Here is a 524,888-nt window from a genome sequence, read left to right on the forward strand (position 1 = left end):
AGAAAAATTCAAACACACACACTATTCTGTCCACCTCTATTCCACCAAAGCCATGGTGAACTAAGTAGTAAGGGGTGGGCTTTATATGAAGACAAACGAACAAAATACCAGGGAAGTTGTATCCGTTCTTCAGGGTCAAGAAAACTCTCCTTAAATAAAGTCGAGCTGCTGCTCTTATCAGCCCATGAGTCTGCGGCATCATCTTTGCAAAACAAAACCGAGTATGCCGGAATCTTAAAATGGAGAAAAGGAAAGGGGTGCCCATAGATGAGGGAACGATAGATAAAACTGAGCAGCTGAAGACCACTTATGTGCCATGTGCTTTCAAGTCAGCAGTCTTAGAAATGTACACGCACATACAAACAGCTGAAAAAGCAAAGTGAAACTCCTGGTAGTAAAAGAAGGTATCGCAGTTGGTTGGTTGAAAGCAGGTTTCTAAGGAGTCTGATTGGCCGGACAGCCCCAACCCAAGGTGAGGAGCCAGACTTGAAGGCGATGCTGGGCTCCGCCTCGTGTGGGAGGAAGGGGTACTCAGACCCACAGGAGGTTAGCATAAAACCACCAGTGGCTCAGGTATTTGAGGAAAGGGAGGGCATTCTATCATTTGAACAAACGAGGAGAAATCAACTTTAAAAAGCTGTAACGGCTCTTGTCCAGGGTGACTTTATTTCATGGAAAGAACAAAAAGACAACACCAACAGCATGATTTTCCTAAACACCACACAGGGACAGGGTGTGTCCTCTTTTCATTCCTCTTTTATCACATCATACAAAATTTTAAAAAAAGAAACCAACAGAAACACACCAAAACATACCCCCAGACCCCTTAAATTAGCAGACTTAAAATTAAAACTTGAAGCAATATTTTGTTATACTTTGATCCAAACTCTATTTACAAATTAAATTGCACTTATAAAGACAGCAACATTTCTAACAGGGTTGTAGGTTATTCTGCTTTATTGTGGTTTTATATCTCGATATAAAACTTTTAAAGCTTTCTTCAGTAAAAACCATACTTTCTTTAATAGTACATAATGCATTTCCCCACTGAATTTCTGAACCGGTTTTTTCTTTTTGTGCTTTTCTGCTCTGTTTTATTTTACAAATGGCACATACCTTCTGAGTAGGTACAAGCAGACACAACACTCATCCTAAGAGACTCATTCATGAAAAAGTCAGACTGTAAAAGAAATGAAATATTAGCAGTCTAATCCTTTGGTTCATCTTTAAAAAAAAAAAATCAACTGGTATAATTTACAAATTGGTGTTAACTCTTCTTTTTGGTTAAAAACAAATCCACCTGGTAGATTACTGATTAAAATCCAACAGTGCTTTCAGAGTACCACCTTTCCAACCTTCTCTGCTCAAAGATGCCATTGTGACAACTGGTTTGACAGGACACAGGCTACAGTAAGGCACAAGTGGATGGTACAAATAAAAGCAAATACTTTAGGACTGGTGGTTGTTTTTTTTCCTGCACGTACCGTTTCCAAGATAAAATCACAAAAAGAAATACATATTTTTTGTTATGAAATACCTATACAAAATGTTTAAATGTACACCATCTGAGCTGCCAAAAAGGGTTTAAAAAAGTATCAATTTTTTCCCCCATACATAAAACTCTTTCTCATCAGTAGGTCCAAGAGAACTTGGGTTCACAATGTCCCAGCACTTTATGGGAGGGAGGAGGATCAAAATTCCCCTTCCTGCTCTCCCTGACCCCAACACACGACAAAAACAAAGGTCAGATGTTGTCAGTAGTGTATTCTACTTATTACAAACAACTGAAATTTAGGAAAAAAAAAAAAAAAAATCAGTCCGGAGACCACGGGTGGGTGCAGTGGCTGGCTGCCGGATCAGAGTAAGGCACTTCCCGGGGGGCGTGGCATCCCGACACGTGGGTGGGGACCGGTGTGGGGTCCGGTGGAGGCCAGGGCCTCTGGGGGCTCCACATGGGGACAGGCTGGCTCCACAGCAGGATGACTCGGGAGGTATGACGTGGACGCGCCATCTACACCGACGTGGTCACGCGGTCAACGGTGTGGTTGACCTCGTTTTTGTTGGAATCCAGTCCTTTAGCAGCGTTCCTGTCGTTCCGTAAATTTTCCACCGTCTTTTTCATGTTCTTGAGCTCCCCTGGGTGGGGCGTGGCTCGTCTCAGGAGTGTTCTCTGAAAAGCAAAGAGCGGGCTGAGTGTTTGGATTTTACTCCATCACTCCTTCAAATGCGAAGCTTCCCGGGTAGCTTTCCAACACAGGTCTCCCCTTCCTGGAGGTTAAGAGGCAGAGTGGGTGAAAAGCTTGCTTTGGAGGTACGTGCATTTATCAACTGCTCCCTCGTGGTTAAGGGAAGATGAAAGTGTTGAGTATAACTTACCTAGTCAAGATGGAAGGGCTCCTTTCAGAATAAAAGAAGACTTTGTAAAATACGAGATGAGTGTTACGATAAGAACAAAGTTCCACGTGCAGTAAGAAAAAATAAAAGATTTGCGAGATAGAATTGTGGGGGGCGGGGAGGAAGAAGAGAAAGGAGTCAAAAAAATTCTAAAATTAAAATCCCTAGAATGTTCTACTATTATCTGAAGCGGTTCTGGCTTTCTTCAACCCATGAGGCACGGGAGGTGAAGGAAAAGGGAAGTGAGAAAGGACTTCTTTTCTCATTTTGCTGCTGTTTTATTTATGACCTACTGAAGAAAGTTCACATTTTTTCTCATAAAGACCACAGGGTGGGAAGTGAAGTGACACGGTATGGGCATTGTTTTTAAAATTATATTATTTAACATGTTATGTGCTCTTTTGCTCCTAAAACAGCATTTATATCTTATAAATGGCCAGTCCAGGAGGAGGTATGATAGGTTAACAATGGAGGAGCAGTACTTAGGCAAGGAGTAACTGGTGAAATAATCATGAGATATGGGAACATATGTATATGTATAACTGATTCACCTTGTTGTAAAGCAGAAACTAACACACCATTGTAAAGCAATTATACTCCAATAAAGATGTTAAAAAAAAAAAAAAAAAAGAAGTCATGAGATAAAGTCATTTACATTGGAGTCATTTTTTCATGCCTAATTCCTACTTTGCCCTCCACCACTGTCAGTGAATAAAAGCCCAGTTGGGGACAGCTGGAATAACAAAGACTCCAGGCAGTAATTTAAAAACTGCCCTTTGTCTTGGGGGCTGCAAGCACTCCCTCTGAGTTCTGCTTATGAAAATCTCAATTAGTGCAAGGAGTTTAAGAAGCCAAAGCCAAATTGCAGGAAGACTCCAAGGGTTGTCCCTGACTCAACTGGATGGCTGAGACACATATGGAGGATGGAGGCAAGTAGGGCTGAGTGGTCCTTTCAAACCTATTCCTGATTTCTGAATGAAAACCCATAAGGGAACCCTACTAAGATCATAAGCTCTCTGCCATGAAGGTGAAGGCTCCCAGTTACGTGAAGGTGAGCAAGAAGTCCAGGAGGACAGCAGGCAAGCTCAGCCACGTGGTGAAACATGGAAGAATCCACATGGTACGGCTGCAAATGGGGGTGAAGGGCAGGGAGAGACTCAGTTCACTGGGAACAACAGAGAAGAAAAAATTCCCAACCAATTTTAAGAAAGCAGTGGGGGCAGGAGGGGCAACTATCACAAATAAAGAAAAAGAAGCACCCACAAACTATTCAGACAAACAAAAGAAGTCTCATTTGCCTTATATACATTGGGTGAATCAGAACCTTAGAAACTCCCAGTTTTGCCTTCTAAAAAAAGTTCTTAAATGCTGAAGGCAGAACGGAGAAAAGACTATTTGAAACTAAGAGAGATCTTTATCAGGTGTCACTTTCAATCTCGGAAGGCTTTTCAATTTTGAACGTCTGTGGAAGCCAAGAAGCTCGAATCCCGTACCGTTTCATTATCGTCCTCATCCCTTTCATCTTCCAGAAATCGGATTGCGCTGACTCTGTTCACTGCACGCTCATTCCAGGACTCATCGGACACATCGTTCACCAAGCTCTCCAGGGCACCACAGCGAGGCAGGTTCTCTGTTGGACAAAGACCACGGTCAGCAGGGTTCCTGTGACTGGCAAGGTTGCCCTTTCTTTTCAAGGATGCGTAATTCTATTTGAGGTCATAAGATATCTGCTAAATCAATATTTACTATTTCACTCCAGAATGTCCTCATGATTCATAGAGTTCTTTTTCATGATTCTTTTTTACACACTCACTTCAGAAACTTCCTCTTGACCGTGATTTGGCCGCACATGTTGGATCTAGTACTTTGCTTGGCAACGCGATCTACCGCATTGTTCTCTTGGGGTCTTAGATGCTCCTCTAACGAGGCTGGGCTAGGCAAGGTGGCTCCGTTCGCCCAGACCCTTCTCCCTTTTTTCTATCGAAACCAGCTCCCAGAAAAGGATTTACGCCAGTCATGTGATATGAGTGTGAATGCTTTTTTAAACCACACATCATTTACAAAACAGAGGTACAGTCACTCAAAACAACTCCCTGCCTTAAAAACAGTTTGCTGGAGATGGTCAATACTAATCCTCCCAACTGTCTGGATTTTAAGGGGCTCGTACCTCTTTTAGGAGTATGTATTTGCATTTTCAGCCTTAGCTAGAACTCAGAACCAGAAGGCTGTTTAAAGACTACCACATGTGATACACAGGTATGAGCAGCACGTTTTTTTCTGCAGAGATACAGGGGGAAAGCCTCCTGGAAAAAGACCCACAATGACCTCATACCTGGACTGGCTCTGCAGGCGGATAAGACACAACGCAGTCCCGTGTGGGAGTGAGAGGCCTTAAGGACAGGCATTAGCTGCTGCTAATTCTCGGGGCCAAGTGAACCTGGTCCTTCGATTTACCTTGGCAGGCAGGTTCAGAAGGCAGCTGAGGAAGTAAGACACAGGTGAGAATCTTCTCCCCGGTGGTGTGGTCAGTGTCTGTCTGGAACGTGAGCAGGGGCTGGGACTGGTTGTCTGATAACCACAGAGCCTTCAACTTCAAAGCGGTCAGGGATAAAGGCAGGTGCAACAGCCTCGATGAAAAGAAAAGGAGACATGGGGAGCTTACAATCTGGGATTAAATCAAGTCTTGTCCAAAACAAAACAGGAGAATAAAATAAAAACCGCTTCCTGGGATTGGGTTCAATATGTGAAAAGGTATTATGTTCACAATAAGATACTCGATTTACCCGTGGCCAGTGGATGCTTCAGTGGGTGACTATGCTTCTCTTTTCTGTCATCACCTCTCTCATTAGCACCTCCAGGCCACGGGGCAAAAAAATGAGGAAATTACAGCACACCTGTTTACTCTTGGGAAGTTTCCATTTAAAGGCCGGGATGGGGTGGGGGAGTGGGGAAGCCAGTGTAATTGTGGAAGAACCCAGAAGCCGAGTTCTTCCTAAGTCAATGGGGACAGCCTCAGCGGCAGGACTGGAAAAAGACCATGGCGTTACCTGCCCCCAGTAGTACCTGGCAAATCGGGACATGAGGAAGGTGAGGCCTTGGGTGTGGCAAAGTTTAAATTGCAGTTAAAATAAAGATTAAAAGTGTTTCCTTATGCACCCCACTTGCTCTCTCTGGGGAGATTATGTTAGCTATTCCATTTTAGACTTTTAAGTTTCTGAAAGCTCCCACTTCTCAGACACCCACGTGATAATTAATTTCCACTTCAGATTGCTTCAGTTTCGAAGGAGAGAAAGCACTTTAAAAACTGTAATGTGGGGGCTTCCCTGGTGGCTCAGTGGCTGGGAGTCTGCCTGCCAATGCCGGGGACACGGGTTCGAGCCCTGGTCTGGGAGGATCCCACATGCCGCGGAGCAGCTGGGCCCGTGAGCCACAACTACTGAGCCTGCGCGTCTGGAGCCTGTGCTCCGCAACAAGAGAGGCCGCGATAGTGAGAGGCCTGTGCATCACGATGAAGAGTGGCCCCCGCTCGCCCCAACTAGAGAAAGCCCTCGCACAGAAACGAAGACCCAACACAGCAAAAATAAATAAATTAATTAATAAACTCCTACCCCCAACATCTTCTTTAAAAAAAAAAGTTGTAATGTGATACCTAAAGATTAGTTTTCTATCTATGTTTGTACAAGTATTTGACCAGTTAAATCTATTTAGTGACGACCGTCACCAGAAATCATAGGCATTTGGTACTTGGTGAAGATTACTTGGAGCAGAGGATCTCAGCTAGGGGCAATTTTGCCCCCGGGGACACCTGGCAATGTCTATAGACATTTTTGGGGGTGCTATTGACATCTAGTGAGTCAGGACCCGGATGTTGCTAAATACCCTACAACGCATAGGACAGCCGCGCAACAAAGAACTATCCAGCCCCAAATGGAACACTGCCAAGGGTGAAACGCTGCTCTGGTAAAAACCAAGGCTTTACAAAAGTTTAATACACTCTGAAAACACCCGAACCTCTGCAGATACCAGGAATATAAGGTTTAAAGAACTTAAGGTTATATTTGATCAAGTATTTTCACTCTAAGGACAGCTCCGTGGATGAAAGGAGAGCTCCATCTTAGAAATGACTTCATACGTTAGCTAAAAATAAGCTAATCACAGTCTGTTACCTACAATAGGAGGAACATTTTCTTAAAAGAAATCTCTGGCCCATTAATTCTATAAGAAATTATGTGACAGCATGTATTCCTGGGGTTCTTTCTTCTATGAAATGGTACCTCTATCTCCATTTAACATATATGAGAGAGATGCCTAAATGTCTCACCAACAGATTAATGCAGACTTATCAGACGTATTTTGAATTGACAGACTTACGGGAAATAAACTAGAACTCTAGGAAAAGCAGTTGTACTCCAATATTATAAAACTAATCCAAGCAAAGCGTAAGCACAGACCAACTAAGTTACTTTAACAGATGAAGTTAGAAATGATCAAAGAACGGAGACAGCGTATTGACAAACTTTCTATAAGAACAATGAATACATTTCACAAAAGCCTTCCCATGTCCTAGTTATGGAGGTGAGAAAATATTTTCTTTTCCTAAAAGTCCAGTCAAGGCTGACCCATCCCATACACACACAGTGGGTGCAGTATTGGTTAAATACAGGGAACTGTGCCCACGTGGGAGTGAGGTTCTCAAGTCGATGCCATGAGAACGGCCTATGTGAAAGGACCCTTGAAAAGACTCCGTGTGTTGTACATGCCACTATTTCACCAATGACAGCCAAATTGGGTGGGAAATATGTGTTTTTAAATCCCAGAATTCACCCAGTGCAGTGACATGCACATACCAGGAGGATGCCTGGAGGTGTCCGAAGGCACAGCAACTCACAGCCCCACTTCCCCTGTTTCTGAGGTATTGGTTCTTTGAGGCAGCTAGAAAGTGAAATCTCTGTGCTTATTTGTGTAAGCGTACAAATGATCTCTCCCTTTGCTCAAAGGCTGTCACACACATACTGAAATGCAAGGAAGTTAAGGACACAAGGCAGGTATGTGCCAGACACTGTGACAGGACTTTTTAAAAAGAATATCCTAATACACTGAGGCGGGGAGGTGGTGCTTAAAAGACATCAAACCCTTTTACGTTTTATTGAACCAAAGGGTAATTTCTTTTGAAAGTTTGCCCCTATTTCTTTTTTAAAAAGGAATTAAGCTAATATCCTCCAGAATGTTTCAAGTTTCAACGTCTTGGGCAAGAAATCTATAGTCAGCATCTCTACCTTCGAGAGAGTAAAGAAAAAATAAATCAAGATTTGAAAGCTGGCCTGACACACAGATACTAAAAACACGGTCATCGTGCCTTCTCAGACTAAAAACTGGCTTCCCAGATAAATGCTAAAGCAAAGGTATAAACAAAAGGCTAAACAGAGCATCAGTAATAAATAACAGCTGCTAAGGATGCAAATCATGTCATAAAAGCTAAAATAAATTACTAGACTCCACAACAACAGGTCTTAAAATCACATGCCACCAAGCCAGGTAAGACGGATGCGTGGTCTAGAACACTGGTTTTCTTGCAAAGAATCAACGTGCCAGCTTCGATTCGGCTGCTGCCGGCCAAGCACACACCACACATGAGCTCCTTCACACGTGTCTTATGGACAGAGGTGTTCCCGGTGTCAAAGAGGAAAAAAGCCGCTGCTCCCTGCCCAGTCTGCAAACAGAGACTCTGCGGGCTGGGCCGACCCTATCGTTGACTCACTGCGGCCTGGGGGAGATAGACACACACTCCTCTGTTTCTCTTGGGTGAACCATACCAGATACAAGCCAGAAAACAGATTTTTTTTTAAAAAAATCTGCTTTCCAGGGGAGTTAGTAATACATTTTTGGTTTATTCTGGTACCTTCTGTTCACTACAGGATCAACACGAGATGCCGCAGCCCCATTTGTACACATCTCTGTGCTACATTTAGGACCAAATGGCCCCAGAAATAAAAAGCCCGTGGTTACCATTTACATCAACAGTGCAAGGAATAAAGCAAATGAACAACCAGACCATGAGCTTCTCGTTTCCAGATACATCGGTGACCAGCCCGCTGAAGTGACCTTCCCCACCTCTGGCTATGATAGCAGTTTCTTTATCAAATTTATTTAGCAACTAAACATGGCCTACTGATTAATGTAACACTAACTAAACCCATGGCTGAATGCTTCTTACAATTGAATATTTCATCTGTTTGTTACCTCCTAGTAGAATTGTTAGTTTTAAGCAAAGCTTTCAAAAATGTTTAAAGAGATACACAGAGAGAACATAATCAGTGAAAAAAAAGTGTAAACAATACCAAAATATCTAAAGTGAAAACCCCCTATAAACTCAAGTTTCCAGCCCTCCTCTAGGGGAACCACTTAATATTTTGGTGTTCTCTATAGGTAAGACTTTTAAAAAACAAAAACAGGAATGAGAGCATCAGGTACTGTCCACACTTGCTCTTTGCCCTGGGCATCGTGGGTCACAACACAGAGAAATAGATCATTCTCTAGCTGCTCAGTATTCCACAGTCTGGCTATATACTGTTGTGTTCTGTTCTGTCTCTTAATATTTTTTCCAGCTTTATTGAGATATAATTGACATATACCACTGTGTAAATCTGAGGTGGACAGTGTGATGATTTGATATATAAAGTTGGTGCTCAGTGTCTGAGGATGCAGGACCTGCAGATGCGGAGGGCCAACTATGCTGCGGCATCTTATATAAGGGGCTGGGGCGTCTGCCCATGTTGGTACCCTCGGGGGTGCTGGAACCAATCCCCCCAGGGATACAGAGGGATGACTGTTTCGGGAAATGATTACCTCAGTAGGCTTAGTATCTCCATCTCCTCACATAATCACCATAGTGTGTGTGTATGTGTGTGTGTGTGTGTGTGTATGTGTCTGTGTGTTGGAAACATTTAAGATCTACTCTCCTAGCATCTTTAGAGGATATAATACAGTGTTGTTAACTACAGTCATCATGCTGTATGTTAGATCCCCAGAATTTATTCATCTCCTAACCGGAAATTCGTACCCTTTGACTGGCATCTCCTAATTTCCCCCACCCGCTGGCCCCTGGCAACCACCAGTGCACTCTGTTTCTATGAGTGCAGCTTGTTTAGATTTCACATAAAAGTGAGATCACACAGTATTTGTCTTTCTCTGTCTAACTTATTTCACTTAGCAAAATGCCCTCAAGCTCCATCCTTGTTGTCGTAAATGACAGGATTTCCAACTTTCTCATGGCTGAATAATATTCCATTTCATATATACGTACATATGTGTGTACACACTCACACTCTCTCTCTCTCTCTCTCTCTCACACACACACACACACACACACACACACACACACACACCTTCTTTATTCATTCACCTGTTGGGTGCTTAGGCTATTTCCATATCTTAGCTACTGTGAATAAAGCTGCAATGAACATGAGAGTGCAGATACCTCTTGGATATCCTGTTTTCTTTTCCTTTGGGTATATACCCAGAAGTTGAACTGCTGGATCATATGGTGGTTCTATTTATAATTTCTTGAGGACACTCCATACTGTTTTCCATTGTGGATGCACCAACTTACATACCCGCCAACACTGCACAAGGGTTCCCTTTTTGCTGCATCAGCACCAACACGTGTTACCCCTTGTCTTTTTGATAAAAAGCCATCCTAATAGGTATAAGGTGATACCTTTTAGGCTTTTTAATTTATTCTTTGGATCATGAAACTCAGAGTTACAAACTGTTTCTCCGTTGACAGCCATGGTTTGCAGTATTTTGTGCTAGTAATATTGCGAGGAAGATGCTCCAATACCCGGTTTTGTGTACTTGGTGGATAGTCATATGGGAAAGAACCTAAGAGTTAAGGACATCTGTATTCTGGGCCCATAGGTGGTTGCTGACACAAGGCACCTCCTCTATTACTGTACCAGAAGGCTTGGTGCTTTAGTCTCCAAGTGGCATTTTAGCATTATCCTTGCTATAATTTTCCTATCAAACGTGTCCAAAAAAAGTTTCTGGGAACCGACATGCAGCCTCCCTGTGCCGTTTGCTATTTTTATATGCCTGGGGGGAGAGGCAGAAACTTCTGCTGTACTTGGTAGGACTTCCCATGGTGTGACATTTCTGCAAGCTGAAAAACTAACATGGTAGCCTCTTTTCACCTGGAGGGTATCAGTTTCTCTACTGATACTTTAAATAAGTAGTAATTAAATATTTTAATAAGTTTAAAATCTGGTTATGCATCTATATATACAATGGACTAAATGACACACCTAACTGACTCAGACGACAGCTATGGCACTCGACTTTTTAATTGGTTTTTTTCCACCCTGGCCCAGGCATAATAAATATCAAACTTTCCCTTCTCCTGAGAACTTGAGAATGGGGTCTTCACGCATGTGAAAAACAGGTTTTAGAGGTCAGAGCCATCTTTCTGCTCGAGAATTAGTGATGCAAATCCGTGCTCCCCAAAGTGGCAAGAACTGGGGCGGGTCTGGAATCACTGAGCTTCTACTGCTGTAGGGAGAGGTTAGGAGGGAAGGGCCCTTCTCAAGCTGCGTGTCTTCTGTTGGGCTTAATCCAAGCAGAAACTCAACATCCAGCTCAAATTAATTCTGAGTTTCCAGTCACCAGTGAATGGCCTTAAGAATCTATCAAGATGTCCTGAAAGCATCAACTTTAAAACGGTGAGGGTTTCCTGAGGCCATAACTCATCACCAGGTTCTCCCGAGTCCTGCTGTTTGTTTAGCACTGCTGTCCACGATCCATTAGCAGGAGTGAAAAATGGTGGCTCGTGTCTGACCTGTGAGCAGCGAATCACATAGGACACAATCCCCCAGACACTCTTTGGATCGCCGGCCTTTACCATTTTGAAGCATTGATCATCTTCCCCTGGTCCAGCATGTTTTCTCCCATCTAACTATGTAACACCCAAAAGCATTTTTTAAATTCCTTTTGGCAACCTAGCCTGTGATATCAGGCCCTTTGCAATGGCCTGCCAGTCATTCTGCAAAATGAACATTTTTAACATTTCCATTCAGTCGACAAATATCCACCAGGCATCTACTGAAGAGACAAATCACAATGACACACAAACCATCACATCTAACTTTAGGTAACTTTAATTTCAGGAGGGTTGCATGCAGGTAAACAAGCAATTATCATCAGGGTAATTCAGAAATGCAGACCCAGAGAGGAGGCTTCCTGGAGAAAAGAGGAGCATGAGTGCCAAAGGATAAAAGTGGGGAGGGCTTCCCTGGTGGCACAGTGGTTGAGAGTCCGCCTGCCGACGCAGGGGACACAGGTTCGTGCCCCGGTCCGGGAAGATCCCACATGCCGTGGAGCAGCTGGGCCCGTGAGCCATGGCCGCTGAGCGTCCGGAGCCTGTGCTCCGCAACAGGAGAGGCCACAGCAGTGAGAGGCGCACGTATCACAAAAAAAAAAAAAAAAAAAAAAAAAAAAAGTGGGGAAACAGAGAAGGTGTCAGAGGTGGAAAGAAGAGCCTGGGTAGGCGGGCTCAGGGGAAGGAAAGTGCGGTGACATTCGCAGTGATGAAATTGGTTCAGAATGGCTGAAATGACTCTAGTCCACATTCCAGAGTCTGGCAAGCAGCCCGCGGGCCTCTGACCCAGAACTTGAGAGATGGCGCTGCTGTGACCTTGGGGACACAGACTGGTGGCTCGTCAGGTTTTCTAGACTCTGAAACACCTGGCAATTCTGACATTAGCTGTGGATCTTCTCACCAGCAACGTGTCCCTGAATACAATTTTGTTCACAGTGTCAGGGGGTTCAGAGTCACGGGCAGGACACATCAAGCCCCCTGGCTAAAAATCTAGCTCAGACTTATGGGAGTTCTTTTTTCAGATGAGGAAACCAAGGTCCATAATGACATATGGAAGCCAGTTATAAAAGCCAAGACCTAGGTCTCCCTCCCTCTTCCACCGCGGTACTGCCATCTGGGCAGCATGTGTCTGGCCGTGCCCACCGTAACCTTAAAGGACTCCACGCTCTGGCCGCCCTTGACCTTGTCCACACCATCGGGCTCCATCACTCCAGCTCCCAGACTGGGAGCTTCCAGGCCTGGCTAATGCGACCAATCAGTATATATTTTACAAGGTGGAGCAAAGGCAAGACAGCCAAGGCTGGGGTGGATGACCGTTTGCTTGTCTCAGGCTTACCTGTTCCCTGCCACGTCCAGGACGTGCAGCTCAGCGGCCCGTGACACCTCTGCAGGGATCCGAGTCAGCCTGTTGTCACGCACGCAGAACACAGTGAGGCTGCTGCACCCGCCGATCTATGATGGGAAAGAAAACATGACTGTTTTCCAGGTTTTCCTGGGAGACGGGGGTGGGACTGGAGGGTCCTGTTCATCAAATGGCATGAAAAGGATGCACAAAATAACATCACACGATTTTAAGTCTCACTGATGACCAGCTATGATTGATTTAAATCATATAAAACACTGAGTCGTCCAGTAAGCTTAAAAATCTCTGCAAAACATTAAACACGAATGTTCTAGATTAAGTCAAGAAAATAAACAATACAGTTCAAAAACTGCATTCTGAACAGAAAGTCATTTTCTACTGCTACCTAATGCAACTGCATCTTTTAAATATGTTAACCAGACAACACAGGGCCAGACATATAGTATTTGGTAATATGGGAGTTTAAGAATTCTAGGTTGGAAAAGGATATGAAAAGGGAGATATATATATATATATATATATATCTGAATCACTTTGCTGCACGCCAGAAACTAACACAACATTGTAAATCAACTATACTTTAATAAAAAATTAGATTTAAAAAAAAGAATTCTAGGTTGTTTCAAAAGTCAGGCCAAAGGTAATACACACACACACACGCACACGCACACACCCCTTTGAAGACCTGCCCATTATGTTAACTTCAGTGTTCCAGTTTCTTTAAAAATAAAAGAAAAAGAGGAACATCTGAGAGATGACACATTGATTTCTACCATACATCTTTTAATAGCCTTTGGTCATTCACAACTTAATTTGATAAATTCATTGCCCTTTGACAAATGCAAAATGAACCATCTTTTAGCAAAAAGTGAATTTGGTCGACTATGACCTACTGCTGAAAGCACACGTCGACATCTGCACCCACACCAAATTTGATTCCCTTTTTATTTTAAGTAACTGATTCAAAGGTAACTGAGCTTAGTAAGAGTCTAGTCTTCACAAAAGAATTCAAGGACTCTCTTGAATAAGCTGTCTGTGGTTTCTACAGTCAGGAAAGCTGAACGACGGGGTTGCAAAACCAGCTGGGTCCCAGACACAACATCCCGCAGGCCCGCGTCCATGCTGCACTCTCCGCACATGCGCTGTTCTGACTCGGGGCGGCTGGGGAAAAGGTCTGATGAAGGGACCTATTGATTCTGATACATGGAAAAATACCCCAGAGCCTCCGCCAGAGGAGGAGCAAGACACCCGGCTCTTCATCAGTATCTGAATATACCTTCTGCCCTTTTCTATTTATCTCTGTGTTAAATGTACGTCTGTATCTTAAAAAGCGGAATGCACATTTATGGAACTGCTTACATAATTACCTTTTGTGCACAATCTTTTTATGTCTTCCCTTAGGAGTTAATATAAGGATTTTGAAATAATACATTTAACCACAGCATGGGACCATAATGAATGTAAAAGAAAACTAAACACACAAGAAAACACAGACTAACATTCCTCTCTGGTCACCTGGAAACACCCAGAGACGTACTGTTCCCCTCGTTTCTCAGTATTCACATCTCCCATCCCAGAAAAACTGGTTTCCTCACTGTCCTCTAAAAGACATCTTGTATTTTTGGTCGCACTGTTTCTCATAGACACACCCTTCTTCTTTCCGTCTTTTTAAAGTCTTACCATCACCCCCAATTAGCTAAACATCCTCTACCCCGAAAAGCCTTCCCAGAACCCCTGGTCCACGTTAATCCGTTTCTTCCTTCCTAACTATGGTCCATACAAACCCTCTGACAGATCGTTTGATGGGGCTGTTTAATTTGCACGTTTACATGTCATCAGGGTGCTTGGCCAAAGGGGAAGCCCAGCTACCTACCAACATTCCTCATGAAGGTATGTCTACACACTTGTATTCGTTTACTTACTACTGAAAGGCTGCTACTTAAAGTTGTCATCTGTTTCTATGTGTAACAATGGAGACCACAACACTCTTTTCCCTGGTTAAGAATTACTAGGGCGGCCTCTCACGTTTTGTAAATATCATGTCCTAAAAGAGGCGCATCTTCTGTGGGGCCTGGCATTCTTCCCTCCCTTGAGGAAGGGGATCCGTTTAACCCAGGTGCCCAGGCACCTCCCAGAAGGAAAGGAATCAAAACCCTGGACACCCTGGATCGTGCGAGGACCGACACGATTAGATTCTCTCTGATGAATTTAGGTGACCCCAACAAAGATCGACCCATGGGGAGGTCCCCGTGGGGCCCGGCCCCGCTCCATGTGGACGGGGATCCGCACCGGGTCTGCGAGCCAGGAGGGGCGCCTTCTGGGTCAGCACGTGGCTGAGGCCGGTCACGCCACATGCCAGCCTGGCTTTGAGGAGACAGGGCTCATCTGGACTCCGGGGAGGCAAAGCGGGTATCGGTTATTTACACACAGAGCCGAGGCTGCATCGTGATTTGGGGCTTTGCTTTGTCAGGAAGCCGCCCACTGCCCCCGCCACCGGTGGGGTCTTTGTTTGGGGGGCCTACTGTTGCATACACCATGGGAACATTTGCAATTTGTACCGTGTGCCTATACCATCTACTCCTAAAAATCAATTAACTAATGAAAGTGGGTCAGAGAGGTCTCTGAAAGTCGTCCATGCAATAAAAGTTCTGGACAAGTTCACACCGCTTACGTACTTGGGGGGAAAGAACGGGAACTCCCGGTGGAGGGTGTGCACTGCCTACGTGTTTACAGCCTGTGATTTATTTTTTTCTCTTTCCTTCCCCGCTCTACTCTCACACCATTTGAGAGGTCAAGGGGAGGAAGGCAGTGTATCCAAGAGCCTCAGGCGCTCTGGGTGGACAAGGCAGGTGAGTGGCCTCTGAGCACCACTGGCCATGTTTTCAGGAAATGATGAGGACAGAGAATCCGTCTAGGCTGAATGTGCGAGGGCTGCCTAACGAGGCAAAAAGCAAAGGACACGCTCACACCAAGCCAGCTGGGAGGGCATGGCGCAAAGCTTTGGCTTTTGGAAAAGATGATCGAGCAGTCAAAACCATGATTCAAAAGACAGAGTTCTTCACAGGCGTCAGAGGGGGATGTGGGGTGACAGAGGAGGGGGGGGGGCTCTGGGATCTCACAGACCAGGGGTGGAACGTAGGCTAGGCTCCGTCCCAGGTCCTGTGGATTTGGATATGTTACTTTAGCAAAAGTAACAATAAGCATTAGATTGAACGAAACCACCTATCACAGCCCCTATCCTAGGACCTGGCCTATTGCTGCTGCCAAATAAACGTAACTGTTGTTCTTCCAAGAAGTGAAAGTCCCAGGTCCCAGTGACAGGCTGTCCACCCCTGAGTCCCTGCTGTGTTGCTGGAACTGTGCTGAGGCTGCCCACCTCTGCCCTGGATGCCCCAGAACCTCCTAAAACACTGTCCCCCTGACGATGCATCACAGTGACATTTTGTGTTCATAGGAGTGAAGAACCGGCCTGAGTTCAGTATTGCATTCTGCATCATTCGCATGTATTTCTGCCTTCTCTGTTGGGTTCAGGAGGCAGAGTTTGCAGGCTTCTTAGAGGTCAACAGGATAAAATGTCTCCATCACTTAGAAATTCTGGGAAGCAGAGTCACTGTTTAAATAACTTATTACCAGCTACGTAGGAAGCTGATATTTTCAAACTCCCTTTAACCACAAAATAGCACACAAGGATAGCAGCACCAGAGAAAAAGAACACAAGGGCTTGGACTTGGATTCTCTGAGAATTACAGAACGTAGCTAAGGACCCTTGTTGAGCTGTTCTGTGTTCTCCTAATTCAAGACAATGCTGTCCTTAACACTTTGGCACTGATCTGATCCATCTCAAGGATATGGGACCTGCAGATCACTGAGCAAACCTTCGGTAAGGTCAACTTTCCCTGAGTATTAACTGCCTGCAGGTGACAGCTTAAAGGAGCTAATCTGACAGATTGCATGACTCAAAGAGAAAGCCTGTACTGGTCACCTTTGCCTATAGCCTGCCTTGCGAATACCTGCCCCGAGTGGAAAGGAACTTTCATTTTCCTTCGGCATCTTCCTTTCAATATTATTTGTAGCAGAACTGAACCCACATTTCACTGGCAAGAGGGAAAATGTACAATAAGCAAAATCTGGTCAAAATCCTATTTGAACAGAAATAACATGAGGTATAATTTTAGAAACCAAAGCCTATTTTTTGCCTTTCCCATGATCATCTGTGGCATATTATTCAAATGTTCCCTGCTCCAGAAATATTTTGGAAACCATGTGGTTTTGGGACTCCCTGAATTGTTGGGCCACTGACATCAAAATATCCACTAACAGCGACAGCATTCTTCTAATTATAAGAAAGTAACTTAGTTGACTGGAAAATAAAAACCACATACACACACGCACGAAAGCACAATGAGAAAATAACTCAAACCAAATCGTGCCACGAAGGGATAATCAGTGTTAACATTTTGAGGTTCAAATGCCATGCATTTGTGATTATAAATATGCACTTCAACAGAATTAGGACCAGCCCTATGATCTTTAACACCTTTGTTTGCATACGGAATCAAGAATGTCTTCCCATGTCCTTTTGCTTCTAGCAGGATTTTTACTGACCACATACTGATTTTATTTCCTTCTACGTATGTACCACAGATTACTCAGCAGGTCACCACTGTAGACACTGCTAATTAGTTCTACCATTTCTTTGCTGTGTGATCCTGGGCAAGTTACTTAACCTGAGTCTTAGTTTAGAAATCAATATCTGTTGGATGCTAATGATGATTTACCTGTACCTCATTGAATTGTTGTGCAAATCAGATAAGAATTAGCCTGAGGGCACTTGGCACAGGGCCTGGCACATGTCAGCTGCCTCCGGACATGTCTGGCGCGGTGCCTGGAACACGTTAGATGCTCCTGCATACACTGGGAGAAATGATCTCATGCATGATTCTCAGTGTACCTCCATAATTGTTCTCCTAGGATAAATTCCTAGAAGTGGAATTACAGAATCAAAGGGTATGCATATTTTTCAAATGTTTAATACTACGACCAAATTCCCTTCCAGAGAAGCCAAAATAATTTATATTTCCATGATAACAGGCACTTTCCTGTACTCTCACCAATATTTGGTATATTATTATATTTTTTAAATCTTGAAAATTTGATAGGTGAAAATGCTTCAAGTAACATTTTGTGAACAATGATTTCACATTAAAAGTCATTTCTATTTTTTTCTCCTGTGAATCACTTACTGTTTTTTTGTGGGGGGTTCTTTGCTTTTCTTTCTGTCCACTTTTCTAGAGTGGGTACATCTCTTTTCTCAATGATGTGAAAGAATTTCTATCAGAGTAAGGAAAGACAGCCTTCACGTGTGACGCTGTAAACGTCACCCTGCCCCCAGCCTGTCTTTATTTTCCTGAAGGTCAGAAATCTCATTTTCACGGAGACAAGTCCATCAACTGCTTCTTTTATGAGTAATTTCCTCTTTCAAGTTTAGGAATGCCTTCTCTATCCTGAAACCCAACGGTCAGCTTTTCTTTTCTTTTTTAATTCTAGCATTTTTAGGTTTTGTCGTATCTCTTTTATTTATCAATAATTCACTTTAGAACATCATGGGAACTTACTCTAGAAGAATTTTAAATTGTTCTAATATGAAGGCAGAAAGCTATCCACAAAATGAATACTCTATCACCATGGACATTTCTGAATAGCACAATAATATCTGTGGGTGATTCGTGTTTACAGATTGCCTGATAAAGGAAAGCTCTGACGAATGATCTGCAAATCCTCCCTTGTCTCATCAGACTGGACAGGTATGATGTAGGTAGAGACACTTCCATTTTGACTTAATGGAGACAAGAGACTAAGCCCTAAACTGGATATATACTCCATTTCTTCCAGCCAGAAACTCTCTGTGGTCTAGGTTATTTAACGATAAGGTGTGGCTGGAAATACTATAAAGTTTGTGTATATCTTCATACCCATCCATAATCACGCATACACCGACTTCCTGTCTATCCACGAATCAGAGTCTCTTCCCCTTAATTCTTCCCTCCACCAAAAACAGGGTTTTTTAGGGAACTTCCTTATCACAGAAACCTACATACTTGAGCAACGGGATGAGAAATAAAAGACGCAAGTAAGTGGTTTGAAAAGTCAGAAGCATGCCACATGTAGCAAATAAAGCGAATCTAAGCCTGTCCCTCAGAGACAGAATCGTGCCAACAGAGTAGAATTTGGTGAAGGCAGATGAGCCCCCAAGGTATGCCTTTCAGAATTTCTGAATAACTTAAGACGTAATTCACAGAAAAGCATTCTTTTGAGAGAGAATAATTGGAACAAATCTGACAAACACATAGCAAAACCAGGTTCCAGGCCATGCAGTCATTTAAAGAAACAAACAAAAAAACTGAGTTTCGAGGACAATGTCCAATCTTTTACAATGAAGAGCACACAAAGCTGTCAGCCGATCTGAATCTTCATGCATTTGAGAAGCAGAATGGAAGTCAGAGATGCAACTGTGGTCTGAACAATACTTACAAGATTGCAAGTTTACCTGACTTTTTCTAAATTTCCAAGCAGCTAACAATTAAGAAAACAAGAGACATTCATTGATTTGCAAATGTTTACTACACATAGCACCACACAACACAAACAGAATCTATTATTGTGATCCACACAGCGCAAACATTTTCCCCTCAACCATTTGGGAAAAAAATGCAAATAAATGCTGCTATAGACGAAGGAACTGTGCTGTAAAACTGACAATATGTGATACTATCAAATGGGGAGGGAAAAAGACAAAAAAGAGGAAGAACTATACAGCACAGCAGACCAATGGCCATTAATACAACTATGGATTTGGGGCATATAAATGGAATTGGTCAGCATTTCAGTTTAGATGTGCCATGCGTGCGACTTAATTGTTCAAGAGGAAGTAATCATGTTTGGAAAGAAAAGAATCCAATCAGGAGAGTTCAAGATTTGATAAGATGGTATCAAGCTTGGAGGCAGAGTGTGGGCACACACGTGGCATCCCCCCCCCCCCACACACACACACACTCACACCAGACCAACAAACAAGACCCCGTTCACGGTGAGGGGCCCATCGATGATCTGGCAGCTCAGCCCGAGGGTCAGAGGCCAGCGCTGCCCGTTTCTGCAGGGTCACCAAGCTGGGACCCACGGCAGAATTGGGACACGTCCTAGCCTGGGAGCTCAGAGTGTGTGAGTCGGACTGAAATGGGCTAGAAAAGAGCCAGTCCCTGGGGTCCTAAACAGCTCTGCTTTCTCGGGCAGCTGCAGGAAAAGGCACAAACTTCATTCCTTGATGAAACTCCAAATGCCAGGAAAGCGATCATATCAATAATTTCTTTCTCTCAGAGTGAAAACAGGGCTGATGCTAATAAGATGGGGAGAGTTTACAAGAAGAAACTCCTCACGTTCTTGTCTAAAAATGTGTTCCTTTGAAAGAACAGATCCAAAGAGAGGGATTGGGGACATGGAAGGTGGGTGGTGACCTTGCTGGGATTAACATCATAATCAGAAGCCCTCTCTTTGGCATTTACTGAAACTATCCCTCAAATGTATTAATTTTCTAAAGTGTCCAAACTAAAGATGATTCGACCTTCCTTTACCCAATCAAGGTCCTGCCTTACGTCAAGGTCACAGCGATGAAAAGGTAGGTTCAATCTGCTTTTATGAGCTTGGCCATCTGGGGACACGTCTGGAACCCATTCTCCCGACTCCCGGCTGTGTGAGCCCCGGTGGGGAAAGCTTCTCACCAGCCTCAGTTTCCTCATCTGTAAAGTGAGGAAATCCTCACGGCCTCAAAAAGCTGCTGTGATGATTCAATGAACATACACAACAGCACCTAGTGTAGTGCAGGGCATTGAGAAAGGAAGTCATGAATCTTTTCTACTTCTCTCAGCATGTGTTTCTGTGTCCGATCTACACCCATCCACACGGGCTCTCCAACAAGAGTACAATTAACTGCTCAGAACACCAGCTCTGTGTTTCGGTTTATTGCTTTGAGACTGGAACCAAAACAATTTGATGAGCAGACTCTCTTGTGTCCCGGTGTAGCCGAGATGGAGATTTAGGTCTTTCTGCTGGAAACAGAACGTAGTCACATTTATAACAAACATCCTTAAGCTTCCACTCAGGAAGGCTGGCCATTCTCACCCAGGGACAGGCCTGGGCTGCCGAGAGTAGAACATCCAGATGGAAAAGGGAAAGAAGAGACCAAGCCAAGTCGGACACCCAGAGAAGCGGCCCTGGGAGCATAAGAACCCCTCGAGCTCTGGCTGGTTAGAGGGCAGCTTTGAAACTATTCCAAAACAGATGTTAGAAAGGGTCAAAAAGAGAAATAAGGAGGAAACCGCGCCTGGCCAGTGGTCATCACATCAGAGGACACAGCACCTTTTCATATGAGGCCTTGGCCAGGAGGAGGGGCTCACCAGTGGCTCAGTTGATGGGCGGAGGAGGTGGGGGAGAGTGGAGAAACGGCATCTAAAACTTTATTTTAGGCTCTATTGCTAATAAAAAATCAAGCTCGGTACGACCCATTTCCAATCAGGTTCTCCTGGTTCCAAATAGAAAGCAAATCTTCCTTTTAAACAATGGCCCAGACGCCTCCCTGTGTGATCTGTCTCAGGTTTCCTCCCCATTCTCAGTACTGGCACCTCCTTTGCCAGAACTGAAATGCCACTAAGCTGCACAGCTATGCCTGCAAACGATGGTGACTGTCTCTTTTCTCCTGCTTGGAGCACTGACCAAAAAATCCTAAGAACCTGGCCTGACCTTCCCGGGCATCCTCCTCTACTTGGAGGGCTCACTCCCTCTCTCCCAGAGGCAAGCCTCTGCCCAGGCAGACACTCCATCAAGATCCGTTTTTACCACTCCAACGGCTATGGGACAGTTTAACTCCTCATTAAACCCAGTCAAACCCAAAGTCATCACCTTCCTCTGCCCAACTTCCAGATCACCCCTTCCTGTCCGTGGTGTCACTGTTCTCCTAGGTCAACCCCAAAATGTCATCCTCTCTGTCCCCCTACGAATTCACCTTTCCCAACTCTGCTCACAGCCATCTGGACCCACCTACTCTCCTTAATGTTACTGATGGTCATTCTTCGATACAATTCCTCCAACCATCCCTGACTCCACAGACGAGAGTTTACACCTTTAAAAAGCATCACATAAGTCTTTTAAAGTAGTTGACACCTTTGACCCCTTATGTGTTATTATTTCTTTATAATTATTATTATATTATTTTCTTAAAAGCACGTACCTCTTTTGGTAAAGACACTAATTTATTTCTGTCTGCATTCAAGTTGCTCAACTTCTTAAGTTTTCCAATGCTCTTAGGTAAAGTCTGTTAAAGTAACATTTTTGTTATTAACTTAACGCATACTTTTTACATGGCTCAGAGTAAAACAGATCTTTTCAAGAACTGAGAGAATCTAATCTCATCCAATAAGAGTAGTGACGGTTCTTTCTGAATATCAGGTGTTTGTAACACTCACTTGGGGGATGTGGCATCTAATATTTTGTATTTTTGTAGAAATGAGAGTATGTTTCAATGAAATGAGGTCAAAGGCACAGGCCTGGGAACAGAGAAACACCAAGTAAAGAGATAATGAAGGCTCTTCAAGTCAACAAAGTGAAATTTGCAATTTCGAGATTCATCCCTTACACGCCTGCACCTATGAGAACCCCAAGAGATGGTGGCTTAGATGCCTGTGGAGGCCAGAGAGCTCAGCAGGCAGTGAGAACCCAAGCGGGGGAGCCATGAGGCTGGGAGAAGGAGGGGGGCCACCCGGGCTGGTGTGGGAGCCCATGGTGGGGGGGAAACTCTTCAACCCTGATGGAATCAGGGATGAATATTACTTTTCTGACTGTTATGACTACCATCTGTAATTCTTTTTTTGATGTGGACCATTTTTAAAGTCTTTATTGAATTTGTTACAATATTGCTTCTGTTCTATGTTTTGGTCTTTTGGCCGTGAGGCATGTGGGATCCCAGCTCCCCGACCAGGGATGGAACCCACACCCCCTGCATTGGAAGGCGAAGTCTTAACCACTAGACCACCAGGGAAGTCCCTACCATCTGTAATTCTAAACCCAGAAACAAGGAAGGAACCTAGTCCCTCCCACCCAATCTGCCCGAGGAGGTCGCTGTCCTGTCTGAGGGGAGATGCTCCCAGCACACCCCGCACTACCGACTCTACATCCTTCACTCACTCTTGCTGTCTTCTTCTGATCTTTTCACCTAAAGAGCATTACTTACTCTGTTTATAAAGAAAGGAGAAAAGGGAAGAAAAGAGGAAAAAGGAACGTAGAGTAAAAACTAAAGTGACAAGATATAGAGAAAAGAGAAGGGCAGGACAATAAACTAAAGAAAATAGCGGCTACGAGACAACGACAAGAGGAGAAAGGGGAGCAGATAGTGTAGGAGGTGAAGGACGATGGACGCAGAGGAAGCAGCAGGGGGCGAGAAGCAGCTGAGGTTTGCCGTCGACCTGGGAACCCGCCCCAGCAGGTGCTGTCCAGGGAGGATGCGGAGGGCTCTGGTCCCAGCCCGGGGAACCTGCACTGCCTCACCCAGCTTCTCAGATGGGGCGAGATCAAGGTCAAAGCCGTGCTCTGGCTCCTCCAAAAGAGCATCCCCTCACTCCCCGTGCTCCCAAGGCTTCCAGGGCCAACCACCATTCCCTCCCCCTCTGGCCCGTCCTCGGATTCCCCGATGGAGGCATCAGCACTTCCACCGACAGGGCCGGTCCCCCCAACCCCCGCCCCCGCCTCCCTGGGCCCCCTAGTGTCCAGCTCAGTCCCTGTACCCTAAGCATCACAATGAGGACACACTCTCTGATGGGGGACCTGGCCACGTCAAAACGGATCACCTTTATGTCACATGTTTGCTTCTCAGGTCCTTTTGTTAGTTACAATGTAAGGCAATTTCCATCTGGTCTACCCAAATTACAAATAAGTAGAATCGAACCTAAGGAGACTTTGTGATACAGAACCCACATCATAAGTCTCCCTCTGACCCTGGAACCACACTCACCAGGAGCCGATTTTCCGTAAGAACCAATTCCGTGAGGCTTTCACAGTCCCCAACCGCCTCGGGCAACTGGGTGAGTCTGTTCTGATCCACCTTCAAGATCGACAGTTTCTTTAGTTTTCCTGTAAAAGCGTTATTCAAACTCATTAGTTATAACTGTTTTCCTGATCACCACTTGGTATTTCCTATTGGCTGTCCTTGCTCATTTGATTTCCTTACCCAGCTTTTCAGATTATGAAACTGTACCATTCTCATTTCGACCACAAACAGTTGAGAGTTAAAATCGTTTGCTCAGAATGTCAAAAACAGTCAGCAGTTAGCGGCAAATCCTTTGGATAGGCACTACCTAAAAATATGTCAAAGCCCAAAGATTTCAGGAAAAAACAAATAGCTGGCTCTTGATGGATCTTTAAGAACAAGAAATGTCTCATGTACAGAGGAGAGACTTTAATGTTACTCTAACAATCATCCTCACTAAAAACAAAAGACAGCACAGTGCAGTTTATTCTATCACCTGTGGAGGACAATGACTCAGTGAAGATCCCTACAATGAAGTATTTCTGTCAATACAGAGTCAGATGATAATCTTTGGGCTTCCCGCAGTGATTAAGAATCCACCTGCCAATGCAGGGGACACGGTTTTGAGCCCTGGTCCAGGAAGATCCCACATGCCGCAGAGCAACTAAGCCCGTGAGCCACAACTACTGAGCCTGTGCTCTAGAGCCTGCGAGCCACAACTACTGAGCCCGCGCTCTACAGCCTGAGAACCACAACTACTGAGCCCACACTCTACAGCCTGCAAGCCACAACTACTGAGCCCATGCGCCACAACAACTGAAGTCCACGCGCCTAGAGCCCGTGCTCCTCAGCAAGAGAAGCCACCGCAACGAGAAGCCCACAAACCGCAACGAAAAGAAATCCCCGTTCACTGCAACTAGAGAAAGCCCGCGCGCAGCAACGAAGACCCAACGCAGACAAAAATAAATAAATCTTTGAAAAAAAGATGGTAATCTTTGAAAAGCCACATTAAGACTGATCTATTTCAGTCTGGATGAGGAAAACAGACTCACGGGCAATGCCCTCAGGCCACGGGAAAGGAGCTGGGGTTTACTGCGGCCTCCTCAGCCCCCGCGGGGTGGAGGAGATCCTGCATCACCGGATTCGCACTTTCAACCACTACTTTGTCAGGGGCTGAGCCTACAGAGCAGAGGTCCTTGTTATCCACAGAGAGTGGCCGGCATGATGACACTGTCCCCAGGAAAATCGGAGAACAGCCTCTATAATAAAAGAGACATAAAGCTGGAGACGTGGAGATGCTGAAGGGATGAACTCACTTTGCATGCAGTCACAGGGCAAGGCAGGGGAATTCACCGATTGCTAGGCTCCTTGTTTAGCATGATCAGTACCAACTAATACTGTCCCCAGAGAGTTCCCCCCAGTCCTCAGGCCAGGAGACCCATATCCTCTGCGGGGCATGGAATCCTACAGCTGACAGAGCTCACTCCAAGAGTCTCCTCAACAACATCACTGACAAGTGGTCCGACAGCCTTGCCTCGAATACTTCTAGTGATGGGAGGCTCATTTCTTCACCAAGCGGCCCAAACTGATTCATAACAGATGTATTTTAAGCTCTTTCTTAAATCAAATTGAGATTCGCAACCCTTTCCTTTCACCCACTTGAACTAGAAGACTGAATAAATCTCCTTCTACCTGACAGCCTTTCAAAGGCTTGACATCAACTGTCTCATGACTCCTATTTCTCCCTTTTCCCAACGACAAAACATCCCCAGTCCCTAAAACTGCTTTCCGACGCCATATATGATTCTCAGCAAATGTTTCTACCTGGAGTCAAAGTCCCCATCAATTTCCCAGCCAGCCTCAACCAAAAGACAGAGGCTATATTTCCACCAGGTCGCTATTATCATCTGGGCCAAATACCAGAAAGGAAGGGGTCCTCTGTCACACGGCTTCTCCGACTAGTGAAAACCTTCCCCAAACTCCCTTTGATGTTCTGAATACAAGTTAAGTGAAGGTCAAAGACAGCTATCCTATGACAGCCACCCAGTTAAATATAGTTTCTTACAGTTTCTAGGCAGCTTGGCTACAGTGGAGCTGACAGCCTATGTCTGTTTATATCTTCCCTGTTTGCATTTATTTTCTCACCTTGGGCTGTGTTCCTTTATGTTAAAGGAAACGTCTGGACTGTTTTTTAAAGGAAATGGCAAAGAATGGTTCAAGGAAAAGATGACTCTCGATAGACCAGAAAAGGCTCCATACAACACCCACTCTCCCTGTAACAGCCCTTACCTGGGTCACACCACAAGGTCAAAGGTCATTTCGCATAAACTATTTACGATGCTCAATTAGAAATGTCTTAGTGGTTGTTCATATGTCCGAAACACATTCTGTGATTTGGGCTGATGCCTACCGAAATCATGGTAACAAGATGCGGAGGAAGTAGACAGGGGCCAACACTTAAAAGTAACAACACGTATAACTGCTACCAGACCAGGGCGACAGAAACGCCTGCATATGGAGAAACTTTAATTGTATTAAATATTCCTTGCTTTCCTTCTTTAAAGACAAATGACTGAAGGAATCACGTCCCCAGCACCTGAGAAGAGCCAGCACCTTGGGAGTTAGTTATTTTCAATACTCACCAATGCCATCTGGGAGTGTTTCTAACAAGTTCTGGGAAATGACTAAATCCGTTAACGAAGTCAGGCCACTGATTTCTTCGGGAAGTCTTTCCAACCTGTTTTCAGAGACATCTAAGCAGAGCAGGTTCTTCAGATTTCCTATTTCCTACATCAACGACACAGGAAAAGAAAGTCATGCCTGAACCTGCCACGGTATGGAGGAATTTGTTACAGCGATTTTTCAAAATCGAATCCCAGAGTGGTCCTAAGGATGTTTCCTTAGCGCCAGTGTGAGTGTAAAGGCAGGGGTAAGTTTCCAGACCCCCTTCCAATGAAAACCGAAAGCGGTGTGAATCACACACACGGAGCTGGGAGGGACGCCAAACCCTCCGACGTCATGCAGGTGAGGAATCACTCCCTTAATAAGATGAGGAGGTTGGCACTAAGAGAAGATGAGTCGTTTTAAGGTCCCACAAATTACGGGAGGAAAAAAAAAAAAAAGGAGGCTAGAATCCAGTTCTCCAAGTTTGGAATCAATCACTCAGAAGGCTGCTCGCACTTGAGAGTGAGCCTGAGATGTCCTGGAAGGAAACCATCCACTTTCTATCTCCCATGACAGACAGTGCTTGTTACGACATCGGTGCGTCTTCTCCCCAGCCAAACTGGAGCACACAGACCCGCCGACACCGTTAACACCCGAGACAAGAAAGGCAGACTGCTTTGAAACAGAAGAGCCAACCCAGGAGTGAGGGAGGTGCCTCTATGAGTCTCACATTCCATTCAAGAGAGATCGTACCCTTCCGCTCTCCAAGGGCACAGTTTCTCTCTGATAACCGCCTCCACTGTTCCGTGCCATTGTCAGTCTGTTACGTTCCCACTCGCAGTATCTCCCACCCGGACTGGTCTGGGCATCCTCTGCCCACGTCTGTTCATAAACCGTGCCTCCATCTTTCCCTCCTGGAAACATCACTCCAGTCACGGAATCAGACCCCTCCTCTAACTCCATGGCTCCCTGATGGCTACATAAACACAAACTCCTCAACCGGCATTGAACTGGGTCTGATCGATTCTTCCAAGTTTATCTCCCACCTAATATACATCCTGTGAGCCCCACCCCTGCATTTCCTGCCTGTAGGAAATCAGACTACATTTCTACTAATTTCATGCCAGGCCCCTAAGGTTCTTCCACTTTTTCATTCATTCCTTTTAACAATGGCTTTGTCTCCTTTTCTTTCTGTCATCTGTGAAGACAGGAAAATAATTCTGATTATCTAGGACTGTCTGATGTGTTTAGTCCTGGCTTAATAGAAGGTTATACAAGCGGGCAAATGAGATGTTGAAATAACCATTAATAACATGACCAGTGATGTGTTAATTTCTTTGTGTTTGGGACATGGTATTTTGCACATAATTGTTTATGTACATCTGTCCACACATATACTCTCCCCCTGCATGTCTAATAGCTGATATTTTCAAGTTTATTGAAGTATAGTTGATTTACAATGTTGTGTTAATTTCTGCTGTCCAGCAAAGTGATGCAGTTATACATATATATATATATATATATATATATATATTCTTTTTCATATTCTTTTCCATTCTGGTTTATCACAGGGTATTGAATACTGTTCCCTGAGCTATACAGTAGGATCTTGTTTATCCATCCTACATAGCTGATATTTTTATTACTTTCTTAATAACTTCCTGTCATCTTCCCTCCATCCTTTGACTCTTAAATAACTAGAATCCTCTCAATCAAGATTTCTCAGAATTTCCTAGAGAAATCTAAGTGTTAATCAAACCCTTGCCCACACCAGTTACTGTTCTGTCCTATCCTTTTCCCCAATGCAGCCAAGACCTCAGAAATAGACTCAAATTAGGTCCTTAGTTGCATTAGTCGTGGGTGATGTCAATGGTAATTCCAGCACTATAACTACAACAATTAGAATTTTACTTAAGAGCTTTTTTCTAGCGTTAGGCTTCCCTGCACCGATACACATTCCCCACCCGAAGTGCACGGCCCCATCACGGCAGGTTCACACAGCCCAGCAGACAGCTTCTGAGTTACTGTAAAATACACACACCTAGACCATCATGAAATATATTCTGACTTTAAACCCTGGCTGTAAGAGACAGCAAAGAGTAAAATTCAGTAATAGTTGGAGAAAAACAAAGTAAGGGGAAAAATGCCCGTGTGTTGTTGTTTGTTTGTTCAAGTTTCTCATTCAACTGACCAGAAAGCGGGTCCTGCTTGCTGGGACCCACCAGGTGACCACGACCTACTCAGAAGTCCACACGAGACTCCATTCCATTCCAAACATGGTTCTCACACTTGGTAACAGCAGGAAAAACATGAACAGCGTGTGACATTCCAGCTAAACCATAGCAACGCTTGGAAAAAATATGAAATAAAAGCTTTTTGCATTGCTTTTACATCAACTAGTACCCGGCAAACTGGGGTCAACTTATCCCAAAGCACTTGGCACATCACAAACAGTGGCAGAAACTTCTACCATCACAATCCGGCATCCTGGTAAATTCCAAATTTGCTGGGCTTCAAGCAGGCAAGCCAAGCATAAAGCAAGGATGAAATAAAATGCAGACTTCATACACTAAAGGATATATTTACTATCTTTAGAAACGGTGGGTTGAGGCTTTCAGTTTTTCTACAGCAATGCAGCATGATGAATGCTCAATATATTTTTCCAAATCTGCTTTTTCAACCAATGTTTTGGTTTTCAAGATCCCTCCTACAGAAAATTTCACGTAGAGGCAGGAAACACATGAAGGTGGTGGTGGTTTTACATTTTGGGGGAGACAGTGTGAAATTACCACTCACCTGAGGTAATTCGGACAGTTGATTTCCATCCAACCAGAGATCCTTTAGATGTAAGAGAGCGCCAATCGATTCTGGCTAAAACAAAAAGCAGTGTTATGGTAACAAGGCTCCAATTTCCAGCCTTCCATTAAGAAAGAACCCTAACTCAACAGTTAGTAATGGGGTACTGTAGAGGTCATCTGTTGTTACTTCTCCAATATCAGCCCCCCCTTCCTAAAAGCATCCCCAACGCTCCCCAAGAATGCCAGCTGTTTCCACTGACGCCCATCATCTCTAGCCGTGACCCTCCACCCCTGAATCATAATTCGTAACCTGTGTGAACTAAAGCACATCCTCTAATGCTGCCAAGCTGTATCCGTGGAAACACTGGCTTACAAGCATCCCTACAGATCTCCCCCAAAATATTTTGTGATCGTGACTAAGGACAAGGTGAAATTCAAATCTCTCTTCAGTACAGACTTACCAAATTATATATTTCATTGTTTCCTAAATCAAGTTCTTCTAGTCTCCGTAGCTGGGTTAGAGAGCTATTTAAAAAAAAAACAAAAAACAAAGGGAGGGAGCTCTTAGGACTTAGAAATGCTGAGCAATATGGCATTCCTCACTTGGACTAGTTTCCCAAAATAAGATTCATCTGGATTTTATGGTCATAATTATTGCACAGGAAGGACTATTGAGAGAAGGCTGGCATCTCTCAAATTTTCCATAAGACACAGAATTTCTTTTTGACAAGATAGTGTAGTACTTTTTTTTTTTTTTTAATGTTTCAAGAAGTTCATTCAGTACATAACCCCCCTCTCCTTTTCCCCAGAGACTCACTCAGGGAGATAGGTAAGAAGATTCTCTCTCAGTTCCAGTGAAGCCAGGTTATAAAGACTAGAAATGAACAGAAGGAAAAAGTATAAGGAAAGTTCCTGAGATTCTTCCTACTCCACCCCCCCCCAAAGTACACACTCCACAAGGAACAACTCTTAAAAAGACCTTGTACGTCACTTCCCAGGGGAAAACATCTATGACCACCCCCACCCCCACTGAAAACAGCATCATCTCCACTTCCCAAGTTTTAATATTAAAATAAAAAGGGCAGTGTCGTCACAGTAAGGCTCCCTCATGCATATACTTTGTACAGTTGATATGTGAAAATAACTCTCTAGCCCTTGAAAGACAACCACTCCCAGGACCAAGATAGCAGCCGAATATGTGCTTCTAGGCTTTAGAATGTCGAAAATGTGCTGTTGCCATAAAAACAGGAGAGCCTTTAATCTCAACGGAGCTCTTCTTACAAACATCAGTGAGAAACCATGCCCGTTTGAAAGCAGTGGGCATATCGGTCCAGATGCTCTACTTAAGACCACAAGTTTACAGGGCCAGAGAGCACTTCATCTGAAGGAGGACTCAAGTAATAACACACTCCACGCGGTGCCCACGATGCGAGACTGTGGTCAATAAGCAGCAGCTGTGGTAATGTTGCTTTTATTCTTAATAAACCCCGAATGGCACTCCTTTCAGCAGATTCTCCTGCCTCTCGGCTGTAATCCATGTCTATTAGGAACACGGTGCAAGGAGACAGATGTTCTCCCCAGACGCAGACGATCTGGGTGGCAGTGGGAATTCTGAATCAGCAGACACCACACACGTCCAAGTATGTCAGCACTGGCACGACGTACTGATTCAGTAGATCCTCGGTTGGTCTACTTCTCCAGCAGGCACTGTGCTAAGCTCTAACCAATAGAGAACTCCAGCTTTTGCTAATGTCACCAGAGTAACGACCAGATTTGGAGGGCATTTACGTGTGAGTGCACAGAACACGGGGAGTCAGACACCATGCCAACACTCTCATCTGCCTTAATCCTCTGTGCTCCTTCCAACATCAAAGCCAGAATTGCGGGCACTGACAAAGCCGGTTTCATAAGATCAGAAAATGTAAATTTGATTTTCAGGAACAATACATACACACACGTAAAGCCCATGGGCTTGAAAGTGTATTTGAACTATACTAGGAAATGCACAGACACGGTATCTCCTCTAATTTTAGAGAACTAAAACTAATTTTAGAAATTTAGAAACTGAGTAACGATTTTCACAATTAAAGCAAGAGCAAACAAATACAACTCTTTATAACATACTTTTAAAAAAAAAAAGTCAATATCCTTGCTAATAAGTAATTGTGAATTTAATATCAATTAGTCTTTCCCCAAAATGCACCCAGGTGGGAGTCGCAGCTACCCAGTTCTACTGCCTCTGGGCCAAGCCTTTACGTAGAAGAAATAGAACATGGGAGGGAGAGGGTGCAGTATCGGCCCCCAAAAGCAACCTGTAGATAAGGGGGAGATGTGACATTAACTCACTGTAAAAGTAAAAACTTAAAAACAAAGGGCTTTGTTTCCAATTTTAAATGTTCCTGGAACCACTAGCCAGTTTTATGGGGAAGGTGATCATCATTTGGCTGTTTTCACATTTCTATTTTAAAAACCACTGATAGGGCTTCCCTGGTGGCGCAGTGGTTGAGAATCCGCCTGCCGATGCAGGGGACACGGGTTCGTGCCCCAGTCCGGGAAGATCCCACATGCCGCGGAGCGGCTGGGCCCATGAGCCATGGCCACTGAGCCTGCGCGTCCGGAGCCTGTGCTCTGCAATGGGAGAGGCCACAACAGTGAGAGGCCCGCGAAGCACAAAGAAAAAAAAAACAAACCACTGATAGAATTGTCATTTTATCTATTTAATGTTCATTACTTTCATGCCTCTTTTGACCCACTAAAGACATCCACTAATGAAAGGAGGGGAAAAGTCCTTCTTTGCTTCAAAATCTTTACTCCCTGGGCATCATCAAAAGCATCTTGCAAAAGAAGCAGTGTCACCCAGGCCCTGATACTGAGTGTTGCACCAAGGTCTGCAGCCCTGGTCTGAGGCCTCCTGCCTGAAACAGAACAGAGCTGGGACCCGCCCGCCACCTGGGACGCCACCTGGGGCAGGAGACACTGGGTGAGGCGCCTTACCTGTGTCATCTCCCAACCAGGAACAACCAGCACATTGTCAATACCACTGGGATGACACCATTAGGAAAGTGAGGTCCATCAGACAGCGGCAAAGCCACAGTTCAAATCTGGTGAAAGCCAAGACTCTGTCCTCACCCTGGGGAACACCATTCTCTGGAACTCTCTCTTTATACTTCACATTTTAAAAACACCTGTCAGGGACTTCCCTGGTGGTCCAGTGGCTAAGACTCCACGCTCCGAATGCAGGGGGCCTGGGTTCGATCCCTGGGTCAGGAAACTAGATCCCACATGCCACAACTAAGAGTTCGCATGCCGCAACTAAAGATCCCACACACCACAACGAAGATCCCGCATACTGATCCCACGTGCCACAACTAGGACCCAGTGCAGCCGAATAAATAAATAAATAAATAAATATTTAAAATAAAATAAAATAAAATAAAAACACCTCTCAATTTGGGGCAAATGCAGAAATCTTACCTCCTCAACCACACCAAGGACATTGGGGTTTTTGTTGATTTATGTCACTTTAAAAATATGATAACACGTTTTGAAATTATCTCTAAATTTTGTCTTAAGGGGAAAAGGCAGAGGCCACAGTTACTGAAAGCAAATCATTCTTGAGTGAAAATGCTGCAAAATCACCAACAGGCTTGTGAATATACAGAACTTATAATAACAACACCTTATCGTGCTAACACCCCAATATAACACCCTGTTACGTAAAAAGGTTCTGACTATAAAACCTCTTAGTTTCTATCATTTTGGGATAGTAGGGAAATGTGGATGCATGGGCGTTAGTTACAGTGACAACAAAAAATATCCTATTTTTGTAACTTTTCAAATCTCAAAAATTAATTTAAAATAAGTGTATAAAATAATATCCTTTCTGGGGTGATGCTTCCTCATTATCTTAAACTATTTAAACTGAAGAAACTGGGATATTATAATCAGACTCTAGGGACCCACTGATGAAAGGTCATCTAAAAACAGTCTGAGAGGAACGAGGGCCACCCCTCACAACTACTTGGATTTGCTTGGCTGAAGTGCTTCACCACAGCGCCTCAATTCCCCTAAAATGAATACAAGCATATCTATTGCAGTAAATAGGGCAAGATATATATTCCCTTCAAGTTAACAGAGCCAGTTTGGTACCTTGCTTCCTTGAGATAGCCCTGTGCCCAAGCACAATCAGGGGCCTCACAAATACGTGTGCCCCAAGTCAGGGTCTCTGAAAAGATTGCTATAAGATGCTATGAACCACAGGAGTCATCCTCTCTGCCCCAAACCTCCTCCAAGGACAGGCCTACAGATGGGGAGCGGCTGGCACTGGCCAATTTTTAAGGATACATTGTCCATAATTGGTGACTCGAGGAACAACAAAGAATAAAAAGCAAAGACAGTGGTTTGACTACAGACGCCCACCTCCCACGTAAGCCCAAACCTCGGAGTGTAACCTGGACTGGTCATTCTCAGTTCAATCATTAACTAACTGATTCTCAAATGAAACCATGGGTTTGGTTCTCATCAGTAACTTGCCCTGGACAGTCCCAGACAAAACACAGAATCCTACCAGCCCCTCCAGAATGTGGTTCTCCAGGCCGTTCTAGGAAGAACTGAACTAAAACATGGTCTGCTTGAATACAGGTTTACACCAGAGACATTAAGACCAAAATGAATGGAAGAATGATCTCCCCTCCTGGCTCTTCCAAATACGGCATCTTCAATCAAGGCTTCAGGATGGGAAGATGCTGGGGAGGTCGTGAAGGAAGAGCTGGCTGCTGCCAAGAAAGTCCTGCTACAGCTCCTGAGTTTACCACTACCTAACCTGAGGTCGGGACTGGTCTGAAGGTGGCAGGTGCCATCTGTGCCTTTTCAGCGGTTCCCTTCTGAGACTGGAGCCCTCAGCCTGCCCTGAAGACGGGTCCACAGCTTCCACTGCTCAGGCCTCCGATAGTGTAAGGAATATAAACATGGAACTCCCATTGTAATCCGTAGCACTTAAAAAATGGATAATGGCCTATTCTTCTAAGAAGATGTCTTGTGGAATTTTAAAAAGTGATTTAAGTGCATGACTAGAAGACTTTCTCATGAAGATATTCTTCCAGAAGATATTTTTTGAGACAGGAAATATAACTGTAACTTCCATGTGGATGACAGGCTCTTGGTGCTCCAGCCAGGCAACAGGGCTGTGCCCCTGTGGTGGGAGACCCAACTTCAGGACACTGGTCCACAAGAGACCTCCCAGCTCCATGTAAGATCAAACAGTGAAAAACTCCCAGAGATGTCCATATCAACGCCAAGACCCAGTTCCATTCAATGACCAGCAAGCCCCAGTGCTGGACACCTTATGCCAAACAACTAGCAAGACAGGAACACAAACCCACCCATTAGCAGAGAGACTGCCTAAAATCATAATAAGTCCACAGACACCCCAAAACACACCACCAGACGTGGACCTGCCCACCAGAAAGACAAGATCCAGCCTCATCCACCAAAACACAGGCACTAGTGCCCTCCCTCCTCCAGAAAGCCTACACGACCCACTGAACCAACCTTAGCCACTGGGGGCAGACACCAAAAACAACGGGAACTAAAAACCTGCAGCCAGCGAAAAGGAGACACCAAACGCAGTAGGTTAAGCAAAATGAGAAGACAGAGAAACACACAGCAGATGAAGGAGTAAGGTAAAAACGCAACAGACCAGGAAATACACAGTCTACCTGAAAAAGAATTCAGAATAATGATAGTAAAGAGGATCCAAAATCTTGGAAATAGAATAGAGAAAATGCAAGAAACATTTAACAAGGACCTAGAAGAACTAAAGAGGAAGCAAGCAACGACGAGCAACACAATAAATGAAATTAAAAATACTCTAGGAGGGATCAATAGCAGAATTACTGAGGCAGAAGAACGGATAAGTGACCTGGAAGATAAAATAGTGGAAATAACTACTGTAGAGCAGAATAAAGAAAAAAGAATGAAAAGAATTGAGGACAGTTTCAGAGACCTCTGAAACAACATTAAACACACCAATATTCAAATTATAGGGGTTCCAGAAGAAGAAGAGAAAAAGAAAGGAAGTGAGAAAATACTTGAAGAAATTATAGTTGAAAACTTCCCTAATATGGGAAAGGAAATAGTTAATCAAGTCCGGGAAGCACAGAGAGTCCCATACAGGAAAAATCCAAGGAGAAACACACCAAGACATACATTAATCAAGCTATCAAAAATTAAATACAAAGAAAAAATATTAAAAGCAGCAAGGGAAAAACAACAAATAACATATAAGGGAATCCCCGTAAGGTTAACAGCTGATCTTTCAGCAGAAACTCTCCAAGCCAGAAGGGAGTGGCAGGACATATTTAAAGTGATGAAGGGGAAAAACTTACAACCAAGATTATACTCTACCCAGCAAGCATCTCATTCAGATTTGATGGAGAAATTAAAACCTTTACAGACAAGCAAGAGCTAAGACAATTCAGCACCACCAAACCAGCTTTACAAAAAAAGCTAAAGGAACTTCTCTAGGCAGGAAACACAAGAGAAGGAAAAGTTCTACAATAACAAACCCAAAACAATTAAGAAAATGGTAATAGGAACATACATATCAATAATTATCTTAAATGTAAATGGATTAAATACTCCAACCAAATGATATAGACTGGCTGAATGCATACAAAAAAAAGACCAGTATATATGCTGTCTACAAGAGACCGACTTCAGACTGAGGGACACATACAGACTGAAAATGAGGGGATGGAAAAAGATATTCCATGCAAATGGAAATCAGAAGAAAGCTAGAGTAGCAATTCTCATATCAGACAAAATATACTTTAAAACAAAGACTATTACAACAGACAAAGAAGGACACTACATAATGATCAAGGAATCAATCCAAGAAGAAGATATAACAATTGTAAATATTTATGCACCCAACATATGAGCACCTCAATACATAAGGCAAATACTAACAACCAAAAACGGGGAAATCGACAGTAACACAATCATAGTAGGGGACTTTAACACCCCACTTTCACCAATGGACAAATCATCCAAAATGAAAATAAATAAGGAAACACAAGCTTTAAATGATACATTAAACAAGATGGACTTAATAGATATTTATAGGACATTCCATCAAAAAATAACAGAATACACTTTCTTCTCAAGGGCTCATGGAACATTCTCCAGGACAGATCATATCTTGGGTCACATATCAAGGCTTGGTAAATTTAAGAAAATTGAAGTCGTATCAAGTATCTTTTCCGACTGCAACGCTATGAGACTAGATATCAATTACAGGAAAAATTCTGTAAAAAAAACACACACATGGAGGCTAAACAATATACCACTTAATAACCAAGAGATCACTGAAGAAATCAAAGAGGTAATCAAAAAATACCTACAAACAAATGACAATGAAAACACGACGACCCAAAACCTATGGGAGGACTTGAGACGGCTTAAAGATGGCGGAAGAGTAAGACGTGGAGATCTCCTTCCTCCTCACAGAGACATCAGAAATACATCTACACGTGGAGCTTCTCCTGTAGAGCACCCACCGAACGCTGGCAGAGGACCTCGGACCTCCAAAAAGGCAAGAAACTCCCCACATATCTGGGTAGGGCAAAAGAAAAAAGAATAAACAGGGACAAAAGAATAGGGACGGGACCTACGCCAGTGGGAGGGAGCCGAGAAGGAGGAAAGACTCCCACACACTAGAGGCCCCTTCGCGGGCGGAGACTGCGGGCGCCGGAGGGGGAAGCTCCGGAGCCGCGGAGGACAGCTCAGGCACAGGGGTGCGGAGGGCAAAGCGGAGAGATTCCAGCAGAGGATCGGTGCCGACCGGCGCTCACCAGCCCGAGAGGCTTGTCTGCTCGCCCGCCAGGGCGGGCGGGGCCGAGAGCTGAGGCTCGGGCTTCAGTCGGATCCCGGGGAAAGGGCTGGAGTTGGCAGAGTGAAGACAGCTTGAAGGGGGCTAGTGCGCCACGGCTGGCCGGGAGGGAGGTCGGGAGAAGTCTGGAGCTGCCGAAGAGGCAAGAGACCTTTTCCTCCCTCTTTGCTGCCTGGGCGTGAGGAGAGGGGATTAAGTGCGCCGCTTAAAGGAGCCCTAGAACCGGGCGCGGAGCTGCCGAAGAGACAAGAGACTTTTTCTTGCCTCTTTGCTTCCTCGGGTGTGAGGTGAGGGGTTTAAGAGCACCGCGTAGAGGAGCTCCAGAAACGGGCGCGAGCCGCGGCTGTCGGCACGGACAGTAGAGACGGGTGTCGGACGCTAAGGTTGCTGCTGCCACCACCACACAGGCCACTCTCCACACCGGCCCTCCCGGGAGCCCGTGCAGTCCGCCACTGCCGGGGTCCCGGGATCCAGGGACAGCTTCCCCGGGAGAACGCACGGCGCGCCTTGGGCCTGTGCAGCGTCACGTCGGCCTCTGACGTCGCGGACTCGCCCCGCCCCCGTGCCACTCCCTCCCCCCAGCCTGAGTGAGCTGGAGCCCCCGAATCAACTGCTCCTTTAACATCGTCCTGTCTGAGCGAAGGGCAGTCGCCCTCGGACAACCTACACGCAGAGGCGGGACCAAGTCCAAAGCTGAACCCCAGGAGCTGTGCGAACAGAGAGGAGAGGGGGAGATCTCTCCCAACAGCCTCAGAAGCGGCGGATTAAAGCTCCACAATCAACTTGAAGTGCCCTGCATCTGTTGAAAACCTGAATAGACAACGAATCATCCCAAGTTGAGGAGGTGGACTTTGGGAGCAAGATATACTATTATTTTCCCCTTTTTTTTCTTTTTGTGGGTGTGTATGTGTGTGCTGCTGTGTGAGATTTTGTCTGTATAGCTTTGCTTGCACCATTTGTCCTAGGGTTAGACCGACCCATTTTTCTGTTTTTTGTTTGTTTGTTTGTTTGTTTGTTTTGTTTTGTTTTGTTGTTTGTTTTTTAAAAGGAAATTTTTCTTCTTAATAATTATTTTTTATTTTAATAACTATACTTTATACTACTCTGTCTTCTCCCTTTCTTTCTTCCTTTCTTCCCTCCTTCCCTCCTTTCTTCCTTCCTTCCCCCTTCTTTCCTCCCTTCCTCTCTTCCTTCCTCCCTTTCTTCCTCTGCACCTTCCGTCCTTGCTTTCTTGCTTCCTTCCTTCATTTCTTCCTTCCTTTCTTCCTTCCTTCCCTCCCTCCCTCCTTCCTTCCTTTTCTTTCCTCTCTATTTATTCTACCTTTTATTTTGAGCCGTGTGGATTAAAGGTTCTTGGCGCCCCAGCCAGGCACCAGGGCGGTGTCCCTGAGGTGGGAGAACCAACCTCAAGACACTAGTCCACAAGAGACCTCCGAGCTCCACGTAATATCAGACGGCGAAAATCTCCCAGAGACCTCCATCTCAACACCAAGACCCAGCTTCACTCAAGGACCAGCAAAGAACAGTGCTGGACACCCTATCCCCAACAAAGAGCAAGACAGGTCTACAGCCCCATCCATTAGCAGAGAGACTGCCTAAAATCATAATAAGGTTACCAACATCCCCAAACACACCACCAGACGAGGACCTGCCCACCAGAAGGACAAGATCCAGCCTCATCCACCAGAACAGAGGCACTAGTTCCCCCAACCAGGGAATCTACTCAACCCACTGAACCAACCTTAGCCACTGGGGACAGCCACCAAAAACAACAGGAACTACGAACCTGCAGCGTGCAAAAAGGAGACCTCAAACACAGTAAGATAAGCGAAATGAGAAGACAGAAAAACACACAACAGATGAAGGAGCAAGATAAAAACACACCAGACCTAACAGATGAAGAGGTAATAGCCAATCTACCTGAAAGAGAATTTAGAATAATGATGGTGAAGATGATGCAAAATCTTGGAAATAGAATAGACAATTTGCAAGAAACACTTAACAGGGACCTAGAAGAAATAAAGAGGAAGCAAGCAACGATGAGCAACACAATAAATGAAATTAAAAATACTCTAGATGGGATCAATAGCAGAATAACTGAGGCAGAAGGACGGATAAGTGACCTGGAAGATAAAATAGTGGAAATAACTACTGCAGAGCAGAAGAAAGAAAAAAGAATGAAAAGAACTGAGGACAGTCTCAGAGACCTCTGGGACAACATTAAACGCACCAACATTCGAATTATAGGGGTCCCAGAAGAAGAAGAGAAAAAGAAAGGGACTGAGAAAATATTTGAAGAGATTATAGTTGAAAACTTCCCTAATATAGGAAAGGAAATAGTCAATCAAGTCCAGGAAGCACAGAGAGTTCCATACAGGATAAACCCAAAGAGAAACACGCCACGACACATAATAATCAAACTGTCAAAAATTAAATACAAAGAAAACATATTAAAAGCAGCAAGGGAAAAACAACAAATAACACACAAGGGAATCCCCATAAGATTAACATCTGATCTTTCAGCAGAAACTCTACAAGCCAGAAGGGAGTGGCAGGACATATTTAAAGTGATGAAGGAAAAAAACCTACAACCAAGATTACTCTACCCAGCAAGGATCTCATTCAGATTTGATGGAGAAATTAAAACCTTTACAGACAAGCAAAAACTGAGAGAGTTCAGCACCACCAAACCAGCTCTACAACAAATCCTAAAGGAACTTCTCTAGGCAAGAAACACAAGAGAAGGAAAAGACCTACAAGAACAACCCAAAACAAGTAAATGGTAATAGGAACATACATATCGATAATTACCTTAAATGTAAATGGATTAAATGCTCCCACCAAAAGACACAGACTGGCTGAATGGATACAAAAACAAGACCCATATATATGCTGTCTACAAGAGACCCACTTCAGACCTAGGGACACATACAGACTGAAAGTAAGGGGATGGAAAAAGATATTCCATGCAAATGGAAATCAGAAGAAAGCTGGAGTAGCAATTCTCATATCAGACAAAATAGACTTTAAAATAAAGACTATTACAAGAGACAAAGAAGGACACTACATAATGATCAAGGGATCGATCCATGAAGAAGATATAACAATTGTAAATATTTATGCACCCAACGTAGGAGCACCTCAATACATAAGGCAAATACTAACAGCCTTAAAAGGGGAAATCGACAGCAACACAATTATAATGGGGGACTTTAACACCCCACTTTCACCAATGGACAGATCATCCAAAATGAAAATAAATAAGGAAACACAAGCTTTAAATGATACATTACACAAGATGGACTTAATTGATATTTATAGGACATTCCATCCAAAAACAACAGAATACACATTTTTCTCAAGTGCTCATGGAACATTCTCCAGGATTGATCATATATTGGGTCACAAATCTAGCCTTGGCAAATTTAAGAAAATTGAAATCGTATCAAGTATCTTTTCCGACCACAACGCTATGAGACTAAATATCAATTATAGGAAAAGATCTGTAAAAAATACAAACACATGGAGGCTAAACAATACACTACTTAATAACGAAGTGATCACTGAAGAAATCAAAGAGGAAATCAAAAAATACTTAGAAACAAATGACAATGGAGACACAACGACCCAAAACCTATGGGATACAGCAAAAGCAGTTCTAAGAGGCAAGTTTATAGCAATACAATCATACCTTAAGAAACAGGAAACATCTCGAATAAACAACCTAACTTTGCACTTAAAGCAATTAGAGAAAGAAGAACAAAAAACCCCCAAATTTAGCAGAAGGAAAGAAATCATAAAGATCAGATCAGAAATAAATGAAAAAGAAGTGAAGGAAACAATAGCAAAGATCAATAAAACTAAAAGCTGGTTCTTTGAGAAGATAAATAAAATTGATAAACCATTAGCCAGACTCATCAAGAATAAAAGGGAGAAGACTCAAATCAATAGAATTAGAAATGAAAAAGGAGATATAACAACTGACACTGCAGAAATACAAAAGATTATTAGAGATTACTACAAGCAACTGTATGCCAATAAAATGGACAACCTGGAAGAAATGGACAAATTCTTAGAAATGCACAACCTGCCGAGACTGAACCAGGAAGAAATAGAAAATATGAACAGACCAATCATAAGCACTGAAATTGAAACTGTGATTAAAAATCTTCCAGCAAACAAAAGTCCAGGACCAGATGGCTTCACAGGCGAATTCTATCAAACATTTAGAGAAGAGCTAACACCTATCCTTCTCAAACTCTTCCAACAGATAGCAGAGGGAGGAACACTCCCAAACTCATTCTATGAGGCCACCATCACCCTGATACCAAAACCAGGCAAAGACGTCACAAAGAAAGAAAACTACAGGCCAATATCACTGATGAACATAGATGCAAAAATCCTCAACAAAATATTAGCAAACAGAATCCAACAGCACATTAAAAGGATCATACACCATGATCAAGTGGGGTTTATCCCAGGAATGCAAGGATTCTTCAATATACGCAAATCAATCAATGTGATACACCATATCAACAAACTGAAGGAGAAAAACCATATGATCATCTCAATAGATGCAGAGAAAGCTTTTGACAAAATTCAACACTCATTTATGATAAAAACCTTGCAGAAAGTGGGCATAGAGGGAACTTTCCTCAACATAATAAAGGCCATATATGACAAACCCACAGCTAGCATCGTTCTCAATGGTGAAAAACTGAAACCATTTCCACTAAGATCAGGAACAAGACAAGGTTGCCCACTCTCACCACTCTTATTCAACATAGTTTTGGAAGTTCTAGCCACAGCAATCAGAGAAGAAAAAGAAATAAAAGGAATCCAAATAGGAAAAGAAGAAGTAAAGCTGTCACTGTTTGCAGATGACATGATACTATACATAGAGAATCCTAAGGATGCTACCAGAAAACTACTAGAGCTAATCAATGAATTTGGTAAAGTTGCAGGATACAAAATTAATGCACAGAAATCTCTGGCATTCTTATACACTAATGATGAAAAATCTGAGAGTGAAATTAAGAAAACGCTCCCATTTACCATTGCAACAAAAAGAATAAAATATCTAGGAATAAACCTACCTAAGGAGACAAAAGACTTGTATGCAGAAAACTATAAGACACTGATGAAAGAAATTAAAGATGATACAAATAGGTGGAGAAATATACCATGTTCTTGGATTGGAAGAATCAACATTGTGAAAATGACTATACTACCCGAAGCAATCTACCGATTCAATGCAATCCCTATCAAATTACCACTGGCATTTTTTACAGAACTAGAACAAAAAATTTCACAATTTGTATGGAAACACAAAAGACCCCGAATAGCCAAAGCAATCTTGAGAACGAGAAATGGAGCTGGAGGAATTAGGCTCCCTGACTTCAGACTCTACTACAAGGCTACAGTAATCAAGACAATATGGTACTGGCACAAAAACAGAAATATAGATCAATGGAACAGGATAGAGAGCCCAGAGATAAACCCACACACATATGGTCACCTTATCTTTGATAAAGGAGGGAAGGATATACAGTGGAGAAAAGACAGCCTCTTCAATAAGTGGTGCTGGGAAAACTGGACAGCTACATGTAAAAGTATGAAATTAGAACAATCCCTAACACCACACACAAAAATAAACTCAAAATGGGTTAAAGACCTAAATGTAAGGCCAGACACTATCAAACTCTTAGAGGAAAACATAGGCAGAACACTATACGACATAAATCACAGCAAGATCCTTTTTGACCCATCTCCTAGAGAAATGGAAATAAAAACACAAATAAACAAATGGGACCTAATGAAACTTAAAAGCTTTTGCACAGCAAAGGATACCATAAACAAGACCAAAAGACAACCCTCAGAATGGGAGAAAATATTTGCAAATGAAGCAACTGACAAAGGATTAATTTCCAAAATTTATAAGCAACTCATGCAGCTCAATAACAAAAAAACAAACAACCCAATCCAAAAATGGGCAGAAGAACTAAATAGACATTTCTCCAAAGAAGATATACAGATTGCTAACAAACACATGAAAGAATGCTCAACATCATTAATCATTAGAGAAATGCAAATCAAAACTACAATGAGATATCATCTCACACCGGTCAGATTGGCCATCATCAAAAACTCTAGAAACAATAAATGCTGGAGAGGGTGTGGAGAAAAGGGAACCCTCTTGCACTGCTGGTGGGAATGTAAATTGATACAGCCGCTATGGAGAACAGTATGGAGGTTCCTTAAAAAACTACAAATAGAACTACCATACGACCCAGCAATCCCACTACTGGGAATATACCCTGAGAAAACTATAATTCAGAAAGACTCATGTACCAAAATGTTCATTGCAGCTCTATTTACAATAGCCAGGACATGGAAGCAACCTAAGTGTCCATCAACAGATGAATGGATAAAGAAGATGTGGCACATATATACAATGGAATATTACTCAGCCATAAAAAGAAATGAAACTGAGTTATTTATAATGAGGTGGATGGACCTGGAGTCTGTCATACAGAGTGAAGTAAGTCAGAAGGAGAAAAACAAATACCGTATGCTAACACATATATATGGACTCTAAGGGAAAAAAATGTCATGAAGAGGTTAGTGGTAGGACGGGAATAAAACACAGACTCACTCGAGCATGGACTTGAGGATATGGGGAGGGGGAGGGGTGGGCTGTGACGAAGTGGGGGAGTGGCAGGGACATATATACACTATCAAATGTAAATTAGATAGCTGGTGGGAAGCTGCTGCATAGCACAGGGAGATCACCTCTGTGCTGTGTGACCGCCTGGGGGGGTGGGATAGGGAGGGTGGGAGAGAGGGTGATGCAAGAGGGAGGAGATGTGGGAGCATGTGTGTATGTATAACTGATTTAGTTTGTTGTAGAGGGAAAACTAACACACTATTGTAAAACAATTATACTCCAATAAAGATGTTAAAAAAAAAAAAAAAAAAAACCTATGGGATGCAACAAAAGCAGTTCTAAGAGGGAAGTTTATAGCAATACAATACTACCTTAAGAAACAAGAAACATCTCAAATAAACAACCTAACCTTACTCCTGAAGCAAATACAGAAAGTAGAACAAAAAAAACCCAAAGTTAGCAGAAGGAAAGAAATCATAAAGATCAGATCAGAAATAAATGAAAAAGAAATGAAGGAAACAACAGCAAAGATCAATAAAACTAAAAGCTGGTTCTTTGAGAAGATAAACAAAATTGATAAACCATTAGCCAGAATCATCAAGAAAAAAAAGAAGACTCAAATCAATAGAATTAGAAATGAAAAAGGAGAAGTAACAACTGACACTGCAGAAATACAAAGGATCATGAGAGATTACTACAAGCAACTCTATGCCAATAAAATGGACTACCTGGAAGAAATGGACAAATTCTTAGAAATGCACAATCTCCCGAGACTGAACCAGAAAGAAATAGAAAATATGAGCAGACCAATCGTAAGAACTGAAATTGAAACTGTGAATAAAAATCTTCCAACAAACAGAAGCCCAGGACCAGATGGCTTCACAGGCGAATTCTATCAAACATTTAGAGAAGAGCTAACACCCACCCTTCTCAAACTCTTCCAAAACATAGCAGAGGGAGGAACACTCCCAAACTCTTTCTATGAGGCCACCATCACCCTGATATCAAAACCAGACAAAGATGTCACAAAGAAAGAAAACTACAGACCAATATCACTGATGAATATATGAATATAGATGCAAAAATCCTCAACAAAATACTGGCAAATGGAATCCAAAAGCACATTAAAAGGATCATACACAATGATCAAGTGGGGTTTATCTCAAGAATGCAAGGATTTTTCAATGTATGCAAATGAATCAACATGATACACCATATTAACAAACTGAAGGAGAAAAACCATATGATCATCTCAATAGATGCAGAGAAAGCCTTCAACAAAATTCAACACCCATTGATGATAAAAAAAAAAACCCTACAGAAAGTAGGCATAGAGGGAACTTTCCTCAACATAATAAGGGCCATATTTGGAAAAACCCACAGCCAACATGGTCCTCAATGGTGAAAAGCTGAAACCATTTCCACCAAAATAAGGAACAACATAAGGGTGCCCACTCTCACCACTGTTATTCAACATATTTTTGCAAGTTTTAGCCACAGCAATCAGAGAAGAAAAAGAAATAAAAGGAATTCAAATTGGAAAAGAAGTAGAGCTGTCCCTGTTTGCAGATGACATGATACTATAAATAGATTATCCTTAAAATGCCACCAGAAAGTTACTAGAGCTAATCAATGAATTTGGTAAAGTAGCAGGATACAAAATTAATGCACAGAAATCTCCTGCATTCCTATACACTAATGATGAAAAATCTGAAAGTGAAATTAAGAAAACACTCCCATTTACCACTGCAACAAAAAGAATAAAATATCTAGGAATAAACTTACCTAAGGAGACAAAAGACCTATATGCAGAAAATTATAAGACACTGATGAAAGAAATTAAAGATGATACAAACAGATGGAGAGATATACCATGTTCTTGGATTGGAAGAATCAACATTCTGAAAATGACTCTGCTACCCAAAGCAATCTACAGATTCAATGCAATCCCTATCAAATTACCACTGGCATTTTTCACAGAAGTAGAACAAAAAAATCTCACAATTTGTATGGAAACACAAAAGACCCTGAATAGCCAAAGCAATCTGGAGAAGGAAAAACGGTGCTGGAGGAATCAGGCTCCTGGACTTCAGACTATACTACAAAGCCATCGTAATCAAGACACTATGGTACTGGCACAAAAAAAAAAGGAATATAGATCAATGGAACAGGATAGAAAGCCCAGAGATAAACCCATGCACATATGGTCACCTTAAGTTTGATAAAGGAGGCAAGAATATACAATGGAGAAAAGACAACCTCTTCAATAAGTGGTGCTGGGAAAACTGGACAGCTACATGTAAAAGAATGAAATTAGAACACTCCCTAACACCATACACAAAAATAAACTCAAAATGGATTAAAGACCTAAATGTAAGGCCAGACACTATCAAACTCTTAGAGGAAAACATAGGCAGAACACTCTATGACATAAATCACAGCAAGATCCTTTTTGACCCACCTCCTAGAGAAATCAAAATAAAAACAAAAATAAAGAAAGAGAACCTAATGAAACTTAAAAGCTTTTGTACAGCAAAAGAAACCATAAGCACGATGAAAAGACAATGCTCAGAATGAGAGAAAATATTTGCAAATAAAGCAACTGAGAAAGGATTAATCTCCAAAATTTACAAGCAGCTCATGCAGCTCAATATCAAAAAAACAAACAACCCAATCCAAAAAATGGGCTGATGACCTAAATAGACATTTCTCCAAAGAAGATATACAGATTGCCAACAAACACATGAAAGAATGCTCAACATCATTAATCATTAGAGAAATGCAAATCAAAACTACAATGAGATATCAGCTCACACTGGTCAGAATGGCCATCGTCAAAAAATCTACAAATAATAAATGCTGGATACGGTGTGGAGAAAAGGGAACCCTCTTGCACTGTTGATGGGAATGTAAATTGATACAGCCACTATGGAGAACAGTATGGAGGTTCCTTAATAAACTAAAAATAGAACTGCCATATGACCCAGCAATCCCACTACTGGGCATATACCCTGAGAAAACCATAATTCAAAAAGAGTCATGTACCACAATGTTCATTGCAACTCTATTTACAATAGCCATGACATGGAAGCAACCTAAGTGTCCATCAACAGATGAATGTATAAAGAAGATGTGGCACATATATACAATGGAATATTACTCAGCCATAAAAGGAAAGGAAATTGAGTTATTTGTAGTGAGGTGGATGGACCTAGAGTCTGTTATACAGAGTGAAGTAAGTCAGAAAGAGAAAAACAAATACCATATGCTAACACATATATATGGAATCTAAGAAAAAAAATTTTTTTTAAAAAAAGGTCATGGGCTTCCCTGGTGGCGCAGTGGTTGAGAATCCGCCTGCCGATGCAGGGGACATGGGTTCGTGCCCCGGTCTGGGAAGGTCCCACATGCCGCGGAGCGGCTGGGCCCGTGAGCCATGGCCGCTGAGCATGCGCATCCGGAGCCTGTGCTCTGCAACGGGAGAGGCCACAACAGTGAGAGGCCCGCGTACCACACACACACAAAAAAAGGTCATGAAGAACCAAGGGGTAAGACGGGAATGGAGATGCAGACCTACTAGAGAATGGACTTGAGTATATGGGGAGGGGGATGGGTAAGCTGGGACAAAGTGAGAGAGTGGCATGGACATATATACACTACCAAATGTAAAATAGATAGCTAGTGGGAAGCAGCCACATAGCACAGGAAGATCAGCTCGGTGCTTTGTGACCACCTGGAGGGGTGGGATAGGGAGGGTGGGAGGGTAGGAGACGCAAGAGGGACTAGATATGGGGATATATGTATATGTATAACTGATTCACTTTGTTATAAAGCAGAAAGTAACACACCATTGTAAAGCAATTATACTCCAATAAAGATGTTAAAAAAAAAAAAAAAGGATTTCAGGATGGAGCCTCCTCCATCAAGGCAACCTGGTCAATTCCACCCTAGCATCTCTGCATATCTTTCAGCAGTACCGAGTAAAGGACTCGCTGCTGAGAAGTGATGCATTTGGGGGACCTGAATGCAATTCTGTCTACTTCAGAGGCCAGGCTCTTAACCACAGGCCAAGAGAAACTCTGCATGCATTTATCAGCTGCTTCAGTCAATACGTGGTATTATAGAGATGAAAGAAAGCATCCGGTACTTCTAATACTTTTTAAAATGTGACCAAAGATTAGACACTGAGATGCAAAATGAGAATGACTGGTCTTTAATCCTCCAACTTCTAATAATGATATCAGCAGATTACAGTACAACAGATACTGGTGCAAGTGCTTTCCAAGAATTAACTTTTATGAATGAGAAAATGAAGGCACAGAGAGGGGAGCTGAACAAGGTCTTCCACAACTGGGAAGGGGCGGGCAGAGCCAAGATTCACCAGGGAATCTGCGTTTTTAATCACCATCTTCTGCCATCTCTCACCCTTAAGTTTGTGAAGTCAACTTTGTGAATAGGTAATACATGAACCTACATGTATGTAAAACAAAGTATTCAGTAATAAGTTTCCTCTTACTTCTGTCTTTCATCTATCTGGTTTCCTACCACCTAGACCCTCTCACTAGAAATAACCCTTTTTGTTAGATATTTATGTGTTTACCCACAGTTGCCTTTTATGCAGAGAAAACAGGTATGAATATATAGGCTTATCCTCCTTTTTATCACATGAAAGGCAGCATCCTATACAGAGCAGATATTTGTCTCCTTTCTTATCTGTACACCCCAGTATTTTTTTAATTGCATAGTATCTCTCTATCTATATAGACCTTAATTTTTTTAACCACTCCCCTAGTAACAGATATTTTACCCTTCAATTTTAATTTCTGGCAAATTAAATTTCTATGTGATACCATCAGGAGGACCTCATCCTCCTCCTACCAAAACCACTTTTCTATCCTCCCTTCACTCCCACCGTTTTTACCACCAAATGGGGCTTAAAAAAAGAAAAGAAAGACAAACACCTAACAAGCTCCTGCAGAAAGAGTGTGCACAGAAGACTTTCTTTCCAGAACACTGATCTTAATGTTCTGCACAGTCCCTGAGAGCAGGCACAAGAGTTATACTCTTCTGTAAGCCAGAATGTAGGCCAACTATATTTTTAGGATTCTATTTCAGGGACTGGATGAGGGGTTACTTTAAAAAAAATTTACATCTGTTCTCCACTATATTTCAAAAATTCCTTTCTAAACCACTTGGATTTTTTTTTCCATTTCGGTGGCCAACATCATTAAGAAAGTAAAGAATGAAATAAATTAAGATGCCCCAAAGAAACAAATGGCAGTACAATTATTAAACCATTAAAATATAAAATCTGTAAACATTTATGTCAATAACATTTCACTGGAATGGGGGAGAAACACACATTCATAGTGTTTCTGCTTTTTTAATACCAGATTAGTATTTAAGAAATCTCTAGTTACAAACTTCCTTATGGTGGCTTTACTCTAGAAATTTTTCTAAAATTGTTCATTTTGTTTTTGGAACAACAAATATTTTACAGAAATTTCTGGGCCTCACACACACACAAAAAAGACCTTAAATACAGTAACACTTTTCAAAAAGATTGATTCCTCTCAGGCAGCACGTACTAACAGGTCACCATTCCCAAGGGCAGCAGACACAACATCACAACCACACACTTGACTTCAATCTACCAGAGAACCCAGGGCTTATCTGCTTCTTCCACTTTTATTAGCATATGGTGACAATCAAATCTTTATTGATAATAACCATTTAGTGACTGACCACTGGGTTTTGGGCACCATGCCAGTCCATTGCTTATATTTCTTCTTCTTAAAGAATGCTCTTTTTCGAGGAGAAAAGTTAATTAAAACAGAGTGGAGATGTCTAGACATATTGAGGCTAACTTAACTTTTCTTTTTTTTGGCACCAGTTTCTTTAATGGCAAAGGATATGGAATCTCATGGAGCCAGATACACAAAGTCAAGACACAGCAGCTCCCGATGGAGGGAGAGCCTCCCCAGATTCTCAAAATCCTCCACAAGTTCCCAGCGGGGCTTCTATATCCTCCCTACTCCGCCCCCACCCCTCCACAACACCTGGACCTTTTGGAGGCTCTGGCTGTGCAGACCTGCTGATCAACAGGTGCCAGTAACTGAGACAAAACGACTTCAGCAATTGCCTGTAAGGCTACCTTAGGGAGGAGTTCCTGTAAGAATAAACCTAGGTCCATTTCCCAAGTATAGCATCATCCCTCGGCAGCACCAGGCTCAAGTTTGCCTAACATCCATTCTTTTTATTTTTTTCATTGAGATACATTTCACATAATATCCACCTTTACAATGTGTACTATTCAGTGGTTTTCAGTATATTCATAAGGCTGTACAAACATCACCACTAACTAATTCCAGAAAATTTCCATCATCCAAAAAGAAACTTCAGACACATCAGAAGCTTATTACTTATCTGCACACTGTTCCCCTCACCCTGGCCCACCCCACCCCTGCCCCTGGTAACCACTAATTTAATTTCTGTCTCTACGGATTTACCTATACTGGACATTTCATATAAATGGAATCATACAATATGTGGCCTTTTCTGTATGACTTCCTTACTTAACATGTTTTCTAGGTTTATCCACATTGTAGCATGTGTCAGTATCTCACTTTTTTATGGCTGAATAATATTCCATTACATAGATATAAGCACATTTTGTTTATCAATTCATCACTGATGAAAATTTGAGTTGTTTCTGCCTTTTGGCTATTATGAATGATGCTGCTATGAACATCTGTGCACACATTTTTTTTATAGACATATGTTTTCTTTTTTAAAAAAATATAAATTTATTTATTTATTTTTGGCTGCACTGGGTCTTTGTTGCTGCACTCGGGCTTTCTCTAGTTGCATCAAGCAGGGGCTACTCTTCGTTGTGGTGCACAGGCTTCTCAATGCAGTAGCTTCTTTGTTGTGGAGCACAGGCTCTAGGCATGCGGGTTTCAGTAGTTGTGGCATGTGGGCTCCAGTAGTTGTGGCATGCAGGCTCAGTAGTTGTGGAGCACGGGCTTAGTTGCTCTGCGGCATGAGGGATCTTCCCGGACCAGGGCTCGAACCCGTGTCCCCTGCGTTGGCAGGCAGATTCTTAACCACTGCACCACCAGGGAAGTCCCTAGACATATGTTTTCAATTCTCTTGGGTAAACATAACAAGCAGTGGAACTGCTGGGTCATATAGTAACTATGTTGCACTTTTTGAGGAAGGATTTGCTCCCTCAAATGAGTGGCTGCATCTTTTTTATTGAAGTATAGTTGATTTACAATATTGTGTTAGTTTCAGGTGTACAGCAAAATAATTCAGTTATTTATATATATATATATATATATATATATATATATATATATACACTTTTTTCAGATTCTTTTCCATTATAGGTTATTACAAGATATTGAATATAGTCCCCTGGGCTATACAGTAGGTCCTTGCTGTTTATCTATTTTATATATAGTAGTGTGTGTCTGTTAATCCCAATCCCCTAATTTATCCCTCACCACCTTTCCCCTTTGGTAACCGTAAATTTGTTTTCTATGCCTGCAAGAGTGTTTCTGTTTTGTAAATAAGTTCATTCGTATTATTTTTTAGATTCCACATATAAGTGATATCATATATTTGTCTTTCTCTAACTTACTTCACTTAGTATGATAATCTCTAGGTCCATCCATGTTGCTATAAATGGCATTATTTCATTCTTTTTTATAGCTGAGTAATATCCCATTGTATATATATACCCCATCTTCTTTATCCATTTATCTGTCAATGGACATTTAGGTTACTTCCACGTCTTGGCTATTGTATTAAATAGTGCTGCTATGAACACTGGGGTGCATGTATCTTTTCGAATTAAGAGTTTTCTCCAGATTCATACCCAGGAGTGGGACTACTGGATAATACAGTAACCCTTTTTTTGTTTTTTTTTAAGGAGCCTCCATACTGTTTTCCATAGTGGCTCCACCAATTTACATTCCCTAGGCTGCATCATTTTAAATTCCCACCAATAATGTATGAGGGTTTCAATTTTTCCACCAACATTCATTCATCTTTTTGATGACAGTCATCTAATGGGTGTGAAGTGGTATATCATTGTGGTTTTGATTTGCATCTATCTGATGACTAATGATGTTGAGCATCTTTACATGTGCTTATTGGCCATCTGTATATCTTCTTTGGACAAATTATTCAAATTCTTTGCCTCTTTTTAATTGGGTTATTTGTCCTTTCAGTGTTGAGTGGTAAGAGTTCTTTAGGTATTCTACATATATGATTTGCATATATTTTCTCCCACTTGTAAGTTGTCTTTTCACTTTGTTGATAGTATCCTTTGATGCACGAAGCCTTCGATTTTGATGAAATCCAATTTACCCATGTTTTCTTTTGTTGTTCAGACTTTTCATGTCATATCTAGGAAACCACTGACTAATCCAACATCATTTACCCCTATGTTTTCCTATCAAAGATTTAACTCTTACATTTAGGTCTCTGCTCTATTTAGAGTTAATTTTTGTATGTGGTGTGAGGTAGGGGTGTGACTTCATTCTTTTGCATGTGGATGGATATTTAGTTGTCCCAACAGCATGTGTTGAAAAGACTATTTGTCCTCATTGAATTGTTTTGGCACTCTTGTCAAAATTAGTTAACCATAAATGCAAGGGTTTATTTCTGAATTTCCAATTCTATTCCATTGATCTGTATATCTATTCTTATTCCAGTACCACATAGTCTTGATTGCTGTAGCTTTGCTGTTAAGTTTTGAAATCTGGAAGCATGACTCCTCCAACTTTGCTCTTCTTCTTTAAGACTGCTTTGGCTATCCTGAGTCTCTCATATTTCCATATGAATTTTAGGATCAACTCATCAATTCCTACAAAAAGCCAGCTAGGATTTTGATGGGGATTGAGTTGATCTGTAGATCAATTTGGGGAGTACTGTTATCTTAACAATATTAAGTCTTCTAATCCATAAACACAGAATGTCTTCCCATTTATTTAGGTCATTTTTAACTTCTTTGAACAATGTTTTGTAGTTTGCAGTGCACATATCTTACATTTCTTCTGTTAAATTTATTCCTAAGTATTCTATTCATTTTGGTGCTTTATAAAAGGAATTGTTTTCTTAATTTCATTCTGGATTATTCAATGCTATTATATAGAAATACAACTGATTTTTGTACATTCATCTTGTATCCTATAACCTTGCTGAATTCATTTATTAGCTCTAATAGTTTCCTGTGGATTCCTTAGGATTCTCTATATACAAGATCATGTCTCTCTGCAGGCTACCTCACTCTTGATAAGCCAAAAAAAATGCAGTTTGTGATTTATTTGAGTAGAAACTGATACAACTGGTCTCAAGAAAAATATTTTCACTATCAACAAGCTCTTTTGAGAGAAAAATTCATTCACACTTCGTACCAACTTTTGAAAACTCTTTAAAGCAAAATTATCCTTTCGGGCTTGACCGGTAGAATCTTCCAGGTGTGTTTAGCAATAGTAAAAAGTCATTGTCACTTGGCACTGTTTTCAAGGGCCTATCTGAAAAATCCGTTCTATTCGGACAGTTTTCTTAAAGCCTATCCCGAATTTGGAACTCTACTCTCGAAGGTCCTATGAAGGTCTCCCTCCTCCTCCACTGCTGCCCTTCTGTGCTGAGTGTCACCTTTGATGATAAAGTCCTTTACTTAACTTTACCCCAACTTTTTCTAAGAGGGATTTAAAGAGGTTTTTAAAAAGTGCAAATATGCCAAAAGTTTCATGAATGAGAAAATGAGGGCCGGGGAAGGGAGGAGGAAACTAGTGTGCTCAGTGGGGGACCTGCAGCAAAGGAAATGCAGCTTCTTCCAGGGAGAAACCAAGTTCAAACCCCGCTCTACCACCTACCAGCGACAGACACACACACACACACACACACACACAGACACGGGCAGATTACTTACCCGCATTTTACAGACAAAGCTAATGAAGCTAGGGATGGTTCATGCTAACCTGTGATTAGGGTGCTGTAACAGGACAGGTGTGCCCATCAGAGCACCGCCCCGCCCCCCCACCCACCCACTGTGCATGCCACGCAGCACCTCTGCCCCCAGGTCTCTGGGTCCCTTCATCCCATGGAAACTAACACAGCTGCTCTCGCTGATCGTGGGAACCAGCTCTGAGCTTTCTGGCAACAAAAGCAGAAAGGGAAATGCGATAAATGTCAGAACTGTTATTAAAAGGAAGACACTTACAGTTCTCCCGGTGAGGCATTTTTCCCCCTAAAAATAAATATTTTAAAAATCTCTCCCTAGTGGCTCCTTATATGGGGGAAATTAAGCAATATTAACAGATAATAATTATCCTTCTGTAGAAGATTTCAGGGCAATGGAAGCAGGTACTTTTCATAGTTGTTTCTTTATGTCAACCTTTTATAGAAACTATATAGCATTCAGCCCAAAAAGTGACCGTGGAGGAACAAGCTAACGAGGTCCCAGCACAAAGCTTCTGGAACCTAACTGGATCATCTACGATGTCAGCTTGGAAACCAGCAGCATGCAGGAGGTAACACTGTGCACCTCATCCCACGAACTTGTTCAGCGTGTCAGAGCCACGGCAGGGTCAGTATAGACACAAAGGGGGTCTCAGACCCAGAGCCCCTTGGCTGCAGGAGACAAGGTGGCCCGGGTGCACATGCTAACGGACACACACACACACACACAATCAAACACTGAACTAGCCTTCTGTGTGAAGACAAAGCACTCAAGGGCTGATTGTATGATGAGGGGGGACGGGACGGGTGGTCAGGGTATCTGAGTCTGGGATCTATTTCACCTCTTCCAATCACTGGAGAAGGTTTCATGAAAGAGGCAGAATTTCAACCATTAGGTGGGGAAAAACCTCAGCCAGTTTGGAAAGAGAGGAGTCAGGTAAAGAATTTTGAAGTTCACTTTCATAAAAGGCTTTGAAGCTCTCTGCTTGGTTTGAGCAGAGCTCAGCGGGATCTATAACCCAGTGAAAACTCCCCAACAATAAACAGGCACCACCAAGCATCTGCAACAGGGGTCTCCGAACTTCGAGTGAAACACATATACAGCAGACGTTTAAATGAAAATATTATATGTAACACCGATACAAAAAAAAAAAAAAAAAAAAAAACCAACAACTTTAAAGCTAATAGCAGAGCTGTGCTGGTGCAAACAGGGACCAGCAGAGACCACCCACCAGAGCACTGGTCCACACTCTCCACAACTCCCGGCAGAGACTTCCCGGGAACACCTGGGGGCCCAACAAGGCAGAGTTTGAGAACCACTGGTCTCTCTGGCTTAAGGGACTCCTAAACAGACTGCTCTAGAGTGGTGGTCCCCACACGTTTAAGAGTAAACCTTCACAATCCTTCTATTTATTTTTTAAAAATATATAGATGCACTATGTGCCATTATAGTGTACACATTATAAAATATATAAAAACAAAAAAGTTTAAGTAGAAGATGAAACAAAAGAAAAAATATTTTTAAATATTTTACTAAAGATACAAAAATCTTTCTGGCTCTCATTAGTGAAAGCAATGAGACTGAAAATACTGTATTATGTATAGTAAATCTTTTGTTTTACATTTGGGAACAAAACTGATTCTAAATGATTAGTTTTGATACTTGTTTAATGGCTGTAACAGGTGAAAAAGACACCTCACAAAGTTACACTGATCCAAGAACTGCGTCATCAGCTGCGCTTATTAAATCACCCTATGACCAATTTTTTAAAATTTCTTCTGATTATGGAAAGGTCTTTGCTGAAATTCAGCTGATAAATTCCCATCTTCCCCAACATCAAACACTTGCTCATAAAGACTAATCAGAAGGTGAATTTTTCTATTTTTAACAAAGGGGTTTTAAAACACCCATTGAAGGTGAGTTCATTTCCCGCTCTTTGTTAGGTATCACCTTTCCTTTGAAGGACCAAGTAATGTACTCACGGGCCATCACAGAAAAGAGTCAGCAAATTTGAGACACTTTTATTCTAGTGAAAGAAAAACGTGTGCATTTGCACGAAGTAGCCCGTATAACTCTCTGTGGTTCAAAAGATTTTCCTGATCATTCCTCATCTCGCCACAAGTATTATAAAGATTCTACTACTTGAGAGACTTGCTTTATCAAGGTAACTGCACTGACGGTTACCTGGCACGTAGCCGCGCCCTGTAGGACATGAACCACCTGGGCGATGCTGGCTGCTGCTCATCACCAGCAGCTGATGCTGCAGACTCCCAAGCACCCAAACAGCGCACTCAGCAATTCCGACGGCAGCAAGCTACTGTGCACTGAGGCAAACTCACAGGAGCTCTGCACGCCTGTCGAGGACAGTGCATCTTTGCAAAGCAGTGACGAACGCCGAGGACGTGGAAAAGGAAATGCCGTGGTATTTTGAGAAGCTGGGCAGGTGCCCATCGGGTAACCCACCTCCCACAGCACAGATTTGGGGATGTTTAAGAATGAAATACAAATATTCGGTCTTTCAATGTATACTATTACTTTTTCGAACAGCTGCTAGGTTGTTAGGACAAAAATGCTTATCGAGTTGTTTGGACCTGACTACTTAAAAAATGGACTGTTAGGTGTCGCTAGGGGAATGAGGAGAAAGTCGCGGAGCCCCTCAGGGCCGCGGGAGGCGGCTGTCCTACGGTGATGGGGGTGGAATGTGGGAAAAGCAGGCCTGGGGCCAGGAGAGCTGGACTCCAGCTCCAACTCTGCCATCAACGCCCGAACGCTCTTCAAACTGCCGTCAGCAAATCACACGGGATGGGACAGGGTGCCCTCAGCTCCGAGGCCCTGCAAGTCTGCCTGTCCTAAAGGCTGGGCTCTCTCCTCCAGGCGGGACACGCCCACCCAATCCAGGAGAAACCCACAGTTCTCCCAGTTAAGTCCACGTGCCGTGCCAGGTGCCGAAAGGAGACACCAAGATCCCATCGTCAACTGAGGCTCAAAAGGCCAACGCTGAGGTAGCTGCCCCATCTGACCAAACAGGCAGGGTTAATTTATGCCCAAACCTCCACTTCAGAATCCACAGAGACAACAGTGAGTATCCGTCATGCAAGTGGCCATTCGATGTCATTTTCGTATTTTTTGTAATACCCGATCTTTGTGCCTTCTTTACAATACCATACTGTCTCTGAGAAGTATTCTGGTTACTAAATATTTGGTTAAATGCTCCAGAGCAACCACGTGGGAACCTTCGGGAAACTGAAGAGTCCCTTCCAAGAGGAAAGTTGGTAAGTGTCAAATAACGATTTGTTTAAAGTACTGTATGCTTATGCAAACAGGAGATCTCCTGGACAGTCACCAACTCAGCCATTTCAAGTGCCTTTCCAGCACCGTCCAGGGCACCAGCGGGGTCCAGTCTTCCCCAGGGAGGAGCCTGCTCTCCGTTTCTTTCTACTAAGTGAGAACGGACACGTAAACCCTAAGTCCAACAGGAAGAAACCATGGAGTCTCTTGCTACGGTAACAAAACCAGGAATAGGAAACTTCCCGTTTCCCATTCATTTTCACCAGCTGACCTAATAAAAATCAGTTGATTCACTCGTCTGCCCAATATTCTTACTTTCTGGGTGATTATTCACAACAGGGTTCAAGTTCAAAGTGGTATTTTATTTTGGAAACAAGTGGTATAAACGAGACTGTAATAATAACACAAGCTGATTAAATCTAAACTTGAAACAAAACAAAAAACTGCCCTTATTACTGATCAAAAAAGCAGATACACAAGAAACGCTGAACGTTGACAAAAACAAGCATAGATATTAACAGAAAAGTGGCATAAAGACTATTGTAAATTATCCCGAAAGGATTGTTAAGTAACATTTTCCATAAAAACAATGTAGTAGGGAGTGAGAGGGAACTCTGGTTTAATAAGAACATATTTTCTCTCAAAGCATGAAAGCTGTTTAAAAAGACATGAATGAGGGGATGGAAGGGGCAGCCATCAGGCCAGTGGGAGGCTGGGGAGAGTGGAGGAGGGTCTCAAGGGAATTAGATTCCAGAGACCCCGAGGAGCAGGAAGAGGGTAGCAGCAGTATTTCAGTGGCTATTATATTAATTAGAAATATATGAAACTTGACACAGCAAGAGTGCACTGCATGAAATCCATGGCAAAACACTGTTAATTTCCTCCACAACGGGTACCATGAACTCAGGGACCCTCTTGTCTCTGTCCCCTCCTGAGAGCTAAGGGGCGCAGTTCTTAATCAGCACATGTGCTGGCCCTGTGTCCAAGCATCAGCGTGAACCTCAGAGGAACACAGACCTGCAGACAGAAACAGGGCAGCCAGCCATCCTCCTCCTGCAAGGAGGGGACGCAGGGGGCTTCAGACGTCTGGCAAGAGAATCTTTGCAGAAAAGACCCAGATACACTGCAGTTCCTCACAAGGTGAGCTTCTGTTTTATCTTAGAACTTAGGCAGGACGGGTAAGGCCGAGGGAAATCCTTTATGACAGCAGGACACACCGGTCCACCAGTGTCGGCTGGCCACAGTGGGCTTTTAAGTGGTCAAGCATGAGCCACCAGACTGCTTTAAGCCAATGTCTGTCCTGAAGGGATGCAGAAGACGAGAAGACGTACTAAGATAATTCCATCAATCAGTTCATCTGTGGGAATGTGCAAAAGAACACTGATTCACCAGCATACAGTTTCTCCACAGGATTTTACTTCTTGCCATGGCCGTCCTCCCCGACCTCTGAGCCAGCATCGTGGACACGTGCCCATCCCATCCCACCCCTCTCCCCAGCCCACCTCCCAACACACACACACACCACGCCTGCTCTCCAGACATACCACCCTAACTCCCTGTTCCCAGGTCCACGGCACACAAACGCTGTCAGACAGAGCTGCTGTTTAGGGCATATGCCCTATGTTTTCAACGAAATTACTAGGAGTAGTCGTTTCTAACAGTATTTAATAACCACCTATATGACACATGTTACTTTGCTTCAATTAACTACTCTGGAATCGATCGGTTTAGAGAAAACTTCAAAACAAATTAGGTTTTTCACTAGTAACAAGCAGCAGCATCCTTTGTAACCATTAAAATTTAGGGGTAACTGGATGCAAAAATGCAGAGGCTTTCTTGAGGGAGATATTGCATGATCTTTCTTGAGGGAGATATTGAAGACTGGCTAAACGGCTTTCTGAGTAGAAAAACAAGACCTGTAAAAGCAAAGGAAGTGGAGTTGATGATATAAACGCCCTTTCACCCTGTATATGCAAACATCACATAAAAACTTACTTGCCAATATTTTCAGGCAGAGACTGCAGTGAGATGTCATTTACAGAAAGACATGTCAAATTCTGCAATTCAGGAAAGCTTTCTGGCAATCTAAAACAGAAAAAATGTTGTTATAGTTGAAAAAGAGAAGTGCATATATGGTGTATACTAACATAAAGATTTCTTCTGTATGCTGACTGAAATAACCTCCTAAAATTAGTTTATATATGGCATATTTGTCTTGTCTTTCTATTTATAAGGAAAAAAATAAGGACTTGGTCTACCTAGCAGTACAGGGGTATGATAAGTACTTGTTGACAGGGTGATCCAGAAATAATTAGAGAGGAAAGATATTCAAGCTGTAAGAATAAAGGAGAAACAATGTTGTGAGCCTACCGAGTGTATAGCTATGAAAGAAAATGATAAATAGTTCCTGCAGTTGAAAGTGCCTAAGAGTGAAAATACTTTATTGATTAACAGAAAATAGAAATTTTAGTCCACAATATTATAATAAAACACAAGACAGTTGCTTGATATTTTTTTTCCTGTAGCTTATAATACCCAGAGCAAAGCTACGGATTACTTACAATTGATCAGCTGACAGCCAATTGCTACTTTCTTAATATTTTTCTTTTGAGTTGATTTAATATGCCAATCATGTGAGATGATTATATGTTTCACAACGTTCTACACAAAGAGAAATTCTGTATACTTCCCTTAGACTACTGAAGAGCGAGGATTCAAAATAAAAGTATTATTTAAATACCTCCAAAGAAAGTTTACTTTCAATATTTCTATGGTTACTAGTATTTGGAGAGGAAAAAACACAAACTGAAAGCAAAAAAACCTCACTGCAGGTCCTTATATATAAATCTGCTAAGATGGAGAAAAGAACACATAACTCATTTTTTTGCAGGGAGTGGTGAGGACTTCTTGCCTTAGTGATAGTCTCTAGATTAGAATCTTTCATTTCTTTCCTCCTTCTAGGTTCCTGTTTTAAAAAACAATTCCTATGCTGTTTGACATCTAATACAGGTAATTCCAAACTTCAAAACCAAATCCAGGCCCTGAAAGACGAGAGAATTAACTAGGATTTTCATAATCGATGAAATACATTCTCAGGAATGGTTTTTACGAAATTGCAACCTCTTCCATAGTGTAATAGAGCTAAGATTTTTTAAATTTATATTTCAAAAGATGCAACTTAACGGTTCTGAGTTTCTGCCAGAAACGATATATAATTTTAAGACTAGCTAAAATGATCGTAAATATAAGGAAATTGTATCTTTAAATGGCTGGCATGGACATATATACACTACCAAACGTAAAATAGATAGCTAGTGGGAAGCAGCTGCATAGCACAGGGAGATCAGCTAGGTGCTTTGTGACCACCTAGAGGGGTGGGATAGGGAGGGTGGGAGGGAGGGAGATGCAAGAGGGAAGAGATATGGGAACATATGTATATGTATAACTGATTCACTTTGTTGTAAAGCAGAAACTAACACACCATTGTAAAACAGTTATACTCCAATAAAGATGTTAAAAAATTAAAATAAAATAAAAATAAATAAATAAATGGCTGATTTGCTTTTTTCACTGGCTCTTAACATTAAGAGCCAAACTAGTGATGTGACCCAATGAGGAAGGCCAGACTTAAGGTCGGGAGAGAGGAAAGCTAGTCTGAGCTGCTGCTCAGAGGCTGCATGATCGTGAAAGGTCATTTCGCCTCTCGGAGCCTCAGTTTCTTCAGCCCTAAAATCACTAGGCCACGCTGAATAATTTTTAAGGTCTCTTCAACTCACAGACATGGTCTTAATTCTTAAAAGAGCACACCTGCCAAATTAAAATGGCTTTCCTTTAAGAAACCTCCCCAGGGCTTCCCTGGTGGCGCAGTGGTTGAGAATCCGCCTGCCGATGCAGGGGACACGGGTTCGTGCCCCAGTCTGGGAAGATCCCACATGCCGTGGAGCGGCTGGGCCCGTGAGCCATGGCCTCTGAGCCTGCTCGTCCGGAGCCTGTGCTCCGCAATGGGAGAGGCCACAACAGTGAGAGGCCCGCCTAGCACCAAAAAAAAAAAAAAAGAAACCTCCCCAAAACTAGTCCAGGATGAAAACCGAGTAAGGCCTCATACGATGCAGTGTGTTCTGGTCAAGAGAGTTTTGAAACGATGATAAAGTCACATATCAGCAGACATTAGGGAAAAAACACTAAAGAAGTAGACAAGGGGATTAAGCAACTGAAGAGTTAACAAAAAAAGCCTCCAGAGCAGCATAATATTTCCCAGCTGCCCAACCCTATGAGCTGCCTTGAGCATAAATAGCTCAGTTCAGTTCAACAAACACTGAGGGCTCACTCCATTCCAGAAAGTACAGTAGGGCTGCAGATAGAACCGTAAATGACAGAGGAATACATCTCGTTGGGGGGCCTTGGTCAAAGGGATCATTTACGTGTAGGTTTCGAGTGTTATGAGAAAAGTACGCAGAGAGGGTTACAGGGCCCAGAGGAGGGGCCACGGGGAGTCGGGAAAGGCCTCCTGAAGAAATGTGATGCTCAGGCTGCCTCTTAAAGGAAAGCGAAAGGGTTGGCACGGTCAAAACAAGGGGGAGTGAAATCAGAGACCTGGAGCCCTTTATTACAGAGGACACAACATCAGACAAGGCAATTGAGGGCCATGCAGGTGGAAAGGCCGGACAAGGTCAGACAGAGGGCGGTGGTGGGGAGGCTGCACAGCACGCCAGGAGCTCCCACTTGATCTTACAGGGACGGGGAGCTACAGAACAGTTTGAGAAAGAGGGATGACCGTATGGATTATGGTTAAGAAAGAGGATGAGACGTGACAACGGTGGTGAGTTAGAAAGCTATCAGGCTAGAGCTTACTAGAGTACTATTTTTCATAAAAATAAACATTACTAGTAACATAATAACTAAAATTCAAAAGACAAAACCCAGAATTGTTTTTAAGACATATTTATACTTCTTAAAAATAAGCAGATATGGGAAAAACAAAACGAAATAGGGCATTCCCCAGCACTCCACACTCAAGAAGATCCAAGCAATTTTGACACAGATGAGGTGAATCCCAAATTTTAACTCAATCTCAATTTTTCTAGACACTTAAAAAAAAAAAAAAGGGGGGGGGGAATGGAAAGGAAAGGAAGAGTACTTTCCTTTCTATGAGGTTGCTTACAGAGTCTTGAGAAATTTTATAAATGGGCCCACCTGGCCCAGAGAGACATCTAGAATGGACTCTGGAGGGCTGTCCCTGCATTGCTGTTTGGGCATCGGTTACCCTGGCAACACAGGCGCCTGGAATCCACTGGTCAGTGGGCTCACGACTGAGCCAGGAGCCACAGGAGGGGCTCCCGACGTCCCCGTGTTCAAAAAGGGTACCCTTAGTACTATGGACAGAAAAGCAAGCAGAAAGGTTACCTAGTCAGTGGGTTTCCGCTGAAGTCAGCGATCTGTAGTGCTTTACAGAATGAGATGCTCTCTGGAATTTCAGGAATATCTGCAGAAGGAAAGAAAATGTCTATCACTGACCACCACTGTTAACAGTTTTCATCATCCTCAAGATGGACCACAGTCGCAAGGGAATATCTACAAAGTACTAACTCTGCTCAAACATGGCATGGATTCCTAAAGCACTTTTCTACATTTATTTTACATTTGCTTTCCTAATATAAGATATATTCTAAACAGAAGCACGTTCAAGGAAAATATAAAAAACAACCACCCCACCAAGTCCCATAACCTCATCAAAAGTCACTGAGGGCATTTGGTTGTAATTCGCTTTAGTTTTATTTCCCCTATGTTTTCATATGGTTATATCAGTACAAAGTATTCTAAAGTATGCATTTTAAAGTTATGGAATTTCTTCTGATTATAAGCATATTTGTAAAATACAGAAAACTCCAGTGAAGAATTAAAAAACCCCCAACATTCCCATCACCCAGAGACAATATTTTATTCTGATGTATGTTTTTAATTGTCAGATACACATACAGAGTGTGTGTATAAATAGATCATATTTCAAAATACTAGGTTCATGCTTCACTTTATGTTATTTTACAAACTTTTTCACCTGTCATTATTTTTCCAAATAGTTTCCCATTCTTAGTGGCAGAAAAGCCCACTGCACACAATTTCATACTTCATGTAACCAATCCCCAGTTGTTGGACATTTAGGTTGTTTCCAAGTTCCTAACGTTATAATTATATTTATGTCCATTTCTGGTTATTTCCTTAGGCTAAGCTCCCAGAGTATAATCACTGTGTCAAAGGCACTAACACTTCTGCAGCACTTCACAAATACTGCTAAACTGCCTTCGAGGGGGCAAGGTACACTGTTATACTTCCAACACCTGATTCAACATCTTTCCCTTCTTCCTCTCTTTCTCTTACATTTGAAAAACTGCCCATTTTATTAGTAAAATAGTCTGGCAACATTTTCTTTTATATTCCTTTGATTACTAATGAGGCTGAATATTTTTCCCCATGTTTACCTGCCACTAAACATTGAGATTCTTGAAATGACCAAAAATACTATTTTAAATTCCTCTTTCTCTTGGTTTAAACCCTGAGGTTACAGCTTTCAGGGATGGAAAAGGTTAGTTCATAGCATTTAATTTCAAGAATACATTTATTTTGGACATACTAATGTTAAGAAGGGCAAAAATAGAAAAGCTTCTCTTGATCCCATGCCATTTCTTCCAACAGCTCGACAAAGGCAAGCAGAGCCAAAACATACCTAATATTTCTAAATTGGGGGTGAAAAGGAGACGGGAGAAATAAAAGGAAAAATGGATGCCCTGCTCCAACACCACAAAGTAATCAGAAGCTACATAAAAGCTCTAAGTATACATTTAAAAGCTGCAAATATTTAAATTTGTGGTAACATTTGCCTCACACAATTCTCTGCCTTGCATGGTCGTATAAGGTAGTGAAGAATACATACTATTAATGATCCTAGTTTCATAAATACGATAGCAGTATATATATACATACACACATATACACACACATATACACACATACACACATATGTACACGTGCATGTGTGCATGTGTGTGTGCATATATACGTGTGTGCGTATGTAAACATACACACACTATATACATATATATATGTATATACATATATGGCTTAACCACATTAAAAATGAACAAACTAGTGAATATAGCAAAACAGAGGCAGACTCACAGATACAGAGAACAAGCTAGTGGTCACCAGTTGGGTGGGGGGCAGTATAAAGGGAGGGGAGCAGGAGGTACAAACTATTAGGTATAAAATAAGCTACAAGGGGGATTCAGGAGAAGATGGCAGAAGAGTAAGACGCGGAGATCACCTTCCTCCCCACAGATACATCAGAAATACATCTACACGTGGAACAACTCCTACAGAAAACCCACTGAACGCTGGCAGAAGACCTCAGACTTCCCAAAAGGCAAGAAATTCCCCACATACCTGGGTAGGGCAGAAGAAAAATGAAAAAACAGACAAAAGAATAGGGATGGGACCTGCACCAGTGGGAGGGAGCTGTGAAGGAGGAAAGGTTTCCACACACTAAGAAGCCCCTTCGGGGCCTCCCTGGTGGCGCAGTTGTTGAGAGTCCGCCTGCCGATGCAGGGGACGCGGGTTCGTGCCCAGGTCCGGGAGGATCCCACATGCCGCGGAGCGGCTCGGCCCGTGGGCCGTGGCCGCTGAGCCTGCGCATCCGGAGCCTGTGCTCCGCTGCAACGGGAGAGGCCACAGCGGTGAGAGGCCCGTGTACCGCGGAAAAAAAAAAAAAAAAAAAAAAAAAGAAGCCCCTTCACTGGCAGAGACAGTGATGGGCTGGAAGGGAAGCTGTGGAGCCACGGAGGAGAGCACAGCAACAGGGCAGAGGGCAAAGCGGAGAGATTCCCGCACAGAGGTTGGTTGGGTTTTTTTACTTTTTATAAAAAATTTTCCTAATAATTATATTTGTATTTTAATAACTTTATTTTATCCTCTTTCTTTCATTCTTTCTACTTTTTCTCCCTTTTATTCTGAGCCACGTGGATTAAAGGCTCTTGGTGCTCCAGCCAGGTGTCAGGGCTGTGCCTCTGTGGTGGGAGACCCAACTTCAGGACACTGGTCCACAAGAGACCTCCCAGCTCCATGTAAGATCAAACAGTGAAAATCTCCCAGAGATCTCCATCTCGATGCCAAGATGCAGCTTCACTCAACGACCAGCAAGCTACAGTGCTGCACACCCTATGCCAAACAACTAGCAAGACATTAACACAGCCCCATCCATTAGCAGAGAGGCTGACTAAAATCATAAGAAGGCCACAGACACCCCAAAACACACCACCAGACGTGGACCTGCCCACCAGAAAGACAAGATCCAGCCTCATCCACCAAAACACAGGCACTAGTCCCCTCCACCAGGAAGCCTACACAACCCACTAAACCAACCTTAGCCACTGGGGACAGACCCAGAAACAACGGGAACTACAAACCTGCAGCCAGCGAAAGGAGACACCAAATGCAGTAGGTTAAGCAAAATGAGAAGACAGAGAAACACACAGCAGATGAAGGAGTAAGGTAAAAACGCAACAGACCAAACAAATGAAGAGGAAATAGGCAACCTACCTGAAAAAGAATTCAGAATAATGATAGTAAAGAGGATCCAAAATCTTGGAAATAGAATAGAGAAAATATAAGAAACGTTTAACAAGGACCTAGAAGAACTAAAGAGGAAACAAGCAATGATGAACAGCAAAATAAATGAAATTAAAAATACTCTAGAAGGAATCAATAGCAGAATAACTGAGGCAGAAGAACGGATAAGTGACCTGGAAGATAAAATAGTGGAAATAACTACTGTAGAGCAGAATAAAGAAAAAAGAATGAAAAGAACTGAGGACAGTCTCAGAGACCTCTGGGACAACAGTAAACGCACCAACATTTGAATTATACGGTTCCCAGGAGAAGAAGAGAAAAAGAAAGGGACTGAGAAAATATTTGAAGAGATTATAGTTGAAAACTTCCCTAATATGGGAAAGGAAATAGTTAATCAAGTCTGGGAAGCACAGAGAGTCCCATACAGGAAAAATCCAAGGAGAAACACACCAAGACATATATTAATCAAGCTATCAAAAATTAAATACAAAGAAAAAATATTAAAAGCAGCAAGGGAAAAACAACAAATAACAAACAAGGGAATCCCCATAAGGTTAACAGCTGATCTTTCAGCAGAAACTCTCCAAGCCAGAAGGGAGTGGCAGGACATATTTAAAGCGATGAAGGGGAAAAACCTACAACCAAGATTACTCTACCCAGCAAGCATCTCATTCAGATTTGATGGAGAAATTAAAACCTTTACAGACAAGCAAAAGCTGAGAGAGTTCAGCACCACCAAACCAGCTTTACAACAAATGCTAAAGGAACTTCTCTAGGCAGGAAACACAAGAGAAGGAAAAGACCTAAAATAATAAACCCAAAACAAGTAAATGGGAATAGGAACATACATATCGATAATTACCTTAAATGTAAATGGATTAAATGCTCCCACCAAAATACACAGACTGGCTGAATGTATACAAAAACAAGACCCGTATACATGCTGTCTACAACAAGAGACCCACTTCAGACCTAGAGACACATACAGACTGAAAGTGAGGGGATGGAAAAAGTTATTCCATGCAAATGGAAATCAGAGGAAAGCTGGAATAACAATTCTCATATCAGACAAAATAGACTTTAAAATAAAGACTATTATAAGAGACAAAGAAGGACACTACATAATGATCAAGGGATCGATCCAAGAAGAAGATATAACAATTGTAAATATTTATGCACCCAACATAGGAGCTCCTCAATACATAAGGCAAATACTAACAGCCATAAAAGCAGAAATCGACAGTAACACAATCATAGTAGGGGATTTTAACACCCCACTTTCACCAACGGACACATCATACAAAATGAAAATAAATATGGAAACACAAGCTGTAAATGATACATTAAACAAGATGGACTTAATTGATATTTATAGGACATTCCATCCAAAAACAACAGAATACACATTTTTCTCAAGTGCTCATAGAACATTCTCCAGGATAGATCATAACTTGGGTCACAAATCTAGCCTTGGTATATTTAAGAAAACTGAAATCATATCAAGTATCTTTTCCGACTGCAACGCTATGAGACTAGATATCAATTACAGGAAAAGATCTGTAAAGAATACAAACACATGGATGTTAAACAATACACTACTTAATAACGAAGTGATCACTGAAGAAATCAAAGAGGAAATCAAAAAACACCTAGAAACAAATTATAATGGAGCCACGACAACCCAAAACCTACGGGATGCAACAAAATCAGTTCTAAGAGGGAAGTTTACAGCAATACACTACTACATTAAGAAACAGGAAACATCTCAAATAAACAACCTAACCTTGCACCTAAAGTAATTAGAGAAAGAAGAACAAAAAAAACCCCAAAGTTAGCAGAAGGAAAGAAATCATAAAGATCAGATCAGAAATAAATGAAAAAGAAATGAAGGAAACAATAGTAAAGATCAATAAAACTAAAAACTGGTTCTTTGAGAAGATAAACAAAATTGATAAACCATTAGCCAGACTCATCACAAAAAAAAGGGAGAAGACTCAAATCAATAGAATTAGAAATGAAAAAGGAGAATTAAAAACTGACACTGCAGAAATACAAAGGATCATGAGAGATTACTACAAGCAACTCTATGCCAATAAAATGGACAACCTGGAAGAAATGGACAAATTCTTAGAAATGCACAATCTCCCGAGACTGAACCAGGAAGAAATAGAAAATATAAACAGACCAATCACAAGCACTGAAATTGAAACTGTGATTCAAAATCTTCCAACAAACAAAAGCCCAGGACCAGATGGCTTCACAGGCGAATTCTATCAAACATTTAGAGAAGAGCTAACACCTATCCTTCTCAAATTCTTCCAAAATATAGCAGAGGGAGGAACACTCCCAAACTCATTCTACGAGGCCACCATCACCCTGATACCAAAACCAGACAAAAATGTCACAAAGAAAGAAAACTACAGGCCAATATGACTGATGAACATAGATGCAAAAATCCTCAACAAAATACTAGCAAACAAAATCCAACAGCACATTCAAAGGATCATACACCATGATCAAGTGATTCCAGGAATGCAAGGATTCTTCAATATATGCAAATCAATCAACGTGATATACCATATTAACAAACTGAAGGAGAAAAATCATATGATCATCTCAACAGATGCAGAGAAAGCTTTCGACAAAATTCAACACCCATTTAGGATAAAAACCCTGCAGAAAGTAGGCATAGAGGGAACTTTCCTCAACATAATAAAGGCCATATATGACAAACCCACAGCCAACATCGTCCTCAATGGTGAAAAACTGAAACCATTTTCACTAAGATCAGGAACAAGACAAGGTTGCCCACTCTCACCACTATTATTCAACGTAGTTTTGGAAGTTTTAGCCACAGCAATCAGATAAGAAAAAATAAAAGGAATCCAAATCGGAAAAGAAGAAGTAAAGCTGTCACTGTTTGCAGATGACATGATACTATACATAGAGAATCCTACAGATGTTATCAGAAAACTACTAGAGCTAATCAACGAATTTGGTAAAGTAGCAGGATACAAAATTAATGCACATAAATCTCTGGCATTCTTATACACTAGTGATGAAAAATCTGAAAGTGAAATTAAGAAAACACTCCCATTTACCACTGCAACAAAAAGAATAAAATATCTAGGAATAAATCTACCTAAGGAGACAAAAGACTGGTATGCAGAAAATTATAAGACACTGATGAAAGAAATTAAAGATGATACAAATAGATGGAGAGATATACCATGTTCTTGGATTGGAAGAATCAACATTGTGAAAATGAATCTACTACCCAAAGCAATCTACAGATTCAATGCAATCCCTATCAAACTACCACTGGCATTTTCTACAGAACTAGAACAAAAAAGTTCACAATTTGTATGGAAACACAAAAGACCCTGAATAGCCAAAGCAATCTGGAGAACGAAAAATGGAGCTGGAGGAATCAGGCTCCCTGACTTCAGACTATACTACAAAGCTACAGTAATCAAGACACTATGGTAATGGCACAAAAACAGAAATATAGATCAATGGAACAGGATAGAAAGCCCAGAGATAAACCCATGCACATATGGTCACCTGAAGTTTGACAAAGGAGGCAGGAATATACAGTGGAGAAAAGACAGCCTCTTCAATAAGTGGTGCTGGGAAAACTGGACAGCTACATGTAAAAGAATGAAATTAGAACACTCCCTAACACCATACACAAAACTAAATTCAAAAATGGATTAAAGACCTAAATGTAAGGCCAGACACTATAAAACTCTTAGAGGAAAACATAGGCAGAACACTCTATGACATCAATCACAGCAAGATCGTTTTGGACCCACCTCCTAGAGAAATCAAAATAAAAACAAAAATAAACAAATGGGACCTAATGAAATTTAAAAGCTTTTGCACAGCAAAGGAAACCATAAACAAGACCAAGAGACAACCCTCAGAATGGGAGAAAATATTTGCAAATGAAGCAACTGACAAAGGATTAATCTCCAAAATTTACAAGCAGCTCATGCAGCTCAATAACCAAAAAAAACAAACAACCCAATCCAAAAATGGGCAGAAGACCTAAACAGACATTTCTCCAAAGAAGATATACAGATTGCCAACAAACTCATGAAAGAATGCTCAACATCATTAATCATCAGAGAAATACAAATCAAAACTACAATGAGATATCATCTCACACGGGTCAGAATGGACATCATCAAAAAAATCTAGAAACAATAAATGCTGCAGAGGGTGTGGAGAAAAGGGAACCCTCTTGCACTGTTGGTGGGAATGTAAATTGATACAGCCACTATGGAGAACAGTAGGGAGGTTCCTTAAAAAACTACAAATAGGGCTTCCCTGGTGGCGCAGTGGTTGAGAATCCGCCTGCCGATGCAGGGGACACAGGTTCGTGCCCCGGTCCGGGAAGATCCCACATGCTGTGGAGTGGCTAGGCCCGTGAGACATGGACGCTAAGCCTGTGCGTCTGGAGCCTGTGCTCCGCAATGGGAGAGGCCACAACAGGGAGAGGCCTGCGTACCACAGGAAAAAAAAAAACTACAAATAGAACTACCGTATGACCCAGCAATCCCACTACTGGGCATATACCCTGAGAAAACCATAATTCAAAAAGAGTCATGTACCAAAATGTTCATTGCAGGTCTATTTACAATAGCCAGGACATGGAAGCAACCTAAGTGTCCATCAATAGATGAATGTATAAAGAAGATGTGGCACATACATACAATGGAATATTACTCTGCCATAAAAAGAAATGAAACTGAGTTATTTGTAGTGAGGTGGATGGACCTGGAGTCTGTCATACAGAGTGAAGTAAGTCAGAAAGAGAAAAACAAATACAGTATGCTAACACATATATATGGAATCTAAGGGGGAAAAAGGTCATGAAGAACCTAGGGGTAAGACAGGAATAAAGACACAGACCTACTAGAGCATAGACTTGAGGATATGGGGAGGGGGAAGGATAAGCTGTAACAAAGTGAGAGAGTGGCATGGACATATATACACTACCAAACGTAAAATAGATAGCTAGTGGGAAGTAGCCACATAGCACAGGTAGTTCAGCTAGGTGGTTTCTGACCACCTAGAGGGGTGGGATAGGGAGGGTAGGAGGGAGGGATATGCAAGAGGGAAGAGATATGGGAACATATGTATATGTATAACTGATTCACTTTGTTATAAAGCAGAAACTAACACACCATTGTAAAGCAATTACACTCCAATAAAGATGTTAAAAAAAAAATAAGCTACAAAGTTATATTGTACAACCCAGGGAATATAGCCAATATTTTATAATAACTATAAGTGGAGCATAAGCTTTAAAAACTGTGAATAACTATGTTGTACACCTATAACTTATGCAATACTGTACATCAACTAGACTTCAATTTTTTTAAAAAAGGGAAAGACCACACACACAAAAAAGAAGGAACGAACAAAGGTACATCCATCCATTATTACAGGACCAGCACGGCTATCCAGGATGTGAGACCTGCCCAGGTAAAAGGTGCTGGTCAGCCCTGCACTCCTGACTGTCCCTCCTTGGCCACCATTTCAGGTCCTAGTGAGCAGTTTTTATAAGGTTGAAAAAAGAGGTGCAAGGGTTGCACCCATCACCTCACAAGTGCTAGGGAAGATCAAGCTGACACCCATACACACACTGTACAGCAGCTTTCTGCTTGATCTGAGGAAAAGATCACGGAAACAGAGAAAGAGGAAAGGCCCATCAATTTGGTAGAAGTTTTTAATATTTCTCAGAGCATCAGAAACATCCCTGAAGCTCAGGAGGATGCGCCTACCAAAGAACACATGAACTCTGGTCGGGGCTGGTCTGGAGTCAGGGTATCTGAGGGTAACAGCAGCAACTGCCAGAGAACACAGCTGGACCCAGTCCAGACAGAGCTGCCTTGTAGGAAGACATTCCATCCCTAGGCAAACCTGCTTGTACACAAGATCAGCAAACAGAACATAGGTCTCAACTCCAAAGACCATTTCTTTCTACCATACTCATGTTGCATATGGTAGAAAAGAAGGTATTTGCCTGTAAAAATAAGAGCTTTAGACAAGGAAGGCAACAGTGTGGCTAGAAGAGTCCTGCTTATTGGTTTGCTTTAAATTACTAAAAATATCAGAGCAGAAAACTAAGGAAGGGAACGTCTGTTCCTTCTTAAATACTTAGCTAAAATATCACACCCTCAGGGACACCTCCTTTGGGCCCCAAGATTCGGTTGGATCCCCCTGCTCTCAGGTTCCTGAAATCTGTTATAGTTTTTTCTGTTTGTTTGGTTTTTTTCTTTGCGCCACGCGGTCCTCCCACTGCTGCGGCCCCTCCCGCCGCGGAACACAGGCTGCAGACGCGCAGGCCCAGCGGCCACGGCCCATGGGCCCAGCCGCTCCGCGACACGCGGGATCCTCCCGGACCGGGGCACGAACCCACGCCACCTGCATCGGCAGGCAGACCCCCAACCACTGCGCCACCAGGGAAGCCCCTGTTATAGTTTTAATTAAATAATTGTTTGGTGATGGTCAATCTCCCTTATTGAACTCTAGGCTCACTGGGAAGAAAGACCATGTGGGCCTTGTCTGTTACGGTTTCCCCAAAGCTGACATAGTACAGTCTGCCTACAGGTTCCATATCTGGGAATTCAACCAACTGTGGATCCAAATATTAAAAAAATATTCCAGAAAGGTCCAAAAAAAGCAAAACTTCAATTTGCCTCATTGGGCAACTATTTACATAGTATTTAAATTGTATTTACAATTATTTACATTGTAATAGGTATTATAAGTAATCCAGAGATGATTAAAAGTATATGGGAAGATATGCAAATACTATGCCATTTTATATAAGGGATTTGAGCATCCTCGGATTTTGGTATTTTGTCCTCCATGGAGGCCGAGGGGTGACTGTACTAAGCTTAAATAGCCCATGGGTACTGAATGAATAAATAAGAAACTCACATTGCTAAATCTCTTCAAAGACAGTAGCTCTCTAATCTGAGTCATGAAATATCCCCTGTAGGGTGGGTATTATCTCTGTTTTACTAGTAAGAAAACTGCTTGGTCCCACATCTCTTACAAGAGATAGTATAAAGCCTGCAGGTTATTCCCAGATGAAATCCCCTTTAACTGTCTTCCAAGTGTTTTGCTCTGGACAAATGTGAGGTTTAAGACAAAACATGAAAAACCATAGACAAAAACCACTTCTCAATGAGGCCAAGGCTGACCACCAACCTTTTCCGCATTTATGAGGTCTGCACCCTCGGATAAACTATTTAACCTACCTGTGTCTCATTTCCTTATATGTAAAATGGGTCATCAACAGATATTTTCAAATAATGCCAGTATATCATACTTTAAGTGCTGCAGAAGTTCAGAGTAGGGAGAAAATGAAACAAAGAAGGACACTTATGCTTTGAACCAAATAAATAAGAGTAGAGGACCAGCACAGGCAGGAATGTGACACTGGATGCAAAGTGGGGAGAGGGTAGGCCCTGGGCACAGTTTGCCTGAACTTCAGGGTATCAGTTTGGGGGTATCTGGAAAGAAGGCCGGAGAGATCTCTTGACAGAAGACTACCAATGCCAGGCTGAGCTGTTTACAATTAATTTGCCAGACAAGGAGTTTCCTCTTCTCTAAAAGAGGGATAATCACAGCTCCAGCTTAGGGTTGCACAAGAATAAAGGAGAGTCACACAAATGAAAAGCACATGGTACACTCTACCGGACCTCTTTTTTTATGCTGGGTGGGGGATCAGTAGAGAGGACCACTATTTTCCATTCAAAGCCAAATAATTTTTTGATTGAAATATAACTGACTTACAATGTTGTATTAATTACTGCTGTACAGCAAAGTGATTCAGCTATATATATAATATATATTCTTTTTTTATATTCTTTTCCATTATGGTTTATCACAGGATATTGAATATAGTTCCCTGTGCTATACAGTAGGACCTGGTTATTTATCCATCCTCTGTGTAATAGCTCACATCTGCTAACCCCAGCCTCCCACTCCATCCCTCCCCCAACCCCCTCCCCCTTGGCAACCACCAGTCTGTTCTCTATGTCTGTGATTCTGTTTCTGTTTCATAGATAGGTTCATTTGTGTCGTATTTTAGATTCCACGTATAAGTGCTATCATATGGTATTTGTCTTTCCCTGTCTGACTTACTGCACTCTAGTATGATAATCTCTAGGTCCATCCATGTTGATGCAAATGAAGGCCGAATAATTTGAAGAAGAGTGGCGTTATTAATAGAGATGAGAGGCCTGAGAGGGCTTTTGCTTCTATCTGAGAAGGAATAAAACCCTAATGAACATCTGTTTACATACAAATATTAGAAATAACTCATGAGGTTCTTCCTCTCATGAAAGAAGGTACCCCAAAACGTATAACCGCCAACATTCAGCTTAGTTCAAGCTTCTATATAAGGTGAAACAAAAAAAATCTTTACTCAAATTTTTCATGTATTTAAACTGGCTTTGTCTTATATACGTCCAAGAATAAAAGCATAAAATTTGATATTTACGAAATGTCTGAAAATGATTGTAAAATTAAGTAATCTCTTCCCTACAATTTTCATAAAATAACCTTCAATTCAGATCCACTCTAAACTACCATCATTTCTGAATCAGAATTGCTTTGAGTTAGTGAGATGTGGTTGTACTTAAAAAATAAAAATACTGAATCTGTTGTTTACCAATATAACCATTACTACCACCTGTATACGGGCGACTGATAATCAGTCCTAAACTCTGCAGTGCCAAAAATCTTCACCACCACCAAGCAGACAACCATCCTGGCACCATGAGCCCAAGGGCTTCTGAGAGAGAATACACTTTTCCCCGCAGATACTGTCATTTAGAAAGTGATTTAGAAGGACAGTGCTTGCCCTTCCTGGAACTCCGGCTATTTTCTCAGCATCCATTTTTAGCACATCAGGCTGGGGTTCCACCTTCCCCAGCCCCCTAACCCACAGAAGTAATACAGAGCCTTAGCCTGCAATCCTCTATAAGGAATCTGAAGCCCAGAAGCCTCAAGGTGGACCACGCCCTTTCCTGAAAAGCTATCACCATCTCAGGGCCCCGCCTTGGAACAGACACAGGCTAGACTGTGTGACCTTCCTTCTAACTCCTTCTAAGGAGTTTAGCACCTTCCAGGGCATTTCCTGTCACAGAGAACAGTGCACAAATGGCCTGTCCAGTCTATGATCGCAGCCCCTGTGCGCAGCAGAACAAGTTCTTTCTGAATAACTGAATTACTCACTGGCATTTCTTCTGGTTCTATATAAACAGCATCTCTTCTCCTGGGTTCAAGACCTATCTGAGGTCCGCAGTTACAGTACGAGGCTCTCTCCACCAAGAGACCATGAAATGAGAAGCAGAACCAAAGTCTGCAGGCCCGCAGCAGGCGTGCAACACTACTGAATTACCAACTGCGCTGGGCCTGGGATCCGGAGACAGACTCCAGGCCCTGCACAGGGGGATGCCTACACTGCCGGGCACCCCTGCTCCTCGCAAAGGGCTGCTGGCCTTCTCTGCTTCATCCACCACCCCAGGCTACTGAGAGGTATGATGAGATGATGTACAGGGTCACATGGTAAAGTATACAAATGTAAAGGACTAGGCGGGGGTAGGCGTTCCCCCCCGGGGGGGCACAGGCTGGCTTTGTCACTTTTTCTATCAACGTGTGGGGTGTGGGGCACATGGTCCCCCCCCTCCTCTCATCCCGACACACTCAGACCAGAGGGGAAAGTGTCCTCAAGACCTCTGTCAGCACAGAGGGAACTGAGTCTTTACCTGAGCATTTTGTTATCAGTATCCCATCTCAGAGAAATGTGCAGCTGCACGAACCGTCAGGCATTGAGGGAAGTACCTCAACACATCACTGATACTAAAGCAGATTAGAAACAAACAAAAAATAAGACAGCACAAGCAAACGGCACCATGGCAACACCAGCCACCCCTGAACTGCCCTCAGAGATCCAGGGGCAGAGGTGACCCAACAGCAACCTGGCCGTCCCAGAGGCACCCGGGTACCAGACTCTAAGCTCCCCTGACCTCTTCGGTGACATTCCACAAGCCACCTCGAGACTTGTCCTGGGAATAAATGTGTACCAGGGCCCACCACAGTGCTGGTCGCTATGGAGACGTGCACGCGCATGCGTGCGCGCGCGCGCGTACACACACACACACACACACACACACACACACACACACACACACACACACCTCCCTTCAACCACATATACACCTATACTTTTTAGCACAATACTTCTACTTTAGAGGAAGATTTGAAATTGCTCCCCACTGCCTGGAGCTCAGAGAAGCCCCCTTTGCAATCGGTCACGTGGCAGTTGTTGTCACCGCCACCTTGGACACAGGTAGCAGGTCTCAGACACTGAGAGAACAGCAGGGGACAGATTCAAGGTCAGGAAGTGACAGGTACAGGTCTGAAAGAGGAACTCCTCCGAGCCCTGTTACACCACTTGACCATGTGGCCCCAGATAAGAAGAGATGCTTTTCTGAGGGTCTTCATGCCTCATCTAATCCCCAAAACAAACAGTGGGATGGATGGTGGTTGTCCCGAAAGCAGATAGAGAAGCAGGCCTGGAAACATTAACTAAACAGCCCAAGGTCACTGTGCTCACGTGTGGAGGAGCAGAGCTTTGAAATTCGGGTCCATCTGCTTCACGGCGAGGAAGGGGACAGTCAGATTCCATCGGCTCCAAACGTGCTGGAGAAAGAGATGCTGGAGGAAATGCACCTGGGGAGACAGACGAGGTGGCAATACAGGCCCGCGGTTCCGAGAGAGGCCTGGGCAGTCATCTCACCCAGAGATGGGGTGGGTGAACTCTGTTGTGAGGGCCCCCAACAGGCAGCTGGGGGCAGAGCCAAGAGGTCGAGAGAGCAAAGGGGTCCCCAGGGGGTGGGTCTACGGTGCGGCCAGCAGGTAGGGGACATGGGCTGGGCCCCAGGGATCTGCTGCCACCGTCCAAAGGCGCCAACAGAGAGAGTGGTTTGAGGGGAATCAAACCGCAGAGGTGGGAGAAGCCAGGTCGCCCGCTGGTTCCTGTGGACAGAGAGGAAGGGAGGGCATACAGCAGCTGCCGGCTCCAGTCTCAGACACGGGGCTCCTGGCCAGCAAAACGGGGAAACGGGGAGACGGTGACACGACTTTCCGACCATGAAGCCAGATGTGTGTATTTACAAGGGTCACTGTCCTCTGGGCTCTGTTTAATCAGAGATTATAGCCTGACTGGGGCCTTGAAATCTCCTGGCTTTTTACTCAATGACAATGAGTTCTTCTTATCAAAATAAAGACTTAGCAATCCTGTGTCACAATCCCTCTAAAATAAATCCTGCTGTTCCATTAAATCTGAAAGTCTGCGAGCCTGGAGACTTTGGAGTGTGCCGTCAAAAAGCCTGGCAATTCAGGGGAAAGAGGAGGGAGGGGTTTATGGCTTGAGGAGAAAACCAAGGTCAAGGGGAAAGTTCACTGTAGCGTGTTTGGGTCTGTTCTTTTTGTTTGGGACATCTGTGGGGTAGGCGGAGAGGCAGACAGAAGTAGGATGAAGGAGAGTGGATGCTGATAACCGTCTTGGCTCAGAAGGCAGCACGGAGAGGACGCAGGGCCGAGGGGAGGCTGAGGGTGGAGGCTTCAGAACCCTGTCCCTGTCCATATCCACAGGGAAAGATGGAAGGGGCACCTGGAGGCGTGGGTGCAGACGAGGGAGAAGCCCACAGGCTGGAAGATGCCCCTTCCCACAGCAGAGACAAGTGACAAAACCCCCAACATGAAACGTCCTCAGCAAACAATGAACCCCGCATCCACGAGGCAATTGCTGCACGCAGCGGGAAGGGAAGACGGGAGGGTCACCCTGGCATGGAGAGGGGGAATCTCGTCACGTATAAACACCATGAATGCAGGCCCGGCCAAAGACAGGATTCGAACACGACAACGACTAAACAACCAGTCGTGAACAGAATGAGCGCGTGAAAAGAGATGCTGGCGGGCCGTGGTGAAATACTGAATGCTGTGACTTCAGGCTCGCTCTGTACATCAAGCTGCTTCATTGCGGACTATTTACCGCTCAGGTAAAACAGGGCCCTGTGTGCCAAACGGGCTGGCTGACTGCTGGCTGCCTGATACCATCCTGCTTAAAAATATCTGGGATTGTCAAGAAAGGCCCAGTATGAACGTGTGATCCCAGAGTGTGCATTTGCTGCCCCAGCTGTTCCTCAGGGTGTGCAGGGAAAAAAATAATAATGTGAAGTGGACATTTTTTGTTTTCAAAGACACCATCTCATTTATCACATTATTCCAACACCCAGGGACTCGCCCAGGAGGCGGCCGGCCTTTGCAGACAACAGACGTGATTCCTGCCCGGGCAGCCTTTCCGGCATCTGGAAGGTAAAATGGGAACAGACAGTGCAGGGCAGAAAGGCTGGCGTGGCCTCTGCGTGGTGCATGGGGAAGGTGGGACACGGGCCCTTTGTCAAAGTTTTATTTTGAGTCTTGGTAACTTGTGCTGGGAAAACATTTTCCCAGCCCAGAGGGTTTTCACCTAATTCCAGACACAATTACAAAAATAACCTTTACTCCTCAGCTTTTCCTCCCCAGCAGAGTTGGCTCAATAAACACAAATATGTCCCGAGATACAAGATCTCCTGTTTTGGGGAAAAAAAAAAAAAAAAAAAATTCACCGTAAAGAAAGAATTACAGAAAAGTAAATGTTAGGTTTCATACAGAATGAGAAAGGGGATCGGGGGGAATGTGGCCAGTTTGGCATTCTTTCTATTTGCCCTCCTCCCAAAATAAAATATATAGGATTCTGAAATAATGTCTACTTAAACCTCAAGATAACAGCAACTAAATATCGAAACCAAAAAATAATATTTGTATTCATCAGCTATTTTAACAGTCACTCAAAATTACCGCTCATTTTAATTACTCCCATTTAATATGGACAAAATCACAACTCCTGGTATTTATGCACCAAAATTCTCTAGGGAAGTGAGGTCTTCCAATGGATCCAGGATGCTATGATCCAGAAATGAAGGCTTCTGCTCTCCCCCAAGCTCCTCCATCTTCTGAGACCACAGACCCTTTCCCTCCCCCGAACTGCAGATAAGCACCTGGGGTCAGGGTCCCCCTGCACGTGGATTCTGTGGGTCTGGCCCCATGCTGCTCGTGACACCTTTATAAGTGTACTTCACCTTTCCAATTAGCATCTGTGACGGTCAGCTGAGATAAACATCCTCTCACACCACCACACCACACACGGTGTTTGCCAACAGACAGACCACAGGCTGGGGTGAGTCATTCAGACTCCTAAAGCCACGCTCTGTGGAACACAGAGAACAGAGGACAGGGCGCAGGGCCGGGGGGGACGATGTGCTCTCCACAAGTGCAGGGAGAAGCCTCCTGGCCCAGATGGACTCGCCAGAACGCTGACGGTCAAGAGTTCCCACCAGCCCCTCCCAGGGCACATCCCTAACCGGGGGCCAAAAAAAACACTGAGGATCCCACAGGCTGGGGATTACCAAATTTCACAGAACAGAAGAGTCACTCGGAGCGCTTACTCGATGAAAGGGTTGGGCCCACTCCGAGCTTATGGACTCACAGGGTCTAGGGTCTGGAGAAGGAATCTGCATTTTAATCCAGCTCTCCTGGAGACGCAGAGTAAAAGGGTCTTCAAGCCCCCGAGAAACACTGAGGCATTTAACCTAATTGGTTCTCAGCCCTGAATGCACATCAGAATCACCTGGTGCCATCATCGCCCGAGATTCCAGTAAGTCAGCCTGGGTGGGATCCCGGAAGAAAGACAAATATCATATGATATCACTTCTATGTAGAATCTAAAAAAAATGATACAGATGAACTTACTTACAAAACAGAAGCAGACTCACAGACATAGAAAGCAAACTTACGGTTAGCAAAGGGGAAAGGGGAGGGGAGGAGAGGGATAAATTAGGAGCTTGGGCTTAATAGATACACACTACTATATATAAAATAAATAAACAACAAGGTCCTACTGTATAGCACAGGGAACTATATTCAATACCTTGTAATAACCTATAATGGAAAAGAATCTGAAAAAGAATATATATATTTTTTATATATTTATTTACATATATATTTTTATAACTGAATATATATTTATATAACTGAACCACTTTGCTGTACACCAGAAACTAACACAACATTGTAAATCAACTATATGGTATTAAAAAAAAAAAAAAACTCTACCTCAGGTGAATCTAAGATGCAGCCAGGTCAGGGCCCACTGATGATGAGGCCCTGGCTGTGTTGGTGTGGTACCCAACTTACCCGACAATTACAGCTCCTGTCCGCCATCCACCTCCAGAGTAAAGCTATTTCTGCTCTTAGACGGAAGCCCAGCCTACAACACGTAAGGCTGCGTGCGCTGAGCGCTTACTTAATCAGACTGCTTCAAAGGGAGCCAGAACAGTGATGGGAGGTAAAGTAAAGCTGTCTTGTTGTTTGGAAGAAGATGGGGACAAGAGTAGGGGAAAGAGGTGGGGTAAAGATGGAAAGGGGGTCTGTTTGAATGTAATTAACAGCCTCCTTCCCATTTTTAGATAAAATCAATTTTTAAGAACTCCCTCTACCTGTGTAATACAAGTACACTTTTTCAACACTAACCCTAAAAAGAAAAGAGGTTAAACTAGAAAACAGAGTGCAAAAGTATCCTAAAAAGGGCTCAAAAACATGTTTATGCTATCCCAAAAAATACTGTAGAGAAAGAGCTTAAGGGCTTAAATATATAAGCTGTCAACTCACAGATGAAAAGTTATGATATTAGTAACAATTTCAGGTACACAGCAAAGTGATTCAGATATATAGATATATACAGACAGATTCTTTTTCAGATTCTTTTCTCTTATAGGTTATTACAGAATATTAAGTAGAGTTCCCTGTACTATAGAGTAGGTCCTTGTTTGTTATCTGTTTTATATACAGTAGTGTGTACCTGTTAATCCCCAACTCCTAATTTATCCCTCTCCCCATTTCCCTTTGGTAACCATAAGTTTGTTTTCTATGTCCATGGCTCTATTTCTGTTTTCTATATAATGTCATCTGTATCTTTTATTTTTCAGATTCCACATATAAGTGATATCATATATTTGTCTTTCTCTGTCTAACTTACTTCACTTAGTATGATAATCTCTAGGTCCATCCATGTTGCTGCAAATGGCATTATTTCATTCTTTTTATGGCTGAGTAGTATTCCATTGTATATATGTGTATGTATGGGAGGTGGTGGTGGTATATATATATATATATATATATATATATATATCTGTGTATCTGTGAGATAGATAGGTATATCAATCACATCTTCTTTATCCATTCATCTGTCAATGGACATTTAAGTCGCTTCCATGTCTTGGCTATTGTAAATAGTGCTGCTATGAACATTGGGGTGCATGTGTCTTTTCAAATTATGATTATGGTTAGGTTCTTAAATGACTGGGTCCTGGCTCCAACTTAATTTACATGAATTTCCCTGGAGATTAAAATGCAGACTCCAGGGATCCTGCTCTGGGAATTCTGAACATGTAGTCCTTGGGGAAGGTGGGAAATATGCAATTTTAACAAAGATTCTGACATAGGCGATCCCAGAGCCCACCTGGAGAAACACTGCTCCCAGTGAAGGAAGGAAGACCAAAATCCAAAGTCTAAATTTCCAGGTAGAAAGAATTCTTGCTCCCATCATACCTGAAACCCCCTTTCTCTGTGGTCTGATGGTCAGCCGGACATTCTGATTTGCTGGACTTTGTCATCTTTTTCTCCAGCCTCCCTTTTAAACCTTTCAAGCATGGTTTTGCCCACATGGTCTGTAGGCCTCTGGGGATAGACTGTAGTTTGTCGTTTCTTGGACAGGATTCTTCCTTTTGCTCTATCTGTGATAACATCCCAGTTCCTGACGTGCAGACAAAGCACAATAAAAGTTTCTGGAAGTTCCTATGTGCTTCTTTTCCAGAACTTAAAATCCATTATAAAGATCACACCTTATAATGCCAAGGAAGTGCTAAACCTCACATTTCATTGATTCTCTGCCAGCCATCTACCAGTTTCTGCAATGATTACTTCACATAATTCAAGAAATCTGCACCTAAGGCTGGATAGAGGGGCTGCAGACCCTGCACCTTGTTACAAAGCACCATTCAGACAATAAGCGCTCCTACAAATCAAAAAGTGACAAAAACAGGGGCTCTCCTCTTGTATCCAGTTTCTCCCTGAAGTTAAAACGGAAGCAACGGCCCCAAGGGCAAAGCCTAAGAGAGCACCCTATTCATTCATGTGTCCATATATCAGACTATTTACGCAGCTAATACTTGGTGAACCCTGGTGACTTATGTTAGGCTATGTGGCGGAAGCTAAGGAGGCAAAGGTGAGTAACAGAGGCACGGCTTTTGCCCACAATGATCTCAAAATGCAGTGGGGAAGAGAGGTGTCATAAAAAGAAGCCCAGTGTAGTGTGATACCCAACACGGGCAACTTCACCAGGGCGGGGAGAGTCTGTGAGTGGGAAGGGCAGGTTTTTGACTTAAACTTTGCCTCCATTGACTTTTTATAATGGACCATATGCTGCTTTCCTAATTATATATATATAAAAAAAAAAAATCCCAAGGTGAAATAAACTTGGAAATACAATGGGTAAACGCAACCATTAAAGGATCTTAGAAGGAGGAACGCTGGCTGTGGTCCTCAGCACTTAACATGGACTAACCAGGCTTAAAATGCCAGAGTCCACTCTCGTCCCAACCATCGCTGACAACCAGACTCCAGAAAAAAGAATATTGGTGACTGGTTTCCCCCACCTTTTGCCTTCTGGCCATCAAACCCATACACATTATGACCCAACTTATGAAACTCCACCATTAATTATATCATGGTCAGCCGTCCAAGACACACATCACATCAGGGTCGCTCCCGTGCCTTAGAACTGGCAGATCCAGCAGGAAACCGTGATGGCTGTTGTTTCCTCCTGGAAATGGGGGCTGCAGGTGTTTTTCAAGCACTTCTCTGATCTCGCAAAGAGAGTCCGGAGAAACGCACAAAACAACAAGCAATGAATGCCATAAGCCACTCTGGCGTCGCTTCTCCGGTCACAGATGACCTCCCTGATGCCAAATCAGCCCACGTTTACTGCCCATCCAGCCCCTTTTTCCAGGCAGCCTTTCCGGATGTGCTTCCCGCATCTGGCTCCCAGGCAAGGTCTTGGGATGCTCCCGTTTCCCCGCCTACTCTTTCCCAACCTCTGTCTCGGGTTCCTTTTCTTTTCTTTTTTTTTTTTTTTTTTTTTTTTTTTTGCAGTACCCGGGCCTCTCACTGTTGTGGCCTCTCCCGTTGCGGAGCACAGGCTCCGGACAAGCAGGCTCAGCGGCCATGGCTCACGGGCCCAGCCGCTCCGTGGCATGTGGGATCTTCCCGGACCGGGGCACGAACCCGTGTCCCCTGCATCGGCAGGAGGACTCGCAACCTCTGCGCCACCAGGGAAGCCCTCGGGTTCCTTTTCATCAGTCCTTTCACGACGGTGCTCCCCAAGGTCCTGCCTTCCCGCAGCCGTGCCTGGACCGTCTCATCTGTGGCGACAACTCCATCCATTGATCTGCAAGCATTAGCTCCACCCGTGAGGTCAGTCCCCCGGGGAGTCTAACGTGGTGGCACTGGGCCACGCTCTCACTCAGCTTGTCTACGACACCAGCCAGCACGGCTGAGCAGCCCTCCCGCCCCTCCTTCTTGGATCTTCCTCTGCTCTGCCTTAAACGGTGACATCCTACACGCCCCTGCCCTTCCTTCCCGCAGCCCCAAACATCCCCTCCACAGGGACGCCTCCCAAACCTTCACCTCCCCTGAGCCTCAGACCCCGATACTCAGCTGCCCACCGAACACCTCCACTGGGATCTTCCAAAGGCATCTCCCCCTCACCTTTGCCCTCAGTCCTGTCCTGTCTTGCGTCTCCTGCCTCCCCACAGTGGAAACTGGGAGTTTATCCCCGTCGCAGACCTCTCACTCGCCCTTCCCTCCACATCCAACACAGTCCCTCCCCATCTGTCACCCACACGCCTGGTCCAGTATCTCCCTTTTTCCTGCTCCCCCTCCAGTCTCTCCATTACCCACATGGATGCCTAGCCTCCTGCCTCCAGGCTGCCCCCGTTCAACCCCATGCTCCCTGCTGGTGCCGGGTGACCTGGGAGTCACTCTCCGGTTGGACACCCTTTCACAGCGCCAACCCTACCCCCACCCCCCGGGTTTCAAGAACACACTCTCTAGCCAAGCCCCCATGATATACTGCCGCTATCCACCTCTCTCCGGCTTCATCTCTTGCCATGCGCTACAGTACTATCTTGCGTTTCCCAAGTTTCAGACCTTCAGACACACACACACACACACACACACACACACACACATATATGCTAATATCATCTTTCCAGGAACATCCGTCTTGTCTTTCTTGTCATTTCTTTGTCTCTACCTGCAACTTGTTCCTCAGAGCTTGAGTAAATGTCATCTTTCCCAGGAAGCCTTATTCATACTCTTCCCTTCCCCAGGAATGATGGAGACCCTACCCCACCCTGGGCTCCTTCAGGCACACCTCTGACACTGTCCTGTCATCACAGATGGACCTAGTCCTTTCATTCCTGTCTCCTAAATCCCTTGAGAGCCATCACCAATCTACCACTAGCCAGCTACCACTGGCTCCTAGCACAGAACTCGAATACCTGGTGCTAGTTCAAAAATTCAGGAAATGAATACAACTCATTCTAAAACTCTGTTCCTGCTCCCTTGTCCCTTATCTCAGGGAAGTGTGCATTCCAGCCAAGACTTCACCAGTGCTTTGTTGGGCCTTTCACAAGGAAATACTCTGCCGTTATTTAGAACACTTATTTGAGTTTCTCTCTTCCCATCTGGATCCCTGAGGAAGGTCAGAACAGTTGCCAGCACAGTCAAGAGGCATTTTAGAAATAAGAATAACTTCAGCTGGGTGCAGAGAAGGTCTCCAGGAGACCAGAGCATCTGCTTAGGAAATGCCAACGAGCTACAGGGAGACCTCCTTGCCATGGTCCAGTGGGTCACATATAAAGGCTGACTGCTCCATGACAAAAGCCCAAGGCAGGGACCTTGATAAGAAGGTCTGACTTATGGATAAAAAAGATGTGGTACATACATGTAATGGAAGATTAGCCATTAAAAAGAATGAAAGAATGCCATTAGCAGCAACATGGATGGACCTAGAGATTATCATACTAAGTGAAGTAAGTCAGATGGAGAAAGACAAATATCATATGATATCACTTACATGTGGAATCTAAAAAAAAAAGATACAAATGAACTTACAAAACAGAATCAGGCTCACAGACACAGAAAACAAAATGTATGGTTACCAAAGGGGAAACGTGGAAGGGGGAGGGATACATTAGGAGCTCAGGATTAACATATGCACACTACTATATATAAAAACACACAACCAACAAGGACCTACTGTATAGCACAAGGAACTCTACTCAGTACTCTGTAATAACTTATATGGGTAAAGACTCTGAAAAAGAATGGATGTATGTATACGTGTAACTGAATCACTTAGCTGTACACCTAAAACTAATACAACGTTGTAAATCAACTGTAGTCCGATACAAGATAAAAATTAAATTTAAAAAAAGTTATGAAGTCCCAAGTTAGGTGAGGGAGGAACACACGTGACCCGCTCAGCTCCTGGGTTGCCTGTTGCCGTCCCGACTTAGTTGAGGCCTCTGTGGTGTTACTTGGGGCTCCCCCACCCCACTCCCCAGCTCCAGGCCACCTTTTGCTGGGACGCGTGTGGAGTCATTGGCACCTGGCCCTCCCATGTTTGTCTACCTTGCTCAGGCCCCCTTGTTCCTCTTGGTCCACCACTCATCCACCCCACTGAATGGAGGAAGCCTATGCTTTCACATCCTGCAACGCCATCAAACAAAGGGTGAAGAGCAAAGTTAAACACTCCAGGTCATCAACCCTTAACGTGCAATGGCACTTCCACTGAGCACCTTCACAAACAAAACATATGTTAGGTAAACATGGAGCTGATTGCCTCACAGAACCTTAAAAGCAGCAGAGCACTAGTGTTCGGTCTGCTTTCGCCCACGTTCTTCCCCGTGTACCTCTCTCTGCAGCCACATGGCCCTGGGGGTGGCTGTGTCTCCCTGACTGATTTCAGCATGAGAATCCTAAGTCAGGTAGAGACTTCTAAACTGCTTGCTCACCTCTTACCTCACTCTGTCTGGCTGCCTTTGACTTATCACATCCTCTGGAAATTTCTCCATCTTGTTGGTTATCTACACCAATCCTACCTTTGAAACCTATAGCTTCCTGTTGGTATTAAAGTTACAGATCAGTTCGTGTTTTCTCCAGAAAGACGAAAAGGCAAGAGTTGTTGATGAATCTGCCTTGTTAAAACAGTTAAATGGGGCTTCCCTGGTGGCGCAGTGGTTGGGAGTCCGCCTGCCGATGCAGGGGACACAGGTTCGTGCCCCAGTCCGGGAGGATCCCACATGCCGCGGAGCGGCTGGGCCCGTGAGCCATGGCCGCTGAGCCTGCGCATCCGGAGCCTGTGCTCCACAACGGGAGAGGCCGCAGCGGTGAGAGGCCCGCGTACCGGAAAAAAAAAAAAAAAAAAAAAAAAAAAACAGTTAAGTGTTTAACAATAAAGGTTTGGGAAATGTTTGCAAACCTATGTGAAGTGAATGAAAGCAAGACAGAGGTATCTATGTGGTACATAACCCCAATTTTTTGTGAAGCAGGTTATGAAAAGGAAAAAGATAAAGAGAATGCATAAAAACATTAATGATGACTATTTCTGGGTAGTAAGATATAACACTTTTCTACTGGGGAGACAGAATTGTGATTTGGAATCTAACAAACCTGGATCCACTGCTCACTCACCCTGCCACCAAAGACGAGGTTTTTAAACCTGAGACTCGGTTTTCTCACCTGTTAAAAAGGGGGATGCAGGGCTTCCCTGGTGGCGCAGTGGTTGAGAGTCCGCCTGCCGATGCAGGGGACACGGGTTCGTGCCCCAGTCAGGGAGGATCCCACATGCCGCGGAGCGGCTGGGCCCGTGAGCCATGGCCGCTGAGCCTGCGCGTCCGGAGCCTGTGCTCCACAACAGGAGAGGCCACAGCAGTGAGAGGCCCGCGTACCGTGGAAAAAAAAAGTGGGGGGAGGGATGCAAATTTCCTTCTTGGAGGTGGTTTGAGGATTAAAGGCGATAACACACAATGCGCTTGCGTGGCCTCACAGCTCGTACACAGTAAGCCCTCAGTAAGTATTCTGAGGATAAAGATTCACACAGTTCTCTTGGTTTTTCAACAGTTTTTCTTTACGTTTCCTTATTATTAATTCTCAACAAGCAACATGTGCTTTAAAAAACATAAGCTGGAAAAGAAATGATCCTGATAATTCCTTGCTCTACCCTTCCCCAGTCTTCTCAAGGACAGGTCAAATGGAATTCACTTTAAGTACAGCGAGAAAAAAGAAAAAAAAAAAGGACACCAGCTAAATTGGGGCTGCTCTATGTTGCAAAGAAGAATTTTCCAGAAGGAAACCTGCTGGCTAGCGCAGGCAGAGCCTCAGGTGTACTCCATGGGTGAGATGAATGTCAGGGGGTTAAGCCTGGTGAGTCACCAAGTTGCCAGGTCAGTGACATTGTGCTCAGAGAAGATAAGGCTATGAAAATGTGTGCCACACTAAGTAAATTCACGTGGGACCAGTGATCAATCTGTATGCCGATGGAGCCAGGTACTGATGTCAATGTGTCAGCGTATCACCTGTCTTCAGCATCCTTATCGAGAATTAAATGCCCCATCACAGTGCTTGCAGAATACTCACACTCTGAGAAAAGAACATGGGATGATCTTAGCCACTGGCAGTTAGAGACAAAGCCCTCTCCATAGGAGAGAGCCACACCTACTTCCAAGGGACCTGGGACGTTCCCATTCTCTAATCTGTTTACTTTTCTTTCAAAGGCAAAGCCCCATACAGTCTTCATTTTTGGCTTTCCTTGTTCTACGCTTCTGGCAACACACTGGTCTTTTGCCAAGACAGCACAACGATGACCTTAGAAGGGTCACATCAGAGCATCCAAGAAAGCCCTACTTTCTTTCATTAGATGATATTTCCTTTTTGGCCATAAAAGATGGACAAATTACCTCATAGGGTGGACTACTTCTACTGGTGGTTGAATTCATTCTCTAGGTAGAATTTCATGAGTTTAAATCTCTCAGGATGACTTTTCCCTATTTTCATCTCCAAATGCAAAGAGTACTTAGTCATAAACATTGCCTATATTCTTTCTCTCAAAATAGACTAGAACTATTAGCCCTCCCTTTATCATGCTCAATGTTCCCCCAAATAATGAAAAGTGCCACCCCTCTGGGCTTCTTATTTCAGCTCCATCACTAACTAGAAATACAACTTGGAGGCATACCACAACTTCTTCAAGCCCCAGCTTCCTCATCCTCATCAGTCATCCTGAGATGCTTCTACCAAGCTCCCAAGATTGGTGTGTGGATTAGATAAAATACAGGTGTGATGAAACAGCACAATGCCTAGCATAAGGCACACAGTATCTAGACATCACTTCAGGTAGAAACCTCCCTCACCTGTGTCACTCTAGCCTTCAGACATGCTCGTGTCCTCACCCCTGCCCTGCATACTTATTCTCACAGTCCGAGTGCAGATCCTCATGTCCCCAAACAAAGGACAATAATAGGGTTAATTCCAGCAGCCAACACTGAGCGTTCATTATGTGCAAGGCACGTTTTTAAGCCCTTTACACACACAGCCTCTTTTAAGAGTCACAATACCATTTCCCAGATGAAGAAACTGAGGCACAGAGAACTGAAATAACTTGTCCAAGATGGTGACCCCTGTCCTGAAAATCTTTCAGGACCCCATGTTCCCCAGAGCAAGTGCTTCAAACATCCCTCATACAGAAAACTCTCATTTTCAAAATATACTTTAAACCAGTTTCTAAAAATTCAAATTAAAAAAAAAAGTCATGCGTACTGGCACAGGTTTTATGCTGTTAGCAAATGGGTGGCCACCCATCATGTCGACCCGTGTCTGGGTTTACACATTTCTGTGCAGATGTGGAAAGGAGGCTACCCTTCCTCTTTGGGGGCACACATCTGAATTTCCTACAAATGGGTCACTCACTGGAAAGTTGTGACAGTACAACAGAATCGTGTATGTCTGTGTGTGTGTGTGTATTTACTAGGCCTGTATGTGATCAGTGACATAAAACCGTACCATTCCACGATTCAATTAAATGCCAGTTGGGGCAGCTGCTGCTCACGCCTTACCAACAGCTGGATTTCTCTTTTTCTTGTGTAAATAGCTAACTGCACTTCCCACCTCCTTTCAGTTAAGTTGGGGACATGAAACTGGCCAACAGAACATGGATGGGGATGATGTAGGCCACTTCTCAACACAGCCCATAAAAATCACCCAGGCACAAACCCCATTTTCCCCTCCCACAAGGACCCTGGTGGCCACTAGTGCATCCAAGGAGGAAGATATATATATCCCTGAATATATAGAACAGAGCCTCTCACAACCCACCTCCTCATTCCACACACCCCCACCAAACACATACACACACACACGGGAAGGGACTGTAAATTGATCAGCAATAAAATTTCTCATTCTGTTGAACCCTTGAGAATTTTTTAGCCACGCAGCACGGCTTGTGGGATCTTAGTTCCCCAACCAGGGATTGAACCCAGGGCCACGGCAGTGAAAGCACCGATTCCTAACCACTGGACCACAAGGGAATTCCCTCTTCTCTGATTCTGGATGAATCTTAAAATTTTCAGTGAGTATCCAACAGACAAGCACTGAGATATTTGCATTTTTAATGATATCACTGACTCCATAAATGTATAACAAACATTTGAAAAAATTTTCCAACAAACAACTCAGCTGAGGAATCCACTCGTTGAACTCCCTCCAAATTTGCAACTCAAGTATGAGAATTGTTAAAGACTGCATGATTTCAACTTCAAACCAAAAATCCCCATTATTCTCTCAAGTCTCTTTCAAATCAATTACACTGTAACTGACACCTCTCTGTGTGCCCTGAACACTTTATTTGTATAACTGTATAAGCCATTAATGTTAAATTACTTACATATGTCTGGTGTGCCTGTAGAATTACCTCCTTAAGGGATAGAAGAATTCAGCAAAGAGCCTTACACAAACACAGTAAGTACTCAATAAATGTTGCTTGAATTTAAAAAAATAATAATTATGAGCTATAGTTGATAACCACAAACAGTAAAAAAAAAAAAAAAAAAAAAAAAAAAACCATGCCCTGGATCCAAGGCTTTTTCAAACTGAAAAGATGTAAGAATCAAAATTTATTATTAGCTTGGAGCAGGTGTGTTAGATTGAGGATACATTCAATACTTAGAAAGTCAATTTAAAACCCAAATCATTTCTGGGCTTCCCTGGTGGCGCAGTAGTTAAGAATCCGCCTGCCAATGCAGGGGACACGAGCCAGGGTTCGAGCCCTGGTCCAGGAAGATCCCACATGCTGTGGGGCAACTAAGCCCGTGCGCCACAACAACTGAGCCTGCACTCTAGAGCCCGCAAACCACAACTACTGAGCCCGCATGCCACAACTACTGAAGCCCGTGTGCCTAGAGCCCGTGCTCCGCAACAAGAGAAGCCACCACAAAGAGAAATCCGCACACTGCAAGGAAAAGTAGCCCCCGCTCGACGCAACTAGAGAAAGCCCACACACAGCAAAGAAGACCCAACGCAGCCAGTTAAATAATGAATTAATTTAAAAATAAATAAATAAATAATAAAATAAAATAAAAACCAAATCATTTCTATATATAATCTTCTAGTTTCAATTCTCAGTCCTGCTTCTCAGTCCCCCTTTCCTCCTCGGCTTCTTCATCCTTTTCTAAGACGTGTCTTTTCTAGCTTAATAAGCTCAGAGCATTGTTTCTGGTCATGGCAGCATATTGCTGTCACCATTCTTACGGAGAGATGCCATCCAGCCCTCAGCTGCCTGGCGGCTTAGCATCTCTTGGCTCCAGCCCAAGTCACGTGACAAAACAGGTGACCTCAAAATCAAAAATGAAGCGCCATGGCCACTCACCCTCAACCACTTTTACAGTTGGAAACTGTCAACCTGATACCAAGGAAAACTGCCTAATTAGAAAGTGAGCAGAGACTGTCATTCCACATGTTGATTTTTTTTTTTAATTACTGAAGTATAGTTGATTGACAACGTTAATTTCTGCTGTACAGCAACGTGATTCTGTTATGCATATCTATACATTCTTTTTCATATTCTTTTCCATTATGGTTTATCAGAGGATACTGACTATAGTTCCCTGTGCTCTACAGTAGGACCTTGTTGTTTATCCATCCTATATATACTAGTTTGCATCTGCTCATCCCAAACTCCCACTCCATCCCTCCTCCACCCCTATCCCCCTCGGTAACCACAACTCTGTTCTCTATGTCTGTGAGTCTGTTTCTATGTCATAGGTAAGTTCATGTGTGTCATATTTTAGATTCCACATATAAGTGATATCATACGGTATTTGTCTTTCTCTGTCTGGCTTACTTCACTTAGTATGATAATCTCTAGGTCCATTCATGTTGCTGCTAATGGCATTATTTCATTCTTTGTATGGCTGAGTAACATTCCCTGTGTGTGTGTGTGTGTGTGTGTGTGTGTGTGTGTGTATATACATACATACATACCACATCTTCTTTATCCATTCATCCGTCAATGGACACTTATGCTGCTTCTATGTCTTGGCTATTGTGAATAGTGCTGCTATGAACATAGGGGTGCATGTATCGTTTCCAATTAGAGTTTTCTCTGGATATATGCCCAGGATTTTGTTTTACTTCAGGAGAAACCACTACAATTATGTGCCCTTCATCTTAGCCCATTCTGTGTAAATCCAACACTGTTTTGGAAAATCCATCACCCAGCCACAGAGCAGTGCAGGACTGAGTGAATGACTGAATGGGGGAGGGGAGGAGGGACAAGAAGCTACTGAAAATCTCTAAACATTTAGAGCACCCAGGACTGATTGAAGTTCGTACTGACCTAAAAAATATATTCAGAGGTGTTGACCTCAAACTCAGGGCACCATCTCTATTACAAACCTGCTAATTAAAGAGAAAACAAGAAAGAGGAAGTTATATAAACCTACAACTTATTCAGCACAGCCACAATTTTTCTGGTAAGAGGAAGAGAACCATATGAATTAATAAAGAGTAACAATAGTTTACTCTTTTATACTTTTTTGAAACTGCCATCTGAGGCAGATTTTGAGTACTATAAAATTATCAGTGTCCTGGTTTATTTACCTAAGTTGGCTTTAAGTAATGCATGGCTGTTTTTGAAAACTGATCCACTTGAAAACGTAAAACCAGTGGTCTGAGGAAACGCAAAATGACAAATTCTGAAACAGTTCCAAAATCATTTTGAGCAGAGGCATTGTTGTCAAAATTTCCCTTCGGATTTAACAACGTGCATCATTAATTTGTGATAGATTTTCAGGTTTATCTGATAAAATATCATGGATGTTTCTTTATGGTACAAAAAAAAAAACAGGAAGGAAGGATCTGTTTGCATAGTTTATTCCAACTCTTTGTCAGTGTTTAAAATGATTCTCATACATCCTCATATCTAAACAAGGCTCCTCGAAAAAAACTGTTTATAACATGGAAAGGTGATTAGAAAACATCACAGATGCCAAATTTCTTTCCACCTCCACTTTGAAAATAATTATTATTATCTGGAATTAAAATGTGAGTGGAAGGCAATTATATGTTTTCTATTTTTAACCCCTCTCCCTAACAAAAGAACAGGAAAAAGTTAAGACAGAGAAAGGGCCTGTGATAGGAATGTGGCAGTACTTGTAAAGGCAACCAAGCCAGGTCTGGGGTAGAAACTGTCAGCTGTCCACCCACAAAGCAGAGTGGCACTGTGGGGCTTCTCTTTGAGGGGTGTCTCCTGTACCATTTTCACAGTGACTGTGACAGAGAAACTCAGCGACTGATAACACAGATTAAGTCTAGCACTGGGGCGGCGTGCTAGGCAGAGCACTCAGCCTAGGCCCGAATTAGGCAGAGACAGAGAAAGGAACAATGGCCTGACTGTGGGACATCTTAAGTCTGCGTGGGCGAGAACTGGCCTCTGCCACACTTCTGTTGTGGGTGTATGTAGTTATTACCCCCAAAAAACACTAACTGTTCATAATCAAGAAGGAGGATTTCTAGGCACACTGGATGCCTTGCTTGCTTGCCAGAAAGAGCTTTTTTTCCAGGGCACACTCAGAAGCACCAAGACTTGCTGTTGTTACACAAGGCCATTTCAGCAGGCTTCAAAATTGATCTTAGATTTCATTAAACAAACCCACTGCCACAGACCACAGACACTGATCCCCATCTTGCAGCTGTAGAGAGGGAGACTAACCCAAACATTTAATCCAAGCCTGGCCTCTCGACTTTGTGGGACAATGATCCCACTGGTGGATGGGATAAGCTGTCCATCTGCTAACTCTGAAGCTCTGTCCCAGTGCCAGTGAGGGTTCTGTACTAAAACTATCTTTTAGTTTCTTGTTGACTCACGTTTGCAAAGTAATTTGCCAGAATGTGCAGTCTCTGGCCACGTTTGTTCCGCGTGCAGTATTATTTGCCCCATAAGAGAAATAAACTCATGACCTCTTTGGCTGTGCTAATACTGATAGCTTTTCCTTAACTTCATCCATCCCTGTTCTACCTTCACACTCTTTGTCATCCTGGTAGAGCACTGGTGTTCTTTATTATTTATCTCACTCTTTTAAATCAACTTTGTTGAGTAAGATTTATTTTTAAATCACTAACATGAATAGAAAGCTATTATCATCACCAGATATAAAAGATAAATATAACAATCAATACAATATAGTGCTATTAAGTTTTACAGAAAGCAACCTAAAGGGAGTAAAAAAAATTTTTAATAAAAAGGAAAGAGGATAACTTCCTCACTCTGATTCAATATGAAAAACTGCTGTTTTGCAGTATCACTTAAAATCTTCTCTAGCAGTGCTGGTGGCGTACGCCTTACACTTTTGGGGAAAAAAAAAAACTGAACTAAACAGATAATGATACAGTACTGTGATGTAAGTCGAATTACAGCATAGACTATAAAATTCAAATTACTAACCCTCTGGGCAGGATTCATGATGCACTAAGAAAGTCTGCCCTAGATTTGTGTACTGTGAGATAGTCCTCTGGGGTAGTACCTCTTCTCACATATCCAGAAAGCATTTGTCTCCAAGAGCTAAGAATCAGTGAGCAGAGAAAACAGACAAAAAGTCTGGTCATGAAAGCAGATGGCTTCACCACAGAAAACAGCATCAGACCTTAACCTGAAGCTTATAGTACTATCTCCCTCCCTTGAGCAGGGAACATTAGGAAATGTCTAATTTTGCTCCTGGAATCAAAGCCAACTTGAACTTCAGTCAGCTCTAGCCTCTTACCCTTTAGCCAAGAACATCCTGGAGGTTTCCCACCTTCCACATAGGCAGGTGCGGGAACAAGAGAAACAGCGAATCTGGGCTCAAAACCACAGGAAGCTGCTGAGGGGCTGTTAGGAGCAGGCTTGGGGGTGGGGACGGCTAAGATCTCACTCCTCAGTGTGTCTGGCATCCCTGGGGAGCTTCTTAGCACTGCAGCACCTCCAGACCCACCCCAGACCTACTGCATCAGAATCTACATTTTAACAAAATCCAATGGTAATTCATGGCCTGGTCAAGTTTGACAAGCACTGATCCAAAAGGGCTTGAGTGGTCTGACACCAACATCTCGTTTGCCTCCCTCCTCCATGGGCAAGTGACACTCTCTGGAAAATCAGGAACTTTGGAAGCCAACAAAGGTCCTACCGCGACAGTGGCCAGCGCTGGCCATGGCCCTGCTACAAACCCAGGGACTGGGCAGGAACAGCCTCTGATCACAGAGAGGGCCGTCTCCGCTGGGGCTGCAGAAGACACACGGGGCTCCAGACATGAGCCCCAAACCCTTATAAACACCTCCATCCACGCAAAGTGCGGGTCCTGTCACTGCCTCTCACGTTGCAGATTCTGTAACTTTGATTCACCTACTCAGCTGCCTAGGAAACTCACATTAATGGGATTTTATGGGCCAAAGGAATGAGAGAGGAGACATAGGGAGATTTGCCTGACCTGGAAACAGCTCCAGACCCACGTTCCTGTTGGTTATGGTAAAACCATGACCTTGCTCTGCTCTGTCATCTGTGCAGTTTTTTCACAACCACAAAGAAAGGCCCCTCCACCACCACCCCCCCATTCCCACCACACACACGAGCCAGAGCAAGGCTTTGCCAATAGGCAAAGGGGGAGGTTAACTCCCTCAGCATTTCTACAAGAGCCTGATTAAAAGGTGGGCAGTGAAAGCTCACCTCCTCTTATCAACATGCTGGAAGGTATAAATGGACACGTGAAAAGAGGCACGTAGCCCTTCTTTCTTCCTCTGAGTATTTGAAAAGACACAGCTGATGTGGAATCTGGTAAAACTGGCCACTGACAATGCTGAATTCCCACAGAGCATCTCTTCCCATCAGAGTCAATAATAGGACCGCAACCTTCAAGCTCTATGCGTTCTCTGCTCCCAGATAATTAAAGCCAATACTTCTCCTCTTTCTCAAGTATTTCTGGACCACTGCTTCTCTTCCTTCCTAATGCCAATTTCAAAATGACTAATTGATTTCTTGGGATTGTGTGATTTCGGCGACCATTTTTCAAAGTCACCGCTTCCTTGCAGAGTTCATAGCCAGCCAGTCTTTACAACTGAGATCATCGCTAAGACAAGAGAAAGCAGTTTCAATCACATACACCTTAGGTAAGGGAGATGCAGGACAGCCTTAGAGGCAAGGCTGGCCTCAGAGGCCCGCCCCCTGCCACACTGCAGTGTGAGGGGATGCTGCCCATCAACAGCTTCTGCACTGAGGGCAGGGCCGCACTCTGTACTGCTCGCCACCCCTGTACCAGGGCAGCCAATACGTAGGGTGCCCAGTGACCGGGAGCTATGGCTTACGGTTGGCTTGAAAAGATGAGTTGCGTCAACCAGGCCTCATTTAGAAATGGCAGCCAGATGCCACAGCAAGGGCAGAGGCCCAGAAGTGCATGGTGAGAAACCACAACAAACCGGGTCTGCAGAGGCCAGTTCCAAAGAACAGAGCACCCATAAACAGAAGGGAGAGGCCAAGAAACCACTAAAATGGTGTCAGATGTGGACTCCGGGGCAATGCTTTTAGCAAGTCAGCTCCACCCCACACCCCATCCTTACCATCAAATCCCTTTTACTTAAGCAGAGCTGACCCCCTGCAACCAAATAAGCCGTTGTAAACAAGCCTCCCAAACTAATTTTTTCACTCTTTCTAGTACCTGAAAGGGAAGAAATAATTCTCATGACAAATAAAGGTAGACGCTATATCAAGAGCACATGGCTTGGCCTAAAGACAGTTTCTAATGGATGGGATCTGAGAGGTGGTAGCAATTTAAAAAGTGGAGGGTAAAATCATTCTTTCTTCACCATGTTTTCAATCAAGTACTGATTATTATTGCTGCCTTATAACAAAGACCCACAGGAAAATACTGTTATCCGGGCCTTGGGGTTTCTGCAGAGGACATCAGATTGAAAGAGCCAGACCTGAGGGTCATTGAGAAGGAAGCTACAGATTTTTGTAGGAAAGCAAAACAAAACACAAAGAAGTGGGTGTGCAATAGGAGAGACAGAAAAGGATGACCATTTTTATAAACAATAGATTACATATGGGCTTATCCTCAGGACATTAAACCAGAGTTCTTGCAAGAACTGAATTCCATCACTAAAGACAGGACCCCTGGGAGCTGCCACTTTAACTTGAAGTAATTAATCAAACATGCTCCAACAAGCCATGGGACCAGCCTGCCGGGGGGAATGCTCTAAGGGCTATAAAACCCAAGGTAAAACCAGGGTACCCATTTAAAAGTGAAAGGTTAAACAGGATATAAACACCCTGCTAGGGCGTTCACTTAAAAGGAAGCAACATTACACTGAAATCTGAAAATCAAAATAAACTCACAAATATGCCACACAAATAATTCAAGTGGGCAGACCTACCCGGGGCCTAATCAGAACTGAATGAAACTGACAGAAATATCTGGACAGCAAGCAGGTCTCTTCACTGCAGCAGGGAGACAGATTCTCAGGGGAGCAGCCCAGGCAACCAGGCCATAGCCAGGAGAAACCAACCCTTCCCTAGGGCGCTTTCCCTGCCACAGCAGTCCCCCGAGATCTGGACAATTGACCATACTAGCAGCCCTCAATGTCACCGCCAATCAAACGAGGGGGCAAGCTGCGGATTTGCCAGTCCGCAGCTCCACCGCTGTGAATCAGACTGAACCAACTTTGAGAAAGTTATCGCCTAAAAACTGTCATGACATTTTGGGTAAATACATACAAGGTGACTAAAGTATTCAATGACGGCATTAATTTCATCCCCAAACATATACATAGCTTTCCTCCAAGAACATTTATCCAGCCATATTTACTAAAAATTGTAAGCATCAGTATCAGAAGAGACAAATTAACAATTCAAGTGGAATCATTTTTTCTTACCATTTCGGGACACATCAAGTTCCACCAGCTGCATGAAGTTTGCTATTTCTGGAGGGAGCCGCTGAATTTCGTTATCGCTAAGTCCAAGCTTTCGTAACTTGACTAGCTGGAAAAATTGCTGAAAGACAAAATAGTTTCATGTAGGTCTCACATCTATTTGCAGTGTAAACTTTTTGCCCAATATGAAATTTAAAACAAGATGTCTTTTAAAAATTAGTGACGATTGCACCAATGTCAATTTCCTGACTTTGATATTGTACCAAAGTCCTGTGGCGATGTCACCAACAGGGTAAACTGGGTACACAGGCCATCTGTGTGTACCATCTACAATTATTTCAAAATTAAAATTTTTTAACAATGAGTAAGTAACTCAATGAGAATAGTAATGACTCCTTTAAATTATCCAGTAGGTGGTCACATTTTCTACTTATGGAACCTGATATGAAATCTGCAATGTTAAATAAAGATATTTGAAAATTAGAGTAAAATATTTCTTAAACATTTTTAAAAGAAATTACTGTACATCAGAAAATATATAAATATCCCACAAATGTGTGGAGGAGAAAACAAATATTTTTGGCCAATCTAAAAAAGACCCTGCACTGGATCCTTCCATTAACCACGGCACACAGAGGTGCCTTTTGTGCCACACCCTTTAAAAACTGTACTAAAATAGCATTAAAGGAATTTATAGGGAGATGGATATAGATATAAAAATATGAAATAAAGGCATGAAGACAATTCAAGATGAGAGGGAATGAGAAGCAAACTAGACATGCAACAAAATCCTTGAAGCTAGAAAACAGATAAATAAAATGACAGCTAATGAAAGAATCGATACAAAGCTGAAATTTAAGCCTATGGAGTGAGTAGCCAATAGGAGATTAGGTCCAGGTACCTCTGAAGGAAGGAGAACTGTTTGAAAATGGATATAAAGACAGTTAGGTCCCCATAACCCTTCCTCTCCCCTGCACAACCAGGCAGGGGACTGGAAATTTCCCCCAGAAGAGCTGACTGTAAGCACAGCTAAGGGCAGGGGTGAGGCACCCAACTGGAAACAGGGGGAGGGGGTCAGAGCCTGCTCACTGAGATCCACCCCCTTCTCCCTGCAGCCAGGCTCCCAGGTGGGAAAACAGACAGACTTACAGACACGGATTATACAACAGGGAAGCCTCAGGTTACAAGCCCCACCCATGCACTCAGAGCTTCAATTCTCTCCTTTTTTACTTCAAGTGCCTGGACCTCATTTAAACAGAGCCAAGGTTCTCCAGACACTTGAGGAAAGCCCTTTACATGCAAGGGAGTAGGCACCCACACACATCTCAGAAGAAACAAATGTGATGTAGGGAGCAGGAAAAACTTCACCAACCAAAAAAAATATAATTAATACCCACAGAGAAATAAGAGGAAGTGAAGCAGCATGATGCCATAAAAGACAAGCTTCAAAGAATAAACTCTCAGAAATTAAAAACTAGTGCAGCATCAGTATAAGAATCCAATAAAAGAGATGAAAAATGAAGTTAACAGAAATTCCTCAGAAAGTAGAAAAGAAAGACAATGAGATGGAGAAATAAGACAGAAAAAATAGGAAAATTAGAGGATCAGTTCTCAAGGTACTATATCCAATGAATAGGTATTCCATAGAGAAAGAAAACACAGGGACTGCAGAGCATGAGTTTCCAGTTTGAAAGGGCCCAACACATGGCCAATATAATGAATGACACAAAACACATAGGGATACCAAGGAATATTACAAAAGTTCATAACTCCAGAAATAAGACGATTCTAAAAGCTTCCAGAGACCAAGGGGTTGTGGGGGAAGGGAGGCATAACAAAGGATTGGGAATCAGAATGGTGCTGGACTCAACAGCAACCTTGAAAGTAAGAAGGCAATGGAGCAATGCCTTCAAAATTCCAAGAAAACATTATTCCCAACCTAAAATCGCATACCCAGCCAAACTATCAATCAGGTATGTGACAGAATAAAGACATTCTCAGACACACATGGTCTCAAAAAATTTATCTTCCTTGGACCTTTCTCAATAACCCATCAAGGGACTTCCCTGGTGGCACAGTGGTTAAGAATCTGCCTGCCAACGCAGGGGACACGGGTTCGATCCCTGGTCCGGAAAGATCCCACATGCCGCAGGGCTACTAAGCCCATGTGCCACAACTACTGAGCCTGCGCTCTAGAGCCCGTGAGCCACAACTACTGAGCCCACGCACCACAACTACTGAAGCCTGTGTGCCTAGAGTCCATGCTCCGCAGCAAGAGAAGCCACCACAATGAGAAGCCCGCACACCAAAATGAAGAGTAGCCCCCACTCGCCACAACTAGAGAAAGCCCGCATGCAGCAATGAAGACCCAATGCAGCCATAAATAAATAAATAAACAAATTCATTAAAAAAAAAGAGAATCCATCGAAATGTGGAAGTATTGGGTTGACCAAAAAGTTCATTTGGTTAGTGACTATGTTGTTCAATAAAATTCTTGGTGAAAATGAAAAACGTGTCTCTCTTTTCACTTAAAACCGAATGAACTTTTCGGTCAACCCAATAAATCTAAAAGGAGGAAGATTTGAGATCCAGAAATCAGAGAATCAACAAAACAGAGACAGAGGACAAAACAGTGAAGGAATTCCAATATGGCAACCAAGCAGCAGGTCCCAAGAGCAACCTGTCTACACTGAAGGAAATATGAGGGCTCCCATTAAAAAAATTAAAAATAAAAACACATGTGAGGGATTATCTGACATGTTTGGAAGTATCAGGAAGATTTATTTGGTGACAAATTAGAAACTGAAATAGAGAAAACAAAGCAAGCAAAAAAGGAGGGAGTTATTAATTCCAGAAAAAATACAGAGTAAAAGAAGATATAGTCATAATATAAATATAAAATTTGGTTATGAACAATACTTATACAGTCATAATATTTTAATATTTCTATACTGTTAAAAACAAAATTTTATTATGTCATACTGAGAGGATGAGAAAGAAACTGTAAGTGCTAAAGACTCATCTTCCATAGAAGGAAATCAATAAGTAACTAAAATGTGTGTGTGGGGGGGAATCAAACAGTAAAATCAAGCCATTTAGCAATGTGGAAGCTAATGTCAATAGAAATATCCCAGAGCTGGCGGTTCGCAAAAGTCAGAAATTGGAGTGGGAGAGGGCGAGGGCAAGAGGCTTATTGGATTTTTTAAAAATTATTTGCATATATTACCTTGCTAAAAATAGAAATTGAATTTACAAAGGAAAAAGTCTCTACTAAGATGACAGGGTGCTCCAAATGATAGTTGCAAAGGATGCTAACACTTAATAAGCTTCATCATTTCTTTTCCTTTGGTAAAAGGGATTGTAACTTATACAATCAAAAAGAAGGCATCGTCTTTGGAAACCAGTTGGGCAATACACAAAATGTAAAAGTTTTTCAAGTCCACTGACATCATAACAATACTTTTGGGCATCTATTCTCCTAACATAATTGAAAATAAGAAAAACCAGCTACGGTGCACAATATGTCTTTGCATTCTTATCACTACAAATGAAAAGCATGTCAAATAAGGGAAACGATTAGCATGTTATTAATAACTCAGTACCAAGCAAACAACAAAAACGATTACTGTAAAGACCAGAGAACTTGAAAAAGATTGACGATGCAAATATAATTTAAAAAGAAGACAAAATGGCGGGTACTCTATGGAAAAAAGCACGTGTGCATGTTGAGAAGGGAACAGGGGGAAAAAAAGTTATGCTCGGCAACAAGGGAAATGCATGAACAACTTTATTTTTTTTAACAAAAAAGAAAGATGTTTTAAAATAAAACGAACTATGAATCTCAGCAAATGAATGCTACCAATTAGCTATATATGACAATGAGTGTGCTCAACAAAAGGACTAATCCTCTGGAGTTCTTTAATCATAGGGGCTGAAATTTAATTTCTTAAGGAAAGGTATTGAAATTTCTTTATGTGGGTTATACTAAAGCATCAGCTGACACAAAAGCCATTCAAAACAGTCACATTTGAATAACTGAGCTTATGCCAGTTGTTCAAAGAGTCTGACAGTTTAATAATGCATCGATGTGTTTACTCAGGCATGAAAAGCTCACTTTGTTTTCCAGGAAAGGCATAACAGCAACAGCACAAAAAACATCACCAAATCCATACATTCAAGGACCGTTCAGAAATAATACAAGAAACCAAGTCAACCAAGGACTTAGATCTACAGTGAATAATAAGCTAGTTTTGTGTCTGTGGAAATGACAACCTGCAAATCCCAACGTCCAACAGAAATCCTAATTTAATCCTAATCCTAATTTTAAATCCTAATTTAAAGCAAGCAAATTTAAGTTTTGTTCTGCATATTAAAAGCATCCTCAAAAAGAACCTGTCACCAATACTACTTTATTCAACTGGGGATGCACATACCAGATGGAAAAACAACCCTATCTGACAGCATCCCACAACGAAAACAGTGATTCCTCAATCCTTCCCTCATTATCCTGATGGGATCTTAGTTTGGTGTCCAAATGCTTTAAATTAACTACATTCTATAAGATAGACACAATACCACTAAGACTGATTAAATCTTCAAGTTTTCAACTTCCGCAGTTCGTCATGGAAGAAAACTCCACAAGCTTGTAAACGCTTCTGCCTTCTCTCTGAGATGAGCCAGGGCACATGAGGAACAATTCCTGTAGCCCTCTTGGCAGGATGCCTCAGCAGGGTGATCATGTGACGGGGTACACAGACACCATTCTTCAACCACACCATGTTGATTACAGCGCACTGGCCCACTTAGAGCACATTTTGTACAATGACATGGAAAGAAACCCAAATTGCCTTGGCTTGCTTTGCTACACCACCATCTTCTTATAGCCACCATTGTTTTTAGTAGATACAGAGTCTTTAATCTGGTTAAACAGAATGTTTCTTTTTCCCATTCTCCATTTCTGGCAAGATTCCTTTTCCTTCTCTTGATAGTGAGTTCCTCTCCCTTCTTCTTTTTTTTTTTTTTTTTCCTCTCCCTTCTTCTTAGGAATACTCAGTCCTAAGAGAGCTGTGTCCTTTGCTATCACTATATGGCCAATGATCAATTGTCCCCCACTGCCCAAATGTCCCCATAAGGTGGAGAAAACATGAACCAGTGTTACAGATTCACCTGGGGGATACAATATAAAGAATGTTATTAAACTCCTGAAAAAACTGTTTGAGCTGTCATGACACCAAATTTACTCACAGCCTTCCTTCTGGGGGACTTCTAACCCTTCAACTAAATTTGACCCCTTTCCATCCTATATAACTCTCATCACATCCCTACTCCTGTCCGCAAAGACCTGAACTGCCTTTGCAGTCAACCTCCTTGGTAAAGATGTTGTAAACCAATGGTTCTAATCTCCAGGTGAGAATAACACTTGTTACAGTATTTATCATTTGTATCATCTGGCCATGTTCTTTTCTACGAGACTTACAAAAAGTAACTGTGACTTTATTACCCAGAAATTCTACTCCTAAGTACATACCTTATAATTTCTTTTAAAACTCTCACATATTCTATTCCAGAATATATCCAAGAACGTGCTTGACAGAATTGTTCGTAATTGCCCAAAACTGTAAATAACCCAAAAACCCATCAATAGTAGATCTGACAGAGGTATATTCTTGTAATAAAATTTTTCACAGCAATGAAAATGGAATTTACTCTTAGTCATAGTATGGAGAAATCTAGAAATAATATTCAGCAAATGAAGCCAGACACAAAAGAAGGCATACTGTATTATTCCATTTATATAATGTTGAAAAATCACCAAAACTAAACTGCTTTGTTAGAGATGCATACAGAGGTGGTAAAAAATATTCTTAAAAAAGGCAAAGATGTGATTACTATTAAATCAAGCTAGTGGCTACCTCTAGGTGTGAGGGAAACATTATGATCAGGAAGGTCATGCAATGGGCATTAGGAGACCTGCCAATGTTAAACCTTCTAAGCTGAGTGGCAGTTACGAGTATTCATTTTATAATTTGTTATATACTGTAAGCTGTACATTTATGCTTTATGCACTTTTCAGTACACGTGAAATATTTTTATTTCACAATAAGAAAAGTCTTTTTAAAGCTTTAAACTACTTACTAATCAGGAAGAAAAAATACCAGACAATTAGCACCATGACATCAAATTCTTTAACTCATCAGAGTTAATGATAATGAAAAGCAATGGCATTATGTCTGGAGGAGGAGGAGAAATAAAATGACCAATAGTAACCAAAACAACAACCTTAGAATGATCATTCTGTAGCCGTTATGATATAGCTGTCAACCTTTACCGAGGGACTCTCTGTGCTTGGCAGTGAGCTAAGGACTTTACCTGGATCACATACTCTAGTCGTCTCAACGTCACCACAGTGCTAACATCTACATGTATCAGTCAGCCACTGCTGCATAACAGACCATCCCGAACTTAGTGACTCAAAAGCAACATGATTTTTTGAAATTTCTCACATTTCTGTGGGTTTGCTGGGCAGTTCCTCTGCTGTTTTCACCTGAGCTCACTCATGCAATTACAAGCAGCTAGAGGGTCGGAAGGGCTGGAAGACCACCCTGGCCTCACGCTTATGGTCTGTCAATTAGTGCCAGCACCCAGCTGGAGCACCTCTGTTCTCCACAGGTCTCTTTCCTCTCCCTTATGATTGAATGGCTTCTTACATGAAGCTCTCTGAGTAGCATTCAAAAGGGACAAAAAGTCTGGGAGGACTCTTGGGGCCAAGACCTTGAAATTTGCACCATGTCATTTCAGTCCATAGTCAGGGGAGTGGAGAAATAGTCTCCACTGGCAGATGGAAAGAGCAGAAAAAATCACACTGAAAAGAGGCATGGGAAGGGAGAAATCTGGTAAATTAAATGGTCTACCGCAAAATGAGGTAGGGGCCTCGGGGTGCCACAGAAGAACATATCTAAAAACTGCACAGATTATCCTAGAAAATTCTATGGTTGATCACAGAGTAATGATTTTTCCAAAGGAAATTTAAACAGAAAATATAATAATATACTGAATAAACTTTGGTTAAGACATGACTTTTGATACACGAGAAAGTCAGGGATAAAAGGAAAAGCCCAAGAAATATTCACAGAATAGTTAAAAAAGATCCATTGGCTAAAGCAGAGAATTCAAATAATCATATCCCACGTCCAGAATTTGAATTTGAAAGGGTTTAAGCAAACACTGAAAAATAAGAACTATTGGGCTTCCCTGGTAGGTTGAGAGTCCGCCTGCCGATGCAGGGGACACGGGTTCGTGCCCTAGTCCAGGAAGATCCCACGTGCCGCGGAGCGGCTAGGCCCATGAGCCATGGCCGCTGAGCCTGCGCATCCGGAGCCTGTGCTCCGCAACGGGAGAGGCCACAACAGTGAGAGGCCCGCGTACCACAAAAAAAAAAAAAAAAAAAAAAAAAAAGGACTACTGATGAAATAAGCATCAATAAGATACTTTTTCTAGTATGTTTTAGTAAAGAGGGATGAAATGGTAATGTCCCCAGGTGAATCACTTGACTTCCCTGGTCCTCTGTGTCCCTGTGTAACAAATAAGCATTAAATGATCGCAGGGCTGTTTTTAGTTCTAAAAATATTAGGACTGCATTTCAAAATACCTTCAATGTACCGGAAGAAACATAACAATCCTATTAACGTGCGATACAATAAGCATACAGTTAAAAATGCATAAAATTACAGAAAGTAGATTAGTGGTTGCCTAGGAAACAGGAAATGACTGCTAATGGGTATGGGGTTCCTTCTGGGGCCATGAAAACATTCTAAAATTAATTGTGGTAATGGCGGTACAACCCTGCGAATATACTAAAACCACTGAATCATTCACTTTAAATGGGGAAATTGTATAGCCTGTGAATTACAACTCAATAAAGATGTCAAATCAGGCACAGAATTGGTAGACAATAAAGAAGGAATCCTCTTTCGTAATGAAAGACTAAGCTAGGAACATACAGACGTTTCATTTTAAATTGAAGTATAGTTGATTTACAATGTTGTGTTAGTTTCAGGTGTACAGCAAAGTGATTCAGTTATATTTACATATATATACACATATATATATGTTCTTTCTCAGATTCTTTTCCATTATTGGTTATTACAAGATATTGAATATAGTTCCCTGTGCTATACAGTAGGTCCTTGTTGGTTATCTATTTTATGTATAGTACTGTGTATCTATTAATCCCAAACTCCTAATTTATCCCTCCCCTCAACCCCACCTTCCCCTTTGGTAACCATAGATTTGTTTTCTATGTCTGTGGGTCTATTTCTGTTTTGTAAATAAGTACAATTGTCTCATTTTTTTAGATTCCACATATAAGTGATGTCATATGGTATTTGTCTTTGTCTGACTGACTTCACTTAGTATGATAATCTCTAGGTCCACCCACATTGCTGCAAATGGCACTGTTTCATGCTTTTTTATGGCTGAGTAATATTCCATTGTATATATGTACCACATCTTCTTTAGCCATTCATCTGTCAGTGGACATTTGTAATAGGTTGCTTCCATGTCTTGGCTATGGTGAATAGTGCTGCAATGAACATTGTGCACATATCTTTTCATATTAGAATTTTCCTAGACACTTTTATTTAATCAAATCCCTATATGCACCAGTGAGGTAAAGTTTTTTATCTTCAGTTCACAGATGAGGAAACTGAGGTTTCAGCAACATTTCATGGCTCCCTGATACTGCTGCTAGTTAATAACATTCTTTCAGGCATAACAGCATTGGAGGATCACAGAATAATAAATTTTCAAGTAACTGGCAAACAAAAAACATTTGTGAAACTATATTCTAAAGAGCTAAGTGAAACAAAGTCATGGGAAGGAGAAATTGGGGCTAGGATAGGTGTTAACACTAAAATGTTGCCAGCGCTGTAGGAAAGAAAAGAACATGCCAATTCAATCCAGGCACAGAGAGCAGACGTGAAAGAGAAGAAATCTAGACAGATAAGAAAGTGAGTAACTTCTAGAGGATCTTGGGCCTGGAGAGGTAACTCCAGATAAAGCCTAAGGTCAGGGGAAAGGCTAAAAGAGACAGGAAACCAGGAGACAGAATGTGATACAAGTTTATAATATGACAGAGCAAAAGGGGCACATCAAGAAGAAAGGCTTGGTCTACTTTTGAAGGCAAAGAAAGAAACATCACCCAACAGCAGGGCAGCCCTGGTGAAATTCAAATAAGACTGACTACACTGTCTATTCAACTGGCAATTCGAATTTTCTGAACGATTTTCAGATAGATATAGAATGGAATTCAAAAGAGAGTCACAAATACTAAAGAATTTGAAACGCTGATTCACAAAATGGGAAGCTTATATCCACACACTACTGCGTGGGCCAGGGTACAGATAATAAACATGAAATGAGATAAAAGGTTCAATCCCTTCAGTAAAACTAACTGCTTCCTCTATAATGCAAAGCAGGGAGAAATCTATTTCCTTGCCCACTGATTTGCCCATAAGACAAATAAATGAGATAGACCACAGGGAAAAAAGTCTCCTGTTCTAAAATACAATGTTTAATCGGTTCCTGATTGAGCTGCACAGGTACCTTTTCTTTGGGCAACAAAGAGGGTGCGGATTCTTTTCCTTGTGTGGCCCTAGAAAGTCACAGGCAAATCAAAGTTCAGAGAAGCAAATGAGTTTCCCACTAAGTGCTGACATGTATATTTGAGCATTTATAATAAGGATGTTTACTTTGCTTGGAATATTTCTCTTCCCAATTTTTCTGTCTCTGGTCTCCACTAATCATTTTACCCTCTCTCATTTGCTAATATATGTTAACACTTTCATGGTGTTTTCATTACATTATCAAGCTGGCATCATGAATGAACACTAACGAGGATATGAATGCCTCAAGGGTACACCCCTGGTAATTAAAACAGCTCAGCTGTGAATCACTTTGAAAAATCATAAAACCAGGAATGCATCATTTATGGTGCTATGATCAGAAGCCTGGATGAGGCTGGGACTGGTATTGCAATGGCTTGGAGAAGAGAAACCTTCATTGAAAGTACGATGGATTAGGACAGCGTTCCTCTACTGAGAACCTGAATGAGGGGAAAGCCAGGGTCAATGGAGGGCAGGCTGATGGCACAGAGAGAGAAGGGACAGACTTGGACTGAGCAGGAGTGGTCCAGCATGGGAAGGGTCAAACGTGCCATGGTGAGAACAAGATATCAACCTGAAACACTAACAAAGGGGAAGGATTAAACACAGGCTGGTAAAGTCAAACAATGAACTATTGTATGGCCATTAAAAATGCTTCTGATGGGCTTCCCTGGTGGCGCAGTGGTTGAGAGTCTGCCTGCCAATGCAGGGGATACAGGTTCGTGCCCCGGTCCGGGAAGATCCCACATGCCGCGAAGCAGCTAGGCCCGTGAGCCATGGCCGCTGAGTCTGCGCGTCCGGAGCCTGTGCTCCGCAAGGGGAGAGGCCACAACAGTGAGAGGCCCGCGTACCGCAAAAACAAACAAACAAACAACAAAAGAAAAGAAAATGTACCTACCACGGCTCAGCAGTTGCGGCACACTGGCTTAGTTGCACCACAGCATGTGGGATCTTCCCGGACCAGGGCTCGAACCTATGTCTCCGGCATTGGCAGGCGGATTCTTAACCGCTGCACCACCAGGGAAGTCCCAGGGAGGGATTTTAAAACGCCTATCAATGTGATTTGAAATAAATTGAATCAAAACAAGACCAAAAAATGGCTCCTAATCTTCTAAGGTGACATATAATGGCACTTTTGGTGCATAGTCATTATAAGTAAAGGGAAAGAAAAGGACTTTATCTCTTATCCTCAATAACACTTAAGATGACCAAACTGTTATAAACCACTATTGAGAGATTTTTGAAGGGTGGGGGAGGGACCTGAGTCACCAATGAATTTGATGTATTTCCACCCAGAATCCGTGTCCAACAAACTGCTGCAGGGGCTGAGCCCTGCAGTGCTAGTCATCACAGTACTATATTTATTTTGGAGAGTTTGTTTCGAGGAATTGCCAAAGGACTTTTCCACAAGAGGAGGGCGTGCATCATCGAGTAACAGAGTAGACTCAAGAGAAGAAACAACCCAAGCACGGGACGCACATCTGCTGAGGCCCCACAAGACACCAGACAATTTAAACATTTCAATTCAGTCTTTGCATAGATGAAGAAGTCACTGTTAGGCCCCAGCCAGAATTCAGGCATTTAGAAATATAGTGATCACTGTCAAATTTAATAGTGCAGAAGGGCTTACCTTGCCCCCAAACATCTTCTAATATAGTCTAAATATGCATGAGCTACAACATGTACTTTGGCATCTGTAATCACAACTTAAGATTAAAATTGAATAATTCAGGAGCTTTAGGATGAGCGTGTCTCTCCACCTAGATAGGCTTGGGTTCCAAAGTGTTTCTACCTCCTATGAGAGTGGCCTTGCATCTTCAAAAGAGATCATCTCTCGTGTTCAAGCTTCTCACACACACTCAATGCATACTGTTTCCTACCGGCTGCCCCAAACAGCTAAGTGCAAAGCAAGATGGGAAGACCCGAGAGTAGATTCCCTGGCAACTCCCACACAGTTCTGCAAAAACACAACAGAGCACCTGCCGATCCCTGCATTTTAGCTCCACGAGCTGAACAAGATATTAAATTCTAATATTAATCCAGATGAAGAAACACAAGGCCTAATTCTGAAAACTGTCTGAACTGCCTACTGTGTAAGGAACAAGAGAAACCATCAGTGTCTCCCAGAACATGCTGCACCCCCATGGTCTCCATCTGAGTAAATGCTTTGTGTGTGGAGAGGACAGGCAAAGCTCTCCCCCAGCCACTTCTTTAAGCTGCTCTTTTCGACATTCTTTACATTTTATTGCTACTGTTTGCCAACAACCTTGGTCAGAGGCCACACAGACATTCCTGGTGTTCGTTCAACATTGGAGCGTACAGCGGTGCTGGGTGGGGACCCGAGGCTGCCCCAACAGCCACTCCACTCCCTCAGCTCAGCAGCTACGGACTCAGCTCTTCCATCGTCACCAAGCCCTACAGAGAGGTCCCCGCAGTGTGCTCGAGCGGCTGACCAGCCACCTCCTTGGGAGAAGTGCTTACTCAGTTCATCACCTCAAGAGTTCTGAGTCGGAAACCTCTTTTCAGCATGTGACCAAAAAGAACATTCGAGAAAAAGGGAACCCTGGATGAATCCCAAAGCAAAGTAGGAGAGACAGCCACCTTCCTTCAGCTCCTGGACCCCAGGAAACAAGCAAGACCTCCCAGGTGTCCGGACACAATGGCATGGACCATCCCCTGTAAGTTCTTGGGGCAATTTTCTGAAGCAGCTCCAGGGTCCCAGTAGCTTCCATGCTACCACTTCCCCAGCCCCCCAGCCTCCAACTCCCAGCCCTGAGTCCAGCTTTTTAGCCAGATGCGTCTAATAAAAGGACATCATGTCATCCCTTCATCCCTGTCATGGAATCCCATCAGCACCTCCCACCCACCCCATCAGCACCAACAGCACCACTTTCTCTCTGGAAAGCATCTTCCACAGCCTGGCAATGCAGCTGACTACACATCAAAGACTTGGGAAGAGCATCAAGTATGCATAGGTCCAAGCAATTTAAAATTAAAATGCTACATGACCAGAGTAGACTTTGAAAGTCTAATTTCAAAAAGTTTCAGCACTTCACTATTCACCAAAGTAGCTCTAAACTAAATAAGAGATGCCTCTAAGGTGCCAGGTACTAGGCTAGGGGCTCTGTAAACAGCACCTCACTTAATCTTAAAAACCATCCTGAGCCTGACAGCTACCAGGACTTCACAAATAATGACAGTGCAGCACAGGGAGGGTACATACCTGGGCCCCATTTACACAGGTGTGTCAGTGCCAGGATTCAAACTCAAGTCCAAAGTCCCTACCTGTCCACTAGAAACAGCAAGGCCAAGAAGCATTGTGGAGTCCAAAGTCTGTAGACCCGGCTCCCCAAGTTACTGGCTGGCTGTGTGACCTCATGCAAGCTGCTTAACTGCTCTATGCCTCAGTTTCTCCATCTGTAAAAGGGGGTCATGATAGTACCCATCTCTCACAGAAGTGCAGTGACAATTATATGAATGAATCGAGGTCAGATATGTTGAACAGTGCCTGGCATATAAGAAATGGTTAATAAATGTTAGCTATAATTATTACTATTATCTCACCATAAAGCACTCCCTCCTAAACTACTAAAACTTTTCAAGTGTAAGAAATGTAGATCCAGTTATAACATCTTGCTGCCCTTGGATTATACTGTTAGGATGAAGCTAAGTGCTAAACGAGAACCGTGCCCATGCATTTCAAGACTTCTGTTATTTTCAAAAGCAGAGAAAGACCACAAACAAAAAGACATTATTACACATAAATCAACAGACTGCTGAGATCAAATGCTTACAGGACCTGGAGAGGTCCTTACATGTTAGTTAACATTACATGTTAGTTAACAAGTCCAGTCACCCCAGTCTACCCAGTACTCGAGCTACTATCCAAACACAGCAAGTAAATTCAAAAGCAGTATTTCCTACTCAACAAATCATCGAAAACAAAATAAAGCATGAGTGAACTAAAACATACATGAAAGGGCTGGAAGGATTTCGGGGAAGCTCAGTGACCTGGCAAGGGCAAAGTCAGTCAAGACTTCAGGGTGGGCCGAGCCTGGTCCTGAGAGGCACACAAGTGGGTGGAGAGGCCAGGAGGCCCGCCCAGGAGGAGGGCTGAGCCCACGCAGGTGGAGACCGGTTCTGGGAAGAGGCCCCTCAAGGGCTGCCTGGCTCAGGCCCGCGGGTGCTGCCCTGGGGCCTGGCTCCACCAGGCCTGGCCCTGTGATGTACCAGCAGCAGAGGCCTGGACACTCCAGATGCCAAAGGGACTCAATTAGGGCTCCGGGCTCTCTTCCAGGGCCCACAGCCTGGGAGTCTAATTATGAGAAAGGAAGGCGAGCGGGTGATGCAACTGCCCACATCTCTCCCCCTTGGCCTTGAACCAAGAGCCTCCACCTCTCAGATGGGTCAGTTTCCAAACATGTACTTGCAGGCCAGGGGTGGAAGCTCAGAGAGCATCTCTGCACACACCGGGGGAAACACTGCATATGTTGGCTAAGTCTCCAGGTCACCTCACGAGTCTGCTCGACCCCCAGCAGCCTGGATGAGTCTTCCTGAAGCCTCCAGCAGCCGGCCACTGCTTACAGAACGAGGCACAGGCCCCGGAGGGATACAACTGGGGCTCTCCTAACCTGGGCATCTTCTACTAACAGCATCAACATTTTCTATAGGTTTTGGCAGCTTGCGAACTGCTGCCTCGTATCTCACGCCACCAACAGAACCGCCCAGGGAGCAATCAGTCATTCGAGCTGAACTTGAGAAGGACAATATGGTACGTAAGGCATCCGAGCCGCAGCTCACACCCAGCCTCCCTGGCTGCAAATCTGGTGTCTGGTCTAACCTCTGCCCTCAACTGCCCAGTGGCCTTTCTGACCTCAGTCCCCACACCCACAGCCCCAGGGAATTATCTGCTCCGCACCAGGCCCTGACTGTCTCCAGCACCTCTCTCCGGCTAGCAACAGCTCACTCACCCCAAATGTCACAACCTCTCAGAAGCCTTTTTACCCAATCAATATCCTATAATGAACCTTAATGGAAAAGAATATGAAAAAGAATATGCATTTATGCATATATACGTATAACTGAACCACTTCGCTGTACACCAGAAACTAACACAACATTGTAAATCAACGATACTTCAATTTTAAAAGAACAAAGTGCATTCCTCTCCCACCACATATGCAAGATTTGGAACTGATTGCCATTATGAAGTATCAATATATCTAAGAACGATACAGACCAAAGATCTAAGGACAATGTCACACTCTTCCCCATGCATGCTTGCCAGGCAAAAACGAGAACTGCACAAGATACTGGAACAAGCTCAGTACAGAGCAACCAGAACAGCAAGGCTGGTGATGAGCCCTGATCACACCCCATGAAGAACTGAAAGGGAGTTAGACTTGCAGGGATTGTCAAATAGCTTATGAGTATCTGAACACCTATCACGTGGTAAAAGAATCAGACTAGCTCAGTATGGCCCAACCAAAGAAAGAAAAAAGTCCCTCTATATATTCAACTAAAATGTGATGGGGTCCTCTGGGGATACGGTGAATTCCCTGCTCAAGCACAGGGCAGATGACTGCTTAGTGTGGTTTCCTGACGGGAACTGATGGATTAGTTGGGAAGTGGAACTAGAAAGTGCCTGTCTGACCCCGAGATTCTGCAAGTTCAATTTCCCTCGGCATGCTCTTCCTCCCACTCAAAATCTACCCAGGTTCTTAGATAACAGCTTGTGACATGCGCTTTGGCCTGTAATTAGCTAGCACCAAGTACAGTATCTGCAAGAAGCAGCAAAGCAATCTCTCATTATCTGGGGTCAGAATTCAGCATCCAAAATTCAAGTCAGAATGTGATGTCACATCCCCTGGTGAATGAGAAGAAAAATAAGGAAGCACTGACCAAGTCAGGTAGCAAAAACATAGCACAACTTCTCACAGGTATCGGAAGGAAGGAAAAAAGAGTTTGGCAAGACAGAATCACCAACTTGGCTTCTTCACGAGAACGCGGCCGTCAATTTATTAAGTTCTTCACGAAAGGATCGTTTCCTCCCTCAGGAGTTACAAAGAACTTTTAAAATACAGAATTTTAATTGATTCCTATCAATACTTTCCATGCTAATAGAAGGTTTCTGTTCTGTTTTGAAATCCAAAGATCTGACCTCATAGATGAGAATAGCATTATGAGTGGGAATTGTTACTGAGTCCAAGCTCGCACTGCTTGCCGCACGACAGGCCAATAAATCGAGAGATGAGGTGTTGGGGCAAGGAATGGTGACTTTATTCGGAAAGCCAGCAGACTGAGAAGATGGTGGACTCGTGTCCCAAAGAACCATCCTGCCTGAGTCAGAATTTAGGCTTCTTTTATACTAAAAAGGGAGGGGGTCAAGTCGAGCATTTCCAGGTTCTGGTCAGTCTCCAGAGGGGATATGTTAATTCCTCCCTTCCTGCGGTCATTCACAGGTGGGCCTGGTCAGGATGTTTCCTGTGAGCTAAACAAAGGTATTTTAGCTTGCTGCTCATTGCCTGGGAGGCAGGGTTCCCAGACATGGGCCATTATGTAGAATTTAAGCTTATAGGCAACATCCCTTTAGTGATTAACTTGTAATGGAATACTACGGTCCTTCCCTAGTACAGAAGAGCAGGTCCAGGTGAGGTGCTGTGATGCCTCAGACCAGGAGCAGGTGGGCCACAGCCTTAAGGCTGGCGTGATAACCCCAAGGATCACGGGAACGGAGAATTCGGAATCTGACCTTGGGAGATGCATCCTGGCATCCAATCACCATCCTTACACTGGTGATGGCTGAGCTGGAGAAGCCAGAGAGTACCTCACACAACCGCACCTGCTCAAGCCCTTTCTAGCGCCCAGAGGCTGCCACCTAAACTGGGCTCAACCCGCCCCACTGCCGGGAACACACTCACGTCTCCCAAGAATACACACGTGGATTACATATCTGCAAGGGCAAGAACCAGAAGAGAGAATGAATTCTTTGTGTAGCCATTCTTCCCGCCCATTATAAAGAAGCACATTCCACTAGGACCTAGGATGCAAACTAGAAGTGAAAGGGCATTTAGTTCCAGTCAATGAGATTTTGGTACTTGGCCAGATGGCCATTTGTCTACTAATCCTGAGTGAACCACAGAAAACTGAACCAACCCCTCCGCCGTCCACGAGCCCGGCAGGACCTGGATGCTGCCCAGCAACCACCCGAGCGCTGGCCGCTCGCCCTCCCCAGCGCCTTTAGGAAGACACACTTTCACTGCTCCAGGTTGCTTACCTGAGAGCACAGTGGAGATGCCAACAGTGTTTCTGGCTCTCAAAATGCCAAAGCCACCTTCCTGATTAGGGCACAGCAAGACACAGAACAAGCCTCGTCCTATTTCTCCCTGACCTCTTCCAGTCCAAGGGTGGACTTCATTCAAGGGTACTGGCTCTAGCTTTTTGTAGGCCTTTATTTTAGCGTCGCCCATTTGCTTAAACACTCAACAAGCAAGTTGAAACCACATTCCCTGCTCTCTCACTGGTGTCTGAGTCTTTGCTGCTGCTGCGTCTTTCCCAACTCCTCTGCAATTTTCCTCCTTCAATTGCTATGCTCTTCTTGTCAAGGAGCCGTACCCCTCAGCAGCCATCTGACACGTGAACAGTGGATGCACTGTTCCTAACAGGACCTAGAAATATATAGCTGGGTTAAGAACCAAGAGTAAACGGTCTCTCAATCCACGACAAGTGCAGTGATTATATTTTCTTTCACGAGTTTTAGTTCAAAATAATTATTGACAAAAACCTAAATGTGTTTGACATGCTCCATTCAAGAAGGGAAAGAACAGAATGGTCTCACGACATTGAAAAGAAATTCTTTTTAATGTTTTAAAAGCCTAGCATTAGAAGGAAAAGCATTAACCTTAGAGTCTTTCCAAAGTCAGCCTCTCAGTGGGCCAGAACAGTTACTGAAAAGAATGCCCCCTTTACAGCCGTCTCTAATAGCACAGAGGTCTGCACAAAATCTGAGAAAGGCAGCCAGGGCCCGACAACCTGGAAAAGAGCAGAGAGAGAAAATGAAGATGGGAAAAGCAAGTGGTGACTTCTCAGATGGTCATCAGGACCATCCAGTATTCTCAGAGTAAATGAGGATACGAAATGGACAGGCACAGCCACCAGAAATCGCGTGACCCTCAGGGTGGAGGGGGCACTCCTGAGCCTTTCAACCTAGGAGGCCCGGTGCCGAGGGCCCAGGATACTCTGAGGGGCTCAAAAATATTTTCATTTAAGATCAAAAGAAAAAAAATGAATATAAGATTATATATCACACTCATAAAATATAGCTGGTAATATTTTTATGAAGGAAAGGGCCCATGAAGGAAAAGTGCCTGCGGCGGGCCCCAGAACAGTCACGCCCGGCCCCGTCCGCAGAGGAAAAGCAGATACCAGTGAGGCTGGTTACCCAGGGCCCGCAGCAGACACATGGGGACCTGGGGGACGGTGACACAAATGACTCTCTGCAGTGAGGGCTCAACTCTGCAGATTACAACAGGCACAGAGGAAAGGAAAAAAATCATTTTGCTTTCAGTTGCTCAAAGAAAGCTTGGTGCTGGTGACAGATGCTCAAGTGCTCCCTGAACAGCAGAGAGAAAACAAGCTCTGGCACCTGAAGAAAGAGCAAAGAAGCCAACAAGCCCTTAAGGAGCTGCTCTGTGTGGCCGCCACCCTGGATATGGAAGCACAGCCGACGTGCCCGTAACGTCAGTGCTGATGCTGAGTGTGTTGCCTCATGCTTCTCTCCCCTGGTCATATCTACTCCACTTTGAAATTTTTTGTTTCATCCAATTGTGATTTGTACACTCCAACATCTTGCCTTTTTCCTGTAATACTGCATCCTGAATCATCTCCTATGTCTCTAAATAGAGCATCTGGAATTCACCAAGGTATGTGGGAACTCCTCTTAGGGTGCCCTGGACCGATGGAGGGATGAGCTGAAGAGAAAACGGGGGGGATTGGAAACTGGTGGAACAATCTAGGTCAACTCAGAGATCGCTGGCCGGTGGGCATGTCATCCAGCTTCAGGAATGACCACGGGGCACCAGTCAGGCTTCACGATGCGCAGTGCTGTAACGAATGAGTATAAGACGCTGATGTTCCTCCACAGGGAGCCTACGATGTGCAAAGCTCCATTCTAGATGCTTGCCGTGCGTGGACTCAACGCACCCTTATTTATAACAAGCCTGGGAGAGACAGAAGTTTCCAGTTCACACCAAGGGTAGCGTACAGGATGGAAGTTCACAGGCCTGAGTTATCTGCTGAAGGTCAGACAACCAGCAAACAGCTGAAATCTAAGTTCAGCCCCCAGCTCCACCTCCTTTCCATTTGATGACACATTTTTCTTTCATTTTCAGGGTCCCTGAAACTAGCTGGTAAGTTGTTAGAAAATCCGGTGGAAAAAAGATCTCTCGAAAGGCAGCTACAGTAGAGCTAATGGGCTAATCTAATGAGATTAAATTTAGTCCCAAGAAATGTGAAGTCTTGCATTCGGATCCATAAAAACTAAAATCCTGTACAGAATTATGGAGACTCAGCCTGAAAGAAGCAACATGCATGAGCAAGACTTGGGGACTGTGTTAACCAAGCATTTTATAACCCAAACTATATATATTAACTAAGGCATAAACACAATACTAGGGACTTCCCTCGTGGTCCAGTGAGTAAGACTCCGTGCTCCCAGTGCACGGGGATCGGGTTCTACCCCTGCTCAGGGAACTAGATATCGCATACATGCCACAACTAAAAAGATCCCTCATGCCTCAATGAAGATCCCGCGTGCCACAACTAAGACCCAAGGAAGCCAGAATAAATAAAATTTTAAAATAAATATTTTTTAAAAAACGTTTAAGAAAATAAACACAATACGAATTCAATAGTTAGGAATGCACTGATATGCTCTCAGACTGCATTTATGAGCATGTTATGCCCAGAATGAAGAAAGCAGCCCTTCTCTGCACTGGCTGGTAAATCTCACTTGGGGCACCATGTTTTAAAAAGGTCTCTGAGGCTTCCCTGGTGGCGCAGTGGTTGAGAATCCGCCTGCCGATGCAGGGGACACGGGTTCATGCCCCGGTCTGGGAAGATCCCACATGCCACGGGGCGGCTGGGCCCGTGAGCCATGGCCACTGAGCCTGCGTGTCCGGAGCCTGCGCTCCTCAACGGGAGAGGCCACAACAGTGAGAGGCCCGCGTACCACAAAAAAACAAACAAACAAAAAAAAACAGAATGTCAGAGCTGGAATTGCTGGGCTGGGCTTCCAATTTTCATCGATAGTGCAGGAACACCTTCCAGAAGGGCCCTATCACTCACATGTCCAACCCTGCCCTGCATCCCAAAGGCAGGTTGCTTAGAAGATAATTGGCATTGGTGTTATATATGCACAGACTACCTCTAGAAAGATACAAGGTAATAAGAGTGGCTTTCTCCTCTGAAGGGGGGCTTTCTCCTCTGAAGGGAAGTGCAGGCCTGGGACTCAGGAAGGGGCACTGCTTTTTGCTTTTCGCTATATACATTTTTGGTGCTGTCTTAATGTTTTACCACGTCCATACACTACATATTCAAAATATAAAATGCTCTCTAAAATATCTCTAGACATTCCAAAAAAAAATAAGTACTGATGGTAGAGCAGTGGCCGTGTATAATTCAATGGTGTGAACTTAAAATGCATGGAATTTCATTTCAACTTTACCATTTTTGAGTGCCTCCATTACTCTAAATTCTAGGGATACAAAAACTAAGGCAGCCCCCTTCCCTCAAGGAGCTCTGAGCCCAGTAGAGAGAAAGACATCCACAATGCCAGGTGGCAGCCAGGATGCTGGAGGGTGAAGGATGCCCCCCTGGGCTCCCTGGGGAGCTGGCTGGATGCCCTGCAGTGGAGCTCTAGACAATCACCACCTCTCACTGAAGTCAGGGACTCAAATCTTAGGTGCGATTATGGGGGACTTTCTTCTGCCTCGTTAAACATTTCTGCATTTGTCAAGGTTCCCAAAATGGGCATCAGTATCACTTCTGTAATCAGAGGCAGGGAAAAATATACTATCCCCCAAAATCAATTGCCAGCATCAAAAATATCAACTCAACTGAATTTTTTTAGCCTAAAAGTTGACGCATTAATTAAAATTCTGGCTATCTTCTCTGTCTTACCATGAAACTAATGTGATGAAATGTTTGTAAAGAGAAAGAGAGCTGGGTTTTTAGGGAGCCCTCACACTGTTTCAGATTGTCTGGCACCTAGGAAAGCATTCACAAGATGCGTGAATCAGAAAGAACAGGAAAGAAGGGCTGGTACATATCCATCACCCTTCCCTTTAGTCCCCGCGAGCTGACTTTCAAAGAAATACTTAGTTTACAAAGAATCCTAGAAAATTATTAAAATCTTGAATAAGGAACTTTAACATACTATTGAAATATTCTATGGAAATAAGCTATATTCAAAAGCATTGACTACAAATTTAGCTCTATTCTGATTTTGGCGACTCAAAATGAACACAAAAAAAGGTTTTTGACTGATTTCTATAGGCGCCAGACACTTAGAATTTCCACCTCCGTGATTTCTCTCTCTCCATGTGTTTCTTTTGCTCAAGATTCAAGAGCCTTTTGGGAGAGAGATGAAGGGGTTCAATTCCTGAAATACATTTGGATATTCCATCAGGTAATGAATGCAGAAGTATTAGTATATAACAATCAGAGAACACAGACCCAACATCTATTTTGTAGTCCAAGCCTAAATTACACCAAATATAATTAGCAAGCCAAGAATGAGGAAATATACCAAACGAGAAACAAAAACCTGCCCTTTGGTACTGTGTTCACCGTAATTTATATCCTCAAAACATCTAATGAACAGCCCAGTGACAAAAGCATTGAAGATTAAAGCCTCCTTTACTTAAAAACTGCTTCTGAGACTGGAATTACATCAGACACACCTTCATGCATTTGCCAAAAGAGCTCACGTTATGAAAGCCAAACTTTCAGGTAAGATCTTAAATGATTAGCGAGAAAAGAATGCGGAGTTATTCAAAAGTCACAAAGGGGAGATGGAAACTCAACGGCAACATGCTCGGGTCCTCGGCAAACCTGCTTCTATCCTGGATATGGGAAGGGTTTTGTTTTGACAGAACCCTGGGGCAAAACCAAGGCATTCTTTTTTGGGCCTAGCGTTAAAAACCAATAAAAACAAAACATTTCGTAAAAGCTGGCCTGCCTGTCTTCCAGGAAGATCAAGGTCACGTTGGCTGAGACGAAGTTTCAAGGAGACAGCTGTCTGTGCGTTGAGCTTGCTTCACTAGCCTGTGGACGCAGGGGAGGAGGAAGAGAACCCAGGTCTGTCCCTGAAAACTGGAGCCTGAGTTCCCTGCAGGCCCAGCAGGCAGAAGCCAACTCTGACAGGCTGCAGAGTGCCCCTGGCAGGCCAGGCCCACAGACAACTGTCACCATGTTTCAGGGACCTGGGAGGAGAGGACTGGGCCTGAGCCAGGCCTCAGATACAGCTCCTTGGGACCAGCTCAGCTGTGCATGCATGTGTGTGTGCACACGTGCAAGCACGCTAGAGGAAGGGCCCAGTGGGAGAGCAGAATAGAAAACGAGAGAAGGGCACATCCCAAGCTGTGGCCACTAAGGGCCCCATGGCACACCTGGACCTATAGGCTGAGCCACAAACACCAGGGACAACAGGACAGGGGCCCCATCATCCGTGAGCCCCACAGAGGAAGGGACTCTAGGCCAGAGGAGAAAGCAGCTAACCACTCCCTCTGACAAATACACCAGAAGTTCAGAGTATGATGGAGACCCTTGACTTCCAACCCTAGGTGATGAGCACCATAGCACGTGCCAAGCAGAGCAGGTACCCTGTGTATACGGACTGCACTCCTCACAACGCCCTCCCCAGATGGCATCACCAGCCTCACTTAAAGGACAAGAGAGAGTGGCAGGGACATATATACACTACCAAATGTAAAATAGATAGCTAGTGGGAAGCAGCCACAGAGCACAGGGAGATCAGCTCGGTGCTTTGTGTCCACCTAGAGGGGTGGGATAGGGAGGATGGGAGGGAGACGCAAGAAGGAGGAGATATGGGGATATGTGTATACGTATAGCTGATTCACTTTGTTATACGGCAGAAACTAACACACCATTGTAAAGCAATTATACTCCAATAAAGATGTTTTTAAAAAAGTTAAGCAAAACAAAAACAAACAAACAAAAAGGAGAGAACGAGGCTCAAAGATGGTGAAGTAACTCGGCGAGACCACGGAACCAGTACAGAGGAGGCAGGGCAGGAACCTGACCCATTCGACCCAAAGCCCACCGCGCCCGTGGTTCTCAGGGTGTGGCTGCGGGACCCCCAGCACCACTCACCTGGGGCGCCCCCTCCCCGGGCACATAATGCATCAGAATCTCTGGAAATGCAGCTCCGGAATCCATAGGTTTCCAAAGAACTCCGCAGGTGCTTCTGATAAAGAACCAAGTCTGAAGCCCTGTGGTGCCTGCCCGCCAGCAGCCAGAGGAGGCAGCGCAGGCGGCCGCAAGCCTGCTTCAAGCGCATGCTGGTCAGCGGCGTGTGGCCACATGCACGACATTCTTTACAGTCCCCACTGAGGGAGCCCAGACCCCAGGGGCTCCCAACCTAGAGCCTAGAGCCCAAAAGGCCCACGAAGACAGTAACACGGGTCTCAGAGTCCACTGCGGTATTTCAAAGGCCAGGAGAAATCATGCCTTCGTTACCTAACTCCAGGTCTAAGTAAAATGTCTTTGGAAGAGGGAAGATGTAACGGTTCATCACTTCACAAATACAGTGTGTCTGGACTCAAAGCCTCTACAGCCAGGCTGAAAACGGAACAGAGAAGTGGCACAGGCCCCAGGCAGGCGCCGTGGCTCCAACATCTGGGCACTTCCCCACTGGAGCCACCTTGGGGCCCCTCCCTCCACCCAGCAAGACAGAAGACCTGGGTCAGTACTTCAGGGAACTACGGTATTTCCCAGACAGATCCGTAACCTTATTCTCTAGACTTAGTCCCAGGCTGTCCCAAACATCAAATGTCCCTTCAAAGGAACAAAGACCTGCAAACTCCAGGGATGGTCAAAGGTATGTGTGTGTGGCCTGAGGATAAACAGTGCTTTTGAAATTTGAGTAAAACCAGCAGGGTGATGAATCTGAAGGGCAAACCATGCCTTTGGATGCACACGTGCCTACGTTACAGCTCATCCGCCAAGTCTGAAAACTAAGAAAATAGAACATAAAAGCTGACTGAATCAACACCCCAAGAAATTGATCTACACATTGCTTGAGCCAACTAACTTGAGCCGAACTCTGTGAGAAGATGAACTGGGGAGAAAGTCAATATGAAAAGAAGAGATGGGCAAAAGGGAAAGGAAAGAAAATGCTGTAAGGAAGCAAAAGAGGAAGGACAAGTCAAGAAGCAAACTAGAAAAAAGGAAAGAGAAACAGGATTGCCAAAGAGGGATACTCTGTCCAGAGAAAAGCAGCAGCACTGCTCACACATTTTTATCAGGATCTGCGGTTCACTTGAGCTAAAGGCTTCAGATTACTATCACCCCCCTATTAGCTCCCACTGGGAAACTAATTAGCTAGTTAGGTCTTTATCTTTAAAACCTCCATCCTCCAAACAGAAGGAGATGCCCAGGAAGGCACAGAGCTACCGAGACAGTGGGCTCCAGCTCCCAGTTGCCCCCCAACCCCTGCAAAGTCCTAGGGTCTGTAGAGCAGAGGGGACCACAGGAGCCCAGCCAAACCCAACCTGTGCCCTTGATACACGGTGTGGTTTTCAAATTGTTTAATAAGATGTCAACAATTAGAAATCAGGAGACTTCACACAGAAGATCTTGTTTTCCAGCAAAAGAAAAACAAAGCACTGAGTTAGCCCGTAGCGGGAGGCCCTCATCCCCACCTCGGGTTGGTCAGGTGGGGGCATCCTCTCCAGGTGGGGCGTGGGCGCCTCCTGCCCATGGGTCTGTCTCAGACTGAACCTCCCCATCCCATGCCCCCCACCTGCCACTGCACAGCTGATCCTGAGACAGGTGAGCCTCGCAGCCCCTGGCTTCCTTGAGGCTAGTGACCACCACACCCTGGGCATCACCATCCTCACTTGGTCACACCCTGGAACGCTGACCCCACTCCAAGCTGCTTCCCATCACTCACCTCGACTCCAGACTCCGATATTCCAGACCTGCCACGACCTCTCCCATGACCTCCACCTCTGCTTCTCCTGGACCCCCTCCCCTTGCGGGAACCTCCCCCCTCTCTCCACCGAAACAGCATCCCAAACCTTACGCATCAGAAACCTCAGGAGCCTCATACCCTCTCATCCTGCCGGCCTCCCCCGCAGGTGGGCACCTACACCCCACCCTCCTCTATCCCAGGCCAGTAGAGCTGAGCCTTCTGGAGGAAAACAGAACAACCCACGAAGGCCAAAGGCACCCCCAGGAATTCACACCCACCCAGGAATGCCCTGAGCACCCCCCCGCCCCTCTTCCCTCACCTTGCAGGTGCCCTACCTCGTCCTCCAGTGAGAATACTGAAGCCCCCAGCCCTGATCTCTTATTAACCACACGCACCCTTACCCTCGGTCCTCAAATTCTGAGGGTGGCACCCAGTTCCTCAAGCTGAAAACTCAACCATTATCCTTGAGCCCAGACCCTCCAAGCCAGTCAGTCACCAAACCCTGCCCCTGTCCCGTTCCCGTGAAAATCCGCGCACAAGCTGCCAACAGGCTGAGCTGTCTCCGCACAAGTCTGATCAGAGCCCCGGGGCTTACTGAAACTCCACTGACGACACGCCTCCACGACAAAATAAGGACCAGCCTCCTGAACTTGGCTTTCACAGCCACTCACAACGGGGCTCCGGCTGTCCTGACCCCTCTCCTTAAAAATGTGGCTGGGTTGTGGGTTTCCCTGGTAGCGCAGTGGTTGAGAGTCCGCCTGCCGATGCAGGGGACACGGGTTCGTGCCCCGATCCAGGAGGATCCCACATGCCACGGAGCGGCTGGGCCCCTGAGCCATGGCCACTGAGCCTGCGTGTCTGGAGCTGTGCTCCGCAACGGGAGAGGCCACAACAGTGAGAGGCCCGCGTACCACAAAAAAAAAAAAAAAAAAAAAAAAATGTGGCTGGGTTGTACACCCCTCCCTCCAGCCCTAGGAAGCCTGTGCCACCAGCTCCACGGGCTCGGCACAACATACCCGGGTGACAGATGCCACTGCTCACTTTTGCACGCCCAGTACCTAATAAACGCACTGGCCTTTCAATGCACGTGAGCTGCTTGTTGATCTCAGGGCCCCCGGCCTGGCTCTGCCAAATGAGAATATGGCATGAAAAAGCAGGGCCTCTGGAGCCCCCGGACCTGGACTTCCCACCAGGTTGTTTCCCACATGGGTGACCTCAGGCAAGGGCTCAGCTTCTGTGTTCTCATCTGTCAAATAGGGCCTTTAAAAACCCTCCCACATAAGGCTGACCTGAGGACCAGGCAAATCCTGTGTACGTGCCTAGCTGTGCGTCTGAAACACGGCAGGCGGTCAGCAAAGAGCTCCACTGGGTGTTTTCAAAACCGTAGATGAGGTTTCCCTCCGCTCTTCCAAGGCGAGGGCAGGCGGTCCAGCGCGTGGGCAGACCTTCCGCACCGCCTGGCCATCTCACTCCTCATCCACGCCTCTGCAAAGACACAGGCCTGAGCAGGACCAATGCTGTGTTCTCCCTGGACCCTGCGCCGGCAGGATGCGCTGCCTCAGCACCAGCCTCCCACCCGAGTGCACGGCAAAGCCCCACCACACATCCCGCTGGTTGCCGGCGGGTCCCTCCAGGGACACCAGGCGCAGGCTGAACTTGACTGAGGCTGGACTGCGGCACCACCGGCCCCTCGGAGTAACTCACCACACTGTGGCACCAAAGGGAAATGTCCGAGGGTTTATGTATCTCAGCTACCTCATAAAAAAATTTCTTTTCAATGCAACAGACATTTTTTGAACATTTCCTGTGAATAAAGCACTGAGTTCCCCACTGCCTGAGCCAGCGATGCGTAAAACAAGTCCCTGATGACAAACCAAGAGAAACAAATAGATGCACAGCTAAGTCTAACCCTGAGGAACAGCAGGAAAGAGGTGAGTCAAGAGGGACTGCGGCAGGGCGCGGGGGTTGCGGGGACATGGGGTCATGGGCATGGCTGCAGAGCTGGGAGGGCTTCTCAGAGGAGGCAGCATCTGCCCTGGAGAAGAGGCTTCTAAGCAGAGCGCACAGCAACCGACAGGCACAGAGGTCTGGAAGACGCAAGACCACTGAGTCACAGAAATTTAACTATTAAAGACCACAGTCAGAAAGTACTAAAAAGTACTTAGCATGTTAGAATTTAACAACTTGGAAAATAAGTATATCTGGTCATTTAATCTTTATAATATCTTCTTGACTTATTTTTTTTTTCTCTCACACACAGTGAGAAGGAAAACTAGGGAAAACATCGCCATGTCCAAGCTTTTCTTTTTCTTAAGAATACCTTGGAACAGAAATCAATCCTGCCGGAGACTTTTCCCGAGCAGACGGTCCCTGTGTTTCTGGCAGAAGACACAGGGTTAAACTAGAGAGACGTCACAAAAGGAGGGCACCTCCAAGAGCCAGCAGGCAGGCGGGCACTGCTTCTGCCCCTCCTCCTTTCAGGAGCACTGCAGCCACACCCATCCCCTCCACGTTTTCCTACTCCTCACCTCCCCTGCCTCCCTGCCTCCCACTAGAGGCCAGAAAATGAGTCCAGGGTCCACCCGTGACTCTGCATATGCCCATCCCCAGGTGCCACCATACGAGGAGCTGCAGGTCACTCAGGAGTCCCCTCAGTGCCCGGCACTGCCGACCTGCTAAACCAACCCTAACTTTCCTTCAGGCCTCCTGACACGTGAGGGCCCTAAGTGCCTCTGTCACTTAAGGCATCTTGGGTTGAGATGTTTGTTACTCGCAGACAAGAATATTCCAAAGGAGCTCCTGTTTCTTCAAGGCTGAAATCCTCTATGAGGGGAAATGATCAGCGAGCTGAAACCATAGAAGTTACCTGACTTACTTTGGACCTAAACCCGAATGTCAAAATCAAACATTTTAGAATATAGAAATTTTTAAAGCCTACAGGAACTACACCTCACAAGCAATTACCCCCTGCTCTATTTGCCTGACAAAGACATCTTGAGACAGATTTTCTTTTCGAACAGTAAGTTCTAAAGAGGGGTGGGCATGGGTGAGGTTGAAGAGTGGGGGTAGGGCTTGCTTTCTCTTGGCCTCTGTGTAACTTCAGTCAATCACCACCATTCTCAGAGAGAACGTGACACTTTCCTCTACAGCCTCTTGCCATTTTAGAACCAAGTTACTACAAATCAAGGTAGGTGAATTACTGTCACATGCTACTTAGGTAAGGTGCATCTCCTATAAGACGCATAGCTTCTATTAAGCTAATCTTATTAGCGTCCATGTGTAGCAGTATTGGAATGTGTATACTTCCAGAAAGTACATTAGAACCTCTTTATGAGTCTGACCTTTACAGTCAAGACTCGTAACTGCCTCATGACCTAATCACTTGATATCATGCTTTGAGAACAGAGATCAATAGTATAATAGCTGAATCATTGGCAGCAGAATTATAATGGAGACACTCCTAGGATAAAACCAGCACTCATTTTCTCTCCTGAAGGTAAAAAAAATCCAACCCCCCAAAATGGGCGCCACTAATCTTCTTTGAAAGATTATGCGTGAATAAGCACATTAATATTTGGTGACCTAATTTTTAAAATATTTCAGCTCCGTGCTCTTTTTCTTAACAACGCAAAAATAACCCAGGGGGCACAGGTGTCTCTCTCCCCTTTCCCAGAGTGGTTGCAACTCCTGGCCCATCAGGTGGCTTTTGGTGCCAAAGACGTGGTCTCTGTGCATGTGACCTTGAGGAAAGACGGTCCAGTGGTTAGGAATACTGGATCTTGAACCAGACAGCCCCAGTGTGACCCCCAGCTCTGCTCGTACTAGCCGTGTGACTTTAGCAAGTTAAGTCATCTCTGCGTATCCTGGTGTCCTCAAGAGGATAATAAAGCTATTTATGTTTGTTGTGAGGATTGAATGAATTCATCATGGGAAGTGTTTAGGCAAAGCACAGCTCGGGGCACATTGCTCAAAAAATGTCTGCTGTCTTTATTATAATTATCGATACCCAGGCTTCCACCCCTAAGTTCTGGGTTTCATAACCACTTCACCACACCCCAACTCAAGGACTTACCAGGTCCTATGCCACTATACTCCCTTTCCTGGTCCTCCCAATCCCCATAAAGGCTCTGCCAGCGCCCCAGTTGATAAACCCAAAAACGTATATCCAATACATCAGCAGGTTCTGTTGACTCTACCCCCAAGATAAATCTCATCGCTCACTGCTACCACCCCGGTCCAAGTCCCCATCAGTTCTCCAGGTCTCTCTGCTCTGTGAACCCTTCCTCCCTCGAGACTAAACGCTCACCTGCCAGCAGAGTGAACTTTCTAAAACACAAATCAGATATCTATAGGCTTACGATCTGCCATACTTTCAATTGGTGAAAAAGAAATCCAAACTCCTCACCGGGGTCTCTGAGCTCCGACATACATTAACCCCACCAACATCTTCACCCTGAGTTTCCACCCCCCACCCTGTCATGCCACACTGACCTTCGTTCTACCCACAAACACCCCAAACTCATCCCGAGCCTTTGCAAGGAGCTCTGCACTGTTCACACAGCTGCCTCACCGCATCAGGGCAAGGTTCACCTCCTGGGAGATGTATTCTCGGAGTAAACAGAAACCTCTCCATGGCTCTCAACCACATTTCCCCATTTGGTTTGCTTTACAGCTCTGATCACTATCTGAAATTCTTATTTGCTTATCCATTTACCAGCGGTCTCCCTTACCTGGAATGGAAGCTCCATTAGGACAAGGCAAGATACCCACCTTGCCAGACAGAAGGATGCCTGTAGCACAGATGGCACTCAATAAAGATGCAGGGTGCATAGGGGAAGGGGGAGGGAGGGTTTGCCAGGACCCAGCAGAGATCTACCTCCCAAACCCCCCTCCTGAACCACACTGCCTGGGAAGCCTGACACCAACATCTAGTCAGGAAAGCAAATTTCAGCAGAAGAGTAGAAGGCTGTAGCTTTTGATCCTAATATACTCCTCGAAAAGCCACCTCAGTCTGATTTTAACCCATAGATATTCCTTAATCATCAGTCCCCAAATTAGATTTCCCAAAATACAGTCTCTCGGGTGCTCAAATCAACCCAGAGTGAACTTTCAAACAACCGCCTCTGAACTCTGCTTGAGTTCATTTTAAAAGGAGACAAAAAGCCCCAACCAAGCTGCCTATTTTACCTCACTTCTAAAAGCTGGGAGAATGCAAGTGACACGGGCAAAAAATTCAGTGTTCAAAGGTTGTTGGGGTGTGTGTGTGTCTGTGTGTGTGTGTGTGTGTTTTAACCAAAGAAAAGCTGCTGATCTTTTTCCCTTAATTGGTTCTGGGAATCAACAACTGACCACAGGAGGGTAAGCGTTTGGAACACTTTCTCCTTATTATCGAATCCTTGATTATAATGATTAAGCCTGGACTTGTGGTTCTACTAAACCTCACTGAGCAACCTCACAGGTCACGTGCACAAGTGGGGACCACTCCCCTCAGGTTAGCGCTGTGGCATCGAGTTATAAAATGTCATAAAATTAGCATCCAGGGAGGTCAGAACTCAAAGAGACCTTGAACATCACTAACACCACCTCTTCAAGACAAATAAGGAAACTGAGACTCGGGAGATTATGTGAATTGCCCAAGGTCAGTGCTAGTGTCAGTCAGAGCACGGACACAAACCCAGGGCTATCCAACTGCAAGACCAGTGCCACCACCATGACGCCATCCATACAAGCAAGGATGGCAGAGAGCCCGGCTCTTCATGTTGTAATCGGTAAGCTCGACTTACAGTCTGCCCCCAACCCATTTCTAAATCCACTTGCCAAAAGGGCTGAAAACGTCCCCAAGAATGCTGCTCGAATATGTCTTCAATGTCTGCTCTGTGATGCAGCAGGAAAGCAAAGAAGAAAAGGTGCGTTGTGGCTTCGATGGGGGACAGAGATCATTTCAAAGAGGTAACAGTAAGGACACAGGTGTCCCCAGAAACCAGAGAAGAGGGAAGAGAAGTGTTCCCAGAGGAACGTGATCGCCTGAGCTGTGTCCCATGGGATGACCAGCAGGGAGGCAGACAAAGAAGCCAACAAAGAGGAACTCCCAGGAGACGAGCACAAAAATGAAGACTCTGAGGCATGAAAAGACTGGTAACCAAGGGCAGCTAAGTGCTGCTGAAACGCAAGGTTCAAGCAGGGAAGAGATGGGAGATAAGGTAGAAGAGCCAGGCTGTATCCTGCAGGCGAGGAGCCACTGCAGCAGGAAGTCACCCATCACATCTGTGTTTTAGAAAGATCTCCCCCGCCAAGAATTGAGACAGGATTTGAAGAAGACAGGACGAAGGAGTTTGAAGTCTCTCTCACAAAAGAGCCAAGAATGATGGCAACAAGCAGCAGAGTTGATTGGGTGCTGTCTACGTAACAGACACTGTTCCCAGCACACACGGTAACCCATTTACTCTTCACACACATGAGGTGGGGTCTATTAGTACCTTTTTACAGATGAGCAAACTGAGGCCCAGTGAGGCTGAGTTACTTGTCCCAACCACGCTACACACTTTCCTGACAAGCAAGAGATCCAGGCCAGAAGCAACACATCGGTAGAAGGGACGGAGGGAGGGGCTGACCGGCCCCCGACACCCTGCACGCTGCCCTGCCCTCCTGCTCCAGAAACCAAATCAACCCACATTAGGAATTCCGTGACACCAACCTCTCTGCCCGACTAAATAGCATAAGCCACCTGAATGCAAGCATTAGATGTCAGTCTTCCAAAGACCAGGAACGAATATCAGATTGACGGAAGCCCATCCAAGGGTCTTCCCAGGTCTCTGGGAAACAGCCCCAGTCGAGGAGAGAGGGGGCAGAGATGACAGAACCCGTCTCCCCACCTATTTCTCCAGCCCCCAGAAAGAGCACAGGACCTGGAGCCAGGAGTGGGAGAGGACCGCCCACATGTTCATTTTGCTCTGATCCATCACTTTACCTCACTCATCTTGCACTTCTTTAGCTGTAAGGTGGGTAGATGTCTCCTATCACTAGGGCTCCATCCAACTCGGATTTAAAAAATAATCATCTTTGACAAGCTAACAGCATCTACTGACATTTGTAAAGTATGTACCCTTTCATCCTGTGATTATGCACCTTGAACCCATGCAAAGAAATGTTTGCATGTGTGTACAAAGTAATATGAACAAGAACATTCAATCTAGTATAGTTCATCGCTGCAAAAATTTGGAACAATTTAGATGTCCAGCGATAGGAGAGTGGTGAAATAAATAAATCATGGCATATCCTATATAAGGGAACCTATAGCACCAGCACTGATGTTAACATACATCTATACATACTGACACAGAAGACATCCAGGACACGGAGTTAAGTACAAAACAGCAAGTGGTGAAGCAATTTATATAGTAACTTATATAGAAGTAATTTATATAGGAGTCCTCTTTTCCTTTTAACGATGATAAATATATGGTGGTATGGTGAAGAGGAAAATTCTATAAGGATACGTTCTAAAATTGTTCATGTCTGGTATCACCTGGAGGGAATCAAGGAAAATGTCATATTTTTTATTCTTTGAATTCTTCTATGCATCCAACACATAATAACAAGACAAAAAAAAGGCCACATCATAGTCAAATTCAGGCAGGCTGCACTAACAGCATGAGCCTCAGAGGCCTCAGCATCTTCCACATCAGGTCAAGCAGGCAGAGCCCAGGTCACAGCATCTTCCACATCAGGTCAGGCAGTCAGAGCCCAGGTCACCTCCTCAGAGGTTTGGCAGCTCCTTTCCGGGCTTCACAGCGGCTCATCTGACTCAAGCTCCCCACGTCCACCACAAGTCAGCTGATAGTCCCTCCGATTATCTTTCCCCCGGAAGTGGGTGTGGACTGTGGAAAGAAAGGCGACCAGAGCGGTCAGGATGGGAGGCCACGCTATCCAGGAATCAGTCTGGAACACACTGCAATTAGGTGTAACACCTTCCACCCACCACGTGACAAATCCATGCCTTGTGGTTCTCGGAAGCAGAAATGCCAAATGTCTCCCAACTGAGTCAAATTCTCTCGAATCTAGAAGTTACAGCCTAGATACGGAAATTCTCCCAAACAGTGATAAGCAAAAAAAAAAAAAAAAAAAAAAGAAAATTAGTATTCCATCTTACTTCTAGAAATTCAAAGTATTTTACACTACAGGCACACACACACACACACACACACACACACACACACACACACACTTGATTAGATCTTCTAAAATACCACATGCAGTAGTAAATTACCATCCCTGTCCACTAAATAATACCCAAGAGAAAGTAAATGGACATCCAGCAGTTTCTCCTGTGCATTTACTAAGATCTGGCCCATGATCTCATCGCCCCTCATAACTATCCCATGAAGTGGAGGACAAATATCTAGCCCCGTGTTCCAGGGAAAATCCTAAAATAGGCAAACTTCCTTTAGACTTCTGTGAGCAAAGAGAGAAGCCTGCAGCCTCACTGGATCCACACCCAGAAGAGCCCAATGCCTCCGTTCATGGCTCGGCGAGACCACAGTTGGGATTTTTGTCATCACTGCTGAGAAATGTTTACACTGCTATTTCTGACCCTCTTGTGTAAATATCAGCTATACTTTACCCCCCAAATTTCAAGCCTGTGTAAAGGATCCTTTTAAAGGAAATCCCAAGTACCCAAGTATCAGAGTTACAGAAGCTGCAATTTTTGGCAGAGAGGATAACGCTCCAGAAGCTGTGAGGAGGGGCCGAAGTGGCCCCTTCTTTCTGGAAGCCCCTGGGAAGAGGGGAGGGGGGCTGGGGAAATGGGTTCATCTTGCTGTTACCAGCAGAACTCAACTTTCTCAACTCTAGGAAAGGTTTATTAAGTGAATAGATTTACTTTTTCTCAAAGAATTGATCAATTTTTTTTTGCAGCATTTCAGCAATGAGTTGACTTCAAGTGACTCTGGAAATCAAAAGGCTCCAAGCATCAGTGTTTTAAAGCATCAGCAGAGGACAGAGGAAACTGAGGTCCGTGGTCCAGTACACACATAGCACATACTCATGTTACTTGGGAAAAAAAGAACCCACAGGATCTCCAGTGTTACTATGGCTGCAATTTTATGAACTTGATGACCCAATTCAACTGAAACCAAAAAAAAAACAAACAAACTCTTCCCACCCCCAGCACCCCTGGCTGTCCATCTCTCCCCTAAGCCAATGCCTACACACACAGCTTAGCAGCAATTTACAAGTTCAATGCCGACACGCCCCACAATCGAGGAAAATGTGTCCACAACACGGAGGTAAACGCTTTGTGCTTAGTGTCTCCCGAGCCCTGATGAAGGGTCTCAGGCGGTCAGCACAACATGGCAGGGGGAAGAGGAGAAACAGTGCTGGACCAGAGGGCAGGAACCCCCCCCACCTGAACATCCTTGATGACATGATCCATCCCACCTTGCCCACCCCACAGGTGCGGGATGGTTTCCTCCCACCCAGACCACCACAGCGGCTCCTGACAGCATCCTCCGCTCCTCCCAGGACCACCTTCCCAGAAGAGAGGTCCACCTGGGCGGCGCCTCTCCTGACACACCGTCCAGACCCCGCCTGGCCCCTCTCCAGTTCCGCAACCACTTGGGCAGCCTCGCTCGAGCCACCTGGGAAGGACGGGCTTTGGCGACCACGACAGGTTTTTTTTCTTCCTTCTAACGTGAATGTCACCCCCTCTGAAGTCTTCCCTCAGCTCCCCAAAGAGGGAGATGCCTCAGAGCTGTCACAGGGCCAGGCCCCATCCCCAGGGGCAAGTGACACAGAGCTGGAGGCACGCTCTGGCTCCACAGCTGACCTCGGCCAAGTTCCTTACACGAGCCTCCGAAACAACTCCCTAAGTAAGTCTCAGTGCCTACACGGGCAAAACTGGAAATATAAGGGCTAAAGTGAGTGGTGATTCCATTTAAGGGAAATAATTTCTAGAGAGAACTTAATGCAATATTTGGAGCTCAGTAAAATCTCAGAAAGTAGCATCTAGTAGAATATTATTAATAAGTAGATACTCAAAGTTAATCAAAGACACTCCAAGGTCCACCAACCTGAGGCAAATGACATCTTCTCCAGGCCTCAGTTTCCTCACCTGTAAAGCAGGGGTAGGGGGAACAGGAGATGAGGGAGGGGCACTGGACTAACACGGAACAGAACAGGAAAACAACCAAGAGCTAAACTGTGTAACAGCAGCAGGCTCTCTGAGAAAGCAGAACTTAAGTTAGTTTCCCTAACTTGAGAAATGTGCAGCTCACGGCTCGAAGAGGCAAGTGCTCTCTTGGACACCCTTCCTCCTGGGCTTTGCCCTAAATTATTTTCATTATAATGCTACTTAGGTCTGTCCAAATATAAAGCTTCATATGCTTGAGCCCTTATAAAACTGTAAGGTGAGACAATGTAAAAATTGGATAAAAAGCAATAAAAGAGAGCTCAGCTTTCACTTAAGATGACGTATGACAATGATGCAATTTTGTTCCGTGCTCACAGTGTGTTAAGTACAAGACTACCTGCAGGGAGTTCCTGGCAAATCTGTGTGGCTCTACCCCCGCGGGGCTGGGACCCCCTCGGCAAGCCAGCCAGCCACCGCTCTTCTCTAACGCACTGTCGTGAAATCTTTGCTCATGAACTTCCAAGCCCTCATCTGACCCCAAAACACAATTTCGGCAATAAGTCCACATCTGTCCTTTCCCCTTCGCTACAGACAATCAAAGGGGTGCACAATCTAACACTGGAAGGAAATCTTTATGACACGCCTCATTTGGAAGGTCATCTGGATGTTACAGAATCTATGATTTGTTTAATTATTATTTAAAAGAATATTAAAAATTGACTTTTGGTTTTAAAAAATAACTTGCAAATTCCCAGGAAAATGTCTTTAAACTCTAGTTTAAAAGACGTTGTTTCTGGGCTTCCCCGGTGGCAGAGTGGTTGAGAGTCCACATGCCGATGCAGGGGACACGGGTTCGTGCCCCGGTCCGGGAAGATCCCACATGCCGCGGAGCGGCTGGGCCCGTGAGCCATGGCCGCTGAGCCTGCGCGTCCGGAGCCTGTGCTCCGCAACGGGAGAGGCCACAACAGTAAGAGGCCCGCATACCGCAAAAAAAAAAAAAAAAAAAAAAAACATTGTTTCCTCAAAAATCAAGAAAATATTATATTGTGGTGAAAGAATTGAGTAACTGTATAAATATTATAAATTTGTTATATGGGGAAAAATACATTGCTTCCTAATAAAAGCGTCTTGCCATAGTATCCAGAAAGATCTTAGACATCACAGACCTAACTGTAAGTGTTCCACGTGCATTCTCTCTTCAATCCCAAGAACCACCCTATAAAGTAGGTGCTACTGTGACACGTGAGGAACCCGAGGCCTGAAGAAAGAATGAAAGTGATGGAGCAGCTCCTGAACTGATTCCAGCAGCCTTGCCCCCTGCCCCTTCCAGACCAGCCCTGAGAGCCTCTACAGAGGACGGCCAGCCACGCACAGCAGGGATCCAGGGGAGACCAGCTGGGGGAGAGAGAGATGCAGAGGGAAGGTGGCATCCTCAAGGAAGAAATGACAGGACCTAGTGACAGGATGGATGGAGACAAGAAGGTAAGTCCCTGAACCTGTGAGCCAGGAAGAATGACTGACCCGGCCTCCAGAAATGGAACTGCTAGGGAGAGAAGCCAGTGCACGTGGCCAGACCTAAACTGAAACACGGTGGGTTTAAGACAAAAGGGACTTATTCCAAGTGGGAATGGATATCCTCTCAACAGATCACAGGCGAAGAGGCTGAAGTCTCGTTACACAAGAATTACGTTTACAAGGCATGAAGATTATTTCAAAAAGACAAGGTGGTCAAAAGTGTCCAGCACAAGGGAATTCCCTGGTAGTCCAGAGGTTAGGATTTGGTGCTTTCACTGCCGGGGGCCCAGGTTCAAACCCTGGTTGGGGAACTAAGATCCCACAAGCCTCACGCACAGCCAAAATAAAAAAGCGTCCAGCATAGAAGAGACGGAGAACAAAGATAGGCAGGACAAGACCACTGGATTCTGAACATCTGTGTCTTTACTAATTCCAAATAGACCAGTGCACAGGACAAGTCAGGTGTGGGACAGGCAATCACTATGGCAAAGAAAGAGGACTGTCTCCCCGTGACAGCACGTAAGGACTCATCCAGGCAACAGGCATGCCCACTGTGTCCCAGATACTGTCCTAGGTTCAGCCACAAACAAAAACCCCCCTGCTGGCATGGAGCTTAAGTTCTGGCTGAGGAGACAAAGAACGAGCAAGCAAGGACACAGTCTGGAATCAGGGGGTAATGAATGTTCTAAGGGCTAGGGAAAAAAATAAAGCAGGTTACGAGACAGAAGGAAGGGCAGGGGCAGGTATCTGAGATAATGTCATCTGGCAATCATGGAAGGACTGACTGAACTCTAAGAGGAGGTGACAGGATGAAACTCAACTTTTTAACCTAGAGAGGCTTGAGAGCATTCACTCCAAGTGTCTGCTGCCTAGTAGACCAGACACTGCGATGGTCTAGAGAGACCACAGTAAACACATGTTTGAAGGTATCTGAGCATCATCGTGCACAGATTGAGGGGAAAACTGATGTCATCAGGAACACAGAGAGGAAGGCAGGAGAGGAGGACAAAACAACCACACCATGTGGATGACCTTCACTTCTGAAGACCTGGATATTCTCTGACTCCATTAGAGAAGGACAGATGCTGGAGCAGTGATGAGCTTCAAGGGACAAGAAAGCAGCAGAGGAGAAAGATCTGCATCAGACTCAGCAGCCTTCATTCAACAGATAAACAGGGATTTACTCAGCAGGACCCACTGGACACCAAGCTTGTGCTCCCAAGGGGGCATCTCGAGGTGTCTCTGTTAACACACACCCCAAAGGGATAGGGCTGGGGGAGGGGACCAGTTGGAGGATGGGAAGGTGTGGTGAGGCCAAAGGTGAAGGCTCTAAGTCCCCTGCAGCCATGAGAGGCTCACAGGGTGGGGCCACACCTGAGGACCGGTGGTGTGAGTTCAGCAAAAGGTCAACAGATCGGGTCAGTAACCACCTCCTCGTCTAATAACTGCAGTGCCCGCTCCAACCACACCCACCATACCTGTACTAAAGTCACTGTCTCCCCACAAAGCTGCTGATTAAACCTTCTTTAATCTCTGTATCCCCCACAGCTAGCAAATCCTGGAGGGTCAATAAAGGCTCTACTGCGGCCAAGCTTACATGACAGGAGTAAACCAGGAGGGGCTAAATAACTGAGGTTCTGATGGAGGTGAGAAGCCCAGTAGTCCAGATTCCTGCTCAGCTGGCAGATGCATGAAAGGGGAGAGCTGGGGGGCGGGGTTGGGGGGGTGCTGGCCATAGCGACTGCATCACACCAGCTGGACAGCCCTGAAAGTCACTTCAATCCTGAGTCTCAATTTGGAAAACAAGGGGGTTGGAGCAAATCAGAGGCTGCAAACTTTCAGGAAGAGGAGATGCTTTTCTCAGTGCTGAAGGCTGGGGAGCATGTGTACTTTTGCTATTGGGGTTAGGTAGGGGATGCAGGCTTCCCCTTTGGCTGCAAATGAATCGCGGAGAACATAATGCAGGTATGGCCACCACCACGAGGACCTTGGAGGTTTGTCCGCAGAAGAGGCCCACTGGTGACGCGGCAGGTAAGAAGACAGGGGCTGGGGGAGGGGGCCAGGACTGCAGCGGTAATGAGTTATGCAGACCTCAGGCGGGAGACAACGGATGCCCAAGCAAAGACTGTGAATGAAACATCCGTGTTTTGAAGGCGGTTGCTGGAGTCTGGCTTGTACACACCCAGGCACACAAAAAGTCAGGGAAAAACAGATTTTACACAACTTGAAAACTATGAAACTACTTTAAAAGCTGCAAGAGCAATTACCCATATGCAAGACCACTTCTAGCCTTTGAAAAGCTTGTTTATTACCATATTTACTGAGGGCTATCAGACTGTATTTTGAGCTTCTGAGAAGTTTCCATTTAGAATCAGTAGAAATACCTGACACATCCAAACCCCATAATTTCCCATACCAAGCTGAATCCCCCAACATTACAGAAAAACCCGCAAACTTTGCAGAAGGGAGTGAAAAGCCAATCCAGTCACAGGAAATCTTCCAGCTCTACAAAAGAAAACAAACAAAAACACCACAAAGAGCACTGAAACATTTCTAGTCCAACAGCTTTTCACTCAAGCTTTAATAACTTTATTCTGAAGCCCTTGGAAAGTATTAAATTACAAACAGTATTCTATATTCCTGGCAGTAGCAATGCCTAAAACTTATTATAACTTAAGGCAGTAAGTGAGCTCATGACTTTTAAGTCAAATTTAAGGAAGCTAAAGGACAGATAAAACGATGTGTTTGAAAATGCCCACAAAATAATAAAGTCCGGAGGGAACTGGATGGCTTTTCTGCTTCTAAGCTAAATAAAGCCTGGGGGGCTTTGCAAAGATCCTAGTGAGGATAATCACCACCGCCCCCCATCGCACACAGCAAACCATCCAATCAATTCTACGCAGACCAAGGAAAGTTAATCCAAGAAGAATAACAACACTTGAAATGTTGTGAAAAACACAGTTCTGCTGTTTAAAACACTCTATCGGGCTGGAGGACAAATCGGGTCATTCTAACATGCCAGAACATTTGACTGGTGAGTGTTTCTGTGATCATGTCTTGGCTTTGTGTTAACAAAGGGTCCTGCAAGACATCTGAGTTCCAACGCTCGGGCCTTCAGGTCCTCTCTCGCCTGCCAGCAGCCTCCCTACTTCCTGCACACCTTCGGATTAACTGCCCCGACTTCCTGCACAGACCTGGATTTGGGCTACCTTCCTCCTTCAGGCTTGCTCAAGCTAAGTTCCCCGGGCAAGCTCGAAGGGTAAAAGTTCGCAGTCCCCGACCGTCCATTAAAGCACAATCAGCATGTGTCGCTTGACAAGTCTGGCCGCGGCAGGGTGATTAATTTACATAAACAACTCGGAAGAGGTAACTCATAACTGCAAGGGCAGAAGTCAGCAGGCTGAACCTGGCCGCTCTGGGAGCGGCGGCTGCAAGGCTGGCCCACCCGGTAGAGCCCCTGCTGACGTTCACCGTGGCTCCTTCCACGCAACAGGTCCACGCAGGCAGGGCACCAAGGCACTTGCCCACAGCTCCGCGGGCGCAGCCCCCCTCCTGCCCCGCCTCCCACGGCCGGTCCCGGAGCCCGGGCAGCTACGGCTCTTCCCGGCACAGCCCACCCGCGATAAGGCCCGGAGCACATTCTTCGGAAGATGCCGAGATAGCGCGTCTCGCTCGCGCGCTGCCCACCTCCTCCCGGCCCAGTCCAGGCCGAAGGGAAAAGGCGCCCCGGCCGGCGATCGGGGAATGCGAGACAAGGAGACCGCCCCGGGAGCCGGATGCCGCGTTCGGTCCTTCCAGCCGGGAACGGCCCCGGCCACCTGGCTCCTCACCTTCCCGGTCACAAGTGCCGGGCGCTAGTACCTAGATATAAACTACTTATCGGCACAGAACGTTTTCCCAACTGCACAAGCTACAGCGACTACTCAGAAAACAGCAAGTCGCTTTGTATAGAAAGAAAAGGAACTTTTCGGGAGGGGGGGGGAGGGGAAGGGGAGGAGTGTGGGAGGAAGAAGCAGGTGAATGAACGTAGACGTGGTTTCCGCGGGACCTTCCTGCCGGGTCCCGAGGTGGAAGAGGGGGCGAGAGAGGAGGGGAGGGGTGAGGAGGGGACGGGGTGGGGGGAAGAGGAGAGGGCGAGGCTGGCGGGGCCCGGCCGCGCTCCCTCAGGGCGGCGCGCAGGTGAGGCTGGACACTCACCTCCGGCAGCTCGCGGAGCTGGTTGGCATCCAGCAGCAGCTCCTCCAGGCTGCGGGCGTAGCGGTAGATCTCCTCGGGGACGTAGACCAGCGAGCAGTGGCGCTTGTCGATGGTCTCCACATGACGGTTGCACCGCCACAGGGGGATGCAGTGGAACATCGCCGCCCGCCGCCGGGTCCCGAGCCGCGGAGACCCAGGCTCCCCGCCCGCTCCGCCCGCCCGGCGGCTGCGCTCCGCCCGCCGCCCACCCCGCGCTCGTTGGCCCCCGTGCTCGCTCACACCTCACGCCGGGCTCCACGCTCCCAAAAGCGCCCAGGAACCTCGGGCGAGAGGCCCCCACCCCCGGCCCCGCGCCCCCGCCGCTGCGCCCCTCCCACCCTCCGGCCGCGCCGCAGCCGCCACCGCCGCGCTGAGCTTCCTACTCGCCGCCGCCGCGCGACTGAGCATGCGCGCCAGCGCGCTCGCGCCCAGGGCGGCTCCCGCCCGAGGGATGCTCCGCTCCGGGTTTTCGCGGCGACCTGGATCCGGAGGGTCGGGGTAGCAGCGGTCAGAAGCTCGCGGTCCCCCTATTCAGGCTGGGACCCAGGGAGTGTCGCGGCATCGGAGGGCGCCCCTCTGAAGGAGCCCGGGGCAAAGAGGAGGCAGGGGCGAGGCAGCCCGGGGGGAGCAGAATAACTTTGGTTTTTACTTTTACTTAACTCGCTCTCCTCGCTCCCCTTCCCCAAAACCACTTTCCCTTCCGGGGTCAGGCGGGACCGCCCCGAAGCGTACCTTGCGCGCCGTGGGCGGCCGGAGCCCCAAGGTTCCGTGTGGTTTTGAGGTGTCTCCGCCGCCCTGGCTGCGGCTTTCTTGGCCACTTAAGTGCGCGCTGCTCCAACACCCCACGAAGTGAGCGGGCCGCCCCCGGCGCCGCACGGCACCCCGGCCCCTGCCCTGCCCCTGGTCCTCGGGCACCGCCTGCAGGCTGTGTAGCATCCTCAGTAATCATCGTCTCTGTACACAGTAATAGGAGATCCCTCTCCGCAAACCACCAACATAGGCGTCAGAGAGTCTGCGAGATTCTCACAGATGTGGATGCACCCCATCAGAAGCCCAGATACAAAAACGAGCTGGCAAAGATTCGTTTCTGAGCCCGTTCCAGCCTGGCCAGATGTTGGTCCCTGGCAGGTGAGGAGGGAGGAGCGGGAGAGGTGGGGCAGGTCGCGTGGGGGCTGCCAGCTGAGCATCCTCCATCCGGCTCCTGCGTTTCTGCACCAACTCCTAGTCTCTTGCAAACAGTAGATTGCAGCCCAAGGAGTAGCTGGGGAGGACCCAGGAGGCTCACTACTGGATGATAATGACCATTCCCTTGCCCCTGATTCGTATCAAGGGACTAGGACCAGAACCCTGAACTGACCCTCTTCCTATCTCCGAATAACCAAACTGGCTCCTTCGCAAAGGGTTGCTGACCAGGTGAAAAACCAATCACATTTATGGATTGTTTTTGGGGGGTCTACTCTGACTCCCCACCTGGCCACCCCCCTAGTCCTCACACCTTCTGCTTCATGTGAACTGGGCCTGTGACCTCTGAGTAGACACCACCCAGGCTCTTCCACCCCCACTACTGCCCCCAAACTGCTAAAATCTGGAGCCACGGAATCCGCATTTCTGCAGAAGACTGAAAGCTGAGTGTGCTCCGTGGCCAAAGCAAATCTGGGTCCGAAACTAGTTTTTGCAAGGCATATGTGGTCTCAGTTCCAACCGTGCACCAGACAGTTCTCCTGGGGTGATGGGGGAGAGAAACATTTCATCATTTCAACTCTACTAGGACAGCTTTTCACTTCCCAGTCAGTGAGGACGGGTCCAAGTACCATTGCCTTGTCTGTTTCTACCCTGGCATTATCACCTTAACTCTAATTCAAATCAATCCCTAAACTCCACTGCCCTACCCACTCCACCTTGTCTTTTGTTTGTCCTGGCTGGATTCCTACATTCTCAAGGGAGGCTACCCGGACTTTGAACCTTAGTCACTCTTCCTTCGTTCTTGCATTCCAGAAAACAAACTTTGTGCCACCTTTAGTGGGAGACTGTGGTTCCTGCCTGAGAGCCTGGGTCTGGAACGGTAAGAAAGTCACTGGCCTTGTAAGTTTTCCAACTGCTTAAAAATAATAATAAAAATAGGGCTTCCCTGGTGGCGCATTGGTTGAGAGTCCGCCTGCCAATGCAGGGGATGCGGGTTCGTGCCCCGGTCAGGGAGGATCCCGCGTGCAGCGGAGCGGCTGGGCCCGTGAGCCGTGGCCGCTGGGCATGCGCATCCGGAGCCTGTGCTCCGCGGCGGGAGAGGCCACAGCAGTGAGAGGCCCGCGTACCGCACAAAATAATAATAATAATAATAATAAAGAAGGCGTGGCCCCCCCATCTTAATCTTCTATTGACTTCCAGAGATTATCACACTAGATTAATAACAAACACCAAATGAGTCTTTAAAATTCACATCTCAAGAAGCATTCCCTGTATGCCTCTCCATGGCACTTATACTTCCCTGTGTTAGATTATTTTTGTATCACCTTAATCCCCAAAAGACTGTGACCTTTTGGACATCAGGTACTGTCTCACTTGCTCTGTAGACCCCTACAGCTACCATAGTTCCATATGTACACTGAATGACCGGCTTGTCTTGGCTCTTTGGAAAGTCAGTGGCAGAATTCTTGACTTTCCTCATTTCCAAAGATCTTCCAAGAATCTGAAACATTAGTCTGGTAAGAGAGAAAAAATGAAAACACTTTGCCAAGTGGAGAATTAGGGAAGCAATTCTTTATCCTCCTGAAGAGTTTGAGGGTTTCCCTATTGATATAATTTCTAGTTTCTTTCCCCATATGTATATGATTTGGACTCAAACAAAATTTAAACGACCACAGAAATCTAATTTTTTTGGAATAATGCAATTCATTTTCAGTGTGAACCATTTTTCACATCCATTGGGGCTAGAGAGGTCTGACTTTCAACTCTGGCTCTGCCACCTAATAGCTTTGTTGAACAGGTTGCTTCACTTTTAAAAGCCTCAGTTTTATCAGCACAAATGAGGACAATGGTCCAAGGGTTGTTATCAGGATTAAATAAGATGGTGTTAGTAAAACGCTTAGCATAGTGTCAGGCACACATCTGTTCAATCAATAAATACTCACTATGTACTGGTTTTTCTGTGTAATCAACGCCTGTCTTTGTTTTGGGAGTCACTCACTTTGGAGAAACCAGGCGCCGTGTTGAGCAACCCAATAGAGAGACCCACACGACAGTGAGTGAGTAATCTTGGAAGCCAACCCTCCAGTCTCAGTCACACCTTCAAATGACTGTAGAACCAGCCAATCCCCTAAGTGCAACCTCGTGATAGACCAGGAACCAGGACCACTCAACTAAGCTGCTCCTAGATTCCAAACTCTCAGAAACTGTGTGAAACAAACGTTTGTTATTTTAAGCTGCTAAGATTCGGTGTAATTTGTTACACAGCAACAGATAACTAGTAAATGTACTTACCATGCTCCACACATGGTGCTGCAGGTAGGTTTTGCCCTCATGAAGCTTATACTCTAAGGTTAAGAACGATAAATTCTCCATTAATGGTGTTGTTGTTGTACTATTATTAATTTTTTGACTATGATGGTTGTCATTAATTTCTTTTAAAGTGAAAGTCCAAAGTGATAGCTGGTAAGGTGGGGTAAAATGGGGATTCAGAGGTTTGAGCATGTGAATTTTAAAGGGAGACACCACCCCCATCCACTAAGATGACTAAAAAGAAAAAGATTGACAGTCTCAAATGTTAGTGATATGGAGCAACGGGAACTCAGGCTTTGCTGATGGGGGTGTAAAATGATAAAACCACTTTTGGAAAACAATTTTTAAGTTTTTTTATAAGCATATACCTACCTTAATGATCCAGCCATTCTACCCCTGGGTATTTCCATACAAAACCTTGTTTACAAATGTTGATCGCAATTTTGTTAAAGGTAGCCAAAAACTGGAAACCATCCAAATAGTCATCAACAGATAAATGAATACTACACTGAAACAATGGAATAACAACAGTAAAAAGCAGTTTGTTCCTTTTCTACTACTTTTCTAATGTTACTAATACTTGTAACAATGTGGATGAATTTCAAAAACAGCATGCTTAGCAAAAAAAGCCAGACACAAAAGAGTATATACTATATGATTCCTTTTATATACATATAAATTCTAGAAAATGCAAACTAGTGTAACTGGTACAACCTAGATCACTGGGTACCTGCAGCCAGGGATTGAGGAAGAGATGTGGATAGAAAGATTGATGGCAAAAGGCATGAGAGAACTTTTTGGGATGATGGAAATATTCTACATCTTGATTGTGGTTGTTACGTGGGTGTGTACATTTATTAAACTCATCAAACTGTGTACTTAAAATGGGAACCTTTTATTGTCTAAAATGTATACATAAATAAAATTAATTTTAAAAGTTAACAAATAGTATACAGGTAAACGTACCCAACAGGCAGTTGTAAATTACATCCAGGGCCAAGTCATGTTGTGTTATTTATTTATTGAGTGGCCACTATGTGCCAGTCACTGATCAATTAACTGAGTTCTGGAGGCTGGGAAGTCTAAGATCAAGGCAGTAGATCAGTAGATATGATGTCAGGTGAGGACCTGCTTCCTGGTTCACAAATGATTCTCTTTTCACTGTGTCCTCACACAGTACAAGGGAACAGGGGAGCTCTTTGGGGTCTCTACTATAAGGGCACTAATCCTGTTCATGAGGGTGCCACCCTCATGATCTAATCACCATCCAAAGTCTCTGCCTCCAAATACCATCACATTGGGGATTACATTTCAAAATATAAACTTAGGGGGACACATATTCAGTTTATAGCATTTTATCTTCTCTGCTGGATGGCAGCTGAAATTTTGTGTTATTTTATGCTTAACTGAGATGCTTGAAAACTGAACTACACATGCATAATTAAAGGTCAGCCAGAGATATGGGCAGAGTTTATGCAGAATTTGGAGCATCCACTGTCACTCAATCCTTTCTGAGGTTTCCCCCTCTCACTTCCCAACTGCTGTGGTCACCCCAGCCCTGTCAGACTGCTCTAAACATTAGTTGTTTTCATTTATACAAGAAATATTACCCATTCTGTGCATTAAAGAATAGTGGCTATGCTTGTTAAAACCATGAAAACAGAACCTCACCTAGTGTTATTTCCTCTTTCCAGTGTAGACTCCCCTTCAGTTTCCGCTTGCTTTTGGTCACTGTCCAGGATCTTCAGATAGTTTTTTCTTAATATTTTGTCCAACATTATAACTGTTATCTGTGGGAAGGTTGGTCTGGTAACTTTCCCACTCAGTCATCACGAAAGATAAAACACTATTCCCGGGCTTCCCTGGTGACGCAGTAGTTGAGAGTCCGCCTGCCGATGCAGGGGACACGGGTTCGTGCTCCGGTCTGGGAAGATCCCACATGCCGCGGAGTGGCTAGGCCTGTGAGCCATGGCCGCTGAGCCTGCGCGTCCGGAGCCTGTGCTCTGCAACGGGAGAGGCCACAACAGTGAGAGGCCCGCGTACCGCAAAAAAAAAAAAAAAAAAAAAACCACTATTCCCTGATTTTTATTAATCAGAATCATATATTTATTCAGCTTTACAGGTTGTAATAGTATGTAAACAGTCTAAAATTTCACATCACGAAGACTTAAACTGCTCCTCCATTCAGAGAAGTTACAGATGCGCAGTTTGAGTTCTATCTGCTCTTCTGTTTTTCTCAATCTGATAAATGTGCTCATGATGAGACAAATATTGAACAACATTTTGCCTTGATGGAGATGAGCAAACACTGTCTGTCATGTAGGCTGGTGGAAAAAACTCATAATTTTGCATTGAATTTTTGTACCTGCCACTAACCAGGGATGAGATCTTGGGTGATTCATATTAACCCCGGTATTCATTGTCTTTATTTCTGCAAAAGAGATGAAAAATGCCACCCTCAAAAAGCTGTCAAGAAAACTGTGGATTAATGTAGTGAAAAGAGCTTTCCGTGCCCCAGAAAACTACACATTAGGCATTAGTCACTGTCAGTACTCTTTTCTCAGTTACCAGCCAAAAGAAAGCCTGTCCTGTGAGTACTCCATTTGGGTAAACAATATGTAAATTATTGGATTGGGAGAAGTTAGACTGTAAAGTTTTCAGCATGAAATAGACTATAGCAGAGGAGCCCAGTACAAAGTATAGCACCCACCACTGAATCCATCTTTTTCTCTGCCTCTGTTTCACACCTTCCTTCTCCAGTAAACAGAAACACGTGGGGCGAAGCCTAAAGGAGGCTCATGAGCACGCTTCCTTGGGTTGGGGTGATGATTTCCATTTGTATAATGCTTTTTAGTTTAAAGAGCCATAAGATACACCATCTCACTTGATCAAAATGTATTTTTTAGTCATTTGGATAAACACAGAGCCTTCATTTATTGCTTCATTTGTTTTCCACCTTGATCCACAAAGAATTTAAGAAGAGCATAAAGATTATCCTTTTCTCATATCACTCTTATTTTATAGTTATGGTGCCTACAATATAAATTAAAGAATTATGGACACTAAGTCTTCACTGAAGGCCAAAACCTACTGCATAAAAAGTAAGAGAAAAAGATATCAATGAGCAGAACTGTGTTCTAACAACCAGGGTCATTCAGACAATTCAAATACCACTGCTAATAAAAGTGTGTTGATCAGTTCACTAGAACAAACCTAGAAAGGGTCATGTTTCTCTAGTGAATTTTGCACCATCCATAACAGTGATGTAAACTTGATTGGGGAAATAACACCTTTTAAGCCCTGTCAGAATAAAATGTTGTGAGGTTACTGATAAGGATTTGTGTGTGTGTGTGTGGTACGCGGGCCTCTCACTGTTGTGGCCTCTCCCGTTGCAGAGCACAGGCACCGGACGCACAGGCTCAGTGGCCATGGCTCACGGGCCCAGCCGCTCAGCGGCATGTGGGATCTTCCTGGACCAGGGCACGAACCCGTGTCCCCTGCATCGGCAGGCAGACTCTCAACCACTGTGCCACCAGGGAAGCCCAATAAGTATTATTTTTAATTTTAGTTGTATTAAGGTATAATGGACATACAAAATTGTAAGATATTTAAAGTGTATATCATGGTGATTTGTATACATTGTGAAAGGATTCCTTCATATAGTTAATTAACACATCCATTACCTTACACACTTAGCTCTTTCTTTCTTTTCTTTCTTTTTTTTTTTTTTTGGTAAGAGCATTTATGTTCTAATTTCTTAGCAAATTTTAATTATACAATACAGTGTTATCAGCTATAGACACCATGTTTTACATTAGCTCATAAGACATTCATCTTATAACTGAAAGTTTGTGCCCTTTTACCAAATTCACTCTTTTCTCTCTGCCCCCTGGCAACCACCTTTCTACTCTCTGTTTCTATGAGTTTGACTCTTTTTTTCAGATTCCACATGCAAGTGATACTATGTAGTATTTATCTTTCTCTGTTTGATTTTTGTGTATAAGAAAGGGGTCCAGTTTCATTCTTTTCCATGTGGCTCTCCAGTTTTCCCAGTACCATTTACTGAAGAGTCTATTGTTTCCCCATTTTATATTCTAGGCTCCATTGTAGTAAATCAATTGACCAAATATCCATGGATTTACTTCTGGGCTCTGTATTCTGTTCCTTTGATCTATGTGTCTGTTTTTATACCAATACCATACTGTTTTAATAACTATAGCTTTGTAATATAGTTTGAAATTAGGACACTTGATGCCTTCATCCTCATTCTTCTTTCTCAAGATTGCTCTGACTTTTCAGGGTTTTTTGCAGTTGGATACACATTTTAAGATTGTTTACTCTATTTCTGTGAAAAATTCCATTGGAATTTGATATAGATTGCATTGACTCTGTAGATTGCTTTGGGTAGTATAGACATTTTAACAATATAATTTTTCAAATCCATGAACATGAAATATCTTTCCATTTATTTTTGTCTCGTTCAGTTTCTTTAATCAATGTTTTTTCAGTGTACAGATTTTTCACTACTTTGTTCCTAGGTATTTCATTGTTTCTGATGGCAATTGTAAATGGGATTTCTTTCTTAATTTCTCTTTTTGATAGTTCATTATCAATGAATAGAGACACAACTGATTTTAGTCTATTGATTTTGTAACCTGAAAATGTACCAAATTTTTTATTAGTTCTAACTGTTTTGGTGGAGTTTTTAGAGTTTTCTGTCAATATAACATCATGTCATCTGCAAACAGAGATAGTTTTACATCTTTCTTTCTGATTTGGATGCCGTTTATTTTTTTTCTTGCCTACTTGCTCTGGCTAGATCTTCTAATACTCTATTGAATAAAATGACATCAGTGGGCATCTGGTCTTGTTCTGGATCTTAGGGAAAATTCAGCTTTTCACCATTGAATATTAAGTTAGCTGTGGGTTTATAATATATCGACTTTACTATGTTGAGCTATGTGCCCTATATACCCAGTTCTTTGAGAGCTTTTATTATAAATGAATGTTGAATTTTGTCACATTCTTTTTCTGCATCTATTGAGATAATCATATGATTTTTATACCTTAGTTTGTTAATATGAATGTCTATTTCCTTCCCCAGGTTAAGGACATTTTCAGCTGTTGTTTCTTCAAATAAGTTTTCTGACCATTTCTCTCTCTCTCTTCTCTTCCTGGACCCCTACAATTTGAATATTGGTCCACTTGATGTTTTCCCATAAGTCCCTCAAGTTGTCTTCATTCTTTTTTTCTTTTTGCTCTTCTGATTGGATGAGTTTCTCTGCCCTTTCTTTGAATTCTCTAACTTTTTTCTTCTTTATCTAGTCTGCTCTTGAACTCCTCTATTGAATGTTTCAGTTCGATTATTGTTTTCTTCAGCTCTATTTTTTCTTTTTGGTACTTTGCTATATTCTTTCTTTGTTAAATTTTCACTTTGTTCATGCATTGCTTTCTTGACTACAGTAAGCACATTTCTGACCATTTTTTTGAATTCTTTATCAGGTAAATCACTTACATTTCATTAAGGTCTGCTTCTGGAGTTTTATCATATCTTTGTTTGGAACATACTCTTCTTTTTCTTCATTTTCTTTGACTCTCTGTGCTGAATTCTGCACATTGGGTAAAACAGCCATCTCTCCCAGTCTGGACAGAGTGGTCTTGTGTGAGAGATTAAGCTTATTGCTCAGCCTGACCTGAGATATTTGTTGTCTCTGAAACCTTTTTGATTGTCCAAGCTGCCTTCTTTGTTCTTAGTGGCTCCCAGTAATTGAGGGTATGCCAAGGCCCATTTCAATACAGGTATTTTCTCATTTGCCCAATGTACAGACATCACTCAACTAGTTTCTGGATTTCTTTTAGAGGAAATTGCTCTGTGTGTAACCATAGATTTAGTGTATCCAGAAAAGGAGGTGAGTTTAGGAGACTCCTATGTTGCTGTCTTAGACTGGGACTCTAATGAAGCTTTCTTAAAGAAAAGAAAGATAGGTGTGAACTTCCAGGCTGACATTTACCAAAAAAAAAAAAGCTTTTTAATTGTTTAAGAATACCAGGTAGCTTGTTTTTTCATCTTCCAATTATATTACTAATCAAACAATAAAGAAATATGTCTTATTTATTTATTTACTTATTTATTTAAAAGTACAGTATTTATATTTTAATCCAGTCATATTTCTTTACTTCAGAAACCATCTAGAGGCCTCCTCAATTCTAATTTATTCTTAGTATTTTCCATTAGTGGATCAACTAACAAATCTTTGTTTTCCATTTCCCCCCACAAAACACACGGAAGAAATCTTTCTAAAGAGCATTATCTTGTTGTAAAAAATTTTATTTTCTTAATATGTTGAGTAATTTATAAACAAATGCATTTCTTTTTATTAACTCTACTGGCACCTTAAAAGAGGTAAAAAATTAAAATGTTAGTGTGAAAATATCAGTAAGTAATATTATTATAAGTCTCTCATTTGGATAAGCTGAATCAATTTGTAGGAAGACAACACTACAAGTATATCTGCTATAAGAAAATCAAGCACGAAGATACCTAATCTTATAGCAAACTTCAATGGGGAGATGCTTTCTCTCAATTTTGTTGCTTTGCCAAAAAAGGTTTACTGCAGGATTTAAATGGATCATTATTTTAATGCATTGAAATTGAATTTTACTTACCAAAAAAATTGTTTCATACAATTTTGTAAGTAGACATCTAATGCACAAAGCTAAGTATAACTGTATTAGTCTTGAATATGATTATTATTCAAGACCTGCGCTTGACAGTGAAGACATTACTCTGTGAAAGTCTGGAGCCAATCAGAACATGAACATTCACCAGACAGTTTGAATCTCTCTTAGACCTGCTGTGTAAGAAGAATTGAGGAAAATTCACATTAAAAGCACAACTTGCTAAAATCTACATACATGTATAAGGAAAATTCACTTGATAGGCTTGTTTCATATTTTTTTTAAATTTATTTTATTGAAGTATAGTTGACTTACAATGTTGTGTTAATTTCTGCTGTACAGCAAAGTGATTCAGTTATACATATATAGACATTCTTTTTCACATTCTTTTCCAATACGGTTTACCACAAGATATTGAATATAGTTCCCTGTAATATACAGTAGGCTTGTTTCATATTTTTAAACGTCTTAAGTGATATAGAAAATAACAAACTTCACATTTATAAGGAAAACTTAAACTAATTCTCTTCTAGACCATAAAGTAAAATTATTAACAAAAGCCACTGGATTAGGAATTCAGTGAGTCTCAGTCCTGGCTTTTCAACAAAATAACACTGGACATCAGAGGATTCATCTCTCCTGTGCCTGTTCCTCATCTCTAACCAGAGCAGATTGGATGACAAAGTATTATATATAAGGTCTCTGACAGCTCCTTTTCAAAGGACTATAATTCCTCTTCTGTACAATGTTCTGCTCAGTACACCTTTCAGCAAGAGTAAATGGCACAAAATCCATCATAAGGAAATGATCCTTCACGTTTTCATTTTTGTAAACATTTCTCTTTCAGGGTTCCCAGCCAGTGCAGTTCCATTTTTCTGTTATCACATTTCCTCTTCCCAATGTAACTGTCATCATCAAATCTCTTTGCCTCAGAATAGTCACCTGTTCATCGTCCCTTACATTCTTTTCTTTGTTCATCTGGCTCCTCATTTCTCTCTACTTTACTGAGAAAGAACACTTCAAAGACAGAAATTGTTAAGTTTAATAGAGTGATTGGCTGTCACAGACAGCCCAATAATTACTGTCCCTAATAAAATAGACCCTCAGTAATTACTAGAAACAGAAGAACACAAAGTGTCAAGTTGTTAATTTGACCCTCTTAATCTCCAAGCAAGTCGTATTTATATAAAAGATAGGTTTTTCTACTTGTACAATAAAATGTTAATATTTATAATACTAATTTAGTATTTATGATATGTTTGTCCAGTTACATCATACACAGTTTGGTATTTACATAATCTGTCTTTGAAACCTGAAAGGATGCAACTGTCAAATTTGATCTACATGGTTCCCTCTCGGGAGGCTAATGCATCTAGGCAGTGCCATGGCTAAGGGGCAGCCAGCAGGAGAAAGAGGGAAGAAGAGCCGAGATCATCCAAAGGCAGAACACTTCACCCTGGGGAGGTGGCTGGAGCACACTGTGGCTTAGTTGGGAATAATAAACAAGTTGCCTTCCCAGTGTGGGCTGGGAGTGGTATTTACATGTCACCATGACTACCTTCCTGATCTTTAGGGCTCCCTGAGGAAGGAAGCTGGAGTGTGTGTGTGAGTGTGTGTGTGTGTGTGTGTGTGTGTGTGTGTAGACCAAAGAGAAGGATGTGGAAAATGTACCAGGGAGACAGCCAAAAGGGAAATGGTTCTTAAGAAACAAACCAGGTCAGAGGAAATGTATAATTAGGCTTAGAGTGGGAATTGAAAGTAGCGATGGTGTGATAAGTTGTAACACTATGCAAAAGAAGTCATGATTGTTATTATTTCGTGGGGTATGTTGAAGCTCTTCTGATATAGCCGGTTACGCTGCTTAGCAGTGTTTTTGTTCCCAAAGGGTGTGAGTCTCTTACAGAGGACAGGACTAACTTTCCTATGAAAGTGATGAAATACAACTGGACACATCACAATCCACAGGCCAGCTCTGTAAGACTAAACCACATTGTAGGCAGACTCTCATATGGCCCCAATGATCTCCACATCTCTGCATACAATAGAGGTTCTTGTATTATTCCCTCCTCTTGAGTGTTGGCTGCATTTATTGACTTGCTTCTAAGGAATAAAAAGGCAGCAGAAGTCATGGGATGTCACCTCTGAGATTCAATTATAAAAAGACCATGGCTTCCATCTTAGGTGTCCTGTCCCCTTCTGTCTTAGGTGGCTTGCTCTGGGGGAAGCCAGTGCCATGGCGTGAGACAGCCCTGCAGAGACACCTACATAAAGAAGCTTGGAAGCAGATCTCTTGAAACACGTCAGCAGCCACGTGAGCGAGCTCAGAAGCAGGTTCTCCCCCAGTTGAGCCTTGAGTTGACTGCAGGTCAGCTGACATCTTGACTGCAATCTCAACGGGAGGCTGAGCCAGAACCAACCCAGGAAGCTGTGCCCAGATCCCTGACCCACAGAAACCTGGAGATAATAGATGTGTATTGCTTTAGGCTGCTAAGTTTGGAGTAGTTTGTTGCACAGCCATAGATGACTAATTCAAACCATGACAGGGAACACATAACATAGCTGAAATGCTATATAAGGTGCAGCTGAAGAGTTAGAATCAAGGGAGGCAGGGGATGGGACAGGAGAGATGTGGACGGTGACACAGCTCACGGAGCAGCTGTGTTGTCCTGTGTGCCAGGCAGCTTACAGACACATATGAGGTTATTCTCATTACTCTGGAACACTGGAAACGTTCTCCCCACATCACACATGCATAACCTAAGGTTCAGAAGGGTTAAATAATTTGCCCGACTCTAGGGAAATCCCTGGCGGTCTGGTGATTAAGACTCCGTGCTTTCATTGCTGAGGACCGGGTTCAGTCCCTAGTCAGGGAACTAAGATCCCACAAGCCCCACGGCGCAGTCAATAATAATCATAATAATCATAATAATAACAATAATAATAATTTGCCCAACTCTATAGCGCTAGTAAGTAGCAGACGCTGGTTTTGAACTCTGGTTTGTGAGCAGATATGATACATATACATGAAAGTCCTGCTTCTATTACGCTAGTTGCAATGAATGACACTGGTAATGAGTGAAAAACGCACCCGATTGCACCTTCCAGACACATGCCTCACATTTCACGTGATAAGAGCTGAAGTCGGGTGTGAGCAGATCTCTGCAGGAACATGAATGGTGGTGGTGTGGGGAGGGGATGGAGGAAAGCGCCATGTGGGTTACATAAGACACAACAGCACAGCCTCTGTTACCCCCCACGACGGCTCTGGCTCTGGTATCAGAGTGACATGGGTTCAGACCAATTATTGATTCTATGACCAGGACAGGTTACTTCTTACAGCCATAGTTTCCTTATTGGTACTGATTCAACGAGGCCACGCATAGAAACTGCTTGGCAGAGAGTCAGGCGTATGGCAGACACTTAATAGATGTTCACAACTGATAATACTATTATTATGGTTTTCTCTTCAAATTTGCCTTTCTGTTAATAAATATGTAATTACTAGTACTGCCTTTTATGCTCATTAGTCAGAGTGATTGTTTTTTTAAGGGAGGGAAAACTATTTCCCTACAATAATTGGGTGAGAGAGTTGAGGCGGAAAAAAAAAAAAAAACACTATGAGAAAAGGAAAAGGGAATAAAAACAAAAGGTCTGTGTTTGTGAGATAATGATTGTGAGAACAGTGCAGGGAGCAGAGGCAGGGAGGCATGTGGACTCTGTCTGCAGCGAGCAAAGGCTGCATTTTATCCATCTTCCTATTGTCCTAACACCGTCAGGCCTACGGTCCTTCCATGAATGCACAATGAGCTCTTTCATTCAGCAAACGCTACGCAAACGTGCACCATCACGCTTCCACGAGGGTAGCATCGCAGAGCTTCCGTTCTAATAAGGCAAGAGAGGCAATCAACACGTAATATACAGAGTAAATCTACATACACAAAGCATGAGTACATTTGGAAAGTAATAACCGTGAGAGAGATTTTAAAGCAGGAAAAGGGGCTGGAGAGACCAAAGAAGGGGTCATGCTGCCTCAACCAGGGTGATCAGGGCATTGGTGGCTTCCAAGGCTGCCTTCTGAGTATGGTAGGAGTGGGGAGCCTCTCTGGAGGGGTGCAGCCTGGGTGAGTCCACAGGGGAATGCTGGGGCACGCAGTGCTGGCAAGGCAGCTGGCCAAAGCCAGAAGTGGCACCCCACCAGCTAGGTGGAGGGGGAACCTACCAGTGATCCGGTCCCTAGCAAAAGTTCCACCAGATCCTTGACCCCTTGGCACTCACCCTAAAAGTAGTCAGCGAATCTTTTTCACACATGGACAGGCACTTTTCAACCCGCTGCCTCTGCGCTGGGATTTGGTGCCAGTGAGTATGGCTGTGAAACCTTCAAGAGTGGAGTCTCCACAGACACAGAGAACAGACTTGTGGTTGCCAAGGGGGAGGGAGCGTGGGGGAGGGATGGAGTGGGAGGTTGGGATAAGCAGATGCAAACTGTTATCTATAGGATGGATAAACGACAAGGTCCTACTGTAGAGCACAGGGAACTATATTCAATATCTTGGGATAAACCATAATGGAAAAGAATATAAAAATAATGTATATATATGTATAGCTGAGTCACTTTGCTATATAGCAGAGATTAACACAACATTATAAAACAACTATACTTCAGTTAAAGAAAGACTAAAAAAAAGAGTGGAGTTTCAGTTTCCCACGGCTCCCCCGCCCTCCCATATGTAAGCACCCCTAGTTTTCAAAGCCGCGCGTTATGCAGGCTCATCTTCCATGTGTAGGTCTCCAGGGCCAGGGGGCCCAATGTGGAGCTTGAACACCTTTCTCCTAAGGGAGGACCTCGCCTTTGTGATTTCCCCTCCTGCTTGTGGGTCCCCTCGCTGGGGGTGTGGGTCCAACTAGACCACATCTCTGCCCCTCTTACCCATCTCCATGTGATTTTTTTTGTCTTTATATCCTTAGCTGCGGAAGAGCTGTCCTCCTAGTCTTCAGAGAGAGCTGCTCTCTATGGAGTCGTAGTTTTGGTGTGTCCATGGGAGGAGGTGAGCTCAGGATTTCCCTACTCTGCCATCTTGATCCTGCCTCATACGTTTTTCTGTTTATTCTAACTCACTCTTTTAGATGTATTGTGTGTGTGTGTTTTAGAAATACATTAGCACGATGGTAAATGAATACAGTGTACAAATAAGTAAAAATATATTGGGGGAGTTAAATAAAAAAAGAAAAAGACATGTTTGGGTCTTAAGAAAAAAAAAAAAAACAAGCAATTTGTAGGGTGATACTTAGGCACCATGGAAATATTCTCCAATGACCTTTCACCTAGTAGTTTTAGCATTCTTTGATGATCTTTGACTACATCAATGATTTAAATGGGAGCTGCAAAAATGATGCGTTTTCTAGTTCTACCCTTTCTCCTAAATCTGTTTGCTGTCTTTGTTCTGGGAAGAAAGAGCTTTCTCTTGTTAACTGGGGATGAACTAGGACCACTGAATTTCAAAATTTCAGGCTTTAATGACCATTGTTATTTTCACCAAAGCTGCTTCTTTATGATTTTGTAGATTGTGCTTTGCACAACTCAAGTGGTTGGGGGCTGACATAGTAGTCATTGTAGATTGTGTCATTATTATGACAATTTTCTGGAAGACAGCAGAAAAGCTTCTTGAGGAAGGGTCCTCTCCTAATTTAGCCCGAGCTGCACCCGGGCTGGCAGCTGGGGCATATGTACCCCCATCCCTGGCCACTCGCCTTCAGACCTTGGAAATCAACCTCTGGAAACCATTCTGGGGTGTTCCCCAGCTGTGTGCTTCTCCCCAGAACTCTGTACCACCAGAGGAAGAAAGGGAAGGTACCTGCCATTCACTGATGTTTTGTGAATGATTCCAGATGTTTTGTGCACTCACCAGTTTTCAGAATCTTCTCTCTTCTGTCCTGTGCAGGAGTAAACAGTACCCACCATTTGTTTCTTTACCTCCTTCTATTTCTAGCAGACTAGAATTCTACAAAGGGGTACATTTTCCAATGTATTTATAGGCAACCAAAAGAAATGGCAAGACATTTTACTCAGAAACATTTGCACACCTAGTCAGTGATGCTTAGTGAAAACCGTCTACATCTAGTGGGATGGAGCAAAGTGTCTTCTTCTGGACTCATTAAACATCTACGGGGGGCTTCCCTGCTGGCACAGTGGTTAAGAATCCGCCTGCCAATGCAGGGGATACGGGTTCAAGCCCTGATCCAGGAAGATCCCATATGCCACGGAGCAACTAAGCCCATGCGCCACAACTACTGAGCCTGTGCTCTAGAGCCCACAAGCCACAACTACTGAACCCACGTGCCACAGCGACTGAAGCCTGTGCGCCTAGAGCCTGTGCTCGGCAACAAGAGAAACCACCTCAATGTGCACCTCAACAAAGAGTAGCCCCCGCTCGCCGCAACTAGAGAAAGCCTGTGCACAGCAACGAAGACCCAAAGCAGCTAAAAATAAATTAATTAAATAAATAAATTTTTTTAAAAAAATCTGCGGGGTCACTCTATTCCCAGCTCACCTAGAGCAGTTGTTTGCTTAAAAGCTGTCACGTCCACCTCCCGCTTTGTGCTCTGTGTTTCAGCAATTCACAGAATGATGGAAATTTTCACCTCTTTCTCTCGCCCTCTTGCTCAGGGAACCTGTTGGCAGTTACAGCCTTTGCTTGACAAGGTCCTTTTTGACACAGCACGCTGATGACAGTTGCCTCCAGGGGGGTTCAGCTGTTTTAGGAACAAGGTGACCGTCAATTGCTTTGATTTCCACTGGCTACCACTTTTGTTGTTAAAACTTTTCCAGGACTTTTCAAGGTGGTCTTCTTGTACCATCATGACAATTTTCTTTTCTCACCATGGGTGCTGTCATGTATAATTAAGCTCTGTGCTCCAAAATGAAGTCAGAAGTAGTGATTACATTACCATCAGCTGAATGCCACCAACTCTATCCCTATGAAATTTAGAGACGCTTCATGCAGTGACTTTTATTTTTTGCCCTCTTTTAACAAGAACTCAGTTCATACACCTATGAAACATTTCACTTTAGAAACTAGAAGACAGCTTTGAGCCACCCTGTCTGTATCTGGAAATCAGAGTTTTTTCACCTTGGCACTATTAACATTTTAGGTTGGATAACTCTTTGTCGTATAGGGTGTCCTGTGCATTATAGAATGTTTACCAACATCCCTGCCTCTACCTGCTAGATGCCAGAAGCACCCCTCTCCCAAGCTGTTACATCCAAAAATGTCTCCAGTTATTACCAAATGTCCCGTGGGGGGCAAAATTGTCTCCAGTTGAGAATCATTGTTCTAAATGATAAAGTATTAATATAACTGTGTTCAGTTTGGTAACATACATTTCTTTTTTCGACATTTGTTTTTCTTTTCCATTATGGCTTATTACAGGATATTGAATACAGTTCATAGTGCTATACAGTAAGACCTTGTCGTTTATCCATTCTATATATAATAGTTTGCATCTGCTAATCCCAAACTCCCATTCTATCCCTCCCCTTCCCCCTTGTCAACCACAACTCTGTTCTCTATGTCTGTGAGTCTGTTTCTGTTTCATGGATATGTTCATTTGTTGTCGTATTTTAGGTTCCACATACAAGTGGTACCATATGGTATTTGTCTTTCTCTGTCAGTCTTACCTCACTTAATACAATAATCTCTAGGTCCATCCATGTTGCTGCAAATGGCACTATTTCACTCACTTTTATGGCTGAGTAATATTCCATTGTATATATGTACCACATCTTCTTTATCCATTCATGGACATTTAGGTTGTTTCCCTGTCTTGGCTATTGTAAATAGTGCTGCTATAAACATAGGGGTGCATATATCTTTTCAAATTATAGTTTTGTCTGGATATATGAAGGTTCCTAAAAAAACTAAAAATAGAGTTGCCATATGTTGGATCATATGGCAACTCTATTTTTAGTTTTTTTAGGAACCTTCATATTGTTCTCCATAGTGGCTGCACCAACTTACATTCCCACCAACAGTGTAGAAGGGTTCCCTTTTCTCCACACCCTCTGGTAACATACATTTCATTGTTTTATTCTTACCTTTAAAAGCCTCATAAAATCTCTGCCTTGCCTAAAGGTATAATGGAAATGAAGTTCTTAATCTTACTTATTTTTCTACAGTTATCCAAAGTGATTCCTAATGAGTATAACCAATTAAAGGGGTAATAGGAGGGGAATACTTTTATTCTGTATAATAGACTAAGAAATGCCAGCTTATTCACTGTGGATCACTTAAAAATACCAGAAGAAATGGGTAAAAAATAAGAACTTGTGCCATTTTGTCACATGATTAACCTGTTGATTTGTTTTTAAGAGTAAGATATTTTGGAAACCTAAGTTTAATAGCAATTCTACCACCATTAAGACTAGGTTCCCTCTAAGATGATTATTCCAGGACCTAAGATGATACAATGATACAGGCTGATGGGATCTTCCAGGCAACCTCAACACAACTCTTCACTGGCAGCCGGGACACTGAAATCCCTTGTGGTACAGTAGTGTTTGTATGTCTGTGTATGCCTGTGTGTCTCTGTGTGTATGTATGTGTGTGTATGTGTGTATATGTATATGTGTCTGTGTATGTGTGTACTTATGTCTGTGTATATATGTATATGTGTGTATGTGTGTGTGCGTGTATTGTGCATGTGTGTGTGTGTGTGTGTGTGTGTTCCTTGCTGTCATGGTTCTCGAGCATTCTCTTCCCTCCCTGGCTCTGCTCATCTGACTGTTGCCGATCTCGGGAGGCTGAGCTGCTTTTCCTTTGCTTCCCTGAAATGCTTCCCTAAAACAGTGATGCCAGCCCAGGGTGATTTCTTCCATCCTTAAATCCTCAGTGTGTATCCTCTAAAACAGCATCTCCCCATTTTCTTGGAATGTTTCATTGGTTTTATACAAAAATGTGTTCCATGTTCAAATAAATGGCATTAACAACTTGGCATTAACAAAAGGTCTGCAGATTACATTGCAGCAGACACCCCCCAGCCTTCATAGGCTAATATACACAGAGAATCTCCAAGGAAGGGGCCCCCTGTGAGCGTTTCCCCAGCTTAATGCACTCTGGGACACTTCACAGAGCATCTAATGGGACTAGAGTTTCTCAGAAGACTTTTCTGCACCACTCATGTGACACTTAGCATATGCTATGTTATATTTTTATCTCTGCATTTCATTTCACCTTCCCTACATCATATGGGAAACCCCAGGGCAAGAATAAAATTCTAGCCATATACACAGGAGATGCTCTGTAACTGTGTTGATATAAAAAGGCAAATCCACTTAACAGCTGACCTTTGGTTTAGGGCCCCCACAGATGGCTGTGCAGGTTGAGAACGTGACACTTTTGGGGGCAACATTCACCTCCAACGTGAAGAGGGCTTCTGCAGGCAGCGCACGACCTGGGCAAACACACCCATGGTCCCCCATCTTCCAGCCCTTCTGCCTGGGAGTGCTGTGTTTTCTTCACATCCACCAGAACCTGGAATGCAGCAAATCTTCACATGCTCTTACATATTTTCAGTCACACAAAATCATCAGTCAGAACCATATCCTTTACTGAAGATTTTAGGTGACAGACAGCAGAGGGGATTTGCATTGTCCAAGGTCAGCGGACATGAAAAATTACCCATTAGACCTTTCTGTTCTCCTGAAGACACTCTTCAGCTCTGCCACTAGGGTGGGCCTTGTTTCCTCTGTCCTTCCTTCTAGAATCACGCTGACTTTCCCCCTTGTTTTAATTTGCTTTTTCTGAACCACTGTGGCAAGGCACAGAACAAGGAAGCAAACAGCCTCAAGCCACCACAGAAAGTCTTTATGACACCAAGGAGGAGAGGCTGGTGTTCGAAGGTTTGGGGCGGGGATGAAGTGGGAATGCCAGCAAAACAAACCAACATGGAAAACAATTGCTATGGCTTAGTTAGAAATATCTATACATGTCAATGGGCTCCAATTACACAATGGGATAATGTCTGCGACGTGCATATGGTTCCTGCGCTGAATTGGGAAATGCAGTGTGGTCCTTGCCATTGCCTGTCTGAGACCTTCAGCAGCTCATACGATGCTACTGGCAGCTCTGTGTGCTCTGAGCACCCCCAGCAGGAAAACTGGGGTCGGACTGGTAGAACCTTTCAAAGGGCAGTATGGAGGGTGGTCCTTCCCACTAAAATATGAGCAGGGAACTTTAGGGTCAATCTTCAGGCAAGTGCAGTTTTACATGACATCTACTGGAGGGTGGGAGATGAGGGTCCACAGGAGGCAGGATCAGCTGATTTCCAGGGCCCCTGAGTCCCGAAAACAATGCTCTCATGCAGCTGCTGTTAAAGGCTAGTGACCAGTGGGGAGGGCAAGGCCCCAGGCTCAGGAAAGCCCTTTCTTTTGTAGAAACAGAGTCAGAAGCATAACAAAAGTGGAACCACCCTTCAGCTCTGAAGTGCTGAGAGGTCTGCGAGTCTTTGGACCATTTTATGAAGCAGTTTTCAGTCAAATCCTGGAGCTTTCCACAGAAGGGGAAAACTGTAAGTCAATTTACACCCTACATTATGTTAGGCACTTGTTTCTCTGACAAAGTTACTGACTGCAAAATAGAAAAGGCTGGTAGAACATGCCATCTTGTGCCAGTCAAGTCCTGAGCCAGTAATTAGCACAAATCTGCAGAAGAATCTTCTTAGGCCTTTTAGTTACCCACAGGCCGATTCTAGCTGCTGTGGACACGCTCAGATAAGCTTCTCTTGCATTTTAACTGTGTTCACATGACAAGGGACTGTGCATGGCAGGCAGTGGAATTTTTGCAAGCTTGTCTAAAGACAGAAGCCACCACAGAGTTGACAAAACTCTCCTGCTCTCTTCCAAAATAAACCCTCAAAGCTGTAGCGTGGGGTCAGACCCCCTGACACACAAGAACATCAAAAATCTCCTCAGGCCAGGAGAGCAGGGCTCGTCAAGTTTGGATGCCATTTGCTGGACCCTCTGGAATCCTGCAATTCCTTCCAAAGATGCTGGCTGTGTCCTTAGGATGTGTCATTTAGTCCCTTGGGTTCTAGTTCCTGCCTTTCAAATCTGTATTTTCCTCTCCAACTCTGTGGGTTTCTGAAGGGCTTAAGTTTGGCCAGCATTGCACATAAGGCAGCAAAGGGATAATGTGCTTCTTTCCAAACAGGAGAAAATATTTTTTTTCTGATGATGCAAGTTATGCTAGCTCATGAAAGAACATTTAGAAGGTCTGAAAGATGAAAGAATATTTAGAAAGATGAAAGAATATTAGAAAGGATGAAAGACTATTTTTAAAGGTGCCTATATTTCCACCACCTTGAGATGAATCACTTCGATCTTTTCCCTTGTGGAAATTTGTAATTAGTTGTAATTAAGATGCAGGCAGTTAGAAGAGGAACAGAAGCTACAGATACGTGGAGGGACACAGAAACAGAGAAAGAACCAGGATGTCGGTCGAGCACCAAAACCGGAAATTGAGTAGCTCTCGTACTAAGGAAATTTAGATCCTCTCTAAGTGTGGTCTGTACAACAGCAGTGGATCACCAGGAGTTTGTTGGAAATGCAGAATCTCCGGCCAAATCCCAGACTTGCTAAATCAGAATCTGCATTCTGAGTCCACCACCACCCCAGCCCCCGACACCCCGGTGATTCCCACACTAGACTTTGGGAAGTTCTGCCCTAGGTGACCCAGAGGCCACAGCTGTGGTGGGTCCTGAAAGCCATCATCCTGAGGTTGAGGCCTGACGGTACCCACCTTCCATGTCCCGTGAATCCTGGTCCCAGGTCATGAGGTTATAAATGGAAAAACTGGGACCCAAACAGGAGTCTGACTCTCTAGTCTAGCTAGTTCACTGTTATGTTCTATTTCTAGTCCTTTTATCCAGAAACACTATATGGTTGCCAGGAATATAAATCACGTGATTAGAGGGTTGGACCTTTCCGTCTCATCCCTGACCTCCAGGGAGAGGAGAGGGGCTAGAGGTTGAATCAATCAGCAATTGATTCGATCAATCGTGCCTGTGTAACACAGCCTCCATAAAAACCCAAAAGGACTGGGTTCTGAGAGCCTCCAGTTGGTGAACACATGGAGATGGGGGCGGGGGTCCTTCTCAGAGAGCATGGAAGCCCCACACCCTTTCCCACATACCTTACCCTATGCATTGCTGTCGTCTGGCTGTTCCCAAGTAACATTCTTTTATGATAAACTGGTGGTCTAGTAAGTAAAATGTTTCTCTGAGTTCTGTGAGCAAATTAATAGAACCCACAGCTGGGATCATTGGAACCTTTGACCTCTAGTGGGCCAGGCAGAAGCCTGGGCATTTGATTGGCATCAGAAGTGAGAGGGGAGGGCCGCTAACCTGTGGGTGTCTAAAGAACTGCTTGTTGGTGTGGAGAAAAACACCTCAGCCACATGTTGGAAATTGGGTCCAGAACCCACTTTTAGGATCTTACATATTTTTACAGGAAACTTTCATTACCTGTTTACGAAGCAGTTGTTAATACTGCTTTGAACTATTCTTTGTTCTTTGCACCACTTAGGATTATACTTAGCAATATAGGTTTTATGTCACCCTGCACAACTAATTTATTCTGGCTTTGCTTCAGTATCAAGACCGGCCTTTATCATAATAGGAAAATGTAAGAGTTAAGTCCTAGAAAACATTTCAGAGAAACTCACAAAAAATGGGTATAGGGCTTCCCTGGTGGCGCAGTGGTTGGGAGTCCGCCTGCCGGTGCAGGGGACGCGGGTTCGTGCCCTGGTCCGGGAGGATCCCGCGTGCCGCGGAGCGGCTGGGCCCGTGGGCCGTGGCCGCTGGGCCTGTGCGTCCGGAGCCTGTGCTCCGCAGCGGGAGAGGCCACAACAGTGAGAGGCCCGCATACCGCAAAAAAAAAAAAAAAAAAAAAAAAAAAAATGGGTATAAAGTGTTTGAGTTGAAAGCTCAGACGTTCTCTTTTGGTAGGAGGAGGCTCAGGGCTCAGGCAGATCGAGGTTTCTATCTTGACTTTGCTAATCACTTTCAAAAGTTACAAGATGCGGAGACAATGATGGTGGCTATTAGATCAGTGGTTCCTAAGCTTTGCTGTGCTCTAGAATTTCCTGGGGAGCTTGTCAATTCCTATGGCCCACTGACCAATTAAATCAGTGTGTCTGGGGGTGGGGGCCAGGCAGGAGGAGATTTTTAAAGATTCCCAGGTGATTGCAGTGTGAGCAAAGCAGGGGACCCGATGTACTAAACGGTGCATTCCTTACAATAGCAAATGATCAGCTCCTGGTTACCTGTTTAATAAGTCCAGATTTGCCATCATTGAGTTTGCTTGCTTCGAGTAAGGCACATGTGTAAAGTATCTGATATGACTAATAATTACTCTTTCTATGTAGAAGAAAATGGCCCCACCCCACAACTATGAGATCAGAATCTGCATTTGAATAGGATCCCTAGCTGATTCTCTTGCACATGTAGGTTTGATCAGACTGTGACTCCTGGAAGGCCTGGATGAGACCAGAACTATCCTTGTTTCCCTCATGGCCTCCTGGTCATTGCAGACAAGAGCATTTAAGAACTGATGGCTGATCGACAGATGAATGGATAAAGAAGATGTGATACACACACACACACACACACACACACACACACAATGGAATATTACTGTATTAAAAAAGAATGAAATAATGCCATTTACAGCAACATGGATGGACCTAGAGATTATCATACTAAGTGAAGTAAGACAGAGAAAGACAAATACCGTATGATATCATTTATATGTGGAATTTAAAATATGACACAAATGAACTTATCTATGAAACAGAAACAGACTCACAGACATAGAGAACAGACTTGTGGTTGCCAAGGGGGAGGTGAATGGGTGGGGGGATGGATTGGGAATTTGGGATGAGCAGATGCAAACTATTACATAAGGATACATAAACAACAAGGTCCTACTGTATAGCACAGGGAACTATATTCAACATCCTGTAATAAACCATAATGAAAAAGAATATGAAAAAGAATGTATATATATATATATATATAAAACTAAGTCACTTTGCTGTACAGTAGAAATTAACATAACATTGTAAATCAACTACACTTAAATAAATTTTTTTAAATTCTGCATACGAGTTTGTAGACCCCCAGAAGCCCACACGTGAGCTCCCTGTGTCCCTGGCAAATAAAACTTGAGTCTAAAGTGATCACTGAGATCTTGAGGTGTGTATGCAACTTCCCCGCATCTTCAGAATCAACAGAGGGTAGAGCGGGATTCTAAAAATGTACTGATGACAGGTTAATTAAAAGGCTAAACCAAAAATAGTTTGACAAGGACAAGGCAAAGATGTTTATTTAGGCCTTTACACACGAGTCTCAGGAAAGTGTTTTGACTAGCACTTTGGTTTTCCTACTTCTTTCTTCATGCTGTGAATTTCTTCAGCTTTTTTTTAAAGCTTTAAATAGATCTATGATCAGAATGACCGTGAACTGTAACAGAACAAGAGAATCGTGCCTATTACCACAAATATCCAGACCCTGTCTAAAATAGATTGGGCAGTCTTTATAGGGGAAAAAAAAAAAAAAAAAGGCTTGCTTGCATGGGCTCCACACCCAGGCAATTAGTTCTGTTATTGAGACATAAAGCACCAGGGGAGAAGCAGGCTGTCAAATGTACCATGAATATGTATGTCTGGGAGTAGGATTGGAAAAGATGCATACATTAGGTTTGACTCATAAAGCCAAATTAATGGTGATTGGCAGTAAAAAAAAACACTTTCTACGGTTTCCCTGCCTTTAGCAATTTGAGTCATAATCTATTTAATGCTTGGGAAATAATAATTTTCCTTATTTACCTTCGGTTTATTCCATGTAAGACATAAAATGGATTATACGGATATATGTGCCATGGAAGAAAACACAATTTTGAATAAAAGAATGAAAAATATAAGCCAAATGAAAAATAAGTGGGAAAATTATGAGACAGCAGTCAAAAACTGCATTCTCTAGGTCCTGTGTATGTGAGACATGAGAGCTGCTGATGGCTAAGACAGAGGGTTACTCATTGGGCTCTGAGTTTTATTGTATGAAAACAAGGAGTATTTTCACAATCTGCTAAAATAAAACGATCTATTTCTGTAACTGAGACTAGAGGAAAAAATGCCTCCTGCATTGTCAAAAAGAGGACCTAAGTAAAAAATTGAAAAAATTCTTTCAACTTCTGTACAGCCAAGAGTTTTGTAAGATTACAGCATCAATCAAGTCATTGAAGCATAAGTTTCAAGGAGGGGCAGACAAAACACGTTTTGTTTAAAATACATGTGTATTTTATCCACTGCAAACGGCTACCAGAGCTGCCAAGACACACTGTCCATCCTGACCTTGACCCCTCTGGGGGGAGATTCTGGTACAGCTCAGCGACAGGGGGTCTGTATGCCTCTCATGTAACCAGCCCACGGCCGAAGCACTGGTCATAAAAACTGCACACAATCTTGTATCAATATTATTTCTAACATATTTCTCGGCAAGTCAATAAAAATATTGTAAGGATTAGTTATGCAATAACTGTCAGCTCCCTGCCTGCCCCTTGGGTAGAACCTCAGAAACCCACACTGACAACTTTTCAAGGCAGAAAATATCTTAAAAACTAATAGGATTGTAATTTATGGGAGAGTAAAGAGTGGTACTTTTTTTAAATTAATTTATTTTTTTATTGAAGTATAGTTGATTTACAATGTTATGTTAATTTCAGGTGTACGGGAAAGCAATTAAGTCATATATATATACATACACACACATGTATATATATCGACTTTTTCAGATTCTTTTCCCATATAGGTTATTACAGAGTATTGAGTATAGTTCGCTGTGCTATACAGTAGGTCTGAGCCCACCACCTTTGAACCTTCGAGCCACTCTCTGCTGGTGGGAAATCTCCCCCAGGTGCCTCATTGTGTTGGAGATGGGGCCTTGGTTTTGATTTTTAAATTAAGTGTTTCCCAGATTTCACTAGCATGTCACTTTTATTATCTCTGCAAACTTTTCATACTATTTTTACTGTTATTAATATTTTTCTTGGAGCTGACTTTTAAACTTTATTCATCCTATGTGAAAACATCTGTGACATTATACTTGTGCAAGAATTTTTTTTCTGACAGACATGAAAGACATGGTATTTTAAAAAATTTCTCCAAGAACCACCTAAAATTGTCTCACATCCAACACTGTGGAAATCATAGCTTAAAGCCTATGAAAGCGCTTTAGAGTCAGCATGGCACAGGGGTTTGAAACTACAGGTTCTAGAAACAGACAGCCAGTGTTCAAATCCCAGCTGTGTTTCTTGATAGCTTCACAACACTGAGCAAGTCACTTAATCTTTCTGTGCCTCAGTGTCCTCATCTGCAAAATGGGAGTGATAGCATCATGAATCTAATGTACATAAAGTACTTTTGGGGGGGGGGGTTGCGCCACATGGCTTGCAGGATCTTAGTTCCCCAACCAGGGTTTGAACCCTGGCCCCGGCACTGAAAGCGCTGAGTCCTAACCACTGGACCACCAGGGAATTCCCAGTATATATAAAGCACTTCTAACAGGGTTTGGTGCATATGAGTGCTGTGTGCCGTGTACCATTATTATTAGGACACAGTAAGCAAGGTAGCCTTTGCTCTAGAAAAGTCCGGACTGCCAACTCTGTAAAGCTGGGGAAAGTGAGCTTTTTTGGTAACCCTGGAACTTACTCTTTCCTGGTTCTCATCCAATTCATTACTCAGATGACCTGTGCTAGTAGTTACCTTTCATATCAGATTTGTTCGGCAAATTCACATCTTCACCTGTGGATCTGTCCCACCTAAATTTTCTGAGTTAATACAATATTCATAGTGACGTTTACAATTTTAATTTGGGGGCGCGGTTTGTTATTTAGTGCTAAGTGGCAGCTGTAAAGGAAATGGAGGAGGGGAGAGGCAAGAAGCAGGGCAGAAGGGTGGAGGTGGAGGAGAAGGCCAGGCCTGAGGTCTTCAGAAAGTCCAGTTAGTGAGCTTCAAAAAGTTGTCATAGGGGTCAGATAAAATGTGAAAGTGGGTACTTCCCTGGCAGTCCAGTGGTTAGGACTCTGCGCTTCCACTACAGGGGGGCATGGGTTTGATCCCTGGTAGGGGAACTAAGATCCTGCCTGCCTCGAGGCTTGGCCAAAAAAAAAAAAAGTGAAAGTGGCTGCCCCTGAGTGGTAGGATAATAAATGCATTTGATTGCCTTCTTTCTCCTTTTCTGTATTTACTGAGTCTTGCACAGTGAACAAGTATTGCTTTTTATTTATTTATTTATTTATTTATTTATTTATGTATTTATTTAGGCTGCACCAGGACTTAGTTGCGGCACATGGGATCTTAGTTGCAGCATGCAAACTCTTAGTTGAAGCATGCATGCAGGATTTACAGGGATCGAACCCAGGCCTCCTGCATTGGGAGCATGGAGTCCTACCCACCGGACCAGGAGGACAGTTCCCTAAGTATTGCTTTTATAATGAGAAAAAAATTAAAAGTGTTTTCTAAATTAATAAAATGTGTCCTTGGCAAACTCCAAACAACAAGCTGTTCAGGGAGAAAGGAATTCAAATTAATAGCAAATGAATACAGAGAAGAAGCGAAAAACTCTCTGACAGGGTCAAATTTTACACTTACTCCCTTGCTTATTCACTCGTGTAAAAGACCACCAAGTGGGCTTCCTTGGTGGCGCAGTGGTTGAGAGTCCGCCTGCCGATGCAGGGGACATGGGTTCGTGCCCCGGTCCGGGAGGATCCCACGTGGCGCGGAGCGGCTGGGCCCGTGAGCCATGGCCGCTGAGCCTGCTTGTCCGGAGCCTGTGCTCCGCAACGGGAGAGGCCACAACAGTGAGAGGTCCGCGTACCGCAAAAAAAAAAAAAAAGACCACCAAGAATCTCAAATGCATAACTCAGTAAAGGTGTTAACAACACAACAACTTTTTCACACTTCTCTGGAAGTGCTCAGAGTTAACTCTGCTTGGAAAGTAGGGACTCACCACGTGGATAGAGTTAATGTAGGAGGCTGGGGGCAAAAACCACAAACCTTCCAAGGCCTACCTTCTACTGACACACAGAACAGTCCCTCCAGGGGTGGGGTAAGGGTGTGGACCGGGCTCCCCATACTTATAAAGTTGTAATGTCCTAAAAAATTTTTTGAACTCTCAAAACCTATATGTCCATAGAAACTATAACTGTTGAATAGAATTCCAGTCTCCTTTGAGTTTTCAAAGATACGTTGCATGTTTTTCCCATTTAAATCTGGCATAGACTTACTGTTTCTTTTTTTTCCTGATCTCTCAGCTTCAAAGGGAGAAGTACTGAAATCTTTCTATCAGCCTCTGAGGTGCATTAAAACCTCTCACTATGATTTAGAGTTTGCCCATCTCTCCCTGTGGCATCAATTTTTTTTCTTTATATTTCATGTCTCTGTTGCTAGGTACATATAAGTACATGTTTGTTAGAGTTTCTTGGATTATTCCTATAATGACATATAATGTATCTCTTTATTCCTTGTCTTGGTGCTGTCATTTTCCTTGGGAGGTGAAAGCCCAGGGCAGTGCAGGTGAGGAAAAAGAGGTGAGGTAAGGAAAAATGCAAGGCCGGGTGAGGCAATGAGTTACCGTGCTGGCCACCACTTCCCAACCCGCTCAGAAAGCACAGCTCTGTGCTGAGCGTGGTTCTGTTCTCCAGTATCAGGGACTTTCTCCACAGGTGTCAAGAAAAGAAAGGACAAGATTTATCCGCCTGGCTCCCTCTCTCTCCACCTACCATTGGTTGAGTTTCATCCCACTGGGACCTAATTCCCCCACATTTCAGTCTTGTGTCATCTGGCCATTCAGCCAGATCCAATATCCTGAATGTGACCTTTAATCTAAATTCGGAGTGGAGGGAGTGGAGTGGGGGAGGGGAGGGGAGGCAGCCGAGAGAATCTGAGAAGAGACAAGATTTGCCTCGGGTACACCCCTGATAGCATACATTCTCAGTGACCCTGAGGTCAATTCAATAAAAATCGACACCCCCAAAGAAAGATTGACCAACTCAAAATCAATTCAGTAAATATGAATTGAGCACTTACCACATGCAGGTTACCATGCTGCGTACTCTGAGCGGAAAACAAGATGCTAGACATGATCCTGGGCCTCGTGGGACACAGGCAGTGTCTGGAGGACAGATTTTGGATTTAGAGAGACCTGGATCTGAAATTCTTCTCTGCTCCTTGGTGCTTTGTGAATCTGAACAAAATGTTTATCTTTCTAGGCCTTGGTTTCCTGAAGATGGTGGTAGTTCTTGCCCTAAGGATTGTTATAAGAATGAGATGAAATAATTTTAAAAGTAGCCAGTATGTCTGATTAAAGTTAAGTGTTATTTCCCTTCGTGGGCTTAAATCAAGGGGTCAACTCAGATAACTATAAAAACAGCTGTTTTAGGTAGAGGATGAACAAGGAACCCTGAAGGGTAGAGGAGGGAAAGGAAGGACCCAGGAATGTCCGTAAGGCTTCCAGGTCTGTGGTAAGAGAAAGAGAATTCTTTCCCCTTTCCTGGGGCATGGTAGGCCATTAGCAAGTTTTCTGTAATGGCACAGTTGGCACCTTTCTGACCTCTGTACCCCTCTCCTGCCTCAGGTCACCTCTGTCCTTCACTTCCTCCAGGGCGTTAAGCCCGCCCCAGCTCAACCCTCTTACCTGAGGAGGCACTATTATTTGTTACATAGTGAACTGATCATACTAATTCCGATGAAGTTTGAGTGACTGCTGGCCCTTTACCCTACTGATTTGTGCCTCTTCCTAACTGTCTTATTTCACAAAGACAAGTCTCCAGTTGGCATCCCTCCATGAGACCATACAGGCTCAGACCAACTCCCTCAAGCCTCCCTGGCTTCTAAGGGTCTTCCGGTCTCTACTCGAACCCACAGGCTCTGGAAGCTGCAGGCTTCCTCGGGGAGCTCTGGCCAGTGGAGAATCCACGTTCTCCGACAGGTATTAGATGTTTCCACCTCAGAGGAGCTTACTGACCCCTCTACATTTTTCTGTCACAAAATTTCCATTCTAGCCCCCTCCTCCTTTCTCAGCACTTTTCTGTTTTTCCTTTGTGTATATTTGCTATATTAAATCCAGCATCCACCTATCAATTTTTTGGTTAATGAGAGTCTTTTTTTTTTAACAACCGTTTATCAACTTTATTTTCTTCTTTTTATTTTTTTGTTCAATAGTTTTTTTAATTGACGTATAGTTGATCTCCAATGTTGTGTTAATTTCTGCTGTGCAGCAAAGTGATTCAGTTACACTTATATACATTCTTTTTCATATTCTTTTCCATTATGGTTTATCACAGGTATTGAATATAGGTCCCTGTGCTATACAGTAGGGTCTTGTTGTTATTCCATCCTATATGTAATAGTTAGCATCTGCTAACCGCAAACTCCCAGTCCATCCCTTCCATACCCCCCTCCCTCTTGGCAACCACAAGTATGTTCTCTGTGTTTGTGAGTCTGTTTCTGTTTCATAGATAAGTTCATTTGTATCATATTTTAGATTCCACATATAATTGATATCATATGGTATTTGTCTTTCTCTTTCTGACTGACTTCACTTAGTATGATCATCTCCAGGTCCATCCATGTTGCTGCAAATCTCCCATCCCACCTTTTTTTTTTTTTAGCATCTTTATTGGAGTATAATTGCTTTACAATGGTGTGTTAGTTTCTACTTTATAACAAAGTGAATCAGCTATACATATACATATGTTCCCATATGTCTTCCCTCTTGCGTCTCCCTCCCTCCCACCCTCCCTATCCCACCCCTCTAGGTGGTCACAAAGCACCGAGCTGATCTCCCTGTGCTATGCGGCTGCTTCCCACTAGCTATCTATTTTACGTTTGGTAGTGTATATATGTCCATGCCACTCTCTCACCCACCTTTTGATGGTGGTGGCAGGTCAGGAATGAGCAGAGGCCGTGTGCTACAGGGGAGAGCCCTGCACTGACAACGGGGCGGAAGACTTGCTGAGTCACTCATTAGCTGTGTGACATGACCAGGTTACTTCATCTTGTGGGGCCTCCTTTTCTCACATCTAAAATATCAGTGACAAACCACACCTAATGAAGTCAACAGTAAGTGAGATCATCTGACTCATAAAATACTTGAAAACCTGCGTGCCAGATCTTATGCTAAGTACTAGGGATATACTTTGAACAAGACAAAGTTCCGGCTTTCCAATAGGGCAGAATCTAGCAGGAAAGTCAAACCTGTGAATGGGTGTATCCTGGGTTCTAGAAGTGGATTCCACAGAGGCTCACAAGAGATGATATCAGACACACACAGGGGGAGGCTCCTCCTCCCCTGGGGGAGGCTTCTATGCTCTCAATGAGTCTCAATAAAGCTGCTACTGCCCATATGGAACACGTATCTAACATGTTCTTTAGGTCAACTAAACCTAAATATTTTCAGACGGGGAAATTCCCAGGTAACCTCTTCCCACCCCAGACCCCCAGAACCTCTGCTCTATACAATATTCAGGCAAAGTCAGTCATCACCTCATCTTCAACTTCCGCTTGCCAATGACTCTGAAACCTGCATCTTCAGTCCAGATCTCTCTGCTGAGCTCCAAAACCACCATCTGCTGGTGGATACCTATCTCCTGGTTGATCCACAAGTTCCTCATTTGCAATAAAAGCAACACTGAACTCAGGGCCCTTCTCCCTCTCTGCTGGTGGACCTCTTCCTCCCATATTCCTCCCACTGTGCTGAAGGACACACAATCTGCCTGAGCTAATGACCTTGGAGTCATCCTAGATTTCCTCCATCCTTTGTGCCGTTATTAGTCATCCACCAGATCCTGTGAGCGCCATCTCTGAAATATATAATGTAGATCCCAAGTCTCTATTCCCACTGCTCTGAACCTAGTGAAAATCTGTAATAATCTGCAATCATTTTTTTCTGGACTGTCCCCATGACCTTCTTGTCTACTTCTAAATGCTGTTCTCTCTAAACTATAACGTTGCTTTCCCACAGGTGATCTGATGACGTCAGTCCCAACTAAAATCCTTCCAATGGATTAACCCATTGGAAGCACCCAACACCCAGAATTGTGTCTTCCCCCTCTCCCTGCTTGATCAATTTGGGGGCAGAGTGTGGGACTGCCATGCATGAGAAATGGAAGACACATAAGTAAAGAATTATAGAGGAGATCATCCTGCATTGAAGTAATTTATAGTCTGACTTGGAAGGCACTGGAAGAGTCAAATAGCATAAAGGTTATCCCGTGATCACTTATTGAATAGCTGTGATGTGTCTGGCACCAAGCCAGTTGCTTAGTACAAACGATTAAAATATGTGGTTCCTGCACTTAAGTTGGGGAACAACTGTTGCGTCATGATATAGGTATGAAGTCCTGCCCCAGCCTGGAGCCTGAGTTGTGACTTGAAGGTTGAGTAGGGACTGGCAAGGTGATGATGGGCTGCATGGGGCAGATAAGGAAGCCAGAAGTTACAGCAAGAGGAAGCATGATGTTTGGGAAATCGCATGCAGTTTGTTGCTGCAGGATCACAGGGACGATGACCAGGGGAGCACGAGTTAGTCTGAGGCACTCATTCATTTATTCACTTACTCATTCACATGTTCATCAGCAAATATTTATCTAATATCCTTCCCCGTGTCTCCTATTAGTTCCATCAGCCCCAGAGAGCTATGGCTGTGCCATGACTTAGTTAAGACCTTGAAAGTCACTGGTGAGTAGATAAAGATTCAAAGGGAAGTCACCATTGGTCTATTGCTTCCCCCTCCCCAACCTCCACTCTCAGTGCCCATAAAATGCCCTTGAACCCTTCAATAATTTTTTTTTGGCTGCGCCATGCGGCATGCAGGATCTTAATTCCCCAATCAGGGATCAAACCCGTGCCCCCTGCAGTGGAAGCGCCGAGTCCTAACCACTGGACCTCCAGGGAATTCCCTCAATATTTCAATCTTGTGTTCCAGCCACAGATTTAAGATGTCATCCTTTAAATGAATTAGAATGAAAGAAAATAAACACATTTAAAGAGAAAGAAAGGGCTTCAACAGTTCCACAGAAACCTCTTTGCTGCTATAAACATTTAGGACAGGAAGACACACGGCTGAAGTCAACTCCCAGCCACGTTTGGTGTATAGTTTTCGTGTTTTAAACGATCAGCGTTCAGTCGTTACTCCTGTACTGGAAGTCTTTTCCTTTGTGTATGTGAGTTTCTTCCTATTAATAAGCCTCTCTTTTGGAAGCATTCTTATGGCAACAACTATAATTACAAACCCAAGACTGAGCTGCAAACTGCGGTGATGTGACAGCTTTTGTGAGAGGAAGAGTGGAGAAAGAATGAAAGCTTATAATTTTCTTTGAGGTGTCTTGAAAGCTGACAGTAGTTCTGCCCGATGATGTAAATGTGCAGTGACCTGGAGATTCAGGGGAGAATAAGCCAGACAGATATGCTAAGTCCCTGCTCCATGGGCCATAAGTCAACAAGCAAGAGCTGGATTCTTGATGGCGTCTTTCAAAAGAACCATCTAGAACAATAGTTCTCAATATTTTGGAATAGGAAGGCTGCTTTTTCATGTCAAAACTTTTCATTCCTCCTATGAGTTGAGTTGTTCTTTTTGAATACATCTTTTGAGGAAACATATAAATGATCACTAGCAGCTGCACCTGTGCTGTGACTTTGAAATAAATGTGTTTGCCTCATGAATCACAATAGCATTTATGCTATTGGAAAATTTCATTGAAAAATATGATTTCTTCGGTCGACCAACAAAGCTTGGCCCCTGATGAATTGGATGCAATTTGCAGCAGCCCAGAAACCTATGATTTCCTCCTCCCCTCACTGTCCCTACTTCAAGGTCACAGACTCGGAAAAGCGTGTTCCTTGTATTCATTCATTTAATTGTTTCTTTTCATAAAAAAAAAATAAAAGTATCAGGAGCCTATTATATTTTGAGCATCATGATTGGGGTCATACATACAAAGTCAATACCTGGCACCTGCCCTCAAGGAACTTAAGTCCAGTTGGCGAGACCGATATGAGAACAGTAAGACAGGATGATGAGAACAAAGGAGGCATGGTCAGTTCTATCAGGTGAGAAGAGTTAGAAAAGCTTTCCTGTGGGAGGAGTATCAGCCAGCCATGGCCACGGTAATGCTGGGCAGCTCATGGCTCAAAGACGTGGTGACTTAAAACAATAATCCTTAGGCTCATGGTCTACAAGACAATGGCCAAACCATTGGGCCGAGCTTGACTCCAGGCTTTGCGTTCCAGCTCTAGGCTGCTGACTGTGTTGGGGTCCACTCCTCCACTCCACATGGCTCTCCTCCTCCTTAGATCAGAGTCTGTTCTCAGAGTGCTTCTCTAAAGAGTAGGAGAGTTCAACTGTTCCAAAAGAGTTCAAGTCTCAACTCTCACTGTGGTCACTAAAATTCCACTGGCTGAAGCAAGTAACATGGCCACACCCGAAGTCAAAGGACCTGGCAGCATACTTCACTTTTCCATGATGTTGGTGTGGATGCCCTACAGGGAAGTGAAGAAGTGGGGCCCGAAACTCAATTTACCAAAGGAGAGGACCTTGGCTCTACATCCTGAGGGATGATTACAGCTGACATAAGGATCAAGAGAAATCTAGGAACATTCATGCACAGTATTTGGCCTCCAAGAAATGTTCTGAGGGATAGGGATCAGGGATGCTCTGGGGGATCCGTGCTCAGTGCCTGTCATGGAATATTCCAGAGCCACTAGTACACAGTGATGAGCACAGCCTTGTGGCTGCCAGAGCTACCCTGAGCTAGAGGAAATTTAATGAAAGGCTTCCTCCTGCTGAATATAGGCCCAGATGGACCTGGGGCCATTTGAACCCTGTGTCTTTGGTTTGATGGACAGTGACATTTTAAAGAAGAAAAGTAGGACACACATTCTGTGCTACTTTCCACACTAATCCATTCTTCATGCTGCTGTCTTCAAAGGATTGTATTCATTTCATATTTCCACTGTCGGGGGAGGGGGACAATTTCCCCCCACCCTTCTTGAATTCTCTTGGCTGGTCTAATCATTAAAAAGACACAGGACAGATTAACAGGAGAAAAAAATTTTTTACTTCATACCTATGAAGGTCTCATAGAAACAGACCTAATTAGTAACCAAGGCAGGCAGCTTTTATACTCTTTAGACAAAGAAACAATAAGTTTAAGAGGAATGGAGAGGACAAATAAATTTAGACTTGGGTGTTTAATTAGTGAAGAATCGAAATGGAATTGGGCTTGGATGGTAAATTAGTAAAGAAGTGACAAGGTTTGTTTCTAGAGCCTTTTTGGCCCTGAATTCCCAATCTCTGGTGTTAAGGATACCAGAAGCAGGAAGGGCACCTTTCACATGGGAAATTTATTTCCTGTTTTCAGGGAGGCAGGAAGGAGGGTCAGAGCGTCCTTCTTACATTGGCTGTTTCTTAAGTAACTTTCATTCAAAATAATCAGTATACCACTTTGGCATATTTGGGGGCAGCCTGCCCTGGGCCCCAACACCACTGTAACCCAATTACCACAAACTTAATGGCTTAAAACAACACACATTTATGATCTTACAGCTCTGGAGGTGAGAAGTCTGAAATGGTCTAATGGGCTAATGACGAGCTGCTGTCAGGGCCGCGTTCCTTCTGGAGCCCCCAGGAGAGAAAATGTTCTTGACTTTGCTGTCTTCTGGAGGCCACCAGCATTCCTGTGGTTTGTGGCTCCTCCATCTTCAAGACTAGCAGTGAAGCATCTTCAAAACTTCTCTGACTCTTTTCTCTTGTGATGATATTGAACTGACCAGAGAATCCAGGATGAGATCCTTATTTTAAGAACAGCTGGTTAGCATCTTTTATTCCACCTTGCTAGGTAACATGGGGACATGGACGTCTTTGACAGGCCATTATTCTGCCTAGCGAACGGGTGAGGGAATGGGTGGGTGGGGCATGAACATTGCCTCTACTGGTATTATGCTTTATGACATATCAGGACTTACTTTCCGGACCGGGGCACGAACCCGTGTCCCCTGCATCGGCAGACAGACTCTCAACCACTGCGCCACCAGGGAAGCCCAGGACTTACATTTTTTATGCTCTCACTTTTCAATCAAGAGACTAGTAAGCAGAGAGCCATTTTATAAGTGAATAAATTGAAACCCAGATAGTTAAATGGCAACACAGTATAGCATAATAGTTACTTGCTGCTGTTTCAACTACCTCAGAGTACTACCAATGTATCTAGTTGTCCCTTATCTGACTCAATTGCTATCTTTTGTTACTTGTCTGTCTCATCACCTCTAGGCAGGCATGGAGTGCCTTTATGCTCTGCGCCTCAGCTTAAGGAGGGTGAAAGAAAATAACATTTATTAGACACTCATTGTGAACGTCATTTGTCAAGGAAGCTATATGTGATTTGTACTTAAAGATGAGTAACCATGGGTCCAACAGAACAAGGCTGGAACTCACACCAAGATCTGCCTGACTTCAAAGCCAGTGATTTTTCTTCTTCCTATGGGTACAGGAAGAGCTGGGACTGGGACATAGATTTTGTGTTCAAAAGGGGGCAGCTTTTTCTATCATCCCTACTAAGTTTATGGAGTATTCCAGTTTTAAGACAGAACTTTGAAACGAAAAGTACATGATGAATATATTTGTCCAAACCCATAGTATGTATGACACCAAAAGTAAACTATGAACTTTGGGTGATATTTATAAACATTTAGAATATTGAATATTTGTACAATATTCTAAATCCTTTGTTGTCATTTCAATAATCTTCACAGCATCTTCACCAGGGGTAGATTCCATGTCAAAAAACCAATTTATTTGCTGATTCATAAGAAACAACTCTTCATCTGTTCAAGTTTTATCCTGAGATTGCAGTAATTCAGTCACAACTTCAAGTTCCACTTCTAATTCTAGTTCTCCTACTTTTGTGTGTGTGTGTGTGTGGTACACGGGCCTCTCACTGCTGTGGCCTCTCCCGTTGAGGAGCACAGGCTCCGGACTCACAGGCTCAGTGGCCATGGCTCACGGGCCCAGCTGCTCTGAGGCATGTGGGATCTTCCCGGACTGGGGCACGAACCCGTGTCCCCTGGATTGGCAGGCGGACTCTCAACCACTGCGCCACCAGGGAAGCCCTAGTTCTCCAACTTTTCCCACCACATTTGCAGTTACTTCCTCCACTGAAGTCTTGAATCCCTCAAAGTCATCCATGAGGAATCAACTTCTTCCAAACTCCTGGTAACATTGATATTTTGACCTCCTCCCATGAATCAGAAGTGTTCTTCATGGAGTCCAGAATGCTGCATCTTTTCCAGAAGTTTTTCAATTGATTTTGCCCAGGTCGATCAGAGGAATCACTATCTATGGCAGCTATAGCCTTATGAACTGTGTTTCTTAAATCATAAGACTGGAAAGTTGAAATTACTCCTTGATCCATGGGCTGCAGAATGAATGTTGTGTTAGCAGGCATGAAAATAACAGGAATCTCCTTGGCTTTTTTTTGGAGCAGTAGTTCTCAATAGTGGGCTTAAAATATTCAGTAAACCATGTTGTAAAGAGATGTACTATCATCTGGGCTTTGTTGTTCCATTTATAGAGCACAGGTAGATTAGATTTAGCATAATTTTTAAGGGCCCTAGGATTTTTGGAATGGCAAGTGAGCATTGGCTTCAACTTCAAGTCATTAGCTGCATCAGCCCCTAGCACGAGAGTCAGCCTGTCCTTTGAAGGCAAACATTGACTTCTCCTCTCTAGCTATGAAATGCAAGTCCTAGATGGCATTTTCTTCCAGTATAAGGCTATTTTGTCCATATTGAAAATCTGCTTAGTGTAGCCACCTTCATGAATTATCTTAACTAGATCTTCTGGACAACTTGCTGCAGCTTCTACATCAGCACTTGTTGCTTCACTTGCACTTTTATGTTATGGAGATGGTGTCTTTCCTTAAAGTTCATGAACCAACCTCTGCTAGCTTCAAACTTTTCTTCTGCAGTTTCCTCACCTCCCTCAGCCTTCACAGAATTGAAGAGAGTTAGGGCCTTGCTCTGATTGCGCTTAAAGGAATGCTGTGCCTGGTTTGACCTTCTACCCAGAGATTAAAACTTTCTCCATATTGGCAATAAGGCTGTTTCACTTTCTTATCATTCTTATCATTTCTTATTATTCAATGGAATAGCACTTTTGATTTCCTTCAAGAACTTTTCCTTTGCATTCATGACTTGGCTAACAGTTTGGCACAAGATGCCTAGCTTTCTGCCTATCTTGGTTTCCAACATGCCTTCCTCACTAAGCTTAATCATTTCTAACTTTTGATTTAAAGTGAGAGACATGCAACTCTTCCGTTCACTCAAACACTTGGAGGCCACTGTAGAGTTATTAATTGGCCTAATTTTAATATTGTTGTGTCTCAGGGAATAGGGAGGCCCAGGGAGAGGAGAGACATAGGGGAATGGCCTGTTGGTGGAGCACTCAGAACACACACATTTATCAATTAAGTTTGCCATTTTGTATGGGCCTGGTTCATGAAGCCCCCCCAAAATTACAATAGTAACATCAAAGATCACTGGTCACAGATCACCATAACACATATAATAATAATAAAACAGTATGAAACATTTGAGAATTACTGAAATGTGACAGAGACACAAAGTTAGCAAAAGTTGCAAAAACGACTCCAATAGACTTGCTTGACACAGGGTTGCCACGAACCTTCAATCTGTAAAAAATGCAATATCTGCAAAGCACAGTAAAATGCATTAAAATGAGTTCTGCCTATAAATGACATCGTACAAGAAAGATTCTATTGACATTTTCTTTTTTCACTCAGTGTTTTGGTTTCAAGATTAATCCATGTTAGGGACTTCCCTGGTGGTCCAGTGGGTAAGACTCTGCACTCCCAATGCAGGGGGCCTGGATTCGATCCCTGGTTGAGAAAGTAACATCCCCCATACCGCAACTAAGCCCGTGAACCACAAGCACTGAGCCCACATGCTCTAGAGCCCGCACACCTCAACTAGAGAAGCCCTCACGCCACAACAAAGACTCAGCGCAGCCAAAATTAATTAATTCATTAATTATTTAAAAGATCTATCCATGTTAATATGTGTAGATAGATATAATGTATTTATTTCAATGGCTGTACTGTATTTCACTGTATGACTGTAATGTGTATTTTCCCCTATGATAGTAAATTTAAATTTTTTTCTATATTTAAAACAGTGCAGCAATGAACATTCTTCTTTAAATGAATCTCCTGTTGCCATGGGCTGGAGTTACTGAGGGCACTGTTCCTCAAATTGGGGGCTGCAGACTGTTAGCGGTTCATGGCTAGAAACTGCAGAAGTGTAGAGTAAACATTTAGAAACTTTAAAAGTAATTCAACTGAGACTTTTACGTCTTTCAAATCTAATAACAAAAAATTAGGGGCTTCTCTGGTGGTGCAGTGGTTGAGAGTCCACCTGACAATGCAGGGGACATGGGTTCGAGCCCTGGTCCGGGAAGATCCCACATGCCTCAGAGCAACTAAGCTCGTGCGCCACAATTACTGAGCCTGCGCTCTGGAGCCCGCGAGCCACAGCTACTGAAGCCCGCACTCCTACAGCCCGTGCTCCACAACAAGAGGAGCCACCGCAATGAGAAGCCCGTGCACTGCAATGAAGAGTAGCCCCCACTCGCCGCAACTAGAGAAAGCCCGCGCCCAGCAACGAAGACGCAACGCAGCCAAAAATAAATAAATTTTTAAAAATTAGTCAGGCTTGTATTTTGTAGGTCTTTTGTTAAATTTCATTTGTTTTATGAATTGCTTTTTTCTAATTTTATAAATATATTGATCCGCAATAGGTTGGAAATTCAAAAGGAAAGCACTGGGTTTTCATGATAGTGTTTGAGAATCTCTGCACAGTTTCTACCCAGAAGAGGCATTTCTGGGCAATGAGTAGGTGCATCTTTAACTCTTTAGGGTGTTTACACTCCAGGATGGTCAAACCATTTTCCAATCTCACATGCAGTGTATGAGTTTCCTTTTTCCCACAGTTGCATTATCAGACTTTAAAATCTTTGCCAATATGATTGATACCTGCAAAATAATATTGCATCTTAATTAACACTTCTCTGATTAATGAGCTTGAAATCTGTATGTTTGTTAGGTTCCCATTTGTGTGACCTGAACAAGGTAGATTTTTTCAGTTTGCCATTGGTGGGGGGGAATATTTCCTTAACAATCAAGCTCTAGGAGGTAAAGTATTATAACAGGTAGAACTGGTTTGGATGAGGAGAAGCCTAAGAATAGCTGGTTCTGACTTGATGAAAAACAGGAAATGCTACTTGTAGCAAATGAATGCTCAGGCAGGGACTTTCCTGTATATGCATCTTCCCCCGTATTTTGGGTTTGGGACACTCATTCAGTGGTCACCACTAATACACTTCAAAGGAGCAGTTTTCACTAAGAATTCTGTACCTAACATCCAGTTCTGATCATCCTGTGTTTTTCTGGCGCTAATGAGGCAGGAGATAGATGGGCCCCAGGCCGAGCAGCTGTAGTTCATCCCCTGTGGACAGATACTCCAAAATAGCTGGAGGTAAGAAAAGCTGAACCCTGCTCAAATAAGAGACAAAAGACCACATATTCCTCATTCTCGAAGTCAAGGAGACCTTCCTGATTACACACGTGCAGAGAGACTCCTTGAAGGTCAAAAAGGGAGCGGGCACCACCCCATAGTAAGTGATGTCAACCTATCCATAGGCCTCTTCGCTAGAATCCATCTTGGCTAAGAGACACACGTGAACACATGGGAGGACCCTTAGATAAACCAAATACAGACTCAGAACCAGGCAAGATGACTGGCCAGAGGAAACCCAGAAGAAATGCCCCATATAAGTGATTCAAACTACCACGAGGGTGCTACTCTGTCTCTGAGCCCACCCGTATATCTATCCACACATACTCTTTTTCCTCCTAATAAACACTTTACTTGTTTCACTACTTTCCGTTTCTTTGTGGAAATTCATTTTCTGCAAAGCCGTATGGGACCAGGGCCTTGTCACTGGCCACTGCCTCAGCCTGACTTCGGTCTCTGGCCAAGAACGAAATCCTGCTTCAAGCCGCTACAGGCTGAGGCCACCTGAGATCACTAATAAGACAGAGGACACAGATGGGACTCAGAGGGTCTAAGATGGAGACACAGTGGAGAATGAAGAGACCACCTGGCCAAGAAATAGGATGTTACCAGTCCTTCTAGCCACTAACTGGTACTTTACACTAGTTAGTCAATGTATCATCTGATACAGCAGAATCCCACAGGATTTTTTAAGAACTGTGTTAGCTCAAGCAGAGACATGCCAAAATGAAGAGTCTCCGGGTCCTCAAACTTCTATGGGGAGAAAGCAGGGTAAGCGTTTCTCAGCTGCAAGCACAGGTCATTTTAATGAAAAAGGCAGTATGTCTCAGAGGCTTCCCAGAGGCTGGCCTGGAGAACCTTGGAGAACTATTCCAAAAAGTCAAGCTAGCAGCATGTGACCAGTGGATTCTGGAGTTGCTGTGGATCACTGACTGCTCTGTACTTTCTAGTCACTCCCCCCTTTTGAATGCAAGTGTCTACCTCTAGCTTACAGATGTAGGTTGAGTGTGTGTCTGTGGGGGAGGGGTGGAGGGGGGAGGGGGAGGAAGGAGGTAGAATAACTTCCCTTTCTGATTCACAATCTACACAATCTGTATCTGCAACCCAGTAACCACACCCAAGGAGTTGTGCCTGAGGGAAAATTTCTGAAAAGCCCCATCTGAATTTGCACATGGCTTAGATGTTCATGTGGTGAGGCTTTGGGAGTCCAGAGAGAGGTAGGTGTAAGTACATTTTGCTTGTGAGGGACGTGACTCCTTGAAGACCAGAAAGTACACTGTGATAGCTGGGAGCTTCACCTCCTGGGATTCAGGCCCCTAGGTGGCCAGTTCCCTCCCACATTAAACTTGGTGATTTGCTTTCCCTATTAGAGTAGGGCAGAGGTAACATCACGGCAGTTCTGCACACAAGCCTCAACAAGGCCAGGCGGCTTCCACTCTGTTCTTTGGGGATCCCTGAGCTGCTGTATAAGAATATCAGATGCTCCGCTGGGGAGATCATATGGAAAGGCCATGTGCGGAGGGAAAAGCTCTGGATTACATGAAAAGCAAGAGTGAAGCCTGGACTCCCAGCTGTCCCTCAAGGCGTCAGACAGTGAATGAAGCCGTTTTGGACCTCACAGTCCCAGCTGCCGTCCAATTGCAGCTGCAGGAGGGACCCCCAGTGAGACCAGCAGAGCTGTCCAGCTGAGTCCATCAATCTACGGAGTCATCAGCAATGATAGAATTGTTGCTGATTTCAGCCACTACTTCTGGAGTGGTAACAAAACAACATCTTTATAATGTGAATCTACCTCGTGAACATGCTCGATCTCTCCTTTATTAGCTGTTCTTCAGTTTCTCCCCACGACGTTTTATAGTTTTCTGTGTCACGGTCTTGAACATTTTTTTAGTTTGGTTCTTAGACATATGCTTTTTGTATTCTGTTGATAAATAGTATTATGTATCACATTTTATTTTCTAATGGCTTATTGTCAGGTTATAGAAATTTAATTATATGTAGAAATGAACTACATGATTTTGTTTATTGACCATCTATCCAGCAAGCTTGTTCAAGTCTCCTATTAATTCTAATAGTTTAACTGCAGACATCTTTGATTTTTCTACCTATGAAATTATATTATATATGAATAATGACAGATTTATTTCTCTTTCTAATCCTAAAGATTTATTTCGCCTTCTAATCTAATTAGAATTTCTAATTCTAAATCCTAATCTAATCATTTTTTTTCCTGTTGCTCTGGCTAGAACCTCTAATATAAAGTTGAACTGAAGAAACCATTCTTGTCTTGTTCCTGATTTTATGGGAAAAGCTTTCAATATTTACCTATTAAATATGATACTACTTGTGGGGTTTTTTTCTAGATATTTTGGGGAGGCAAGAGTTTTTATTATAAATGAATGTTGAGTTATATCAAAAGCTTTATAAAAAATTTTTTCTGCATCTACTGAGATAGTCATATAATTTTTTTTCTTTTGTCTGTTACTGTGGTGAATTTCAACATTGATTTTTAAATTCAAAACCAATCTCACATATCTGAAATAAACCCAGCTTATCTTTTAAAATCTATCACTGGACTTGATTTGTTATTATTTTTTAGCATTTTTGCATGTATGTTATAAGAGAGAGTGACCTGTAACTTCTTTTCTTGTATGTCATTGTCTGGTTTAGGTATCAAGCCTATGTGGGTCTCATAAAAAGTACTTCTTTTTCTATTTTCTGGAAAAGTTTATGTAAGATTGATTTTATTATTTCTTTAAATATTTGGTAGAACTCACTAGTAAATCATCTAAGTTAGGAAAGATTTTCATTATAGGTTCAGTTCCTTTAACAGATGTAGATTTATTATTTTTCTTTTTATTTAATTGAACTATAGTTGATTTACAGTGTAGTGTTAGTTTCAGGTGTACAGCACAGTGATTCAGTTATACTTATACAGATGTAGATTTAAATCCTATTTCTTACTGTGCCTGTTTAGGTACACTGGGTTTTCTAGGAATTTGTCCATATCTAAATTTTCAAAATTATTGGCATAAAATTATTCACACAGACATCTTATGATCTTTTCAATGACTTCATTCTTGAAATTGTTTATTTGCACGTTCTCTCCCTCTCTCTCTCTCTCTCTCTCTCCTTGATTAGACTGGCCAGGTGTTTGTCAACTTAATAGTCTTTTTTTTTTAAATGATAGAACTTTTAGATCAGACAAACTTCATTGTGTGTTTGTTTTGTTTTCTACTTTGTTCTTTATTATTTACCTTCTCTACTTTCTTTGAGATTTCTGTTGTTTCTAACTTCTTGAAATGGAGACTTAGATCATTCATTTTCAGTTTTTCTACTTTTCTAGTAGATGTAATTAAACCTATAAATTTCCCTTGAAGCATAGCTTTGGATGCAGCCTACAAGTTTTTGTTTGTTTATTTGTTTGTTTTTAATTTATTTAATTAATTTATTTATTATCTTCGGCTGCATTGGGTCTTTGTTGCTGCGCATGGGGTTTCTCTAGTTGCGGCGAGTGGGGGTTACTCTTCGTTGTGGTGCCCGGGCTTCTCATTGTGGTGGTCTCTCTTGTTGTGGAGCACGGGCTCTAGGTGCATGGGCATCATTAGTTACAGCATGCAGGCTCAGTAGTTGTGGCTCACGGGCTCCAGAGCACAGGCTCAGTAGCTGTGGCGCACAGGCCCAGTTGCTCCGCAGCATGTGGGATCTTCCTGGACCAGGGCTCGAACCCGTGTCCCCTGCATTGGCAGGCAGATTCCTAACCACTGTACCACCAGGGAAGCCCCAGCCTACAAGTTTTGATGTCTCATATTTTCAATACGTTCAATTAAAATTATATTCAAATACCTACTGTGATTTTTGATTTGATCCACTGGGTTATTTAGTAAGGTAGCATTAATTGTTAAAACTGTGGGATTTTCATATTGGTGTATTTTCATATTGGTATATTTATTAGCAGCTTAATGACATTGTGGTCTGAGAACATTCTCTGCACTATTTGTTTCTGATGTTTGTTAAGACTTCCTTGATGGCCAAGTATATGGTCAAATTTTTTATAATGTTCTATATGTCATTGGAAAAAAATGTGTAGTCTGCAGTTGATGGGTGCATTTTCCAATATGTATATGTCAATTATGTCAAACTCGTTAATCAAGTTGCTTAAATCCTCACATTTTTACTACTTTTTGTCTGCTCATTCTATTTATATCCTTTAGTGAAGGACCGTCTCTATAGTACTCTACAGTACAGTACTATACAGACTTAGCTAGTATCCATAAGTGAAGATCCTAGATAAGTCTTATTTTTCCTCCCAAAGCTTACCTCTTCAAGACATGGTTAGAAATCAGGTGCGTGTGATTCCATACAATTTATTGTCCTGACTGGCATGTATTATAGGCATCATGGGATGGAGTACCTCTCCATCAACTGAAGACACTTAACTAGAACAATTAAAACAAAACCAGAAACACAGCATAGCTTTATCAGAAAGCTTTTCAATTCCTGGTTTGTGTTCTAACTTGTCCTGAAGTGCATAATGAAGAGAGTCTGACAGGATGGTCAGGACGGGGACACTGAGACAACACTGTCACTGAGAAAAGTCACATGACAAGTGCTAACAGTACAAACCCTAATATTCCATTTGCGGCTCTGACACTAAGATTAAATTAAGACTGCACCTGCGGAAAACACGTCTGTGCTGGGATGCTTCTTCTGCTGGATGTTTGTGTGTCTAAGCTGAATATTTTCAACATCTCTTTCCAGTTGCTCAACAAAGGATTAATGAGCATAACTCCATTTAATGTGATTAATGTCTCAGAAATATATCTTATTCTAGAATTCATAAAAGACCCTGACTTCCTATCGAAAGGCCTTCAAAAAATGAGGTAGAGAACATGAAATCATATCTAAGTATAAAAATTGAAATTTTAATTTAGGTATTAGATTCATTAACAAATCTTGGTCAATGAATGTTTATTTTAAAAGAAAATTCATGCACCACAGCCTTCCTACTAATGGTAGGAGACTACATAGCTATTTAAAATATTGAATTAATGCAAATTAAGTTGTAAACGTGGATACCCTTCACTTAGTACAAATATTTTACCCTTCCTCTATTCTCAAGAATATTTTGTGTTAGGCCATCATGGACAAATCTGTTCCCTTTATGGACTCACTTTTCAAATCATTGTAAAAGAAGGAAAATAAACTACTTAGCTTATATGATTATTATGAAAATAAGGTGAAATCAAGTAAACAATATTTTAAAAGTATAAAGAATCTGCAGTTATTAATCAGTAATATTATAAGAAAAAGAAGACTCAATAAAATTCCAGAGTTCTTTTTCTTTTGAGACTATAATATAAATATACATTCTTGTTAACTTGAAGCCGCCATATAGATCTATACGTAAAAAATGTGGATGGGAATTTTACAATTAAAGCTAGAGATTTTTCTATTAACATATCAAGAACTTCCTTTGTTTCTAAAACCATAACAGCAAATTTTATATTTATTATACCAGAACATAATTAGTGGTTATTCAAGTGGACACACACGGAATCATGTAAAACTAACAGGTGCAAGAACTCATAGAATCATTAATTGCAGAGGCTCTGAGGATTTGGAACAAGAGGCACAAAATAACTGAGAGGCAGGCATTCCAGGTATCCGTGTGGCTCATGTGGGCGCTTTGAATGATTTGATGTGGGAGATGACAGCTTGTCTAAAGACAGGGCCAAGCAGGACAGCTGGCTTGAGGATTAGCCGCATGTGAGAGGCTGGGGACTGGAGAAGAGCTGACGTAGGATCGGAGCACCGGGTAGGGCCAACTCTGGCACAGCTGGACTCTGGGTTCTGAAACCATGTGTCTGCTCTTGTTTCTCACATGGGTTCCCGCCGCCAGTTGAACTGCAGACTGTCTTCCTGCCCTGGCTCTCCTTGTAACTGATTTCTTCTCATGGTTTAGGGTCAGCTCACTGTTGCTTCTTCATAGAAGCTGATGCCTCCCCAGCTCGCTATCTATTTCTCTGCAGCCTTTAGCACCATCTGCAACTATGTTACTTAATCCCTTGTCTACTGTTCACTGTGTGCTGCTGCCTATCAGAAGATAAGCTTTATAAGAGGAGTAACTGTATCCCCAGCAGTTTCTGGGTCATTTTAGTAAACATGAATCAAATAACTGATGGATGGATGGATGGATGGACAAAGAAAAACATTCATCTCCAAGGTCCCCTTCAGCTGTACGATTTTCCTACTACGTGTGTGCGTGTATACTATACTGAATCACTTTGCTGGACACCTGAAACTAACACAACATTGTAAATCAACTATACTTCCATAAAAAACAGAAATCTTGATCAAGATAAATTAAAGTAAATCATAAACACATTGTAGTGGGCAGCAGAATAGCAAAGACAAAGATCTTACCAGGCAAAAGTCAGAGGGAAAAGTCAGATTATGCAAAATGTACAATGAAAAGATTGATATAAGAATTCTCAACAGCAACACTGTACATCAGAAGACAGTATACTCCTATCTTCAAAGGGTTGAGATAATAGAGTCACCAACCTAAAACTCTGTGCCGGACTGAACTATCATTAAAATAATAATAATAGGGCTTCCCTGGTGGCGCAGTGGTTGAGGGTCCGCCTGCCGATGCAGGGGACACGGGTTCGTGCCCCGGTCCGGGAAGATCCCACATGCCGCGGAGCAGCTGGGCCCGTGAGCCATGGCCGCTGAGCCTGCGCGTCCGGAGCCTGTGCTCCGCAATGGGAGAGGCCATGGCAGTAAGAGGCCCACGTACCGCAAAATAATAATAATAATAATAGTGTGCCCCTAACAGACCTTCTTATTCCAGGAAGAAAAAAATTGAACTCAGAAGGAAGGACTGTGATACAAAAATTTATAGTAAGCAAAGAAATCACTATTTAGATAATTCTTTTAGATAGGCCTTGATGGTATAAAGCAGCATGATAACTATATTGACTCGTGGTTATAAAAAAAAGGATGGAGTTATGACAAGACAGAGGAGACTGTTGGCTGAGAATGTTCTAAAGTCTATTAGGGGCTTCCCTGGTGGCGCAGTGGTTGAGAGTCCGCCTGCCGATGCAGGGGACACGGGTTCGTGCCTCGATCCGGGAAGATCCCACATGCTACCCCGTGAGCCATGGCTGCTGAGCCTGCGCGTCCGGAGCCTGTGCTCCGCAACGGGAGAGGCCACAACAGTGAGAGGCCAGCGTACCGCAAAAAAAAGAAAAACAAAAAAGTCTATTAGGAGGTAGAAGCATTTGTTAACCTCGGACTTTGAAAGTCACATATGTGTGATCAGACTGTAACCATCACCACCAAGAGAAATGAAATATATAGTTGTTAAATCAACAGGTGCTCTCAAAAAGCTTGTGGTTGAGTGCAGATAACAAGGTATTTCACAGCACTAGAGCCGATATTCTACCTTTTTTGTGAAAGGCCCCCCTCCAACAGACCCAGGAGTTCTTACCTCTCTGTTCTTTGGTGTCATGTCCTTTTCCTTTAGGGCAAATTGTCATGGCCTGTGCCATGGGGTCGTGTCCTGTGCCTTCCTCACTATTGCATCCCAGGGCCTGGTACCCACAGGCAGTCACGTTGGTAGAATGAGTGGATGCAACTTGCTCAAGGCCACACAGTGCCAAGTGGCAGACGAAGATGAGGACCCAGATCTTTGCAGGCTCAGGCTTGTTTCGAAAAAATTGTCGCGTCTGAAAAACGCTGTGTCCCATGAAACAGTAGCTGTTGGATTAAAGCAAGAAGAAATCCCTCTGAGATCAAAAATCAACTTTGATCAGAGAAATTCACATGGGTAACTATTGTCAGTCTTCTGTTGGTAACTTTGCAGGTGATGCTGGCAACAGAGCAGAGTCCTAGAATAGGCTGTAAGAGCAACTGAGTCATCCGGGAAGAACTTGACCGTATTCACCCCAGGGAAGCCTCCACAGGGGCACGATCCCAGGGGACGGAGAGGGTCCCTGCCCACCAGCTTGTCACCGCTAGGGATGAAGACCCCCTTGTTAAATGCAGTACGCCTCCCGGCCTGCCAGTAATCCGCTGAAGAGGGGGCAGGCAGGAGTGCTGCAAATTTGCTCCTGGAAGGTTCTGCACTGAAAGAGCCAGGAAGGAAAGGGGAGAAGAGGGGGTGAGAAACTAGAAGGTGATGAAAGACGCCTAGTACTTGTTCTGCAGTTCTGCCTGGGGCCACCTCTGTGCAGATCTTCAGCCTCAACACCCACATTTTAAACTGGGAAACACCACACAACAAGGTTAAAGGCTGGGCAAGAAGTGGAGGATCTTTTGAGATTCTCTGAAGGGCAGCAGACAACTAAGTTAGAAGGAATCACTCAGACTCACGGCTCTGCTGTCCACGTGGTATTTTCTCCTCCCCTTTCCTATCAGTCAAGCACCAAGGGAAGCAGATAGAGAAGGAAACTGACCCCAAAGTCAGCTCCCTTCAAGAGGAGGAGGGCAGTCAGGGGAAGGAAGGAGTGGGGCAGCTCCAGACAGGAGGGGAGGGAGGCGCTGAGGATGAGAGTTTTGTTTGGGATCACGGCTAAACTGAGTTACCATCGAGGTGGGAGTCACGCTACATCCAGGTACCTAGGCCTTGGGTACAAGATTCAAGTTCTTAAATAGAGCCCACACCTCCATTTAAACAAGAGTTTCTCTCCTTAACCTGCCTCCCACATAGAGGACCATCAGCAAGGAAACACACTCTGCAAGAAAGACTAAAGGAGGTTGGGGTGTGTGTGTGTGTGTGTGTGTGTGTGTGTGTTCTCAAGAATGGTCTGGAGACTTGGGACAGCAGGAATATGTAGCATTTCTGTCACACTGGAGTGACTAAAGTTAATGTTCTACTCCATCCTTCAACTCTGAGGTACAAGGTGAAGTCCTCCTTTTGCATTAATTAATCCTTGACATTTTTCACAGGATTGTGGAGCTTTACCAGAAAGGGACTTCATAACTGTCATAACATTTTAATCTCCCTGGGCCTGGGACCCAGTGGAGCCCTACTGGTTCCCAAGGAGACTTTTTTCTACAATTAGCATTTCGGTCAAAGCCTTAATTCTGTTAGCAGACACTTGGCATTAGCGAATCAACCACTGGGTTAATGAGAACTCAGACTCACAGCCTCTCCTCACAGCTCATAGAATAAACACTGTTTTCCTTTGGCCTAATTACTAGATGTTCTTAAACATCATCATTTTGTAAAAGAAACCAGGACTACAAATTACTTCGTGAACCGCACTGTGGGAACTCAAAAATGTGCCTGCAGTTTGGAGAGAGTGTTTGTAACAGTCCGTAGGACACAGCGCTGGTCACGGGCAGCAGGCCCTCTGGGCAGATACCATGTTATTTCCTGCACTGTCCCTTATTGTCCATACAGCCCCTACCTAAAAAAGGTCAGATGGGAATCAGAATGTCTTTTTCCTTTATCAACATATTTTGTGTGGTCAGGTCCATAAAGCTGCTGGCCTCGGGGATAATCTAGATTTCTTCCCCAAAGCCCCACAACGGATTTCAGTTGTCATGATTAAATGAAAAAATTCAACAAACAAAAAATCATCACACCACCACCACCATGAACAACAACAAAACTCAGAGACTTACTTTTGTAACTTTCTTAGATAAACAACAAGGTCCTACTGTATAGCACAGGAAACTATATTCAATATCTTTAATAAACTGTAATGGAAATGGAAAAAAAGAATATAGATATATACATATGTGTATATAACCGAATTGCTTTGCTGTAGCCCTGAAACGAACACAATATTGCAAATGACCTATACTTCAATTTAAAAAAAGAAGAGTAATTTTCTTCAACTCAGTGAAGCCTGATGAAATACCTCAGGGTTCATAGTGGGTCAGTTATGTTGAATTACTATTATAGAATTTTATTTGAATATTTAGCCTAAAGGAGCCTTGCCTAGTCAGATCTGCACAGGTGCCCCTATACCAATGGGAAAATATCTGGAATTGGGAAGAAAGAATCGGCCTATGGGTTGCTGGTGGGACCCTCAACATGTAGAGTGGTGAGGACTGTTCTTAAACACAAAATCTCCTGCTGAGTATGCCTACAGACCCTGACCATAGGATCCCTCACCTCTTCTGGAAAACAGCAAAAGAACGCTAAGAGAACAGCCAAATATGTCATACACAGGTTGTTACACAGGCTGGCATTCCAATACAACAGTGGAGAGCTTATTATTATTATTCTACTATTATTATTATTATCATTATCACTACCACTACAGAGTAATAACTCCTGAAGGTATTCTTTGGAGGGGTCCTGCGGCGCGGCCACCACTAGAGGGCGCCGCAGACCCTTCCGTGTTAAGCGCTGTCCCCGGAGTAGACGTGGGAACCAAGGGCTAAGGGCGGGGCGGACCTTACTTCACTCAGGACTCTCTCCATCCCTTAACTCGCATCCCACTGTGGGAGTCACCTCTAAAGGTGAGGGGCGGCGGGGTGGCCAGGCAAGCACTACTTGAATTGCTTTGAAATTCAATATTTCTTGGGAAGAAAAGATTCTTGCCTTTGATAAATTTTATTCATTAAAATATTTCAGCCCTTTGCATGAGCCGAGGCTGTGCTGGCCTCGGACCCCAGCGCCTCTTGGACACTTCCCGCCGCAGGTGTATTATGGCGAGGCCGACCAGTGAGTTCATCAGGCAACGTGATGGAGTTCAGGGGGCAAGGGGGTGCAAGTCCTAAAGGCAACGTGAGGGAGCTCGGGGGAAGGGGGTGTAAGTCAGGTGGCGGGGTGAGCCAGCAGGCAGTGTGTCCCCAAGGCCTCAGTGTGCTGAGGCTCAGAGACCAGATCAGAAATCACCGGGTGAAGGAGAAAAACCAGGCAGGAACAGAGAAGGCTTTTTGACAAAGTGCTTTCAGTATAACAGAATACAGGACAGAAAACCAAAATCCAAATGCAAAATAAGAGAAAAAGCCAATAGCTAGTAGCCCGCAAAAAACCCACCAAAAAAAAAAAAAAAAAACAACAACAACCCTGTTCTTTTAACCAGAAACTTTTCTAGTTTTCAGGTTTGGGATTAAAAACAATCTAGGAAGAAAACAACAGCATAACCACACTGGCCTGAGATAAGGCATTGGAATATCATCTTTAGAGTGTGCGCCGTCCCCAGGGGGTGACAGGGCTGCTGCCTGGTAGTGGGGACGTTTCCTCAGAGGAGTCATGTGAGAATATGTCCCTACTTCTCCAAAATGTCCACCTAATCCCCCCAAAGTGCAGGAGTGCTAAGTGCTCAGGTTCTCAATCCTGGCCACTGACACCTTCAGATCACTCAGGGAACTTCTGAAAAACACAAAATGTCCTACCTGCTACCCCTCCCCCGATCCAATTTAATTTTTGAAGATTCTCTAGATTATTCTAACGTGAAGTCAGGGTGGAGAACTCTTGAGCTATACGCAGATGACATTTCGTAGGGAAAACACAAAATTCCAATTCAGGATACCCACCACCTCCTTTTCTTCTCTAGAGCACCAGGAATGGATTTAAACCTCTATCTAACTTTTACTTGCACCTTCAACACCTGAAATGGTATGTAGGTAAAATCTGTTTTCACAAAGAAGGTAGTATTAAAATTCAAATGAATACCTAAAGGGTAGGAAGGGTGCCAAAATATTTATTTTTATTGTTCTTATGAGTCACCTTTTAATTTCTAGAGTCCCCCTCCGATGGGCATCTGACAACTACTCCCTTTGGTCCTTCATTTGTGCTTTCTTCAGGATGCTCTGAGGACCTCCGTGCCCTTTCCTGGGGGTCCCAACCTCATCTCTGAACAATAGACTGAGATGCCCCCATCTCTGAAGCTCCGTCTTGGCTGCATCTGGGACTTTGGACGGCAGCCTCTACTGAGCTTGTATGTGTGCTGACCATGAGCAACTTAGAATTTTTCATCTCAGAGCATCTTCAAGACTGACAAGCCTTCCTTTTGCCACCATTCATCTCCTCTCATTATTATGCTAACACATTCCTTAATTTTTTCCTGTTACGTTGTCACTGAAATAATTTTTCCCTGTGATGATTCATTTTACTTAGCAGCTTGACTAGGCTGTGAGATGCCCAGATAATCGTGTTAAATGTTATTTCCAGGTGTCTGTGAGGGTGTTTCGGGGAGAGAGAAGCATTTGTGTTGGTGGGCTGAGTAAAGCAGACCGTCCTCCCCAATGTGGATGGGGCCCACTGGGGCCTGTTGAAAACCTAAACAGAGTAGAAGGCAGAGGAAGGTTGAATTCTACCTCTGTGCCTGACTGCTTGAGCTGAGATCCGGGTCTTCTCCTAACCTTGGATTGGCACTTACACCATCGGCCCTCCTGGTTCTCAGACCTTCAGATGCTGACTGGAATTACGCCACCAGCTTTCCTGGGGTTCCAGAAGGCAGATCTGGGGACTTCTCAGCTTCCATAACTGCATGAGCCAACTCCGTAGAATAAATCTCTCTCTACCTCTAATATATATAGTATAATTAATCTATATTTATACATAAAATCTCTTATTTCTTCTCTGGCTGACTAATGCACTCCCCATCAGGAGAGAGTGTGAGAAAGATACAGGCAGTGGTGAAGAGGGGGCCCTGGCCCTGCCACAGCTCCCTGACAGCTTGCAATCAGCCACCACTGTTCTGAATTGGAGGCTCCATTAAGGGGCTGGATCCCATCGTGGTTACTGCAAAGTGGCATGTTCTTTGCAGCTGGATGCCCTACATTTTCAAAGCACTTTAACTCAAACTAGGGTCCCAGACGGCTGCTGCCCATTAAAGTTCATCTTCTTCTGGCAAGAAACAAGAATTCGAGCAAGAACTCTCAGGACTGGAAGGGAAAGTTTGAGAAACAAAGAAGGCTGAAGGGTTCATCCCTGGCAGCCCGGTGCAGCCAGAAGGCAGAGCAGCCGCTGCGCTTACACCTTTGTGCCACTAGAGGGCGGGGTTATTTCGGCTGCAGCAGCCGTGTTGGCCCAGGGTTTGCACCAACACTTGATAAATGTATAAAATCCTAAAAATAAACGCCTCACATTCTGTGATATATTACATTAAAAACAACATGGCTCATGGAGGGAAAAAGAGAGAGACAGGCAACTCAATGCGACTCTGGGAACAAACAAAATACTGATTCTCATAAAAATATAAACGGTTGGAGCCACATATTACATGACAAACGAATAAGAAATACAATGGTCAATAGAGAGCTTTAGTAGAAAAAGTGAAAGTAGCCTGACTGAGGAGGATGAGGAAGGGGTGTCGAACAAGGACCCTGAATATTCACAGGCTGCTGATGGAGATGCAGCCACTGCCGAGGCTGTGTGTGAAATACGGTGGGGCCGGAAGTGATGCTCTGGTCCTTTGTGCTTTGTTTTGCACGAAGATGGAGGAGACTCGTGCAGTTAGCACTTCTATGACAGACCAAATGACCAAACTGAGTAAGAATTCAGGGTGAATGCATTTCCCCTCATTATGGAATTTCTCCACCACAGTGTCAGGGGAAGCTGACAAAGCATTCACATCCTAGGGGCAGAAATCTTGTCTGAGCCAAAGAGACTTCCACATTTCCAATTCACTGACATTTTTCAATTTACAGCCATGGTCAGCGATGACTCGTGTGTAGGAAGCAGGCACAACAGATCAGCTTTGCCTAGGCTCCCAGGACAGCCCTTTCTTCCCATGCTAGTTTCTGGTTTGTTTTTACTTTTAAGATTTTTGCCTTTAGGGATTGGATTGCCTTAATATTTGGAAGTTCAGCAACACCTGGAAAGGTATGTTTGCTGGAATTTATCCCCCTTGTGAATGGTTTTAGTAGGGTGGCATTTCCAAACGCCTGGCCCTCTCATCCTCTCTCTTCCAGCTTGTCCAGCCCTCTCTTCACCCCCCTGTGCCCTGGGAGATGCTGGGTTAGCTCACTGAGAAGTTCGGTCACAACAGTGGCCTTAAAATAACCACAGAGCCAAAGCCAAGATGATACAGAGTACTGAAAAACAAGGAGATAAAAATGGACAAGAAATCCCTAGCATAAAGGGCCAACGCTCCTTCCCCGAAAAAGGTAAGAATGAAATGACCCTTGAAGGGTTTCAAAGATAATCCCATATATTACACATATATTTTACAGTGTCACATTACCCACAAAATCATGCAGTATCACACTAGACACCTTATCCTGGATTTCTCACTGTATCAAGCAGAAGCTAAGATCAGAATCAACTGAGACATCACTTACATAGATCAGTTGATGTAATAGCAGAAAGTGCTAGAAGGCTTCAGCAGAGCCCCAAAACTCTGACAGCACTGCTGGAATCAAGATGAAGCCCATCCCACGTGTAAACTGGTGCAGCCACTATGGAGATTCCTTAAAAACCTAAAAATAGAGTTACTATATGATCCAGCAATCCCACTCCTGGGCATATATCTGGAGAAAACTCAAATTCGAAAAGATACATGTGAGGCAACCTTCAAGACGGTGGAGGAGTAAGACGTGGAGATCACCTTCCTCCCCACAAATACATCAAAACTACATCTACACGTGGAACAACCCCTATAGAACACCTACCGAACGCTGGCAGAAGACCTCAGACTTCCCCAAAGGCAAAAAAATCCCCACGAACCTGGGTAGGGCAAAAGAAAAAAGGAATAACAGAAACAAAAGAATAGGGATGGGACCTGCACCACTGGGAGGGAGCCGTGAAGGAGGAAAGGTTTCCACACACTAAGAAGCCCCTTCACTGGCAGAGACAGTGATGGGCTGGAAGGGAAGCTTTGGAGGCACGGAGGAGAGCGCAGCAACAGGGCAGAGGGCAAAGCAGAGAGACACCCGCACAGAGGATCGGTGCAGACCGGCACTCACCTGCCTGAGAGGCTTGTCTGCTCACCCGCCGGGACGGGCGGGGGCTGGGAGCTGAGGCTTGGGCTTCGGAGGTCGGATCCCTGGGAGAGGACTGGGGTTGGCGATGTGAACACAGCCTGAAGGGGTTAGTGCGCCACGGCTAGCCGGGAGGGAGTCCGGGAAAAAGTCTGGACCTGCGGAGAGGGAAGAGACCATTGTTTTGGAGTGCGCAAAGAGAGGAAATTCCTGCTCTGTGTGCCACAGATGGCAGAGTGCTGCCTAAAGTGAGCTCCAGAGATGGGTGCAAGCCGTGGCTATCATCTCAGATCCCAGAGGCAGGCATGGACTGCTACCGCTGTCGCGGCTGCCACCAAGGATCCTGTGTGCAAGTGCAGGTCACTACCCATACCCTCCTGGGAGCCTGTGCAGCACACCACTGCCAGGGTCCTGTTATCCAGGGACAACTTCCCCAGGAGAACACACGGCACGCCTCAGGCTGTTGCAACTTCACGCCGGCCTCTGCTGCTGCAGACACTCCCGGCATCCCAATTATGACTACTGTACCTCTCCCTCTCCCCGCCTGAGTGAGCAAGAGGGCCCTAATCAGCCACTGCTTTAACACCCTCCTGTCCGGGTGGGGAAAGATGCCTGAGGGCAGCCTACATGCAGAGGCAGGACCAAAATCAAAGCTGAACCCCAGGAGTTGTGCGAACAAAGAAGAGAAAGGGAAATCTCTCCTAGCAGCCTCAGAAGCAGTGGATTAAATCCCTGCAACCGGCGCAGTAAACCCTGCACCTGTGGAATACCTGAATAGACAACGAGTGTTCCCACAGTTGAGGTGGTGGACTTTGGTGGCAACTGTGGACTTGGGGTTTGCTTTCTGTGTCTGATTTGTTTTTGGTTTTATGTTTATCTTATTTTAGTTTTCAGTGTTTGTTTTCATTTGTGGGTTTGTTTATTGGTTTAGTTGCTCCCCTCCTTTTTTCTTTTGCTCTTTTTGTGAGTGTGTGTGTCTATGTTTCTTTTTGTGTAATTTTGTCTGTTTAGTTTTGCTTTTACTGTTTTTCTTGGGGCTCTGTCGGTTCGTCATTTGTTTGTTTTTCTTTCTTCCTTTTCTTCTGTGCCATGTGGCTGGCAGAGCCTTGGTGCTCCAGCAGGGTATCGGGCCTGAGCCTCCGAGGTGGGAGAGCCAAGTCCAGGACTTTGGACCACCAGAGACTTCCCGGCCCCATGTAATATTAATCAGCAAGAGCTGTCCCAGAGATCTCCATCTCAACACTAATACGCAGCTCCACCCAACGGCCAGCAAGCTCCAGTGCTGGATACCCATGTCAGACAACTAGCAAGACAGGAACACAACCCCACCTGTTAGCAGACAGGCTGCCGAAACTCATACTAAGTTCACAGACACACCAAAACACACCACTGGACATGGCTCTGCCCACCATGAGCCAGATGATAACAATCTATTTTTTTTAAAAAAGAATCTACCTGCCAATGCAGGGAACACCGGTTCGAGCCCTGGTCCAGGAAGATTCCACATGCTGTGGAGCAACTAAGCCTGTGCACCACAACTACTGAAGGCCGCATGCCTAGAGCCCATGGTCCGCAACAAGAGAAGCCACCGCAATGAGTAGCCCACGCACCATAATGAAGAGTAGCCCCCACTCGACGCAACTAGAAAAAGCCTGCATTCAGCAACGAAGACCCAACACAGCCATAAATAAATAAATAAATAAATAATTTATCTATTAAAAAAAAAAGTTAACAAAAGGAAAGGAATCATAAACATCAGTCAGAATTAAATCAAAAAGAAATGAAGGAAACAAGAGCAAAGATCAATAAAGCTAAAAGTTGGTTCTTTGAGAAGATAAACAAAATTGATAAACCACTAGCCAGACTCATCAGGAAAAAAAGAAGACTCAAATCAAGAGAATTATAAATAAAAAAGGAGAAGTAACAACTAACACTGCAGAAATACAAAGGATCATGAGAGATTACTACAAGCAACTATATGCCAATAAAATGGACAACCTGGAAGAAATGGACAAATTCTTAGAAAAGTACAACTTTCCAAGACTGAACCAGGAAAAAATAGAAAATATGAACCGACCAATCACAAGCACTGAAATTGAAACTGTGATTTAAAATCTTCCAACAAACAAAAGTCCATGATCAGATAGCTTCACAGGTGAATTCTATCAAACATTTAGAGAAGAGCTAATACCCATCCTTCTCAAACTCTTCCAAAAAATTGCAGAGGAAGGAACACTCCCAAACTCATTCTACAAGGCCACCATCACCCTGATACCAAAACCAGAAAAAGAGACCACAAAAAAAGAAAATTAGAGACCGATATCACTGATGAATACAGATGCAAAAATCCTCAACAAAATACTAGCAAACAGAATCCAGCAACACATTAAAAGGAACATACAACCATGATCAAGTGCGGTTTATCCCAGGAAGGCAAGGATTCTTCAGTATACACAAAACAATCAATGTAATACACCATATTAACAAATTGCAGGATATAAACAATACGATCATCTCAATAGATGCAGAAAAAGCTTTTGACAAAATTCAACACCCATTTATGATAAAAACTCTCCAGAAAGTGGGCATAGAGGGAATCTACCTCAACATAATAAACACCATATATGACAAAACCACAGTCAACATCATTCTCAGTGGTGAAAAGCTGAAACCATTTCCTCTAAGATCAGGAACAACATAAGGGTGCCCACTCTCACCACTATTATTCAACATAGTTTTGGAAGTTTTAGCCACAGCAATCAGAGAAGAAAAAGAAATGAAAGGAATCCAAATCAGAAAAGAAGAAGTAAAACTGTCACTGTTTGCAGATGACATGATACTATACATAGAGAGTCCTAAAGATGCTACCAGAAAACTACTAAAGCTAATCAATGAATTTGGTAAAGTAGCAGGATACAAAATTAATGCACAGAAATCTCTTGCATTCCTATACACTAACAATGAAAAATCAGAAAGGGAAATTAAGGAAACAATCCCATTTGCCATCTCAACAAAAAGAATAAAATACCTAGGAATAAACCTACCTAAGGATTCAAAAGACCTGTACTCAGAATACTATAAAACTCTGATGAAAGAAATCAAAGATGACACAAACAGTTGGAAAGATATACCATGTTCTTGGATAGGAAGAATCAATATTGTGAAAATGACCATACAACACAAAGCGATCTACAGATTCAATTCAATCCCTATCAAATTACCAATGGCATTTTTCACAGAATTAGAACAAAAGATTTTACAATTTGTAAGGAAACACAAAAGACCCTGAATAGCCAAAGCAATCTGGAGAAAGTAAAATGGAGCTGGAGGAATCAGGCTCCCCAACTTCAAACTATACTGGAAAGCTACCGTAACCAAGACAGCATGGTACTGGCACAAAAACAGAAATATAGATCAATGGAACAGGATAGGAAGCCCAGAGATAAACCCACGCACATATGGTCACTATCTTTGACAAAGGAGGCAAGAATATACGATGGAGCCTCTTCAATCAGTGGTGCTGGGAAAAATAGACAGCTACATGTAAAAGAATGAAATTAGAACACTTCCTAATACCATAACAAAAATAAAATCCAAATGGATTAAAGACCTAAATGTAAGGTCAAACACTATAAAACTCTGAGAGGAAAACATAGGCAGAACACTCTATGACATAAATCGCAGCAAGATCCTTTTGAACCCACCTCCTAGAGTAAGGGAAATAAAAACAAAAATAAACAAATGGGACCTAATGAAACTTAAAAGCTTTTGCACAACAAAGGATATCATAAACAAGACAAAAAGACAACCCTCAGAATGGGAGAAAATATTTGCAAATGTAGCAACTGACAAAAGATTAATCTCCAAAATATACAAGCAGTTCATACAGCTCAATATCAAAAAACAAGCAACCCAATCCAAAAATGGGCAGAAGACCTAAATAGACATTTCTCCAAAGAAAATATACAAACACATGAAAGGATGCTCAACATCACTAATAATTAGAGAAATGCAAATCAAAACCATAATGAGGTATCACCTCACACAGGTCAGAATGGCCATCATCAAAAAATGTAAAAACAATAAATGCTGGAGAGGGTGTGGAGAAAAGGGAACCCTCCTGCACTGTTGGTGGGAATGTACATTTATATAACCCTTATGGAGAACAGTATGGTGGTTTCTTAAAAAACTAAAAGTAGAACTACCATATGACCCAGCAATCCCACTACTGGGCATATACCCTGAGAAAACCATAATTCAAAAAGAGACATGTACCACAATGTTCATTGCAGCACTATTTACAATAGCCAGGACATGGAAGCAACCTAAATGTCCAACGACAGATGAATGGATAAAGAAGACATGGGTCATATATACAATGGAATACTACTCAGCCATAGAATGAAATGAAACTGAGTTATTTATAGTGAGGTGGATGGACCCTTAGCCTATCATACAGAGTGAAGTAAGTCAGAAAGAGAAAAACAAATACCATATGCTAACATATATATATGGAATCTAAAAAAAAATGGTTCTGATGAACCTAGTGGCAGGACAGGAATAAAGATGCAGATGTAGGGGACTTCCCTGGTGGTGCAGTGGTTAAGTATCCACCTGCCAATGCAGGTGACAGGGGCTCGAGCCCTGGTCTGGGAAGATCCCAGGTGCCGCAGAGCAACTAATTCCACGCATCACAACTACTGAGCTTGCACTCTACAGCCCACGAGCCACAACTACTGAAGCCTGCAAGCCTAGAGCCCATGCTCCACAACAAGAGAAGCCACCGCAATGAGAAGCCCACGCACCGCAACGTAGAGTAGCCCCCACTCACCACAACTTGAGAATGCCTGCGTGCAGCAAAAAAGACCAAACGCAGCCAAAAATAAAAATTAATTAATTTTTTTAAAAACCTAAAGAGAATTTTTTTTTTTTTTTTTAAGACACAGACGTAGAGAATGGACTTGAGGACACAGCAGGGGTGGGAAGCGTAAGCTGGGACGAAGTGAGAGAGTGGCACGGACATATATACACTACCAAACGTAAAATAGATAGCTAGTGGGAAGCAACCGCATAGCACAGGGAGATCAGCTCGGTGCTTTGTGACCACCTAGAGGGGTGGGATAGGGAGGGTGGGAGGGAGGGAGACACAAGAGGGAGGAGATGTGGGAACATATGTATATGTATAACTGATTCACTATGTTGTAAAGCAGAAACTAACACACCATTGTAAAGCAATTATACTCCAATAAAGATGTTAAAAAAAAAAATAGGGAGGGGATATGGGGATATATGTATACATATAGCTGCTTCACTTTGTTATACAGCAGAAACTAACACAATATTGTAAAGCAATTATACTCCAATGAAGATGTAAAGAAAAATTATAAAAATAAAAATGAAATTAAATCTCAAAGAAAAAAAGATACGTGCATCCCAGTGTTCATAGCAGCACTGTTTACAATAGCCAAGACATGGAAGCAACCTGAGTGTCCATCAACAGATGAATGCATAAAGAAGGTGAGGTACATATATACAATGGAATACTACTCAGCCACAGAAAAGAATGAAATTTTGTCATTTGCAGCAACATGGATGGACCTAGAGATGATCATGCTAAGTGAAGTAAGCCAGGCAGAGAAAGACAAATATAATATGGTATCACTTATATGGGGAATCTAAAATATTATACAAGTGAACTTATTTACAAAAACAAAAACACTCACAGACATAGAAAACAAACTTATGGTTACCAAGGGGGAAAGGAGATGGGAGGGATAAATTAGGAGTCTGGGATTAGCAGATATACATTGTTGTAAATAAAATAGATAAACAATGACCTACTGTATAGCACAGGGAACTATATTCAATATCTTGTAATAACCTATAATGCAAAAGAAAAAAAAGAGGAAGCCCGCCCCACAAAATCCACATCAACACGTCACCCTCATTTCTCCATTCTCAAGGAGATAATCACCTTCGCTGCCTCCAGTGACTGGCTTGCCAACACATATCTGGCATTTTCTGATAAAATAAGTGCTTGTGGATGAATTGCTGTGGCTTTAACAACAGTTTGCTTCCTGAAAACTGTTAACTCTTTCCCTGTTCCACTTTTCAGGCTTACAGGGTAGAGGGAAAATCACACAATGGCAGTCACATTTTATTGTGATCAGTATAATACTGACCCTATTCCAAGAAGATGCAATTCTGATCTCAAAAGATATTGCAGTTCAAACAATTAGATCTCGTTGGACTCTCAGGATGATAAATGAAAGCCTATGCAGGATAAATTTATTCTGAGATAAAATCCCCCCCAAAAGATCTCTTTATCTTAAGATAAGTAAAATGTAAAAGCAACCACTGTTTCCAATGAAGATTTCACCTAAAATAAGCAAATGAGAATTATGTGTTACTTATGTGGCATGTTAAGACTACAAACAACATTATAAAATTTTTTAAAAACAATGAACCACAAAGTAATGTCCTTCACATGAGCTGGACAGCATCTGGGGAACACAGGGATAGTCTGTGAATCCCTCACCATCAGCACCACCAGCATCTGAGTGGAGGGAGTCCCTCTGACAGTGCCTGGTCCAGAGGTGGTGAGACACCAGACAGGTGAGCCATGCCTGGCCACTGGCCTCTGGAAGCCAGATGGTCCAGGCCAAACCCTGGGTTTGGCATTCTGACTTGGGCAGGACAGGAGGTGTCCTCAGTCACAGAGAGGCCTCGGCTGTACACAGGCTCCTGGGGAGGCCAAGTACATCCCTTCAGAGAACTCATTCTTCCTGGGATATACCTGGCCTTTCAGGGAAATCTAGGAACCTCTGAAACTCAACCTAGACAGAGCCTGTACCCAAACCCAAACCCAAACTACTATCTTTCTACACACACACGTTCATTGTGGAAATATCAGAAGACAAATATGACCCAGGTGCCAGCTGGGGTCCCCCACTTGAGAGGACATGGGGAAATTGTCCAGAACCTCCAATTCCAGAGCCTGTGGAAGTCCTGATTCCAGTGCTAGTTATTTCTGTCTGCTTCCTCCGCTCCATCCATCCCTGCCTGCTCTGTGTCCCAGGGGGCTGAACTTTGTAGGTGGCACCTGCACGGTCCCTGGCCTCCTGGCTTCTCGGTAGGGTTTGGCCAATTGAAACACATACAGGAAATCAGTGAGTGGAAAGAGCAAAACGAAGAGACATGGTTTCCCTCTGCTTCCGTCCTCTGTTGCCTACATTCTGTAGTCTTAGCTCCAGGTGAACAGTCTGTCTTCCAAGGTTCCAAGCTTTCTGTGGACTCGGATAATGCAGTTGCCTCCATCTGCCCCCTAAGGACTGCACGTGTACCAAACCAAACTTGGGTCTGCTCACCCGACGTGCAACAAAGCCCAATCTTTGGGCTAATACAGACACTGGGTTATGGTGAAGGAAAGTACAGAGTTTAATGCAACGTGCCAAGCAAGGAGAAAGGCAGCTGGTGCTCAAAAGAGCCAAATTCCCCAATGGTCTTCAGGGAAAGGTTTTTAAAGACAGTGTGAGGGAGAGGGTCGTGGGGTGTGTGATCAGCTCTTGCAGAATTCTCTGACTGGTTGATGATTAGGTAACAGGTTCTGTTTGGGGAATCCCTGTCATCAACCTACTGGTTCTAACTGGTCTGGGGTCTACATGCTGGTGGCCAGCAGTCAACTTCCTCCACCTGGTGGGGTTTTTAATATCTGCAAAACAAGTTAAAGATATGACTCAGGATATCATTTGTAACCCTTGAGGAGGAACTAAAGGTCCTTGACTTTGTTTTATGGCTAAACTATTATTATGTTGTCTTGCTTGACTCTTTTCCTTTGTTTCCGCATTTTCTCACGTCTCTGATTAAATTTGCTCTTTGGAACTTAGGGAAGGCCTAGGTGGCTAAAGTTTCTTTACAAACAAGGGGTGGGGAGGTGGATGTCTGTCCAGGGAAGGCCCCACAGGGTCCTGCTCAGTTTCAGGAGTGTGAAGGCTCCTTTTGGTTGCTAGTCCCGTGTGTCACCTGTGCTTGCTGGTTCCTCTAACACTGTCCCCCTCTTTTCTTCATTAAACTCTTCTCAGTTAAACCCTCTGAAGATGTGGTCTTTCCCTCTTGGTGTCCTGCCAGATGTACACTCCTTCCCAGTGATTCCTTTGGACTCCAGAAGGTCTTATGATCACATGTGCACTGCTGTCCAGGCATCCCTGTTTCTTCACTTTATGGATCTAAACAAGAAGCAGCTATTTTAATGGTTCCTTAACACAGTAAGATTTTTAAAGTCAGTCATTCATGAGTATGGGGGGAAAGTTGGGGGTAACAGAAATGATCATAACTCACACCATGCAGTCAACAACTTAAAAATCCACGTTAGACACATGTGGCCAAGTGTTTCAGACCATAGCCTCTGGAGTCAACTCTAGGAACCAAACCCTGGCTCTACCACCTCCTAGCTGCTGTGTGATCTTGGATAAGTTACCTAATTTCTCTGGGCTCCAATTTCTTTCTTTCCTCACTCTCTCTTTCCTTCTTTCCTTCCTTCCTCTCTCCCTTTCTCCCTGCACTCTCTCTTGTAAATTGGGGTGGTCATAGCCCCTACCTCCTAGGGTTGTTGTGAGGATGGAACAAGTTAGTATCTGCAAAGTTCTTAGACACCTGGCTATGATAAGGATACTGTGTGGGAATTAGCTGTCATTTATTATATATTATTATTATTACTGGACATTCTCCAAAATCCTTCTCAGCTGAGTTTCTTGGCCTCTCTCAGCCCCTTTGGCAACTTGGCACCCTCTTTTTGTCCAGCTTCCCCATTCCTTTCTCCTTCCTCTCCCTTGCTTTCTCTGGGACGGCCCCTAGGGTGCTGGGTGGGAGAGGACAAATATTTTTTGCTCCCTTGTCTGTACAAACCATTCGAGTCACTCAAAATTAGTATGTCAGCCCCATACTGGTTGTCCAATATTATGCAGTTCATGAAGGAAATACGGTGCTGGGCAGTGGGGGTGACCCACCTGCCAAGCCTCTGTAACTGGGGCCTGGCCCCAGGGCTCCCAGAAAACCCCACAGGCACAAAGGCTCCGAGATCCTCAGGACATCTGGTCAACCTTACATGTGGGAAGTGGGGCTAGAGGATCAGAGGGTGCCCCAAAAGGGAGAAAGAGGGGCCAGGACCCTCAGGGAACTTGGGACTCTATACAAGCCCTGGTCTGGGCTCAGGGTCCCCCACCTGGAATGTTCTACTGACCCCATCAGTCCCAGGCACTAGAGGATGATGGACGATTTTGAGGACCCTATGAGGGGTTGGACTGGTCTTCTCCTCACCTACTTCCTTCTGCATTTCTCCTTCATATAAAGCAGAGTAAAGAAAGTTCCAGATTCTCCCTCCCAGGCTTCCATGGCCCCCACCATTCAAGGTCCCCTATAGACACAGAGGCCTTTCTTTGGCAGGACCTACCCTCCTTATAAGGTGCTTACAGTGATAGACTTCTGATAATGACAAAGGAGGAAAAATAGAAGATAAATATTACCCTTAACTCTACTACCAAGAGATATTGTCTGGCTACATTTAGGCACGTGAAAAAGTATGGCAGCTCTAAACAAAGAGGTGGATCTAAATGTGTGGATACAGAAACAAGTTTGTAGTACACAATACAGGATGCCGCATTAGATTTGAATGTCATATAAACAATGAATCTTTTTTAGCATAAGTATATCTCATGCAATATTTGAGACATATTTACACTAAAAATTTTTTTTTTTTTTGGCTGTGTTGGGTCTTCTTTGCTGCATGCAGGCTTTCTCTAGTTGTGGCAAGCGGGGGCTACTCTTCGTTGTGGTGCACGAGTTTCTCACTGCAGTGGCTTCTCTTGTTTCGGAGCACGGGCTCTAAGCTCGCGGGCTTCAGTAGTTGTGGCACACGGGCTCAGTAGTTGTGGCTTGCGGGCTCTAGATCTCAGCCTCAGTAGTTGTGGTGCACAGGGTTAGTTGCTCCGCGTCATGTGGGATCTTCCCTGACCAGGGTTTGAACCCATGTCTCCTGCATTGGCAGGTGGATTTTTAACCCCTGCACCACCAGGGAAGTCCTACACTAAAAATTTTTGTTGTTTATCTTAAATTCAGATTTAACCAGGTATCCTGTATTTTTATTTACTAAATCTGACAACACAAAGTACATTGTTAAGTGAAAAAAGCAAGTTGCCAAACCTTATGTTTATACTGATCCCATAAATGTAAACAAAAATTATTCAATACATAAACATGCTTATATAGACAACACACTCATAGATTAAAATCTCTAGAAAAATATACACAGGACTAGTATCTCTTGGGTATAGGTACAGGAGGGAGCTTTAACTTTTTACTCTACACATCTGTATGTTATTTACATTTTTAAACATGTGACAAAGTCATTTAAAATATGTAATGAGGGCTTCCCTGGTGGCGCAGTGGTTGAGAGTCCGCCTGCCGATGCAGGGGACACGGGTTCGTGCCCCGGTCCGGGAAGATCCCACATGCCGCGGAGCGGCTGGGCCCGTGAGCCATGGCCGCTGAGCCTGTGCGTCCCGAGCCTGCTCTCCGCAAAGGGAGAGGCCACAACAGTGTACCACAAAAAAAAAAAAAAAAAATATGTAATGAATGTATTATGGGTGAAAAGACTTTTAAAATAGGTGAAAAGGCAAAAAGCATTACTGTATAAGCAGTATAATTACATCTATAATTATTTAAAACTCTGTGTCAGAACATGCACTAAGAACTTAACAATGGTTCTGGGCACAGTACTCGGGGTTCCCACATATGACATCAGTCCACACAAATGGATTTGGTGCTGCTACTTGATTTGCTGACCCCTCATTTAGATCACACCCAATTTACTGAGAGGGAAAGGAAAATTGGAAGCCCACGGGGATGAGGGGAATGCCCGGGCCAGACTTCAAGCTGTGAGCTCATGGATGGAGTCCCAGCTGGCTGTATGCATCAGGCTGGAGCTTGGTTTATTCCAAGGTGATAGCAGGCATCCCGGGAGTGGAGAAGGTAAATGTTCTCTGAAGTGGACACCTACAGGCCCTGACACAATTGTTAAGGCCTGAGTTTTATTCTGAAAACTTGAAATTGTATCCTGAAGATACAGAGGACTTTGCTGTATATAGGAAGCATCATGTAAAACTTTAAACATTGGGTTGTATCCAATATTGACAATTTTATACGTTTAGTCTCTTAGAGGCAGCACAGAGCCATGAACTTCGCCGACTGAAACTTTTTGTAAAAATCACGGCCCCAAACTTCTCCAAAGACTACATGCTTCTCTTCCTACTTGAGGACAATCTTTCAATTTTGGATCCTCCGACCTCCTGTACCTCAAAATAGTCTATTAGGCAGACCATTTGTTCCCTTTGATTCTATTTTGAGAGTGGCTTTCCTTTGGACAGAGCCATTAGAGCAGCTGCGAGAGTTGATGTCCATCCATCTGTGACCCAAAAAAAAAAAAAAATTACACAAGTGCAGTAACACCAAGGCTGTCCCCAAGCTGCTCTGAATACTGCTCTGAGCAAGGGAGCCCCGCCGGCCCAGAGGTGCAGGGTCCCCTCTCCCGATCCACGTAGCTCTGGATTGAGGGATATCTGCAATAAACACGTGGGATGAGGACTCATTTGTAGCAGTTACTATTAAAAATCACTTTTTTAGGGCTTCCCTGGTGGCGCAGTGGTTGAGAATCCGCCTGCCGATGCAGGGGATACGGGTTCGTGCCCCGGTCCGGGAAGATCCCACATGCCGCGGAGAGGCTGGGCCCGTGAGCCATGGCCGCTGAGCCTGTGCATCCGGAGCCTGTGCTCCACAACGGGAGAGGCCACAACAGTGAGAGGCCCGCGTACCACAAAAAAAAAAAAAAAAAAAATCACTTTTTTAGGATCCATCATCGGATAGTATTAATGACTTAGTACAAGTGAGGAATGTATTTATGCCACGTGCTAGGTTGTAATCAGGAAAGATTCAATTATAGTTTCTGCTCTCAAGGAGTTAATAGGCTGAGACACAGAAGAGCAAGTGATGAACCTTATACATAACGCCTAATATTTTTGTATGCTGCTCTGTGCTTTCACTCTACCAAGCCTTTTAACTAATTTGAGCTTATCTTCCCAACCACCCTAAGAAGCAAGCTGCTGGGAAAACAGACAAGAGAAGCAAGAATCAAGCAGTGACCAGTAGATTAAGTGACATTAAAAACCGTGAAATTTCATTTCTTCATTTCCAAGTAATGGAAATGAACTTTGTAAACGGACTTTGTAAGTGAATCTGAAATAGTACCAGTTAAGTAGAAGCTCGGGGGAAAGGAGTCCCCAGGCTCCACCTGCTGGGTGTTGGGTCACCCAACCTGCTCCCCGCTCCTGCCAGCAGCCCAGCCCACCCCCAGGACCCAAGGCCAGTCTGCACACTTCCCTCCAATGGCCACAACCAGCAGTGTCAGTTTGAGCTTCTGAGATGAGGGACAGAAGTTAGGGGCGGGTCTGGAGTCCAAAAAGCAAGGAGCCACTGAAGCTTGCTTCCTAAGAGGGAAACTCAAAGTTCATGGCAGGCTATTTTTACCCCTCCTTGCCTTAAAGGAACCTTATTTCTTCCCAGAGAGTAACGCAGGCATGGAGAATCTGGCCCATGTAATGTGATCTCAAATTATATTAAAATACTTTCAACTCATGAATGGCTTTGGGGCAGAAAGTTGTCAAATCATGAACAAACCCATGTTCTTCCTTGCTGTGGATGGCATAGTTTTGACCTTGTTTCCCGCAGAAATTTGAGCAATAAACACTGAGACCCTGCCTCCAGTCCTTGGGATCCTCCAAAGCATGGGGCAGTGCCAGGACACCCAGTGCAAGTTCATACATCTTGGATGAATTTATCACTGAGTCATAAACATAATTCATCCTGTGTCCTAACGTGAGAGGGGAATCAAAGACTGCAGCGTAGAGGATGTGTCTTCTTTTTCCGGGTTGGCAGGCAGACAGTGAGAACTTTGCCTTGCCCTCTCCCTTCTTACCTTCCCCTCCCAGGGGCCCACCATCTGTTCTGGAATATCACCATCCACGCAGGGTTACCCCGAGCAAGCCTTTTTAGACAGGGTTTTGTCATGAACTATAAGTAGCAGTGATCCAAAAGAGAGATTAGAGAGGAATTTACTCTTTATCCCTCCCCCCAGCCCAAGCAGTGCTTTACAGAAACACAATGCTTACTCAGATAGCTGAACATCCCCCAAAGCGCTGGTTACAAGCGAATCCATAACACTAGTTTGTATCACCCTTTCAACCGGCGCGTGGACATCACCCAGCCATGAACACAACACACCTCATTCATAAAGTGTTTGTTAAGCTGCCTCCGTGGGCAGGTAATTGTGGGGGCACCGGATGAGTCAAATACGGACATTTCCCCACGGAACTTCCAAAACAACATGGAAAATAAAAGGCGCGATTCTAATCCAGGCAGGAAGTGATGGAGTGCCAAAAGAAAGATACACACACAGGGATGGGGGTTCTTGCAAGAGACCAGTTCCTGTGTTTGGGAGGAGAGGGCGGGGTGCCTTTGAAGGCATTTGAGCCAGGCCGCGAGCAAGGGCAGGGGTTAGTCCTGCACAGTCAGGACCCGGCAGGGATTGGCAGAGGCATAAAGGCAGGAAACTGCGTGCACGCCCCGCGGAGATGGTGAGCGAGGGGTCTGGATTCATCAGCATGAGGCGGAGTAAGAAGAGATCAAAGGTAGATTCCTGCCACGTCAGGAACTATGTAAAATTACAGGAGACAATTGTAGACTCGCTCCACGGGCAAGGCTTTTCATGCCCAGTAGCAACATTAGAGCCGCGTTTGCGGAAGTCTTAACCGACGTGTGCCCTCCTGGGAGGGGGCTGTGCGAACCGACCTCTGGGTGCTTCCCACGTGGAGCGGGGCTGCCTATTGCCTTCGGAGCACAGAGCAGGGCTGGAGAGGGAAGGGCGCCACCTGGCGAAGCACTGGATAAGCTCCAATCGCAACCGGTGCTGTAGCCCCGTTTGACAGGTGAGCAAACTGAGGCATAGAGGGACTCCTTTGCCTAAGGCCGTGTAGACGGTCCGAGATCATAATCAGGACTGGAACCCGGATCCATCTGACTCCAAAGCTGCTATTCTCAAATAGTAGCAGCCTTGACATCCTGCAGAAATGCAGCTGAGCTCTCCTGCCCCCTCTCCATTCAGCAACCTACCTTAGGTCCTAGTGGCAGAGAATCCAGCGTAGTGGAGGATGTTACTGTAAAATGACAGGCTGGAGTCCAGGTTTCATAAGGAAAAAAAAGAGAGAGAGAGAGAGAGAGAGAGAGAGAGAGAGAGAGAAAACCCAGAAAGGTGCTGAACATCTATTTAAAATAACCAGGGCTCCAGGGACTGGAAGATGAAAAAAGAAATAACAGTACATATAATAATAGTTAGCATTGGGCTTCCCTTCCCTGGTGGCGCAGCGGTTGAGAGTCCACCTGCCAATGGGGGGGATACGGGTTCGTGCCCCGGTCCGGGAAGATCCCACATGCCGCGGGGCGGCTGGGCCCGTGAGCCATGGCCGCTGAGACTGCGCGTCCGGAGCCTGTGCTCCGCAACGGGAGAGGCCACAACAGTGAGAGGCCCGCGTACCGCAAAAAAAAAAAAAAAAAAAAAAAGAAGTGCCTGTGAAAATGTCTGCAGGTGGGTTCTGCCCTCCCTGCCTGATTCGGTGTTCATCACGCTGTCTTACAAGGCAGCCTCCACACCCTTTCCACATCCTTTGCCTGCTGTAGAGGCCCTGGCATAAACCCTGTACTCATGACTTCCACTGCCCATAATAATGACTGCTCTTCCCCACACACGTATTTTCCTTTACTTGTTATTCCAGGATCTTGTTCACTATCCCTATTAAGAGGTCTTATAATATTTTCTTCCCAGGCTCTCCTTCCACCTTTCATCACATATTCCTTTTTACTGTTCACTCAGGCACAAAATTCAATTGTTTTGGAGCCTGGCTCCTTCCACAGGTTTTGTAGGGAGGGAGGCAGATAGTCATGAGACCTGGCTTTATTCTGGTCTCTGCCCCTGGTGAGCTGTGTGCTGTTGGGCAAATTGCCTTGGAAATTGCAATCTCCAGCCCCCCATCCCAATGTGAGGGACGGGGAGCACGTGGTCTCAGTTTCCTGTCAATTGTCCCACGTTACACTTCTGTGATTTGGGGGGTGCGCAGAGAGGTCACAGTCCAAATAGAAAGAAATGGCAAGGAAAAGTAGCATCTGTTTCATTGACTCAACCATTATTAATTGAGAATGAGTAGGTACTGGGCACGCGGCAGTGAATAAGACAGACAAAGTCACTGCCTCAATTAGAGGGATACGGTAAGCAAACGAAGAATGCTGGGTTGTAACAAAGCTATAAAGGGAATACAGCGAGGTCGCTCAGTAGAGTGACTGAGCAGTGACTTAGGCAGCGAGGGAGGGCATCTCTAAGGAGAAGAGGTTCAAGCTGTGAGCTGAGTGAGGAACCACGCGAGGAACAGTCAAGGCAGGGGGAACGGCGGTGCGAAGGCTACAAGGCACGTTAGAAATCTAAAGCATGCAGTGTGTCTGACATGTACTGCGCTGGGGGTAGGAGGTACAAGCAGAGGGGAGGGAGGGAGGCAGGGGTCAGATTGTGAAGGGCCCTGTGGGCTCTGATGAACTGGAGGGTGGTAAGCAGAGAAGTGGCCTGGGCTGCTGGTATGGCTATAAGTGGAGTGGAGAGAAAGCCAGGGAGGACTCCTGGTGATGGAGAAAGCAGGCGAATCTGGTTGTATTTTGGAGGTGGACCTGGCAGGACTTGCTGAGAGATTGTGAAGATGGAGTTGGGGAGCAGGAACCCAGGACCACTCTTGGTGGTGTGGTGACACTCTGGTTTCAGCAGACCTTCCAGTCACATGCATGAAATCCAACAGCCCTTCCAACGCTCTCCTTATGTCTCCCTGTTCACCTGTAAACAGCAGTTCAGACAGCTCTGTGCTTCTGTTCGGCATATATTTATTGATTGCCTATGACATGTTTCTTTTAAAGTAATGTGGCTATTTGGTTAATTTCAGTGCGGTTGTTTTAAACCGCTCCAGTCGGAGCCAACTTAATCAGCAGTCTAAGCTGTGGATGAAATGAGTTCCTTTTTCAGCATTGGCAGGCTGTTTGCAGCAAGTGAAGATGCCTCAGCTTCATGCCAGCTGTGGGCAAATAGTTTGGGTTCTCAATCCATAATGTTCTAGTAATTCAGAGGAGATAGCCAGGTTAAGGCTCGGGGATGATCTGGGCTTGTCAAACTCTGTCCTGCTGCGTGTCTCAGCTCTCTCTCCATCACAGATATCATTTGCTGGAGAGGAAAGGCCTCGTGTGGGGTCTGTCATGGTGTCTGTTAGTAGGACCTCTGTTCAGTCTGATCTGCTCCTTTGAACCGAGCGCCCTCCTTGCTGCTCTTGTGGGTACAGACCTGGGTCTGCTCCACGCAGGGTTTTTAGATATTCAAAGCTGCCACTGAGATCACCACTTAGTAAAGCTCCAATCTATGGAATTATGCTAAAGTGGGCCCCTTCGTAACTGAGGCAAAAGAAAAGTGAAGCCTGTTAACTGGCTTGAAGAAAAAAAATATGAAATCTTCACCAACTCCTCAAAACCTCAAAAAATGTGGTTGTTTTATTCCACCCAGGAAACCGGACTTAGTCAAGTGTAGGACTATTTCTGCTCCCCTGGGATTATCATTTTAAGATTCTTCAGCTGGACAGGTGCAAAGTCATTCATCCAGCTTGGCTCACTTCCAAATGGCAAAAGCCTCGTCTAGACTTTGAACATCTTCAGCGGCCATTTGCTGACATTTCTGCTCATTTCCACACAAGCAAGGATGGAATCCCAAGCCCACATCCCAAGTTCACTCCTCACATCGGTCACGTGAGTGATTGCAGCTACACTGGAAAGTCATCAACTTGTCATGGCTTGAGTGGCTCACAGAAGCTCCTGACACCCCAGATGTCACCCTCCAATACTCCCAAGACAATAGCTAGACTAGCAGAGTAATAGGGTATCAGGTAAATGCTTTCTTTCCTGTTGCAGGGAAGTTTGCTAAAGCCCAGAGAAGGGGGAAAAGGCACCATCACATCCAGCAGCGGGAACCAGCCACCTCCGCATAGGGTTGATGGACAAGCACCAATTCAAGAACCAGCAACTCTGGGCTTCCCTGGTGGTGCAGTGGTTGAGAGTCTGCCTGCCGATGCAGGGGACGCTGGTTCGTGCCCCGGTCCGGGAAGATCCCACATGCCTCAGAGCAGCTGGGTCCATGAGCCATGGCCACTGAGCCTGAGCGTCCGGAGCCTGTGCTCCGCAATGGGAGAGGCCACAACAGTGAGAGGCCCGCGTACCGCAAAAAAAAAAAAGAACCAGCAACTCTGCCCCCAACCCACCCATGGAAGAGCCACATGAGAAATGGGTTTTGAAAGTGTTCTTTGGAAATCTCTATCATGTCATGGTCTAGTCAGCCTTTTAAATGGAATCATAAAGCCCTAGCCACCTCCACATCACCTGTGCCCTGAGAGTGACTCCGCAGAGGCCTGCAAAGGGACAGCTGAGTGTGCGGTGAGGTTAGCAGCTATGTGTGGAGTGAGGGCTAGAGGGCCTGGTTGCACTGAACCGTAGCCAGGCGGTGCAGACGCCAGCAGGCCAGGAGAAGAAGACCTGACCTGAACTCAGTAATCTCAGTGCACAGGTTACATTAGCATTTCTGCCCCTTAGTAAGAAGCACATGGCTCCTTGTAAGACAAATATATCTCCAGCAAAACAATTTTGACAAATAGAAGGCATTTACTCATTTAAAAAGTACACCCAGTCAATTATGCTGTGTGATTACAATCACGTAGAAGCAGCTGTGCAAATATATCTTGTCATACCTTTTTAAAATTTGTAAAGTGTTTGTATTGAAATATAGTTGATTTACAATGTTTCACATGTACAGCAAAGTGATTCAGTTATGTGTATATATATATATATACATCTCTATCCCTTTTCAGATTCTTTTCCGTTACTGGTTATAACAAGATATTGAATACAGTTCCTCTTGACATAACTTTGTATGGTGACAGAGGGTAACTAGACTCATAGTGGTGATCATATGTAAAAATACTGAATCACTATGTTGTACACCTGAAACTAATATAATACTGTAAGTCTACCATACTTCAATTTAAAAAAAGATTTTAGAACAAAAAATTTCACAATTTGTATGGAAACACAAAAGACCCCAAATAGCCAAAGCAAGCTTGAGAAAGAAAAACAGAGCTGGAGGAATCAGGCTCCCTGACTTCAGACTATACTACAAAGCTACTGGCACAAAAACAGAAATATAGATCGATGGAACAGGATAGAAAGCCCAGAGATAAACCCATGCACATATGGTCACCATTTTTTTTTTTTTTTTTTCGGTATGCGGGCCTCACACTGTTGTGGCCTCTCCCGTTGCAGAGCTGCAGAGCGCAGGCTCCAGAAGCACAGGCCCAGCGGCCATGGCCCACGGGCCCAGCCGCTCCGCGGCATGTGGGATCTTCCCAGACCGGGGCACGAACCCGTGTCCCCTGCATCGGCAGGCGGACTCTCAACCACTGCGCCACCAGGGAAGCCCTGGTCACCTTATTTTTGATAAAGGAGGCAAGACTATACAGAGAAAAGACAGCCTCTTCAATAAATGGTGCTGGGAAAACTGGACAACTACATGTAAAAGAATGAAATTAGAACACTCCCTAACACCATACACAAAAATAAATTCAAAATGGATTAAAGACCTAAATGTAAGGCCAGACACTATCAAACTCTTAGAGGAAACCATAGGCAGAACACTCTATGACATAAATCACAGCAAGATCCTTTTTGACCCACCTCCCAGAGAAATCGAAATAAAAACAAAAAATAAACAAATGAAACTTCAAAGCTTTCACACAGCAGAGGAAACCATAAACCAGATGAAAAGACAACACTCAGAATGAGAGAAAATATTTGCAAATGAACCAGCTGACAAAGGATTAATCTCCAAAATTTACAAGCAGCTCATGCAGCTCAATATCACAAAAACAAACAACCCAATCCAAAAATGGGCAGAAGAGCTAAATAGACATTTCTCCAGAGAAGATATACAGATTGCCAATAAACACATGAAAGGATGCTCAACATCACTAATCATTAGAGATATGCAATCAAAACCATGGGGTAGCAGCTCACACCAGTCAGAATGGCCATCATCAAAAACTCTACAAACAATAAATGCTGGAGAGGGTGTGGAGAAAAGGGAACCCTCCTTCACTGTTGGTGGGAATGTAAATTGATACAGCCACTATGGAGAACAGTGTGGAGGTTCCTTAAGAAAAACTGAAAATAGAACTACCATATGACCCAGCAATCCCACTACTGGGCATATACCCTGAGCATACCATAATTCAAAAAGAGACACATACCACAATGTTCATTGCAGCACTCTTTACAATAACCAGGACATGCAAGCAACCTAAATATCCATCCACAGATGAATGGATAAAGAAGATGTGGCACATATATACAATGGAATATTACTCAGCCATAAAAAGGAACAAAATTGAGATATTTGTAGTGAGGCAGATGGACCTAGAATCTGTCATACAGAGTGAAGTAAGTCAGAAAGAGTAAAACAAATACCGTATGCTAACACATATATATGGAATCTAAAAAAAAAAAAAAAAAGGTTCTGAGGAAACTAGGGGCAAGGAATAAAGATGCAGACACAGAGAATGGACTTGAGGACACGGGGCGGCAGGGGGGGGAAGGGTAAGCTGGGACGAAGTGAGAGAGAGGCATGGACATATATACACTACCAAATGTAAAATAGATAGCTGGGGGAAGCAGCCACATAGCACAGGGAGATCAGCTTGGTGCTTTGTGACCACCTAGAGGGGTGAGAACAGGAGGGTGGGAGGGAGACACAAGGGGAGGAGATATGGGAGCATATGTATATGTATAGCTGATTCACTTTGTTATACAGCAGAAACTAACACACCCTTGTAAAGCAATTATACTCCAATAAAGATGTAAAAAAAAGACCTTGTAAGGCAAACTTTCAACCAATAAAAAATAAATAAATAAATAAAAATTTTAAAAGATTTTAATAAAGGAATGAAAACTGATACAAGTAAAATAATGTAATAGTTGTTCTTGTTTGTTGGGGTAATTTTTTTCTACATTTCTAATTTTCTTGATTTCATACCTGTTAGTTTTATAGCTTTAAAGAGAAACTAAATAAATGAGTTTTGTAAAAAGAAGGCTTAATAACTCCAAAGACAGTCAATTAAATTATTAGGGCTTATCAGCCTAGTAAGATTTATATTTAGAAGATAAATATATTTAAATCAGTAGCTGTCATATACTGTTAATAGTCAATTACAATGATGACATATCTCTCTATCTGTATCAGGAAGAAACTTAACAATAAATGTGCAAGATCTATGTTTGTGAAGAAAGTATTAAAATATATATGAATAACATACATGAACAAATGGAGAGACAGGCCTTGTTTCTGCATGGAGCACTAAATACTATAAAAATATCAATTCCACTCACATTAATGGATTAAAATGCAATTTCAGTAAAAATTCCAATAAGACTGCTTTAGAACTTGCCGTGGGAATTCTAAATCCATCTGGAAAAAAGTAGGGAAGAAATTGTTTAAAAAAAGAAGAAGAGTGGGCTTCCCTGGTGGCACAGTGGTTGAGAGTCTGCCTGCCGATGCAGGGGACACGGGTTCGTGCTCCGGTCCGGGAAGATCCCACATGCCGCGGATCAGCTGGGCCCATGAGCCATGGCCGCTAAGCCTGCACGTCCGGAGCCTGCGCTCTGCAACGGGAAGGGCCACAACAGGGAGAGGCCCGCGTACCGAAAAAAAAAAAAAAAAAAAAAAAGAAGAAGAAGAAAAATGAAAAATAAACTTTCTAGAAGTTCTATGAAACTGCAGAAATTATGGCAGCTTGGACAGTCACACAAATGAAGAAAGAGATGAAAAGAGGAACCAGATTATATCTGTGGGGTTAATTATATGATAATTGAGGTATTTCAAATTCAGGAGGCCTGTTTGATGCTGAGGATGGAATTTGAAAATAAAAGAAACAAAGTATTGTGGGTAATCCCAAACAAACTTTTTGGTCAACCCAATAAGAGCTCAACTTTAAGTCATAAGTAAAATATGTATTTTGCACGTGGACTAATGACCAGATGGATTAATAAATGACAAAGTAGATGGAAAAACCACGGATATATTTTATCATCTTGGGATGAGGAAGTCTTTCTTAAACAAGAAGTAAAACTCAGAAGTCATGAAAGACAATTGACAGGCCTCACTATATAGAAAAGGAACACGTCTGTGAACCATTGTCAAACAGACTGAAAAATGAACTATAGTCTAGAAGGAAAACACTTGTAACATATAGTAGACAAAAGATTACTGTAAAAAGATAAGCAACCAAACAGCTAAAGGAATAAAGGCCATAGACAGGCAATCCCAAGAAGATATCCTTAAGTCTAACAGACATTCATCTTCATGCCTTCATCATGATGTGCAAATTAAGACATCCATGGGAGCCACTTTTCACATATCAGATCGGTTAATCTTGAAAATATTGATAATACCCATTAATTGCAAGGGGGTAAGGAGAAGGGGCACTTTTATATGAGATGATGCATATGTAATTTGGTGAGCCTTTTAGAGATGTAATTTGGAGGGCAATTTGAGAAGAGCTATTTAAATAACCCAGCAATTCCACGTCTACAAGTCTGTCCTACAGAACATCATGTACACATGCCCATGGATGTGTGCACACAGTATTATCTGTAAAACAGAAAAATTAGAGTCAACTGAATGTCCCCCTATGAGGGGTTGGTGAGATGAATTATGGCTCAACCATGCTGTAGAATACAACACCATGTCGATAAGGATGAAGTAGGTCTACAGGTACTGATGATGGAAGAGGCTCATGACACGCTGAGTTAGAAAATTGTGGCATACGTGTGTGCAGGGATAGCTTGATTTTTTTAAAAAAAATATTCTTTATACTATGTGAAGAATGGAGAATTCTTTTTTTTAAAATTTATTTTTGCCTGAGTTGGGTCTTTGTTGCTGCGCGCGGGCTTTTCTCTAGTTGTGGCAAGCAGCGGTGCGTGGGCTTCTCATTGTGGTGGCATCTCTTGTTGCGGAACACAGGCTCTAGGCGCGCGAGCTTCAGTAGTTGTAGCTCGAGGGCTCTAGAGTGCAGGCTCAGTAGCTATGGTGCACGAGCTTAGTTGCTCCGCGTCATGTGGGATCTTCCCGGACCAGGGCTCGAACCCGTGTCCCTTGCATTGGCAGGCGGATTCTCAACCACTGCGCCACCAGGGAAGCCCTGGAGGATTCTTTTATTTTATAAACTTTCATAATTTCAAGTTAGATTACTCTTATCTTTTTAGAACACTTGCTTAACGGAAGCATTCAAAACTAAGCATCTCTAGAGCAGTCCACTTCTCAATGTTCTTGCCCTCCTAGGGGCCCAGGCTACTCATCACTTCTACTCTGTTCACAAAAGAGCCCTGGAAAGTTTTTAGAACATAGCAACTGCCTGGGCTCCATCTCGAGCAAGTAAGTCAGCATCTCAGGGGTAGAACTGAGGCATCTCAAAGCATGGTCTGCAGACCAGCAGCATCACCAGCCTCTGAGAGCTTGTTAGTCACACAGAATCTCAGGCCCCACTGCAGGCCTTTGCCAGCAAAATATCATTTCAAGAGAACTATACTCAATATCCTATGATAAACCATAATGGAAAAGAATATTTAAAAAGAATATCTATATAATTGAATCACTTAGCTGTACAACAGAAATTAACACAACATTGTAAATCAACTACACTTCAATTAAAAATATATACATTAAAAAAAATACGCATTTCACGTCGTACACCCTGGGTGATCCCTGAGCACATTAGAGTTTGAGAGGCACTGACTATTCCACTTATTGGCCTAGAGTAAATGACTTAATCTCTGCAAACTCCACCTTCCTCTATTGTAAAATGGAGGAAAATCATATCTGTGAAAACTGAAGCACTGTCACATGCCCGGGGTCCTGCCAGGCACATGGTACAGACTCAGGAAATGTAGATTTCTTAAGATGGCTACTTCCAACTTTGTACCTGAAAGTGGGGGCTTGCTCAAGTGACCTCCACCTGCCAACTCAGCAGAGCATCCACACTTTCTGGTCCCTGAGATGTGCAGGCCACGCTTGGGATGCACAGAGACTCTCAGCAGTGGCTGTCCTCCAGCACACCCTGGCTTCTGCTCCCACAGGTTCAACCATGTGTTTACCAAGAGGCAGCTGGGTGTGTCCCCAAGCCTGTTCGTGCCAGAACTACCTGTTACGGAATTTAATACTTTAATTAAATATTATGTGAACCAATTGAAATATTAGTACAAAAAGAAGGTTGTTGTTTCTATGAAACGCTAAATCGAATGCTTTCTAAAAAACAGTTAAATGCAAGCTTCTAAAGATGGGTGTGGATGAGACAACCGTATAAGACAAGAGAAAAGAAATCATATACATTTATAACTATATTTAGGTCTCCTTGCAAGTTTCCCAAAATTTTCAATGCAGTATAAGGAAACCAAAATTGGAACTCACAGTCAATGTTTTGTGGGTGAGTTAAAGAAAGATCTATTCACCTGTGCTCACACGAAAGGCCTGGGCTCTACATAGAAAAATTGGGGGTGAGTGTACATTTTTAAGTTTCAAGTGTAAATAAGATGCTTCAGGAATTGATAGACATCTCTTGAAGGGTTTCGCATGCGGTCTGGTTAGGAAGGCTTGGTGTTCAATAGGGTACAAAGAGAAACTTTGGGGTCTGCTCCCCAGCCTCTGCTGCTTTGCACTGGCTGCATGGGCTGGTTTTTTCCCTGTCCTTGTGTGAAGTCTCAAACAGTCACCCTTGGGTGGGTGGTAATGTCCTGAGGTCACCTTTGGTCTTTAGGAAAGTCTTGTTTTAGTAATTAAAATGTTCAGTTTAGTATAATAATCAAATTCCAAAATTTTTCCCTTCCCTGAGCTGAGGCCTGATTTAGGCCAAGAAGCCTGGAGTGGGAGTCCTGGGGCTCAGAGGCACAGGGGCCATCAGGGCAGGCGGGTACCTTTCCTCTTCCACTGCTTTCCCTCACTAGCTGCCTTTCCCACCCCTTCATGTTGGGCCCAGGGCAAGAGGGTTAGGACGAAGGGCACAGTCTTCTATGGATGGTGCCTCTGGTCTGGAGCTGCTGCTCATTGGACTTGGTGTTCAAGGCTGACTCTGTTACAAGGTGCTTTCCTCATAAGAATCCCCACTGGGAACTCCATGATGACAGCGTAACTCCTCGGCCTGCCCACTTTCACCAGCGCTCAACCCTCAGGCTTCTATTTTGAAGAATCCTCTAGAAAGCCTTTTCTTTGGGCAGTCCTTCTTAAGAAAAGAAGGCTCCTGGGCTTCCCTGGTGGCACACCGGTTGAGAATCTGCCTGCCAATGCACGGGACACGGGTTCGAGCCCTGGTCTGGGAAGATCCCACATGCCGCGGAGCAGCTAGGCCCGTGAGCCACAACTACTGAGCCTGCGCGTCTGGAGCCTGTGCTCCGCAACAAGAGAGGCTGCGATAGTGAGAGGCCCGCGTACCATGATGAAGAGTGGCCCCCTCTTGCTGCAACTAGAGAAAACCCTCACAAAGAAACTAAGACCCAACACAGCCATAAATAAATAAATAAATAAATAAGCCAAGCATTTGAAGCCCTTTAAAAAAAAAAAAAAAGAAGGCTCCACGCCAGGTCCCTCCCAAGAACTCACACAATCAATCAGAAAAGCATTTACCTCCTTGTCCCATATTTGGAAAAAGTACAGCTTTCTCCCAGTGCTATTACTTAACTGCAGCTCCAGCCACAATAGCTGGCCTCATGGAGAGTCAGACACCCAGGGAGTTCAAGCACAGTTTTACAGGTTATAAACATTGTCACCTCTGTGAATGGGACCTGTAGACTTGTACAGTGTGCAACCTAAACAGCCATCCTCAGAGTTCAGACACTAGTCCACTGAATTCCAGAGGACATAGATCAAGCACCTGAAGTGACTCCCTCAAAGCCTTTCTCACTTGTATTGAGAAGGGAGGACACACACTTCTCCCGCTCCCCCCAAAAGGGAAAATGCCATAGCTCTCCCAAGAACTTCCTTCAGAGGAATCCTCTCCCTTTGCTCTCTTTTCTCTTCTTCTCAACCTCCTAGCTCCATCTTAAATTACTTCCAAGGGTCACAGAAACAGTTTTTGTTTTTGTTTTTTTGACAATGTAGCTAAAGAGAAAAATGAGAAACTAATCTTTGGGGTCTTGTTTAATCTTGTTTCAGTCTTGTTTTATTCTAGAGCTAGTGGGTTATTAATACAAGCAAATCCGTAGAACGACAAACCTTCTTGAGCATTGATCAGGTATCAGGCACCATGCTGGGTACAGAGATCCAAAAAAAAGGACACTACAAGGACCTTGTCCTCCAGGATCACATAGGCTAGGGAGGGGAAAACCACGTTAGTATAATGTGGCAGGTGTCACAAGACACAGCTATACCCATGGCATTGCAGGAACACGGAAGAAGGCACATAGAACAGTCTGGGAGATGGGTGGGAAAGAGTCAAGCAGGCATGTCAGGGAAGGGGTCGATGAAAAGGTCACTGATGGAGAAGATACACTATCAAAACTTGTTGATAAAGAAACTTATATTATTTTAACCCTGTGTGGCCACAGGACTCAGTATCTCACTTTTATTAAGCCAAACGCTGCCAGGAAAGCAAGTTCTCTGATTAACAGGCGTCAACATTTTAGAAGGTGGGCTCTTCAATGGTGCCACCACAAATGAGAGCTGGTCCTCGAGGCTTTCGCGTGTATACTGTTTTCATTATTTGACACCAAAAGGCAGCCCTCAGTGACTATACGCTTACAGCCAGAGAACTCGAGCTCTGTGTTTTGCAAACTGCCTCATACTTTCAGAAGTGCTTGCAATGTACATGTTTTCTCCTTTCCAAGTGTGTCTTATCCAAAACAGTGCTGCCACCTTTACAATGTCACAACAGAGCATATGGCAAGCAAGTGTCCACTTACGTCAAGAAGCTCTTAACTATATTGAGCACAGCCCCAGCACAGCTGGCATTTCTAGAAGTTATTGGGACGAAGAGTGGGAATTCACTGGGTTAGCTGCAGTCCCCAAGGAAGTTTTTACTGCATTGATGGACCTCATGTTTATTTTCCAGAAGTCAGAGTTTGATGGGAACTCTGAACACATCTGTGCTGCTGGCCTGAACTTACCTTAGCCAGGGCTTCCTGCTTCAAACCTACAAGTGTCTGAATAATAAAACATCTCCCTTCGGTTCCCCTTGAAAAGGCAATGCTTCGAGTCTGTCACCTGGAAATTCTTGGCATGTGGCCTCTGCTCATTCTGTGTGTCCCATTTGTTTGCAGAGTCACTAACAGCTCCTCTTGCAGGCAGGTTCCACCTCCCACAATAAAGAGGGAGACAATGTGGGGGTGGGTGGGAGATGGGGATTGACATATATACACTACTATGTATAAAATAGATAACTAATGAGAAGCTGCTATATAAATAAATAAATAAATAAATAATTTTTTTAAAAAGAGATGGAGACAGCATTGCTGTTCCCTGTGACCCGTCCACGAGCACGTTCTTCTCAGTGAGCACAAGTGGATTAACTCTGGTGTGGCCCAGATGTCAGCTGAGGTCTCCAAGCCTTTTTGATATATTTTTTTTTATTTTTATTTTTGGCTGCGTTGGGTCTTCGTTGCTGCACAAGGACTTTCTCTAGTTGCGGCGAGTGGGGGCTACTCTTCATTGCGGTGTGTGGGCTTCTCGTTGCAGTAGCTTCTCTTGTTGCAGAGCACGGGCTCTAGGCACACAGGCTTCAGTAGTTACAGCACCTGGGCTCAGTAGTTGCGGCACTCGGACCCTAGAGCACGCAGACTTAAGTAGTTGCAGTGTGTGGGCTCAGTAGTTGTAGCTCGCAGGCTCTAGAGGGCAGGCTCAGTAGTTGTGGTGCACAGGTTTAGCTGCTCCACGGCATGTGGGATCTTCCCGGACCAGGGATCAAACCTGTGTCCCCAGCACCGGCAAGGCAAACTCCCAACCACTGCGCCACCAGGGAAGTCCCCTGATATTTAAATAAAATTGGCTTGACCTCTCAAAGTCACTGCCATTGGGAAGTTCCGTGCCCTCACCTGCATTTCAGGGACTGGTCCAGGGCCTTAGGCTTGTGTCTGTCACCTCTGACCCCAAGTGACCCCTCTGTTGGACATTCCATCACAGCCTATCTCCATAGCACTCCTGTCATCTCTGCTCACCTGGGTGACCCTTCATTCATTTCCGCTCAGAACACCCACCCAGTGTTTATGGAGAGCAGGCTTTACCGAAACCTCTGTGCCATGGAGAGTCCTCCCCCCGCAGAATGCAAACCACTGAAAACAGATCATGAGGCACTTTTGATGTTCCAGGTACTTCAGCCACTGGCCATCAGAAAGTCCTCCAGGGCTCCTTTTCCCCCACAGAATCCAGTTCATGTTGTGTAGCTCAGCTCTCGTCTCCCTGACTCCCCATCTTCCAGACGGCCTGCTCCTAGCTTCTCGCTTCTCCTCATTTCATGAGCTCCTGAGCTAGTAAACCACATAACTAAAGAGGAAGGGAGTCTATTGAAGGGGGGGTGGGGAAGGGAGGGATAAATTAGGAGTTTGGAATTAACAGAGACATACTCCTATATATAAAATAGATAATCAACAAGGACCTACTGTATAGCACAGGGAACTATACTCAATATCGTGTAATAATCTATAATGGAAAAGAATCTGAAAAAGACTATATATATGTATGTATGTATGTATGTGTATGTGTGTGTGTGTGTGTGTGTGTGTGTATATATATATATATATAAAACTGAATCACTCTGGTGTACACCTGAAACTAACACAACATTGTAAATCAACTCTACTTCAATTTTTTTTAAAAAAAAAGATAATTAAAAAAAAGAAAACATTATAAAAAAAAATAGATCCCATGCATCTCAGGGAATCACTGTTGGAAGACCAGAGAAACAGGCCAGGGAAAGGAAAAGAGCAAACGGGGGCTTTGCAGCCAGAGCCACAGCCAAGAAGAGATTCAGTCACCACAGCTGCCCCCACGGAGCCGTGGAAGCCACAGCTGGCTGTCCCAAAGCCTCCGGCTTTTGATCCCGAGGCTGTTCCTTCAAACCAGTGCCACCCCCATTGCCAGAAGGGCTCCCCATTTCCAGTTGGGGCGCAGGCATCTGGTCAGACAAGCCCTCACCTTACGCCCATCTGTGCCATTGCTGCAAAGAAGGCTGGCAAATCAATCATCTGGCTTTTTGGCTCCTAAGGTGGGAGACAGACTCTGCTTCGTACCTAACCTCATACAGTGGAAAAGCACACAACCATCGGAAAGGGGTTCAGAGGTCCCGCAGCCAGAAGTAAAATGTTCTGCTTCACCTTTCCACTGCCTATTGGTCTCCCGGCCTTTCTGGCTCCTTGGTGACTTTGCACAACCAAAGACTTGCTATAGCCTTTGCTCAACAAAGGCTGTCTTCTCCAGCCTCGCCTTCGAAGAGCACAAAAACTGGCAGCTTTGTTCTCTTAACCCTTCCTGTCCCCAGCCTGAAATGAAACTGCATATTTCAGGGAACCCAAATGTCAGAAACACAAGGGCACAAGCTGAAACCCCTTTCCCAGGCTACTGTTCAAGATGACGTGTCAGGATTTATTTTCCAGTTTCCATTTAAAGATCAACTTTGGGCTTCCCTGGTAGCGCAGTGGTTGAGAGTCCGCCTGCCGATGCAGGGAACACGGGTTCGTGCCCGGGTCCGGGAAGATCCCACATGCCGCGGAGTGGCTGGGCCCGTGAGCCATGGCCGCTGAGCCTGTGCTCCGCAACGGGAGAGGCCACAACAGTGAGAGGGCCGCGTACCACAAAATAAATAAATAAATAAATAAAATAAAGAGCAACTTTAAGACAACTTCTGTCCCTAAAGTTCATTTTTATTTTGAACAGTTCCCAGTGTGTCCGGAGATCATAACAGAAGCAGTGATGAGAATAACAGACACTCTGTAGACTCTCACTGGCTGAAGCTTCTTTTCAAATTTTCTTTACACCTGCACTGTCTGCACACCTGCACAGTCCATACACCTGCAGTGTCTATGACTAGCTACTGGGCACTTGAAGTGGGGCAAATCCAAATTTCAGCCCTTGAAATGTGCTGAAAGTGGAAAAGACAGACCAGATTTTGAAACCTTAGCACTTACTTAGAATGTAAGTTTAACTTTATATTGATTACCACTATTATACATAGAGTGAGTTCAATAAAATGTATTGTTAAAATTAATTTCACCTGTTCCTTTTTACTTTTTTAGTGCAACTCCCAGAAAATTTAAAGTTACATATAAGACTCACACAATGTTTATATTTTGCTGCTCTATACACTGAAATGCATCTCTAATTTTCAGTCAATAAGTACACAGCCCATCCCTAGACAATCCACAAAATGAGAAGATGACTTTGAGACCAAACAGACACTATTCTGCCTAAAAATACACTTATAAAATTCCCCAGCGTGAACAAAAAAGAAGCTATTCACTTAGCGATTTTCTGAATTAAGTAATCAGTTGATTAACCAACTAATTTATGTGCCTAACTCTGTGTTAGGACTGGGACTACAGCTGTGAACAAATCAGACACAGCCACTGCCTCCATCAAAGTCGACGGTGAGCAGCACAGACTCTGGAGCCTGACAACGGGTGGGTCTACATCATGGCTCCACCCCTTACCAGCCACGTGCTCTGGGAGGGAAATTGAAGGCACTGTGGGAGCACAGAAGCTGAGCTGAAAGTTCAAGCGAGTATTTCTCGAGGAAGTGATATTTAAGCCACGATGCAAAGGATGAGTTTGGACTCATTAGGCAAAAATGAGGGAAGAGACCACTCAGGCAGTTGGAACAGCAAGTATGAAAAGCCAAGGCAGAGGGTGAGTGTGGAATATCTGAGGCCCTTGGAGAGGGCGAGGGCTGGTTTTGCATGAAGAGATCACGGAGATAGGGACCACGTGTCTGAAAGGCACTGCAAGCCAGAGAAGGATTTGGCACTTTATCCTGAGGAAACGGAAAGCTGTTGAATTTCCTGCAGGGGAATTACATGATCAGATTTGGAGAGATCACTTTGACTATGCCCTGTAGAGGATGGATGGGAAGGAAGCAAGAGTGGACACAGGAAGCCCGTTTAGGAGATTTCATGATGGTCCAGGTGTGAGGTGATGATGGCTTGGACCAGAAGGACAGCAATGGGAGAGAAATTACAGATATGTAGTACGAGGACATGGTGATCAATCAGATGTGGAGATGAGGGGTAAGGGTGGTGAGGAAGAGGTAAAGAATGACCCCAGATTTACCATTTAAGGAACTGGATGATGGGTTGACTTATTCACTACCAAAGAGAATACTGTAAGAGGAACATATTTGGAGGGAAAGGATGACTTCAGTCTTAGAAATTATGAGTTTAAGGAGCCTGTGAAATGCACGAGCTCATCTTCCAGATGCGGTTTTGAGGATGGAAGGGAGTCTAGGACAGCTCCGAATCTTCGAGAGTTGGGCAGAAGAACTTCTGTAAGGAAAGGAGGATGAGAAGAAACAGCCAGAGCAATTGAAGAGAAAGCAAAACCAATGGGAAAAGGGCATTTTTAGTAGGAGCGATTGGTCAACAGTGTGGAATAATTCTGAAAGGTCAAGCACTGACAAATGTCCAAAAAACCAGTGACTCAGGATTATTTATGACCTTGGCAAAGCACTTTGGTAGAAGGGCAAACAGGGAAGCCTGGTTGGATTTACTTGAGGGGAAAATGGGAATTAACAAGATAGAGGCAGCAGGTGAAGATATACAACATATCTGAGAAGTTTGCTATGAAGATATGGAGAGAAATATGACATTAACTGCTGGGGAAGATAGACTAAACTGATAGTTTTGTTTGTTGTTGTTGTTTAAATAGGAGAGTTTGTGTACCATTCAATGGTGGTAGAAATTAGCTGGCAGATATGGAGGACTGGGTACAGAGGGGGCAGAGCTGAGAGAGCAAGGTTCTCGAACAGGTGGTTGTGTCTGTGATCCAAAGCTGGGTTTAGAAGGAAGGCTGGTCCATTTTTAATGAGGCAAAGAATGAAAGGTTGGGGACTTCTTCCAGTAGATCTGAAGATGTGGTATTGGAACACTGAGTGAGTTCTTATGGAATGGCTTCTATTGCCCTTTAACAAACCCTATCCTTTCCAATATTGAGTAAACAAGCATTCCAAATCCTTGCTACTCAAAGTGTGGTCCTTGGACCAGCAACATCAGCATTACCTGTGAGCTAGTTAGAAAGGCAGAATCTTGGGCCCCACTCTAGATGTACCTGATCAGAATTGCTATCTAACAAGGTTCCCAGGTAATTCCTGTATCCATTAAAGTTTGAGATGCAGCATTCTAAATGACTTCCTACTGAGAGTAGGAATTGAGAACTGGCTAAGTGATCAGAGCTATAATATACAGCACATACATATACTTTGGGGACCATGGGTTATTGTCCAGTGATTCTTTCAGCTATAAAATCTTTTTTAAAAGACACGTTTTAACTAGAGAATCCCTGTGAATTGTTGCAGGAGAAAACTAGGATGAGTAAAAAGCAAAAGATCACAATACTTTTCATCTTTGTAATTTATTGTGTAGTCAGTATTATATTTTTATGCAACAAATGTTTATTGAGTACCTATTACGTGCTAGGCATTGTCTTGGTTCTGGGGTTGCAGCAATTAACAAGAAGAATTCCCTGCCCTCAGGACTTCATATCCATGCTTATTCAGCTCAGTTTTGTGGTCTGTCATTATAATACTTCTTGGCATACACTCTCAATTCTCTTGTTCTCTAACTTCATCTTACTCATCCAAAATTTATTTATTCATTCATTTATTCACCTAGTCAGTTAATAAACAATGATTCATCATCCACTATGTGCCAGGCACTGTTTTAGGCACTTGGGGCTCATCAGTGAACAAAACAGATAAAGATCCCTGCCCTCATGGAGCTTACATTTGAGTTGGTCTGTGGCAGAGGGTCAGGGGAGGTTGGTGAAGGAGAGGTGGGCGCTAGCAATGGAAACATATAAATTACCCACATTGCAAAACCCCTTCTCCAGTTAAATCCAGCTCTCTGGTTTCTCTGCAGTTGAACGTGGCTTAAGAAAAAACACACAAGCAGGCTGACAGGTCTCAGACCAACAGTCACGGCCATTGACCTCAACTGGGCCTTCTATCCTGCTGCACAATCCTAGCCCATGTTTTCTGTCACCAATACCACCTACTCTACCCTAGTCTTTGCTGATAACTCACCTAATATTTTCACTCTCTTTCTAAACCTCTATATTCTACAAAGGTTATACTCCCCAAATGCCAGAGCATTCTTTCCAAAATACCAATCTCATCATAGCCATCTTTTTGTTAAAATAAACTTTCATGGCCATCTTTTTGTTAAAATAAACTTTAACACGTAGGTCCCCATTGCTTTAAGAATAAAGATCACATTTCCTCAGGCACAGACATAGAGATCAGACTTGTGGTTGACAAGGCGGAAGTGGGGAGGGAGAAGGATGGATTGGGAATTTGGGGTTTGCAAACTATTACACATAGAATGGATAAACAACAAGGTCCTACTGTATAGCACAGGGAACTATATCCAATCTCCTGGGATAAACCTTAATGGAAAAGAATACTAAAGAGAATGTCTATATGTGTGTAAAACTGAGTCACTTTGCTGTACAGCAGAGATTGGCACAGCATTGTAAATCAACTCTACTTCAATAAAAAGAATATCGAATATCTTAATATACACTATAGCCTCCTGTCCAGGCTCCTTTTCTACCCATGTTCCATGCCCCCTATTTTCAGCGTACCAACCGCAGCAGTAGTTGAATCCTGGCATGTGCAGCTACTCTGTGAATGTTTTTCAATTGAAGTGTCTCTTAGATTTTCCACTTCTGCCATTTATTCTTCCACTTGGGTTCATACCTCTATCTCAAATAATATTCTATGGAATGAATTATCTCAGGGCTGTTCCCGTAGACAACCTGAACTGAAATTAACAGTCTTGAACACTTGAAGACAATAGTGTTGGTTCCCACACCTACCTCTTGACGGCCCTTTCCATCATCATATCATCATTACCATAAATACTGATATAAGGCTGACTTTTTATCACAGTAAGAATAGAGTTGAGTGCTCTGGTACTTGTTGGACTCAAGGAGGTAGAAATAAGAAGGATCATTTTGGAGTGAGTTGTCCTCCATTCACTTTATGTCAACTATAGAATAAAGAGCTTTCTTTGATTTACTTCTAACACATTCTGGGCTGGAGATCTATGGGTGGAAGTAAATTTTTCAAAATCAAAAGAGTTTTTCCTACAAAAAAGCTGGCTGGTTGCTGTACACCTGAAACTAACACAACATTGTTAGTCAACTATTCTCCAATATAAAATTTTTAAAAAATTTTTTTAAGCTGGCTGGAATTCAAATAGAAGTGGTAACTAAGATGCTATCCAATGAGTTGAGAGGGGTCGGGAGAGCTAGAGGCAAATACATATAGAATCATAGTTTCAGAGTTGGAAAGACACCAGAGATGATCCAATGTGAGCAAGAATCTCCTCCGTGTCACCTCAGTGCTATAGCTTTTTTTACATCCACCCTTCTAATCATAGGAAACTGGTTCCTTTTCATCACTAGAACCCATTTGTTATCAGAGCTCCTTATTTAAGCTTCCTTATTTTTAATTTTTTCCCTGGAGTTTCTACCCATGGGCCTAATTCTTGACACCTTAAGCTACAAAAAATTTAACTGAATCCCCTTGCTACCCAACAGCCCCCAAAACACTTGCACCCAGGAGACTCACTTCTCCTAAGTCCTCTCTTAGTTCTCCTTTTCTGCAGATGGTCCCAATATGCCCAGCTTCCTTCCAGCCACTTCCTTCAGGATACAGAATAACTTCTTAGTATGCCACAGCGGCTAAGCAATGCTGAATGCATGATCTGACTAATGAAGAATAATTAGAACATTTCTTTTTCACGATCTATTTTTTCTTTTATTGCAGCCTAATATCAGAGTAACTTTTTTAGCAGCCATTTTACATTCTTGGTGCCTATTTAAAGCCTGTGGTCAGTTATAGCCCTCTACATTTTTTTTTTCCACAGGAAGCGTTGCCAAAGTATTTCCCCAAGCTGCATATGTGCTGGAGAGTGTGTTCATCTCAGGCCTCCCTGTGGATCACCGGATAATAGGGACTGGTCATGAACCTTACTCTGTTGAACTGTACGATGACTCCAGTGATGCTGGTGCCATATGTGAGCTACCCCAAGTTCCTTTTCTAAAGAACAGTCTATTTCAAAACCCAGTCTTCTCAAAGGACCAGAGGTGACCAGGCTATTAACCTTTCTAGTAGCTCATTTTTATCCACAGCCTTCCTTTCCTCTTACCAAGTACACACACTCTAATCTGCTTCCAACAATTAAATACCCACCTAGTTAATTTTCTTTCCTCACTCCCAGGTTGATTGAGCGCTTGACTTTCTTGTTTTTAAGTACTGAGCAGGTCAAGAAACCCAAGCCCTCTGCACCAACCAGGGCTCCGCCCTCTGCCCCGGGGTGGCTGAAATTGAAGCCAAAGCGGGGGAGGAGGGCTCAGAGCGCAGGCTCGGCGGCGCTGCAGCCAGAGGGACGGCAAGAGGTCACTCTAAAAACTGCTGCTGCTGGGACGCGTCAGGTGGCTGCTGGTCGTTCCCCAACGGGTTTTCCTTCTCCCTCTCTCTCTCCACAGATTGCTTCTCTAAAGGAATCTGCTGCTGAAACTTCACCATCACAAGTCGGGGACGCCCCTCACACAGGACGGTAAGGAGCTGGAGCCTCAATCTCCAATTCTGGTCTTCTAATCCTGGGGTGTGAATGGTGGGGGGGGGGGGTCTGCGTTCGCGGTGGTAGAGTGATTTCATTGACAGTGCTCTACAGCTGGGTCAGATCCTCCTTTTGGAGCCAGAAGACATCTTCTTGAAATCCAAGAGATGCGATAGATGAGAAGAATGTCATAGCAATAGAAATGCATGCTAGGGATGCCTTATGAAAGTAAAGTGACCTGTAATTTCTAACAATAATTTTAAGTCTCTAAAGCCTAATGTAGGTTTTTCTTCTTCTAGTTTATAGAGAGGGGAGGGGGGAAATAAAATTCTTGGGTTTTGTTCATAAAGTTTAGAGTTTCACCTCCATTTTTTATCAGGAACCGGCAGGAACATTTAGTATCTGATAAGCTTAGATAAAATGTAATCAGTTTTGTTGAAATGGGTAGCAAACAAATCAGACAACTCTTTGAATCCCCAGAAATAGAACCTATTGACAAAATCCCTCCTGCAAAAAAAGAACAGCTTTTAATTTAACTGTGAAACAAGTTTTTGTTCCAAATGTGTACCTATGGCAATGCTGACATATGTTTTATGCTAGAAATCATTTTGGAAATGAAACAGTAAAGTAGAAAAGCCCCCTAAAGTTGGACTTCACTGAAAATGGCAAGAGGCAGAGGCTGGGTGTTTCTATTCCGGGGTCAGGCTGCCAGCCGACACACGGGGGGGCTGGAATGTGGCGGGGACCAGGCGCAGCTGACGCCCCCTTGGCAAGAAGACCTTCTGGGACCCCAGCTCATTCTGGCATGAGAGTGACAGTGACACTTTGGCACACATGGCTTCCCAGCTTGCCCTGGGTACGGTCTCTCCCAGGAGGCCTGGGTAGAGGGCAGCAGGAAAGAGAATGTTCTTACGTATAAAGTGACAGTTCTTTTCTGTAATTGGTTCTAGGAGTTTTCATCTGAAATCTGTTTTAGGCCAGGAGGGACAGGTGTGATCCTGTCACATGGACTTGCCCCCTTGTAGAAGACGGTAGAATTATGTTACCATGTCTTGGCAGCCTCAATTCAGTCCAACGGTTCTGGATCTATTGGTGGTTATGGACCTTTTTGTGAACCTCTGAAAGCTCTGGGCCCACTTTATAGAAAAATACACATAAACACACATGCACAACATGTTCTCATAATATTCCAGAAATGTTCATGGAATTCCTGGGCTCACCTGAAACCCAACCCAGAAAAGGGTTACCTGATAAAATACAGGACACCCAAGTACACTGAACTTCAGATAAACCACAAACCAGTTTTTATTATAAGTATGTCCCAAATATCACCTGGGATATATTTAAATACTAAAATAGATTGGTGGTTTTTCTAAAATTCAAATTTATCTGGCGATTCTATATTTCTATTTACTAAATTTGGCAAGTTCTAAAAGGCCATATTGCGGGGGGGGGCGGGGGGAAGGGGGGAGAAGTGATACAGACCGGACTTTGACAATTCTGACAGCAAAAGCCAGCTGTTTCTTTTTAACTCTCTGTAAAATTTTACAACTGAAAGGTACACATCTCATCTGACAGATGGTTAAACTGAAATCCTAAAAAGTTGAATGTTTTGCCATAAGGTCTTCCAGATGGTTAGAGCAAAATTAACATCAAAACCCAATTCTCAGTTCTGTGACAACCAAAGGGACATTAGTCTTACAAACTAGATTTCTAACCCCACTTCCTGCAACCGTAACATACGCACACAAAAGACAAGTAAAAGAAAGAGCTATTTTACTAAAATTTTCAACAAAACCAAAATCAAAAATCTTAGCACAGGGTCCTTACATCCTGTATCCAGCTTTGGAAAATAGAAGTTAGCTTTATGTATAGAGTGTGTATATGTTATAGATAGCAGGCGTCTAGCTAAGTTGAGCCATCAGAAATTGATAATATTTGTCTTTAAACAAAAATTGATAATTCTGTATTCAACCTAACACTGAAAAGGAGGTGTCTGATTCTCTGATCAACAAATTCATACAAGATCTCCTTGAACCTACTTCTGTTTTTGGCTTACCCAAGCTACTAGAGTTTCATAGACTTACAACCCCTAATAGGATAAAGAAACTCACAGGCTCTGATTGTCCCCAAACGAATCTGTCTTACAATTAAAAGGGCAGCTCTTTTATTTCAGTGTTTGGAGCTATGAAGAACCATCTCATGTTCTCCATATCCAAACTTTGATTTTATAGATTTGAGTTCCACCTCACTCAATCTCAATCTTCCCATGTTGGAAGGAGTTAACTTTTTAACCTGCGACAGATTTCAACCTGCCCTGGATAGAAGGGCTATATAGGGGGTCAGGGTTCAATCTGGGTTTGAATCTTTGCCCTACTACACGTTATATACCCATCGTGTGACCTTGGATATGTTTTTAAAACTCTCTCTGAACCTTTCATTTGTAAAATGAACATAATATTACCTGCCTTTTAGAATTTTCATGATGCTTAAATTTTAAAAAATAAAATCATGTCAAGTATTTACCTAGGCTCAGCACACAGTTATTCCTCAATTTATACATGCTAGCTCTACAATTATTATTTTAGGTAGAAAGGAAAGTAATAGTTTAGGGCTTCCCTGGTGGCGCAGTGGTTGAGAGTCTGTCCGCCTGCCGATGCAGGGGACACGGGTTCGTGCCCTGGTCCGGGAGGATCCCACATGCCGCAGAGCGGCTGGGCCCGTGAGCCATGGCTGCTGAGCCTGCGCGTCCGGAGCCCATGCTCCGCAACGGGAGAGGCCACAGCAGTGAAAGGCCCGTGTACCACAAAAAAAAAAAAAAAAAAAGTAATAGTTTACATTGAATACATAGTCTAGATTCATGCTTGGTGATTTATATTTAGGAATTAATTATTCACATGCTTAAACTGGCAAATACAAAAGATCACGGCACGTAATTTGACGGCTCATGTAACTGCCCAGCTGTTGATCACGTGTTGAATACACGACACTATCATCCTAGAAATGACACAAGAGCCAAGGCCGGCAGTGGGGAGTGGGAGGGGGCATGGAATTGTGCCTCTGTTGCCCTTCTGCCCACTTTCTAATAGGCAGCTCTTCTAGGGGACCTGGGAGGCTGCTCTGGGCGCTAGTGGATGGAGTGGGGAGGGAAGGAGGCGTGGGAGCCACGACCAGAGAAGAATTCTCTGAGCTCCCTCCACAGAATGAAAGGATAGCTCCGATAGCCTGGGGAGCCTTCCACAACCTTCTGCACTCTGTGCAGTCTCCTCTTTTACCCAGAAAGGGAAGGGATGGGGGGCACTGCAGTGTCTCCAAATAGCTGCTCCTCCCATTCCACAACCTCAGCTGCGGGGGCTAGACCTGCTCTGTCCAGTGTGTCCTGCTATGGCAGGGCCACTAACGGTCCCGAGGCACCTGTAAAGCTCTTTTGTGATCCCAAGGGGGCAACTCACTAGAGCCCCCTGGCTGGGGAGGGAGAATCATGCCCTTCGTGCTTCAGGAAAAACACAGAAACAGTCTTGAAACTGTCCCAGTTGCAGGCAGCTCAGATAGGCTGGTCCCCTCACCATGCAAACCCCATGCAGACTGACCGTGACCCCAGTCAAAGCCCTCCCTGGGGTGTGGAAATCACAGTGACTGCCCTGCTACCAAGCCCAGCGAGGGGGGGTGGGCCCCTGAGCCTCTGGCCACAAGGCCCTCACTCATTAAAAAAGAAAAGAAAAAGACAAAAAAAGCTTTGAAAACAACAAGAGTAAGTGAAACCCCGATCCAGCTTATTGAATCAATAAGAATGGAATGCTTTCGAAACGGATTACTCAACACCTAGGTTACACTCTGGATTGTATAAGAACATGTACAGGGCTTCCCTGGTGGCGCAGTGGTTGAGAATCCGCCTGCCGATGCAGGGGACACGGGTTCGTGCCCCGGTCCAGGAAGATCCCACATGCTGCGGAGCAGCTGGGCCTGTGAGCCATGGCCACTGAGCCTGTGCGTCCGGAGCCTGTGCTCCGCAATGGGAGAGGCCACAACAGTGAGAGGCCCGTGTACTGCAACATGTACAGGCAACTCGTTGTAACCACTGCCTCTTCCTCGTAGCCACGTTTTGGTATCACTGTGACCACCATTTGTGATCATTTACTCTATGACCCAGGGGTGCATAGTGAACATTTGTATAACTGTAAAAATTATATATGTTATAATTGAAAAGACAATGAGACTTCTGTGCAAATTGCTTTGACTACTTGTTCACATATGACCTTGGGGCTGAGTAGTACGTTTCTGTGACTATTCCATTTTTTTTCTCATCATCCCCTACAAGCTCACACCATCAGCCTAGCAATCCAGCACCGTGACCAGATGAGTAAATGGAAGTGAGTTAAACTGTTCCCCTTTCCTTCCATTCATGACTCCCTAGGCTGCCCTCTTATAACTTCTTTCCTTTAAGGCTGGCTTTGCTTTTCATTCAAGTGTGATTGTAGAAAAATGCTGGTCGGTTGGTCAATTGGCATGGGGTGTGTGTGTGTGTGTTTGGGTGTGTGTGTGTGTGTGTGTGTGTGTGTGTGTGTGTGTGTGTGTGTGTGTGTATACCCAGCATGACATGTCAGAAAGGCCTCAGTGTGAGTGTCCTAGAGAGTCATCAAAGGCTTCCCAGTCTGCCCTGTGAGAACATAGCCTCTGGGTTTTTATCACCCATGAAGAGGGAGCTGGTCTTCCCTGCAGTAGGGCCTGGAGCACACCCTGTAGCTGTCCTACCATACTTGCCTTAAACTGAGAAAAGCCATGGCCGGAGACCCATCTCCCTGGGAGATGGAGGAGCAGGGCCAGAGGAAGAGCATTTCTTGGGATGTAGGGGGCAGTGAACACCTCTGCAGCCTAGAGGACAACATCAGAGCCTGGCCCACCTTCCAAGGAGTGAGCCTGGTCCCCAGACTCCTCTGAGGGGTCTGCAGCGTGTTATTGGAGGAATATGGCCCAGACTGAGAACACCTGGGCAGGTGGATGGTGAGCCTCACCTTCGAGGTGCAGACCTAGGAACAGGATGTAATGGCAGCTCTAGTAGAGAAAGACTGAATTTATGAGTATATCTGGGGAAATATGGCCACCAGGAAGTGGTCTGCAGGCTCTGACTTCAAAATTCTCTTAAATGGTCTCCTGCATCTCAGAGCTAAAGAAGCCAGTTACCTTTACACAGTGATTTCGAGGATTCTAAAAACTCTCTCTTAGTAAGAAAATATATATATAAAATATTAATTACTAATATTAAGATTAATTTAATTTGATTAATGTTAAAATATTATTTTAATAATAATATAATATTAGTTTAAAGAATATGCATATATGTGTCATAGGAGTACACTGATTAAAAAAACCAAAAAACATGCATATCTCGGAGAAACAGTAGATTTGCCCACTGATGGATTAGCTTGGATCATCCGTCAGACTAGCTAATGTGTCACCCAGTAGGGCCCTGGAGAAATGGGACAAGGGCAAGAGAATTCAGATAAAGGGTCATGAGGGTTTCCATGGGAACACCAGGGGCAGCAAGAAGGCCAGACCATGGAGGAAAGAGAAGGCAGCAACAGAAAGTAACAGAAGGAAGCCGTGGAGGAAATTTGACTGATTTCACTAGCGCCTCAGTGCACCCTCTCTTTCCTGGAGGTTCCTTAATCCTTCTCAATTGCATAGCAACTCAACAAGTTCAAGCCCTTCCTGGCATCCAGCATCCTTTCTTTATCCTCATGTTACCTGCCTACCCGTCTCCCTCACTCCAGCAGTCTTCTTCGTCTGCACATCCCGTGCTGAGTCACCCCTCCCTGCTTCCACAGGCATTTCCTCTGCTTTAAAGGCCTTCCCCCTCCTATACCTACTCCTCTTGAAAACCTTTCATTCCGGGAACCGGCAAGATTCCTGTTATCTACAAATCTTCCCATCCTAACCCCGCTCCAAAAAAACAGTTCCTTTCATTTGAAATCTGAAATCCAGGCTCATAGATTCAATCTGTTCCATATAATCTGTTATTTTCCTTACATAACCTATGTCCCAAGTTTCCTAAATTTCCAGGGTTACCTTTCTCATTTATAGCAAAGTAAATAATCTGTTCTTCAGCCTATGTCATTGCATGAGTTCCATTTCTCTCCCTGGCATTTTCAAAAATCCCTTAGAAATGTTTACCTGTTCCAGAAATCTCCTCTTGATCTCCATGACTGCATCTCCATCCTGTGGCCACTTTCTCTGATTGGCTTCACCCCAAAGCTTAAACAGGTTACTTCCTTCATTCCCTAAAACACATCTAAGAAGGTTATTGATTTTAATGAAAACAATTGAAATTTTTTGCACATTCACATTTTGCAAGACACCCTATTAAATGCTGTACAGACATTTCTCACTAAGCTTTCATGGACCACCCTACAGGCAGGCACCATTATTATCTTTACTTTAGAGGTAAGTCAGTGGAGTGGAGACTCTAAGAGGTTAGTGATCTATGGAAACTCACAGCTCAGATAAGTAGTGGAGCTGGTATTTACATTGTATTTTCATTTTCATTCTCATTCAGTTTGAAATACTGTCTAAGATCTTCTTTGACTCATGGATTATTTGCAAGCATATTGTTTAATTTCCAGGATTTCCTCCAAAACAATGAGTGGTTATAAGCTCGATGTCCAAATGAGTAAAAAATTGCCCACAGGGCTTCCTCCAGGAAAATAGACAGGGCTACTTCAAAAAACACATTTGTGCTCCTACTGGTAGAATCTACTGGGTTTTTGTTTTGTTTTGTTTTTTTAAGTTACTCTGCTGTGATTCCCTACTTTCTTGTTGTCATTTTGTACTTGTCATTGTTTATCTGTTTAACACAAATTACATATTGTATTGCTCCGTCATTCCCAGTACAGTGCCGCCCACACAGCAATAGGTGTCTGATAACCACTTGCTGAACAAAATTTTTAAAATTTTCCCCAGAAAAATCCAACAAGGGGACACTTACCACCTAAGTCAAATGCATTTGAAGACTAAAATGATGGTGGGTTGAAAATCTGTTTCACAAGGTAAGGATGCATGTGGCTTTGCCTGCAAGAAAGAATGAGGAAGGACAAATGTGCTACAGTCTTGTAAACAAAAATAAATGTGACTATGACAGAGCTTAATGAGGAAGAAAAAAAGCCCTGGCAAAGCAAAAGACCTTCTCTGTTTCCTACCTACTTGCTACTCTCCTTCCACAAGGAAAAGAACAGGAACAAACACAATAGAAAAGTTATGGAATTGTTTTTAACATCTATTCCAGTAATTAAACTGAAGACTTTCAAAGCGGATCAAAACTAAGTTTTACCCCTCAGGATGAACTCAACAGTGAGACAAAACAGACAGGCAGACAGACACACACACACACACACACACACACACACCACCACCACCACCACCACCACCCCTCAAAAACTGTAAAACACCTAAACATCTAAATGTGCATCAATAAGAGAATAATTGAACAAGTTTTATATATCCTTACTATGGGAATCTATGCAGCTGTTAGGGACAATGATATAAATTTATGTATGTGCTGATATAGAAAGGTGTACATGAGTACATCCAAGTGAAAAAAGCAAACTGCTGAATAATATAGCATAAACTTGTTTTGATACAAGTTCTCTTATAGTCGTATGCTGGAGCTCATGAGAACAAATTTACATTTTCAGGAACTTAGCAAACTGGTTGTTGGGAGCTTAAAACCAACTACAACGAGTGTATTTGTACTAAAGGAATTAGCACCTTACAAATAAGGGGTTCCCCCCCCCCGCCGGAGAGTTGATTTACCAGCACACCACTGCTCAAACTATGCAAATATAAGTTTGTATAAGCATATACAATTATCTGGAATGGGGCTTCCCTGGTGGCGCAGCGGTTGAGAGTCCGCCTGCAGATGCAGGAGACACGGGTTCGTGCCCTGGTCCGGGAGGATCCCACATGCCGTGGAGCAACTAAGCCCGTGAGCCATGGCCGCTAGGCCTGCGTGTCCGGAGCCTGTGCTCCGCAATGGGAGAGGCCACAACAGTGAGAGGCCCGCATACCGCAAAAAAAAAAAAAAAAAAAAAAAAAAAAAAAAAAAAAAAAAAAATTATCTGGAATGATATAAAGCAAACTGTGAGTTGTGAACTACACATACTGATTTTGTTATTTTTTAAATGAAAAAAAAATGGATGAACCTAGAGATTATCATACTAAGTGAAGTAAGCCAGACAGGGAAAGACAAGTATCATATGATATCACTTCTATGTGGAAACTAAAAAAACAAAAACAAAAAAAGATACAAATGAACTTATTTACAAAACAGAAATAGATCCACAGACATAGGAAACAAACTTATGGTTACCAAAGGGCAAAAAGGGAGGGAGGGATAAATTAAGAGGTTGGGATTCAAATATACACACTACTATATATAAAATAGATAACTGACAAGGACCTATTGTGTAGCACAGGGAACTATACTCAATGTTTTGTAATAACCTATAAGGGAAAAGAATATATATATTCTGAATCACTGTGCTGTACACCTGAAACTAAGACGACATTGTAAATCAACTATACTTCAATAAAAAATAAAAATAAAAATGAAAAAAGTAACACCAGTAATTTCACAAGAAAGTGAACAGCTATAGATAAAATCCATCTAAAAGTCTAAGTGTAGCGTCTTCTGATGACTTCTCAATATATAGAAGGGCTTCTCAAGAAGCCCTTCTCAATATTTTGAGGAGGGCTAAAATAAACTGTGATAATTTAAGGGCTATGATATTTATTTGGTAAACTTAATATATTTCAAGGCTACATTTAATATTAGAGCTGTTCAGAGCTATGTAATAGAGCTAAATCTACACTTCCTATAGATTTAAAAACTGGTTCAAATATTTATAAGATTGATAATAGGAAATGGTTACTGTCCTTAATATGTCAGCATCTATATAAATATATTTCTAAGAGGCACATTAGTAGATTTAGAACTTTAGTGTCAAAGCATAAAAACAGTTTTTATTCTTAATGGGCTGTAAATTATTATTCAAAAGACTGTATCAGTTATACTACCATCAACAATGTATGGAGAATACCACACCAACATCTGATATTCTGAATATTTTAGAATATTTTAACCACTTGATAAGCAAAATTTGATGACAAAAAATAAAAAGGCCCTCTGGATTTCAGTTGACATTTCTCTGATTATTGTTAGTTTAGCTTTTTAAAAATATTAACTGTTTGTATTTTATTTTCTGTGAACAACCTAGTTACCTAGACATAGTCTTTGTCCACTTTCTACTTGGATTACCTTTGACTTATTAACTTTAGGAGCCCTTTAAATATCGTGTTAGGGAATTCCCTGGCGGTCCAGTGGTTAGGACTTGGCGCATTCACTGATGGATCCCAGGTTCGATCCCTGGTCGGGGAACTAGGATCCGGCAAGCCTCCCGGCAAGGCCACAAAATAAATAAAAATAAATACTGTGTTAACTTCACTTTAACCTTTTATCTGTCAAAAATGTTACAAATATTTGTCTTCACAGTCTGTTGCTTGTCTTTTAAATAGTTGGTGCTGTTTTATAGATATAAGTTTTCATTTTTTTAATATTCAGATATTTCAGTCTTCCCCTTTATGCTTCTGGATTTTATGTTATGCTTAAGAGGGTCTTTTCTACTCTAAGATTTTTTTAAAAACTACTTTGTTCTAGTTCTTGTGTAAGTTTGTGTGTGTTTGTGAGTCATTTAGAAATTCAACTGGAAATTATTTTAGTGACGATGTAGAGTAGAAAGCACTTGACTATCACTACAATTCCTGATCCATTGATTGTTAGCCACATTTATTCTAATACATATTCTACTTTTAACACGGATTCCTGAATTTTAGTTACAATATTTTATTGAGAGAGAAAAACTTCAGGGTAGTTGTCATTCACTGTTTCCTGAACATAAACTAAGCCCTTAAAATGATGTTTAACTACTATTCCATAATAACTGTACAGGTAGATCAGAGAATATTGGGTCATTTCTGCTACATAAAATTACTTGGCCCTATAGCTATTGAGAGGTCTCATTTGATAATATAAAGTTTTCTAGAATTGTCTACAATGATCTATGCTGAAGTAAACTGTGAATAAGATGTGCATCTAGTTTAATGTAAGTCTTTAAATCTAGTCTTGAGACTTAATCAATCTACATTATGCCATTAAAAAACTACTATCTTATTAAAAAAAGGAAAGTTTCTCAATGTAACATTTCAAAGTTTAATGCACAATTAAAATAAAACCGTGTCTTTTTTTTTTTTTTTTTAGCAAGTTCTTGCCTGTGACAGTGTGTTTGCCACCATGGCCCCCAAAAAGAAGACTGTCAGAAAGAACAAAGGCAACATCAATGAGATGACCATCATTGTAGAAGACAGCCCCCTCAACAAACTCAACGCTTTGAATGGGCTCCTGGAGGGAGGCAATGGCCTTAGCTGCATCTCTTCTGAATTAACAGATGCTTCTTACGGCCCCAACCTCTTGGAAGGTTTAAGTAAAATGAGGCAGGAGAGCTTCCTTTGCGACTTAGTCATCGGCACCAAAACAAAATCCTTTGACGTTCACAAGTCAGTGATGGCTTCTTGCAGTGAGTACTTTTACAACATCCTAAAAAAAGACCCCTCTACCCAAAGGGTGGATCTCAGTGATATCGCACCGCTGGGCCTGGCCACGGTCATTGCATACGCCTACACTGGAAAGCTCACTCTCTCCTTGTATACCATAGGAAGCATTATTTCTGCTGCTGTTTATCTTCAGATCCATACCCTTGTCAAGATATGCAGTGATTTTCTGATACAAGAAATGAGTGTTGAGAATTGCATGTACATTGCTAACATTGCCGAAACATACTCCCTAAGAAATGCAAAGGCAGCAGCCCAGAAATTTATCCGGGATAACTTCCTTGAATTTGCAGAATCAGATCAGTTTATGAAACTTACATTTGAGCAAATTAATGAACTTCTTATAGATGATGACTTACAGTTGCCTTCTGAAATAGTAGCATTCCAGATTGCAATGAAATGGTTAGAATTTGACCAAAAGAGAGTGAAATATGCTGCCGATCTTTTGAGCAATATTCGCTTTGGTACCATCTCTGCGCAAGACCTGGTCAGTTATGTTCAGTCAGTACCAAGAATGATGCAAGACGCTGATTGTCACAAGCTTCTTGTAGATGCTATGAACTACCACTTACTTCCCTATCATCAGAACACATTGCAGTCTAGACGCACGAGAATCCGAGGGGGCTGTCGTGTGCTTGTCACTGTGGGGGGCCGTCCAGGCCTTACTGAGAAGTCCCTTAGCAGAGACGTCTTGTATAGAGACCCTGAAAATGGATGGAGCAAGCTTACAGAGATGCCAGCCAAGAGTTTTAATCAGTGTGTGGCTGTGATGGATGGATTTCTTTATGTGGCCGGTGGTGAAGACCAGAATGATGCAAGAAATCAAGCCAAGCACGCAGTCAGCAATTTCTGCAGGTACTGGCTCTTTTATTAGGAATAGAAATCGTTCAATATAATGAGGAAATTGCCCTGACATAGAATGAAATCAATCATGCCTATTAGCTTAATTCATTGGCTCAGTAAATCAATAATAATAATAATGCCACATTACATATATGTAACACTTCACATTATATAAAGTGCACTCACATATATTATGCATTATAATTTTCCAAATAAGCCAATGAAGCAAGCACGGAAGATATGATGGTTCTGATTTTACATGTGAGAAATTTGACACCCAGAGAAGTGACACCACTAGTAAGTAGAATTCACATTTTCTCATTTCTGGCCAGGGTCCTCTTCACAATACCCCGCCTTTTTGAAAGAAACTGGGTGCAAATTTAGTTTTTAACATTAAGTGGTAAGGAAGATTAAAACGATACAAAATTTCTTTTTAAGTGGACTGTTACTGATGACTTCAGATTTATAACTGGCAACTAGAATGAGATCATTAAAAATGTGGCAGCTAATTAATTTTAAATATTACTTTAAAGACTGAATACCATCAATATTTTTGATACATGTAAACAAGAGTAAAAGCATGATAAATCCTGCAGAAAGTGAAATTCAAATGCATGTTATTTTTGTATATTTATAATAAAAAATTAAACCTCCATATACATGAAATGTTCAGAAAGTCATGCTTCTATCATGGTAGTGGTTCAAAGGCAAACATAACTAATGAGCAAGATCTGAAAATTCATCTAGTAAATCATAAAAAATATTCTTTATTGTTTCATTATATGTACATGTGTGTCATTTAAACGAATCCAAACAATTGATTTTTAGCCCTTAATTTATAGCTATGGTTAAGTTTTGATTTGGAGGTGAAATGAGACAAACATGAATGAACATCAGACAGAGTCAGTTCTGTGTTTACAATACTTGGAACTATGGAAAGTGTTAGTTTACTATGGGTGCTTATTTTCCTCCTGCTGATAACTACTTGTACTCAAGACACTGTTTTTGAAGTATTGACTTCAGTGCTTATGGTATAATAACTGTAATGCTGAACACTGAAAAAAATATACCCCTACACTAAAAAGTCAGACCTACTAATAAGTGCTAGAAAATAGAGAAGCATCAAAAGTTAAGGGTTTGTTGATGCACTGGGACATGAGTTTTATTGTTCTCATTATAAACAGATGACAGAAGACTTAGTAACTTAGCTTTACGGTGGCAATGGCCAGGAGAGGTGTGTGAACAAGAAGGGGTTTGTGAGAATGTAGGAACTCAGTCAACTTTCTTGATTAAGCCATGAGAATGAGCTAGGGGTGGCTGGTGTCTGAAGATATGTGGAATTGACTTTAATGTGGCCATATTCCCTTCTCCGATTCCACAAATACCCAGCTTCCACCCTTCCTCCACGTGCGCATGCCCTAAATCCTACGGGATTTGAATATGAAGGAAAGGGGACTGGAGGTTGGTCTCAGCGGGGTGGTCTCCCAGCGGGTGCTTTTATAAACAGGAAGAGGGGGAGTCACCTATGCCTGCCCTGCCTTTCCCAAGGGTCACACTTTTTTACTGGTTGCGAGAGGATTAGCAGTCTCCAGGCGAGGAGCTGCGATGGGTCCCCAGCCTCCTCGCAAGGATAGTGTCGAGCCTCCCACGTCCTGGTTGGCGGCGTCACCTGGGTTCCCTGGCTGCCGCCCACAAGGCTGTCACGCTTGCTCTACCACTTCCAGATACGATCCCCGCTTCAATACCTGGATCCACCTGGCCAGCATGAACCAGAAGCGGACGCACTTCAGCCTGAGCGTGTTCAACGGGCTCCTGTACGCCGTGGGCGGCCGCAACGCCGAGGGCGGCCTGGCCTCGCTCGAGTGCTACGTGCCGTCCGCCAACCAGTGGCAGCCCAAGGCGCCCCTGGAGGTGGCGCGCTGCTGCCACGCCAGCGCGGTGGCCGACGGCCGCGTACTGGTGACCGGCGGCTACATCGGCGGCGCCTACTCGCGCTCCGTGTGCGCCTACGACCCGGCCCGCGATGCGTGGCAGGAGCTGCCGGCGCTCAGCACGCCGCGGGGCTGGCATTGCACGGTGGCGCTGGGCGAGCGCGTGTACGTGATGGGCGGCAGCCAGCTAGGGCCGCGCGGCGAGCGCGTGGACGTGCTAACCGTGGAGAGCTTCAGCCCGGCCGCCGGCCAGTGGAGCTACGCGGCGCCGCTGCCCGTGGGCGTGAGCACGGCGGGCGCCTCGACGCTGCACGGCCGCGCCTACCTGCTGGGCGGCTGGAACGAGGGCGAGAGGAAGTACAAGAAGTGCATCCAGTGCTTCAGCCCCGAGCTCAACGAGTGGACGGAGGACGACGAACTGCCCGAGGCCACCGTGGGCGTGTCGTGCTGCACCCTGGCCATGCCCAATCACGTGACCCGAGAGTCCCGCGCCAGCTCGGTGTCCTCCGTGCCCGTCAGCATCTGAACCCGGGGAACCGCGGGCTCGCGGGGAGAGAAGATAGGCATCGCGGTTCAGCAGTGAGCTAGCGGAAAGGAAACTATGTAACATTTACTAAAGGGGTGTCTTTTCAGATCCATCGAGGCATCTGCCTTGGTGGTTTTCAGTTGCTGGTGTGGCATCATCTACCTCTGTCGATATTTTTTTTTTTTTTTTTTTTTTTCTTTTTTTAAGCAAAATACAGAGCCGGAGCCAACAAAGGAAAGAAGCCATTTATTTCAGCGGCCACTGGGTGGCAGACAGAACTCGCGGTGGGCACTTCCAACGCGGCATCCTTTCTAAACATAGAGCGGTTACACCCACATTTGAGATTGTGCTTCTGCACTTTAATACACACGAAGCCCGTGTGAGTAAGAGATTACTCGTACAAAAGTTTCTTTTCCTTTCTCTTTTTCTTTAGGAAGTTTAAAATATTCCTTTATAGGCTTCATTTTTAAATGGAAATCAGTCTACATCCATAAGGATTTAAGATTTAATTCTGTGTTTCTATGCAGTTTCTTTTCCTATACATGCCTGAGTAAAGGATTTCGAAAGGCATCCCAGGAGAAAATCATAAAGCTTAAGACAAATACTGACGGGAAAGTAACAGGGATTCCACCCAGGGGCTGACAGGTTGATGCCTTTGGTTTAGCAGTGATTCCCTCCTCCCTGTCTCAGGCCCCCAAAAGTATTTCCTATCATAAAATCCTACTCTCAAAGAAGGAACTGACATCAGTCATCTAATTTATAGGTAAATTTAAACCATTTTGTTGTTTCTCCTAGAAGTATTCGCATTTTACTTTGGTCCCCCATTAAAAGAATTGCAAGTAGTACTCTCACCCTAAACACTACATCAAGGTGGTTAAAGGCAAACTTGACCTTCATGTAAGCCCCCAGAAGAACACCAAATAAAACTCTGTCTGTAAGGATCCTTAACATATAGCATATGCAGCCTGAAGGTTATGCAACCAATAACAATAATTTGATTTCTTCCGGTCCTTTAGATGAGTGAGAATGGAGGAAACATTTGGAATTCCTGGACTTAGCAATAGCGGGATGAATGGGTCCCCCTGTTGGTAAATTCTATTGTTTACCAATTGATTTCAATCCTGATTTCTTAATTAAAAATCTAACACGTTCATTTTCTATAGAAATGTTAAGATAATATATGCCCATTTGATTATATATTTTTAAAATTTCATCTGCTCCAAATTAGCTTTGCAAATTAAACTATATCGACTCCATATCATTTTTCTTATATGTTCGCCAAGTTTGGAAGCAAGGGAATGATGGCAGTAAATGATACATATTTTCCTTTCTTCTTATTTATCCTTTTATTCTTTGACAGTTCACTTGTTTTGGAGAGGAAGGGCCTATCAATTATGGGTTATGTGCAAATGGGTTTTGAAAAATAAGGCAAACTATTTAAATGGTGAAGCATGACATCTATGACAGCATAACCAGGTTTTCATGAACCCTGTCCTCTCCCACTGTGTGTAGATAGGTTATGGCTAGAGTTACAATATTTATACTGAAAATATTTTATTTGAACTGTGAAAAGTGGTTCATATAGTAGTACACTTTGTGGAACAATTTTATATCATTGCCCCTTATGGAGAGTTCAATCTCTGGGTATTTAATGGTAACACTCGGGTAAAGGCTAGAACATTGCGGTTGAGAACAAGACGTTATTAATGTAAAAACGCTGGGCTGTTTCCTAACGCAGGGCAGGAGGAGCTTCTCCAAGTACAGAGCAGATCTGCTCCTTGATTCTTTATTGGCCCAGGCTAAAAAATAAACCTGTGTGAGAAACCAGTGTATGGAGCTGGTTATATCACTGAGCTCGTAAGTCACAATGTACAACCTATAGATAGACTTCTGTCCTTGCAGCACCATGGGTAAAATTAGCTTTTCATTTGTAATAAGTTGTTTAGGCCACAACTTCCAAAGACTATATGAGGGTGACTGTAACATCTTTTGTAACATCTTTTAGTTTGGTATAAACATATATTTTCATACAATCGAGAAGCCTATAGCATACCATTAATTTTGAGAGACAAAAGGTGATGTATTATGGATTACAAGTCATAAGTGGGCAAATAGACATAATCTTTTGATACTCACCAAGAGATGTATCTCCCATTGAGATCCTAGAAGTATTGTGAAGTGAGGGGCTTAAGGCTGGAATGAAATAAGAATCAATCAACTGTAATATTTTATCATGGATGAATGAGGAAAGATGCTGAAACTAGAGGATTTTTCATCTATCAGAGCTTGATAAAATATGGTGCACAAAAACTCGGCAGTGGCTTTCTAGAGGTGACCCTGGAGGTGTGTTAGAATGGATAAACCGTTTGAAATGACCATTTAACGTAGTTTCTACGTTGGTTATCTGAAGACTCAGAGGATACAAATATTGGGGCTACCCAGGTTCCTGGGTGCATTGCTGCTGTATCTCCTGCTTCAACCATTAGGTCAATAAACAAAGACCAATAGGAATTTGGAATTCCAGAATTTCTGACATAACAGATTGAAAGGGAGCATGGAACCTAAAGGTGGGTGAAGGTTTTACCTCCTGGAACATCCTGCACAGACCACTGAAAGACATGAAAATACGCAGCATCAAAATAATGCCTGTCATCTTCCACGTGTCAGCAAAACACACTCTTTAACCCAACTACTGAAGCAGGTACCTCTAGAAAACTTGACGACTTCCGCATGTCTTCCAACTGGAAAATCACTTCATTTTCATTACGTTTTAAGCTTACATTCAGTCACACTCCCAAGTCTTAGGAGCCAAGCCGATACCTCCTTTTATTTTTCCGAAAGCAGAGGGCTTGTTATTTTTGTAATACCAGAGTCCTGTGATGAAATAAAAGCATTGGTTCAATGTATCAGAGAAATAGCAGGTTACCCAGCAGCTGAAATAATAAAACTCAAGCTCTCTTTTTCGGAATGGGCCAGAGACCTGTCGTAAAACTTTCCAGGGAGCCAGCCTGTAGTCTGTCCATTTTTAGTTAGGTTCTTGGTGCCGAGCTGTTAACCCTCCTGCGCTAGTTGCTTTCAGTGGCATTGGATGAGTTTTATTTTTACTTCCTATGTTGTAAGGATGGTTATGAATAGGAGGTCAGGGATGGTACAGATGAATACAATTCTAAACAAGAATTAGATGGTAGTGGACTGTTATGAGTGAGCAGGTATAATTGAGGTAAGAAGAATGTGAGAATGTACTGACTGGGACTGTTACTTAAGGCAGAGCAGCAATTATAGTAAGTGTATTTTACAAACATGCATGTAGATAGAGGTTTGCTTGGAAATATTCAAGTGTTAAGAGGTCCACATTTTGCTGGTTATCCTGGCCAGGTAGCTTCGGAATTCAACCAAGTTACTAGATAAAAGAAACTAAAATCACTCCATTTAATTAATGTTTTCCCTGAGTTACAAAGAAGTGAATTTATGTCATCCACTGTGAATGACTCTTCTCTGAATGAGCTAGATTCCCACCCCAGCCACTGATGGATATATTCTCTAGCACAAGGTAGCATTCAAAGGAATTATTTTTCAGTATTTCTTTTCATATTTTAAAAACTATAGACTACTTTCCTAAACACTCCTCCATGGTAATTATGAGAATTAAAGATTCTAAAATATTAACAATTTACCCTCCAGCACATTCAGAGGGTCAAGACCATTTAAATGTCCCTCTCAGGGAACTTGAAATAAAATACTTGTCTTGAATACTCCTAAAAATCTTTGTATTATTTAGCAAATTTTGGCCCAAAATTTGTTTGCTTAAGACATTCTTGTACTATATAAGGAACAACAAACTAAAAGGTATGTCATGTTTGTAACTCCCCACTATCAATAAAGCTAAATTCAATAAGCGCTTTGTCAGTGATCAGATATGGGTAGTTTTGAAGTGTTCTTTCTGTGATGGTTGGGGTGTTGGTTTCTTTCTCTTTTTTTTCTCTATTTAGTTTTCCTGATGACTCAGCTCAACAAAACACAACAAAAAAAGGAAACGACAAATAATTGAAAAGCTGTTCCAGGGCTTCCCTGGTGGCACAGTGGTTGAGAGCCCGCCTGCCGATGCAGGGGAAACGGGTTCGTGTCCCGGTCCGGGAAGATCCCACATGCTGCAGAGCGGCTGGGCCCGTGAGCCGTGGCCACTGAGCCTGCGCGTCCGGAGCCTGTGCTCCGCAACGGGAGAGACCACAACAGTGAGAGGCCCGCGTACCGCAAAAAAAAAAAAAAAAAAAAAAAAAAAAGAAAAGAAAAGCTGTTCCAATAACTTGAAGACTAATGAAAAATAAAAAGGGATAAAGCATCACTAGTGACTTGCTCTGTAACTCAGAGAGAATCCTAGGTCTGTCTCTCAGTCCTGACCACGTAGAAGTCATGGATTAAGTGTGGTTTCTCATCTCAGTTCCACCCTGACCACAGCCAGCCTGGCGCAGACTCAGGTTCATTATCATTTGTAAAGAAAGCACTTTTGTTTGTTTGTTTGTTTGCGGTACGCAGGCCTCTCACTGTTGTGGCCTCTCCCATTGCGGAGCACAGGCTCCGGATGCGCAGGCTCAGCGGCCATGGCTCACGGGCCCAGCCGCTCCGCGGCATGTGGGATCTTCCCGGACCGGGGCACGAACCCATGTCCCTTGCATCGGCAGGCGGACTCTCAACCACTGCGCCACCAGGGAAGCACCGAAACCACTTTTTAGGAAATGAAATTGTGTTGTTATGCAGGCCAACCCTCACGGCCTTTCTCTTCCACCTCACCGTCCAAATGAGCAAATGACATGGAACCAACATGAGATGCTCAACCTTTGATCTGAGTTAGCAGTAAAGTATTAAAACTCAGTTGAAACCATCTTGGTCATTTCTAGAGAATTCTAAATGGCAGAAATCATTTTTATTAAGGCTCTCCAAGCTGTGTGACCATGTAAAGAGAGTGATTGGCCTCCAAACCGAAACAGAAGCCACGTTCCCAGTTTTGAGCATCCCAGCCAGGGGCCCCAGAGTTTCTTTGTGTTTTCCTTGAACTCTCACAGAATTCCAAGCTTCCCTACAGGTTAGCACCACCCCCCGCCCCCGCATTCACATACCATCTATCCAACTCATAACACACATGAAGTTATTTCATCACACAAATAATTCCTTTGTGTGTCAAAGGAACAACCATTTTGCACAAGCTATACTTGGCAAGCTTGGTAGAAAGACCAGAGGCGAAAAGACATTCGAACACTCCTCTCGGCTTTCCTCCATCAAGGTGGTACGGAAGTGCAGTGAAGGTCCATTTCAGGAAAGGGAACAGGCCTTGAGGGAGAGAGAGATCCAACCCATGACTCTGGAAACACCCTGCTCAGCCCCTTTGCTTTCCTTTCTAGCCACATTCGCAGGCTGGTCTATGAACCTGGGTTATCAGACGCATTACTCCTTATGCCAGCACCAACCTTCCACCCAGTTTCAGACCAAACCTGCTCTTTAGGGAGTGGCGTGGAAGAGAAGGCACTTTTCCTGAACCTTTGGACAGGCACATCAGCCTCAGGTTAGCCTAAAGATCCTATGCGTCTTCTTTCCTTATCCCTTTAAGAGAAATGCCTTATAAAGTCACGTTGACTCATGCTGACCTCCCATTAGGACTTTGCCTTGATGTTCAATCATGGTTATAGAAGTGATTGCTATCTTCAAAAAGAAGACCCTTGTAAATTACCATTATTTAGCCCAGAAGGGGTGATATACCAAAATGGAAGAAGAAAGACCTTGATTATAGTAACAAACATTTCTCCCACTGTGCCCCCATTCCAAGCGTTTCCACACGTACCCAAAGGAGGGAAGTGTCCAGTGACACGATTGGAGGATTTGGACGCCCTTTATCTGGCTGTCTTTGCTTTGTGCTCATGTTTAGGTTATCACCACAGGCTCTACATTCAGAAATTCTCTTTCCATGTTGGGGATACCTTTCCCCCTCAATGAGGGGGAAACTGAGCAGGTGGGCCAGGTATGGAGGTGATTTATTTCTATTTTTGGTGGGCCAGGTATGGAGGTGATTTATGTCAATTGCATCTACATCACTTTGGCCGGAAGTAGGCATACGGCCCTACCCAGATGTAAGGGAGCTGGGGAAGGATGTCTTCATGTGACACCAGGAGGAAAAAGAAAAATTTTCATCGAGGATTGTCTCTGCACAATGAAGGATTGCATTCTGGAAGCCGTAGCTCTCATCTCCCTCCCTGGCTGTCCACGGAGCAAGGAGCTTGCCCGGCGAGCCACCTTCCTCCACCACACCCCTAGGGATCCACTCACACTATGCAGGGCTCTCCCCCACCGCCAACCCCTTGCCCGGGTCATAAGTCTTGCACTCAGCTCCCCTGTTATATCTTGCCTTTCCCCTTCTGAAGGACAAGCCCAGACAACTCTTGCAGCCTCTTCTCAATTCAGGGCCCTTACAGGTCTACAGCATACATTAAATGGGTTCTGTAAGCCTTGGGTATCTGCATAAATCCGGTTCTAATGAACTCAGGGAAACCCGTCTAATATCACAAGCCCCCCCTACACACCTCTGCCCCCCTGGGTCTCCCTGTCCCTCTACTTCTAGAAATGCTCTACACTCTTCTTGATTTTACCTCTTCTAAGACAATATGGACTGTAAAGTCCACATCTGTGACTAAATTCCTCTTATTCCAGCCATACAAGAAGGTTCCCAATGCACAATGGTTTGGGGAAAAAAGAGCGCATTATGGAGAGTCTAAGAGAGGGAACACATGCATCGATTTTTTTTTTCCTTTTTGTGTTAGTTTCAGGCGTAGCAAAGTAATTCAGTTATACATATATATATGCATATATAAAATATATATTCTTTTTCAGATTCTTTTCCAACATAAGTTATTATAAGATATTGAACATAGTTCCCTGTGCTATACAGTAGGTCTTTGTTGTTTATCTATTTTATATGTACTAGTGTGTATCTGCTAATCCTAAACTCCTAATTTATCTCTCTCCCTTCCATGCATCGATTCTTAATCACCACAGCAAGAGAGGATTCCTCAGGGACAGAGGGAGAAGGAAATTAAAATGATTATAGTCTGTCCCCCAAGTCTTCTTCCCTAACCTTTATGAAACTTTTCCATTTATTGCAGGCTTGAAGTTGAGAAATGTTTTATTCTATCACAATTCTGCATGTGGGTAGCAAAGAAAATTCTGCATGCAAAAAGAATCCTTGTTTAGCAAATGTTCACTGGCATAACTGTGCACCAGGCACATTGCTGTAATACATCATGAACATGATGCTGTGTTCCCCCTCCCCAGGGATAGTGAGGAACCAGAACCCCCATGGGGTGACCGATGCCTGAAACACACATTTAGATCAGGCAGAGCCAACCATACAAAGCACAATTAAATGGTTTTTTGAATTTTATTTTATTTATTTTTTATACAGCAGGTTCTTATTAGTTATCCATTTTATACATATTAGTGTATATGTGTCAATCCCAATCTCCCAATTCATCACACCACCATCCCCCCACCACTTTCCCCCCTTGGTGTCCATACATTTGTTCTCTACATCTGTGTCTCTATTCTGCCCTGCAAACCGGTTCATCTGTACCATTTTTCTAGGTTCCACATATATGCATTAATATACGACATTTGTTTTTCTCTTTCTGACTTACTTCACTCTGTATGACAGTCTCTAGATCCATCCACATCTCTACAAATGACCCAGTTTGGTTCCTTTTTACGGCTCAGTAATATTCCATTGCATATATGTACCACATCTTCTTTATCTATTCATCTGTCGATGGGCGCTTAGTTTGCTTCCATGACATGGTTATTGTAAATAGTGCTGCAATGAACATTGGGGTGCTTGTGTCTTTTTAAATTATGGCTTTCTCTGGGTATATGCCCAGTAGTGGGATTGCTGGGTCATATGGTAATCCTTTTTTTAGTTTTATAAGGAACCTCAGTACTGTTCTCCATAGTGAGTGTATCATTTTACATTCCCACCAACAGTGCAGGAGGGTTCCCTTTTCTTCACACCCTCTCCAGCGTTTGTTGTTTGTAGATCTTCTGATGATGCCCATTCTAACTTCTGTGAGGTGACACCTCATTGTAGTTTTGATTTGCATTTCTCTAATAATTAGTGATGTTGAGCAGCTTTTCATGTGCTTCTTGGCCATCTGTATGTCTTCTTTGTTGAAGTGTCTATTTAGGTCTTCTGCCCATTTTTGGATTGGGTTATTTGGTTTTTGATATTGAGCTGCATGAGCTGCTTGTATATTTTGGAGATTAATCTTTTGTCAGTTGCTTCATTTGCAAATATTTTCTCCCATTCTGAGGGTTGTCTTTTCATCTTGTTTATAGTTTCCTTTGTTGTGCAAAAGCTTTTAAGTTTCATTAGGTCCCATTTGTTTATTTTTGTTTTTATTTCCCTTAGTCTAGGAGGTGGGTCAAAAAGGATCTTGCTGTGATTTATGTCATCGAGTGTTCTGCCTATGTTTTCCTCTCAGAGTTTGATAGTGTCTGGCCTTACATTTAGGCCTCTAATCCATTTTGAGTTTATTTTTGTGTATGGTGTTAGGGAGTGTTCTAATTTCACTCTTTTACATGTAGCTGTCCAGTTTTTCCAGCGCCACTTATTGAAGTGACTGTCTTTTCTCCATTGTATATCCTTGTCTCCTTTGTCACAGATTAGTTGACCATAGGTGCATGGATTTATCTCTGGGCTTTCTATCCTGTTCCATTGATCTATATTTCTGTTTTTGAAGCACAATTAAATTAATAAGCATGTGCTTCTTACCAAGTTTTGTGTTCCTTGGGTCCTATGGGGAAGAGAAAAGTAAACCCAACTTAGAGCCTGCCCTCAAGGTGCTCAGACGTGGTAAAATCTTTCTAATTGACTACAGTTGGCCCCTGATCATGTTCTTTCTCTGCCCTGCTCTGTGCTCCAGGAGGCTGACCCCCAGGGATTGCATTATCCAGACTCAGACTCTTCAGCCAAGAGGTTGTATTTATCCAATAGGAGACCTCAGAGAGGTCAGAGGCCAGAAGAGAGTGGCTGGGGTATTTCTCTCCTGTCCTTTCCTGGCCATATAATTCTGAGCCTGCAGCTCCTGCCAGGTGGCCTCTCCCCACACGGCCTGGACTCATGCCACCACACCACAGCTACCACTTCTAGATAGTTTTTCACTGGTTTGTTGATGCTCTGCCACTCTTTTTAGAATATGTTCCTTCAGAGCGAGGAACTTGTCTGTCTTATTCACTGCCGTGAATGTCCAGTGTCTAGAACGATGCCTGGTGTGCAGCAGGGGATAAGTACTTTGTGTTGAGTAAATAAATGAGTGAATGAATGAAACAGCAAAACCATCATGACTTACCACTTGCTAGATTCCTATTCCAATATCATTCATTTATTTCATCAATAGTTATTGCACGTCTACTATATTCAAAACACGTTCCCTTGCCCCAAGAAGAGGGCAGCACAATAAAGTACACAACCATGACAATGAGGACTCCTGCAAACTAGCTGGAAGCCAAGAATTCCATTGCTGAGAAACATCACAGGCTAAAGGAATTATCCAACCAAGCCTTACTCTATATTTACCTTTTTTTTTTTTTTTTTGGCTGCGTTGGGTCTTTATTCCTGTGAGCAGGCTTTCTCTAGTTGCAGCGAGCGGGGGCTACTCTTCGTTGCAGTGCTCGGGCTTCTCATTGTGGTGTTTTCTCTTGTTGAGGAGCGTGGGCTCTAGGCTCGCGGGCTTCAGTAGTTGTGGCGCACAGGATTAGTTGCTCCGTGGCATGTGGGATCTTCCTGGACCAGGGCTCAAACCCTGGTTCGTGTACCTTGCATTGGCAGGCAGATTCTTAACACTGTGCCACCAGGAAAGTCCCTACCTATTTATTTTTAAATTTCTCAGAATATTGATAGTATTTCTACAGTTATTTCTCCATTAATTTTTTTTAATTGCATACTTTCTCTCTATAATTGCCAAATCTTTAAAAGCAGGTTAGGACTAGTTTCAGCAGTTAGCTGGTAAGTGTTTATTTAGTGCTTACTATATGTAATATAATATAGTATAATAATATATAATTATATATAATTATAGACTATGTTTATATACTTATATATAGTCTATCAAATAATGTGTACATATATGAATATAAATATATATTCTATTGAATTTTATAGATAGATAGATCTATATCTATTTATCACTAAATAAATATCAGCTGAATGCTGAAACTAGTCCTATATATAGTTATTTATATAAACATAGTTATATTGTTATAGACTAAATGTGTCCCCTCAAAATTCATATGTTGAAGCCCTAATGTGATGGTATTTGGAAGTGAGGGCCTTTGGGAGGTCATTAGGTCATAAGGGTGGAGCCCTATGATGGGATTACTGTCCTCGTAAGAAGAGGAAGAGTTAGCCCTCCCTCTCCACCATGGAGGACACAAATGAGAAGATGCCATCAGTAGACCGGGAAGAGGACCCTCACCCAGAATCCAACCACACTGGCACCCTGATATCGGACTTCCCAGCCTCCAGAACTGTGAGAAATAAAAATATTTGTTGGGCTTCCCTGGTGGCGCAGTGGTTGAGAGTCCGTCTGCCGATGCAGGGGACATGGGTTCGTGTCCTGGTCTGGGAAGATCCCACATGCCGCGGAACGGCTTGGCCCGTGAGCCATGGCCACTGAGCCTGTGCGTACGGAGCCTGTGCTCTGCAACGGGAGAGGCCACAACAGTGAGAGGCCCGCGTACCACACACAAAAAAATTTGTTTATGTTTAAGTCACCTGGTCTATGGTATTTTATTACAGCATCCCCAGCCGGCGAGAACTAAGAGATAGAGATGGAGATTACAGAGACAGAGCTATGTCTCATCATGTTGTTACATGATTGCATTCTGAGATTGAGCTGTTCTGATTCCATCCCCTTGACTTACATGACACCTGAATGAGTTACTAGGTAGGTAATGTTCATTTCTTTAAATATGTCTTGAAGGCAGCCATGTTCCTGGACACATGGAGAAACCTGAGAACATTGGAGCCCACCCACTGACACCCAGATGACTTTTTCTGGTTCAAGAATAAGCCATAGGGCTTCCCTGGTGGCGCAGTGGTTGAGAGTCCGCCTGCCGTTGCAGGGGACACGGGTTCGTGCCCCGGTCCGGGAAGATCCCACGTGCCGCAGAGCGGCTGGGCCCGTGGGTCATGGCCTCTGGGCCTGCACGTCCGGAGCCTGTGCTCCACAGCGGGAGAGGCCACAACAGTGAGAGGCCCGCCTAGCACTAAAAAAAAAAAAAAAAAAAAAAAGAATAAGCCATAGATAGAGGGATTCCTGGAAGCAGGGCACCTGCAGCCTGAACCCTGGAGCCCTTCAGAGCCCCCAGACAGGCCTCCATTGATGGCTCTCTCATTTCCCTCATGGATAAAGATACTGAGGACAAGTCAGGACTAATGGCACAGTCCTGGGTGATGGACAATAAAGCTCTGGGCTTGAGATACTAGGATATCTTCCAGAGATACTAGGAATGAGGCATGTATTAAAAAAAAGAAGAAGAAGTCAGAAAATTCAGCTGGAAGAAGGACTTGCCCACTCTTCAGAGGCTCTCCATAGAGGCACACTTCTGAAGGTGATGCAGCAGACTGCAGACCAACCCCAGGCAAGCGTGGGAGCCATGTGCTAAAGGTGGCAGGGCCACTGGAGGAGAGCCTCACCATCCAGGAATGCTTGGATGGAACGGCGACAAGCTGGCTCCACCGAAAATCCATGAAATATTAAACACTTCCATTTCTCCTGAATTCTTCCAGTTGAAATCCAGCTCTATAAGTTAGTGCCTTTGGTGAAGCCCTTCAGTCCCCTATCCCTTCCTGCACTGACCGAACTTAGACAAGATAGGGAGTCCTCACGGGTGAGAGGTCCCTGTGATCTCCAGAGGTAGACCAGGGTTCTGAGCTGCAAGAGAAAACTTTAAATCAGGAGAAGAGTGAGCTTCACCCAGGGATAGAGCACACGAGTCCCCTGCTGCAGCAAATGCCGCCATAGGCCCTGCCACACTCCTGTGCAGAGAATGGGTTATGACCCAGCCCTGCTTTGATGCCTCCCAGGTTTGCCATTGGAATTTAGCAGTAGGGATTTTGCTGTAGGTTTGCCAGGCAGGGTCTACGGAGGCCAGTGCTTCTCTGGCTGCAGTCAGCCATTTGCGTTTTTCCCCAATGCACCACACAAATCATTCCACTTTCTCTTCGTGCATTTTCTCTTTGCTCACGCAGAGCAGAGTTAGAGAGCCCTGTTTTACAGAACTTGGCCTCCCCGTCTCCCAGCTCCACTGATGGTCTGCCCTGGATATCAGGCACTTGTTTGGGTCAGAACTCTGCAGGATTCCATGCCATCAATTGTGGCTCACAGGTCACTGGCAACCAGAGACAGAGCTGCAGTGTTCTCTGGAGCCCGAGAGGGCCTGCTGACTGCCACAAAAATGTCTTTCCAGCAGCCCTGGAACAGCTGTGTGGTGCTCTGCCTATGTTGTCAGAATGCTGGGGACGATGCCCAATTCTCTGTGAGTTTCCCAGTAATTCTGGTATCTGCTCTTTATACTAAAGAGCCCACGTACTTTAAGGAGGGAAAACGAGTGAGCCAAAAGGTTTTGTGCCCGGGATTAAGACTATGGTAAAGTCAGAGAGAAGATCAGACTACTTACAAGACCAAGAAGGCCTGAGACACCTCTAGTGGAGGTTGGTCCTCTGAAGTTACGAGCACTCGACAAAAATCTGAACATGTCCATCTCTTCCTTTGAGGATAAGTAGACCTTCCTGACAAATGATAGAAAAGCGAGACTCCTAACCTTTCATTTCATGGAGTGGTGTTGCTCGGCTTCAAGGACAGACGCACAGTCACTTGAAGAGGCATCAAAATCCTCCAATGCCTAGTAACACATACCAAAAATATCTGAAAGGCATCTCAGAAGAATGTAGAACAACTTTGGAGAGAAATGATGGGTGGTTTGGATGAAAACACTCATCTTCAGGAAAGCCTAAAACTGCTTACCTGAGGGACTTCCCTGGTGGCACAATGGTTAAGAATCCACCTGCCAATGCAGGGGACAGGGGTTCGATCCCTGGTCCGGGAAGATCCCACATGCTACGGAGCAACTAAGCCCATGTGCCACAACTACTGAGCCTGTGCTCTAGAGCCTATGAGCCACAGCTACTGAATCCTGCGTGCCTAGAGCCCATGCTCCACAATAAGAGAAGCCCCTGCTCGCCGCAACTAGAGAAAAGCCTGTGTGCAAGAAGGAGTACCCAAAACAGCCAAAAATTTAAAAAAATTTAAAAACCAAAGAACTGCTTATTCAAGAAGTTATGAGATGGAAGAAAGTGTGGGAATTAAAGAACAGGAAAGAAAAAAACCCTTGAAAACTCAAACCATGAGAATGAAACAGGTTGTGAATGACAAAGCAGCCAGTTAAAATCTCTAACTGAAACTATACTGAAGGTGATACATTTGTCTGCTTTGTTTAGAGAAGATTATGGATGATGGCAACTTCGAACGAGATGAAAATAGTGAACCGCATGTGGCTGCCTAAACTGTCAGTCAGAAGTCACTTTGAAGAAACTCGTTGATGCTGCTAACTTAAATATTTCCTTAAAAAGGGTTTAAAAGAGAAGACCAGGAATTATTTTAAATTATTTGAATAAAATCAAATGGATGAAGAGCTTACAGGTCACATGAAAAGTTTCCAAACTGAGCAAATATCCTAACATTTAAAAATTCACAACCTAAAGGTGAAAGTCAAGAACTTCAACTGAAACTTCAAATACCACCTGAACTGTGTCAAGAACATGCAGTGAAACTTTGCAGAAAACCAATCGAGGAAGTAATTTACCTCTTACGGAAGAAACTTCCTAAAACATAGGAAAGCATCAGCAGCATGAATTGGAGACACAAGTCCAACTAGAAGATGGCTGAAGATCTGGAGAAAGAATTACAATGAACAACTTCCTTCTTGGCGAGCTAGATGGACTATCTCCCACGGGAAAAAAAGCTCAAGAGAGCTGGTTGGCAGCTTTGTCAACTGAAAAAAAGCTCAATGGACTAAGAAAAGGAAATGGCTGTGCCAGACAAAAATCGGCTGAAGCTGATTAAATTTCCAATTTTCTCAAGCGACCCTACAGTGGGCTGACTAATGGCCCCACCCTACTGTCTGGATCCTGTGCATATGTCATGTCATGTGGCAAAAGAGACTTCACAGAGGTCATTAAGTTATGGATCTTGAGGTGAGGACTATCCCGGACTCACCAGATGGACCCAACCTAGTCACTTCAGACCTTAAAGCCAGAGAAATTTCTCCAGCTGGAGCCAGAGAGACGCAACCAGAAGAGGAAGTCAGGGAACTTCCAAGTGGGAGAAGGATTCCCTGTACTGTTGAGGTGTAGGTGTCCAAGTGCAAAGATTGAAAAAAGGCCTCTAGAAGCTACAGCCAGCCCCCGGCTGACAGCTGGCAACAAAACAAGGACCTCAGTCCTACAGCTGCAAGGAACTGAGTTTTGCCAACAACCTGAATGAGCCTGGAATGAACCTCTCTATAAGAGCCCAGCCCGTCAGCACTTTGATGCAGAGAAACCAGAGAGCAAAGCCACACCTCTAACTTACAGAACTAGAATAAATGTGTGTTGTTTAGAGGGCTAAGTTGAGACCTAATGCCCTTCTATTCAACAAGCAGCTCTGGGCATAGGTCCAAGAGGATCAGTGCATCCCCGGAGCCATCAGATCCCTGGGAGAGGAGGAAGGTTAAGGAGTCTGGAATGCAGGTCACATGCAGGTTTGATTCAGCTTTCAGGGCATCTGACCCCTGCATACCCATGGCCACGGGAAATTTTCCTGCATTCTCTCTCTTTAAAAGTCATTTTGAGTCATCTGTTTTTAGTTTAACTACTATTTTTTAATTGAGGCTACATCTGCTGGTAAAATTACAATTCCTAAGGTAGTGTTTTTCAAATATAGGTGGTTGTTATGTAATTCTTATGCATACATTATTTCCACTTCACTGGACCCCCTAGAGAATAAGTCATATAAATATTGTATTTTGTTTAAAATAAAATGTCTAATTAATTAATTAATTAATTTTTGGCTGCGCTGGGTCTTTGCTGCTGCACGCGTGCGGGCTTTCTCTAGTTGCAGCGAGGGGGGGCTACTCTTTGTTGCGGTGTGCAAGCTTCTCATTGCGGTGGCTTCTCTTGTTGCAGAGAAATAATTAATTAATTAATTAATTAAAATAAAGTAAAAGGTCTATTATCATTTAAGCCATCATTGAACTTCGACATGACCAGATGGGAACATTCAAAAGAATAAAGATCATTTCTATATCCTATGAGCTGTTATTAGAAATCCGTAAAAGTAGGCTGATACTTACCTCAAATTTTTTTATTGTTTTTAAAAACAACACACACACAGACCCGAATGACAACACCACCCCCTGCTAACCTTAGTCCTATAATATTTTTATAACCACTAATTCATAGATGAGAGGATTTGACATTTGCATTTGTTTCTTATTTTTCCATTTTTTAACCTTTATTTTGCTTAGGATATTCTTTACTGTCTAAATGTCTCTAAATGTTATGCAGTCAACAAGTTTTCCTTTTGTGAAAAAACATAAAGATACTTCTTGAGCTATTGTTACATCTAGCAACCTGCTAGGTGCTGGAGATCCAAGATGACTAGACCTTGGCTGGTTGTCCCTGGGGGCGGTGGGGGTGGTGGTGAGGGAGAGGCTGGGAGACAGACGTGTAAACAAGCAATTGTTGGATGATGCAATACGTGTAACCCCAGGGTGTGTGCAGAGCCTCATGGCATCGCCACAGGAGATGCAAATTCCACCTGCAGGGGTCAAAGCAAAAGAGGCAAACTTCCAGATGAATTTTTTAAAAGATTTAGGAATTCAGTGTTTCTGTGGATCATGCACTACGTTCAAAGAGCATTATAAGGTCCATACTCTTGCCTCTCTTGAATTTTGCCAAGAAATTTAGTGAGGGTTTTCCCCTCATGGCCTCTTATATCGTCTTTGGAAAGGAATCTAAACTGAGAGTTGGAAAACTGGCGTTTTATACTTAAATCCAGCACCTACTAAACAAATGGTTTGGGCCTCAGTTTCTGTAAAAATGGCAATTAATCATAACCACCCTGCTTACCTCATAAGACATTGTAAAGATGAAATTAGATCACGTATGTGAAAACACCAGGGCACTCTACAGATTACTCCAGGTCGAAACATTTCTATACTGAGTTGCCTGTTGCTAATGTGAATGACTGCCATGTATTGAAAGAACAGATTAATCAGAATAATAAAGATATTCGATTCCTTAGAGTTCCACAGCACCGTCCTTCTGAAGCTTCGCACATCTGTTCTCTCTTTGGCCTCCTAATGTCTTTCCAGGAAAAGCTGGGGCACGTGTTACTGCCCCAGAGTTGCAGAAGAATGAGGAAGATGAAGTCACAGGGCCGAATCTGGACTTGAACCCCAGCTCTTGCCTTCAGACCATCCCTATACACGTATGGTGCCCAAAGCTCCAAGGAGGAATGGCTGTGATGCTTCCTAACAGATTATTTGAATTGAATTCAGAAGAGATAAGGATATATTTATTTATTTATATATTTATATAAATATATATAAATATATATTGTATAATATATTATATTTATATTATATAGTATATATTATATATATTATATATATATTTTTATATATTATATATATTTATATTATATCATATATAAATATATATTTATTCCAATTACAAATGCTCAACAGGAAAGTTCATTCTTTTCAATATTCAACTGGAAATAATAAATCATGCCTCTAAAATATAAAGGAGAAAGCACTGCCTGCCTGACTGCCCGGGTTCCCACCTTCCTCCCAGTTGTCTGCACAGCTGTGGGACCTCCCTGCTCTGCTCTGCTCCAGCCATGCCGGGCACAGAATACTCTTCCCCATCTCCACCTGTGGAAATTCCTCTCCTCCCCAATCCCAGATGCCAGAAGTAGGTTCCTCAGCTTAGACAAGTGGGTAAGAACCCAGGCCCCCAGGAAGCCTGCCTGAGTCTGAATCTCCGTCCTGCTACTTTCTTTCTTTCTTTTTTTTTTTTTTAAATAAATTTATTTATTTATTTTTGGCTGTGTTGGGTCTTCGTTGCTGTGAGAGGGCTTTCTCCAGTTGCGGAGAGCAGGGGCCACTCTTCATCGCGGTGCGCGGGCCTCTCACTACCGTGGCCTCTCTTGTTGAGGAGCACAGGCTCCAGACGCACAGGCTCAGTAGTTGTAGCTCACGGGCTTAGTTGCACCGCGGCATGTGGGATCTTCCCAGACCAGGGCTCGAACCCGTGTCCCCTGCATTGGCAGGCAGATTCCCAACCACTGTGCCACCAGGGAAGCCCCGTCCTGCTACTTTTGAGCCACCTTTCTGCCTCTGGTCCCTTATCTGTAAGGGGGAAGCTATGGTGGCCACGCTAATAATGGCATGGTCGTTACAGGATTATTAAAAGGGATTACTAAGATAACACATGTGACACACACTTGATGGCACATGCAATACCCAATAAATACTAGCAGTCAAATTCTCTTCTTTTCCTTTGCAGGTTTTCCATCCTGCACCAGGTAGCCAGTTCCCTGAGGATGGGGATTCGTTTCCTGGCACCCCTTGCCTGGTACATAAGTGTAGCTTCCAGCTCTGTCGTTTATGCTATCTGTGAACTTGGCCTATCATTTAATTTTCTAAAGTCTCAGTCCTTATCTGAGGACTGAGATAATGGGTTTACTGTGGAAATCAAAGCCAATAATGTGTATTAAACCACATGGCACAGTGCCGGTAAATAATTAAGCAAATATATTTTAGTCACTGTTTGGTGATTAAGAGTTTATATGAAAACTGTATTAAAGGGTTAAGGCTCTGATGTCACAGTGTTCCTCAGACAGTATTTTCTGACCTTTACAGTTAAAATTACTGATCAAAATTTGAGGATTGAAAAAAGAGAGACAGAGAGAGTAGTGTTAGGAGGCTCAGGGCTGGGAGGACCGCAGGAGGCAGCCTGATGAGATCTGTTCTCCGAGAGAGACAAGAAGCCCTCAACTCTACTCCTGGAAGGAGGCCATGGCCTCCTCCTGATGAAGTGGGGAGGAAATGGGGAAGGGAGAGCCAGGGGGGGAGAACGTAAGGGACAAGTAAGATGAAGAAGAGGAAGGCAGAGGGACAGAGGATGAGGGAGACTTGGAGGAGGAAGAGGAGAAAGAAGGAGACAGACAGAGGGGACAAGGGGACCAGAGCGGCTCTGTGACTGAGCAAGCACTCACCGAAGGGTCGTCGGATGGAGTATTACAGCCCAGGAGGGTGCTGGGAGAATCTAAGGAGGTAGCTGTTTGTCCCAACACTTGCAGGTTGCATATAGCAAGTGGACTACACAGGCAGGTCCCACAACTCAAAGAAGAGTCCCACATCCTGCTTTGTAAAAATTTATTTTATCAATATTTATTATGTTTTAAAAGTCATTTAAGGGACTTCCCTGGGGGTCCAGTGGTTAAGAATCCATCTTGCAATGCAGGGGACGCCGGTTCCATCCCTAGTCGGGAAACTAAGGTCCCACATGCAGCGGGGCAACTAAGCCCGTGCGCCGCTTCTAGAGAGAAGCCCGATCACGCACCACAACGAAGCAAAGAGCCCACGTGCTGCAACGAAAGATCCTGCGTGTCGCAGCTAAGACCCCAACGCAGCCAATAAATAAATAAATTTTTAAGTCATTTAATAATGATGGTTTATATACCCTACTCTTTAAATTAATTAATTAATATTGACGTATATTTGATTTACAATGTTGTGTTAATTACTGTTCAGCACAGTGATTCAGTTATACATATATATATATATATATTCTTTTTTACATATTCTTTTCCATAATGGTTTATCATAGGATTTTTTTCTTTTTCTTTTTTGGTACGTGGGCCTTCCACTGTTGTGGCCTCTCCCGTTGCGGAGCACAGGCTCCGGACGCGTAGGCCCAGCGGCCACGGCTCACGGGCCCAGCCGCTCGGCGGCATGTGGGATCCTCCCGGACCGGGGCACGAACCCACGTCCCCTGCATCGGCCAGCGGGCTCTCAACCACTGCGCCACCAGGGAAGCCCTATCATAGGATATTGAATACAGTTCTCTGTGCTTTACAGAGAACTTGCTGTTTATCCACCACATCCTGCTTAACAGTGGAACTAATTCAGGAAGGTGACAGATCCAGGACTCAACTCTATTTTCCATATTAACACATAGTATTTTTTTTGCTTGGTTTTGATATAGGCTGAATATCCCAGTAATGCCACTAAATTAGAAAGAAAATTGTATGTTGCTTTGTTGATAACTTTTTTTTTTTTAAGCAGAGGACGATTGTAGGTTGTCTTGCTAATGACTTTACTTGGCTTCCTCACCACCAAAGATCTCAGCTCCTGTGGTGAAGGCCACAGGCGGTGGGTGCGTGAGTCACACACACACCCTCGATTCAGCACATCCTTGCCCATGTGGCTTTGCAGAGACTCCACACGTGGGTGCGGGCATTTGGCTACATCACTATGATTTTACTCTAGTGGGCCCTGAGCAATAAACATCAAACTATTTCATTTCTCTATATGTTCCTTTTATTTTTTCTTTATGTTTCAGGTGGGGTATTACACTGATTGTATAAGTAGGTTAGATTATCTATGAAAGTCATTTTAGGATAAAAGAGTTAAATTTTTTTTTTCTTGACATGGGGTACTGGGGAGGATGGGATTGAATCCCTACCCTAGAAGCATTTCTGACCATCCTTTCCCTTAGTTCTCTTCCCTCTTGCCCACTTCAACAGTAGGAGGTGCTGACCTGCAGGAGCTTCCCCAAAACACACTGGACCCTAGCTCTCTCTGTCCTGGGTCTCTGACCACGCCCCTGCCAAATGTGTGCTCTGTAAGGAAATAAAGAGACCTGAAAATAGTCACTGTCACTAATTTTATCATATAATAACATGATTTTTAAAAAGAAAACATTTAATTTTTAGAAAGTTGTGGTGTTTCTGGTGAGTGGACCCAGTTGGAGAAAATGTAACTGCTTAAAAATGGGGCCCACATGGCCTTTGTCATTCCAAGATCGAGAGACCTCTTTAAAAACACCTAATCATGAATCCCTCCAGCTGGAATGGGAGGCCGTCTCATTCTGTCCACTGCCTGCAAAGATGATCCTGCAACCTTGGGCAAGTACATAGACCCAAATTTTGCATTAGCTGAAAAGGATATAAAGACACTTATTTTCAGTGAGGAAAACATTACAACATTCAGATCAAGGATGGGAGTTTTTCCCAGGTAGGAAGCCAACAGGGTAACAGTGAAAGCTAAGACTTTGCAGCCAGACGCCCTGGGTTCCTCAGTTCAGCTCTTGTGATCAGCGAGTTTTACTTATCACTCCTGTAATTCAGATTCCCGGGCTGTCAAGTGAGGGCACCAATGGCACCTGCCTCACACAATGCCTGTGGGGATGAAAAGAGTTATCAGCTGTCAGCACCTAGAGGAATGCTTGGCATGGAGGAATCACTCGTAAGTGTTAGCTATTAGGATTCTTCTTCCCGGGAAATTTCCTTCCTTTGACTCCGGCAGGCCCCCCACAACCCCCTCCACGGGAAGCAGGGAGCACTGCAGAACGACTCAGCAGTGCTTGTTGCGATCCTGCTATGCCAGGTGCACGGTTCTCTTTCTATCCATGTCATCAAACACAGATCAAATTAGAGGGGAGGGCTTCCCTGGTGGCGCAGTGGTTGAGAGTCCGCCTGCCGATGCAGGGGACGCGGGTTCGTGCCCCAGTCCGGGAGGATCCCACGTGCCACGGAGCGGCTGGGCCCATGAGCCATGGCCGCTGAGCCTGCGTGTCCGGAGCCTGTGCTCCGCAACGGGAGAGACCACAACAGTGAGAGGCCCGCGTAACAAAAAAAAAAAAAAAAAAAAAAAAAAATTAGAGGGCAGAGCTCTACAGGAAAACAAAGACACCAGAGAATTCCCCTCTGACAGGCACAGACCAAGACAAAAGGAGTTATGTGAACACGAGCCATATATTCAGAAGAGTTTAGACAATACACTTCTTTGTTATATTGCATGAGTTCATGGCACCCAAAGACGCTGCAAATACAAGAGGACAATAGCTGACATATCAGGTTTTGCAGTCATACTACCAGTGGCTGACTGTTTGCCAAACTGCCTTTGGCTTCGGCCCTGAATTCACATAACAAAAAGAGGAGAGTATTAAAATGCTCACTTCCATTTGGCTTTAAAAGTCCCAGCTTAGCTGAAAGATAAATCAAAAATAAAACCAGAATGTAGCCCGTTGCATTTGATGACAGGATTATTAGTTTATTCCTTTCCTGAGGTAGCTAAATAGGAAGAGAGAGGGTGTTTCGCAAACATAGCAGAGGGGAAGCCTGCACAGAATTTATCTGAGTTATTAGTTTAGATCAGCCCATGGGTGTTGGACTAGTTTTCTAGGGCTTAACAAATGACCACAAATTGGGTGGCTTATAACAATAGAAATTTATTCTTTCACAGTTCTGGAAGCAAGAAGGCCAAAATCAAGGTGCCAGCAAGTTTGGTTCCTTCTGGAGGGCTGCAAGGGAGCACCTGACCCGTGCTTCCCTCCCAGCTTCTGGAAGTTACCAGCCATCCTTGGCATTTCTTGGCTTGTAGCTACGTGACTCCAAACTCTGCTTCTGTTGTCACGTGGCTGTCTTCTCTCTATGTATCCCTGTGCTTCACATGGCATTCTCCTCTGTGTGTCTCTGTATCCAAACTTCCCTTGGGGTGTTTGATTGGAGCCACCTTAATGACCTCAACTTACCTTGATTACATCTCCAAAGACCTTTTATCCAAATAAGGTCACATTCCCAAGTACCAGGGGTTAGGATTTCAACATCTCTTTTGGGAGGACGCAATGCAGACAACAACAGGTGATGAATTTGCTAATTGCTAAAGAGAATCTAGAGTCGATCAAGTTCTGCCCACTGGCCTGAGTATCTTCATTCCTTATATGAGGAGGGCAAACAGATTTGATTTGGGTAGGGATAAATCTCTTCTAGTTTTCACTTGAGTTCTGTTTTGATTTTTTTTTCAGTTTTAGAAGAAATGGTATTTGCCTTGTCTCTAAATCTATTATTAACTCTATATGTAGATAAGTCACCCCAGAAGGTAAAATTACAAAGGCTGTGTGCAAAGAACTTCACCAGCTGGGAGGGAAAGTAGCAAACGGGGCCCCTCTCTTTAAAGAAAGCCTGGAACAACATATTCCAGCCCCTTCTGTATCTTAAAAGCAGGCATGAAGTCTGGTTTAAGGCTATTAGCTTCCAAAGTTACAAATGTAAGATCGAAGGGAAAAGACAGTGACATAGTTCCATGCAGGCAAAATGGTTCCACCTTTCCCCATCCTTTAGGAAAAAATAATAACAAAAAATTGCTTGTGGAGAGTATGAAAGTTATTTACCTGTTTGTTTTATCTGTTTATTTATATCATGGGTCAGCAATGGGGGCCCACGCGCCAATCTGATGGCTGCCTGTTTTGTGAATAAAGTTTTATTGAAACACAGCTATCCCTATTTGTTTTATTATCTATCGTTGCTTCACACTACATGGCAGAACTGGGTGTTGCCAGCAAAGCCTGAAACATTTACAGTCTGGCCCTTAACAGAAGAAACTTGCCAATCCTTTAGATTTAGGGAATTAGGAAATAAAGGATATCACGAGGCATTAAACACCCTACTCATGGATTACCAGTAGTAACTTGCAACCTCTTGGCACTGCCATTTCTTTAACAAGCCTATGAGCTTAGTGGTAAACACTTGGCATTTGTGGCTATTGGTACAAGCCAGTCAGGGTCTAAACAACCAAAAACCCCTAGCAATCATAAGAATAGGGATGCCAAAAGTGGATACTATTAAGAATCAGAATCCCAGAACTGATAGAAAAGAAGACTGAATTACAGTCTAGGATAGCCTTCTAGGGCTTGAAGCAGGGTGTGGATGAAGAATGCCTCCTGCCACATCAGTAAACCAAGGATGTTGCAGCCATCAAGCCCTCAGCCACTGCAGCCACGCCCAACAGTGCACCCTGAGGGGCTTCAGGATGGAAAAAAAGGAGGATACCGGTCTCAGATAGCTAAGGTGCATACCAAATGAATGATTTCAGTGAGCCCAGACTCTTGTACCTTCCCATACGTGGAAGAGTGCTAAAATCCTTAACTTGAGATGTCTGGTTTTCTTTAATTAACAGTAACCTTTTGATGTCCCAACTCCCTGGTTTTTGTTGCAAAAACCCAATGTCCCAGCTCCTTCCTTACTCTTCGAAGCAGTTCCTCACAGCTATCTGAGAGGCTGCCTCCCGGGCTCAAGTCCTCAGCAAGTCCACCAAATAAAACATAATTCTCAACTTTTAGGTTGTGCACTTTTTTCAGTTGACAAGGGGATAAAATCCTCTTCTTATGCTTGTTGATAACCACTTTCTGGTGTTGGGCTGAAATCTGGCACTTCTCCCTGCTACTGTGATTCTTGTACTTTGTTCCCCCCTTTGCTTGGGTCACCAAACCATGGGAGGGTATCCCCAAACAGTGCTGGAGACCCCTGAGCTGTTCACGGGGTCCCCCCCCAGAGCACCTCAGACCCAGTGCTCTATAAAAAGCACCTGCCATTTTGTCCCAGGGGCTGAGGCTCCTCTCCTGGCTCCCACACCCCCTCCCCGGCCTATGGCTTTGATCGGGTGTGCCCGTATTCTCAACCCAAACTGTCTTTCCGGCCAGGCCCTATGGATGAATGCCTCGGCTGAGCTGTCTGCCTGGCTTCGCATCAGATCATCTTTGAATCCAGGCTCTGCGGCGAAAATGCCAGACCTGATCTAGCCCAGTGCGCTCTGACCTCATTATTTTTCCCCTAAGGGCACAATGTCCAATCTCTACCACTAAGCCACAGGGACTTCGATGTACTATATTGGCTGTTGCCTTTTTGCTGAATCTGTCTTTCCATGACAGTTTCTGGGTTAACCCAACTTAGAATATACCAGAATCTGAAGGGGCTGCTAATCTTTTATGTCCTAGGAGAATATATATATATATATATATATATATATGGCATTAAGAAGCTTGCCTGACTATAATAAGCACCTAATACATGGTAGTTTTTATGTTATTATGTTATCGAGCCGGCGACGGTAGTTTCTTAAGTGCTACCCAGTATTCAGAGAGCTTCTTAGAACCAAGCGTTTACTTCTAAGAACAGGATTTGTCTTCAGGTTATTGAAACTGTAGTCTTATCTAGGATCTCTTTTGAATATTTCTCAATTCCTATTTCTAGGTGGAGAAGGAAAGCTTGGGACATGTGCCTTTAAGTAGAATGAGAAGGCAAGAATACCTGTATTTATTTTTCTTATTTTATTTTTAAGCCACTGAAGCTCAGTTGGGCCAATAGATAAGCAATCCTTGAACTGTCACAAGCTTTGTCTAAAACAGAAGCATGTTTTTCATCTTCTCAACAGAATGTCTTTTATACTTTTCCATATAGCAAGGATTGTTTTTCCCCAAATACTATCACAGAAAGAACTACTCAGAGTCAGAGATAGCATATTTACCCAACATAACTGCAGCCCTCCAGTGTCATCTATTTTCATGTGCTGCTAGATGATCCATGGTTACGATGTGCTGAGTATTTACTGCTCATTTCTTGAGCTTCAGGTCTCGCCCATGCTGGTGTCTCGTCCTTTGAACTCTTTGTCCAGCCAGCCCTGGGAGACAGGGCTGCAGGAAGGGGTGTAATAGAAATCAGGAAGCAAAGGTGCTGGTTCCCCAACAGCAGCCAATCTGGGAACAGACCTGTTTCAAAGATTATTTGGGACAAACACATGCTGTACTGTTCCCAACACTACCTGTCCAGTGTCTGCTCCAGAAGTAGCCACGTGGGGTGGATAATTATTAATAGGCCTGTAGGGACCAGACCAGTAACTTGGTAACCACAGGGAAATTTTAGACAGTGGGCCTGGCTCCAGATATGAGATAATCTGTGATCTTTAGAATCAGGCCTCATTTAGAAGAGCTGGAGCTGGAGTTGAGCCCATACTAGCCTGCAGGTAAGAGGGCCTCCCAGAGGCGTTTTGTCTCACACAGAGACCGGAAGATTCCTTCTATCTTGGACTTGCTTTATTGTTGCCCTCATCACCCAATATCATAAATATTTCTCCATATTCTCCACTAAATTCTGAGCTCCTTAAGTGGTATGATCGTATAATTTTCATGTTTAGATCCCCAATGCCCGTCAATCAGCCAATTCACTAACCAATCAATTCATTTCAGGTGAAAAAGAACACTGTACCACACACCACTCAATTAGACCAAGCAGTTGAGATACTAATGGGGCTTTAGGGACTCCTCCAGGGTGGTTTAAATGTGGCATCTTCCTTTCTCTTACCTCATTCTCTGGGTCATTCACAAATGGACTGGGAATGTTGGTCCCCCTGTGTCTTAAAACTAAAAGGCTCTGTCTGGCTGTGGGGCGATGGAAGAATACTTGGGACTAACGAAATTTTTTCCACCTACCTGCCAGGTGGCATGAACGTCGTCCAAGCCTAGATGCAGGGATTCACCCAAATGCTTGTTGTCATCTATTGCATCATCCTCTTCTAGGAAAGAAGAAAACAGCTTCCATATCTCTGTGCCCCTGAATGTTCTTGGTCTAATCTGACCAAAGGCAGGCTCTTGGCCTTGCAGTGCCAATAGCACTGACCATCCTAGTACCTACAGTGTCACCCTGACCAAGTGGTCTGGAGGTGTGCATGACTCATGGAGTCCCACCTCCTGGAAGTTACAGCAGGAGTGTGGCTAGTATAGCAGGGCCAAAGTCACAGCAGGAGAGGTGACCAACGTGTCATTTACCAGGGAACAAAGCAAGTTGTTTTCATTCTCAACCCCCTTGAATAATACTCTATTTATGTTTTATTCCTTTCAAATGAATCCAAATTTGGCCCTCATTTCCTTACTTTTAGTATCTCATTCTAGATCTATTTAGATCCAGTGCCCTTCCTGTACCTATTTAAAACCCACGAGTTTACCATCTGAGTCAGATGTTCTGGACACTGACCTCTGGTCCAATATTTGAGACAAGATGAAGAGGTGACTTTAAAACTTTCAGGGCTTCCCTGGTGGCGTAGTGGTTGAGAGGCCGCCTGCCGATGCAGGGGACACGGGTTCGTGCCCTGGTCCGGGAAGATCCCACATGCTGCGGAGCGGCTGGGCCCGTGAGCCATGGCCACTGAGCCTGCGCGTCGGAGCCTGTGCTCCGCAACGGGAGAGGCCACAGCGTAACCGCAAAAAAAAAAAAAAAAAAAAAAAAAAAAAAAAAAAAAAACTTTCAAAGGATAAGAACCAAATCAGCACATCCAACCCTTACAACCTGCCATGTATCACAGAAGTAACTATATGGATGTTAAAAGGGTGAGCAGAAGTGCCTTAGGCTCCACATCCCCCTGGTTACACTGAGATGTTGTAAGAAGGCATCAGGAAATAGATGAGGGAATTATAGGGGAAGAAACTATGAGCTATGCTGGCTGGAAGCCACATGCCTTGTGGGGGAACAGATTCTTTGACCACCTCCACCAACAACTCCCAACCTCTTTGGAATTCTGACATCCCATCACTATCTGTTTGATTATCTAGTCTTGATATGACAGCTTCCATCTTGCAGGAAACAAGTTAACACAGCATAGATTCATTACATGTTTTCAAATGAATGTGACTGAACAAGACTTTTATTGCAAGCATTTTACTGCATCCGTTGAAACAACTTGCAACACCTTGGCTAAACAAACACCATTTTTCAAAAATAAACCCCAGTGGTTGTGTAGCTAGTACAGCAGTGTAGCCACTAGGGGAGCATTACTGCAAGAGTCCTAGAAGATGGCAGAGAGCAGTTGTAACCTCAATCAGGAGACAGCACAAGAGAGGGAGAGTTTCCCAGGAGGTCCAGGCATACTTCCTGCAGATGAAGTTCAGGACATTTCCTCAAATCCTTCCAGTAAATCCTCCCTTTACTTGAGCTAGATTCAGTTTTTCAGTCCTTGAAGCAAGTGATCCTTGACAAGAGCATGCTGAACTGGAACTCAGAAAAAGGATAAATGGAGAAAAACCAATAAAAAGCTTTGCAGGCCCATCACCTGTCTTCTCTCATTTGACCATCCAAGCACAATGCCCTGTGGGAGTGGAGGGTGAGAGAGAGCTTGCCTCTGTGTCTGGTATCACTCTCCCACCTAACAGAGCCATATGCCCATCTGAAATGTTTAATTCGGATAAAAGAGGGCATTTTCTTGGCCTCTTTAACTGATATCTTTGGGTAGGGCAAAGGAAAAAGAGACATTGAACAACATGAAGAGGAATAATAAAACAAAACATGAAAACCTGTGGCAAATAATTCCCACCCAAGCATGCACACTCCTTTCCAGAGCACATAAAACACCCTGGATTTGGAAAAAGACTCCGTTCCCTCAGAGTCATGCTTACATTTTCAATAAAAATATCTTTGCTCTACAGACCCAACTGGCTGCCTGAGTCTACTATAAAACAAGCTCCAACTTGGCCTGGCTGTAAGGGGGAAATGTGAAGCTGGGAAAATTATTTCCCCAGCTTCTTTTAGTGCCACCCCCCTCTTTATTGTGGTAATTCCTTGACTTTCACTCCCAGGTTCCCGTAACTGCTTTATTTCCCTTGTGCTTAAGGCCAGGTCAGCACACAGTGGTTGGTGGCCCAGTCCCTCAAGTCTCTGCTTTCTGCCCAATCACCGTGAGTCTTTACTAATTCATACAGGAAGTAGTGGTGTAGATAATAAAAGGGTTTGGCTTAGACAGGCTGACAGCCCACAGCTAAGGAGCCCAGTGCCTTCTCTGGGCCTCAATTTTCTCATGTATAAAATAGATATTTCTGCTCTCCTGGATTGCTGACAGGCTTGCAGAGCTCCAGGCTGGGAGCAGGTACACGCCAGGCTCTACACACTACACTGCGAGGGTCCTGGCCTCTCCCCGAAATGTACTCACCTCCTTAGAGTTTCTGTCAGTGGGTCCAAGAGTGCATGAAATTTAAGAACCAGTTGATAAGGCAGCGAGAAGTGGGCGGAGGACGGAGGACGTTTGCTCAGGGGCACTTTTGTGCCCTCACATCCCACTGCAGGAGTAGAATGTGCTTTCGTACACTTACCACGGACTCGGATGAAAACTTCAGAGAAGGGTGAGGAAGCCATCAAGCAGAAAGGCTGAAGGAAGGTGTGCAGTAGAAGTCAGCATAATTCTGCATCAGGATCAAAACTGAAATTCTGCAGATAAAATTTTCTTCTGAAAGAAAGATGGGAATTAATGGGAATTACAATTTAAGGAAGTTAGAATTAACTACTATCTTAGCTGATTTTTTTATATACTGAGCTGAAATGAAGTTTATAGTCATTCTTCTTATTATTAATAATATTAAGGGCTTCCCTGGTGGCGCAGTGGTTGACAGTCCGCCTGCCGATGCAGGGGACACGGGTTCGCGCCCCGGTCCGGGAAGATCCCACATGCCGCAGAGCGGCTGGGCCAGTGAGCCATGGCCGCTGAGCCTGCGTGTCTGGAGCCTGTGCTCCGCAACGGGAGAGGCCACAACAGTGAGAGGCCCGCGTACCGCAAAAAATATATATATATATAATATTATTATTATTATCATGTTTAGCCAATTCAGGGTCTTTGGGGGGAACCAAAATGTCTCTTAACGATTTAAAGAAATTAAATTACTTATTTAGAGCCTATAATAAATCTCTTTGACTCTTTGTTAACAAAAACTTTAAATCCATCATTCAGAGATGGATTCCAAGAAATAGCAAACTTATTAAGATTTAATCATACAGACTAAACAGCCAAGTCCAAGTAGTGAATTTGACTGAATTTAGCTGATGATGTGGATGAGAATTTGATTCTCTGAAATATCTTAGAAAATAAATTCTGGGACTTCCCTGGTGGTCCAGTGGTTAAGACTCCATATTCCCACTGCAGGGGGAATGGGTTGGATCCCTGGTCGGGGAACTAAGATCCCACATGCTGCACGGTGCAGGCTAAATAAATAATAAATAAATAACACTGTAAAAAATGAAAAAAAGAAAATAAATTCTATGATTGTTAATGTGAGGATAACAGTCCATGGGCACAACTTTATGTTCAATCTTTATCTAGTTGTTTACAGTTTTAAAATTTAACTAGTAGGCTAATTAGTTACTCCCACACCATTTTCTATAAAGAATAATAAGCCACTAAGAAGGTTTTATAAAATAGAGCTTGATAACATAAGTTACCTATAGGTGGAAAACAAACGTAAGTACGTGAAATAGAACTAGGAATAAATCCAACAAAAAATTGCCTACCATATGAAGCTATTTAGTTACTTTGGTACCAACTTCTTAACAAGGTGTGGAAAAACACAGTTTGACTTTTTATAAATATAAAAATATTTAACTTTTTACTTTTTCAAGTTTAAACTTTACCTATTTGAAGCACATTCCAAAAAGATTCCTTTGCACCTCAAAATCTTCTAGTGAGTTTTCTTAAAATTAAAGTCATATCTTATTATGATATTTATATTTAATATTATATCAAATTGAATTACTATTTTTCTACCTGATAGCTTGAAAACAAGGACTGTCATATTACTAGAAAATCCTACAAAAAAGCTAATCTCAGCCTGTGTGAATTCCTGGGAAGTGATAGGATTTTTTAGGGCCTTATATATATATCCACATCTATAATTTTTTTAAGATAGAAAGTTTCTGTAGGAATTGCTTGCAAGTTTCTGTTTACAGGCTTCAAAGACTTCAGATATACGCTACCCCTCCACTTAACACACTATTCTTTTACTTGAAAGATTTTCCCAATAAAGTGTTAGTTTTATCAGGTTTTGCTCCCTACAAAAGCAGTCACCTTGCATATTCCAGAAACAGATAGCCCTGAAGATTCAGCACTCACAATCTTAGAGTTTCTGAGTCCTACTTTAAGTATTCTGTCCCATATTCTGTCCCATTGAATCATCAAAATACCCCAGAAATTCCAGCATTTCAGCAAAAAAAGAAAAAAAATATATAAGCATTATAATAAAAACATTCACAATTCAAAAATAACTTCAAGCCACAGATGATGAATAATCACAAGCTAAAGAAATACTTTAATTAGTGGTAGAGCTAGTAAGAAATTTTTAAAAGCTGACATTGTGCTAATTGATAAAATGACTTTTTTTTTCCTAATCTAAGTAAGATTTCTGGTGTATCAGTTAAAAGTATTAACATCAACAACATTTGCCTTGGTAGGTCCAACCGTAAGACACAACATGTTAATTTCAACAATAATGTTTTGAGTCCTTCTTGGCTTACTCCATACAAGGCAGTATCAAGCACTAAGTACAGTTATAAACAACCCCCAGGGATCTTTCTTTGGCACTCAATTAGGGAAAATTTCTAACATATACAAAAGTATACAGAATAGTATGAGACCTCACATAGCCATCACCCAGTTTTAATAATTATCAGCCCATTGTCAGTCTTGTACCACATCCCCAACCACAACTCCACCCCATATTATTTGAAATGAAATGCCAGATATCATAACATTTTATCTGTATACATTTATTATTTACTCTTGATTTTAAATACAAGCATAACAGCATTATGCCACCTAAAAAAAAAAAACCCAATAATTCCTAAATAGTATCAAATATTCAGTCAGTGTTCACATTTCCCTGCCACTTAAGTCTCTTTTAATCTCAAGCTCTTCCTCTGCCATAGTTTGAGTTCCTCCAGAAAGAGACCATGAGACAAGGGTTCAAGTACACGTAGTTTATTTAAGAAGTTCAGGGGACACCGTGAAGTAAGGAAGAGAAGGCAACCAACAAAGGGTATTAAACATAAACCAACAATGCCATTTAACCATTTACCAGTGCATGATTGAAACTTAATCCTTTCAGGGAAAAGGTATTAACACACACACACACACACACACACACACACAAACACACGTAAGCCCCTCGGAATTACCTCCCTGAGAGTTGAAAAAGCAGGGTATTTATTTACCCTCTTTATTTAGTCATTGATTAAAGGCTGCTTCTGGGGCATTGATTTCCTGGCACTCCTGACCTTCCAAACGTGGGCAGAGCAGGCTTCCATGGGTCAGGGGGAAAAGCTCTTTGGCACAGAGGAGCTAGTGACAACTGGAAGTCAGGTTGAGCACAGTGAAATGTACAAAAGACAGGGGTGAGCACAGACAGCGTCTGCTACACACTCTTTCCCTTCCTTGCCATTTATATGGTGAAGACACTGGGTTGCTTTGTCCTGGAGAATTTCCCGCATTCTGGATTTTCCTGACTGCATCCACATGGTGTCTTTTAATCTGTTTGCTGGCCCCTGCATTTCCCGTGTTCTCACTCTCCAGTGGGTAGTTGGTTACAGACTTGATCACATAACAGATTGGATATAGCAGATATATAATGCCCAGGACTTTTCATTAGCAGATACATAATGCCCAGTTGTCTTTCTTAGATATTTTTGCCAAGTTCATTATTTCATCTGAGCTTGCAAATATTCTAACTCTCATTCCTTTTTTCACTTACCAGCAGGAATACTTCTATAATACAGAAACTTCCTCTTGTCAACTATTTGGTTACTCCGCGATACATTTAGTACAAGAAAGGTAGGATAAACACTTGATCTTTTCCTTTTATTTACCAATTCTCAGAGTCCTCTGTAGGTGACCAGGAGTTCTTTATTTTTTATGAACTCATGGATTTAAACATATTTGCTGTGTTTCAATCCGTAGCTCAAATGTTTCTTTTCAAAAGAAGTATATCTGTTAATGTGCCTTAATGTCATCTTTAGAGGATTTTTAAAACTTTTTTATTTTTTTGAGAATTATGTTTTATTTGGTGGACAAAACTGAGGACTTAGCCTGGAACATAGCCTCTCAGCTAGTTCTGGGTGACTGTTCTGCAGAGGTAGGGGAGGAGCCAGGCTATACAGGAGTTTTTGTAACAAAGACCAGGTAGTGGGACATCAAAACATTACTGTTAATTAAAGAAAGCCAAATATCTCAAGTTAAGGAATTTAGTACTTTTCTTTTTTATTTTTTTTTTGAATTTTATTTTATTATTTTTTTATACAGCAGGTTCTTATTAGTTATCTATTTTATACATATTATATATATATGTCAATCCCAATCTCCCAACTCATCCCACCACCACCAGTCCCCCACCTGCTTTCCCCCCTTGGTGTCCATACATTTGTTCTCTACATCTGTGTCTCTATTTCTGCCTTGCAAACTGGTTCATCTGTACCATTTTTCTAGGTTCATATATATGCATTAATATACAATATATGTTTTACTCTTTCTGACCTACTACACTCTGTATGATAGTCTCTAGATCCATCCACATCTCTACAAATGACCCAATTTGGTTCCTTTTTATGGCTGAGTGATATTCCATTGTATATATGTACCACATCTTCTTTATCCATTCATCTGTCAGTGGGCATTTAGGTTGCTTCCATCACCTGGCTATTGTAAATAGTGCTGCAGTGAACACTGGGGTGCATGTGTGTTTTTGAATTATGGTTTTCTCTGGGTATATGCCCAGTAGTGGGATTGCTGGGTCATATGGTAATTCTATTTTTAGTTTTTTAAGGAACCTCCATCCAGTTCTCCATAGTGGCTGTATCAATTTACATTCCCACCAACAGTGCAAGAGGGTTCCATTTTCTCCAAACCCTCTCCAGCATTTGTTGTTTGTAGATTTTTTGATGATGGCCATTCTAACTGGTGTGAGGTGATACCTCATTGTAGTTTTGATTTGCATTTCTCTAATAATTAGTGATGTGGAGCAGCTTTTCATGTGCTTCTTGGCCATCTGTATGTCTTCTTTGGAGAAATGTCTATTTAGGTCTTCTGCCCGCTTTTGGATTGGGTTGTTTGGTTTTTTAATATTGAGCTGCATGAGCTGTTTATATATTTGGGAGATTAATCTTTTGTCCGTTGATTCATTTGCAAATATTTTCTCTCATTCTGAGGGTTGTCTTTTTTTCTTGTTTATAGTTTCCTTTGTTGTGCAAAAGCTTTTAAGTTTCATTAGGTGCCATTTGTTTATTTTTGTTTTTATTTCCATTACTCTGGGAGGTGGGTCAAAAAAGATCTTGCTGTGATTTATGTCAAAGAGTGTTCTTCCTACGTTTTCCTCTAAGAGTTTTATAGTGTCTGGTATTACAATTAGGTCTCTAATCCATTTTGAGTTTATTTTTCTGTGTGGTGTTACAGAGTGTTCTAATCTCATTCTTTTACATGTAGCTGTCCAGTTTTCCCAGCACCACTTATTGAAGAGGCTGTCTTTTCTCCATTGTATATCCTTGCCTCCTTTGTCATAGATTAGTTGACCATATGTGCATGGGTTTATCTCTGGGCTTTCTATCCTGTTCCATTGATCTATATTTCTGTTTTTGTGCCAGTACCATATTGTCTTGATTACTGTAGCTTTGTAGCATAGTCTGAAGTCAGGGAGCCTGATTCCTCCAGCTCTGTTTTTTTCCCTCAAGATTGCTTTGGCTATTCGGGGTCTTTTTTGTCTCCATACAGAGTTTAAGATTTTTTGTTCTAGTTCTGTAAAAACTGCCATTGGTAATTTGATAGGGATTGCATTGAATCTGTAGATTGCTTTGGGTAGTATAGGCATTTTCACAATATTGATTCTTCCAATCCAAGAACATGGTATATCTCTCCATCTGTTTATGTCATCCTTGATTTCTTTCATCAGTGTCTTCTAGTTTTCTGAGTACAGGTACCTCCTTAGGTAGGTTTATTCCTAGGTATTTTATTCTTTTTGTTGCAATGGTGAATAGGATTGTTTCCTTAATTTCTCTTTCTGACTTTTCATTGTTAGTGTACAGGAATGCAAGAGATTTCTGTGCATTAATTTTGTATCCTGCTACTTTACCAAATTCATTGATTAGCTCTAGTATTTATCTGGTGGTATCTTTAGGATTTTCTATGTATAGTATCATGTCATGAGCAAACAGTGACAGTTTTACTTTCTTTTCCAATTTGTATTCCTTTTATTTCTTTTCTTCTTTGATTGCCATGGCTAGGACTTCCAAAACTATGTGGAATAAGAGTGGCGAGAGTGGACATCCTTCTCTTGTTCCTGATCTTAGAGGAAATGTTTTCCATTTTTCACCATTGAGAATGATGTTTGCTGTAGGTTTGTCATATATGACCTTTATTATGTTGAGGTAGGTTCCCTCTATGCCCACTTTCTGGAGAGTTCTTTTATCATAAATGGGTGTTAAATTTTGTCAAAATCTTTTTCTGCATCTATTGAGATGATCATATGGTTTATATTTTTCAATTTGTTAATATTGTATTGTATTGTATCACATTGATTGATTTGTGTATATTGAAGAATCCTTGCATCCCTGGGATAAATCCCACTTGATCATGGTGTATGATACTTTTAATGTGTTGTTGGATTCTGTTAGTATTTTGTTGAGGATTTCTGCATCTATATTCATCAGTGATATTGGTCTGTAATTTTCTTTTTTTTGTAGTATCTTTGTCTGGTTTTGGTATCAGGGTGACGGTGGCCTCGCAGAATGAGTTTGAGAGTGTTCCTTCCTCTTCAATTTTTTAGAAGAGTTTGAGAACGATGGGTGTTGCCTCTTCTCTAAATGTTTGATAGAATTCACCTGTGAAGCCATCTGGACATGGACTTTTGTTTGTTGGAAGACTTTTTTTTTTTTTTTTTTTTTTTTGTGGTACACGGGCTTCTCACTGTTGTGGTCTCTCCCATTGCGGCGCACAGGCTCCAGACGCGCAAGCTCAGTGGCCATGGCTCACAGGCCTAGCCACTCCGTGGCATGTGGGATCTTCCCGGACCGGGGCACAAACCCGTGTCCCCTGCATCGGCAGGCAGACTCTCAACCACTGCGCCACCAGGGAAGCCCTGTTGGAAGATTTTTAGTCACAGTTTCAATTTCAGTGCTTGTGATGGGTCTTTTCATATTTTCTATTTCTTCCTGGTTCAGTCTTGGAAGGTTGTACTTTTCTAAGAAGTTGTCCATTTCTTCCAGGTTGTCCATTTTATTGGCATATAGTTGCTTGTAGTAATCTCTCATCATCCTTTGTATTTCTGCAGTATATGTTGTTACTTCTCCTTTTTCATTTCTAATTCTGATTTGAGTCTTCTCCCTTTTTTCCTGATGAGTTTGGCTAGTGGTTTATCAGTTACGTTTACCTTCTCAAAGAACCAGCTTTCAGCTATAATCGATCTTTGCTATTATTTCTTTCAGTTATTTTTCATTTATTTCTGATCTAATCTTCATGATTTCTTTCCTTCTGCTAATTTTGGGGGATTATTTGTGTTCTTCTTTTAAAACTTTTAAAGAGATTTCTCCAGCAAGATTTCCCAATTTGCAGCTCAGAAAATATTATCATCATTCCCAAAGGCCATAAAGTAAAATTCATCCATCTTTCAAATCAGAAAACTGGGTCTCCAAATCATAGAACTAATTTTTTTTTCACTTTTTTGTTTGAAATAATTTAAATTTATGGAAAAGTTGCAAAAATTGGACAAAAAGCCTATATAATCCAGATTCATCAAATGTTAATATTTTGCCACATTCACTTTCCCAGTCTCTCTCTCCTCATCTCACTCTCTTTTCTCTCTTTCCCCATGTATCCACACACTTAAACACACACACACACACACACACACACACACACACACAATCATTACATTTATCAAAATTAGAAATCTGATATTGATACAATACTAATTATCTATCATTCAGCTTGTATTCAGATTCTTCCAATTTTCCTAGTAATGTCCTTTATAGCACTTCAGCAGCCAACATGGATCATGAATTGCATGTAGGTGTCACACCTCTTTGGTCCCTTTAATCTGGACTGGTTCTTTAGCCTTTCTTGATCTTGACATTGACAGCTTTGAAGAGTGCAGAGCACTTGTAGAACAGAAATTAGTGTTCACTCTTCTCAGCCCCTTCTGGAGTTGGTGTTGCCTTGGCAGTAAAACTTGCTGTGTGCTATCCTGACCTTCCAGAATCTATTTCTTAAGAGTGAATAAACCTAACAACTCATTTTCATGAATCTTTATGTGCAGCATCTGAATCCACATACACATATAAAGATTCAATGGAAACTTATGAAACAGTTGTGGCAGTGGTAGCTAGTACTTATAGAGCTTACCCCATCACATATATTGTCATTTAATCCTCGTAACAACCCTAGGAGATCAATACAATTATCATCACCCCTATTTTATGGCACAGGAAACTGAGGCACAGAGAAGTTAAGTAGCTTGGCCTAAACCACACAGCTAGAATACAGCAAAACCTGAATTTCAACCCCATAAATCTGGCACTAGAGGTTTCTATGGGTTCTGTCTCTCCCAGATAAACTTCATCACCTCTTTCACAAGCATCCAGCCTGGTGAGTGAGTATTTGGCCTTGATGATAGGTTGGCATATGATCTGGGTTACAAAACCCTCAGGAACTATGTCTTGGTCTACTTCATAAGCCCCATACTCTACATCTAAGCCGGGTAGGAAAAGAAGACCACAGAAGCAAAAAGTTAGCGATAGACATAAATTCTCTGCAAGCAAGAAGTGGCAGTGTCTGGACAAATTGTCACAGAGTCATATTAAGTTAAATATTTACTCCTGCTGACAGGAGTAAGTATTACATTTTTAATTATTATCCACTTTAACCAACATTTAGCTTGTGTCCGCTGTGTATGGGAGACCATAGTATGCATTTTGGAAAAAAACACAAATAGAAAAAAGGGTCTAAGGGAGCAATATGCATTCATGAAAAAACAAAAGCCTACGAATATTTATCCAAAAGTATACACGTGTTGATAAGTTAGTATTATACAAAGAAAACAGTGTTCACTAGACCCTAAGGGAGCCATCAGAGAAGGGAAAGTTTATGGAGATAAATTTCTCCTTGAAGGTGTAGGTTTTAAAATAGGTTTAGAAGACATAGAGAACAAACGTATGGATACCAAGGGGGAAAGGGGGGTGGGGTGGGATGAACTGGGAGATTGGGATTGACACATATACACTTCTGATACTATGTATAAAATAGATAACTAATGAGAACCTATTGTATAGCACAGGGAACTCTACTCAATACTCTGTGGTGACCGAAATGGGAAAGAAATCCAAAAAAGAGGGGGTATATGTATATATATAGCTGATTCATTTTTCTGTACAGTAGAAACTAACACAACATTGTAAAGCAACTATACTCCAATAAAAATTAATAAAAAATAAAAGTTACCGAGACAGAGTAATTATCAGAGACGGTAAAACTGTTGTATTAAAAGATGAAAAAGCCAGTATCAAAGAGAAATAATTAACTGCTTAATAGGGCAGCTTGGTCCAGGAATCAGACCCCAAGACACTACAGAGGGAGGCCTTCTGTTTGGTGGGGCCTCAGGCAACCTTAGTCGTTTTAGACCAGACCTTTATTTTTCTTTCAATTTTTTTTTATTGTGGTAAAATATACATAAAATGAAATTTACCATCTTAACCATTCTAAAGTGTACAGTTCAGTGGCATTAAGCACATTCATAATGTTGTACAGTCATTGCCACCATCCTTCTCGAGAACGTTTTCATCTTGCAAAACTGAAACTCTGTCCCTGTTAAAGCATAACTTGCATGGCAACCACCATGCTACTTTCAGTCTCTGAAACTGAGTGCATTAGGTACTGCAGGTAAATGGAATCATACAGCAATTGTTTTTGTCTTTCTGTGGCTGACTGATTTCAAGTAGCATGATGTCCTCAAGATTCATCCGTGTTGTAGAACGTATCAGAGTTTCTTTCCTTTCTGGGCTGAATAATATTCCATTGTATGGCTAGACCATGGTTTGTTTCATCCATTTATCTGTTGATGGACATCTGGGTTGCTTCCATCTTTTGCCTATTGTGAATAAATAATGTATACAAATATTGGTTCAAGACCTTGCTTTCATATTCAATAGCCTGTAATAAACCATAATGGAAAAGAATATAAAACATGGATATATATATATATGTATAACTGAATCACTTTGCTTTCCAGCAGAAACTAACACAACATTGTAACTCCAATTTAAAAAATCAATAAGAGAGAAAAATAAAATAGGTTTAGAAAACCAAGGGACTATGTGGAGTTAAGAATGTCTTGAGTGGGATAAAGATGCAGAGCTGGGAGGAGATCACACACACGTGGACCTACAGAGGGAGGAGAGTGGTGGACTCACCTGGGATGCGGAAGGATGCTAACAGCAAGCGTGACCATAAAAATCTCCAGACAGGTCCAAATAATGCACATGGGCTCAGGGTTACAGATGTCAGGATGGGGAGACTGTCTCAAGAGAGGGAAAAATTTGAGTTTGGGGTTTTGTTTTATTTTGTTTGTTTGTTTTTTCAATGTGAAACTGTTTAAGTAAGCGTGAAAGAGGAGTATGAAAACAGCTCACTGGATCAAGGTCAGAAGAAAAACATCAGGGCTTTAGAGAAAGCAATGTGTTCTGATAAGTGGTGGGCAGAGAGGAAAAGAGCGTGGAAATGTAAATTTCTTCACTCCAGACATTTTATCAAAAAGGTTGTGGAAAATGAAATGGCAACTGGACACGGAAGTGAGGTCAAGGGAAGGAATTTTTTTAAGTAAGAAGAGAATAAAAACTGGCTACAAATTCCCTGAGATTGTGTCTAACCAGAGCTACAGATATGAAATCAGCTCCCAGCGTCTGCTTTCATGACCTCAGTCATTAGAAAAATGTGCAGAAGAAACAGGAAAACTGAGAAACATAAACCTTTGAGCAGAAAATAGACGGGAATCATAGAGAAACAACTTCATACTATTATGCAAAAGGCCACCTGTATATGCTTACAGTGGAAAGGGAGGAACCAGGGGCATGTGATGAGAGAAAAACATCAGAGTCAGTTAAATTTTTACATGCAAAGATTGAAGGCAAACCTAGAAATAGTAGTAATTGTGGCAGGCCTAGTTAACACTTATGTTGCACCTACTCTGTGTAGGATCATGTGGGTGTAGAAGCAAAGACCCTACAGAGGGATCCAAAACCCAAGTAGAGACACTGATGTTTTTCATCACATCTCAGAGTTTTGATAAAAAGTAGAGGATAGATGGATGCATTCACTAATTCAGTAAAACATTTACTGTGAACACTAGCGTTACAGAGATGAATTCACTACGACCCCTTCGATCAAGGAGCTCCCAATCCAATGGAACAGGCAGATAAGGACAGTCCAGTGCAACAGCGGCCACCAAGGACAGAGTGACAAATGCAAGTGTTCCACTGAGGCGTGGGGTTCCACTCAGTGGACTCCCACGAGCCCCTCTTTTATCCTGAGAGGATGCCCATCACTCAGAATGTTCTTTGGTGTTCTTAGCATTGCCTCCTGCAGGATGACTACTAACCCTGCCCCAAGAAAGATGGTATCTATTGATCCTTCCAGCCCCATTGTCACCTCACTTCTACCGCAAATAACCATCCTAGCGGAGTGGACCTTGATGTTATCACAAAGAGGGACTTCACCTCACCTATATTGGAGCTCTCTTACTAGTGTTCCAAAAGGTTGTCTGGCTCTGAAAGATTATTTTTTGTAATTTTCGCTCTAATGCAACTTGAAATACCTCTACTGTGTTCAACCTTGAGTAAGCTTCTTAACCACCTTCTAGTGAGGTTAAGAACACTAAGATACACACAGACACATACACAACACACACACACACACACACACACACACACATTCTCTCTCTCTCTCTCTCTCTCTCTCTCTCTCTCCTTTGCTCAGTAATCTAAATATCTGGGGTTTTTTTAAATCTTATTGAAGTATAGTTGACTTACAATGTTGTGTTAATTTCTGCTGTACAGCAAAGTGACTCGTTATACATATATATTCTTTTTCATATTCTTTTCAATTATGGTTTATCCCAGGATACTGAATAGAGTTCCCTGTGCTATACAGTAGGACCTTGTTGTGTTTATCCATCCTATATATACTAGTTAGCATCTGCTAATCCCAAACTCCCAGTCCTTCCCGCCCCCTCGTCCCCTCCCCCTTGGCAACCACAAGTCTGTTCTCTATGTCTGTGTTTTGATGCCTGAACATCAATCCCAACTCTTACACATCATCCCTGCTTAACGTTCCCAGGCACATCTAGTCCAGAGGCTTCTAGGTAGCAAGGCCAATCGGTTTTCCCCAGGGGCACAGTCTTGGGGGGAGAAGGGTTTTGTGGGGAGGTGCTTTGCTGTTTTATTATGTAAGAGGGAGAATCACCTGGAAAAGTGAGTTTTAGTGAATGAAAGTGATCACGTGACAATGCCTCCAGGCTCACGTCAGCAAACAGCAAAGGAAAGGAAGTGAAAGTCAAGCTCTCAATATCCTTTTCACAGAGAATCACCTGATCACAGTAACTCAGCACCATCAGACATTTTTGTCACTGGTGCCTGATAGGACCCAAACATGGCTCCAAACATGTTGCCTTGTCACACCTCACCACTGTTACTAGGAAAGCATATTCAATGCAGGAAAATGTATTTGTTACACTAAAAGCAAAGATAGAGATTGCAGGGCAGAAGCAGGTAGTGATCTGGTCCAGATCAAAGCTGCCTTTCAAAAGGCATTTGTCATTGGTTCACACTCTCCCATTTAAGCTCTTGCTGACTCATTGTAAACTACTCAAAGCTGCACCGAGCTAATGTTTAGAAATTCATTCTATATGGAAGCAAAGTCCAATATGAATTCTTAAAAGCGTGTGACTTGGTCTATTCACACCTGAACATACACTTAGTCGTGAGTCACTCGCCAACTCAACATGATTGTAGGAAAATGGAATAACCAGCCACTCAAGTGAGGTCAATGAGGGTTATTTTTAATAAGAAATAAGACTACAAATGGCCACACCCTCCCTCTGCATTGATGTTTCTATGCATATATATACATTCTCACATGAAACTCTTTACAAAACTAAAGGCCAAGTGAGTGGAAATGCCTGTAACTCAAACTAAGACTAGAGTGAACAAGGACTCTACAGATTATAATTTGGTTGTATATTTCCATTTCCTTTCCCATTATTCCAATTATACATTTTTTAAAAGTAGTGAGGTATAATATACATACTGTAAAGTGCACAGATATTAAATGTGGGGTGGATGAATTTTTCCACCTGCGCTTACCTATATAACCACCATCCAATTCAAGATAGAGGACATTTTTGCTCATTGCCCCTTCCCAGTAAATATCTCCCCAGAATGAAACTATTCTGACCTCTATCATCACAATTTCTGTTCTTGAAACTTATGTAATTTAAATCTTTAAGATACATACTTTTAATTTTAATTTTATAAAATGTGATACATTCAAAAGGTACAAAAGTGATGTTTCTCTCCCAGCTCTGACTGCAGGAACTCAGTTCCTCTACCCGAAGGCATCCAATGATATCAGCTTCTTGAGCATGTCTACAGAAATATTTACTAATATGCATGCAAATGCATGTGTGTATACATAGTTTTCCTCCCTTCATACAAGTTCTATAGAATACCATATACACAATGTTCTATATCTTGCATTTTACACACACACACACACACACACACACACACACACACAATATCGGGGATATTGTTCCCTATTCAAGACTTTCCCTATTTTTACTGTGCCACAGAGTATTCCATTATTGAATCAGTCCCCTATGGATAAACATTTAGGTTATTTCCCTTTTTTTGCTATGATAAGCATACACGGAAGTAAATCTATGAAGTAGATTTACTTACACGGAAGTAAAAGTACAGTTCTGGGTCAAAGGACATATACATTTGCAATTTTTATAGATTTGCAAAATTCATCCCATGACATAGAAGTTGTTCCCATTTAAATTCCAAGTTAAATTCCAAGATACTATTTGCTCACACCTTTGCCAACACAGGGTGCTATTAAACTTTTGGATCTAAGCCAATCTGATAAGGAAAAATTGTTTCTCTAGGTAGATCTAATTCGCATTTCTCTCATTGTGAGGCTGAGCATATTTTCATGGATCTAAGATTCATTTGTATTTCCTTTTCTGTGCACTGTCTTTTTGTTCATTTTCTTATTTAATTGTTGGTGTATTTATTTGAAGATGTGTCTTACATATTAGGGAATTCAGCCTTTAATTGGGAAACATCTTGCAAATATTTTTCCCTAGCTTATTATCATTTGTTTTTCTTTATGGTAGCATTTGCTGTACAGGTTTTTTTTATGTAGTTGAATTTTATTGTATGGCTTCTGACCTTTCCACTCAAAGAATATAAAAGAAGATTCTCCCATGGAATCTTTTGGTGTTTTAATAGTTTGTTTTTTCTTTATGTTTAAATGTCTGATTCATCTGGAATTTATTTGGGTATACGATGTAAGGTATGGATATAACTTTATCTTTTTCCAGATGACCATTCAGGTTTACAGACACCATTTATTAAATAACTGCCTTTTCCCTCTTGATTTTAAGTATTGTTGTTTTCATATCCTAAATTCTATGTGTCCTAGAGTTTCTGTCTCCCATCATTGATCTAGAGTTCCTACCTCTTAGCAGTTTTTAGTACCAAACTGTTTTAATTATTACATTTTAAAATGTTATAATATCTGATAGGGCTAACCACCTCCACTCTGCCCTCCCCCTTCATTGTTTTATTGTTTTGTCTTTTTCAGAATTATCTTGGTTATTCTTTTTTTTTTTTTTAATTTTATTATTTATTTATTTATTTATGGCTGTGTTGGGTCTTTGTTGCTGCACACGTGGGCTTTCTCTAGTTGCGGAGAGCGGGGGCTACTCTTCATTGCAGTGAGCGGGCTTCTCATTGCAGTGGCTTCTCTTGTTGTGGAGCACGGGCTCTAGGCATGCAGGTTTCAATAGTTGTGGCACGCGGGCTCAGTAGTTGTGGCTCACAGGTTCTAGGGTGCAGGCTCAGCAGTTGTGATGCACCAGCTTAGTTGCTCCGCGGCATGCGGGATACTCCCAGACAAGGGCTCAAACCCATGTCCCCTGCACTGGTAGGTGGATTCTTAACCATTGAGCCACCAGGGAAGTCCCTATCCTGGTTATTCTTACTAATTTATTTTGCCACGTAAACTCTGGAATCAGCTTGTCTAGCTCCAAGTATCTTGTTGGTACTTTTATTTGGATCTCATTAAATTTGTAGATTAATGTAGTGTTCATGATACCTATGTTATCTAACAGACGACCATCAAAACTTAGTGGCTTAAAAACTTCTTATTATTTCCTATAGCATACAGATAAACTAAGCCCCTCAGGAAATTTTTCACTTGGAGTGTCTCAGGGGCTTATAGTCAGATGAAGATGTCTTCCCTCATATTTCTGGTGCCTGAGTTGGGACAGCTAGAACAGCTGGGGGGTGGCCAACCATCACTCTTTCTCCAAGAGCCTTTCCACATGGCCGGTTGGGCTTCCTCACAGCATGGCAGGATCACAGGAGTCAGACTTCCTACATGGCTACTAAGGCTTCTCCCAGCCCAAGAATTCCAAGAGACAGGCAAAAGCTTCAGGGCTTCTCATGACCAGGGTTCAGAAGTCACACAGTGTCACTTCTCCCATGTCCTATATATCAAAATAAGCTACAGGGATCAAAATGGAGGGGACTACACAAAAGCATGACTAAGGGCTATTTTTGAAGTCTAGCTTCCATACTTACAGAGAATGACAACATGAATGGGGTCTGTGGAGAAGAGTTTATTTATTTGGCTCATGCTCTCAAATAACTTTTAGGTAAAGAGAATTCTTCATTCATTTAGAAGTGCTAAGAAAGAACTTCTGTGATATAAAATAGAAAATTAGAAAAGGGAAAGGGTTAACCCTACATATAAATGATATGCTTTAATAACACTTTATGGTTCACACAATGCTTTCCTCCTCAATCTCAGCTGATTTTCATTTCTACACGAGACAGTTTTATTGTTCTGGTTTCCCAGATGATGAAATTGAGGCTCATATGGATTCTAAGTTGCTCAAGGCCGCACAGTTCTTCTGACTCTAAGGCCCACCTTGCCCAAGGCAGAAAAACTCAAGTGTCCACAGGAGCCAGGATGATAATCAAAATAAGTTAACTGGGACTGCCCTGGCAGTCCAGTGGTTGAGAATCTGCACTTCCACTGCAGGGGGCTCAGGTTCCACCCCTGGTCAGTGAACTGAGATCCCGCATATCCCACAGGCCGTGCTGTGTGGCAAAAAAAAAAAAAAAAAAGGAGTCAACTGGTCCCGTTGTATTCTTTTGAAAGAGACACATTTTGCCTAAAAATTAAGTGCATAAGACATTCTTTATTTCCACTAATCATTATTCTCTCACTTCTTGTTAAACATGCCATTGTCTTCAGCTACCTTTGGTTTCCAACTACTGATAGAGACAGAGTTGCAAGAAACAGTTTACTCTCTTCTGAAGTTGACCATGAGAAGAACACACCCACACACATGGTCAATGACAAATGAAGGCTTTGGCAGTTGGAGTCAAAAAGAGAGTAGAGAGGTATTTGCAAGCTGGAAAGGGAGCTTTCCAGCAAATCCAGCGAATGGTTGTCATGCAGCACGATGGGCCCAGTGTGCAGGTTTTTGATTTTCAGAGCTGTTAGAAGTCCATATTTCAAGTGAAGTAGTCTGAGGCTGAAACAGTGACAACAAATTCAATTTTTTTTTAAAAGACTGAATTGCCCACCAGCCCCTGAGTATGGGATGGAAGCAGCGGCCTGCTCCAGCCCACGAGTGGAAAGAGTCTTACAATTAGAGTTCCCAGCCTGAATTACTGCACAGGTGCTGACCCAAGTTCTCTGAATCTCTCTCTCCACAATATGAAGGACTCAAACGAAGAGACAAAGGGGAAAACTTACATTGAAACAATGAACACCATGGAAACTGTCTTAGTCTGTTCAGAGTGCTAGAACAGAATACCATAGACTGGGTGGCTTATAAACAACAGAAATTTATTTCTCACAGTTCTGGGAAGTCCAAGATCAAGGCACCAACAGATTCAGTGTCTGGTGAAAACGCAATTCCTGGTTCATAGACAGCTGTCTTCCCACTATAACCTCACATGATGGGGTCTTTTTTATAAGGGCACTAATTCCATTCATGAGGACTCCACCCTCATGACCTAATCACCTTCTAAAGGCTCCACCTCCATATACCATCACATTGGGGATTAGGATTTCAACATTTGAATTTTAGGGGGACACAAACATTCAGTCTGTAGCAGAATTACAGCTAAGGCAACAAGAGACCTATCTTGTAAAAGATTCTTCTACAGCCCGAAGGTCAAATAGGACCCAAATAGAGGTCACAATTACCTCTGAAGATAGGCTCACAGGAAATGAACAGACAAGGAGAGAGTCAGCAGCCACACAGATATGAGGAATCACACTCAGTAAACTTCACACAATGGACATCAGAAAGGCACCTTAAAATAAACGTTTCAAATGTCAAAGAGATGGTAGCAGAAAGAGAATCTCTAAGACAAGAAGAGAACATTTTGAGAAAAGAACCTGCAAATCTGAAAGGGAGTCAAATGGAATGGATTGAATTATAATGTACTGATTTGACCTGAATCGAATACTAAACTGACCAATTATTAACTAAGCTTTGTTGTAAATATTGCCTAAGAAGAGAAAAAAAATGAAGGGAAACAAATATGAATTTGCCTATCATACTTTTTTTAATATTCTAAAATTCTTTTTAAAAAATCATTCTAAACTTTTTGTCTCAACTTCTACAGTTATTCATTTGATAGTGATTTATATTAGAAGAGGGGCATCACTTTACCTGAGTAAACACAAGCTTAAGATAAGGAATGGCGCAAAAGCTACTGATAAGAAAAGCATTGTGTAGTACTTCTTCATAGATTAAAGGAACCTTGAAAACCAACACAAATTAAAGGCGTTTCTACCTGGTAAGGTAAGTAATAATGGATATGGACATATTACAGAGCTATGATTATCACACCTCAAGTGCACGTAGAGTCAATTTTATATAAAATAAATAATATTATTATTTATAATAATATATGATTATATATATATTATTAATGTAATAATTATAATAACAAATAATTTGATATAAAAATAAATAGGAGGAGAAAAAGATAGCGATATAATGTAGCATTTAGAAATGTGTTTAGCTACAAATAACAGAAACGCAAAAACAGCAGCTTAAATACTAAGTTTGCCACATGCAACAAGAAGTCTGGGGCAGGCCAAGGCTGCTACGCAGGCTCAACAGGCTTTTTCTGTTTTTTACTTGTCTTCATGCTGTCACCCCTTTGTTGCACTATGGCTACTGTACTTCCAGGTATTACACCTGTATTCTAGACAAGGAGAAGAAGGAAAAGGGAGGTATGAAGGGGCTGGATCTGTGTCAGGAAAACAAAAGTTTCCTCAGAAACCCTCCGCTTATATCTCATGGAACACTACAGGGTCCCATGGCTCCTGTAACTGCAAGATAGATAGTCTAGTGAAGCAAGTAATTTTAGTTTAGCACACTGGATAAAATTAAGGCTCTTTTAGAAAGAGAGAAGGGATGCGAATTGACATCAGCAGAGAGAGGGTCAGCCCTGGCCTCATGATATTATGACTATGTTGATTATTAAACACTGAGAAAGTTATAGACTATTCTAAGAAATCTTAGTTTTGATAAACACCTATTCACATCAATTTTTGCTAAGTCCTTCCTACTTGCAGGCAAAAGGTGAACTAAAGTACTCCTAAAATTTCCTCTCATTTTGTTATTATAAATAGGTCCGTCTTTCTTTATCCACAATTGTAAAATGTAAAAACAAGACAAACAAATAAAAACTATGAAAACAGGAAAAAAAAAATGTAGCCAATTTTGTGGCAGAAACTTTATCTGACCTGAGGTGAAGATATTTAGAGCCTTTATTTATATGAATTAGTGTGACTGTTTATTTCACATATTGCAGAAATATTAATGTTTGATTAAGGGGTACTGCCCCAGACCCTGTTTGGAATATTACATAATAAACAGTATCATCTAAATTTGAAAAGTTCTGAGTTCCTAACACCTCTATTCAATGGTTTGAATTGGGGATTGTGGAACCATACTTAGAAAGATGACCTCAATATAAATACACAGCTTGTCAGGGGAATGGCATAAATAACTTTAAATTAAGGCAGGCAGAAATGGAAAAAAAAATCCTGAAATTTTCAGAAACTGGAATAAGGTCAAATTAATATGTTGCTTAAATTTGAGTAATTTGAACCATGTATATAGTCACTTAGGATGAAGGCATCAAGAATTACATATTTGTGGGCTTCCCTGGCAGCGCAGTGGTTGAGAGTCCGCCTGCCGACGCAGGGGACGCAGGTTCGTGCCCCGGTCTGGGAAGATCCCACATGCCGCGGAGCAGCTGGGCCCGTGAGCCATGGCCGCTGAGCCCGCGCGTCCGGAGCCTGTGCTCTGCAACGGGAGAGGCCACAACAGTGAGAGGCCCGCTTACCGCAAACAAAACAAAACAAAGAATTACATATTTCTAAACTCTAAATATTACGTACATTTGAATGCTAAACAAGCCCTAGGACTAGTCTCAGGAATATCACTGACAAGTATGACTCAATGTTAATATTTGCCTCCCTACGTGACCACAGGATTCACAAGGGTAAAAGGTAAAGCAACTGCACAAGAAGTCTTTGCTCTTGTTTGTTACTCTGAGATTATCCTCCACCTGAAAATACTTAAGCAGATGCATCTTAGCAATGCAATACAATTGACATCTAATCATTCCCAATGAATACTTTAAGTGCTTATCAAACTTCTGCTAAAACACATTTATTGACATGATAAGTGACAGCCAAACTAGTCAGTGTATTACCTTGTTCAATATCCATATTATATTGTACAAGCACTATATTATACGAGTATTATATAAATACTATTGTAAGGTAAAAAATACAACGAATTAATAACCTCGCTTGAGATTTCTGCAGGGCTGCTGAGGCAGAGCTGGGTACCAGGTAAGTGACTAGGCCAGACGGCCACCACAACCATGCTTCTCCAATTTTAATGAGCACACAGATGGGGAGGGGCGGGCGGGGGGGGTCAGTGTTACAACATGCATGCTGATTTAGTAGGCCTGGGGTGGAGCCTGAGATTCTGCATTTCTCCCAGACCTCCAGGTGACACAGATACTGAATGGTGCACCACATTTTCAATAACAAGGCCCTAAAGCTTCTTCCAACCCTGGGTTATCATAATCCTCTAAACAAGGATTCATATACTCTATCTGTGAACTGGACTATGGAAACACAGGGTGATCATAATAGTTGACTACTGTTAGTTGCTTTGGAGGAAAACATGCATCTCAGAATCTACAAAGCCTTAGGGGAACTTCATGTGATTTAGAAATCAAGCCAGCTTGCCAAGAGGATAATGCAAAACATCATTGAGATGGGGGCGAAAATCTCCGAAGACTAGAAGCCTTTGCTCCGACATGCACCCTGAATATGGCTGTGCCTGTGCCAAGGTCTTACTCAAAGGTAATTAAGCCCAACCTTGAGAAAACATCCGTTCTTACGAGTCTCTTTAACTCCCAGCCTCCAGTGAAGTTAGGCAATTCTGGAGGACCCAGTTAACTTCTTAGGTCTATTACTTGCGAGGAACATTTAGACCCCATAAAGAAACAAGAGGTCAGCTAGATAATAGGCCATAAAAGAAGTCGAGCAGAGTGGAGAAGTCCATAATAACTAAGGACAGAAAGGAATTCAGAGTGAATAATTTCTACAGGGCTCTTATACTGGATTTCAACTTGTCTCCAGAATCTTTTCATACCAATTTCTGTTTCTTACCATAGTCATCCTCTCCAAAGAGAATTTTTTACGTGCTGCTCTGTTGCGAAGTCTAAGGCTCAGAGAGATAAGGAAATGCTCAGTCTTTTGAGTGTACAATTCCATAGGTTTTCATGAAAGTATACGGTTGCATAACCACAACCACAAGCAATATACTGAAGGCTACCATCATCCCCAAAATCCAGGTCCTATTAAAATCATTCTTCTTTTACTGGAAATTGGTGGCCAATTCAGAGCATTATCAAAATTTATTACAAATGACACTTTCTCACTTTCATGCTCACTTTCTGGTTTACCAGTTTATGAAACGTCTAGCATTTCTGGTTTTGTCCTCATATTTCAAAAAAGATTCTTTAGTTAACTCTGAATTTGATGATTGTTCTAATAATGTCAATATTTAGAGACTTGATTATTTTTAATGGTTGGAAAAGCTGTTTTCTAGCCAAACTTGTAACTTGTAACAAGTATAATTTAATCCATTTCTGCATGCATTCTTTCTTCTTTTCCTAAACACTGTACCACTTGGCTTTTTAGATGCCATATTTCTGAAAATTAATTTTTAGTATAAATTATAGTATATTTTTAATCAATACAAGGTTTAAATCAAGTAAATATAATGTACAGTGAATTAGAATTAATTTATATGAATTAGCTTAATTCATATAAATTGTAATATTTAAAAATCAAAGAGATGTACATAAAAGTTTGTATCAATAATATTTTTAAAAACCCTTGTGCACTATTGTTGGAAATGTAAAATGATGCCGCTGCTATAGAAAACAGTATGGCAGTTCCTCAAAAAATCAAAAATAGAATTATCATTCAGTAATGCCACTTCTGGGAATATACCTAAAAGAACTGAAAGCAGGGACTCAAAGGGATGTTTGTACAACCACATTCATAGCACCATTATTCACAATAGCCAAAAGGTAGAAGCAACCCAAGCATCGTCCAATCAATGGATGAATGGATAAACAAAATGTGATATATACATACAGTAGGATATAATTCAACCTTTAAAAGGAAGCAAATTCTGACACATACTACAACATGGATCAACCTTGGGGACATTATGCTAAGCGAAATAAGCCAGTCACAAAAGAACAAATATTGTATGATTCCTCTTATATGTGGTATCTCAAGTAGTCAAATTCACAGGGACAGAGAGTAGAAGATGGTTATCAGAGGCTGGGAGAAGGGGGAATAGAATACTTCATGTTCCTTTCCAGGCTCACAGAGGGGGAAAACCTTTCTCCATCTTTATCTGTTATTGTTTTGAAATCAGAGCTTCCAAAGAAAACAGTATCTCCTTAACACAGAAGCTGGCACAAAGCTTTGTCCAGGATTGCAAGTGTGCACTAAGGAATAGTTTTCAAATAATTTGTAAACCAGAGAGGTGAGCCTGCTTCTGCCTGGGGTAGTCACATGGGTGAACTTTTTTGGCAAACACAGGGCAAGAAAGCAGGCATTGTCCTGGGATTAGGATGGAACCCAAATTTTGTGTCTCAGTCAAGGCTGAGAGCCTTGTTATATAAAACTGGGGAGACAGGGAGGAGACAGTGGGTCGATCTGAGTGAGTTCAGGGTCTTCTGGGAGGCAAGAAACTGAAGTTTTAACCGTCCCCAGTTCCCTGATATCTGAAGATAGGGAGCTGTCAAGGTGGACCAGGATGCCTCTGAAATTAAATTAACTCTAGGCTAGCAGAGGTCCGAACAGGTGTGCTGAGCCTGCCCCAGAGTCAACAGGGGAAGGCTACATCAAACACTGGTCCTGTGCTGATCATTTTGTAGTGATATAGAAATATTGAATCACTATGTTGTGTACTATGTTGTTTATCAATTATACTTCAAAAACGAACAAACAAACTGGTAGAAAAAGGGATCAGATTTGTGGTTACCAGAGGTGGGGTGGGTAATATGGGGGAAGCTGGATTGGATGAAGGTGTTTAAAAGTTACAAACTTTCAGTTATAAGTAAGTACTAGGGATGCAATGTACAACACAATAAATATAATTAACACTGCTGTATGTTGTATATGAAAATTTAAAGAGTAAATCCTAAGAGTTATCATCACAAGGGAAAAACCTTTTCTTCATTTTCTTTCATTTTATATCTATATGAGATTACAGACACTCACTAAACTTATTGTGGTCATCATTTCACAATGTATGTAAGTCAAGTCTTGTACACCTTGACCTTATACAGTGCTGTGTGTCAATTACATCTCCATAAAACTGGAAGGGAAAAAAAAGCAGCCATTGCTAATGATATAAAAAAGAAGAAACTCTGGGCTCCCCTGGTGGCGCAGTGGTTGAGAGTCCGCCTGCCGATGCGGGGGACACGGGTTCGTGCCCCGGTTCCGGGAAGATCCCACATGCCGCGGAGCGGCTGGGCCCGTGAGCCATGACCTCTGAGCCTGCGCGTCCGGAGCCTGTGCTCCGCAACGGGAGAGGCCGCAGCAGTTGAGAGGCCCGCGTACCGCAAAAAAAAAAAAAAAGAAGAAGAAGAAACTCATGACTGCTGAAATGAAATTGGGTGCTATGTCCACATTATCTTGGAAACTTAACAGTGGGATCCTAGGGTTCAATACCCTCTTGCCTTAGCATAGAAACAGAGATCTAAAAGTTACATCTGTTAGAATATACCAAATGTAACTGGGAACTTACAATTCATGGTTAATTTTGTATTTCTGTTTTTACTTGTAAAACCATTTTTATTGAAAGATGCCATACATATAGAAAAGGGCACACATTATAATTATATAGCTAGATGAATTTTTACAAAATGATCACACTCACATAGGCACCACCCAGATCAAGATAGACCAGCACCCCGAAGTCCTCTTTGAGCTCCCTCCTTGCTATGAATGTTTGCAAAGGTAACCACTATTTTGATCTTAAGTCATCTGAGATTGATTTTGCCTGTATATCTATTTAATACAATGGAACCATATAGAACAAAAACAAACAACGTAGGTCCTGCAGATGCTGGAATGCCTCCTGGCCAGGCAGCAGGACCTGGTGCTTTTGATCCAAGAAACAGGCGCTGAGAGTGGAGCTGTGAGAGGAGTGGTGGATGCACCTCCATGGAGGCTCAGAACTCCGGGAGGGGAGGGGATGGGATGGGATGGGATTGCCCGCCCACCCTCAATGAACTGACTGCCAAGGGTTACCCAGGAGGCACCATTTCAGAGTGGACCACCGTCACCTGAAGATTAGGGACGATTTGGTTTTTTCTGTAACAGTGTGTGCATGGTGGGGAGAGTAGCAACAGATGATACATCACTTGTGAAAGTTAGACAAAGGCCCTTTTCAGACTTCAGAAGTAACCATGGTGTTTGGGAGTTTTATTTCAACAACTCATAGAAAGGAACCTGAAAGGGAGACTATTAGACTTCTTGTTAATCTGACAGCTGGGGTTCTGGAGCTGTCTTCAACTCAATATGAAAATCTAAAAGAATGTGACTAATTAAGTCCATGAGGCAGATAAATCCAGCTACACGTATAACATAACCCTTATCCAAAAACAGTATTTGAAGCAACATCTGAGGCATTATAAGTTAGTGATTAAAGACATAGACTTTGAAGCCAGACAGGCTGAGACCACGTTCTAGTTCTGCCACTTGTTTGCAAGGTAATCTCGGTTATTCTGATGGGCAGATCATTTTGCATCCTTTTAAGCTCAACTTATACAATGGCTTGGTGTGGTTGATTAAAGAAATTGTGTTTGGAAACAGAAAATCTGAGTTCAGGTTCTTGTTGTGCCAATTAAGAGTGTGTCTTTGGCAAGTCATTTAACGTCTTATATCCTCAAGTGTTATTCCTTGTAAAATGGGATAATAAAACCCTATCTTGGGCTTCCCTGGTGGCGCAGTGGTTGAGAATCCGCCTGCCGATGCAGGGGACACGGGTTTGTGCCCCGGTCCGGGAAGATCGCACATGCCGCGGAGCAACTAAGCCCGTGAGCCATGGCCGCTGAGCCTGCGCGTTCAGAGCCTGTGCTCCGCAACGGGAGAAGCCACAACTGTGAGAGGCCCGCATATCACAAAAAGAAAAAAAAAAAAAAAAAACCCTATCTTTCAGGTTTGTAGGGAAGGTGAAATGTGGTGATGTCTCTGCGAGCGCCTTCTGAACTATTCAGGGGTAAGCCTGGTTACCCTGCGTGGCTGATATGGTCCACAATCCACCATTGCATCACCCTGGCGCTTTCACCTACGTGCTCAAGCCTGCTCACTACCCGAGGGCTTTGTTCTGGTCCTGGGAGAGTGACCAGCAGCGTGTGAGGCAAGCCAGGGTGCTGGGAGCAGCCCTGAGCCAGCAGCGGGCAGAGTTTGGTGGATAAATACCCGCCCTTGCAGGGCTGCCAAAGAAGTGGAGTCCACATTAGAACAAGATGACAAGAAGCTATTTAGAGTCTAAGCTGGTATTATGTGTTGTGATAATGGATCATTAATTCCAGGGGGGGAACACAGAAGGGTTTTAGAAGTTGGGGGAGGGGGAGAAGGTGGGATAGAGGAAGGGGACAAAGACAGAATACACAGAGCCCTGTGCAGTTCTCAGAGCTTCCTCCTCTCCTGTCACCTCCCCCTCTCACTCCACCCCCCACCGTGCTGACACCTTCACTCCAGTTGCCCTCCCTGCTGAGGGCCTTCGCCCAGGTTCTTCCCCCTGCCTGGAATGCTTTACCCTCAGAGAGCCACTCGGCTGATTTCCTTACTTGCTTTAAGTCCTTGCTCAAATCTCTCCTTCTCAAGGACACCTAACTACCCTGGCCACCTTATCCAGGCCGTATCAAGTCCTGACCACGCACCTACCCTCACACTCTGGATCCTGTTCTAATTTTTCTTTTTTTTCCATAACACTTAATCCCCTCTGACTTCCTATACAGTTACTTATTTACTATGGGTATTATGTGTCTCTCCTTCCTAAAATGTAAGCTCTATAAGGACAAGCACCTTTGTGTCGTCCACTGATGGACGACAAGCATCTAGAATGGTACCCAGCCAGTGGTGAGCGCTCAATGAACATTCGCTTAAAAATGAATGAATGGGGCTTCCCTGGTGGCGCAGTGGTTGAGAATCCGCCTGCCGATGCAGGGGACACGGGTTCGTGCCCCGGTCCGGGAAGATCCCACATGCCGCGGAGCACCTGGGCCCGGGAGCCATGGCCGCTGAGCCTGCGCGTCCGGAGCCTGTGCTCCGCAACGGCAGAGGCCACAACAGTGAGAGGCCCGCGTACCGCAAAAAAAAAAAAAAAAAAATGAATGAATGCCAACATTCATAAGCCCACAGGAACCATCAATGTGACACTCCATGTCTTCACTGTAACTTAGTGCCCTGCGCTTCCAAGGAGAAAGAAAAGGCTTCATTTTCTGTTTCCTGTCCCTCACTTCCTACACATTCCCCACTCTCTTAGTCCCAGTCTTTTCTGTCTCTTTTTGGGTCTAGAAACCAGAGGCCTCTGCCTTGTGAACGTAAGCATTTTCTTCTCAGTTTGATTTCAAATGTTAGCGCTTTTGCTTGCCTGTGAAGCTGATAGTAACAGTGTATTTAATAACTGGACTGTCTCCCTTCTCTTTTGTTGGACACAGTAGATGCCATGAACCATATTTTGCTCTTGGTTGTTTTTATCAAAAGAGAAGGTAGGATCTGCTCTGTGATCAGCATTAGGTCTGGACCCTGCCCTTAAATTGTCAACATTGTGTTTACTTGATATATTTACAGTGTCTGGAAACATTTGCTTTAGTTCCAACAGTCAAGTTTAAGAGATAAGGATCTGAAGAAGAGAAAAGGATGGCATGGAAATCAGCCCATGTGTCAAATGCTGGGAAAGGACAGAGCTACAGGCTGGAGAGTAACAGAATCTTACTCTACAGTGAAATCAGTAGTAAAATATATATATGTGTGTGTGTGTGTGTGTGTGTGTGTGTGGTGTGTGTGTGTGTGTGTGTGTGTGTGTGTGTGTATACCAAAGCATTTAAATAATTCTAATATGTAAGCTGAGAACTAAAAGTTGTACTTAAATTCAAAGAGTAGCGTTTAAAATTCTGATGCACCCTGGTGAGTGTTGTAGGGCTGAGTTTAGGATTTGATTAACTAAAAAATAACTAGCTCCATTTCCTGAAACCTAAAATCACAAGCAATTAAGTATATGAAAAACATAGAAAATACACAGAGAAAATTCCTCAGGAATGCTCACTTTCAGTCTTTATATTTTTAATCATCCACCATACTTTTTTTTTCACACTTTTTAAAATCGTGGTGTATAATTGACATATAACAGTATATTAGTTTCAGGGGTACAATACAATGATTCAAGATCTGTATATATTGCAAAATGATCACTACCTAGTTAATATCCATCACCATACACAGTTACAAAAACTTTTTTCTTGTGATGAAAATTTTTAAGATCTCTTAGCTTTCAAATATATAATACAGTATTATTAACTATAGTCACTATGCTGTTCATTACATCCCCAGGATTCATTTATAACTGGACGTCTGTACCTTTTGACCCCCTTCATCCATTTCAACCCCCACCTCCACCCCAGTAACCACCAACCTGTTCTCTGCATCTATGAGCTTGGTTGTTTTTTGGGTTTTCGGTTTTTTTAGATTACACATATAACTGGGATTGTACGGTATTTGTCTTTCTCTTTCTGACTTACTTCACTTAGCATAATACCCTCAAGGTCCATCCATGTTGTGACACTTTCAGTCTGAAAGATCATAATCTGATGTAGTGAGAACATTGGCTGAGAGGACTGCACAGCACACCAGGAAGTCACTGGCTGACTGTGTCAGCTGGTAACAATATGGACAGACTGCACAGCTAACAGAAGAGTCACCACGTTTTGCCCTTCAGGTCCAATAAACACTTAAGGATAGAACAGTTCAACATTAAATATTCTGTTCCCCCATCCATTCATCCATCCATCCATTCAGTAGATATACAACACTTTGGACATCTACTGAAGGGCCAGGCAAATGAGCTTAAAATTATTGAAAAAGAAAAAAGAAAGAAGCAGCCCCTGGTGCCAGGAGTTCCCAGCAAAGTAAGAAGGATTAGTTGGAGAAAGTTTCAGGAAATGCAGCCCACGCTGAGAATGACTGGCTTGTCTGCAATGCACGGGCTGAAGTGAATGCAGGAATGAAAACATCAGTATTTCTTCAGTGTTCTTGCTTTGTCACATCTATTTATTTACAGAGTTTCACATTTATATATTTATTTTAATCAAATTACTTTTTTGGGGTGCTGGTTTTAAAATGTATCATTGGCAGAGTGAAAGAGGGTATGTCTTTTTTTCTTTATATTTTACTTTTTTTTTTTTTTTTTTTTGTCTGTGCTGTGCAGCAATGCGGCATCTTAGTTCCCCAACCAGGGATGGAACCCATGCCCTGTGCATTGGGAGCGCAGAGGAAGTCCACTGGACCGCCAGGGAAGTCCCTGTATTTTACTTTCTTTAATCCCCTCCATGAAGCAATTCAGAGTCCAACCTTAGCTCTGAATTGCAACAATACCAAAACAGTCAAGAAACCAGTCCATTAATTAAATGCCTACTTCACAGATAAGAAAACTTCTGTTTGGAAGCTTGCACAATGTCACCCACTGACATCTGTGGCAAGAATTGTTTTTACCTTTTTGTTCCTACTTAATCTAGAAAAATTTATGGGAATTTTCATAATGCTGCATTATTCTGGAAATGGAAATATTCTGGAAATATATTAAACCATTAAAAATGACTCAGTCTGACCCTGTCTATAGGGTACACAGTCAGCTCCAGCAAGAAACATGTGGGAATACGTAAAAGAGATCAAGGTGACAAGTGCAGAGCCTGACAGAAAAGTCTAGTTAAAGATGCAAGAAAGTCAGCCGGCAGCATTTGACCTGGTAATTTATGCTTACAAAGATACTAGGTGCTTTTCTACTATAGACTCTAAAGCAAGTAAGGAAAGGGTTATTACAATGCTTCATCCAAGACTTCCTTCTTTTTCTTTCCTTCCAGTTTTGTTAGATAGAATTGACATACAGCACTGTATAAGCTTAAGGTGTACAGAATAATGATTTGACTCACATACATTATGAAATGATTAGCACAACAAGTTTAGTGAACATCCATCATCTCATATAGATACAAAATTAAAGAAATAGAAAAAAATTTACTCTCTTAACAACTTTCATATACAAGATACAGCAGTGTTAATTATATTTATCATGTTGCACATTACATCCCTAGTACTTATTTATCCTGTAACTGGGATTTTGTGCCTTTTGACTGCCTTCCTTCAATTCCCCCTCTCCCTACCCTCTACCTTTGGTAACCACATATCTGATCTCTTTTTCTATAAGTTTGTTTGCTTGTTTTTGAAGTATAATCGACCTATGACACTATGTTAGTTCCTGTTACACAACACAGTGATTCAATATTTCTATATATTTCAAAACGATCACCACAATAAGGCTACTTAGCATACAAAGATATTACATGATTGACTATATTCCCCACACTGTACATTTCATACCTGTGACTCAGCTATTTTGTTACTGAAAGGTTGTATCTCTTAATCTGCCTCACCTGCTTCTCTCCGCCCCCAACCCCAACAGTTCTTTCTTATTTGGAGTTACTCTGTCTGGAAATTCCTGGACAATGGTAACTTTATTGTATCACTACTTTTGAAATGGGTGAATGAGCAAACTCACGGAGAATTTGCAATAAGATCTAAATCCTTATAATGACCGACCCTATGGTCCTTGATGCATGGCTCTGTCTTGCCCAGCGCCTCGCCCCCGCCGCCAATGACTGACCTCTAGCCATGCTGCTGTTCTTCCTATTTCTGGGCTGCATTAAGCACTAGCTCACCTGGGGCTGGGAGCCTTCCCACATGCTGATTCTCCCAAATGCTGCTTCTCAATCTCAGTACTATTGCCTGAAAATTCTTTGCTGTGAGAGGTTGTCTTTTGCACTGTAGGAAGTTTAGCAGCATCTCTGGCCTCTACCCACTAGATGACAGCAATGCCACCAACCCCCTCCTACACCTTGCCCAGCTGTGACACCAAAATGTCTCTAGACATGGCCAAATGTCCCCTGGGGGCAAATGTCCCCAGATGAGTACCACTGCTCTAGCTGGTTCCAGCTCACCCTTCAGGTTTCAACTTAAATGTCCCCTCCTCTAAGAGGCCCTCCCTCATCCCTTAATCTAAAGTAAAACCCCTTATCAATCTCCCTTTCCTACCACCCCAGTCCTTTCCTTGATAGACATTTGCACAATTTGTAATTACATACATATTATCTTATTTACTTGTTTAATGCCTCTCTAACACCTGCTGTTGGAAGCTCAATGAGGGCCGTGACTGTGCATACTTCATTTGCTGTCATAAACTCAGCAGCTAGCACAGTGCCTGACACACACAAAAAAGATGCTCAGTTAAAATTGTCTAAGTACATTATACTAACATTTCAAAGGATTCTGAGGTCAGAGTTATTTTGTATCCGAAGTCCCTAGATAGACCCCAATCTTTGCAGGGGCAGGTATTTATATTCTAGGATGTATGATGAGTGACTGGCTTTTTTTTTCTTTTTTTTTTTGTGGGCCTCTCACTGTTGTGGCCTCTCCCGTTGCAGAGCACAGGCTCCGGACGCGCAGGCCCAACGGCCATGGCTCACAGGCTTAGTTGCTCCACGGCATGTGGGACCCTCCCGGACCGGGGCACGAACCCGCGTCTCCTGCATCAGCAGGCGGACTCTCAACCACTGCGCCACCAGGGAAGCCCGAGTGACTGACTTTTGATCCATTGCACAGTTCTGCCACTTAGCTGCCCAAGTTGGGTTAATCACTTCACTTCATTGACTTACAGTTGTCTGCTCTGTAAAATAAGGCAGAGTTATAGTAAGGAGTAAGGATATTGTTTATAAGATATCTGTCACATAGCAATTGCTCAATAAAATGGCACAAGTCATCAAATATTCTTCTTAATATTGTTAATGACAGTCCTGTCCATCCTGGGCCTTAGCAATCCAACCACACTCAGCTACTGCCATCCAGCCTCCAACCAACAAGCCCAGTTCCAATAGCCAGGCCAAGGCTACTAGAGACCCTGCAAATGAGCAGGGTGAGTAGTTCACTCTCCTGCCTGAGCCTGGTATGCAACATGCCCCACTGAGCCCGGAGCCTGACAACTGGCAACCTCTCTAACCCCAGGCATCTTTGTTCAGCCTGTATAACTTGGCTTTTGCACAAATTTCTTGGCTTGCACATTACTTTCCTTTCCAGGCCAAATTTCCCCCGAGACCCACCCATTTTTATTAGGGCTTAAACACCCTCCTAGATATTTCTAGCCCTCTCTGTATGTGGATAACCATAGTCGATGCAACAACACAGACCAACCCAAACCACAGCAACATCACCACTAGAAACTCCCCCGCTGCCCCCATCCAGTAATCACACCCAATGCTGGTTCTGCTATTGATGTGAGCCAGAAGTCCCCTCTGGAGAGTAGGAGATTAATAGCAGAAGCACCGCAAACTGGGACAGATTTGAGGAATGGCATGTGGATTATCTGGAGAAGGAGGGATAGGGTTGGAAATTGCTGACTCACAGCCCCTGGCATCCACTCCCTGCTTTCTCCCCTCTCTCACCTGCTGCAAAGGTGCCAGGGGATCCCCTAGCCAACAGATGATGAAGAATCTGTGGCAAAGTCTTCAAAACACATCCACAACTTTAAAATAGTTCAGCATAGCCATAACTCTTCCTATATTTCTGAAAAGTTGAGTTCATTTCCGGATTGAGGTCAAAGACCTGTGTGTGTCCTGACTTAGTGTTTCTGGCACAGCATTTCAACAAACTCTTCCTTGTACTTAAATTCACTAGGTGGGGCTGACATAAGTCAGTAAAAAAGGTAAACCCTTTTCTGATTGAGCAACATGTAATGCCAGTCAGAAGGAAAGCTGTTGACACATCTTCCTGGGCTAGAGAGCAAAGAGCAACCACTACCCTTGGATTCCAGTTAGGTTTCTTTCATCTATGGCTCCACAGCTTTCTTTCCTCTATGACCTCATTTCTGTACAAGGTCAGATAGTAAACATTTTAAATTTTGCAGTCCACATATAGTCTCTGTTTCTTCTTCTTCTCCTCCTTCTTCTATATTGTCTTACATCCTTTAAAAATATAAAAACCATTCTTAGCTCCCAGGACACACAGAAAGAGTCCCACAGGCCATAGTATACTGACCCTGCTCCAAACAAACAATGCACAAATTTCTGAGTAACAGCCTTCAATCTGAAAATTCAAGCCAAAGTCCATTCATTTTATTGGGGATATTATGCTCATTGGGGAAATTTTACCAGTGAGCACACTATCCCAGGTAAAATGAATGGACTATGGCTGGAATCGTCAGTTTGAAGGCCCACTTATGAAAACTCCTAAGTAATTGGTAATTTGTTGAGCTTATACTTAATATTTGTACATTTTACTATATGAAAGTTTTATCTCAATTTTTTTGTTTTAAAGCATTTTTAGTACTTTTTATTTAACCTCTATCTCATCTACCTTTTTATTTCCAGAACCATGCCCAGTTGAAAGTAGGCACTCATTTACTGTGTTTTATGGAGAAAAGGAGAAGCAGGAGGCTGGATGGTGGTAGAGGGAGGAGGGGAGAAAGAGCATTATTGAATAACCCATGGCTAAAAACCAAGACAGCTCACAACTGAATGGCAAGATCTCTTGAAAATCACCTGTTACACAGGCAAAATGAAGCGCCTACGGACATCTGGCTCTAATAAAAACGTAAGATTTCATAGTTGTTACATCTGTGGTTACAAGGGTTCATGCAAGTCCTCTGGGGCAGCATAACACATGGATCCCCGACAGGTTTCTCAGGACTGTGACCCTGGAAGCTGTGACCAATTAGCCTACTAAGCCAGGAGAGAGTTCTAAAATTCAATTTGAGGGCTTCCCTGGTGGCGCAGTGGTTGAGAGTCCGCCTGCCGATGCAGAGGACACGGGTTCGTGCCCCCGTCCGGGAAGATCCCACATTCCGTGGAGCGGCTGGGCCCGTGAGCCATGGCCGCTGAGCCTGCGCATCCAGAGCCCGTGCTCCACAATGGGAGAGGCCACAACAGTGAGAGGGCTGCATACCACAAAAAAATAAAATAAATAAAATTCAATTTGATATCATTTTAATACACATAAGAGCTCTGTGAGATTCCATAAAATTTGAAGTGTTACAGAGTTGTATGTAAAAGACACTTATTTATAAACCTTAAGATTCAAGGAAAGAGGGATGGTAGACTTCCCTGCAGAGAAGATTAGATGTTTGAGGGTTAAGGGACCACTTGGCTCTGGAATCAGACTCTGGAAATCATAAAGGTGCAAGTATTGGGCTGGCCAAAAAGTTCGTTCAGGTTTTTCCATAACATTTAAGTTTGTTGCATTTAAGTCTAACGTGTCAGATTTATAACAATTATTCAAACATTTGGGAAGGTTTATTAGTCAAACAACTTTTTAGAGATAAAGAACTGAAATATATTAAATATTTAAATGCAGTATAAAATATCTGAAGATGTTTAATTAACAAATCCATAAATAGAACCATATATTAGTCAAAGACCCTTACAAGTGATTGCAAAACTTTGCTTGGTTTACAAACAAAATAAGATTTGTAAACTGAACTTTAAAGTTTAAGGAAAAACTATGATTTTGAATCTGTAACTATAATAAATTTACTATTAACTCTTAAAGCTTAACCAACCTCTGAATAGTCTTTTCTGCACTTAAAACAGCCCTTAAGTACACTGAGAAATTCACACCTAACACCTCCATCACCAGCCTTAATTCTTTCTACAGTTCCCCTTATGACAGGATTTATACACATCTCAGAATTTCAGTTACCTCTTCTGGATGGTCATTTATCACTGTGCCTATAGGCACTAACTGCAAAAATTCAAATTGATACTTATCAATTTGACATCCAAGAGGTGCTTAGTAATTTAAAATCAAGTAGTAATTTAAAACCAAGATATCCTGGTGCAATAACATAAGTTCTAAAATTGAGATAAAATGCAAAATAACTAAAATTTTGAGAAAACAGCTCAAATTAATCCGCTAATTTAGAGCTTCTTTGTGCCACAGAAATTTAGCCATACAAGTTGGGACTTTGACCAATCAGCATAATACATTGCCTTCTCTAAGCATAGCCTGCTTATAGAATGCATATTGCTTTCTATAAGCATAGCCTGCCTCCAACTTCTGGAAGTTTACATTTAGGGACCATTAGAAGAAACACCCCATCTAACATATTCTGACAAGAAGATATAGCAGGGCTTTCCTGGTGGCGCAGTGGTTGAGAATCCGCCCGCTGATGCAGGGGACACGGGTTCGTGCCCCGGTCTGGGAAGATCCCACATGCCGCGCAGCGGCTGGGCCCGTGAGCCATGGCCGCTGAGCCTGCGCGTCCGGAGCCTGTGCTCCGCAACGGGAAAGGCCACAACAGTGAAAGATATAGCAGTAAAATAAAACTTAAATATATATTATATCTATGGATAGTATTGAGATCCTTTTTTCTAATCTGAAAATGTTTTTTAGAATAGGAAAATAGTGCTATTAGCTTTGAGTTATTTTCTAGTAATAATAGTTTTAAAAGGATAAAATAAATATATAATGTTGCAATGGGTGTGAACATCTTCTGTAACTGTAGAAGGGCATGGTAGTCATAAAATCTTTTTTTCCCCAAAAACAAAATTAAAGTGTGTGAATGGAAGATGTCTCCAATAACAAAGAACAAGGACAGAAGGATAGTCCAATTAGCAGTAAAGAAAAAGTCTTTACACCATTTATGTATAAATTTGTTTTTCCTTACTATAATTCAGGGTTTCTTAGCTATCTAAGTCATAATTGTATATAATAAAATTTAGGAATAAAAAAGGAATAAAGAGAAACTTCTGCCTTTTGCCACCTTCACAGTAACCAGTATTAAACAAACAACTATAAATGACAAATAAATAATGCAATTATTTTCAGACATTGAACATGAGGCAGCACAGGACTAAGAACCTTGAGAGAAGGGAAGCCCACAAAATGAGTGACACATTCACCCTGGTTCTTACCCTAGAAAATCCTTCCAAACGATAGGAGCCAAGAAGTGGAGCCCAAGCAGAGCATAGCAGTCGTCTGAGCAGAAGAGGCAGAGACTGAAGTTCAGGGCTGCTAAAGGTCTGGAATTTGTAGGGAATAATACCAGAGGGCAGAGAACTGCAAAGATGAGTTCCTAGAAGTCTGCATGGGAGTTCCCAGCAGATCCCTGGCTGAGGACAGGGATGTACATATCAGGGCAAAACTCCACAAGGCCCCACAGAGAGAGGCTGCTACTGGGCTGTGTGCTGAATGAAGGTACCAGATATAGCTCAGTGCTGGCAGACTTTGGAGTTCTAGCCCAGCCATGGTGGGAGGCCTTGCCAGGCTCTTTGAGCACCTCCTGAGGCAGCAGGAAGGCCATGTGATAGTGGGAAGTATCACGCCCTCAAGTGTGGCGCATTTTTTAGAGCAGAGGTTGGCAAAACTTTTCACAAGCCTGGACAGTAAATATTTCAGGCTTGTAAGTCATATTATCGCTTTCCCAACCTTTCAATACTGTCAATGTAGCATGAAAACAGCCACAGATAATATGCAAATAATGAGTATTGCTGTGTTCCTATAAAGCTTTATTTATAGACACAAAGATGACCTAAGTGTTAGAACTGGCAGACAAGGACATAAAAGTAGCCATTATAAATATGTTTAAAGACTTAACAGAAAAGATAAACATAGTAAACAGGTAGGAAATGTCAGCATAGAAATGGAAATGATAAAAAATAACCAAATAGAAATTCTATACTGAAAATTACACTACCTGAAATAAAATACTCATGAGATAGGTTTAACAAGCAGGCTAGAGGCTGCATAAGAAAAAGTTAGTGAGTTTGAAGACAAATCAAAATAATCATCCAATTTGAGGAACAAGAGAAAAAATGTTAATGGGGCAACACCAGCGATCTAACATATGTGTAATGGGAGTATCAGAATGAAAAGAGAAAGCGAACAGAGAAGGAAAAAAATATTTGAGAGAAAGATGGATGAAATGTTTTCAAATTTAGATTTTTAAAAAGTCAACTTACAAACCCAAGAAGCTCAGTGAAACCCATGCAGGATAAACACAAAGAAAAATACACTGAGACATACTATTATCAACATGCAGAAAAATCAAAAGAATGAGGAGAAAAGTCTTAACTGAAGCAAGAGAAAAAGATGCATTACATTCAGGGAACTATAATACAAACTCAAAATGACTTCTCATCCAAAACAATGGTGACAAGAAGTCAGAAAATGAACCACTAAAGAGCTGCAAGGAAAAAAAAAAAAAAAAACCCACCACCATCAACTCAAATTTCTAAATCCAGCAAAATTATCATTGAAAAGGGGGGGAGGGCATAAAATAAAAACATTTTCTGATAAATGAAAACTGAAAGAATTTGTTGTCAGCAAACCTACACTGTAAGAAATGCTAAAGCAACTCTTCAGACTAAAAGAAAAATGAAACCAAGTGGAATCTCAGATTTATAGGAAGGAATGAAGAGCGTGGAAAATAGTAAATATGTAAATATATTAGAAGGCTATTTTTTTTCTTAGTTTCTTTAATAGACAAATGTTTAAAGCAAAAGTAGTACTGCTCTAGTGTATGGGGTTTATAAAATCCAAAGAAGTAAAATACGTGACAACATTAGCACAAAGATGGAATAAAAGAAATTATATTATTGTAAATTTCTTCCATTTTACATGAAGTGCTACAATATTAATTTAAAATGAACTGTAATTTTTCAAAAAAAGAAGAAATTTTTTAAAATAGCGTTAAAATATTCAATTAAACAAAAAGTGGGAAAGTAGAACCGCAGGCAAATTCATTTCACCTGCCTTCACTAATCAAGGTCGTTTTAAGACTTGCATGTCCTCCAAGCAGCACCCAAACAATAAGATGTTTGCCTGAGTTGTTTTCCAGGAACTTGGAGTCAGCTGTGTCAAGTTCTAACTTAGCTGGTTAGGACTGGATGTAACCACTGACCCTCCAACTGGGCATGTGTGTGTCCACTTGGTGACATTTTGACATCAGTGGGCCAAAAACTCCACCCTCAGATTGTGCTAAGCACCTCCATTTTTGAACATGCAGAGGCCTGTAGCTTTGTACACCTGTGCAGAACAACGATTACCGTATCTTTTTCCAGTAAACTTTCTCTACATTCCCCATGCTCCCTAAGCCTCAGACTGCCCTGCTTCTTTATTCTTTATTCCATAAATACCCTGACCCCTTGCCTTCAGGGAGGTGGGTCTGAAACTTGTTCTCCCATCTCCTTGCTTGGCTGCCTTGCAAATAAACCCTCTCTCCTGCAAATCTCAGCATCCCAGCATTTTGGTTTGCTGTGTATCAACCTGGTTTGGTAGCAAAAGGAGTAACAGAGTAACAAAAACCACATGACAAACAGAAAACAATACGAATTGATAGACCTTAATCCAACCATAACAACAACTACACAATACAACTACACAACTACACTATATTCCCCAATTAAAGGGCAGACCATCAGGCTGAATTTAAAATGCAAGACTGAATAATATGCTGTCTGTAAAAGATGCAATTTGAATACAAAGACATAAACACATTGAGGGAAAAAGATATATCATGCAAACAGTAAGTGTAAGAAAGCTGGAGTGGCCATATTAAAATCAGTCAAGATAGACTTCAAGGAAAAGAGGCATTTCATAATGATAAAAGAATCAGTCCACCAGGAATACATAATCCTAAATATGTATGCCTCTGATATTAGAGCTTCAAAATATATGAAGTGAAAACTGACAAAACTAAAGGGAGAAGTAGACAAATCCACAATAATAACTAGACACTTTAATTACTTTCAGCAGTTGACAGAACAAGTAGAAAAAAAAAAATCAGCCTGACCAACACCTATCAAATAACTATCGCACCTGGTCTTCTTTCTCTCAGGGCACCTAGTGTAACCCAATATACACAGAATGAATTAGAAAATTTAAAATAATTCAGTACAATTTTTCCAATACAAATATTTATAAAATACTATTTTCTTATCACATCTTTATTTTCATAAGGTTCTCGGAGCTGCTGATTTAGCTCACCCAATATACGGTGAGTGTTATGGACTGAATTGTGTTCTCCAAAATTCATATGTTGAAGCCCTAACCCTCGGTAAGTCAGAATGTGACCGTGTTTGGAGTTAGGGCCTTCAAAGAGGTAATTAAGTTAAAATGAGGCTGATAGGGTAGGCCATAATCCAATCTGACTGGTGTCCTTATAAGAGGAAATTTCGACACCCAAGAGTCACCAGGGATATGCATGTGTAGAGGAAAGACCATGTGAGGACACAGTGAGAAGGCCGCTCTGTGCAAACTAAGGAGGGAGGCCTCAGAAGCAACTAAGCCTACCAACACCTTGATCTTGGAATTCTAGCCTCCAGAACTGTAAGAAATAAATGTCTGTTGTTTAGGCCATCTAGTCTGGTTCTTTGTCACAGCAGCCCTGGCAAACTAATACAGAGAGCCAGTGGTTGTTGCCCAACTGAAGAGCCAAATCAGAAAAAAATCTGACTTCGTTTATCAATTCAAGTTGATTGTTAGTACATGTCCTCAAGTCAACCATCTCTCCTCTGCATTCCAGTCCCATAACTAACAGACAAGACATGAAGCCCTAAGTTTCTCACCTAGTGAAAACATTGCTCCCTCTGTAAACCCCTCCTTCACCATCTGCTTTGTTCGCACTGAACGCTCACCAGGAGAAGTGCAGTTTTTGACAGTGGAAGTGGAAAAAACAAGAGAGGTCATTGGATGAAAATTGTCACCATGCTCACTCACTCATGCAGTACAGTACTACAGAGGAACTCAGGACATTTGAACTTGGGCTGGAAGGCTCCATGTTTAACGTAGTGCATGAACAGGAATACACGGGGAAGACACATGGCATGTTTATAGTGCCTCGACTAAAGAAGGTCTTGACACCCAGGACAGTATGCCACAGTAAGAGCTGGAGCAAAGTACTGGTATGATTTTCAAGCAAACAAAAAGAAGGAAGGAAGGAAGGGAGGAAGGGGGGGAAAAGTGCGAATATAAGAAAGGAAGACACACTACTACCCATATCTTAACCCAGGTGTGTGCTCAGTTGACCTGAATGCAGACAGGAGACAGAATTTTAGAGAAGGTGGTGTATCTAGTCCAACAATCACATTTATAAAAGTGGAAACTTTTATAAATTAGGAATTAAGTGGCAGGAGCAGAACCGGGCCTAGACTGAGGTCCCTACACGTCCAGTCTTCTCTCCACATTTCCAAAGGTGTGACGTGAAGCCACTGATGTGATCATCTTGGGTTACAAAATGCAGATAAAGACGGTTTTCTCTGATACTATGTTGACTCCAGTAAGGTAATATTTATGTCATATTTAGCATCAAATGAAGAGCGAGGATATTTTAATGAATAATGATAATCCAATTACATTGTAATGTACAAAGAGAAGAGTTTTTATTCAGTGTTTTCTCTCATCTGTTAATGACAGGCTATTTCTGGGACTGAAAATAAGATAAAAGTCCAACATGGCAATAAACGAATTACAGATTATTTTTGGTGTCACAAAGTCGTAGCTATAGAAGTATTGACAGAGAAGAGATTCCAGTGAGGGTGAAATTCTGAGTGGTGCTGGGGGCTGGGCTGGGGGAGCAGATCAAGGCTGCCCTCACTGGATTGGCACTATCAGGCTCTATAAATTTTCAAAAGCCCATCTAGACTGAGTGGTGCTTAAAATGGGACATAGGCAGGCAGGCCAAACCACACAGACCGAGGGATCAGAGTTGGCATGAACTTCTGGCAAGGTAGGCCCATGATGGAGGCCAGGTCAGGTGACTGAATTCAACAATCCTGCCGCCTCAATAAAGATTAAAAGATGAATTAGCAAAGAGCTCTCTCTAGAATCAGCAGCTCAGTCTAAAACACTCATTGCCTGTTCTCATGAGTCTAGCGATTTGTATAAATGACTTTTTACAAAGACAAGTATTCATTTATGTGGTAGTGGATGTGAGGTGTGAAAACATAAATCATGACTTATATTTAATGATTAAAGGTATTTAGTGCTTCCCACTTTAAATACACTTTCAAAATGTGTTCATTTTCATTTTATAAAGAGACTGCTGGAACTCAGAGATGTGAAGTGGTTCTGTAGTACGTAAAGCAGCAGAGACAAACGAGTCTCTCTAAGGCTTAATCTACATGAGGTGGGGTCAGAGGTTACAGTCGGGCTGCTGCATACAGTTGTACAAGCAGGCCTATGGTCAGTTCCCCCCAAAGCAGAGCTTCAGACAATCAGTTACTCTATCCTGAGGGGAGGGCTGGGTGGTAGAGGAGGCACTATTCAGGGGTACCTGCATGAAATTAGTTGATGCCTGCACAGAACCGGTCACTGCAGCTGTGGCTGGAATAAGAGGTGAGGCCAAGGGGATTTGAGATAATATGCAAGTGTCCACTACCCAAGTACACTCAGTCGGGGGGGTGAGAGGGGCTGAAATTCATCCTGTGCTCTGATCTCCACGGCACGCATGCGGGTGCAGGCTGCAACCCCCTGGAGGCAGCGGCTGGCTTTTCTCATTCACACAAAGATGCCATGTGGGGTAGCAAAGGTCCTGGTTGTTGCATACCAGCTGTTGCATAGCAGGCTAGAATCTTAATTTCAGTGTTCAAAACTCTAAAACAAACAAGAAAAAGAAATAAAAGCCATCTAAATTGGAAAAGAAGTAAAATGATCTCCGTTTGCAAATGACATGATCTTATATGTGAAAAATCCTAAACACTCCACACACCCATACACAAACAAAACTGTTACAACTAATAAAAGATTTTAGCAAAGTTTCAGGATAAAAAATTAATATACAAAAATCACTTGCATTTCTATACACTAGCAGTAAACTTTCTGAAAAAGAAATTAAGAAAATAATCCCATTTATTATAGTAGCAAAATTTCTCATGGGTTGGAAGACTAAACATCGTTAAAATGTCCATACTACCCAAAGTGATCTACATATTCAATGCAATCTCTATCAAAATCCCAAAGGCAGGGACTTCCCCGGTGGCGCAGTGGTTAAGAATCCACCTGCTAATGCAGGGGACACGGGTTAGAGCCCTGGGCTGGGAAGATCCCACATGCCATGGAGCAACTAAGCCCATGCATCACAACTACTGAGCCAGCGCTCTAGAGCCTGGGAGCCTCAACTACTGAAGCCCACGCGCTTAGAGCCCATGCACCACAAGAGAAGCCTGCGCACCACAACAAAGAGTAGCCCCCACTCGCCACAACTAGAGAAAGCCCGCATGCAGCAACAAAGACCCGACGCAGCCAAAAGTAAAAATAAATTTATTTTTTAAAAAAAATCCCAATGGCACTCTTAGCAGATAAAGAAATAACCATCCAAAAATTCATAATGAATCTTAAGGGACTCTGAATAGCCAAAATAACCTTTAAAAAGAACAAAGCTGGAGGCCTCATACTTTCTGATTTCAAATCATGCTACACGGCAACAGTAATTAGGATGGTGTGGTACTAGCATAAAGACAGACATATAGACCAATGGAACAGAACAGAAAGCCCAGAAGTAAACCCTTACATATATGACCAAATAATTTTCAAGAAGATTACCCTAAGGAAAGGGTAGTCTCTTCAACAAATGATGTTGGAAAACCTGAATATCCACATGCAAAAAATGAAGTTGAACCCTTCCCTATGCCAAATGCAAAAATTAATTCAAAATGGACTAAAAGGGTGATGGAATCAAGATGGTGAACTAGGAGGATGCGAAATTCACACCTCTGCACAACTAAGGCACCTACCAGGCACCGGTGGGGAACCATGGGCACCTAAGGGGATGGGAGGAACCCCCAGTGACCGGGTGTGGGGTGTGGGAGGAGTGAAGGGGGTTAGAGAAGTGGAGGCAGCACGGGACTTGCGCCACTGAGGGCAGCTGGGGGAGGGGAAGGGATCCCACGCCAGGAAGGGTTAACTGGGGGACCATTGGGAAGGCAGAGATCAAAAGGGAGCATGGTCAGGTTCCCCTGCCCACTTGGGCCTCCAGGAACCTGCTGAGATCCCAGGCCTAATCCTCTGCCCACTGGGCCCCCCCCCCCAGCCACACAGCTCCTGAGGGAGTGGGAAAGAGGGAAGGGGGAGCAAAAGTGAAGGTCGGACTTCCGGTGGTGGGGTTGAGGGGCAGGAGGAGTTCCTACACCCAGAAGAACCCACCCACTGGTAGGGGTCCAGCGGGGATGGGGGAGACCCTGGGGGGGTGTGCAGAGGAACGGAAGGGAACGCAGCCAGTGCTTTCCCTGTCCACTTAGGGACCAGGGAGCCTGTTGGGCTCCTGGGCCTAATCCTCTGCCCTGTGAGCCTCCCTCCTGCCGTGAAGAGCCCAAGCCCCGCCCCTTGCCCCCCCACCTCTACACTCGGAGACCCCCCTCTTAGACCCCCTCCAACGTGCTGGGCCTAAACCCCACCCACACACCTTCACCCAGGGCCTTACCTCCAAACTCCGGAACTCCACACTCCAGACGCCCTCCTTTGGATGTGCTGCCTCTCCCCTTCCGTGCAGGTCCTAAGCAGAGACCCCACCCCATGCTTGAATATCGCCCCACCTAGGCCCCGCCCCCAAGGCCTTTTCCAGCTGCAGTGGGTCCTGAGCCTAGGCCCTGCCCCAGGCTGAAACATCACCCCCCCACCCGCCTATGTCCTGCCCCACCCTAAACCCCCCCGCCCCTGCCTAAGTTCCACCCCCACCTAAACTGTGCCTCCATAGCTAAGGCTTTTTTTTTTCTTTTTCTTTTTTCCTCTTTTAGATTGGGGTTCCGTTTTACCTTGTTGATTCATTGTTGTTCATTCACTTATATTTTTATTTTTTCTAATAAATCTTTTATTTTTCTAATTTTATTTTATTTTCTATACTTTGTTACTGTTCTCTCCTTTTGGCTTGTTCCCCCCAACTTTTTTTTCTTTCTTCTGTTGTGGTTTTATTTTACCTTGTTGCAGTTGTTTCAATTATATTTTTAATTTTCCTAAAATATTTTTTAATCTCTCTAATTTTATTTTGTTTTTTGTTCATTGTTATTGTATTCCTCCTTTTTTTCTTTCTTTCTTTTTTTTTTTTTTTTTTTTTTTTTCCTGCTGTGCCACACAGCTTGAGGGATCTTGGTTCCCAGGCCAGAGGTTGGGCCCAAGCTTCTGTGGTGGGAGCTCCAAGTCCAAACCACTGGACTAACAAAGAACCTCAGACCCCAGTGAACATTAATCGGAGTGAGGTTTCCCAAAGGTCCTCATCTCAACACCAAGATCCAGCTCTATCCAACGCCTGCAAACTCCAGTGCTGGAAGCCTCAGGCCAAACAAACAGTAAGACAGGAATACAGCCCCACCCATCAAGAAAAAAAAATGAAACAACAAAAAAAATATGTTACAGGTGACGGAGCAAGGTAAACACCTAAAAGGCCAAATAAATGAAGATGAAATAGGCAACATACCTGAAAAAGAATTCAGAGTAATGATAGTAAAGACTATCCAAAATCTCAGAAACAGAACAAAGGCACAGATGGAGAAAATACAAGAAACATTTAACAAAGATCTAGAAGAACTAAAGAGCAAACAAATAGTGATGAACAATGCAATAGCTGAAATTAAAAATACTCTAGAAGGAATCAATAGCAGAATGACTGAGGCAGAAGAATGGATAAGTGAGCTGGAAGGTAAAATGGTGGAAATAACCGCCAGGGAGGAGAATAAAGAAAAAAGAATGAAAAGAATGGAGGACAGTTTCAGATAACTCTGGGACAACATTAAACGCACCAACATTCGAATTATAGGGGTCTCAGAAGAAGAAGAGAAAAAGAAAGGGTCTGAGAAAATTTTTTTTTTTTTTTTTTTTTTTTTCTGTACACGGGCCTCTCACAGTTGTGGCCTCTTCCGTTGTGGAGCACAGGCTCCGGACACGCAGGCTCAGCGGCCATGGCTCACGGGCCCAGCCGCTCCACGGCATGTGGGATCTTCCCGGACCGGGGCACGAACCCTTGTCTCCTGCATCGGCAGGCGGACTCTCAACCACTGCGCCACCAGGGAAGCCCTGAGAAAATATTTTAAGAGATTATAGTTGAAAATTTCCCTAACATGGGAAAGAAAATAGTCACCCAGGTCCAGGAAGCAGAGTCCCATACAGGATGAACCCTAGGAAAAACACACCAACACACATATTAATCAAACTAACAAAAATTAAATTCAAAGAAAAAATATTAAAAGCAGCAAGGAAAAAACAAAAAATAGCATACAAGGGAATCCACATAAGGTTATCAGCAGATTTCTCAGTGGAAACTCTGCAGGCCACAAGGGAGTGGCAGGACATATTTAAAGAGATGAAAGGGGAAAACCTACAACCAAGATTACTCTACCCAGCAAGGATCTCATTCAGATTCCAAGGAGAAGTCAAAAGCTTTTCAGACAAGCAAAAGCTAAGAGAATGCAGCACCACCAAACCAGCTTTACAACAAATGCTAAAGGAACTTCTCTAAGCGGAAAACACAGGAGAAGAAAAAGACCCACAAAAACAAACCCAAATCAATTAAGAAAATGGTAATAGGAACATACATATCAATAATCACCCTGAATGTAAATGGATTAAGTGCTCCAACCAAAAGACACAGAATGGCTGAATGGATACAAAAATAAGACCTTATATATGCTGTCTACAAGAAACCCACTTCAGACCTAGGGACACATACGGACTGAAAGTGAGGGGATGGAAAAAGATATTCCATGCAGATGGAAATCACCAGAAAGCTGAAGTAGCAATACTCATATCAGATAAAATAGACTTTAAGATAAAGACTGTTACAAGAGATATGAAGGACACTAAATAATGATCAAGGAATCAATCCAAGAAGAAAACATAACAATTATAAATATTTATGCACCCAACATAGGAGCACCTCAATACATAACGCAAATGCTAACAGCCATAAAAGGAGAAATCGACAGTAGCACAATAATAGTGGGAGACTTTAACACCCCACTTACACCAATAGACAGATCACCCAGACAGAAAATAAAAAAGGAAACACAAGCTTTAAACGACACAATAGACCAGATAGACTTAAATGATATTTTTAGGACATTCCACCCGAAAGCAAAAGAATACTTTCTTCTCAAGTGCACATGGAATGTTCTCTCCAGAATAGATCACATTTTGAGTCACAAATCAAACCTTGGGAAATTTAAGAAAACTGAAATTGTATCAAGCATTTTTTCCAACCACAACACTATGAGATTAGAAATCAATTACAGGAAAAAAAACAGTAAAAAACACAAATACATGGAGGCTAAACAGTGTGCTGCTAAATAATTAAGAGATCACTGAAGAAATCAAAGAGGAAATCAAAAAATACCTAGAAACATATGACAATGAAAACACGACACTCCAAAACCTATGGGACACAGCAAAAACTGTTCTAAGAGGGAAGTTCATAGCAATTCAAGCTCACCGTAAGAAACAAGAAAAATCTCAAAGAATCTAACCTTACACCTAAAGCAGCCAGAAAAGAAGAACAAAGAAAACCCAAAATTAGTAGACGGAAAGAAATCATAAAGATCAGAACAGAAATAAATGAAATAGAAATGAAGAAAACAATAATAAAGATCAATAAAACTAAAAGCTGGTTTTTTGAGAAGATAAACAAAATTCATAAACCTTTAGTCAGACTCATCAAGACAAAAAGGGTGAGGACTCAAATCAATAAAATTATAATTGAAAAAGGAGAGATTACAACTGACACCACAGAAATACAAAAGATCATAAGAGACTACTACAGGTAACTATATGCCAATAAAATGGACAACCTGGAAGAAATGGACAAATTCCTGGAAAAGTACAACCTTCCAAGATTGAACCAGGAAGAATTAGAAAATATAAACAGACCTATCACAGGTAATTAAATTGAAACAGTAATTAAAAATCTTCCAACAAACAAAAGTCCAGGACCAGATGGCTTCACAGGCTAATTCTATCAAACATTTAGAGAAGAGTTAACACCTATCCTTCTCAAACTCTTCCAAAAAATTGCAGAGGGAAGAACACTCCCAAATTCGTTCAACGAGGCTACCATCACCCTAATACCAAAACCAGACAAAGATACTACAAAAAAAAAAAAAATTACAGACCAGTATCACTGATGAATATAGATGCAAAAATCCTCAACAAAATACTAGCAAACAGAATCCAACAACACATTAAAAGGATCATACACCATGATCAAGTGGGGTTTATCCCAGGAAGGAAAGGATTGTTCACTATAAGTAAAACAATCAATGTGATACACCATATTAAAAATTAAAGAATGAAAACCATATGACCATCTCAATAGATGCAGAAAAAGCTTTTGACAAAATTCAACACCCATTTATGGTAAAAACTCTCAAGAAAGTAGGCATAGAGGGAACCTACCTCAACATAATAAAAGCCATATTCAGCAAACACACAGCAGACATCATTTTTAATGGTGAAAAACTGAAAGCATTTCCTCTAAGATCAGGAACAAGACAAGGATGTCCACTCTCACCATTCTTATTTAACATAGTTTTGGAAGTCCTAGCCATGGCAATCAGAGAAGAAAAAGAAAAAAAAATACAAATTGGAAAAGAAGTAAAACTGTCACTGTTTGCTCATGACATGATACTATACATAGAAAATACTAAAGATGCCACCAGAAAACTACTAGAACTAATCAATGAATTTTGTAAATTTACAGGATACAAAATTAATGCACATAAATCTCTTGCATTACTATACACCAATGATGAAAAACCTGAAAGAGAAATTAAGGAAACCCTCCCATATATCCTTGCAACAAAAAGAATAAAATACCTAGGAATAAACCTGCCTAAGGAGGCAGAAGACCTGTACTCAGAAAACTATAAAACACCGATGAAAGAAATCAAAGATAACATAAACAGATGGAGAGATATACCATGCTCCTCAATTGGAAGAATCAATATTGTGAAAATGCCTATACTACCCAAAGCAATCTACAGGTTCACTGCAATGCCTTTCAAATTACCAATGGAAGTTTTCACAGAACTAGAACAAGAAATTTTACAATTTGAATGGAAACACAAAGGACCCCGAATAGCCAAAGCAATCTTGAGAAAGAAAAACACAGCTGGAGGAATCAGGCTCCCTGACTTCAGACTATACTACAAAGCTACAGTAATCAAGACAGTATAGTACTGGCACAAAAACAGAAATATAGATCTATGGAACAGCATAGAAAGTCCAACCCACACACGTATGGTCACCTTATTTTTGATAAAGGAGGCAAGAATACACAACGGAGAAAAGACAACCCGTTCAATAAGTGGTGCTGGGAATACTGGACAGCTACATGTAAAAGAATGAAATTAGAACACTCCCTAACATCATACACAAAAATAAACTCAAAATGGATTAAAGATCTTAATGTAAGGCCAGACACTATAAAACTCTTAGAAGGGGCTTCCCTGGTGGCGCAGTGGTTGAGAGCCCACCTGCCGATGCAGGGGATGCGGGTTCGTGCCCCGGTCCGGGAAGATCCCACATGCCGCGGAGCGGCTGGGCCCGTGAGCCATGGCCGCTGAGCCTGCGCGTCCGGAGTCTGTGCTCCGCAAAGGGAGAGGCCACAACAGTGAGAGGCCCGTGTACCGCAAAAAAAAACAACAAAAAAAAACTGTTAGAGGAAAACATAGGCAGAACACTCTATGACATAAATCACAGCAGGATCCTTTTTGACCCACCTCCTAGAGAAATGGAAATAAAAACAAAAATAAACAAATGGGACCTAATGAAACTTAAAAACCTTTTGCACAGCAAAGGAAACCATAAACAAGACAAAAAGACAACCCTCAGAATGGGAGAAAATATTTGCAAATGAAGCAACTGACAAAGGATTAATCTCCAAAATTTACAAGCAGCTCATGCAGCTCAATATCAAAAAAACACACAACCAATCCAAAAATGGGCAGAAGACCTAAACAGACATTTCTCCAAAGAAGATATCCAGATTGCCAACAAACACATGAAAGAATGCTCAACATCATTAATCATTAGAGAAATGCAAATCAAAACTACAATGAGATATCATCTCACACCAGTCAGAATGGCCATCATCAAAAAATCTACAAACAATAAATGCTGGAGAGGATGTGGAGAAAAGGGAACTCTCTTGCACTGTTGGTGGGAATGTAAATTGATACAGCCACTATGGAGAACAGGATGGAGATTCCTTAAAAAACTAAAAATAGAACTACCATATGACCCAGCAATCCCACTACTGGGCATATACCCTGAGAAAACCATAATTCAAAAAGAGACATGTACCACAATATTCACTGCAGCACTCTTTACAATAGCCAGGACATGGAAGCAACCTAAATGTCCATCCACAGATGAATGGATAAAGAAGATGTGGCACACATATACAATAAAATATTACTCAGCCATAAAAAGTAACGAAATTGAGTTATTTGTAGTGAGGTGGATGGACCCAGAATCTGTCTTACAGAGTGAAGTAAGTCAGAAAGAAAAAAACAAATACTGTATGCTAACGCATATATGTGGAATTTTTAAAAGCGGTACTGATGAACCTAGTGGCAGGGCAGGAATAAAGACATAGATGTAGAGAACGGACTTGAGGTCATGGAGGGGGAAGGGGAAGCTAGGATGAAGTTAGAGAGTAGCACTGACGTATATACACTACCAAATGTAAAATGGATGGATAGTGGGAAGCTGCTGCAGAGCACAGGGAGATCAGCTCGGTGCTTTGTGACCACCTAGAGAGATGGGATAGGGAGGATGGGAGGGAGGCTCAAGGGGGAGGGGACATGGGAATATATGTATACATATAGCTGATTCACTTTGTTGTACAGCAGAAACTAACACAACATTGTTAAGCATTTATATTCCAATAAAGATGTGAAAAAATAGTGGATTAAAGACCTAAACATAAGACCTAAAACTATAAAACTCATAGTAGAAAATATAGGCAGAATGCTTCAGGACCTTGGAATTGGCAATGATTTCTTGGATATGACACCTAAAGCATAGGCAGCAAAAGCAAAAGTAGACAAATGTTATGATGTCAAACTTAAAAACTCTGTGCATCAAAGGAAACAATCAACAGAATGAAGAGGCAACCTACTGAATGGGAGAAAATAGTTGCAAATCATATATCTGACAATATATAACTTGATATCTGGAAAATGTAAGAAACAACAACAAAAAACAAATACCCTAAGTAAAAAATGGGGAAAGGACTTGAACAGACAATTTTCCAAAGAAAATATAAGAATGGTCAACAAAGATGCTCAACATCATTAATCATAAGACAACCCAAGATCAAAACCACAAGATTATCACCTCATACCCAGTAGGATGGCCACTGTAAAAAGAACAGAAAATAATGTGCTGATGAGGATGCAGAGAAATTGGAACCCTTGTGCACTGTTGATGGGAAAGTAAAATGGTGTAGCCATTATGAAAAACAGTATGAGGATCCTTAAAAAATTAAAAATAGAACTACCATATGATCCAGGAATTCTACTTCTGAATATATATCCAAAAGAATACAAAGCAGAATCTTGAAGAGATATCTGCACACCCATGTTCATGGCAGCACTATTCACAATGGCCAAGAGGTGGAAGCAACCCAAATGTCCATCAACAGCTGATTGGATAATGAAAATATGGTATAAACATACAATGGAAGATGATGCAGCCTTAAAAAAGAATGAAATCCTGTCACATGCTAAAACATGGATGAACGTTGAGGACATTATGCTAGGCGAAATAAGCCAATCATGAAAGGACAAATACTGTATGTTTCCACTCACATGAGGTATCTAAAGGAGTCAAAAATCACAGAAACAGAAAGCAGAAAGGTGGTTGCCAAGGGCTGGGAGGGAGGAATTCGTGGTTCATGGGTATAGAATTTCAGTGTTGCAAGATGAAAAAGTTCTAGAGAGCTGTTGCACAACAATGTGAATATACTTAACACTTTCGAGCTGTACACTCAAAAATGGTTAAGATGGAACATTGAATGTTATATGGTTTTGATCACAATTTTTAAAAGACCAAAAAACACGAAAACAACACCTAAAATAATACAACTCAGAATTTTTAAAGAAATAAAACAATTGGTGAGGATGATGGAAATGACACCCAGTCATGAGACTTATACACAGTTCACTCTCCATAAACATGAACAACAAATTCTAAAAGACACAGAGCATGTTTCGATACCCTCTTTAGCTCCTCTTTCCAAAAATTCTTAGTGAAGAAACTAGTTAGGGTTAAGTCTGGTTTCTCCATATGACACACGAAATGCTTATGCCACTCAGTCATTGAGAAATCTGTTTCTTGCTTTGGGATCTTTAGAAGTGATTTCAGAGAGTTAGCTTTGCTTCTTCGCTTGTCCACAGAAATTCTTTGAAGTCTGAGTTTGTGTCAGCTGGTCATGAGGGAAGGCTTTGTCCATCCCTGGCTGTGAATCACTGAGCTCTGGCCCTGCATCTGTGGCATCTGGAGGCACGTTGTACTCTCTGCAGAGCATCATTTTGCAGTCAGGACTAAGTGGGTGTGGGGTTTCAAACCCATTTTCGTTATTAGAATCACTTCCTACTTGGAGTGAAAGCCAGAAATAAATTCCCTGTTGACTGTGTTACTTTTAAAACATTTTTCTCCCTCTTGCTTCCTGCCCTCCTGCCAACAGTTGCTAGGAGTTGGGACAAGCCTATTTCCTCATCCAGTGTTGTGTGAGTCGTCACAAATTGTCCAAAATGATGCAGATAGTCATAGCTGGAACCAGAACTAGAATCTAGGTTTTTCTGACTACACATAGGATATTATCGCAGCTATACTTCTTGGCTATAGTTATTGGTCTTCAGTTAGTATGAATTCCAATTTTCCAAGAGTTTTAAGTTTAAAAGATTATTTTCTGGGACTTCCCTGGTGGTCCAGTGGTTAAGACTCCATGCTCCCAATGCAGGGGGCCTGGGTTCAATCCCTGCTCAAGGGAACCAGATCCTGCAGGCCATAACTAAGAGCCTGCATGCCTCAACTAAAGATCCTGCATGCAGCAACGAAGATCTCGTATGCCACAACTAAGACCTGGGGCAGTCAAATAAATAAATAAATAAGTACTAATTTTTTTTTTTTAAGTTATTTTCTTGGGACTTCCCTGGTGGTCCAATGGTAAAGAATCCACCTTACAATGCAGGGGACACGGGTTTGATCCCTGGTCAGGGAACTAAGATCCCACATGCTGCAGGGCAACTAAGCCCACACGCCTCAACTACAGCCTGTGTGCCGCAAACTACAGAGCCCACACGCTCTGGAACCCACATGCCACAACTAGAGTAGAGAAAACCCACGCGCCACAACTAGAGAGAAGTCCAAGCACCACAACAAAGAGCCTGCACGCCGCAATGAAAGATCCCGCATGCCTCAACGAAGATCCTGTGTGCTCCAACAAAGACCCGATGCAGCCAAAAATAAATAAATAAATAATAAATCTTTTTAAAAATAAAATAAAGATTATTTTCTTTAAATTATTTTTAAAGACTAATAGGAAAAAAAAACCTAACCAAAATGATAAAACTCATTATCACTATTTTATACAGGTAGGAACAGAGAGGAAAATTAACATTTATTCAGCATCTACTATTTGACAGACCTGTACATACTTTATCTTATTTAATCCTCACTACACTGAAGGATATTTATTATTATGTAAATACTTTTCCCTATACTTGACAGAATGAAAGAAGTCAAGTAAAATACATTTATTCACATCATACTCTGGCTCCCATCCCTCCGTGGTCAAAGACAGCCCCATGGAGTGTCATTCTCTTGTATTTCAGTTGTGCATCTGTCACAATGTCTTGGTGAGTTCCTGGAGACCTCCCACACAACAAGAACAGAGAGGTAACAGGTGAGCCAAAGATACACAGGACAGCTGAGTCCAGGCGCTGCCAGGTCACACCTACACCTCTGGTTGCCAATGCCAGATGGGGCACAAGAGGTGTCCCATATACCCATCAACTACAAATACATATCCAGACAGTCCATACTTCTTAATTCTAGCCTTCATCCAGCTGTCAAATTGCACCACCATCTTCTATGGGCCTATCAACACATGATACCCAATTCATGTTTTAAAATTTATGAAAATAAGAAGAATCTTCAAGATGTTAATATTTCCATAACCTATCATTTTTCTCAGTCCAAAATATTAGTGATATCTAAACATGGATATTTTCTAAAATGGTCCTCTTGATTTTAATTATCTTTTTGAGCAAAAAAAAAAAAAAAGAAATAGTAAAAATAAATAAGCACTTTTCAGAGGTAAAAAAAAAAAACTGTAGCCATGAGGAGTCAGCAAACAATTGAAAGGTTGATCTTTATTTTACTGAATCATAATTCTGCAGTGTACACTAGACAGCTTAGGGGTAAAAAATGCCAAGCAAATACGGGGATGAAAAATTCCAGTAGACTGGAAAAAATAGCTTTCAAGAATGTGTGAAAAATTAGGAAACAAACATTTGAGTTTCAACACAGGCAAGATTCAAAAGTAAAATTATGAAGAGAAAAAAGCAATCTATGCTATTAACTATAGCTATCCTATAGTATACTACTAAATATTAGTAGATTAAGTAGATGATGATTACTATTGGTTATGAAGTAGATATGGAACTCTAGAAAATAAATGGAGAAATCATTAAGCTCTAGAAATTACTACAGATGCAGCTGGATCATATTTTTAAATAAATAAGGTTTCACACATACTCACATTTCCATGCCCTCTGGTCTTTTCAGATTAAGCCATCCAGGGCATTTTTCTTTGCAGCTTCGGGGCAGGCACTATCTGCCAAAATGAAAAGGACAATGGAGTCAAGCGTTGGGCATTTCAGGCCTTGGCTGGCATAGAGGCAGATGACTTGGGAACATGCATTCTCTGAACTGGAGAGAGAAAAAGCTAAAAAGAGCTGAATTTACTCCAGAGCTATTGAGAGGGAGGAATGGGCAGGATTTGTTAATTAATTTAGGACTGCAGTAGAGGCCAGGGAGAAGTCAAGGGTAGTTCCTGGGTTCCTCTCCTGGGTAACCAGATGGATGGTAGTGTCATTCACTGCAGTTTGGACCATAGAAGGAGCTGATGGATTGGGGGTGGGGTGGGGGGGAAAAAAGCAGTATGAGGCCAGGGGAAGGGAAGAAGGATTCAGCCTTCAGCCTGGGACAGGTTGAGACGGAGCCATCAGAGAGAAGCTGCTCAGTCGATGGCTTGATTTGTGATGTTCAGGAAAGAGATTTCAACTGGAGACGTTAATTTGGAAGCGATTCATATAGAAGATAAGAACCTACGTAAGGGATGAAATTGCCCAGGAAAAGTGTATAGAATAAGAATAGAAGGTGACCCAGGACATACCCTGAAGGAACACCAATATTTAAAAGATGGAGAGATAAAAAAAGAGCCCTCAAAGGAGACTTCGGGGTATTCAGAGAAGCAGGAAGAAAACCAGAAGATGGCGGTGTGACAGAAGCTACAAGAACTTAGTTCAAGAAGAAATTGGTCATCAGTGTCACATTCTGCTAAGAGGTGAAAACAAGCTGAAAAGTGTCCACTGGATTTAGCAATACGGAGTTGTGACCTTGATAAGAAGCACTTCGTTGGCATGGGAGAGCAGGAACCAGATGCCAGTGGGTTGAGGAGTAGCAGGTGACAAAGACAGCACAGACACAACTGCTGCTTATATCCACTCGGCTTATATCCAAGGACAGTAACTACCACATCCTGGAACGCAGCCCTTAGAGCAGGGGTCCCCAACCCACGGGCCGTGGACCCTATTACCAACCAGGCCCACAGCAGGAGGTGAGCAGCGAGCGAACAAAGCTTCATCTGCCTCTCCCCATCGCTCACATTACCGCCTGAATCATCCCCCCCACCCCACCGCTTCCCGCAACCAGTCCATAGAAAAACTGTCTTCCACGAAAATGGTCCCTGGTGCCAAAAAGGCTGGGGACCGCTGCCTTAGAGCCATCGCACAGAGGGAATGGGTAGCTGAGTGATGAATAGACAGTGGGTATAACTCATCCTGGTAATTTTCATATTAAAAACATAGCTTGTTGTTGAATTGAAAGGCAATAAATACCACTCATTAAGTAAACATTGACTTGCAGTGTATTAGGCAGAGCCAGAGAAAAAGCTGGGACAATCAGCTGTTCTTTTATTCCTCTATTCACTGTAAATCTTACCCCTAAACAATTTCAATTTCAGATCAGAACTAGAGATTTAAAAAAAAAACCAATAACAATCTCTACCAATTCCTAAACATGTCAAGTTGTATATACTAAATATCTCCAGCTTTTTGTATGTCGATCATACCTCAATAAAGTGTTTTTTTTAAAAAAGATCTCTACCAGTTATCTAAATCCTCAGGTAAAAATGTCAATAGAATTGATGGGCAGTCTTAAGAAATGTTACACTGTAAGAGTATAAATACTCTAGGAACTTCCTCTTAATTCATTTAATCATAAATATAATGAGTCATATACATGCCATTATATTCAAAAGAGAAGTATTTTGCTGCTTCTTTCCTTTAGAGGTGGTGCCAAAGCACAGGGAAGGAAGGGTATTCTGGGGCTTTGAGCTCCTAAAAGACCAGACCCATTATCTGCCTCTTTTCTGTATCCCCAACAATATGGTAACTTCATTTGAATGAATGAATGGCTTGTTTCCTAAATGTACTAACATTAAAACAGCAAGAAAAAAAAGCCTAATAGGTACCACTGACTCTCACAGATCTTGAATTTAATGACTTTCTAAGAATAAAAAGGGAAAAATCACATAAAATTAGAGTATACAATAATATACTGAGACATTCTTTTCAGTTTAACTTTATTGGTTTCTAGATCTGGACTCATTTTTTCTGTGTTGTTTATAAATATAACAGAAAAAAGAACTAAAGAAAAAAAACAGCTGGTGCATTTTCTTTCAAGGTTCTACATGTTATAAAGATATTTATTTGCAAGGCACATTCATTATACGCTGATACTTGACAGCCCTTCACTGAAAGAGCGAAAGGAAATGGAACTTGGGGAAGGCAGAAACCTGACCTTTACAGAAGGCCTTCCAGGTAGGGTTAGTCAGGTTCTGGGCCCAGCCAGAATCTTCTTTCATGATGGCAATTCTTCCTTTGTATCACCTGTAAGGCACTGAGTAACAATATGCTTGTAAATGATCCTTATTCCTCATGTATCAGTGGTTTAATACAATCTCCCAGGAAGGAGGAGACAAGGAAGAGAGTAAAATAAACCTTCGTTGAAATACTGATTTGTTTCTGGGGACCTTTGGCTATTACATTTTATCACAAGAAACAATTCCCAAGGAAAAACATTAAAAGTGGACCCCTTCCAAAGAGAAAGAAAATGTACTCCCCCAAAACGTGTGGGATGAGGTAGGTTCATGCACTTGTCAATGAGCCATAAAATCATTCTTCTCTGGTCACAATCATAATGGGCCTTAGGAGAAATCAGTGAACCAAGGAAACTCAAGCCCACAGGGAGTGGCTTTTAGAGATGGGCTGTGTTCTGCCTCTTCTTCCTGGTCTCTTGTTTTGACTCTATGCTGTGGAGGAAACTTGAGAGGGAAGAGAAGGAGAATTCTCTGTGAACTTATAAAGGATTCAGACCACACTGGTAGTTTATTTTACTGTGTTCAGACATGTCTCTCCATCCTCTCTGTATCACACTCCCTTCCAGGTTCCTGCATCCCCAGATTTCCTTTCGATGCTAAGAACAAGTGTGCCCCATCTTAATCTTATGGCTTCCTTTACCTCCTTCCCATAACCACTGGGGTCACATCATTTCTTTGCCTCTAATCCTGCTCAGCTTTTCCCAGCCCAGTAAGGGAGCATCCAGTAGCAGTCTCCAGAGAAGCATAGCCTTCCAGCTCACACCCACAACTCCCAGGCTGTACCTAACTGCTGACCTCAGCCCGTCCCCTCCTCTCCTCATCTCTTCGTGGACTGGAGTGAAGACAGCAGCAGAAGAAACAGCAATCACAGCCTCCTAATGGGACAGGGAGGGATGTCCTACAGAAGGCAGTGAGGATGTGGTCTCTGGGTGGAAGCTGGATGTCGGTGAAGACTTTGGGCGTTCATAAGGCATGCAACAGAGGAGGGAGGCCAAATAACGTGTCACAATGCCTGCCTCCGTCAGAGGGCTCTGCCGGGCCTTTTCCCATTTGCATCCCAAACGTAAAATGCTTTCAGAACAACAGTGCTCATAGGTCTTTAATGCAGAACCACCCATCCACAGAGGATCCAGTAGAAACCACTGGATATTTCTGGCGCATGGACAGGGCCGACTTGGATTCTCCCTATTCGTGCTGTTCTGGGTGCTAGAATAGATACAACAGTGCACAATACAAAGACACCCCTGTCCTCATGGACCTTCCATTCTTATAAAATCGATGTGAATTCTCTGACAGTTCACTCCCCACTCCCCTTCCTCCAAGCTTGCTAACCACTACTTTCCTTTTCAAAAATGACTCCTTTCTCTCTCAAACTATATCTTTCTTTGACCAAATTCCTCCACTTCCATAGCACCAGTTGTCACCTCTAAACACTCAAAACTCCATCTTCTCTGCTGGGATCCTGGACAATCCTTCCAACTACCAAAACAAGAGACCAAAAGTTTTCTCCTGAGTCCTGGGGTGAAGGACGTGGTCACACTCTCACCACCCACGTCACTGCTCTTCCATCTCACCAAGGCGGTTTGTTTTCCAAGATTCACATTGAAAACTCTAAACTCATGTTTTATATCAACAGGGGCATGGACATTTATGTTTGCTCATAGAGGGTCCAGTTTATGCTGCAAGCTTGATAAAGAAAATTACTCAATTGGATTTAACAAATATGGACTGAAAACCTAAAATGAGCAAAACGCTGTGTTTGGTCTGGAGACATACAGGCAAAACGTGGATTTAGCTTAAAGAGAAGACAACTGAGTAGAAATCAGTGAAGAATGAGTAAATAATTTAGCACCACTTTGAAGTGAGGCCAAAGTGTGAGCATAGAACCTCATACTGCTGGCGATATGGAAGGTTCAGGAAGTATCCAGGCAGAAGATAAACGGGCACGGGTTAAGAAGATGACTTTAGAGATGATGAAAGAAGGCCGAATTTGAGAATTGCTGTGCAGAAAAAAAGTAATGGGGATTATGAAACCTCGGATGTGAGGGAGTAAAGGCCTGGCAGAAGTCAAAACCAAGGAGGTATGTTCCTTAGGAGGAATATTCATATCCCTCACCCCCCAAAAGGAGGCTTTCATTGAGAATTTTTGGTTTCAAGGGTTAAAGGGACCATAAACACGATAGTTTGTGAGGGCCTTATGACCAATGAGATTTCTAGAAATTGAGATATTCCAGAAAATTAACATTGTCACATGCACCATGTTGAAACTTGCTGGTCTTTTTTTTTTTTTTTTTTCAAGTGAAATATAAAAGATTGTTCTTGGTAAGTAGGGTAGAATAATTAAACCATTCCCATATCTAACTAGAATCTAGGTAATATTTTAAGAATCAGGGAATCTTTATTCTAAAAGAAAAAGGGCTTAGGAAAGGGCTAAGTGTTTTTATTTGGATAATTATTTGTTTATTTGATGTTATTTAACTAGGTAGCATATTTTCAAAATCTGAGGTTCTTTTTAATCCAGTAAATGTATGCTATTTTTATTTATTTCCATTCCATCATTTTATAATTCCAAAAGCTACAGTTTCTCTTAACCATTTTTAAACTTACAATTTATCATTACTAACATGTCAACCTCACAGATTTCACAAGTCAATTTAACTCAAATATTCCCCTTGAAGCCCAGGAGAGCACCACACCCCATCCTACAAGAATGCCTTGCCTTTGTTCTATGGCACATTACTACTGTCAAAGTACTTTCACACACATTAAATTATTTCATCCTCACAAAGACCCTGTGAGGAAAATAAAAGACACTCTAACCCCCATTTTACAGGTAAGGAAACTGAGGCTCACACAAACTAAGTAAATTGCCCCAAATCACAAGCCAGTAAGCCAAAAACTTCTTACTCTGAGTTTTCTAGTCTTTTGCTCTTTCCACCATCCCACTGTGTCTCCTATCTTTCTATGCACCCAGTTTCTGTACATTGGGCCAGAATAGGTCTGTCTCTATCAGAGAAGAATTATCAGCTGTGGCTTAAACACACCCTTCATACTACTTTCATTTCTCAGAAATGCCAGTCAAACTGTGCCCAGATCTTGTGCATGCATTAAAAGTGTGGAAGCAAAACACTATGCACCAGTGACACAGAGATACTTAAAAAAAAAATAAGTCCAAAATGTGTTTGTGAATAAATATGTCCACATCTCTTCTCCCAGCATACCTAGACTTGCTCCCAATGAAAACTACAGCTCTGGGGAGAACTGAATTTCAGGGTCACTAGGCATTGTTCTGGGCCTAATGAAAAGAATGGGAAGACATTTCCCTTTCTACACATCTCTTATTAATGGAGAGAAATAGACGGAAGGGATTGGCCTGGGCCTCTGCCTCTCTATCCTGTGTTCCCTCCACCCGTCAAAGTGTCAAAGGGCAGAAATATTTTTAAGATTCTTGATACATGTTACAGAATCATGCTGTCAATCATGCTTTGAAGGAAGCTGGCTCCTTGCATAAGGCACATAACCTATTCTGAAGGTATCTGAAACTTTTTCACAGTAAAACGTGAATATCTGAGGAAACATATATAACAGTATTACCCACGCCCAGCCTAAGGATTAAAATGTTAAGGGTAAAACTTGAGGTATAGGAGAGACATTCGGGGGTCTAGGGGCATATCTTACCCATCTCAGTCCTCTGTGCAGAAAGCACCAAAGAGAACCTCCTTTTATAAACACAGCCTGCATTTGAAAGGGCTGCAAGAAAAGTGCTATCTTCAGAAACAAGCCAAGCTACAGATAAGGGAAGGAGATGAAGGGAAAAAATGGTAGAGAGGCTGAAAGAGGAGAGATTATTAATAACCAGTTAGTGAAGAATTCTAGAGGAAGCAACTAGAAGATGAGAACGGGATAAGAAAGTGGGGAGAAGAGGGAGGAGAGAATGGATCAGAGAAGAGAAATCATGGGAAACTATTAAGAGTAGGGAGAAAAATACTTAATGACTTAATTTTGGTGGTGACCAAGACCAATGGGCATTCCAATTTAAATAAAAATACCTTGATAATACCTTAATGTTGAAGGCTTGACTGGAAGTGAAACAGCATCTCTAAGAGTTCCTCTGGATGATGGGTAGAGAATGAGAATATGGCAGTGGTTCTCAACCCAAAGTGCCACCTAGAATCTCCTGAAGAGCTTTTATAAAATATAGATATCCAGGCCCCCTCTCAACCATTAAACTAGAATCACTGGGAGTAGACATGAACACTGGCAGTTTCTGGCAACAGGATTCTTTTTAAGATCCCCAGGTATAGCCAGGGTCAAGGACCATTGACATGTGGTGGTGGTCCTTAAAGTTGGTATTGGACTACCAGTGTCACTGTAACCTGGGAACTTGTTAGGAATGCAAATTCTCAGGCATCACCCCAGACTCACTGAATCAGAAATCTGGGGGTGGGGCCCAGCAATCCAAGTCTTAACAAGCTCTCTGAGTGATTCTGAGGCACGCTAAATTTTGAGAACCACTGAATATGGGATGTGGTGGAGGTAGTGTCCACCTGCTACACAGAGGCAGCTATAGCTGTATCTACAAGTACCCTTCATGGTGAGCAGAAGTTATGTTCCCATCAGCATTCTATGAGAATTCTTACTGCCAAAATCTTTTCACATGTAATTTTTGGTAGTTTGATAGGCAAAAAAAAAAAAGAAGAAAAGAAAAGAAAACTTTTCTGTCTTACTTAAGATTGAACACTTTTCATATGTTTATAGTTAACATAAATCTTGCATGCTACACTTCAAACTGATTTCTTTGATTTTAGTCTAAAATAAAAATAGAGACTAGCCAGTTACTGTTGAGTGGAGGGGCAAACACACTGAATAGTTGCAAGCGGGTAACAAAAGGTCCACCTAGCCTGCCTATGAAGGATAAAGATAGTGTTCTAGGGCTTCCCTGGTGGCGCAGTGGTTGAGAATCCGCCTGCCGATGCAGGGGACGCGGGTTCGTGCCCTGGTCCGGGAAGATCCCACATGCCGCGGAGCAGCTAAGCCCGTGAGCCATGGCCGCTGGGCCTGTGCGTCCGGAGCCTGTGCTCCGCAACGGGAGAGGCCACAACAGTGAGAGGCCCGCATACCGAAAAAAAAAAAAAAAAAAAAATAGTGTTCTAGTTACCAAATTTCAGCCCAATAATATGAACATACACAATAACATTTGTTCATAGTCTCTATTTTTATGAAAAGAGAAAGGGAACCACTCTCAAAAAAAATTAAGGGAAAGAAAACGAAGAGGAAATTCCTCAGATTAAACAAGCTTAAATATTGGAAGTATCTGGAGTAAAACACAAGCAGAAGATGTGGTATATATTTCCTGAAACTGTTAGTTGTTAAGTGAAAGGAATCATGTTTCTGTATTTTCTTAAATAGAACTTGCCATAGTCTGGGTGGTCCATAAGTTTTAAATAATAGCAATTTGCTATCCAATCTGGCCTCATTTAGCTTCCTTTTTCACTTTAACATCTTGAGTTACTCCCAGTGCTTAGTTTGCAATTCACTCCAAAAAAAAAAAAATCTAGCTAAGAACAAACATACTTAGAAAAAAAAAAAAAAGGCAAAATAAAACAATAGCAGGACTTCCCTGTTGGTCCAGTGGGTAAGACTCCACACTCCCAATGCAGGGGGCCCAGTTTTGATCCCTGGTCAGGGAACTAGGTCCCACGTGCATGTCACAACTAAGAGTCCTCATGCCGCAACTAAGAGTCCTCATGCCACAACTAAGATGTCCACATGATGCAACTAAAGATCCCACATGCCACAACTAAGACCCAGCACAGCCAAAATAAATAAATAAATATAAAAACAACAACAACAACAAAAAAAAAAAACCCAATAGCTTCTTCAAGTTTGGGTTCAACTAACAATAAATTATTTATACAGAAAAAAATATCTTCTCACTTCAACATACAAATTATCAATTCAGATCTTTGTTACTGCTTACCTAGACTCATAACTGTTTCCTTCCTCTTTTTATTGCACTCTGCTGCAAGATTAATTTTCTTACAGCAAAACTCAAAAGCTCTCAGTAACCTATTCCCCACTGCCACCCCATGCAGTACAGATAAGATGTTTAGCAGAGACAGGCCACAGGGAATCAGCTCTGGGGAGACTACAGAAGAGAGAGGAACATGGTAATCTTCAGAAGAGAGAGGAACATGGTAATCTTCAAAACTGTAAGGAATCCTGGAGAGACTATAGACCATTGTCAGCTGTTGGTGGAGAGGCAAGCAGAGGTAGAGTAACAGGTGAGAGAGTGCTGTTAGTTTCTGCTCTGCCTCTCTCATATTTCTTTTGGACCACTGCCCACCCAATTACCGCTGGGAGTCAGAAGGCAGCAACAGGAGCCCACAGAAAGGTGGGAACGCTGACCAGCTGCCCTGAGACCCACTCCTCCCAGCCTCCTTGCCAGCCCACATAAGGGATAGTAGGTCACATCTGAGAGAACTGTCTTCTCCCTTTAAAACTTTAGAGGAGAACCCTTACTCGAGGAATGCCTAGTTGGAGGTGGGGGGGATGGCCACAGATGGATGGTGGACTGCAGTTCTGGTGTCTAGGACTCTCTCCCTGGGGCTCATCTTCTAACCTCTTCTTAAAATCACAAGAAAGCCATAAATCAGGGCCTGAGCCTTGGTGTCTCATCCTGGTACTTGATAACCCTAGGGGAACATCGGCTTACAACCTAAATACCTGAGGTTAGAACCCCTAGAGAAGGAAAACCACAAACTGCACAACATAGAACATATCAATCAGAAATACTGGAATAAGCAGATTAAGAATTTAAAATAAGCACAGCCAATGTTGTCAAAATGTACTGGTAATATGAAACAGGAAAAATTCAAAAAGATAGACAAATTGAAAGATTAACTATTAAAAAAACACTCAAAGAAAGAATAGTAGATGGGATAAATAGCAAGCTGAATATAGCTAAAGAATAAACTGCAAAACTGAAAGAGCAGACTGAGGAAATTTCCTGGGAGGCAGAAAAAAAATAGGATAAAGAAATAAATATAGAAATAAAAAGTTAAGCAGGGACTTCCCTGGTGGTGCAGTGGTTAAGAATCCACCTGCCAATGCAGGGGACACAGGTTCTATCCCTGGTCCGGGAAGACCCCACATGCTGCAGAGCAACAAAACCCATGCGCCACAACTACTGAGCCTGTGCTCTAGAGCTCGCGAGCCACAGCTACTGAGCCCACGCACTGCAACTACAGAAGCCCACACGCTCTAGGGCCCACATGTCACAACTACTGAGCCCGTGTGCTGCAATTACTGAAGCCCATGCACCTAGAGCCTGTGCTCAGCAACAAGACAAGCCACCGCAATGAGAAGCCTGAGCACCACAATGAAGAGTAGCCCCCGCTCAGCAACAAAGACCCAAGGCAGCCAAAAATAAATTAAAAAAAAAAAATGTTAAGCAGCATGGAAGATAAAAGCAGACATGCTGACATACTGAAAATAGGAATCCAAAGGAGAGATAATTAAAGAGAGGAGAAAAAAATATTTAAGGAAATGATAAAAATAAATAATCCTGGGGGCTTCCCTGGTGGCGCAGTAGTTGAGAGTCCACCTGCCAATGCAGGGGACATGGGTTCGTGCCCCGATCCGGGAAGATCCCACATGCCGCAGAGCGGCTAGGCCCGTGAGCCACGGCGCATCCGGAGCCTGTGCTCTGCAATGGGAGAGGCCACAACAGTGAGAGGCCCATGTACTGCAAAAAAAAAAAAATTAAAAATTAAAAAAAATAAATAACCCTGAATTAAAGAAAGATGAAAGAATTCAGATGGAAGGAACTGAGTGCCAAATAAGATTAAGAACTCAGATATAATACTAGGAAATTTAAGCACATAAAAGATAAAGAAAATTCTAAGAGCTTCCAGAGAAAAAGAACATCTATAAACCTACAAGAATCAGATTTCTTAACAGCAACACTGGATCCAAATCAACACTGGATCCAAATATTTGCAGATTTTCCAGATATCATTCTGTTACTGATTTCTAATTTAACTCCCCTGTGGTCTGAAACATACTATGTATGATGTGAATCCTTTTAAATGCATTGAGAGTTGTCTTACAGCTCAAAATATGGTCTATCTTGAGCAGACACTTTACCAAAGAAGATATATAGATGGCAAATAAGCACATGAAACAGTGCTCAACACAATTAGTCCTTAGGGAAGTGCAAAATAAAACAATAATGAAATACCGCCACACACCAGCCATACCAAATGTTGCCAAGAATATAGAGGAACTGGAACTCTCATGTACTGCTGGCTAGTTCAACAACTTTGAAAAGTAGTTCAGCAGTTTCTTATAAAGTTCAATATACAAATTATAAAATTTCTTGTTCTAATTCTGAGAATAATACCATTGGTAATTTGATAGGGATGGCACTGAACTTGCAGATTGCTTGCTTTGAGTATTATAGTCATTTTCACAATATTGACTCTTCCAATCCAGGAGCATGGCATATCTCTCCATCTGTTTATGTTATCTTTGATTTCCTTCATCAGTGTTTTATAGTTTTCTGAGTACAGGTCTTTTGCCTCCTTAGGTAGGTTTACTCCTAGGTATTTTATTCTTTTTGCTGTGGTGGTAAATGGGATTGTTTCCTTAATTTCTCTTTCTGATCTTTCATTGTTAGTGTATAGAAATGCAAGATTTCTGTGCATTAATTTTGTATCCTGCAACCTTACCAAATTCATTGATTAGTTAAACACAAAAGACCCTGAATAGCCAAAGCAATCTTAAGAAAGAAAAAATGGAGCTAGAGGAATCAGGGTCCCTGACTTCAGACTATACTACAAAGCTACAGTAATCAAGACAGTATAGTACTGGCACAAAAACAGAAATATAGGTCAATGGAACAGGATAGAAAGCCCAGAGATAAACCCACGCACATCTGGTCACCTTAACTTTGATAAAGGAGGCAAGAATATACAGTGGAGAAAAGACAGCCTCTTCAATAAGTGGTGCTGGGAAAACTGGACAGCTACATGTAAAAGAATGAGATTAGAACACTCCCTAACACCATACACAAAAATAAACTCAAAATGGATTAAAGACCTAAATGTAAGGCCAGACACTATAAAACTCTTAGAGGAAAACATAGGCAGAACACTCTATGACATAAATCACAGCAAGATCCTTTTTGACCCACCTCCTGGAGTAAGGGAAACAAAAACAAAAATAAACAAATGGGACCTAATGAAACTTAAAAGCTTTTGAACAGCAAAGGAAACCATAAACAAGACAAAAAGACAACTCTCAGAATGGGAAAAAATATTTGCAAATGAAGCAACTGACAATTAACCTCCAAAATTTACAAGCAGCTCATGCAGCTCAATATCACAAAAACAAACAACCCAATCCAGAAATGGGCAGAAGACCTAAATAAACATTTCTCCAAAGAAGTCATACAGATGGCCAACAAATACATGGAAAGATGCTCAACATCACTAATCACACCGGTCAGAATGGCCATCATCAAAAAATCTACAAACAATAAATTCTGGAGAGGGTGTGGAGAAAAGGGAACCCTCCTGCACTGTTGGTGGGAATGTAAATTGATACAGCCACTATGGAGAACAGGATGGATGTTCCTTAAAAAAAACTGAAACTGAAAATAGAACTACCATATGATGCAGCAATCCCACTACTGGGCATATACACTGAGAAAACCATAATTCAAAAAGGGACACGTACCACAATGTTCATTGCAGCACTATTTACAATAGCCAGGACATGGAAGCAACCTAAATGTCCATCCACGGATGAATGGATAAAGAAGATGTGGCACACATATACAATAAAATATTACTCAGCCATAAAAAGGAACAAAATTGAGTTATTTGTAGTGAGGCTGATGAACCTAGAGTCTGTCATACAGAGTGAAGTAAGTCAGAAAGAGAAAAGCAAATACCGCACGCATGCTAACACATATATATGGAATTTTTTTAAGTGGCACTTATGCACTTAGTGGCACGGCAGGAATAAAGATGCAGACGTAGAGAACGGACTTGAGGGCACGGGGGGCATGGGGAAGCTGGGATGAAATGAGAGTAGCATTAACATATATACATTACCAAATGTAAAGTGGATGGCTAGTGGGAAGCAGCCGCATAGCACAAGGAGATCAACTCGATGCTTTGTAATGACCTAGAGGGATGGCATAGGGAGAGTACAAGGGAGGCTCAAGAGGGAGGGGATATGGGGATATATGTATATGTATAGCTGATTCACTTTATTGTACAGCAGAAACTAACACAACATTGTAAAGCATTTATACTCCAATAAAGATGTGGAAAAAAAAAAGTTCAACATACACCTCCCATCTGACCCAGCCATTCCACTCCAATGAATTACCCAAGGAAAAAGAAAGTATATATATGTCCATACAAAGACTTATACGAGTGTTCACAGCAAATTTACTGGTAATAGCCAAAACTGGAAACAATCCAAATGTCCATTAACAAGTGAATGGATAAACAAACTGCCATACATTTATATAATGTTAAAGTACCGAGCAATACAAAGGAATGAACTATTGATACATGCAGTAACATAAATGAACCTCAAAATACTTATGCTAAACAAGAAAAACAGAAAGAGTTCATAGTGTTTGATCGACTTATATTAAATTCTAGAAAATGCAACTAATACACAGCGACAAAAAGCAGGTAAGTGGTTGCCTGGGAATGGGGAAGAAGGGCAGGAAGGGGTGGGAGCAGGGTTAAAAAACAGCAGGAGAAAACTTTTGGGGGACATGAATACGTTCATTATAGTGATATTATGATTACAGTAATGATTTTTAAGAGTGTATACATGTGCCAAGATTTATCAAAATGTACACTTTAAATATGTGCAGTTTCCTGTATGTCAATTATACCTCGACCAAGCTGTTAAAATGAAAAAAAAAAAAAAAAGTTACCAGAAAAATAAAATTGGTCTGAAAAAAATATATGAGGGACTTTCCTGGTGGTCCAGTGGGTAAGACTCTGCATTCCCAATGCAGGGGGCCCGGGTTCAATCCCTGGTCAAGGAATTAGATCCTACATGCATGCCTCAACTAAGAGTCCACATGCCGCAACTAAAGATCCTGCATATTGCAACAAAGGATGCTGCATGCCACAACTAAGACCCAGCACAGCCAAAATAAATAAATAAATATTCAAAATCAAGAAACTTAAAAAAAAGAAAAAGATAGATGAAATACAAACCCCAATTTTTTATTTTTAAAACATGAGCAAATAAAAGAAGGAAAATTAAAAATGAAAATACATATTTATAATAATCTAGAATTAAAACTCTAGATAATATCAACGCAGTGGTGGAGAGGAGAAGCCAAAGGGAGATGAGATGACCTCTCAGTCAGAGTCCATTGGGAGGCGGAAGCACACAGCCATTGGTTAACAGTGAGTATTGAACACAATTAAGGAACTGCTAGCCAGGTTGCAAAGAACTGGAAAATCAAAAAGGGACCCATTACCAGCCCTCAAGCCTTCCTTTCCCCAGCAGTGGAGTCTGTGCCAGTAGCAACAGTTGAGCCTGGTTTGCAGAGTTCCCGACATTCCCCCATCCAGCCTCAACGTGACCCACTGAGAGCAACGCCACCTCCCGCTCTGCAGGGCTCTGTTAGTACCGCTCTGCAGGGCTCCTCCTCCAAATTCACAGATTTTTTAGATTTCCATCTCCTCTAATATTCTACAGAAATATTAGAGAAATACAAACACCACTTATTGAAGAAATAATTAAGGAATTTTCACTAATTTTTTAAGCAAGATAGTAGCATTGAAGTTATGTCCCCCCCCCAAAAAAAAGTCCTTATCCCTTAAGGATTCAGGCTGAAATAGTTACAGATGAAATAACATAATGTCTGTGATTTTTTCAAAGTAATCTGATCAGAGGGATTACTAAAGTAGGTGGGGCTATAGATAAAATAAGATGTGACAGGAATTGATCATTATCGCAAGTGGATGATGCATAGTTCATTTACTTTTGAAATTTTCCATAAAGAAAGGTGTTTTAAAAAGCACACACACAGGGCTTCCTTGGTGGTGCAGTGGTTGAGAGTCCGCCTGCCGATGCAGGGGACACGGGTTCGTGCCCTGGTCTGGGAAGATCCCACATGCCGCGGAGCGGCTGGGCCTGTGAGCCATGGCCGCTGAGCTTGCGCAAGCGTCCGGAGCCTGCGCTCCGCAACGGGAGAGGCCACAACAGTGAGAGGCCCGCGTACCGCAAAAAAAAAAAAAGCATGCACACACCGTACTTATATAATAAAAACACATACAAAGAAAGTATGACTATCAAGTGCATTAGCATAGTTGCCATTGCTGGGAGTGGGAAATAAAACGAAATAAAAATGAATGAATGAATGAAACAGAAGAGTCTAGCACAGACCAATGGCCAAACTTTGCTATAAACTGAGGAGTACCATTGCCTTAACTTTTAGCACAATATAGGACAAAACAAAGCCCCAAGTCTTTAGATTGGCATTTTACGTCTTCTAGATTTGGATCTACCTTTTAAAACATTTTTTATCATTCACCTTGAAAATCTAACATTCCATCAAAATAGAATATTCACTGTGGACTATCAGCAGCCTATCCTCTGATTCCATGATGTAGTTCCTAATGGTCCTACTTCCCAAAACTCTGTGTCCATGTCCCAATCTCTACATAACAACTTTTCACTTGTCCTTCAAAGTCTAGCCCATGTATCACCTCCCACTGATGCCTCCCCAGTGCCCTTCTCTTCCAGTGGAGAGAAATCTATGTACAAAACAAAACAGAAACAAAAAACTAGCACTTCATCAGAATTTTGCTTAAATAATTATTCTTTTCTAATTCATACTAAGGTTTTTTTGGTATTTACTGTCGTTCTCAACATCCAGTTCTTTGCAGTGTAGTATCCTAGGAAACATACCAGCTATATTCATCTCTGTATCCCATTAGCACTGTCTCAAATATTGCAAATATCTCCTAAATGATCAAGAAGGAAGAAGAAGGAAAGGTTGGAAGGGAGGGAAAAAAGAGATTGGAATGAATGAATGAACTGCATTTCAATTCACTGGTTCTTTCAAGGGCGAAAACTGGGGCTTCCCTGGTGGCACAGTGGTTGGGAACCTGCCTGCCGATGCAGCGGACACGGGTTCGTGCCCCGGTCCGGGAAGATCCCACATGCCGCAGAGCAGCTGGGCCTGTGAGCCAGGGCCGCTGAGCCAGCGCGTCCGGAGCCTGCGCTTCCCAACGGAAGGACCACAACAGTGAGAAGCCCGCGTGTCGAAAAAAAAAAAAAAAGAGAGAAAACTGATCAAAAAAAAATCCAAACTCACTTAAAAATCATAAGAATGATTTCATAACAAAAGATGTCATCACTTTTGTTACTATTTCTTCTCAGCTGTCTGGAGCTTCCTTTTTTTTTTTTTAAGCATATAAGTGCATATATCAAATGGGATTAAAAAAAGAAAAATGCAAGGTAAAAGCTGAAACATGTGTTCAGAAGCCTTTTTGTTAGCACACTGTCCCTGCTTTATGCCCAAAACAATGGCAGCAACATGAAAGGGGTGGGGTGGGGGTTAAACCAGTTGCACTTGGAGGAGAGATGTGCTTCCCACTTCTTACTCCACCTCCCTCAGCTGATAGGCTCAGCAAGAGGCAAAAAAAAAAAAAAAAAAGCCAGGAGGACAAAGAAAACTCAGTCTTCTTATGGGCGATGGCATAGAGAGTTCTGGGTTCTCCGCCTGTCCGTGGTTTTCCTAGGTCTGGGACCTTGGACAAATCATTCAACCTCCAATCTTCTCTGCTGAGTCTCCTAATTTGAAAATAGGGCAACAGCTATTGTAGTCTCCATTGTTCTTGCTGACTGCCTTTTCTGAATTTTCTTTTAAATGACTTGATGCCTTTTTGGGGAAAGGAGGCCGCTGCAGTTCCCTTGTTCAGAGGGGAATGGGTTGGAACTGCCAGGACACTCTTAAGAAGACTAGTCTCTGAAAGGAACGTGGGCAAAAAGGAGGGATGGGGGGTCCAGGCGGCAATGAGGTAAGGAGGTGCCTCAGAAGCGTCTCTCAGAGGCTTGGAGACCATCTGGCTTCCAGCAGAGCTGCCTCCAGACCAAGTGCAGTTCAGCCCTGGGGACGTCTGCCCCGGCACTCTGAAGCGGCTGAGATTCTGACGACTGTACACAGGTGGAGGCAGCATCCGGGGACTTCCCTGTCTATACAGACCTGGGATGTCTGAAGAGACCGTCCTTGAGGCACAGGAAGTGCAGTGGGTGTGGCCCAGACAGAGCGGGAGACAGAGCATGTGGGTCCGCCTGGTGCAAGGCACCCCTTCCAGGACTCGCAGAAATACCTAGTGGGAAATGTGGGAAAGTGAGGAATAGGGGCAGGGGTTCAGGTCAATCAATCGCATTCTGGGGAGAAGAAACAGGGTAAATTGGATATTAAAAATTAATGATATTCACACACTACTATTATATAAAATAGATAAGGAATAAGGACCTACTGTATAGCACAGGGAACTCTACTCAATACTCTGTAATGACCTATATGGGAAAAGAATCTTAAAAAAGAGTGGATATATGTATATGTATAACTGATTCACTTTGCTGTACACCTGAAACTAACACAACATTATAAATCAACTGTACTCCAATAAAATTTTGTAAAAATTAATGATATTTCATTTTATACCCCAGGTGGATGAAAGCAAGACTTGCTGCTGAAATCACTATGTACATCATGCCATATTTTGCCAATTCTAAGATCTATTACATTTGACCCTTGAATAAGGAAGGGGTTAGGGTTGCTGATCCTCTTCACAGTTTCACAGCTGAAAATCTGTGTATAGTGGGCCCTCCATAGCCCAGGATTCAACCAACAAAGGATTCTTGTAATACTGCAGTATTTACTACTGAAACAAATCCATATAAGTGGATCCAGCAGCTAAACCCCTTGTTGTTCAAGGGTCAACTGTAGTTGTCAGCTGCACCATCAATTTAAATAAGATGGGTTGGGGGGAAAAAATTTATTTTACCCCAGCCATAATGCTAATCATAAACAATGATCAAAAAACAAATCGTGACTTCAGACTGTAAAAAAGAAGAATCAGAACTGAGGAAATATATTTTTACCATTTAACAAGCTTTACTGTTATTCAGCAGTATTAACAGTTAAAATTAACAGTGCTTTTAATGGTTTGATAATTGTAAAATTTCTCACACACATTACTTTTACGCTTTGAAATATACATACACCGTTTTACATGAAGTTTTTGCACAGAGGTAGGATGGAATATAAAAGATTTTGATCAATATTTCTTCCCACTAATTAAGATAACTTTATTTTTAATGTAAAATATTTAAGGAGTAAATTTCAATAGGAAATAAGGTGATAATTCATACTCAAAAGGAAGGGCAAGGGACTTCCCTGGTGGTGTAGTGGTTAAAAATCCTCCTGCCGATGCAGGGGACACGGGTTTGACCCCTGGTCTGGGAAGATCCCACATGCTGCAGAGCAACAAAGCCTGTGCATCACAACTACTGATCCTGTGCTCTACAGCCCGTGAGCCACAACTACTGAGCCCACGTGCCACAACTACTGAAGCCCGTGCGCCTAGAGCCCGTGCTCTGCAACAATAGAAGCCACCACAATGAGAAACCACGCACCACAACGAAGAGTAGCCCCCACTCGCCACAACTAGAGAAAGCCCACGTGCAGCAAAGAAGAACCAGTGCAGCCAAAAATAAATAGATAAATAAGAGAAAGACAAATATCCTAAAAAAAAAAAGGTAGGGTGAGAGTACATATTTTATTGTATTTTTTTGGAAAAGCTTTCTAAATGTTTTATTTGGCCATTAAATGTTGCTAAAATTTTATCAGCTTATTCTCTATGAAAATGTAGATGTATCCTAAACCAAATATTTAAGTAACATTTTACTGGAAACAAAACGCTATGTGTGGCTTCCCTGGTGGCGCAGTGGTTGAGAGTCCGCCTGCCGATGCAGGAGACACGGGTTCGTGCCCCTGTCCGGGAAGATCCCACCCACATGCCACGGAGCCGCTAGGCCCGTAAGCCATGGCCGCTGAGCCTGCGCGTCCGGAGCCTATGCTCCGCAACGGGAGAGACCACAACAGTGAGAGGCCCGCGTACCACAAAAACAACAACAACAAAAAAAAAAACACGCTATGTGGTTATATAAATAAGACTTAAAAATGAGATGTAGCCCACATACTGTAGAATATTAATATTAAAACAGATATATTAAATGGTGAGAAGATAACTTCTATTATATGTATAGAAGGAGTTAAACTTTGGTTAATTGGGGGATATGAGGAAAAGAGAAATCTCTTCACAAAACAATTGATATTTTATCTGTAAAAATCAATGATTATTATGTCTTATTCCAGGTAATACAAAGATAATAATAGTTCCTTAAAATTTATAACTATAGCAGATATAGAAATATTCACTTACAGCTGAAATTTACTTTCAAAAACTATAGTATGCATATATAATAAAAATAAATGCATTTCCTACTATTATGCATAACTTCCATCAAAGGTTAATAGTTATATTATTCTAGAATCATCAATATACAAGTATTTCAGTATCAAACAGTTTATAAACATGTTTTCAATATCACTTTCTCAGAAGGGCCTTTTCTGAAACTATCTCCCATATGGGGATATATGTATATGTATAGCTGATTCACTTTGCTATAAAGCAGAAACTAACACACCATTGTAAAGCAATTATACTCCAATGAAGATGTTAAAAAAAAATCTAAAAAAAATTATTTTAATTAAAAATAAAACTGTATCCTCCCCTCCTTATTCCTTTCCATAGCACTCCTCTACTGTCCTAAGATATCATAACTTAAAGTTATGCATTAATTCACACATCACTTTATTTAACACCACTTCTTTCTACCCAACCTGGCTGTAAACAGAGAGAGAACTACTCTGCCTTTTGTTCACTTTTTTGTCCCAGCACCTATCACAGTATTGGGCACCCAGTAGGCAATTAACTACTACTCATTAGACCTCTTCATATTTCCCTAGTACCCTTACTTTACTCCTTTTCCTGCCTCTTTTCCCTTTTTTAAAAAATTATTTTTTATTGAAGTATAGTTGATTTACAATGTTGTGTTAGTTTCAGTTGTAGAGCAAAGTGATTCAGTTACATATATATATATATCCTTTTTCAGATTCTTTTCCCATATAATTTATATACAGTAGTATGTATGTTACTCCCAAATTCCTAATTTATCCCTCTTTCCTGTTTTTGAACCCTGACACTTCCCAGCTCCTCCATTAACCCCTGCAAAGTATTCACCAACCTCTGGAACTAGGAGAACATCACTGAGAAACAAGCCATGGATGCCCTCAAGGATGGTGCCGCCACCCTAAGAGGGGAGAAGGAACAGACACCCTCCGGAAATGCTACAGGAAAGGGGGACGGGTAGGGGGAAAAGGTCTCTGATTCCACAGGGCCAACAGCTGACTTTGCAGGAGAGCCCTGGGCCCCTTGCCTTTGAGACTCTACATGCTGGGGAAGAGCAGGTGTCACAGGTATGCCTGGAGAGCTGAAGTGGAGAAGCAAGGTGGTGAACACCTGGCCTTGGATTCGAACTCTGCCGTTTACTAGATATGTAACTTGTAAATATGCTTAAATCCTTAAAGGTTCCTTTTTTCAGCTGCCACGTGGAGCTATTATTGCTGGCCCCATAGAGTGGTTGTGAGAATTAAATGAGAGTATGCTTAAGAGTTTGAACACAGTGACGGACACATACTATGGCCTCAGTGAATGGAACACAGCCTCCATAATTATTGGATCCTGGCCTTCCTTGAATTGGATGAATCAGCTTCCTTCACCTTTTCCTGTCTTGTAGAATGAATCACCTACCCAGTATGTTCCCAATGAGATAGCATATCTTAAATATGCACAAATACAGTTTTGGTTTCTTTGTTTTGTTTTGTTTGGGGTTTTTTTTTGGGGGGGGGTTGTTTGTTTTTTACAATAGGCACGAATCAAAGAGATACTGTTCTGTTCCTCCTACACCCACATGCACCCACTTGAGTATTGAGACACTGCAAGTTTTCTCACAAGATAAAGGATGTTCATCTTACTCTCTGTGCCTGAGCCCGGCTTGGAGGCCCCTCGAAATACTTCAAATATAGTTTTAGAAATAAGATGGTAAATGGGCCTGTACCTTTTATTAATACAGGCACACCTTGTTTTATTGCACTTTGAAGATATTACATTTTTTACAAATTGAAGGTTTGTGACAACCCCGCATCAAGCAAGCCTATTCATGCCGTTTTTTCAATAGCATTTGCTCACTTCGTGCCTCTGTGTCACAATCTGGTAATTCTCTCAATAGCTTACACTTTTTCATTATCATTATATTTATTACAGCGATCTGTGATCAGTGATCTTTGATGTTATTACTACAACTCGCTTAAGGCCCAGATGATGGTTAACATTTTTTCTGGCAATAAATATTTTTTTAATTAAAAATTTACATTTTTTAAGACATAGTACTAGACTACAGTATAATGTAAACATAACTTTTATATGTACTGGGAAACCAGAAAATTCATGTACCTCTCTTTATATCAATAAAGTGGTAGTCTGAACCAAACCTGCACACAGTCTCTCTGAGGTCTGCCTGTAGTACCTGCAGAGAACTTTCTTCTGTAGAGAAGTTTTTCGAAGCACTTTCATATATGTTATGCTGTTTAACTCTGTGGCTGGAATTGTTATCATTTTCAATTTCTTTTCTTACATTTTTTCTTAATCTTGTTTTTTCCCCCCCAGAACCCAGGCTAAGATGTTAATGTATTTGCCCAGAGCCCTGTCACTAGTACACTAATATCTGAAGGAATGAGTTGGTCCATAAGGAACCAAAAACACTGCTCCAGGCTGTCCCTGGGTTTTTTTTTTCTTCTCTTTCTCCCTTTCTTCTTTCTTTCATTTCCGCCTCAATTCTTTCCTCCTCTCCCTTTTTCCGGTAACCCCTCATAATCTACACCAGTTTTCATGCCCTTCCTCTGGGAGTCTGGAATGCAATACTAATGCGATTACTAAACTACAAGCCTCAGAGGAAACAAATCACAATAGCTTTTTTAAAAAAATTATTTCAGGGCTTCCCTGGTGGCGCAGTGGTTGAGAATCCGCCTGCCGATGCAGGAGACACGGGTTCGTGCCCTGGTCCGGGAAGATCCCACATGCCGCGGAGCAACTGAGCCCGTGAGCCATGGCCGCTGAGCCTGCGCGTCCGGAGCCTGTGCTCCGCAACGGGAGAGGCCACAACAGTGAGAGGCCCGCATACCGCAGAAAAAAAAAAAAAAAAAAAAAAAAAAAATTATTTCAACAGTCTTCTTTCTCAGTTAAAAGAAACCCAGCTTTCATTAATCATGCAACATGTTACCTGAATTGAGCTGTTAACAGACTTTTAAAAGTCGAAATAAATATTTGCAGGCTTACGTTGGCACTTCTTTTTGCCTACCATATAATCATCTGAATATAAAACAGCCCTAAAACTATATAAACTGGGCATAACTTGAAAATGAAAACTCATAAACCTCAGAACATATTACCCTAGTTAAAATGGGATGACCTGAATCTCCTTTTTACAACTAGAAAATACAAAAATGGATAAAAGAGAAAACTCTTGCTGGGGTTCCATCTTGAAGCAGAATTTATGTTTGTTTCTTATGAGGAGAAGAAAAAAAAAACAGAATTTATAAACAACCTTGGGTGTAATATAATATGCATTAAAATATTTATTTCTTACAAATTTGACCTCATCAAATGTACCAAATATCTGAAAAACGGGACAATTTGTACTTTTTCTCTCTGGTTTTACATTCTAGATGCCCTTTACCACCCCATGCTAGGAACTTTCTATCAATGTGGTCTCCATGCAGAAGAGCAGAGTCTAATGTTAGCAAAGGCAATGCCACTAATTATCATTTTCAATCCAAGTAAATTTTGGAAAAAAAAAAACCCTGACCCAAGTAACATGTCAAGTCAATTTAATGAACATCAAAGCAAATATTCTTTGACATTTTGACACTATTTTGACCTACTGAATAAATCCCATCATAAATCTTTCTTAAATACTTGAGGTTTTAGAAATTGTTTAAATGTTGTTTCTAAGATCTAGAGATGCATAACAAACTATCAAAGGTAACTAAAGCATCTGTCTTTCAATAACAATCACAATGATTATCTCATTTTGCAGGCTTTTAGGAAGGAAGCTATATGCCCTACCTGAAGAAAAGAAGGAAAAAACTCTCTACTTCAACTAATAGATTTTATCCCCAGGAGAAGCAAAGGAAAATACTCTAGAGCTGGTAGCTTTTTTGGCCTGCAAAATCATAGCTCTGATAGTTAAATCGTTAGCAAAACTAACCAGAAGGTCTGACACACACAAATCATCACAATAGTAATAACTTCTCTCTATTACTTTCTTCAAAATGGCACCTAAAATCACTGTGCTTATTCTCTTGTTTATTTTCTGTCTTCTCCCTCTAGAAGGAAAGCTCATGAGAACAGAAACGTTGTCCTTCCCATTCACCCAAAGTCCCCAGTACCAAAAACAGGACCCACATAGAGTGGGTACCTAGCAAATATTTGTTAAATAAACAAGCACACATTTAATCCGACTGCCAGAGAATTGCCTTCATTATATAATCATGGAACTTTATGTATTGTCTAAATTTCCAAAAGTTCTTTGTAGTCCAGATCAACATTGGTACTTATTTCATAGCTAGTTTATGGACATATTTAATCCATATTCTTAAATATTAAAAAACATCTGTAAAAGATTTCTTAGTTATTTGTTTTGCAAAGTGAAAACAAGAAGATAGTGCCTAAATCTACTTCAGTAATAATCTTAACTTCAAGGACAAATTCTCACATTCAAGGTTTTAGCTATCACCCTTGCAATTTAATTATGACTCAGAAAACCCACTGAATTTCCCCAAAATGGCTTGTGAGCTCTCACAAAAGTTACATTCGGTTTTCCTGGACAGGAAAAAGGGCTGTGCTATGTGCTTGAGAGACATCTCTGGGCAGAGAATTTTATTTTCAATACCATGAGTTCTAGTGAATGATACTGAAAAGGAGTGGCCTGTTTTACATCTATGGGTTTACTTTAAGGAGTGTAGTTATTGAAGATTTTCCTTTAGAAAGAAATAATTTCTTAAGGGTCTTCTCAAGGTCATCCAGTCTTTCTATCTTCTTCAGCACATGACTTAGGTAATTATTCTAATGCCCCAAAGTTCTGGACAAAGAAATTAAAAGGCATAGAGAGAGAAACAGAAATTTATAAAAACAAAAAAATCAAGTTTAAGAGTTTCTTTTGTACAGTCTTGAGCCAGTAAGGATGATTGTCTGATTCCAAAAGTCTCTATTGAATGAAATGATACCATTGCTCTTAGGGCAAGGAGGGTCCGGATTTTTCTGTCAAAAGACCTGGGTTTAAGTGCAGGTTCTATCATTCAACTTTTCTCCAGCTCAGTTTCCCCATTTCTAAAATGAAGTCATATTAAAACTCTATAAGATTATATAAACCAGTTGTGAAAGGGGGGGCATATATATTAAGGCAGCATATTATATGCTATATTAAGGCAGCCTATGTGTAAAGGCAGCCTGCAGGCAGGAATCAGGTGAGGGTACTAGGAGGAAAGACTTTGGGAAAAGATGGGGTGAACATGGGTGGTCAAGCCATCACCCAGATGAAGAGAGACACTGACCCTTACTACCTGCCCCAGGCCAGCGGCTCCTTTACCCAGAGAAGAAAGCCATTTCCTGGGCCAGCCTTCTTTTGGTATTAGTTCTTAAAAGACAACTGATTGGTGATATTTTGTTTGTTTTGTTCTTTTGTTCTGTTTTCTTTTCTTTTTTTTTTTTTTTTTTTTTTCTGTTGATCGGGAATATTTTGAAAAAGGTGGGGGGAAACTATCTGCTAAACTTCAACTCTTAAAGAACTGGGTTGGTGATGAAATACTCATGAATCAATGTCCACTGCCAGGTGCTGGCAGGGTTGGAGAAATAATGTGTGTTCTAATCCCAGCCTCGCCTTATGCTAGTGGTGCCACTTCGGGGCAAGATAGGTAACCTCTCAGCCTCAGTTTCCTCCCTGTAAAATTGTCCTACTCCACAGGTGTATTATAAGAATCAAATGAGATAAACTATGTGAAAGCTACACTCTCATACACAAACATGAGTTATTAGTATGCTTGTTCTTAGAACTCGTGAGGTACAGAGAGAAAATAATGAAAGGGCAACTTAAATTTGTAAAATTAACCAAGACCATCTACTATAAGTTTTGTGAATCAGAAATTCACACTGTTAAGAAGATTAAATAAAATGGTTGATGGAAAGCACCAGATGCAGTGTAGGTATATGAGAAATGTTCGTTCCCTCCCCTCTTAATTCTCCCTTTCTTCTGTCAAAGCACTTGGTAGGCCATAAAAGCCTAATCAAAATTTAGGTATTACTGTTTATATGGTTTGGTTTGGTTTTTAGCAGTGTGAGGAAGGTGGAATGAACTTGGACTTTGAAGGCAAACAGGCCTGGTATCAAATCCTGGTTTTGCTGTTCACTTGCTGTTTCTAAGTGTGGCCTTTGAGGATGGAACAATCTGTGAGCCTCAGCTTTCTCTTCTGTAAAATGGGCTCATACCTCACAGAAGTCTTTCCCAAACTTTTCCATAATATTGCACACCTTGAAAAGGAGAATATTTTTACTGCAAGGAATGTTGCCGCCCACAGTGAGATGTGACCATACCAGGTGGCAGTGATCACCCAGATCAGGTGCTGCTTTATTTGGTTTGTGGGCAGGAATAAATGTGAGCCTTCCTGATCATAACAGATGTAGCACGATTTCTTAGATCCCTTTCCTTCCCTAGATCAAGGACAAATGGAGCAACCTACTTGGCTGGCGTGCATCTCCCTGGCTGAACACTCCTCAGAAGGGCAACGGCGGGCTGTGCCAGGGCAGGGCCGCCCATCCCAAAGTGATGCTTTGTGGCAACTCTCTTTGTGAACTCACTGGCCCACGTGCCATGTGAGCTGTGGCCTGTCCTCCTTGAAGCCCCTACAACGCCCCTACCTGAGGCCATGGGGCAGCTGCTGGGTAGCAAGCTGTTCTCTACTTTGTCCAGGCTACTTCTTGGGGAGAAATAAGGTAGAAAACCCATAGAGATTTGCCTGAATTACACTTCCAGAAAAGACACTAGCAGAAGTCACAAAACCTTAAAAATGAAGGTCCCAGAGAGGCAGTTTTCAGTGGCCAGGGGGGAGTTTTAACCCCAGCTTTTACAGGTACTGAGCTTTTGAGTAACAAGGGAGTGTCATTCCAGAAAAATCTAAAACTTCTTACCATTCCAGCAGCAGAAGCATCACCCATGGCTGGAAGATGCTTTGTGAACTCACTGCTATTTGAGTGCAGTACTGTTGCTACTCCTGAAACTCCTACCCTGACTTGACTGATGCAAAAGAAGTACCATTTCATGAGCCCCAATATGTGTCAGATGCTCTGCAGGTTATTTTCAATCTTTACAACTACTCAGCAAATTAGCACCCAAGCCTTCTTCCAGTATGCCGTCGGGCTGCATCCCGCAGCTTGCCCAGCTTCAAGACCGAAGAAAGAGCCCAGAGTCAGCAACAGAGATGTCAATGGCTTAATGGATGGGGGAGCTTACACACCAGAAGCAAGGTCCTAGAGCGACCCCCCACTATGTGGCAGTCTTTGCTGGGGTTGGGGGGTGGGGGGTAGGAGGGATATGTGTGCTGGGAGCAGGTTACCAGTTACAGGAGGAACTGACGTCAGCTTAGCTATGGATTACCAGGGAAACTCGTAGAGGGGCACGCCTCACCGCCCCTTTGATAAGGTATCATGATAGAGATGTTCTTATCTAAAGTTAAAACAATCACTAGCTGGGGCAGGGCCAAGTATGTATCAATAGGAAGGTCAGTCATGTGAGTAGGTGTAGGTGAAGCAGGCACTGGTCGAGCAGGGGATGTACAGGGAACAAAAGAATAGCCATCTTGGATGGCCTGATCATACATAAGACATACTCCCTGTCCAGTAGGAAAAGAGCTTTTAAGAAAGCTAATGAGTTTTCTTTCTTTAAACTGAATTTTTAAGAAATCTAGACAGGGGACTAAAAACTCTGCAGTTTAATATTAATATTGGTACAAATATATAACTAGCCTCACATGGACAGGAAATAAGATGCTATAGAGAGTAGACCGGGGTTGGATGACTAAGAGAACACGAGGAAAAGAAAAACAGGATAAAGAAGGGGCCCTAACCTCACCCTCCTATCATAAGCTCCAGAAGCGTACTACAGACTAAGAGTGTACTAGACAGCTGTATATATTAGTGTTCATGGTAACTGCAAATAAAGTGATACTAACCATTGTATACATTCAGTTCGTCTCAACTAATCATTCTGATGACCTTAGAAACCCTTGCAAAGATTTAAGGAAAGGCACCCACGTAATACTCAGAATTAATCCTGATCCATGTAGACCAAGATTTCTCACCCTTGGCACTGCTGACATTTTGAGATGGATGATTCTTCATGTGGGGCTGCCCTGTGCATTGTAGGATAACATTTTAGATGAGTTGATTTTTTTCCCCCAAAGGTACCTATTACATTTTAGCCTTAGTACTAAAATAAATGGCAGGGGTATTGTGTGTGGGAAAAAAACACCTTCAGGAAGTAAAATTACATTATTCCTTTTTTTTTCTTCTAGGAACTGATCTTATCAAGGCAAAATTGCTCAATATTTAGTACAATTGCCTTTTCAAGTATATGTAATTACAGTTTGCACCTTTTCACATCTCATCATCCACAACTGATGGGCTGCTGTGTGCCAAAGGTGAATTACTTGATGTTATCTAATCTACAATGAAGTTTACATATGTCTGTGTGAACCAGTGTAAGGGAAATGGGAGGAAAGGGGTGTAGCCTAACATTAGGGATCTTTAAAAGGGTAAATACATGCTTGAAAGACCTTATTCTCCTTTTGACAGTGGACCTACTTTGACCATAATAATTATCCATGCCAGCTATTGTGAAACAGTTTATACTACATGAGACAAGCACAGTTTTTGGTTTTGTTTTGGGCTTTGTTTTTAAATGCAAGGTCCCATAATTTATAACAATAGCTAGAACATTTGGAATAAAAACCACTGGCTAGGGACTTCCCTGGTGACTCAGTGGTTAAGAATCCGCCTGCCAATGAAGGGGACACGGGTTTGAGCCCTGGTCGGGGAAGATGCCACATGCCGCGGAGCAACTAAGCCCGTGCGCCACAACAACTGAGCCTGTGCTCTAGAGCCCGTGCGCCACAACAACTGAGCCTGCGCTCTAAAGCCCGTGAGCCACAACTGCTGAATCCCGCCAGCCCCATCTACTGAAGCCTGTGCGCCTAGAGCCCGTGCTCCACAACAAGAGAAGCCACCGCAATGAGAAGCACGCACACCACAACGAAGAGCAGCCCCCGCTCTCCACAACTAGAGAAAGCCCGCGTGCAGCAACAAAGACCCAACACAGCCAAAGAATAAAAATTTAAAAAATAAAATTAAAAAAAAAAAAAAAAAAACACTGGATAACGTCAAGCGTCTCCAATTTCTGCATGAAGGACACTGATTTCCACTAAGGGATTAGCCTACTGCTCATTCCTTCCTGTCTTCCAAGATCGGCCCTCATCCCTACGTTCCTCTTTTTTTCTTTAGCACTCACTTAGAGCTAACCACTTGAGATCATACTCAGTAAGATTTGCTCTACACTAATGAGAGGGGGTGAATCCCAAAACAAGATTAGCCATGCAGTGATACTGAACATGGGTAATAGGTATATTACACTATGTTCTACCTACTTCTGTGCTCGTTTGGAAATGTCCATCGAAAAAAGCTGTGTTTCTTTAACTATACTCCAGTGAAAAGAGTGAGTCTATGGAACTCAGCTATCACACTGCCCATCCCAATACATCTTCCCTAGCATCTAACAGGAAGACGATACTATTAATTAAAAAAAGAAAAGACAAGGAAAGAAGCTCACCTCTTTACCTGTGCTCTGGATCCCATCAAGTCATGTCTCCTGAGAGATCTTGCCTCTAAGGCATCCTTTCTCACTCCCACATCTTTAACCTCATCCCCAGCTGACTCCTACCCATCTTCTTTACACACTCACGCTTCCCCAGCTTAATAAAGAGCCTCCCTTGACAAGCAGATCTTTAGTAACTCTACAAGAAAATGAACATGTTCATATTTTTTAAATTCATATAAACTAAAAATTGGCTTTTACAAACTAAGTTTACAAGAGGTGTTTCTTGGGACTTCCCTGGCAGTCTGGTGGTTAGGACTCCGCGCTTCCACTGCAGCAGATGTGGGCTGGATCCCTGGTCAGGGAACTAAGACCCCGCATACAGCACAGTGCCGCCAAAACAAAAGGTTTTGGTTTATTTTTACTTAAAATAGCAATTGCGCATCTCAGCATCATGTGTCAGAAATACTACACAATACAAAAATGTTTGCACTTTTTCAACTAATTTAGTAGCATTAACATCAGAGAATGTTTAGGTTGGAAGGGAAACCACATTTGTTCCAGATTCTCATTGGAACAGGTGAAGAGGTAGGCGTCCCCTATGATACACACAACCTTGCTTAGCTCCACCCAGCTGGTTACTCTCTGAGCTAACATGAAGACTCCAATCTCTTGGCTACTGCTCTTCTATCATAAGGTCCTGGAGGGCTTCTTCAGTATAATAAATTCAGATTCAAAGTACAGTGAAATTATAGGGAGAAAATCCTTTCCACAGCTTTTGGATTTTGTATTACATACACTAAAGTTAACTGTCTTTCTACCAATTAATGAAAATTTTGAAAGTCTTAAGCCCCTCACTAGCAGACCAGAGGTCTTTTGGGGGAAGGGTGTGTCAAAGGAGGAAGGCTGTAGTGGAGGAAGTATCAAGAACCAAGAGTCTCACTGCAGGAGGCCGTCAGCTTCATGCAGGATGTGAAGTGCAGCAGAAAGTGCACAGGCTTTGAAATCACACTAGAGTTCAAATCCCTGCGTAGCGACTACCTGTTGCTATTACTGGATCTCAGTTGCCTCGTCCATAAAACGAGACACCAACCAGGACTGCCTCACAGATTTGCAAATCAAAGAGCGTGGCATAAAGCAGATGCGCTATAAAGAGTAAGGTACTGACACCACCCAAGAGACCAACTAGGGGATGCTCAGGCCAAACGGAGCAGTAAAGGCTGGGGTGGGTGACCGCAAGTAGCCTGAACCTCAGAGAGCCCTAGGCACAGCCCCGCTGCTCTCCTCATTCACCCTGTGCAAGGCCAGCTCCGGGTTCTCCGCGGAGCCGCTGACTGAGGGGAAACTAGGAGCGACGTGGCCACAGGGAAACATTTTTCCTCTTTGACCGGAGGCCCGAAAACCGAAGAGACTGAAATGGCTGCCACAACATCAGCAGCAGCAGCCCCGGGGGCAGGAGTGAAGGATCAGACTTCCAACCTGAACAGCCTCTCCGGCATTGACTTCTAGCTCTGAGCCAGCACAGAGTGCTGAGTCACGGCGAGGCGGCTCTGTGCGCGGGGGCAGGGCCCGCGCAGTCACGTGTCGGGGGCTGGACCACAACAACGGCTCGGCGTGCAGCGCCGGCGGCCGCGCAGCTTCCTCGCGCGACCCGCCGGCTCTCCGAGCATGCTCAGAGCGGCGCCCGCTCCCCGCCCCACGGCTCCACCGCCCGGATTTTCCGGGCGGCCCTGTGGGCGGGGCTTGCGGCCTCCTTGGATGCCCCGAGCGCAGGATGCGGTGTTCGAAGAGTTGCTGGGTTCCGGCCCCGCGAGTCTTGCTGTTTTCTGCAGAAGGACTGTCCGGGAATCTACCTTTGGTCAAGGCTGATTCTGCACGATATGCGCGCCTTCTTTTCGCTTTAGCCCCACAAGTCAAAACCCAGTCTTGGGTGCAATCTACAGAATGAAATCGAGAAGTAAACCAAAGAAAATGCAAAACACTGTCAAATAGAGGGGAATGACTTGTTAATTATAACATCTGTTGATCTGTAGTTGTTTTTTCCCCTTGTAACAGCAATTACAAGTCACCCTGGAGGTAAATTAATTTAAGTAATATACATTCTTTGTGTGTGTGTACTAAGTCTGAATCTGGTGTGTGTATTACACTCACAGCTCATTTCCATTCCAATAAATTTTCTTTGGAAATACTTGATCCGTATTTAGATTTCATAAAATTTACAGATGAAGAAGTGGATTTCACATTCCCACTCTGTTCCAAATTTACTTAGAAACTTTCCAGTAGCCAAATGGAACATCAATTTTACAATTTCTATTTTAGTGGATTAAAACAAAAGTAAAATTCACTTTCTCAAATTAGCCACATTTCAAATGGTCAGCCACATGTGGCTGATGGCTATTGTATTGAACAATGCCAGGGTATGCAGATGTGAGATGAGATTATGAGAATTTCAAAATGATCCTTTGGATGACTCACCTGGATGTGAAACAGTGACCAATACTATCCCTCCCTCCCCACCTCCACACTGCCTTGTTTCCATTTATACCAAGCACTTTTCTAGAGTTAAAGATACAAAAGGCGTGAAACATCTCTATACCAGAGGAAGTCACTACCTAGTGTGGAAATATTTTTTAAATGATTCTGTCATAATGTAGAAATAGTGACATGTACAAATGCAACCAAAAGACAGAGAGGAGTAACTGGGACTCAAAGAATGAACAGGATTGTGTCAGGTAGAGAATTCCAAGCCGAAAAAACAACAGAAAGCCAGGACCGCACAGGTCTAGTGAGGTTGGTGGGGAGGGTACAAGGAAGAGGGGGCTGTGGACAAAGTAGAATGAGGCTTGGTTTTTATCCTGGCTGTTGAAACAGGTGATTGAAACCTCATCTACTGAGCTTCAAACCCCCTCACATACCCACCCACACTCCAGACACATACACATACACCCCTGGGGACATTACAGCCAGACCTTGGGTATCCATGTCCCCAAGCCCTGAGATGGGCACAGCCAATATGAAGGGTGTGGGAGAAGAAACTTCTACGATCATGCACCCATTTGTCAGTCAGTAAGTGGTCACTAAATGTTAACTTTGTGATGTGAGGGAAGAGGGCACAGTAAGTACACACTTTCTGGTCTCAGTACACATATGATCTAGTTGCTGTCACTTTTCCCCTGATCTGTCATCTCATTGCTCTGTTGACACATTTTTTGAACAACTACTTGGGGGCGAGGTACCTCGTTCCTTCCCTTTCCCGCCAGGATAGGGCCAACCCCAGCTGTTTCTAAAACCTTCTACCCCGTGGTAAGCTCACATGAGCGTCATTTTAATCACTTGTTGAATCCTAGGTTTGGATGGGGGGGATATACTTTTGAGATGATTCCTTCTAACAATCCTTATGGAAATGTTGACAAAGCCCCTTTGGTTGCAGTGAATGGTGTCTGTGCCATCCAAAGAACATATGTCATCAAATAAATAAAGACTACACAAATACTTATAATATGTACACGTCTAAAAACCTGTAGACAAATTTTCTTGCCACACCCTGCTCTCTCACCCTGGTTGTATAAGTGTGATGCGCTTCTCTCCATAAAAAATAATATGGTGGATTCTTCATTAATTCGAATAATCAAACTTCTTCCCCAATGCAGAGTTTCTCTCTTTGGATTAGAGAAAAAGGATTTTTACTCATCGCGTTTCCTTAAAGCGAGGACGACCTCCTGGTGAGCCCCTCCCCTTGGACTCCGCCCTAACCACGCCTGCGCACGCCTACCCCGCGGCCTCTGAGTCTCTGCGGGTGCTCGGCCACGCCTCCTCGCCCGCACCGCCTCCTTTCCCCACCCCAGACCGCAGTCTATAAAATCCGGAGCGGCGGATCGCGCTAGGGAGCGGCTAGCTGTCGGGAGCACTGGGCATGCTCAGCGGCGCAGGTTTTGGTCACAAGTAGGAAGGAGGTAGTGCAGGACACCGGCAAATAGACGCGGGAGCCACCGCCGCGCCGCGGCTGTGGGGGCCGCCGCCGCCGCCTCGGAGCAGGAGCGGGGCGGGAGCCGGAACGGGCGAGGGTCCAGGCCGTCGGGCAGAGGGCCGCCCAGCCCGCCCCCCGGTCCGCCGCCTCCGTCCGCGCGGTACACCCGACCCCTGGGTCGGTCCTCCGGGTAGCGAGGAACTCGCGCGGGGGAGCCGGAGCGGACCGGACCCTCCCTCCGCCGGCTGCGGCCCGAGGGCGCCCCCTCGGGTCTGAGCCGCCGCCGCCTTCTGCGGGCAGCTGAGTGTCCGGCCCGCGCCGGGAGCCCGGAGCGGCCGCCGCCGGCCCAGAGGGCGAGGAGAGGGGGGCGACCATGGGGCTTCTGTCCCAGGGCTCGCCACTGAGCTGGGAGGAGACCCAGCGCCACGCCGACCACGTGCGGCTGCACGGAATCCTGCAGTTCCTGCACATCTACCACGCCGTCAAGGACCGGCACAAGGACGTGCTCAAGTGGGGGGACGAGGTGAGCGCCCGGCCCCCGCCGCCCCACGCCCCTTTGTTCGGCGAGGCCCCAGTGCCCTCGGTCCGCGCCCTGCGCTGCCCTGAGGGTCCCCGCCGCGCCCGCGAGGGTCCCCGCCGAGCCCGCGGACGTCCAGCGCTGTCCAGGGCCGTGCTCCGAGCCTTTGGCCGGACTTCTCTCTCCCATTCATTCATTCGGGGTTCGTTTCCATTCAGCAAGTGGGCGCTAGGAGGGCGTGAGCGTGCAAAAGTGTGACACTGGGTGCCTGAAGGAGTTTTCATGCTGGGGTGTCTGCCTGCCGCCCATCGACCCATGGTCCCGTCTCAAAATGCCATTTACGTGAAAGGGACTAAGTTGTCCTAGAAGGCTGGTTGCTGTTAGGAATCACGTCTTCAGGATTTCGCTTTTCCCCCCACCTCATCCTGGTACCTTTTAAACCTCCAGCTTCTCATCAACCACCCCCCGACCACCACTTTATAGATATAAATTAAAACAAATCATGGCTTGGTTTAATTCTAAATTGGAACTCTGAGAGCTTCAAAATTAGGATTTGTTAGAGCCTTTCCATGGCCCAGATCTAGTATATAAACTTTCCGAATCTGTGCTTCCACATGTGTGCTGCTTCGAGGTGAAATGCCTCTAGATTCTCAATATTGAACCACTGTTTATTGGAATGATTTGGAAAGCACTGCCTTCTGTTAGTTTTAAAGTCTTTTCTGCCAAAGCGTTTTATGCCTTCCTTTCCTGTTTTTAAAAATCACGTGTATATACAGTTCAAATAATCAAATGACTTCTGGAAACGTTCGTTTATATTTTTCGTGTTTTTACCGTTTGCCTTCCTTGGCTTGCCCAGGTGTAAATAATTTATCTCCTTGTCAGTGTTATCACTCTTTACCTAAGGGTCAAGGTGCTGCTACACCAGTGCCTAATCTCTCTCCTTGCAAAAAGTTAGTTTTTCTATGATTGGAAAATGCTTCCTGCCAGTTGAAGGAATTGTGCTCTTGTAAGCTAGAAAAGTATCATAACTAGTAATTCACATTTCTACCATAAGTGGTTTGCCATACTTTATTGGACAGAAGAGGGGTACAGTATGTTTGGTGATGATTCTTCAGTTTTAGACTAAAGCTGTTTTTTTTTTTTTAACAGCATCCGACATTTTATGTATTCATTTGTGTATTGTGTTTATTTTATGATCTATCCTCTGTTCCCTCTAGATTTTTTTTTCTCTCCCACACCTTCCTTTTTTTCCACTAACAGACCCATGTCCTTTGGAATGAGGAGTTTACTGTTTAACAGAAACCATGGAGTAGAAAAGTTATCTTAGATTTAAAAGATAACCTGCTGATCATTTATTATTACTTTAAATTCTGTTTCAGTCATGTCTGGTTAGAGTGTAAGATTTTCAAAAAGAATAAAATTCCTGCCTGCCAGTATTGACAGTCCTCTTGGAAATAAGCAGCGTGACCCAAGGGGAAGAATAGAGATTGTGAAGACTTCCCAGGTGGTTAAGAAAAAAGCCCCACTCTTCCTACCCCTGGAATAGCACTTCAGTGACACCTTGGTCTCCCCCAGTTTGATTCTGTCTCCTCTCCTTGACCTGTGGCATGCAGGGGCTAACTCTCCGTTGTGGTACCTCTGCATCTCTGGACAGAGAGATGTGACTTGGGCGGCGGCGGGGGGGGGTTGTCTCACACCTAAACATTTGCTGATGCTTCTGTTCCTCTAGCATCATGTAAAGGTAATCACTCTTATGTTACAGAAAATTACTTTTCAAACTGGAGATCATGATCCATTAGTGGGTTGAGAAATAAATTTAGAAGATTTTAGAAGTCTGAAATTCGTTGTTTCTTTACAGCATCTGACATTTTGACCCTTGAAAAACTAGAGTCTGAACTGCTCAGGTTTACTTATACGAGTTTTTTTGTCGGATAGTGAATACAACCTGATCCACGGTTGGCTGAATCCACAGATGCTGAATGGAAGGCCAACTATGGGACTTGAGCCTCTGCGGATTTTGGTGTCTCTGGCGGGTCCTGACACCAGCCCCTAGTGGATACCGAGGGACTACTGTGTATTATTTGTGTATTGTGTGTATTTTATGATCTCTTCTCTCCCCCTAGATTTTTTATCTCCGAGACTTTAAAAATGGAAATGGGGTAGGATGAAGAGTATTGATTTATCACACATAGTGAGAATATTATGTCAAACTTCAGTCATTTGAGAGGTGTGTGTAGGGGTGGTATATTGGGTGCATGTAAATTATTTCTTACTGTGGTTGCAGTTACGGGGTTTGAAAGTCAGAGTCCCGCATTTATCATGGCAGGCCTCCCTGATGAGATGAGCCTCTGAGAAAGAACAGAACGTTAACACTGTTAGCGTTGATCCTTGCACATAGTGGGAACTCCCTGTCACGTCTACTGAGTAAAAGTCTGCAGGCAGAATCAGCCTGCAAGTGAGCTTGTTTGTATGCAGAAGCCTAGGAAACAACCAAGAATCAGGCTGGGCCCATAAAAGTGGAGAAGGGTGTGGTGGGTGCCGTGGCCCTGGAGATGAAGGATGGCCCCACCAGACAGAAAGGGGTGTTTGGGACGTGATATGTTGGGCTGGGTCAGCGTGATACCAAAATACTGCTCTTGGTGGAAGTTTTGATGTTGCACTTACAGGACCATGGACTCAGATTAAAAAAGGAAAAAAAAGCAGCCTAAACCTATCATTGTAGATCTGGTTGGAAGGAGAGCCTGCCACTTTGGAAGTGCTTGGCGCTAGGACAGTATTTGTCTCTGGTGGTATTTATCAGGAAGAACTTGGATTTGGAGTTGCACTTGTGTTGTATTCCAAGACTTGCCAACCACCTTTGTGGTTGTGAACCTCAGTTTCCTCCTTTGGAAAATGAGAGGGTTGTTCCTCTTTGAAACTCACCTGGGATCATCTTCAGACTGCTGAGTGAAGAGAAGGCTGCCACCAGTCACTGTGGTAAAAATGGTTGTATTGTACAAGTGTGTGTCTACTGGCTTTTTGGAATTCAGAAGTATTTTCCTGTGAGAACCTTAGAAACAGGCAGATTCCCAGGTCAGCTTACAAATGCGAGTTTCGCCTTTAGTGTGGCTGGTCCCAACCCATTGATCATGCTGTTACTGTGGGTAATCGAAGTTCTAACTCCCAGGTACTGGGAAGGTACTTCATGCTGCCCCAGATGGGGGTGAGGGGGAGGTGAGATGGGTGTTCCTGGGGGCCCTGATGCCTGCTAAGTGTTCTTTTATTCAAGAAAGTAAGCACTTCTCTCTTCACAGCCCGCACACAACTTTTTAGGTACAGATTTTGTTTGTAAGTTGGAGTATGCACATTAAAAGACAAACCTAGGAAGTTTATAAACACTGCAAATGTGGCAATAAATACGACTCTTGAATGCTTCCTAATATCCCTCTAGTGTCAGCTACCTGCCAGCCTCTTCAGCTACTTAGTGGCAGAGGCATTATCAGAATTGAAATCTGCCTGACTCCATGTCCATTTCTTAAATACATTACACCAGGTTTTGGAATATTTACAATGTATGAGATTTCATCAAATCTCTTTTTACAGAGTTCAAGCTCTCCAGGTTACAGAGGTGTCAGAAAAACATTTTAAAGGAAACATTTTTTCTGATTTTTCTTTTCTTTTTTGCCTTTCAAAGGCAAGAAGGTCAATTGTGCTCTAATTAGCAGGTAAATCCATGAGAACTTTGAGAGAAATATACATCTTTAATATTTATGAGTGCGTTATTATCATGTGTAAAACCAATAAGAACTGACTTGAGATTACCTATGTAGGTTAAGAATGCTTACATGACTAATTAGAAAATGCATAGCTTGTTAATCAGTAAGCTTATGATCCTATAGCAGAAATAACACCCTGAGCTATAAATCTAGAATGGACAAAAGCATAGTCATTTGAGTCTAATTCAAGGTTCTGTGTAGCTTTGGACGAAGTGTTTATCTCAGTTTTGTCATCTGTAAAATGGGGAGAGTAATACCTTCCTGATAGAGTTAGTAAGATTAAATGAGATAATGTTATTGGAATGGTTTACAAGTGCCTAGGCTTTTAAGTAAGACTCATAAATGTTCACTTGGAAATGTTTAAATACCCAGGATATCTCATTTAAAATATATCATTTAAATAGCCTTGGTTATTGGGGAATGAGGCATTCCATGTTTGCCGGTTTTTAACTGAAATTTGCCCATTCAAGTATAATTGTATTCCATTAGCTTAGTAATTGTTTATGGTATTTCTAAACTGCATTTCAGAATCTAAATTGTGTTTTTAAAATGCATTATTTGACATTGACTTCTTAGAATAAGGTATTGAGCACAAATTACTCTGAGAATTCATGAAGATTCTGTAGGTCATTGTGTGCTCTCTGCACACAAAGCACAGTTGCTGCATCTTTCTGTCTTTTGCTGTCACTGTGGACATCAGTTTATCACCATTTACTGATGTGTCTAAAGCACAGTGGTGAAATCCAGGAAAAAGAGTGAAATATGCTTAGAGCTTTCTGGTGATTTTTTTTTTTTTCAAAATTACCTTTTATAACCAAGAGGTTCATTTTTGAAGGTCAGGGAACCAGATAACTGACTGTGTGTACAGTTGAGCTTTAAGTCACATGGATTCGAGCTGCACTTGTCCACTTATACATGGATGTTTTTTCAATAAATAACGTACTAGAGTACCACATGATCCAGACCATAAAATGTATATGCAGATATTTGGCTGTGGAGAGAGTCAGCATCCCTAACCCCCTCATTGTTCAAGGGTCAACTGTGTATTAGTAATTGAGGCTAAGAATTTAAGCTTGGCTTAAATGTGAGCTTGACTATCACTTCTGATGTCCATCTCAGTTTGGGATATTTTTCCCCCTGTTCATTTCGTGTTATATAGTTTTATGTGGGCTTTCCTTTTAAACCAATTTCATTGAATTATAATTTACATACAGTAATACGCACCCATTTTAAACATAGAGCTCAATGACTTCTAGCAGTGTATACAACCAGATATCTGCAACCACAGTGAAAATTTAAAAATAGGAAACATCTGTGTATATATAACACTTCCATCACCCTCCAGATGTTCCCTTGTGCCCTTTGCAGATGTGTGAGACACACAGCACCCCAGGTGATTCTGATGCTTCAGACACCATCTTTGGGAAGCTGCCCTGGAGAATTAGGGTCGTTATTTATATGAAGAGAAGGGAAAGCATTCCAGGCAAGTGAACAGTGTAATAAAGGCAGAAAGGTGATAAATAGCATTGGTGTGTGAGCGTTCTGTGCCTGGTGGTGTTGTCAGTGCGGTGAACAGGTAGGATTAGTTTGTAGAGGTCATTGGATACGTAGAGGTTTTGATGTACTTTAAATATGGCGAAAACGCAATGGGAGGAAAATGTTTATTCCTTCTGCAGACCTGGCTCCCCTAGAACATGTTTCTGGACTCCTGAACAAGTTACTGTGACCCCACCACATCACTGTTGAATTCCTCTTTGTGAAGAGGAATGTCCAGGATATCGCTTCTAAAGGTACCACTTCTAGGAATGTCTAGTAGTGTGTTAGCAAACGTACTAACTAGAACTCTGTAGCTTCATTTTGAAGGAGAAATCTAGGTAATGTTCAGTGTAAGGCCCCGTATCTTGAGAAAAGATGTCAGAATATTATCTGAGCCTCAACATAGAATTTGTGTTTCTGTCTAGGAAATCTTTCATTATCTAAGGTTTTCTCCTGTATTTTCCTCTAGAAGTTTTATGGTCTTAGGTTTACATTTAGGTCTATGATCCTTTTGGAGTTAACTTTTGTATATGACGCAGGGTATGGATTTTGGGGTTTGGTTGCTTTTGCACAGTGCCCCAGCACCACTTGTTGAAAAGACTCTCCTTTCTCCACTGCTGAAGGCCGTTGCGCATTTGTCTAATATCAGTTGTCTGTGGTTTCATTTCTGGACTCTTTGTACTGTTCTATTGCTCTATTTGTCTGTCCTTATGCCAATACCACACTTTTTATTGCTATAATTTATAATAAATTGTGAGATCAGGTAGTCTTACCTCTCCAACTTTGCTCTTTTTCAACTCATTTTGACTCTTTTAGGTCCTTGAATTTACACATGAATTTTAGAACATCTTGGCAGTTTCTACCCAAAACAAACCCTACTGGGATGTTGACTGTGGTTGTGTTGAATCCGTAGATTGTTTGGGGAGAATTGACATCTTAACAATGATGCTTCCAGCCCATGAACAAGTATATATCTCTACTCTCTCTCATCAGTGTTTTGTAGTTTTCAGTGGACAAGTCTTTCATGTCTTTTGTCAGATGTATCACTGAGTGTTTCGTATTTTTTTATTGTAAATGGTATTACTCTTTAAGTTATAATTTCTGATTGTTGTTGCTAATATATTAAAATAAAATTGATTTTGTGTATTTATCTTGTATCCTGCAACCTTACTATACTGTTTTTGAACATAGGGAATACAGTTCTAGTAACTTTTAATATCTTTGCTAATTCTATCATTTTTATCATTTAAAGTCAGGTTCAATTGACTTTTTCTGTACATTTTGAGTAGGTTTCTCTGCTTTGCATGCCTGGTAGTCTTTGATTGGATGCCAGACATTGTGAATTTTACCTCGTTGGGTGCTTGATATTTGCATTTTCCTAAGCATATTCTTAAGCTTTGTCCTGGAATAAGGTTATTTGGAGTTGGTTTGATCCTTTCAGGTCTTGCTTTTACAATTTATTCAGCAGGTCCGGAAGAGTGTCAGTTTAGGGCTAATTATTCTCTTCTGCCGAGGCAAGGCCTTCAGGGGTACCTTCCTCAGTGCTCTGAACTAGGAGTTACTCCATTCTGGCTGGGGGGAAGGCACCCTGTCCCAGCTTTGGGTCCTCACCTCTCATGTGTGGGTCGATTTATTACCGAGTCCTTAAGGGGGGACCCTCTGCAGATCTCCGGAATTGTCTGTGCAGCTCTTTTCTCTTTGGTACTTGGTCCTATGACCTCTAAATTACTTGGTTTCCTCAGATATTCAGCTCTATCTCTTCAATTCACAAAGTCCTTCCCCCCACCAAACCCCCACTCCCACCCTGGGCTCTGCTTCATCTCCCTGCCCATGATCTCGTGCCTCTGGCCAGGCAGGAAGCTGGGGCATTTGTAGGGCTCACTCACTTTAAAATTGTCCCTCCTATCACAGGGATCTCTGCCCTTTGTTATCTGATGCCCAGTGTCTTGAAAATTCTTTTATATATTTTCTCTCTTTCTCTTTTTTTTTTGGGGGGGGGGTGAAATTGATCACTGTTACTCTATCTTGATCAGAAGTGGAAGTCTTTCTACCTTTTCTTTGAGCTCTGCTGTCCTTTGTCTATAAACTTTGTCCAAAGGCTAGCTACCCTCATGGTTATATCTCCAGCAACCTAGATATAGCCAAGTTTTTAAAGTCAGAATTTTCTTTGCCTTTATGCTGTAGTGTTCATCACTTAGTACCACTGTTATCATCCTATGACTGGATATTTGGTGAAAACACAATTATTTTGAAGTTTGCATACATGTTTAGAATGGACTAACTTGAAGATGAGAGTGCAGTCCCAAGTCTTCCTCCAAACAGTTGTGTGATCTTAGATACAGAACTTAAATTCTTTGGACCACAATTTCCTCATCTGCAAGAGTAATCAAAAAATTCTATCATTTGGTTTTGAATTGCATGCTTTTATATGTATGTATAATTTCTAATTGTATCTTTTAACAATCTGTTTCAGAATGTTTTAAATGCCACACAACTTAACAAAAACCAGGAAGCGTGTACAAGAGATAGTAGAATCCGTTTCCTTATCCTGTCATCTTTTGGGTTTTAGGATTTTTCAAAGAGAACGTACTTTACTGGCTACTGAAAAAGTAATCTAATTACAAACCCATAGATATTAGGTTTCTAAAACCTTTTCCTTAACTTCCTAAGTAAACCTGTTTGAACCCCATAATGTTTCTGTTAAAAAAAAAAAAGCAAGCAAGATATTATCTCAGACTGTTTCCTTCAGAAAAACTGAGACTTAAGCTTCACTTACATGTGGCAAACACTAAAGGCTTTATTTCCATGATAGATGACTTTTAAGTATTTATTGAGTGACTCCTGTTTATCAAGGACTTCCTGTGGTAGGTCATGGGGTTGAAGAGAGAAACCAAGAAAAGGGAGAAGCTCCCTGCCCTTGAAGAACTCCAGTGGCATGGCAGGATCGGGGGGACAGGCTGGAGGGAGGAGGGGAGGAGTTTGCTCTCTGCCTGGAGATCCTGGGAGTCTTAGAGATGGGGGGGCGGAGTGGGGGACCTTCTGGGAGGATCTCAAAGGGAGACAGAGAGCGCAAGGAGGGAAGCGTGCGTGCAGACATGCGACTGTGAGGTGCCTGAAGTTGAGGATCACTGCCGTGGCGTGGGACCAGAGCAGGGCAAGGGGAGTGGGTAGAGGCTGAGGCTGTTGAAGGTCCTTTGTGGGTTTTTTTGTTCTGTTTTTGTTTTTGTAATTAATTTTTTTATATTGGACTATAGTTGATTTACAATGTTATGTTTTAGATGTACGACAAATTGATTCAGTTATACATATACATATATCTTTTCTTTTTTGAATTTTATTTTTTTTTTATACAACAGGTTCTTATTAGTTATCCGTTTTATACATATTAGTGTATATATGTCAAGGTCCTTTGTAATGGACCACGCCAGGAGACGTGGTATTGTCAGTCCAGGAATCGTACAGGGAGACTAATCCTGGGTCCCTTTGGCGGTGGTGGGGAAAACGGGCTGGGAGGATAATTAGAGGCTGGGAGCTCCCACGGCAGAGGTCACCTCGATGCTGAAGGAGGGGAGAGAGTGTAGCCTGTGGGGATAGTTCCTGGGGAACTGCTTGGATCTTCTGGTTTGGGACCTCCTATGTGAAGGAGCCTGGTGCTCATACAGTGGAGATGCCGGGTAGACAGTGCAGAGGGAGCTGGAGCAACATTTGAGCTGGCTGTGTGTGCAGCAGGGCAGCCACGGGCCTACAGATGGGGTTAAAGCCAAGGAGGAGAGCGAGATGACTAACCCAGAGAGGAAGCATGGCCATCACCTCCGACCCCTAGGAGGACCTGGACGTGTGTGGGATCTGGAGAAGGACCAGTGGGGGCAGTAGGACTGCCCTGGGGGCAGGAAGGATGGCAGGCTTTTGAGAGGGGTGCAAGGATGGGACCGGAAGTGAAGCCAGATTTGACCGGTTAGGGGACTGGAGGCTTTGGCAGCGACCTATCTCGAACATACTGAGAACTTGGGAAAAGAGCAAAAATTGGTTTCCAGCCAAAATAAATGGCTCAAAGCCCATGCATGTTTTCACAGCTTGTAGGGTCCTTGAAATCTTGGTTATGATTTTCAGAAAGAAGCAGAATTGAATTGGGAAAGCATATGCATTTTGGTTACTTAGTAGCCACGGGGATTGTATATTGAAACTGATCATAAAGGATTGAGTAATTTAGAATGATGACCCTGAATCTCCTCCACTTAAAGGCTGGGTTTCTCAGACATTGTTTCAGAAGTTGAGGAAACACAAATAAGCGTCAGACTTCTAGCCAAAAGAGTACATCTCTTATAGGTATCCAGAAAACTTGGTTATCTAGGTTGGTGTGTTTTTGCAGCATTCACATGGCCACGGCTCTACTCTGTCGGACTCTGTCTGGAGAGCTTTCTGTGTTCTTAGATGTTTGTGTCTGTTATGGTCAGGATTTAGTAATTAAACTTATTTCCACAACAATATTACAAAAGAACCCCCAAACCAGATGTTCCTAATTACATAAACGTTCACACAAACCCACTCTCTTGTCTCCCATCCCCCAGACCCTTTTTTCAGTCCTTTGGATTTAGTTAACACCTTCCTTTTTTTGAACTGGATGCTGGTTTAGCAGAGTTAAAACAAACCCTGAAGGCGAGAGCCTCCGTGAAACTTTACATTTTTTTTAATTTAAAAAGTTTTTTGGGGCTTCCCTGGTGGCGCAGTGGTTGAGAGTCCGCCTGCCGATGCAGGGGACACAGGTTCATGCCCCGGTCCGGGAAGATCCCACATGCTGTGGAGTGGCTAGGCCCGTGAGCCATGGCCGCTGAGCCTGCGCGTCCGGAGCCTGTGCTCCACAAATGGAGAGGCCACAACAGTGAGAGGCCCGCGTACAGGAAAAAAAAAAAAAAAAGTTTTTTGCTTGAAAGGATACGCTGAGCACTGTAAGCCTCAGAGCAACGTCAAAGAGGTTATTTGGGAGTGCTTCCCTCATTTCCCGCTAAAGCGTTCACGTATTTACACAAGTCGAGCACTTAGAAGGCATATCGTCCAACACACCATGAGGCAGCAGCCCTGCCTGTGGTCCTCCCTCCATGGCTGTGTGAGTGGTATCCAGGGCTCAGGAGCTGCCGGCCCCAAAACACAGACAGCGCGAACTAGGAAGCAAGCAAAAGCCCTCTCAGTACAGAGTGCGTGCACTTCACTCCTGGAAGCCTGTCTCAAGCCCTCACCCGGAGATTGCTCACTTTATACACAGTTCCTTCAAGCTGGTCATTTCCTTCCTCAGTTCTCTCAGTTCAGGACGAACTACAAAAAATCAGTCGAGGCAGCAATCAGAGACCAAGTCGGAGAGCAGCTTGGCAAAGCAGATCTAGACACGGCCGCCGGTGCCTCCCAGGGCCTTGCTCTGTTAAAGAAATGAAATTGCCCCGAGTCTGAAGCCTTGATAAAAAAGTAGAAGTATGTTTAGTATCTTCTTATTGTAGCAGAAGAGGACGTAATCAATTTTAGAAAGATTTCCACTGATGTATGCATACAATTTAAGAGATCGTGTGCTTAGAAGGGGTGAGTTTAGGTAGCAAGACAATGCATTTGAAAAGAATTCCCTTCCTGGCAATGCAGTGTGTGTAATGTCTTATCTTTGAGAGGGAAAGAAAAATGGATGGTTTTATACCACAAGAACTTCTGGGAGAGTTTAATGACAGACATAGTAGTTTAGAGTTGGAAGGGACACTTTGTTAGATTAGGACATGTTCCAAATGTCCGTAATTGTAATATTTGTGAGGAGAGAGGGGAAATTAAGACTGCTCTGGCCTGGGTAACCACTTACACAACTCCACAAGGCACTAGTGTGGGGGGCAATCCTGGGCGTGGGACAAGACAAGTCCTAGTGTTGGGGGTTAGCCAAGGTTGCTCTGAAGAGGTAGCACTTGACTAGAGCCCATCAGGAGCCAGCTACTTGAGGGGCTGCGGTCAGAGCTTTCCAAGCAGAGAACAGCGGTGCTGTCCAGGCCCTGGAGTGGTTGGCTGACCAAGAAGCAGAAGGAAAGCCTGTGTGGGTGCAGCCTGGGGGGTGGGTCTGGAGTGGGGGGGCGGCACACGTGGTGAGGGTGGTAAGATGTGCTGAGTGTGAGCCATTTGAAAGTGTCCGGGAGGGGGGTGACTTGACCTGTGCCCGCTGTCGCAGAGCTGGCGGTGTTCTGCACAAAGTCTTTCCTTTTACTGAGACCGCGAGTACCTGAAACGCTGTGCGAAACAGTATTTGGATGAAATAGTACTTCCTTTCCCATGAATGACATATTCTGGTATTTATTCTACTCATTTCAGCGTTTTTTTGGTAATGTTGATTACAGGCCACCATGGACCCGTAAGAACACTTAAAAGACACTGTTCTGCCTCAATACGTGTGTCCCTGCCCGAGAGCTAGAAAATAATCACTAACACGTGAGGATATGTGTACTCAGCTACCACTTTAGGCACTTGACACGAATTATTTTGTGTGCTCCTCCCCAGTGGCCCCTGAGGTAGGCGTTATCCTCATTTTATAAAAGAAAAAATTATACACAGATGTTACTAAGATTCAAACAAGGCTCCAACCCTAGGCGAGGCTGGAGGTGGAAGGGAAAGGAGTAGAGTGTGGGGTGGGGTAACAAGGGGGGCGGGCTGCTTTGATAAAGGTCTCAAGCAACAAGTGCAAGCTTCGGTGTTTTTGGCTACCAGATGACCAGTGGTTCCATCCTAGTGAAATGCCAGCTGCACTTTCAGATCTGAAAAGTTGAAGATGTGTGGTCAGTTTCTCAGTCCGCAGGGCAGATGCTAACAGGTTTAGCGATGCGGCTGCGGCCTTTCCAGCTAACCTTCTACTGGCAGCCTAGCCCTGTGAAAGGGTGGACACGGATGAGCCTCTGTGGGGATGAGGCTGACCTCACTTGATAGCTACGCTGCCAGGCGAACCTTGTCCTGGGCAGCACGTAGTGGTCCAGCATCAGAGCCCCGAGTCAGGAGCTCTGATTTATCTGTTTGAGATTGTAATCCTTTCCCGTGAATTTCAGGTATGGCAGGAAGGGGTTTGTATTAGCAAGTCTGCATCCTGCAGACCCTGTCTTCAGCAGATCAGAACTGCTCTCTTGGTGGGACCTGCCTCAGCATCCAGGCACCATCAGATGCAGTTATGAAGGAGACCCTCACTGTGGTGGAATGGCATTGGACTTGGAGTTCTGGAATCGCTGTCACCTGCCCCTGGGGGCCCAAGGGCCCCTCTGAGCACAGCAGTGATTTAGGAGTTGCACCTCCTGTTTCGGCACTGGCTCTAGGTCTCTTTAGAAAGCATCACCCTCCCTTTGTTGGGTGGGTTAATCTATCACCAGTTCCTAAGAACTAAAGCCCTGAATTTCTCATCTCTCGATGGTGGTCCCTGAATTTGGGCCAACTTCATCTCTAAACACACTTACAGGGACCTAGCTTGCTTTGTCAGTCACCTGCTCCAGGAGTGCCTGGGGCCCTGAGCCAGCCCTGCTGAAGCCCTGAGTTCTCCTTTACCTCGTGGGAGTCCTTCAGGGGCCCTGACCTCTCACTCCCTCACCGCCCCCTCCCCACCTAAGCGCTGCAGAGCAGTTGGTCCAAGACACCCTCTCTTGTCAGCCACGTGGTGACCAGGACCCTGTTCTCAGGAAAGAAGCGAAGAATTCACTTGTCCTCAGAACCCAGAAGCTATAGTACTAACCTGCAGATGTTTTGAGGTAAATAAGAACTATTTATATTTACAATATTATTTCTTTAGGAGAACGTGTCTTCTGGCTTAGGTTTCTAAGTTGCAGAGTGCCCGTGTTGGTGGCCACAGCAAACATCCCCTTTGGTAACTTCACATGATGTGCTCTCCTATGTGAGGTTAATTTGTGGGAACAGACTGGTTGGGTTCTACTTTGCTTCAGATATAAGGTAGGAGTGACTTAGCCTGCTCTTTGTAACCATCAAAAAATGAAAACTGACACACGCCTGAAGTGTAGTGTCATGGTTTTAAAAAATCAGCCAGTGTCAATTCAGAGGCCCAGAAAGTAAATGTCTCACACCATCCGTAGGACACGAAAGAGCAGATCGGCATGCAGGGCTTTCCTTTGCACCAGCAGCAATGCATCAGTAAGTGTGTCCAGATATAATTCCAAGAGGTGGTTTCTCTCGGGTTTAAGTCCAGTGCTGTCCAGTACAACTTCCTGCAGTAATCGAATTGTTTGCAATATCCAGTTAGGGACCTGGGAACTGAAATTTTTATTTTACTTTAATTTTATTTTATTTTTTATAAATTTATTTATTTTATTTTATTTTTGGCTGCATTGGGTCTTCGTTGCTGTTTTCTCTAGTTGCAGCGAGCCGGGGGCTACTCTTCATCGCGGTGCCCAGGCTTCTTATTGGGTGGCTTCTCTTGTTGCGGAGTACGGGCTCTAGGTGTGTGGGTTCAGTAGATGTGGCATATGGGCTCAGTAGTTGTGGCTCACGGGCTCTAGAGTGCAGGCTCAGTAGTTGTGGCACACAGGCTTAGTTGCTCCACAGCATGTGGGATCTTCCTGGACCAAGGCTCCAACCCATGTCCCCTGCATTGGCAGGCGGATTCTTAACCACTGCAACGCCAGGGAAACCCTACTTTAATTTTAAATCTAAAAAGGTCACACCTGCCTAGTGTCTACCATAAAGGAGAGGGTGTTGTTTTTTCCTTTCCTTTATTGAAAGGTGTCATTGTCCCCTTTATGAGATTCATCACAATTTTCCCTGCTCTCTCCTGAATCTTAAAATTTTTCACTGAGGCTTCATATTGCTAATCTTGGCATGTGAAGAATTTGTTTTGGTAATGATCCAAGGAAGTTACTTTACGTAATCGTATAGGAAATTCATCATTTTACGCAGTGTTAAAATTGAGATTAATGTATTATGCATAAAGAAGCTCCTGCCCTGTTAGCTGAAGTCCTGGTCTAGGACACCGGAGGAAGACCAGGCCAGGGCAAGGCCACGTTTATTTTGTGTAAGCTTCCCTGGCGTGCACCCTGTGTTATTCTGTGGTATGAAATGGCATTTCATAGTGGGGGAAAAGTCAGAATATAGCAGATATTATAAGAATTTGATGTAACTTTATTTTTGGCCTGTGTGTTTCTTTTGAAGTATAGTTGATTTACAATGTTGTGTTTCAGGTGTACAACAAAGTGGTTCAGTTATACGTACATATATATATACACATACATATATATGTATATACATATTTATATTCTTTTTCAGATTCTTTTCCCTTATGGGTTATCACAAAATATTGAGTCTAGTTCCCTGATGTAACTTTAGAGTAAACTACTAAAACATTTCCTTTTGGGGAAAATAGAGCAGTTTAAAATAACATTTCAACAGTTACAGTCTAAAATGTCACCGTATACAAAGGGTTCCTGGACCTGTGGTGGTCACCTCAAGTTCACCCACTGTTTCAGGCACAGCTGCTCTTCTGGTCTTGCCACGCAGGTCTTCCCTATTTCACTACAAGTGATTTTGAAACCAAATAACATTGCCATTGGTTCTAGCACCCCTTTGGGTGCTCCAGGCGTGAGTATCTTGCTAGATACAGAAATGGGTGCCATCCAACTGGATGGTTGAAAGTGCTCAAAAATATTTGGTCGTTAGTATTTTGCTGTGTGAGGAAACCATCTTCTGAGCAGAAGGCACAGTCACTAGCTTTAAAACAGTTTACAGTCTAGAGACGGGACTACTGTGACATGGTCTCCAGGGGTTGGCCCAGTTTACCTGCATCTCTGGGCAGCCATCCAGGTGATTACGCTGCAGTCAGGGTGGTGGTCAGGGGAAGCACAGGGGTCAGGGGTGGGAGCTGTATTTATGACGACCCTCTCCTTTGCCTGGCCACCCCCCCAGGAAACCTTCTGATACCCCAGGCGGGACCAGACCCTCCTGTTACACGTGCCCCAGACCATTTAGCTCCCTTGAGTTACTGGCTGTCATTTCAGCCACCTGTGAGCTTGACAGCAGGAGCCACATCCACCTGGCTCTGTGCAGTGCTCCCAGCACCTGCCAACCACAGGACTTTGGGTGAAAGGACAAAGGGTGTGGAGGCAGCAGGACGCTGTGTTTCAGCACTGATGTGTCATCAGCTAGTTCGAGCCTTATCACAAGATGGCTGCGGGCTTGTTCAGGAGTCGGTGTAAGGAGAAAACCAGGTCTCTTAGATGCAATGGGTGGTTCCAGCCAAAGTCAAGACTGCTTACTGCTTGGGCCGCTGGAATGGAGGAGCTGGCCCTGAATCCTGAATTGTGAATTTCTTTAGGGTGGCTGCGGACCCCACCCTGCAGCCCAGTCCTACTGGGCTGAGTTTCCCCGCACCTTCCCCTTCCTCAGCCTGACCACCTGTATGCAACCCTTTCCCCAGGGTGTAAGGAGGCCGGAGTCTTCATCCCAGTGCCTGGGAAGCAATGTAGGACCTCACTGTCCCCCGGGGATGCAGTGATGGGTTCCCTCTCCCCAGAGGTCAGACGCATGATAGGTTAAATTCTTTAGAGAGGTGGCCCAGGGACCTTTGTATAACATTGTTTCAAAGGAATTTGAAAATTCCTTTCTTCTAATGTACACAAATTGACAGAGGAACTTTCTCAAAGTACAGTCTCCCTCAGTAGGGAACTGCCTGTAGCTGCTTCTGACTCTTACAGAGCTAGATTGTTTCCAGATTAAGTGCTGTTTTCACCTCAGCGCTGATGAATTGAACTCATCAGTAAGACAACTCTCTCGGTCTATTCAGGCTGCTGTAACAAATACCACAGACTGGGTGGCTTAAACAGCAAACATTTACTTCTCACAGTTCTGGAGGTTGGAAAGTCCATGGTCAGAGGTGCTTGTAGATTTGGTTTCCAGGTGAGGACCCTCTTCCTGGCTTACAAAAGACTGCCTTCTCGCTGTGTTCTCACACAGTGGAGAGAAATCATCTTTCTCATCTCTTCTTATAAGGGCACAAATCCCGTCACAAGGGCCCCACTCTCCTGACCTAATTACCCACCCCCCCACCTACCACCCACCGCCGCAAGCCTCACTTCTAAATACCATGACATTGGGGGTTAAGGGCTTCAACATAAGAATGGTGTGGGGGGGCATTAACATTCAGTCCATAACGACAACTAATAAAAATTCATCGAAAGTTTATTTTTATTGTCATTTAAACCTGCCAGGCTATTTCCCTATGGTTACTAACATTTTCCCCCCTTTTATATTTCCTAGCTGAAGGGCAAACTAGTCTCTTGAATGGTACTATTTCTGTGATAGGGAGGGCTGACTCAGATGCCTTACACCAGGACAGTGGGTCTGCAGACCAGAGCCCCCCTCAAAGGGGGACTGCCCAGCCCCAGCCTCTCTGGACCCGGCCTCCTGCTGGGCTTCCGGGCTTTGGTTTGTTTTTAAGGCTGGGGTCTGAATTTACATGTGAAATGCCAGGTAGATAAGGTAGATAGTGGATGTATTGTTGCTTGTCTCTTTTATGATAAGCCAAACAAAGTACTTTCTGGGCATTGGTCTGCCACGTGCCACAAGTTTGCCATCTCTTCTCTGTCTTGGGGTCTTGTGCAAAGGCTGCTCTCAAGTGTTTGCCTGAATGGTCCAGCTCCAATCTTTTCACTTACCTATGGATGATGTGTGTCTTATTTTAACCATAAATAGTGAGTCACAATCTTCACTATTAATACCAACTATCATGACTTACAGCACGCGATTTCAGGGAAAACAAATGCAGGTTCTATTTGTACTCTGCCCAGAAAAGTCTTACTTTGGTATTTCATTCTTGATTTTTTATCAGAATTCCATCAGGTACTGTTATGAATGTACTAGTGCACCTTGCATTGTAAATTCTATGAGTTCAGAGTGGGGAAGTGGTCTTAAATTATTCCTGAAAAACCAAAACAAAATTGCCGAAACTCCGAAGCTAATACCTCTATATTGGTGGAGTTTTTGTTTGTTTGTTTGTTTGTTTTTGAGGTACACGGGCCTCTCACTGTTGTGGCCTCTCCCATTGCGGAGCACAGGCTCCGGATGCGCAGGCTCAGCGGCCATGGCTCACGGGCCCAGCCACTCCGCGGCATGTGGGATCTTCCCCGGGGCAGGGCACGAACCCATGTCCCTGGCATCAGCAGGCGGACTCTCAACCACTGCGCCAACAGGGAAGCCCTACATTGGTGTATTTGATTTTGATTTAACTGTCCATTAGTGGGTCTCATAGTGGGATGATTAAATAACCTACCAGTGAGGAAGGATAATCTACCTTGATTAGAACACGCAGGTAACCCCTTTCATAAACTTACAGTAAGCCCACTGAGGAAATACGTTGTAAAATGCGACTACTACTTGCAACTGCAATTTACAGAATCCTGGCTTTGAAATACTTCTTTCTCGAAGTACAGTTTGTCAAAATGGGCATCTTGACCTTTCTATCAGGTATTAAGTAGAACGGGGGAACACGGAATCACGTAAGAGCCCTTTTCCTCCCACAAGGCCACTGTTGGCCATTCTCTCCAGATTTTCACATTATGCAAACCTCACTCACTAAGCACCATTGTGTAAGCAGATGTGACTCCTCAGGACACTGTCATCCCTTTCAGCCTTCACGTTTCCCTACTTTTCCTAAAAGTCGCATCAAGCACGAGTCTGGAGGAATGTTCATCTTTCTCTCCTTTATTTTCAATAGGTGGAATACATGTTGGTATCTTTTGATCATGAAAATAAGAAAGCCCAACTGGTATTGTCTGGAGAGGAACTTCTTGAAACTCTGCAAGAAAAGGGGGAAAGGACAAACCCAAAGTAAGCTGATGTGCTGAAGGCTTCTTTGAGAGTTTCTGAAACTGTTAGAACCACTGGAATATCATCTTTCCTCCCACGTACAGGAGACAGGAGAGCACAGCAGTTTAGGGCTCTGGCTCTGGTTCCCAGTTGCCTGGGTTCAAATCCTGCTTCCTCTGCTTAATAGCTGGGTACCCTTAGGCAAGGTACTTAACTTTTCTGTGCCTCAGTTTCCTCAACTGTAAATCAGGGATAATAATATTACCTACCTCTTAGGGTGTAGACATTCTAAATACGTTAGTAAGCACTTAGAAGAGTAAACTCAATATAAAGTTTGTTTACTATTTAAATATTTTTTTAAAATATTGGCAGTTACCAAGATCACAAACCGTGGTGTCAGAGAAAACTTGCAGATGGGTTTTGCTTAGCTGGCAGGATGTTTTTTAAATATTTCTTTATTTCAGTAGACAGAGGTGAAGGGTGCATGTACCTCCAGTTCATTTCTCTACCCACTAAATTTTGGGAGGCTGGGTTTGCATTTGGAACCCAGTCTTAAACTGAAGGAGGCCTTAAATCCCCACGTCCTTCCCCACAGAGTGGACAGGCTTGCTTGCCTTGGACAGTGCATGCCCTGTGTGTGTCTCAGTTATTTATAAATATTTTAGACCCAGCACTTGTAACCCTTATGTAGTTGAAAAGCAGTGGAAGATTAACAGCCACTGGGAGTTTTAAAGAGTTCTTGGCTTCTTGTATACCCACTGGTTTCTAAATTTTTGGAGGCAACTTTTTCAAAACTAAAAATGGAGCAGACTGCAGCAGAAGAATAAGATGGACTGAAACCTTTTCTCCTCTGTAGCCACCCTACCCTTTGGAGACCAGAGTATGGGAGCTACATGATCGAGGGGACACCTGGCCAGCCGTACGGAGGGACCATGTCTGAGTTCAACACAGTCGAGGACAACATGAGGAAGCGCCGCAAGGAAGCAACATCTCTACTGGGGGAAAACCAGGCCCTCTGCACAATCACTTCGTTTCCCAGGTTAGTCCCTGTGTCAGCGTGCATGGCCGGCGTTTCAGAGCATCCGGGTATCAAGAGAGCAGATCACAACCCAGCCCTTGACCCCACAGCTCTCATGCTTTGCAGACAGTTCATCCTTATCACACCGTGTCTGGTAGAATCTGTAACGTTAGAGCTGCAGGCAGAGTCACATGCCAGCCCCTGCCAGTGGTGGTGGTGGCCTGGGGGACTGTGGAAGGACCCGAGGGCCACAGACTCTGCAGGCGGAAGGGAAGGAGCAGTGCACAAGGAAGGATGTGCGTTGCCCCCCAGATCAGATCAGGGAGCCCCCGATGGGGGGCTGGCATCAGCGCTCCCAGGGTCTGTTGATACATGTTAACAAAGAATAAGGGAGTCACTGGGTCATGTTTGGATTGTGCTGAAAAGATTTAGGATTTGTCATCAAATCTAGTTATGGCTAAAGTTTCATAAGAGTAAATATAAGGTAAATATGAACAGTGAAATTTTGTCCCTAGGTTAGTATGAGGTACGTAAATATCACACAATTATACGTAGGACCTGTACGCAAGAATGCAGTTCTACCGAATCGTAAATCTGGTTATCTCTGCTAGATATCTGTCAGATTGTGGCAAAGTATGCTTACCTCCCCAAAGTTCAGAAGCACTTTGAGGATTGGTATCGTGGTCTGGAACACTCTGAACTATTTCTATGCCTTCTACAGTCACACCCCTGGTCTTAGGACACTTAAAAGGAATTTTCTTTTTAAAAATCTCCATGGTCACATATAAATAGTTGAAACCTTATTTAAGCAACTCATCAGACATTTAGAGAAGTATCTTTTTCCTTCTTTTAAGTTACTATGAAGGGAGGAGTGTTGTTGAGCTAGGAAAAAGTTTTATTCTAAAAATTTAATTTTTTTAAAAAAGCCTAACCATATCTTTTATGATGAGAGGGTATTTTTGGATTTGTAAACAAAACAAAGATAATAATTATCTGTTTGTAGAAGCCTCACCTTACATCTACAGTCAAATGATAAGGGAAGTTTTATTTCTGGATCAAAAGGGAGAGGAAGGCTCAGTTTCTTCAGTGTAAACAGGGTGCTTCTCTTTCCGTAAACAGGTGCAACTGTAGTGGGGCCCAGTAACCCAAACAGTGGTCATGTGACTGTTTACATTTAAATCAATCAGACTTATATACAATGAGAAGTTCAGTTCCTCAGTCTCATTCGCCTCCTTCCACCTGCTCAGTACCCATCTGGGCAGTGCAGGTCGTGAGCATTTCCATCCCTGCAGAGGTTCCCTTGGACAGTGCTGGTCTGAAGGAAAAGTGGGGCTGGAGGTGCGGGTCTGAGCCCTGGCTGCCCGCTTCCTGCCAAGTACACACGTGCTTCTCCAGCCTGACTCCGGTCAGCAGAGAGACCCCCAGATCTCAGTTTGTCACTCTCGGCAAGGGCTTTTTCTAAGGCTGCAGGCTGTCAGTGAATAGTGTACGGAGCTGCAGGAACTCTCAACAGCCCCCTTATCTGGGGCTGTTTTCCATATAAGATCGGCAAGTTCAGTTGTTGTTCACCAGGAGAACATAGGCGGCCAGTCTTATAAAAGGTGAGGTTGAAAATAAGGCACTGGCTATAGTCCTGGCTCCCAAGCGGAGGTTTCCTGCTGCCGATCTACACCCTGCTCTGCTTCTCTGTTGGAATTAAAGCTCTTCCTCAGGTCAAATGAGATAATAGGGTTGGGTTTCAGCCTCCAGAGGGAGATCTGGGGGTGGACAGGGGCACCGGCAGAGAACCTGCCTGATCTGGACGGATTCATGAGTTGCCTGGCAGAGGCAAGAAACAGGAGGCCTGTCCCAAGTCGAACCAAGCTGATGGGGAGGTGGTGGTGTGCAGGGGTCAGAGCTGGTAAAGGAAGTAGCCTCAGAAACCGCGTGGGGGAAACAGCCAAGGCGGCCAGGACGTAAGTAAGTGCTCTGCAGACCCTGAGAGGACGGAGGCTTCTGATAAAATCGACAAAAAGGGCTGCAATCACAAGAGAAGAGCTTGGTGAGCAAGACAGACTGCAAAGGCATGGCTGCAAGGGGCACAGTGTTTGCAGAACACCTGTGTGCCGGACCCCTGAAAAAGGCAGCGTTACACATGCACGTTTTTAATCCCTGAAGACAGATTCTATCTCTTTAGTTCTTCAATTTGTTGTAGATTAGGCTGCCCTGGGTTCACGCTGCCCGAGTTCAAGCCCAACCCAGTGGAAGGAGGAGCTTCCAAGTCCCTCTTCTTTCCTGATGAAGCGATAAACAAGCACCCGCGCTTCAGGTGAGTGTGTGGATGACTCGGATCCCTGGATCCCCGCCCTGGGGGTGCAGTATCCCTCCCGGAATCATTACTGAGCGGTTCCTGAATTCCAGCTCCTGTGGTGATTAACCAGAGGAGCCCGCAGACCCACAGCTACGCCTGTTCTCGGTCCCCCAAGGCTGCTCGGTTGGTGCTGCTTGTTTCCAGGCTGGATCTGCCTGTTTTCCAAGTGATCCTAAAGTTGTTCACTTAGCCACAGATGCATTTCAATCCTAGTTCTGTTAACGCCTGTTTGGAGAAACTTTCTTGTCATCATTTTTACCTTTTCCTCCTCTGAAAATTACCGCCAGTATCTGTGGTCTTCTCATCCCACTCCATGTACCTTGACAATAAGGTAAAATATGTACAATACCTGTGTATATAGTAGGCACGCTCTACCTTCTGTTCCACTAACTTCTAAGTCTGTTAGTCTGTAGTTTTAATTCTAGGGTTTCAAGTTGCTTCAGGGCCCACACCAGTCTGATCTCAGCTTTGTACCTTTGAGTCTCATCTGTCATCCTGAACCCGGGCTCCTGACCTACAGTTAGGGACCTGTGACTTCTCAGTGTTCATTCCTGTAACAGGGCTGCACACCTGCTATGTGCAGAGTCCGTGGGGAAGATAAAGACATAGTTTGCAACATCAAGTGTTTATAGTGTGCCAAGGAGAAGGTGGAGATATTCAGCTGCAAGAAAAGGTAGATTATGACAGGTGTCCAAAGATGGTAACAACAGAGAGAGGAAGGTGCTTCTGACTGAGGGGGTCAAAAGCAGGCCTCCTGAGAGAGGTGGCATTTACACCATCGACGGCAGCAGTGCCTAGTAAAACCATAATGCAAGCCACACGTGTAATTTTAGTAGTAATTTTGTAGCCACGTTAAAAAAGTGAAAAAGGTGAACTTATAGTATATTTTATTTAACTCTATATATCCAACTTGTGACCAGTATTTTTACATTATTAATAAGTTTTACTTTATTTCTGTACCAAGTCTTCAAAACGTGCTGTGTGTTCACCCTCAGAGCACATTTTAATTAGGACTGGCTGCACGTCCAGTGCTTACAGCCACAGCTTGCCTGGGGCTTCTGGATCAGACATCGCAGGCTGGAGGACAGTATGAATGCTGCAGGATGGGTGGAGGGAGTGATGAGGTTCTGGGGTCCAGAGATATCCGGGGAACGTGAGTACCACAGTTTGGCTCAAGTCTTTGGACTTAGCATGGAAAATGTTAGAAACATAGGGTGAGGCCAGACCACAGCAGACCTTGAACACTTGAGCTTGGTTTGGTGAGTCACATGGAGCCGAGGATCAGGGCCTGGGCAGGAGAGAGAATGACATCCTCAAACAAGAGCCAGAGGACGTGGTATTAATGCAAAGCCTTCTTTCAGGAAATCCCTCAGTCTCTCCATCCACATGAATTTTCGGTAGGGATGACTTAGAGGATGAGTTTGAGGGAGGAATTCGTTCCGTGTACTTGCATATTGTCAAATTCTTCTTTTGCATGATGGTTCTTAGGTGACCAACTTAGGACATTTGTTCTCTGTTTTTTAGTACCCTCACCAGGAACATCCGGCACAGAAGAGGAGAGAAGGTGGTCATCAACGTCCCAAGTGAGTCTAGAGAGGTGGCGGGTGGGAGGAGACCCACCCCCATTGTCGTTAATCCTTGACTCTCACCCATTTCCTGCTCTTTTCTTTCTTTTTTTTTTTTTCAATTAATACTGCAGTATTTAAGGACAAGAATACACCATCTCCATTTATAGAAACATTTCCTGAGGATGATGAGGCAGCAAAGGCTTCTAAGCCCGACCACATTTACATGGATGCTATGGGCTTTGGGATGGGCAATTGCTGTCTGCAGGTATCATTTCAAATATCCAGAGAGGCAAGCTGTCCTCATCCGTTTCTATTTATTAACTTCTTTTTTTTTATATGTGCATGTTTCCTTTTTAAAAATCACATTTTAATCAGGTTGAAATAGTAGCTAGTACTTCTTTCTGAAAACTAATGAAGTTATCTTAGTAAATTCACTGGAAGTTATCTCTGGGCAGAATTTACGGAATCTACAGTTCACTACAAAGACATAGTTGTTAATGAACTTAAAATGTGAAATATTCCAAAGTCACTGTCTCTGTTCTCTCTGTGCCTAATTTTTGCTGCCATCTAGTGACTAGCTTTGAGATTGTAAACATTGCTCAAATTTTATCATTTCTGAAAATGAATTCTGGATGCACTCCAGTGAGCTTGTGATCCAAGGGAAGGATTATTTGGACTTTAAATTTTTATTTTCCTGCAAGGCCATCTAGTGGTATAAAAAGAATGATATTTAGCAGCCCATGTTTGCCTTGCCCCTGGCTAAGTTTCACAGGAGGTATTGTAGAATAGCCTCTCTCTCTCAGTGGCTTGGTTAAAACTTCCCCTGGATCTAATCAGATTACTGGCACCTGTGGCAGAGATGGTGTCCCGCCTCACAGGGGACCTGGAGCGGGGAGCAGGGACCCATCGGGCTGCCCACAAGCCTGTATCTGGGCTTTAGCTGTAACTTCTCAGGTATTTGGGTAACTCCCCTTCTTCTGGTCTCGGTGTTCTCAGGAGCTGAAAGAAGGGTTTATATTAAGGCTGCTTCTAGGTCTGTCTCTGAGCTAATATTCTTTAATTGTTTTTATTAACAACAGTATTGGTTTTAACCTTTAATTTGTTTAAAATCATGTTAGAACAGAAGTAAAAGTGGCACAAAATTAAAAGTTTCAAATTGAAAATTTCAAAAGAAAAAAAAAAGAGGGCCTCTTTTTATTATCCAAGGAGATTTTATCCAGTTCTGATTATTTGCTGATTGGAGCAGTGTGAAGCCTGACCCCACATGAGCACCCCCTAGCCCACCCCCAGCCCTCAGTCTGCCTGTCCTCCACACGGCTGGGGACCCAGCATCCCATCATTTCAGGCAGCTGCGCACAGTCACACACCTTCTTGCACATGTATCTTGGATGTGTTTATCTTACAACTATGTATAATCAAAATTGAATGCCAGAGTTAGATTTTTACATGCTAAGTGTGTTCAAATAACCATGGCCAAGGATACCATTTCCCCTGCTTTCCCTGACTTACATAGGTGGTATACAATGTGTCTTCCAAACAAACCTAGGCTATGAGTTTCCTTCCAGATGGACACACTTCATCAAAAAAGAGACCTGTTGACTTTTAACTGCCTTATCTGCTTCCCTATCTTAATTCCAAGTATTTCTAAAGAGAACCACTAAGCTCTAGAACTTAGAGTGCACAGCTTTAAAATCTGTCAGTGCTCTTGGAGGACCAATTGCCTTTTTTTCTTGGTTTAATATTAAACCAGGGTGTTTTGCCATGGACAGCACAGTTGCCCCATTCCAAAGGGATAGCCTTTCCCTTGAAACACTGTGTTTACACAAATAAATATGTCCTAATGGTAGGTAGTTTACATTTTTATTGCTTGTAGATACAGTTTTCCATCCAGTTTAAGCTTTGTCATGGGTTTAAGGTTGTTTTCTTTTTCTCAGTGGTGTGTCCAGCCACCCCACTTTCAATACTCCACTTAAAAGTCTTTAGCACAGATAATGTAAGTATATGGTAAATGAGACAAATTCCAGCAAACACCACAGAAATCTCTGCTTTATCTCTTAAGTGGAACACTAGAAACTACTTATTACAATAAGGCAAAAAAAAATGGTTTCAAAGTTTCTGTTTGTTTTTTAAGGTTAGTGAGCATCTTAATGTATAGAACAAAAAGTACTTCAACTATATTCAAATTCTTGACTTTAATAAGTTCATGCACATTGTGATAGCTTCCCCCCTCCCCCCCCCCCCCAAGAAAATCCTATGGCTTCAACACTGGGTTCTGGACAAATTTTAGATATTTAGGTTTCTAACATCAATTTTTCATACTTTCTCTTTTGTTTTCCCTCATCAGTTTCCTAGTGACATTGCTTCTCTTCTTTATATGATACTTTAAAAGGATACCAGAATCCAAAACCATTCATATATTTTTAAGGTGTTAAGAATTCTTTTTTTTCTTCCCCCACTAAAGCCATTACCACAGTGATGTCTTAATGGCTCAATCAGCCCTGGGGTAAAGAAGCTAGTTACTAAATATACTTAGAATAACTAAGTCATATCACTGTTCTAACTCAGCTATTGAATTCCAGTTGCCAGTTTTCTTAAGCATATTTTTCTAGAGTTGACTTTTTCAGAATTTGCCTGTGAATTGTCTAGTATATACGAGGCCATCTAAGAGAAGCCAATCAAAAATGAAGAGAAAAAATGCTTATCATAGGATCTTCTTAAAAACAAAAATAACAGACTCTAAAATAGCTAAGAGTAACTCAAAAAAGGACCTAAATAAACTATGAGATGTATGTGCAAAAACATTCAGCAGTCAAAACACTTGGGGGAACATTTAGGTATTCCTAATCTCAGTCCATATCAGTTTGGGCTGTAGGGTCAGCTTTTCAAGTATCCCACCATTTTATAAAAATAAAACTTACCTTTGCTCCTGTGTTCTCCTTTTTAACACCCTCTTTCCTTCAAAATACTCTATTCACTTAATAAATATTAAGGACTAAGTGGGTGTCAGACCCTGTCCTACACACTGAGGATAGAGAACTGCAAGGCAGACCCCTGCCCTCCTAGGGCTTATACTTTAGGGGTGGGGTCACAGCAGATAAGCCTGTAAATACTCTGCTCGCCATCTCCCCGACTTCTCATTTAACTGTTAGCCACAGACAAGCTGATTTCTGCATTCCCACCTCTTGGCAGAAACTGCCTTGGTTTGGGTTATTAGTGACCTGTCAGTTCTTCTCAATTTCTCTTTTCACCTTTGACATTCTTGCTCCTTTACACCTGTGACACAGCTCTTCTCCGTGTGTTGAATTAATTTGTAATGGCTGGGTACCTGTCATTATGTTTTAATTAAAATATAGCACTGACTTAATAATTCACATAGAAATGGTAGGAAAGTCAGGACACAGTAAATGGTGTGAATCATCGTTTTCTGTAGTCAGTCACCACACTGACATGAAGTGCCATGAATTCAGCGGTTAGACCCTTGAGTCTCCAACAGAAGTCCTCTGTCATTTAAACAAAAGCCAAAACAAAACCAACAAAAGCAAAGTTGAGACCTGGCTAAAACTACTGGAACTAACAGGTTGCGATTAGAATAGTAAACATTCACTCAGCTGCTAGTTCAACTATTAAGCACTTAAATTATTTACTGCACCAACACACAATCCAGACTGTCATTATTAAATAACAACAGGACATGAGAACTGTTCCCAGTTTGCAGTTATTACAAATGTGCCAACACAACCACAATTTGTGTTCCCTGCCCCTTCCGCTACCCCAGCCCTGCAGAGGGCAGCACTTTTTTTTGGTTTCTTGTGGGTAATTGTTTTGAGGATTTGCACTAATCAATTACGTGATCTCCTTCTCTGCCTAACTCTTAAGTGTCCTACTTACCCCTCTTGTGCGGGCTTCCTGGGCAATCTGCCTCTTCTTAGTACATCATCTGGGCCTACTCCCCAAATACTTCTCCAGCTCAGATTTTTCTTCCTGGCCCCAGCCCTGGAGACCGAGCCACTTACAGGGCTGTTTCACTCTTCCTTGGCCTCATCAGCCCGTTGTGTCCTGACACTGCTGCTTCCCATCTGTCCGAGGAGCACCCAGGCCAAAACCCAGGTCACTCCACACTGTCTGTGCCCACTGGTCACCAGGCCTGCTTTGGCCCTGCTGTGCCTCTTCCCACCAGACTTCCTCAGTTTTTTCCTGGACAGTTGCAGTGTTTTAACTGCCCTCTCTTCCTTCCTCCAGTCCTGCCCCCGCTTCCGAGCTATTCCGCATTGTGCCACCCGTGAACTCTGAAACGCATCGTTCACATCTCCAGATCCCCCTTTTGTACCAAAATGTATACAAGCCCACAGACGTGGATGGGCAGCTTCAGAAGGAAACAAGTCAGTGGAAGAGAAAACGCCTGGCTGAACTTCATTGTTAATCTAGGTCTTATTTTTCTTTCCTGACTTCTTAATCTTACTTAACTTTGGAACGTGGTTATTTATAGTAGTTGTGAACATGGTTAAAGCTATTTTCTAGCAAAATTCATCCGAGACAGCTCTTTAAAACTCCTGTATTCAGTGTTGTCATCAACGGAATGACCATCACATGCCATGACCAACCACCTTCCTTCTCAGACTTGGCTCCTTATGGAGGATGGTACTGATTTTGTGTTGTTGTTTAATAACTTGGGATTCTTAAACAGGTAACATTCCAAGCCTGCAGCATATCTGAGGCCAGATACCTTTATGATCAGTTGGCCACTATCTGCCCAATTGTCGTAAGTAGAAATCACACCTAATTTTAACTACTTCTTTGTATAAAATAAAGACTGCACGTGCAAAATTTGCTGACCCTGTACTGTTTAAGTCCAGTTAAGACTTCATTTAGAACTGAACTAACATGAATACTATGCAGACTTAGAGCTAATGGATAAGAGTCTAAGCTGTAGAGTTTACCGTTGCCAGTAAGGCATTTTTGTGTTGAAGTGTCGAGCTTGAGCGTAGCCGTTTTCCCCCTCCCATCCCGCCTGTCCTCACGGTGTGGAGAAGATGATTTAAGTGAATCAGAGGCAAGGATTGGAGTCACTTCTGGTGTATTTCACCATGAGAAGGCCGGTGCAGTAGATGTAGTAGAAATCTGTAGGGGTTGCATGAACTGATTCTTCCAGACCAGAGGTAACTGCATGGAGCTTTTTTCAGCATGTAAATGACACTTTGAACTTGCAGGTGCTGACTTCTGTTTGTTTTTAGATGGCTTTGAGCGCTGCGTCCCCTTTTTACCGAGGCTATGTGTCAGACATTGATTGTCGCTGGGGCGTGATTTCTGCATCTGTAGATGATAGGACTCGGGAGGAGAGAGGACTGGAGGTGGGAGTGAGTTTCCTTAACAGTCTTTTAAATCCAGCAGGTAAAATGGGGATATTGTCACTGCTCACAGTTTTGAAGTCTCCCTTAAATTTGTATCCTGAGTGGGTTAGTCACACATGGGAAGAAGCTGCCAGGTTATCAACCTGTCTTTGGCTTCACAGCGTGTGTTTGGGGTGAGAATGTGGGAAATGTGATTTGGTTGGCGGGGGGAGGGGTTCAAGTTAATTTTCCTCATTTGTTGAAACCAGTATTTGTTTTACCTTCTGAAATTAGTAGTACAATTTTTCTGTATTTTGGGAGTCAGTGCTGATGGCTGTTTTTACCAGAAAGCTTTTTGGTGCTACATGAGTGCTTTGTTTGTGGTGCTGTCTGCTGTGGAAAGTGTAATCTGATGTCAGGTTCTTTTGCCTGTTACAAAGGGTTAGGTTTGCCTAATAAGTAAGGGTAGGTTCGTGCCTCTTGTTTGCATGTTGAACTGCATCTCTCCAGCCCAGACTGTGCATCAGAACCACTTATAGAGATCTTTAAAAATAAGTACCCCGGCCCACCCTAGCCCAGTGAGTAAGTATGTCCAGAACTGGGACCTAGACATACATGTTACTAAAGGAGCCCTCACAGGTGATTCTGATGTTCTCGACCTGGGCTGCCCTATTGATGCTCTGCTCTTTATGTAATTGTTGATAAATTGTTGAACATGCCTTCTAAGTAGAAATAAAGTTTAAAGCAGAAATCATTTTAATAGCTTTGTTTTACATTATAGTTTTATAGTTTTGCTTTCAACATTGGCATTTTCCTATCTTAATGAGAATGAAGGTGATCCACTTCAAAGAAAAAAAAGAAATATATATATATTTAAGTCATATCAGAAAACAGACTACTTAAATTGTCTCCAGATTTTTTTAAATATAATTTTTCTAATACTTTTCAGGATTAACTAGCTTTTTTTCAGGATCTCATGTTCAGGTTGGACAGTTTTATGTAATTACATATATAGTATATAGGCTTTTAGTATAATTATTTGGGGTGTTAGTTTATTTCCACATCATTTTATAGGGCATTCATTTGTATTTTTTTCAATTTTAGCCACTGAAGAACAACCACTATAGGATCAGTAAGTCCCGATACGATTCAATAGACAGTTACTTATCTGAGTGCGGTGAGAAATATAATGACATCGACCTGACGAAAGACAAAGAAATCTATGAACAGCTGTTGCAGGAAGGTGAGCCTCTGTTCCTTTTGTCTAGATTTGGTTGTAAACCTTTAGTTCTTCAAAGCCCTTTTAAACTCCTTTGCTGACTCCTGGTCTGGCTTCTATTCTTAGTGTGAAGTCTCTTAACTTTTCTCATGAGGCTGCTTGTTCTTAAAATTTCAAGTTCCATATACTTGTGAGATCTTGACTTTTAGCAAAAGGAACTGACTTTGGAGGTCTGTCCCTGGCTCCACAGCTCTGCCCCGACGGGCCTTGTGTAAGGAGCGAACACACCCCATAGTATAAAATCCTGGGAGGCACGAGAATCCTGCACAGCCCAGCCATTTCCTAAGCTTCTAGATGCCCTTTCTTCAGACTTCCCGAGCTGTCCTGCCGTCTTTCTGGGCACGGAGAACAGCTCTGAAGCGAGTGGTGTGACCTCTCTCTGCAGGCATCGATCATCTCCTGGCCCAGCACGTGGCTCATCTCTTCATTAGAGACCCGCTGACTCTGTTTGAAGAGAAAATCCACCTGGACGATGCCAACGAGTCCGACCATTTTGAGGTATCTGCTCCGCTTTGAAGGCGTTTCACTTCACTATCCAGGGTGGAGGCCGTTGTCTGGGGGGTCAAGGAGTTGATGACAGTAGAAGCCTTCTATGACCTCCATCACCCAGTGCAGCAAAGATTTTAAATTGGTTCAAGTACCCTTATTTTGTGATTCTTACTCCCTGGTTCTGAATTTTTCATTCAGTATTTTCTCTTGTTTTCATAGCAATGAAAAATGCAAATATGCTGCACAGAAAAATAACACGACCACTTCCTTCAGGACTGCTGTTGTGTCACCTAACTTCCCTTAAGCACTTGCTGTTTTGTCTCCCTAGCAGGTCATGCTCCACGAAAATCTTAAATTGTACCTTTTTGTATTTGTAAATTGAAGAGTATTTGGGATGGACAGTAAACAGTCTGCTTCACGTATTAAATATCAAATTATCTTAAAACCTTACTGGAAAATTGGTTTTATTCTCTGCTTTTTGAATACAGAATATTCAGTCCACAAATTGGCAGACAATGCGATTTAAGCCTCCTCCTCCAAACTCCGACATTGGATGGAGAGTGGAATTCCGGCCCACGGAGGTACGCAGCCCGTCGGCAGGAACCGACTTGGACGCACCCGTTCCCAGCCACCTGCCACCCACCCGCACCCTTGTCAGAAGCTCGGGTTACTTGGAAGGCAGCACAGATCACGTGTGTGCGTGTTACACGCAAGTGCAGCAGCTCGGGAGGACTGCTTCTGAGAATAGATTGTGGGCAGAGGCTTCCAGACCCAGGTGGGAGGTTAGGAGATGCTTGGGAGAGATGTGACCCTCAGGGGCCTCTCAGGGTGGAGCTGTCTGCACGGTGGGCCCCTAATGTCTCGGGCCCCGTGTCCAGGTTCAGTTGACAGACTTCGAGAACTCCGCGTACGTGGTGTTCGTGGTGCTGCTCACCAGGGTGATCCTTTCCTACAAGCTGGACTTTCTCATCCCGCTGTCAAAGGTAAGGACGAGTTTCAGCGTAGGGCTGGGTGTCTGTAGGTTACTGCCCATTGCTGACTTATGTATAATAATTGTTTCAACTCTGACCTCACTTAGGATTATTCCTCCCTTAGAAGAAAATGCTCTCCTTCCACCCTATTTTTTTTTCTTTTTAAACCTAAGTTTATGCTACAGATTTTGGTACCGTTTTGGTGGAGACTCCTGGAAAAAAATGTTAACAGTAGCTCCTTACTCAGCCCATTTGGAAGACATTTAGGGTTGCATTTGAATAATCTCTAGTTTCTAGAGGCTTTTGACTCAAGGTGATGGCGGGAGGGATTCCCACAAATGGGTTTCGTCCTGTCCAGTCCCAGGCCGACCACGATATTAGACTCAGGACGGAGGGACGCGTAACTTCGGTAGTGCAGGGAATGGAACCAAACTGGAGAGGTTTCTGGAGAACATAGTTGGCGCTGCACTACTGGAAAAACAAATCTGAATCAGCCTCAGCGCAACAAAAACCAAGAAGGAGCTTTCTGGAAGCAGTTTCCTTGGCAGAGCCTTGGAACAGTTCCAGGCTGTGAGGCAGCAAGGCTGGGGGCCGCGGGGCAGTAGCCAAGTGAGTATAGAGACCTTTGGTTCCTGGCCGGTGGGTCTCTTGGCACACAGACTGGCTGGGAAAGGCTGCCAGGTGGAGTGAGGGTCTACCGGGGCTCAGGGCTGGAGGGAAGAGAAGAGCTGCCCTGTCGCATGAATAAAGCTGCATAGCCCAGCATCTGTGGAGAAGCTGGAGGGGCTTCTCCAGCCTGCACCTCCCTCCACCACACACACACACACCCTGACACACACACACACACACACCCTGACACACACACCCTGACACACACACACACACACACACACACACACACACACACACACACACACACACACACACACACACACACACACACACACACACACACACACACACACACCCTGAATGTGGTACAGCCACTGGGGAGATGAACGCACGCAAGGGGGGTTCACGTGAGCTGCCAGTCAAGCCTTTGCTTATGAAATACACTTGACATGCGTGTAAGTTATAGTTAGTTCCTCCGTATCCGAGAATTCAACCAGCAGCAGATCATGGAATGCTGTGGTATTTACTGCTGGAAAAATCCTCATATAGGTGAACCCACATTGTTCTGGGGTCAGATATAGATGTCTGAAAGTCAGTTTTGAAAACTTTTAAAGAAAAGAGCCCTTGAGCCTGCAGAGTATATTATCCTCAGTGAAATACAGTTACTTTTTTTTTTTTTTTTGGCCGTGTAGCATGTGGGATCTTAGTTGCCTGACCAGGGATCAAATCCACACCCCCTGCAGTGGAAGTTCAGAGTCTTAACCACTGAACCACCAGGGAAGTCCCAAAACACAGTTAATTTAGAAACTGGAAAGAATTTTTAAATAAATTCTCATTAGTGCCCTCGAAGAAATTCTAGAGAAAGGTCACATCTTAGATAAACAAGCCCTGTGGACCAGAGAACATTTGTAAAGTAAGAGTTCTCAGAAACAAGGGACATGGTAGCCACAATCAGTATGCTTACCAAGTAAGCAGGTGTGGTTGAAGATCAAAGTCTGTGATTTAGGGGAACCAAACTGAGATTCATCCCAGCAGGATGGCAAAGAAACAGAGATTATGGGAAAAAGGAAGAGAGGATTTCTCTGGAAAGTTCAGGGTTTGTATCAAAATTTAGAAGAAGAGAACAGTCTATACAAAAGAGATGTGAGATACAATAAAGAAAATAAAGAAATAGAATTTCCCCTGAGTGAGAGTCCAATGAGGATGAGACAGAATTATTTAAAGAAGAACCCAAGTCTAGGAATTTCTGAATCTCAAAGAGAAGATCAGTTGTCCAGACAGGAGAGGAAATTAGGATACCTAAACTTCCTGCCAAGAGGGAGAAGAAAATCAATTGATATCATTTCTCACCTACAACATTAAACACTAGAAAAGATGGCAAGAGGTCTACAGAATCCGAAGGGTAAAGAATTAGAACTATGCCAGCCAAACTAGTCTTTAAATTCCAAGTGATTCTAACGAAAAAGATTAAGTTAGGGCTAAAGTAAGCCAGAAATCTTATCTAGCAAGGGGATGGTGGAAGGAGGGGAATGGCAGATACTTCTTAATGCTTGACATTTGGAGAGAGAATTTCAAAACTACTTGTCTAAAAGTAAGAAAGACCACTAATAGTATAGAAGTAAGGATCTGTCGCCTCTAATCTCCTAGCTAAAGAGGTGGGAAAAAAACAAAGCTTCCTGGTGCCACAAAAGTGGGTCTGGGACCACGGGTGTGATAAGACATTATGGTCCAGAGAACATACAGTGGTAAAATAAGATGAAAACAAATTTGAATAGACTAAATTCTCCTATTCAGAAGCTAAAACAGGTGATATAAAATAGCAGTGTAATGATACACGTTGTTTGCATAAGATATACTTAAAACAAGGACAGATGTTGACAGTAAAGAGCTCCATAATGACCTTTTAACAATTCAGGAAGGGCAAAGTCCTAAACAACAAAATGTGAGAAGGTCTTAAATGAGATACAGGAAGCAATTTTATATACTCTTTCAAGATAACGTTAGAGCCTTTTTTTTTTTTTTTTTTTTTTAACAAAGTGCAGCAAACATTTCTCAGCAGCATAAGAAGAATTTAAAGGCACTGTAGTACAGTGGGTAAGATGTGGCTTCCAGGTGAGCACTCAATTCATAAATCACTTGCACTACTTACTAGCTTTTTCACCTGGACAAGTTAGATGTCCTCTCAGTGCCCCAGTTCGCAGGTGTAGAACAGAGACACGTGGGCTGTTGTAAGGCCATGTGGAGTTCGTGGAGTAAGTCACTTAGCAGAGTTTCTGGCGTGTTACTCAGTAACTGACAGGCCATATAATCAAAGGATGAGAAAGGCCACAGGGGAATTAAGTGACACAGTTAATAAGCTTGGTTGTGTCGCCTGATCACAAATCTTATACCATGGCACACCTTTTTAAAATGCCCTGAGGAAGAATAACAAACATTAATTAAGGAAAATTTTCACTTCTCAGAAGTAGACACTGTACAGAATACATTCTCACCAAAATTGAACAAGAAAATGTTCAGGAAAAATTTAACTATTGGAAATTTTAAATCGTTTTGCTAGTAGGTTCTAGATTAAGTCAAAACTAGAATTATAGATGCAAACTAGTATATATAGAATGGGTAAACAACAAGGCCCTACTGTATAGCACAGGGAACTATATTCAGTATCCTGCGATAAACTAGAATGGAAAAGAATACGTATGTGTATAAGTAAGTCACTTTGTTGTACAGCACAAATTAACACTATTGTAAGTCAACTATACGTCAATAAAATTTTTTAAAAAAACTAGAATTATAGATTGTTTAGGAAAATGATGCCGGCAAACATAATTTCTAAGGGAAAATCACAGCTTTAAGTACTATAAACAGAAATATTAAAAATAAACCTAAGTAATTAAATTAAGAATCTAAAGACTGTAGTAAAATTACAGCTTTTTAAAAGGAATTCAGGGCTTCCCTGGTGGCTCAGTGGTTGAGAGTCCGCCTGCCGATGCAGGGGATGCGGGTTCGTGCCCCGGTCCGGGAGGATCCCACATGCTGCGGAGCAGCTGGGCCCGTGAGCCATGGCCGCTGAGTCTGCGCGTCCGGAGCCTGTGCTCCGCAACGGGAGAGGCCACAACAGTGAGAGGCCCGTGTACCGCAAAAAAAAAAAAAAAAAAAAAAAAGGAATTATAAAAGAAGAAATTAAAACTGGTGATCTTTGTGAATTTTTGTCAAGACTAAGAAAAATACAAACGTTATTAGAAATGAAGCCAGACGTTCCTAGCCATGATAGAATTTTAGATTGCTTGAATATGTTCCTGTATCTAGATTAATCCGAAGATCATATGTGCCTTAAAACAAAAAAAATAATGATAGGAATTAATCAGTGTTGAGGGGGCAAAGCTAAGTAATCACAGACTCTGTACTGACCATCCCTCTTCAACATGACCTCTGACTTAAGTCTGTTTTGTATATGGAGAGTCCCCTAAGATTTCCTTATAGAAATAAGGGACTACTACTAAAAAGTTTTAAAAGCTCTACTTTGAGGGTCTTAAAAAGTCATTGGAGAAATGGAGAATTCACAACTAGGGGTTGGGGTCTCCTGAGGGAGTGAGCACGGCAGAGCCGCAGGTGGGCAGGCAGCATGGGTGACCTGCCCTGGGAGGGGTCACCTTATTCCAGATCCCACAGCCCGCCTATGAGGCAGCAAAATCCCAGGGGCGGGGAGGGCACAGCCCTCAACTCCAGGTGGCAGGAGAGGCAGGAGAGTGAGTCTGGGCTGTGAGGAGGGACCAGCCCCCTGACCTCCCAATGCCATAGATTCATCCCAGGGTGTCTCAAGGGACCTCGAGATGTGGGCGGCCTACATACATGAGTGTAAGTTTCGCATTGATCTTTAAGGTAAGCTTCTCTTAGAATTGCCCCGTTGTTATTAAAAAGCACATCCCAGCAGTCTGGGGTTGAGGGACACAGCCCCACATGACAGTGCAAAGTCTTTATCTGGCCGCCAGCAAGCACTGGCTGTGGGAGGCTCCTTCACAGATGGGTACAGACCGCGAGGTGAGCGAGGCACCGCAGCCCCCAAACGCGCTGGAGCAGGAGTGCCCTGACTTCGGCAATGTTCTGACTTGGCTGCGATTGTTTTCCTCGTTTAGGTTGATGAGAACATGAAAGTAGCACAGAAGCGAGATGCTGTCCTGCAGGGATTGTTTTATTTCAGAAAAGATATTTGCAAAGGTACTGCCTTCTCTTGCATTTTTGGGGTCCCTGTAGGCCACACGGGCCGCTAACACCCTCTGCACCCCTCTGGCAGGTGGCAACGCCATGGTGGACGGCCGCGGCAAGACCACGGGCAGCACCGAGCCAGCAGCCGAGGAGTACGCGCTCATGACCATCGACACCATCATCAACGGCAAGGTAGGGCCCGCGCCCCAGCTACCCGGCCCCTACCCCCACCCCACCCCACCCCCGGGGAGTCGGCTGACAGCGCACCCCGCTTGTTGCAGGAAGGCGTGTTTCCCGGGCTGATCCCCATCCTGAACTCTTACCTGGAAAACATGGAGGTGGACGTGGACACCAGATGCAGTATTCTGAACTACCTGAAGCTGATTAAGAAGAGAGCATCCGGTATGGCACTCTGTGCTTTGCTTTTTTAAACATCTCTTAATGTGGGCAGAGCCTCGCAATCTTACAGTATTCAGTTTTTAAAGCAGTCTTTTATTAAAGTACGTGATATCCTAACTTTCCGCATTGTACCATCTCTGCGGTTGGATGCACCTTGTAATCTTTGACAGTCACAGTTTAATTAGCAGTGCTTTTTTTCTTACTGGTTCGTACACTAATGCTGCATCTTTAAGCCAGTGGCCTCTTAGGCAATGAAATACAGTATCTGGACTGCCTGTTTGACATTTATGCCCGACTGTGTGTGTTGTGAGGCACCCTGGGCTCTTTGCACAGTGAGTCTAAGCCAGTCCTCAGGTTAACTAATAGCACAGCTAGGACGGTGGCCCTCCAGCCTGCCTCCCTACAGGGGCGCCCTGGACCCCCACTTTCTCAGCTTTGAGATCATGGTGGCCGGGGCGCTGTCAGCCATGACTAAGAGGACAGTAGCAGTGGCATCTGTATTTTGCTCGAGGCTTCTGTAAAATTTCCAGATCCACAAAGGATATACCCTGCCCCCAAATGCTGTATCTGCCAGTTTCTGTCTTCATGCCTCTACTTTTCATTATTCTCTCCACCTCTTTGATCAGATGGCTCTGGGGAACTCAGGGGCCCTCCTGTCCCAGGGCAGTATTGTGACACTGGCGTGGGCAGGACTTAGCCAGGTGGAAGAACTCGGGCTCTAGTCCACACACGTTGGCTCCCGTGTCTTAGAGCCGGCAGCATCACCATGTGGGTGGCGTCTAACAGGTCCCATAGCAGTGGGATGTGTGTGTTCTCGCTGCCTGCCTGCAACATGAAACCCTTCCCCGGGAGGAATTCTTCAAACATTACGGCCACGTAATACAGCTCGTTCCTGGCCCCTGCCATGTGGCTACACCAGAAGGCCACACTGATTCTTCTTCAGGATTGTATTATGTGGGCCAATAAATGTCAACTTACAAAAGAAAAAAACCAAACAAACAAAAAAAACCACTACCATTAAGTTGGTAAAATTTTTTTTTTTTTTTTCAGGAGAATTAATGACAGTTGCCAGATGGATGAGGGAGTTTATCGCAAACCATCCAGACTACAAGCAAGACAGTGTAATAACTGATGAGATGAACTATAGCCTTCTTTTAAAGTGTAACCAAATCGCAAATGAATTATGTGAATGCCCAGAGTTACTTGGACCAGCATTTAGGAAAGTAAAGTACAGTGGAAGTAAAACTGACTCTTCCAACTAGACGTCCTGCAGAAGGAGAAATGCTTCACCGTGTTAGTGAAGGACTGACCGCAGGATCAGCCCGTGTGCAGGGTGTGAAGACCAGATAATAGCACTGCACTGTTTCCTGGGCTGCTCCGCAGAAGTGGGTTTAGGCAAATCTAGAGTTTATACAGTGTACATGTACATAGTAAAGTATTTTTATGATTAACAATGTATTTTAATAACACTGTATCTAAAGTCATATGTGAGCTGGCTTGTACATTTTTCAGTTCTGACTCTGGAACAACTACTGTGGAAATGGTTTTGTAAATGTAACTTACTGATAACTATACTATATCTGCATTCCAGAGTTTAAAATGTTTACTGTAAATTTTGGGGTTTTTTTAAAAGACTTTACCTGGACCTGATTCACTGAAATCTATCACTTCACCTTGAAAACAGTTTGTCCTGCTAATTTTCTTTGAGTCATCTCCTTTAGCATATACATAAAATCACCGTTGAATCCACCAAAGTGCTTTGAGGGGAAGCTTAGATTTCCGGCACCTTATCTATGACGATTCTTTTGTAATTGGAAGAGCTAACCCTTCGGTAACCCTGTCCCAAGCTTTTCCCACTAAAGAGAACCCACTGAACTGACAGTACTTTCTGTCTACGTTTGCTAATTTTGGCATCAAGTTTGAAGACGACTCTGGAGAAGGACTCTGCGTTCACATGTAGTGATTATTGGGGGTGATTTTTTTTTATGGAAAAAATGGGGAGAATCGTTTTTCTTCTTGTACATACCAAGAGTAATGTCAAAAATGCCACCAGCTCTTCTGTTGTGGTCACCTGTTTATTCTGATTGCTGCTGTCTACTTTAAGTTTTCAAATCAAACGCAGCTGCTGAAGTTTTTGTTTTGTTACTTTTTCTCTAGTTTCCAGCAAGCATATTACAGACATTCTTCTAAAAGCCATTCATTCTAGATTTTACCTGAGGATTATTCTACATACTGCTTACCTTCTCTGCGAAACTCATAAACAGATCATGATATGCACTAAGTTTTGTGAGTCAGGACCCTAAATGTTTAATTGTAAATAATTTAAGTTGCACAGAATTGTTAGAGCTTTTTGTTGAAGTTTTTTTCCCCAATTAAAAGTCTTAAAACTGCTTCTGAAAAAACTATGTATAGTAGATTATGCAAACTTTACAGGCATAAATATCTAAACTGTCATGCTAATTTTAAGAAATTGCCATAAAGCTTCAGCTAAACCTGTTTATGTATAGATACTAGGGTTTGTGCTCTATTTCATACATGCATTTTGGAGGATTAAAGGACGCCTGTTTTTCCTTTGCAATTTGCTCGTGTAAACTCAGTTTGTAAAAAGGCAGTAAAGTGTTTGTGGTATGAGGAAATAAAAGAATGGAATTGGCATTGTGAAAACTGTTGAATGTGTGAGTTCTACAACTAAACGGATGGTGGTGAGGGTTGGTTTTTTTTAATTAGCCCACATATGCCAGGAAATGATTTCTTCATCATGATCCTCAGCTCTTTCTAGAAAGACGCATAGTGATGAAAACAGATGCCTCCCCTCCCTAGTAGCTGTCAACCCCTGTGGGGAGAGGAGAAATGACGACTGGAAGTGAATTTTTCTTTTACTCCAAACTGTCGCTGTGCCAAGTCAGTGCTCACATGGTGAGTTACAGGTAACTCGGGCTGTGTGCGCACTGGGGTGCTGTCCCGCTTTAGACTGGCTCAGCAGGCCCTGCAGAGAACCGTTTCCAACCCATGTCTTTGGACCCACATCCCTCTCCTACCCACAACCCCTAGTTCATCTTGTCCACCCACTTTTCTCAGCTTCATCTGCTTGTCTACTTTCATCTGAACGATCCTAGGTCAGGGTCATTGTCAAACTAATCTGCAAACATGTCTCTTACTGAAGTGCACCTCTGGCTCTGTAGGCCTGGCATGGGGCCCACGTTCCTGCATTTCTAAGAGGCCCCAGGTAATGCTGACGCTGCTGGTGTGTGGGCCACGTCAAGTAACAAGGACTTGGATCACTTCTGTACCTCAGACACAAATCAATTCTAAGTCTCAAATGACACTGGTCTTCAATTCGAATGTGTATATCTGAAAACCAAATAAGGGCACCCTATCTATATCCAAGACAGAAAGTACCACCTTTCGTAAGCTTTCCTGCCTGAACTCAGCTGAGGGTTCAGGGCTTTGGGAACAGAATGATGAACACTGAGATAAGCAAAGAGGGCCTTTTCCTTGGTGGAAATAGCTGCGGCTGAACCCGCACCCTCACTTAGAACACAACTGGCCCTAACTTAACCCATCCAGTCTCCTGGATTAACAAGAGGTTTCCTCCTGGTCCCAGGCTGCCTCTGCCCCTGCCACCGGCTCCTCCCTGAGGCTGTTTGTGAGCCTTCTGTCCATCAGTGGAGGGAGCTGGCACTGGCCGCCACCTTCTAAACCACCTACACAAAAGTTAGCTAAGAGTGGAAAGTGTGGAAACCCAGGATGTGAGAGGCCATGTCTCAGGAGGTTTCTTAGGGATCTTGCAGAAGAAAACGTGACAGTATCCTTCAAGCAGCTGGTGGTGTCTGACGTGGGGGAAGGGACGTGCGATGTGTGCCTGGGATGCATGGGCGTCAAGGCTGTCAGCTGGGAAGGGGCCCTTTTCAGAACTGTACATAGGCTGCTTCACTGCAAGGTTCTTGGGACTGCTACTAATAAACTTTCCATTTAGGTTAAGGCTCCCCCTGGCTTTCGATGAAGATAAGCCACTGAGATCTACCAGCTGCTCTCTCCTCTCCATTATGCTTTTGTGTAAATATTTAACATTCTTCTTAACATTTTATGAAATGAAACATTATAAAGTTAAGTATGGAAGATGCATTAAGAGTAACGGTGCCGGGCTTCTCTGGTGGCGCAGTGGTTGAGAATCCGCCTGCCAATGCAGGAGACACGGGTTCGTGCCCTGGTCCGGGAAGATCCCACATGCCGCGGAGCAACTAAGCCCGTGAGCCATGGCCGCTAGGCCTGCGCGTCCGGAGCCTGTGCTCCGCAACGGGAGAGGCCACAACAGTGAGAGGCCCGCATACCGCAAAAAAAAAAAAAAAAAGAGTAACGGTGCCTCCAGCTTTGATTTCAAACCATATTAAAAAGCTGTGGTAATTAAATCCGTATGTAATTTGGAAAAACAGATCAATGGAACAGAATAGAGAGCCCAGAAATAAACTCACATGTATTTGGTCAATTAATTTACAACAAAAGAGCCAATATACAGTGGGGAAAGGACAGTCTCTTCAATATATGGTGTTGGGAAAACTGGACAACCACATGCAAAAGAATGAAATTAGACTACTGTCAATATTCACATCGTACACAAAAATTAACTCAAAATGGGTTAAAGACTTGAATGTAAGACCTGAAACCATAGACTCCTAGAAGACAACATAGGTGTTAAGCTTCTTGACATAGGTCTGGATGATGATTTTTTGAATCTGACACCAAAAGCAACAAAAGTAAAAATAAACAAGTAGGACTACATCAAACTAAAAAAATTCCTTCGCAGCCTTCAAAAAATGAAAAAGCAACCTACCGAATGAGAGGAAATATATGCAAATCATGTATCTGATAAAGTATATACAAAAATTCATACAACTCAATAGTGAATAAAAAAATCCCATTAAAAATGGGCACAGGACATTTTCCACGGGGTTCCCATTTTATTTTCCCCAATGCTACCCTGAAAGATGCCCTGGGTACCCCATCCTCATCAGTACCTTCCTCCTAGGACCCACGGCATTCGGCCTGACCATCTGCAGCCTCATCCTTTAAAAAAAAAAACGTCCTGTGACGCCCTACGCCCACCAGCTGCCCCCTTGCTCCCAGGGTCCAGAGGAACAGGAAGCCAGGGTGGCGGAGTGGCTGGTGGGTGGGCTGCATCCACCATTAGCCCCACCAAAGAGCCGGGTGGCTCCAGTGCTGGATCTACTCAGGCCAAACAACCAACAGGGAGGGAACCCAGCCCCACCCATCAGCAGACAAGCAGATTAAAGTTTTACTGAGCTCTGCCCACCAGAGCAACACCCAGCTCTACCCACCACCAGTCCCTCCCATCAGGAAGTTTGCACAATCCTCTTAGATAGCTTCGTCCACCAGAGGACAGACAGCAGAAGCAAGAAGAACTACAATTCTGAAGCCTGTGAAAGGAAAACCACATTCACAGTAAGATAGACAAAATGAAAAGGCAGAGGACTTTGTACCAGATGAAGGAACAAGATAAAACCCCAGGAAAACAACTCAATGAAGTGGAGATAGGCAATCTTCCAGAAAAAGAATTCAGAATAATGATAGTGAAGATGATCCAGGACCTCAGAAAAAGAATGGAGGCAAAGGTCAAGAAGATGCAAGAAATGTTTAACAAAGACCTAGAAGAATTAAAGAATAAACCCCTAGAAGAATTAAAGAACAAACAAACAGAGATGAACAATACACTAACTGAAATGAAAACTACACTAGAAGGAATCAATAGCAGAATAACTGAAGCAGAAGAACGGATAAGTGACCTGGAAGACAGAATGGTGGAATTCACTGCCATGGAACAGAATAAAGAAAAAAGAATGAAAAGAAATGAAGACAGCCTAGGAGACCTCTGGGACAATATTAAACACAACAACATTCGCATTATAGGGGTCCTAGAAGGAGAAGAGAGATAGAAAGGACCCGAGAAAATATTTGAAGAGATTATAGTTGAAAACTTCCCTAACATGGGAAAGGAAGGAGCCACCCAAGTCCAGGAAGTGCAGTGAGTCCCATACAGAATAAACCCAAGGAGAAAGACGCCGAGACACATAGTAATCAAACTGGCAAAAATTAAAGACAAAGAAAAATTATTGAAAGCATCAAGGGAAAAACAACAAATAACATACAAAGGAACTCCCATAAGGTTAACAGCTGATTTCTCAGCAGAAACTCTACAAGCCAAAAGGGAGTGGCATGATATACTTAAAGTGATGAAAGGGAAGAACCTACAACCAAGATTACTCTACCTGGCAAGTATCTCATTTAGATTCAATGGAGAAATCAAAAGCTTTACAGACAAACAAAAGCTAAGAGAACTCAGCACCACCAAACCAGCTCTACAACAAATGCTACAGGAGCTTCTCTAAGTGGGAAACACAAAAGAAGAAAAGGACCTACAAAAACAAACACAAAACTATTAACAAAATGGTCATAGGAACATACATATCGATAATTACCTTAAACGTAAATGGATTAAATGCTCCCACCAAAAGACACAGGCTCGCTGAATGGATACAAAAACAAGACCCATATATATGCTGTCTACAAGAGACCCACTTCAGACCTAGGGACACATACAGGCTGAAAGTGAGGGAATGGAAAAAGATATTCCATGCCAATGGAAATCAAAAGAAAGCTGGAGTAGCAATACTCATATCAGATAAAATAGACTTTAAAATAAAGATTGTTACAAGACACAAGGAAGGACACTACTTAATGATCAAGGGAGCAATCCGAGAAGATATAACAATTATAAATATATATGCACCCAAAATAGGAGCACCTCAATACATAAGGCAACTGCTAACAGCTATAAAAGAGGAAATCGACAGTAACACAATAATAGTGGGGGACATACACCTCACTTACACCAATGGACAGATCATCCAAAATTAAAATAAATAAGGAAACAGAAGCTTTAAATGACACAATAGACCAGATAGATTTAATTGATATTTATAGGACATTCCACCCCAAAACAGCAGATTACACTTTCTTCTCAAGTGCACATGGAACATTCTCCAGGATAGATCACATCTTGGGTCACAAACCAAGCCTCAGTAAATTTAAGAAAATTGAAATCATATCAAGCGTCTTTTCTGACCACAGTGCTATGAGATTAGAAATGAATCACAGGGAAAACACTAAAAAAACACAAACACATGGAGGCTAAACAATACGTTACTAAATAGCCAAGAGATCACTGAAGAAATCAGAGAGAAAATCAAAAATACCTAGAGACAAATGACAATGAAAACATGATGATACAAAAACCTATGGGATGCAGCAAAAGCAGTTCTAAGAGGGAATTTTATAGCTATATAAGCCTACCTCAAGAAACAAGAAAAATCTCAAATAAACAATCTAACCTTACACCTAAAGGAACTAGAGAAAGAAGAACAAACAAAACCCAAAGTTAGTAGAAGTAGAGAAATCAATAAGATAGAGCAGAATTAAATGAAATAGAAACAATAGCAATGTCAATAAAACTAAAAGCTGATTGTTTGAGAAGGTAAACAAAACTGATAAACCATTAGCCAGACTCACCAAGAAAAAGAGGGAGAGGACTCAAATCAATAAAATTAGAAATGAAAAAGGAGAAGTTACAACAGACACTGCAGAAATACAAAGAATCCTAAGAGACTACTACAAGCAACTCTATGCCAATAAAATGGACAACCTAGAAGAAATGGACAAATTCTTAGAAATGTATAACCTTCCAAGACTGAACCAGGAAGAAATAGAAAATATGAACAGACCAATCACAAGTAATGAAATTAAAACTGTGATTAAAAATCTTCCAACAAACAAAAATCCAGGACAGATGGCTTCAAAGGTGAATTCTATCAGACATTTAGAGAAGAGCTAATACCCAGCCTTCTCAAACTCTTCCAAAAAATTGCAGAGGAAGGAAAACTCCCAAACTCATTCTACGAGGCCACCATCACCCTGATACCAAAACCAGACAAAGATACTGCAAAAAAAGAAAATTACAGACCAATATCACTCATGAATATACATGCAAAAATCCTCAACAAAATACTAGCAAACAGAATCCAACAACACATTAAAAGGATCATACACCATGATCAAGTGGGGTTTATCCCAGGGATGAAAGGATTCTTCAATATATGCAAATCAATCAATGTGATACACCATATTAACAAATTGAAGAATAAAAACCACATGAACATCTCAATAGATGCAGAAAAAGCTTTTGACAAAATTCAACACCTATTTGTGATAAAAACCCTCCAGAAAGTGGGCATAGAGGGAACCTACCTCAACATAATAAAGGCCATATATGACAAACCCACAGCCAACATCATTCTCAATGGTGAGAAACTGAAAGCATTTCCTCTAAGATTAAGAACAAGACAAGGATGTCCACTCTCTCCACTATTATTCAACATAATTTTGGAAGTCCTAGCCACGGCAATCAGAGAAGAGAAAGAAATGAAAGGAATACAAATTGGAAAAGAAGAAGTGAACTGTTTGCAGATGACATGATATTATACATAGAGAATCCTTAAAATGCCACCAGAAAACTACTAGAGCTAATCAATGAATCTGGTAGAGTTGCAGAATACAAAATTAATGCACAGAGATCTGTTGCATTCCTATACACTAACAATGAAAGATCAGAAAGAGAAATAAGGAAACAATCCCATTCACCATTGCAACAAAAAGAATAAAATACCTAGGAATAAACTTACCTAAAGAGGTAAAAGACCTGTACTCAGAAAACTATAAGACACTGATGAAAGAAATCAAACATGACACAAACAGATGGAGAGAGATATACCATGTTCTTGGACTGGAAGAATCAATATTGTGAAAATGACTATACTATCCAAAGCAATCTACAGATTCAATGCAATCCCTATCAAATTACCAATGGCATTTTTTTACAGAACTAGAACAAAAAATTTTTAAATTTGTATGGAGACAAAAAAGACCCCGAATAGCCAAGGCAATCTTGAGGGAAAAAAACAGAGCCGGAGGACTCAGACTCCCTGACTTCAGACTATACTACAAAGCTAAAGTAATCAAGAAAATATGGTACTGGCACAAAAACAGAAATATAGATCACTGGTACAGGGTGGAAAGCCCAGAGATAAACCCACGCACCTATGGTCAACTAATCTATGACAAAGGAGGCAAGGATATACAATGCAGAAAAGACAGTCTCTTCAATAAGTGGCGTTGGGAAAACTGGACATGTAAAAGAATGAAATCAGAACACTTCCTAACACCATACACAAAAATAAACTCAAGATGGATTAGATACCTAAATGTAAGACCGGGCACTATAGAACTCTTAGAGGAAAACATAGGAAGAACATTCTTTGACATAAATCACAGCAAGATCTTTTTTGATCCACCTCCTAGAGTAATGGAAATAAAAACAAAAATAAACAAGTGGGACCTAATGAAACTTTTGCAAAGCAAAGGAAACTACCATCAAGATGAAAAGACAACCTTCAGAATGGGAGAAAATCTTTGCAGATGAATCAATGGACAAAGGATTAATCTCCAAAATATATAAACAGCTCATGCAGCTCAATATTAAGAAAACAAACAACCCAATCAAAAAATGGACAGAAGACGTAAATAGACACTTCTCCAAAGACATACAGATGGCCAAGAAGCACATGAAAAGCTGCTCCACATCACTAATTATTAGAGAAATGCAAATCAAAACTACAATGAGGTATTATCACCTCACACCAGTTAGAATGGGCATCATCAGAAAATCTACAAACAACAAATGCTGGAGAGGGTGTGGAGAAAAGGGAACCCTCTTGCACTGTTGGTGGGAATATATATTGATACAGCTGCTATGGAGAACAGTATGGAGGTTCCTTAAAGAACTAAAAATAGAATTACCATATGACCCAGCAATCCCACTACTGGGCATATACCCAGAGGAAACCATAATTCAAAAAGACACATGCACCCCAATGTTCATTGCAGCACTATTTACAAGAGCCAGGTCATGGAACCAACCTGAATGCCCTTCGACAGATGAATGGATAAAGAAGATGTGGTACATATATACAATGGAATATTACTCAGCCATAAAAAGGAACCAAATTGGGTTATTTGTAGAGACATGGATGGATCTAGAGACTGTCACACAGAGTGAAGTGAGTCAGAAAGAGAAAAAACAAATATCATATATTAATGCATATATGTGGAACCTTAGAAAAATGGTACAGATGAACAGGTTTGCAGGGCTGAAATAGAGACACAGATGTAGAGAACAAATGTATGAACACCAAGGGGGGAAACTGATGGTGGGGGTGGTGATGGTGGGATGAATTGAGAGATTGGCATTGACATATATACATTAATATGTATAAAATAGATAACTAGTAAGAACTTGCTGTATAAAAAATAAATGAAATAAAATTTTAAAAAGAGAAAGGGAAGTATCCCCAATTAAATGAGGAAGTCAAAATGGGAACTAGGAGGAAGGTATTGATCAATTTTTCACATAAAATATTAATTATTCTAAAGCAGAGTTGCTCTGCCAAAGGCTGATTTGAGTCCTTTATCAATCTCTCAGCCCCCTATAGAATGTGATTTGGACATTGACCCTATTGCTTGTTAGTTACATGCTCTACAAAGGTACCTTCAAGACCCTCCATTCCACAGGGATTGCCCCCGATAAGCCGCTTTCTCTATGTGTATCCTGGAGGTCCCACAAAACTCAGTGACAGCATCTGGAGACAATCCTGAAAAACTTGCGTGACCATCACTGACCAGCACAGAGCTGGCTCATGATAGGGCCCCAGTTAAAATGTTACAAATACAACTGGATCAAACCTTTAAAGCACGAAATTAAAACAATCCTCCTAAGGAAGGAAATTTAAGTTTCAAAAGAGGAACTTCGTATTGAGTATCTAACCAGCAATTGATGATGATGTTCACAGATGAATCTGATTGGTTCTCCAAAACTGAGACGACCCAATCCAGGAACAAAGAAATGAGTTCCTTGGTTGGTAATATTTGAGGTGTGGGTCGGAGGAGGGTCCTAGTCCTCACTGAGATTTGTCTGCTCCCCTGCACCCTGTCTTCTTCTCTTCTCCTGCATGGTGTGCCTTTGGTTCCCCGCAGGCTCCTGGACAGTAATACTGACAGTGATACTGATGGTGCTGAGCCCGCTCCTGGCTTGGGCTGGAGAGGTAAGTGCACACCTTGAATGGTGAGCTATTTTGGGGGGTGGGGGAAGTGAGGGAGTTAGCTTTGTCTGGGTCGAGTCCATGTCACTTAAAACACCGACATCTTCTTCAGTGACTACTTACCTTTATCATATGTATCCTCAATTCCTTCCACAAACAAAAGGAGCCTGGATACTTGCCCTCTTTATGAGACCAGCATAAGGTGCCTTCGTATATATACATATAGGCTATTTCTTGTCAACTCTCTTCTAATAAAACCTCTCCAGCCTTACATCCCATTCCCTCGGGGTTTTGAGAGGATTTAGAAATGCTTTCAAAAATAATCTAAAATGATTATTAATGATTTCAACATCATTCCCATCCGTGGTTCCCTTTATTCTGTTGAGTTATGCCAGAAAATGGGAACAATCCTCTGAAAATTTTATGGGGACTCAAAAGGAATTAAAAAGATCTCTCCTAGAAGGTCCTGTGTTATGTCCATGGGATCTGTGATGCGGCTACCTCTCGCTAATACGTGAGGATGTATCAGGAGACCTCACCATTGTCTCCTTTTCTTTTCTTTCTTTTCTTTTTTTTAAGTTGAAGTATAGTTGATTTACAATATCGAGTTATTTTCAGGTGTACAGCACAGCACTTCATATATATATATGTATATGTATATGTATATATATATATATATATATATTCTTTTCCCTTATAGGTTATTACAAAATATTGAGTAGAGTTCCCTGTGCTGTACAGTAGGTCCTTGTTGGTTATCTATTGTCTCCTTTTCTTTCTCCCTAAACCCCACTGTTTATAAGGCCTGGATGCCTGTACTGGAGGTACTCTGACAAAAACTGGGGTTAGTTTTCTCCCTATTTCTCCTGCGTAAAGCACTCTGGACCTGAAGCAGGGATCCTTAGTACTGAGAATGACCCTGTAGTTAAGGAGCATCTAAGGGGCATTCTATGATGCCTTAAATAACTCATAAGAACTGAAAACTTGACACAGGTTAGTGCTTATTCTATTTTGAACCTTTCTATCCTATCAGTTTCTCCTATATCTCCTCTTTCTCTGGACTTAACCCACAAGAAGAGATTCAACTAGTATAGAATAAATTATGAAATTATATTTTTATAAACCCCAAATAGTCAAATATCAGCAATTTCATATGGTTCAAACCATACACCCTGAGCAGGATACAGAGCGTGTGAAGGCTGTTTCCATCCCATAGGGATGAAAGCCAGTAAGGAAATCAAGGGAACTCATTGGCCTCTTGGAGCCTTGGGCCCAAATTTCATAGGTTCATTCATCATGCCATCTATTTTCCATAATTAGCCATCTTTGGTTATCTCTCCTTCCGGTTTTTCCCTATTCTTTCCCCTACTATGTCATCACTGTTACTAAAAATCCCCGATTTGCACAAACCCTCAGCACTATAACAGATGCATTGGATGAAATGAAACGTCATGAAATGTTCCCTATCTCTTAAAAATCACCTTTTCCTTACCTGTGAATGTTTCTTCCAAGTTGTAAGAGGAGAAAGAGGAAGTTAGTCTGAATTTCTCAGAAGAAAGTAGAAGAAACATAAGGTGTCATGATTACAAAAGTGTGTTGGAACTGGAGCCCCTTCTTGCTTTACCAGGAGCCCCACAAAGATCAATTCCCAAAACTATGGCTTTATTCATTTAGATGACAGATACTTTTTTGAGCAACTATTATATACTGGGCTCTGTCCTAGGCGCAGAGGATTCTATTTGAATAACAGAAAAAAAGTCCCTTATGATCATGGAAGTTACCTAATGACAAGAGAGAAAGACAACAACCCAATAAACATTGAACCAAGAAAAACATTTCAAACAGCAATAAATGCTCTGAAAAAAAATATAAGGGTTAAGGGACTGAGAAAATTGTATTCACCTGACTTCAGTGCAAGTGTCTAGAGGGCTCTGCCTGTGACATTCAATTGAGACATAAATGATGAGAAGAAGCCAGACATGGGAAGGATCTAAGGGACAAATGCTCCAGGGAGAGGGGCCAGGGGAAAGGTCAAAGTGTGGGAAGATGTTTGCTGTGTTTAAGGGATGGAAAGAAGGTTAGAGGAGCTGAAGCAGAGAAAGCAAGTTGGGGAGTGGAATAAGATGAGGTTAGAGAGAAAGTCAGGAGTCAAATCATGTTAGGCCCTGATGGCCATAGTGAGAAATTTGACTTTCGCTTGCAGAGTCATGTGAAGCTACGAAGGGGTTACAAGGAGAGCCCATTTTTATATTTATTTTAAAAACTAACTCTAGGTACCGCACGGAGATTGGATTGCAAGGGTTCCAACTGGAGTCATGGAGAACAGTTAGGGGAGAGTAGAAGGGTTCTCCAGGGAAGATGTGCCTGTGACTTCATTTAGTGTAGTAGCGATGAAGTGAACAGATTTGGGATAGATTGTTGAGTGACTTGTTAATGAATTAAATGGTGGGAGTTGGAAGATTGGAAAATCAAAAGCTTATCCCTCAGGATTTTGGCTTGCATGATAACTAGGTGGATGGTGGTGCTGTTTATTGAGATAGGGAGAACTATGGACCAGTACATCTCCTTAGACTGGATCCAAAAGTCACCTAATTAATATAAAAGACTCATTTGTTGATTTTACCCCTTGGGAAATTTCCAGGGTTTTAGGAGATCTGTGGCAGAAACGGGGATGAAGAACAAATACATGTGTCTTATCATAAATCACAATACCACAGTGACTCATTGCCAAGGCAAAGAAATCAGTCAACTTTGGTTGGACTGAGCAAATTTATTTTATTGGAAAAAACGGCTCTTCCCTGGGACCAGCTTCCCAAAAAACAAATTTCATGTAGGACCAAGATTTTCCACAGATATAATATTGGCAAATTTTTCTATTGTCACTCTCAGCTGCTCCATAATTGAGAGTGGTTTCTCCAGGACAGTTTTTTCATATGATTTACACCCATGGTTCTCACCCAACGACAGCTCAGCACCCTTTCTCCTCGTTCCTTCACCCGCTGCAGAACATTGGCTCCAGATAGCTGGAGCTATCTGTGTGTATATATATATACACACACACACACACACATACACACACACAGTGGACTATTACTCAGCCATAAAAAAGAATGAAATTCTGCCATTTGCAACAGGGTGCGTGGACCTACAGAGTATTATGGTTAGTGGAATAAGTCAGACAGAGAAAGTCAAATACTCTATGTTATCACTTATAAGTGGAATCTAAAAAATAAAACAAATGTATATGACAAAACAGAAACAGACCTACAAAGAGTGAACTAGTGGCTACAAGTGGGGAAATGGAAGGGGGGAGAGGCAAGATAAAGGTATGGGATTAAGAGATACAAACTACTATGAATAAAATAAATAAGGAACAAGATATATTGTACAACACAGGGAAATATAACCATTATTTTGTAATAACTTTAAATGGAGTATAACCTTTAACAATATTGAATCATTATGTTGTACACTTGGAACTAACGTAATGTCAACGATAGTGTAATTTAAGACCACAAAATCAAAAATATGTGCATTCATATGATATATATGTGTATATTTATGTCTATATGTATCTTTACACACAGTGAAGCTACAGAACCACATGTAACCAATAAGAGCTCTGAGACACGTTTGACCCCTTCCCTCAGCAGATCAGATTTGCCAAACAAATTTTGGCAACAAGTTTTTAGAAAATCTGATTTTCTGAGCTGTCCAGATTTGGAAATGCAGAAAAGGGATTGTGGACCTGTATTGGGGTCATGGTTTTAATCTCCTAAAACTCTTCAATAGTTCTCATTACGTTTAGCATAAAGTCAAAATCCTAATGTCACCTACAAGGATTTTAAGTGACTTTTCCATGTGATTTTTACAGTCTAATCTTTTCCCCCTCCTTTCTCTCACTCTCTGTGCTTCAGTGAACTTTCTAGAGGAAGTTCATCAATTCTTTCAGCTTTTCCACACAGTATTACCGTTACCTAAAATGTGTCTCTCTTTTTCCCCTAAGCGCGCGCACACACACACACACACACACACACACACACACACACACACTTCCTCTAGCTCACATCCACTTAACCTTTTATGTTAACACTTAAAATGGTCTTCAGAGACCACTTCTCTGGCACCCTAACCTAATTTAGGTCATCCTATCATTCTCTGCTATAGAACGCCACACTTTCATCCTGACATTTCTCACTTCTGTATAAATTCTTGCGTGTTTGGTTTTTGTCCATCACTTTCACTAAATTTTAAGCTCCACAAGTAGAGGGGAGATGGCTGTGTTCCCTTCCTTGGAGTCCCAAGGGACAGCGAAGTTTGGGCACAAGCACAGCCTTAACCAAGTACTTACAGAATGAAGGAGGCTCCTAAGAGGAGATGGTGATGGGGCAAATCCCGGTCCAATTCACACTTGGAGATGTCCAGGCGAGCATGGAAGCCAAGTGGAGCCCGAATGGCTCAGGAGCAGAGGGGTCTCTTCCGCCCAGCACGTCCTTCCTCCACCGCTGGCAGGTGGAAGATGAACCCGTGCGGTGCCGGTAGAGCCTTCGAGGGAGTCCTAGCGCCCCCCCACCGCCCCCGCCTGCGCCCGTGCGCCTGTCATCGGTGGGCGTCACCGCCAGTCTCTTCCCATGCGCCCGGGTGACAACATCATTCCTGCCCCCACAGCACTTTTCATGGTGCAGGTAAAGTCCGAGTGTCATTTCTCCAACAGCACGCGGCAGGTGCACTTCCTGGACAGGTACATGTATAAGCGGGAGGAGCTGGTGCGCTTCGACAGCCACGTGGGGGAGGACCTGGCGGTGAGCGAGCTGGGGCGGCCGGCCGCGGAGCTCTGGAACCGCCTGAAGGATGCCGCGGGCCTCCGTGCACACCTTCTGCAGGATCAACTACAGGTTCTTGGAGAGCAGCACCGTGCGGCGGCGAGGACGGGGGCGGGGGCGGGGGCGGGGGGGGGCGGTGCCAGAGACAGGAAGACAGAGATAGAGAGACACAGAGACAGAGGGACTGAGGTCCAGGGTGAGTGTGTAGGATTGTGGACAAGTACAAGTTACGAGGGTACACGTGAGAGCCTTCTGTGGGAAAACTAAAGTGAGATTTTGTCGACGTGTGCTGGTGAGAGGGGAGAGAGTGTGTGTATGGTGGGGGGAGTGGGCCTGAGATCTGAGAGGGCCGGGAGGGAGGGGGGTTATGGGGAGGGTGATGCAGGAGAGGGGGCTCCAGGCATCCTCCGCTGCCGCCCTGGGAGAGTCTGGGGGAGGGGAGACGGAGGAAAAGGCTGACTGGGGTGGGTGGTCAGAGATGCGGGAAGGGACCTCCAGGTGTCTGTGGTTGGGGGAGGGGAGGGGAGGAGAGGTGAGGAATGTAAGAGGCTTAGGAGAACGTGAGAGGAGCCCCAGTCTGCTCTGGGCACACACCCTCTTACTCCTGAAACCCCTGAAATAAATGTGCGGGCGTCTGTGTGCAAGCGCGTTTCTTTGAGAATGAAATCTGTGAGGGAGACAAATTTCTAGGGATGCAGCGAAGAATCTCCCACTCACCTCCGACTTTTCTGAGGCTACTTTTAGGTCTAAATTTCCAACTACTCTTTTGCTTTCTTAGGGTGTATATTTTTACATATTTGAAATGATTGTGAAGCTAGCTTTTCAGATATAATTTTGTTACTTAATAATACCATACTGATGTTACTATTTTTAGAACGCTAATAGTACTTAAGTAGTTGTGTTTTCCCTTTGTATGGTTGTAAACAATTTACCTCACATTCCCCATTGTTAGATTTTATTTTCCATATTGCCACTTAGTTGGAAATTTATATCTTATTATTTTTAACTTACATTTCTTTTATTTCTGAAGTTCTTCTCTCTTATTTTTTGCCCCAATTGTAATGACTGCCCAAAGCATTATCTATTAATCTGTTGCCACTAGGGTCCTAGTGTTTTTCTCAGTAATTTTATGGGCTGTCTATGCAGTAAGATTATTAACATTTTGCTGATACTTGATTCAACATTTTCTCCAGTGTGTGACTTCTATTAGATTCTATTCAATATTTTCCATGTTAAGAATTTAACATTTTTTACTTACTGAAAGAGAAACTGAAAAATTGTGACTAATGATTTACCATCGCTCTTAAATCTGCCATTTTGTGGTACTGTACAAATGTGTCCCCCATTTCTCCTTTCTTTTTTTTAAAAAAATTATTTATTTATTTATTTTATTTTGACTGTGCTGGGTCTAGTTGCCACATGAGGGCTTCTCTAGTTGTGGCACACAGGCTTAGTTGCAGTATGTGGGATCTTAGTTTCCCAACCAGGGATCAAACCCAGACCCCCGAGCACTGGGAGGGCAGAGTCTTAACCACTGGACCTCCAAGGAAGTCCCTCTCATTTCTTTTAAAATAATTGTATTTATTGAGGGCCTGAAAGTGCTAGCGGTTGTCTCAGATGTTAAGAGTCCCAGACCCTGCCCTGATCTCAAATGTCAGTTTAGAAGGAGAGAGAATTCTAAAACGATAACAATTGCAAAACTAGATGTGGCTTTTTTGGGGGAAAAAAAAAAAAAAAAAAGAGCAAGAGAGAGAGTGATCCATCAGCTGAGTATAAAACAATAAAAACTTTTTAAATGATTAACTTTCCTTGTTCCTTTTCCTCTGCAGGACTCATGCTTTCCTTGAGACACAACTCATAGAGTTAGAGAATGACCTCTGTCTATTTCTGCTTCTCAGGGGAAGAACCATTTCTGTGCTGTTCTAAGATGTGAGTCCATTGAGGCAGGGTAACCAGGATTTCACACTCTACATCTCTATCTACCCCACTACTGTTCCCTAATCTACCCTTAAGCTGTGTGAATCACACTTTCTTTCACAGTAAAAACATTCAATAAGTAACTGACATATACTGAAGGCTAAGTTCTGGCCATTTCTTTTTTTTCTTTTTTGGCTGCCCCTGTGTGGCTTGTGGGACTTTAATTCCCTGACCAGGGATTGAACCTGGGCCTTCAGCAGCGAGAGCACAGAGTCCTAACCACTGGACTGCCAGGGAATTCCCCCAGCCATTTCTTTACATAGTTTAAGTCCATTAACTCTTTTTTTTAATATGATGATCAATATTTTTTATCGTAGTATAGTTGATTTACAATGTTGTGTTAATCTCTGCTGTACAGCAAAGTGATTCAGTTGTACATATATACATCCTTTTTAAAATATTCTTTTCCATTATGGGTTATCATAGGATATTGAATATAGTTCTCTGGGCTATACAGTAGGACCTTGTTGTTTATCCATTCCTTATACAGTATAATAGCTTACATCTGCTAACCCCAGCCTCCCACTCCATCCCTCCCCCAGCCCCACCCTCCTTGGCAACGACAAGTCTGTTCTCTATGTTCTTGAGTCTGTTTCTCTTTCGTAGATAAGTTCATTTGTGTCATATTTTAGATTTCACATATAAGTGATATCATATGGTATTTGTCTTTCTCTTTCTGACTTACTTCACTTAGTATGATCATCTCTAGGTCCATCCACGTTGCTGCAAATGGCATTATTTTGTTCTTTTTTATTATGGCTGAGTAGTATTCCATTGTATATATGACTCATTTAACTTGAAGAGGTAAATTCATATCATTATCTCCTTTAGAGGCAAGAAAGCTGAGGCACAGAGGGATTTAAAAACTCTCCCAGGATTAACCAGTTAGGAGTAGAGCTTGGATTTGAACCCAGGCAGCCTAGTTACAGAAATCACCCTTTTATTGAATGCACCCTGTGTCTTGCAAAATTTGTAAATACTTCAACAATAAGTAACTGTTTCAAATTATGAAAAGAAACCCCACAATTTTGCTCAACATCTCTCAACTCTAACAGGCCCTGTTTTAGAGGTTAAATTCAAGACCCATGACACTGACTTCTCCTAAGCCACATGGCAGCCTGGCCTGCCCAAGGCTGCATCTGGTCAGGAGACGTACTGTCTCCCTCGCTATTCCCTCTACGTTTTCTCTCCTACTGGAGCCTATGGTGACCGTGTATCCTGCAAAGACCCAGCCCCTGTGGCACCACAGCCTCCTGGTCTGCTCTGTGAATGGTTTCTATCCAGGCCACACTGACGTAGGTGCTTCCAGAATGGCCAGGAAGAGGAGGCGGGGGGTGATCTCCACAGGCCTGATCCCTAATGGAGACTGGACCTTCCAGACCATGGTGATGCTTGAAATAGTTCCTCAGAGTGGAGAGGTCTACCCCCTGCCACGTGGAGCACCCCAGCTCGACGAGCCTGTCCCAGTGGAATGGAGTGAGAAGCTTTCTGACCTCGAAAATTCCTTACCCAGGAGGGAGGAGACTTGCTTACCCCCAAGTGTCAGGCTTCTCCTCTCCCCACAGCATATGTGCATCAACGATTCACTGCCTGAACCTTGTAGCCATTCCTTTTCTAGGAATGGCCAATTATTCTAGTTCTTTCAGATCAGGCTTCTCCCCCCAGTCAAAGCTCTCAGAGTCTCAGAGAAGTTGGATTCAGGGTAAAAAGCACCCAAACTAGCTTCTTTTCTCAGGGACACGGTATGAACCTTCACAAGGCAAGATGCTGAGTAGAATCGGGGCCTGTGTTACGGCTCTGCTCTTCCTTGGGGTGGGGCTGCTCTTAATCAGGAATTAAAATGGTAAGGAAGCTGTTAGCAGCTGAGAGCCCCGCAGGTTTTTTGGAGGAAGAAATATGGCTTTGCTCAGTGAGTTCTCTGAATATTGATGAACCTATCCTATACAGGGTCATGGATATTCAGAGAACACATCGAGCAACCTTTACCTAGTCGATCTCAAATTTCCTGGAAATCCAGAAACCAACAGTCCATGGTTATTTATGGGTGAAATATAAGAGGTGATGGCCTGTAGAGATAAGAGAAGGGTTATCATGCATGGAGATCTCAGATGGAGATCCTGGAGCAAATGCAGGAAGAGACGCTACACCTGATGAAATGATGCTGGATTTGCGTGCCGGAAGCTTCCTAGGTCACATGCTCTCAGGGTCTGCTCTCCTCTCCACCCTGGCATCAGGTGATATGGGTGGTGATGTAGAGAAACCTCAGGTGAGAGGGGGGAGTCAGGGGCTGGGGACATTGTATCCGGGGACAGATTTGCCTTCGTATCTTTTAAGTATTCATCCTCCCTTCCCTTTCCTAGGATACTCTGGACTTCAGCCAACAGGTAATGCCCTTTCATCCTCTTTTAGAGATAGATTTGGTCTCCTAGAAATGGTGGTGGAGATGACAAGACAGGAGACAGACAAAATGAGAAAGCCTTTGAATTCTGATTAGGCGGTTTGCAATAAAGCTTTGCACCAGCTAATAAGAGAACAGACTTGTGTTTGCCAAGGGGGAGGGGGTGGGGGAGGGATGGATTGGGAGTTTGGGGTTAGCAGATGCAAACTATTACATATAGGATGGATAAACAACAAGGTCCTACTGTATAATAGTACAGGGAACTATATTCAGTATCTTGGGATAAACCATAAGGGAAAAGAAAATGTGTGAGTGTGTGTGTGTGTGTGTGTGTGCACGTGCACGTGCGTGTGTAACTGAATCACTTTGCTATAACAGCAGAAATGAACACAGCATTGTAAATCAACTATACTTCCGTTAAAAATAAATAAATAAATAATATAAGAGGCCTATGCTCTAAAGTATCTTTGGCTCAGGGAGGCTTAAGAATGATTTCCCCCTTCTTACTACTTTAACGTGAGGCCCCCAAAAAGAGGGAAAGAAGCAGCATGAAGAGGTAGGTCTGGAAACAGCCCTCTCCTCTGTCTCCTGTAGGACTCCTGAGCTGAAGCAAAGATGGTGACACTCAGGCAAGAACCTTCTGTCCCATCAACTAGAGGTGATCATACTAAGTGAAGTAAGTCGGAAAGAGACAAATACCATATGATGTCAGTTATATGTGGAATCTAAAATATGGCACAAATGAACCTATCTACAAAACAGAAACTGACTCATAGACACAGAGAACAGACTTGTGGTTGCCAAGGGGGAGGTGAGGTGGGGGAAGAATGGAGTGGGAGTTTGGGATTAGCACATGCAAACTATTATATATAGGATGGATAAACAACAAGGTCCTAATGTATAGTGCAGGGAACTATATCCAATCTCCTGTGATGAACCATAATGGAAAAGAATGTGTATATGTGTGTAACTGAGTCCCTTTGCTGTACAGCAGAGATTGGCACAGCATTGTAAATCAACTCTACTTCAATTTTAAAAAAATTTTTAAAAAAAAGAACTTTCTGTCCCAGCTTCTTCACAGCACGAAAAGGTTTCCTGCTTAGCACTCATTCTTCACAACAAGAGTACTTTCTCAGGATCTGGTTTGCTCAGGATCTGGTTGAATGACCCTGCAGGAAATGTCCTGGATGGCTTCCTCAGCCCCTAACCTGGACCTGGAAGTTCCCAGTGTTGATTGCTGTACCTTATTTCATTCTTTCCTGATCCTCTTTGTTTTCTACCCTTGCTGCCTCCTTTGGCCCACATTTCCTTATATTTATTTTCTGAAATGCACAGGGAGTGAATCTTCTGCTTCATACAGCAACAAGGACAAGAAATAGAAGGAAAAGAGAAAGGGAGAGTTGCATCACAAAACAAAGATGGTTTTCATTTACATTCCGGAATTTTGGACACGTGATCTGGAAGGTTTCCTTGCTTCCTTCCCTGTTTTATCTCAGGGTTTCTGCATTCTATATTTAGGCATGTTGCCCTGAGCTAGGAGAAGCCCTTACTGAACCCACTTCCTGGTCTCCTACATCTTTGCATTCTCAAAGACAAACACACAAGTCCCTTCACACCATGGGACACAGAAAGGGGACAACAAATACAAGACATGCAGGTAACTTGTAAGTTACCTTCAATCACATTCTTTTGTCTCTTTTCCCTGGTTTTTTAAAAGAAAATATCTAAACCTGGGTACTTGTAGAACTTTCCTTTTATTATTAAGGGTAGATTTCAACACCTAATTTTTTTTTCTAACTCTTGAAAAATCAGTGGCATGCTGACTCTGTCTTGGGATGTGCTCTTTTCAGAAAGCTATCAGGACAAAGCCACTGTAGTGGAAAAGATGTATTTCTGAGGCCCCACCCCCAGATAGTGTGACAAACTGTCTGTCATGAGAGAATCCTGTGTGGACCTTACCTTAGCAGAAAACAGATAAAATTCTGGGAAACAAAAGGAAATGCATGAATACACTGATCTAAACGATGAAGTACCCTGCAGCTAGAAAAAAAATGAGAAGCTCTCTGTACCCTGCTATGGAATAATCTCCAAAATATATTTGGAGCAAGGTACAGGAGAGTATGTGTAGTATACAGCATTTTGCTTAATAAATTAGAGGAGGAGAATAAGAATATCTAGCTATACCCATTCTATTCCATTCTATTCTACTCACATGTGTATGTAGAAACAATGGAAGGTTTGTAAAAGTGGTTGCCTAAATGACAATGAGAAAATACGTTGTAACGAACAGATTTGAAAGCTTGACTTGTCTGAATATCTTATTTAATCATTTTAAATTGAAGAACATTCAAATATTTTATGTAATCAAAAATTTATTTTTTATATCACTAAACACTAAATATGGTGTGCACCAATAAATTAATTGATTAATTTATTTGGCAAACACATATTACAAACCCCTTTTACATTAGGTACAACTTTATTTTTTTTTCTTATTAGTCATCCATTTTATCCACATCAGTGTATACATATCAATCCCAATTGCCCAATTCATCACACCACCACGCCCACCCACCTCCGCTTTCCCCCCTTGGTGTTCATACATTTGTTCTCTACATCTGTGTCTCAATTTCTGCTCTGCAAACCAGTTCATCTGTACCATTTTCTAGGTTCCACATATATGCATTAATATATGATATTTGTTTTTCTCTTTCTGACTTACTTCACTCTGTATGACAGTCTCTAGATCCATCCATGTCTCTACAAATTACCCAGTTTCATTCCTTTTCATGGCTGAGTAATATTCCATTACATATATGTACCACATCTTCTTTATCCATGCATCTGTTGAAGGGCATTCAGGTTGCTCCCATGACCTGGCTATTGTAAATAGTGCTGCAATGAACATTGGGGTGCATGTGTCTTTTTGAATTATGGTTTCCTCTGGGTATATGCCCAGTAGTGGGATTGCTGGGTCATATGGTAATTCTATTTTTAGTTCTTTAAGGAACCTCCATACTGTTCTCCATAGTGGCTGTATCAATATACATTCCCACCAACAGTGCAAGAGGGTTCCCTTTTCTCCACACCCTCTCCAGCATTTGTTGTTTGTAGATTTTCTGATGATGCCCATTCTAACTGGTGTGAGGTGATACCTCATTGTAGTTTTGATTTGCATTTCTCTAATAATTAGTGATGTGGAGCAGCTTTTCATGTGCTTCTTGGCCATCTGTATGTCTTTGGAGAAGTGTCTATTTACGTCTTCTGTCCATTTTTTGATTGGGTTGTTTGTTTTCTTAATATTGAGCTGCATGAGCTGTTTATATATTTTGGAGATTAATCCTTTGTCCGTTGATTCATCTGCAAAGTTTTTCTCCCATTCTGAGGATTGTCTTTTCATCTTGATGGTAGTTTCCTTTGCTTTGCAAAAGTTTCATTAGGTCCCACTTGTTTATTTTTGTTTTTATTTCCATTACTCTAGGAGGTGGATCAAAAAAGATCTTGCTGTGATTTATGTCAAAGAGTGTTCTTCCTATGTTTTCCTCTAAGAGTTTTCTAGTGCCTGGTCTTACATTTAGGTATCTAATCCATTTTGAGTTTATTTTTGTGTATGGTGTTAGGGAGTGTTCTGATTTCATTCTTTTACATGTAGCTGTCCAGTTTTCCCAACGCCACTTATTGAAGAGACTGTCTTTTCTGCATTGTATATCCTTGCCTCCTTTGTCATAGATTAGTTGACCATAGGTGCGTGGGTTTATCTCTGGGCTTTCCACCCTGTACCAGTGATCTATATTTCTGTTTTTGTGCCAGTACCATATTTTCTTGATTACTTTAGCTTTGTAGTATAGTCTGAAGTCAGGGAGTCTGAGTCCTCCGGCTCTGTTTTTTTCCCTCAAGATTGCCTTGGCTATTCGGGGTCTTTTGTGTCTCCATACAAATTTTAAAAATTTTTGTTCTAGTTCTGTAAAAATATGCCATTGGTAATTTGATAGGGATTGCACTGAATCTGTAGATTGCTTTGGATAGTATAGTCATTTTCACAATATCGATTCTTCCAGTCCAAGAACATGGTATATCTCTCCATCTGTTGGCATCATCTTTAATTTCTTTCATCAGTGTCTTATAGTTTTCTGCATGCAGGTCTTTAGTCTCCCTACTAGGTATTTTATTCTTTTTGTTGCAATGGTAAATGGCATTGGTAAATGGTAAAGTTAATCCAAAAGATTAAAAAGGAGATACATAAACTGAAAACAGATGATAAGAATGGAAACAAACTTGACAAAAAGTATGTGATTAGAAACAAGCTAGAAAAGTAAATCAAAGAAATATTCTACCTTTGTATAAAACATTGTACAGGGCTTCCCTGGTGGCGCAGTGGTTGAGAGTCCGCCTGCCGATGCAGGAGACACGGGTTCGTGCCCTGGTCCGGGAGGATCCCACATGCCGCGGAGCGGCTGAGCCCGTGAGCCATGGCCGCTGGGCCTGTGCGTCCGGAGCCTGTGCTCCGCAGCGGGAGAGGCCACAGCAGTGAGAGGCCCGCATACCGCAAAAAAAAAAAAAAAAAAAAAAAAACACATTGTACAACTATTAAATCATTATATAATTCTAAATTCCATAGACTTTGGGAATATAAGTAAATTATTATATTAGAAGTAATTATAAGTAATATAGATTATATAAAGTTGTTGGACAAGTCTCAGAGAAAGAAATTGATTGAGAAAATAGAGGATTCTGCTATTTTGTTCCATTTGAAGAGTCAGTTTCAAATAGAAGGAAATCCTAAGTGTAAGTGATTGATTTAGAAGTTTATTTCAAAGTAATAATCATTCGAGCACAATTCCTCCAGTGTCAGAGACTATTATTCTATTTTTAAGCAAATTCAGTCTATTTTTTGAACATCTTAGTTGCATTATATATTATTTACACTAAACAAGTCATCATGCTATAGGAATTTTATAAGGAGATAGTCATGTCTGCAATAGACATACAGTTGAGATAAGTTTTATTTGATCCCAAGGCTGCAGCTTTACTCTTGCTTTGTTATCTGAGATGAAGAAATTATTCCTCTCATTTTATTTGAAACCTGGTGTGAAATTATAAGATTGAATTAAAATGTATGGCATAACTATTTCAATGAAGATGCTTTCTGCTGCTAGTAGTAGAAAAAAACCAATCAATTTGGCTTTGATTTTTTTTTTACTTATTTTACATAGCAGATGGGCCCCAGGTAGGGCACCTCCAGAGCTGATAAATGTAGCTGTCCAATGGCTAAATATATCCATCACCTCCAAAAATTTCCCTGTGTTCCCCCACCTTTATTGTGATAAGAATCCTTTCCATGAGACTTACCATCTTAACAAATTTTTAATTACATTAGAGGCAACTTAATTTTCCCCAGAGTGTGATATTGGGTTTCATAAAATGAAATCTATACTTGGTCTTTTTCCCCATTCCTGGCACAGTTCTCCTAAAAGCCTTGTAATTTCCAAAGTGATGAGAGCCACAAAGGTGTCTCGTTATATTAATGAGGTGACAGTTGGACCCCACTTAGGGGTGGGGACTGGTTGCAGGGAGAACCAACCCTGTGATCAGACTCACTCCCTGACCTCTGGGAAAGAGAAAGTACTTGGAGGTTGAAACAACAGCCAGTGGCAACTCAAGGGATCCCAGACACAGCAGAAGAGCCCCCATCTCAGAGCCTCAGGTGGCAACACCAGCAACACTGGCAGCAGCAAAGCACCAATGACTCCAGAGACACAATAAAAGTGACAGTGAGAGCACCTTGCAACACCTCTGACGGAAGAACTCAAATATAACCAGAGGCAGCTCAGGTAAGAGAAACCAAAACCGTGTGCTCTAGTGCCACCTACTGGAAAACAAAAGAAAAGCCTCTAACTTCTAAACCCACGATTCATTAGAATCGAAGTGTGCTCGCTACTTCAAATGTGCTGGCAGAGGACAACTCATCAAGCACCATGAAGAACCACAGCAATAATGTACCACAAAAGTAAATGACAATTCTCCAGAAACCAATCATAAGGTCATGGGATATGGTGATCTAACTGATAGAGAATTCAAAACAGCTGTCAGGAAGAAACTCAACGAGCAACGAAACTCACAAAGGCAGAACAGAAGGAATACTTTCCCAAAGAGATTGAAACCCTAAAACAAAAGAATCAAACGGAAATTCTGGAGCTAAAGAACTAATAAACGAGATGAAGAATTCATTAGAAAGCACTGGAAATAGAGCAGACCGTATGGAAGAGAGAATTTGTGAGCTCAAAGATAGAAATGTAGAAATGATACTAGTAGAAGAGGAAAGAGAAAGATCTTTTTATTTATTTTTTAACATCTTTATTGGAGTATAATTGCTTTACAATGGTGTGTTAGTTTCTGCTGTATAACAAAGTGAATCAGCTATATGTATACATATATCCCCATATCTTCTCCCTCTTACGTCTCCCTCCCACCCTCCCTATCCCACCCCTCTAGGTGGTCACAAAGCATCAAGCTGATCTCCCTGTGCTATGTGGCTGCTTCCCACTAGCTATCTATAAAAATATGGAAATATTCACGAATTTGCGTGTCATCCTTGCGCAGGGGCCATGCTAATCTCTCTCTGTACGGTTCCAATTTTAGTATATGTACTGCCAAAGCAAGCACGAAAATCTTTTTTAAATGAGGACATTCTATGAGAGCCATTTGACTCTTTTAGGAAGGGCAACATTAGGGTGATGGGTATCTGAGAAGAAGAGAGCGAGAAGGGAGGAGAGAAGTTTATTTAAAGAAATAATGGCTGAGGGGCTTCCCTGGTGGTGCAGTGGTTAAGAATCCGCCTGCCAATGCAGGGGACATGTGTTCGAGCCCTGGTCCGGGAAGATCCCATATGCCGCGGAGTAACCAAGCCCGTGAGCCACAACTACTGAGCCTGCACTCTAGAGCCCACGAGTCACTACTGAAGCCCGTGCGCCTAGACCCCATGCTCCGCAACAGGAGAATCCACCGCAATGAGAAGCCCGCACACCGCAAGGAAGAGTAGCCCCCACTCGCCTCAACTAGAGAAAGCCCGCACGCAGCAACGAAGACCCAATGCAGCCAAAAAAAAAAAAAAAAAAAAAAAAAGAATAAATAAAATAAATAAATTTTTAAAAATATAATTTAAAAGAAAGAATGTCTGAGAACTTCCCAACCAGGGGAAGGAACTGAATCTACAAGTCAATGAAGCAAATAGAGCCCCTCATTAACTCAATGCAAAAAGACCATCTCCAAGACACATTATGTTAAAATTGTCAAAAGTCAATGACAGGGATTTCCCTGGTGGTCCAGTGGTTAGGACTCCGTGCTTCCACTGCAGGGGGCACGGGTTCAATCCCTGGTCAGGGAACTAAAGATTCCACGTGTTGCACAGCACAGCCGAAAAAAAGGGAAAAAAAGTCAATGACAGAGAATGTTTTAAAGGCATCCAGGGAAAAAAGGATCATAACCTACAAAGGAACCCCCTTTAGTTTATCAGCAGAATTCTTAGCAAAAATTCTACAGGTCAAGAGGGAGTGGAATGACATTCTCAAAATACTGAAAGATAACTGTCAGCCAAGAATACTCTATCCAACAAGGCTGTCATTCAGAGATGAAGGAGAAATAAAGACTTTCTCAGACAAACGAAAGCTGAGAGAGCTCATCAAAATATACCTTCCTTACAAGAGATGTAAGAAGGAGCTCTTCTACCAGAAATAAAAATGTAACTGAACCCAGGTTCAGTTGCTCGCCACTCATAAGCCAATAATTTGAGAGGCAAGTGTCAGTAGAAAAGAAACTTGCTTTAATCAGAAAAGCCAGCAATCTTGGGAGAAGGTGGACTTGTTTCCCAAACCAACTCCAAAGATTCTGCTCAGCCATGACAGTTTTTAAAGGGAAAAAATGGAGGAAAAGAATCTCAGTGAATCACCAAGGCAGGAGGCTGGGTTCTGCATCATTCTCCATTGAGTGCAGACTGGCTGACTCTCTTCAGATGTTATCTTGCCTGCGTGATCTCCTGCAGGATTGCTTGGGGGGGTTGAGCTGCTGGGGGTAGAGAGCTAGTCATTTTTTAACTGCTTTTTATCTAGGAAAAGTATCAACAGGTTAGACAAGGCATGGTGTGCATTCAGGAGAGCATAAATCGGGAGTTAGTTTCAATTGCCTAATGATCTCATTCCTATAATTAGGTTCTTTTAAGGTTAGAGGGGAACAGAAATGGGCAAATAGGAAAGGGGCAAAAGAGCTGCTTTCAAAAAGGTAAAAAGTACACACAACTTTGAGTAAGGTGATACACAGACAGAATCAGAAAATTGAAGCTCTGTATCAGAATAGATTTTCAAACACTTATTGTAGCATAAAGGTAAAAGAGGGGGCAAGGCATAAAAATAACTACAGCTACTTCAATTTGAGAACAAACACAACATAAGGGATAATTTGAGACAACAAAAACATAAAAAGGGAAGAGGAAAAATACAGAAGTCATATAGGTAACTGAAGATAAAGTGCTATCAGCAGAAAAAAAGACTATTTTATATATGAGATGTTTTATACAAATCTCATGGTAACAACAAAACATAAACCTAGAGCAGAGACATGAAACATTAAAAAAGAGGAAACTGAGAAAAACATCCTTTAACACCACCAAACTAAAATGGCAGATAGAAACACAAGGAAAAAAGAAGCAATAGCGATATAAAACAACCAGAAAACAAAAGACAGAATGGCAGTACCATGTCCTCATCTATCAATATTCACCCTAAATGTAAATAGATTGAATTAACCAATCAAAAGACACCACTGTAACCACTACTCTGTTCTCTGTATCTAAGCATTTATTTTTGTTTGATATGTCTTGTTTATTTTGTTTTTATTTACTTGTTTTTGCCATCCACGTATCAGTAAAATCACACAGTATTTCTCTTTCTCCATCTGACTTATTTTACTTAGGGTCATACACTCAAGGTCCATCCATGTGGTTGCAAATGGCAAGACTTCATCTTTTTTTATGGCTGATAGTATTCCATTGTATGTGTGTGTGTGTTTGTGTGTGTGTGTGTATATATATATATATATATATATACCACATCTTTTTTTAATCCATTCATCTGTTGGTGGGCACTTAGGTTGTTTCCATATCTTGGCTATTGCAAATAATGCTGTGATAAACATGGGGACGCATATATCTTTTCAAGTGAGAGTTTTCATAGTCTTTGGATAAATACCCAGAAGTGGGAGGAGGATGAAATGGGTAAAGGGGATAAACTGTATGAAGATGAATGGAAACTAAATGTGGCAGTGAGCATGCTCTAGTGTGTACAAAAGTAGAAATATAAGGTTGTAACATAAAACTTATATAGTGTTATAAACCAATGTTACCTCAATAAAAAATAAATTAAAAGAAAAAAACTATAATTTACTGAAAGCATTAAATTTTACATGTACAAAGAGTGAATTTGTGGTAAGTATATTATACCTCAAGAAGCTTGTTAAAATAATCTTTCTTAAAAGAAAAAGAGTCTTCCTAAGCAAGACAGAAAGTCTAGAAGGCATAAAGAAAAATATGTATTTGAATAAAAATTTTAAATTTATTTGCATGGATTAAATAAAGTTTAAAGAAAACTTTGCAACATACAAGGCTGACAATGGGCTAACTTTCTTATTATGGAAAATTGCCAACAAATCAACAAATAAATGAACAAAAATAAACAACAGAAAAGTGGGCAAAGATACAGACTATTTACAGAAGCAAAAACACCAAAGGCCAATAAACATAAAATATTTATTCAAACACACCAATAATCAGAAAAAAATACAAATTCAAATAGCAATTGTGATGAAATATTTCTCCCCCAAATTGGCAAATATAATAGTCTATTTTTTTTAAATAAAGGATTTACAAGAGTCTGTGGGAATGAATTCTCTCATATATTATTAGTAGCATCATGAATGAGAGGGAGCTTGGTGGTATCTATTAAAATATTAAAGTACAAATGTTACATGATTGACAACAACAATAAAATCCACATCCATATATCTGCAATGTTCTGAATGTTTGTGCCTCTACAAAATGTATCTGCTGAAACCTAGTCCCTAATGTGATGGTATTAAGATGTAGAGCTTTGGGAGGTGATTAAGTCCTGAAGGTGGACCCCTTATGAATGGGATTAGTGCCCTTGTAAAGGGCCAAAAAGACCAGGGTCTTCCCTTCTACCATGTGAGGCCACAGTGAGATACTGACAGTCTGCAAACCCAGAAGAGGGTTTTCACCAGAACTCGACCTTGCTAGTATCCTGATCTCAGACTTCCTACCTCCAGAACTGTGAGATATAAATTTCTGCTGTTTATAAGCTACTCAGTTTATGGTATTTGGTTGTAGTAGCCTGAATGGACTAAAACAATATATATCTAAAAGAAACAATCCTACATGAGCTTATAGAGACTTGTAATTGAATGTTTGTTGCACCAAGTTAGGAATAACAAAATTATTTCCAAATTCAAAAAGAAAAACTGACAACTTTGTCTTGATTATGAAAATTCTGTACATCAAAAAAGTATAAAATATGTTAAATATTGGCGTATATCCCTTTGGGTAGTTGGATAATCCCAGACTTCCATCCTAGATAAACATTCTAAATAAATTCTCATACATGTGCCCAAGATGACATATAAAAAAAGTAACTGAAGAGAAAAGAAACAGTCTTAATTTTAAGAGAGAGAATGGATGAATTGTGGTATAGCCATGCAAAGGACTAATATACCAAGTTTTAAGTGAATGAGGTAGGACTAGCAACCTGTATAGCAAAAAAATCATAAAATACAAAAGACCCAGAATACCTAAAGCAACCCTGAGAAGGAAGAACAAAGCCAGAGGTATCGCACTTCCTGGTTTCAAACTATAATAATAAAAACAATATAGTACTGGCATTAAAATGAACACATAGACCAGTGGAACAGAAAAGAGAGCCCAGAATTAAACCCTTCCATATATATTCAACTAATATTTGACAAGGGAGCCAAGAACATCCAATGGGGAAAGGATAGTGTCTTCAACAAATGGTGCTGTGTAAACTGGAGAAACACACGCCAAAAAAAGTAGAAGAAAGGAAATAATGAAGATAAGAGAGGAAATAGAATGGACAATAGATGTATAATAAAGAAAATCACAAAGCTAGAGTTTTCTTTTTTTCTTCTTTTTTTTTTTTGATAAACCACCTGCAAGACTGATAAGGAAGAAAAATCCAAATTACAAATTACTAACATCTGTAACAAAAAGATGCCATTGCTGCAGATTCTACAAACATTAAAAGATACTAACAGGATATAAAGAATTTTGTGCCGGTAGATTTGTCGTTTTGATAAAATTCTTTGAAAAACAACATTTCATGATCTATTTCTGTATAACAAATTGCACCCAAACTTAGTGGCTTCAAACTACAGCCACTTAATGATTTTTCACAGTTCTAGGAGTTGATAGAGCTTAGAAGGTGGTATTCACAGACGGTCTCTCATGTGGTTGCAGTCAGATGATAGCTGGGGCTGGGGTCCTCTGGAGGCTCAACTGGGACACGGAGACACTCTCTCCCTCAGCAATTCCAGTGCCTCTAACGTGGCCTTTGTGGTCCCATCAGCAATGAAGGCAAACTTCTTACCCGATGGCTCAGGACTTCCAATAGGAAAATAAAAGCTGTAAGCCTTCTTTAGATGTACTCTCAGAATGGTCTAAGTCCAGGGCCAGCTACATCTCCATGAGATGAATGACAAATACTTTGTACCCTAATTAATCTACCCCATAAAATTTACCAAAGCTGACCCCGAAATTAGACAATCTGTATAGTCCTACAGATGATTTTCTTTTAATTGTAAGTATAATAAAATCATCCGTCAAAGGAAATTCAAGGCCCAAATAGTTTGCAAGGATATGACTACTTTTGAGAGGAAAGAGTGGGCTTTGATTGGCCCGCAGCAGGGAGACTTATGCAGCGGATGGAAAAGTTCTATTTCTTGAACTGAGCATTGATTACAGGGGGTTTGCCTTAAGTCATGTACTGAATTATACATTTTACGTGGTTATCTCTATCTCAGTTTTATTTTAAAGGAAAAGGTCTTTTAAAAAACAATGAAAAGGGAGCAGTGACTATCTGAACGTTTGTCTTCTGAAGACTGTGGGGCTGCCTTTGGAAGAGAGATAGATGGAGATCACGACTTAGAGGGTTAGGGTTGGGATTGGAAGGAGCTAGGTCTTAGGGGAATTTCTGGACACAGTCCTTGGAAATGGGGACTAGTATAGACAAGGAGGAGGAAGAAAGGCACAAGGATGAGAGATGTGTGATCTCAGAACACAAGACTCTAGAATCAGTTCAGGACTCCTCCAAGGTCTCATGGAAACGAGTCATCCAGAACATTGACCTCATGAATGTCCTTCACTTACTCCAGGGCCACTCGATCCCTCTTCAGGCTCCAGGGGGAGACACTTCTATTAGGACCTTAATGTGGCTGTGGACGAAGAACTGCTCTTGGGACCTGCAGGGACAGTGATAAAGTCCCGTGAGTCCCCCACCCTCCAGCACAGGGACTCAGCAGACAGCACACCCAGCCAGAGTCACTTACATCTTATCCCCGTGACCCTCCCTCCGCCAAAGGATGGATTAATGATCTGGCCCCAAAAGCTAAGGAAGGAGACATTACCTCAGCACCAGATGACAATAAAAAAGGAAGAAATAGGATGCCCCAGTTAGAACCAAATGTTGTGATTATCCCGAGCGATGGGGAATGACCCAGAGTATCAGAACTCCATCTCCGATTACCCCCCAAAATGTTTCTGGCTTCAGGAAAAAACTATCCCAGTGATCCCTGAGAGGTATGATCAGCCCTCATGGCCTTGCATCTTAGACATTAGGAAAAGTGGGAAGTGGGGAAAGCCAGGGGGCAGGTGGCAGGGGTACTCCTCAGAGCTCATTACCTTTCCGAGCCCTGTTGTGGATGACGATCCCCACCAAAAGGAAGACTAGACCAACCAGGAAGGCTGCAATTCCACTCAGCATCTTTCTCCAAGAATATTCAGACTGAGCTCCTATGGAAAACATGTGTTAAAGTGAGCCAAAAGCTCCCAATATCTGGTGTACCTTCCTGAAATCCCAGAACCTGTGCTGGACACCAATCCAGTGCTATCTAGGGAAGGACTACATCTTTGAAGCCAAGCTTTGTACTCATGGAGTTTCTGTTAATGATTCTTATAGCCAATAATAATGTCCCCCTAAATGCCAAGACCAAAGCATTAGAGGACAGTAGCTCCCAAAGTTGGAAGTAAGTGACAAGGTGATTACACCTCCAGATTTCTTGGAAGGTCCTAGGATAGCTATCTGCCATGTTTCTTCCCACCCCAACCCAAAGACCCCAATTTCTATGACTCCCTCAGATCAGAGGGAAAAAGAACTAGTGTTGTAGCCAAGATGAACACAGAGGTAACACAGGTCTTGAGTCAGATTGATCCGAGTTTCGTCCAGAAAGTATAAGCTGATTCTCACGCCACTCCACAGAAACAGGGCTCAGCAGGCTAGGATGATCAACAAGGCAGGTGTAGACCTCTCCAAGTTCAGGCGTCATTGCCAGCATCACCATTGTCTGAAAGGTCCAGTCTCCATTCCTAATGAGGCCAGTGGACATGACCCCCTCTCTCTGTTCCTGCCCATTCCGGAACCACGTGATCTTGATGTCCCCTGGATAGAAACCTGTCACAGAGCAAAGCAGCAGATTGTGGTGCTGCAAGGCTGGGATCCTCTCTGGATACACTGTCACCTCTGGTTGCACTAGCAGGGGGGAGAGAAGAAATAAGACATGGTGAAGGAAATCCACAAAGCCAACACAGGCGTTTCATTAAAGGTTATCTCAGTCCCAAATCTCCTTCCCAAATCACCCAAGTAGAAACTGGCAATGTGGGAAAATCTCACCCCCAAAGACTCAAACACTGGATATGTTAGTGTCTCAAGGTGGATTTAGGATTTATCACATGCCCACAATTGCCCCTTGTATTTGGGAAGACACTAGCCCTTAAAGTCCCTGAGAACTGGGGGTCTGGGACCCAAGACCAGCGTGAACTGACCCCTGAGGATAGTGAGTGAGTCACAATTGAGGACAGAACATATACAGACTCCCCTGCTCCTGACCCATCTATCCTGAAGGAGGAAACTGCCCAGTACAAGGAAGAAGAGCCACGGCCAGGCTCACACGGGGAGATTCCTAAATCCCTGCAGTCCCCACCTTACACCTCACCTTTTCTCCCCACAGTGAAGGGTGCACCCAGCTTGTAGTTGTGTCTGCAGAGCGCATCCACAGAGGCTCTACTCCTTGCCAGTATATCGGGCCGATTGTTCCACAGCTCAGCGTCAGGCTGGCCCAGCTCCGTCAAGGCCACAAACAACCCCAGATTGCTGTCAAAACGTGCATACTCCTCCAGGTTAAAGATGAATCTGACCACAAACTGCACCTTTTCTGTCCCATTGGTGAAGTAACAGTCAGCCTTTGCCTGAATCACAAAATCTTCTAGAAAACCAAAAAAAAAGACTATGAACCAGACCCAGTTAGGAAACCTATACCTGGCTTATTATGCCACACCACATTGATTGGAGAGGAGGCCTTTGACCTCAGTAAATCGGCCAAAGTAGCCTCTGCTCCCCTGGGCCCCACCCTGGTTCCCCCTAGCAAAGAGACATCCATTCTTCTTTGAAAGAAGCCTGAGGTCCTGCCTACCAGGCCAGCCAAACAGGAGACATGTAACCCAAAGAAGCAAGTCAGAATGAGTCCAGAGACATAAACTTTCATTCAACAAATATTCATTCCTTTGACCAATATTTATAGACTGTTTGCGTTTTGCCAGACACTGTGCTAAGTTTCTCCAAGCCAAGCCTTCAGAAGCCCAAGAATTCCCAGCCCTGTATGGAATAGTTCAATAGTATTCTTGCCGTTAGTAAGTTAATTCTATATATTCCTTCTAGAGTAAAGTGAAAGGAGGATGGAGGTGGGGTAAAGAAATGCAGAGTAGGTTCATAGTAGGTGTGAAATAAACTCCCCTTCTACTTTCCACTCACTATGGAAAGTATTTCTCAAGATTTCTCAAGTATTTCTCAATTCTCAAGAATTTTCTTCTGGGGACTTCCCTAGTGGTCTAGTGGTTAAGACTCTGTGTTTCCACTGCAGAGGGCACAGGTTTGATCCCTGATTGGGGAACTAAGATTCCAGGTGGCGCAGCCAAAATAAAATTTTTTTTTTATGAATTTTCTCGACATTTTCCTTTGCACGATTACTCAGAGACCTCATCCCCTCTGTTGGCTCTAGTAAGGTAATGACTTCATTACCTCTATCTACGTTGGGTAAAATAATATTAACTCATGGGTGCTTCCCTGGTGGCGCAGTGGTTGAGAGTCCGCCTGCCGTTGCAGGGGACACGGGTTCGTGCCCCGGTCCGGGAGGATCCCGCATGCCGCGGAGCGGCTGGGCCCGTGAGCCATGGCCGCTGAGCCTGTGCGTCCGGAGCCTGTGCTCCACAGCGGGAGAGGCCACAGCGGTGAGAGGCCCGCGTAACGCAAAAAATATATATATATATATAAACTCATGACTTGAAGATGCCTTTTATCATCATCATCATCATCATTGGCCCTGTATGCACAGTTCTAGCAGTGGTAATAACATGGTGAATATAGGGTTAACTTAAACCTTCTCTGGAGGCTTTTATATTAAACACTTCCACTGAAGAATGAATTTAAAAATCCAAATCCTTCAATATCCGTGATATACCATAATGGAAAAGAATATGAAAATATATATATAACTGAGTCATTTTGCTGTACAGCAGTAATGAACACAACATTGTGATTCAACCATACTTCAATAAAAAATAAATTTTAGGGACTTCCCTGGTGGCACAGTGGTTAATCTCTCTGCCGATGCAGGGGACATGGGTTCGAGCCCTGTTCCAGGAAGATCCCACATGCCACGGAGCAACTAAGCCCGTGCTCCACAACTACTGAGCCTGCACTCTAGAGCCCACGAGCCACAACTACTGAGCCCGTGTGCTACAACTACTGAAGCCTGCATGCCTAGAGCCCGTGCTCTGCAACAGAAGCCACCACAATGAGAAGCCCAAGCGCTGCAACTAGAAAAAGTCCGCGTGCGGCAACAAAGACCCAACGCAGCCAAAAATAAATAAATAAATTTTTTTTAAAAAAAATAAATTTTAAATAAATAAATAAATATGCAAATCCATTCTCCATTATGATTTTCTACTTTCAAAGTACCTCATTAGTATTGATAGTGATTAGTTTGAAATGTATACTAACTTTCATACAATGTAACTCTTTTTTAATTGGCATGTTCTCCAAAACAATTTAATTTCCCAAAGCTATTTAATCAGTCTTCATAGGTAAGAAAATGTATGATTGTGTATTGTGGTCTGGATGTTTGTGTTCCCTCCATTCAAATTTTGAAATCCCAACCCCCAAGGGTAATGGCAGTCGGCAGTGTTGGGGGAGGTACTTAGGTCAGGAGCATGGATTCCTGATGAAAGGGATTAGTGTCCCTAGACAAGAGGCTCCAGAGAGCTCCCCTAGCCCCTTCCACCATGTGATGACACAGAGAGAAGGGGCCAGCTCTGAATCAGAAAGAGAGCCTTTCCCAAAACACAACCATGCTGTAGCCTTGATCTCGGGCTTCCCAGCCTCCAGAACTTTGAGAAATAAATTTCTGTTGTTTATAAGCAACACAATCTGTGGCATTTGTCATAGCAACCCAAACAAACTAAGGTTGTGATAGTTGTCTTAGATTTGAAGATCTGGACAATTTTAAGAGACAAACTGGTAAATGGACCTGGATTGGTCTCAGTTCACTTAAGTTCTAGTTCTATATCTAGGTATTTTACATAGAAACAGACACTTCCCCTCCCTGACCTGCTTCCCTATCAATAAAGACAGGTTTGGATTCACGAACACCAACACCGAGGTAGAGCTCAAAAGCACTGTGTTAGGTAAGAAAAGAAACATAATGTGATTCATCGCACAATGACATTTATTAAAATTTAAAAATACACACAGGAGGGAGTGGAGTCAAGATGGCGGACTAGGAGGACGTGGACTTCGTGTCTCCTCACAACTAGGGCACCTACCAGAGGCTGGTGGGGGACCTTGACACCCAAGGGGACAGGAGGAACCCCCGAGTGACTGGGGAGGACATGAGGGGGAGCGAGGGGGAAAGAGAAGTGGAGGTCGGAGGGAACCAGTGCCCCTGAGGGGTGGCTGGGGGAGGGGAGGGGTTCCTGTGCCTGGAGGGACCCTTGGAGTTTCAGAGGACTCAGGAGAACGTGGATGGCATTTCCCCTGCCCACTCGCGCCCTGAGTCCTCCACCATCCAGGGACCCCTCCTGCCACGTGGGTGCTAAGGGTGTGGGAGAGAGGGGGTGGGGGAAGAAGAGTAAAGGTGAACAGGGAACCTGCTAAGGTCTCAGGCCTGATCATCCCTACTCTGAGGCCAGAGACACATCAGGGCCCCTCCAACGGCGCTGAGACTAATTCCCACCCCCCACCCCCAAGGGCTTAAGCATAGGCCCCACCCCCACCTAAACGCTGCCCATGCCTAAGCCCCACCCCACATAGCCAAGGCCTTTTCCGGCCTTTTTTTTCCTATTTTTTTGCTATTGTGATTCTGTTTTACCTTCTGGTTGTTGTTTCATTTATATTTTATTTTTTCTAACATATCTGTTAGTTTTCTATTCTTATATTATTTTTTACTCTTTGTTACTTTTGGCCCTTTTTTATTTTTTTGCCACCTTGTGCAGCTTGCAGGATCTTGGTTCCCAGGTCAGGGGTCAGGGGTCAGCTCCTATGGTGGGAGCACTGAGTCCAAATTGCTGGACGAACAGACAGCCTCAGACCCCAGGGAATATTAATCAGAGTGAGGTGTCCCAGAGGTGCTCATCTCAGCACCAAGACCCAGCTCTATCCAACAGCCTACAAACTCCAGGGCTGGAAGCCTCAGGCCAAACCACCAATAAGACAGAAACACAGTCCCACCCAACCAAAAAAAAAAAAGAGAGAGAGAGACAATAAAAAAATATGTTAGAGATGAAGGAGCAAGATAAAAACCTAAAAGCCCAACTAAATGAAGAGGAAATAGGCAACCTACCTGAAAAAGAATTCAGAGTAATGATAGTAAAGTTGATTCAGAATCTTGGAAATAGAATTCAGGCACAGATTGAGAAAATACAAGAAGTTTTTAACAAAGACCCAGAAGAACTAAAGAATAAACAAAGATGAACACTGTAACTGAAATGAAAAATAAAATAGAAGGAATCAATAACACAAAAACTGAGGCAGAAGAACAAATAAGTGAGCTTGAAGATTAAATGGTGGAAATAACTGCCAAGGAGCATAATAAAGGAAAAAGAATGAAGAGAATTGAAAACAGTCTCAGAGACCTCAGAGACAACATTAAGTACACCAACATTCGAATTATAAAAGTCTCAGAAGAAGAAGAGAAAAAGAAAGGGTCTGAGAAAATATTTGAAGAGATTATAGTCAAAAACTTCCTTAACATGGGAAAGGAAATAGCCACCCAAGTCCAGAAAGCACAGAGAGTCCCATACAGGATAAACCCTAGGAGAAACACACCAAGACACATATTAATCAAACTAACAAAAATTAAATAAAAAGAAAAAATTTTTAAAGCAGCAAGGGAAAACAAAAAATAACATACAAGGGAATCGCCATAAGGTTATCAGCTGATTTTTCAGCAGAAACTCTGCAGACCAGAATGGAGTGGCAGGATATATTTAATGTGATGAAAGAGAAATACCTACAACCAAGATCACTCTACCCAGCAAGGATCTCATTCACATTTGATGGAGAAGTCAAAAGCTTTTCAGATAAGAAAAAGCTAAGAGAATATAGCACCACCAAACAAGCTTTACAACAAATGCTAAAGGAACTTCTCTAAGTGGGAAGCATGAGAGAAGAAAAAGACCCACAAAAACAAACCCAAGACAATTAAGAAAATTGCAGTAGGAACATACATATCAATAATTACCTTGAATGTAAATGGATTAAATGCCCCAACCAAGACTCAGACTGGCTGAATGGCTACTAAAACAAGACCCATATATGTGCTGTCTACAAGAGACCCACTTCAGATCTCGGGACACATACAGACTGAAAGTGAGGGGATGGAAAAAGATATCCCATGCAAATGGAAACCAAAACAAAGCTGGAGTAGCAATACTCATATCAGATAAAATAAACTTTAAAATAAAGACTGTTACAAGAGATAATGAAGGACACTACATAATGACCAAGAGGTCAATCCAAGAAGAAGATATAACAATTATAAATATTTATGATTTAAGTAAAATAAATATGATTTAAATATCCTCCCAACATAGGAGCACCTCAATACATAAGGCAAATGCTAACAGCCATAAAAGAGGAAGTCAACAGTAACAGTAATAGTGGGGGACTTTAACACACCACTTACACCAATGGACAGATCATCCAGACAGAAAATAAAGGAGGAGACACAAGCTTTAAATGACACAAGAGATTAGATAGATTTGATTGATACTTATAGGACATTCCACCTGAAGCAGCAGAATACACTTTCTTCTCAGGTTCACATGGAACATTCTCCAGGATAGATCACATCTTGGGTCACAAGTCAAGCCTCAAAAATTTAAGAAAATTGAAATCGTATCAAGCATCTTTTCCGACCACAACACTATGAGATTAGAAATCAATTACAGGAAAAATAACTGTAAAAAACACAAATACATGGAGACTAAATAGTGCACTACTAAATAATCAAGAGATCACTGCAGAAATCACAGAATAAATTAAAACATACATAGAAATAAAGGACAACTAAAACACGACGACCCAAAACCTATGCGACGCAGCAAAAGACTTTCTAAGAGGAAAGTTTATAGCAATTCAATCTCACCTCAAGAAACAAGAAAAACCTCAAATGAAAAATCTAACCTTACACCTAAAGCAACTAGAGACAGAAGAACAAAGAAAACCCAACGTCAGTAGAAGGAAAGAAATCATAAAGATCAGAGCAGAAATAAATGAAATAGAAATGAAGAAAACACTAGCAATGTCAATAAAACTAAAAGTTGGTTCTTTGAGAAGATAAACAAAATTGATACACCTTTAGCCAGATTCATCAAGAAAAAAAGAGAGGATGCAAATCAATAAAATTAGAAATGAAAAAGGAGAATTACAACTGACACCACAGAAATACAAAGGATTATAAGAGACTACTACAAACAACTATATGCCAATAAAATGGACAACCTGGAAGAAATGGACAAATTCTTAGAAAGGTACAACTTTCTAAGACTGAACCAGGAAGAATTAGAAAATATAAACAGACCCATCACAAGTAATGAAATTAAAACTGTGATTAAAAGTCTTCCAACAAACAAAAGTCCAGGATGAGTTGGCTTCACAGGTGAATTCTATCAAACGTTTAGAGAAGAGCTGACACCTATACTTCTCAAACTCTTCCAAAAGATTTCAGAGGGAGGAACACTCATAAATTCGTTCTATGAGGCTACCATCACCCTGATACCAAAACCAGACAAAGATATCACACACAAAAAAAGAAAATTACAGACCAATATCTCTGATGAACATAGTCACAAAAATCCTCAACAAAATACTAGCAAACAGAATCCAACAACACATTAAAATGATCATACAGCATGATCAAGTGGGATTTGTCCCAGGAATGCAAGGATTCTTAAATATACGCAAATCAATAAATGTGATACACCATATTAACAAATTAAGGAATAAAAACCATATTATTGGGCTTCCCTGGTGGCTCAGTGGTTAAGAATCCACCTGCCAATGCAGGGGACATGGGTTTGAGCCCTGGTCCAGGAAGATCCCACATGCCGCAGAGTAACTAAGCCCGTGAGCCACAACTACCGAGCCTGAATGCCACAACTACTGAAGCCTGTGTGCCTAGAGCCCATGCTCCGCAACAAGAGAAGCCACCACAATGAGAAGCCCGCACACCACAATGAAGAATAGCCCCCACTCACCACAACTAGAGAAAGCCCGCACGCAGCAACAGACTCAAGGCAGCCAAAAATAAACAAACAAATAAATAAATAAATAAACCATATGATCATCTCAATAGATGCAGAAAAATCTTTTGACAAAATTCAACACACATTTATGATAAAAAAAAAAAAAACTCTCCAGAAAATGGGCATAGAGGGAACCTACCTCAACATATTGGGTGGGCCAAAAGCTTTGTGTGGTTTTTTTCTGTAACATGGCTCTAGTAGAACTTAGTCATATTTAAATTCATTCAAAACAATTTTGTTAAATTGTATACAACAGCTGTCATATCAGCATACATTTTTTTTAAATTATCAAAATTGATGAATATTTGTGTAGCCATTTTAATATTGAAGATGGAAGAAAAAAGCAACATTTTCAACATATTAGACTTTACTATTTCAAGAAAGGTAAAAACGCAACTGAAACACACAAAAAGATTTGAGCAATGTATGGAGAAGTTGCTGTGACTGATCAAACGTGTCAAAAGTGGTTCACGAAGTTTCGTACTGGAGACTTCTCACTGGACAATGCTCCACTGTCAGGTAGACCAGTTGAAGTTGATAGCAATCAAATTAAAACAGTAATTGAGAACAGTCAGTGTTATACCATGCAAGACACAGCCAACATACTCAAAATATCCAAATCAAGCATTGAAAATCATTTGCACAAGCTTGGTTATGTTAATGGCTTTGATGTTTGGGTTCTACAGAAGTTAAGCAAAAAACACGTTCTTGACCATATTTCCTCTTGTGATTCTCTACTGAAACATAATGAAAACGTTCCAGTTTTAAAACAAATTGTGATTGGCAAAGAAAAGTGGTTACAATACAATAATGTGGAATGGGAGAGATTGTGGGGCAAGCGAAATGAACCTCCAGCAACCACACCAAAGGCCGGTCTTCATCCAAAGAAGGTGATGCTGTGTATATGGTGGGATTGGAAGGGAGTCCTCTATTATGAGCTCCTTCCAGAAAACCAAATGATTAATTCCAACAAGTACTGCTCCCAATTAGACCAACTGAAAGCAGCACTCAACGAAAAACTTCCAGAATTATCAACAGAAAATGCATTATCTTCCATAGGATAATGCAGGACCACATGTTTCTTTGATGACCAGGTAGAAACTGTTACTGCTTCACTGGGAAGTTCTGGTTCATCTGCTGTATTGACCAGACAATGTGCCTTCGGATTTCTATGTATTTTGGTTTTTACAATATTCTCTTAATGGAAAAAAAATTCAATTCCCTGGAAGACCACACAAGGCACCCGGAACAGCTCTTTGCTCAAAAATATTAAAAGTTTTGGGAAGATGGAATTATGAAGTTGCCTGAAAACTGGCAGAAGGTAGCGTAAAAAAAATGGTGAATAGGTTGTGTAATAAAATTCTTGGTGAAAATGAAAAATGTGCCTTATATTTTCACTTAAAAAACCAAAGGCACTTTTTGGCTCACTGAATAATAAAGGCCATGTATGACAAACCCACAGCAAACATCATTCTCAATGGTGAAAAACTGAAAGTATTTCCTCTAAGATCAGAAACCAGACAAGGATGTCCACTCTTGCCACTATTATTCAATATAGTTTTGGAAGTCCTAGCCATGCCAGTCAGAGAAGAAAAAGAAATAAAAGGAATACAAAATGGAAAAAGAAAGTAAAATTGTCACTGTTTGCAGATGACATGATACTATACATAGAAAATCCTAAAGTTGCCACCAGAAAACTACTAGGGCTAATCAATACATTTGGTAAAGTTGCATGATACAAAGTTAATGCACAGAAATCTCTTGCAGTACTATACACTAACAACAAAAAATCAGAAAGAGAAATTAAGAAAACAATCTCATTTACCATCACAACACAAAGAATAAAATACACAGGGATAAACCTACCTAAGGAGGCAAGAGAACTGTACTCAGAATACTATAAAACACTGATGAAAGAAATCAAAGATGACACAAACAGATGGAGAGATATACCATGTTCTTGGATGGGAAGAATCAATATTGTGAAAATGACCATACTACCCAAAACGATCTACAGATTCAATGCAATCCCTATCAAATTACCAATGGCATTTTTCACAGCATTAGAACAAAAGATTTTACAATTTGTATGGAAAAAAAAAAGACCCTGAATAGCCAAAGCAATCTTGAGAAGGAAAAATGGAGCTGGAGGAATCAGGCTCTCCAACATCAAACTATACTACAAAGCTACATTAATTAAGACAGTATGGTATTGGCACAAAAACAGAAATATAGATCAATGAAACAGGATAGAAAGCCCAGAGATAAACCCATGCACCTATGGTCACCTAAACTATGACAAAGGAGGTAAGAACATACAGTGGAGAAAAGATAATCTCTTCAATAAGTGGTGCTGGGAAAACAGGACAGCTACATGTAAAAGAATGAAATTAGAACACTCCCTAACACCATACCCAAAAATACCCTCCAAATGGATTAAAGACCTAAATGTAAGACTGGACACTAGAAAACTCTTAGAGGAAAACATAGGAAAAACACTCTTTGACATAAACCACAGCAAGATCTTTTTGGACCCCACCTCCTAGAGTAAGGAAAATAAAAACAAAAATAAACAAATGGGACCTAATAAAACTTAAAAGTTTTTGCAGAGCAAAGGAAACCATAAACAAGACGAAAAGACAATCTTCAGAATGGGAGAAAATATCTGCAAACAAAGCGACAGACAAAGGATTAATCTCCAAAATACACAAAAAGCTCATGCAGCTCAATATCAAAAAAACAAACAACCCAATCAAAAATGGGCAGAAGACCTAAATAGACATTTCACCAAAGTAGACATTTCACCAAAGTAGACATACAGATGGCCAAGAGGCACATGAAAGGCTGCTCAATATCACTAATTATTGGAGAAATGCAAATGAAAACTACAATGAGGTATCACCTCCCACCTGTCAGAATGGCCATCATCAAAAAATCTACAAACAGGGCTTCCCTGGTGGCGCAGTGTTTGAGAGTCCGCCTGCCGATGCAGGAGACACGGGTTCATGCCCCAGTCTGGGAAGATCCCACATGCCGCGGAGCGGCTGGGCCCATGAGCCATGGCCGCTGAGCCTGTGCATCCAGGACCCATGCTCCGCAACGGGAGAGGCCACAACAGTGAGAGGCCCACGTGCCACCAAAAAAAAAAAAAAAAAAATCTACAAACAATAAATGCTGAAGAGGGTGTGAAGAAAAGGAAGCTCCTTGCACTGTTGGTGGGAATGTAAATTGACACAGCCTCTATGGAGAACAGGATGGAGGTTCCTTAAAAAACTAAAAATAGAACCACCATATGACCCAGCAACCCCACTACTGGGCATATACCCTGAGAAAACCACAAATCAAAAGGACACATGTACCCCAATGTTCATTGCAGCACTATTTACAATAGCCAGGACATGGAAACAACCTAAGTGTCCATCGATAGATGAATGGATAAAGAAGATGTGGTACGTATATACAATGGAATATTACTCAGCCATAAAAAGGAATGAAATTGGATCATTTGCAGAGATGTAGATGGACCTAGAGTTTGTCATACAGAGTGAAGTAAGCCAGAAAGAGAAAAACAAATATCATATATTAACACATGTACATGGAATCTAGGAAAATGGTACAGATAAGCCTACTCCTGCAGGGCAGGAGTAGAGACACAGACATAGAGAACAGACATGTGGAAACAGGGGCGCAGGAGAGGGTGGGACAAATTGGGAGATTAGGAATGACATATATACACAACCATGTGTAAAATAGATAGCTAGTGGGAACATGCTATAACACACAAGAAGCTCAGCTCAGTGCTCTGTGATGACCTAGATGGGTGGGATCGGGGGTGGGAGGGAGGTCTAAGAGGAAGGGGATATATGTATACATATAGCTGACTCATTTCGTTGTACAGCAGAAACTATCACAATATTGTAAAGCAATTACACTCCAATAAAAAAAAATTTTTTTAATACACACAGGAAAACAATGCTACATCTTCCTAAAAGCCACCCTCATACTTAAAGACATACCAGACACATTAGAATGGAAGGGAGAGAGTGAGAATGGAGACAAGGGAAGAGAGGAGAGCGTCCTTGTTCTATTCAGTGATTACAAGGTGCTGTGAAGTCACTGGGGAAGATTAACTCCATTCTGTGCACTTGAGAACAATACAAAAGGACATTCAAATGGGTTAATAATGTAAGTTGATCAGGAAAGATCTCCCTGAAGAAATGGCATTTCAGTTGAGACTTGAAGGATAATTGTTACTGATCTCGAGTAGTAGATTTTCCTTCATTTCTGCGTTCAGAGGAACTATTGGACTGAGTGTCAGGACAGTAGCATGCTTCCTGGGTCAGACAGACTCGTCTCGAACTCAGCTAATTTCAAACAAGGCTCTAACCTCCAAATCTCTATTTTGTCTTACACTCTAAATAAAAATTTTTTTTAAGTTAGTTTTCAGTCAGATCTGTGTCAGAGTTTAGATCTTACTGATTGTGTATGTGTTGTTGTTGTTCAATGGATATTATAAGCTCAGAGAGGTTTCTGTTCTCCAAGAATAATGAACTCCTCACACCCACTCTCCACACCCCTAGGTTTGTTCCTCTTTTGTGTTTAATGAGACTTTGACGTTCAAAGGGGTTCTGTTTTTTAGCCCGTTATATCCTGTTTTCTTCTGATAAATATGATTTCGGAATGTAATATCACTTCATGTTTGCATAGCTTAACTCCTCAGCTAGAAAAATAACAGCAGTAAATACATGTACCTGGTAACACGAGGACAGGCCTAATACATTCAATTTCTCTCATTTCTCAAGGTCGCTTCATACAATCTGACCATATTATAGGGGTTTTAAAATGTAAAATGAAGCAGCCTTCGTTTCCAAGTTCTTTTATTCACATATACTCCAATTGGATACATACAGAAACAGTCACAATCATCAAACTCCTTGCTGAAGGATAGCAGCTATTCTCAGACTGCCTCCATTTTTTAGAGTTCTTCAGACTGACATTAATACCATAAGGACCCTAAGCAAGCAATGTTTCCCTTTTTCCTGCCTCCGGACTCCTTGAATCCGTGGCTCTGGAACAGGAAGACCCTTTTCCTGCCGGTCCATTGCATGTGGTAAAGAGGGAAGGAATAAGGGCTTTCCTGGTGGCACAGTGGTTGAGAGTCCGCCTGCCAATGCAGGGGACACGGGTTCGTGCCCCAGTCCGGGAAGATCCCGCATGCGGCGGAGCGGCTGGGCCCGTGAGCCGTGGCCACTGAGCCTGTGCGCCCGGAGCCTGTGCTCCGCAACGGGAGAGGCCACAACAGTGAGAGGCCCGCATACCGGAAAAAAAAAAAAAAAAAAAAGAGGGAAGGAATAATTTCCTGTCAAAGGGAAGAAGACTCTCTTTGAACCCAGAAGCCCCTTCCGGTCTGGACTGGAGCCTAGACCTGTAGGGAAAGGCCTTCCTCCCCCACGCCAGTTTTTGCATGTACACCTGAAAGAAATCACTTTGTCCTTACCTGGAGAATCTCTGCCTTGAGTCATGGAGGAATCCAGCCTGATTACCGTCACTAACAAAGTCACCACCCAGGGAACCCAGCTAGAATCCATTCTGGAAGAAAACAAGCGAGACAGAAAAATCGTCCACCTCTTCAGAATGGGGCTTGCCCACACACAACTCAGTCAAAAATATTCATGAAGAATAGAGATACCTTCCTGGCCTCCCCAGGATTGGAAACTCCTCACATGGATAACCAATCAAGACAGAGGAGCTTTGTGTCATTAGGTGCTGGGTAGAATACTTTCATAAAGTTGTTACCACTCAAGAACTCTTTACCTGCAGAATCACTGGCAGCAGTTTAGGTACATGGAAACCAGCTAGGAGAAAAAGAAAAAACTACTCTGCAAGGTATGTGTTCTTAGAAGAACTGGGCAGATTGTTTATCATGGATCTTACTATCTTCATATAGCACTGTCCCTGGCCTGCTGTGACTAATAGATCTCCATGCTGATGGGGTCGTTCACATTGCCTACAGAGAGTGTGTAAATAAAGAAGACAGTAGACAGCATTCTGAAGCATGGACCTTATGAGGAGTTAGGGAAAGGATTATCAGAGAAGAAATTGAAGAGACTGAGAATTACCTGAAGAGGATTTACTGTAAACCAAGATGGGGGAAGAAAAAAAAAAAAAAAAAAAAAAAAAACATGGAGAGAAGATTCTCAAAAGAATAAAATGCTGCAAAAATGGCTAAGAGGATAAAAGAGAAGAAAGCGTTATTGCATTTTATAAGTAATGGGGCACCAAAAACCTTCAATGGAACAGAGTGTTAAAGGTAGAAGCAATATTCCAGAAAGGTAAAGAGTGAATTAAAATGAGAAAATGAAGGCAGCAGATATAAGCAGTCCTTCAGGAATTTTGGAAGGGAAAACAAGGGAAAAGATGAGACTCTCTCTTGAGAGAAAAGCAACACTAAGGGAAAATTGCTTTTAAGCTAGAAAAGACCTTCCTAAGTTTCTGAGTCAAGTGAAAGTCACCTGTACTTAGGAGAAATTGAAGATAAAAAGGAGAAGAAAAGAGAAATTACTCTCCAAATGTTGACTGGAATCCAAATAATTGTCACACATGGCAATAAAAAGAGAAAGACTTTTTCAGACACATGAATGAAATAGGAAGATTTGGGGTGATAAAGAGGGGAATGAGGAAGTTCCAGTTGTGTGACTTCAATAAACTCAGTTTAGAACAAGGCAAGATCTTCTGCTAAAAAGAAACTGGAAAAAAAATATTTGATAACCAAGGAAAGCAAGACTCCTTTTTTGCCAAAGTGGTCTGTAAGTGCATTATCATTTAATTAGCATCTCACTCTATGGCCCAATATTGTGGACAGTGCAAGATGAAATAGACATGTTTCTTGTCCGCAAGAAATGTAAAACCTGGGTGGAGTGACAGGGAAACAATCCACTGTAATGTCAGGAAGAATCAAATCAACATTGGAATGCTTGAGCACGCAAGAAGAGAAAATTCTAACTGTCTAAGAAACAGTTCATGATATTTGATACATGTGGCCAAGAGATAATTTTATAATTCCACGTTTGTGCATGTGGACAAAAGAGAGGAAATAAACAGTTAAACAAAAACTGTATCTGGAATTCCTTAAAAATTACTGATTAGCCACAATAAATATGTATATATATTTTATACACACACACACACACACACACACACACACACACACACACACACTACTTCATTGAATGAGAAGATACAATAGAATTTTTTTCTCCTTCATTTCCCTAAAGGAACACATACTTTGATGGATGTGTAATATGGGATTATGATGTTAATTGACCAGGTGAGCCTGGAATACTTGAATTATGCCTTACCAAATATGCTGAGATGCCCTCAGAACAGCTCTACCCATAAATGCGATAGCAAATTGTAAATCAAAGGTTTTATTAGCTGGTCAAATCCCTGATACTCTAATGGAGAGTTTTATGATAAGCTTCTGTGAAGCATGATACCCCAAGGAAGGTCTCATGTTCCCACTTTTACTGCTAGCCAGCTGTAAATCCTGAAGGATTAGAACTTCCAAGCATATGAAGTGTGGGAAGAAGAAAGATGACAGGGGGAGTCAAGATGGCAGAGCAGGAGGACACAGAGTTCACATCTCCTCACAACTAGGGCATCTACCAGGCACTGGTGGGGGACCTTGGACACCTAAGGGGATAGGAGGAACCCCCGCACGACTGGGTAGGACTTGGGAGGGAGGGAAGGGAGGAGGAGAATTGGGGTGGGACAGGACCCGCACCGCTGAGGGGTGGTTGGGGGAGGGAAGGGGTTCCCATGCTCAGAGGGGCCCACTTACAGCAAGAGAATTAGCGGAGATGGGGATAGACTTTGGGGGGATCGGAGGATGGGAAAGGAATGGGTCCAGCTTCCCCCCCATGTACTTGGGCCCCGAGGAGCCTGCTGGAGCCCCAGGCCTGAACCTCCGCCTTCCGAGGCTGCCTCCAGGCATGCTGAGCCTAAGCCCTGCCCTGCCATGCCTCTCAGGAGCTGCATGGGTCCTGAGCATAGGCCCCGCCCCCTAAGCCCCACCCCCGCATAAGCTCCTCCCCACCCCCCTGGCCAAGGACTTTTCTGGACCCTCTTTCTTTTTTTTTTTTTCTGATGTGGTTTTGCTTTGCCTTGTTGTTGTTTCATTTATTTTTTTTCCTAATGTATTTTTTACTTTTTTAATTTAATTTAATTTTTTATTCTTTGTTATTCTTTTTTTTTTTTGCTGTGCCACACAGCTTGTGGATTCTTGGTTCCCAGGACACCAGGGGTCAGGCCTGAGCTCCTGTGGTGGCAGCACCAAGTCCAAATCACTGGACTAACAGAGAGTCTCAGACCCCAGGGAATATTAATCAGAGTGAGGTCTCCCGGAGGTCCTCATCTCAGCACCAAGACCCAGCTCTTCCCAATGGCCTTGCAAACTCCAGAGCTGGAAGCCAAAGGACAAACAACCAGTAGGACAGGAACACAACCCCATCCATCAAAAAAATGAGATGACAAAAAAATATGTCACAGATGAAGGAGAAAGGTAAAAACCTACAAGACCAAATAAATGAAGAGGAAATAGGCAACCTACCTGAAAAAGAATTAATCTTTACTGGTGATAGCAAAGATGATCCAAAATCTCAGAAATAGAATGGAGGTACAGATCAAGAAAATACAAGAAATGTTTAACAAGGACCTAGAAGAACTAAAGAAACAAAGAAACAAAGATGAACAACACAATAACTGAAATGAAAGATACACTGGAAGGAATCAATAGCAGAATAACTGAGGCAGAAGAACGGATAAGTGACCTGGAAGACAGAATGGTGGAATTCACCACCACAGAACAGAATAAAGAAAAAAGAATGAAAAGAATTGAGGACAGTCTCAGAGACCTCTGGGACAACATGAAATACACCAACATTCGAATCAAAGGGGCCCCAGAAGAAGAAGAGAAAGAGAAAGGATCAGAAAATATTTGAAGAGATTATAGTCAAAAATTTCCCTAACATGGGAAAGGAAACAACCACCCAAGTCCAGGAAGTGCAGAGACTCCCATACAAGAGAAACAATAGGAGAAACACACCAAGACAAATATTAATCAAACTAACAAAAATTAAATAAAATGAAAAAATTTTTAAAGCAGCAAGGGAAAACAAAAAATAACATACAAGGGAATCACCAAAATGTTATCAGCTGATTTTTCAGCAGAAAGTCTGCAAGCCAGAAGGGAGTGGCAGGACATATTTAAAGTGATGAAAGGAAAAAACCTACAAAAAAGATCACTCTACCCAGCAAGGATCTCATTCAGATTCAAAGGAAAAGCTTTACAGATATGCAAAAGCTAAGAGAATTCAACACCACCAAACCAGCTTTACAACAAATGCTAAAGGAACTTCTCTAAGTGGGAAGCATGAGAGAAGAAAAAGACCCACAAAAACAAACCCAAGACAATTAAGAAAATTGCAGTAGGAACATACATATCAATAATTACCTTGAATGTAAATGGATTAAATGCCCCAACCAAGACCCAGACTGGCTGAATGGCTACTAAAACAAGACCCATATATGTGCTGTCTACAAGAGACCCACTTCAGATCTCGGGACACATACAGACTGAAAGTGAGGGGATGGAAAAAGATATCCCATGCAAATGGAAACCAAAACAAAGCTGGAGTAGCAATACTCATATCAGATAAAATAAACTTTAAAATAAAGACTGTTACAAGAGATAATGAAGGACACTACATAATGACCAAGGGATCAATCCAAGAAGAAGATATAACAATTATAAATATTTATGATTTAAATAAAATAAATATGATTTAAATATCCTCCCAACATAGGAGCACCTCAATACATAAGGCAAATGCTAACAGCCATAAAAGAGGAAGTCAACAGTAACAGTAATAGTGGGGGACTTTAACACACCACTTACACCAATGGACAGATCATCCAGACAGAAAATAAAGGAGGAAACACAAGCTTTAAATGACACAAGAGACTAGATAGATTTGATTGATACTTATAGGACATTCCACCTGAAGCAGCAGAATACACTTTCTTCTCAGGTTCACATGGAACATTCTCCAGGATAGATCACATCTTGAGTCACAAGTCAAGCCTCAAAAATTTAAGAAAATTGAAATCGTATCAAGCATCTTTTCTGACCACAACACTATGAGATTAGAAATCAATTACAGGAAAAATAACTGTAAAAAACACAAATACATGGAGACTAAATAGTGCACTACTAAATAATCAAGAGATCACTGCAGAAATCACAGAGGAAATTAAAACATACATAGAAATAAAGGACAACTAAAACACGACGACCCAAAACCTATGCGACGCAGCAAAAGACTTTCTAAGAGGAAAGTTTATAGCAATTCAATCTCACCTCAAGAAACAAGAAAAACCTCAAATGAAAAATCTGACCTAGAGACAGAAGAACAAAGAAAACCCAACGTCAGTAGAAGGAAAGAAATCATAAAGATCAGAGCAGAAATAAATGAAATAGAAACGAAGAAAACAATAGCAATGTCAATAAAACTAAAAGTTGGTTCTTTGAGAAGATAAACAAAATTGATACACCTTTAGCCAGATTCATCAAGAAAAAAAAGGAGAGGATGCAAATCAATAAAATTAGAAATGAAAAAGGAGAATTACAACTGACACTGCAGAAATACAAAGGATTATAAAAGACTACTATAAACAACTATATGCCAATAAAATGGACAGCCTGGAAGAATTGGACAAATTCTTCAAAAGGTACAACTTTCCAAGGCTGAATTAGAAAATATAAACAGACCTATCACAAGTAATGAAATTGAAACTGTGACTTAAAATCTTCCAACAAACAAAAGTCCAGGCCCAGATGGCTTCACAGGCAAATTCTATCAAACATTTAGAGAAGAGCTGACACCTATACTTCTCAAACTCTTCCAAAAGATTTCAGAGGGAGGAACACTCCCAAATTCGTTCTATGAGGCCACCATCACCCTGATACCAAAACCAGACAAAGATATCAAAAGACAAAAAAATTACAGACCAAGATGACTGATGACCATAGACGCAAAAATCCTCAACAAAATACTTGCAAACAGAATCCAAAAACACATTAAAATGATCTTACACCATGATCAAGTGGGATTTGTCCCAGGAATGCAAGAATTATTCAATATATGCAAATCAATGTGATACACCATATTAACAAATTAAGGAATAAAAACCATAAGATCATCTCAACAGATGTAGAAAAATCTTTTGACAAAATTCAACACCCATTGATGATAAAAACTCTCCAGAAACTGGGCATAGAGGGAACTACCTCAACATAATAAAGGTCATATATGACAAACCTACAGCAAACATCATTCTCAATGGTGAAAAACTGAAAGTATTTCCCTAAGATCAGGAACAAGACAAGGATGTCCACTCTCACCACTATTATTCAACATAGTTTTGGAAGTCCTAGCCATGGCAGTGAGAGAATTAAAAAAAATAAAAGGAATACAAAATGAAAAAAAAAGTAAAATTATCACTGTTTGCAGATGACATGATACTATACATAGAAAATCCTAAAGTTGCCACCAGAAAACTACTAGGGCTAATCAATGCATTTGGTAAAGTTGCAGGATACAAAGTTAATGCACAGAAATCTCTTGCCTTCCTATTCACTAACAATGAAAAATCAGAAAGAGAAATTAAGAAAACAATCTCATTTACCATCACAACACAAAGAATAAAATACACAGGGATAAACCTACCTAAGGAGGCAAGAGAACTGTACTCAGAATACTATAAAACACTGATGAAAGAAATCAAAGATGACACAAACAGATGGAGAGATATACCATGTTCTTGGATGGGAAGAATCAATATTGTGAAAATGACCATACTACCCAAAACGATCTACAGATTCATGCAATCCCTATCAAATTACCAATGGCATTTTTCACAGCATTAGAACAAAAGATTTTACAATTTGTATGGAAAACAAAAGACCCGGAATAGCCAAAGCAATCTTGAGAAAGAAAAACGGAGTTGGAGGAATCAGGATCTCCAACTTCAAACTATACTACAAAGCTACATTAATTAAGACAGTATGGTATTGGCACAAAAACAGAAACATAGATCAATGGAACAGGATAGAAAGCCCAGAGATAAACCCATGCACCTATGGTCACCTAAACTATGACAAAGGAGGTAAGAACATACAGTGGAGAAAAGATAATCTCTTCAATAAGTGGTGCTGGGAAAACAGGACAGCTACATGTAAAAGAATGAAATTAGAACACTCCCTAACACCATACCCAAAAATACCCTCCAAATGGATTAAAGACCTAAATGTAAGACTGGACACTAGAAAACTCTTAGAGGAAAACATAGGAAAAACACTCTTTGACATAAACCACAGCAAGAACTTTTTGGACCCCACCTCCTAGAGTAAGGAAAATAAAAACAAAAATAAACAAATGGGACCTAATAAAACTTAAAAGCTTTTGCAGAGCAAAGGAAACCATAAACAAGATGAAAAGACAATCTTCAGAATGGGAGAAAATATCTGCAAACAAAGCAACAGACAAAGGATTAATCTCCAAAATACACAAAAAGCTCATGCAGCTCAATATCAAAAAACAAACAACCCAATCAAAAATGGGCAGAAGACCTAAATAGACATTTCACCAAAGTAGACATTTCACCAAAGTAGACATACAGATGGCCAAGAGGCACATGAAAGGCTGCTCAATATCACTAATTATTGGAGAAACGCAAATCAAAACTACAATGAGGTATCACCTCCCACCTGTCAGAATAGCCATCATCAAAAAATCTACAAACAGGTTTTCTCTGGTGGTGCACTGTTTGAGAGTCCGCCTGTCGATGCAGGAGACACGGGTTTGTGTCCCGGTCTGGGAAGATCCCACATGCCTTGGAGCGGCGGGCCTGTGTGCCATGGCCGCTGAGCCTGTGCGTCCAGAGCCCATGCTCCACAACGGGAGAGGCCACAACAGTGAGAGGCCCGCGTGCCACCAAAAAAAAAAAAAAAAAATCTACAAACAATAAATGCTGAAGAGGGTGTGAAGAAAAGGAGCCTCCTTGCACTGTTGGTGGGAATGTAAATTGATACAGCCTCTATGGAGAACAGGATGGAGGTTTCTTTAAAAACTACAAATAGAACTACCATGTGACCCAGCAATCCCACTACGGGGCATATACCCTGAGAAAACCACAATTCAAAAGGACACATGTACCCCAATGTTCATTGCAGCACTGTTTACAATAGCCAGGACATAGAAACAACCTAAGTGTCCATCGACAGATGAATGGATAAAGAAGATGTGGTATGCATATACAATGAAATATTACTCAGCCATAAAAAGGAAAGAAATTGGGTCATTTGTAGAGATGTGAATGGACCTAGGGTCTGTCATACAGAGTGAAGTAAGCCAGAAGGAGGAAAACAAATACCATATATTAACACATATATGTGGAATCTAGAAAAATGGTAGAGAAGAACTTAGTTCCAGGGTAAGAATAGAGACATAGATGTAGAGAACAGAGGTGTGGACACAGAGAGGGAAGGGGTGGTGGGCAAAATTGAGAGATTAGGTTTGACGTAAATACACTACCATGTGTAAAATAGATAGCTAGTGGGAACCTGTGGTAGAGCACAGGGAGCTCAGCTCAGTGCTCTGTGATGACCTAGACTGGTGAGATCATGTGGAGGTAGGTGAGGGGAATGTCCAAGAGGAAGGGGATATATGTATACATACAGCTGATTCACTGCGTTGTACAGCAGAAACTAACACAACATTGTAAAGCAATTATACTCCAATTAAAAAAAAAAAAAGATGATGGGTCACAAAGGGACCCTTTTCAAGATGGCGGAAATAAGATCCAGGAAAGAAAGGTGAAATGCAACTTTGTAACCTTTAATGTCCTCTGGCACCCCTTCCCTGATACTCTTAGTAAACATGTCCTGCCCTGGGATCTGAGCCATCCAAAAAATCATTTCTTCCCCTGGGAGGTCATGACAGGTAGAATAAGAAAAAGATGCAGTGGTATGGAAGACGTTACTAGGGTTCACCAAGTTTCTCTACTCCTTAGGCATATGGAAAAACTACACCACCTAGTATCTGGGACTAGGTATATCTCTCTGGGATACATCCCAGAGACTAGTTCTAGCCAATGGTTACTGGACAAAAGGTTCTTGGTCAAAGAAGGTAACTACCAATTCCTGACTCTTTTCCTCTCCCACTACTGTAACCAAGCAGGACCCTGTGAGGCCTTCCCAGAATAGAACCCCACCCATGTCCTCTGCCTGCCTTTGGTCTTAGAAAAACTTTAGTCAAAGAATAAATTTAATCAGAGAAGTGAGAAAAAGGAAGATAGTCAAGCAAGACAAAACAATAATACTTTAGCCATTAAATGTAGTGAAGCACCTTTAGTTCTTCCTCAAGGGCTATAAATAATATTGTAAGCCATGTCCTTTGAGCTGTTTTGCAGATACTGAAATCCCCACCTGGTGGGAGAAGTTAACTGTACACTGCCCAGAAGCACATAGACCCCAGACCAGTTGGAACCAGAAGGTTGATGATGCTGACTTCCAATTACCTCACCACCAATCAGTCAGAAGAATGGCCACGAGCTGACCACGCCCTGCTCCTTGAACACTGTAAGACTCCTCACTACCCCCTCCAAGGCAGGACACACAGTCTTGAGGGCACTAGCCTGCTGTCTCCCCATTTGCCTGGCAAAGAAATAAAGCTATTTCTTTCTACTTCATCCAAAACTCTGTCTCCGAGATTTAATCCAGCACCGGTGTACAGAGGTCGAATTTCGGCAACACTACCAAGTCAACTAAGACAGCCTTGTGTTACATAAAATGTTGAAACCAGAATATAAAAGCAGTCTAATTAGATGAGTCATCAGGGAAAGAAGCTGCGCTAGAGGATCACCTGAACCTACAAGAGACACTACATGAATGAGAAATAACTTGCTTAATTAAGGCAATTGGTAGTGGGAATTTCGTGGCAGTCCAATGGTTAGGACTCCATGCTTCCACTGCGGAGGTTCCAGGTTCGATCCCTGTTCAGGGAACTGAGATCCTGCAAGCCAAGCGGTGAGGCCAAAAAAAAAAAAAATGCACTGGTGGTTGTTGTTACTACAGCCTCACTTAACCTGACTAATAGGACAGGAACCAGAATGTACCCTCCTCCCCACATCCCTCAGGTAGGTTAGAATATTCATGAATTAGAAGCCTGACCACAGGCCAGAAATTCAACTCTGTGTACAGATGTATGAGCCATGGTTGTGAGTGCTTCTTCTAGAAGTGGATGGTTGTGTTGCTCCCAGTTGGAAGGGTGTGTGTGACACTGAGTAGAAAGGTGGCAATCAGAAGGAACTCAAACCACTGAATTTTAATTTCCTTCTTTCTTCATACAAACACTTACCTCAGTCTTTCCTGTGTATCTCATCTCATCTGGAAATAGAGAAAAATGTTTTACTTGAGGCTAAGTGGATGAGGACATGATATGGGGGTGATCAGAAGCAGTAAAAGCAGGAGATGACAAGGCTGCTTATGCCTAAGCCTGTCTCCCCTCCTCTGCAGGCAGTACCCCAGCTGGGCTTCTGCAGAAAATGACTCTCTCTCGGAGATGAACGAGAGCCCATGAGGAGAAGAGAACTCTGGGGCCCAGAGAACATAGATTACCTTGGGGCTTGTGCTTGGATTTAGAGGGAAGAGGAGTTATTAGATGGCAAGTGGTGGTGAGGGGAGATTGGAAGATATGGATGCTGAACCAGAAGTTTAGGAGGGCTCCCTTTTCCTTCTTCCCATAAACTCTGAAATCTGACTTGACTACATCATAACAGTAAGAGCTATACTTTTTGATTGATTGTTATGCGTCAATTTTCTAAGCACTATATGAATATGTGGTGCAGGAGGAGGGAGAGAGAGAAAGAGAGGAAGAGAGACAGAATCAACAGAACAACGCTTCACTGTAGATACCATTATGACCTCCCTTTTACAGGTGAAGTAATGAAAAAATGAACCAAAGTTCACAGGTAGTAAATCCATAGGTTGTGCTATTTCCATTGCACTACATTTCTTACTTGAGAACCCTGGAAACTTTATTTCTACACCTTTAACATCCCAGTAATGATAAGATGCACAAAAGGTCAAAATAACTGAAGAACTATATTATAACTTTGGTACCAGGACAGACTTTCATCCCCAACTCTTCAAAAGAAATCAGTGGTTTCGTATATCACAAGCAAGGAATGACATGGAGACCATCTGTAAGAAGAGGTAGAAATGTCAACCAAGAGAAAGCAATACCAACCTGGGAATCTCCCTTGTCAATGGCCTCTGATACATCTTGAATAAATCGAAGCCTCTGATTGGTCCAGTTGGAAGCTTTGTTGAGTCATTTTCTGTGCTTCTTGTCAATGCCTACAGTGGAAGGATCTGAGCTTCAGAGGCTCATCAGAGAAAACAGACGTTTCTGGGGAGACAACTAATAAAGGGAGAGGTCATGCCCTGGTTGCTTTCTCCCACATTTTTGTTTTTGTGTTCTACTTGTATGAGTTTGAAAAATAAAGTGGGGTATTTTCATCTATCTCTTCCCGTCTGACTTCAGCCAAGAGCCCTTACCTAATAGAGACATGGGCTTTTCTGTGATTTTTTTCCCCCAAACTCATATTTTGCATCCCTCTCTCTCATTCCCTCCCCGTTCCCTAGGGAGTGAGAGAAGTTGGGTGTGGTAGATGTGGTTATTCATTGATGCGGTAAAAAATAATTCTCCTTATTACCTGACAAAAATATCTCTTCCAGGTAGGCTTCCCTCACCAATTAGAAAGAAGATGTCTTGTGCTGAGTATTCTTTTCATGTGCCAAGTCTAGAGGAGCTTGTTGGAGTTCTACAGAAGGGGCTAACGGATAACTTTGCTGATGTCCAGGTCTCTGTAGTTGATTGGCCTAATTTGACCAAGGAGCCATTTACCTTTCCCGTAAAAGGTATCTGTGGGAAAACTAGAATTGCAGAAGTAGGAGGTGTGCCTTACTTATTGCCTCTTATAAATAAAAAAAAAAAGTTTATGATCTAAATAAAATTGCAAAAGAAATCCAGCTTCCTGGAGCTTTTGTTCTTGGAGCAGGAGCAGGCCCATTTCAGACTCTTGGATTCAATTCTGAGTTTATGCCAGTTGTTCAAACAGAAAGTGAACACAAACCTCCTGTGAATGGAAGTTGCTTTGCTCATGTTAACTTTGCAGATGGAGGGTGCCTACTTGAGAAATACAGTGAGAAATATCATGATTTGGGGTTTGCATTACTGGCTAATCTTTTTGCCAGTGAAGGCCAACCTGGAAAGGTCATTGAGGTGAAAGCCAAAAGAAGAACTGGAAAACTTAACTTTGTGACTTGTATGAGACAAACTCTTGAAAAACATTATGGAGATAAGCCTGTAGGAATGGGAAGTACTTTTCATGATTCAGAAGGGAAAAGTGAAGACTCATATTATGCCAGCAGAATTTTCTTCCTGCCCATTGAACTCTGATGAAGACATGAATCAATGGTTAGTTACGTTTTTATGAGATGAAGGCTCCTTTGGTGTGTCTGCCAGTTTTTATCTCCAGAGACCCAGGGTTTGATTTGTGGTTGGAGTACACTCATTGTTTTAGTCATCATGGAGGTGGACACTGCTATTATGACACCCCCCCAGATATAGTGGAATATCTTGGATACTTCTTACCTGCAGGGTTTCTCTATCACATTGATCAACCAACAGAGACCCATTCATTTGGGCGAGATTAAATCAACTGATACTCCTTTGACTGATTAACTCATTAATTGATACTAATATAAAGGCTAATAGAAATGATCTCACTACTTAATAAGCCTTATTTTTTTCGGCCTTTGAAATGAAAGGTATGTTGACACTGTGCTCTGTATTACTTCACAGATCTATCTGAAAGGGATTATTGGGAACAAAGACACATGATGGAGATGTTCTTCATTCTTTTCATTCTAAAAATCAGTCTTATGTTTATAATTAAATATAAACAGGATTAAGAATCAAGTGATGATCCCTACTAGCTAATGGCAATAATTTACATTTGTATATTCAGTTTTTCAAGTTAGTCTTACAACTGCTAAGTGGATGTTTCTGGGTATTAGAAAAATCAGTGCTGGAAATGTTGATAGTTGTTATATCTTTCTACTGAATTTTTAAACTCCATTTTAGAAGTCAAAGTACACTTTTTCCACGGAATAAGTGGGCAGAGGGAGCAACTTTACTCCTTTTGGTGATGTTGATACTCCAAAGTTTGCAATTTGCCTTTAACAAATATTAGCAACTAGACGGTTAGCCATGATTCCTCCTTTGTTTGGACCGTCAATTGGAAGCAGTTTGTGCCTTGTTGGTTATTTGCGAGAAGTGAAAAGAAACAGCATCAAAATACAACCTCGATGTGAGTATACTTTAATTTATAAATGAGGCTATTGCTAAATATGACTACTATCCTTCATGAAATATAAAATTATACCTTTACCAATTGTAATGATTGAAATTTTCCTCAGTGTTTTTCTATAATAATCATGAGCCAAAAACAACTCTCTAATCTTGTAATGCCAACACTGATTTAGGAGCTTTTTAGTACTAAGCATATAATAAATTGTCAAGAAATATTTTTTGTCTTTCGATGTTAACTATAACATGTCCTGTGAGTATAAAGTCCTAAATATTACTTTTTAATAAACACTAGTTTGTACCAAAAGAAAAGAATAAAAATTTTACATTCAAAAAAATATATATCTCTTCCATTGCTATCTTGGTGACTTTATTAATTTTTATTGAGATATAATTAACCTACAACACTCTTGTTAGTTCCAGATATACAACATAGTGATTTGATATTTCTATACATTACAAAGTAATCACCATGATAAGTCTAGTTACCATCTGTCACCATACAAAGTTATTACAATATTATTGACTATATTCCCCAGCCTGTACATTTCATTCCTGTAACTCATTTATTTTGTAACTGGAGGTTTATACCTCTGAACCTCCCTCACCTATTTCACTTATTCTCCCCAGCCTCCTCCCCTTTGGCAACCACTCTGTATCTATGAGTCTTTCTGCTTTGTAATTGTTTGTTCACTTGTTTTGTTTTTCAGATTCCACATGTAACTGTAACCATACAGTGTTTGTCTTTCTCTGACATTTCAGTTAGCATGATACACACTAGGTCCATCCATGTTGCTGTTAATGTCATGATTTTATTTCTTTTTGATGGCTGAGCAATATTCTATTGTATATACGTACCACATCTTCTTTATCCATTCTTCTATCGATAGACACTTAAGTTGTTTCCATTTGTTTGATTTTGTTTTCCTTTCACTGAATTCACTTCATTCTTTCCGTTCATGGATGTAAGTAATTGAGGTCATGAATTCTCCTCTGAATGCTGAGGAGCTATAGCCCAACAGTTTGATATGTGATTTAATTGTAACAGGGAAGAGCAAAGTTGGACTCCATGTTGGATCTGTTTCTTTGATTTTAAACTTTGTTTATCATTGCTTTTGTTATTATAACCATATATAATGGCCTGCCTCAGGGAACCCTGCCCATCGGCGTGAATGTTATAATAAAGTGCCTTTGTTCAGCTCCCAGGGAGACAATCTGACTCTGCCCACCTGGGAATGGCTGCAGAAAAAAAAAGAAATTAACACATCCCCTTCCCAATGCTGGCCAAGCCAGGCAAAACTAATGGCCTTTTTACTTCACTTCCTCACCTCCTCCCGCTCTCTTTTTTTTTTTTTTTTTTTTCGGTACGCAGGCCTCTCACTGTTGTGGCCTCTCCCTTTGCAGAGCACAGACTCCAGACGCGCAGGCTCAGCGGCCATGGCTCACGGGCCCAGCCGCTCCGCGGCATGTGGGATCTTCCCGGACCGGGGCACGAACCCGTGTCCCCTGCATCGACAGGCAGACTCTCAACCACTGCGCCACCAGGGAAGCCCCCGCTCTCTGTTTTATAAAAGAAACTGCCACCCAGACCCTGAGAAGATGGTTTTGGGGGGACCCTAGTCCCGCATCTTCCCGGTCTGCCGGCTTTCTGAATAAAGTCGCTATTCCTTGCCTCAACACCTCGTCTCCCGATTTACTGGCCTGTTGTGCGGCAAGCAGAGTGACTTGGTAACAATTTTTTTTTTTTTTTTTGCGGTACGCGGGCCTCTCACCGCTGTGGTCTCTCCCGTTGCGGAGCACAGGGTCCGGACGCGCAGGCTCAGCGGCCATGGCTCACTGGCCCAGCCGCTCCGCGGCACGTGGGATCCTCCCGCACCGGGGCACAAACCCGTGTCCCCTGCATCGGCAGGCGGATTCTCAACCACTGCACCACCAGGGAAGCCCGGTAACAATTTTTAATTGTCATTTTTCTAGAAAATCTTCAGTTGTTTGTCTGTTTGCTTGTTTTCTCACTCTCTGGCCCAAGAGAAAGACCCTTTCTTTAAGCTCCTATGTGGAAGGGCATTTACCTTTTCTGACCTGATTATTATCTAGCTTGCTCCATTATAGTCAGAGAATAGTATCTGTATCATTCCTATTTTGGGGAAATGATTGAGTGCCAGAATGTGTGGTCTATTTTCATTAATATTTTGCTGAAACTTGAAAAATTGTGTTCTCAATTTTCAGTGAAGAAATTTCAATATAGAGCCATCAGATCTAATTTTTGACTATGTTAGTGATATTTTCTCTGTTCACATTTATTTTTTGTCTACTTGATTTGTTTACTCCTAGGAAAAGTGAATTAAAATCACCTATTACTACATTTCTGAATATTTTCCTGGTATCTACCTTCATTTCTGCTTTGTGAGGGTTACTTATGTGCTATTTAGAACTTATATATTTCTTAGATATGCATTTTGAATTTTACACTTTACATTCTAAAGTGTCTTCTTATCTCAATCAATCTGGGGAGATTGGTCTGAATTTCACCTTGTTTAATAATAAGATTGTGACCTCTGCTTTCTTTATGTTTGCATTCTCTTTTTTTTTTTTTTTCCCCCGCGATACGCGGGCCTCTTACTGTTGTGGCCTCTCCCGTTGCGGAGCACAGGCTCCAGACGCGCAGGCTCAGCGGCCATGGCTCACAGGCCCAACCGCTCCGTGGCATGTGGGATCCTCCCGGACCAGGGCACGAACCCACGTCCCCTGCCTTGGCAGGTGTACTCCCAACCACTGCGCCACCAGGGAAGCCCTGAGTATTTCTTTTTTATTTTTTTAAAATTTTTTGGCTGCGTTGCGTCTTCATTGCTGCATGCGGGCTTTTCTCTAGTTGAGGCGGGTGGGGGCTACTCTTCGTTGCAGTGCGTGGGCTTCTCATCATGGTGGCTTCTCTTGTTGTGGAGCATGGGCTCTAGATGCACAGGCTTCGGTATTTGTGGCTCGCGGGCTCTAAAGTGCAGGCTCAGTAGTTGTGGCGCATGGGCTTAGTTGCTCCGTGGCATGTGGGATCTTCCCGGACCAGGGCTTGAACCCGTGTCCCCTGAATTGTTAGGCTGATTCTCAACCACTGCACTACCAGGGAAGCCTGAGTATTTCATTTTTAAAATCTTTCACTATGTCTTTTGGTGGTTTTCTAAATTGCAGTTTTTCAGATATTTAGGAAAGCGTATATGTTGGGATTGTCTTGATAATTTTACTTTTGTATAATTCAGTTAGTTCCTCTCTTCTTTAGATAGTTCCTATTAGTTTTCTACTATAAACATCAGAAAACAAGCTTATATTCTCTCCCTTTCTCTTCCACTGTCTTTGTGTATAACTTTGTACTCTTACATATGTTCTAAATACAACTACTTGATTTATCAGTCTTAGGGCTATCTTTTGACTCTCATATATTAAAGGCTAGGCCATCAGCAAGCTTATTCTATGTCCTTACTCATTTTTCCACTTAATCTATAATTATTAAGAAATGTATTTCTAGTTGTCAATTTCTTCTATAATTTGGGATATAGATATAGATATTATTTTTGCCCACACTGCTCGGCTTGTGGGATCTTAGTTCCGCTACCAGGGGTTGAACCCCAGCCCTCAGAAGTGAAAATGAGGAGTCCTAACCACTGGACCTCCAGGGAATTCCTGTGGTCTATATTTTCTTACCTATATCTGACTTTATTGCTAGGTGCAGACTGATTCCGTTTTAGTATAATGTCCTGGTGACTTCTTGTTATCATTATGCATATTTTTATTTATTTATTTAGTAATATTTATTTATTTTGGCTGTGCCAGGTCTTAGTTGTGGTGTGCAAACTCTTAGTTGCAGCAAGCATGCAGGATCTAATTCTCCAACCAGGAATAACACCTGGGCCCCCTGTGCTGGGAGAGCAGAGTCTTACCCACTGGACCACCAGCGAAGTCCAATTATGCATATTTTGAGATGTCAATGTAACTACACGAACTATCTTCTGTTAGTGTTAGCTTTACACATCAGATTACACATTTTGATTTTAACCTTTTCAAGTATTTAAGTTTTCTTTGTGACTCATGTGAAGGGCTTATAACTAGACTTTGTGATAGTATTAATCCAATCTGAGAACTTCTTTCTTTTAACTTCTAAATTTAAGCTATTTACATTTCTGTGACTACTAAGTTGTCTGGATTTGTTTCTATTATCACATATTGTGCTATGTTCTTTTTTTTTTTTTTTTTTTTTTTTGCGGTACACGGGCCTCTTATTGTGGTGGCCTCTGCCGTTGTGGAGCACAGGCTCCGGATGCACAGGCTCAGTGGCCATGGTTCATGGGCCCAGCAGCATGTGGGATCTTCCTGGACCGGGGCACGAACCCGTGTCCCCTGCATCGGCAGGCGGACTCTCAACCACTGCGCCACCAGGGAAGCCCTGTGCTATGTTCTTTGCTTCCTTTTTTCTCCTTTCATCACTTACCTTAAACTAATTAAATATTCTACGTAATCTCTAATTTTCCCCTACTGGCTTAGGAGTTTTCATTTTTATTAATTAAGATTTACCCCTACATTTTTAACATGACTGCCTAATTTAGCAACATCCAAAGTTAATCAATATCTCTGCCCTCCTTCCAAATAAGACCAAGACTTTAGAATTCTTTTACTTTATCTGCCTCACTCTCATGTTATTTCTGATTATTCCATCATGTTCTTAAATGTAATTGTCATTATTGTCAGTGATTTTTGTACTTATAGTCATTTTTCATTCCTCAGTCTGATTTACCAATATTTTAGACAGGTTTCAGTTAATGATGGTTGTGGTGGTGTGTGCACACGTGTGTGTTTACTCATCTTTGCTTATTGCATCCCAATTTTTCTTTCTGGGTTCAATATCCTTCTTCCTTAAGTGGTAACAAAAATAAAGCAAATGACAACTTCAGTACAATGCCACTTTTTATCTATAAGAGTCACAAAATCTAAAAATTTTACAACACTCTGTGTCGATGAGAATGTGGGGAAAGAGAGAAACTCATATACTGCTGATGGAATTCTGCATTCATACAATCTTCATGAAGGCAATTTTCCAATATCTATCAATATTAATAAGATATAAACACTTAGACTTGGCAACATCCTCTTTAAGATTTTATCGTAGTCCTATTCTCGCACATGTGTATAACAATGTCTATACAAGACATTGCTTATAATATCAAAAGACTTCTGATAGCCTAACCAGTCATCAATAAAAGGAGACAGGCTAAATGAGATATGGTACTTCCATAAAATAGCATACATTAGAGCCATATATTTCTAAAGTTTAAAAAGTAAATTTCAGGACTTCCCTGGTGGTGCAGTGGTTAAGAATCCACCTGCCAATGCAGGAGACACGGGTTCGAACCCTGGTCAGGAAGATCCCACATGCCAAGGAGCAACTAAGCCCATGTGCCACAACTACTGAGCCTGCTCTCTAGAGCCCACGAGCCACAACTACTGAGCCCACATGCCACAACTACTGAAGCCCGCATGCCACAACTACTGAAGCCCGCATGCCTAGAGCCCGTGCTCTGCAACAAAAAAAGCTACCACAATGAGAAGCCCATGCACCGCATCGAAGAGTAGCCCCTGCTCGCTGCAACTAGAGAAAGCCCGCATGCTGCAATGAAGACCCAAAGCAGTCAAAAATAGATAAAATAAATACATTTATTTTTTTAAAAAAGTAAATTTCAGAACTGGGAATTTAGGGAGCTGCTATTTGTAAAAATAGGGAGCAAGAATATATACATATATGTGCTTAAATATACAGTATATTGTTTCTCTGGAAGGATAAAGCTTGAAGTATGGATTGCCAAAGAAAGGGGTATTGGCAAACTGTGGGGAAGGATGGGAGTGAAGCTTTTCTCCGTAGACCATGTTGTGCTTTTTGAATTTTAAACCACATTAATTAATGTATTGCTTATTCACATGAACTGTATCTTTTAAAAAGAGAATAGTAAGAGGGTAAGTGGATACAGGCAGTGTAGCAAACTCTTTTGAGGAGTTCTGTTGCAAAGTTAAGCAAAGTCCAACTTTTCCCAGCTCTGTGTCCCAGGCAAGTGAGTAAATGTTTCTAAATCTCCATTCTCATTCTTAGAATTGGGATAGTAACACCTGCCACACAGGATTATCTCAAAGATAAAGTAAGACGGTATATGGCAGGCACTTAGCACAGCAGAAGCACACAGAAGGCACTCCGTGAATGATTATCATTGATACTGAATTATTGCAATTCATAAAAGTCCTTGAAACTCTAGGTTGAAGACTCAGTCTTTCCGAGGGCCAGCAGGTGGCGGCGGACCCAAGTGAATGGATGCTCCTTTCACTCAGCGCCCAAAACAGAAGATTTTTGCTTTCCTTACTCCCTTGTCCTTTCCCCCCCAAATTCTGACTCCACACTTCCTTCTCCTGAACCACGATTGCCATGCAGACTACAAGTGGCTGCCCCACTCGGCTGGGATGTAAAGTACTTTAAGTTCAATGTTATTCCCACACTGGGCAGGGCAGATGGGGCGGAAGGTTGTTTGGAGCTCCAAAGTAATCTGAGAGTTTCCTAAGGTTCCTCCTCTCCATTCATATCTCGCTTTGGAAAGAGTAGTACATGGCTGAGCAGGAAAGGCAATGAAGGTAAGGGACAAGAAGGGGAAATTAAGGGGTGGAAGTCAAATGGTGAAGGGTAGTAGGAGGGGGAAATGAAAAGAACTCTGGACAAATCAGAATTACTCATGTCTGTGGTTACCAGGCAGACCACACTTGTAAGGATTTGTTGAATACTGTCGGGGAACACTTTTCTGTGTCCCTGAAATAAGGCGTACCTGGACGTTTCCCTGAGATAACAGGTTTTCATGACCGCTTATGATCCTAAGTTCTGCTGTATCTTCCCGTACTGTCAATCAGGATGCCTGAGTTTTCCTCCCAGCTCTGTCACTGATTAGCTGTGTGATTTCAGGCCACTTTCCCTATCTGTAAAGTAAGATTTGACAGCCATACTATCTTTAAGGTATCTTCCAAGTTTAAAGTATTTTGAGTCAGTGGGTATAGTTTGTACTGAGGACATCAGAGATTAATAGATCTTCTTCTGTGAGGACTACAGTTTCCATAAGGTTGGGAGATACAGAAATTATTATTCCTACTTTATAAATAAAGAAGGACATTTGGTGGGGAGGAGAAGGAATCACGCCAGCCTTCTCTCTCCCAATGCTTACTTCACCCTCGGTGAAATTTGAGAGATAAACAGGTGTGGAGCAATAGGACAGCAGCAGGATGAAGCAAAGGTTTATCTGCATAAGAAGTTCCTTCCTCTGGCCTCACCTTGCTCCCAATAGTTGCCAGGCAGAAAAAAAAAAAAAAAAAAAAAATCCAAAACAACAAAAAGTTCTGGTGAGTTCACTGCTAGCTGGGAAAGTACCTGCTATTTCTGGGAAAGTGAAAGTTTCAATTTCCTAGAATAGGAACCGTCCAATTTAAGACCCTTCCAATAACCAGTGATGTGTACAGCTTTGGATTTTCCATGATTTGTACGTGTAGGGAGGATTAAGATGGAAGACAATAGAGGAAGGAGATTTATTCATTTACCCAACAAACGTTTATTCATTGTCCACTATGAATGGAGCCCTGTGCCAGGTAGTAGATATAAAGCTTAATAAAACAGATGGCCTCTCCCGCAAGGGCTCATGGTCTAGTGGAAAGACAGAGGTCTACAGTGGGCGGTGGAGAGTTTAATAGGGACTGTGAGAGAGGCTAGCCCCAGGAGCAGAGCAACAAGAGCACGTAGAAAGGGCACTTTCTCCAGACTGAGAAGATAAAGCAAGACTTCTTGGGAGACTTGAATCCTGAGTTGAATCTTAAAAGAACTGGGGCAAATCCAGGAGCGTCGTTCACCGAGAAACAACATATTCACAGGCACAAAGGCATCAGGAGGGCAGGAAGTTTGTTGTGGATAGAACTTAATCCAACAAGAAAGGGTGAGACAAACGGGCTAGAAAAACTGTCTCTGAGGAAGATCCGAGCAGACAAAGGGGTGAAGACACGGGGAGGATTTTACAGAGTGACATCGTCTTACGTGTCTTTTAGAAAGCAGAATGACTGTGAACAAAGGCTGCAAGAGGTGCACCAACGGTAGGGGAACCTCTCTGAATATGAGATCATCTCACACTATGAATGAAAGTTACAACAACGAGACCAGAGAGAAGATGAGGGATTCAGAGCTGTTCGGAGCTAGAAGTGAAAGAGCTTTACTTGATCTGATTATAAAGTAGATTATGACACAAGATGCAATATAATGTATTAGTTGAGAGCGTGGACTCTGGTGGATTCCAAGTCCAATTCCACCATTGTGCAACCTTGGGAAAGTCCTTTAATCTCTTTGAGACTCAGTATTCTCATCCATAAAATGGGGATAATAACTAACAATCTCAAAGGGCTGAGGAAAAGGATTAAAAATGATAATACATGAAAAAGACTTAGCATAGTTCCTACTCATATAAAAACTCTGTACACAGTAACTCATCAATATTTTATTCATACTGTTCATTAGGGAACGGTGCGCTGTCCCACCATACCCTAGCTCCCCAACAAAATATCAGGTCCTGGTGGGAATGGAGAAGGATACAGAAAGGCAAACTCATGAATATTTATGTCATACTGGTTAATATGTATCTCAAAGAACAATTCAAAGGTTGATAAGACAGCCAGCAAAATAGTCCCTGTGATTATTTCTGGGATGTGAAACTGTGTAGTTTTACTTTTCTCCTTCCTACCTGTCTCTGTTGTCTACATTTCCTATACAAATGTGTGCTATTTATATAAGGAAAAATATTTTAAAATATATTTATGATGCCACAGTACAGTACTCAGCACCAGGCAAAGCTCTGTTCATCAAGGAAATAAGGTCCCTGGATACAGAGAGCAACCCCCTGCCCTCCCATGGCCCCGACAAAAGTACACATGGTCTAAATCTCCATCATCGTGCCTCCAGCTCCAAAAACAACCACCCAGGGGAACACCCCCAGGGAAAGCCAAAGCAGGAGCTACTCTGGGTCACTGAGATGGCCCTGAGAAGGCTCCAGCATCTCTGGGGTCTCAGTCCTCCTGCTCCGCTGCACCAGGCAGGAGTAGAGGTCCTGCCCCCTCCATGAGCTGCACATGCTCCTGCAGCTCCCCCTGCCTCAGCACCAGGATCTGATCGGCGCTCAGAACCGTGTGCCGCCTGTGGGCGATCACCAGCACCGTTCGGCCCCCGTGAGCTTTCCAGTCCTGCAGCTGAAGGGGGAAGATCGTAACGTCTCAGAAAGATAAGAATGAGATGAACGCCACAGCCCCACTGGGCACCATCTCTAGTGATTTAGGGTAGAGAAGGCATGAAACATGAGAAGATAAGACAGAGCGGGAGGGAAAGGTCTGCGCTGCCCTCCTGTCTCAGTGGGGCTGTGGCAGCTGGAGGATGGGACGGGAGCCATGGCGGCATCAGGGATGTCCCCACACCACCCCACGTATCCTCCATTCCATCCCAGCCCTAAGAAGGGTCCCACCGTCCCTGCCCCTCACAGCCCAGTACTCACAGCCTGCTCACACTCCACGTCCAGGGCACTGGTAGCTTCATCCAGGATGAGGACCCGGGGGTCCCGCACAAGGGCCCGGGCGATGGCCAGACGTTGCTTCTGTCCCAGAGCCAACTGGTTCCCTTTCTCCCCCACCTCTGAGGAAAATGAGAAATCCCTCTCCTCAGACACAGGTGACCATGACAACATCCTCCTCACAAGCACAGCTGGTATTTCCACAGCCAACACTTAGGCGGATGAGGGCCCGGGTAGGGGAGGGACCTCTAGGGCTGCCCGTGTAGATAGAGCATCATCACCCTGCCCTGCTCTCCGGGAACAAAGGTTCCTGAGCTGGACAGGCAGCTACAGAACTCATGATGCTGGGGAGGGAGGTGAGTGGGTTTGGCTGAAAGTACCTGTATCCCTAAAGCAATCAGAAAAAGAAGAACAAAAAAACCCCAAAGTTAGCAGAAGGAAAGAAATCAGAAAGTTCAGATCAGAAATAAATGAAAAAGAAATGAAGAAAGCAATAGCAAAGATCAATAAAACTAAAAGCTGGTTCTTTAAGAAGATAAACAAAATTGATAAACCATCAGCAAGACTCAGCAAGAAAGAAAGGAAGAGGACGCCCTGTGCTCCGCAACGGGAGAGGCCACAACAGTGAGAGGCCCACGTACCGCCAAAAAAAAAAAAAAAAATAGAATTAGAAATGAAAAAGGAGAAGTAACAACTGACACTGCAGAAAAACAAAGGATCGTGAGAGATTACTCTACAAGCAACTTTATGCCAATAAAATGGACAAACTGGAAGAAATGGACAAATTCTCAGAAAAGCACAACCTTCCGAGACTGAACCAGGAAGAAATAGAAAATATAAACAAACCAATCACAATCACTGAAATTGAAACTCTGACTAAAAATCTTCCAACAAACAAAAGCCCAGGCCCAGAAGGCTTCACAGGCGAATTCTATCAAACATTTACGGAACAGCTAACATCTATCCTTCTCAAACTCTTCCAAAATATAGCAGAGGGAGGAACACTCCCAAACTCATTCTATGAGGCCACCATCACCCTGACACCAAACCAGACAAAGATGTCACAAAAAAAGAAAACTACAGGCCAATATCACTGATGAACACAGACGCAAAAGTCCTCAACAAAATACTAGCAAACAGAATCCAACAGCACATTAAAAGGATCATACACCATGATCAACTGGGGTTTACCCCAGGAATGCAAGGATTCTTCAATATACTCAAATCAATCATTGTGATACACCATATTAACAAATTGAAGGAGAAAAACCATATGATCATCTCAACAGATGCAGAAAAAGCTTTTGACAAAATTCAGCACCCATTTATGACACAAACCCTCCAGAGAGTAGGCATAGAGGGAACTAACCTCAACATAATCAAGGCCATATATGACAAACCCACAGCCAACATCGTTCTCAATGGTGAAAAACTGAAACCATTTCCACTAAGATCAGGAACAAGACAAGGTTGCCCACTCTCACCACTATTATTCAACATACTTTTGGAAGTTTTAGTGACAGCAATCAGAGAAGAAAAAGAAATAAAAGGAATACAGATCGGAAAAGAAGAAGTAAAACTGTCACTGTTTGCAGATGACATGATACTATGCATACAGAATCCTAATGATGCTACCAGAAAACTACTAGAGATAATCAATGAATCTAGTAATGTAGCAGGATACAAAATTAATGCACAGAAACCTCTTGCATTCCTATACACTAATGATGAAAAATCTGAAACAGAAATTAAGGAAACACTCCCATTTACCACTGCAACAAAAAGAATAAAATACCTAGGAATAAACCTACCTAAGGAGACAAAAGACCTGTATGCAAAAAAACTATAAGACACTGACGAAAGAAATTAAAGATGATACAAACAGATGGAGAGATACACCGTTCTTGGATTGGAAGAATCAACATTGTGAAAATGACTATATCACCCAAAGCAATCTACAGATTCAATGCAATCCCTAACAAACTACCAATGGCATTTTTCACAGAACAAGAAAAAAAAATTGCACAATTTGTATGGGAACACAAAAGACCCCGAATAGCCAAAGCAATCTTGAGAAAGAAAAACACAGCTGGAGGAATCAGGCTCCCTGATTTCAGACTATACTACAAAGCTACAGTAATCAAGACAGTATGGTACTGGCACAAAAACAGAAATACAGATCAGTGGAACAGGATAGAAAGCCCAGAGATAAACCCACGCACATATGGTCACCTTATCTTTGATAAAGGAGGCAAGAATATACAATGGAGAAAAGACAGCCTCTTCAATAAGTGGTGCTGGGAAAACTGGACAGCTACATGTAAAAGAATGAAATTAGAACACTCCCTAACACCATACACAAAAATAAACTCAAAATGGATTAAAGACCTAAATGTAAGGCCAGACACTATAAAACTCTTAGAGGAAAACATAGGCAGAACACTCTAGGACATAAATCACAGCAAGATCCTTTTTGACCCACCTCCCAGAGAAAGGGAAATAACAAAAATAAACAAATGGGACCTAATGAAACTTAAAAGCTTTTGCACAGCAAAGGAAAACATAAACAAGGCAAAAAGACAACCTTCAGAATGGGAGAAAATATATGCAAATGAAGCAACTGACAAAGGATTAATCTCCAAAATTTACAAGCAGCTCAGGCAGTTCATTGTCAAAAAAACAAACAACCCAATCCAAAAATGGGCAGAAGACCTAAATAGATATTTCTCCAAAGATATACAGCTTGCCAACAAACACATGAAAGGATGCTCAACATCACTAATATTAGAGATATGCAAGTCAAAACTACAATGAGGTATCACCTCACACCAGTCAGAATGGCCATCATCAAAAAATCTACAAACAATAAATGCTGGAGAGGGTGTGGAGGAAAGGGAACCCTCTTGCACTGTTGATGGGAATGTAAATTGATACAGCCACTATGGAGAACAGGATGGAGGTTCCTTAAAAAACTAAAAATAGAACTACCATATGACCCAACAATCCCACTACTGGGCATATACCCTGAGAAAACCATAATTCAAGAAGAGTCATGTACCACAATGTTCACTGCAGCTCTATTTACAATAGCCAGGACATGGAAGCAACCTAAGTGTAGATGAATGGGTAAAGAAGATGTGGCACATATATACAATGGAATATTACTCAGCCATAAAAAGAAATGAAATTGATTTATTTGTAGTGAGGTGGATGGACCTAGAGTCTGTCATACAGAGTGAAGTAAGTCAGAAAGAGGAAAAACAAGTACCGTATACTAACACATATATATGGAATCTAAAAAAGAGGTTCTGAAGAACCTAGGGGCAGGACAGGAATAAAGACACAGATGTAGAGAACGGACTTGAGGACACGTGGAGGGGTAAGGGTAAGCTGGGACGAAGTGAGAGAGTGGCATGGACATATATACACTACCAAATGTAAAACAGATAGCTAGTGGGAAGCAGCCGCATAGCACAGGGAGATCAGCTCGGTGCTTTGTGTCCACCTAGAGGGGTGGGACAGGGAGAGTGGAAGGGAGACTCAAGAAGGAGGGGATATGGGGATATATGTATACATATAGCTGATTCACTTTGTTATAAAGCAGAAACCAACACACCATTGTAAAGCAATTATACTCCAATAAAGATGTTTTAAAAAAGAAAAAAAAGAAGAAGAAGGTACCTGTATCGAATCCGTGCTTCATTTCCTTTATGAACTCCTCCACTCTGGCCGCCCGTGCAGCAGCCAGCACCTTCTCATCGCTGCAGCCCTTCAGCCCATAAGTGATGTTGTCCCTCACCGAACCCGAGAACAGCACAGGCTCCTGCCCGACCAAAACCACCTGGGCAGAGGCGACAGGAGCAGAGGACCATGTGGAAACCCCCATGGCAGGGACCCTCCTTTCCTCCCCGCCTACCTACCTCACAATGGACCCCTTGTGTTTCTTCCCCCGTCTCCACCCCCTGCTCTCTGCACATCCTTCTTCCATCCAATCTGCAATCCCTCTCCTTCCTCCCCACTCACCTGTTGGTGTAGGTAGCGGTGCTCATACTGGGAGATGGGCTCCCCGTCCAGCAGTACCTGCCCCTTGGTGGGCTGGTACAGATTCTGCAGCAGGGCAGCTACTGTGCTCTTTCCAGATCCATTGGGCCCCACCAGTGCGGTCATCTGCCCAGGATGCAGGGTGAATGTCAGACCCTAGAAAAGCCAGGAAAGAGTTAGGGGCCTGCCTGTTTGCCCTCCCTCTCCTCTTCTTTCTATCAGAGGAAGATAAACTTCTCATCACTCAGGGCATGAGGGGCCCAGATTCCCTCCCTGGGGTCTCCATTAGGCACCTTGAGCACAGGCTGGTCAGGGCGATTGGGATACACAAAGGAGACGTTTTGGAATTCCACCAGGCCCTGCAGAGTGGGTGGGGTCAGTGTCCCAGCTGGAGGCAGATTTGGCTTTCGGTCCAGGTAGCAGAACACCTTCTCTGCAGCCCCCACGTTGCTCAGCATGTCCCCAAACATGTACACCAGGGTCTGCAAAACAGGAAGGCAGGGGTCAGCCAAGCAAAGGAAGCTCCACCAAAGACCAACTTCCCAACTCCTCACACACTCCCTGCCACACTCCACCCCAGCCATGCTTCTCCCCTCATCCCCAAAAGATTCCCTACCTTTTATATACATATATATATATGCATGGGTTCACATTATAGTTTTTTTCTCTTTTATTGCCCATGTCTGAAATTCTCCATCACAATGAGTTGGGGTTATTTCAGTTTGTTTGTTTTTTTAAGGGGAACAAATAGAAGCCAAAGCAAGAAAAGAGAGCGTGCACAGCTCCTGACTCACTTGCACTTGCAAGCCCATGTCCTCCTGGTAGAGCAGAAAGGAGAGCAGCCCGCCCTGGGTGAGGTCCCCAGCCAGGATCTGCTGCAGCCCACATCTCAGCAACAGCACCTTCATTGCCAAGTGCAGCGTCTGGAGAGAGAAGGAAAGGGAGCCTGAGAATCTTCCATTCTTTGGCCTCCCTGCCCCTATGACACTGAGCGACCCCCGAACCAGCTGTAGGAAGAGGATCATCACTTTCCCTGCCCCCTCCCTGGGACCTTCCTCCAGCCACTCAGCCTTCTCACCCTCTTTAAGAGCAAGCAGAGGGCCTGTTCCAGATCTCGTCGCCACCACAGCTGCCGGCATCGGTCAAGAGCCTCCTTATAGCGACAGACCTCTTGCTCCTCCGCCCCAAAACTGCGCACAGTCTGCAGCCCTCCAACTGCCTCACGAACCACCTGTCCTGCTTTCGCCACAGCATCCTGGATCTCCTGAAGGACTGCCTGGAAAATTGGGGCAGGAGATGGGAGGGGCTGATTCGGCAGAAGATAGCCGACCCCCACGTCTCATTCCAGCCCTTGGAATGCTCTCTTCACGCTAAGTGAAGTAAGTCAGACAGAGAAAGACAAATATTATATGATATCATTTACATGTAGAATCTAAAAAAATAATACATATGAATCTGTATACAAACAGAAACAGACTCACAGACGTAGAAAACAAACTTATGGTTACCAAAGGTGCGGGAAGGGGAGAGTGGATAAATTAAGAGTTTGAGATGAACAGATACAAACTACTAACACAAAATAGATAAGCAACAAGGATTTACTGTATAGCACAGGGAACTACATTCAACATCTTTTAATAACCTATAATGGAAAATAACCTGAAAATCTCTCTCTCTCTCTCTCTCTCTCTCTCTCCCCATCTCTCTCTCTTCCCCACCCCCCCACCCACCGTCACACACACACAAAGTCCCAGAGGGTCATGGACCTTCTGAAGCCTCTAAGGACCTGGAGGAGACCGCCTCTAGGAGAACTTTCTTCTTCCCTGGGGATTCCCTACCATCCACACGTACCTGATGGCGAGCACTGTACATCTTTTCAACCGCTGTCATTAGAGGCACCTCAAGCAGAGAAAGGAGGGTGAGTCGAGGTGACACGTTGAGCATGAAGCTGCAAAGTCCCAGCACTTTCACCAGGCTTCGAGACAGCACGTTGGCATTCAGAGGAAGCCAATTACTCATCAGTTTGGTATCCGAGCTCAGCCGGGAATTCAGCTCCCCTGGGCAGGACAAAGCAGGTGAGGAAACCACGTGTTGTAATGCAGAAGCCCCAGAAACTCCCTCCTGAGCTCCCAATATCACACAGCCCTCCCTCCGTGCAGACAGACAGGTGGAGACTGCCTCTCTACATGGTCCCCAAAGAGAGAAAAACAGCTCCAGGCCTTGGCACCAGGGATGCAGTGGGAGGGCAGTGGAGGGGAAAGGAAGTCCTGGGGGATCCCAGACCTGGACTCCGGGCCCTACCTGTCTTAGTCTCCTGGAAGAAAGCAAGGTCCTGGCACAGGAAGGAGCAGAAAAGCAGCTCCCGGATCCGCAGGTTGATTCTGGATGAGACGAAGGTGAAGATGCTTCCTCGGCAGCCTGCGCACAGCGAGCTGCGGGGAAGGAGGGCGGCAGAGGATGAAGAGGAAAGACGCAGAGAAGGACGGAGGGAGGGAGAGAAGCCGAGGAGAAAGCATGGAAAGAAAAGAAATACAAAGTTGGAGGCAGTATATCATGAGAGCAGAAGAGAAACAAATAAGAGAGAGGGAGACACAAGGGGCAGGAATCAACAGATGAAGAGAAAAGAGGACACAGTCAGCCAGCTGTGGGAACCACATCATAACACAGACAGATTCACCAGCATCACTAGTTCATTCTGTGCTAGACAGGAGGGAACAGTACAACAGAAATGGAAAGATGCTGTGAAGGGAAAGGGCCTATGGCTTGCTTCTGACCTGGTCTCTCTCAGGGCCATCCCTCCAGCTTTCCCCTTGGTCTTGGTCTCCTTCCTCCCCACCCCCAACATCCTTCTTCCTACTTCTAGATATTGATACTTTCTTGTGGGAACTACAGCAATGGACTCCCTGCCCTCCCATCTCCAAAGCCCTGGAACCCTGCTGTTCTCCCCTCTCCACTACCCTTGGGATTGGAGAATTCCTCTTACACCAAGTGAATTTTTACAGTCAAACTCAAAGGAAAAACGTGAAAGCACACAAGCAAGAACTGTACAAAATATGGGTTTCTAATACAAATCTAATTACCATGTTGCCGTACTCAGACATGAAATGGTGAGGGTTTGGACTTTGGTGATCACAGTGAGAATGGAGAGAAAGGAACCATAGGAGAACATTTTGAGTGTGGAAAATGCAAGAACATGAGAAAGACAGCGACAGTGCTGGTGCTTGGAGCTGAGGATACTGATGGTTTCATGAATGGGAATAAGAAGAGGGAGGCATTTTCAAGGAGACCAGGAGGGAGTGGGATGTACTTGGAGTTCTGGGTGCATGGAGTCTCTGAGGTGACAGGGCGTCATCCAATGGGAACATCAAGGAGGCCTCTGGATTACAAGACTGGAGCTAGATGTGGGAATGTGGATGTGGGAATGTCCTGCAGACGTGAGCTGCATTAGCTCAACAGGAAAAATGTTCTTAAAGATCAAAGAACTGAGTCCTGAGAAAAGTCCATAATTAAGGATCCAGAGGAGGACGGTTCTCCAGAAGAGGGAAGAGTGGACTGGAAAGTAGAAAGGGAGTTCATAAAAGCTACCTGAAGAACAAGATGAATCATAATAGATTGTTCTGGGAGTTCCCTGGTGGTCCAGTGGTTAAGACTCCGAGCTCCCAATGCAGGGGGCCCAGGTTCGATCCCTGGTCAGGAAACTAGATCCCACATGCTGCAGCTGAGAGACCATATGCCGCAACTAAGACCCAGCACAGACAAATAAATAAAATACATAATAATTTTTTTAAAAAGAGAGATTGTTCTGATGCCAGATGCTACAGACACATAGAGAACTGAGGGTGATTTTTTTTTTTTAAAGCAGCAGCTTGATCAATAAGAAGTTCACTTTTTTTTTTTTTTTTAAAGGGCTTCAAATGCTTGGCTTTTTTATTCATTTTTTTTTTTTTTTTTTTTGGCTGTGTTGGGTCTTCGTTTCTGTGGGTGGGCTCTCTCTAGTTGTGGCAAGTGGGGGCCACTCTCCATCGCGGTGCGCGGGCCTCTCACTATCGCGGCCTCTCTCGTTGCGGAGCACAGGCTCCAGACGCGCAGGCTCAGTAGTTGTGGCTCACGGGCCCAGTTGCTCCGCGGCATGTGGGATCTTCCCAGACCGGGGCACGAACCCGTGTCCCCTGCATTGGAAGGCAGATTCTCAACCACTGCGCCACCAGGGAAGCCCAGAAATTCACTTTTAAGTAGTTTCAGCAAAGAGTAGTAAGTATGAAATAATGAAGAACTGGTTTGTGAGGGATTCTAAATGAAGTATGACCATAGCAAAGGAGCGGTATCAAGCAGCCGGCTGGTATTTGGGGAAGGCTAGTGAGGTACTTGCACAACCCTCAGAATGAGCACCTCCTTCAATTTTGCAGCCTAGGTGCCTGACTCACCTCATCCTAGTCCCAGCCCTATCAAGCAGTTAGTTAATTAGTTTGTAGACAGCGCACTCCTAGCTATGTCTTAAAACAGAAGGAAAAGTAAATGAAGTGGAAAAGAGTAAAGATGCTGGAAAGAAAGGTGACAAGCCTCAGAGTAAGATCTTCCAGGATAGACAAGATGACTTAAGGACCAAGAGTCAGGAGGAAGAAACATGCCCACCCTGACAACAGGATAACTGTGGAAACAAACACAGGGTGGGAGGTTGGAGACAGAAAAGAGAAATGGAACTTCACGGAGATAAAAATGTTGAGAGGTAACTGAGAGCCATTCCATTCGACACATAAACACCTTTTGTACTACATTCACTTCTCTCTGTAACTATAATAAGTAATATAAACTTTGAAGATGATGGAGCCACGTGGTGAACGGAGGAATAAATGAATGGATGCATGACACAATGGTGAATGAACAAATACAGATTTTTAGCTTAAGTATTTTGTGCTTTGGGCACAAGAGGGTCTGAAAACAGAGTTAGGAAAGTGAGGGCCCCTGTAAAAATTGGGGGCTAGCAAATCGCCATCACCTACCTCACAACAGAGAAGAGACACATGAAAAACATGGCACTGGCAAAGGCATCAGGATCAAAATCACCTCCCAGGATGTCAATCACAAGACCAGAATAGTAATGGATTAATATCTCACCTGCATGAGGACAACAGTGAATGTGCTGGTGCCCAGGGCCTTTTCCCACCTCCAAGTCACAGCGCCCTCTCTCGACTCACCCAACGTGGCAACAGTGAGGAAGAAGAAGGCCGCACCCAGGAAAGGCAGGTCTGGCCTGGAGAGCTTCAGCAACCTCCACATCAAGGCTCTGTTGTTCTCCTGGCCCTTCTCCCTCTCCGGGGCTCCTGGAGGGCTCAGCACAGCCCACACGCCCCAGCTCAGCCCTGCCGCCCCGTACCCCAGCAGCAGCCAGCTCCAAGGGGCTGAAGCCACCCTGGCTGGGGGAGCACTCAAGGTCCCCGGGACCAGGGCCCTCAGGGAGAGAAACAGAGGGGTCACCAGGCAGAGGAGGGGCAGCAGTGATCCCACAAACCCCAGCAGCCCTCCCAGCCTCAGCAGCCACCAAAGCCCTCCCAGTCGCAAGGTGCCCTCTAGCCACAGGCCTGGAAGCCCGAGGGGAAACAGAGCCCCCAGGGTCGCCTGCAGCAGCCAGAGTAACGCCGAGTCGGCCAGCAGCAGGAAGGTCCAGGGTCTCAGGTCAGGGAGCCGCATGGCGAGATCTAGGGGTAGAAGGTGAGAAACGACAGAGGTGAGTCCCAGTCCTTGTCCCCTCTCCTCCCCACTCTCACCTCGCCGAACGCGTCCACTGGCTTTCCATTTTATTTACCCAGTGCTACCCTGAAAGATGCCTGAAAGGTGCTTGTTCCTCCTCAGTATCTCCCTCCTAGGATCCCAGGCATTCCGCCTGACAGAGGAGCTGCGAAGCCTGACCATCGGCAGCCTCATCCTCTAAAAAAAAGACCCGTGGCCCCCTCCCCCCCCACCCCGCCCCCGCCAGCCGCCGCCGCCGCCGCCGAGTTCCAGAGGGCCAGGCGGTCCCGCCCCGCTCCCTTGCTCCTGGGGTCCAGAAGGGCAGGAAGCCTGGGGCGCGGAGTGGCCGGTGGATGGGCTGCGTCCCTGTTAGCGCTCCAGGTTCCCACGCGCACCAACTCACCGGAGGGGGCTTCTGGGCTGCAGCTCGGGGGTCTTTCCTTTACGTGCCGGGGACCGAGCTCTGAAGTCTCCTCGCGCCGCCTCCGCTTCGTATCCCTTCTGTCGGCGGGCGAGGATCCCTGAGCCAGGGCGGATCCCTGAGCCAGGGAGGCCGGGCTCCCTCGGCTTTCGCTTTCGCTTCCGCAGCCGGTGCCCGGTGGTGGGCCCGGCGGCCAGCAGGCGGCGCGCGACACCTGCAGCCCGCGGAACTGACCCCCGAGTCCTGCTGCACGTGCCAGGCCCCGGTTAGTCTCCACCCACAGCAACAGTTACTCTGTCATAGGAAACTGCTACAGTTTTTTTAATTGCCACTAAGTGAAATAAAGCTGTTTCGAGGATTGGGATTCTTTTTAATTAGAGAACCGCTGGATTTTCATACCTCAGCTCTAAACCTATTTTGAGAACTGCCCTCTTTCCCAATCCAAGTTCCAGTCGTAGGATCTTGGGGTTTAAAACAACACACACACACACACACACACACACACACACACACACACACACAGCCAGAGTCCAAGCGAGAAACACACAGGACTTCTATACAGAAGGCCCAGCTACTCTCACCAGGACCTAAGTGAGTTTCCACTTAACGGATTCTGAGCTGAGAAGGCCCCCACTGCACATCTTCATCTGTCTTTTCTCAGCACAGCTCCTGAGCAGAGAAGGTGTTCAGATGCCTCTAGATTTGTGCTTCAGATTATGGTGGAACCACCTTCCTCATATGAGGGAAATGGAGTTTGTTTCTTAGTCTACTTTAACACTGATTAGCGCAGTAATCAGGTTTCTATAGGTCCTTCCAGACCCAGAGCCCATCTATGGGACAGGCAGATTGGTTAATAACAGAAATAACTCTTCTGGTTGAAACCACCTCCCAGACTCAACATATTCCCTAAGGGAGGGCCACGTGGATTCCAAAGCACCTTTTTGAAATGTTATTGGCATGAGTCACTTCAAATTTAGATTTGAAGTTAGGAGATTACTAAAACTTCTCCAACCCTGTCCATTCTGGGATTTTAAGGATCTCTCTCTAATGAAAAAGCTCTATGTTCAGCTGCTTCCTACTTACAAGCTCTTCCTTTGATGAACTCTCCTTGGAGAGGTGACAGTGTCCTGCTCCTTCCTGAAGTCCCAGCGTGGTTCAGAAAATCTCATTCTGACTCATCTTTCTAACCTGGTTACCTTTTCCTCATATTTCCAACTTCAGCGAGTCCTCCTTATCTCCTCTTCCACTTCCATCACAGTCTTGTCATCTTGCAACGGAGTGTGACCCATCATGAAATGGAACCCCTAACGTCCATCTTTCCATGTAATATCCAATCTCTCTAGGGGGTTATTTGAGATAAATGGGACCATGTTTACAATTACCGCACACATGTGAGGAGGAAGCTTGTTCATTCTCCTTTACAAAGTCAAAAACAGTTGTTCTAAGCACACCACAGCCAGATACCCACTGACCACACAGGAGCCTCCAGGTTGTGTGCCTAGCCTGAATTAAATTGCACCTAAGTGTCCACAGACAATGTTGAACCTTCCGGAGGTCCTGGAGAGATGAAAGTGGAAGGAAAGCCCAGAGAAATATTTGATGAGACCCCATTTCTTGGGTAGGGGTTTGAGTCTCTTTTCTCAGGAAAAGTCTATCTTTATTTCCTGATCCTTCCAGCCAACAAGCCCAGCCCGGAACCCTCACAAGGCCACAACACAGAGGATTTTATAACCGTTTTCCTTTATTGTGCTTAGTGGGGCACCCAGAAGGTTGGGCTGGGGGTGATACTCATGGAGACAGAGAACACACAAAAGGATAAACTCCACGCTGCCTCCCAGTGGCCCCTGGTTCTCTATCTCTGGGTCAGGTCAGGCCCCTCTTTCTCCTGGGGTGTAACCTGGCCCAGGTCCCCAGGTCCACCACTGCCACCATTACTGACTGGCCTCCTTGTACTGGTGCATCAGGTCACTGACGTCTGTACTTTCCACTTTCACCCAACCGTCCTCCTTCATGTGGTACACTGCAGGCAAAGGAGAAAGAACAGAGTCACCTTCCCTTCAGCAAGATCCTGCTAATGCTGTTATATTGAAGGCGACAACAGCAACACACACACTCAAAGCCCTTATTACGGGATTGCAATGCCCCCTTCAGGCTCTGAAAACCCACTCCCTGTCACTCAGCCTCCCCCGTGTCTCCCAATCTCAACCCTCTCCCCTTCTTCCTCCCTCCTCAGGGGCGTGGCAGGGGAGGAGGGCATTGGTCTCTTACTATTGACAACGCCTCCAGAATAGCTGTCTCGGTGGGTGGCATGAACAATTGCCCTTCGGCCCAGGTCACAGGCCTCTTCAATGCTAAGGTCAGGTCTATAGCCGGTATCCATGACCCCATAGGCATAGGAGTGCCCACTACCAGTGGAGAACATATTTCCCGAGAGCCGAGTCCCATTTCCATCCACGTAGTAGAGTCCAGGACCCTATAGGATGCAAGAAGGGTCTAGGTTGGAAGTGGAGAGGAAGTTGTTGGTAACATCCAGATTCAAGTGTGACATGAGAAGTGGACCAAAGACTTAGGCTGACCCCAGGAACATTTGAACTAGGAGAGCACTTTGGGAACAATCATAGAAACTTAAGGGAGGAAAAACAAACTTGGAATCAGCTATTTGATCCAAAGGGACAAGCTTATGAAAAAATGGTCCACATCCAGACCCAGAAATTGCCAGTGGGTAAGAGTTCTATAACTGAGTGTTCTCTGTGCATCGTATCCTCTGGGGACGGAGTAGGAGTGTACGGTGGGGAAACTGACCTCTCATCCACACGTGGGAATATGGAGAAGGGAGGGGACTCACTTTCTTGTCCCAGCCACAGATCATGCAGACCATGGAGAGGCCCATGCCCCGGTACTGGCACATCATGTTGGAGAGCAGTTTGGAGGCTGCAGACACAGAGATACGCTCACCATTCCGCAAATAGTACAGCCTGGGTGAGGACAGGGAGGTTCCAGGAGAGGACTTAGAGGTGACAGGAGAAGGCCACCCCTCCTAGCAGCCCACTTGATGGGCAGAAAATGATTGAAGAGATAAGCATTTGAAAGGAGTGGTTTTGTAGGATCTAAGGATGAGGAAAGATTTGGAATTTATATAGAATTAACTTTTCTTTATTTTTCGGCTATGCTGCATGTGGGAGCATAGCTCCCTACCAGGGATGGAACCTAAGCCCCCTGCATTGGAAGGCGGAGTCTTAACCACTGGACCACCAGGGAAGTCATCAAAACCACATAAAGAAATCCCAGTAGGGACTTCCCTGGTGGCACAGTGGTTAAGAATCTGCCTGCCAATGCAGGGGACACAGGTTCGAGCCCTGGTCCAGTAAGATACCACATGCAGCAGAGCAACTAAGCCTGTGCGCCACAACTACTGAGCCTGCATGCCACAACTACAGAAGCCCATTCGCCTAGAGCCCGTGCTCTGCAACAAGAGAAGCCACCTCAATGAGAGAAGCCCACGCACTGCAATGAAGACCCAATGCAGCCAAAAATAAATAAATAAATAAATAAATTTTAAAAAAGAAATCCCAGTAAATGATAGGATTCCACTAGGGTCGATGGTGTCGGTGCTAAACATTGATAATTGACAAATGATCTGGCTTCTTGGCAGGAGCACAGGCTGAGATTTGGGAGAAAGTTTTTAATCACCAAAAGGCTGTTTTGTGAAATACGACATTAGCACTAAGATGCTGGGGGCGGTTAGGAGAAGTGATCTGGAAGATGCAGAATCCAGGCTTAGAAGGGAGGTGAGGGGCCAGGCCTACCTGCACTCCTTCGCCAGCAGACGCTCCCAGTACTGACAGTCAGCTGCACAGCCAGACATGGTGCCAAGCAGGTAAGGGTTAATCTCAATCACCTTGTTCAACGTTAATGTGGCTGGAAGAAGATGGAGTTTGGGGAGAGGAGGAATGACCCCACAGCCCTCCCTGTGTGTGCTAAAACAATATCTGGTCCCACTTTGGTGTAAATGCTGGGCTCCTGCTGAGAGGAGGGCCCAGCTTCCCAGATTCTGCCAGCTGGAGAACACACACTCACCAATGTAATTCCCGGCCGAGGCCCGAGAATCCACGGCCACAATCACCCCACGCTGGAACTTGAAGGCCAGCGTGGTCGTGCCGTGAGCCATCTCGATCTGAATGTTCCTTTCTCCATTCCCACCCAGGGACCGGAAGAATTCAGTGGGCTAAGGAGACAGAAAAGGCAGAGAAAGGACCACTGAAAATTTCTGAAGCTGGACACTCCAGGAAAGGAATTTAGAGGAAGGAGATACCCAGAAATTCTCCAACCACCAATAAATGAAACAGTTAATAACCCAGCTCTACAAGGAATTGGTGTGGGAGAAAGACAAGAAGAGGCCATGACACCAACCTTTTCCATATGCCAGCACAATAGACATGAAAAAATAAAATAAGTGGTACCATAACTAAACATTTTAAGGGTGACTGTAAAGGTTTTCCATTCATAGGTCATTAAAGCCTCAGGGAAAACGTTTTATGAATATTATCCCCATTTTACAGAAGAGAGACCCAAGACCTAGACTAAGGGACTTGATCCAAGGCACACAACTGTGAGTGGCTGAGTCCAGGCTAAACGCTCAAGTTCATAGGTTTTGCAAGACACTACACAGCCCCTGTATCATAGGATAGGCCCATGAGAAAAGCTTCGTGATTTGTTTGTGATGGAGAACGGGCAGGAAAGCTCTCTGGTCTCCCGATAGGAGCCCCCTATCCGCTCACCTCTCCCTCTTGGTCCTAATCTGCACCTCCTAACCCTCAGGCGGCCAGCCCCCAAGTCCCACGTGGCCTCTTCCCTGGCTCCGGCCCTAGACCCTGGATGTGGCTCTGCTAGACTAAAGGATGGCCCCCTCCGCATTTCTCCGCCTCCGGACAGTCTCAAGGCAGACCCTCCATTACTCTGCTCCCTCCCGCCCGCCTCCCACGGGATTTTCTTACAGCCCTGACCTGCATTCCCAGGGGGAGGGCGAGCTCCGGAGATCGCAGAGAGAAACTGTAGTGACTGGGGTCCGAGCGCAGCCGGCTTCCCGCGTGAGGGAAAGCCCAGTCCTCCTGCTGCCTGCCGGGGGCTCCGCACAAGTCCAGCAGCGCCATGACCGCCCAGCACCCGGAGATCTGGCGGCTCTCGGAGGAGGAAGCGAAAGCGAAAGCCTGAAGCCTTAAGGGGAGGGAACCAGAATTTCTTCCACATCCTCCCTGCACTTCTCGAGAAGTGTCCAGTGGGCGTATGGAAACCAGGAGTATTATGTTGGGGACAGGCTTCTCTGATCCGCCTTCATGGAAATTAGGGAAACGGGGGTGATAGACTAACAGAAGAAAGGAAGAAAGAGAGCGAGCAGCTCGAACGCTCCCTGGGCGATGAGGTTACTGTAAGAGACACCGACAGGCTGGGGCATCTTCCGGGGACAGTTATGGGGTGGGCAGGGGTCATAGCATCAAAAGCGTAGCCTTAACCAGAAATCTGGAAGTCAGCGAGAACCTGGGAGCAGTTTCAAATCGGGAATGAGGGAGGGGTGTGCCTAGGAGCATCGCTTTATAAAAGTAGGGGAGGGATAGGAGTACGTGAGGGCACTGAGTCTTGAGGACAGACAGGTCTTGGGGAGACCGGCAACAGAATACACCCACAGCGTGTGGGGGAAGGGAGCACCAAGGAGAGGGTGCAGCCTCTGAATCCTTCGACCTGGTCGCTACTAGGGTCTCTCCCTGTTCAACTGTCTCCTTGACCTGCAGCCACCCACAAGAACTGCCCTTTCTGCCCGCACCTACTCGCGTAATTCTTGCTTGACTGAGCACTGTCGTGTTCAACGTTTCTAAAACCCGCCTCTCCTTGCAACCTGAGTTGGCCTAATCTGCCCGGCAACTCTTGACGTCACACGACCACGGCCCTCCCTGAATGGAAGAGATCTACTAGACCACCCCGCCCACTACGCTGAGTTACTGAGGCAGGTGCCACTGCAGAACCCGGCGAGCCCTGCTGTAAAGGACCGGGGTGGGCGGTGGTGAACTTCCTCTAGACGTGCTCATCCTCCATCCTCCATCTCCGGGCTCTGAGGCACTGCAGCTGCTGGTGCCTTGGAGGACACTGTATCCCCCTGTTTGGCTCATCCTTGGGGGCGCGCACAGGGGGATGGAGAAGTGAAGGGGTCAACCACAGGAAATAGAAAACTTAAGGGAGAAGATGGCACACTTAGGGCTGGGAAACACTGAGGATGTTGAAGGAGGGAGGGACCCAGCTCCTGAAAATGGCGCTGCAATGGTCGGTGGGCCATTTGGTCCACTGAAAACACGAGAAACCACAGTACAAGACACCAATTTTATTATAAATGTCAAGAAACCACAGGGTATTTATGGGCCAGCATATGCCTCAGGTCAGGTTAAAAAGGAGCTGACTTTCCCTTTCTATGTATTCTAAATATTTCTCATGCTAGCCACACCAACCCTGGCTCCAAACCCAGTTACACTAAGGAGTTCTAAAGCCTGTTCTCTTCCAGGAAATCTGTATAGCCAAGAGGAGCTTGGAGAGCAGCTAACACTCATGGCAAAATTTCAGGCATCACCTCAGGGGTTACATTTTAGAATGTCACCCCTCCCAGTAGCAGCTGCCCACCCTGCCACTCTGGTAAGACCTTTGTTCTCAAACTCTCCACTATAGAGAGGAGGGAAAAAGGGAGAGAGATGGAGTGTGCAGGTCTGAGAAGTCTTTCATTCTGGAGCACCTGATCCACCAGGAGCCTGAACCATGGTCCAATATCGTCCCTCATTCGCCATGAGCTGCTGGTGGGTTCCCGCCTCAATGATGGTGCCTCCTTCCAGAAAGAGGATGTGGTCAGCCTTCTCGACCAAGCTGAGGCAATGGGTGATGAGAAGCACAGACCGAGAGCACCGCTCAGGGCTTTTATACAGGAGCTGCTCCACCTGAGAAAAAACATACACGGTCAGACCAGGGGACCACTCCCAGCTCAGGGAGACATCTGTGTTTCCAGAGCTGGGACAGACCTCGCCAGGACCATTGCCACCTCTGCCAATAACCTCAAGGAAATTGAAGATTCTCCTTCTGGGTGCTTCTCTGTCAAACCTTTGACTTGTGAAGGGCTGTTCACATGAGCTGGCAAAGGTGGAATAAAAGAAAGAGTCCTAAACTGGGAGATTGGGATTCATATACACACGCTACTGTATATAAAATAAATAACTAATAAGAACCTACTATATAGCACAGGGAACTCTACTCAGTACCCTGTAATGGTCTATATGGGAAAAAAATCTAAAAAAAGAAAAAAAAAAGAGTGGATATATGTATATGTATAACTGATTCACTTTGCTGTACAGCAGAAACGAACACAACATTGTAAATCAACTATATTCCAACAAAAATTAAAAAAAAAAAAAGTAATGAAAGAAAGAGCCCTAGGGTGAAACCCATAAGAAAAGGGTGAAGGGTATTGAATAGTCTCTCCTCTCTAATTTTTATATTCTCTTTAAGGAAATATAACTTACTAGTAAAAAGTATGAGCATTCAAGTCAGGCAGACTTGAACTGGGGTGCAGGCTCTGCTATTCAATAGCTGAATGACGGTGAGCATGTTATTCAACCTCTCTTAGCCTCTGTTTTATCATCTGTTGGATGAGGGTAACAACACCCAGCTCACAAGCATTCATGACAAATAAGTGAGCAAGAGACTACATCCAGCACGTCCAGCACATAGTAAAAGTTCAGTTCATATTAGTATTATGAGGATGGTCTTTTGCTTATGTTTGGCTTCACAGATTCAGGGTCTGTAGATCATCTCTTTTAACTGGTTTTAGGCATCCTGGGGAGAAGCTAATGGGAACTGAGAATTGCAAGGACCAGTTCGGAGAATTATGATGTTAGTATAATAACAAAGGATGAGTGAAGGAAGGAGGACTGGATGGGAAATAGGCATCAAGAAGATGACTCTCTTACCTGGGACTGGCTGTCTGCATCCAGGGCACTGGTAGCATCATCCAGGATGAGTACACATGGTTTCCGGATCAATGCTCGAGCCAAAGCCACTGTCTGTCGCTGACCCCCTGACAGCTGGCCCCCAGCCTCACCTACCTCTGCAGAGATAAGGGCCAAGGTGAGAGCTGAATAAGCACACGTACACCCATGTGTGTGCGTGCACACACACACGTACACGCACACCAAGGACTGATGGATGCGGCAAGATAGAGAAGGTTCTGGGAAGGTAAAGGAGTTCTGAGGACATGAGGATAAAAGAGCCATAAGAACAAGATCTTACAACTTCAAATTGATGTCAGTGGGGTGGGGGGAGCTAAGGCATCAAGGCAAGACTACTGGGGTTACAAGGAAGGTGAAGATGTCTGGGTGGTGATGTGAGTGGAGAAAGCACCTGTGTCGTAGCCTTGAGGGAGTACAGAGATGAAACCGTGGGCTCCGGACTCCACTGCAGCAGCTGTGATGTCCTCCATGGTTGGCTTCTGGACCAGGCCATAGGCAATATTTTCTTTCAAGCTTCTTCCAAATAGCTGTGGCTCTTGTCCCACAGCAGCCACCTGGGACAAAATACGATGCAGAGTCATAGAACAAGGAACACAAGAGTGTGGTTCTCTAGAGATTGAAGACTGAGAATCTCTATTGGAAGCATATCACAAAATTACCCAGCCTCTCTCCTGACCACATGCTCACCTCCACCTAAGGCCTCCTAACACTCTGTTCAGAGTGCTCGGTAAGAATGCTCTTCTGACTTGAGGCTCCCTGGCCTCCCCCATGCCATCTTCTTGCTCACCTGTCTGTGCAGGTAGCGGTGCTCATATTTGGGAAGGGGCTCCCCGTCCAGGAGCACCTGCCCCTCGGTGGGCTGGTACAGATTCTGCAGCAGGGCAGCCACTGTGCTCTTCCCAGACCCATTGGGCCCCACCAGCGCCGTCACCTCACCAGGACGAAGGGTGAACGTCAGCCCCTGGAAGCCAGAGAATCACACACACTAAGAGGCAGCCAGAGCCCCCTAACCTTGAGACCTATCAGTCATTGTCTTGTTACGTTGTCTTGTCAACGTCTTCCCCCAGAGAAGAGAGGAGGAAAATGGTGAAGTACAGCAACTACTCCCCTTCCACGTGCACAGACACCTCCCCATGGAGTAGAGATGGAAGATGAAACAAAGACAAAGGCAAAGACTAAGCACCACTGTGCCACACACTCAGTCTCAGAGAGCATGAGAAAAAAGAAAACAATCACATCTCAAACCACAGATGGAAAGAAAAAGGAAGACTGCAGACACAGCTTTTGCTTCCATGACGCCTTAGGATAGGAGAGCCTTCTTCCTGAGAGCCTCCTCTTCCATTCTTCTTGGAAATCCAGCCTGGTCCTTGAGCGTGGGGGCAGTTTTATGGAACGTGTGATCTCGTCTTTGCCTCTGAAGGGTGAGGGAGGCTCTGTCTAAACCTGGTGCTAAGCAGGTTGAAGGCAGGGAGAAAATTTAGGGTGGTCGAGTTGAGGGTGAGGTTGGTAGAATACAGGGATTGGTAGGTTGTACCTGCAGCACTGGGACATCTAGACGGTTTGAGTAGGTGAAGGAGACACCCTGGAACTCGACGAGGCCCTCCAGCTTTAAGGAAGTGAACACACCACTAGGTGGGCAGCGAGGGATCCGGTCCAGGTATTCAAATATTTTCTCCGAAGAGCCCACAGCCATCTGTACCCTGGGATAGGTGGACAGAAGTGCCTAGAGGGGAGGTAGGAATAGTGAGGTGGGTAATGGGAAGGACCCAATCTGTTACCAGGGTTATGGGATGTGAGAAGGGCAAAGGAGGGAAGGAAAGTGACTCAGATGGTGATGGCACAGGGGAAGGAAAAGCACTGGGGAGTGAGAACGGAAGGACCTCACCTCAACAGCTATGGTGAACTGGATCTGGTAAAGAACAAAGGTGACCAGGTGCCCACTGCTCACAGACCCGCTTGTCACCAGCTGCCCACCGAAATACAGGATTCCCACCTTCAGCAGCAATCCTGAGATCTGTGGAGATCACAGAGAAAAGGGACTGTGGGAGGAAAATCTAAAATTCTGGTGCAAAGAACCAGAATCGTTAACATTAAGGAGAGATAGCATCCCATTTCCCCAAGTAACTCAAGGGTTCAATAGGTGTTAAAGAATGAAACATAGCATCCCATGGAGTCTCACTCGGTTACCCATGATAGAAGTCAATTATCACCATCACCATCACCAGTAGCGCCTTGTTTGGGGAGCATCTTGCTCTTCACAAAAGGCTTTTATGAATGTCATGTCACCTAATATTCGTATCAAGAGCCCTATAAACTAGATTATATTACTCCCATTCTTTAAAATGAGAAAAAAAATCTCAGAGAAAGTAAGTTACTAGTTCGTGGTCCCAGAGCTAGTAAATGGTAGCATCAAGGCAGGAACTTCTGATCGCTGATCTAGTTCTCTGTCAATTACATCACAAGATGCCCCACATTCTTGGCTTCCGCTATTCCCATGGCTCTCAGGAGTACATCCGCATAGTTCCGGCATGAAGCAGGCCCAGGTGCAGGAATGTATAGCTCCCTGAGCACCCCCCATGAGGCAAAGGAAGGCCCTGGGACTGGAAGACTTGGCGCTTTCCTACAAAGGGGGTCGGGGAGATTTTGTGCACCCTAGGGAAAGGAAGCCATCTAGCGTGCCTAAAAAGTGGGAAGGGGTTAGGCACACTGAGTGGGGTCATGGAGCCTCTGGTTGCTGGGATACAGACACTGAACCCACCATTGCCCAGCAGAGGAAGAGTGTGGAACAGGGTCATGGGACAGGGAATGGCACTGAAGCATCTCGGGGACCAGGAAATAGCCATTCATCCCCAGGTGCTCACACAGGTGGTCCAGAGGTTGACAGCGTAGGCCAGGGCCTCCTTCTGGTTGAGTGTCTTCATTTCATGCAGCTTTTCCCTGAACTTCTGGGCCTCACCCTCTTCATTGGCAAAGCTCCGGACTGTAGGCATAGATGACAGCACCTCAATGGCCACTTGGCTGGATTTTGCCAGAGATTCCTGCACCTGTGCTGCCAGCACCTGTGGAGACATGGACAAGAGATGTCACACGTGATTGGCAAACCATAAGGGACACTAGGACCTGAGTTATCCAACTGGAGATTAAAGGTGAGAAAGGGCAGAGAGACAGAGGAGAAAGGGACCCAGCTATATCCCCCATGGATACAGAGAAGAGGAAAATGACTCAGAAGGGTCATAGAGGATAATATTCTTTTTTTTTTTTTTTTTTTTTTTTTTTTTTTCGGTACACGGGCCTCTCACTGCTGCGGCCTCTCCCACCGCGGAGCACAGGCTCCGGACGCGCAGGCCCAGCGGCCATGGCTCACGCGCCCAGCCGCTCCGCGGCATGCGGTATCCTCCCGGCCCGGGGCATGAACCCGCGTCCCCTGCTTCAGCAGGCGGACTCCCAACCACTGCGCCACCAGGGAAGCCCGGGGACCATATTCTTGAGACTGGTGATCATATTCCTTGTTTTAGTTTTCATTTTATATTGGAGTATAGTTGATTTACAATATTATGTTAGTTTCAGATATACCGCAAAGTGACTAAGTTATACATACATACGTATCTATTCTCTTCCCGAGTTCTTTCGTATATATGTCATTACAGAGTATTAGGTAGGGTTCCCTGTGCTATACAGTAGGTCCTTGTTACTTACCTACCTTATATATAGTAGTGTGTATATGTTAATCCCAACCTTGGTGATCATATGCTTAAAGACAGATTGTAGGCAGACATTAGAAGACACAGAGAAGGTGAAGATCGACACTGAGCAATCCAGGAACGTGGACAAGGAGTTTCAAAAAGATGAAGAATCGGCGAAGGTGCCCGGAAAAAAATCTGTGAGGAGAGCCCACCAAGTCCGGGCAATGAGGGTCAGTATAGGTTGAGGCAACTCCCTGGACATACCTCAGACCATTTTCCCAGCTCCTTAGGCAGAAGGAAAAGTAGTGGCAGGGCGAGCAGGGTGACCATGGTGAGGGATGGGGACCCCCAGAGCATGAGCCCCAAGAGACACAGTCCACGGCCGAGGTACCACAGCAAGAGGCTCAGCTGCGAACTCAGAGACTCCCTCATGGTGGACGTGTCCTCTGTGACCCGAGATGTGATGGCACCTGCCAAGGGTTGAGGAGAAGAGAGTGAGTGAGTGAGAAGCTCAGAGTGATGGGAGGGCCTGGCAATGAGCCAGGGTGCCAGGGGGAGGGGTTCTAAGAAGGTCTGGAAAACAAGGTCAGTGGTTTAGGGAGGCTTGGAATCTTAACTCAAGGAGAATGGGTTCCAGAGGAAAAGCCTGGCCAAAGACCTTCCTTTTAACTCTAAAGAAATTGATGCCCTTGTGAATTTCTAATTCTCTGACAGATTTCTGTTCTCTGAAGAACTTGTATATCCTCTTCACATAGGCAGGAAAAACTTAAACTGATCATATAACAGAGCTGGAGAAAAACGAAGGTGCTGCTAGAAAGCAGTCCAAGAAACTGTAGCAAGTCCTAGATTGGGAATCAAGAGATGGCTTCTATTCCCAAGTTCATCTCTATCCATACGTGTCTATGCAAGTGTTGGCATTTAGGGTCTGGGCCTCAGTTCCCGTCTCTGTAAAACGAGGTGGTTGGACTCTGTGATCTCAAAATTTCCATGTTTGAAATTCCTGTCATTTCTATCTAAATACACACAGAGGGATATATTTGTGGGAAAATCTTGGATGGAAACACTAGGTTTTTCTGCAGGTAAGGAGTATATGTATTTTGCTCTTGAGGTACATCAAGAATAAGACATGATGACGTTTACGTGTGAGAGAAGGATCAAGGTTATAAGTAAAAAGATGTGTGAGGATATAAACAGTAAGTGGATGGATAGTGAAAAGAGTTTCATGAGAAACCTGTTTGGTTCTTTTGAAAAAACTCTGTTTCCTGGCTCAGGACAGCCCGAAACACCTCTCCTTGCAGGTGGCAGTGCACGCGGCCCATGGTGCTGTTGTAGATTCCATCAGCCGTGAGCTCCAGCACTGCGCTAGAGGGAGACAGAGAAGGAGGGCCGGGCACGGTCAGGGGGCCCCCCAGAAATGCACTCTGGACGGAAGCCCCAACTTTCAACTCCCTCTTTTTCAGGGTTCCCCCATCCCCAGCCTTCCAACTTCAGCCCCCAGACCTGGCTATGGTGAAGACAGACATGAGAGTTATGTTTCGAGTGAAGGCAGGGCCTGTCCTGTCTTGTAGAATCCAGTCCGTGAAACAGCCCATGAAATATGGAACAGCCATCTCCCCTGGGGAGGGAGAGAAATATCAAGTCTAAGCAGGTCAGCTCTAACCAGACGGTCCCCCGGCCCACCCTCCTTTCACCTTTGCCCATAATCCTGGAGAGCAGTGGCAGAAAGACACAATCTATACCTAAACGGGCCACCTGGGAACTCAAAACCCTGTGGCCCCACCAGACCTTTAGAGGTTGAATGAGGAAGGCTAGGGATCATCTGGCTGCCCCAGAGGAAAGGCCTTGTCCAAGGTGGCCAGTGAAGCAACGCCCGGGGCAGCCCTGGAGTCCAGGACTCCTGACTCCTACCCAGTACAGGGCTCTTCCCGCTCCGCTGGGGTGGGGAGTGGGGGCTCTTCTCAAGACCTGAGCTGGGTCCCCGTCCCGTCATCCACATTTCCGACAACTCATACCAATCTATCTCACTGACCATTACTCTCGATTCCTTCCCAGTCCTCTAGCCTCGTCCCTCTCCCCCGGCATCCCCCTTACCAAGACAGGAGAGTAGCACCAGGGCCAGAAAGGGCGGAAGGCGTTGTATCTCTGGGCCCAGGAAGCCTAGAAGTCGGTTCACCAACACTCCAGAAGCGCCGTGAGCTCCTTGCACCCAAAGGCTCCTGATCTTATGCCACAGGGCGGCCGCGGGCAGTGCCGCCGTGTAGCTGAGCGCAAAGGCGTCCAGGCGACTTCCCCAATGCAGTGGCCGGGTGCTGTGAGCGTCCCCGGGGGCTCCCCACGAGCCCAGCTCTCGAAACGAGGCAAGTCCCGGCAGGGCCAAGCCCAGTGCCATCGCCAGCGGCTCCAAAGCAGCCAGCCATCCCCGGACAACTGCGCTTTCTCTCCGGAAGCCCAGCGCTGCCCCGAGGACGCCTCGGGCTCCCAGAAACAGCACCGCCCAGCGGCTCAGGCCCGCCACCCAGACCCGGAGCAGCGGCAGCGCAGGGGGTACCAGCAGGGAGGCTATTCGGGGCAGCGCCAGCCGGAGCAGCGTCCAGTCGGCGAGGAGCAGCAACGCTGTCCCCAGGAACGCGAGGGAGGCTCGGGAGAGGCGGAGACACCCGCAGGGAGCGGGGGACTCCGAGCAGGCCATGTGCACGCGCGGTTCGAGGCCAGCCCGGGTCCTGGGACTCTCGCCGTCCTCGCCGAGACGGAGTCTCTGGACGCTGTTGGAGTCGTAGCAGGGCGGGCGCCCGGACCGCGGCGGGGAGGGAGCAGGGCGAGCCGGGGCAGGGCTTCGGAAGTCCCGGGAACCCGCCGAGCTCGCCGGCGCTGTCCAGAAGTGAGCAGTTTACAGTAAAGGGAAAACGAAAGCGTCTCCGGCTCCCCAGACCCGCCCACTCCGAAGGCGGCCCGCCAGGACTATGTGGGGGGAGGGCGTCGACATCAGATCCGAGGTTTAGGGGAGCAGCCCTGGTGCTCCACCTTCTCCATTCCCAACACCCGACCCTCCTGTCCTCGCCTCCACTTGCGGGACCCACTTGCCGCGACTTTCTCCCTCCAGCCTCTGGGTGGGGTTCCTACGTCATCTGTCTCCGGGCAGTTCTGCCCCGCGCAAGTTAGCGCCCGGAGGCGAAGCCTCATGGCATGGACCCGGGCGCCCCCTGGCGGGCGTGGAGAAGGGGCGGAGCTGTAGGCAGCGAGCGGCGCGCTGTCCCAGGTCGCAAACCAGTGCCCCAGGCGGCGAGGAGCGCGGCGCCGGGATGCTGCGAGCAGGAGTACCCACCGGAGACTTACCCCGGGCCAGAGAAGTCCACACCGGGGTAATGAGTCTGGGCTTGAGGGTTAGCGGAGTGGTGGAGGAAGTGGAGCGATAGGGGGACCCTGGAAGCGCCAAAGAGTGAATTTGGAGACTAACAAGAGTGGGGAGATAGTTTGTAGCAGCCAGTGCTCACATCCCGAAATGAACACGAGCGTCTGTATTCTGAAGGGGTCGTCTAGGGGTCCGCGAAGGGACTGGGCACGGGAGGCAGGCGGAGAAGGTGTGCTTTGGCTCTGAGCTGGAAGCGTTAAGGAGAAGCTGCCCTTTCGCTTTCACTCTGGGCTAGAGAGAGCGGCTGGTTAAATCAAGGGAGGGCGTTGGAGAAGGTGCACAGAGAAAAGGAAACGGTGCCCTGGGTTAAGTAGGACAGCACTTGAGAGAGGGGAGTATGGGCACTGATTGAGAAGGGACGCATGACACTGACCTTTGATAAACTAGCCCGTGGGTAACTCATAGCTCCAGCTGATAATGGGGGGGTTCCATGTGAGCTGGAGGTGCCCTTCCCCAGCCTGGCCCAGGAAGGCTCCTACTTGGCCCAGGTGCCACCGCGCTCCCTTCCCCATTTCTTCCCCACCCACCTCCACAACCTGCTGGACGACTTTTGCCCAGGCTGGACCCCTGGGGCAGATGGCAGCCCAAGGCAGGCTGGCTTCTGCTCTCAAACTACTGCTACCAAGCTTAGCTTTGGGGCAGTTTTGTTATATAGGAATAACTCTTGGATGGGGTTGCCCCTGTTCTCTGCTGTGCTATTCATAATGAATCAGTTTGTCAAAATGAACACTCGGCCAACATCCCTGGAGGCCAGAGTAATTTATGGAGTGGTGAGAAGTATAGCCGTAAAACCATTTATAAATTAGAAAATCTCTCCTCACTGCCAGATGAGCAGTGAAAAGTAAGAAGTAGAAGTCAAAACAAAGCATGGGAGCTAGACATGGGTTTTAGTCCTGTGTGACCTTGGACAAGTCATTTGCGTTCTCTATGACTCAGTTTCTTCATTTGTAGGATCTTTAAGGCTCTTTCCAGTTCAACAGGAGTAAAAAAAAAAAATGTAGCTTTATCCTCCTTCACTCTTCCTTAATTCTTTTGTTTAATTTCTTTTCTTGACCTGAAAAAGTCAGCTCAAACTCCCCAATCAAATCCTCTTTGGTACAGATCTCTTTCCCTGGCTACTCTCTTCCCCTGGCTATTTACCTCTTGATAAGAAAGTCTTAAATGAGACCTCTATTTTAAACTGTCCCATGTGTTTCTTGCTGCTTTCCTCCTTCCTTGACACATGGCCATGCTAACCACTGACCCCTGAGATGTTTTCTGTTGTTCAGTAAACTGAAAGAGCTCACTTCTGATTAAGAGGGGGTGGGGTGGATGATTGTGGGCCCAAAAAAAGGGCTTGAGCTTGTTTCCCAAGGTCACGGTCACTCGCTGCGTGGGGAGGTCTGTAGCACATCTGTAGACACAACAAGCGCATGCGGAGGTAATTCATTTGTGGAGCTGCGTCACCGGGACTTGGAAGTGCCCGCCCTGAGCCCTTCACTCAAAGGGAGCACTTGTGACCCTAGGAGCCTCATCCTACTTCTCTCTCTTTACAGTGGAAAGGATTCTAGGGATGCCATTCTTTCTGTGTGATACCACTGCCAGGCTCTGACATTCCCTTGCTGCTGGGAGAGACAAGAGAGAAAATGGAAAGATGAAGAAAAAAAATCCCATTCTGGGAGTCAGCTCTGGCCTAAATTACTGTATTACCTTGAGCCAGTCTCCTCCCCATTCTGAGAATGTTTCCTCATCTGTTAACATGAAGGGATCAAGGCTCTTGCTGCTCTGACGTTCCATCCTCTGTGTCTCTGCAGACAACCATCATGGCGGTAGAGTTTGATGGGGGCGTCGTGGTGGGATCTGATTCCCGGGTGTCTGCAGGGTGAGTAGCAGTGCCGGTGTGTACTTTTGGAAGGAAGCTAATGGCCCCCAGTGCACATTTTTCTTAACCATTCATAAAGAGACTGGCAAACTGAAGCATTGGAGAAACTGAGTGAACCTTTCAGAAAGGCCACTATGATAAGATATTGGGTGGGTATTTGGGTCTCTGAATTCATGGAGAAGAATCTGGGGCCTGGATGCTAATGTGCCCCGTCCCAGGGAGTCACGGAATCGGGTCTGAAAAGCATTTAGGAGGTAGAGATTTCAGGGGCCCACCTTCCCTCTATGTTTAGAGATAGAAAAGATGGTCCTGCCAAGCAGATATTCTGGTTTCTGATCCATCATATGTTGAACTAAGTTTGTCTTTCTCCCTTCTGGCCAGTTTCCTCACATACAAGGTAAATATACAGGATTAGATCAATATTACTTACTTTATGTTTCATAGAACACATAACTTCCTCAATATGATTAATAACAAAGAAAAATTAATAAAGTGAAGATTATTCTTAGCTTAATTTAGTATTTTTTGTTTTATTATAAAAATCTAAGCCTGAAAATAAATCTAATTTTGATCATTACTTGCAGTGTTTCGTTTGTTTGAGACAATTCTTTGCTTCCTGCTTTAATCCAAGCATTAAATTTCATGTACTCTGAAGCCATTCTCTTGTGAAATAAATTTGAGAAACACCGAAAGATGAACATCAAAAATTTTGGCAACTCTCTATATGATCCAGTAATCCCACTCCTGGGCATATATCCAGACAAAACTATAATTCGAAAAGATACATGCACCCCTATGTTCATAGCAGTACTATTTACAGTAGCCAAGACATGGAAGCAACCTAAATGTCCATCAACAGAGGAATGGGTAAGGAAGACATGGTACACCATGAACATTGGGGTGCATCTATCTTTTTGAATTATGTTTTTCTCCAGGTATATGCCCAGGAGTGGGATTGCTGGGTCATATGGTAGTTCTATCTTTAGTTTTTTAAGGAACCTACGCACTGTTCTCCATAGTGGCTGTACCAATTTACATTCCCACCAACAGTGTAGGAGGGTTCCCTTTCCTCCACACCCTCTCCAGCATTTATTGTTTGTAGATTTTTTGTTGATGACCATTCTGACCAGTGTGAGGTGATACCTCATTGTAGTTTTGATTTGCATTTCTCTAATAATTAGTGATGTTGAGCATCTTTTCATGTGCTTTTTGGCCATCTGTATGTCTTATTTGGAGAAATGTCTGTTTAGATCTTCTGCCCATTTTTTGATTGGGTTATTTGGTTTTTTGATATTGAGCTGCATGAGCCGTTATATTTTGGAGATTAATCCCTTGTCAGTTGCTTCATTTGCAAATATGTTCTCCCATTCTGAGGGTTGTCTTTATACTAAAAAAAAAAAAAGTGAATATATGTATATATGTAACTGATTCACTTTGCTATACACCTGAAACTAACATAACATTGTAAATCAACTATACATCAATAAAAATTTTTTTAAAAAAAGAAAATGTGGTTTTATATATATATATATATATATATATATATATATATATATATATAATGGACTATTACTCAGCCATAAAAAAGAATGAAATAATGACATTTTCAGCAACGTGGATGGACCTAGAGATTATCATATTAAGCATAGTCAGAAAGATAAAGACAAATACCAAAAGATATCACTTATATGTGGAATCTAAAGTATGACACAGATGAACATATCTACCAAACAGAAACAGACTCACAGAGGTAGAGAACAGACTTGTGGTTGCCAAGGGGGAGGGGGGTGGGGAAGGGAGGAACTGAGAGTTTGGGGTTAGCAGATGCAAACTAGTATATATAGGATGGATAAACAACAAGGTCCTACTGTATAGCACAGGGAACTCTATTCAATATCCTGTGATAAACCATAATGAAAAAGAATATGAAAAAGAATATGTATATGTATAACTGAATCACTTTGCTGTACAGCAGAAATTAACACGACATTGTAAATCAACTAGACTTCAATAAAATTTCATAAAAAATGGGCATCTCTAACGTTGATGACTCTTGACTCCTTCCTGACAGAGAGGCGGTGGTGAACCGAGTGTTTGACAAGCTGTCCCCCCTGCACCAGCGCATCTACTGTGCTCTCTCGGGCTCAGCTGCGGATGCTCAGGCCATAGCGGACATGGCTGCCTACCAGCTGGAGCTCCATGGGTATGAAGTTTTGGGGTCCCCAGTCCACACCACCTAGAGTTCCCCCAACCAGTGAACCCCTACACAGAGTCCTGTTCCAGGAGCACTGCTGTGGAAAACGAAAAATTCTTGCTTTGCCTCCGGCTTTCATTAGTGTTGAACTGGCACTTGAATCTCTCGAAGCTGGTTTCTGCACCTGTAGAGTAGAGATAACTAATAGTACCTACCCTACCTCACCAGATAGTTATTTCCAGAATCAAAAAATATGAGTGAAAGTAGTTCAAAAACTGCAAATCACTCTCCTAATATAAATAGTGGGGAAGAAGATTAGGACGTGGGCCACCATAATATCAGGTGGTGACCGTAGGGGAAACCAAGGTCATTAGGGCAGAAGTAAAGTTTACCTGCTTTTACCCACATGGGCAGGGCTCTGGCAGTCAGGAGAATTATGTCATTGGGGCCTGGGGGTGGGACAGAGTAAAGGAGGGAGAACAATTAGCAATTGAAACCTTCTTCCCAGTGGGTGATGTGAGACTCTTGTTCCCCTGCACTTATGGGAGGGGAGCTAGAGTTTGAATCCTTGCAGCTATAGGTTTCGGGTATTCCCCCGGCAGCGATGATGGTAACGGCCCAGGAAGGTGGAACTTCAGGAAAATCATATTGCTGCCTATTCCTAACCCTTCCTTTAGAATGGAACTGGAGGAACTCCCACTTGTTCTGGCTGCTGCAAACGTGGTGAGGAATATCACCTATAAATATCGGGAGGACCTGTCTGCACATCTCATGGTAGCAGGCTGGGACCAACGTGAAGGGGGCCAGGTGAGTCTCTCCCAATGTCCTCCCTCCCTTGGGGTTCCCCTCTCCAGCAGAGAGGGAGATGGAGGTCATATGGCATTCTCGCCAAGAGTTCCAAAGACACTGCCTCGAAAATGTAGGATAGTCTCAAAGGAGAAGGGCATGAGATGCTGGGGCTTCACTGCAGAGTGTGGACGCCACCTTCTTGTCTCAGTGGTGAGCAGAGGAGGGAAGCTTCTAGAGTCTGACCTGAGGATGCCTCCCCCAGGTATATGGGACCATGGGAGGGATGCTGATTCGACAGCCCTTTGCCATCGGTGGCTCTGGCAGCACCTATATCTATGGTTATGTGGACGCGGCGTATAAACCAGGCATGTCCCCGGAGGAGTGCAGGCACTTCACCACAAATGGTAACTAAGCAAGTGGAAGGGTACCTGGGGCAGGGGTTGTTAAATGGGGGAAGGAGATAGAGTATGAGGAATAGGAATACGTGAGTGACCATTTAATTAAATGTCCAGTGGGAATTCCCTTGCTGTCCAGTGGTTGGGACTCCAAGCTTTCACTTCCCAAGGCCCGGGGTTGGATCCCTGGTGGAGAAACTAAGATCCCGCAAGCCATGCGGCACGGCCAAAAAATTAAAAAACCAGAAAACCTCCAAACTGGGACACTTTTGAGAGTGAGAGACGGCAGGACAAAGGCTAAACTAGATGGGCTTTCAGGATAAAAGGCATAAACCAGGATTGTTATGAGTACACCAGATTAAGATCTAGGGTGACCACAAGAACCAGTGGTGAGCTAGCTTGGGCCCACTCATAAGAGTTGATTGTTAAATATTCAAGGTTGGGGAGCTGCTTATTTATCTATTTATAACTTGAAATCAATCATGGCGGCAGTATTGAGAACGTGGACATCATGTGAAGACTTTTAATTTTTTTAAGTTGGTTGACCACCACTAAATATGCATCTCTAGGAGATGGGTTCTAAAGTCTGAAAGTGGTCATAGGCATAAGGACAGGAGGGAAGGGAAACAATATTTGAAGCTAAGCCATCCTCTCTTCCTCTCTGCAACTTGAAACCCTCTGCAGCTATTGCTCTGGCCATGAACCGGGATGGCTCCAGTGGGGGCGTCATCTACCTGGTCACGATCACAGCTGCTGGTGTGGACCACCGAGTCATCCTGGGCAATGAGCTGCCGAAATTCTATGACGAGTGAATCTTTCTCAGATTTCCCTTCTTTATTTTATAATAAACTTTCTGGGACAGGAAGCTGGTATGGTCATTGTCACTCAGGGAGATGAAGCTTGGGAAGGGGGCCTCTTCCCACCCAGATGTTAGCATATCTTTTTTATTCTTTTGTCCCCAGGTCTAAAACATCTTTCCCACAGGAGAGAGAGGTGGGCAGGGAGGCGGGGTGTATACTAGAACTAGGAAGAGCTCTACACATGACAGGTCATAGGTAGCTAAGACAGCTACACACATGAGAATTAGCTAAGAGCACCAGCAAATTTACATGGAAAAGAATTCCTTTCATAATGCATTCATTCACATTAGAGACCCAAAACTGATAAGTACATAAATATTTGGTGGGGGGGGGGTACTTGTGAATTTCAAAGAGTAATAACAAGAACCAAAAAAGCTACATTTATTGAACCAAGCATTAGCTACATGCTTATAAACTTCATTTCTTAGAACCCAAACAAAAAAATCTTATGTAGGTAGGACAACTACTTCTGTGTACAGACAGATGGGAACTTAGGAAGAGTAAGTCATGGCAAGTTCAAAAGCTGAGATGTGGGATTTAGTTTACCATATGCCTTTCCTCTACCACATCATGAAACCTATTCCCGCAAGCTTCATATAGCATCTCCTCCTTGAAATCTGCAATAAGTAGCCCAGCCCATGATTTGACACTTACAAAGTCATCACTAGATGTTTGAGTAACTGTATGAAACAGGCTGAGTTCTGGTCCTGTCGTTACCAGGCATTTTCTGAGTGAGAGGACAAATTACCCCCCTTCTTTGAGCCCTCATTTTCTCTTCTGTCAAACGAAGGTGTTGAGTGACTTCTGAGATGGTTTATAGTTTTGACATTCAATGCCATTTTGCTCATAAGTGAGCAGTTAAGAGGGTATTTAACAGAAATCCTAGTAGGCTACACAGGAAGCTTCTGTCTGCTTTTCTTTCTGGATCTCAGGCTCAACATACAAATTCAAAGTACCCTAAGACATTCCTATGTCCTTGGTAGTGTGTATTTGGTTTGGAGAAAAATAATCTAAAATTACTAGAGCCTAGGGGAGGGGGAAGGGTAAACTGGGAGAAAAAGAGAGTAGCATTGTATACATAGTATACACACAACCAAATGTAAAATAAATAGCTGGTGGGAAGCAGCCACATAGCACAGGGAGATCAGCTCGGTGCTTTGCGACCATCTAGCCCTCTAGATAGGGGGGGTGGAAGGGAGACTCAAGAGGGAGGGGATATAGGGATATATCTATGCATATAGCTGATTCACTTTCTTATACAGCAGAAACTAACACAACATTGTAAAGCAATTATACTCCAATAAAGATGTTAAATAAATTGTACATTGCAAATAAAAATTAGATCAACCGGGCTTCCCTGGTGGCGCAGTGGTTGAGAGTCCGCCTGCCGATGCAGGCGACACGGGTTTGTGTCCCGGTCGGGGAAGATCCCACATGCCGCGGAGCGGCTGGGCCCGTGAGCCATGGCCGCTGAGCCTGCGCGTCCGGAGCCCGTGCTCCGCAACCGGAGAGGCCACAACAGTGAGAGGCCCGCGTACCACAAAAAAAAAAAAAAAAATTAGATCAACCGTTTAAACTGAAAAATAAATAAATAAAAAATAAATTAAATTACTAGAGCCTTGAGTTCTTTCTAGCCATGAGATTTATTTATTTTGAAATTTAACGTAATAGTTTAAGAGCCTATCTCTCTTGCTGATCATAACTCCCCAACTCGAACTCTGGAGAGTAGACAAAAGCAAGTACTAAACCACTCTGAAAAATAAACAAAAGCAGGGGGATTGTGGAGAGAGTCAAAACTTGGGGAGGCAACGCTCTGGGGGGGAAAGGAGGGTTCAATGTTTTTTCTCTTTCCTCTCATGGCTCTGCCCTGAAGTCAGGCATCAGCTACAGAGCTACACTTCTGAGCTGAATCTCCATTGCCGTTCTGGCTGGAGGAACTGAGAAAAGGGGCCCCTGTGGGCAGGAGAGTGTAGGGGAATCTCCCAGATGAGAGGGCTGGGGATGGGGCTCCCTAATTCTAGGTGTGTATCCTCATGACAGCCGGGTTACTCCTGAGCTGCACATATGACACAACCAGCACAAAACAGCAAAGACTTTGAGAACTGAATTAAGATGTAAACCTTTTAAAATTAGATGGCCGTCTTTTTCTTTATTGGCCAAAAAAACTGCATCCTTATGCCACTTATTCCAAAAAAAGGGCTTGTAGCAGCTTACAATTTAAAAAGAAGGAGGAGGAGGAGAAAGAGAAGAAGAGGGAGGAGAAAGGAAGGGGGAGGGGAGGGGGAGGGGGAGAGGGGGGAGAGGAGGGGGAGGGGAGGGGAGGAAGGAAGGAGAAGGAAGAGGGGGAGGGGGAGGAGGAGGAGAAGAGGAAGAAAATACTTAGAGCAAAGACAAAGTAAAGTTAAGAAATAAATAAAGCCAAGAGGTAAAAACAATATACAACGTGAATATCTCTTTTTAAAAAAGAAAAGTGATGTGCTGGAGCTGTCTTGCACAGTCTAACAAGAGCAGATTGTAAAACATTCAGGAATTTTGAGAGGCAACTGTTAACCATTGGTAGCTTGACATTGACCATGGTGGAAACATTTATACTACAGAAACCAGCAATGCTACACATCAGAACTTTTTTGGTTTTTTTCTCCAGAAAGCCAGTTTAACAGGCCACGTGTTGATCAGCCAGCTATCTATGGGTGAAAAACAACTGGCTCTGAGCTACAGGGTAGTGAAAGCAAAAAAGGAAATGAAATCAGGTACAAGATTTGAAAGATTCATTTGAAAAGCAAATCATCCAAAAACAACAACAAAATAGATATATATATAATAGATATATATATAGTTTTTCAAATCACATAGAACATTAACTGAAATAGAATATGCATCATGCCATAAAGAAAACGCCAATAAATTCCAAAGTATCAGTATCTTTGAAACTACTTTCAGCATCCATATTGTATTAAATTAGAACTTGATAACAAAAGGATACCTAAAATTCTGATGGTTTGCAAACTAAAAAAACTGAAAAACTAAAAAAACTAAAATAACAGATTTAAAAGGTACTCATAAAAGAAATTTACTCTGGGCTTCCCTGGTGGCACAGTGGTTGAGAGTTCGCCTGCCGATGCCGGGGACACGGTTCGTGTCCCGGTCCGGGAGGATCCTGCATGCCGCGGAGCGGCTGGGCCTGTGAGCCATGGCTGCTGAGCCTGCGCGTCCGGAGCCCGTGCTCCACAACGGGAGAGGTCACAACAGTGAGAGGCCCGCGTACTGCAAAAAAAAAAAAAAAAAAAGAAAAAGAAATTTACTCATTTAGAACCAGGTGGTAAAAATGTTACCTATCAGATTCTGCGGGACACAAAGGAATACTTAGAATTTTATAGCTTCAAATACATTTCTTAGAACAAAAAGAGTTTAAAATAAATGACTTAAAAATTCTCCTAAAATGTTGGAAAAAGAACAATTGAGCAAACCTAAAGAAATAAGGAAGGAAATTAATTTTCTACTGTTGTCTCATACTCACTGAATTAGCTACCTATTGCTGTGTAACAAATGACACCAAAATTTAGCAGCTTAAAATAACAACCATTTACAATTGGGCATTATTGGGACAATGGGAGAAGTTTAAATACGGACTGTGTATTTGATAATATTATATCCATGGTAAGTATCTTAGAGGAGATGATGTTATTCTGGTTTTGTAGGAGAAACATCCTTATTCTTTTTTTTTTTTTTTTTTTTTTTTTTTTTGCGGTATGCGGGCCTCTCACTGTTGTGGCCTCTCCCGTTGCGGAGCACAGGCTCCGGACGCACAGGCCCAGCGGCCATGGCTCACGGGCTTAGTTGCTCCGCGGCATGTGGGATCTTCCCGGACCAGGGCACGAACCCGTGTCTCCTGCATCGGCAGGCGGATTCTCAACCACTGCGCCACCAGGGAAGCCCAAAACATCCTTATTCTTAAAATACACATTCCAAACTATTTTAGGGTAAAATGTCATATGTCCACAAATTTTCTTAAATGGCTTAACAAAATAGATCCTCAATAGTAAATGGATACATAAAATGTAGCTTATTAATACAATAGAATACTGCAAAAGCAATGCATATTAATGAACTACTGATAATGCAACAAGATGGATAAATCACATAGAAATAATATCGAATAAAGAAGCCAGATGCACACAAAACTACACAATATATGTTCTGAAACAACCAGGTCCTACTGTATAGCACAGGGAACTATATTCAATATCCTGAGATAAACCATAATGGAAAAGAATATGAAAAAAATGTGTATAACTGAGTCACTTTGCTGTACAGCAGAAATTAACACAATATTGCAAATCAGCTATACTTCAATAAAATTAGAGAAAGAAAAAAAAACAATATAGGTTTCGGTTACCTATTGCTGTGGAGCAAACTGCCCCTAAACTTTGTGGCTTAAAACAAAAACAATCATTTCATGGTTTCTTGTTATTCTGGGGGTTAACTGAACTTGAAGAACCACTGATGTAGCCCATGAACCAAAGCACTTATCACGGCAGCCAATCCATACAACCCGACATTTCATGTAAGGACATTGGTTACCTGTCCCATCAGATTTGAACACCTTTAGAATACTGTAAAAAGTTCCCCAACTTTATGGGTCCTGCATCCCCATAGTACAATTCAGAAAACCCACTTCTCCCAGTCCTCTTGGAAGCCGGGGCACCAATATAGGACCTAAGTCCCACCTTTAAAAAAATCAAATTCATGCACCTGAGACTTCAGTTCACAGCTGAGCGACAGGAGGAAATGGGCATCTACCCTGCATTCAGTTCGCAGCAAAGGTGACAGGAAAAGCAACTGGCTTTGGGGGAAGCAGTGGTAAAAAAGGCTAAGTTCCTGCCACCAAAGCGGCTTCGAAGTGTCTTCAGTGGTGGTTGCAATAAAGTCTAATTCCTAATGACAGAGCAGAGTGACACCTGGAAGCAGCAGCACCTGGAAGCAGCAGTAAAGTGGTTTATGAGACCTGTTCTGGCTTGGTGGGGGGCGGTGGGGGGCAGTTATCTGTTTACGCGATGAGCCTACCATACGTTGGAGAAATGTATTTGTTAGATTTTTTTAAAGTGTTACCAAACATTAACGAGGGAACCAGGAAGAATACAAAAGACTAGATTCAAAGAGTATTTGCAAAACAAAGTTGCACATAGTCAGGGGAAATCGCTGTGTTAGAGATTCAAAATGATTAATGTACTACAAAGCAATAAAATCATAACCTTGGCATTATCTCCTTTACCAGAGAAAAAGCAAAGGCATCACACCTTATCAGCTTTCTACAGATTAACGTCTCATAGTACAGGGCCAGCCGGGTTCTTCTTTTCATTTCAAGTTACAATCCCTGAAACAGGATTATAATCAGGCAGGATTATAAGAAAATGTTCACATATATTAATCAAGAAAGCAGATTTTTGCCTTATTTCCAAACTTTGGAACATTTTCCCTACACGATTCCTACCCCTAAAGTAATGAACTGACCAAATAAGATTTCCCAGAAATATTCTAATTCAATATCCTTAATTTGACAGGCTCTTTTATTTGGCCTGTTTTAGGATTAAGATGTGAAGACCTCCTTGTCATGTAGTTAACAGAACAAAGGTCTTAATTATATTAACGGTTCACATCCTTCTAGAAGGCTTTAGCCCATAAGGTCATAGTTTTAATTACTACTATGATAACCAGAAATAATTTTATTGCCATGCAAGAGCTTACTTATCCCAAGAACTCTCCCCAACTCACCATCTCAGAGCTTCATTTGTAGGGCCTTTCACTGAGAATGAAATCCCATTTTCTCTGAGATGCTCAAAGTTCATCAGTGATTCTGGCTCATCAGAAATTAACATCCTTTTCCACCTGTCGCGTGGGGACAATAAACTAGAAACCAGTGTGCTCAGAGGATTTTGTAGGCCTTGTTTCCACATACAAACTGCAGTCCTTTCTCTTATTAGAGAAATTAATGAGATTAATGAAATGAGATTTTCCTTTTTATGTGACATTTCTGGCAAGCTCAGGGATCCAAATTTGGAGCTGTGAACCACTGCATATCACTACATTGCCATAAAAACATAAAGCAACCCACAAAAGCACTTTGAACACTATTTGCAGAGAAGAACTATATACCAAATTTTCTATAGAATTATCATATATTCCACCAGTGATGCTGACTCCAAAAATATTTGATTGTCTATGGTAGCTATAAAAAGCAAAATTTGACTCACTGTCCTTTAACAAAGGATAGTTGAGATTTTTCTAAGCTTAAAAATTGTGAAAGCATTTGTCAGAATTCCAATGAGGAATAGGGTCATCGTTATTCTTCCTGAGTAGCTATACTTTGCAGTCTATATTAAGATTTACTATAGGATATTTTTTCCTGAATTCTGTGGTTCCAATGGAACAAGACATCATTCAAAGAACACTGGGTTTTATTTTCCATAAGCATAGGTTAACCTGAGGATTACAGATAGATAGGAAGAAAATAAAATGTTCTGCTTACATGCTCATCAGAAAATAGAACATTTAAAACAATGTTCTGAAATAAACCACCATAATTAAATATTGGTTAACAGTTTCATTCAGTCTTATTTCCTCTCCCACTGATCTAGGGCTAGCAGACTATTTGATGAATTCTCTGCTTCTGTACTAAAATAGTCCTATAAGTTCCAATTTTTAAGTCCCCTGATACAGTTTGACAGGTGTCAATAGGTGACCATATCAGCTCAAACTGTTAAATTTGTTCTCATAATTCTATTCTCTGCAATAGCAAGAATCAAGAAATCCTGGTCGTCATTTCCACTGAGCCCCTGAGATTGTCCTTTTCTGTTGTTTCTCTCAGAAGACCCAATTTTTGGTGATAGCTTCTAGCAGAGGGCTTCTTCAAGTATGAGAGAAAAACAGAAAACATCTGTTTGGCCAGATGGCGCAGTGTAATTTATCACAGTAGCCAACAATATCAGAATAGAGGAGTAGAATCTAGAAATCTCACAATTTCACAAAGACTTATGAGTCATTACTCTGAAGGTAAGTACACGTTCTACACAGTGAGGGGCTTTGGCAACTTTCCGTGTTCTTCTAATTCAGCCTGTAAAGTGCGGACTAGGATTCCTACTGATTGACAAGGGTATTTTAAACCCAGAAATAAAACCTTCTTTAAAATAAATGTATTAAAATCACCCCAGACTTGGAATACGAACAAGAGTATCCGTTTACCCTTCCTGAAACATCTACAGTCATTACGACACACATTCGCAATATTTTTACCTGGACAAGATAAATAAAGGAAAGGTTGAGCTCCAGTGTTTTGTCAGCTTTTTCAGCATTGTGGGGTTGATACACAGTGTAGCTCTTTTGAGAGTATAGAATTAATTTAAAGTATACAAAGCATGCAAAATGCACCTAATCAACTTCTGGCCTCCTGCGTTTCATATTGTGACAGATTAAGGTTTGGGGGCCACCTAGTGGTCAAATGGGTAGTGACTACCTAGTGGGAAAAAGGGTTTTTTTAGAGTACAGTAAAAGCTTGACAGTTTTAATATTTTCAGTTAAGAGTTTAGGCTTCAGGAAGGCAACAACAACAAAAAAGAATTGTCAGAGGAAACTGGCCACTTAATTAATATAAGTGGACAGGTACCTAAGAGTGGTCAATTGTTAAAGTTTTTGCTATCCCAATAACCAGTGATAAGAAAACATTTTAAAATAAATAAAGAAGGTAACATAATAATTATAGAAGCTGTAGGTCTCTCATGATTCAAAGGGTTTTTGTTATTTGTTTTAAAAATACTTAAGGCCATGAAAATATCAGCAAAAGCACTCAAATTTATCAGGATACTGAGTGAGAGTATTCTGAGAGAAAATATCTGCTTGCTGAGCTGATTACACTTGAGGAAATAAAAACTTTTTCTATCTCTTTTTAAGAATACAATGAATATTCCAAGATCAAATTTGAACAAGTCCTCTCTTTTTTTGCTTATTAATTTTAATTCATTATTATGTGTGTGTTTCAAATATGTGTATAGTTAGATGACAATATTATTTAAAGCTTTCAACTTCAGCTTTAAAATATAATTATTCTTATTAATACAATACACTAATGTGTATACCACATTGAATTTACCATCTTTTCTTATTGAAGTATAGTTGATTTACAATGTTGTGTTAGTTTCAGGTATACAGCAAAGTGATTCAGTTTTATATATATATGTAAATATATATATATATTCCTTTTCAGCTTCTTTTCCCATATAGGTTATTACAAAATATTGAGTATAGTTCCTTGTGCTACACAGTAGGTGCTTGTTGGTTATCTATTTTAAATATAGTACTGTATGTATATGTTACACCCAAATTCCTAATTTATCCCTCCCCCCAACCTTTCCCCTTTGGTAACCATAAAAGTTTGTTTTCTATATCTGTGAGTCTGTTTTGTAAATAAGTTCATTTGTATCTTTTTTTTAGATTCCACATATAAGTGATATCATATGATATTTGTCTTTCTCTGTCTGACTTACTTCACTTAGTATGATAATCTCTAGGTTCACCCATGTTGCTGCAAATGGCATTATTTCATTCTTTTTTATGGCTGAGTAATATTCCATTGTGTAAAATATATATATACCACATCTTCTTTATCCATTCATCTGTCAATGGACTTGAGTTTACCATCTTAATTTCAGTTTTGCAAAAAGCAAATATGGACAAGAGTATATACATAAAAGCTGATTTAGTATTTTTTGGTGATTCAGTATTTTTTTTCTTTGTCTCTGTGAATTATTATTTCTTTTAAGAATGTTGCAGGTGGGGCTTCCCTGGTGGCTCAGTGGTTAAGAATCCACCTTCCAATGCAGGTGACACAGGTTCGAGCCCTGGTTCGGGAAAATCCCACAGGCCGCGGAGCAACTAAGCCTGTGCTCCACAACTACTGAGCCTGAGCTCTAGAGCCTGAGCTCATTGCAACTAGGGAAAGCCTGCGTGCAGCAAAAAAGATCCAAAGCAGCCAAAAGTAAATAAATTAATTAAAATTTAAAAAAAATTTTTAAAGAATGTTGCAGGTAATCAAAAGTCATTTCTTACTTAACTCAATTTAAATTAGTCCAAACTTATAAAATCATTAGGGTGAGACTACGAAGTTGAACATAATAACCACTATAGACCTTAGAAGTTTTTCAGAGGTGAAATTTTTAATTTTTACTGAGAAAGTAAGTGGAGTAACTAAGTCAATGATTTGCAACATTGTCTAAAGATCACAAGAGCTAATAGTTTACAAAATAAAAGCATGTTCTGTGTTAATTAGATTAAATACATATGTTTACATTTAGGTTTTCTTCCCAGAAATTAAGACAGCAAAATGAGGGGCTTCCCTGATGGTCCAGTGGTTAAGACTCTGTGCTTCCACTGCCGGGGGCACGGGTTTGATCCCTGGTCAGGGACCTAAGATCCTGCATGCCCCATGGCAGTGACCAAAAAAAAAAATCTGAGGACGGGGAACAAATCCTTTTCTTTTTTTCCCCCAAAATCAATTTAAGTGATAGAAATCAAATTAGTAGGTGTCTAGAGTGGCGAGTTACTGCAAAAGGGCAAGAAGGAACTTTTTGAGAAAGGAAAAAGGTTCTATGTATCAATTGGGGTGGTGGTTACACAGTGTATACATTTGTCAAAACTCATCAAACTGAATACTTTGAATCAGCGGTGCCCAACCTTTTTGGCACTAGAGACCAGATTCATGGAAGACAATTTTTCCACAGACGGGAGTGGGGGGAATGGTTTTGGAATGATTCAAGTGCCTTACATTTATTGCACAGTTTATTTCTATTATTATTACATTGTAATGTATAATGAAATAATTATACAACTCACCGTAATGCAGAATCAATGGGAACCCTGAGCTTCTTTTCACTTGCCACTCACTGGTAGGGTTTTGATATGAGTCTGAAAGCAGTTGATTTATTATGGTCTCTGCAGTCAAACCTCTCTGCTAATGATAGTCTGTATTTGCAGCCGCTCCCCAGCGCTAGCATCACCGCCTCAGCTCCACCTCAGATCATCAGGCATTAGATTCTCATAAGGAGCACGCAACCTAGATCCCTCGCATGCGCAGTTCACAGTAGGTTTCACACTCCTATGAGAATCCATTGCCGTCTCTGATCTGACAGGAGGCGGAGCTCGGGTGGTAATTCGAGTGATGGGGAGTGGCTGTAAATACACATGAAGCTTCGCTCGCTTGCCTGCCACTTACCTCCTGCTGTGTGGCCCGGTTCCTAACAGGCCACGGACCGCTACAGGTCCGTGGCCCAGAGGTTGGGGAACCCTGCTTTAAATGTTTCCCTTGGTTTTATGTAAATTACACCTCCAAAAATTTTATTAAAAACCACAAAATGAGATCAGAAATTTCAGCTGTGGAGTTTGTGGGCTTTGGCAATAGAAAACCAAATAGGTCATAAGTCAAGCATAGCACAATCAAATATCCTGTTTCCTTTTTTGTCTCCTAATTTAGTAGATCAGGTTTTTTAAATTTAAATTATGTAAACTAAAGTAAAACAAAAACATCTGTGACACAGTTTAGAAGGATTACAGGGTGCAAAGCCTGGATTCTGTATCAACTCCAGGCAAGAAAACTGGCCCTAACTTCATCAGGAGTCCTTCCCAAATCTACCACTATGGCATGAGCATTGACCAGATATTTACTAATCTAGGCCTTTCATTCATTTTGCTTCTACCATAGTTTTCAAAGGTAAATTTGAAGCTCAAGAGCTTAACCTTTTGACCATCATTGTTTTGCTGTGGCCACCCAAGGCATGAAGGGTAAAATGCCTTATCTGTCTCTATAGTAGAAAGACAAAACAATCCCTAGTTGATGTCTTAGAATTTTTCCTACTGTATACCTGAATATGTAAAAGCACAGGGAATGTCCTAGCAGGATACAGGCCACAGTACACAGTTACCTTTGGGAAGCAGAGTGAAATGGAGAGAGGGAAGTGATAAAAGGAGACCTTTTACCCTTTTTACACTCTTCTATATGATTTGAACTTTTTATAACAAGATATTTTATAACAAGATCAGGTATTTACTGTGGAATTTTAAGAAATAAAAAATGGGACCTTTTTTCTTTTTTTTTTTTTTTTTTTAATGGATGGATTTTCCACTAGGTGGTAGTAGAGAATTACAATCAATATTAGTCTGAACCTGAAGGGCAAAAAGAAATACTTATTAAGCTGAAAATCAAAGGCTGTAGCCCATTTGCAGCAACAAATATTTATTAAGTAGATCAGTCTGAGGTTTAATTGCTCCATGAACACCAGATGATAGGTATCTGCTCTTTTGAGTAATGCTTTCCTGGTTATGTTGTCCTGTAATCTGATTTTCTGAAAATGGGCCTGAGATGTACTCCTACTGAAAGTGAACAATTGCGGTGCATTATGGTAGGAATGATGGAAACTTGAGAAGAGATACACACACTGATAATAAAAATATACACTATTTTTCCTTAGCTGAAGTGAAATTGCAGAAATATACACTGCATCTGTACACATTCCTCTCCTTAAGTCTCCCTGGATAAAAGGAGGATATGTATCTGAAGGATGAACATCCACAAGTGGGCTGTGGATGCATCCTTACCTAATCTCCAACATGCTTGACCCATCGCATCACTGACCCTTATGTCTCTGCCTAGTTGCTTTGCCCATTCAATCCAAAATCATCAGGACACACATTCTTTTCAATTGCACATGGAAAATTCTCCAGAATAGATGGCATATTAGACCACAAAACAAGTCTCAATAGATTTAAGATGGTTGAAATCATATCAAGCATCTTTTGGGACAACAGTATAAAACTAGAAATCAACTACAGGGACTTCCTTGGTGGTACAGTGGCTAAGACTCTGCACTCCCAATGCAGTGAGCCCAGGTTCGATCCCTGGTCAGGGAACTAGATCCCACATGCATGCCACAACTAAAGATTCTGCATGCCGCAACTAATGATCCCACATGCTGCAACTAAAGAACCCGCATGCCACAACTAAAGATACTGCATGCCACAACTAAAGATACCTCACACCGCAACAAAGATCCCGCATGCCGCAACTAAGACCTGTCACAGTCAAAATAGACAAATAAATAAATATTTTAAAATACTGTGGAAAAAACTACAAAAAACACAAACACATGGAGACTAAACTACATGCTACTAAACAACCAATGCGTCAATGAAGAAATCAAGAAGGAAGTCAAAAAATACCTTGAGACAAGTGAAAATAGAAACACAACTGTCCAAAATCTATGGGAGACAGAAAAAGCAGTCCTAAGGGGGAAGTTCATAGCGATATAGACCTAACCCCAAGAAACAAGAAAAATCTCAAATAAACAATCTACTCTTACACCTAAAGGAATTAGAAAAAGAAGGACAAATAAAACCCAAAGCTAGCAGAGGAGAGGAAATAAAGATTAGAGCAGAAATAAATGAAATAGAGACTTTTTAAAAAGAGAAGATTAATGAGACTAAGAACTGGTTCTTTGAAAAGGTAAACAAAATCGACAAACAGTTCTTTATATATTTTGGATATAGCTCCTCAGACCTTTTTTTTTTTTTTTTAGATTCCATATATATGTGTTAGCATACGGTATTTGTTTTTCTCTTTCTGACTTATTTCACTCTGTATGACAGACTCTAGGTCCATCCACCTCACTACAAATAACTCAATTTCGTTTCTTTTTATGGCTGAGTAATATTCCATTGTATACATGTTGGCAGGCAGATTCTTAACCACTGGGCCACCAGAGAAGTCCCTTTCAATGTTTTTAGTTTGCCCCATTTAAATCTTGCATGTCTTTTCTTTTTTTTTTTTTTCTTGGTGAAGGATTGTCCAAGCTACAGTCAATCTCGTAAGAGGCTCCCAGGGTCATTATAACATAACTACAGTATGACAGTATAGCATTAGAGTCTATTGTAATCACTTATCAACATATTTGCCTCCTCTATTAGACATTCCTTTCCTTAAGAGCAGGGATTACATATTATTCACATTTACATTCCAAGAGACTTATTACACTTCACACAAAGTATATGCTTAATAATGACAGTTTAGTAAATATTTGAGAACACATTCAAATTCAGAGCTACTTAAATCAGATTTGTTCACTTTCAAAGTCTTATAAAATGATTTCGCTTAAGGAAAAGAAAAGCGCATACACGCGTCCGTGTTTGTACGGGAACAAAGGTCATCAAATATCCTTCCTAATCATGATCATTTGTATTTTAAATGTGCATGCAATAAGTATTTGTTCACTTAAAACACTGTGAAAATCTCATTCAGAAGAGGCAGAGAATCTGGCCACTTTCCTTCTTCTAAGTCCCACTTAGCAAATGAACAACAAAAACATGAATGCACAAAAAGGAAATTAGCAGATGTTGGGCAGCAAAAAGGAAATTAACAATGAACTGTGTATTAAATCATCTTAAAGACAATAATTTAACAATAACATTAGAAACCTTATGTTCTTGTGTTTTGAAATGAGACAATTTGCTCATCTCTTCTTTCTGAGAATTTATTTCTGATTACTGTAAGTTTGCTACTAAAAGAGACCATTTTATCACATATGCCACTTTTTTTTGTTTTGATAGAAAAGTGCAATTGATTTTTTTGTGTATTTATCCAACCACCTTGCTAAAGTATTATTAATTCTTATATCTCAGATTTTTTTGGTATTTTTTCTGTAGACAATCATATCACCTATACATAATGAAAGCTTGTTTTTTTCCTTTCCTATGCTTCTATGCTCTTCCTTCCTTCCTTTCTTTCTTCCCTCCTTCCTTTCTTTTTCTTTCTTTCTTTCCTTTTGGCTGTTGTTTAAAAGTCCCAAATTCTCTGCCTCAGTAACCCCACTAAGCCATTTTCCATTTCACAGTATAATATTTGACTCTCTAGAAGGGTCTACCTCTTTCTAACTCAATGCCAAAGATGGAATTTCTTAGCCTTAAGACGCAGGTGACAAAATTCTCTGTAAGGTAATAAGGAAAAGATGTTATTTTCTGCCCGCAAAGCTGGGGAGAGTGACGAATCCATTTTTTTAACATAAATCTGTCTTTGTAAATGATACATCTAACAAAGACAATGTGTCAAACCCCTAGACATCAAAGACTTTGGACAAGACTGGATAAAATACCCCTTAACCTATAAAACATCTGTAATCCTGACCACTCATCTTTCTTGATAATGTAAGCTCTAGTGATAATATTGTTAACATCTCCATCTGCAGGAAGCTAAAATTAATTGCGAATATCTTCTGTCAGATGAGAAAAAGAATCATTGGCATTTCCCTCTTCTCACACACACAGTATAAATGACTCTACTGGACTTTTTATTAAACAAAGAGTGAAAGACTGTTCAATGAGTGAATCAAACAGAGAGTAGAACCTTAAGGAGGGTGACTCCATGCTGAGCCTAAAAATAAGCCCACAATTTAAAAAAAAATGTTTTTAGTTCCAAAAATATCAAGTAAGACAAATCTCTATTTTGGCCTCAATAAGGAGCCTGTCTGCCTCTGTGATCTTTCCCCGGCTAGCTCAAAACTTTGTTGTTAAAGAATTATTTGTACTGAAAATCCAGAGCTATTAGAAAGTAAGAAAATTATGGGATTTTCTTTTGTTGTCGATTTTTATCTAAAGGTTTTTGCCAGATGTCACTGTTATGGGTCCAGGTGCACTCTTACCTGTGAGAGAACTAGCAGTTGGATCCCAGCAGACATTCCCAAACTTGAGTGCATCGGAATCCCCTGGAAGACGTGTTAAAATGCAGATTTCCAGGTTCCGCATCCAGAGCATGATTCCGAAGTTTTGGGTTCAGACCTAAGAATTTGCATTTTAAATACATTTCAAAAGCTGCTGATCCAAAGACCACATTTTGAGAACCACTGGAGTAGAAGAACAACTGTAATTCCAGCACATGTTCTATCATTCACTTTTCTAAGTTAGTTGTGTTAAAAATTCATCTGATTCTAAGTGAGTGATTCTTTGTGAGAAATGAGGCTGAGATGGAGTGTCTCCATAGAGACAGTTGAGAATAAGCCAGCCTGGGTTTAAGTACACGATGCAGAACACAGAGGTTCCAATAGGTTGCTTTTCCTCAGTAAGAGATCCACAACCCACCACCCCAAAATATTTCTTTAAAGGAAACATAGGAAACTTGTGTGATTTTTTTTTCTCTTCTAGATGGATGTATTTTTTTCTTTCTTTTCCTTGGAAGGAAAGTACAGTAGAACAACCTCCAGTTTTCCCAAGAAGTTAACGATTTCTCCTTTTATTTGAGTGTGAGATTTATTCTACCTGTGTGAAAGCCCATGTGAACTGTGTGTTTAAGGTTTTTGTGTCTATATTCATGAGTGAGATTGACTTACAATTTTCCTTTTTTGTACTGTTTTTGTCAAATTTTTAGTATAAAGGTTATTACAAGCCTCCTAAAATAAGTAGGGGATATATCATCTTTTTATATTCCATAAGAACTTCTGTAGGATTAGAGTTGTTTCTTTAAGCGTTTGGTACAACTTACTGATGTAGCAATTAGGGTTTGAGTTTCTTTTGTGTGAAGATATTCAATGATCAATTCAATTTTTTCTGCAGATGATTATTAAAATGAAGGATTCAGGGCATCCCTGGTGGCGCAGTGGTTGAGAGTCTGCCTGCCGATGCTGGGGACACAGGTTCGTGCCCCAGTCCTGGGGAAGATCCCACATGCCGCGGAGCGGCTGGGCCCGTGAGCCATGGCCGCTGTGCGCGTCCCGAGCCTGTGCTCCGCAACGGGAGAGGCCACAACAGTGAGAGGCCCGCGTACCGAAAAAAAAAAAAAAGAAGGATTCAATGTAACTGAAAAATGATGAGCTGATCATCATGTGGAACCCCAGACAGCAGCTATTTTTCAGAAAGAAAGAGCACAGGCCCTTTCCATTACCTGCTATGACGTGAAGGAAGGTCACTCTGGCTGAGGGCTCCTTTCCTTAAGGATGAGTCTAAGGGTGGTGGGGGTAGGGCTCAGAGGGAGAAGGTCTCTTGGTTACTTTGGGAGCAAGGACACCAGGAGTTCAATTCAGGGAGAGGGCTTCGTGCTTTTCAAACTTTTTTTTTTAATGTTTTATATATATATATATATATATATAATATCTGCTAATACACACACACAAATATATTTAACTGAAACATTTCATGAAACTATAGTTACACTCACTATCTGTGGAGCAGGCTGGTATTTTCTATTGTATTGTATTCTATTCCATTCCACTATATTTATATACACATATGTAAACATATTTTTTCCATTCCACTATATTTATATACACATATGTAAACATATTTTTTCATATACATTTTTATACTTACTATACATTACTACATGTTTTACATGTTACTACATATATTACTATATATTTTATATATTACTATATTTTATATACTATATATATAAATGTATTTTATATAAATATTACATACGTTTATATATTTATATCTTATTTATTCCAGTCCACTAAAATACATATATACATATATATATATATATATATATATATATATATATATATACACACAGATACATACAGGCTTTCAGGGTCGTGGATGTGGCTTGGGAGTGGACTTAGGTGCGGACTTAGGAGAGTGATCAGTGCTGAGGATTCCAGGACCCCACATTTCCACATCCATGGTACCTGCGATTTCAGTTTTTCTGTACAAGGGCAGCTGACGTCCCTCTTTTCCACCTGCCTATGGGGAAGACTCCAGGGTTAGTCAAGATTCACATTTATCAAGTCAGCTGGAGTGGACTTAGGGTCTAGGTTGCCGTTTCATGCAATGGCATCTGGAACCCGCTAACTCTACTAGAAACCCCCTCCTGCTCCTTTCACGGGCCCTGCCTCAGCGGTGAGAAGGTGAGTGGGGAACTGAGGTGTGGCCGGACATTTCAGGTCACCACGGGACCGCACTAAGGGACTCCATGGAAACGGCTCCTCCGGGAGAGCACAGACAGCGCCCCAGGCCCGGTTCAAGCAGGAGGGCGGGGCTGCGTTTCCCCCGCCTCCCTCAGAGCGCCGAGCTCTGATTGGCGTTCCAGAGAGCCAATCATAGCTTCCGGCCCTCAGGTGGGTGGGGCCTGAGAGCTCTTAGCGCTCTTGCTGAGGCGGATACCGGGACACAGTCTTTCTGGTGCAAGGCCCCAGCAGAGGGGCAGCGGCAGAGTCCCGCTTCTCCGCGCCTCTGGCAGCCCTCGTTAAAAGCCTGCAAAAGGCGGGCTTCCCTGGTGGCACAGTGGTTGAGAGGCTGCCTGCCGATGCAGGGGACGCAGGTTCGTGCCCCGGTCTGGGAAGATCCCACATGCCGCGGAGCGGCTAGGCCCGTGAGCCGTGGCCGCTGAGCCTGCGCGTCTGGAGCCGGAGCACACCTCTGCAACGGGAGAGGCCACAACAGTGAAAGGCCCGCGTAACGCAAAAAAAAAAAAAAAAAATAGCCTGCAGGAAGATGTGGCACATATATACAATGGAATATTACTCAGCCATAAAAAGAAAGAAAATTGAGTTATTTGTAGTGAGGTGGATGAACCTAGAGTCTGTTAGACAGAGAAAAACAAATACCGTATGCTAACACATATACATGGAATCTAAAAAAAAAAGAAATTGGTTCTAATGAACCTAGGGGCAGGACAGGAATAAAGACACAGATGTAGAGAATGGACTTGAGGACCTGGGAAGGGGGAAGGGTAAGCTGGGACAAAGTGAGAGGGTGGCATGGACATATATACACTGCCAAATGTAAAACCGATAGCTAGTGGGGGGAAGCAGCCACATAGCACAGGGAGATCAGCTCTGTGCTTTGTGACCACCTGGGGGGGTGGGATAGGGAGGGTGGGAGGGAGATGCAAGAGGGAGGGGATATGGGGATATATGTATACGTACAGCTGATTCTGTTTCTTATACAGCAGAAACGAACACAGCAATTATACTCCAATAAAGATGTTCAAAAAAAAAAAAAAGCCTGCACCCGGGCCTGGAGACTCGACAGAAGCGAATGCTGCTGCTCCAACCCCCCCAAATAGATGCCTAGTTTGCAAAGTCCCGAAGCGCCTGCCTGGACGAAGAGGGCATGCATCTGGTGGCTTAAAAATACCTGAAGAACTCGTAGGAGACGCTGTTGTGGGGTGAGATTTGGAACCGTGATGGTGTCCCCCAGGTACCACCCAGCTGGGGTAGTGAGGAATGGATCCAGGTCCCTAGATTCCTCTCTCATTCTCTTCACGGAGCCCTGGAGTGAGGTGAGGGAGAGCAATGAGACTAGGTCTCGTCCCTGACGAGGGCGGGACGGGGTCTGCCCAGACCTTTAGACCCTTTAGTTATGGGAGGCGTATGCTGAGTCCTCCTGTCCTGGCGGGATCATTAAAGCAATCCAGGTCCTTGGGGAGGGTCCCAGGAGAATACTTCGGGTAGTACGTTTACCCCTTCGGTTCTCACTGCATTTGTTTGGATGTGTAACTCGTTCCGTTTAACCTGAGGTGGCCTTAGTTTGTGCAACAACCATCTTCTCTCTTAGACACCAACCTCTGGGCCTCACATCTGCACCCCTCAGCCTGAGGTGGGGTACGGACGGTTGTGTGGGGAAGGGAATATCTTCTCAGACCCAGGCAATCAGGAGCCATCCAAGGTGCAGGCAGGACCAGGGTTCCAGCCAAGAGAGAATCATAAGCCATCTCCTTTCCCCTTTTCAAAAGCCATCGCCCTACCTCCTTATAATCATGGGCACAGTTGCTCCATAATTCAAAATAATAAAGAAATTAAGAAAAAAAATCCTAAGTTGAACTTCTTCTGAATATCATATTTCTAACTGAAATACCAGTGATCAGTGATCAGAAATATCTCTCTATTTCTCTATGAGAGAAATAGTATAGTAGATATTTATGCTATACAGAGTCCTGGAAGTAAATATATTAACTAACAAGTATTTTTTTTTCCACTTTGGAATGGTATAATCATGGAAGTCTAAAACAAAAATAAAATTAAAAATAAAATATAAAATCAAAAGTTTTAGTTGTAGAAAGCAAACGATTTTTCTGGACTCTTCAATATCTAAAAAGCAGTTTTAATTTGGTTTCATAATTTAAGTAAACTAAAAGCCAAGAGTTTGTTGAATCCCAGAAGTAGATAGCCTTCTTATAAAAGTAAGATCACTTATGTATTCTATATTCAGTCTGAACTACTGAGCTCTCCCTTTTATAGGTCTTTCAATGGAAATAGAAGAGGACTAAAGAAGTAAAAATTTACCAAAAAGAAAAAGTTGAATAAACTTCCATTGTTCTGTAACCCTAAAAAAAAAAAAAAATTATCATGGACATAATTGCTGACCTACTCTTCCTTGGTGCTCCAGTTATCAGAGTGGAGGTTGGATAATATAGATGAAAAACTTGAGTGAGGATACCAGGTCTCTTCACCTTGACTTTGGTTTTCCACTCTTAAGTAGCTGAGTTACACAATATCCGACCACTCTTACACTAGGGCCAGAGGTGCTGACTCACAGGTGCTCTGTAGAGGATAGAAGGGAGTCAGACCTTAGGCAGGCAAGTCTCAGCCTGGTAGAAGGGTGTGGCCAAGTAGCCACTGCAGAGGGGGTCAGCATGTGCAAGTGAGTTCCCATGTCTGCTTGTGGGAAATGAGGGGAGGCAAGAGGCTGGTGAAAACTCAGTCTCGTGGTCAGTCCGAGAAGCAGCCAAGATGGAGAACTGCAAACTCAGCAGTACAGGTTTTCCAGGAGTCCCAGTGTCCAATGGCAGCCTTCCACCAGGGATGGCCAGTCTCTGCGGGCTGAGCTCCACTTGGCTGGTCTGCATTCACAGCTCCCTTGCTTATTCAAAAAGGCTGGGGAAGCCAAGCCAGGAGCCTGGAGAGTGACCAAAGGGTACCAGGCACCTGAGCAATGGTTCTTTTGTCTTCAAGATATCCACTCCAAGAATTCTCTTCTCAAGCTTGTCAATAGTGATTCAAAAAAATAATAATAATAAATAAATAAAATAAAATAGTGATTCCATGGGAGGAAACCAGGTCCGAGCCTTGATTAAAACCAAAAAATGAACCCCAAAACCTCTAGGTGGCCTGGGTGGGTATGTAAATGGTGCTACAAATGGTGTGTTGAATAGTCAAAGGGGACATCTACCCCAAGTGTAGATGAGGCGAAAATTTGGAATCAAAGCACCTTGGTGTGGTCCCCAGATCTAGGGTTCGCTGGAGGAAAGTCACTACTTCAGGACAGACTTCTAGGAGAGCCATTGTCCTATGCCTGGCACATATGTGTCTTCCCCTCCATTGTTTCCAGATGCTACCTTGCATCTGGCATCTACATTTTTTATACTGCTTCAATTATAAGACTAATGGGTCTGCTCTAGGACTTCACAACCTCCACTTTCACCCTGACCCCACACGGTCATTTTCTCTTCATGGGGAATGAAAAAGGGCGGTATCCTCATCATCTAGTAAATAAGGGGGAGGGATTCAAATCACAAGGGAAAGGAAAAACTAGTTGTTTGCTGTGGGGAAGAGTTGCTGAGGGTTTAAGAATAGTCTGCTCAGCGGAAGGAAGCTTTGGGGGTTGGTCGTTTGGGGTGTGGGCAGGGATTCCAGAATACCAGGGGCTTCAAGACTAGTGTGTGTGTTATAGTTTCCAGCCTCAGTTTGAGTGGACTTCCTGGCATAGAACTGAAAAAATGTCCACTCCTTCCTGTGTCTGCTGACACCTAGGTTCTCTTCCCCAGTAATATGTCTGTGTTCCTATCAGGGTAACACAAGAAGGGGGAAGAATTAATGCTCTTCCCTTCACATCTCTCCTAAAAGAATTGTGAAACATCATATGCCTCTTCCCACAGGCTAAAGTTGACCTAAAATTCTCAGCATGGATTCAAATAGTTACAAAGAATAGAAATTTCAATATATATATATCAACATATTTATATAAAACTATTGATCACTCTATCACATGTCCAGTGGAATCCAAGTACCATAATGTTTGACACCCATCATTAATTTTTAAAAGGCACAAGCAACCCCTTCCTTAACAGTTGGAATTTTTACTTTGCTCCTTTTTCCTTTGAATTCCTATTTTCATTTTACCGCCCCCTATGGAATTGTTTTGGATTTCTCCACACTGGCTGCATCCTAATGTAATATATTTTTGTTCTTGGAAATCTTTTCTTGATCCAGCTATTACGTTTCTTTGCAGCAAAGTACGTTCTAAAAATGAATTTTTAATTTTCTCTTCTAAGTGCTTAAAAAGTCACGTGGATTAAAATAATTACAATTATTAAAGATACACAGATGATCAAAACAATATAAATAATACAGATTATGGTAAATAAAATATGAAATTATAAATTTTTTTAAAGTAAAATTTAACTGAAATGCATCTCTTACTGAGATGGATAGGAGCTTTATTTTCCCAATTTCATGTTGATGAAAATTACTTATTGTGAGGCCAGGTTCTATATGATTTCTATTCTTAAAAAAAACAAGTTTAATGTAAAATAACTAAAGAATTTTGTTCACATATGTAAGTGTGGGAACAGAAAATGAATGGAAGTGGAAAGAATTTTTTTGTAGCAACTTCACCCAATTTTACAAATTTCCTTAGTTATATGCCAAAAACTCACATAGTAAGCTCTTATTAAATACTATTTTTAATAGTCTCACAACTCAAATGTAGAGGTTTTCGGGTTTTCTTTTTTAATTTACTTTATATATTCATTTTTGGCTGCATTGGGTCTTCCTTGCTGGGCGCAGGCTTTCTCTAGTTGCGGTGAGTGGGGGCTACTCTTCATTGCGGTGCGCGGGCATCTCACTGTGGTGTCTTCTCTTGTTGCAGAGCACAGGCTGTAGGCGCGTGGGTTTCAGTAGTTGTGGCATGCAGGCTCAGTAGTTGTGGCGCACGGGCTTAGTTGCTCTGCGGCATGTGGTATCTTCCCGAACCTGGGTTCGAACCCATGTCCCCTACATTGGCAGGCAGATTCTTAACCCCTCGCCACCAGGGAAGTCTCAAATGTAGAGTTTTTCTTCAGTTTTGTTGAAGCAAAGAATTAGAAACTACTTGATTTGCAAAACTGTTTTTACACATACATTAGGTTCTATCACTTTCTCAATACCAAAAAGGCTTTACAAATTCTCATGAAATAACTAATAATTTTACATGTTAACCATTCACTTAAAGGCATCTTGTTTGTGAAACTCAAATTAGATGAAATTGGGGATAGAAAGAAACAGACCCACAAAATTGAAAATGAAAATTCAGTAAGTTCTGAATAAAGACCTTTTTTCCATTTTTTTAATGTCATTTGGAAGTGCGTTTAAGAAGTATGGCAAAGGGGAACTTCCCTGGTGGCGCAGTGGTTAAGAATCCGCCTGCCAATGCAGGGGACACGGGTTCGATCCCTGGTTCAGGAAGATCCCACATGCTGCGGAGCAACTAAGCCCGTGCGCCGCAACTACTGAGCCTGCGCTCTAAAGCCCGCGTGCCACAACTACTGAAGCCCGTGTACCTAGAGCCCATGTGCCTAGAGCCCGTGCTCCGCAACAAAGAGAAGCCACCGCAATGAGAAGCCCACGCACCACAACGAAGAGTAGTCCCCGCTCACCGCAACTAGAGAAAAGCCTGCACACAGCAACGAAGACACAACGCAGCCAAAAATAAAAAATAAATAAATTTTTTAAAAATAGAAGTATGGCAAAGAGATGGACACTTTAATGTATGTATATCATTTCACTTCATTGTCAAAAATGAATAGTTTTATAATTATGCATTTGACAGATGAAAAACAATGTGTCAACATCCAACAGGGATAAATTAATCCAAAATAAATGAACCTGAATTTTTTAAATTTAAGACATTACATCCAAGATTGCATTTGAGAACATTTCGTTTTTTATTTATTCATAAGTGGCTTTCTGCTTTTAAGAACACCATTTAATCTACTTAGTGAAAATCAACAGCTAAATGAAGAGAAGGTATTAGAACATCAATAAGTGTAAATTTACAGAAATTCTATTGCTGATTGCTACGTGCATTATATACAGCAGAATCCACAAAATCTTTTTATCACATTAATCTGAATCTAGTCAGTATATGATAAAAAATAAATGAGTAGAGAAATAACAGTATATCATAGACCAGAACCCAAGTAGAAAATGTATTTATACAATCCAGTAATATTTGGTAAAAGTTAATGAAAACATTTCTCCTATGAGTCTGAATAAGTTCAAGAAAACATATATTAAAGTACCCCTCATATGTGTTTCTTTTACTCCAAAATGTGATGTTGATCTGTCAGAAATAAATGTTGAGACTTTTGCCTTCACTGCCTTGAAATCATGCAAAATAAGCAAGTGAAGTACAGATGAGACATGAGGGGATGTTTGTTAGTACTTAGAGTGCTTTGTAGCAAGTTAGTATTTCTTTCCACGATTTTTACAAATTACATATTCTAATCCTAAAACAGATAAGGATTGGAAACTTGGCATGAGTTTGTCACTTGAATGAAATCACCACCACCATCAGTATTTCTTGCCAATGCTAAGGAGCTATTCATTCTTTATAATGATCAGAAAGGAAGCACCAAAGTCATCAGATGAAAATTTTTCAGCGTCCCAGCTTCTCCACTGAGGGATTGTCTGAATCTGGAATATTGTAACATCGACCAAAACTCCTTCGTTTCTTAGGCCACATGTCACCCTTAACACAAGGTTACTCAACCTGAAGCATTATTATTTTTTCATTAAATATTGTTGATTTACAATGTTTCAGGTGTGGAGCAAAGTGATTCAGTTATACACACGCACACACATACACACATAGATTCTTGTTCATATTCTTTTCCATTATAGGTTATTATGAGATATTGAATATCGTTCCCTGTTTTATACAGTAGGTTTTTATTGTTTATCTATTTTATATATAGCAGTATGTGTAGTATGTATCCGTTAATCCCAAATTCCCAGTTTATCCCTCCCCCAACTTTCCCCTTTGGTAACCATAAGTTTGTTTTCTACATCTGTGAGTCTAGTTCTGTTTTTCAAATAAGTTCATTTGTATCATTTTTTAACTTTATATTTTAGCTGCATTGTGTGGCATGTGGGATCTTAGTTCCCTGACCAGAGATTGAACCCGTGCCCCCAGCACTGGGAGCTCAGAGTCTTACCCACTGGACCATGAGGGAAGTCCCTGTATCACTTTTTTTTTTTTAAGATTCCACATATAAGTGATGTCTTTCTCTGTCAGACTTACTTCACTTAGTATGATCATCTCGAGGTCCATTTATGCTGCTGTAGATAGTGATTCCTCCCTTGTTACCAAGTGGAATGTGAAAGCATCCTCAGCCTTTAGAAACTTAAGGTGTTTTGTGAATAGTTATGACAGTCCAATGAATATTATTAGTGTATCTTCGAATTCCCACAGAAAAACATCAGTTGTGCTATTAACCAGATTTAAATATTTTGCAATATCTCACAAGGACAATTCTCAAAACATAATGAAAAACAATATGCACTAACTTTAATAATTACATCTGAGGAGGGAAAAGAAAGGTTGAACTGAATCAGGTGTGTAAGTATGATTCTTTGTGTTTTCTGTGTGCTAGAAATGTTTAATACTAATTATAACTATGTAAAATGTACTCAGGTCCCTCATGCTGCCAGTTATAGAATACCGCTCTTCTGATCAAACTTCTTACTCTCACAATCCATATACAGATAATAGAATAAGTTTTAATTAATTCTGTCTAGTTCTAACAGAATCAGGTGTTATTAATTATGTCTGGTTCTTTGAGCAAAGTAACAACTGATTTTGTTCCTATGATTAGCATTTCTTAAAATAAACTAGTTTGTCAACCTTTTTATGATCTTTTATTTTATTTTAATTGTTAAATATTTAAACACTAAAGAACATTCATTGCCCAAACACCAGCTTTATTAAATCTTAATATTTTGCCTTATTTGTTTCAAATCTTTTTTAAGAAATCAACGACTGTTTGTATATTTTGGAAACTAATCCCTTGTCGGTTGCATCATTTGCAGATATTTTCTCCCATTTGTAAGTGATGCAACCGACAGGGATTAATTTCCAAAATATACAAATAGCTCATACAGCTCAATACCAAAATAACAAACAACCCAATCAAAAAATGGGCAGAAGATCTAAATAGACATTTCTCCAAAGAAGACATACAGGTGGCCAACAGGCACATGAAAAAATGCTCAACATTGCTAATTATTAGAGAAATGCAAATCAAAACTACAACGAGGTGGGACTTCCCTTGCAGTCCAGTGGTTAAGACTCCACGCTTCCACTGCAGGGCGCACGGGGGTTCAATCCCTGGTCAGGGAACTAAGATCCCACATGCCGTGTTGAGCTGCCAAAAAAAAACAAAAGCAAAAAACCTACGATGAGGTATCACCTCACACTGGTCAGAATGGCCATCAACAAAAAGTCTACAAATAATAAATGCTGAAGAGGGTGTGGAGGAAAGGAAACCCTACTACACTGTTGGTGGAAATGTAATTTGGTACAACTGTTATAGAGAAAAGTATAGAGGTTCCTTAAAAAACTAAAAGTACAGTTACCATATGATCCTGCAAACCGCTCCTGGGCATATATCCAGAGAAAACTCTAATTCAAAAAAATATCATACATGCACCCCAATGTTCACTGCAGCACTGTTTACAATAGCCAAGACATGGAAGCAACCTAAATGTCCATCGACAGATGAATGGATATAGAAGATGTGATATAGATAGATAGAGATATGTATACATATCTCTATCTATATACACACACAATGGAATATTTTATACACACACACACACAAAAACACGCAATGGAATATTACTCAGCCATAAAAAAAAATGAAATAATGCCATTTGCAGCAACATGGGTGACCTAGAGACTATCATACTAAGTAAAGTAAGCCGATAGAGAAAGATAAATATCATGATATTGCTTATATGTGGGATCTTTAAAAAAAAAAAGATACAAATGAACTTATTTCCAAAACAGAAAGAGACTCACAGACATAGAAAGGAAATTTATGGTTACCAAAGGGGAAAGGGGTGTGGGAGGGAGGAATAAATTAGGAGTTTGGGATTAACATATACACAATACTATATATAAAATAGATAACCAGCAAAGACCTACTGTATAGCACAAGGAACTATACTCAATATTTTGTAATAACTTATAAGGGAAGAGAATCTGAAGAAGAATATAGCTAGATAGCTAGATAGATTATATATATATATATATATATATATATATATATATATATGAAACTGAATTGTTATGCTGTATACCTGAAACTAACACAATATTGTAAATCAACTATACTTCAATAAAAAAAATTTTTAACTTAAAAAAAATTTTAAGTGTATATATGCACCTACCTTAGGAATAGGATTCAGCAGAACTACAGCTGATTTCTTAGTGATGACCTGTTTTGTTGTATAGTGATGGTCTATAAGTTGAGGGATATTTGAAAACCCAGTGCTTTCAAATTGATACATATTCTGGAGAAAGAGCAATAAAGTCGAAAAAACATGAAGACATTGCTTCAGCAACACTACATTCAACAATAAATTAAGTTCCATTTAAGAAAAACTACAGTTGCACCACAATGTGAAGAAGCTTAACACTACTGAACTATACACTTAAAAATGGTTAAGATGGTAAAAATAAAAATAAATAAATAGAATTCCAATATGCTAAAAATATTTACTTTTGCATTAAGAAGTTAACTTTCATACTGACTAAATATAATTCAAATTGTTAAAAAAGAAAAAAAAATAAGAAAAAGCAAACCTTACAAACAGACCTGGAATACATTTTGCTAAAACGATAACCAAAGGAAATAAAGCACTGGATACATTTATGGAACAAGAAATATGTGTACATTTGTTTGCATATATATTCCATTTGATAAATTTTTCAAGATCAAAAATAATTTTGAGGACGTATGTCCAATATAGTAATAAATATTTTAAGAATAAAAAAAGAAAATAATAAAGATAGGTAAAAGTAAGTGTAGGTCTTAAATTAAAGGCAACCACCAAAGAACAGAATCAGTATGTATATTTTTCAGTCCAGCAGAAAACAAAATCAGTTTATCAAATGGAAAGCAGAAAAAGGGAAGAAATAATGTACAAAAATACAAAATGTGAAATGAGTTGCAAAATAAGTCTTACTATGTCAACAGTCACCAGTCAAAAAGACAGAGGCTCGGGCTTCCCTGGTGGCGCAGTGGTTGAGAGTCCGCCTGCCAGTGTAGGGGACACGGGTTCGTGCCCCGGTCCGGGAAGATTCCACATGCCACAGAGCGGCTGGGCCCGTGAGCCATGGCCGCTGAGCCTGCGCGTCCGGAGCCCGTGCTCCGCAACGGGAGAGGCCACAACACTGAGAGGCCCGCGTACCGGAAAAAAAAAGCCAACAAACGAAAAAAAAGACAGAGGCTCTCATAATGGAGGAAATAAAAAGACGAAACCATGTGTTATTCACAACAAATACTCCTAAAGCAAGAAGACAGATAAAGGTTGAAATTAAAAGGAGGAAAAAGATTAACCAGGTGGCAAATATGACCCAAAAGAAAATTGGGCAATAATCTCAATGCACAACAAATAGAATTTAAATTTTAATTAAAGGGCATAAAGCACAAAAGAAAATGTGTTTATATTTAAAAGAAACAGTAGAGGGACTTCCATGGTGGCGCAGTGGTTAAGAATCCGTCTGCCAATGCAGGGGACATGGGTTCGAGCATCCCTGGTCCGGGAAGATGGCACGTGCCACGGAGCAACTAAGCCTGTGCGCCACAACTACTTAAGTCCACATGCCTAGAGCCCGTGGTCCGCAACAGGAGAAGCCACCGCAATGAGAAGTCCGCACACCGCAAGGAAGAGTAGCCCCCGCTCTCCGCAACTAGAGATAGCCCGCAAGCAGCAACGAAGACCCAAAGCAGCCAAAAAATAAATTAATTTTTTTAAAAAAGAAACAGTAGAGCAAGAAGATGAGTATCAGAAATATATATAGGGCTTCCCTGGTGGCGCAGTGGTTGAGAATCCGCCTGCCGATGTAGGGGACACGGGTTCGTGCCCCGGTCTGGGAAGATCCCACGTGCCGCGGAGCAGCTGGGCCCGTGAGCCATGGCCGCTGAGCCTGCGCATCCGGAGCCTGTGCTCCGCAACGGGAGAGCCCACGACAGTGAGAGGCCCGCGTACCACAAAAAAAAAAAAAAAAAAAAAGAAATATATATAAAATTGAAACTTCAGCCTCACAATTTATAAAGCAACAACTAAAGAAAACTACAGTTAGAAGTTGCGTTTTTGTGAGGGGAACCTCCCTGGCAGGCCAGTGGTTAAGACTGCATTGGAGGCACGGGTTCAATCCCTGGTCAGGGAACTAAGATACCACAAGCCAAGACTCAAGGCCAAAAAAAAAAAAAAAAAGTTCTGTGTTTTTAAAAATTGCAGTTGGAGATTTTAACAAAACCCTCTCAAAATATGGAAGAGAGAAAAATAAAAAGAGGTCTTGAATAGCAGAACAATCAAATTATTCAAGACCCAACAAATAAGAAGAACTTATTTGTTAATCTGGAAGATTAACAAATTTAATTAATTTGTTAATTAACAAATTAACAAATTTGTTAATCTGGAAGATTTTAATCTGGAAGAACTCTTCCAGATTAAAAATGACTAAAGAGATAAGACAACTTGGGAATTCCCTGACTCTGCTTTCACTGCTGGAGACATAGGTTCAATCACTGGTTGGGGAACTAAGATCTCCACAAGCTGTGTGTCCAAATAAATAAATAAAATTGTTTTTTAAAAGGAGATAAGGCAACTTACCGAAATGCATGATTCCAGATTGCAGGGCAGAAGGTTGGGGATTGGAGACTACAAGAATCTTTATTGGGAAAATTAGGGTTTGAATATGTAGTGTGGATTAAATAATAATATTACAACAAAGTTAAATTTCATGAATCTTATAATTCTCCTGTGTTTCTATAAAAGAATATCCTTGCTCTTAGGAAATACACTGAAATATTTAGCAGTAAAGGAGCATATGTGTTTCAACTTACTCTAAGATGATTAGGAAAAAACATTAGAGAGAGGGACAGAAATAGAGAAAAAGAAAGCAAATATGGAAAAATGTTAAAAAACTGTTGAATCTGGACAAAGTGTACACGAGAATTCTTTGTACTATTCTTATAACTTTTCTGTAAGTTTGAAATTATTTCAAAATAAAAAGCTTACATTTTTCATAAATAACATTCAAGTTAAAATAAAAGTATAAAGAATAATTCGAACTGAATAGAAATTAAATCAGTACATGTCAAAATGTGTTAGATATAACTAAAGCAGAACTTAGAGGAAATTTTTTACTTTTAACTATAGGGAACTAAAAAAAAAAGGATGTGAAAGTGACCCATGAAATGTGAGCTAAGCATTCAACTCAAAAGTTAAGTAAAGATGAACAAAACAAACCCAAAGAAAGGAAGGAAATGATAACAATAAGGATAGAGATCAATGAAATAGAGAACTGAAAGCAATAAAAGCACTAATGAAAACAAGAGCTGGCCTTTGAAAATATACATATGTACGTTGTTCCAGAAAAAAAAAAAATGAAGAACAAAATCTGCCCAGCTCATTGTATAGAGGAATTTTTATTGCAAAAATAAATAAGGAAATATAAGAAAAGCAAATTTTATGTCCATACTTTATAAAAGTAAATATAACACCCTAAGTAAAATATTAACTAAATAAAACCAACTGTTAATATGTAACTATAGGATGATCAAATAGGATTTATCCAAAGAATGCAAAGACATTTCATATCAAAAAATCTCTCAATATAATTCACTATATTAGAAGATTAAGAGGGAAAATATATATGATGAAATAAATCAATGCTGGAAAACTATATTTTAATTTTAATTTTAAGTACAACTAAAACCCCCAGGAATTATATATATAAGACAAACATAAGAAGACTCTGAAAGGTAGAGATAAGAAGGCAGACCATCTAGGATGCCAGGACCTGAGGAATGGCTGCCCCATGCAAGGGAAGATACAACCAGAAGGCAGACATCTGCAAGCCAGGAAAAGAGTTTTTACCAGAAACCAATCATGCTGGCACCCTGATCTCAGACTGCCAGCCTCCTGAACTGTGAGGAAATTAATTTCTGTTGTTTAAGCCACCCAATCTATGGTATTTTGTTATGGCATCTCAAGTAGACAAATACACATACCAATAATTACATTAAATGTAAATAGTCTAAATACATCAATTAAAAGAGATTGGAAGAGTTGATTTTTAAAAGGTAAACCAAAGATATGCTAACTACAAGAAACTCAGTTCAAATACAGTCATACTTCGTTTTATTGCACTTCAATTTATTGCACTTTGCAGACTTTTTTTACTAATTCAGGTTTGTGACAACCTTGCATCGAGCAAGTCTATCAGCACCATTTTTCCAACAGCATTATTTTTAAACTAAGGTATGTACATTGTTCTGTTAGACATAATGTTATTGCACATTTAATAGACTACAGTACTGCATAATATAAATTTACATGCAATGGGAACCAAAAAAATTATGGACTCACTTTATTGCAGTGGTCTAGAACCAAACCCACAATACCTCTGATGTATACCAATATAACAATACAGGTAGGTTAA

General features: G+C 42.8%; 7 protein-coding genes, 1 long non-coding RNA gene, 1 other non-coding gene and 2 pseudogenes across 22 annotated transcripts; 5 read left to right on the top strand and 6 right to left on the bottom strand.

Moving 5' to 3' along the window:
- Positions 1 to 628: 628 nt before the first annotated feature.
- Positions 629 to 138,925, bottom strand: LRRC1 (leucine rich repeat containing 1). Of its 5 annotated transcripts, none has more exons than XM_067005985.1 (14): positions 138,790 to 138,925; positions 97,308 to 97,425; positions 62,385 to 62,463; positions 58,977 to 59,066; positions 29,977 to 30,033; positions 29,621 to 29,684; positions 29,158 to 29,232; positions 26,340 to 26,484; positions 23,683 to 23,801; positions 21,907 to 21,990; positions 12,600 to 12,715; positions 4,849 to 5,021; positions 3,888 to 4,024; positions 629 to 2,170 (listed from the first exon to the last, which is right to left on the bottom strand). In XM_067005985.1, the coding sequence occupies exons 2-14, from the start codon at positions 97,339 to 97,341 to the stop codon at positions 2,012 to 2,014; spliced, it is 1,332 nt and encodes a 443-aa protein (XP_066862086.1). In that variant the 5' UTR covers positions 97,342 to 97,425; positions 138,790 to 138,925; the 3' UTR covers positions 629 to 2,011. The 5 variants fall into 5 exon arrangements, with proteins under 5 accessions (XP_066862086.1, XP_058932916.1, XP_066862087.1 ...); XM_059076933.2 differs by lacking the exon at positions 138,790 to 138,925 and adding an exon at positions 138,019 to 138,263; XM_067005986.1 differs by lacking the exon at positions 138,790 to 138,925 and adding an exon at positions 107,865 to 107,884.
- A 15,154-nt stretch (positions 138,926 to 154,079) lies between these two features.
- LOC136792001 (uncharacterized) lies at positions 154,080 to 235,922 on the bottom strand. 3 transcript variants are annotated; one of them, XR_010835039.1, is made up of 4 exons: positions 235,837 to 235,922; positions 235,026 to 235,143; positions 154,776 to 154,977; positions 154,080 to 154,158 (listed from the first exon to the last, which is right to left on the bottom strand). It is a non-coding gene; the product is annotated as an uncharacterized lncRNA (long non-coding RNA). The 3 variants fall into 3 exon arrangements; XR_010835040.1 differs by lacking the exons at positions 154,080 to 154,158; positions 154,776 to 154,977 and adding exons at positions 193,858 to 193,978; positions 208,038 to 208,096; XR_010835038.1 differs by lacking the exons at positions 154,080 to 154,158; positions 154,776 to 154,977 and adding exons at positions 204,443 to 205,278; positions 208,038 to 208,096.
- KLHL31 (kelch like family member 31) lies at positions 228,645 to 246,728 on the top strand. 2 transcript variants are annotated; one of them, XM_059076930.2, is made up of 3 exons: positions 228,645 to 228,851; positions 239,164 to 240,368; positions 242,081 to 246,728. In XM_059076930.2, exons 2-3 carry the CDS (start codon positions 239,197 to 239,199, stop codon positions 242,811 to 242,813), a joined length of 1,905 nt encoding a protein of 634 aa, XP_058932913.1. In that variant the 5' UTR covers positions 228,645 to 228,851; positions 239,164 to 239,196; the 3' UTR covers positions 242,814 to 246,728. The 2 variants fall into 2 exon arrangements, with proteins under 2 accessions (XP_058932913.1, XP_058932914.1); XM_059076931.2 differs by lacking the exon at positions 228,645 to 228,851 and adding an exon at positions 235,811 to 235,897.
- A 109,794-nt stretch (positions 246,729 to 356,522) lies between these two features.
- Positions 356,523 to 395,715, top strand: GCLC (glutamate-cysteine ligase catalytic subunit). 3 transcript variants are annotated; one of them, XM_059076927.2, is made up of 16 exons: positions 356,523 to 356,753; positions 374,748 to 374,860; positions 375,696 to 375,878; positions 378,052 to 378,165; positions 379,732 to 379,790; positions 379,907 to 380,040; positions 384,460 to 384,534; positions 385,007 to 385,129; positions 386,207 to 386,345; positions 386,767 to 386,879; positions 387,359 to 387,451; positions 387,749 to 387,853; positions 392,587 to 392,668; positions 392,745 to 392,848; positions 392,938 to 393,058; positions 394,106 to 395,715. In XM_059076927.2, the coding sequence occupies exons 1-16, from the start codon at positions 356,604 to 356,606 to the stop codon at positions 394,315 to 394,317; spliced, it is 1,920 nt and encodes a 639-aa protein (XP_058932910.1). In that variant the 5' UTR covers positions 356,523 to 356,603; the 3' UTR covers positions 394,318 to 395,715. The 3 variants fall into 3 exon arrangements, with proteins under 3 accessions (XP_058932910.1, XP_058932911.1, XP_058932912.1); XM_059076928.2 differs by having other exon boundaries at positions 385,007 to 385,123; XM_059076929.2 differs by lacking the exon at positions 385,007 to 385,129.
- Positions 395,716 to 404,190: 8,475 nt separating this feature from the next.
- Positions 404,191 to 413,574, top strand: LOC131764171 (DLA class II histocompatibility antigen, DR-1 beta chain-like; annotated as a pseudogene).
- Positions 413,575 to 420,033: 6,459 nt separating this feature from the next.
- Positions 420,034 to 420,141, bottom strand: LOC131764742 (U6 spliceosomal RNA). The gene has a single exon (XR_009337942.1). It is a non-coding gene; the product is annotated as a U6 spliceosomal RNA (small nuclear RNA).
- A 4,556-nt stretch (positions 420,142 to 424,697) lies between these two features.
- Positions 424,698 to 473,182, bottom strand: LOC131764033 (HLA class II histocompatibility antigen, DO beta chain). 4 transcript variants are annotated; one of them, XM_067005988.1, is made up of 17 exons: positions 472,900 to 473,083; positions 471,965 to 472,465; positions 471,770 to 471,884; positions 469,071 to 469,201; positions 468,621 to 468,826; positions 467,848 to 468,045; positions 467,564 to 467,692; positions 467,063 to 467,251; positions 466,752 to 466,925; positions 466,410 to 466,569; positions 462,714 to 462,850; positions 450,997 to 451,106; positions 440,127 to 440,218; positions 427,765 to 428,034; positions 427,020 to 427,301; positions 426,455 to 426,565; positions 424,698 to 426,015 (listed from the first exon to the last, which is right to left on the bottom strand). In XM_067005988.1, exons 2-17 carry the CDS (start codon positions 472,455 to 472,457, stop codon positions 425,972 to 425,974), a joined length of 2,841 nt encoding a protein of 946 aa, XP_066862089.1. In that variant the 5' UTR covers positions 472,458 to 472,465; positions 472,900 to 473,083; the 3' UTR covers positions 424,698 to 425,971. The 4 variants fall into 4 exon arrangements, with proteins under 4 accessions (XP_066862089.1, XP_058932922.2, XP_058932909.2 ...); XM_059076926.2 differs by lacking the exons at positions 424,698 to 426,015; positions 426,455 to 426,565; positions 427,020 to 427,301; ... (1 more) ...; positions 440,127 to 440,218; positions 450,997 to 451,106 and adding an exon at positions 461,650 to 462,414 and having other exon boundaries at positions 472,900 to 473,182; XM_067005987.1 differs by lacking the exons at positions 424,698 to 426,015; positions 426,455 to 426,565; positions 427,020 to 427,301; ... (2 more) ...; positions 450,997 to 451,106; positions 472,900 to 473,083 and adding exons at positions 461,650 to 462,414; positions 472,573 to 472,734.
- LOC131764039 (ester hydrolase C11orf54 homolog pseudogene) lies at positions 451,497 to 452,468 on the top strand (annotated as a pseudogene).
- Positions 473,183 to 474,640: 1,458 nt separating the features above from the next.
- On the bottom strand, positions 474,641 to 478,730 carry PSMB8 (proteasome 20S subunit beta 8). 2 transcript variants are annotated; one of them, XM_059076936.2, is made up of 6 exons: positions 477,921 to 478,730; positions 476,995 to 477,142; positions 476,724 to 476,835; positions 475,763 to 475,892; positions 475,186 to 475,390; positions 474,641 to 474,937 (listed from the first exon to the last, which is right to left on the bottom strand). In XM_059076936.2, exons 1-6 carry the CDS (start codon positions 478,065 to 478,067, stop codon positions 474,849 to 474,851), a joined length of 831 nt encoding a protein of 276 aa, XP_058932919.1. In that variant the 5' UTR covers positions 478,068 to 478,730; the 3' UTR covers positions 474,641 to 474,848. The 2 variants fall into 2 exon arrangements, with proteins under 2 accessions (XP_058932919.1, XP_058932920.1); XM_059076937.2 differs by having other exon boundaries at positions 475,720 to 475,848; positions 477,921 to 478,121.
- Positions 478,731 to 479,272: 542 nt separating this feature from the next.
- On the bottom strand, positions 479,273 to 487,766 carry TAP1 (transporter 1, ATP binding cassette subfamily B member). The gene is made up of 11 exons (XM_059076932.2): positions 486,728 to 487,766; positions 486,137 to 486,251; positions 485,868 to 485,998; positions 484,901 to 485,106; positions 483,815 to 484,012; positions 482,839 to 482,967; positions 482,488 to 482,676; positions 481,741 to 481,914; positions 481,345 to 481,507; positions 480,915 to 481,051; positions 479,273 to 479,888 (listed from the first exon to the last, which is right to left on the bottom strand). Exons 1-11 carry the CDS (start codon positions 487,323 to 487,325, stop codon positions 479,676 to 479,678), a joined length of 2,253 nt encoding a protein of 750 aa, XP_058932915.1. The 5' UTR covers positions 487,326 to 487,766; the 3' UTR covers positions 479,273 to 479,675.
- A 101-nt stretch (positions 487,767 to 487,867) lies between these two features.
- PSMB9 (proteasome 20S subunit beta 9) lies at positions 487,868 to 494,149 on the top strand. The gene is made up of 6 exons (XM_059076940.2): positions 487,868 to 487,995; positions 489,839 to 489,906; positions 491,978 to 492,109; positions 492,778 to 492,907; positions 493,152 to 493,293; positions 493,969 to 494,149. The coding sequence occupies exons 1-6, from the start codon at positions 487,936 to 487,938 to the stop codon at positions 494,094 to 494,096; spliced, it is 660 nt and encodes a 219-aa protein (XP_058932923.1). The 5' UTR covers positions 487,868 to 487,935; the 3' UTR covers positions 494,097 to 494,149.
- Positions 494,150 to 524,888: the final 30,739 nt, after the last annotated feature.

Source organism: Kogia breviceps, chromosome 10, assembly GCF_026419965.1.
Source record: "Kogia breviceps isolate mKogBre1 chromosome 10, mKogBre1 haplotype 1, whole genome shotgun sequence".
Taxonomy (NCBI): domain Eukaryota; kingdom Metazoa; phylum Chordata; class Mammalia; order Artiodactyla; family Physeteridae; genus Kogia; species Kogia breviceps.

Coding starts and splice junctions, on each gene's coding strand:
- LOC131764033 (XM_067005988.1), bottom strand. CDS start 472,457: ATGCGGCTCCCTGACCTGAGACCCTGGACCTTCCTGCTGCTGGCCGAC. Junction 469,202..471,769: donor TGTCTCTTCTCTGTTGTGAG/GTAGGTGATGGC, acceptor CCTTCCCCGCAG/CTCGCTGTGCGCAGGCTGCC. Junction 462,851..466,409: donor GAAGCACGGATTCGATACAG/GTACCTTCTTCT, acceptor CATTTTCCTCAG/AGGTGGGGGAGAAAGGGAAC.
- GCLC (XM_059076927.2), top strand. CDS start 356,604: ATGGGGCTTCTGTCCCAGGGCTCGCCACTGAGCTGGGAGGAGACCCAG. Junction 386,346..386,766: donor TGAACAGCTGTTGCAGGAAG/GTGAGCCTCTGT, acceptor CTCTCTCTGCAG/GCATCGATCATCTCCTGGCC. Junction 392,669..392,744: donor CAGAAAAGATATTTGCAAAG/GTACTGCCTTCT, acceptor CCCCTCTGGCAG/GTGGCAACGCCATGGTGGAC.
- PSMB8 (XM_059076936.2), bottom strand. CDS start 478,067: ATGGCGCTGCTGGACTTGTGCGGAGCCCCCGGCAGGCAGCAGGAGGAC. Junction 477,143..477,920: donor CCCTCCCCCTGGGAATGCAG/GTCAGGGCTGTA, acceptor CTGTCTCCTTAG/CCCACTGAATTCTTCCGGTC. Junction 475,391..475,762: donor TCTGTGGCTGGGACAAGAAA/GTGAGTCCCCTC, acceptor TGCATCCTATAG/GGTCCTGGACTCTACTACGT.
- KLHL31 (XM_059076930.2), top strand. CDS start 239,197: ATGGCCCCCAAAAAGAAGACTGTCAGAAAGAACAAAGGCAACATCAAT. Junction 240,369..242,080: donor GCAGTCAGCAATTTCTGCAG/GTACTGGCTCTT, acceptor TACCACTTCCAG/ATACGATCCCCGCTTCAATA.
- PSMB9 (XM_059076940.2), top strand. CDS start 487,936: ATGCTGCGAGCAGGAGTACCCACCGGAGACTTACCCCGGGCCAGAGAA. Junction 487,996..489,838: donor CCAGAGAAGTCCACACCGGG/GTAATGAGTCTG, acceptor GTGTCTCTGCAG/ACAACCATCATGGCGGTAGA. Junction 489,907..491,977: donor GATTCCCGGGTGTCTGCAGG/GTGAGTAGCAGT, acceptor CCTTCCTGACAG/AGAGGCGGTGGTGAACCGAG.
- LRRC1 (XM_059076933.2), bottom strand. CDS start 138,177: ATGTTCCACTGCATCCCCCTGTGGCGGTGCAACCGTCATGTGGAGACC. Junction 26,485..29,157: donor AACTGTCCGAATTACCTCAG/GTGAGTGGTAAT, acceptor TCGTTGATGTAG/GAAATAGGAAATCTGAAGAA. Junction 4,025..4,848: donor TTCTGAACCTGCCTGCCAAG/GTAAATCGAAGG, acceptor TTTGTCCAACAG/AGAACCTGCCTCGCTGTGGT.
- TAP1 (XM_059076932.2), bottom strand. CDS start 487,325: ATGGCCTGCTCGGAGTCCCCCGCTCCCTGCGGGTGTCTCCGCCTCTCC. Junction 481,052..481,344: donor CCCTCAAGGCTACGACACAG/GTGCTTTCTCCA, acceptor TTATCTCTGCAG/AGGTAGGTGAGGCTGGGGGC. Junction 479,889..480,914: donor ATGCAGACAGCCAGTCCCAG/GTAAGAGAGTCA, acceptor GTTTTTTCTCAG/GTGGAGCAGCTCCTGTATAA.